The following is a 576716-nucleotide window of genomic DNA, read 5'->3' on the forward strand; positions in this document are numbered from 1 at the left end:
TATGTTTTAAGGTCAGATAGTCGACGCTACAGGAGCGAAAATACTAAAATGTAATGGAGCCCCCCTTTCATTTTGGGAATTTCAATTAAATATGCTAGTGTTATTTTTTAACTAGATTTATCGAAAAAAATATCCATTAAAAACAACTCATTTAAAAGATATTGAGAAACTAAATTTAAAATCTAGGTTCCGCTCTTGACTGTTTCCTCCTTCAAACCTTAATTAATAGGAATGAAATTTGAGAATCTGAATAACAATGAAATAATCTGACCGTTTAGTTTTTTTGCTAATTGTTACCAATCTTGAGTATCACACCTTTTTTTAAAGGTTTTAGAAAATTTTGATTGGCTCTAGCGTCTTCAAAAATAAAAATATCAAAAAAATCAAAACGGTCCGATACAGATAAAAATAATAGTAATCTTTTTGAAAAAAATCATTGCTCTGTCTTCAAAAATGATGGAGGAAATGATCGAGAGAGTTTGTATGGAGAATTGATGACTCCTGTATCGTTTTAATTTTATTATTTTTTTAATGTTCACGGGAAAGAAGCCCTCGAAAACTTTCAACTCGTTCCACACAACCTGAATTCTATTAAGCATATACTGTACGCTCTGTTGAACAAACAAATTGAAAACCTGTTGCACCCAAGTAATAGAGTTGCAGCGCATGTTGTCGCTTACAGTACATTTCGCTCCGTCGCACTGGACATCGCGAAATTGCATTTCAGAACTTCGTGGTCATTCTCATTGGTTGTGAGGCTGTTTAAGTCTAGAATAATCCAGTGTAAAGTGACCTTGGGACTTCTTGACTTGACTTATTTAAGAGAAATGGACAATGGGACAGGGTCCGTCACTTCAACCTTGAGTTTTTTATTGACATAAGGAACAACATCGGGAAAGCCACTTATGCGTTGCCGACCTTTTACCTCTAGAACCCTAAATACCAGACCTGCGCGCATAGTGCAAGGGAAAACCCTCAGAAGGTTGATTCGTGCTTAAGTTCGCTCCAAGACTTCCCATAGCCTTTTTTTCTGGAATAATAGTCTGCCGCCAGGTCTGCTTTGAATGCCAACGTTTCCCTTTTTCTTGGGAATTCTAGTCTACAGTTTGCCTGAGTACTCGTATGTGGTCAGGGGAATCCGTCAACTACTTACTGTGGATATGGGCTGAAATAATGCCACATAATTATGGAGCCTGTGCTTGTAGTCATGACGGAACTATAGCTTACAAGGCAGAACCCTAAGGCTACATACGAATCGCAATTAATATTATAACATTTCGCACATAAAACTCCTTTGGTCTAGCCCGTGACCTCGGGATTGCAAGCATTTTAAATTTCGAAATGGATTAATTTAAAAAACTACCAACATGCTAGCGTTTGAGCCGATATGCAGTGCGCAGCTTGTCCGGTCGCATGGATATCGAGATTTCCTGTTAAGTTGGTGGATTTCGATTGCCATATCCGGAACATTCGGATTTGTGTTCAACGATTTGTCGTGTTCATTAATTTATTTCTCTTTATGCATTTACGACGAGGGGCTTGCACTGGTGGCCTAGTTAGTAAGAGCGTGCAACCACAGAACTTAATTTAGATAGAAGAAACAAATTCATATATTTGTATAGGGGCCGAGCGTGTCAAATTTTGTACTGAAGTTTATTCTTGCCTGTAATTTTAAATATGTCTCAGGCTCTTGATTGTTCATAATTTTTGTGTTGTTGCAATTGAATATCACGTAACGAGGCATTTTTTATGTTTTGGTTGACTTCAACTTACAAAAATTGACGCCCGAAAGCTGCAAGCTGCGAGTAAAGACGGACAACTCAGTGGATTTCACTGAGTTCATTTGACACGCTAAGTCTGTGCACATCTGTGCGTGCAACTATAGATCTCGTCGTGACTGTTACTGGAGACTAGTAATGTAGAAATTGCAGAACATTCCCAAAAAGAGGAAACATTCTTGAGAATGTTCGCAGAACATTCCCGCAACATGCAATTTATTATTTAAACAAGAGAATATACTTGAAATAATGTTTAAATGGGCATAATATAAAACTATATGTTATTATAGGTATAATATTGTCTATTACAGTTAGCTATTTTGTTGATAAGTGATAAGTTACCTAAATTCTCACTATAAGTTGCTTAAATTCTCACTATACTTCAGGGACCATTTCGACTTTCAGATTTCACAGTTTTAGTCCTGACTTTTTTAAATTAGGTACCGAACTACCTATTATGTATATACAAAAAAAACAAACAAAATAAAAACAAAAAGATCGCTGTCAGGATCGAACCCGAGAACATCGATTCGGCATACGAAGCCAGCGCACTACCACGGGACTACGTCTTGACTTGCTGAGTTCGACGAAATTATGGTATAAACTACGAAGTTACTAAGTATTCTGATAAATTCTCGTTCTCGAGAACATTCTCAGAAGTTACCGAAAATTCTCATGAGGAATGTTCTGCAACTTTGGAAACTTCTCGACCGTGCATTGCTACTGGAGACACTTTTAATACATTGTCATAAAACACGAAACATACATTTTCATAAAACAATTAAATACAGGTTAATGAACCTCTTTGTTCTCGTAGAATAAGGAATTTATTTCGTTAAACCTACGCGTGCGGATATTAACGATGCAAACTGTCTGTAACTGCGTTATATTTTTGTTAGGGTTGTCACCACTGAACAGTCAAATAAAATAATAATTTTGTTCTTTGATATAATTATTTGATGAAAGGTGTGTCTGGTGTTTCGGGTGTCCATGAGCGGCAGTGATCGCTTGCCATCAGACGACCTGTCTGCTCGTTTGCGTCCTATTCCATAAAAAAGATAAATGAAAAATAATCACTGCTTACTACAAATATTATTTCTGTAAGAAATGTTTGAATAATTCCTTGAAAAAACATAATATCCTGGACTTCACACGATAATTTTATGATCATTATAATATATTTTTTAGTACCGTCAACCGGGGCGGCTTTAGGAAAATTTGGGGTTACTTTGATTATTCATTATTTACTGAAATTGTTTTTGTAACTATTTAGATAAATAAATATTCTTGTAAATCTACCATAGAAAATCGCGAATTTACTTACAGTATGACTTTAAAACTAAATTTTCGAAGTCGCCCCTGCGTTTTAAAGCCACCCCGGTTGACCGTAGTAATATTTTTAAAACCAGCGTCGACAAGAAAAAATATCGCTCAATTGGATTAAATTTTCTGATCAAATCAGGTAGTGTGAAAATTACAATTGCTCGTCGAATCCACATGGTTTCATTGGTCTTAATGAAGATACTAATTCAAACATAACAATGGGCGATTTTACTTCTTCTATTATACCATTAATATATCGTGTATTATAGGTAGTTCAAAACCCTGAAAGTGATGCCATTAATTTTCACAAATTATCCTACCAAAAGGGTGGATACATACAAAACATCGGGATTATTATTAAAATGATATGATAATAAATGAGTCTTTAAAACAACGAAAGCTTTCACTTAAATTACAAAGTCAGTTTGCATACCTACATGTAGCGAAGTTTACAAACAACTCTGTGAGTTAGAGAAACATTCTGATGTTGAAAATCAAAATACATTTTAGTTAATCTGTGTAGTGTTTTAAAGGCGCTGTTTAGATTTAGACTCCTTAAATTTATATTACTGTTGATATAAGGTGGCGCGATATTGTATCAACTTAAAAAATCCCTCTTTCCCAGGTATTATTTCATTAGACTTATATTGACCGGGACATAGACCGTGATTTTCTTTTTTTTATCCCGGTCAATATAAGTCTAATGAAAATAACCGTGAATCATTCAAAAGTCTTTCAGGTATTATTTGTAAAACTTTTTTTGATGACTGATATTTGCAGCAGCATTGCAGTTGGGTCATTATGTCACGCTAACCTCTATGAATTCTTCTTACTAAATTTCTTTAGGACGCGACAGTTTTAGTATACATTTCTTAATAAACGGTCCTTTTTAACCTCTCTTAGAACAAATGAGAGCAAAAAAAAATGTTTGTCATTTTCGAATATGGTGTCAACGAACGAGGCAAAGGCATGACTCAAGATAGAAGGAAAGGATTGATATTGAAGGATCTTTTTGCACATCTTGCCCAAAGACAAGCAACAAAAACTTAAAAATAGCAAATTACTTTAGCAATAATGCTGCTGGTGTAGTCTGAATCGGAATAATACCTTAAGGGTGACTAACAGATGCGAAAACTCTCAGACAAGCAATTAATTAGCATTAACTAGTACTTATAGGAGTTCAAGCGTTCTGTGTCTTAATTGCTAGACAGTAATATAGCTAAAAGAGCCTGTACTAAGTTTATAGTATAGGCTAGTTTCCTACTCGTCAAATCAGCTTATATTTAAGAACTGTCAAAACGATTTGCTAATATGGAATTACTATGAAATACTGAGGAGTGACGTCACGATCAATTCATTTACTTTTTATCTGTCTCTACTGCGCATATTTTTCTTCTAATTATGTGATGCTTTATTTCGTGCACTGCATAAAATATTTTATTTTAAGTATAGGTAATTAGCCTATTCTAGGCTTTGGTCGTTGTGCTACACCACTAGCGGCTCGTCGTCCGTGACTTCAGCACCTAAAATTTTCAAATATAGCAATTATTTTAAATAATTTATTTTCTTTACTAGGCAACCCTATTTACCGCTTACCATGCGCTCATTAAACAGCCATGAATATTGTTTTACGGGTAATAGCTGGAAAATACGCCGGAAATATGCGACGAACAAGATCTCCGACCCATTTTCTCCGCATATTGAATTAAATAAATGTATTAAATATATAGACAAACTATCTAAAAAGTGAAATTGTGCAAAAGGGACCTAATGATTTAGACGTAGGTACCATCATCAGCTACCTGTCTAAAACGAAATAATAATAAAATAAATATATAACTACTTAAAACCTGACACAGCTTTCAGAACTTTAAAATTAATTATTTGACGTCTGTATTTCCAATAATGGTAGCCAGAGAATATGAAATTGTTCCAGTTTCAGTGCCGCTTTTAAGGTTCGAAAGAAACCAAAATATATTATAGTCACACAACACGATTTCATGATAATACCATATTAAATAAGTGATGTGACAGACGGAAAAAGACAGACAGACAGAGCGGCACCACAAGGGTTCCTTTTGCACCTTTTTGGTACGGAACCCTAAAAATCGTTCAAATGCCTTTCGACAGTTCAAAAAAAAAACTAATTAGACTAGAAAGAGAGTATCCTATAGAAATCTACTTGCAATGCAAAATTTGCAATAAGTAACCTAGCAGTGATTTGACTAGAAGGAAAGTAGCCTACATTCCTAGGTCTATATACTTCTAGGTTCTTATAGCCAATAGGTCTTGCAATGTAAAATTTTGCAATATGTACCGTTGCAGCTTTTATAAATACTAGTAAATAAAACAATACATACAATTGATTCCATTCATATCATAAATAATAAATTTGAACGAGTAATTCCGAAGCAACTTCAGTTTTACCTTTGTTCGGACTGTTTTATTAGTCTTTCCATATTTTATCGATATTGATTATTTTGGTTACGATGGAAGGATTGCTACTGTCAGTAAGATTAACGATGTGTTTTTATGTTATGATTAAAAATGTTTTTTTTTTTTATTATAATTTGAATTTAGTAACGGTTACAGTTATTTGTTTTATAATAGGGCAAGTTTGTTATTGACCTCTCGTCCTTATTCATACGAGGAACTTCTATTACATTGTCACTGCTAAGGGACACTTGCACCACCGAAAATGGAGGGTTAATCCGAGGTTAACCCACCATTTTATATGGAATTTGACAGTTGACAGCCCACTAACCTTGAGTTAAGCGGGTAGTGCTAGTGGCCCTAAGTCTGTTAAAGTAGCTTGATAGTCCAACTTTAAATCTAAAAACAAAATTATTTACTTTTTTCAACTAACTAGCTAAAAACAAATTAATATGGCTCTGAGATCCAAAGAGAATCTTAACAGTTTTGAATGATTGACGGTTATTTTCATTAGACTTATATTGACCGGGATAATAGACCGTGATTACCTTTTTGATTTTTGTCGAGCTCCCGATATTTCGACGCAGTTGCATGCATCATGATCACGGAAAACTGACGAAGGCGGGTGGATGTTAAAGTTGCATAGACAGGCAGCGCGCGATCTACCCTCCTTCGCGCGCGTCGGCTGCATTCACTTTCAGCGTTACCACTGGTCGCATTCACACTCGATGGTCTATTCAAACACACTACACTCACAGTGTCACTACCAGTGTGTCAGTGTCAGTGTATAGGTAATCATGGTCTATATCCCGGTCAATATAAATTTAAAGAGAATCTTGTCCTCCAAAACGAGAGCACGCCACCAATCCCGATCCTGCGCAGCTTCCTGCTAATCATCGGCTTGTAGCTGACACAGATCCGCCATCACACGGTCTTCCTAGCGGTATCTGGGCCGACCGCCGGGCGGCTACCAGTTGGTCTTCCCAGATACGTTCTCTTACCAGCTCGATCCTCTCCCATTATCATTTTCATCATCACTTTTTTAACTAAGTGTAATTTTATTTCTTCTATTGTATTCCTTCCAGTGCCGAACTCATTTGGGGAAGCAGTATTTTTTAAGGAACCGATTACCGAGCTACGCCGGCTTTACTAACCCTACGCCTCAGCCTCAAGAAGATTTCGGTCCCCCCTCACTTGGAGGAGGGTATCCACTATGAGACCGGCAAGAAACAGTGAGCCACTTCTTTTTTTAATAACCTAACTACGAATTTGAAATTTTTAAAAAGAAAAACCGAAATGATTAGTGGACCGATTTCATGAAATATGGCTAAGAATCACTCCCGACTGACTCAGCTCTCAAACAAAAAACTAAATCTTAATCGGTTCATCCGTTCGGGAGCTACGATCCCACAGACCGACAAACACACGTCAGACAGACAAACAGACACGTCAAACTTATAACACCCCGTTGTTTTTGCGTCGGGGGTTAAAAATGATGTTACTTAGTCACCTCGAGAATTACAAAATAACGCAAATAAAGTTTTACCTCGATCCCGTTTAAATAACACTGTTCTTAATAAACGTGTTATAAAAATAAAGAAGAAAATTTGTGCAGCATAATTCTTCGTTAACTTTAAACCTCCAGTTTTTACAAATTACGAGTTATGGCGGGCGCTTGTTCTTTTACTATAATTTTATTTTATCTCTACCCGTGGGCTATTTAACCACAGTGACATTGACAATTCTGTGCCGATTTCTGGGTTGAGAAATAACATTGTTACTCAGCGTCAATATTTTCTCGACGGTGAAGTGTGTTGTGAAATAGGCCACTAGTTGAAGCTACCTACTGACAATTTTGTAAAAAATTTATGTAACTGATAAAAGTATAGTTATGGTTTTTATTTTATTTTAATAAAACACACCAAAAGAATTTCATACTTTATTGGATCGTGATAGTAAATAGACGTAAGGATGTAAATAATATTTTTACAGTATATTTAATAAATTTACATTATAATTATGAGCATTAATATCATAATTTATAGTGTTCTTTATAGATATGTACAACTTCATTAATAAATCTATTTTAGCGATAGGTATAATCCTTGTAAAAGCTACACTAAAAAAACAACGTGAATTATGGTGACTGATACTCAATACATACTAAAATATTCGTCTCTCTTTCATGCCGAGTTTTTCTTAAAGAATAAGCAATCTACAAATCAGTTTATAATTATGTCTAAGTATAAAGTTCATAGCGAGCAGCATACCAATGTAAGTTTGCAGCGATTTTGACAGCCTATATAATACTTGTTACTTGCCTTCAACCAAACTGACGTGACGACTAAAGCAATTAAGACCTTGGCGATACATAGGGCGTTTTGATAGCGTAGCGTTCGCGGAACGGAATGCGTGGTCACACTTAACACAGCGCGCGTTGTGAGCAGACTTGTCTGTTTATGGATTAAATGTTAACCAGTTACCTAACTGTTTTATTCCAAATTGTTGTATTGATTTCGTGTTCAATACTTATTAGAAGTTTACTGTTGCAAAATATAGGCTTAGAAGTTACCATGGGCAGAATGCGCGCGGATCGGCGGCGCACGCTTTGAATACGCTCGCAATCTGCTGTGGTGCCGTAGTCGAATGGCATTTCTGCGACGCGAAACGAAAACGAAACGCCGCGAGAGGTAGTCTGGCTCTGTCGTGCCAATACGCAAGAGTGATAGAGATAGATATCTACGAGCGTTTCGTTTCGTGAGCGTTTGTGCCATTCGGCTACTTACCCGTCCGGCACATCGCCATCATTGCGCTCCGCTAACGCTGCGCTCTCAAAGCGCGAATGTGTGGCCGAGCTTTAAACTCTTGAGCTCGCGTTACCAGTTTCCCGTTGTCTTTCACGGAGCAAGTCGAGACATTCCTTTATGTGGGTTTACTACTTGCACTAAAAAGACAACGGGAAACAAGTAACGTGAGCTCAAGGGTTTCATTGCCTCGGTTTCATTGCTTTGGTTGAGGGCAAGTTATACACGGTGCAAATGTTATATTCAACTTAAGACGTCTACTGTAGCTCTCGCAAAGGCGGGGCTTTCAAACTCGCTGCAAACTTAGCTGGGTCTGACTTTACCTAATAGTTTTATTACAATAGATATGTCCACATCGCTGTTCTATCATGATCATCTTCCACAGGTTGCCTAGCAACGTCGGGCGATGCGTCGACGTTGACGTTGCGGGACCTCCCGCGATATGTTTGGCAACATCGCACGCCGACACAACTGTCACAGGACTTTTTGTGGGACATTCATCATAAATATAGTCTATGTTGGCTAAATTTCCGATACAAATCGACTGCAACTTATTCGGCCATGCTGGCAGTGTAATGGCACATTAGCCATTTTCCGTGTTTAGCCGAAACACAGTGGTTTACTGCGACATAACATCCTATTTTGTTATTACATGGCGATCTTGCCAGGATACATAACAAGATAGGATGTTACTGATGTGGATGGGCAGCGTCACGGGATGAGGTGTCGTCATATGATAGACACAAGTAGTAAATCGTGAGCAAGTAACGAACTCCCTTTATTGTATAAAGGTATGCCTATATATACACGTTTGGGTTGTCGCTGACCAAGCAATATGCGTTATGTCGCAGTAAACCATTGTGTTACGGCTAAACACGGATAATGGCTAATATGCCATTGCACCTCCCCCGAAAGTCCCTTCAACGGCACCGTCGACATTACAGCTAATTGGCTTTCAGTCCACTTGTATAATATGCTTACAAATTGAATGTTTGAAGACACAAAATGAACACGAGAAAACACCAGTGTGGACGTAATTTATATTTGTTAGTGAACGAAGATAGAATAAAATAAAATTGGCACAAGATAATTCGAACCTACCTAGTTGCCAACTGATTATTTAATGATTTAAAAACTACTGAGGTCATTTTGACAGCTGGTAACATCGCTAAAGTTTTATTGCTACATGAACATGATACACATAAAGGTCAATGGAAGGAAGGCAGTATAGGTATACAATCTTTTTTGAAATTGTATACCTATACCACGTACTCATAGTGTTGTGTTCCTGCCGGTGAGTAAGGCTACCAGAGCTCAAAGAGGGTGCGGTGTCCTGGAGACGGAAGGACCTACGGAAGTAATTTGTTCCGTCTGTTGTCCTTTGAGTCGTCGGCAACCCAAACCCTCCTTAGAACTTGTACACTTTTTTAGTGTGTACTTACTACTACACAGCAAAAATAAGTGTAGGTACAAGTTTTTAATGGGTTGGCAACGCGCACGTGACACTCCTTAAGTTGCAGGCGTCCATAGGTGACGGTGACCGCTTTCCATCAGGCGCACCGTATGCTCGTTTGCCACCGACGTAGTATAAAAAAATGAAAAGAGCATGAGAGAACTTTGCTCAGACTCATGGCCCGTTTTGAGTGTTTTGACCACAGAAGTTTATGTCGGTACACTACCAGTTATGAGTATAAAAAAAAATTATACTTATATTCGTTTAGATTTTTGACATAAATTCTGAATCAGTACGATAATGTAGCTTCATTATTGGTGTTATCTAAAAGATGAGTCTATCGCTCATTGACCTTAATGCTTACTGTGAATAAAATACTGTAGCGTTTGCTTCCGACATTCACACAGTCGCCATGTCACAAGCTGTCATTAAAACAATTCTAATTTGAGCCAACTAAATATTCTACTTAAAAAAATGTTTATTGACTAAGTTTACAAGATCTAAAATCTGCAGTCATAGGAGTTTCTATCCTTTTAAACAAATTATGTGTTTTTTAATTATTTCTAACGACATCGACGTCATTGACAGGTATTTTATTTTTTTTGAATAATCTAAAATGACAAAACCAACAATAAAAATTGGATAATCTACCCAAACTCATGCACTCAGGATTGCCTTTACAGTTTGATCCTTTTTATAAAATTGTCAAGTGACAGTCAATGTGACAAAATAGGTACCCGATTTTAGATGGAATGAGAGATTTACCCTTATTTACCTTTATTCATAAACTTTCACTTAAAGTTATCAAGCCGATAAAGTTAGTTTGCCCCTTTCTATCACACTAATACGTCGGAAAGGGACAAACGATCTTTATCGGCTTGATAACTTTAGTGAATCATGAATAAGGGCCTAAGGGGGCTGATATTCAACTACAACTGTGACACACAATCTATCTAAATTGAGGGTATATTGTATAAGTCAAGTGGAGGGAATATTATAGTCTTAGCTTACAATTATGTTGGTTGGAAATTTTGAATAAAGTGAACTTTGTTTTAATTTTGATCTTCACAATTTTTTTAATCAAACATTACACTTGTAGTGTCTGTAATCTGTATGTTATATAGAATTTCCGTAGAGGCTATTTAAAAATGTACACCATTGTAAGCATTTGTTGTTCTTAAAATATAAAAAAAGATCACTTTTTTCAAATTTCTCGGGTATAGGTAAAACGTACATTGAATGGAAAATGGCTTATTTGTAAGGCTAGCATTGACATGTCTCGTCCCCTGGTCCCCTAACACCAGTATTTCGTTCATATATCTTCAAGATTTAATTCTAATTAAGTTTTATACGCGATGTCACACTGATGCTTAATCGCGATGTGCGAGCGAGACGGCGATTTGAAATCACACATTCAATTGATCAGCGACGCACACTTTGCACTCGCGACGCAATTGAAACTTGCATTTATTATACAAAGTAACGTTTATGTTTAAAGAAACGTCATTTTAGACACTGGAATATTCAATCATGTCGTATACCGATCTCATCCTTAATTTCAAATCATGTCATAATCGATCGGCAAAACGCAACTCATTCTAGCAACTTTGGCAAGAAATAATATAATGCTTCGCATTCAGTGTGAACACCGCCTTACAATATACTCGCTGTGTTATTTTTATTTAATAAATTCACTACTAGGCAATTGTTCAAAGAATAGTTAATTGACATGGCGAATTCTTTTGAAAAAATGTATATTATTTTTGTATAAAAATAATTATGTAGACTGTCTACTATTAGGAGTGAATCGAAAATTACAAAGTTAATTTGTTAAATTTTTAAAACCATCTGATACACCATTTCATTTTAATTCCATATTTCCAACTTTTACTTTACTTTTAGGATGATACTTTATCAAATGACAGATCAAAAAATTAAAAAAAAACTGAAGAACATTTACATACAATTGTAAATTTCGTACCATTTGGCGTTGAAAGTCTAGATCCATGGGGTTCCAGAATGAAAGCCTTCTACCAAAAGCTAGTAAGCTACGAGCTACCGGTGACAGACACGAACAAAAGATAGTCGCTCCCATGTAAATAAAAGAGATGCAATTATATCGCGAGCGAGTTATAAAGTTCGTCGCCAGAAATCGCTCGCTCTCTCTTCTAAACTCTGTCAAACAAGTCTGTCAGTAAATAAGAACAAAGAAAACTATAGGTATCCTTTTCTCTAGCACCCTAAAGAAAAGGATGCACATAGTTTTCTTTGTTCTTATTTACTTGCAGACTTGTTTGACAGAGTATATTTATACGGGAGCGACTATTTTTATTTCCAATAGCTCATCACTTAGTCACTTTTGGGGGAACCAGTGCCAATTTCAATACCTATATTATGTATTTTTTAATTTGTCAATAAAATTAAACAAAATAAAAAAAAATGTATTTGATAAAATACTTTCCTCTATTACCTTAACCCCTCATGAAAAGCCTTTAGTTTTATATTAAAGGTCTTTCTTATTCTAGTTACTCCAGCCGGCGTATCATGCTGCCAATTTTATCACTTATCCACGTGGATAAAGCATCCGTCACGCTTTAGCAAGTATGTCAGTGTGAGAGTGACAGATGTCTTATCCACGTGGATAAGTGATAAAATTGGCAGCATGATACGCCGGCAGGGGTTTCACCACCTCGTTGTTCTCCTTACAATCAAAAAGTATTTCTTACTTCCTAAAACACAGTCATGTGCAGATAATACATTTCTTTGGACCAAAGTTCAACCTTCAAATCATCTATATTTCTAAGTTTCTATAAGACGTAATTTATCATACTTTGTAAATAAGATGCAAGCCAGATTTTAGTACAATGATTTCTAACTTTTTTTATTTATAAGAATAGTTTTTTTTATTTTTTGTCGATTTTTGTCAGATTTTGATAAAATTTGGTGGACAGTTCCCTGTTCTTTACAATATGAGCGAAGTTTGTCTTAAATAATATTAAGTTATTTTTCTGGGTAAAGACAGCCAATTATTTTTTCGGAAATGACTTTTTTACAAATGACAATTTATGCCGCCCAGAATTAAGGCTCTGTAAGTTACCAAATTTTATCAAAACCTGACGACTAAAATCGACACTAAATAAAAAATGCATAAAATAAATAAGACCTAAAGCTATTTACAAAGCGTAAAGTACAAACAACTTACACCAAAATTGCTTATAAATCATTATATATTGCATGTTTCCACATGCATTTAAATTTAGAGTGGCACTGTTAGTTAATAGTAATATTTAATAGTAATTATTGTGCATTTCTTATCTAAAATAGGGTATTTGACATATTTTACAAACAGGTCCCAGAGAGACTTGTAATTTTACCACAAAGAGAATAGTTCCGTCACTTTTCTCGCCCGAGGCGCAACACTGCACCGCTTTTAAATCTAAAATACGTTATAATAGAACTACACTGACGTTATTACAATTTAAAGAGTCAAATTAGTCATCTACCCTATAATAAAAGTGAACATTAAAATCGTTTTACTTATGATAAACACACATTGGATAGGTACAATAAATACAATGTAAAGGAGGGGAAAATACCACAGGATATAAACTGGAGACACGCACCATACTAAAGACTATGGTCCCACTATCCGTCCGTCTAAAGGCATCTATCACAAAACGAAACACGAGAAGTCCAAGTGCAGAAGTCTCAAGGACTTTGTGCAGGGCTAGGCCAAGGGGGCCTTAGCTTTTCCAGCACATATTTGAGCTGGAAACTGGTATGGAAATGCTACAGATACTCATCTATCTGGTCGTAGTCTTCATCTGGGGGTGAAGGTCCTGAGACGGAGAGGATTGGCAAGCCAAAGTGCTTGACAGTTTCGACGCTGCCGGTGTCATCGGACTTTGCTTCTTCGCTGATGGTCTCTTCGCGGGGCGCCTTGGCTTTGCAAAGGCGTTCTGATGAGTCAGTCATTGATGTTAGAGGGATGTTGTCGGCGGATCTGCAGATACAAAATTGTATAAGATTTTTTTTTCAAAACAACTCACCAGACAAGTCATGTTGGTCCTCTTTTTAGTGTCTTTAAGAATAAATAACGATTATCGCCTTTACTTTTATGGAAGTGGCCTATGATCAAAAATGCCGTTTAGTTATTTGAAATAGAACTTTAAATAACTTGTGCCTAGTGGTTTCCAGCTTTCACGAGAAGTACGTTCTAGAAGAGGTACGAGAACTAACCTAGCCTTCCGACACAGTTTGGACTGCGAACCGTGCCTCCTCAAAAACTCGCTCGCGTCGAACCCAGCGAAGCCCGCAGGTTCGGCTGACACGAAGATTGCCGAGTTCACCCGAGGCCGGCTGCAGCGCGCCAGCAGACGCTCCTCACACTCCAAGCTTTGTGTGTGAGTGTGCGACCAACGCATGTGCTGGAAAGAGAAAAAAAATGACTAACATGGAATGAATGCTTTGATAATTGGCTGATCTTTCTTTACAGTATGAAACCGAAGGAAAAATGCTCAGGCTCAGAGGCAGTAGACCACCACCATTGTGAAGAGTGATATTCTCCTAAATAATATTTTCTGGTACCTAGGGAAACTAAAATATTGTTAACGCTGGAAGAGATCTTACTTTTTAAATTGTTTGTACAGTTGAATCTAGGGTATTATAATAATTCACAATAGGAGCATTTAACCCATCTAACCTTAATGAAGGGTTTGAAAGATTAGTGTCTGAAGTGAAGATTAGTGACTTTATTCTAACTTTATTGTGCTATGTGACTTTCTCATAGAAAAGGTTTCTTAAGCTTCTTGTACAAAAGGGTCTTTATTTTCATCGGGGTAGCGAACTGCACCTGCAGTAAGTGCTTAGTTTACTGCTAGAAAGAAAATTATTTCTTCGATTTCAATCCTGTGAATTTAAGACAGTGCACCAAAAATTGCATTATGCACAAAGACAAGTGACAAAAGCTTGCATTATGAAAATCTCGTGTTGATGTGCACTGAAACAGTAAATTTTTGAAGGACCGTCGGTAACCAGATTTAAATTTTATTGCAAAGATGAATTTATTCAAACCGTTTGTTAAAAGGGGCACTGAACTCTTCAGCTAGAGTTTTAGTACCTATAAAGTTATTTTGAGTGTTTGCAGGATTATTCAATACTACTGAAAGTACATAAACATTGTATTTCCGTTCGGAACTACGTATTCGCGATTTAGGAAGTACTAATGCCATCTATTTATTGGTGAATGAATTTCACTATCTCATTCTCTCTCGTGGGATATGGGTTGAATGGGGGATGTCTGAAAATTTTAAAATCGCCTGATATTTTTTCTGGTGATAGGAATAACCATTTCTAATTACAGAAAAAAGTTACAGATTTTTTGGTAGCACCATACATTTTATAAAAATAAAAACGTGTTGCTTGACTGCGCGTACGACCCACTTCGGCTGTTATGAGATTTGTCTTAGTCTTTAAAAAAATTCCTTTTTGAATCTGTGCAGGCCACAGACACCGACAGTTGATTGTCAGCTTGACATTTTTCTCGGAGAATTCATAACCATATCTGGTGAACTATTTATTACTGTTTTCGACTCATTTTCTCTCCCTGGCCTCTGATTTTGCCTCCTTCTACGACTACCTTCGCTCTCGAACCCCGGACGTTGATTTTACTGGCTTAAAACGACGACCTTTGATATTAACCTCTGGACCTGATTCTGCTTGCATTAACGAAGACGTTTGCTTTTAAAACTGGACCTGATCCTGCTGAACTGTTTACGATCCGTTTTGCCTCCCTGACTTCTGATTTTGCTTGATATAAGGACGATCATCGCTTTTAAGTTCCGGACACTATTTGTTATAATGAATACAAGTACATAAACACGATATAAGGATCCCAAAACAAGATTTATACCAACTTGTTCTAAAACCAACCAGAAAAACCCAGATTTAAAATTGTTCATATTAAGAAAGGAGCTGAAGGAAAGTTGGGGTGTCAATAGGTTGGCAGGAACTGCCCAACCAGAGTGCGATTTTGCTGTGAAGACCACCTGAGTGTAAGATACCGTGTCTTGTTTACCAACCTTAAAATGCAGTTACACGCTAGCAATAATATCATAAAAAAGAAAGCCATAAATATCTGACACGGTGGCATTTTATAAAATGTGTATTTTTTGGATAGACCAATAGGAAAAATATGGTAAAATACATTTTTTTTTATAATTTGCAATGTCCTATAATAAAATACAATTGATTTATTTTATTGTGTTGTTTTATTTTACTTCTGAGTTGTAGGTGTGTGTCATGTGTGTCGAGTTACTGTCAAGTTACTATCAAATTCAGTCGGCTATGGCTTTCCATATTCTTCTATGGCCCTCCATACTGTTAAAGCATGATTAACAGCACTATAGTAGATTGTGTTACGAGGGAGCAAAATTGCATATTTATAGCGAGGATATAAATTGAATTGTGAACGAAGTGAAGTATTCTATATGTAATTTAATACTGAGTGTAGTGACTGGGATTCGAAAAGAAAGGGTTATTTTCTTCCCTGCACTGCGAGGAGGGTGCAAAGAGGCACTTTTCCTCTTTGCTAATAGGGACCAAAGTGATACTTTTCCCTTCAAGGACACATTTTTTTTACATGGTTACATAACATACCATTTTTTATGTTCATATAACATATCATTATATATAAATTTCCTAAAAGTTGATGTTAATATGTGTAGCAAATTTAATTCCACCTTGTGTCTTAACACTTGAATCCCTCACTACGCTCAGGATTAAATTTAAGAATACCTTGCTACACTCAAGATATATATCTCATTTTTCTCCCTTGTTGCACAATCTACTATTGCTACCATTTGACACTTTTTTTTCATATCATATAAGCAAATACTAAAATATGAATCAGGTCTGTTGTAAAAATATTATGCACTTAATCGACACAATTTTTTTATACATAATATTACTTATGTGCAAACACTTTCCGTGGCGTTAATATTTTATACAGGCCAGACAAAGTTATTGAACAGAAAAGTGTCACTTAATTCCCTCCTAACAGGGCCGAAAAGTACCTTTTCTGAATGGGTGATGTGAAAAGCAGTAGGCGTCACATCGCAAACTCATTTCCTTTTTGAGCACTAACTACTTAAAGCAGACAATAAACCAACAATCTAAAGCTATTTGTTTAGGGCACAGGTCCTTCTCTAGTTCTCATCTGTAGGCAGTTGCGCTTATGAATCACTACTAGGAGTTAGCCTGTTTTCACATTACCCGATCCAATATCGGATGTCGGAAGGATTTCAATGGAAAAAATCCAAGACGACGCCTGTAATGTATGGGATATCGGTCCAACATCCGGTATTGGATCGAATAATGTGAAAACGTATTATGGGTGCTAAAATGAGTAATAATGTTAATATAGATCAAGACAAATTTATGTTTATTACACTCATTAACATGTAGTTGCACTTTTCAAAATTAATGGGATACACATTCTCTGTCCAAAATATCTCTGCATCTTTCATCAATTTCTTCTTCACAGGCATTGTGTTTGTCGCTGTTCCACATTTTGGCAAATTAGATGAACTAGCTCTTACAAAATCGCTAGTACCTATCCACGTTTTCCCAATTCAATGGGCTTAAAAATTGTAATCAGGTCCGGGGTTCAACGCAAAGGCCGTCGGCAGCAAGCAGGGCAAGCACACGTCTTCTGCAAGTAGAATCAGATCCAGGGTTTAAAATCAAAGGTCGTCGTTTTAAGCCAGTAAAATCACGGTCCGGGGTTCGAGAGCGAAGGTAGTCGTAGAAGGAGGCAAAATCAGAGGCCAGGGAGAGAAAATGAGTCGAAAACAGTAATAAATAGTTCACCAGATATGGTTATGAATTCTCCGAGAAAAATGTCAAGCTGACAATCAACTGTCAGTGTCTGTGGCCAGCACAGATTCAAAATGGAATTTTTTTAAAGACTAAGACAAATCTCATAACTGCCGAAGTGGGTCGTACGCGCAGTCGAGCAACACGTTTTTATTTTTATAAAATGTATGGTGCTACCAAAAAATCTGTAACTTTTTTCTGTAAATAGAAATGGTTATTCCTATCACCAGAAAAAATATCAGGCGATTTTAAAATTTTCAGACATCCCCCATTGTGTAGTGAACTTTCAACTCGTAAATAATTGCTAAAAGTGCCACTGGAACTTAAGCATTGTCAATGTGTTCAGCCTACTTTTAACCCTGTCCTTTGTATTCATAATATTTCTGTTGTTACTTACATCAAAATAAGTTTAAAATAAGGTTACTAGCGCCATCTAGTCAAGAATATGTGTAACTTGTGTTTATGCTCCCATATCTGAATATGAATAAATCCGTTACTTGTCAACCGTCATTCGTGCGTTTCATTATAGGTTATGGGTCCCATCCCGTTTTTAATTAAAAAGTATTTGTAATAGTTAGTGTTTTTCGTGTTAAGTGCTTTAAAATGAGTTCTCATTTTCTGACGAACGTGCCGAAGCTGAAAGGTCGCGAGAATTACGACGATTGGGCGTTCGCAGTAGAAAATTTGCTGATACTTGAAGGCGCGAACAAGTATCTGAAGGAAGAACCTGCGGCAGACGGTACTACAACAGCGGTAGACGCTGCAGACGCAAAAGCACGAGCGAAGCTGATTTTGACGATAGATTCATCATTATTTGTGCATATAAAGAAGACAAAGACCACGAAGGAATTGTGGACGGCGTTGAAGACTTTGTTCGACGATTCGGGATTTTCGCGGAGGATTACTTTGCTTCGTCATTTAATATCCATCAGACTGGAAAACTGTGAAAATATGACGAATTATGTGACACAAATAGTTGAAACTTCGCAGAGATTGTCCGGTACGGGTTTCAAAATTGATGATGAATGGGTGGGCTCTTTGATGCTTGCTGGTTTACCAGAACGTTTTATGCCCATGATTATGGCTATCGAGCACTCTGGTATCAGTATAACGGCCGATTCCATCAAGACAAAATTACTCGATATGGAATCAAGTCAAGTAAGTGAAACGGAATGCAATTCAGCATTAGTTGCAAGTCACTTGAAGAACTGTCGCAACACTAGCAAGCATAGACAACAGACCTGTCAAACGTCAAACTCGAATGTAAACACGAAAAACATAACCTGTTATAAATGTAAAAACGAAGGCCATTATCGAAGCCAATGTCCACTTTTAAGTGAGGAATCGGAGAAGAAGAAACAGACTAACGCATTTTAGCGTTGTTTTCTCAGTGAAGATTTCAATAAAAGTGATTTTTATGTTGAATACGGCGAACGAAACTTGGCTACAATATTAAAAGTTTTAGACGCTTATTCTTAGACAGTGTCGCAGCAAATAATACGAAAGTACCTGTTTTTGTGTTCCGGATATTAAGGAAATATCAACGGCTATGAAGTGAACGTGAAGAATGTCCTGTGTGTGCCAGAACTTACGACAAACGTTATCAGTCAGTGAATTGATAAAAAATGGAAACAGTTTTGTTTTCGGTACTGACAATTGTTTGATTCGCACCAACTAGGCATTTAGTGGCAGAAGCTGACCTACTCAATGGTGTTTACAAGTTACACTTGGCACAGCTAGTTGTCTTGGGCACATAAATTTCAATGATTTAAACAGGATGAAGCGTGAATTAGTCGATGGAATAGATTTTCCTAAAAACATGAAAGGTTAGAGTCAAGAATCAGATTACAACAAGTCGAGATGTTGTGATTCTTGAGAAGAAAAGGAATGACGAAACAGTCACAGTTTGTGTAGAAAACACAGATTCAGTGGGGGAGTTGACAGAGGAATCTGTGGTTAAATTAGAATTAACCAGCAAAACTCCAGCGACTCTGAGTTAAAATACCTAGACGTGGAAAATGAAGGTGAACAGCATGAAGAGGAAGTACAGCAGCAGTCCTTAGAAGATATATCTAGAACAGATGCAGGCCTGTCACAGTTGAAACATGAAATTCAACTGTCTTCAGTAGATGCTTAGCCGAGAAGACCCGAGGTATCAGAGAAGTTGCCCGCTGTGAAGAACGTCAGAATTGACAGAGGAAGAAACCTGAGCAGTATATTTTTGCAAATACATGCACCTATGTAGGAGAAGATGAAATGACATATGCGGAAGCTGTCAGTGGTCCTGAGAAACAACAGTGGTTGCAGGCGATGGCCAATGAACTGCAGTCGTTTTGAAGACAACGAAGTTTGGGAAGTTGTCGATGCTCCAGTAGTGTAATGGGTGCAAGTGGGTGTTGAAAAAGAAATGTGTTTGTGACATAAAATGAGTTATCATTGCGGCTTGTAGCTAAGGGCTTTACGCAAAAGCTCAGTGTAGACTATCAAGAGACATTTTCCCCTGTTATTTATTAGGCACTCAATGTTAAGGTTACTGTTTGCCTTAAGTGTACAGTTGAATATGAATGTAACTCATTTAGACGTCACAACAGCTTTTCTCAATGGCCAACTTAAAAAAAGTATTTTTATGCATTTGCCAGAAGGTTTTCCTGTCAGTGATTTAAACGAGTTGAAATTAAAAAAAGGCTGTTTATGTTGTAAAGCAGTCATCACTTGCTTGGTATAAAAAAAAAAGTGGATGAATCTTTATGTAAATTAGGATACACAAAATGGAAACTTGAGCCTTGTGTATTTGTAAATAATATGATAATTTGAAAACTACTGGTGTTCATGATTTTTCTAATATTTTCAAATCATAGTTAAGTTGTAAGTTGAAAAAGTTTGAAACTTCTATGGAATGTAAATTAAATGTTGAAAAGCCAAATTGAAATAATTGTGAAGATACTGACATGTTATTGTTAACTCAAGGTTTATAACTGCATTATAGAAGTGATTAATAATGATATTGTAGAAACAACTGACATGTTAAGTAAAGTTTTACTGGAGGTGAAACAATACAGGTTTATGAAAACACTTAGTGTGGTTTAAAAATGATTTTATTGCCGTTTGTTTTTTGTTAGTAAATCATTTATTTAGTTATTTATTAACCTGTGCTAATTTGTTAACTTTGTAAAAAAAAATTGTGATATTAAGTTAAGAAAATATTGTTTCCCCGGTTTGCACCTATGAAATATTAGTTTATTTGTTATTTTGATATAGTGGGGGTGTTGTTACTTACATCAAAATAAGTTTAAAATAAGGTTACTAGCGCCATCTAGTCAAGAATATGTGTAACTTGTGTTTATACTCCCATATCTGAATATGAATAAATCCGTTACTTGTCAACCGTCATTCGTGCGTTTCATTATAATTTCTAGTTTGCCGATTTCAGTTCTGTATACAAAGAATAGACAGTGCAGTGACGTACAAGTTAAAGTTTCAAACTACCCACGTTCTCGTTATAAAACTGAGTTCTAAACTTGTTATAGTGCCGTTGCACAGATGGCTCCACAACAAGGATAAAACGTAGTTTAATTGCTGAACTAAAACTGTTCCTGAAAATGTGCCTTTCTCAAGCCAAAGGTAACAACCACACTTTTGTGGTGTGTTAGTGTATCTTTAGATATATACGTCATGTATCATCCATGCATTAAGTAGTCTGTAAGTAATTGTAATTGAACAATAAACACACTTAATCAAGTCCCGTATTGTATTGATATTTTGCCCAACCCTACATGGCGATCTTGCCAGGATCCCCTGCATAATCATAAGAGCGTTCTAAGAGGTGATTCTTGTAAAGATACGAGCAAAGTTTGACTTTGAACTTTTTACATGAAATCATAACAAATAATTACTGAATAATAAAATTGAAGGTTTCAAGCCAGTTCCGGAATTCTGTTGTGCAAACCCTCTTAAAATGTATGTACATAGAAATCTGCTAATAACAGTAATCAATGTAAGTACAAAATGTGTATTAACACCATTTTGAATACTAATAAAGAGCACTTTATAACAGAGGGAGAAAAATTACTTTTACAGAGTATAAAATCCAAATTTATTTTTAAAACGTGACAAAAATCGTTTTTCGGCCATAGTTCATTCGCGCGTCGCACAAGTGTGTCATACTCATGTCACTCGCACAATATTTAATTTTGTGACAGCGACATATTGCAGCCACTTCAACCACAAACACGGAAACCAAGACCACGTATTTCAAAGATATCTGAGTTTATTTTCGTGTAGCGCGTGTCTATGTTCCCCATCTTTGATGGAACTGTCATTGACAAGCACGCGATACGCGAGTTTAGTTTATAAGGAAATAAAACGGAGCCATTGTGGTTTTTGCTTGTAAATAAGACTATTCGAATTTGATAATTTGTTACGGTTTGGTATGAGACTGAATGAGTATGTACAGACTTCTAACTTTAATTTTCAATTTTATAAATGTTATAATGTCACTACATGTTTTTGATATGACCTTGATAGTGTACGCTGATTGGTTCCCGCGCGCTTGTCGTTGAGTCGTATCATTTTGACATTTTCTTCCTACTAAATGTGACGTTACTGACGTTTGAGTGTCAATTCAAACGCAGTACTATTGTTGCGACATTACTGCGGCTACGTAATGTCATCACTGCATGCTGTATTCTATGATTGATCGACGTTTTCCATTCAATCAAACATTTATTTTCATCATCTTGGAAGTTAACTAATAAAGCAACGTCTTCAGCGATACCAATAATGTGCCCGCGTGTGTGTGAATTCGGGAGCAGCGGACACGACCTCAAGCCACAGCTACGTATCAACAAAAATAAACATATTTTTAATATTAGAATCGGCCTCCAAATATTACCATACGCGACAGGAAGGAAGATTTAGGTAGACAGTATTTGTGGTAAGGAATGTTTTGGAAACAAACAATAAAGTTTAACTGTTATTTAAAAACTTTCTACAAACCTCTAATTTCATGGCTGAAAATTTTATGCGCTCATTTTGGGTCAATTGTGGTGTTAAAAGGGACAAAACATTTTAGTGATAATAGGGTAAAGTTAAAATGTATGTACAAAGTACCTTAAAATTGATTTAAGAAATAACGAATGTAGGTAATAATTAAAAATGTATTCAGTCATACATCAATAACTTTAAACTACAGGTTTAAAAAATAAGTTTACATTTCTCAAATCTCTAAAACCTACATAATATGTACTTAAATATTTTTGACTGCCACAACTCAAGTAGTATTCTGAAGAATTCAAAAGCTATCTACTAAATTTTGATTTTGATTATATATAAACCTACATTAGGTATATGTACCTATATATTATTATAATGTGTTATAATTTAGTTCAAAATAGGTTTTTTTTTATAATCAAGAAAAGATAACATAACAATAGCTTGTTTCACAGTCAGCTAAGAAACCATATAACTTGCATGCATCTTGATTTTCAACCCATTTCCTTCTTCATGGAACAGTGATTTTAACGTTCCTACCCCATACGGCTAGGATCTTTATTTCACTAAGTATTCAGAAGCAATGTGAGGGTTAATGTTAATGACGACCATTGCATGGTTAATAACCCATGTACGTACTTTGTCGAGGTTGTTAGTGTTTACTCAATGGAAATTATTCCTTTTAAAGGGCTTTTCAAGCTCCATGTAACGAGCATGACTAAAATAAATACAGATTTTGCATGCTCATAAAGGTATCTTTTGGATTGAGACTATAATATTAGTATTACTTTTGCAGTAATGACAAATATATCGCGTGACATAGTGATGTCGTCTGTCGACATAATAATGTCGTCTGTCGACATAATAGTGTCGACTGCTTTCTGTCGATGATTTTTATGTGTTGACTGCTTTCTGTCGATGATTTTTGAGTGTCGACTGCTTTCTGTCGATGATTTTTGAGTGTCGATTGCTTTCTGTCGATGATGTGTCTTTTATGAAGTGTTACAATAATGCATTCATCATTAATATCGCGATGCGCCCTAATACTCCTCTCTTTCAATAAGTTCGTTGTTCAGTTCTCGATCTATATTAGCACGAATAGAAAAAAAAACAAGAACTTTGCCCCTTGTAGAATAAGAAGGTAACTACCGAACAATTTATACCTAATCGACTTTTAAATTGAAAACTAGTTTTATTTACAGCTTTTCTCGGTACTTTATTCCACACAATACCGTAGTTCAAAATTATTTCAAAAGGTAAAAAAAAAACGATTGTATTAAAACAAGAACCTAGAATCCTATTTCACGGCATGCGTGTTCAAATACGAGTACGTGACTCGGATGAGTTATTCAGTAATCGGGCTAACTATTCTCATAGCTACCGCGAGCATTGATATGGATCATCCAGGGTCCAGAAACTACCAAGCTACCACAGTCCATATATTTACTACCGTAGCAAATCGAAGCGGAAATCAAAGCCTGCATCTCTCCCATGGATATATCATCATCAAATTCATCATTAATAGATAACATTGCTCACTGTCGGTAGGTATGTTGTGGATGGCATGGAAAAATTTAAACGTATGACACATCATGGAAGGATCGACGCAGACTGCAAGTTGCAAACCTTTGTAAACGAGCCTAGCTCAGGTTAGTATCTCCTATTAAGGAGTTTTTGATAATACGTCTCTCATTACGAAGTGCTAGTGGTCGAGAGATAAAATCGTCCAATTATTGACTAACTTATTGACTTTTTCAGAACATGTGTACGAAATATTGTGTCTTCTTCTTCCTACCCTGCTCTCACGTTATTTATGGTGGGTACAACTTGTCTTTCTCTTCCATTCTTCTCTTTCGTCATCTCTGCACTCACTTCTTTCTTTCTCATATCCTCTTTCACACGATCCATCCATTGTTGCTTGGGTTTACACCTCCCGCTCCATCTCTCATTTTTTTGCCCATATGAGATTCATCAAACTCGAATCGTACGAAATATTGTGTCATCATCATCCTCCTTGTGTTATCCCGGCATTTTCCACGGCTCATGGGAACCTGGGGTCCGCTTTGACAACTAATCCCAAGATTTGGCGTAGGCACTAGTTTTTACGAAAGAGACTGCCATTTGACCTTCCAATCCGAAGGGTAAACTAGACCTTATTGGAATTAGTCCGGTTTCCTCACGATGTTTTCCTTCACTGAAAAGCGACTGGCAAATATCAAATGACATTTTGCACATAAATTCCGAAAAACCCGGGGTCCGGAACGAAAGTGGCACGTACTTACCGCTAGGCTACAAGCGCTTCGAAATATTGTGTATTAGGATTAAATGTAAAGCGGATCTCTGAACCATAAGTCTCTAGTGTATTACTATAAAACTTTGGCCAAGTCTAGGACTCAACTAAGACTTAAGAAGCAATGGGAATAAATGCCAGGGTAAAGGGCACAGACGTTGCCAGTTAGTTTACTAAGTTCTCCAAGGTGCCCCTGGGAATTGGCAACGTTAGCTATGTTAAGTCCCTTGTCATCATTTATTAGCTTATCTTGTTGGTTTAAGGTCGTTGTTTATACTACTGTGTTTTGTTTTCTTTAGTTGGTAGTTGGTAATGTGTATTTTTTTCTTCGAATGGACCCCCTTCGCTTTTACCCGAAGGGGGTCCATTCGAAAATAAAAATAACAAAAAAAAAATATTAATAAGTAACTAATTAATTAATCAATAATATGTATATTAAGTAATCAATGCCAAATGTAATTTTATTACATACATACATACAATCACGCCTGTTTCCCAGAGGGGTAGGCAGAGATCACGGATTTCCATTTACTACGATCCTGACAAACCACTTTCGCTAATAATTCGCTTTTAATTTTATTGTAATTTATAATTGTAATTTTTTTAAATGTATTACTTTTTTTGCATGGACAAATAAAGTTTTATTATTATTATTAATGTGTATTTTTTTCTATGATAAACCTATTTACACGTAACACTTCTTTAAGGATTTTAATAATAAGTGTGTAATTCTCTAAAACCTGACCAGAAATATATGATATAATTATTTAATTAGAACTATTTTCTTCATACTGAACTGTCACCTCATACATCAGAATAACAGCGCCCCCCCAAACTAAGCATAACATTTTTTGTCACAGGATTTACGCGTTTTTGTCAGTGTTTCCTAAATATGTGAATTGACTTATTATTTAAACAGCCACTATAGAACTCTTTTCAGAGATATTTATAGTTCTTTTATTTCTTCTTTTTAAATATTTTTGTAGTAAAGTATTTTTTTTTTGCTGCGCATATCCAATTTGTTCACTGCATAAATATACTTTCAATAACATTACCCAGTAAACCGCAAAATAACAATACATATTGTATTTATATTCGTATATAGTTATGAACAGGTATTCACAAAACTACTTAGATATTATGGACTTCAATCTGAAATTCTATTCTAAATATTATGCACTAAAACCGACGGAAACAGGAATGCGACTCCTATTTGTATACTAAAACACATATGAGCACAAACATATGAATTTTCTCATCAACAGCGAATTCAATTTGTCACACAATTCCCAAATTCCTACATAATTTGTTATGAGTATTTCATACAGAACTCGCTGAAATGTTAAGCTACGTTGCGACATGCCGGCACTGGTAATTTTATTGAAATCAACCTACATTGATCCTTGTACGCACGGAGCATATCGTAGGGCAACAAAGTGATACAAATGAGGGTTTATTGTATACGATATTATTGAAAAAGTAATTCTTCTAATACTTCTGTTGTCAGATTATAACCTACTCAGTCCTTGTGCACAAATTTTTGCCCATATTCCTAACTTTATTTTGAACTTTTTAACCCCCGACGCAAAAACGACGGGGTGTTATAAGTTTGACGTGTCTGTCTGTCTGTCTGTCTGACTGTCCGTCTATCCGTCTGTCTGTCTGTCTGTTTGTCTGTCTGTGTGTGTGTCTGTGGCATCGTAGCTCCCGAACGGATGAACCGATTTAGATTTAGTTTTTTTGTTTGAAAGCTGAGTTAGTCGGGAGTGTTCTGTTTCATGAAAATCGGCCACTATGTCCTGGTCGGGGGTTTTTTCAAAATTTTAATTTTGTGGTTAGGTTATATTAACAAAAGGTTCCAATTTCAAAAACAAAACAAATTGTACTTCTAGGACTTTTACCTATACTTCACCAAAGTCTTTCTACCTTAGCATTACTTCATTTTTTATACAAGCGGACGGGCTAAATATTTTTGATTAAAATAAAGTAGATACAGTCGTCCTCAGATATATCTAAGCGGCCGAGGCGTGCGTGAAAATTCTGAACTAAACAAAAAATTGTGAACACCTTGAATGTTCCGATATATCTGATGGAATGAATGAATGGAATTAACATACTTTTCCTTCATGTCCAATACTCCGCCAAGGCTGAAGAGATGGTGGAATATGTTCGTCAGAAGACTGGCTACACGCTGAGGGTGCACCAGCTGCAGTCGTGCCACTACGTGCACTTTACTTAATTGTGGTGCACGTGCCGCGGATACTGCAGGACAGCATCGCCAGCGCAGACTTCGGGCCGAAGGGTGTGGTATTTCAGCGGTTCCGGGGCAACCTGCCGAATCCTACACCGAGTCAAACGACGCAACGGAGCGCTGTTACGTCGTCGCCCAAATCTAGTGTTTAATTTGTCATATGATTCTTTTTTCTTCATATTTTAACTGCATTTAGTTTTTTTTAGTTTAAGAGTGTTTTGGGTTTTACTGGTTAGGTTGTGTAACGTATTTGAATCCATACTAATATTATAAGTGGGAAAGTGTGTTTGTTTGTTTGTCCGTCCTTCATGGCAAAACGGAGCGACGAATTGTCGTGAATTTTTAAGTGGAGATAGTGAAGGGATGGAGAGTGACATAGGCTACTTTTTGTCTCTTTCTAACGAAGCCGCGGGAAAAAGCTAGTAATAAATAAATAAATAATGGAACACGGTCTTATGACAGCCTGTATAACGACGTTAATCGACGAGTAACGTGATAAAACATGAGTAGACTATAGCGTGATATAACTGATCGTATTAGCACAATAACTACAGGTGTGGTTGTATCATTAAATTTCCACGAGGAAGCATAGATTAGTAGGAACATATCATTATCATTAGTACACCAGTTCTCGAAAATTTTGTATAGTCAATCAATTTGATTCCTAGGCCACTATAGAACTTTGTCGCAATAAGTACTAGATAGTTGATAGAATGATAGGAATAACGTCAAAATAACGTGTCAAACGATTATCAGCTTTCCGATCATAACATGAAATAAAAGAAAAGAGTTTGTAAATGATTTTGCTCCATGACATGAACAGAAAAAGAAGTAATGACAGACAGTGACAATTGACGTCAACATTGTTAACATTCTGTCATCAATTTTATTTATACATTATGATTTTATTTCACCAAATATTTTGCTGATCAATTTAATGTCTGTGTTGAAACCATTAGAAAACGTTTGCATTCTTTGGGGCTCCGTCACAGGCACTATGCGAAGAATTGACACAAAGACGTCAGATTAGCTTTCGCTCGGGAGTATCTGGACTTCGATTGGACGAATGTTATATTTTCACATGAGAAAACCTTCCAATCTAGTGAGACAGGTTGTCTGCACTTGTGGCGATACGACAACACTCGTTACACCGAAGATCACGTTGTTCCTAACCACGGGTCAGGCTGCGTCAGTGTTAATCTATGGGGCTGAACGAGTCTGGCAGGTGAATTTGCTAATATGCAACCTCGATCAAATGCAACAGATTATCTGGATATTTTGGAACAAATCATGCTGCCAACTGTCCTAATCTTCTATCCGCAAGATAAGGTGCCTCAAGTTTGCAACAAATGAAATGAAAATCAAATGAGAAGTCGCGGGCTGCTCTAACAGAACATTGTCAACAAGTTTGGGAGTCACTGCGGGCCTTAGACATTTGCACGGATTTAGTGGGCTCAATGCACAAGCGACTTCTAAACGTTATGCAAAGTGAGGGTGTATTTACGCGTTATTAAAGTTATTGTGCTTCGATTCATTTGTGATAAATATCTATTAAAACGTTTGCATAATTTTTTGCATTGCGTTTGTTGAAATTCTGTTTTTGTTAGTGTATACCTAATCCTGTCTGTTTTTAAGTAATTGAAGAATTTATTTCTCTAATATCTTTTTAAGCTTCTACAAAAACATCATAGATACTACGGAATATTGAAGTTAATTTATCCAGAAAATTATACTTGAATAAATATTATTGCGAATTGAGATTTTTTTTTACCTACTTAAAATGGTCACCAGTCTCCCGTGGCCTGTTTCAGTGTAGTTTTCACATAAAAGTAAATTTCTTTATTTTGAGCTCACTCTATCGTAGGCCGTCTTTGCCTTTGGTTAGTCTGTGGCAAAGAGTAAGCTTATTTATAATTTAAAAAAGCAAACTCCTTTCCTCAACCTTTCCTATTCATTATCGTTGACACATGTTCGCAAGTCGAGATGTCAATATGACATGCATTGCGCATGTCATAAACATGTCATAAAAGATTTGTCATGTAAAATGTCACAAATTGATTCATTGCGACATGGTTCTAGAGTGGCCTAGGAATCAAATTGGTTGACTGTACATAGCCACGTCAGGAAATTTTAATTGATCCTAGTTTGTTACCAACATTTAGTGAACATTTTAGACTTTCGTAAGATATGTACGGGATACTTGTTATTATTAAGAAAATATAGATACTAGAGAACTTTAATGACCAAATAAAACTTACTAAAATCTCAATACATGAAATAAATCTTTGTAACAAAAAAGGAATTTAAAAAAAAATAACTTTTTCCTTTCTTTTTGGACAAACTTTTCGAGAACTGCTCAGTAGCTAAATAATAACTATGTTTGCTATGTTAGAATTAGATTCAGAATTAGTTATGTATGTCTTTGCAGTCTTTGCACCATTTGAAGATAAACTACTTACATTTAGCGCGCGCAGTATATCTGCACATTTTTTAAATGAAATACGAAACACAGATTTTTCTGAAATCCGCAAAAAATGCGCGTACTGCTTTTATAAAGTTTTAACATGAGGACATATTTTGTACCTCTATTTTTTAGGGTTCCGTAGTGAACTAGGAACCCTTATAGTTTCGCCATGTCTGTCTGTTAGTCCGTCCGTCCGTCCGTCCGCGAATAATCTCAGTAACCGTTAGCACTATAAAGCTGAAATTTGGTACCAATATGTATATCAATCACGCCGACAAAGTGCAAAAATAAAAAATGGAAAAAAATGTTTTATTAGGGTACCCCCCCTACATGTAAGGTGGGGGCTGATATTTTTTTCATTCCAACCCCAACGTGTGATATATTGTTGGATAGGTATTAAAAATGAATAAGGGTTTACTAAGATCGTTTTTTGATAATATTAATATTTTCGGAAATAATCGCTCCTAAAGGAAAAAAAGTGCGTCCCCCTCTAACTTTTGAACCATATGTTTAAAAAATATGAAAAAAATCACAAAAGTAGAACTTTACAAAGACTTTCTAGGAAAATTGTTTTGAACTTGATAGGTTCAGTAGTTTTTGAGAAAAATACGGAAAACTACGGAACCCTACACTGAGCGTGGCCCGACACGCTCTTGACCGGTTTTTTTTTTACTCCATCAGTGAGCAAATACGGCACACCGCTTGGAAAAATGTATTTCTGCAAAAAGCAGGAAGAATATTTTTACAAGATCACAGTAACTATGCATTCATTGAAACGCTGGTGGCCCTATGTTACCGAGCGAGCGATTTTCAATCCGTACGTCGCGGGTTCGAAACCCGGCTTTTGCCAATGTGTTTTTTCAAAACTTATGCACAAAAACCATTTGATATTTTTCAGTTGCTTTTCGGTAACGAAAAAATCACGAGGACCGTTTTATAACCCAAAAACTTCAATCTTAAATCTTTTTTTTTTATATACATAAATGGGCTTACTCTTGGCCACAGACTAGCCAAAGGCAAAGACGTGGCCTACGATGGAGTGAACTCGCCCAGAAGATGCCTGTTCACTCTTGATTTGAAGGTTGCCGGGTTATATGAGCTCGGAAATATAGCCGCCGGCAAGGAATTCCACTCCGAAATCGATGGAATCAGGCGTTACTTTTCGGAAATTCATGTTCATCTAATCTAGAACATTTATTTTCTAATCCGCGAATAGTTCTTTCTTTATCTTTGTATATATTTTTTTCTCTATCTTTCTATTCGCAGATTAGCAAAGGAATTTATTTGATTTTGATTAATTCAATGATTTCTAAATTCCAAGTAGGAATCGTGTAAATTCCTTTAGTGTCGTGACTCGTTACAGCCGACAATAAACGACCTTTTTACAGGCATTTCGGCTGCACGCCGACACGGGCGTTAAAAGAAACTCGTCTACATAAGTGCCTGCACATTCATGTTTTGTTACCATCGCTTGCAGAATTTTAGAGACTTGCAGGTTCTTAATGTCACTGAGTTTAAACAGTGACCTTGGTTAAGCCCATTTAAAGTAATAATAATTAATAAAGCTCGCTGGACGATATTTATTTTATCAGATTTAGATTTTTGGTACCTACGTTCAAAAAAATCAATAATCTTCCTCGATTTTTCCGAAAGCATTTTTATATTTTTAGCGTTTGTGTAAAATATTGTTACACTATGACGCATTTTAAGAAGGTCTAAACTGCCGAAAACTTTGTTTTTTACCGAACAAAACCCAAACATTCCTAGCTTCCGAATCGCGATTTAAAAATGCGCTAGGTCGTGTCGTAGTTTCCCGAAACTCTCCTGACGTGAAAACATCGGCACGTGTCACCTTTAATGAACTCTCAAGCATATATATATATGCCCTTGTTTATTAGACATGACATGACAATGCTTTCGTCGCTCACAAACGCGCAGATAGGACAATAAACCGAAAGTCACCTAAATGGTGGATGGGATCTGCAAAGCAATTATTCAAATTATCACGTGTACAAGAAACTTCTACTAACGAATCTACACATTTTAATACTGAACTAGCTTTATCCCGTGGCTTCGCCCAAGTACTAATTTAATCTTGTTTTCCCATACAAACTTTGGACCCCATTTCATCCCGGTGAATTTTGAAAAATCCTTTCTTAGTGCTCCTCTGAACCTTATGAGGAACCTACGTGCCAAATTTGGAATCTCTTGGACCAGCGGTTTCGGCTGTATGTTGATGTGTCAGTCAGTCAGTTTCTTCTTTTATACATATAAAAAAAATTGCTTGCATGTTGACTTGAACCCGGTTCATCTGCACTCCGTGCGTAATTCTTAACCAATTGAGCTACGGCAGCCCTGCCATGCTTCGTAATTTTTTCCATTCCGTTCCTTATCACAGGCCGCCAAAAGCATAAGTTTTCCATTTTATCCTTTAATCATATTATTATATTAAATATAAGAAGATCATACTATCCCATACATTAAAATGCGACCGCCTAATAACGCGCATACACTACACCACACATAGATTGCGCCACAAAAAAATGTCTAGTAGCTTTCGATTATACTTGTAGATGGCGTTAAGTGTCACTTTTGACATAGATTTATGGCTCGAAAGTGACACAACGCCAATCTCAAGGCATTTTTTGTGGCGCCATCTATGTGTAGTGTAGTGTGTGCGCGTTCTTAGGCGGTCGCATTTTAATGTATGGAATGGTATGACATACTTTGTCAAACACAAGAAATATGCAAATGCAGAGCGATTTAAACTACCCTTGCCTACTGTTTCATGTTAACGCCATATTACGTTTATCGAACATGGGAATTAACATCGGTAAGTAAACGGGCATTTAAAATAGGTTTTACGTAACTAGTTATAGTTTCACAAATGCATTTGAATAACATGCAACCATTACAGTCAGCCAACAACTAGATTTGGTCATGTAATTGTTTATTTTTTATTTTTATTTATTTATGAAACAAAAATGACAATGTATACAATTATATCATTAAAGTTTCGCCAAACAGTAAAACAGTTTGTTGGCGATGAAAATGATATTCAGTTGGATAATAATTCATCTCCCAATTCTTGTCATAGGTACTATACAGGTAAAATGTTAACTTTCGGCTGAGTTCTCTATTATAGGCTACTTGCCTCCTAGTCAAATCAGCTTCTTTTTAAGAACTGTCGCAAAATTTAAACGACTTGACAATTTATGTAATTTATATGAAATTGAATTGAGTGACGTCACGGTCAACTGAGTTACTTTATATATTTCTACCTGACTTATTAAATAGAAATTGGATTTAAAAATAACTTCTGTCCATGTTTTTCTTATAATTATCTGATGCTTTATTTCGTGCATGGTATAAAATATTTTATTTTAACTACAGTCAAATTCCCTATTGTTCTTAAAGTTGCTCCATTGACATTCCGTCAAGAAATTCTATAAATTAATAAGTGGAACACGCCAGTGTCGTCCCTTATCGGGCTGTAACCTAAATATTCGCATAATACTTTGCACTATAAGTTGTTCGCTCATTGCGTCGCATCTATTCAACGGAGTGCGTGTGTGTCGGCCATAAACTCACTCACTAGCCAGTCACTAGGCTGGCAGAAACCTGTACTTCAGAGATGTCAACGTACCACATTCTTTCTTGTCGACCCCGTTTTAATTTACCGACATTCATAGACAAATGAATGATAGACACACGTAAAGAACCATTTTTAAGTAGCTGAATATAATGGTTTACAAATCGGATTACGACTAGACACCAAGCAAAGTTAGAAACGAATTCTAGACCACTGATGTTAAGCAAGAATAAAGTAAAGCCCATAATTTCATTGAAGTTTAAAATTTAGAATAACAGTTGTACCGACGAGGCTGTCAAAACCACGGCGCACATAGCTTGACATGACTCTAGATGCACGTAAAAAAAATTGTTTTGGCAGCAGCTGAATTTGATAGTGCACAAATCGGATTACAACTGTAGCGGTTTAACAATTTTTCAAAGTGACAGTTAAAAAGGAACATTTTCAAAATAATAAAAAAAATTAATAATGCGATGCTTAATGGAAATGTTTGAACCAAAAATTTTACAAGTGGAACAGTTTTGGATTTGAACGTTCCGTATAAGTAGTACTTCCTTTACCACATATTCCTAAGTTTTGACAAATATTGCCACCATAATGTTAGGACTTAAATTAAGGCAAAAAGGACTTAAATAAACAAAAACCCGAATTTAGAACCTACTTTTTCTGGGTAAAAAGTAGCCCTTATTGTTGACTAAAATAGAAATTTAAAATTATTAATTTAAATTAAAAAATAGCTATCCGATAATTGTATACATACATCTTAGAATGTTGGTTTCAAATACCTTAATATAGCGCCTTGAAATATAGCTCACAACACATATCTCAAGTGCATCTGTTTAACATTTGTCTGCAGCGTTGCGGTGGAACACTTTAATTCCCTCAAGTGCAAAATGAAAGTGCCGGGATGTGAAACACGCTCAATCGTGATTGGATCCAGATTCGATAACAAGCCAGCCAATTCAGACTTACACCTTCATCAGGACGATATCCGAAAAACATCATTCAGATCATATCGTGAAGCGTCTCACCCGAAAGCTACGAGCAAGCACGATATCCGAATGACATCCTTCAGATGTCCACATAATCAGTGTAAATCAGAATTGGTGAACAGGGGGGTTACCATGAAGTACTAAAGCCATTCAGGGTCAATAGAAAGGGACAAAGCTATACCGGTTATATAGCTCCTTCCCTCGCTCCACCTAAACTGAACTTTAGTAGTTCATGGACCCAGGACTCCTTCAAATGACAGTGCGCAAAGTAGCAAATACGTGACACACGAGTGCTTAATGAAAGACGGACTGTGCAATCAGTTTCGAAAAATCCAACGAGATGATACTTGTGTTAATAAGTTTTTGTAAAAGAAAAATCCTTCGAAATGATTTACTTATACGTGAAACGATACCCATGCCTTAAGAGCCAAAGTGTATGCCTAAGTTTATTTTCATAATACAAGTTGATTTTTAAGGTGGGCATGAGTTTTTAGATTATCCATTCATTGAACAATTATGAACATAAACTAATGAAATCATTAAATTAGATGACATATTACTTATTAACACAAGCTTTTGACTTTGATATAAATATATCACACGCCACGAGCCACAGCAACACAGCTGGTCAATAATTCACCCTATTTGTTGAAAATACGGTGCTTATTTGACCAGATATATTGCCATTGTTATACGTGCATTGTTCCATACGTGTTTAATAAATGTGTGAAACACTACACTCCTGTCTGGGTGTGACAAAAGGTCAAAGGTCATCGTGGCGCACTACACTTATCGGGGTTATAACCAACGGAAGTGTACCTTAAGGTTTCCTCTGAGGCGAAAGAGTAATTTGGTGAAAGGAAATGCAGGCATTGACCGATGACATTTATAGTGATAGTGTTGTTTTGATCTCTGCATGTCTTTTTGCTTCGCTTACAGCACTGCAGGAGCGATGATGGCTATTAATTACTTGGTTAATGACGAAAACCGTGTCGAAGTAGATACAATATACGTTGAATTTATTTTGTCATTCCCAAGCAAATTAATATAGTCATCATGGCTCGCATAATGAAGCAAAAACATAATAGAATTTGTTTGGTCCCTGATAATTTTCGTGTACATATTTTTGTGGAATTGGCAGCAGATTTCGAAATTTTCTCGTTATTTAATAGGACTTTTTAAACAAATTATCCGTTTCATTAATACAAGTTTCTGTGGCCAATCCTACGAAGGTATGTGTAAACATGGGAGACGAATTAAGCCCTTCAATTCCTTTCACCTCTTTGATCACCTGTGTCTACAAATTTGAAATAATTCACCTCATTTCGTCTCAGTGGAAACCCAGTCAGACATTTCAAAACTGATCGCTTCGCTGTGCATGAACCAGCTTGCGCGTTGTAAGCGTGTGGCTTACTTGGTGGTCACAACCGGAACACTGGCATTCGCAGTGAGGGCATGCCCGCGAATCGCGGGCCGCGATGCGCTAGCTACCCTGGGGAGCTTGGTCCTCGGGCGCCGCGTGAAGCAAGGCAAACTGACAGCCGCAGTCTCTGGCGCTCCGCCGTGGGTATTGGAAGCATCGATCCAGGAGGCAGCATACATCCTGTGCACCACACCATTTAAGCAACACGGACAGCCACGGCCGAGGTCTGTGTCCCTACAGAACATTCCAATTTGAAATCGCTTTTTAGTTGTCTACTTTAGGAACCTACGGGCAAGCTTGGACGAGGGACAAATTTCGTTATAAATACTACCAGTCTAAGGAACTGGTTCCACTAAAAGCGATGAGCTATCGCCGATAGAAACGAACAAAAGATAGCCGCTTCCTGTAAATAAAAGAGACGCGATGATAGCGCGAGCGAGTTATAGTTCATCGCCGAGCGATGAACTAAATCGCCCTGTCTTTTATTTACACAGGAGCGACAATCTTTTGTTCGTTTCTATTGCCAAGAGCTCATCACTGATTCGCTTTGCGTGGAACCAGTGCCGAAGTGACAATCGTTGACGCTACGTGGCGACCGAAACGCGGTCTGGCTCTGTCTAGTCACACTACAGAGAGCTAGCTACGATACGCTTCCGAAGCGTTACGGCCCAGCCACGACATCGGTCTAAGCGAGACAGCGGCGAGCGGCGCCCATACATTGGAGCGAGACACAGAGATGGGACTTTTCATTCGCACAGTTGGCTGCCGCTCACCGCTGTCGCGCCTAGACCAATGTCGTGGCTGAGCCGTAAGCGATTGTTACTATGGCTAACAGGATGAGGCTTTGACGAATTTCATAGAATCATATCGCATCTAAAATTCTGGGGTCTAACTAGACTACGAGGTCTCAAGCGGTCTACTAAGGATTTCAAGTTTATGATTCTAGTTGAATTTGACTTATAGCAGCTTTCATAATCAGGCTTGGTAGTCAGATATTTAGAATGCTGTATCATGAATAGTGAATACATTTCTATATATTAACTTGTCTAAAGGTAGCACCAAGGTTCAAGCGATCTACTAAGTTGATTAAGAAGTCTACTTATAATTAAATAGTCTGAGCACATTCTCGAAAAAAGGCCTGAGGACTGAAAACTTCATTAGAACAAACTTGATTACGTAATTCTGATTACACTTTTAAAATACACGCCACACCTATCGTGTTCATAATGAGACCATTAAACAACCGTTGTAATACAGTAAAAGTAAATACAGTGTATAAATGGCGTGGCATTGCATGTGAGGTGATGTGCGGTCGTCACAAATATCTTTACACGCCAACATGCCAAAAATATGTATACACTATGTGATATTGTTACTATAAAAGGTGATGTAGACATATATTTGGAAGGTTGGTTTGTAAAGATGTGTGTGAAGTTGTACAATTCTTTTGTGTAATATGAGTTCAACAGAACCATTTTTCAAGTGGATGCATACTCAAAGTATGGAGGTAGGTCAAAGTAATTATAGAATTATGCCTAATAGTGTAGAAACAATTTTATGTCACGCGAGCAATTATTCAAACACGAAGTAATAACTAAATGTAATTGTCAAAATAGGTATAATTTAGAAACAGTGTGTATACATACAGTTTATATTTTGTATTTTTGTAATACCTACTGTACTAGATAAGTTGACAGTAAAAAATATCCTTTAATCGATTGCCCCACGTTGGGCGCCATTTATTATAACACGAAAAATTAGCATGACAACACATTCCTTTTTAACACTTTCGAAACCGGGCTCTACGCGGCGCTACGACATTTTCGCTACATACGGGGAAACCCATGTAATCGGCTACGCTTCTACGAGCGGTGTACCCGACAGTCGGGTTCTTGGTAGCGAAAGTGTTAAAGCAAATGGTTCAAGTTAGTTAAAAGAATATCATCCATATACTTAGGAGACAACTGCTCTAATAATATAATAATTAATAATCAAACTTCTATGAACAAATACGAATTCTAAACTAAAATATAACGACATATTAAACATGTAAAATCGGGTAACTCACGTAAAATTGTCGAAGGTCGCTCGACATGTTTCCCTCCGTAACGAGGCTCCGTTCGCGCGTGCTCAATGAAAATGCTCCTCGTTACGGAGCGAAACATGTCAAGCGACCTTCGACAATTTTACGTGAGTTACCCGATTTTACATGTTTAATATGTCAGTGTCTCACGATAATTTTATTATTAAAATATAACGAGTTAAATAAACCGGAAAATATCAATGTAAAAAGAGATATTACTACTAATAATTAATTATAAATTAATTTAAGGACAAAGATCAACCACCCAAAAATCTGCAAGCATTAACTTTATGTCAAAGAAAACAAAACTAAAAACGTACTAATCAATGACAAGCATTTGAGCAGGGAACCTTTTCGCTAAATTAGGATGAGTAATCCGATAGCAAAAGAACACACATCGAATGAAATCCCCGTCGGCCCAGCCAAAATGACAATCGTTGGTGCTAGACGCCGATCGAAAAGCAGTCTGGCTCTTTCGCACCAATACGGAAGAGCGATAGAGTTAGCTAGCCATGATAACGATATTAGCGTAAGCGCTTGTGCACTTGGCTACGTACCCTGTATCGAATCGGCGCAACACGTTGCTCGTAACTATGTTATTTTAATTGATTACAAAGAAGGATTACTATAGTTTCATTGGGATTAGTTTAATTTACGAAACTTTGTTAGATTTTATAATAGATTACGGGCCGGTTCCATCAAACTATCTGTCACCGTTAAAGCGTTCGTTAAATTTTATTGTATGGGAAGTTCCATAGACGTCTGCTGCGTGACGATGTGTTTGTCAAATATCGTTGATGCACAACTGGTCCTAAATAGAAAAGGATTATGTAGCCTGAAAAGTTTTTATTCTACCCTGAAGTAGTGCCGCTACATACCGCTTTCATATGGCAATAATGTGCGGACGTCATGTATAACGAGGACAGCGTGTACTAGTTTCGCGTTAATATTTGTAGAAAACTGAAAGCGCTGGTAGCCTAGTGGTAAGAGCGTGCGACTTTCGATCCGGAGGTCGCGTGTTCGAACCCCGGCTCGTACCAATGAGTTTTTCGGAACATATGTGCTAAATGTCATTTGATATTTGCCAGTCGCTTTTCGATCATGAGGAAACCGGACTAATTCCAATAAGGCCTAGTTACCCTTCGTGTTGGAAGGTCAGATGCCAGTCCCTTTCGTAAAACTGGTTCCTACGCCAAATCTTGGGATTAGTTGTCAAAGCGGACCCCAGGCTCACATGAGCCGTGGCAAATGCTGGGATAACGCAAGGAGGATGATTTGTAGAAAACTAACACATGGTTTTAGAGAATCAAAATTTAATAAGCGACTTTTTCAGATTCGCTACTTGTTTCCGCACAGGTTAAAGTCCACTACGAACAATATATGTAATAAGAATAATAATAAATAAATAATAAATAAATATTATAGGACATTCTTACACAGATTGACTGAGGCCCACGGTAAGCTCAAGAAGGCTTGTGTTGGGGGTACTCAGACAACGATATATATATATATATATAATATATATAAATACTTATATACATAGAAAACATCCATGACTCAGGAACAAATATCTGTGCTCATCACACAATTAAATGCCCTTACCGGGATTCGAACCCGGGACCGCGGCGCAGCAGGCAGGGTCACTACCGACTGCGCCAGACCGGTCGTCAAATCGTCGTAATTAAAGATGGATTGATTTGTCAATCTCACAAGTCGTTGGTATGAACATTACACCACATAATTATTTTACTTCATATTTGAGGCAGCACTACCCTGCATCACTCGGGCATACGATTTGTTTCAAAAATGAACTTTAAGTTTCCCAAATTTTACGCACCTATATTGCAAGCCGTTTTATAAAAATTATTGAAATTAGTATGCAAATGTGCCCGAAAAAATATGATAGATTATTTTCCGCTACTGTATTAAAAACGAGCTATGTACTATAAAGTCGAATTAACTACAATTTATTGAAAAAACGCAGACGATATTCTCATAAAATCTTTATTCCTATATAAGAGGGACTTATTGAACTGAAGAGCATAATGTTTACGTGAAGCGTGAAGATACTAACCCATTACAATATATATTCATGACGGCTATAATAAAATGTACTAAGACATTGATATAAATTTCAATGTTATTTTATGTGACTGTTACATACATTTTCTACTCGTCGACTTTAATCTGTCAATTAGGACACCACAGACTAAACTATAAGTGCTGACTTTTCAGTGTTAGATAGTCTTTGACACTTAGTCAACTATAATATTTCATTACAGTTTACTTTTAGCTAACTGTAATAATTAAAAAAATAGAACTTCATACAAGTTCTTTACTAATTTTGCGATACCTGGCCAATTTTTCTGCATCCGAAACACGTTTTTTTTTAACTATCGCGTTACCGATCAATCAGAGACGATTATTACAAACAATCGGTTGCCAGGTAATTCGATGTTGATACAACGCTGAACGACGCTATTAATTTTAACTAACATTAATTTTAACTTGAATGATGATATTTTTCGTCCATTGATGATGAAGATGATGACTCATAGAAAAAAATATTGTTAAAAGCAACTGATGTATTAGAAATACATAAGTTGCTTACAAGTTACAAGTGAGACTCAATGTGCTGAATAGCATAATGTTAAAGTCAAGCGTGAAAGATACTAGAGGTAATCCTGTAGCATTACAAGTGCTTACACGATAATATACTTATGATGACGGCTTCACAAATACAAGGGACGGCTGATTTGAGAGTTAATCTACTTAAAATGTTAATAAATATTCCTCAAAACGATAGAATAAGTAGTTCATGAGATATTTTGTAAGCGTTTCCCCAAATTTATCGACGTGGAATCGGCTCTAGTCGAACAAAAGTCGCTCGTTAGTATGAAGACGCTTCCGTGTGGGAATGCCGAACCGATTCGTACGCACTAACGAGCGAGTTATTTCATTTAAATTCATTTAAGTTCATTTCGTTTCATTTCGTTTCATTTTTTTTTTTCAATAACGTTACACGGTATGACAGTATGGTCGGCGAAAGTAATTGCGCGTCGATGGGCATTTTCAGAATTTGGGACCCCCCAATTAGTTAGCATAAGTCGTTAACAAAAATTAACTCACTGTCAGTTTTGTGACGATAATCAAGCATGAAATTTCAACAAAAATATTGTTTTTGTGTCAATTATATAAACTTTAAGCGATAATCTACATTCAGAATGTAGAAAAAAGTAAATTTTTAAACAGATTTATGCTTAATTGTCGTCATAAAACTGACAGCGAGTTAACTTTTGTTAACAACTTTTGCTAATTGGGGGGACCCAAATTCTGAAAATGCCCCTATATAGGTTAGGGGAAACCCTAATGTGACAGAGAACCCTAATGTGGATGGATCATTCCACAATTTTTTTGAATTTTACGAGAGCGAAGCCGCGGGCAAAAGCAAGTAGTTTATGAAATACAATGAATAGATATGAAACATACAAACAAAAACATTTCTAATTAACGAAGAAACAAATGACTGCGGTAGTTTAGTAATTAACACATAGCAATTAAATACAGCAGCGTGTGTTAAAAAACATATTGCTTTTCCGGGAAGGAGTTTTAAAAGTACTTGCAGTAAAGTTATTACGTAAAACCACATAACAACACGTGGGACGTATTTTTATTAAAAAAAAGGCAAACAAGCACACGAGTTGCTCGATGGTAAGCCATATGTTCCGGGAGTCTCCAGAATAGATCTCAGGCCTCGGCGACGCTTCTTTTAGCGGTGCCGGCTGCGCGAACTGTGACGCGAAGGAACTCTCCACTGCCTCGCGCTCCCTCACTACTGAATGCGCTCTTGGCGTCAACACCCGAGTGCGATCTGATTGCATAGCAAAGGGCGGCTGTGAGAAGGGAATACTTGAGGTTTTGTGAGGTGGTGGATGCTAGACCATCGAGTGTAATGTGATGTACTTAGTGTTATATTATATTGTGTACCTATCTCATTTTATACGTTGTTGTGTTATTTAAGTTTCATGGCGTATTAGCTCACTGTAATGTCATGTTACCGTATCGACAAAAAAAAATTGCTCATCTCAATTCTCTCACATAAACTCCAAATCAAACATTTAATAATGAAATCAGGTTAGGATTAATGAAATAATAATCAAAATAATTATATTATTACTAGCTTTTGCTTCGCTCTGAAAATTACGGAATGCTCCGTGCAACCCCCTCCCCCTTAGGGAAGGGGGGGGGGGTTAGAGACAATAAGTAGCCAATGTCAATCTCCATCTCTTCAACTATCGCCACTTAAAAAATCACGTCAAGTCGTCGCTCCGCTTACGCTTTGCCGTGAAAGACGGACAAAAAGAGACACATACACTTTCCCATTTATAATTATTAGTAAGAATATTAGTATGGATTTCGAGTATGGATTTTACATACGTTTTGTATATTCACATTGAAATTAATCGAAACCCTCAAATGAATAAAGATAGATAAATTAATATAAGCTATTAATATTAATTTACCTGTGTCTGTATTAGATTGAGTTCTATCAATAGATTGCATACATAATGTAGATTAATAATCGATTCTCCGTAACTTACTGGATGTCTGCTAAGTCACGAAGCTTATGTTTAGCTCTGGCTTCGAGTAAATTATATCCATGTATATTGTACAGTCAACCAACTTAAACTTATATAGGCAACTGCAGAACCTTTTCAAAGTAAACATCAAAGTGACTTCTATGGTAAATAGAGCACGGTGTCAATGCGACAGGGTTCTAGAGAGTGAAAATGACAGTATTTGTATAGAGAAATAGAGAGTGTGAAAGAGGGTAGGGGGACAAGGACGTATCCAGCTTTGTGCCCAGAAGGGTGGGGTAGGGGGTGGTCACGTGGTCTATTTGTATGTCCAACCTAGGCTTCAGCCCCCCACCGCTGGATCCGCGTCTTCAGGGGGGTACCTACACAACTAAAACAATATTGTAAGTTTTGTTGTCAGATTCCGTTTTAGAAAAAACGGTTAAAAAAGCTGAACACTACAATTCCAAAATTTTCCGTTGGGTCCCAGACAGTGGTTGACGACCTTCGCGCTGCGCAATAGAACTCATTGTCGGCTGCTCGTGTGCGGTCCGTTTGTTAATGTAGGTGAGAATTTATGAATAGCGGCATCTTGTGATCATCAAAGCAGTGAGCCTTCTATACTAGTACTATTATAATATTCTGTGATTCCATGCAAAATGAGGCTCACTGAAACGTTCTCGTTACGCTACGTTTTAGAACTGAATTTAAAGTAGAGGTAGAGAGGTTTTAAGTATGAAGATGTTTAATTACTCGAATGAAACACATGCTGGTGAATATTTTAGGTATCAAAACGTATACTTATTTTGTCTGTTGAATTTGTTCAAAACATTATCATAAAATCCAAGATGGGAATATCCATCAAGATTAACCAAAAGTTTTAAAAGTAAACTTCTACGGCTTGTGTATAAAGAACTTTTTATCCCAAAATTGCGAGAACTCTGCTTTCAGTATACAATACATGAGAAAACTTTTCATTGTTGCGCTTATATCAGCGAAATATCCGTTCGACAAAACCTTTGTTTATTTTGGTGAAGGCATTGTTGGTGACAACTCGTGACATATCGCTGGAGAATTGAAAAATGGCGATTTAAAAGCCATATTGTGCGTAGCGTAGCTGAATGCAGAAACGCTCACGATAATATAGAACCTGACTACATTTCTGCGGCGTTTTGGTGGCGTTTGATTATTATTATTGACATTATATCATTGGATGAATGCATCTGAAATAATTATAATTAAGTATATTGACGATCATAACGTAAATTCATATATAGTTAGGTTAACATATCATAATTTAGAATGTAATTTATCATTCTGAAATAAATAAAACTAAACTAAACTTTGTAGTTATAAGTAGGTATGTTTCTTTTTATAATAAGTATGTATATCGTCGCCTAGCACCCATAGTACCAGCTTTGCTTAGTTTGGGGCTGGATTGATCTGTGTAAGGTGTCCCTATATATATTTCTAATCATTCAAAAGAATTGACGCTAATTTACCTAAATCACGAACTTGAACATAATTAGCGTTGCTAAAATAATATTTTACGTGGATTAAGCAGAATTGTGAATATTTAAAAATATTTTAAGCGGGTTACTCACGTATTAAGTCGATATAGCGTTCGACATGTTTCGGCTCAATTTCGAGAGCCTTTCTCAAGAGTAGCGACACCCCGCCTTTACATGTCGAGAGCGCGACGCATACTGCGGGCGCTTGCTCGGTGCGCGCGGCTGCTGAGGACAGGCGCAGGGGGGGTCGGCGGCGCGGGCGACGTCACCGTGGCGAGATCGGAGCTACCCACTATGTTACTTTTGTCAAAAGCAGGATTGCACACAACACTTATTACGTCACTTGTTAAGGGTGCGTTTACACTGGGGACCGACGTAGTGCCTAGAACTGTTTTCCAACTCGGTGGCACCGACCAACCACTGTCACGATTGAAATTAGGATGACGACTAATTTCTATAGCTTCCCGTATTTTCCGCTGAACGAAGAACTTTTCTCGCGCCAGTACGGTTACCCTATCAAATCTTACATAGTGCGTCGTGTCCGAATCCAATACGTGTTCTGTCACCGCAGAGCTGTGGGTGTCCCGGCCCTTCATACTACGTATGTGTTCAGAAAGCCTTGTCGAGATGTTCCGGCCGGTCTCTCCAATGTATGACTTCCCACAGGAACACGGGATCCTGTACACCCCGGGAACAAACCAATCCGAAACATGTCGAACGCTATATCGACTTAATACGTGAGTAACCCGCTTAAAATATTTTTAAATATGTATGAGTCTCACGGGAGTTTTATAGTTAGAATTGTGAATGTTTATATAAGTACGTATTGACTTTGAAGCTTGATTAATTATTCTGTAGCTAAAGTTCACGAAGAGAGAGAATCAGTTTCGGGGAAGCGTTGGAAGCAGATTTACATGTGATTTTTCCGGTGAAATTTAAGTTTTTTTTTTTAGAGATAGATACACTACCGTCAAAAAGTTTAAGACCAAACACAATTTTCAGTGTCATTGTTATAAACCCTTCTAAAAATCATCAAACTAAATTTGTAATCAATAGAAAATAACGTAATCTTATTATATTGATCGGCAACCCATGAGTGATTTGTTCTGCAAGAAGACAACGATCCCAAACACTCAGCAAAGATCTGTAGAAGCTACATAGTCAATAAAGAACGCCGTTGTGTTAAAAAATATTATTTGGTCACCGCAATCCCCAGACCTTAACCCGATCGAACTTTTATGGGATAAACTCGACCGTAGAGTCCGAAGACAATGTCCGACATCTGCAACAGCTCTATGGGAGATACTGCAATACGAGCGGAAATCCATTAATTAGCCAAGAAACGCTACACAAACTTATTGCAAGAATGCCAAGAATCTGCTCGGAAGTGAAAAAGCGTCGAGGAGGATTTTTCGATGAGAAAAACGTTTAGCTTTTATTTCTTATTATGATACCTTTTTAAAAATTGTTATACGCTTTATTTTGTCGGTTGTAGGTACTGAAAAGTAATATTCTCATAGGAACTTCATGAAATGTTGATTATTTGCATATATCGTGTTTGGTCTTAAACTTTTGGCGGTAGTGTATTAATTTTGAATAAAATAATTATAATGATCAATGAATTTTGACTCTAAAAAGATAAAAACATTGTTATAGCTACCACCGTTTATCTCTTTTGGGTGGTAAGATGGAGCTTTCTGGATTTTTGTGACAATACCACCAGTTATTTTACTTCAAAAGTTACGTTAAGTAGGTATGCGTAACCGTATTATTATTATTCTGTGTTATCTGATATGTATTAGTATCGAAGCTCACCCTGCGAAATTTTTAGTTTTGTGTTTATGAATTGAATTAACTCAAAATACAAAATAAATAAAACTTATTATAAAAATGGAACACACTTTGTAAATTGTATACATTAACTACAGTTATTATACTGATTAATTTTTAGTTTTATGTTTATGAATTGAATTAATTCAAAAATAAATCATCATTTATTATTCTCTTGCCCTTATCGCAGTCACTTGGGGTCGGCGCAGCATGCATGCATGTATGCATGTCTTTCTCTTCCATACATCTCTATCACTCGTCATCTCATCCTTCCTTGTCCTTGCGTTATCCCGGCATTTGCCACGGCTCATGGGAGCCTGGGGTCCGCTTTGACAACTAATCCCAAGATTTGGCGTAGGCACTAGTTTTACGAAAGCGACTGCCATCTGACCTTCCAACCCGAAGGGTAACTCGACCTTATGGGATTTAGTCCGGTTTCCTCATGATGTTTTCCTTCACAGAAAAGCGACTGCCAAATATCAAATGACATTTCGCACATAAGTTCCGAAAAACTCATTGGTGCGAGCCGGGGTTCGAACCCGCGACCTCCGGAACGAAAGTCGCACGCACTTACCGCTAGGCTACTAGCGCGTCATCTCATCATTAACTCAAAAATATCTACAAAATAAATGAAACTTGTTCATAAAATAAATGGTACACACTTGGTAAATTTTATGCATTCTGATTAAATCTGTCCAATTTATGTATTTGCTTTTGAGGTTTATGTAAGGCTAAAAGCAAAACCTGTATACCTAGTACACCTAAACTACTAAAAATACATGAGAATTCAAATCATTAAAGAAGTGAAAACTTAGCCAATATAAATGCAGGTACGCAGTTATTGGACTTCACTAACCAAACACGAATATTAAATAAGTTTTACTTAAATTGTCCTTCAGTTGTATTTTATTTTATTTTAAACTACGAATGGAATTGATTTAACTTAGGTAAACAGTATAAACATCACCTTTTTCTGTACCTACCTAACTGTAGGTATACATAATACTATAAAGTGTAATGTAATACCTCTGCCACACACTCGACGAGCGGCGTGGGAAATAGGCAGAGGTATAGTGTGGCCGCGCTACTCGTCATGCCGCTCGTCATGCTCCTCGTCATGCCCACCGCTTCCTATTTTGTTACCTCTGCCACACTAATATGCTCCTCGCGCTGCCGCGATGTTGCCCTCTCCGACCACCCACTGCCCTAGCCCTAGCCCTGCGCGATTATCGCACTAGGTTGTTACCGACCCTATGACTCGCGCCAAAAAACCGTAATAAAGTATACTTCAATTGTTGTTGAGAAACGGGCTTTACAATTTAACTCACACTAATTAAGTGTCAAAACTATGACATGTCAATCGCATATCAAATACACAAAGCCCGTTTATTAACACCAATTGATGTACATAACATCTATCGCAGGTGTATGGTGTTTTTAAAAAAAAGTTACGAATCTAAAAAAACTAACTATTCTGTTTGCTATAATGGACCTAACTATATATCGAAGTTAACGGAATTCAATAAAGAAACGGTGTATAGTCTGTAGCCCCTTTGTTTGCTGTTTTATCTTATCTACCGGCATTTTAATGCTTTGCTCCATTTCAATGAAAACGATTCCTTTTGCGTATTTTAATGCTTAAACGTTTACGACGCTATAACAATAGAATACTATTTACAAAGCGGTTTCCTGTCAGACTAATACCTCATATTCTCGTTTCTATAGCTTTCAGTTGTGAACTTTATCGTTCAGACTATTATGATTGCTTTGAAACTAGGTGAGTTTATACGAGCTTGTGAAATTAAATTCTCGTAATATTGATGTTAACTGGGTAACTAGCCAAAAACACAAACGCTAACGATCGCTTACGTTTCGTAACCAGGGGACCGATTTTTGAATTTCGAACGCACACTGAGAGAAATTTGCATTGTGAATTTAACAAGTTCGACTTGTTGCGGTTTATCCGTTTGAATCAGCCAAACGTATGTTTAAAACAATATGTGTCAGGTTGTTTTTATAAAATCGACTTGTTGATTCAAATTATATTGCCGATTCAAATGACAAGTAGCTTGTTGTGTGAACCAAAGAGCACGTAGGCGCTATTTTAACCAAAAACCTTGTTGAACGAACATGAAAACTGGTTGTATTTTCTCTCAGTGCACGAATTCGCCTTTCGAAAGTCTTTTTAAAACGAAATGCTATTTTTGAAAAAGGACGGCTAGTCATTTTAAATCTAGTGGTAATGACGACCACTTGTTTTCGATTCTGTTAGTAGAAATCGTTAGTGGAGATATTAATGAAAGAAATTCGCGAATACGAATGGTCGACATTCAAAAATCGGCTCCCGTATCCTATCCACATCCACACTCCCTATCCACACTTCAGACAGTGGCGACCAAAATTATGAAAGAGGCGCGTTCCCACGCACACAGTCTAAACTCGTGTAGGTGAACGCGTACTATGCTTGTGCCACTTGCACCAACCACTTAACTCAGGGTTAGTCGACTGTCAACTGTCAAACTCCATATAAAAAGGAGGGTTAACCTTCCACTTTCGTTGGTGCAAGTGGCCCTAGGTGAGATATGACGGGTCGACTGGTCGCGTTTTTGACAGGCATTAACTGTGAGGTAACCGAGAGCGACAGGGCGGTACTTTCAGCGGGGAGCGGGATTGGCCATACTGTATGATTATTATATTATTATTATTATTTGGAGCCTGTCGTGTCCCACTGCTGGGCAAAGGCCTCCCCCAATCTTTCCACTTATCTCTATTGAAAGCCGTGTCTGGCCATTCCTTCAAAAAGGAGTCCAATTCGTTCCGCCATCGCTGACGGGGTCTGCCAGATCCCCGATTCGAGTTTTCGGGCTCCCACTCCGTGGTGATTCTGCCCCACACCTCGTTCGGCATCCGGCAGACGTGACCAGCCCAGTCCCATTTTAGCTTGGCCGCCTTCCGAGCTACATCGATAATTTTCGTCTTGGAGCGCAGCGTGGTGTTCCGGACTCGATCCGCCAATTTGACACCTAATAAATGCTGCACTCTATGGCACGTTGGCAAACCCCGAGTTTGGACTTCTGAGCTTTAGTCAAAGACCAAGTCTGTGCACCGTAGGTCAGAACTGGGAGTATGCACTGTATGATAGTACTCTTTATCCCTCTGTACCCTATCGCTCTTCGCTCTTCTGTGGAGTGACAGAGCCAGACTGCGTTTCGGTCGTCCCGTAGCGTCAACGATTGTCATTTTGGCTACACCGGGTGCGAGGAAGCCTTTGAGACTTGCAATGAAAAGCAAATGACGTAGCGTTCGTTGGTAGCTTTGTAAATGGTTAATTTTCAGTTAATATTACACATAAATCAAGTTTTAGTATGAATGCGGTCGTAATACTCGTAATTCAATGGTTCATGAGCTTAAGTGCCTTGGCATGATGTAAAAGCAACATTTCTTTTTCAGTGTGAGTAAAATGGTAATTTAGCTGTCGTATGCTTTTTTAGAGCTCTTAGTTATCATTGTAACAAGAAAGCGAGTAAAATAAATGTGTGATGAAGTCTTTTTTCACATTTTAAATAGGTACCCTGATTATTGCGTACGATATACCTACGAATTATTTATTTTTTAGAATTTAATGCACCTGCGCTGTAACCAAGTACCAAATGGGCCATCTTTTTTTCAAAATTGTCCACGCCACTTTTTTTGTAACATGGGTATTTTTTACGCGATTCATACTGTCCCATCATGTCCCATCGATGTTAGATTTCCATACATTTTTCAAACCTATTCTATTCCGTTACCACCATACAAAATGTATGAAAAATAGTAACGGAATGGGAAAAAACCTTTGGACACTTTTTTCTCCTATTAGGATTGAAAGAGCTCGCAATTCAGAGTGGAAAACATATAAAAATTTACAAATCCAATAAAAAAAAGGTGGGGTGGACAACTTGGAAAAAAATGGCCCGAATAATATTTTCTATGTTTCATGTGGTTTTTAGGATAATATAACAGGTAAGTAGCAGTGTTAAAACAATAGTAGCTTCAAAAAAATTAAGTGTTTTGTAAAAAAAAGTGATTTTTATGACAACTAAGATATGAGCAGTTTTTATATTATATTGAAATATTAGCCTTATACTGCTGGGCCAATTTCTTATCGATTTCCACCTGTCCCGATTGTGACCGATCTCTGGCCAGATTTTCCTACTAGATTTTACCCGTTTTGCAGCTCCCGTATATTTAACGTGGCTATTTTTGATACTTTTTATTAAAATTACTTCCTCTTTTATAAATGCACTGATGTTATATTATACATAAACTACAAGCCACATTTCAGTACGAAGTGCGAGTATAATATTTTGAATTTCACTGAAACGTAAAGCCGAGCCCACAAACCGCCACGTTGGGTGTGACTAGAATATCCACGACGAGTGCTCGTGTGTAAAAATTGTTTTAAAATTTCATGATCGTATTTGAAGTCGGAAATGCCTTTTAATACTTCCTCATAATCACTTGAAACGTTGACAACAATTTTTAAATTATAAATTGAAATAGATATCATACACGAAAGAAAAAAATGGCAAGGCCCACTGGTGGCCGAGCCGGGAACCGAACCCGGGTCTTCAGCTTACGCGGCTAACGTCTTTACCACTAGACCACACGCCCGCCTACCGCAGCCGCCGGTCACACTACTATATAATTTATATATATAATAGTAGTGTGACTACTTGAAAAAATATCAAATCAAAAATATTCAATAAAATAATTTGATTTGTTCCCTAGTTGAACAATTTTTAAATTTTGATTAGCAGAAACGTATGCAATCGATGCCGATAGGCTTAGAATAAATTTATAAGTGGAAAGTGTCTGTCTTGGGTCGCCCAAGGAAATTCTCACCCAAGGCAGACACTTTCCTCTTTTAAATTTGTTGACAACAATATTTGAACGAAGTACAAATAGGTGTCCACGCTTGTGTTTGTGGATCTTCACATTATCATATCCATAATTATCTCAAATATTACCTATACAAATAATTGTCAGTATAAAATATGTGATAATGTCAGGTTGGTCGCAATTTTTATGCAAGTGACATACGATTAATGTGGCAGTCACTGACTGGCTATAATCTTTATCTTTTTGTTATTATTGATAACTAATAATAAACACGTGCTGATTAACCAAAATATCCACGGCAATGTCTACTAAATAGTTTGAAACCACACAAAATGAATATACTATTATATAAGTCTATAACAGATTGTAAAATCCAAGAAATACGTAAAAGGAAAAACATTAATTAATAACGACATAATTTTGACGACCGGTCTGGCGCAGTCGGTAGTGACCCTGCCTGCTACGCCGCGGTCCCGGGTTCGAATCCCGGTAAGGGCATTCATTTGTGTGATGAGCACAGATATTTGTTCCTGAGTCATGGATGTCTTCTATTTATATAAGTATTTATATATTATATATATCGTTGTCTGAGTACCCACAACACAAGCCTTCTTGAGCTTACCGTGGGCCTCAGTCAATCTGTGTAAGAATGTCCTTATAATATTTATAATATTTATTATTTATTTTATTATTATTTATAATTAAGCTCAACCAGAAATCAAATTTCAATCAATCAACAAATTAAAGTCAAGAAAATTACCAAGACACCGACCTGTCGTCTAAAGCAACGATTCAATTAGCCAGTCATGCAGTTTACGCACATTTTACTTCTAACCTTATTCCCTTCGTCGCCATCAGAAATATAGGAGCAGGCAAGGTGCTCAGAAATATATAAACACACTCTTTGATGCTATGGTGTTCCCATATTTGTGATCACTTTGTCCGCTTCGATATATCAGAGTGTACAGTAAGCAACCAAGCTGTGAACTAGGGATGGGCCGAATACGGACTTTGCCGAATACGAAATATTCGGCCGAACATTCGGTTCAGCTGTTACCGAACCGAACATTCGGCTGAATATTTGGTTGAGCCATATTTTACCTCCTGGCTTAGAGTTAAAAACTTTTCAATGTTTGGTAATGGGTTAATGTTCCTATAATTTAGTGCATAAGAATATTTTGATTTTTGTTTCTTAAGCTACGTTATTTTTACTTTTTTACATAATTATTGTAGGTACTTATATTTATCCTTAGAATCCTTGGTAATTAGAATCCTGAAATAGGATGTTATTATCCCACGAATTACGAAACAACTTACGCTATTTATTTACTTTGTTTATTCGGTAAATATTCGGCAATGTAACCGAACTATAATACGAACATTGAAAAACTTGCCGAATTTGCCGAATACCGAATATTTGCCGAATATTTGGCCCATCTCTATTGTGAATACAAATTGCCAAAAATATATATACACACCTTTATTTAGACGCAATAAAGTTCTGTATACATTCTTTTGGCACTTTGGCTGTATTCATATTTTTGTTGCTGACTGTACGATACAGAGTAGACTTTTCGAGTAATTTGCTTGGAAGATAAATGGTGTATACGTTACTGTCGATAAATCAGTGGAAGCGATATAAATGGGGAAATAGACTTAAATTAATTTCTTTGCAAATTGGCGTGAATTGCAGTTGGATTTATTTCATAGTTTATTACTATTTTGTAACCTTGTAAGGTTATGTAAGACTTGTTTGAAATTAATACATGAATGAAATATTTTTGCTAGTGATTAATAAGTAAGAAATCATAAATTAAGTTTTAATACCAGCACAAATGAGTATGGCAAAAGAGTATGGACAAGTGCCTTGCCACGCGCTTTGAATAAATTTCCATATGATTCAATCATATAAAATAAAACAGATAAGCAAGTAGTAAAGTCATATAAAAGTATGTTGCTGAACAATTTACCTAATCTCTGAATTGACATAATTATAGTAAAAATGTAAGTATATTATTATAATATGTACTAACTTTGAAACTGTAATGTAATGCATGATCTCAATTAGACCTAACTCAATTAGAATCTAAATAATAATAGATTAAGAGTTTTGTTTGTAAAATTCTATAAAAATGACTGAAATAAAGAGTTTAATTTTTTTTTTAATGAAACGGTAGATTTAAAATAATAATTGATACTAACAAAAAGCCAACCTACATAAAACAAGATAAAGGAGAATGGGCATTTTGTCCCATGACTTACGTCGTTTCCTTGCCAATGATTCGCACTAAACGATTTGCATCTAGCTTTATCATGCGAACGGCTAAGGAGTGGAACTCACTTCCTGCATGTCTATTTCCAACCCACTATAATTTGGATCTTTTTAAATCAAGAGTGAATAGACATTTTTTTGGGTAAACATGCTTCATCCTAGACTGCATCGGCACTTTCCATCAGGTGAGATTGCGGTCAAATGGTTTACCTATTCCTCATAAAAAAAAAAAAAAAAAAAATGACTGTATACTGATGGGAATGGGACATGGCTCGTTTGAAAGGGCTTATTAATAGCATTATTTTGTTTTATGTCAACCAACTTTTATCACTTGCAGGGAATACTCGTAATTATTGCGCAAGTCACATTTATATGATAAAGTACCGACCTATACTGTACAGTGTACATTTTTACTTAATAGATATTACAACTTTGGACAGTTATATTTTAGTATTAATAAATAAAATATTTTAATAAATAAATATTCAAAGCGCAAAAAATTACATTTGCAAAGGAATAAATACTTAATTCCGAGAAAATCAGCTTAAATTCAAATGGACTTTCATTTATTATTAACCAATAAATGAAGTAAATTTTTCAGTAAAAATATAGCACGGTTGAAGCAATTTATTCCTATAAAACTCTTTCACGAGTGTCAGTTGCAATTTCCCGTTAAACCACAACTTTATACATCGAGCAATTTTACTTAACTACAATATTTTAATTACTTATAGTAGTAGGTTTGAAGATAGCTGGTTCAAATCCTGCTAATGGCATTGTTTTTTTTTTGTCAAAAAAGTAACTATTGACTTTTAGTTTTTTTTTACGATTTGACGCATTTTGTGATACGGGCCGTTCATTTCTAATCACACCTAGCAGGTATCTGCTACGTATGTATACAATACAGTGTGAAATTAGTAACTCTTTATTGTACAAAACAAATCAAAAATAACATACCTACATTGAGATGCGAAGTATAAAGGCGAACTTATCCCTTAAATAGATTTCTTCCAGTTAGCCTTTGAGTAAATGAGAGGAAAGAGTTAAAGAGGATAACAAAATCTTGAAATTTGTAACTACGTAGGTACCATACAGACAATGGACAAAAATATAAAAAATCAATTATATTTTATTCCAAAATAAAAACCGGCCAAGTGCGAGTCGGGCTCGCGCACAAAGGGTTCCGTAGCAGCAAATATAATAAACCAATAACTTAACCAAAATTACAGTTAAATCAACCTATCTCAAAAACTATAAGAGATACTTTGATCAAACCAAAAATCGTTGAAAGAGTTAATTAGCATGCATCACCTCTATTTTTTTTAGAATTTTATACCCCGTAGTTATAAAAATAGAGGGGGGGGGACATACTTTTTACGACTTTGAGAGCTGATATCTCAAAAACCGTTCACTTTAAGAAAAATGTTTTTTAGAAAACTTTATATCATTTTAAAAGACCTTTCCATTGATACCCCACACGGGTATGTACATCGAAAAAAAAATTTTCATCCCTCAGTTACATGTATGGGGGCCCCACCCCAATTCTTTTTTTTACTATTTAGTGTCATAATTTTGTAGCGGTTCATACAACACATATTCCCATCAAATTTCATCACTGTAGTACTTATAGTTTCCGAGTAAATCGGCTGTGACAGACGGACAGACGGACAGACGGACAGACGGACAGACGGACATGACGAAACTATAAGGGTTCCGTTTTTGCCATTTTGGCTACGGAACCCTAAAAACCGGCCAAGAGCGTGTCAGGCCACGCTCAGTGTAGGGTTCCGTAGTTTTCAGTATTTTTCTCAAGAACTACTGAACCTATCAAGTTCAAAATAATTTTCCTAGAAAGTCTTTGTAAAGTTCTACTTTTGTGATTTTTTTCATATTTTTTAAACATATGGTTCAAAAGTTAGAGGGGGGGGGACGCAGTTTTTTTTCCTTTAGGAGCGATTATTTCCGAAAATATTAATATTATCAAAAAACGATCTTAGAAAACCCGTATTCATTTTTAAATACCTATCCAACAATATATCACACGTTGGGGTTGAATTGAAAAAAAATATCAGCCCCCACTTGACATTTATTGTAATGTGTGTGTTCCTATGTACATTTCTGAGGTTGTGCAATAAAGTGGATTTGTATTGTATTGTATTGTATTGTATGTAGGGGGGGTACCCTAATAAAACATTTTTTTCCATTTTTTATTTTTTCACTTTGTCGGCGTGATTGATATACATATTGGTACCAAATTTCAGCTTTCTAGTGCTAACGGTTACTGAGATTATCCGCGGACGGACGGACGGACGGACGGACGGACGGACGGACGGACGGACGGACGGACGGACGGACGGACGGACGGACGGACGGACGGACGGACGGACGGACGGACGGACGGACAGACAGACATGGCGAAACTATAAGGGTTCCTAGTTGACTACAGAACCCTAAAAACCGTAAGTAAAATGACGCGAGCTTTCTTTGCCTACCCCTTTGTTTTTAAATAAATGACCAGCCACGGGCAGCCATATTTTGTCGTAAGTAGTGACTTTAGAGGTCATAATGAACTAACTTTTATTATGGGGCCAATGCTGAAATCGCGAAAAAGATTTGCCTTTTCCATACATTCCGTCTGACGATGAAGTGATGCTGCTCATTTCTAGGGAACAGCCAAATTTTTTATAGCCATTTCAGCATTGGTCCCATATTAGTAAATTTGTTCATTATGACCTCAAAGTCGCTGTGCAAAGTATGGCTGGTGTTTTTTATTTCACCCAATATACTTTTAACAGAAAGGTATAATCAGATCTTTTGCATCAGTACCTTAAATTCAAACGAATTCTTCAAATTAAATGAAACCGACCGTGTTTCAAATTAAATTGCTTCCTAAATCAGACTGTAACACGCTTAATGCAAATTGTGTCAATCACAATGACGTATGTCGTGGCTCTTATAGTCATGACACTAAAGATTGAATTAGTCAGATCTAAGCGTCATAGTGAATGAAAGGGGTTATAAGAAGAGTGGAATGAAACGACCCGTGATTTGTATAAAATGGAAAAGTAACGCATTATTGGATTCTTTATGAATACTAAAAGGAAATCGTTACCTTGTCAAGGATGTGGAATGGAAAGAGGCAAGGAAAATCGAGAAGACAAATTGGTATTCATACCCGAATCCGATCTGCTAAAGCGAGTAGCATCCTTGGACGCGATTCAAGACACCTCACAACAGGTCAACTACTTCAACTATGGACTCGCGTGCGCGATGAGTCTTTCGTTTATATATAAAAATAACTGATGGAGATGAATCGGGTGTATTGGGAAAAAATGATTTGTTATGGACGAACAATTAATTAGCGAAATTTACCAGTTTATATATTTTTTATTTAAATGGCGAATCTATTAAGATTTTTCAATTTATCTCAGACAGCCGATGACAAACTATAAAAAAACTATCAAAATTTCATGTCACGTATAAAATACGTTCAATTACAGTAAACGGCGATAAAGAATGAACATCGCTCTTTGGAAAGAGACTATTAACGTCACATAAACAAGAAAGAGACACAAAGTCTACGAAGACGAAAAACCGATGGGTAATCATTATTATCGCCGGGAACTGTAGTTGCTTTTGATAGCTCTAGTTACCAGCTGTCACCTTTATTTTACTTGACAATAGAGTCCACTGAAAATTTTAGAGCAATTGAGTGGATATTAACAAACTACGCACTTATCTCGAAAAACATCCATCACCACACAATCATCTTATCAAAAACAGAAGAACATCATAAACAAATTGATTGATACATTCTAGTTGCACACATCACAACTTTTCCATTATCTGTCCAACTTTGCGCAAAGTTGCCTTCTGTTAGCTTGTTAAGCTACTTCACTTTCATTAGTTCCACATTGGTCTTAAGTTATCTGTTAGTATCGCAAAGTTTCAAATTGTGTCTTCTTAGATGCCAATTCAAAACTACTCGTACATGGACATCAGAACTATATTCAATTAACATATAAACAGTTTTTTTTTATTCTATTTTGTTCCAGTTCCTTGTGCTAACGTGTTGACTAATTGGTCCTAAATGGAATTGTGGCGAGACATTATCTTTTCATACATAATCATTAGGGCCAGTGTCATATGATAGTATTTTGTATCAGACCGGTTCATCATCATCATCATCATATCAGCCCTTTATCGCCCACTGCTAAGCATAGGCCTCTCTTCTAGTACGCCACTTGTCCCGGTCCTGAGCTAGTCTCATCCAGACTGGTTACCAATATATTAATATGTACTTCAACTCAAGTTTTAGGTGCAGTTTATTTGCTTCGTGTCATTGCAATATCCCTACACTATCCGAGTTTTATCCTTGGGTACCTACATTACTAAAGTGCATACAGAGATAATCGTCTTGTTTATTTAACTGTCATATAACCTAACCACAAAATTAAAAGTTTGAAAAAACCCCCGACAGTGATTTTCATTAAACTTGGCTAAGATCACTCCCAACTCAACTTTCAAACAAAAAAAAACTAAATCTAAATCGGTTCATTCGTTTGCGAGGTAGGATGCCACAGACAGACAGACAAATAGACAGACAATTCAAACTTATAAGGCCCCGTCGTTTTTGCGTCGGGGGTTAAAAAGGAAATTCTGCGTAGCTGCTTCACAGTCTTCACACCCGTTTCCCAAAAGCCCAAAACGAACAAAATGTGGAGAGGACATAGTAATTATTAATAATCCTCCACCCGCTTATTTCATGGCCCGACGCGCAATAATGAGGACCGATTATCGATAGTCATCTCGCTTACCGCCAAATCTTGTGACGACAAATTGGTCCTACGCCGGAATTGCAAATGGCGTACTTAGCGTGTTCTAAAGTAGGGATTAAGATATTTGTTTTCTGCAGAAAGGATTTTCGGAGAAACTAGAGCAGGAGTTATACGTTTTAAATAAATATATTCATTTTGTAATAAGAGTTTAGGTTTTTAATATCTTTTTAGGGTTCCGTAGTCAACTAGGAACCCTTATAGTTTCGCCATGTCTGTCCATCCGTCCGTCCGCGGATAATCTCAGTAACCGTTAGCACTAGAAAGCTGAAATTTGATTCCAATATGTATATCAATCACGCCGTCAAAGTGCAAAAATAAAAAAAATGAAAAAAAATGTTTTATTAGGGTACTTCCCCTACATGTAAAGTGGGAGCTGATATTTTTTTTTCATTCCAATCCCAACGCGTGATATATTGTTGGATAGGTATTTAAAAATGAATAAGGGTTTACTCAGATCGTTTTTTGATAATATTAATATTTTCGGAAATAATCGCTCCTAAAGGAAAAAAAATTGCGTCCCCCCCCCCCCCCCCTAACTTTTGAACCATATGTTTAAAAAATTTGAAAAAGTTACAAAAGTAGAACTTTATAAAGACTTTCTAGGAAAATTGTTTTGAACTTGATAGGTTTAGTAGTTTTTGAGAAAAATACGGAAAACTACGGAACCCTACACTGAGCGTGGCCCGACACGCTCTTGGCCGGTTTTTAAAACTTGTTAAGGTGTCGGAAACTGGCCTAGAAGGTAATTTGACGACCGGTCTGGCGCAGTCGGTAGTGACCCGGCCTGCTGCGCCGCGGTCCCGGGTTCGAATCCCGGCAAGGGCATTTATTTGTGTGATGAGCACAGATATTTTTGTTCCTGAGTCATGGATGTTTTCTATGTATATATTTAAGTATTTATATATTATATATATCGTTGTCTGAGTACCCACAACACAAGCCTTCTTGAGCTTACCGTGGGCCTCAGTCAATCTGTGTAAGAATGTCCTATAATATTTATTTATTATTTATTTATTTATTTAATGTGTTTATTGCGCAATTGTCTATTTTATGCGCAATGGTGTTAAGTTATTTAAAGGTTTCACGGATCTATACGGAGATAGCTAATTAGCTACGCTATAATAACGATATTATCGTCAACATTTGTGTATTCGTCAACGTACCCTGTTGAATTGCTTTTATCCTTAATTCTCTGGTAATACCTAACACATCGTCTGCGTTTCTCTATTGATGTTTCGAGCATAACTAATTGATTGAGATTTCTATGACAGATGCTCGAAACACTCAAGTGCTGAATGCATGAAATTGGCAGACAAATGGATTAGTATAGTTTAATGCTGAAATCGTGTCGTTGATAGAATCAACTAGTTTATTTTAAGATGGATAAGCTTTGGTACAGTTCTTTAGTCAATATTATTAGAATTTAAATTGGTTTTAAAATGATCGATTTTTAATTTATTTTAAAAATACAATTACTTGCAGACGTTCCTGCATGATAAAGAACAAGTTGTTGATGAAATATTATATAACATAAAATATTTAATGGGCCAATAGATGATAAGATAAATGTAAATGTCATTGAAAAAATATCTTTCAAAACTACTGCGACTAGCTTAAAATCAGTTATTTTTGTTTCAAAGTTTTTATTATAAAAGAAATAACACAACACGATGTTTGCTTTAATGCAGTAAATACATTTATTTATTAAAATCATAGTAAGAATTCTAACAAAACTGTATTTCATTTCAAGGGCTAAGAAAATACATCTTGCGTACAAAGTAAGCATAACATCATTTGAATACATCACTTTTATTATCCCTTCAAGACTTGGCGTTTAACAGTCGTCGGCCATTTTTAGATGTCGTGTCGTGTTTACGAGCATGGAAGTGCAGATTTACGATGAGCCAAGTCAAATGATATGATAGGTGGTGCGGTGCAATATCCTTTTTAGGTGGAAAAAAAAACGTTTTTAGGCGAGAGTGGAAAAAAATATATAAAGAAAAGATGGTTGTATTTTTTATGCCATTTGAGTTTGATCACATACCACGTACATACATATTTCGTACATTATTTTTACGAAGAAAGATTTTGACATTAAGGCGAAATGAAAAGAAATAATAACTTACTTAATAATAACTACTAAACTTACTAAAAATGCTGTGGATTCCAATACGGCCAAAAATTAAATCATTTGTTGAGTTTGAATCTGGTCCTAATGATGTTTGAAATTAACACATTATGTTAATAAAAATAAAGATTCTCAAAACATACTTGTCACAGCGGACCCCAGGCTTGAGCCGTGGCAAAATGCTGGGATAACGCAAGGATGATGATGAAAAATTTTCAAAACATGATTCAAAAATAAAATGTAGCTAAGTTCTTAAATCATAGCAGAGCATTTAGATGAGATGAATACATCATCAACCTCCTTGCGTTATTCCCGGAATTTTGCCACGGCTTATGGGAGCCTGGGGTCCGCTTTGACAACTAATCCCAAGATTTGGTGTAGGCACTAGTTTTTACGAAAGCGACTGCCATCTGACCTTCCAACCCGAAGGGTAAACTAGACCTTATTGGAATTAGTCCGGTTTCCTCACGATGTTTTCCTTCACCGAAAAGCGACTGGCAAATATCAAATGACATTTCGCACATAAATTCCGAAAAACTCATTGGTGCGGCCGGGGTTCGAAACCGCGACGAAAGTCGCACGTACTTACCGCTAGGCTACCAGCGCTTTTATAGATGAGATGAAGACATCTCGACTATAAAAAGTGCAAGACAGATGATCTAACCATAAAAAGTGCTATCACAAAAATACATAAAAATGATCCCGACTCCGTGTTTTGTTTTTATTTGAACGGGCAACTTTGTGGTGCTATATAATGCGGAATAAAAACCGTTTTACTGGACACTTTACCGTAGCGATAAAATGACGAAATGTGTGCTTTCTTGTTGAGATCTTTGCGATTTTAATTCCCATTACGTTTGGCGTTAGATTTTTACGACAGTGGATGACGGAAGAGAATTTATGTCCCTATGTCCGTTCATTTGTGGACATTTCATTCCCTGGCCGAAACGTTGGGAAAAAAGGTAAAATAATGTTAATTAATCGCGTTCGACCTGTATGTGACTTTAAATATGTGTACAAAGCGCGAGAACTTAAAGTGTTATATTTCATTCCCTATTCATAAAGAAAACGTATAATTTATTATTAACCTAATTTTCATGCTAATTCATCATCCATACTAATATTATAATTGAGAAAGTGTGTGTGTCTGTTTGTTTGTACGTCTTTCACGGCAAAACGGAGTAACTAATTGATGTGATTTTATAAGTGGAGGTAGCAGAAGGGATGAAGAGTGGCATAGGCTACTTTTTGACTCTTTTGAATCCCCCTCTTGAAATTTTGTATGAATTGTGTATGGAGCATTCCGCAGTTTTCGAATTTTATGCGAGCGAAAGCTGGTAGATTATAAAAGCACAAAAACATAATATGGTAGTATCAGAGGTAAAAAGTATAAATGGCATTTTGAACAGCATTTAGATGTTTATGAAAAATGTCTATAGTTTAAATTGATCATATTCTAAAACCTAATTACGTAGGTACTTTTTAGTTTGTCGTGTAACACGCATCATTTTGCATTTAATATTTGTAAGTAACTTAAATCATATTTTCTAATAATTTATGTTGAGCTAATTAAATTTTCCGTCAAAAGTCAGCACTAACTGGTTCTAGCGAACGTTAATTGATGTTCAGACGTTTCAGGGAGAGTTGAACCTAACACAATAAAAACTGTTTATTCAATCAGAACTTACTCCACGCCGAATTTGGGAGCACTCTAGATAACTAGTGCTTAAAATATCACGATGTTAAAGCTATTGCAAATTCGTGGAAATAATGAACTAAGAACATGGTAAAATTTTGGTATCTACGTTGTAGCTGAGAGGAACTGCTTATCAAAACATTGACTTAGTCTTTTTTTTTTTGTATGAATAGGTAGACGTTTGACCACGATCACACCTGATAGTTTGTTACCGTCCTTCCAGCCCACCCTGGATAGCTGACCTGGCTCAAAAGTCCCCATTATTTTACCCCCGACGCAAAAACGACGGGGTGTTATAAGTTTGACGTGTCTGTCTGTCTGACTGTGTGTGTGTCTTTCTGTGGCATCGTAGCTCCCGAACGAATGAACCGATTTAGATTTAGTTTTACATAAAAATGTTTGAAAGCTGAATTAGTCGGGAATGTTCTTAGCCATGTTTCATGAAAATCGGTCCACTATGTCGCGGTCGGGGGTTTTTCCAAATATCAATTTTGTGGTTAGGTTAGGTTATTGTGATTGACGTCAATTTGAGGCTTTATTATACTAGCGAGTTGCAAATCAATTGAATTCAAGGATACGATTGTTTAGAATTGGATTTTTGTTGGATTGGTTTCATTTTTGCTTGGAATCGCGGTGAAGACGCTGCTTATTCGCGACGAGCTCGTTGCCTCTTCGCAGTAAAATCGCTTCGCTTTTAACACAAATAGTTAATCGGATAGTGCCCTCAAGTTTTTGGCAAATAATAATACATGTAACAACAGAACTTATAAACGTACACTGAGAGAAAATACAACCAGTTTTCATGTTCGTTCAACAAGTTTTTTGGTTAAAATAGCGCCTACGTGCTCTTTGGTTCAAACAACAAGCTACTTGTCATTTGAATCGGCAATATATTTGAATCAACAAGTGGATTTTATAAAAACAACCTGACACATATTGTTTTAAACATACGTTTGGCTGATTCAAACGGATAAACCACAACAAGTCGAACTTGTTAAATTCACAATGCAAATTTCTCTCAGTGTACGAGTATATTCCAAAACAGTAATATTCAAGTCTGTAGTTCAAGAAAAACATTTTTACGCGGCGAGCGTGTTGGGCTTCTTTGCTTCGGGAGGGACTCGGAGTGTAATTGTTAAGACGATACGGTAGGGGTCACTTCTCCATACAAACGCTCTCGACTATTTCCTCCCTGGTTTTTGAAGATAGAGCAATGCTTTTTTCAACACAGATTGTTATTATTTTTAGCTGTGTCGGACCGTTTCGAGTTTTTTGATATTCTGCTTTTTAATAAAGACTCTAGAGCCAATCAATAATTTCCAAAAACGGCCTTTTTCATTGTGGCGCAAAAAAAGGTGTGATACTCAAGATTGCTAACAATGAACCAAAAAAGCTAAACGGCCCGACATAGATTATTTCATTGTTATTCAGATTCTCAAATTTCGTTCCGATTGATTAAGTTTTGAAGGAGGAAAGAGTCGATAGCGGAACCTCGACTTTAAAGATTTTTTTGAAATATCTTTTGACTGAGTTGTTCTTAATGGACAATTTTTTTCGATAAATCTAGTTAATAACACTTGTAAGTATATTTAACTAAAATTCCCAAGTTGAAAGGGGGGCTCTTTTCCATTTTAGCATTTTCGCTACCGTATCCTCTTAATTAAGCATTAATGAACTCCTTGAAATGTAATATTTAGCGCGATAATGTATTTAAATTATATAAATAGAACACATTTATAAATTTTATAAGTTAATTCTTAGAGTAATAGGAATTACTTAGTTTAATGAATGTTTATGTTTCTGACGTGTAATGTATATGCACAATATCAATAAATATGAATATGAATAAGGATTTATTGTATAAATTTTTAATGAATTGAATAAACGTATAATATTACTGCAAGGATGATTAAATTAAAACTTTTTACGTTTTATTTTATATTTGAACTAGTTTTTATTCCACCTTTGAAGGTCATCCTATGCAATTTTTTTATTTTTTCGTCATCATCTAAGTATATAAGATCAACACAAAGCCAAGTTGTTAAAACTGAATTGGCCACCACAAGACAGAGCTAGAAAATAATATCCTTTAAGACCGACCTTAATGTGACTTAAGTCTGTGTAATCTTATTTACTGAGATGGAAATCTTAAGCGATACCAAAGACCTATACAGAGTGGGGCCTGTAACAAAGGCAAATAATTGAACTCTAGGAAGTTTCTAATGGGTCGGCAACGCGCACGTGACACCCCTTGAGTTGCGGGCGTCCATAGGTTACGGTGACCGCTTTCCATCAGGCGGGCCGTATACCTGTTTGCCACCGACGTAGTATAAAAAAAAATCCTCCTGATACTGATCAACATTTGTTCGGCGACTTTTAAAAATAACTTGTATTTTGATTTTTATCACCCTTGAAAGTTTTTTCTAAGAGGTAATGTATTGCGAATTCTGTTAAGTCTAAAGTGTGACAGACAAGGTCAATGACAACAATAATGGCGTACATTGAAGCTAATATTTATTTTGTATGAAAAATTAAAAATTTAAAGACTTCATAATTTTTAAAAGTCACTGAACAAATGTTGATCAGTATAAGGAGAATAGCCTACCATTCAATTATTCGCCTTTGTTACAGGCCCCTCTGTATAACTTCGTAAAGACCGATAAAGTCTAAGAAAAAAACGTACCCCAAAACCATACAGAAAAAGGTACGGTGAGCTAGATGGCGATACACCTTTTACTACTCGTACACTCAGCTAGATGGCGCTAATATTAATACTTGACATTTTAAAACATATCAAGCTAAGAATATGGGCCAAATTGTCAAAACTGAGGTTCAAAAGTTTTAAGCTTGTGTCAAGAGATGGCACTCTATGCACTGTTGTTAGCGCTTTTACAACATACTTATGCGGGAAATTAATTTATAAGACAACAGCGGGCCTTCAAAGCGCTACGAAGGATATGTTTTTTGAATAATTTAGCTTCGAAATAAATGGACTGTATAAATTTGAATATTAAGTAAATTACGACACAAAATACTTGCTTGCACCTTGTTTAAAAGGAAAGAGGAAAATGCCAACGCCTACCTTTATATCTTTTCTTCTAGGTCTTCTCAGCTGATCAGCTTTTCCAAAACTCCCTTCAGCAATCGGCACAATAGACGATACACTTGTCCACAACAGTTTTTAGGGGCGCGTTAATATTTATCACATTTTTGATATTTAGCCATGCGCAGGCTGTTAGCCAAACGGAGCTTAGACGGGGACTGATCGAGGCGAAAATTGCTTCTCGAATCGCGGCGAGTGAGACAGATATACTCATCTCACGTGCGTTGGCAAAGGATAGGTGACTTGGAAGGGTGAGGTGATTCGCAAGTACCTACATTTGAAAATATTAATATAAAACTACCTTAAATGTAAAAATAATAAATTTGGAACTCAACATCCCCCCGGCCTTGAAGGATCCCTTCAAAAGAAAAGGAAGGAAAGAGCTAAGTGCCAACTGCACATAAATATAACGCGGTATAAGGTCATTGTGCCAAGTTACTTACTTTCTAAGTTCATTATGACGAAATTACAAACGAGAGAATAACCTAACACTACAACAGCAAAAGGTTGAAAATACACAATATTAAATTTGCGCTTATTCACTAAGCAAGTTAGTTTAAAGAAAAACGTAACTTATTATAACTTAAATATAACTACCTATATTTAATTTGTCTACATTAGACGCGGGCTAAAACTAAGTTTCTAAACTAAATAAGACTCCTATTGAGTCGGTAACGGGCATAGCCGTATGACTGGACGTTTATACGTGCCAGTTTTCGTTTTTACTTCCGCTACGCGTATAACTCCATCCTGGCTATTAGGATAGATATTAGTAATAATACCTAAAGGCCATTGCAGAGGCGGAGCGTTATCTACCTTTAATATTACTACGGTACCAATTTTTATTGGATTAGAAGGTGTATTCCATTTTTCGCGTTGTTGCAAATTATGCAAATACTCCGTTCTGAATCGCTTCCAATACGATTGCACGAGCGAGTCCAATAATGAGTACCGCGACAGTAAATTCGTATTTTCATCGGACAGATCAGCCGCTGGTAAAAATTCCAATGGCGACATGGTCAAAAAATGCGAAGGAGTAAGCGCGAGCGGCTCAGAAGGATCAGAGCTTAAAACGTATAAAGGACGACTGTTGAGCACGGCCTCTAACTGAACAAGAACAGTTTCTAACTCCTGAAAAGTTAAAGTTTGCTTGCCAATTACTCTAAACAGTAAAGTCTTGGAACTTTTTATATTAGCTTCCCAAATGCCTCCGAAGTGGCTAGCGGTGGGAGGATTCATTTTCCATGTAATACGATGTTTCGCGAGCTCATTGCTGAAAGTTTGATAATAATAGTCAGATTCTAAAAGGTCGTGGAGCTCCTTGAAATAAGCTTTCGCGGATACAAAATTTGTTCCATTGTCGGAATAAATAAAATTACACGGACCTCGTCGCGATAAAAAGCGCTTAAAAGCGTCTATAAAACAAGCAGCCGTCAAATTTGAAGCTAATTCTATATGAACTGCTTTTGTCACAAGACAAATAAAAAGGCAAATGTAAACCTTGACGCTGCGCACGCCTCGTTTCCTATAAGGGGTGGCGTACAAAGGGCCAGCAAAGTCTATACCCGTATGCATAAAAGCTTTGCATTGCTCTAAGCGGCATTTAGGTAAGCTAGACATTAGCGGAAAAGTAGGTCTGGGGTTTAAACTGAAACAACGGTTACATTTTTGAGTGATATGCCTAACAATACGACGACAGGAAATTATCCAAAATTTAGTTTTTAATATACCTACTAAATGTTGCGGTCCTGCATGAAGGTTGTTGCGGTGGTAATGATCAATTAACAATTCTACAACGTGACCCTTTTTGGGTAAAATTATAGGATGTTTCGATTCGTAATCGAGCGAAGAGTTCGATAAGCGACCTCCTACGCGTAAAATTCCATCTGAAAGGAAAGGAAATAATTTTTGTAACTTTAAAGAACATTTAAGTCCATTTGAAATAGCCTTGATGTCGGCTGAGAAATTAGCATTTTGTATCGCTTTTAAAATTTCAAGCTCAGCAGTATTTAAATCATTAGCGGTAATTACCTCATTTGGAGATAACTTTTTTATAAAACGTAAAACATAAACTGTGACTCGAAGCAGCTTGTTCCAGGAGGAACAGCGTGTCGCGAGAGATAGAAACGGATGTTCAGGCTTATTAGCCTCTGTGGTCACGTGGGACAAAGTTTTTCTTCGGGTAAAGGTGCCCGCTTTGGAACGAAACTTTGTATAGGCCAACGCTCTGTAGCCTGTGATAACCAAACTGGACCTTTAAACCAGAGCTCATGTTGAACCAACAGAGAAGGGGTGAGACCACGTGACACGCAGTCAGCGGGGTTTTGTGCACCTGCAACGTGGTATAAATTGCCAGGCGAAATGTTACTTTGAATTTGTGATATGCGGTTAGCGACGTAGGTGTCGAACCTATGCGGAGAGGCAACCGACCAACATAAGGCGACCTCTGAGTCTGAGAATGCATAAATATTTTTTATTTTATGCCTACTGGACATAGTGTCGTGAACTTCTTTAAGAAGCCGAGAAAGAAGCAGAATTCCGCAAAGCTCTAGACGAGCAAGTGTGATTTTAGGTTTAGCGGAAGCTACCCTAGACTTCGAACACAATAACGTAACTACGGGTGGCTCGTTACCGTTCACGACGTGTGCATATATGACGCAACCGTATGCGGATTCACTGGCGTCAGAAAAACCAACCAGCGAAACTTGAGACCTCGTCTCAATTCCTAAATGTCGGGGAAAATTTAGCTGAGATATTAACGGTAGCTCAGCTAAATATTGTTGCCATAGCTTAATAATATGAGGGGGTGGCTCTTCATCCCAATCGATGGAAAGAAGCCAAAGTTGCTTAATAATCAACTTAGCATATAAAATTACAGGCCCGACGAGTCCTAAGACATCGTACAGACGCGCGGTGGCCGAAAGAATGGCGCGTTTAGTGCAAACGGACGGCGGGTTAGAGATATCGAAAACAAAGCAGTCTCGCGTAGGTAGCCATTTCAAACCTAGGATCTTAAACGTATCTCCGTCATCGAAGGAGATAGATTTAGATTGTCGGTGAGACTCAGGTATGTGCTCAAGCAGCTCCCGCGAATTCGAAGACCACTTGAGCAAATCGAATCCGCCTGCTTTGAAGAGGGCGATCAGCTCATCCGCTATCTTAACTGCTTCCTCGGTTGAAAAAGTAGAAGTAGCCAGATCGTCCATATAGACATCTCTTTCGAGCACAGAGGCTGCCTTTGGCCATCTGTGCCGCTCGTCTGCAGCTAACTGACGTAAAGTCCGAATAGCCAGAAAAGCTGACGGTCGAAGTCCAAATGTTACTCGAGTAAAGGTTAACACTTCGAGCGGGTCGGTATCAGAAAACCGATATAAAATACGTTGGTATTTCCGGTGTGAAGAATTCACATAAATGCATAAATACATCTGTTTTACGTCAGCGAAAAATGCGATCTTATAAATGCGTACATTTAACAAAATGTGAAATATATTAGCCTGTAAGTTACGTCCGGAATGCAAAATATCATTTAAAGAAAGACCCGTATCTGTCTTCGCACTTCCGTCCAGAACCGGTCTTACTTTTGTGCTAATTTTATCATTACGTAACACAGGGCGGTGCGGTAGATAAAATCCATCAGTAGATTCGTCATCAGCTGACGCGCGGGTGAGAATACCTTTATCAAGATAATCGCGAATAACTTCGTCGTATCCAGACTTAAGCTCAGGATTTTTTGAAAATTTCTTTTCTAAAAGCAAAAAACGCCTTTTTGCGGTTTTAAAGGAGTCGCCCAATGTATGAGGATCATCCTTAAATGGAAGGTCCACAGTATAACTGCCGTCGTTATTACGGACAGTGGTTGCGGTATAAATATCTTCACATTTTTGGTCATCGGGACTCAAAAATGTGCGAGAAGGTATTTCTTCAGTTGCCCAAAAGCTCTCTACTAACTTGTGAAGAGGATCGCTAGTAAACGCGCAGAGTGTGCGAGAGGCTGTAGGAGGGTTAACTATAGCCGCGTCACCCATTAAAATGTACCCTAGGGTCGTTTCAAACACGGTAGGTATTATAGGATTCGAGCTTTCGATTTTGTTTGATAACAATATTTTACAATATACATTGACCCCCAGGAGTATATCTATAGGACCAGGTTCAGAAAAACCATCGTCAGCTAAAGGTAAATTTAAATTGCGAGCATAATTTACAACTTCCCTATCTATGCGCGAGTCGGGCAATTCAGACGTAATGCGGTCGACAACACGAGGGCGAATCGAATATCGATATGATTCATCCTTTAAAGATGAAAAAGTTAACGCGGTATGCCCCTTGGTCTTGAGGGTTAACTCTCCCAAACCAGTGGCTTCAGTAGGGTATAGCGGTTTATTTATAGCTAGCGAGAGACGCTTGCAACAAGCGACAGATATGTAATCTGACATGGATCCTGGGTCAATCAATGCGCGCAGGACATGTGTGCGGTTTAAGGAATCAATAACCTTAATTTTAGCGGTCGCAAGTAAAGCAGTAACTAAACATTGGTTACTGTTATCTTCGCCAGCAAAAGTACACAAAGAAACTGTGTTTTCCTCATGACGAGAAATCAAGCCATTTTCGACCTTAACGGCAGCAATCGCCGGGTCTATAATATTAGCTTGCGCGGTGCGGTTGACCTCAGCACTGGGTAAGGCTGTGGTCGGGTCATAAGCGGGAGCGGGTGCGGGAATAACAACATTATTTGTTGCAGCGGGAAAACAATTATTAGAAGCGGGTGCGGATACCACTGCACTTACATTGCAGTGAGATTTCTCTTTGGTATTGAAATGCAACATCGTATGATGTCTTAACGAACAATGAGAACAATGTCGCTTGGAAGTACAAGAGGAAGTCTTATGTTTCACACTTAAGCAGTTATTACAATAAGCGTTAGATTTTATAAAATTGAACCTGTCATGCGGAGTCATATTATTAAAAGATTGACATGAATATAAATGTTCATGTTGTTTATTTTTGCATAAAGAACATTTATCGCTGGCGCCTTTGTCATTGGCCGCATCCGTGTTTACGAATGATTTAGTTTTTTGCAAGAGATGCTTTTTAGCCGATATTTCAACTGGCTTACTAATTGCCGCATTTGGCGAACGAGACAACACTTTATTTTGTTCTTTGACGAATTCAATTAAATTTTGATAAGTAGGTATTTTGTCTTTGCGGTATGTAATTTCGAACAATTTAATTGTATCGGCATCTAACTTTTGCAGCGCTAAATGTAACAACATGAAATCGGTTAAATCGACAAGGTTCAACTGCTTAAGGGCTTCTACAGACGAGTTGAATTTATTTAAGAATGAATCCAAGCCGGCGGCATTGGTTGCGGTTAATTGTTTGAACGTTAGCAACTGATTAAAATATGTTGACGCCAACGAACGCGGGTCATCATATTTTTGTATCAATGCGTTCCAAATAATATGGTAATTTTCAGCGGTTGCTGGCAAGCCGGAACAAACACTTGTGGCGTTGCCGGTTAATTTGCCAACTAAATAGTACACCTTCTCGCTGTCAGTCAGCGACGAGTTTTCATGAATAACACTTTTGAACTGTTGATAAAACAAAGGCCAGTTTTTTACATCTCCGTCAAAAGAAAGCAATTCTAATTTAGGCAGGCGGCATATTGGTTTTAAAGAGTGCGCAGGTTCAGAGGGAACCTTAGACTCGTTGTCGATTAGAACTTGCTTAATGTAACAAAACATTTCCTCAAATGCCGACCAAGACTCGTAATCTACTTCAGCATCGGGCTGCATTTGCAACTGCAATAAATTATAGGACTCTAAAACGGTTTGATAATCTTCACGCATTTTATCCAAATTTAATGTACTAGTGTGAAATGCCCTATATTGAGATGGATCGGTTTCCGCCTTGTAAGCAAGTTCCAATATATTTTCGACGCGCTTGTAAATAACGTCGCGCCGAACTGTATAGAGGGCTAGCTGATTTTTGTTTGTGTTATAATTATCGCTAATAAAGCCCTCGCTGCCTTTCCTGGCTTTTGATGATTTAGACATCTTGTTGAGAATTAACAAGTTTTACAATAAAACTAATAAATCGAACGTCGTAAATAAACTAATGTACCTACGAGGTATAAGTATAAAGGTGTAGTGTACTATTTAGTTTGACAATGCGGTCAAACATATTATAATTATTCGAATGAAATAAACAGTATACCTACGCGTTTTAAATAAACGAGTTCCCTAATAAATAGGTATACCTAACGAACACTAGCTGCGAGCCAACCGATAATAAGCGGAACAAATATTTTTCTACCTGTAATATTTCGGTAAGCGGTGCGGTGCGGTTTGGCTGACCGAGCAGTGCAATCATATATGGAATGAAAACGATCGGAATGAACGAAAGTGAGCCGAACAATTCCGAAGATTCACGAATGAATATCTTGACTATTTCAAATATGGCTAACAATTTTGAAATGCGAACAAAGGAAAAATGGAACACGTGTATGAGTATTTTTGTCGTAAAAATAAAATATATAAAGAAATAACCTACGATCTATCGTACTTCGTAAGGCGGAGCGGAAATATAATGAAATACCTGACGATGCGATAGATATAATAGGATGAGTGACAGAGTATTTCAGTTACGTAGCACAATGACCATACAGTTAGCGGTATATTTAATGGAAAAGATTAACTATTCGGCGAGAAGTGACCAAAAAATATGTTAGCGCTTTTACAACATACTTATGCGGGAAATTAATTTATAAGACAACAGCGGGCCTTCAAAGCGCTACGAAGGATATGTTTTTTGAATAATTTAGCTTCGAAATAAATGGACTGTATAAATTTGAATATTAAGTAAATTACGACACAAAATACTTGCTTGCACCTTGTTTAAAAGGAAAGAGGAAAATGCCAACGCCTACCTTTATATCTTTTCTTCTAGGTCTTCTCAGCTGATCAGCTTTTCCAAAACTCCCTTCAGCAATCGGCACAATAGACGATACACTTGTCCACAACAGTTTTTAGGGGCGCGTTAATATTTATCACATTTTTGATATTTAGCCATGCGCAGGCTGTTAGCCAAACGGAGCTTAGACGGGGACTGATCGAGGCGAAAATTGCTTCTCGAATCGCGGCGAGTGAGACAGATATACTCATCTCACGTGCGTTGGCAAAGGATAGGTGACTTGGAAGGGTGAGGTGATTCGCAAGTACCTACATTTGAAAATATTAATATAAAACTACCTTAAATGTAAAAATAATAAATTTGGAACTCAACAACTGTGATTACACATTTTACTTTGACAGTCATTCTCTATAATACTCGATCCTCTTTGGCGATACTTAAAAGTTATCGTTTTTGCTAAAGTCCTCATCAGACTGATAGCGACATCGCTTAATGGAAAATACATAAAAACTAAGAACTATCAAGTTTTACCCTTAAATATTCGTTGAATGAAATCTAGTTGCTTCGATATGATAAATACAAATATTAAGAATGTTATAATAAATAAACATCCGGTGTGATCGTGGTCAAACGTCTACCGTCCTATTCATACTAAAAAAAAACACAATAAACATTGGGCGACATCTTACACAGATCAAGCTAGCCCCAAACACTAGCAAAGTTTGTACTATGGGTGCTAGGCGACGATATACTTACTCAAAAAATCCATGACTCAGGAACAAATATCTGTGCTCATCACACAAATAAGTGCCCTTACCGGAATTCGAACCCGGACCGCGGCTTAGCAGGCAGGGTTACGCGCTAGGCCAGATCGGTCGTTATTAAACGCGATTTTCTGTTTTGAAAAATGCTTCTAAAGTGTGAATGTTGTACTATTTATATTACATTCTGTAGTAATATGTCTCTGTGATTCCTATAGGTAATTACGTCAGTGTAAAAAGATATTTCTTCTTACACAAATCCATACATCCGATTTATCGTGTCCAGATCTAATATTTGACTTACAATCAAATTCGAATTGCATTCCTTTTCTACTTGAGACGTTGAAAATGATTGTTAAAATTGGTAGATCTTCATAATAGTAGTAGTAAACAAAACGGACCGATAAACATACCTACCTACGTCGTATAAAGATTTTATTCTAAGCGTTGGTAAACATAAAAGAAAGATTTCCTTATCACGTCTAAAAAGGGCAACCCGACATAAAATCCTTACCATAAACTAAGCCCACCACCAAATTAAACGGCACTTTATGACCTATAAAAAAAGCTTTAAAAAGTGGCCTTTACAAAACAAGGTGAATAAAAGACTTCAAAAAAATGGTATCTGAAAATGCTCACAAGGCGAAGAAAAGACTGCAATGAATACGTTTTACAAATTTAAAAACCGGCCAAGAGCGTATGGGGCCACGCTTAGTGTAGGGTTCCGTAGTTTTCCGTATTTTTCTCAAAAACTACTGAACCTATCAAGTTCAAAATAATTTTCCTAGAAAGTCTTTGTAAAGTTCTACTTTTGTGATTTTTTTCATATTTTTTGAACATAGGGTTCAAAAGTTAGAGGGGGGGACGCACTTTTTTTTCCTTTAGAAGCGATTATTTCCGAAACTATTAATATTGTCAAAAAACGATCTTAGTAAACCCTTCTTCATTTTTAAATACCTATCCAACAATACATCACACGTTGGGGTTGGAATGAAAAAAAATATCAGCCCCCACTTTACATGTAGGGGGGGGTACCCTAATAAAACATTTTTTATCATTTTTTATATTTGCACTTTGTTGGCGTGATTGATATACATATTGGTACCAAATTTCAGCTTTCTAGTGCTTACGGTTACTGAGATTATCCGCGGACGGACGGACGGACAGACAGACATGGCGAAACTATAAGGGTTCCTAGTTGACTACGGAACCCTAAAAATGCTCTCAGGGTCAGGGTGGCTGCAAAAAGTGCTGTCAAGGTAAATAAAGGGCTGCAAATAAACAAGTTTTAAAACAAGGCCTATAATAGTATTTTACACAATCGTGATATAATACAAAGTTTTTCAGTCGAGTACCATGTTTAGGCCACGAAGCTTGCTGAGTGGCCTAATAGTACGGTACGAGAGTGAAAAGCTTAATTATATCACTATTGTATACAATACTTTTTCTATGAGTCATCATCTTCATCATCAATGGACGAAAAATATCATCATTCAATTAATGTTAATAGCGTCGTTCACCGTTGTTTCAACATCGAATTACTTGGCAACCAATTGTTTGTAATAACCGTCTGTGATTGGACGATAACGCGATAGATAAAAAAAAAATGTGTTTCAGATGTAGAAAAATTTGCCAGGTATCGCAGATTGGGTGGGTATCGATCGATATAACTTTTTTTGATATATTTTTAGTCGTTATAACGATCATTTGATATAATTATTGAATCATATAATAACAAATGACATACTAACAAATTGTATAATTCTTATTTAATATAATGATCATTTTCTCGAATAACATTTATTATAACATACTTTGAGTATAATGCTTATTTCCGATACTAAATACATTGTATAACACAAATTCTTTCTAAAGCACAGTTAGAACTGTGTCAACTGTGACCCCTTCACACAACGCGCTACCACCAAGAAAAGTAGGTTAGGTTAGGTTAGAACTGTGACCCTTAAACATATGTACTCCTATCAGAAAAGTAGGTTAGGTTAGGTTAGAACTGTGATCCCTTCAAAAAATAATAAAATTAATTCATGAAATGTTTTATACTGTTTGCTTGTTATATTATACTAGTCGTATATCAATAGATAGTTATACCATATAACGGTTATTATAAATAAATGTTATACGAAATAATGATTATACAAAATAAAAGTAAATATTTTGTGGTTATACCAAATGTTAATTATGTCAAATGAGTGATTATATCCTTTAAATTTATACCAAATGTTGTTATATCAAATGTTACTATACCAAAAAAAGTTATACCAATCATTACACACCCTCGCAAATTAACTAGTAAAGAACTTGTATGAAGTTCTATTTTTGATTTTTTTTTCAGTTAACTAAAGTGAAGTGTAATGAAATAATTATAGTTGACTAAGTGTCAGAGACTATCCAATACTGAAAAGTCAGCACGTATAGTGTAGTCGGTGGTGTCCTAATTGACAGATTAAAGTCGACGAGTAGAAAAAAAATATTACAAGATGAAGAAAAGACTGCCAAAAAATTGGTAAAAAAATTTGCTCACACGCTGAAGAAATGACTGCAGAAAAGAAGGTTTTCAAAAATGCATATTTAAAATACATGGCGGAGAAAAGACAGCAAAGAATAAGTTTAACCAAAAATGGCATATAAAAATTCTGATAGGCTGAAGAACTTATTGCAAAAAAAATGAAGATTTAAAAATGGCGTATAATTAAAATGCTGACAAAACGCAAGGTGAAGACTGCAGTCGGTAGCGTGCCTCCTGCCGCATTGCAGCAAGTATAAGGTCATGGTTATCCTGGCCGTGGGCTTACCCATAAATTAGTTTTACACTTTGTTGAATGCTTGCCATGGACGTGTGAATAATTAGGACTGAAAGTTATCTAAAAAAATATAATTAGCAGACAGTTTTGCAATTTTGTCGCAATTTGTAAGCCACATTTTATGTCGGTACAAACGAAAAAAAATTGTAACTAATATTTCATTCAGGACTAGAAGTTTTTTTTTTTTTGTGTTATTCTTCTTCTTTAACAGTTCATAACGAATTTATTTATGAAAAAAGACATTTAAACATATTGCTTACACTAACCCTGATCCATCAAATAATTTTCTAAGCAGGATACACATAAAATACCGGCGATATTAAAAATGCAAATTTTCAAATAATACCGCTACTTCAAAGTACAAATCAAACAGAAGACAAGCAAAAAAAAACATTAAATAATAAAATCTAAGGACGGGCACTCACAATCCACGAAGTTTTTGCCATACGTGTATTTTTGTGGCCCGCTTGTTGTTTTATTGTGAAAATCCACCTTTTTTGGCCATGCTCATTTTTGTTGATGATGCTACATTAGTGGGGGTTTCGCCCATATATTTTTGTTATCCGATTTCTAAGAAACCTACTACTTCCAACTGTTGCCCACTTGGAGAAATCCCATGGCGATAAACAGTTACGCGAGGGTCATCTATTAAACGTGCACAGATCTACTGTTATTTTTGTTTATTTATTTATTATTCAAATAAGTTACACAGCATAACAGTAAAAACTAAGGCACTGTAAAACTAAAAATAAAAATAAAACAATATATTATACTTATATAGCACACATATTAAAAAAATATAAAACAAAAAGAAAATAATACAATATTTTATTTATTGTATTTTTATTTTATTTTACTATCAGATAATAATTTTGGAAATAAACATGAAATTAGAGACTAAGTAAATAGATGTACTTTTTCTGTACCTTGTTTTTAAAAGTATTATTTTTCAATCAATAATTTATTTATTTATTTATTTATTTAAACTTTATTGCACAATATAACAAATAAAGTACAAATGGCGGACTTAATGCCTAAAGACATTCTCTACCAGTCAACCAACACTAGTCCAACAGGCTAAACAGAAAGAGTAGTGGGTGCAGGCTTTAAAAAAAAGGTAACTGAAAATGAAACATAAATAATAATAAAGTTTACATGAAACAGAAATGCTTGTAAGTGCGTTTTCACATTATCCGATCCGATATCGGATGTCGGAAGGCTTTCGATGAAAAAAATCCAAGATGGCGCCTGTTATTTATGGGATATCAGTCCGACATACGATATCGGATCGGATAATGTGAAAACGCACTAAGGGTGGATTGTTTTTTTTTATATAAAATGTTAATGTTGTAATGTTAAACACATGATTATTATAATGTCAAAATACTTTGTGAGAATATTGACAGTCTTTATTATTAGTCCGCATACAAAATAGCCATACGAATAATTTGAATTAAATTTTCTTTCTATTTCAGTTCTCATTATTTGCTCGTGCCTAACTCTAGTTTGTCTAAATCAAAGTTGCATTGCATGAGCCGGAATGCTAGTTCATTTTACTGAAATCTAGCTTTATATTAATTTTGAACTGGTACGTTTTACCTGAAGAGTATTATGAAAGTTCCTGTAACTAGATACTTAATTAAAATCAACAAGTTATTCACTTTACGGAGTTTTTAATGATCGGTTTAATAATAAAACCTGGTGGAGATCGTTCTAATAAAAACGTCGGAATTTTAAACAATATTAAAAAAAGGATCTCACGATGCAAAATACGTACTTATATAAATTTAAAATTTGAAATCCTTATTTTGGGTTCCTGTATGAAACTATTGCTTTTAAGGTGAGGGTTGTGTTTCCTTCTTGAACTCTTGATAATAAAGTATTCCCATAAGGAAAACTACAAACACAAATAAAAATAATAAATAATTGTGCTGTAAACGATTTAGTGTTAGTTGATCAATAAGCAAAAAGGTTTAATAAGGTTTAGCAATTAGCACTGAGGGTTTTTGCAATATCTTATTCTTACTTAGGAATATTTTTTAATGTTTCATACTACCTATAAAGTATCTTCATAATCATGTAGTTTATGTAAAAAATATAATCCCGTGTTTCATATAAACTCTAGAATATAAAGTTTATAAAAGTTATAGCCATCTAAAGTTATATTTATATGTTATAACCACGAAGCTGTTTAAATGTTGGAATCGTGTTATGCAGAACGAAATGGCTTGGTTTTGGTCAGAATAAAGCAAATAATAAACATAACCGACGACCGACGACCGGTCTGGCGCAGTCGGTAGTGACCCTGCCTGCTACGCCGCGGTCCCGGGTTCGAATCCCGGTAAGGGCATTTATTTGTGTGATGAGCACAGATATTTGTTCCTGAGTCATGGATGTTTTCTAAGTATATAAGTATTTATATATTATATATATCGTTGTCTGAGTACCCACAACACAAGCCTTCTTGAGCTTACCGTGGGCCTCAGTCAATCTGTGTAAGAATGTCCTATAATATTTATTTATTTATTTATTTATTTATTTATTATAATGCATTATTACTTTACCAACTCCTGTACGAGTATCGGATGTTTTTCGATAGTACATGAGTGAGGGCAGCGACCAGATTCCGCTGCTACTACGCGAAAACGGACATATTCAAACATGCCCCTTCCCTCTCAAATTAACGAAGACCTAGACCCTAAAATACGCTTTGATACTATTGAATTAGGTAATTTACCTATAAATTCACGTAACAAAGTATTTTATACCAAGTAGGTACCTATCCAATTTTCTCGTAATCGGTAAAGAGGGTAAGACATTAGCTTAAAAATGCTACGTACATAAAGGTAACTAATTTTAGTTCTAAATACAGAGGGGGTAGCTAAAACATAGTAACGTGGCACGACCGTGGCATAATACTTACTCTAGTGTGAGTCGAGACGTCACAAAATGGAAATGTGTGAGTGATGATTTTGACGAGACTACAGAACTTAACCAAAATACGTAGTTTATATTCATAAAGTTGTGTTAGTCACTTGTCACTTGTATTCTTGTGTTGTGTTAGACTGTGCGCGAAAGTATCTAACTGATGCAGATTAACATGTTTCGGACATGTTTGAAAATATAATAATAAGATATTGTTGTTTGAATAACTTTGAAACACTATTTAGAATAACTTTGAAAACCCAGCAAAGGTATGATAAACAAAATAATTAAGCACATACATCAAATTGTATTAAGAGGTCAGCCATTTGTTCAACTGAGCGATTGGAGACCATTATTTAATTAAATATCAATGTGCAAAACATAATGCTTTCTACTAAAGTATGATTATTTTTTATTTAGTTTATTAACCCCTAGAACGCTGTTGTCAAAAATATGCTACTGAATTAATAACTTTCAATTTGTTAATTACAGTTTAAATTACCTAGGACAGATCTGGAACAAGCCGCTTGAGGGGTTAAGTTGTTTCAAGGGTTTTTAGTGAGCAAAGCGCTGTTTATAGTGGGCAAATACAAAACTTAAGCCAATGTCAACCTAGACCGCTGCAATCTACTCGTAACTTCCAAGCCACATTTCAGCAAACCGCAAAATTGCTAGACTTTCAAACAGTCCAGAATTTGTAAAGCCCGCAAAGCATACAGAATTTGTAATAATTATGAGTAATAATGAAAGATCCTAGTCGTTTAAAATTTGAACCGTATGTGCGGTGTGTGCTGGGAAAACGTTGGCTATTATTCTACAGTACTGTAGCCGTAAGTGATTTAGTTATCGAACAGGCGATGTGAAGGGTGGGGTCGGGCCTGTCAGAAACTTTTTTTTTTTTTTTTATTTGAGCTATGCATTAATCAGTTTTTATTTATTTATTTGAACTATCAAATGTGTGATTGGGAAAATGTTGGTTGTTATTTAGTTTATAATAAAGATACATAACCGGCACTGCAAATAGGCAGCATTCGCCTGTTAAATAACTAAAAATTGGTTGTTCTGTAGTCTCGTGTTAGATGATTTAGTTATCGAACCGACTTTGCCGTACTACCCGTCTGTTCAATAACTATTGCCATTTTAGTGGGGTGGATGTTAGCTAGTATGTAGTCTCGTGTAAGATGACTAAGTTACCAAACAGACGGAGCTCGGAGGGGCACTGTTTGCCTGCTAAGTAACTTTTGTTATTTTAATGTGAACAGTGTGTGGTGAAAGCGTATCTCTTTTTTTGACATAATTGAAATTCATAATGTAATGATTGTCAGATTATCATTAGTCATAATTCTGAAACGGTTAACTTTTCAATGTTTTCTTTACGACCATCTATAGATAAAGGTTAGATTAGGTTTGTTTTATGACAATCCTGAAAGTTACAGGTTTCTGAGGAAAACCAAATTATGACTAACGCAAATGTAGACAAACGATTCATTATGACAGAACCAATAGAGAAAGTGTTGTGTTAGATGATTTAGTTACCGAACAGGCTGAGGGTGCTGAATGTGCGCACTGGCCGCCTGCTGCCGCCGCTGCTAGCGCGCTGCTGCCTGGCACCTGTTGCAGAAAATCAGTTTAATACTTGATCAAAAGTTGCCTATAAAAATAGAGGAGCTGTAGATGATAAATGTTTTAAGTGGGTAAAGGTTGGTCTACTAGGCTCGCCTGCTTGAACGGACAATTCGATTTGACATTTCGTCAATGGTCGCATTTTCATAGTTTTATAGAAGACATATTACTTTTTTCAATTAAAATTGGTGAGCCTAGTAGATTTTTTAAGTATTTCCGAAGTGTTCATAATATGGGTAAAGTCAATAATTATTTTAGAAGAAAAATAATGGCGCATCAGTACTATGCTTAACTTTGATTAAACCCGCGTAGAAGTAACGTGAGTCACAAATTTATTGAGTGTTTATTTTTAAATACAGCTGGAAATGAAAGGATCTATGCATATATCGGGAAAGTAACACTTATTTAGTGATAGATTATCACTTGAACTTGCATTGTGAATAAATGGAACATGCCATTAAATCGTGACTCATGTTACTCTTGCTGTGGATTGACCCCTTTTCATTGCTTTCAGCTTTTTATGTACATAATTATGTGTTATTTGCTTTAGAAACGTCATGCTCAGAAACCGTAAGTGACTAGTAAACTTTTTTTGTGATTCATTGACAATTTAATATTGTATGAGTAATAAAATAGCACTTACGGTTGTTAAACAAAATAATTGGGAGATCTTATCGTCAATAGAATGTAAATAGAATTCGACAAATAAATTTAAAATTACTAAAACCAAAAGAGCAACATTAAAATAAACATTATGATTATAATAGATTTCAAATAAACTATTTTCTTACAAAAATGAGACTTAGACACTGGTCCCACCGCGAGCTAGTAAACTATGAGCTATCGGCTATAAAAACGAACAAAAGATAATCACTCCCGCGTAAATAAAACAGACACGGCGATGTTTATAGTTACCTACTCGCCCAGCGGTGAGCTATCAATATCGCCGGGTGTCTTTTATTTGCAAGGGAGTGCTTATCTTTTGTTCGTTTTTATAGCCGATAGCTTATAGTTTACTAGCTCGCGGTGGGACCAGTGCCTTAAGGGCCTACGCTAGCTTACGCGGACGCCCGCCGCGTGCGCACGCTCGCGGGTCCCGCTCCAGACACCCGCCGCGGGCCAGCGTGGCCGCGACGGGCGCCCGCGACGGGTGCACGCCTAACTTAGCGCTACCAGTATAATTTTGGTTCGCAGTGTGTACAGACGTGTCCGCTAGATAATGGGTTTTTTAATAATTTATTATTTGGCAAAAAAACGTCGGCAGAAACAGAAACGTCGACAGATCTCCGTGTTCCTGAAAAGTAGGTTGCTGAATAGTGAATTTGTAACCAAATTTTCGCTTTTGAGAGAAGATGAGAAAGCATTTTACATATAGTTTAAAATGACTTCAAAGACATTTGATGAATTATTCATAAGTTAGAGCCGCATTTGAAGAAAAATGATTATAGAATCAATGTTCCGATAACACTCATAGAAAGGCTAGCAATAGCTATAAGGTAAGTAAAAATAGTACATTTCGATACAAGTGAAAAAAAGTTTTTTTCGACGAAGGTGAGAGTTGGAGCCCGAGTGAATGCATCTCTGTCTTTATATAATTCATTTCTCATATCCCATAATACTGGTCGAGCTTGCACTTCTAATATTACGCGCTCCATGTCGATCATTATCAGAGGGCGGAATTGCTCATGGCAAAAATCAAACGTCAATAGAGTTGGAACGTTAAATTCTATCGACTATCGATTACACTGAAATTATCAGTATATTGTTGAGTTGTTTTCGACGTAAGTACGACAAGGATACTTCTTTATCCATTTGTTGACTGTTTTTCGTTTTGGATTAACCATTTTTTTCAAACGTGAATTAGTTTCAAAAGGACTAGTGACAGAAATGGTAATTGTAATTATATGTCATACAATTTACTTTTAATCTAATCAAAGAGGTCAAAATCAAATGGTCGAATAGCTAATCAAAGAGGTTTAAAGTCAGAAATGTAAAAGGAGACTGAATTTATCGATAGCTGAAAATGTCGATAAAATTTAACATTCCAACTCTATTGACGTTTGATTTTTGCCATGAGCAATTCCGCCCTCTGATCATTATACTGTCTCAACTGTACTGTCCGGCGCGTGTATCCGCGGCACGATGCGGCGCTCGACTGAATTCAAGAAACAAGTCCGCGAGCGTGTGCCCGCTGCGTGCGCACGGAGCGGACACCCGCCGCCCGCTGCTCGGATTAACGTCCGTCGCACGCGCCCGCGCCAGTTAGCGGTGTCTATACAATTTCTTTGAGGCGGGCGTCCGTTGCGGGTAATCCGCGTAAGCTAGCGTAGGCCCTAAGGGCATATTCAGAATTTGGGTCCCCCAATTAGTGTAAGTTGTTAACAAAAATTCACTCGCTGTCAGTTCAGTTTTGTGACGAAAATTAAGTATATTAACGTTTATTACGTTTATTTTTTATATATTCTGAATGTAGATAATCGCTTAAAGTTTATGGAGTTAACACAAAAACAATATTTTTATTGAAATTTCATGCTTAATTATCGTCTCAAACCTGACAATGAGTTAATTATTGATAACAACTTACGCTAATTGGGGGGTCCCGAATTTTAAAAATGGCCTTACATTTCTAACCAGATATTTCTACGACTGTCATTATTATAAATGTCGTAGGTTATGAAACCACAATAAGTCTCTGGACTGTATATGGTATATGATGAAATTGATGAAGTTAACATTACATCACATAATTATATGAATGAATAACAAGAAGTTAATGAACTACCTAGAAACAAAGGTATACCCAACACAATACTTAAGAACTACTATAATATTCTAGTTCAGCCTACTTAAAGCTTACAAAAGCATAAAATATGCACCTTCAAGAATCAACTACGGTTATTTGCCTACAAGAGCTATATAATTAGCTACATTTCTTTTTAAACTAAATCTACGACGTATTTAAAAGATTTTAAGTGTGTTACTCAGGTTTTAATAAAGTTGAAATAACGCTCGCCATGTTAATGCGCGACGAGTGAAGGCGGGGTCGTTACTCTTTGAATAAGATCCTCGGAAATGGATCGAAACATGCCGAGCGTTATTTCGATTTTATTCAAACGTGACGCTTAAAATATTTTAAATGTGTTACAGTCTCACGGGATTTTTATAGTTAAATCTAATATACTTTTGATCTACAAGGAGAATGGACATAATTATTATTATAATGAAATACTTAGGTTAGCTTTTATAAGTAGGTATTACAGGGGATTCTGGGTATTTTGTAACACACCATCATCCTATAGTGAAGTTGGTAAATGACACTGTGAAACCTGTTAAAAAGTATGGTTAGATAAAAAAAAAACTATTTTTCTTAAACATATTCTAACAAAATCATTTTGTTACAATAGTAGTATGATATTCAAAGGTCAATGTGAGTATCAAAATCTGTCAAAATCGTTTACGCACAAATATTATTTTGGTCCGAGTCTATAAAAGAGTTAACCCTTAAATGCATGATGATATATATTTATGCATCATATCTTTGGCCCGTGGCTCAATATGCACTATGCAGCTATTCAAAATCACATTTATTACTTAATTATTATTCATTGTTATTAGTATTTGATAAATAATTAATACTTAATAGTATTATGATTTACTATTTATTATTTAAGGATTAAGATGAAATGGCGGTAAAGTGTAAAAAAACAAGATTATGGCGATTTTAAGTGTGTGATTTTGGCCGATTTTTTTAGAGTTAGTTATTATTTTAAGTTTAAACAATTTACTATAAGGGTTTCACAAATAATGTACCCTTCTAATAGTAGTAAAACTTTTCATATAAAATTTACCAATAATTATTTTTATAAATATAAAAAATTATATTTATAAAAATAATTATCGGTAAATGTAACTGTAAAAGGTTAATGTAACTTATAACAATGATTTAGTATTAAAATCGATGTTAAATATTTTATTTTTGTTTTTCCCAGAGTCAAAAAACCATTGTCTATAACATATTAATAATAATTTCGCGTTAACAGAAAAAAAATGCATTTAAAGGTTAATAAATTGATATTGTAGACATTATTTTTACAATAATAGAACGACTAAAAAATATTTGATAATACCACATATTTTATATTATTCATTCGTCTGTCTACGTTTATAGGTCAGAGGCCGTAGCTATTTTTGTTCACCGTATGAAACAATAGTTATTTGTTATACAAGAGTGCAAAGTTGTATTTTAACGCAGAGTGTAGAATAGATTTTTCAACACACGAGAAGTAAAATACATTTGCACTCGTGTGTAACACAAAATTTTTCCCCTCACTATAGCGAGGAAAGTACAACGCAAAAAAAGCCTTTATCACTGCTTCCAGTAGTTCCACAGGTGGTAAAACATCTTCATCACTAGATTAACCCACTTTTATCAATTTTAAAGCAGAAAATTTGCCTCTATTTAAGGTCAAATTACTTAATCCACTAGTGGATAAAATGTGTTTTTATTAAAGGCGCTGGTATTAAAGGACAAAACACGTGTTTCCTAGCTAGTGAGGGGAAAAATTTATTGTTTGTTTATTAGTAAAATATGCGAAAGAAAGGCTCCTACAACTACATCCATTTCTCAATGCTCAAAATTAGCTATCTAATTATTGATAAAAGTCGTGTTATGCAGATTTTTTAAGCACTTAGTGTAGCTAATTTTGCTGAAATTAGGTTAATAACTAGGTATGTGAAAACACATCTGTAAATTTTACGTGATTTGTGCGTCATAGCGAAGCAAACAAAAATAAAATAAACTAAGTATTTACCTATTGATCAATAAAAGTCAGTTCTTGCAAAAAAGTTTAAAGAACCTGAGGTTAGTAATAACATTATCATGAAAGTATTCAATGACGATTGACATAAAAACATAATTTAAAAGTAAAATTCAGACACATATTTGAATAATGTTTTTAAAACTATTTCAGATAATCGTTTACAATTTATTTTAAATATTACAGTAATATGTAATAGTAAGTAAAGAAAACCTTGCGTTGAAATTATTTACTACTTCGATAATTGTATCATATTGTTTTAACATTATCTTTACCGAAAATAAATTGTTTCTTTCGCTCAATAAAATATGTATGGTAAAGAGAAGGCTAAAGAAATTCTATTACTGATTTTTGCGGTAGGCCTTCTTAAAAAAATCACGAACGTTCGATATAAAGTTCTGTCGAAGCCTACACGTTTGACACTGACGCCTCCGCCTAATGCCAGAATCACCAAATATGTAGTTTGTACACAGGTCCGGTTTTTCAAATTAAATGTAAACTCAGCCAAAAAAGGGGTTTACCACTTTTCGCCCTTTTGTGTTTAAAAATAGAATCCAAAAGTGGTAAACCATTTTCTAGGCTGACCGTACCATTGCTGTCCGCTATCGCTACCACAAAACAACACGGTCCTTATTCAATAGGCCAGCGATCCAGACTCTGACCACGCCACTATTTGGTGACTCCTAGCCACATAGCAAGAGTGCAATCTTTGACACTCCATACCTATGGTATCGGTTACCGATGGTAGTTATTCTTCTCTGTCGCTGTTCCGTATTAAGACGCTACAGGAGCGAAAACGCTAAAATGGAAAGGAGCCCCCCTTTCAATTTGGTAATTTTAGTTGAATATACTAGTGTTATTAAAATGGAAAGGAGCCCCCCTTTCAATTTGGTAATTTTAGTTGAATATACTAGTACTAGATTTATCGAAAAAAAATTGTCCATTCAGAACAACTCAGTTAAAATATATTGCGAAAAAAATTTCAAAATCGAGGTTCCGCTCTCGACTGTTTCCTCCTTCAAAACTTAATCAATCGTAACGAAATTTAAGAATATGAATAACAATGAAATAATCTGTGTCAGACCGTTTAGTTTTTTTGGCTAATTGTTACCTATTTTGTATACCACACCTTTTTTGCGCCATAATCAATAATGCCGTTTTTGGAAATTTTTGATGGGCTCTAGCGTCGTTCTTCTTTCATCTTTTGTATCGTCTTAACCACTTGTCTAAGTATCGTACGCGATGGGGAGTCAACGATTGCCCCAAAGCGGTCAGCGTCAAACACGCGTCAAGCGTAAGCCGCTAGTGATGTACCTTCAACTGCTCCTGCTTGTAGTCGGGCTGATACGGCAGAAGCATGCGAATCTTGCCCCAACGGTTGAAGAACAGTGCGATGGCACCGATCCAGACAAGTAGGACCAGCACTACTATGCCGATTTCTACCCCTCGTATCTGTGGAAAGAAATGAACTTGTCAACCTTGTCAACAAATGATTTACAGGGTGAAATAAAAGGACCGTTCAAACTTTCCATAGTGAATTTTGAGGTCGTAATGAACGACATTTATTATGGGACCAATGCTGAACTCGCGAAAAAAATTTGATTGTTCCATAAAAATAAGTTCCATAAAAAGTAGAGGACATTACAGAAAAAAATTGTACGTGGAGTATCTCCGCGCGGAAGAAGTGAAACTTCGTTACATAATTGTGATAGCTGGAGACATCCAGAATAAAAAATAATAAAAATAAAAATACAAAAAAGTTTTGGCATTTGCCGGAGATCGAACGTAGAACTGGCTAGCGTGAGGGCAAAAATGTACCATGAATGCCACTGGGCCACCGTGGTTTATATGAACGGGTGCAAATTTTTAGTGTTGTGTAACACTGACTAAGTGTTGCGTAACACTGACTGAGTGTTACGCGCTGTCAGTTGGAAGTCGCATTAGAAGTTTTACTTCAATAAAACATTGATCAAGTAGCGAGCGGTCATGACTAATTCAAAATGGCGCGCACTAACAAGCAATTTTATCATTTATTTGTTTGTAATTTCAACTACGCTGCTAATACGTAAAGGTAACCAAAAATATAGTATTTAAACAACAGTTAATTAAATACAAAAAGAAGTAATAAATTGTAGTTAATTTAATACGCTTTGGAAGCTCAGTTGGTTTGGTTTTAATTAATTGACCTCCAGTAAATATTTTCATTTCGAATATTATCAATCCATTTTTTGAAAGATAAAGCCACAATTTTTTAGTTCTATCTCTAATATCAAATATGAAAACGTTTTATATGTTATTGATTTACCGAAAAATAAACTAATTTAATCTATCACATCATTACATTAGATAGATGGTAATGACTCAAAATGTCAACGTCATACTGTAGTGACATTCTATAAAATTATTACAAATGTCATAAATAATTTGAGCGTCATACCGTAAATGTCACCAAATGTCATTGTCTTATTAATTATAAGAAACAGTGGAGACTGTAGGCGGGCACAAATGACAATGACCCGTACTTATAAGTACCATATAATAACGAAAAGGTGCTGGTACAAAGCAACACAATTGCCAGCAATACATTACCGCGTTTGCTCCATAGTTAGTTGGTGCGCATTGAACAAACGCGGCAATGTTATGTGAAATGCTGGCAACTGTGTTGCCCGTGTAGCAGCGACATAAGTAATATTTGATCGCCATTGTCTGAGGTCTGAGGCACACCTCGGATACTGGCGATAATTAAATAGTACATTACGATACAAGTGCGTAAAAAAGGAAGTTTGAAACGAGTGGCGATAAATTAAAACACGACCGAAGGGAGTGTTTTAAATCGACACGAGTTACGAATTTCCTTTTCGCACGAGTATCGTACGACGTTTTTCAGTACAGATGAGCCTCCGAAATTTCGACCTGGCATATAATGAACCACTTCTCGCACTAGTGCGTAAAAAAAATACCATCTGTACTGAAAAATATATAAAAGAGGCGTGTTCCTAGCACACAGTCTAAGCTCGTGTAGGTGAACGCGTACTATGCTTGTATGAGTGAAATATGACAGGTCGACTGTTCGCGTTTTTGACAGGTGGTAACTGCGAAGTAACCGACGGGGGTGGGCGGCACTTTCAGTGGGGAGCGAGAGTGGCCATACTGTACGATAGTACTCTTTATTATACTGTGTCTGAGAGGTACATACCGTAGGGAAGGTGGGCGAGGGATCGGGCGGGCCCACCGAGGATCTCGCCGTGCCAGCCAGCCCCCCGTCCTGCTGCGGTGACGTCCGCGGCGGCTCTGTGGAAGTAACACAACTATTAAGTGGCAATTGTGTACAACTAGCAATACAATCCGAATAAAATATGTAAATAACACTCATAATATATGCTAGCCGCAACGCGCAACGGCAAAATTCAAAGTGGAAAATGTCTGCCTTAGGCGAGACTTGAATCCTCCTTGATTACATTCGTTCCGTCGAAATGCTCCCAGCTGGGCATAAACAACCATGGCCGACCTGGAAAGCCTTAAACAGACTGCGTTCCCAAGTTGGCCGGAGCAAAATGAACATGGTAAAGTGGGGCAGCCTAAAGCTGCACAGACATCTTATGCACGTCTGGCACGGCTCCCCAAACCATGACACACATGCTGTGCTGTCCAGCGAATTCACACACACACAATAGAAGATCTACAGAACGCGACAGATAAGCGTCGCTACCTTCTGGTCCCGCTTAATATGTATAAAAAAAGAAAGAAATCATCAACACGAGAAGAAGTTTAGAATTGTCACATTTATTTACAGAAATTGGGGATGATGAATGGGGTGAGAGGTTTGTAGATAGGTAGGTCTATTTACCCTACCTGCCAAGAAAAGGTAATAAGTACTTATAAGTCCTTATAGTATAAGCGAGTTACAAAATACACGTATCAATATATCTTGAAATCGGTGAACCGATGCAAATTGAATTAGAGGTAAGTGGAAGCAACGTCGATAACACCGTGTTTGGCGTTTCAGCTAGTTGATAACTTAATTGCTGCACTAGAAACAGGTGGGATATCTATATCGACGTATAAATTATAGGCTATATTATACACTTTACTGCAATGGAACACAGTCTAGAGTGAGTATCACAAGGGTTTGCTTTATTAATTCAATTTGACCCACAACACAAATCTTATTGAAGGTGGGACGAGGTAAATTTCTGTATTTGGGTTGTATTATAATATTTACATTTTAAAGTACAAAACATAGTGCTATCTTACTTTACTTGTGCGAATTACTTGGACGCATTCTACCCAAAATTGTGGGAAAACACCAACAAGGTCGAGTGGAAAAAGTGAAGACGCCTTTGCCCAGCAGTGGGACACTAAATAGTAGGCTATGTGGTATTCTAATAAATGGCGGTGTACTGGCAACACTCAGTTGCTGTCAAGATGGCACCAAGTGTGTGAGGTCGGAGAATGCCGTACAGAGAAATAGTTGTTTTATTTATTACAGAACTCCTCCTTTTGATATACATTTTGATATAGATATGACATTTTAATGTAGGTACATAGATGTACAGTAGATTAATGAAATATGGAAAGTTAACTACACCTAAACTGCATTCATGAAACATTGTATTAGGCTAGCAATTAGCAATGTAAAATGTTGGTCAGTAAAAAGTTTGAATTTGTGGTGTTCAATGGTTAATTTCATCAATAATCTTTGTATGTCATTGGTATGTTTATAAAAGACGGTAACTACTGATATTAGTTACCTACAGAGTGATTCAATGTTTGATGTGGACGTACTAAATATTGTATGAAATTTGTATTCTAATATTTATCTTATTCTACATGTCCACAGGAAATTAATCAATAACTGTTTTATGGATAATTGTATATGAACTTGTGAGAGGTAGCAAGTAAAGATTGTTATAAAATTTAATTCATTTAAAGAGAAGGAGAGGAAACGGGAAGGTACCGAGTAAATGTCATTGGGGATTCCTAAAGCAGATCGTTATTTCCAAACCAAATATTTACTGGATGTGGACACAGTCATTGTACAGAATCTACTTAAGTGTTAGTATCTTGTATTTAATAATATTAATAGATATAGTATACCTTGTGTGTAGTCTGCTTTGACTCTTTAGGATTATTCTTAAGACTCAAAGATTCATAATTATGTTATGCTACTAACTAGTGGTTGATATTTCTAGCTCTAGTCTAAAGTCATACACTTGTGTTAGTATAAGGACTTACCATGGAGTATAATTATAATGTGATGTGATCAGATTGTTACTTACTTAATAGAAAATATTTGCAATGGATAATAATTTCAAGCCTATCTGGAAACTGTAACCCTATTTGTATTAGTTGTATAGTAGTAGAGATTGTTAATTGTATAAAATTGGAAGTTTATAAAATGTGTATGTATCTAGTGATTCAAAACCGTTGTTGTTGCTACATGCATTTATTGAATTTGTTTGAAGCTAAACTGTTGATTAGTGCGCGATGCACTCTTGGTAATTTCATAAATGGTTCATGCATTGTTTTAATTTAAAATTTGTTAAAAAGGAAGAGATGTGGTATTCTAATAAATGGCGGTGTACTGGCAACACTCAGTTGCTGTCAAGATGGCACCAAGTGTGTGAGGTCGGAGAATGCCGTACAGAGAAATAGTTGTTTTATTTATTACAGAACTCCTCCTTTTGATATAATATATTAAAAGAGGACAGTACAGGCTATAAAAGTAGAATTATCTTAAACAAGAGACAAATGAAAGAGAAACCTCGTTCGATACAAGTACCTAACTATTTAGAAAATATAAGAGTTTTGAATGATTCACGGTTATTTTCATTAGACTTATACTGTTTGTGTAAAAAACCGGTGAAGTCAGAATTGAACAAACGTAGTGACACTGTGACTGTGTTTGGACAGATCATCGAGTGTGAATGCGACAAGTGGTAACGCTGAAAGTGAACGCAGCCGACGCGTGCGAAGGAGGGTAGATCACGCGCTGTCTATGCAACTTTACCATCCACCCGCCTTCGTCAGTTTTCCGTGATAATGATGCATGCAACTGCGTCGAAATATCAGGAGCTCGACAAAAATCAAAAAGGTAATCACGGTCTATATCCCGGTCAATATTTAGAAACTGCCTTCTATAGTTTTAATTTTTCGTTTAATGTATCGTAATGTATTTGTATCACATTTGTCCTGTGTAGTGTAATGTTAACTACTTACATAATTCAATTAACCAATTACATGACTACATAAGTTCGTAATGTTCGATATGTTCTTGTCTCCTCTACAGTTGCACTGTGCTGTTCCTGAGAAGTGAAATACTTCTCCCTCCTCCTTCGAATACCTACCACAACATTTATTTTCCATTTTTGCACATCAGTCAATTTCCGATAGATCGCGTCCAAGATTAGCGGGTTTCTTGGCCGTCGCCCAAATCAGTTATAAAAAGAATTTATTAAGACATCATGTCACTCAAACCGACACTGATTCCTAAAATAAACGAGTAAACAAATTGCTGCATGATGGAGTTCTGAAGAAAGTAAGTGCAATAAAATCATGACACTAAAACATTTAATCATCATCCTCCTTGCGTTATCCCGGCATTTGCCACGGCTTATGGGAGCCTGGGGTCCGCTTTGACAACTAATCCCAAGATTTGGCGTAGGCACTAGTATCTAGGCCTTATTGGGATTAGTCCGGTTTCCTCACGATGTTTTCCTTCATCGAAAAGCGACTAGCTGGCAAATATCAAATGACATTTCGCACAAAAATTCCGAAAAACTCATTGGTGCGAGCCGGGGTTCGAACCCGCGAGCTCCGGAACGAAAGTCGCACTTACTTACCGCTGGGCTACCAGCGCTTACGACACTTAAATATTTAATAATGTACCTTTATCCTATATGTAAGAAAAAAAACACGTCACGCTCCAATTTATAGTTCTACAGATGCAGTGAGAAAAGGGTTTCCTTCGGAAACGTTCGTATTTGTCATGCTAGTTCGGTCAATGTCAGTAGGTACATCTTGTATTGACACTGACTGAAATAGCATGACACGTTCGTACGTTTCCGTAACAATTCGAAGGCAAATCTTTTCGCACATCTGTACAAACGTTTTTGTTACTTCAATGTGTCTAAAAAACTACATACTTGTATTTTTTATTTTCATAATGTATACGGTTGAGTGAGCAAAAAGGTACTTTAGTTTTAAACCACGCTTTTAAAATGAAAAACGTTGACACCTCACAATTTTGCACCGTATAAAATGCGATCACAGGAAACTTACAGATTCAGTTGCATTCTAAAATGTTAAATTATTATTGTCTTCGGTTACTGCGATAGTTACTCATGAAATAAAACTATGGAAACGGATTAAATCGCGTATAATGAATTTATAATTCATCCCGACGTTTCGAACACTTTACATATTAAATTATTCTTCAATGTATTTTTTGATTCAAGAAAAAAGTAATGTAAAGTAATGTAAGTAAGTATCGTCTAATGCACATTACCATTTCCTATACGGAATCCATCAAGGTCTGTCATGGCCAGCAAGAAGATTGACCATAGAGAATCGATATAGCTGTCACATTTTTGAATTGCTGTCAACTGAAGCTTACATTATGAAGACAGAAGTCTAGATTTTTATTTTTGCAATATATTTCAATGAATTAACATGTATACGTTTTAACTAAGATTCTTATCAATAAATAAGAGTTATTGCATTACGGCGTCTCAGTTCTTATATTCACATTTAGAGTAGATGAGTTTACAAAGTGGTCCTTCGAACCGGATATAAATATAGTGAATTAGTGGTGAAAAACAAACAATCGCAGTGAAATAAGAACAGTTTAGAGAGATTATAGACGTCACGCATCGAACATTCGAGAAGAAAACAAAAGTCAAATGAACAAAAGTGAGAAAACAAAATACGAACTATAGTGAGAAAAATACGTGTAATACAAGTAAATGAACAATAATTCGAGGTTTTAGTGCATAAATACGATAAAAAACTGTGTAAACTACCGCGAGGACAATAATTTGAAGAAATTTCGTCATATTTTCGTAAAAAACGATCCGCGCATCAGTGTAAACAATGGACATAAAGTAGTGAAAATACATCGCGATTCGTAATAATTGGAAGAAAAAGTGTGAATTTCCGAACATTTCGTGTTTTCGAAGAACAAAACCGAAGATTCTAGATATTTCGTCGCAAGATTTTACTACATAACCTACAAAATGGATACATACGTATCGGAACAAGAAACTACTTACGACTTAATACGGAAGATAGGAATAAACTTCAAAAAGCAAGGAAAAACACGCATTACGAAAGGCTACGTACAAGCAAGAATCGACACACTTAACGAGTATTGGCAGAAATTCCAGACAAACCATTTCCAAATTGTTAAATATGCAACGAGCGCTCAAAGAAAAGAACATGTTTATTTCGTCAACGACATTTATTCTGTTGGAGAAGAAGAGTATTTTATGATAAAAGGAGAATTGTCAGATACTATTGATCTGTTCAACAAATCTACCGCTGTGAGAGAGAACCCGCAACCGCATCCGCAGAATAACACGTCAGATGTAAACAAGCAATCTACGCAAGATGTAAAACTTCCCAAAGTAATACTGCCCCAATTCTCGGGAAATTATGAAGAATGGACATCTTTTCGAGACCTATATACGTCACTCGTTCACAACAAACCATCTTTGAGCAAGGTACAAAAACTTCATTATTTGAAATCAAGTGTCACTGGTGAAGCTGAACAATTATTGAAGCATCTACAAATAACCGAGAAAAACTACGATGTCGCATGGGAAACTTTAGACAAGAGGTACAACAACAAACGCATGATAGTGAATACAATCTTGAATAGATTTATGAATCAGAAGAGAGTATACAACGGCACTTCCAAATCTATTAGAGAACTTCTCGATACTACTCAAGAATGTCTGAACAGTCTTAAAAACAACGACGTGAAGATAAACGAGTGGGATACAATTGTTATTCACATTATTCTCAACAAATTGGACGAAGAGACACGCAAACAATGGGAAGAGGAGATAAGCACGCTACCTGTACAAGAGTTGCCGAAACTTGAGAAGTTAACAACCTTCTTAGACACACGTTTCAGAGTGTTAGAAATGATTCCGTATTATTACATTACAGTGTTCCTACTGCAAGCAAGACCATTTGAACTATCTATGCAAAGAATTTGCAAATTTAGATGTCAACAATAGAGTTCAACACGTCCAAAAGGAGAGACTATGCTTCAACTGCTTGTCATCAAAACATAATGTGAAAAACTGTAAATCCAAAGTATCCTGTCATCATTGCCAAAGAAGACATCATTCTTTACTTCATTTTGAGAATCAAACCGCTGAAGAGAGAGAGAACAATCAACAATCCACGTCGAAAGCACCCGCATCCAATTCAAACTATACCATGAGAGAAGAGTCTACCACTAAAACTTCAGAAACACCAAAACTGAGAAATTATCTTATCACTCAGAGTCATACTGCACTAATGGCTACCGCACTAGTAAATATCAAGACCGGCCATGGTATGCAAGTACTACGAGCACTCATTGATCCCTGTTCTCAAGAGTCGTTCATAAGTGAAGCAACTGTTAGAAAACTACAACTTCGAAGAAAAACAGTTGATGGATTAATTACCGGAGTGGGTAACATGTCAACTACAATCAAATCCGCTACAAACATAGAGATTTACTCAAGATTCGACAACAACTTCAAAGCTGACTGCACAGCCTACATTGTTGAAGATGTCACTGACATAATGCCAGAAGTCCCGATCAATCCACAGAAATGGAGTCATCTGCAACACCTGTCACTGGCAGATCCAACTTATCATACACCAAGCAACATTGATTTACTACTTGGAGTTGGACGTATTTATGCAGAATGGGACCAACCCACACAACTATAGTTTTGAGATAAAGCACTTTTTGTTCATAAGTTGCATACAAAAAATAATAATGGCTTTTCTTTTAAAGTTGGATTGTCAAGTGCTAGAGTATGGCATTGTTTATATTGTTTTACTTAAACAAGCCGTGAAAATGGAGTTTTAAGTATAGTTTTCTCTTAAAAAGGCAATGGTTCCTTTTAGCAAAATTAGTTAAGTGAGGGTTGGTCCCTTATTGATTTATAGGTAATCTAAAAGGTTATACAAATATAATGCACAATAAGGGCAGATTTACTTTATTTGTAAACAAAAACAATCTCTAAACTTATATAATATCGCTTTCGTAAACTATATTCTTAGAATTCTTTGGGGCCGGAGTCAACGGAGAGTACGGAGGTCCACTTTTTCAGTTTCGGCGATTACGTCGCTTTCGTAAACTAAGTATATTCTTAGAATTATTTAAAGCCGGAGTCAATGGAGAGTACGGAGGAGGCTCTACACTTTTGTCAAATCCAGTTTCGGTGAGTAACTTAGAAGTATTTGAAGCAGGAGTCAACACAGAGTATGAAGGGAGTTGTACACATTCTTTAAATTGGACAGGAGTTAATAGGCTCACAGCACCATTAGTTGTTTCAGTTTTCAAGGTTTTTTTATGCAACTGAGAAGCCACATTTTCAGAATTAACGTTTTTTCGCAAACCCAGGCCATCTAGAAGAAAAATAAGCCTTACATTAAACCTAACACATATTAATTCCACCGTAACCCCATCCCAAGCTCATCATCATCTTCTTAGCGTTTTTCCCAGCATTTGCATACTTACATATACATGCTTACATAGAATAGAGATAGCTTTTTATTCATTTAAGGACGTTAATAAATAAATGTTAATATTATTACGAAACGTTAGTCCTACAAATAATGTTGCAGAGAGGAATGGTTATTATAATCATTATTAGCGTAAACGTAAATGAAAACATTTAATTCTTCAGTCGGAAGGGTTTTGCTGCAGTGAAATAAAATTAAAAACACTGGCATGCAAATTATAAGCTACAGAAAAAATTATAATACGTACCTGCAGATACTTAAAACTCCATTTACAAGGCTTGTTTAAGTAAAACAATATAAACAATGCCATACTGCAGCACTTGACAATCTAACTTAAAAAAATAAGCCGTTAATATTTTTTGTATACAACTTATGAACAAAAAGTGCTTTATCTCAAAACTATAGTTGTGTAGGTTGGTTCCCTTCCAAATAAATACGTCCATTTATTTTTGACATGAAGCACAGTGATGCTAGTTGTAAATATTTGCAACAGTTCTTTACGCTTTACGCCGATTTGTTCAGACACTTATGTTTTTTTTATCATTTCATACTCTATTCATAACAAATCATAATAAAAAAATATATATTATACGAGTGTGATAAATAATAAGTATACAAAGTTTATAAACAAAAAAAGATTCAAGGCACATAGTTCCCTTAACTATCAAAATATAATTCATTTAATAAAGAACCATGTAATGTGGATCTTTATGAGCACATAAACTGAGCTAATTTTAATTATGCAAACAAGAACCAATGAACTTAGTTAATTACTTAATATTAAAAAATAAAAATTAATAAGGAACCATGCGACTTGGATCTTTTCGACGGTGCAGATTTTATTTTTTAAAAAGGAACCAACCCGCTTGGTCTCTTATGAAATAAATAAAACAATATTATATAGATGAACCATGTGCTTTGGATCTTTTTGAAATAAATACAAAGAATATTGAGTAAGGTACTAAACAGCTTGGATCTTTTTAAATATAATGTAACAGTGAAAATGTGGGTTGGTAACTTTGTTAACGAAATGATTTTATACGAAAAATGATTCTATGGCTTTGATCTTTGTGTAGGGGGTGTAAGATGCATTTTTAACATCTTCTGCATACATAACTCAATTTTGACAGATGTGTGGGTTGGTCCCCTTCTGCATAAATACGTCCAGTTCATATCTACTCAGACATCTTAATGAATGGAGTGATTAAAGGAGAACCAGGTACTCCCATAGCACAACAAACACGCTTGGGATATATACTGTCAGGAGGTCATTTGACAAACAACCGCACAAGAGAATTCAAAACCATGCATCTGAACATAACTTTAGAGGAGATGGTAGAAAAATTTTGGGAGACAGAGAGATTAGAGTCAGAGGAAAACGACACTCTCACCCCACAAGAACTTAGAGCTGAGAAAATATATCAAGAAACTATAACTAGAGATGTTGATGGAAGATATGTTGTGGCACTTCCCTTTAAAAGCGACAAACCTATTTTACCTGAGAATTCGAGAGAAATTGCACTGAGAAGATTCATGAGCACTGAGAGAAGATTAGAAGCAAACAAAAAATCGAGAGAAGCCTACAACGAGGTCATGAGAGAGTACATAACACTTCAACATATGGAATTGATCGAACGAGATGAGTCTGTTAAAGAAACTGACAAACAAGTATATTTGTCACATCACCCTGTGATCCGTGAAGATAGAGAAACTACCAAGTATCGCATAGTCTATGACGCTTCATGCAAAGGAAGCAACGGAGTGAGCCTCAACTCAGAACTGCTAGTTGGTCCGTCACTTCTGGGAGATCTTCGAGACATTCTTATGAGATGGAGAACACACAAAGTCTGTTTTGTGGCTGATGTCATCAAAATGTATCGCCAGATCCTTGTAAGAAGAGAAGACACAGACTTTCAGAGAATACTTTGGAGATTCAGCCCTGATGAAGACATAAGAGAATACAGAATGCTAACAGTCACATTTGGAACAGCATGTGCGCCATTTTTAGCTATCAAAACCTTGAGACAAATAGCAATTGATGAGGCAAACACAGAAGAATATGCCCAAGCTCGAGAGATTATCAACCACTCTTTCTACATGGACGATGTACTGTCAGGGGGAGATACAGAAGAAACTGCAATAGAAGCAAAACGTCAATTAACAGAAGTACTAAGAAGAGGAGGTTTTGAATTACAAAAATGGTCTTCAAATAGCAAAAAATTCATCAATACAGTCGAAACAGAGAAGAGAGCGAAGAAATGTGAGATAGACATCAACAAAAAAGAGACAATCAAAACCTTAGGAATAACATGGAACTCAAACGAAGATACTCTCTTAGTAACTAACAAAATTAACACTTTATCTGAACAACGAGTAACTAAGAGAAACGTCTTAACTGTCATAGCTTCCTTGTTTGATCCAATGGGTTGGCTAGCACCATCTGTAGTCATGGGAAAGATATTTCTACAGAAGATTTGGTCAAGAGGATTATCATGGGATACAGAACTACCAGAAGACTTAAAGACAGAGTGGAAAACCTTTTGCAATGGTATAGAGCACCTGTCACAAATTAAACTTGAGAGATGGATTGGAACAACCAACCACAGTGAGTTAATAGAACTACATGGCTTCGCTGATGCATCAATGTCAGCCTATGCAGCAGTAGTCTACAGCAGAGTAATACAACCAGATGGAGAAGTCAAAGTGTCACTTATCATGGCAAAGACAAAAATCTCACCGATGAAAAAACAACTTACTTTGCCCCGTCTAGAATTGAGTGCAGCGCTACTACTGAGTCAACTGCTGAAACATATTGCTACAGCTATGAAGATCCAGAACAAAAATACATACGCATATTCAGATTCAAAAGTAACTTTAGCTTGGATTCTCGGAGACCCGCTGAAATGGACAACATTTGTGAAGAACCGAGTCATTGAAATCAACAATAACATAAATACTACATGGTCATACGTGAATACTAAAGAAAATCCTGCAGATCCAGCGACGAGAGGAGTCACACCTGAGAAATTGAAAGAACATACCTTATGGTTTCAAGGTCCAACATTCTTACAACAAAGAGAATGGAAAAGAGAATCTTGTGAAGTAGAAGATACAGATCAAGAAACGAGAAAATCTATCAAATGTGCTACTACTACAGTGTTAGAGAAGAAAGAAGAATTCATACTCACAATTTCAAAGAGATATTCATCATTGAGAAGACTCATTTCAGTCATAGCTTACTGTCAAAGATGGCTGATGTTCAAAAACAAAGATGTAAAAGAAAACTTACCTCAGTATGTAACTCATGATGAGCGAGAAAAAGCACTTACTACATGTATCAAGCTTTCACAGCAACTTGAATTTCCAGAAGAAATCGAAGCTTTGAGAAATCGTCAACCACTTAAGAAAAGAAGTCGAATACTGTCACTTACACCCTTTCTTGATGAAAAAGAAGTACTCAGAGTTGGAGGAAGATTGAAACATGCAGATTTAGAGTTCCTGAGCAAACATCCTGTCATTCTGTCTAAGAACAATGTACTGCTACCACTTTTACTCGATGACGCACACAAGAAGACATTGCATGGAGGCCCGCAACTTATGACAATATACTTGAGAGGAAGATACTGGCTGATTGACGCAGGAAATACTATCAAGAAGTATGTTAGAAACTGCTTTCCTTGCGCTAAACAAAAAGCGAAAACTGTAACTCAACTGATGGGCGATTTACCTGAAATAAGAGTTAAGCCATCAAGAGCATTTCTTACTACAGGTGTAGATTTCGCAGGTCCAGTCAACGTGCGCATGAGCCCTGGACGAGGAACGAAAACGTTCAAAGCATACATATGTATTTTCATCTGCATGGTAACTAAAGCTATACACATAGAATGTGTGAGTAACATGACAATGGAAGCGTTCATGGCTGCATTTCGAAGATTTACATCACGAAGAGGATTCGTCAAAGAGATGTGGAGCGACCACGGTACTAATTTCATTGCATCGAGCAAAGAAATACTAGAGACTTGGAGACTTGGCAAATCAACGATCCCAGTTGAACTAGCAGCCTTACTAGACACTGAAGGTACCAAGTGGAAGTTCATCCCTCCTGGATCACCAAATCACGGGGGATTATGGGAAGCGGGGGTGAAGAGTTCGAAATTCCATCTAAAGAGAACCCTCGGAGATACTACACCTACCTTCGAAGAATTATCAACGCTTCTGAACCAGATCGAAGCTTGTCTTAACTCGAGACCCTTATCACCGCTGAGCGATCATCCTGATGACCTAGAGCCGTTGACACCAGCACACTTTCTTGTCGGAGAACCATTAGTCACAATACCAGAGAGAGATTTGACTCAACATAAAGCAAATTCCCTATCGAGATGGCAAAATATGCAAAGAATGTTACAGATATTTTGGCGAAAATGGCAAACAGAATTTCTTACAAGATTACAAGAGAGACCTAAGTGGAAAGTTAGACAACAAGAGTTCAACGTCGGAGATTTAGTGTTAATCAAAGACTATAGATTACCTCCTAGTAAATGGCTACTAGGTAGAGTGTTACTGAAACATCCTGGAAAAGATAATGTTACGCGAGTCTACGACGTCCGCACAGCAACTGGAGTGTTAACTAGATCGATTTCGAAGCTGTGCCCACTACCAGATGTTGGAAGAAAGGATTCTGCTGTTCTTCAGGCGGGAGAATGTCATGGCCAGCAAGAAGATTGACCATAGAGAATCGATATAGCTGTCACATTTTTGAATTGCTGTCAACTGAAGCTTACATTATGAAGACAGAAGTCTAGATTTTTATTTTTGCAATATATTTCAATGAATTAACATGTATACGTTTTAACTAAGATTCTTATCAATAAATAAGAGTTATTGCATTACGGCGTCTCAGTTCTTATATTCACATTTAGAGTAGATGAGTTTACAAGGTCATTGCGCCATCTCCGTTTCGATTTTCCGCTGTCTCGAGATATTCTACCTACCTGGTACTTACCTACTTGTTACTCTTATATTTTGGCGCCCTAACGCAGCACGAACACAACTCGTAAACCATCACTGTTTGTTGATAATGCCGTAGTCAGTTTTTGAAAAGTCAGATTATTTGCACCTTATACATTGCCCTATTAAATAAAATTACACTAGCAGCGGCCCCTTTGCACAGTATATTGCGTAATATTCCCTATTCAAAACACATGATTTGAGCTACCATTATTTACACAATAACCGAACAATACGACGATATTCATGTCAAGAGAAAAGATGAAAGAAAAAACTACAAAGTCCAAACGAAACGCGCCGTTGCCAATTTTAGAAGTCAGTCAGAGATGTGTAATACAAGTGTTTGTGCCGGCTGCATGTCAGTATTCAGAGACGATTAACCATGAGTGAACAAGGCATGAAAATAAATTATGTGAAAGCTGAAAGAAAGAACCTAAGTATAATTATATTTCTTGAAGACACACACGGGTCGAACGCGATAAAGAAAAATATTACCTTTTACGCAACGTTTCGGCCAGGTTGCATTAGCCGTGGTCGCGGAAGACTGATGTCCTAGCGAAAAGTCAATGGAGATATCGAATATCGGGTCGTTTGGTCACTTTTGGTGTTGTTTACATCTCCATTAACATTTCGCTGGGACGTCAGTCTTCTGCGATCACGGCTAGTGCAACGTGGCCGAAACGTTGGGTAAAAGGTAATAATGTTATTTAATCGCGTTCGACCCGTGTGTCCACTTCAAAGGCCCATATGTACTAAAAATGTCGTTTTAATTTATCGCCACTCGTTTCGGGCCTACTCTTTATTATACTGTGCTTTTATAGTAATGTTACAGTATCGTACAAACAAACAGAATATGCACTTACGAATGTACTGCATGCATCCGGAAGATCAGACGCAGCGGGCAAATGAACCGTCTGGATTGATGCCAACTTGCCGCCCAAATAGAACGGGTGAAAAGCGAAACGGGACTTTCGCTGCGTACTTGCGTAGCTATGAAATGTCGGCATGGGTATCAGCACATCACAGGCCTTTGAGTCTATTGCAGACAATTTACACATCGCTGCTTCGACAACGGGTTTGGTGACTGTGGAGGCCGATTCGCGAGCGGAACGACATGCCACATTTTTGACCGAGAAAAATCATACCACCTGAGGTTCCAGTCTCGGTTTACTTTCTGCGAAACCTTTTACTATTTTTTTTAATGGGTGTACGTACACAACACATATTATACAGACATATTGCCGTATGCATGCCGAATGCTGGGGATTAGACTATACCTCAGAATACTCAACAAGAGGGATATTATGTCTTTATCTGTTTATACAATAGCATTTGCGTGTAATTAAAATACGTTATAAAAAGAAATACGTTATCTATAAAGAATTAGGGTTCTGATTAAAAATATCCCCTCTTCACCGAGGTAATTTTTAAAGAAGACAATTTTCTTCCGTGGTGTATAAAGTAAATTAAATATTAATAGTAAATCCTATCGTAAATTGAACGAAAACAATAATGAAGATGCAAAAGGGTGAATCAACTTTTTCTTACCTGTTATTGCCATGATTACGATCCCCTGAGTCACGCTGGTTTTATGCAAAATTATGCTACTTAAACTATGCATACATGCATTTTTCTGCAGGCCTAGCACATGATGGCCGCGGGAGTATGTCGCCGCGAGATAGACTACCCGTCCTTATGTCATTAATATAATTAGACAAAGACGTGTCATCTATCTCGCGGCGACATACTCCCGCGGCCATCATGTGCTAGGCCTGCTGGTGTTAACAAGCCCTTTTCTTAATTTGCCACCTATAAACATGGACTACATTTGTATGCTAAACACTGATTTAAACTTTCACGATCATTACACATAATTATTTTTAAAATCGGGACTTAATAAGTCCAGAATTTTAAAAATAAATACATGTATGCTTGCATAATTTCAGTAGCATAATTTTGCATAAAACCAGCGTGGCTCAGGGGACCGTAACCATGGCAATAACAGGGTGGCTAGCCGAATGGCACAATCGCTCACGAAACGCTCACGAAACGAAGCGCTAGTAGATATCTATCTCTATCGCGCTTGCGTATTGGCGCGACAGAGCCAGCGGCGTATCGCTTTCGTTTGGCGTCGGAGAAATGCCATTCGGCTACGGGGCCAGGCAAGAAAAAGTTGATTCACCCAAATTCGTTAAGTTAGGTCATTATCAGTTAAGTTAGGTTATATGTTCGGGAGCAGATACAAATACTGAAGTGAAGATAAAATGTCTTCAAACATAAATTGATTTCATAGACCAGAGTTCCAACATCAATATTTTGATTAAGTCCACTCTCCAGGACTCCACGAGTTAGATTACTTTCTTCTCCAAATTCGATTTCACTTGGTTCATTAAACTTTGCCGAATTGCAGATTAAAATAGCTGCTATGGCATTATGATTTAGAACTTGGAAAGTTCAGTTGTGAATTTGTTTTGAAGGAATAATATTCTTGAACTTGGAAAATACTAAGCTCTCTTATTTTTTAATAATTGTAGTCATTGAAAAATTTGTGTTGAATCCATACATTTGTAAATCAAATAGCACCACTGACCATGTAACCATGTTAATTTGTTACATACAACATACAATCACGCCTGTATCCCATAAAGGGGTGGGCAGAACACATGAAACTACTAAAGCTTCAGTGCCACTCTTGGCAAATAAGGGGTTGAAGGAAACGAAACTGTGACATTGCAGTGACAGGTTGCCAGCCTCTCGCCTACGCCACAATTTAACCCATATCCCATAGTCGCCTTCTACGACACCCACGGGAAGAAAGGGGGTGGTGGTTAATTTGTTATTCATAAAAAATCCCCATTTAAATTCAACTTAAATAGTCGGCCAATTTATCACTTATATAGTTAACAAACTCAAAAAATTCAACGGTACATAACTCATTATCACTCATTTATTCATCATTTTCATCACTACATTATTCCACAAATTTCATTAGCTAATACAAACAGATCTTGTAAGCATACGGAAAAAAAAAGATTTATTGAATTCAGCCGCCCGTATCATTCGCGGGGACTGGACTCAGAAATCACAGATCATTAAAAAAAATAGTCGGCCAGAATATATATCTTTAAATGCTAACGCGCCAACTGTTCACATAGTAGAGCGGCGAGAGGGTCTCGGGAAAAGTTGATGTGACTGGAGAGTATACTGCTGACAAGTGGTATCGTTGTGATCGGTAGACTTTACTGAGTACGAAATAATGACTTGTCACTTTCTCAGACTGTGGGGGGGTTAACTATGACGTCACAAAGATCGCGGTCCCGGGTTTAAATTTTTTGCCAATTTGTCTAGAACCCCTTATCCAATTTTGAAAAATGAGGTGTCGATTGAAAGCGTATAACATGCTGATTAAGATTTATTATATGTGAAAAGTATAGTTTTGTTAGTTATTTTTTAATTAACAATAATGCAAAAAATACGTTTTTTTTACTCTCTTTTTTGATTTTTGTGACTCAAAAAGGCAATGAAAACGGCCACTTAGCTAAAAAATATGTTATATAAATCATTTAACTACATTATTAAGCTATCTGTTGCTTTTTGAATTTCTACGATCGGATAATAAATGAGCAAACTACAACCACATACCTGTAGGCGGGGAGTACCGCTTGACACGCGTTCCCATACATTCGGCGTCTACCAAATTACACCTCGCGCAAAATTCGTTTCAAGCAGATATACCTCTAATCTTATTCATCGTAACCTATCAATATTGATATCATTTGAAAGCACAATTAAAGTACTTTAAAAAACAATGTCAATCATTTTTTAAAATCAATAATCGGCCAGTCTGTGGTGGTTACAAAGGAAAAAAGTGGGTATGCAATTTGACTGGTTTCCTAGGTTTGATACCCTAGACGAGTTTAAAAGGGGAGGTAAAGGTGACATATGGGTTTTTCTCTGGCCTAAAAGCTACACAGAGGGTCAGGGAGAGAAAAAACTAGGGTTTAAGTTTAGTTTTAAGTTATTTTTCCTTTATTTGTTGATTTTATTGTGTTAAATTTTTTGTAATTTTATCAAGGATACACGTTGGTTTCTTTTGCTAAAAGTTGCCTTTTTTATGAGAAATGTTATGAATTTTATGGCTTTTTCCGATAGAGACTAAAATTAACTTTCAAATAAGGCCACATAGTCATACTTTTACTTATATAATATTAAGGGTATGACTATGTATCAGTATGACTATGTGGCCTTATTTGAAAGTTAATTTTAGTCTCTATCGGAAAATGCCATGAAATTCATAACATTTCTCATAAAAAAGGGAATTTTCAGCAAAAGAAACCAATGTGTATCCTTGATAAAATTACAAAAAAATTAAACACAATAAAATCAACAAATAAAAGAAAAAATAACTTAAAACTAAACTTAAACCCTAGTTTTTTTCTCCCCTGACCCTCTGTATAGCTTTTAGGCCAGAGAACAACCCATATGTCACCTTTACCTCCCCTTTTAAACTCGTCTAGGTATCAAACCTAGGAAACCAGTCAAATTGCATACCCACTTTTTCCTTTGTAACCACCGCAGACTGGCGATTATTGATTTTATGAAAATGATTGACATTGTTTCTTAAAGTACTTTAATTGTACTTTCAAATGATACCAATATTGATAGGTTACGATGAATAAGATTAGAGGTATATCTGCTTGAAACGAATTTTGCGCGAGGTGTAATTTGGTAGACGCCGAATGTATGGGAACGCGTGTCAAGCGGTACTCCCCGCCTACAGGTATGTGGTTGTAGTTTGCTTATTTATTATCCGATCGTAGAAATTTAAAAAGCAACAGATAGCTTAATAATGTAGTTAAATGATTTATATAACATATTTTTTAGCTAAGTGGCCGTTTTCATTGCCTTTTTGAGTCACAAAAATCAAAAAAGAGAGTAAAAAAAAAGTATTTTTTGCATTATTATTAATTAAAAAATAACTAACAAAACTATACTCTTCACATATAATAAATCTTAATCAGCATGTTATACGCTTTCAATCGACACCTCATTTTTCAAAATTGGATAAGGGGTTCTAGACAAATTGGCAAAAAATTGAAAATTGGGACCGCGATCTTTGTGACGTCATAGTTAACCCCCCCACAGTCTGAGAAAGTGACAAGTCATTATTTCGTACTCAGTAAAGTCTACCGATCACAACGATACCACTTGTCAGCAGTATACTCTCCAGTCACATCAACTTCAAAACTAGACGACTTTTTTCAATTCCGCCGCCTTACTAACAAGCCGTTTGTACAAGTTCATCCTTTACCAAACGATCCACTTTTAAACTTCCATTTTATTATTGAAGAGAAATAAGCTTACTGTGCATGAATTAATTATTCAAATGAATGATATTGATACTTCAGAACAGTGGGTAAAAGATTACGAACCTTCAATGAACTCCGTAAAGGTATTTGACCTTTACAAAACTGCCATATCATGTCATGTCCCAACAATAAAAATTTACCTTATTGGTAACATATAACCAAAGCTACAAATCATTAACCTGTGTGAAAGAGCCGAGGGATTTCTAAGCTTGAATAAATAATGCTATGTGTCTTCGACAAATCAATGTAAAAGGTATCTAACCTTTACACCATGTGTTACTAGACTGTGACTGTGACTCCGTCCCGAATAAGTAAATTAATTATGTGCCTGATAATAAATATAGGCAATTATCATTCAATTTCTGGCCCTGTGTGAGTGACCCTACCTGCTAAGCCGCGGTCCTAGGATCGAATCCCGGTAAAGGCATTTATTTGTGTGATATTTGTTCCTGAGTCATGGATGTTTTCTATATATATAAGTAGGGTTACCCTCATCTGGCAGAAGAATTATATACCCTCTATAATTATATAAGTGTATATTTATATTATATATATCGTTGTCTGAGTACCCGCAACACAAGCCTTCTTGAGCTTACCGTGGGACTCTGTCAATCTGTGTAAGAATGTCCTATAATATTTATTTATTATTTTATTTTTATTTATTTAATTTGAACAAAATGCATACATCATTGGCAGGTGTTGCAAGAATTATTTAGATTTTAGGGTGATTATTTACTGGTAAACGGATGATTTCAAGGATAAAGAATATTCCATGTCCTTCTTCGGGGCTCAAACTATCTCTGTGCCAAATTCAAGATAAAATGGTTCAGCAGTTTAAGCTTGAAGAGGTTACACAGAGAGAAACTCTTTTACGTTTCTTATAATAATATTAGTATGGATATAAACTGTAATATCATGTCCCATCTTAGTTTTTCACTTAATAACTATATTGCGCTAATCATTGAACTTGAGCAAAATGCATGCATCGATTGTCATTATGCAAACAAAACAAAGTCGGGAATCGTGGGCGCATCATTTATTTTTTATTTGTCTATACGGTAACATGACATTACAGTGAGCTAATACGCCATGAAACTTAAGTAACACATAACAACGTATAAAATTAGAAAGGTACAACACAATATAACACTAAGTACCTCACATTACACTCGATGGCCTAGCATCCATTTCCTCACAAAACCTCAAGCATTCCTTTCTCACAGTCGCCCATCGCCATGCAATCAGATCGCACTCGGGTGTTGACGCCAAGAGCGCATTCAGTAGTGAGAGAGCACGCAGTAGTGGAGAATCATACAGGAACCTTGTCAGGACCTTTAATTTTGGTTGATGAGAGCGTTGAATGAACCCTATTCATATTACAAAGTTCATATTAAAAACAATAAATCATTACTAACTTTGAAAGATGCAGTAAGAATTCTAAAGGAGAATGGGCATTTTGTCCCATGACTGTATACTGAATGGGTCATGGCTCGTTTGAAAGGGCTTATTACATACATACAATTAATTATTAATAAATTATTTATTAATGGCATTAATATGTTGTATGACACCAACTTTGGATCCCTTGCAGGGACTGAGTTATTAAAAAAAAAGTATGGCGCATAAAATAGTTGTTCTGGACCTCAGCTTCATTACTCAAAAACTAGCTTATAAAAGTACCTTTCTTGTGATACATATGGCATGAGTATACACGCTGATTCCGCTGAACAGCAGATGATTTTTAGTTTGGCGATTTTTATAAACTGTAAATTATACTCCTCTAATTAATTAATCTTTAGCGTTAATAGCAAAAACAACGAGCATTTTACTTAGTGTTTTAAAAAAAAATGGTAACTTACGTCATTTCGCATGGATTAAGAAAATTAACTACTTAAGTGATCTACATTATTTTTTTATATCTCGGTCCCTGCAAGTTATATGAGGTTGATCCCATACAACGAATTAATACTTCAATTAAGAGCTTTGAAGATAAATATGTTTCATAAGTATGTACGATGGGACGCTGCCCATACAAAAGTGCCCATTCTCCTTTAAATAACTGTTGCTATCCGCCAAAAAACTATGCACATAGTAAAGTTATAGTGACACTGTGAGTGAAGTGTGTTTGGACAGCCCATCGAGTGTGAATGCGACCAGTGGTAACGCTAAAAGTGAACGCAGCAGGCGCGCGCGAAGGAGGGTACATCGCGCGCTTCTACGCATTTTTGACATCCACCCGCCTTCTCCAGTTTTCCGTGATCATGATGCATGCAACTGCGTCGAAATACCGGGTGCTCGATAGAAATCAAAAAGGTAATCACGGTCTATATCCCGGTCAATGTAAGTCATAATAAAGTTACCTAACCTTTCCACTATCTAGTATTCAAACTGCCATGTCATGTCCCACCCTATTCTAATTCGAGTGAATGCCACTCGGTCTTGCTAACGCCCCAAGTGGCGACATCATGCAAGCCACTCGTTAACGTTTGAGCACTGTTGTCTGACAACAGGGAGGTTACCATGAAGTACTAAAACCGTTCAGTTTAGGTCAAGAGAAAGAGACAAAGCTATACCAGTTATATAGCTCCATCCCTCTTTCTCAACCTACATTTTTTTGGCTTTAGTACTTCGTGGTAACCCCACAGCATATTTTGTTTCATTATAGACCGTATCACCTTGAGGTAGTGTTGTAAAATGAATATTTCATGCATGCATGTGGATATGTGTTTACTTTTTGACTTAGCCCTGAGTAATGAAGTAAAAATGTGATTGCTTGAATCGTGGAAATCGTGGAAAAGTCATTTGGTGATATTTCCTGCTTTTAGGAATTTTATTTGATCGTCACTAAAATTCGACAAATAAAGAAGGGTAGATGGATCTTATCAAAAAAATGTGACAAAAATAAGAGAGCGGGCGGCTCTCCCGGCTGGTAATAACATTAGCCGCGTACTGAAGACCTGGGTTCGATTCCCGGCTTAACCGCTGGTGGTCTTGATCGCTTTTCTTTTTGTTATGATATTGATATCTATTTCCATTTATAAAAGAGATGTGAACTTGAAATAAATGTCATATACAAAGAAAAAGTGACCAAGATTTCCAAGTGTCCCGAGCTGGAATCGAACCAGCGACCTCCGTTTACTGGACGGATGCCTAAACCTCTCAGTCATCGGGTCACGAAGGCAAGGGTCAATTTTTTTTTTTTTTTTTATAAATGGGCTTACTGTTGACCACAGACTAGCCAAAGGCAAAGACGTGGCCTATTCCAAGTATATGACAATTTCCGAAGGCTCGTGGCGTCCGCTCTCATTTTTTTTTGTATATAAGTATGACATTTATTTCAGTACGGGGAGACGGGCCTCGTTAGCATTGTGCTGCAATTCGTCTAGGAGAAGGAATACTCCAAAATATAACCCGGGGAGATGGGCCTCGTCAGCATCGTGCTGCAACCTATCTAGGAGAAGGAAAACTCTGAAATAAAACCCCCAATCCAAGGTGTAAACCGACCCGTGCCGAGGGATGCGTGGCCAGAGGGAGTCTGGTTTATAACGGAGGGTGTCTGTGTTGGCGGTCATAGGACACTAGGTATACCCGCCTTACCTTAGTATAGGGCTCTGCTGGGGTGGACTTGTTATCCCTACTACTCGTGGGAACGCAATGGAGATTTTGAAAAACAATAATCATCCGCATGGCGGCGATGCGGTACGCCACCCATCACGTCTCGTTTCTTACGAGGGCGAGAAGCGGCTCACGGAGAGCCGTTTTGCTACATTGAATGTTGGAGGAGGAATGAATGAGAAATGTAATGAGGTTTTGCAGATGATGGAAGAAAGAAGGATCGATGTCCTTTGTGTGAATGAGACAAAGCGGAAGGGATGTGACACCACCACACATGGGGCTTACACGGCGTACTGGTCGGGGGTGCCAAGCTCAGATCGAGCCAGTAAGGGAGTCGGTGTCATACTCTCCGCTAGGATGGCTGAATGTGTAAATGAGTTTGAGTGCGTAAGTCCCAGGTTGATATGGATTAGAATGAAAGTGGGCATGATAAGGATATTTGTGCTCGGGGTTTACGCTCCTGTAGATCAGGGAGCGGGAAACTCCCAGCATACACAGGATGAAAGGCGAATGTTTTGGGACGAAGTGAGAGACGTTTTAAGAGTGTGAAAGGATAATGAGAGGATAATAATGTTAGGTGATTTTAATAGTTGGGTAGGAGTCAAGAGAGTTGGGTGTGAAAGGGTTCTAGGTATGCATGGCGACGATAGAGTGAATGAGAATGGAAGGAACTTGTTAGAGATTTGCCTCGAGTGGAACCTTTGTGTGGCAAACACAATGTTTTCTCACAAATGGATACATTTGTACACTCGAGAGGCAGAGAACGTGAGGAAAAGTATGATTGATTTTATAATCGTGGATGATAGAATGAAGAAGAATGTTCTGGACGCTAGGGTGTATCGTGGGTCAGGTATCCATACTGACCACTTCCTGGTAATGTGCCGAATAAGTGGTCTGTTCAAAGGGTGGCGATCACGACCTCGTGCGGCCCCTAGCGTTTTAGACCGAATAAAAGTGGAATGTTTGCAAGAAGAAAGCGCAAGTGAAGAGTACGTCAGTAAATTGAAGAATGAGTTTGAAAGTTTGGATGATATAGATGAGATTGATGAATTATGGAGCAACTTTAAAAATAAAGTTGTAAGTGTGGCTAGGGTAGTGTGTGGTGTGAGTAAAAGGAACAAAGGAGGAAAGGTGAAGAATGTGTGGTTCGATAAGGAAGTGCAAGAGGCGGTATGTGAGAAGAAGAAGCTATGGCGGGATTGGTTAGCAGCACGAGCTAATCAAAGAGCCCATAAAGCCTCTTTTGATGAGGTGAATGTAGCGAAGGATAACTATAGAAGTATGAAAGTGCGTGTGAAAGAATTAGTTAAAAGAAAGAAAGATGAACTTAATGATCAAATGGATGAAAGATTGTCGCAAGATTTTCAGACGAACATAAAGTTCTTCTGGAAATCCGTTCGCCTAGCCAGAGGTAAGAGTTCAGACTCTGAGCTAAAATCGGTGAAAGATTCGAATGGAAGTTTGCTGAATGGGGAAGAATGTATTCTAAAGAGATGGCAGGAGTATTTTGAAAGCTTGTTTGAAAGGGAGGAAGCAAATATGCTAACCTCAGGTTTGAATGGAAACTTATCAATGGATGAAATTAGCATGGATGAGATTGTGAAAGCATTGAAAGGTATGAAATCAGGTAAGGCTGCAGGATATGACAAGGTCTCCGCCGAGATGCTGAAGGCTGGACAGGGCATTGTAGCGAGTCAGTTGTATCGCCTTTTCAATTTGTGCTTCAGTACCGGCCGGGTACCTAAGGACTGGTGCAAGGCCGTCATCGTTCCTCTTTACAAGGGAAAAGGCTCACGACTGGACTGCAAAAACTACAGGGGCATTAGCTTACTCAGCATCGTCGGAAAACTGTATGCGAAAGTGTTGATTGAGAGAGTAGTGAGAGTAACCGACGAGAAAGTATGGGATGCACAGGCGGGATTTAGAAAGGGTATGGGATGTTCGGATCAAGTCTTTTCCTTACGATGCATAGCCGAAAAGTTTTTGGCCAAAGGTCAAAAGGTCTATTGCGCTTTCGTGGACTTGGAAAAGGCATATGATAGAGTGATGAGGAATGAATTGTGGTCGGTAGTGTCCATGTATGGAGTAGGCAGTCAACTCGTTCAAGCACTGAAATCTCTTTATGAGGATTCCAGTGCTTGCGTGAGAATAAACGGGTCATACACTGAGTGGTTTAGCATCGAAAAGGGTGTTAGACAGGGATGTGTAGCGTCGCCGTGGCTGTTTAATTTATTCATGGATAGTTGTTTGCAAGATCTGAAAGATTATGATTGTGGGTTGAGAATGGAAGGGTTACTGGTCAAATGTCTCCTATATGCCGATGACCTAGTATTACTTGCGTCGTCGGCCGAGGAGTTACAACTGATGGTAACAAGAGTGCATGCATCCTTCGAGAGGAAAGGAATGAGGATGAATGTCAGTAAGACGAAAGTAATGGTATTTGAAAGAGATGAGATTATGACAGATTGCGAAATTGAGATCGATAATGAAAGTTTGGAACAAGTGAAAGAGTTTGTGTATTTGGGAACGTTGTTTACAAGGGACGGTAAACATGGAAAAGATATTGAAAGGAGAGTGAATGCTGGGAATAGAGTGAATGGAGCACTAAACGCTTTTATGGGCAGCCAGAAAGTGTCGCAAAAAGCACGTCTGGCGGTGCATAGAGGAGTTTTGGTGCCTACACTTATGTATGGTAGTGAAAGTTGGGTGTGGGAGAAAAGACTTCAAAGTCAAGTGAATGCCGTAGAAATGAGAGCGTTAAGAAGCATGGCTGGTGTAAAGTTGAGTGATAGGATCAGAAATAGCGTGATAAGAGAGAAGTGTGGAGTGGATGTAGATGTGGTGACAAAGATTGAGATGGGTATGTTAAGGTGGTTTGGGCATGTAGAGAGGATGGATGAGAGGAGATTAACGAAGAAAGTATATGAAAAAGGAGTGGAAGGGTCAGTTGGTAGTGGAAGACCTAGGCGAACTTTTCTTGATCAAATCGGGGAAATATTGCAAAGAGGCCAGGTCAGAAGTACTCGAAACCGACGAGCGTGTATGAGAAATGTTATGAAAGTGTGTGAAGCGAAAGTGGTTTGTCAGGATCGTAGTAAATGGAAATCCGTGATCTCTGCCTACCCCTCTGGGAAACAGGCGTGATTGTATGTATGTATGTATGTATTTATTTCAAGATTATAGTATTATAGTAGTGTGACTACTTAGAAATAACAAGTATTATATTTTATATGAAAATAATTTTGTTCCTAAGGGAAAAAAATATGTTCTAATATTTGAGAGCACCTTAGTCGCTCCTATATAATATTTGACTAGCCTTTTGCCTGCGGCTTCGCTCGCATTAAATTCGAAAATTTCGGAATATTCCACATACAAACCACCCCCCATTTTAGGGAAGTGGGGGGTTAGAAGGAGATAAAAATGGCACTCTCCAACCCTTCAACTATCTCCACTTAAAAAATCACGTCAATTCGTCGCTCCGTTTTGTCGTGAAGGACGGACAAACAAACAGACACACACTTTCCCATTTATAATATCAGTATGGATAGATTGGATAGTGACTATATTGTCTTGATGTGTATATATTAACGTAGAAGAAACACTTGACCTCTCGTATTGTGTCAGTTCATTGACCTGATTCGGCGCGTCATTTAAAATTAGCAACATAGACATGACGGGCTTTGTCCTGAATTGTATAGGGGTGTGTCGTTGCGAGTATAAATAACCTTTTTTATTTTTAATGAATGATTTGACATGTTCGTTGCATTGTGTATAAACACGATCATTACCTACCTAACTATTATTTAATTTGAAGGCTGATTGTGACCCCAAATGATAAAACTTTATGAAGATTGTCAAGATTACATGAAATGATTTAAATATTTTCATACTGTTGTTATTTGCTTTTTAAGTCCTAAAATTGCCTCAAGTTGGTTTAAAATATGAGTTTTCTCCCGGGTAGCTACTTAGACCATATTGGTTTAATCCATATTCATGTATTGAAGCTTTTTCAACTTATTTTACTTTTAGAACCATTTAGTACTTCAATTTCGAAATATTTCTCTGGAGGCTAGATCAGGTAACAATTAGCATTACTTACACGAGAAGTTAAACAATAGTGGTCTTGTAAACCAAACCAAGCATTGGTACCAATTATTATTTTTGTTACTGCTTAGAATTGTACAAAGAGGGAATTCGAGTGACGAAAAAATAAAACACGACCGGAGGGACTGTTTAAATCGACACGAGTTACGAATTCCCCCATTGCACGTGTATCGTACGATGTTGTTCATTACACACTCGTACGTGATGGCCCTTTGAAGTTCCGACCGGTACAAAATGTATATTTCGAGTATTTTGTTTCTCTAACAGAAAGTTTCTAGAACAGAAAATAAAAAAACAGTGCGTCAAGTCCTTCCTCGCGGAGGAAGTGAAATTTCATAACATAACCTCAAAAACGTTTTGTCAAGTGACAGTGAGTGAGTTTTTGCGTTTACTTACGTTCATCTTTTATAATGTTTTAAATATTTTACATTGCTCTTTGCTCAAATTATTTTGCACTCGATCTAAATATAAAACACACGAACACACGGGCCGCTAGTTAATGAGTAAAACAAATTAATTATTCACTAGGCGAGACCGCTAAGATGGCGCTCGAACCAGAAGTCGCACATTCCAGCCATTTTGTGACCATCACGTTTTCGCGTTTAGTTATTGTCTATCTAAATATAAAATACATACATTCTAACCAACCATTCCACCATTCTCTGCATTCTGTTCTGTCACTGACTGAGTGAATAAGTGAATGGATGGAATGAGTGAGTCGCGTTGAGCGAATGTTGCGCGCACTGACAGAATGTTACGCGCTGAGCGAGCGGCATTTCACGCAATGTAAGTGTTACGCGCTGTCAGTTGAAAGTCGCATAAGAAGTTTCACTTCAATTATGTTTTGATTCACATAAAAAAACGGGACAAACTACATAGATGAAATAAAGTGCCTCTAAATGACTGAATGGAATGAAAAACGGCTTTTGATGCTATACCATTACATTATTATACACCCATCACGTGATTACATGAGCAAAATGTAAATATAAACAAACATATGGCCTTCACAACATTTTCTAAATAAAGTAATTAATGAAGCCATCAACTTGTGTAACCATTAATTATTTTGCAAGACTAGTCATTAATCATGATTTTCATGATGAATATTATTTTATAAACTATGCCCTTGGATTAGTTATTCTGAACTATGACTTAGTTTTTTAGTACTCCCTTACGGCCCATCCACGACATTGGTCTAAGCGCGATAGCGGTGAGCGGCAGCCATACGTGCGAATGAAAAGTCCGCTCCAATCCCCTGTGTCTCGCTCCAATGTATGGCCGCCGCTCACCGCTGTCGCGCTTAGACCAATGTCGTGGCTGAGCCGTTAGTGTTTTAATTTATCGCCACTCGTTTCGAACTTTCTCTTTTCTGCACTAGTATCGTAATGTACTATCTCTATCGCTCTTCCGTATTGGCGCGACAGATACAGACTGCGTTTCGATCGGCGTCTATAGCTTCAACGGTTGTCATTTCGGCTAGTCCAGCTAATTCGTATCTTCTACGTCGCAAAACTAAATCTAAATCGGTTCATCCGGTCGGGAGCTACGATGCCACAAACAGACACACACACACACAAACAGAGATACGGACAGACAGACAGATACGTACAACTTATAACACCCCGTCGTTTTTGCGTCGGGGGTTAAAAATAGGAAGGGGTATTTCAAAATTTAAACGTTTCAGTTCAGTTTTTTAAAATTATATGTCTTCAGTCCATTGGGACTATTTCGCCAGTGTCAAGGTGATATGAGCTAATTATTAATAATTTTTGTACGGTAAGTACGACAGTGTACGGTGAGTTAGCACTTGTAAATTGATAGCTAGATTTTACAAGAGCACGTGGACTACCGGCCGTTGACGACAAAAAAGAGGCTAAATCAAGATTAATTCTTCATCAGCTTCTCACTACAAAATTAGTTTACTGCATAATAAGCTATCGATATTACACTTTAAACAATATTAATGAGTAAAAGAAAAATAAATTATTCACGACACGAAACCGCTAAGATGGCGTTCGAACCGGAAGTCCTCTTTAAACGTTTAACGCTGTCAGTGTCAGTGAGTGTTAAACGTCAGTGTCAGTTGGCAGTCGAATAAGAAGATTCACTTCAAAAATGTGATTTTCGCATTTCGCGGTTAGATAGGTATCTCTTAGGTAAGCGTGCTCCACCGTAGACCACATCATCACTTACCATCAGGTGTGATCATGATCAAACGTCTACCTATTCATACTAAAAAAAAAGATTGTCATTTATTATGATGTAATTAAATATGTATACGATCAAATGAAAATAATATAATGCGTATAATAGCACCCACAACCCTTCTGTATGAACCATTTGAAACTTCATAATTAGATCTACGTTCCTCATTACCTTACCTTTGTCAATGTCAGAAACGAAACGTTTTTAAGAAAGAATAAAGGTATAAGTAAATTAGGGAAGTTAATTACACTTAGACGGTAAACGAAAAACAGAACTTTGTGAATATTTAAATAGAATTAAAATGAAGATGAATGGCCTGAGATATGATCCTAGTTACATTAGTGTGTTCTATTAGTAAATGTGTACAATCGTTTTATACATAAGGTAAAGTACAGCGGGGCAAATCTCGACTGGGGGCAATTGTAACTAATCCATTTTTTTTCATTATTACACTATGATGCTAAGTTCTACATGTATCCACTGAACACGCCTACCATGTGGACACTCTATTTAATAACAAACATTGTAAAACATGGAAAAAATGGACCAGTTACATTTGTCCCTGTCGAGATTTGACCCGCTGTACCTACTTTTAATTGTATATTGAGTTGAGTGCTTATATCATTAAAAGTCGTGTGTCTTGACGGTACTGAGTCAATGTTGGATTGGTAGGTACTGCATGCGTATCGGCTTCTAACTCATTTGACACTTATGTTACATTAAAACATTCGTAACAATTTTTCGGAAGACCATTTTCAACTTAATGCTTAAAATTACTTCTATCAAGATCTTAAGAAACTTGCTTTCAGCTCGTATTTTAATAACTATTATCCAACAGTTACATAAAATACTTACCCAGCGTGCGGAAGACAATCGGTCTACTTCTATACTTGTGGCCACCCCACAAGGCAGCAACAGTGACCTGGTACTGCGTGTCAGCCTCGAGGCCGCTCAAGATGACTGCGTCCGAGTTCCCGGCCACCTCCAGAACCACTCTGTAACTAACGTGCAATCAGTCAATTTCGTTGTATTCTACCAGCAAGGTATGAGCGAAGGAAGAGTGAAGAAGGAACGTGGCATCTACTCATATCGTCTGATTTGACCAATGTAATAAACGACTAGGATAAGGAATGTTTGGCATTTCACATTGACGTTTGAAACTCTCTAAACTCAATCTCATCTCTCTGACACAAATACATTAATGCGGATAAAATATGACATTCTCAAGTAAAAGTAAAGGTTTTGTAACTATAGTAAACACGAAGTATGAGAGAATCATTATACAAATAACATAGAGCATCCTAAAGTTTAAGTGACACAAATGAACTGCGATCTAAATCCTGACCAGAAATATATGACTACTGTCATCAGAGCGCTGTTATTCTGATGTAAAGGGTGATAGTTCAGTATATTATGAAGAAAATAGTTCTAATCAAATTCCGCATCATGGCGCATAGTCACATATTTCTGGTAAGGTTTTAGCTTAGCGTCTTCCTTCAGTTACCAAGATTTGGTATTTGACATTAACGTTTTAAGTACAAATCCACTTGGTTGGGCCAGTGCCAACTAAAAAGACTAGAGTGTCTTTGGTGGATAACGTGAACAATTTGTCATAATTTTTTTTATGGTTTTGATACGACCGAAGATGATCTTTGCGATAAGCGTATTTTTAATTCATTACATTATTATTCATGAACTAATAATCATCGCGAGCCGTTTCAGAACCCTATCAGAACCATATGATGTTCTGATGTTTGGAACGGGCTTTTGGACAATCAAGTAATTGCGTTGGACTAAATTCTCTTTGATAAATCGCCGGGCATAATTGAATCTGACTTTATTTTTTTGTTGATGTGATTGTTAATTGCATAAACATACATAGGTATGAGTAATTGAAAAACGTTTTCGGATAAATTACCAAATTATACCAATGGTATACAATATACGAAAGGTAAAACTTAGACTTTGATACTGATATTAGTGAAGCAAATGTATTGTTATGTATTTATTTATGTTCTTGATTTGTTTGAAAAACAATTCATTCTTATCAGAAGCCATTCAATCAAAGTAGAAAAAATTGCATTGCATTTTTTTATACATAGGTACTCGAAAATTTGTTCACCTGAATCACCAAGTCTTCTCAAACGATCAAAGTTGATGCCACGGAAAAGAGTAAAGAAAGAAGAAAAGTTAATACACAGACATCTAAAGCGAAGAAGCAACGACAAAGCTTAAGGCCAATTCTAGAACTACAACATATTGAATCTTATATTTGTACCATGTCCATTAATTTTAAAAGATATAAAATAGGAATTTGATTATGATCTGTTATTGTTCCAAATGATTCTTCGGCTTGAAGAAAAGAAATATCATTTGGAACACTTAACAATACCAGATCATATTTAAGACTCATAAAAATGTTTTTAAACCTGTTTTAAAAATCGGAACACGCCTCAGTACACTGAGAGAAAATACAACCAGTTTTCATGTTCGTTCAACAAGTTTTTTTGGTTAAAATAGCGCCTACGTGCTCTTTGGTTCAAACAACAAGCTACTTGTCATTTGAATCGGCAATATATTTGAATCAACAAGTCGATTTTATAAAAACAACCTGACACATATTGTTTTAAGCATACGTTTGGCTGATTCAAACGGATAAACCGCAACAAGTCGAATTTGTTAAATTCACAATTCAAATTTCTCTCAGTGTACTGACGTAAATGAAAAAAAAAATTCACGGGAAACTCCCTTTGGTCAGCAGTGGGACAAAATAAAGGTTATAAACATCGACCGGTTGACGACCGGTCTGGCGCAGTCGGTAGTGACCCTGCCTGCTGCGCCGCGGTCCCGGGTTCGAATCCCGGTAAGGGCATTTATTTGTGTGATGAGCACAGATATTTGTTCCTGAGTCATGAATGTTTTCTATGTATATAAGTATTTGTATATTATATATATAAGATTATTTATTTTTAATTGAATTATTACGACTGTGTAAAGAAACTTCATGCGTTGCTCTGTGAAATAAAGGTTTATTTTTAACGCTACAAGTATTATTTGTATAACATGGTAAACTACTATAAAATAACGATAGGTACTGACCTGTGAAATAAAGAAACGACATTTAAAGTCCTTAATATCCACAGTCACTCATCTAATTAAATATTTTACTATATCGTCTTGCACATTTCAAATATTTTTACATTTTATCACATTGACGCATGTCATGTCACAAGTGTCATGTCATGAGTCTAGGTCTATGCCAATTCTAAAAAGGTAACGAACATAGGTTACCTTTTTACATCTCCCCCTGGAAGGAGAAAATTTCCAATAATTTTCGGTTTAATATTTTAGCTACTTACTCCTCGCCTTCTTGAATAGTGCCGTGACAGTGGCACGGAATAAGTTTTGTAATATGAAAGAGGTTGGACTCTGTTTTCCTGTGTCCTGTATCTATTCTAAATATTGAATTTGAAATTTTTTCAATAATTGCAAATGGTCCAATTTTAAGTTCTCCTAATTTCTTTCTATTTAATTTGTTTCCATTTTCAACATATACCATGTCACCAACATTAAATTCAAAGAATTCTCTGTTTCTGTCAAACAACTTCTTATTATAGTAGTGTGATTTTCTTGTATTTTCCAAAGCTTCTGCTCTGTCCCTGATCCATTCACTATGCGATTTTTTCTCTCTTAATTCATTAGGTAATATTGCAACATCTGTACCATTTAAAAGATAACTTGGAGAAAAACGGGTAACTGAATGGTTGGTTTCATTATAATTTTTCACACATTCGTGCGCTACTGTTGTCCATGCTCTTTTGCTGCCGTTTTCATTCATCTTGCACCTTATTTTATTTACCAAAGTTTGATTTAACCTTTCATTTAATCCATTGGAAAAAGCCGAGTCTACCGCTGTAAATACCAATGGTATACTTTTGCTCTTCAAAAAAGCTTTAAACTCACTTGAGTTGATACCTGGGTACTGGTCTGTAAGTATCATACCAATATCTTCAGTATCTGATATATTTTTGACCAGTTTTATAAAGTCATTTGCATTTTGTGTCTTCGAGGTAGAAATAAATGCGTATCTAGAGAAATGATCCACTAATAGGTGAAGATATTTCTTCGTTGATCTTGAACCACCAAAACCTCCAATGGTGTCTATAGACATGATTTCGAATGGTTTAGTAGCCGGGCCTAATTGTGACATAAATCCATATTTCCTTTGTCCTCTCGACTTATTCTTAATGCAAATTTCACAATTAGTGCACACCGATTTTATATTCTGTGTCATGTTTTTGGCTGTATAAAATGGACTAATGGTTTTCTGCATTTGCCCTATTCCAATATGACCAAAATCGCAATGTATGGTTTTTATAATTTTTATACTGAATTCTTCGGACAAAATTATTTTTTCTCTTTTTCTATCTTTTTTTAAGTACACATTGTGCCTTTCAATTAATTTTTCTCTTTTATTCTGTATTTCTTGGTTTTTTTCTTGATCTTTTACAATATCTTCTAAATTAATCAAATTAACTACTTTTAGCTGTTCGTCTGTATTCTCGTATGGTTCTAATACAGGATTTCTGCTTAAGCAGTCGGCCTCTAAATTTTCCTTTCCTGGATTATATTTTATTTTAAAGTCATACTGAGATAAGTAATATGTCAAATCACCTAATTCTTCGTCAGTTCTTGATTTTAAATTCATGTTTTCCAATGGTTTGTGGTCTGAATAAACTGTAAATGGTTTGCCTATTAACCAGTATTGCCAATACCTTACTGCCTCTTTGATGGCTAAGCATTCTAAATATATTGCCTTTTTCTTCTTCTGAGCTTCATTAAGTTTCTTTGAAAAATAAGCGACGGGTTTTTCTTTACCATCAGGTTGTATTTGTTTCAAAATAGCCCCAACGCCTTCTAACGAAGCATCCGTATAAATGTTTATCGGTAAATTTTTATCGAATATTTCCAATACTGGTTGAGAACATAAGAGATGTTTTATTTTTTCAAATGCATTTTGACATTCAGCTGTCCATACAAATTTCTGGTTTTTTCGCAATAGATTGTGCAATGGGTTTAGTATTATTGCACTCTTCGGAATATAATCATGGTAAAAATTAATTTTTCCTAAAAACTGTCTTATATTCTTCTGCGTTTTCGGAACAGGAAAATCTTTGATCGAGGTCAAGTTATCTTTCAATGGTTTAACTGAATTGTTTTGTATTATGTGCCCCAAATATTTCACTGAATCAGATGCAAATGTACATTTTGTAAATTTTAGTCGAAATCCCTCGGTTTTGATTGCTTCCAGCAACTTTGTTAAATGTTCAATGTGCTCGGTAAACGTATTGGAAAATATAAGGATGTCATCGATGTAATTTACTGCAAAATCCGTCAGTTTGTATTTTCTCAATATATTGCTTAAAATTCTTTGAAATATTGCTGGCGAGGTCTTTAATCCAAAAGGAAGGCATGTCCACTGAAAGTGCCCCTCCTGAGTAACAAATGCTGTTTTCTTTCTGTCCTCTATACGTAAAGGAATAGACCAAAACGCTGAGTTGATGTCAAGCGTCGTAAAAATTTTACAATTTCTAGTTTTTATCATTAGGTCGTCAATCAATGGAAAAGGCTGAGCTTGCGGTATTACTATTTTGTTTAAGTCTCGAAAGTCGATACATAATCTTGATTTTTTATTTTCTTCTCTCTTAAACGCCAGTGTGACGGGTGCAGCAAATGGGCTATATGATTCTTCTATTAACTTGTTGTCAAGCAACTTCCCAATTTGCTCTTCTATCTCTTTTTTATCTTCCATAGTACATCTGTATGGTCTTTTGCTGCAGTACTTGTCCACTAACAAGTCTATTCTAGCCTCATAGCCATTTACAGTCCCAATATCGTATTTATGCCGTGCAAAAACGGATTCATATTTACTAATCAATGCATTTATTTGAGCCTGTTGCTCCTTATTCAAATGATCGATCTTTATCTTAAAATCCTCTTCCTTTATATGTTCATTAAAGTTAACATAATATTCTTTTGTAGTGTTATTTTGATCGTGATCAAGATTTTCCAACTTGTTTAGGACTTTTTCTTTATTAGTAACTTCTATTTTATTATTATTGTTTGTGTTTGTACCTAGTACTTGATGAATTTTTAAATTCTCGTCTTGCGTTAATCTAAATATTTTTATTAGGTCCAAACCGATTATAAAATCATGTTTAAAATATTCTTCATCAACTATGCATATATCAACATATTCTTCTTTATTAAAAATCTTTATTTTTAGATTGGTCAAGCCATCTGTTTTTTTAACACCACCAACTGTTACTAAGTTTTCTTCATTCAGTTCGTTTCCTTTTCCTTTAAGGCTTAAAAGCTTAGCATTTATAATTGAAACGACTGAACCTGGGTCATAAACCGCATTAATCGGATATTTATCATTCACTAGTAATTTGACCTTAATCAGTGGTGTAATTATTCGTTTTTTGGAATAGATTCATTCAATTTTGCCTCTATCAATGCATTATTAACGTGTTTGATAAAGTTCTTCTTCACATTGTCATATTCTTTCGTACGGAACCAACATGATGTCTCAGGGTGATAACGAGTGCCTTTATTTAATCCTTCACAAATCTTACATGGCTTTATATCCTCGTTCTTGAAATTTGTTTTTGAAGGTTCATACTTTCTCTTAAATACAAAACTTTTTTTGCTGACCATACTTTCATACTTGCTTACTTCATTGAACAACTCAACTGTATCCTTCAATGCTTCTCTATCAATCTTGTTTAATAATGTACTCCGGCAAACCAACTGCAATGAGGTCTACCAATGTGCCGGAATCTATAGACTGTCTCATATCAAGTAAAAGCTTTTCTTTTTTTATGGCGTAATCTAATAGTGACCCATCTTTATATTTATACAGTAATGCATGTGTAACTGGACTCCAACCTTTATTGACAAAAGATTCGCAAAATTTTTTTCTCCACTCAGACCACTCTGCATTCATAGTTAGTTTTATAACCATGGAACTGTACCAATCTGCACAACTTTTATCCATAAAGAGCCTAAGAACTTCAATCTTCTTTTCATCTGATATCTGGAAACGCGCACATTCCTTTTCATAAATATCCATCCATTGAGCTGCATTAGAGTGTTTGCTCGTAAACTTTTCAATCACAAACTTTTCAGCAATGTTTTTTAAGCTCTGTTGTCTACTTTCCTGTGTATTTTCTATTAACTTTTCCAACAACTTTTCCAAATTATTTGTTGCTTTTGCATCAGCAACAGCAGGTGGAGTGGAAACAGACTGATCCTGTTTTAATTCCTCTAAATATCTGTCTGCAAATTGTACATTTCCATCCTCATCCATGTAAATATGCTCGAGTTCTTCGTTTAATGAGATCCAAACTCTTCTTGTTTGGTACCTCTTTGACAAACTATTTTTTACTTTAGTATATGCAGCTGTTTTCATCAATTCTTTGTGATGACCGATGGACTGTAACCCGTCGGGTATCGCATAACTTTGGTTGTCTTCGGTGGTTATAGAGGTAAGACAACATACATTCGTTTTTTCGTCATTTCCAGGTAGTATAGTGAATTCGAAACGAAGTTTCGTCATTTTTGTTATTTCACTTTAACTAGAAATGTCGTTTTATAAGATTATTTATTTTTAATTGAATTATTACGACTGTGTAAAGAAACTTCATGCGTTGCTCTGTGAAATAAAGGTTTATTTTTAACGCTACAAGTATTATTTGTATAACATGGTAAACTACTATAAAATAACGATAGGTACTGACCTGTGAAATAAAGAAACGACATTTAAAGTCCTTAATATCCACAGTCACTCATCTAATTAAATATTTTACTATATCGTCTTGCACATTTCAAATATTTTTACATTTTATCACATTGACGCATGTCATGTCACAAGTGTCATGTCATGAGTCTAGGTCTATGCCAATTCTAAAAAGGTAACGAACATAGGTTACCTTTTTACATATATATCGTTGTCTGAGTACCCACAGCACAAGCCTTCTTGAGCTTACCGTGGGGCTCAGTCAATCTGTGTAAGAATGTCCTGTAATATTTATTTATTTATTTTATTTATTTATTTATTTAAACATAAACTAATTTAATCTAGGTTATGATTGCGCCGCGCACTCGACGAGTGAAGGCGGGGTCATTACTTTTTGTAAAAATCCACGGAAATGGTTCAAAACATGTCGAGCTTTGTTTTAACTAAATTACCTATTTCGTTAATAAACCGCTTAAAATATTTTTCCCCTCACTAGCTCGGAAACACGTATTTTGTCCTTTAATACCAGTGGGTAAAAACGCATTTTATCCACTAGTGGGTAAAGTAATTTGACCTCGAATAAAGTTAAATTAACTGCTATAAAATTGATAAAAGCAGGTGAATCTAGTAATAAAGATGATTTACCACCTGTGGAACTACTGGAAGCAGTGATAAACGCAATTTTTTGCGTTGTAGTTTCCTCGCTATAGTGAGAGGAAAAGTTTTGTGTTACACTCGGGTGCAAATATATTTTACTTCTCGTGTGTTAAAAAACTCGCAAGTTCAGGATTATATTCTCGAACCACTCGCTTCGCTCGTGGTTCAACTATAGAATCCTTTCACTTGCTCGTTTTTCAATTCCACACTCGGCGTTAAAATACAATTTTGCCCCCATGTATAACAAATAACTATTAATATCCGAGTGGTGCTAAATAAAAGTGCAATAACTCGGCAACCGTACTTTCTGGTAAGGACTCATATTTTTTTTTAATGTTATAAGGATTACATTGTAAACCTGCCAGTGTTCCTGCAAACTTATATTTATCTCTGAACATACCATATATTTAAAAAAATAAACTACTTTTAAATCTTGACGAAGCTTTAAGGCTTAAAATAGCATTTATCAATTCACTTTCAGCGCACTTAATAAGTTTAGCTTTCATGAGTGTGAGCAGGCCTACGTCACTCGCTCGCGGTCGCGCGTTAACTTACCTAAACTAAAATTCACAATTCTGCGGACTAAATTGACAAATGACTGACAGATGAAATGTTACCAGGAACAGTGAAATAAAAATAGTGAAGGGTATATGTCGATAACAATATATCGACAAGTTGTAAAGTACAAATAACAGACTAGTTTAAATCAAAAAAATACGAATTTTACTTTTAAATACAAGGTAAACATTTTGGTTTGTTCGGTTTTCGAGGTAGTGGATGGATAAAATGCGTTTTCACCCACTAGTTTTATAGCATAAAAAGGTATCCGAACCAGTAAGTAAAAAAAAATATGTTGTCCGACAATGAGTACTCTTTATTATAAAATATTATTCATTTCCAAGCTCCGTTATTTCGTTATCTTCATCATCATCATCATCATCAGTTACATTTATGATAAAACGATCCGAGACATTGTCCACTAAATGGTCGAGTTGTAACATTTTGTCCTTGGTTTTTATTATGTGATTTACACAATCTTTTCATCTTTCGGCTGTAACACAATAATTATTGTAATAATTCATTTGTAATGATTTAAAAAACTATCATAATAAATATATAAATTTCATTTACATTATTCCTGGTTTGAAATTAACATTTTATATCTAATTAGGGGTCTACAGACCTTTCGATCTGTCGAAATCACAAAAAAAGTTGGTATATTGATTAAAAGATCAAATTGCCAATTTGATTGTACCGTCTGGGTGCACCTTAAATCTACGGTGTAATAATAATTTTAATATCGATAAGAACGACACTGGCCAAACTATGGCAACATTTGTTCACACTTACTTGTCAATTTGGTCCGTAGGATTATGGATTTTAGTTTACACGCTAGCCGTTCATTCGAATGAACAAGTGGCCGAGAGGCGCCACGCGCCCGCCTGCGCAGTCGCGTGCTACGTACCTACTATTCTTCTGAGTTTTACGTAGTAACTTATTAGTTATTCTTTAAATAAAGCGTAGGTATTTGTTGCTTTGCGGGCAAGTGAAAGATCTGTTACGTTAGTAACTTATTAATAATCTGTGGTGTGACGCAGCCTTTTGATGACGTAGGTATGCGCTACAATTAAACAAACTATTAAAACAGAAATACACGTAGTTATATTTAATACGTTGTAGGTACCAATTATAGTTACTATTGTTAATGACTTTATTTTCCGTTTGGTAACCGGTTGGCATTAACCCTTAAATGCATATTGTTGCCATTTGGCTACAATGCATGTATTTTTTAATAAACTAGCCAAAATATAAGCTGGACTTTTTTATTTATTTTTCTTAGATCTGTAGGATCATCATCCAGTTTTTTCACACTTTTCCGCCATTTTTTCTTAAATGGATGGAAATAATGTTTTTATTTAAGAAAAAATGGCGGAAAAGTGTGAAAAAACTGGATGATGGTGATTTTTAGTACATGATTCAGGCAGATTTTTTCAGAGTTAGTAACTATTTTATGTTTAATCATTTTATCAAGTTTCTCAAATAGTGTACCTTTTTAATAGTAGTAAAAGTTTTCTTATAAATTTTACTAGTAATTATATATTTATATAAGTAAGATTTAGCCTATTTTACTTCTAACACTGATTTAGTATTAAACTCGAGTCAGTCTTTTCCTAGAGTCAGAAAACCATTGTCTATCACATTATTAATTTCTAGTTAAAAGAAAAAAATCATGCATTTAAGGGTTAAAGTGATACCTGATTTGGAAAGGATATTTAGATTTTTTGAAGTGAAACTTCTGACGCGACTTCCAACTTTTTTATACGTATATTTATTTAATCGTATGGCATGCATGTTCAAGCAATCAGAGTACAGCTTTGAGATCAGGAAACTGCATCGGGTGTCAGGGCATTTAGATCTTCAGCTAGGCCATTTTTTTTTCAAAGTTGTCCACCCCACTTTTTTGTAACATGGGTATGTTTTACGCGATTCATACTCAGAATCGCGAGGTCTTTCCATCCTGATAGGAGAAAAAAAATGTCCCAAGATTTCCATACAGACCTTCCATTCCGTTATCGCCATACAAAATGTATGAAAAAATGGTAACGGAATGGGAAAAAACCTTGGGACACTTTTTTTCTCCTATTAGGAAAGAGCTCGCGATTCTGGATGGAAACCACATAAAAATTTCCAAATTAAAAAAAAAATTGAAAAAAATGGCCCAGCTGGGCCAGGATAAGAGTGGAGGGGGAGAACTTCCAACTTACAACGTTAAAACGTTTAACGCTCAGTGTTGCCAACTCGAATTTTGGAAAACAACACATTACGAAGTTACACTTCTTCCGCGCGAAGGGACTCCACGCACAATTTTTTTTTATAATCATAATTATGATCATGTACATTATTGACCCCTGTAGACACCTCACGGAGTGGGGTTAAGAATCTTACCACTCTTTTCCATCCGTGGGTATCGTAGAAGTCGACTGACGGGATATGGGTTCCAATTATGTTGTGGGCGATTGGCAACCTGTCACTGCACTTCACGTTTTCTTTTTCTTTCAATTCCTTACTTGCCAAGAGTGACACTGGAACTTGAGCAGATCCATTTGCTCTTCCTACCCCGTTTGGGAATTTAGGCGTTAGTTTATGTATGTGAACACGTTCTTGTATGTGATTTGTATTTCTTCTGTCTGTTACCCTCCGTGAATCTTTCTCACTTGATGGTCTCATCGGAAGACCAGCGCTGGAAGTCACCAGCAACACGCTGAGATGAGGCCATTTCGTGGCACTTCTTTCTTTTTCTGTCTTGTTGATATTATGTGTATTTTGTCTTGCCTGTGTTGACAAATAAATGTTTAATATAATAAATCTATCTGTTATATTCTATGTATGTGTGAAAATAAATAATAGCTTGTACAAACTAGTTACCCCTTAATTGCCAACTTGAGTAGTTTCATGACATGTGGTCGGTATTTTACCATAAAGGGGTAAACAGGCGTGATTATAATGATGTAGGTTTGTAGTTGTAGTATGAATTTTCTGAGATGAACGTTTCGCTTTTGCCGTAATCTGTTAAACAAAGGCCTTTGTTTCTATTATTCAGTTATTACTATCATGATAGTTGCTTTTTAACTACACTGAGACTATAGCACGTGCCGTTTAAACGGGAGCTAGCCGCTGTGAATAATAGACACAAAGGCCTTTGTTTAACAGATTACGGCTAAAGCGAAAAGTTCATCTCAGAAAATTCATACTATACATTTAAAAATTAAACGAACTTACCAAGTGAAGTTCGATGATAATTATGTGAGCAGCTTCATTCGACGCGATTTATTAATGTTTACATTCTGTATTTCCGTGCAAGGCTGATGCTTGGTAATGCTACTACAATATGTAAAGTTGTAAACATTAATAAATCGCAAAGAATGAAGCTGTGAAACATAATTTCTCTAGTTTCCATTATTTACAGTAAACTAATGCACCACGAAATAGAATACATTTTGCTAATGGGATGGATGTATCCAATTTCTGCCTGCAGCTAAAGAGCATGCAGCCTGTAGAACATATAAGCTTACAATTAGTAAAAATAGTAGCTGTACAGAGCTAAATTATAAAACATAAAATAATTTCTGATTCAAACTTTGATTTTAGTAAAATATTTTTTAAATATGGATACGATATGGATCGATAGTGTGAAAGTGAAAAGAAGACAGTGACGTTTATTCAAGCAATCAAATCATTATACTTATTGTATTATACAACAGATAACTTATTTTTACGTGTACCTATTTATTTATTGAAGTTCAAATTTAGGCAGTAAGAATAATCTTTCCGCACTGAGAGAAATTTGCATTATGAATTTAACAAGTTCGACTTGTTGAGGTTTATGCGGTGCACACACCTTGCAACCTGAATGGTCGCGCACCGTGCGGTTTTCGCGAACGCTCCGGCTGTGGAATGAGCTCCCTGCCGAGGTATTCCCGATGAAGTACAGTATGGGGCTCTTCAAAAAATTAGTGTACTAGTTTCTAATGGGTCGGCAACGCGCATCTGACACCCCTTGAGTTGCAGGCGTTACGGTGACCGCTTTCCATCAAGTGGACCGTACTGTTTGCCACCTACGTGGTATAAAAAAGAAGTATTTTTTCTGTGTATGTTCGTGGTTTCATATTCTTTTTCATTAGAAATAAAGTCAGAAGAAAAAGCAACGAATCAATCAGTAACTTTTGTTTCATATATTTGACGTCGGAACAAAGTTTATTTCCAAGCCCGTGACAACAACGGCATTCAGAAACAAATGTATAACATTAATGTAATACCAATTCAAAATTAATTTACTTTGAAGTTTTGGTATTGCAACCGAAAAGTTACTTAGCTCATACGAAAATATTAATCAGCCGAACATAGCATACAGTGATGAACAGGAGAAGTATGCGGGGTTGGAGAGCTACTTGCTTGCGCTTCTGGCGGTGTAAACGACGGGCTGTTGGTGCGCAGAGACAATTAAGTTTTTTTAAAGAGGTTGGGAACCGTTTGAGGGATAGGGGGCCTGGATCCCCTGGGTCATTCCTGGTGCAGAGGTTGTCCATCGCGATTCAGCGTGGTAATGCTGCGAGCGTGTTTGGGGGGGGGTTGACTGATGTTAGGTAGTTAATAAATGTTAGTGAAATTAGTTATATTGCACAATTAAAACACCAATGTATTATATTGGTGTTTTAATTGTGTAATGTGTTATTTAATATCTAGGTTGTTTTATTATGCTTCTAGTCCGGACTTATTACCATGCGATCCGATACCTAATAACAAGTTTAAATTAAAAACAAGGTGAAACAAGATAAAATGCTTGAAATATATTAAGTAATAATAAGGTCTAAACGTGCCTATAGCTTATGAGCGGCCTTGGATGGACACTACTATACTGTAGCGTTTTTCGTAAACAATATCTGGCATTATGTTTTTGTGCATTTAATATTGGAAAAAACTATTCGATAGTTTTCCAAATATAAATTCAAGAAATTTATATTGTATTTCATAGAGAATTAGGGTTTACAACATATTTTTGTAAATAACAAACTTAAAAATATTATTAAACTTAATAAATCTAATATTATTCTAAACTTAAAATAAAAATTAAACTTAATAAGAAAACAATCTAAATTCACCCTTATCGTTTAAACAGCAGTCAATGCTTACTTATCTATTCACGGTGAAGAAAAAAGTTCGTACTTACCCAATTCCATGAGGAGTGAGGATTTGTGGAGTTTATGCCGACAACCTCCGGTCGCACAGGAAGTGGCTCAGCGGAAATGGAGATGGATCGGTCATACCCTTCGAAGAGGAGCTACCAACAGCGCCAGTATCGCGTTTGAGTGGCGGCCTCAAAGAGGAAAGTGAGCCCGCAAACGCCCCGTACACACCTGGAGGCGGAGTGTTGAGAACGAGCTGAGGGAATATGGACTGAGCTGGAACGAGGCCAAGGCGGTGGCTCAAGATAGAAAGGCGAAGGATCTTGTGGAGGGCCTATGCACCTATAGGGTGCCCTAGGACGATCAACAACAACAACAACCCAATTCGTTTTCGTTATAATTCTAATATTTCAAATACCTCATTAGAATTACGCCAAAGTTGGGGTGTCGTGCTACAAAGCCGTCGCGATTTCCGCCGGAAGTTATCGGTAAAACCACATCCGGTACCCGCCCCGCTATTTCCGTCCGTTCTTTTTTCCATGACCGAAGCTTTTTGTCTTCAATAAAAATTAAAATGAATTTACGTCTGGTTCGGAACTGTGTCAAAGTGCGTTACCGTGAAATGGGGTTAAATACAGCATGTCGTTTTTTTTATACCACGTCGCGTCGCGGTCTCTGTAACCTATGGACGCCTGCAACTCAAGGAGGGGTCTGCGCGTTGCCAACCCATTAGAAACTTGTACACTCCTTTTTTGAAGAACCCCATACTGTAGTTCATCGGGAATACCTCGACATCTCATTCCGCAGCCGGAGCGTTCGTGGGAGGAAATTCCTCTGAAACCGCACGGTGCGCGACCATTTAGGTTGTAAGGTGTGTGGATGAGCGCCCTATCGATGGCGAGCGGTGCGATGATGAAAAGTGGCCGTTGGCATCATGTCAAACAGTTCTTCAGAACACAACCCATTGTACAGGCGATAGAACACACATAAGGAGGCGAAGTCTCTCCTTAGACTTAAGAGTTCAATACTGCCTGTGAGTTTGGGATTTTATGGAAATAACTTTTTTTTAAATAGGTAATACAATACAATACAAATACTCTTTATTGCACACCTTGATAAAATACAACAATACAAACAAGGAAGCAACACGAACAAAGATAATGTAATTACTATACATAATTATCTCGTATAAATATCTTGGCATCACAGAATAGACCGTACTGAAGACCAGGTGCCGTAGCTAGGGATTGCAATCCGGTCCGGCGGATCCGGTAATCCGGCCGGATCCGGTACTTTTTTCATGCCACCGGATCCGGTGAAATTCGCCGGATCCGGTACCGGATCCGGTAATGTACCAATATGTTAATATAGTGAAAAAAATATTAATTTTACGGCCACATTTGAACGTCACTCAACAGGTGATTGCAATGCGGTCTGATTTCCAATCAAAACATATTTTCGTACGTATGTTATTTGCATTAGAAGGCCGTTTGGAAGTCAAATAATGAGTACGCGTTACACTTTCCGTCTCAGAATCCGTAATGAAATCTGTGGGATTGTTTGTTGGGATGCATAATGTGGAGTGATGGAGAGTGACAAAGAGCCATCGTCTGCGGTCGATCCTTCGCGTTTTCTGGCCAGACACTATCCGAAATCAAGACATATGGAGTACATGGCAGCTAACCGCGACACAAAAAGGAACATGGATGACACATTATTCAAAGAGGGGAACGAAATATCGCAACCATTGCTTTCGGCTGAAAACTGAAAATGCAAGTCGTGGCTCCGATCGCCCTCGAAAGTCATGGAAGCGGTCCGTTGAGGATGGACTACGAGCGACTGGGTCGAGCTGGAGCGAGACCACGAGGGTAGCTGAAGATAGGAAGGCGTGGTGCGAGTTCGTGAAGGCCCTTTGCACCTCTGTGGTGCCGTAGGACTTCAAGAACAACATGTTTTCAGCATAATATGAGAAGTATGAGAGCATATTGCTACGAGAATAATAAAATTCAAAGCTTAAAAATGAACATTTTTAAAAGGTAATCAGTAAGATTGTTGATTCAGCAATAGCAAATAATACTAAGGTCAATTATCTACTCTTGCTGACTTTAATTCAGTTACTGTAGTTTTTCTTAACCGATTTTGGATATTTTTATACAGACTGAGAAAAGGTTAACGCTAACTTTTAATAGTTATGCTTAGTATGATTGTGATACTTTTTTTTGTTCTTCTTTTCATGTTAGTAAAGTTAAATGTAAAATAACACAATTACAGGTTTTTTTTAATACTGATCTCATAATGCATGTATGTTTGTAGGTTTCTTATAATGTCCGCTCTTTATCGTATCTTACAATTTCTATAGGTATTACTGTAAAAAGTTACACAAATAATAATTTTGTTATCCTATGAAAGTTTCAAAAGAACGAAATATGAAATTTGATTTGCGAGTTTTGCGACTGATTATTATAGTAAAATTTACTTGTTAACTGGTAAACAAATTGATTTCTAGGCCTTTAAACTGTTGGTTTATTAATCGTGATGCAAAATACCATCATACTTGTCATATTATGGTGAAAACATGCAAAATAAGGAACTGTTTGGGTACTTTTAGTCCTCAAGGCCAATCCGGCCGGATTGGGAATCAGACCGGATTGCAATCCCTAGCCGTAGCCGAATGGCATTTCTGCGACGCGAAACGAAAACTAAACGCGGCGAAAGGTGACTGGCTCTGTCGCGCCAATACGCAAGAGCGATAGAGATAGATATCTACGAGCGTTTCGTTTCGTGAGCGTTTGTGCCATTCGGCTACGTACCCTGTGGTGGCTTCATAGCATTGCTAACAATATGTTGAGTTGAGTCCATTTCGTGATACGCATTTTATGTTATGTTCTTTTGTGCTCATGTATTTATGTACTCGTACACAAATAAATTAATATATATTATCAGCGTAGGGAACAAATGACATTATTTTATTAAATATTGTTTGATTTGTTTTTTTTTAGTAGTAACACTACTATATATAAATTATAAACTGAAATAGATACCATACACTAAAGAAAAAGCGATCAAGGCCACTGGTGGCGACCAAAGGCTCCTAGACTTCAGAGATAACATACACTAGATAAATTTCGACGGATACCTCGGCAGTCGGGGTTTGAGCATGTCAGTTGCAATAGCTGGAGACCCAGGTTCGATTCCCGGCTTCGCTACCAGTGGGCTTGATCGCTTTTTGTTTAATGTATGGTGTCTATTTCAGTTTAATGTATATTATCTTTATATTTAGTCGTAGCCGTCTAACAAGTGATAAAATTATTTCACAGCTGCACGACTGCTGCTGCACGTATTATTTATTGACGTTGATATTCGCCTGTGTGGTGACGGGTTAAGAATTTCACCACCCCCTTTCTTCCCGTGGGTGTCGTAGAAGGCGACTGTGGGATATGGGATAAATTGTGGCGTAGGCGAGAGGCTGGCAACCTGTCACTGCAATGTCACAGTTTCATTTTCTTTCAACCCCTTACTTGCCAAGAGTGGCACTGAAGCTTTAGTAGTTTCATGTGTTCTGCCTACCCCTTTATGGGATACGGGCGTGATTGTATGTATGTATGTATGATATTGGCAAGCATTGCTGCATCATACAGCTGTTTTATTTAATTTTTTTTTATTTTTATAAATAGGCTTAATCTTAGCACAAGCGCTGGTAGCCTAGTGGTAAGAGCGTGCGACTTTCGATCCGGAGGTCGCGGGTTCACACCTTTGCTCGTAATACCGATGAGTTTTTCGGTTATATGCGAAATGTCATATGATATTTGCCAGTCGCTTTTCAGTGAAGGAAAACATCGTAAGGAAACCGGACTAATTCCAATCAGGCCTAGTTACCCTTCGTGTTGGAAGGTCGGATGGCAGTCGTTTTCGAAAAAATAGTGCCTACGCCAAATCTTGGGATTAGTTGTCAAAGCGAACCCCAGGCTCCCATGAGCCGTGGCAAGTGCCGGGATAATGCAAGGCGGATGATACAGCTCGAGTGAAATGATATAATTGTAAAGACATATTAGATTCAATTATTACTTATAAGTAATAAACTGAATTAGATACCATACACTAAAGAAAAAGCGATCAAGCCCACTGGTGGCGAAGCCGGGAATCGAACCCGGGTCTCCAGCTAACGCGGCTGACGTGATAAACCGCTACACCACCTCGACCGCCTCGACCGACTTTTAAGTACTTAGCGTGAGTAATAGCGTCAATGATAGTTTTAAAACAATAACGAAATTGTAACAATTTGTGAAATCAGATACTCCCTCTGTCATTTTACTTATCGAAATCTAGGTCAATCTAATAATGTGTACCAGGAATCTATCCTTTTTCATAAGACCGCTACAGATTCCTGATGAATATGGATCAGATCGAGCGGATCGCATTTAAATATGTTAAAAAGGTCAACTCGATCAGATTGAACTATGTTACAAAATGAAAAAAAATGAGCATGAACGAGTATATGAATGAAAAAGATGTTAAATAAATAAATATAGGATGAAAACCCGTTGCTCAAAAATATAGGATGTCACTTGAATAGTTACTTGCTTATCATTAACTGTAATAAAATGTATCCAAAACATGTCTAAAAGGAAAAAGCCCTCAAAAAATTAGTAAAAACATAAAAACAAGTCGCTGGAACTAGTGTCAAATGCCTATCACATGGATTATATAAATCGCGATCTCACAAAACGAATCGTAGTTACCGTAAATAAACTAACTCAAGACTGATCTACCATACCAGTTTATCCATGCATTTTAAACATCCTGCTTAGCAGCGGAATTGCAGTGAAAGGTCATGTACCTACTTACGATTCGCGCTCTAACTCAATGCTAGTACTAAACTCCGCTCCGCTTTCCCATTTTAAAATCCAATTTTGTTAAATAAACATGTCTTGTGCTTTGCTTTTAGATTTACTGTTGAGCGTTTACTATGTTTGTGATAACAATGAAGGCCTTCAAATGAAGGAAACTAAAATAAGTTTTTCGAAAAAAAAATCTTATTTGGCACAAGCTTTTATTGCCGACTGTATTTTTCTTTCAACAGTCATCTACTACTCTCCGAGACGTTTCTAAAAACCCCTTACTCGATGGGGATACTACACCTCATCACAGAGTTTATATGGCCTTCTTTCTTCTCCAACATCAGATCAGCTCCATGATACCACAATGTTGCATTGTCACGTGATTTACACATGTGTGCAAAATTTCAGCTCAATCAGAAACCGGGAAGTGGGTCAAATTTAACTTGCAAGATTTGATTACAGACAGCCACGTGACGGGACAGTGTGTAGCCGAATTTACAAACGATAATATATCTTTCATAGCTATCTATCGCTATCGCAAAAGAGCTAGACTACATTTCTGCGGAGTTTCGGTGGCGTTTCGCGTCGCAGAAATGCCATTCGGCTACGGGGCCAGGTTAAAGTAAAAAAAAAAAAAGCTTTGTACTTAAAAATCGTGTAGTTTTGAATATTGCTGCAGTCACTCTCAGAGGTATTCATGTGAACATACCTCGATAGTGAAAAGCGAACTGGCTGTACATGGGAAAGGGGTACGAGTATTTTTCCCCAGTATTTTTGAAGCGATGGTAGCCGAGTGGATACGCCCGACGATATATTTTTTGATTGATTCAATTTTTTGCCTATTGTTGACTGTAAATATCTGAGGCAGGCAGGCAGGCTAAATTTCTCGGTAAATATCTGAGGAATTCCAGCTTGTTGTGTTTTATTTTTAGCCAGAATCCGGGCGTCCCTTTTGTTGCCTTCCCACCCTAACCACAAAATTAAAATTTTCCAAAAACCCCGACATCGTGGACCGATTTTCATGAAACATGGCTAAGAACACTCCGGACTAACTCAGCTTTCAAACAAAAAAACTAAATCTTAATCGGTTCATCCGTTCGGGAGATACGATGCTATAGACAGACACACACACACAGACAGACAAACAAATAGACAAACAGACAGTCATGTCAAACTTATAACACCCCGTCGTTTTTGCGTCGGGGGTTAAAAATGATTACAGTTATGAGTATGAAGGTAATTACTTCTAGTTAATGGCCACAATAACATACCGAGAAGTAGTTCTATTATAGATCACAGAGCTACCAACCTAACAGTTTTGTAAAAGCCACATACAACAATAAAGAACGTAGTAAATAAAGCAAAATGAAATAAATTCAGCACCAAAAACCTCAGACATTTTGCATAAATTGTACGGTTCAATTAGCGTAATTTGGTAATAAAGCATTATTAATTAGTGGAGTATAATATTTCATTGTTCATCAAAATGAGTCCGTGCCGACGACGGGCCGTATAAAAATGATGTTTTCATTATTATTTTGTCGGTAATAAGGAGATTATACAATGTACTTGGGTTTTGAAAATTGTCTTTATCCTAACCTAAGCAAATACTTCTTCCGAAACAGAGAGTTGTTCTAGTTCATACAGGGTGTAAAACGAGCAAAAAATTAAACAATAGCTTGTACTCCTCAAACTGAGTTCACAATTAGTTCAGTGACTTCTATAAATAATATTTCATTTTTAGCATACTATAAAGTTTTTGAATTTTGTTATGTTAATCACAACAACTAAATTGATGACAGTGTACATTTGTGGTAATATTTAATGTATAAAAAAACGGGAATAAGTTCTTATAATATTACAAGTGACTGAATAAAATTGACATCGTTTGCGGAGTATATAATAAATCTATGTTTCAAAACCAGTGTATAACCTCCTTAACGGCTCGGGCACGTAATTAGTACATTTTCCGCCCAAGGCCGGAAACAATAAGCAGACAAAGTTCCACTTTGGACCTCTGCTACAACTGTATTCTTGGCCACTAGCGTTGAAAGTTTTGTTCGAAAAGTTTTTATGTAACTTTGGGTGTTATGTTTCTTTGAGCTACCTACTTTGACATTTTCTTGATACGTATTGTTTGTTTAACTGTGAGTCTACATTAGTTACAATGATGTTTTTAGGGTTTCGTACCAAAAAGTTAGAATAACCTTTATGGTTCGATACTGTTTGTCTATCAGTCTGTCTGTCTGTCACATTACTTAACACTTTCGCTACCAAGAACCCGACTGTCGGGCACACCGCTCGTAGAAGCGTAGCCGATTACATGGGTTTCCCCGTATGTAGCGAAAATGTCGTAGCGCCGCGTAGAGCCCGGTTTCGAAAGTGTTTATATCAAGAACTATTTGTGCTATCGATTTGAAATAAATCGTTATTTAAAGTAATTTTCAGCGAACAAATGAGCTTTTTCTAAAATCACGATCACATACATAGAAATAACTTCATATTATCTTACGAGTTTTGTTCATAATTTGGGCCATTTTTTTGTAACATGGGTATTTTTTACGTAATTAATACTCATAATCGCGAGGTCTTTCGATCCTGATAGGAGGAAAAAAATGTCCCAAGATTTCCATACATTTTTTCCAACCTTCCATTCCGTTACCGCCATACAAAATGTATGAAAAAATGGTAACGGAATGGGAAAAAAACCTTTGGACACTTCTTTTCTCCTATTAGAATTGAAAGAGCTCGCGATTCTGAGTGGAAACCACAAAAAATTCCAAATCCAAAAAAAAACTTTAACAAAAATGGCCCATTTATGACATTGAACGTCATAATATGACGTTCAAAAATATTATTTTAGTTATTGTTTGTGTTAATTCACGAGAATTGTACTGAATCGCGATATCGGAATTTGTCTTTTGTGCCTAATGTAAGTATAATTTAATTTTTAGATAATTTGGGAACAGTGAAATTATAGTAAAAAAAAAAACATTTTTTATATAATTCCTAATCTTGGCCAAGCTTTGCAAAGTAACAGACAGAGCACAGACATAATATCACAGTATAAGGTCAGTAATAAATAACTCTTCTAACAAACTTACACCGCGCGGTATGTATGTATGCGATCCTTACGTACGCAACACACATGTAAGCGGATGAGAATCATTCATGATGAGAATATTGCGTACGTACAGTCAACCAATTGGAACCCTAGGTCACTGGAACTATGTCACAGTGACGTTATAAATCAGATTGTAAGAAATCTCATACTGCTTGTCATTTTGACATGGCTGTAAAGTGGCCTAGGGTTAGAACCCTAGGCCACTGTACATTCCACAGGCCACACATTGGTTGACTGTACACGGCACGCACACATACATACCGCGCGGCGAACGTTTGTTCGGAGTGTTACTACTAGCCTTACTGTGGTCATAGCCGTTCGGACGTTCCTTACCTCGCGTCAGAAGGCTTGTAAGTGACGTCATACTTCTCCACTAGGTCCGCCGTGGTGGACCACGACACTCGCACGGTGGTGGGGTTTAAGAACGTCACTGTGATGTTCTCGGGTACCCCGGGACCCATTGAACCTGAAACAAATTACTTGGTTTGACATACTTAACGCTGTATTTTTTTAAATTATTTTTTAAAGACAGAAAAACAATGAAAATGCAAATATGTATAAATCAAAATTAGAAGTAACTTAAATTTAACTTAACCTCATAGCTGGGCACCGTTAATCAAATAGTTAACTTCGATAATCGTTAATCCGTTACTTAAAAAGTTAACTTCGTTAATCATTAAAACGATACATTTCGGTAGATTTAACGGAAGTTAAAGTTAATCGATAATCCGTTAACACTTCATAAAAATGAGACTCCACAGTAGGTATTATGTATTTCTATTTACTATAAGTATCCACCAAAAACCATTAAAACCTGTGTCGCCAATCGGTAAAAAACCGAAATGTAATAATTACGATCTCTTCGGGCTTTTACCGCCGCTGGTTGGCTAAATCCTAGGTTTTACTTCGGATTGGTAATTATTGGGTCATTCATGCGGTCGCGATCGTGGTGCGTCGGTTCTTCAGATTGAGATTTGAGATGACAACTCGATGCTGTGGGCCACGCTAACTTGGTAGAGTAATCTAAGGCCCGCGCCGGACTCTAACTCGATGCGTCGGTTGCGCGATTTGTCTGTCATGCCTGATGATTGCACTCCATTCCCAGGTTAGTGATCGATCTAGCACGCCTAATAAGATTTAGAAGATCTCGAATAAGTGATCCAAAGTCGCCAATTGGTCTTTAGACTGTTTATAACCGACGGATCTGCTTTTACCGATAAAACCTAGGTTTTGCCGTACTACGGGTTTTTACAGTAGCAGTAAGAACGTGGTTTTCGCGGCGCATCGAGCCGCTTGGGGTGCTGGATTAACGATTAACGGACTCTATGAAATTTAACGGAAGTTAACGAATCCGTTAACATTTTTTAAAGTTTACTTAAAAGTTAATCCGTTAATCGAAATGTTAACTTCGTTAATTAACGATTAACGGATTAACGAGTTAATGCCCAGCTATGCTTAACCTACCTATAGGAGTACACTGTAAATTGATTTAAAAGTGACTAATGACAATCAAGTGCGGGTAGTTCGAAAAACTCGAACAGCTAGAAGATGTTGATACAACTCCCCGCCAGTCTGACTGTGACCACGGACATAATGTCACGTCCGAAACGTCGGTTTAAATATAAACGTAAGTTTTACGTGATTGAGTCCCTTTTTAATTTAAGAATAGGAGTACACTGTATCCCAACTCCCAAGTAGCTATTAAATTACAATGTGCCATATCTCGCGTTTCTTCGATTACAATGCCAATCTGTTGAGGGAGGAACAGACCAGCCTCGGTCACTTGTATTTTTAATTAAATTTTACATACCTACATACATACAATCACGCCTGTATCCCATAAAGGGGTAGGCAGAGCACATGAACTACTCAAGTTTCAGTGCCACTCTTGGCAAAAAGGGGTTGAAATAAAACAAAATTGTGACATTGCAGTGACAGGTTGCCAGCCTCTCGCCTACGCCACAATTTAACCCATATCCCACAGTCGACTTCTACGACACCCACGGGAAGAAAGGGGGTGGTGAAATTCTTAACCCGTCACCACACGGGGGGTAATTAAATTTTATTACTGAAAAATTGCAAATCGTGGACAAGCTGAGGACTGGACGTAAGCGGCATGCAGCGCGGTCAGGCGGTGCGTTCAGCGGCCGTCCTTGTGTGCGTAGCCGAATGCACAAACGCTAACGAAACGCTCACGATAATATCTCTTTCGTAGATATCTATCTCTATCGCTCTTGCATATTGGCGCGACAAAGGCAGACTACATTTCTGCGGCGTTTCGGTGGCGTTCCGTGTCGCAGAAATGCCATTCCTTTTTTAAACCAAGTCCATTCGATTAGGTATTTCAATTTTAATCGCGCCGCTTATACCATCGCTAATAAAGATTGAAAAAAAAAAAACAAATATAGACTAGATTTTTTCGCAAAAAGTGTGAACAAAACAAACTAATTCTAAGAAACACGCCACACAACGCAGAAAACTTATAAGTAACAAATTGTCACAGGCTTCGCAGCGAATTCGAAATAGAAAATAAGACCACGTATTTTTCTATAAAAGGAGAAAAAGGCTTTAAATTGAACAGCTAATAGTGTTCGTAATAAAATATCTTGCTACATTTTCTCGGAATGTTTTTACAACTATATCAGGTGAAATGTTTTGTATTAAAAACTTGTCTGTGAAAATGGCAGACTTGTATTAAGTTTGTTTTGTAGTTTCAGTAAAAAATGGAATTGAAAAACCTATCTTGTTAGGAAAACTTGACAAAAAAGATGATGTTATTCAAAAACCTAGCCACCTAAAAGATAATTTAAAGTTTTTACATTACATTATTGTGATATTTTTTCCTAAAATAATATCTACGTAATGTGTCTATGAAGAAACTTCAAAGAGCCATTATATCTACTGTGAATGTGAATTTTCATACGATATACGTAACGTATTCAATTTAAGAGCGGGGCTCTTGTGGTTGTAGCTTGATGAAGTTGTCTCCGCTTTGGTCGATCCGAAGCCAGCCTTTTAGTGTCCAGTATGACTTTAAAACTAAATCATAAATCATAAATCACAAATCACAAATCACAAATCACAAATCACAAATCACAAATCACAAATCACAAATCACAAATCACAAATCACAAATCACAAATCACAAATCACAAATCACAAATCATAAATCATTTATTTGCGTGGATAGGGTCAGATTACAGGTGTTACATATACAAAATGTTCTCCTTATTCAACCGTCCACAAACAGCATGCAAATATTGTTCTTAAACTAAGTATTCACTACAATACCTAAGTATTTATACACGGTGGCTCATTCAAATCGGTCTGTTTGGGAAAGTCTGAAACTATAAGACATACGAAGATCTGTTCTTAGGAACCATGTCATCGATTTTAATAAAAAGAAAAACTGCATTGATACATTTGAAAAAAAAAAAAGGAACAAACTGTACCCAGCTGGGTAATCGAACCTTGTTGTTTTGAAAAAAAAAAATACATTTTTTTCTATTCAAATATCGATTGTGTAGGTCTTAGCTGTAAATGTCTCAATGAAACATGATGTTTAAAATGACTAAAATGCATTGTTTTCACATAATTAAATTTTAGTAGATGTTCGAAGTGAACACCTTTACAGTATTCAATTTTTTTTTTTTTTTTCAATGCATGAATGCAGTTTTTCTTTTTATTAAAATCGGTGACATAGTTCCTAGGAACAGATCTTCGTATGTCTTATAGTTTCAGACTTTCCCATACTGACTGATTTGAACGAGCCACCCTGTATACATTATGTCAGATAGTCTTTGAGTGAGTAAAACATTTTATTTAGTAGTTTTTCAAAGTAGCCCCTGCGTTTTAAAGCCACCCCGGTTGACCGTACATAGATTCGTCCATGACTCAGAAACAAATATCTGTGGTTATCACACGATTAAATGCCCAGGATTTGAACCCGGGACCGCGGCGCAGCAGGCAGGGTCACTAACCACTAGACCAGACCGGTCGTCAAGATATAATACTATTTAAATCCGTTTTTTTTTCTTTTGGCCATGAACTAAGTTCAAATGTCCTATTTTAATTATACCTATTAAATACTGTGTCGATAATGTCCAATAATAATAAAAGGTGAGTAGCAAACATTTTTGCTGATAAAAGGTTTTAAATAAAATTAGAAAAAAGTTGAAAAAAGATGTTAAAGAAAACATTGATGAAAGTAATTCAATGTCCACAATCTTTTAATCCTTTATTTATTAACGTAATTAAGTCTGATTATAAATACGAGTATAAACTTAACTTAGTCTGAACACTAATTAGTCTATAACTGAAAAACTAACAAAATGTTTTACTAATTAGCTTTACGAAGAAAATGCTTGTTAAATTTAATTAAATAAGCTGTCTCGCTAAAGTTTAAAAATAAAATAAACAAAGGAAAATCTGTTCTTACGGGAAACTGTAAGAGTTTCAAGTTTCTTAATTTACAGGAAAAGTAAAGAAAAGTGTCGCTTAAGGACGCTAGTTAATGTTTTGCTCGCTTATGGCTTACTTGTAATTTATGTAATTACTTAAATGTTGTTTGTTTCTCGCTTAAGTGATTTGTAATCTTAGAGAAATAAATATATTTGAACTAAGGACGCTATAGTTAACCCCCGACGCAAAAACGACGGGGTGTTATAAGTTTGACGTGTCTGTCTGTGTGTATGTCTGTCTGTGCGTGACGATGCCACAGACAGACACACACAGACAAACAAACAAGCAGACCGACAATCAGACAGACACGTCAAACTTCGTTTTAGCGTCGCGGGTTAAAAACCATTACATGCTACTTTTTCGCTAGCATAAAGAACTACTGCAGGACTAGGTACAGTCTGCCAAGAAAGTAGTTTACCACTTTTAGACTATTTCAAACACATAAGGTCGAAAAGTGGTAAACCACTTTTTTGGCTGACTGTACCAGACCTAGAATAGTGAGATAGAAACCGCTAATAAATATAAGAAAAATCCACAGAAAATAAAAATATTAACGAGCGATACTGCAATAATTTTGGAGACCTTTGCACAATCGTCAAAAAACGCAACATTCATTTAAATTGTCTTCCTATTTATTTCCATCAAACGACCATCGCAATGAAAAACAAATAAAACGGGAAAATAAACACGCTCACTCCGCGACATTAAATACCGTTTTTATTCAATGTTCATTTAGATATCCGACCTATCTCGTACAAAATATAATTGAAAAACCGGCCAAGAGCGTGTCGGGCTACGCTCAGTGTAGGGTTCCGTAGTTTTTCGTATTTTTCTCAAAAACTACTGAACCTATCAAGTTCAAAACAATTTTCCTAGAAAGTCTTTATAAAGTTCTACTTGTGTGATTTTTTTCATATTTTTTAAACATATGGTTCAAAAGTTAGAGGGGGGGGGACGCACTTTTTTTTCCTTTAGGAGTGATTATTTCCAAAAATATTAATATTATCAAAAAACGATCTTAGTAAACCCTTATTCATTTTTTAATACCTATCCAATAGTATATCACACGTTGGGGTTGGAATGAAAAAAAATATCAGCCCCCACTTTACATGTAGGGGGGGTACCCTAATAAAACATTTTTTTCCATTTTTTATTTTTGCACTTTGTTGGCGTGATTGATATACATATTGGTACCAAATTTTAGCTTTCTAGTGCTTACGGTTACTGAGATTATCCGCGGACGGACGGACGGACGGACGGACGGACGGACGGACGGACGGACGGACGGACGGACGGACGGACAGACAGACATGGCGAAACTATAAGGGTTCCTAGTTGACTACGGAACCCTAAAAACATACATTTATTTATACATGGGCTTTACCCTCAGGCTTGCTTTGGGTTTGATTTCAGTACACATTGGCAAAAAAATAGACCTAGCAATCTAAATAAAAATAAATGTTGGTGGACACTCCACACAGATCCAAACTAAGCAAAGCGTTGTACGGTCCCTTACTGGGATTTGAATCCTTGTGATCAGACCGGTTGTCAAAAATATGCAAAAGGGAATTTTTAGTGATGGTCTCGCGATATGCTTAGAAAATGTAAGAGCCTAAAGGGCTATATACGCATTAAATCTTTAACATAGTGTTTAAAACATAGTAAATACGCGATTAAGTCCCGTTTGCAATTTTAAATATGTGTAAAAATCGTGAAAGTTTGAATCAGTGTTTCGCATTAAATCTGTTCAGAAATATCATTAGTTTGCGAATTGCGAATTCGTACAATTTTATACGATTCTGTCCCAACCAATAGACTAGTGAAGAAGTTCCGTTGTAATTAAATGTAGGTATCATTAGTTTAAACTTAGAACTCAATATAACTGCTTCTAAAACTAAATTAGGACGGCTTATCCCACCAGGGTCCTAATAATTACGTACACGTACCAAGGAACCCTCAGAGGACTGTTTTACATAAATCTGAATATTAACTGATTGGAAGCGGTTATAACTTGAAGAACAAGTCTGTCATATCTGTTGAAGATGTTTAATTTAAATGTGTGTTTCGGGAAACTTTTGAGTCACGCTGGTAAATTGTGGAATGAATTTTACCCACGGCGAGCATTTTTGTTCGTTTAGTCAAATAATTACAGATGTCATATATACCATAGATCAAGCAAACGTATCTACTTAGAGTGTCAAAAATGAACTCAGTAAAATCCACTGAGTTGTCCGTCTTTAATCGCAGCTTGCAGCTTTCGGGCATCAATTTTTGTAAGTAGAAGTCAACAAAAAGATTAAAAATGCCTCGTTTCGTGATATTTATTTGCAACAACACAAAAATTATGAACACTCAAGGGCCTGACACATATTAAATATTACAGGCAAGTAACAACTTCAGTACAAATTCTGACACGCTTGGCCGCTATATAATACAAATAAATGAATTTGTTTCTTCTATCTAAATCTAATTATGTGGGATGCTGCGAAGAGGGTGGCGGGTGGCGGCATGCCTCGTTACGTGATATTTAATTGCAACAACACAAAAATTATGAACACTCAAGGGCCTGAGACATATTTAAAATCACAGGCAAGTAACAACTTCAGTACAAAATATGACAGGCTCAGCCGCCATACAAATAGATGAACTTGTTTCTTCTAAATCTAATTCTGTGCAAGTAATCATCCTCCTTGCGTTATCCCGGCATTTGCTCATGGGAGCTTGGGGTCCGCTTTGACAACTAATTCCAAAATTTTGCGTAGGCACTAGTTTTACAAAAGCAGCTGCCATCTGACCTTCCAACCCGAAGGGTAAATAGGCCTTATTGGGATTAGTCCGGTTTCCTCACGATGTTTTCCTTCACCGAAAAGCGACTGGCAAATATCAAATGACATTTCGCACATAAGTTTCGAAAAACTCATTGGTACGAGCCGGGTTCGAACCCGCGACCCCGGATTCTGTGCAAGTAATTTTTTTTTCTAGCCTGGTGTAATGTTCCACTGCTGCCTTCCCTCGCTTCTTCCATTCAACCCTGTCATGTGTAATCCTGCCAGCGTGGATAAAATTCGTCCAAGTCATCCCGCCATCTCTTTTTTTGTCTGCCTGAAGCCTGCACCCTCTATAGTCAGGGACCAAACGACCTCTTTTACAAAAAGTCGTCGACATCTCTTCTAAATACCTAAAACAGGTATGGATGTGTTCCTCGTTATCTCCAGATTACGAATTGACCTGTTTTAGTTTAAGGAGGGGGGGACGGGTTAAGAAAAAGGGGGGAGAAAGATGGCGGCCGACCATCATAGATATTTATTCATATCTCGACTCCTATGGCACCAATCTGTTCGTGCAAGGTGTCGTTTGAAAGCTTATTAAACCTACTTTAATTGTTTTCAAATAACTATACTCATAACAGTAACCGTTTACGAAATATTTGAAAATATGTGTTTTTTTATCGCGCATGAGTTGCACAAGTACTAGAAAAAATGCGTCTAACTCAATAAACAATAACTTTACCGCAATTGATGTTATTATAAAATTTTCGCGTCTATTCATGCTCTTTTTAAAAATATAAGTTTCATTGGTATATGATAATATATAACCATGTAATTACGAATTTGGTTTAGCAGGAGTCACTCTGCCTGGTCGCAGAAATGGGCGCTGACCGTCGTAAAGTATTCAATATTTTTGAGGTCCTATTTTACGGATCCATATGCGAGAGGAATCGTTTCATAGCTAATTAAACCTACTATATTTTTTTATAAATAACTATAATCATGAAGGTAGCTGTTTAGAAAATATTTGAAAATATGTGTTTTATAGACCATGAGTCGCACAAGTACCTACTGGTAAAAAATGCTTCTTAATCAATAAACAACAACTTTTCCGGAATTGATGTTAGTATAAGATTTACGCGGAATTTCGTGCGCTTTCTAATAACATAAGTTTTATTGGTGTATGATATTATATAACCAAGTAATTACAAATATGGTTAAGTAGGGGCCACAGCGCCCGGCCACGTATGGATGCTGACCGTCGCCAAATTTTCTATATTTTTCAGATCCTATTTTATTTAACAGGAATCTTTTGAAAGCATATTATGCGTACTATCATTAGTTCTCAATAATTTTAGTTGTAACTGTAGTAGCTAACAAAATATTTGAAAATATGCATTGGAACCGATGTGAGTAAAACATGCTTCTAGCTCAATGAATTATATTTTTTCCGCAATTGATATAATAACAAAATAAACGGCGAAATGTATGACCTTTTCAAATAATAAGTTTTGTCAGTATTGCATAAACAATTAATGTTAATTTATCCATCATACTCACTGCGCACCGTCATATAGAATATACATGGATGACCATTTTCGTTGCCGTTTTCATAATTTTTAAGATTGTATCTTGGTGCATGACCAATAAACAATAACTTTACCGCAAATAATGTTATGATAAGATTTACAGAACATTTCATATGCTATTTTAACTATAAAACTCCCGTGAGACTCATACATATTTAAAAATATTTTAAGCGGGTTATTTTTAAATATTTCATATGCTTTCTAAAAATATAAGTTTTATTGATGTATGATATTATACAACCAAGTAATTACGAATTTGGTTTAGCAGGTGTCACTGCACCCCCGTGACGTAAATAAGTGCTAACCGTCGCCTAATTTTACGTATTTCTCAGATCCTATTTTAGCGATCAAATTGTGAGAGGTATCATTTGAAAGCATATTATGCGTACTATCGTTGCTTTTTAATAATTTTAGTCGTAATTGTAGAAGTTAACAAAATATTTGACAATAATATGTGTATTTTTACTGTATATGAATAGCATTCGCACTGATACGAGTGAAACATGCTTCTAGCTCAATAAATTATATTTTTCCGCAATTGATATAATAACGAAATGAACCGCAAAATGTATGGCCTTTACAAAAAATGAGTTTTGTTAGTTTTGCCTAAACAATTAATGTTAATTTGTCCACCATACCCACTGCGCACGGTCAATCGTCATATAAACGGATGTCCACCGCCGTTGCCTTAATTTTTTCATCATTTTACAGATTTTATTTTACTGATCAATTAAGTATATAAGTAAATTCGATACGTGATAGATTATATTTATTATGAATATACGATTAGTGAAATAAAATCTGAAAAAGGCAACGACGGTGGACATCCATTTATATGATGGTGCGCAGTAGGGATTCTACAATCTTTCTCCTACAGCGTTTTCGTCGCTGGATTGATCATCGACGTAACTATTCATATATGAGCGTTTCGTCGACATAACTTTTCGACTGCGAATGATAGACCTACACATTGGTTCGCCGACACGCCTGTTTGACGACTGAATTTTTCATCGGAGTAACTATTCTCCGAAAAAACTTTTGACCGGCGCACGATTCTCCGACAGAACCTTTCAACGGCAGTCGTTTGGCCGACAATAGTACAGTCAGCTGCAGAGAAAAGGAGACGCCCTGCCATACAAATTTGTATGCAGCTGACTGTACATTACGATACAAGTGTTTTAAATCGACACGAGTTACAAATTTCCTTTTCGCACGAGTATCGCATGACGTTTTTAAGTACACATAGCCCTCTGCAGTTTCCACCTGACAAAAAATGAACCATTTTGCGCACTAGCGCGGCCAAAACGCACCATCTGTACTGAAATATTACATTTCGATGCAAGTGCGGAAAAGAGGAAGTTCAAAACGAGGAGCGATAAATCAAAACACGACCGAAGGGAGATAGGATATAATAGGTATAGCACCATCTGCACGGGAAGCATGGTCGCGCGGTAGACGGTATTTTATCGTCTATAGCGCGACCATGCTTCCCGTGCTGCACCGATAGCATGGTCGCGCGATAAATGATAAAACAGCAGGCCGTCCCTATCGCACTTACAAATATGTACTGCGAAAGGAACGGCCTGATGTTATACCATTTATCGCGCAACCATGATTGCCTGCCTGTACTGAAATAGTGCATTATGATACAAGTGCGAAAAAAGGAAGTTCGAAACGAGTGGCGATAAATTAAAACACGGACGAAGGGACACATTTTCGCACTTTTATCGTAATGTACTATTTCAGTACAGATGGTGCTTTTTTTACGCCCCAGTGCGAGAAGTTGGTTCATTTCTTCTCAGGTCGAGACTTAATGTACTATTAATTTATCGCCACTCGTTTCGAACTTCCTTTTTCGCACTTGTATCTTAATGTGCTATAATACTGCATGTGCTCGAAAAGTGTGTATTGTATGAAGCAAAATCGTGCGGAAATTAGTACTTTTCCGCATTAGTGCATTTTACTTTTTTTGTACGTCACTATCAGTCCCATAAAATAGTACATTAGAATACATGTGCTCGAAAAGTTCGTTTCCACATCACCATTTCGGAAAGAGGTCTTTTCTTTCCGGAGAAAAGTGCCACTTTTCCTCCCTGCTGTGAGGGAGCAAAGTGATATTTTTCTGTTCATGGACACATTTTTTTTAATGTTTAAATACGAGTATCTACATTTGTTTTGAAATTTTACAATTTTTAAGTATAATTGTAATAAATGAACAAAATATAATTATACAATAGACCATCATTCGACGTGGAAGAACACAAATAACACAACATAACTACATATAAAATAAAAATCAAAAGCTTGATCATTATTATTTATTAACTTTATATTAGTTTACCTATATTTTTATCCGACTTATTAGTCATTTTTATGTTAGATAAGTATTATGCACAAAATAGTTGCATAAATGTTAGTAAAACATTACGATGAAACAAAGTAAGTAGGTAGCATTAGATTATAAGTATTATAACAATCAACTTGTATCAATGTATTTCACATCATCGCTACATTTATTGGAACATCACATTTAACGAAACAAAATGTTATCTTTATTACTCGTATACACTGCATATAGAAACAGGATGTTTATCAACATTTTTACACTTTGTTTAATATCTTTGCAGAATATAATTTTACAAAAACAAAAAAAATATCTATATAAAAAAACTAATGCATAGGTAAATAATTAGATACCTAACGCAATTATCCAGTAGGTTACCAACCGATAATTTGCATTAAAAACAATCAGATATATCCATAGGTACTATTTAGACATACCAGGTACCTACCTAATCAATTTTCATAAAACATCATATTTACGTTATAAAAAAAAACAAATGATTCACACAAAAATATACTTTCCTATCTATATTGATGTACAAGAAAAACTACTTTGAATGAAAAACTAACCATGTTACGTTTACCTATTATGTGGACATAATTTTATTTCTCAACTTGTTACATAATTAATATTATAATATTTCATACAACAGAGTAAGGATTGAAAATATAGGTAACCAGAAAGTGAACTCAAGATCATTTGGTCAAACTCTATTAACTTTGAAGCAAAGCCAGTTGCTAATTACATAATAATTATTATATCATAGTTTTATAGCTATATTTCGTAATAAAATCCTTACCCTTATATCGATAAATAATCTACATAAATCAAATACCTGATAGGCCTCGCCACGCCCGAGATACCAGAACTACCCGTTGTACTCAATGTTCATCTTCTGTGTCATCAAATGTCATTACAGTCACACCACAATCAACTAACACGATCAAATAACTAATTTTTTAATCATAAAAACTATTTAGATGAAATCATATGAAAAATATGAGCCCAGCCACTTAAATATTCTTTCGTCTCCATTAGGTTTTTTCAGCTACATGCCGATTGATTCTCTCTTGGCAAGTTACACGTCCAGTTTTCTTGCGTTTAGGATTTGGTTCAGAGGAATATACACATTCAATAATACACTCGGTATTCTTCTGTTCTTTCTTGAACTCCGCAATTGTCTTAAATATATTCCATTTGCGACGTCCTAATAATGTATTCCATCTGTTATGCCAAGACTCCAAAGCGTTTTGAGTAAACGGCACATGTGACATATGGCTATCAAGCACTGACCACATGCGGGGCAAAAATGTTGGCGGCCTTCGAGTCAACGTCATTTTAGAATTAATGCATTTTGAAATTTTGGTTGTTCCGTGAACGTAATATTCTTCAAACCATTTTAACACTTCTTCTGCTTCTTCTGGTATAACCTCGTCTCTTATCATGTCAAACGCATCGGCTATTTCATTTAGCTCTAAAAATGCCAGTGCTCCAAGATGTCTCATTTTGTGCGCAAACACTTGGTCAGTATTGTACTGTTTTGCCAGACCTGCCTCCTGAATATGGCGCCAGATACTTTGGTTCAAATGAAAGAAGCAAAGTTTGTTTAAACAGTCTGGGAAACAGTTTTTAATAGCACTCATAGCTGCGAATTCGAAATCTGTGAGTATAATTTGAGGAGCCAAATGGATATTTAGTTTATTCAATGCGTGACTCTTTATTATTTCAAGTAAAATAGTATAGCATGATTCTGTCTTGTGCGAAAGCAATGCATATACTAATGGCACTGTTCTGTGTGTTCTTTGTGGTGATCCGATCACAGCATGCACCGTATAGATTTGAGTAAAAGGGCGGGGAGCGCACTGAAATGTCCCATCCATCATCCAGTATTTGGCTTTATGCAGAAGTTTACAATTTTCATTTGTAGTGAACACGAGAACACATTCATTATTATCGATATAATGACCGATCAAAAACTGATTGTCCTCAATTTTGGTAAGCTCGACGGGAATCTGAATATCATGTATATTCCTGGGAATGTTTGGTAAATTTTTATTTCTAACTCGCTGTACGATCATTCTCATTGCGTCTTTATTTGGCAAGTGAGGAGCAGACGTTGATGGTACATCTTGTATGCATCGCTGTATGATTTGCGAGGGTAAATCCATAGAGTTGATGGCTTTTTCTTTTATACAAGACTTCAATTTCAATTCGATTTGCTTTTCAGGCTCGGGGAAATGAACATGTTCATGGTTTTGTAAAAGAACAGTATGTTTACCATTTATAAACTCAGTAGTTATAAACACATTACACCGGACTGCATCATTCCGCGTACAGCGCCAGTAGTGTTTTGTGTCACGTTTATTATTTAAGTGGTACGAATATCCCTCACAAATTAAAATATCCTTTCCACGTTTCGACTTTAAAATATCACACTCACTCATTTTGTTGCTCAATTTAATTTTAATGAACGGAAACTTACAATTTTTTTAACACGATTAAATTCTTTAAGACCACCATCTACAATGTACGACTACATGCCAAAGTAACTCGGTGCAATTGATTACCGGGTAATAGGGGTAGGGTATTATAATATTGTACATCGAAAACCTACCCACATTTTTAAATGTTCGTTTAACGTTTCGCTCTACGCATGACGCATTATAATTTTTAATTTACGTGTTTTGCTTTATATCTTTAATATCTATTTCTTATATTTTAAATATAAATAATTAAATATAAATATGATTGTATACTTAATTTAAACTTTATATTGTTAGGTATAATTATTTAACTAGTAAGTAAATGATTCTCATGTGCATGCTTATTTATTTTAACTTTGTTGCACAGTAAAAATGTACAAAAGGCGAACTTAATGCCAGAAGGCGCTAACCTTTGGGCCAAACAGAGATCTATAAGAGCATAATAGGTGCATGTTGTACTTTTTAATATAATTTTCTATTCGTTGACTATTATCTGTGTATGAAGGCTTCATAGGCAATACTGTCCCAACTCTTTTCGATGTATGGCACTTCCTACTCAACTATTAAGCGTCCTCCACACACGCGCGCGCATCGCGGCGCGACGCGGCGAACGCGTGTGTGATTTGATACGCAGAAAGTTCCACGTGCGCGAGTGTGTAGACGCTTTATGATTTTGAGATACTCTGTAGTATATTCTTTGCTCTGTAGGCAACTAACTATATAAAGCCTGGCATCCACTAAAAATATTTTTCAGTACAGATGGTGTTTTTTTTACGCACTAGTGCGAGAAGTGGTTCATTATATGGTAGGTCGAAATTTCGGAGGTCCATCTGTACTGAAAAACGTCGTTCGATACACGTGCGAAAAGGGAATTCGTAACTCGTGTCGATTTAAAACACTCCCTTCGGTCGTGTTTTAATTTATCGCCACTCGTTTCGAACTTCCTCTTTTTCGCACTTGTATCGAAATGTACTATTTCCTTTCGCAGTATTTGTAAGTGCGATAGGGACGGCCTGCTGTTTTATCGTTTATCGCGCGTTTTGGCCGCGCTAGTGCGCAAAATGGTTCATTTTTTGTCAGGTGGAAACTGCAGAGGGCTATGTGTACTTAAAAACGTCATGCGATACTCGTGCGAAAAGGAAATTTGTAACTCGTGTCGATTTAAAACACTTGTATCGTAATGTACAGTCAGCTGCATACAAATTTGTATGGCAGGGCGTCTCCTTTTCTCTGCAGCTGACTGTACTATTGTCGGCCAAACGACTGCCGTTGAAAGGTTCTGTCGGAGAATCGTGCGCCGGTCAAAAGTTTTTTCGGAGAATAGTTACTCCGATGAAAAATTCAGTCGTCAAACAGGCGTGTCGGCGAACCAATGTGTAGGTCTATCATTCGCAGTCGAAAAGTTATGTCGACGAAACGCTCATATATGAATAGTTACGTCGATGATCAATCCAGCGACGAAAACGCTGTAGGAGAAAGATTGTAGAATGGCAGTAGGTGAGCTGAACAAATTCAAATTAATTGTTTATGCAATACAAACCAAACTTATTTTTTGTGTAAGTCATACATTTTCCGTTTATTTTGTTATTATTTCAATTGCGGAAAACTATAATTTATTGAGCTAGAAGCGTGTCTTATCAATGCCAATGCTATTCATGCACAGTAAAATACACATATTACTAATCAAATATTTTGTAAACTTCTACAGTTTCGACTTGAAATATTAGAAATAAAGATAGTACGCATAATATGCTTTCAAATGATACCTCTCACAAATTTATCAGTAAAATAGGATCTGAGTAACGTAGAAAATTTGGCGACGGTCAGTCAGCACCCAATATCGTGACAGGGCGCAGTGACCCCTGCTAAACCAAATTCGTAATTACTTGGTCATATATTATCATACACCAATAAAACTTATATTTTTACAAAGCGCATGAAATTTCGCGTAAATTTTATAATAACACTAGCTTTTACCCGCGGCTTCGCCCGCGTAATAAAAGTATTCATTAAGATTTTCATTTGGATCCTTAGGTTTCTCTGTAGGTATATTTATCTGCGATTATTTCGATTGCACATAATACTTTTGCTTGCAATGATTGTAGAAATATTACACATCGACCACAGCGTAGGTAATTCTATATACGCTGGGGAAACCTTTATAAACATCCCACATAGCCCGTATTTCGACACTATGATCGGTGGGTAAAAAGTACTTTTTTCTATTATCCCTTACAATTTTTTACATTTTGCTTATACTTATCGCAAACGTAATCTTCAAGCAAGCAAACAACGATCGTCTTAGAGCACATTGATTGTAAGAGACCGCCGACCGATTATCCGTATCCCTCTAACGATACCCATATTATCCGTATCCGTATCCCTATCGCTATCGCTATCGCTAACGCTAACGCTGTCGCTATCGCTAACGCTAACGCTGTCGCTATCGCTAACGCTAACGCTGTCGCTATCGCTAACGCTAACGCTATCGCTATCGCTATCCCTATCGCTATCCCTATCGCTATCCCTATCGCTATCCCTATCGCTTTCCCTATCGCTATCCCTATCGCTATCCCTATCCCTATCCCTATCCCTATCCCTATCCCTATCCCTATCCCTTATCAAGATGTTTAATGATATAACACTTTAAGTTCTCGCGCTTTGTACACATATTTAAAACATACAGGTCGAACGCGATTAATTAACATTATTTTTACCTTTTTTCCCAACGTTTCGGCCAGGTTGCACTGGCCGTGCGTGGTCGCGGAAGACTGACGTCCCAGCAAAATGTCACCGGAGATGTAAACAACACAAAACTACCCGATATTAATTTATATAAATGTTCGGGGTAGACAAATAAATATAATCTACCCGCTTTTAGTTAATGTTTATTTCCCACCATGTTTATTTTAAAGGTAAAAATAATGTTAATTAATCGCGTTCGACCTGTATGTGACTTTAAATATATGTTTAATGATTTCTTATCAAGTGCTAAAATATAAAGTTTCATGGTTTTATCTTTTAAAATTAAGAAATCCCATACAAACTTTCAACCTCTTTTTCAACCCCTTCATCCCTTTTTTTCGAAATAAAAAGTAGCCTATGTTCTGTCTCAGGGTCTAAAGATTGTCTGTTCCAAATTTCATCAAAATCGGCTGCGTGGTTTAAGCGGGAAAGCGTAACAGACAGACAGACAGACAGACAGACAGACAGACAGACAGACAGACAGACAGACAGACAGAGTTACTTTCGCATTTATAATATTAGTATGGATAGTATGGATTAATTGCGGTAAAGTTATGGTTTATTAAGTTAGAAGCATTTTTTATCTGTATATGTGCAACTCGTGCTCGAAAAAAAAACTCATGTTTTCAAATATTTTGTAAACAGCTACCTTTATAACTATAGTTATTAAAAAATAATTATAGCAGGTTTAATTTGCTTTCAAATGATACCTCTTACATATGAATCCGTAAAATAAGAACTTAAAAATATTGGAATACTTTACTACGGTCAGCGCTCATTTTTATGCGACCGGCGGAGTGACCACTACGAAACAAAATTCGTAATTTAATGGTTATATTATCACTTACCAATAAAACTTATATTTTTAGAAAGCTCATGAATAGTGGCGTAAATTTTATAATTACATCAATTGCGGTAACGTTATTGTTTATTGACTTAGAAGCATTTTTTACCAGTACTTGTGCGATTCATGCTCGATAAAAAACACATATTTTCAAATATTATGTAAACAGCTACCTTTAATATTATAGTTATGTGTAAACAATTATAGTAGGTTTAATTATCTTTCAAACGATACCTCTCCTATATGGATCCGTAAAATAAGACCTCAAAAATATTGAATACTTTACTACGGTCAGCGCCCGTTTATGCGACCTGGAGGATAACCCCTGCCAAACAAAATTCTTAATTACATGGTTATATATTATCATATACCAATAAAACTTATATTTTTAGAAAGAGCATGAATAGACGCAAAAATTTTATAATAACATCAATTGCGGTAAAGTTATTGTTTATTGAGTTAGACGCATTTTTTACTAGTACTTGTGCAATTCATGCGCGATAAAAAAACAAATATTTTCAAATATTTCCTAAACGGTTACTTTTATGAGCATAGTTATTTGAAAACAATTAAAGTAGGTTTAATAAGCTTTCAAATGACACCTCGCACGAACAGATTGGTGCCGTAGGACTCGAGATGTGAATAAATATCTATGATGGTCGGTGGCCATCTTTCCCCCCCTTTTTCTCGACCCGTCCCCCCCTCCTTAAACTAAAACAGGTCAATTCGTAATCTGGAGAGAACGAGGAACATATCCATACCTGTTTTAGGTATTTAGAAGAGATGTCGACGAAAATCGTTAAGGAGACGACTTGTGGCCAAATTGGCTCTAGACTACTACGGTGTTCCGTGGGTCCCACTAGGTAACCATTTTGGCCCACCATTCAGGGTGCATGCGGCAGACAGAAATATTATACCACTTTTTTACACGGGTTATCTCAGTAAGTTCAAGAAGGCTTGTGATTTTTAATTTTTTTTTTTTCTGTATTTGTTCTGGAGCCATGGTCCCTGGGACTTCGCCGGCTCCAGGCCACTTCACAAGGCTTGTGATGTGGATAGGCTGCGTATAGAATTCGTTAAAAAGGTTGATCGCGTGTTTCTCTTGGGTTGAAAACTAAAAAGAGTAAGTAAATCTCTACAGCCTACAACATTTATTTTGGTGAGATTTCGAACAGGCTTTTCGTTGAGTGTCAGTATTCAATGTCTATGCCAACTCGAGCCTTCGGAAATTGTTATATACTTAGAATTTTGCCTTGGTGACACGATGACCGAGCGGTTCAGGCATCCGTCCGGTAAACGGAGAACGCTGGTTCGATTCCAGCTCGGGACACTTGGAGGCCAGTGGTCACTTTGTGCATGACATTTATTTCAAGTTTATACTCGTAATAATAGTAGTTGCCGTAGTTGGGACTTAAAAATACAAGTTAAAATATTTACTTCTTAGAGTGCCTTAAGTGTGTGTATAATTCAACATACTCGTAAGTATTAGAATTATTCTGCGATAGATTCTGTGAAGTCTTACTTGAATATTGTCCCGTATCCCGTATACGTCACAGTCAAATTGTATTGAAATTATAATCTCGATAATAATTATATCGAGATTGTTAATTTAACTGTTATGAAAATAGCATAAGAACTAAGTAAGAAGTGCAGTATAAACATTATCAGTGCCAGTTTTCAAACTGGATTCATCCCGTCTAAGGTATAATAAAATTATTCAATATTCGTTAATTTGTTTTTCACAACACCAACTGGCTCTCTTTACTATTCGAAAACAGAACAAAATTGCATTTTATCCACAAGAGTGCAAAGTAATTTCAAACAAATTTTAATCTATGAATGATAATTTTGAATCATAATTATCAAAAAAATAATAAATTGATGGATTTGATTTAGTTAAATGTTTTATAGTCAGTATTTTATTCGTGTTAATGTGGTGAAACTTTTTTGTCTCACTGTGTGGCAAAGTTTGTTTAACCGTCGTACCTTGAAACCCTCGCAACGCTCAATATTTCACTTTTTGAACCACTCGCTCGCGGTTCATATTTGGAATCTTTCGCTTGCTCGGGTATCAATATTGGCACGTGCGGTTAAACAACAACTTTGTCCCCTTGTAAAACAAATAACTAATAAACTGTTACTTATGTCCCTGCTCTCCCCTTTACATCACATAAGATACCTACTACCTAAATTGCCTCTTGTTTACAAAGTGCCTTTAAATTAGGTATATCCATATTGTAGAAAATCCGGCCACTCTCGGGTGCTTTTACCGCAAAAAGGGAGCGATATTTTATGGTAACGTATGGACGAACTCCGCCCGATAATCTGTTGGAGAGGCAGGATTATTTCACCTTGGCTCAATTTATTTAAGGGAGGGATTTCTCCTACATATATTAACGAGAAAATTTGCTACATTAGTGAACTGTTGTGTCAGGTACATGTAACTAATATTGAACCGTATTATCTTTTGAACGGATAGAAAAGTATGTCTTATAACTGGAAAGTATTAAGTAAAACGCAGGCTGGATACTAACTGACTTTATTGTAGGTCTACCCGACATTTTACAATTGTTGGCATACCCTGCACATCCCACCACCAAATCAAGACATCGTTTGTAAACAATAACAAAGTGAAGGTCTATAGGTTTTGCAATTCCCAAAATTTTGCCTCTTGCACATATCTACAATGACAATTAAAGCAATTACTAATAACCCTATACATATATCCCTCCCATCACTAATTTGAAGGCACAACAAATATAAGTAATACATGATGAATAATTACACACTGGTGTAATAATTCATTCAGCTTCATTTACTACCAAACGAGTTTTACATAGGTAGTTTTTTTTATTTTATTCTTATTACATCTAGTTAAATACGGTCAGTTTCTTATTAGCCCTACGCTGGGCTCGAATGCTGCGAGCGGATGTGGCTGTGGGGCTCGCGAGGGGCTCGTTCAGGTCGTTCCCCGGTGGCCTGTCAATATCTGCCGCGTTCCCGTACTCGTAGTCAGACTCCGCATCTGACCCTTCGACTGCCTCAGTGCAGTCGGCCGCGCCATACCTATTGGCCTCGTCAACTACCCCCGCGGGTTTCACAGCCACCTCCGTACTCGATTCCCCACCGGCGCCATCAGTATCACCAGAGTTGGTGTCCGCTGGTAAAGTGCTCGCGCGCGATAATGAGTACCTAGCAGGATTATTACCCCCTACCGAAATAATTTGATCTTGATGACGCCGCCAAATAGAACCGTTTCCAACGTCCACTTTGTACGACACTGGACCTGTGGTCGCTGTTATCTGACCCTCAGCCCATTTTTGACCCCTTTGTGTATAATCCCGAGCTAAAACAGACTGTCCTACGTGGAACCGGCGGTAGTGGCCGCCGGCCGCCGCGGCCTGCTTGCTCTGCGCCGCGCGCGCCGCGGCCGCGGGGTCGGGGCGCAGCGCGTCGAGGCGGCCGCGCAGCCGCCGCCCGAGCAGCGCTACGGCCGGTGCCACGCCCGTGGTGGCGTGCTCGCTGTTTCTATATTGGAACAGAAACCGGCTCAACGCTTCTATAATATCTACCCCCTCGATAACTGCCCGTTTGACAGCTTTCTTTACGGTTTTCACCGCATTTTCCGCTTCTCCATTTCCCTGCGGTCTGTATGGCGCCGATGTGGTGTGTCTTATGGAATTTCTTGCGCAATAATTATTAAATTCCTCTGAGGAAAATGGTGGGCCATTATCCGTGACTAATTGTGAGGGCAACCCGAACCTCGCAAATATAGAACGGAAAGCTTTTGTTGTCGCCCCTGCTGTCGTTCCTGACATAGGCAACACCTCTACCCATTTGGAATGAGCATCGATCACGATAAGAAATCGTTTATTTGAACAATCAAAAAAATCGGCATGCAGTCGCCTCCACGGATACAAAGGAAACTCCCAAGGATGGAGCGGCGCGTGCGCGGGCGCGTCGCGCACGGCACGACATGCGGCGCACGCGCGCGCCGTCTCCTCTATATCTGCATCCATCTTCGGCCAATAAATATAATTTCGAGCTAGGCTTTTCATTTTGTTAGTGCCTAAATGACCCGTGTGGATTTCCCTTAGTATATCCGCCCGTAATTTCGCGGGAACCACGATCCTATATTTGAATAAAATGCACCCTAAGTCGGCGTACAATTCGTCTTTACGAATAAAAAAGGGTTTTTCTTCCTCAGAATTAGGGAAAATGGCCAACCAAACATTATATATCCTAGAATCTTACATAACAATGGATCTTTTTTTGTTTCACTAGCAACATCTTTAAAATTAATTGGCATTGACTCTAACATATTAAAATCTGACGCTTCTGAGGCGGGGCGGCTCTCGTGAGACAATGGAAGCCTAGACAGACCGTCCGCCGGACCGTTGTCCGCGGACCTAACAAATTCGACTTTGTAATCATAGCCCGCCAGCCGCGCTGCCCAGCGCTGCAATCGACTGGCCGCCGTCTGAGGGATGCCTTTCTTTCCCCCAAAAATATACATAAGCGGTTTGTGATCCGTGCGAAGTAAGAACTGCCTCCCAAACAAATATTGGTGATGCTTAGTCACGCCATAAAATATGGCCAAGGCCTCTTTATCGAGTTGGCTGTAGTTCTTCTCCGCGTCGTTGAGCGTACGCGAGGCGCAGCTGACGGGCCGCTCGCTGCCGTCCGCGTACCGATGCGCCAGCACGGCGCCGACGCCATACGCGCTGCTGTCCACTGATAACACGAGCGCCCGCCCCTCCTCATAGTGCGCCAAAACGCGATCACTAATCAATATATTTTTCGCGCGGTTAAAAGCCTGTTCACAATCACTGTTCCATGACCAGTTAACATTTTTTTTTAAGAGTGCATGTAGGGGTGTAATATGGTACTAAGGTTCGGAATAAATTTACCGTAATAATTTAAGAGACCTAAAAAACTCTTTAATTGCGTGACGTCCGTAGGCGTCGGTAAACTTGTGATGGCCTCAAGCTTAGCGGGGTCCGGGTGTAAACCGGTTTTGTCTATAATAAATCCTAAGTAATGCACTTTTTCTTGAAGGAATTTACATTTTTCCATTTTTACAGTTAACCCCATTTCCCTAAGCCTCTCAAGTACCATCCTGAGGTTGCGGAGGTGTGTATGGCGGTCCGGTCCCGTGACGCAAATATCGTCTAGGAATACCACTGTGCCCGGTACCCCCCGTAACGTCTCCTCCATTAACTTTTGAAACTTTTCCGGCACACATGAAAGACCATAGGGTGTGCGGCGGTAAGAAAAAGTACCTATATGTGTGGTAATGGTGGTGTATTTCTGTGAATTTTCAGTTAACATTACCTGCTCATATGCGTGCCTCAGGTCTATTTTCGTGAACTCCTGTCCGTTACTTAAGTTGGCAAATAACTCCTCAATACGCGGTAAAGGATAATAGTCCCGCTTTAACTTGGGGTTAATTGTTATTTTATAATCGCCGCACAACCTAAGTTCTCCGTTTGTTTTAATGACGGGCACAATGGGAGTTCCAAAATCAGAATGACTCACCCTGTATATGGTCCCGTCGCGCTCCAGGCGCGCCAGCTCGCGCTCCACGCCCGCGCGCAGCGCCAGCGGCACCGGCCGCGCCCGCATATACACACCCGAGCAATCACTCACTTCTAAGTTAAGAGTTTTTTTACACGTACCTAACTGGTCAGTAAACACTTCTGGGTATTCTTTGCACAATTGTTTCACGAATGGATCCTCCACTATTTGGTTCAGTTTAATCTCTTTAACACCGAACGCCCTAATCCAATCGCGACCTAGTAGCGGCCTACCACCATTTTCAATTACGTACAAAGATTGGTTCTGCATTTTCATGCCTTGATAGCATACTTCGACCGAGAGAAATCCGAGAGGATCGATTCGTGAGTTATTGTAACTATGAAATCGTGAATGATTAGTTAACAATTTTTTATTCTTAAAAAACCGTTTATAAAATTGCTCACTAATTGCCGATATTTTACTACCTGTGTCTATTTCCATTTCTATATTTAACCCCTCGACTTCCATGTCAACAAAATAAGGATCATTACCTCTAGATTGCATTTGAATGTGATAGAACTCATCCTCCGAATTATCACTTAAATAATGCTGTCCCTTATCACTAATACGCCGATCACTTTTTGGGCACATCACTTTTAAATGTCCGCGTTGATTACACTGATCGCAATTATAATTAGCAAACCGACACTTATTTGCGCGATGCCGTTTACCACATCTCCAGCAAATCGTATCGTCGCCCGTCGTTCTAGACGCGCCGCCGCCGCCGCCGCCGTATGCCCTCGCGCCGCCGCCGCGCTCGGCATTCTCGGCCGGCGCTCGCGGCCTGGCGCCGGCGCCGCCGCGGCGCGCGCGCACGGCGTGCAGGGCCTCGCCCGCCACACCGCCGCCGCCGCCGCCGTTCGCACCCGCCGCCGCGGAGCCTCCGCTGGTCCCGCTTAGGACTGCATGCTTCTCCGCGGCCTCCAGTGCCAGAGCTAGTTCCACTGCCTTGCCATAGTTAATATTTTTTTCTGCAAAAATCCTCGATCTCATAGCCTCGCTTGCCAACCCCGAGACGAACTGATCTCGCAGCTCCTCCTCTAAACGTCCCGAAAAATTACAATTCACTGCGAGATGTTTTAGGCTTTGTAGAAACTCAGTCAATGTTTCGCCAGGCTGTTGCCTCCGTTGCCGATAAACATGACGCTCGGCGATTTCTGAGCGCTGCGGCTCCAGGTGGTCCGAAACCAATTTGACAAGGTCATCGAATGTTTTTGTCTCCGGGTGGTCAGGAGCACAAAGGTCGCACATTAATGAGTAAGTCGCGTCCCCAACTACCGTAATTAACGTGGGCACTTTTAAGGTTTCTTTTATTTCGTTTAATAAAATAAACTGTTTGACACGTCGTACGTAGGCCGGCCATTGCTTAGAGTTTAGATCAAATGCCTCGATTTTACCGATCGGCATTTTACACTCGCGAAACTTTAATATGTGCGGCACACTACACACGTATTTAAAAGAAAAAAAACACTTCAAAACGCGTAATTACTCGATTATTCGTTAAAAATCTCGACTGCGCCAATGGAAAGTATTAAGTAAAACGCAGGCTGGATACTAACTGACTTTATTGTAGGTCTACCCGACATTTTACAATTGTTGGCATACCCTGCAATAACATTGTTATTCTTATTATAAATCCAGAATTATCTTATTAGAAGACCGCAGCCAAATAGCACTAGACCCTACTCATAGTATTGTGTTCCTGCCGGTGAGTAAGGCTGCCAGAGCTCAACGGGGGTGCGGTGTGCTGATGACGGGAGGACTTACGGAACTAACTTGTTCCGTCTATTGTCCTTTGAGTCGCCGGCAACCCGAACCCTTCTTAGAACTTGTACACTCCTTTTTGCTGTGTACTTAACACGGCAAAAGGGAATGTACAAGTTTCTAATGGGGTGGCAACGCGCATGTGACACTGTTTGAGTTGCAGGCGTCCATAGGTTACGGTGACCGCTTTCCATCAGGCGGGCCGTATGCTTGTTTGCCACCGACGTAGTATTAAAAAAAAATTAAGATCTTATTAAGAAGCATACTCAATTACAAGTAGATACTTATAATACTTTTGTAGTGTAGGGAGTGTAGGTAGGATTTTTTTTAATATTCAGACCATAACAAACAAATGAATATCGTATATAAAAGTTATAGTATCCCGAGTCACATCTCGGACACTGGCGATCAGATATATGAGAGAGGCGCGTTCCTAGCACACATTCTAAGCTCGTGTAGGTGAACTCGTACCATGCTTGTATGAGATATGACACGTCGACTGTTCGCGTTTTTGAGAGGCGGTAACTGTAAGGTAACCGAAAGCGGATGGGGGCACTTTCAGAGGGGACCGGCGTGTTTCGTTTTCGTTTCGCGTCGTAGAAATGCCATTCGGCTACGAGGCCGGGAGTGGCCATACTGTACGATAGTACTCTTTATTATACTGTGCCTGAGTGGACGCCCGGAGCGGAACGTTCGGCGGGGCGAGCGTGCGTACATTCTATTTATGCATCGTCCACTCAGGGCACTTGTATGAGCTTCTATTGTTTGATATTAGAGATGCAACGAATAGTTGTTTGGCCGGATACCGGATACCGAATATTCGGCCTAACCATCGGCCGAATTTTCGGTATCCGGCCGCCGAATATTCGGACAGCAGAATTTTACCTACAATACCTAGAATTTAAGCAGGGAGCGGGCGCGTCGTGCAGGTTTTGACTTGTTTCGTAGTGAACTTCGCGCGGAGTCCGTTTTTGTTTAAATGTTTATTTTTTTTAATAATAAATTTAATTTGTTTACTCCAAAATCATTCAATCAAAAATAGCACATCCGGTATCCGGCCGGATAGTACGTCACTATCCGGTATCCGGCCGAATATTAAAATAAGGGCCGAATAGGCCGGATACCGAATAGTAACCGAATATTCGGTGCATCTCTATTTGATATGCACGCCGCACGCCCCGCCGCGCTGCACGCCCAATACGAACATGCACTCAAGCCTTACGGCTCAGCCACGACATTGGTCTAAGCGCGACAGCGGTGAGCGGCTGCCATACATTAGAGCGAGACACGGCGATGGGACTTTTCATTCGCACGTATGTCTGCCGCTCACCGCTGTCGAGCTTAGACCAATGTCGTGGCTGGGCCGTTACCACACACTTAGGCCTCCAGAATTCGCAGCAACCAATATTACGGACCTAACATACTAGTGTGATCGCGCCTATCGCGTCGGTGCATCCATTTTGCACTTACAGGAGTTGCGAAAAGGACATACCGAGGCGATATACCATATAACATGACCATGCTTGCCCGTCTGCGGCCTTTCTCACGACAGTGACAATTGTTGCTCGACAGTGACATTTCGCCGGTTATTGCCTGTTCAACAAGGAAATTTTATATTGACGCTGAGAGACAATATTACTAATTATCAAACGAGAAATAGGAACAGAAGTGTCAAGTGTCAATGTCCGTCCGAATCCGTCCGTGTCCGTGTGAATGTCCGGTGTTTGACGACCGGTCTGGCGCAGTCGGTAGTGACCCTGCCTGCTACGCCGCGGTCCCGGGTTCGAATCCCGGTAAGGGCATTTATTTGTGTGATGAGCACAGATATTTGTTCCTGAGTCATGGATTTTTTTCTATGTATATAAGTATGTATTTATCTATTTAAGTATGTATATCGTCGCTTAGCACCCATAGTACAAGCTTTGCTTAGTTTGGGGCTAAGTTGATCTGTGTAAAGCGTCCCCAATATTTATTAATTATTATTAACTAGCATGACAAATAAGTACGAATGTTTCCGAAAAATCGAAGGAACTTTTCACACTACATCTGTAGAACTTAAAGCAGCACACTCACCAGCGTTGACAAGTCGTAGCAGAATGGATAGCGCAACGGCAAGGGCGGCGGGATGCGCGAGCGGCGCGCGCCGCATTGCGCGCCCACCGCACTGCTCATGCCATGCCGTTTCTGGAAAGAGAGCAATGGATTACGTACATTGGGTGAATCTCAACTATCCTTACTTAACTAAGTACGAGTATTTGTCTTAGATATACAACTCCCATGAGACTCAAACTTGTTGAAATATTTTAAGCGGGTTGCTCACGTATGAATTAACTCGATATAACGCTGGACATGTTTCGATCCATTTCCGAACATCTTTTTCAAAGAGTAACGATACGTGCATGATTTCTAAATTAATACGATACGTTACTCGCGCCCGCTAGAAATATTTTAAATATGTTAGTATCTTAGGGTCCCCCCACATCTAGCGTCTTGCGAGCGTAGGCTTTGCCCGTACAGTTGGCCTGACGCGATGCTCGCGAGACGCTAGATGTGGGGGGACCCTTAGTATTAAGTGGGTATAATTATACCCATTAAAGTATTTCTACAGGCTTCCGAAATCAAAAACCTGCAGAATGTAAAACCTTTGATATCAGAATTCAAGTACCATTCATTTAAATTTTGAAAAAAAAAACCGTCATAGTGGACCGATTTTCATCAAACATGGCTAAGAACGTTCCCGACTAATTCAGCTTTCAAAAAAAAAAAAACGAAATCTAAATCGGTTATCCGTTCGAAACCTACGATGTCACTGACAGACTCACACTCAAGCAGACATCAAACAGACACATGAAATAAATGTCATATACCTACAAAGAAAAAGTGACCAAGGCCACCAAGTGTTCCGAGCTGGAATCGAACCAGCGTACTCCGTTAACCGGACGGATGCCTGTAAAACCACTCGGCCATCGGATCACGAAAGCAAGGGTCGAAATTTCCAAGTATATGACACAAATTAAAATATTTTCAAATGAGAATAATTTGATTTGTTCTAAGATCAAACAGGCACGTCAAACTTATAACACCCCGTCGTTTTTGCATCGGGGGTTAAAAAATAGGCTTGAAATATACCTACAAGGTAAAAATATTAATCGTAATTTTTAAAAATTCTTCAAACAACCTACAAACTTCACATTTCGATCAGGTTGCCGTCAGCTGACCGAGTTAGGTTAATTGAAGTACGTCAAACGGCTTTGTGGAATTAATTTTCTACTCGTAATTAATTTAACGAATACCCTTGTGTTAGTGGGTGTGCCAAACAGGGTATTATATTGTAAAGTTGGATTAAAAACGGAATGCTGTATTATTTGACATATTTATTTATTTACACATTACACAGGCATTCTTAAATTAAACACACTACACTAATCACATTTGAAAAGTCATCCGCAACGTCAGGTGGCCACAAATGCAAATCAGCACCATGCTTCTCCACAACCAAACCAATGATGATATCCGCAACAGGCTTCGTCATAATGTATGCTAAGTAATACCGTCACAAATCGTACCTGGTTCAAATGTCCCCATCACAGTGGTATTATTTTGGTGTTTTAGTTTTATAAAATAATAATAAACCTTTATTGCATATAATACCAAAAAAAATATTCAATAAATAAAAAGTGACTAGTATGTACTATCAGCTGCAAAAGTGCATGGAGAAATTATGAATTAATTCATTGATAAATTCGCCATCCACTTTTGCAGCTGATAGTACAATCTTAAACAATTAAAATATAAAAATTAAAACTAAAATACCTTAAAAATTTAAATAAAATAAAATTAAAATATATAAACTAATAAAAAACCGGCCAAGTGCGAGTCGGACTCGCGCACCGAGGGTTCCGTAATATGCAGCTTAAATTGCTGTTTCTTTTGATTGCGTTGACATAGAAGTTTGATTTTGTTACAGCTTAAAGGTATTATAGACTTGAGTATTTGGTATGAATTTCAATTTAATACCTCTACGCGTTTATGAGGAAATGGGTAGTAAGGTTAAAATTATTAAAAAAAAATATATTATGTGATGTAACTAAAAATTTATGGTTTTCGTAATTTTTCCTTTATCTATGCTATAAGACGTTGCTTCGTACCAAATTTCAAGATTCTGAGTTCACGGGAAGCACCCTGTAGGTTTTGATTCCCTTGCAAGTGTCGAAAATTTGCGGCATAAACGGCTGTGTCTTTTGATTGCGTTGGCTTAGAAGTTTGATTTTTTCACAGCTTCAAGGGACAGTAGACCTGAGTAATTGATATAAATTTCAGCTTCATACCTCCACGCGTTCCTGAGAAAAAGGGTCTTGACAGACGGACGGACGGACAGACGGACAACAAAGTGATCCTATAAGGGTTCCGTTTTTTCCTTTTGAGGTACGGAACCCTAAAAAGACCTCCGCGAGCTGTACCGGGTGCAAAGGTGCCCATCAAACTTGCCGCATTGCCACGTTGGATGGCAATGGACAACCTTTGCACCAGGTACGAGCCCGCACTAGCATCGGAGGTCCTTTCCCTCAGCTTAAGTCCCAACTCCCGTAAGAACGCTATGGCCTCTGACCCCCAATTGCATTTAACCTAACATTACATTTGACATTGTTGTAAAATTTACGCAAATACTTAGGTGTATTAGGTTTGTAACACATTTCAGTAGTACAGTTGAGTCTCTGCCTCCTGAACTAGGTCAAGGCCCGTGTCTCAGGAGTCAGCGATTCTACGTGGTTATGAGCTCTCAATTTGGTAACAGCATTAAGAATCTTAACATAACATAAAGCAAATGGTAAGAAAAAAATCACAATAAAGAGAAGGAAATAAAAATATATAAATTCATATCTATAGTAATATCTATTTTGTAACTGTACAATGGATGTATTGATTAGATTTCCCGTAAAATAAAATGACAGTAAAATCGTCCTTGCGTTATCCCGGCATTTTGCCACGGCTCATGGGAGCCTGGGGTCCGCTGTGACAACGAATCCCAAGATTTGGCGTAGGCACTAGTTTTACGAAAGCGACTGAGAGCTGACCTTCCAACCCAAAGGGTAACTAGGCCTTATTGGAATCAGTTCGGTTTCTTCACGATGTTTTCCTTCACCAAAAAGTGACTGGCAAATATCTAATGACATTTCGCACATAAGTTCCGAAAAACTCATTGGTACGAGCCGGGGTTCGAACCCGCGACCTTCGGGTTGAAAGTCGCACGACTATCGACGACAATAAAATAAGATCAAGCCAAACAATATCAACATAACAAACAGGGCGGTTTTTATCCAGGCAGGCAAGCACGGTAGCGTTATAAACGATAAAACGTCAGGCCGTCCTTTTCATAGTGACGCACGGATGCGATAAAGTTTATCCAACTAGTGTGCTACGCCCGCAACAGTGACTCATAATGATATTATGAGTGATCAATTATAGGCTACTAGACTCATATCGAATTTGGCACAATAAATTATTGTCTTCTGTAGTATTTGACATAAAAAAACAATATTTATAGATATTGGGTATTAAAAGCGTATGATGACTACGTATTTTCGATAAAAATGTGTGTGATTTTTTATTTATTTTGGCCACCGAAAACGCTGTCAGAGATGTAGTGACGTCATCGAATTCGAGCCTTACTGCATGTCAAAACAATCACTGACATATTGAAGTTTATGCCTTCATACTTAAAAAGTCAGAAAATGTTGTTTTCGAATAGAATGACCCGATGCGCAGATAATCTGTAGATTAACATGACTGTGTTGTTTTCGCCTGATTACGTAAAAGTATACTTTAAAAATATTTTTTGCTGTTTTTATGTCATAATAAAATGTGGTAATATTTTATTTCGGTTAATTGGACAATACTTAATCATATAAGACAGACTTCATAAAAGGGTCAAGTTTAGTAGCCTATATATACCGCAAAATAATAAATAATTAAGACTATAATAATTACTACATTTATTATGTAATATGTTTCATTCTTTGTATTTTTTCATGAAACTGATGCGTATTCCAAATAGGCAAAGATAGGTAAACCGATAGAATCGCCTACAGCGAGCGTGGACAAAACAAAACTCAATAGCTCGCTATCGCGTGTATTTCGCGGTGAATATTTTCCACAGAGATTGTTCCGATCAAGTATTTTACTATATTTGAAAGTTTTTCAAGAACAGTGCTATATTTTTATTTAATCGAGTTATATTTTTCTTTGATAGTAAGAGCTAAATGAAGTATCATGCAAAATATTAAAATTTAAAGTAATTACCTAATTGAGCATATTTACAAGTATGCCACTATTGATATCAAATAATGTATATTTTCTTCCGCAGAAGGTTAAGCTAGTATAATTTTTCTGTAAATTAGTGTATGAAATACAAATACTCGAAGATAGGCAAACCCAGTACCACATTTACCGATGGAATCGCGTACAGCGAGAGATGGACAAAGGGAACTCAATGACTCGCTATCGCGTGTCCCTCGCACGCTTTTGTTTCGCCGTGAAGAGTTTCCACAGAGATTGTTTCGATAAATCGTTTTGCTGAGGTTGGATAGTCTATCGAGAGGAGTACTGTTAAAGTTTATAGGAACAATTTTTTTAATTTAACAACTTTTATAGAACATGAAACGAAATCAAGTCCAACAACTTGATAATAGTTTGTGATTCAAAATTATTGTTTTTTGAGGCACACACGGGTCTAACGCGATAAAATAACATTATTACCTTTTACTCAACGTTTTGTGGACAATAAACATTAAACAAATACGGGTGGATCAATTTTATGTGTTTACCGCGAAAATTTATTTAAACGAATATCGGGTAGTTTGGTGTTGTTTACATCTCCATTGACATTTCGCTGGGAAGTCAGTCTTCCGCGACCTGGCAGGCAATTATGGTCGCGCGATAAGTGATAAAATAGCAGGCCGTCCCGATCGCACTATTTGTAAGTGCGATAGGGTAGGCCTGATATTTTATCGTCTATCGCGCGACCATGCTTCCGTGCAAGGCTATTTAGTGCAACCTAGCCGAGACGTTGAGTAAAAGGTAATAAATGTTATTCTATTGTGTGTGTCTTAAAAAATATGTAGATAACGCGAGAACTTAAAGTGTTAAATTACTGTTTAAAAGTCAACTCTACCGCCAGCTTAGAACACCAAGTTTAAAGTATGACATTACTGTGCACTCATGGATAAAATGCAATTATTACTCGGTTCTAATTTGTTTTTGAAAAATCGAAAGATGGTGTAGTAAAAAAACTCCAGTCTATCTTCTTACATTTAATTTAATTTATTTATTGAACATAGTGCAAGCTTACAGTCTGAACCAATACACCTAAACATTAACAATACATGCAATATAATAAAAATAAAACATGCTTAGGTAAAATGTCGAACAAGTCAAACTAATCAAATAAACAATTAAGAGGAAAAATAAAATGAGAAAATTTAAAACAATGTCAAAACAGATTACAGGTCAGTCAAATAAAAATTCATAAATTGTCTAGCAGTTTTGCATAAGTATGCTAAACGATCGGCAAACATGTCAACGTCAACGTGCTGAGTGAGCATCGCCTGGAGAAGCGTTAAAGCACGCGTGGTGGGCGCGTGCCTCGCGTCACGTGCGAGCGGTCGGCCGCTGCAGCAGACACGGCCGGCGACGCGGTGCCACCGCCCCCTCCAAGTCGCGCGGCACACGCTTGGGAACTAATAACCCTATCTTTCCTAAAAAAATTTATAATTTATATACACCATGTCGAGTCAACGCAACTGTTGCCAAAACTTTATCCATCAAACTTGTATAATTAGGTTTGAACACGATGATACCATAGCAATTATGTCGTTGATGGGATACATTAACATAGTTTAGTCAGAAGTTAGGGTTTATCCTTGTATACAGGGTGATATCCGAAAAGATGGGTTACCGGGTTACACAAACAAAAAATATAGAATTTTTGACCTGTTATTCTTAACATCTCTCGCGGGTGTCAAAATTTTACTTGAGTGAAACCATATTTTTATGTTAATATTGTTAATATTGACTCACAACTGTAGGTTTAAAAACTGTTTGATTCGTGAAAAAGGTTTTTTTCTTAGGTTCTGCAAAAATATAGCCTTGTTTGTTTAAGTGGTTTATAATATTATAATTGATATTTGTCACATTTTTTATAATTAAAATGATTAAGCTACGCCTAGAACTGGTAATTTGCATAAAACAAAAATTACATTTTCCTGTTTTAAAAATGAAATGTTTCTTTGAAAGAAATTCTTTCGTTATAGAAAAAGGAATTAAACTTAAAGTGTACATACAATACTAAGTATGAGAAATGGTAGAAATCTTGTCTAATCGGTAAAGCAAGTTTAAATGGCTTCAGTCCAATATTGGGACTATTTCGCCAGTGTCGAGGTGATATGAGCTAATATTAATTAGTGATTTTGGTACGTTAAGTACGACAGTGTACGGTGAGTTAGCATTTGTAAATTGATAGCTAGATTTTACAAGAGCACGTGGAGTACCGGCCGTTGACGACAAAAAAAGAGGCTAAACTCGACATTAATTCTTCATCAGCTTCTCACCACAACATAAGTTTACTGCATAAGCTATCGATACTACACTTTAAGCAACATTAATGAGCAAAAGAAATAGTACATTACGATACAAGTGCGTAAAAAAGGAAGTTCGAAACGAGTGGCGATAAATTAAAACACGACCGAAGGGAGTGTTTTAAATCGAACGAACGAATTTCCTTTTCGCACGTGTATTGTACGACGTTTTTCAGTACAGATGAGCCTCCGAAGTTTCGACCTGGCATATAATGAACCACTTATCGAACTAGTGCGTAAAAAAACACCATCTGTACTGAAAAAGAAATTATTCACGACACGAGACCGCTAAGATGGCGCTCGAACCGGAAGTCCGTTGAAGTAAGATAGGAACAAAAATAAAAATAATCACCTACCTACGAAATGTCCATATTTATCCCTTGTCTCCTAAATGTACAAAATATTAATGAATATTTCATTATAATACAAATATAAAAACATTCACACTCTAAATAATCCATACTAATATTATAAATGGGAAAGCGTGTGTCTGTTTGTTTGTCCGTCTTTCACGGCAAAAGAGAGCGACGAATTGACGTGCTTTTTTAAGTGGAAATAGTTGAAGGGCTGGCGAGTGACATGGGATACTTTTCGTCTCTTTCTAACGCGAGCGAAGCTGCGGGAAAAAGCTAGTATTATATAAAGAAGAAGATTACCTACAAATAAAGGCAATATTAGACTCAATAATAGTCGCCCAATTTGGTAAAAATAGCCCAGAATCACGGCATACCCTGTAATATGACGCAATAATCGCACATTTTATTTTAGCCCAATATTACGGAGGTAATAAAATCAAATTGGTCGTGCCAAAGGCACGCAAAAGCGGGGTCAAGGGTAAATAAATACTAAGCTAGGGCTTTTATGAAGGAAAACTGGGGATTATGAACTTCGAGTAATATTTGGAACTAGCATAATTCTACTTTTGTCCGTAACTGCGTGGAAAAGGAGTAGCAATTGGTTTTTCCCCTCACTAGCTCGGAAACACGGGCTTTATCCTTATTAACAGCGGGTAAAACCGCATTTTATCCACTATTGGATAAAGTAATTGGACCTTGCATATAGTTTAATTTTAAAATTGATAAAATTGGGTAAATCTAGTGATGCAGATGTTTTACCACTTGTGGAACTACTGGAATCAGTGATAAACGCGTTTTTTTCCTTGTAGTTTCCTAGCTATAGTGAGGGGAAGAGTTTTGTGTTAGGTACACACGGGTGCAAATGTATTTTACTTCTCGTGTGTTGAAAAACTCGCCAAGTTCAGGATTCTATTCTAAAACCACTTGCTTCGCTCGTGGTTCAACTATAACATCCTTTCACTTGCTCGTTTTTCAATTCCACACTCGGCGTTAAAATACAACTTTGCCCCCGTGTATAACAAATAACTTTTATAATATCACAATTCACAATGTCACAATTTGGATTTCTTTCAACCCCTTTTTGCCAAGAGTGCACTGAGAGAAATTTGCATTGTGAATTTAGCAAATTCGACTTGTTGCGGTTTATGCGTTTGAATCAGCCAAACGTATGTTTAAAACAATATGTGTCAGGTTGTTTTTATAAAATTGACTAGTTGATTCAAATATATTGCCGATTCAAATGACAAGTAGCTTGTTGTTTGAACCAAAGAGCACGTAGGCGCTATTTTAACCAAAAAACTTGTTGAACGAACATGAAAACTGTTTGTTTTTTCTCTCAGTGGCACTGAAACTTAGTAATTCATGTGCTCTGCCTACCCCTTTATGGGATACAGGCGTGATTATATGTATATGACTATAATATACATGATAGTAATGCTGTCACCCGTATTACTTCTGCAAATGTCCATTGTTTATCTCAATGGAAGCGCTGGTAGCCTAGCGGTAAATACGTGCGACTTTCGTTCCGGAGGTCGCGGGTGCGAACCCCGGCTCGCACCAATGAGTTTTTCGGAATTTATGTAAAAAAAAAGTAAAAAAAGTAAAAATATTTATGTGCGAAATATCATTCGATATTTGCCAGTCGCTTTTCGATGGAAACATCGTGAGGAAACCTAGTCTAGATCACCTTTCGGGTTGAAAGGTCAGACGGCAGTCGCTTCCGTAAAAAGTAGTGCTTACGCCAAATCTTGGGATTAGTTGTCCCCAGGTTCCCATAAAACGCAAGGAGGATGATGATGATTTATCTCAATGGAAATCTCTTTGACGTTTCATGCAGAAATATTATTTTAAAAGTAGAATACTGCTGCTGTGTTGATAATCTGGTCATATATCTTTAAATAGGCATTTGCTTGAAACTTCATATTTAAATTCAAAATGCGAACAAGAGATAAAATCTAGCTTAATACCTTAACCTCCTTATTCATAAACGTACTGTAAAGTTATCATGCCGATAAAGTTCGTTTGTCCTTTTCTTTCACACCAATTGTGATAAACAATGTAATAAGTTTGTATAATTATGTGTTTGTCTGTGTATGTGAGATAGGTATACTTGCTATCTCACTCTATCACTCGTGTGCCATGGCCACAGTATAATAAAGAGTACTATCGTACAGTATGGCCACTCACGCTCCCCGCTAAAAGTGCCGCCCACCCCCTCTCGGTTACCTCACAGTTACCGTCTGTCAAAAACGCGAACAGTCGACCTGTCATATGTCACTCATACAAGCATAGTACGCGTTCACCTACACGAGCTTAGACTGTGTGCTAGGAACGCGCCTCTTTCATATATTTGATCGCTAGTGTCCGAGGTGTGCCATGGCGATGCGATGCGCCATATATTGTTGTGTGTCCTAATACAATTTTTTTTTTTTACACTTTTACCTATATTTTTTATTCAATCATTTCCAATACGTCGACAATGGACAAACAAACTTTATCGGCTTGATAACTTTAGAGTACGTTTATGAATAAGGGGGTAAGTATTTTTTTTTTTTCTTTATTGAAAGAGCTTTGTCACTGAGTGACGATGTCGCTCTGTATGTACTACATTAAATAAGTATCATCGTCGGGGTAAGTATTTGTCGCCAAAACCCGCCATACCAATTTTGAAATAGAACCGTTTCCAAGATTGTATATATATAACTTATAATTCATGCAATAATCAAAAACAAACAACGGTGAGTCTAACAGTAAAAAGGTTTTAAAGTTTTTGTACTTCGAATTTTGGCGGTTAGACATTTCAACTTTCAAATCAACATTATATCTTATTTGTGACGTTATCTGGGTAAAAGGACTTATTTGCCAATGGCGCTTACGGCGTTATGGGCGATGATCGCACACAAATACGACACCGCGGGACGTAAGCGCCATCGACACTAAGGTCCCTTTACCCAGATAAAGTCGCATTTCAGCTAAGTTTTAAAACAACAGACAAAGCCTTAAGAGCTTTGCAAAATTAATGGGGCACGGAATTTATAAATTAGGGTGGGTATGAAATAAATGTGCGGCGTGTGTGTACTTTTAGAAAATCCTGGGGTTTTTATGTTATTATTTAAGGTGAGAAGGTATGTCGCAAAACAAAAACACATCGTCATGTAACATGTTGCTATAAGTTACGACCATACTACATATAATATGATTTGACTGGAAAGTTATCAGATTTTGTAATATGTACCTACCTACTCGTAAGTATCAAGAGACGAGGTACTAATTCTACACACAATACGTAAATAATATTCTGTAAACTTAAAAAACATAGTCGATAAAAGTGTTTTTAAGAAGGCAGCGTTCGAATATTACAGTAAAGTTACAATTTTTTTATACTACGTCGATGTCAAACAGACATACGGTCCGCCTGATGGGAAGCGGTCACCGTAACCTATGGACGCCTGCAACTGAAGGAGTGTCACATGCGCGTTACCAACCAATTAAAATACCATAATCTACCCTAATACCGTGACAATTATAAGACCAATGAAAACACGATATTTTACGGATTACGATGTAAACGAACTCAGTGGGTATTACGAAGCCATACACGAAAGTGGTTAACAAATCGATTTTACGTGGGTCTTGTAATTAGTTCGTCTGCGTCAATCAATAGTGTTTGAATGAGGACGCAAAATAGTGGAATACTTAGTATATACAGTCAACAACACAGCTGTGAATACAGTGCCAAAAATAGGTATACAGAACTTTATTGCTTGTACCATTCATGTTTTAAGTTCTAGACTTTGTTTAAAAAAAAAATCTTTATTTCAGACCAAACAGTGAGCAAATATATTTTTTAAATAACTTATTCTAATTAAATTAATTAATTAATAGTTAACATTTATGTACTGGGCAAAAAGCTGAGTGCCTTGGTAACAGCCACATACACACTCAGTTATATGTGTAGGTTTTTATCCAGTTCATTTTAGAATCCATCAACTCTTAAATGGTGTTTGGTCGCTGTCTCTGCGTGCGTTCCATGACACGGGCAAGGTCAGTAGATATCCGCTCGGCGTACCCATTAAATTTCATTATACATCATCATCCTCCTTGCGTTATCCCGGCATTTTGCCACAGCTCATGGGAGCCTGGGGTCCGCTTTGACAACAAATCTCAAGATTTGGCGTAGGTACTAGTTTTTACGAAAGTGACTGCCATCTGACTTTTCAACCCGAAGGGTAAACTAGACCTTATTGGAATTTCATTATACATAGTATTAAAAATATCTACGCATGGATTCGGCTCCACTCACGCCTCCCAAAGATCCGGAAGACTCAATGTTTTCCGTGACGGATTATACATTGTTTTCAATGGTAAAGGGAGGATTTCCCTCAACCTGAAAGTGTTCAATCAGCTAAAAAACTTCAACAAGTTTTCCGTCAAGTCCGTCACGGAAAACATTGAGTCTTCCGGATCTTTGGGAGGCGTGAGTGGAGCCGAATCCATGCGTAGATATTTTTAATACTATGTATAATGAAATTCCAATACCGACCAATTCCAAACCGAACAACTTTAGGGTATTCGTAATAGCTTTGACTGTTGAGTCAAAGCTATTACGAATACCCTAAAGTTGTTCGGTTCCTCTCAATCACAAGATTCATCAGATTATCGGTCAGAACCCACTTACATCAAGATCGTGAACAATTCCAAACAACGAACTGTCCATTGTAAAGTCCGAAACTTCTTGTTAACATTAAGGTCGTGTCCCTTTTGTTTGAAAGGACCTTATATTTAGGTTTGAATGATTCCGAGTTCTGAATTGAGATAAATTGAGAAACGGATCGTGTTTCCTACAAATCTATTTAATATATATAACACGAATAAGCGGGAAATAGATCGATACAACTATAGTTATTTGTTTTACAAAGGGGCAAAGTTGTTGTTTAACCGCACGTGCCAAACCTGGTGCCATAGCCGAATGGCATTTCTCCGACGCGAAACGAAAACGAAACGCAGCGAAAGGTAGTCTGGCTCTGTCGCGCCAATATGCACGAGCGATAGAGATAGATATCTACGAGCGTTTCGTTTCGTGAGCGTTTGTGCCATTCGGCTACGTACTGATACTCGAGATGCGAAACATCCCAATATTGAACCGCAAGCTTAACCAGTGGTTCAGAATGTGGATTGTGGAATCTTTCAAGAGGAATTTTTCACCATGCCAACACTAAGAAAATATTTACTGTAAAACATGAAACTAAATCAAATCTATGTTTTTATTTAACATTTTTGATTTAAAATCGTTCCCGCGGACGCTCCGGCTTAGTATTAGCTCCCTGCCGAGGTATTTCCGATGAACTACAGTATGGGGTTCTTCAAAAAAAGAGTGTACAAATTTCTAATGGGTCGGCAACGCGCATGTGACACCCCTTGAGTTGCAGGCGGCATAGATTACGGTGATCGCTTTCCATCAGGTGGACCGTATACCTGTTTGCCACCGACGTGGTATAAGAAAATCATTTTTTTTATGGGGCAAATTGTGGCGTAGGCGAGAGGCTGGCAACCTGTCACTGCAATGTCACAGTTTCGTTTTCTTTCAGCCCCTTATTTGCCATGAGTGGCACTGAAACTTGAGAAGTTTCATGTGCTCTGCTTACCCCTTCATGGGATACAGGCGTGATAGTATGTATGTATGTATGTATTCTTTATATGTGAATTCTAATAGCCAGCTTTTAACATCAAGTACACTTCTTAACACCTTCGCTACAGCAATTAGATAACGCAATCAGCAAGACCAGCCCGGCTATTATGCTTCCAATTTTATCACATCCACGTGGATAAGTCATCTGTCACTCTCACACTGACATTTACTTGCCAAAACGTGACAGATGCTTTAAATATCCACGCAGATAAATGATAAAATTGGAAGCATGATACCACAGTATAATAAAGAGTATTAAGGCATTTTCAATATTTGGGACCCCCCAATTAGCGAAAGTTGTTAACAAAAATTAACTCACTGTCAGTTTTGTGACGATAATTAAGCATGAAATTTCAATAAACTTATTGTTTTTGTGTTAATTACATAAACTTTAAGCGATAATCTACATTTAGAATGTGAAAAACGTAAATTTTTAGACAGATTTTATTCTTAATTGTCGTCACAAAACTGACGGCGAGTTAATTTCTGTTGACAAATTTTCCTTATTGGGGGGGGGGGGGGGCAAATTCTGAAAATGCCCACTATCGTACAGTATGGCCACTCCCGCTGCCCGCTGAAAGTGATGATACGCCGGCTGCATCGAGTCGAACAGATTATTGTCGAAATTTAGTTCAAACTCAAAGTTCAAACCAGTTCGAAGTGTAAGAGTAATTAATGCCTTATATTTGGATTTATCTTACTGTTATTTATGATGAAAGTATTGAAGAATATCAATTGACTCATACTAGTCACTGGTTCCCGCCATCTTAGATTGTTATAAAAACAGCGGGAATGCAGTGATGGGAGCCAGTTCGAGTACAGACGAGTTGTAGTGAATTGGTTGTTATTATGTTTGTTATAAACGCATAAGGTAAAAGTGTTGGTAAAATTAATATTTTTCATCATCAACCTGGTCATATTCCCAATATATGGTACAAATCTTCATTAGTCACGCTCCAAAATCATTTGAATACGATTTCGTATTCGCTTCGCGAGTCACAAAAGCAGTGTCCCTTAACTGAGTTCAAGCCTTCTAATTTATAGCCAAGTTCATAATAAGTACGGTACAAAAGTATCACACTGCACGAAATTCATATATTATTAACAGTCAAATAGATCTATTATGGCGAACAGGTATTTGCTCACGGTTTGTCAAGGGCCGTAATAGGTGTCTTGGGGTCGCATTGTATATGAGGGCAGCTAGCAGGGTCGCGACCTTTATGGATTATTGTTAGTGTTTACTATGTAAGTACTGTATTTGCAGTGTGAAAGTTTGTTGTCTAAAGCCCTATTTAGACGGAAATTGCACGCGGTATCCATAAGGATGACCAAATGACTGAGATGGATGCAAACGAATGATGAATAACAATATTGAGGGTTAACTCGTGAAGGGTTTACCCGACAAGTTGAGCAAACTGGTTTTTGAAATTCGAACTATGTGCAAGTTCCACAATGTTGTTATTTCAAGGACAATTTATCGTGTTTTACCAGGAAACCCTTATGTAGGGATAGGTTTATATGGTTTTTATAATAGTTTTTACATGGCTACCTATTTTTAAAAGCTTTTATTCAACTTGCCTTGCTTGTTAGTATGTTAGTGTGCCTCAAAACGTAGAAGCTAAATTGGACCCACTTCCCGGTTTCCCAGCTGAAATTTGGCACACATATGTAAATCACGTGACAATGCAATATTATGGTATCATGGAGCTGATCTGATGATGGAGCCGAAAGGACTCTGAATATGAATTCTGTTATAAAACGTCGTATCCCCATTGAGTGAGGGGTTTTTAGAAACGTCTCGGAGGGCAGTAGATGTCTGTTGAAAGAAAGGTACAGTCGGCGATAAAAGCTTGGGCCAAAAATGAAATTTTTGCAAAAAAAACCTATTGTATAACCTAGCTAATAGGTTACCTGCCAAATATTTTTCATAGCATAGTGAAGATTAATTTCACACTTTGATGAACTATAAATTCCTGTCCTTGATTCTAGAAGCGATTTCGATGTCAATCGCTTTGCAAGTTCTGATTTGTTCAAGATGATCTGTTGAGAGGACTTTTGGCTTTTAAACCAGTGGCGTAAAGAAAGGGGAACGAAAAAAAATACAGTAAATTGACGTTTTATTTTATTTTGCATTATATTCTCAAGTGTAAGTTTAGCTTGTTTATTAACAGAAATCGGTATCCTGGGGATTGCGTGTCATAACTGTCAGAAGGGGTAGAGTGTCATGACCTTTTAAGTTTGTGTTTAGCAAATACAAATGCGTATACCAACTTGACATTTAAATACTACAAGGTTACTTCCATGTCCTTGTTTGTATAGTAGAAAATTTAAGTAGGAAAGTAGAACAGAAAGTTCCGCTCTTGTTTTATATATTTTTAAATTACAAACTTTTATTTCAAATTCACCGCGTACATTTCGTAAGATTCAATTTTGAGCACAAATTGAATCTTGCACGAGTAAATTAAATTACTTACCTAGTCGTACTTCTAGATGTACATTTCCGCTGAAATTCTTTGCTTATAAGTAGTTACCGCCTCTTAAAAATTCTTTAACCTGGATTTGAGCGTGGACAGTATTCATAGTAGGAGTGAAACAATGTACCACAAGGACAAGTACTAACTACCACCCTGAATATTTTTTTTAAATAGAGATAAATCTGTACAGTTCGCAGTCAGGTATGTATATAATTATTTTTAAAATCGGGACTTAACGTTTCAGGGACGGTGTTGTCCCCGTGGTCTCGGAGACGACTCGACTGGCTTGAAAATCTTGAAATGTCATCAACACCTTCTGACAGCCGCGCGAGTTTTTCAAACTACCCGCACTTGGTTTTGATTATCAACTTGAACTGTTTGCGCACTAGGGACAACGCTTGTTGTGTGTCGACAGATTAACATCCCTCGTTGGAGGTCAGTTTAATATGTAATCATACGCGATTAAGTCCCGATTTTAAAAATAATTATGTGTAATAATCGTGAAAGTTTAAATCAGGGTACGTAGCCGAATGGCACAAACGATCACGAAACGAAACGCTCGTAGATATCTATCTCTACCGCCCATGCGTTGGCGTGACAGAGCCAGACTACCTTTCGCGGCGTTTCGTTTTCGTTTCGCGTCGCAGAAATGCAATTCGGCTACGGCACCAAGTATGTATACTTGTATCGATACATCTCTTATTGTTTAGCGGTTATAAATAGATAAATAGTTATTACTTCAGAAGCGTTATTAGATTCGCTACTTTCGATGCTGACTGTACCTATGAAGTATTTTTTTATTATTTTATTCTCTTTATTCATTTTAAATATTTTATTATTATTATAAATGGGCATACTCTTGGCCACAGACTAGCCAAAGGCAAAGACGTGGCCTACGATGGTGTGAGCTCGCCCAGAAGATGCCTGTTCACTCTTGATTTGAATATAAATATAAATATTTATATTTATATTCAAATCAATAAATATTTATTTATAATTTAAATATATACCAAATATTGTTTTACCTTATCTTGTGCAATTATATAAACCTACTTTTGCAAATAATTTCAATTTGACGCCTTCATGCAAAACGTTCCGAAAATAAATACGCGTAAATCGTTTAAAATTCCGATCCGATTCCTTATCCAAGCACTTCATTACAACGAATAAATCAACGCTCTTCCTTTCGACTAGTGTTGTGGCCTTATCGATGCTTCTAACGCCAGGAAATATTTCATAAGAATTTTGAAAAAATGATCAGAATAAAATTAGGTTAACATTTTGATATAATAATGAATACTTTAAGTTTTTTTGGTTCCATTTGAACTAAACATACGTGAAATAATATATTAGGTACAATATACGAGTAAGTAAGATAATACAGTGTGTTACCACTTTCTTTATAGGAACGAAATCTGGCATAGTTATTTAACTTAACCATGCCCTTAATGAATAATTAAAAAAATGATTTTATAAATTTTGTAACAAAAAATTTATTGCGGGCAATAACAGCTCATAAGTATGATCGATGTGAGTAATGACAATTATGAAGTGCACGCGTTACATTGAATGTTGGGATTTCGGAAAATTATTTTTTCTGATAGTTGATGATATGCTCAAACGATTGCTAAATGACTGTATTATTAGTGTTGTGTTGTATTGGATTTAATAAAGGTCCGGATGTTGTGTCGGTATAATAATTATGACGTTTCTTTAAACAAAAACTGAGCGTCAAATATATGTAATACTTTTACGAATAGTAATCATTTGAAGCTTCATTATCGTAATTGTTGAAATATCATTGTATTTTTGCCAATTTTTTTCTGCCTAGTCAGATTATATATTTATTTTTATTTTACAGTTTACTACAATGTTTACTACAATTAATAGTTACAAAGGTATCCTAATCCTATTATTTTTTAATCTTTTTACCATTTAATTTGACTCAAGAGTATTTCAATCAAATCCATATTTTTTGGTGTCTTGAGGCAATAACGTAATTTTAGATATAATTTCTGAAGAATATCCCATCACTAGTCTCGACATTAATTAACAAGAAAACCCGAAAGAAAACGAAGTTGACGGAATATAAAACATCCAACTGGTTTAGGAAATTGTTTTATCGCTTTTCTTTTGTTCACACTGGAGATAACGCATGTATAGGCTGCATAATGGGAATTCTACGCTGAGGGAAATTTTGGCATTATTAATTTATTTTTCCCCTCACTAGCTCGGAAACACGTGTTTTGTCCTTTAATACCAGTGAGTAAAAACGCATTTTATCCACTAGTGAGTAAAGTAATTTGACCTTGAATAAAGTCAAATTAACTGCTTTAAAATTGATAAAAGTAGTTGAATCTAGTAATAAAGATGATTTACCACCTGTGAAACTACTGGAAGCAGTGATAAACGCAGTTTTTGCGTTGTAGTTTCCTCGCTATAGTGAGGGGAAAAGTTTTGTGTTACACTCGGGTGCAAATGTATTTTACTTCACGTGTGTTAAAAAACTCGCAAGTTCAGGATTCTATTCTCGAACCACTCGCTTTGCTCGTTTTTCAATTCCACACTCGGCGTTAAAATACAACTTTGCCCCCTTGTATAACAAATAACTATTATTTTAGCACATTACGCTACTAGTGCGGTAAAGAGGGAATTCGAAATGAGTGGCAATGGCAATACATTAAAACAAGACCAATGGGAGCGTTTTGCCTTGCTAAAATGTTTTTTAAAAGCAAAATTCCTCGAAGCAAGTGCTTATTAAGTTTCCGTTCTTTGTCATATAAATATATCGGATGATCGTTTCCAAAAGTTTATAATTTTTTCGTGGAAATGAGCAAACTTCTGCTTGCCGAAAAATACTTTGTTCTTATCTAGGCCCGGTAGTTCTTATTTGGACCCGGGTATGTCCTTAAACTACGACCAAACCAGCGGTGGTAGGTCCCGCAAGGGGCCGCCTGGTATGCTACCACCCTCCCGCCGGAGTCAGGCGCCAAGTAGCCTAGCTGCGTTCCGTCTGTGCGCGGGAGTACCAGAGCCTTTGGGGGTTGATTGGTTGTCAGTCGTGTTGCTTAATGCCGGTCTTTGGATCCTTGAGTGACGTCGGGCCGAGTAGCTCACGTTGGAGGGTAGCGGGATCCGAGGCACGGTCTTGCCGGTGGCCGACCGCAGGAAGTTGGGGGCCCAATCGTACGACAGCCACGTGCGAGAGGCTGCCCCGCCACCTAGCGAAAAATCCTGGAATAGCTCCACCGTGCCAGTTGGCGACTGGACGGGAGGACCCGGTGGGCTATTTCAGGGGGGCTCGGGCGTCCCCGCAGTCTCCAAGTGAGCTCCTCACTGTCCGGATTAACTCAAGTGATCCAATTGGTAAACGCAACACCTCGACAGCCATTTTTTCTCCCAACCCACACTCCAAAAAAAATAATAATAATGAAAGTTTCCAAAAAGAATAGGTTTAAACACCGGCGGCACTTCCTCCCTTTGAAAGTGCACCTCACTAACATCAGGGGTTGCACTCAAATATCGACCCGGTCCACCACCATCTTGAAACCGAGAAGCCGCACCTTTTCTTTTTGACGGAGACGCAAATAAAAACCCCAGCTGACGCGACGTACCTCAACTACCCAGGCTACTCACTTGAACATAAGTTTAGAGTACATGCTGGGGTCTGTGTGTATGTCCGCGACGACATTTGCTGCAAGCGTCTCCGTTGCTTTGAGGTTTCCGGGTTTTCCACTTTGTGGATTATGGTTGACACAGGCTCAGAGAAAGCTCTGTATGCCTGTGTTTACCGATCGCACAGCGGAAACCAGGAGACAACCAGGCTCTTTGATCACCTTACTGAGATGGCAGATAAAGCCCAACAACGGTACCCTACAGCTCAACTCGTATTTCTCGGGGACTTTAACGCCCACCACGAGGAGTGGCTGTTCCCGTACGAGAAAACTTGCCACGCTGGAAGAGAAGCACGTAAATTTGCTGTGTCGCTAAACCTTACCCAACTAATAAATGTTGCGACGCGGGTACCGGATGTTCCTGGTCATACACCCAATTGCCTTGACCTTCTGCTGACAACTGATCCGGACAGGCACTCGGTTTCGGTCTCCGCTCCGCTGGGATCTTCCGACCACTGTCTGGTGAAATCCGTGTCGATCCACTCTCCTCCTGATCTTTGCCCTAGGGGCACGAGGAGGGTATGGCGATACGAGTCAGCAGACTGGGATGAGATGCGGCATTTCTATGCGTCTTTCCCCTGGCAGCAGGTCTGTTTTTCCTCGGGTGACCCCTCGTGTTCTGCTGAGGCTGTTGCGGATGTGATTCGGCAGGGAATGGAATATTTTATTCCATTCTCCGACCTATCGCTCGATCAGAAGGCCCAGGCATGGTACAGTTCGGATTGTGCTCGGGCGGTGGCCCTTAAGCAGTCTGCATACCAGGCTTGGGTGCTAGCCCGCGACTCAAAAGCTGGAGCACAGAGGGTGTGCGCGAGGAAGAAAGCTTTTAACTCTGCTGCCAAGTCCTGCAAACGGGTGCTTCGAAAGGCTAGATTCGACCACGTCAGTCGTATAGGGGCCAAGCTCGCCTCCTACCCTCCCGGTAGTAAGCGGTTCTGGTCCCTGTCGAAAGCGGTCGAATCCAACTTCTGCCGTCCCACACTGCCACCTCTGCAGAAACCGGATGGTACGCTGGCCCACTCCGCGGCGGAGAAAGCAAACTTGTTTGCTTCTCTGTTTGCGAGCAATTCACGTCTAGATGCAGGCTCAAAACTCCCACCTACGCTACCTCAGTGCAGCTCCTCTATGCAAGGAATTGCTATCCGGCAAAATGAGGTACGCCGAGCTCTGCAGACTCTTGACGTGAATAAGGCTAATGGTCCAGACGGTATACCTGCACGTAAAACAGTGTGCGCCTGAGTTGTCTCCTGTACTGACACGCCTGTACCGCCTCTCTCTCCAAACAAGAGTGGTGCCGAAATCCTGGAAGCTTGCAAATGTGCAGCCAGTACCCAAGAAGGGTAGTCGTGCTGATCCCTGCAATTATCGACCAATCGCCATTACCTGCATGCTGTGTAAAGTCATGGAAAGGGTACTTAACGGCAAGTTGCTGACTTACCTCGAGACAAACGATCTGCTCAGTGACCGTCAATATGGCTTTCGCCGGGGTCGGTCTACTGGAGATCTCCTAGCGTATGTCACGCACCGCTGTGGCGAAGCCATCGAGAGGAACGGTGAAGCGCTTGCTGTTTCACTGGACATCTCGAAGGCCTTTGACAGGGTTTGGCACGCAAGTCTCCTTAGCAAGCTTCCTGCATACGGCATCCCTGCTGACCTTTGTAGTTGGCTATCTGACTTCCTGAGTGAACGGTCGATCAGAGTGGTCATTGATGGCTGCTCTTCGGACCTCATGGCCATTGACGCCGGTGTTCCTCAGGGGTCTGTTCTCTCCGCAACCCTTTTCCTGCTTCACATTAACGACATGCTGCAACCCAGCATTGTCGGCTATGCAGACGACAGTACGGTTGTTGAGAGATATTTAGCTAGTGCAGGGGACAGCAGGGACGACATACATTCACAGAGAGAGGCCATGGTTGAGCGAGCGAACTTGACCCTTAGTCGCGTTTCCCAGTGGGGGGACGACAATCTGGTCAAGTTCAATGCCACTAAAACGCAGGCGTGTCTGTTTTCGGCAAAACGGAGTCCGTTCGATCTGACTCCTACTTTCCGGGGTGCATCTGTACCTATTACCGGCAGCCTAGAACTCCTCGGTGTGGAGTTGAGTTCTGTCCTCAACTTTGGCACCTTCATTGAGTCTAAAGCACAAACTGCGGCCAGAAAGCTGGGCATCCTAAATAAGGTGAAGCGATACTTCACACCTGGACAGCTTCTAAAACTCTATAAAGCTCAAGTCCGATCCTGTATGGAGTATTGCAGCCACCTGTGGGACGGCTCAGCCAAATACCAACTCGCTGCTTTGGACTCAGTGGAGCGCAGAGCCAGGAGGATGATTGGCGACAAGAAGCTAACGGCCAAGCTACAGTCTTTGGCCCATCGGCGGAAAGTCGCTAGTCTGTCGGTGTTTTACAGGTTGCACTTCGGGGAGTGTGCTCCTTTAACGCTATTTTCGCAATTTTTGGTAGTTTCTTGTAATAATATGTATCAATAATGTATACTGAACATAATACTGCCTAAAAACATTTTTTATCTAAAAGTTGAATTTTCAGGTTTGTATGAGATTTTCAAAATTTCAAACCTAACACGGAGGCAGAAGATGTTGATTTAAAAAGCTGAAAATTTGCACAAAGGCTTCATAGACTAAGGGGCATTGATTGATAACTATTAGGTTTGCTAATTCCAGAAAAGTGTTTTTTCGCTCCACCCTACTATACATAATATGTAAGGGAACTACTTACGCTACGTACGTACTATTAAATGTACAATTACAATTTAAGTATACAATAGGTACATAGATTAGGATGACAGCCAAACTACAATATAAAAAAAAAAACTAAGTACCAATTTTAGGTTTATGCAAGAAAAGTTAGGATCCGCGCAAAACTCATATGAAATTCTAAAAAACTGTCAACTTTCTGAGCTTAATTCTATCTTTCTGTAGGTTGGTAGACTTTGTCCTTTCTAAGTAACCGCAACCTTAGATAAAAATAAAACATAATGGAAATGCATACGCACTAGTAAACTTTTCTGCCATTTTTATAAGAACTCATATTTCTTTACAATAGAATAATCTTCTCAATGTGAAGATTGTAAAGCAACAATGATTGAACCCTTCACGCCCTCTAGCGTCGGACCCAGACCTTTCATCGTAAAATCTCACTTGGGCAAAGACAGGTATTAGTATAGTTAAAATACAATTTTAGAAGGCGCTTATTTGGAGTTGGAATCGTGAATCATCATCTCAAGAACTCCAAGAATAAATTAAATTATTTTCATGGAAAATATTTTAATTTGTGTTTTTTTGGTAGGCACACTAACACTTGACTAGTAATCTTAACTATAAACTGAAATAAAAGAAAAAAAAAATACATTTTCTCAAACATGCAATGAAATATTGTTTTTACGTTCCTTAAAATGGGCTGGGAAGTATCGCTTTTTGGGCGCAACAACTCGAGAGGACTGTAAAGGGATTTCATATTATTTTTCAGGCCTAGGCCTGCAAAGTACCTTTTTTTATAAAATATTGTCCTTTAGAGCATTTTTTTTTATTTCATTGTATGTTTGAGAAAAGCACTATACACGCCTCGGCGTGAAAACGGATTCCCGGCCTCGTATCCCTATCCGGCCTCGCTCGCACGCTCGCTCGGTCGTATATACCCACTTGGCCGGAAATCCTCATTTTCCCGGCCTCTGATGTAATGTACTATTCCTCTCAAGAAGTTTGCCAACTGAGATCATAATACGAGTAAGTATTATTATATTATATTATCAAGATATCAATAAGTGTTGGAAAAGTAATACTTATAATTATTTTAACCCCTGACTCAAAAAGGACGAGGCCCGGTGTTATAAGTTTGACGTGCCTATCTGGCTTTATGTCTGTCTGTCTGTCTGTTTGTGTGTATGTCTGTCTGTGGCATCGTAGCTCGCGAACGGAAGAACCGATTTAGATTTAGTTTTTTTTTAAAGCTGTATTACGCCGTGTCTTGCGTGGACGACGGTCGCGCGACCGTCGCCGTCGCGTCTCATACTTCCATATCGATAAGGTTTGATTTCGTATGCGTCGCATCGCCGTCGCGCGACCATCGCGCGACCGTCGCCCACGCAGGCCACGGCGTTAGTCGAGAGTGTTCTTAGCCATCATGTTTCATGAAAATCGGTCCACTATGTCGGGGGTTTTTCAAAATTGTATGGTTAGGTTATGTTTGTAGAATTTGCTAGATCTAAATATATCTAAATCTAATACTGTGGTATATTTACACAGTATATTTAAGTAGATTGGTAGCGATCAGGCCCCGTAGCCGAATGGCATTTCTCCGACGCCAAACGAAAGCGATACGCCGCTGGCTCTGTCGCGCCAATACGCAAGCGCGATAGAGATAGATATCTACTAGCGCTTCGTTTCGTGAGCGTTTCGTGAGCGTTTGTGCCATTCGGCTAGCCACCCAGAACACCTAATTAATTGGCTCCAATTGGCACCTCCAATTTTATAGTTTTTATGAACATGCAACAATAGTACATTTCGATAAAAGTGCGAAAAAGAGGAAGTTCGAAACGAGTGGCGATAAATTAAAACATGACCGAAGGGAGTGTTTTAAATCGACACGAGTTACGAATTTCCTTTTCGCACGTGTATCGTACGACGTTTTTCAGTACAGATGGCCCTCCGAAGTTTCGACCTGGCATATAATGAACCACTTCTCGCACTAGTGCGTAAAAAAAACACCATCTGTACTGTAAAGGTAAATTACGATACAAGTGCGGAAAAGAGGAAATTCGAAACGAATTGCAATAGATTAAAAAACGATCGAAGGGAGTGTTTTAAATCGACACGAGTTACGAATTTCCTTTTCGCACACAGAACTAGATTTAGATAGAAGAAACAAATTCATCTATTTGTATAGGGGCCAAGCGTGTCAGATTTTGTACTGAAGTAGTTACTTGCCTGTGATTTTAAATATGTCTCAGGCCCTTGAGTGTTCATAATTTTCATATTATTGCAATTAAATATCACGTAACGAGGCATTTTTAATTTTTTCTTTAACTTCAACTTACAAAAACTGACGCCCGAAAGCTGCAAGCTGCGATTAAAGACGGACAACTCAGTGGAATATACTGAGTTTATTTGACACGCTAAGTAGATACGTTTTCTAGATCTATGGTATATATGACATGTGTGTTTTCGCACGTGTATCGTGCGACGTTTTTCATTACATACCTGTATGGCCTTTGAAGTTTCGACCTGACAAGAAATGTACTAGTTGTACTACTGCGTACTAGTACGGCGAAAAAACAGTATGGACTGAAAATAATATTTTGTAATTGTGTGTCGCTTATCTTCAAACTTGGGTAAATCCATTCTGCCTGAAGGTTGATTATATAATAGTATTTTATACAATCGTGATATAATACAATGCTTTTCAGTCGAGTACCATGTTTAGGCCACGAAGCTTGCTGAGTGGCCTAATAGTACGGTACGAGAGTGAAAAGCTTAATTATATCACTATTGTATACAATACTTTTTCTACGAGTCATCATCTTCATCATCAATGGACGGAAATATCATCATTAATGCAAGTTAAAATTAATGTTAATAGAGTCGTTCACCGTTGTATCACCATCGAATTACCTAGCAACTAATTGTTTGTAATAACCGTCTCTGATTGGCCGATAACGCGACAGACAAAAAAAAATGTGTTTCAGATGCAGGAAAATTTGCCAGGTATCGCAAATTAGTACAGAAATTGTATGAAGTTCTATTTTTGAAATTATTACAGTTAACTAAAGTCAACTATAATGAGCTTATTATAATTGAGTCGGAACTGCCATAGAGTATCCAACACTGAAAAGTTTGCACTTATAGTTTAGTCTGTGGTGCCCTAATTAACAGATTACAGTCGACAAGTAGAAAAAATACATAATATTGATCTGAAAGATAATACACCTTATAGCAGAATAGATTTACCCAAGTTTGAAGTTAAGCGACACAATTGACAGTCTATCTTTTTATATATTTCTGAAGAAGGTATCAGACATAAATACAAGAATGTTACGCATCGAAACCTTTTTTGTGTGATGTAATATGAATACGAGCCTTAGTAAAAAATCTTTCTCCTCGAGTTACATGAGTTAGACGATTTCTCCACCTGCGATCCACGTCACATATCAAGAAATGTACAAGGTATAGTATATTTTTTTACGAAACTGCTATTCTGATTTTCCGCCCAAAGGTTTTGCAACAACCGTCTGTTACCGAATTTAGAGTTCGCAATTTTATTTGCTGCTTGACGTCAATGTGTCTGTTGTTGCGGTTGTTGCAACTGGCCCTAAATGATTCCATTTACCTTATCTTTTTAAGATTGCGAGTTTTTTTCATGATATTTTCATAAGTCTACGTGGAGCAATGATGATGAGATTGATGAGTGATCTTAATAAAGACAGCGCAATGGTATTTCATACTAAATAATGGGCTGTTTATGTCTATTATTATATTAACTGGTAGATCAATCAAAACATTGAATTTACGATAATATTTCATGTTGGCACTACCCGTTTCATTGTTTCTGGTAATTTGTTTCCTGCTACCCAAAGGTTGTCTGGTAGAGATCGCTTTTAAGCGATAAGACCGCCTGTTGTTACCTAGTTTTAATCGTTTTATTAATGTAATCTCCTTTTAATAAGTGGTGCACAATAAAGTATATATTATTATTATTATTTGGGTTCTTTAAATTTCTCAGTACTCAGAGCACTGGCGTAATGAAGTACACGGGCCGAGGCCAAGTGTATATCATATTTAAATTTCATAATGCATATTCTAGTCTAGGTCTGTGTGAATAATTAAATGTCATTCTGTAAAAATTTGCGAGTGATTCGGCAAGTATTCAGGATTACAGCTTTCTGCATAACTGTGTACGTCGATGGAGGCAGAGACAGAGATTTTAAAGAGGTATGTAATTGTTGAGGGATGACACCTGTGGTAGACAAAACAATGGGTACTATAGTAACACTCTTTAGCTTCCATATCCGGGCTATTTCTTCCTTTAAGTCTGTGTATTTGGATAGTTTTTCAGCTATTGTACTTTGAATGTTATGGGTGTTTGGGATGGCTATGTCTATTAAAAGGGCTGTTTTATTTGTTTTGTCTACCACAGTTATATCTGGTCTATTATAATGTGTGGTTCGGTCTGTTAATATGGCTCTGTCGAAGTACATTTTATGAGTAGTATTTTCGAGAACATTGACAGGTGTGTACTTATACAGAGGGTGTCTCATAAATAATGTCGGTTTTCAATATTCACTTTGTTTATTAAATAATCAGACAAAAAGAAAGCCTTAATATTCGAAGTATAGCCCATCGTATTCTATGGTTTTAACCTAACGTTAAGCAAGCTCTTTGAGACCTTGGTAAAACCATTCCTTGGACTTAGATGCAAAAAATTGTTGCACTGCATTTTCAACATCGTCTTTGTCTTCGTCTTTTTTCCCTCGAAAGAATTTCGCCATGGATCTGAATAAATAATAATCTGACGGTGCAAGGTCCGGACTAAATGCTGGATGTGGCAGGAGTTCAATACCACCAAGTTCTTCGATCATATTCCGCGTAAGTTTCGCCGTATGTGGTTTAGCATTGTCCTGTTGTAAGAGAACCCGTTTTCGGTTAACTAAACCTGGATATTTCTCCGATAAAACCTCATACATTCGCATCAGCTGTCCGCTATATACCTCGGCATTGATAGTTCGACCATCAGGAACTATTTCGAAGTACACTAAACCTTCATAATTCCACCACACACACAGCAAGACTTTCCGCTCAAATCGACCTCTCTTCGCGACGGGTTCTGGTAATTGTCCTTTATCTAACCACTGATTTTCCATGTTCGAGTTGTTTAGATAAATCCATTTTTCATCGCAAGTAACAATGCGTCTAATAAAACGATCATCTTTCGGCAGGGCAAGGAGTTGTTTGCATACCTCAACTCGACGTTTCGCTTGAATCTCGGTTAATTCATGTGGCACTATTCGACAACTTTTATAGGTCTCGCCCAACGATTTTAAATGGCGATGTATGGTATCTTTGGAAAATCCAAGGGCGTCCGATAACCGGCAAGTGCTGGTACTAGGTTGGTTTTCTACTGCTTCCCTTGTATCCTCAATATCCCACACTGGTGGACGACCTGGGCGCGGACGATCTTCAAGCGTCAAATCTCCACTATTGAAACGAGTAAACCAACGCTGTGCCGTTCGCTCGTTAATGTCTTCCCCTTCAATTTCACATATTTTTCTTGCAGCCACGGCTGCTTTAAATTTTTGTTTCCAATAATGTCTTAACAATACACGAACTTCATACTTATCACACTCCATACTACTTTTTATAAAAACGTACTGGGTCGTCAAAAACCAAACAGATAATGATTAAAATAAAGTAAAACAATTGCACACTTCATAGAACTAGAGACTAGTCTCGACAAGTTACGACATGTTTAATTTGAGACGCAGAAGTTCACACATATGAAAACCGACATTACTTATGAGACATCCTCTGTAGTATGCAGTGGCTGGAGGAGGGATCAGGTGGTATTTAAGCGCCAGTTTCTGGTGGACTATATTTGCTACCTGGTCATGCCTATGCTTATAATCGGTTTGGACTATTGCTCTGCATGCTCCGGTTATATGCTGTATGGTTTCCGCTGAACTGCTGCACTTCCTGCATGTGTCTTCGGTTCTATTTTTAATGATGTACCTTTGATAATTGCGAGTCTCCATTACCTGGTCCTGAATAGCCATAATGAAGCCCTCCGTCTCCGGGAAGAGTTCGCCACGATTCAGCCATGCGTTCGACGCCACCTTGTCGACATTGGGTTGGCTTAAATCATGACGGTGTCTGCCGTGTAGGGACTTTGCGCTCCAGTCGGCTATTTTGGTTCTATTGTCGGTTAGAAATTCAGTTTTTTGGATAGTTCTGTCTTTAAGATTCAATGGTGTAAATTGGCGGTCATTCTGTTCTATGGCTTTATGAATGATAGAGGAATTAGATTTTTGGTGAAAATACTTTCTCAATGTCGTTATTTGTTTATTGTGGAGGTTGGTTATATCGATGAACCCTCTGCCGCCTTCCTTTCTTGGTAGGGTCAGTCTTTGAAGACATGATCTAGGATGATGTTTTCTAAACTTAGTCATCGTGGTGTTTATTAGGCGCTGCAGAGATTTGAGATCTGATTTATTCCATCTAATAATCCCAAAGGAATATGTTAAAACAGGTATGGCGTATGTATTTATTGCTTTAATTGTATTTCTTGAGTTAAGCTGAGTTTTGAGAATGGAATTAAGTCTATGCTTGAATTGTGTCTTATTATTATATTTTTGTATAAATTACACAGAACAGACGATGTACGACGTGCGACTAACATAGAACAATACATATCAGCAATGCACTTGGCCAAGGTTCACGCAGTTTCATTCAGCAGTGGAAAGTCTGATCTTACATTTTAACCATAAAGCGTCAGGCGCAGCCCGACAATCAAGCGCTTTTTCATCAAGCAATGCAAATCCAGACCTTACATTATTAAATCTGACCTTGTAGAGTTGGGCTCGACATTAATTACTTACATACCTAATTTCTTAGTCGTTGAAGAATGTAGAAGCAACAGAGAAACAAAGTTAAACTTACCATTTTTTTATGGTATAGGAGGCAAACGAGCAGACAGGTCGCCTGATGGTAAGCGATCACTACCGTCCATAGACACTCGAAACACCAGAGGTATTTTTTATTATATTTTGATACAGTAAGCTGCGAAATAGCATGAAGAAATTATAAATGAATTCATTGATAAATTATCCATGCGTTTGCATATGTATCTATGTACGTACAGTAGTATCATGCAAAGATATCTTAATCTTTTGAAAATTAAATCAAATTAACTAACCGAACGAGCGCCCACCCACCATCCGCCCTTCCAATTCGGTTGGTAGTTCACCAGTTTATCAAAAAAGACAGTTATTTTAATTTTAACATTGTAACATTGTGAATATTGTGATATTAAATAAAGTCATTCTATGTCTATGTCTATGTCTAAGATACGCAAATCTTCCAAGCTCATGTTGACCCATACCTCAGGTCGTGTTTAAAGCTGCAGATTCAGCATAACAATGCAAACTGCAAGAACAAGACTAAACTTGTACTCTGTAGTCAACGCCATACGTTTCAAGACATAGCTGGTATAAGGGACCTTTTTCATCGGAATCGTTTAGTTCACACTGGTATGCATTTGCACTGCCCGTAGCGGCTGTTTACCAAATATTCCCATTTATGCAGGAGCATCCTGGGCATCTTAATTTGACCTACCTTTGTTACTTTATACCATCTTTAATTTAATAATGTAAAGGAGGGTCAATTTAAAGAATCGAGTCATAGAAATTTAACATTGCTGATGGTGACGACATCAATTTTGCACCTAGTTCATAATCATTTCGGTGTTTAATCACCTACTGAGGAACATAAATAGGTAGGCCTCCCTTCGTGTTCGCGATTTTGCCCGATCCGGACCCAGGGCTAGTTTTATCCAGAGGTGTCCCGCAGTTTTCGATTGCCGTCCACCCCATATCATCGGCGCGGCGAAACGAAAGCCTTGAATGCTCAGAATGGGAAACGATCGGGCAGTCAAGACAGCGTTCGGCTGGTGGCCGTCCGGCGGGTCGACTCAGGTATCGCTGGAAGGACAGTGTGGGCGGATCTGCGTCAGCTTCTAGTCAGCGACTGGCAAGAGGCTGCGCAGAATCGGAACAGGTGGCGATCTCTCATTTTGGATGCCAGGATTCACTTTGAATCGTTGAGCCAAAATAGTTAGTTAGTTTTAGTCCACCCAACGAGCCAATAGATGCCAAGCGCTTCTTACATCCGAAAGCGGCCACCATTCTGTCAACATTTTGCCTCCCATCACTGTGCCTGAAATTCCATTTAAGCTTAATAATAATGATATCAACCACGTCTCACACCTTGGTGCGGCGTCGGATTTCGACATTGTGGCTTACAACGCAGTGTCCACTGTCCAAGCTTATTTCCTTAACAATAACCCTGAAGAAATTTTGAAACTTTAGTCAAAATCTCGATGTTTTTCTTTAGGTACCGAGAAGCTATTAGTAAATGTCAAATTACATTTCGTACCTACTTAAGATTCGGTACGACCCAGGGTTTGAACTCGCGGCCTCTGGATTGAACTTCCACCGCTATCATCATATATTTTTCATTATAATTAATAATTGACGTATGAGGGTTGAAATTCCTTATAATTTCGTACTACATATATTATTTGGGAAATGCTGCCGTAAAGGTCTGCATCTCGGCAAGCGATGAGAAGCTGACCGCAGCTGACTCGGCACGCTGGTATCGCCTGCTTGCAGGCTGTACATTCCACTAGCTTCATAGATTTACTACACATAGATTAGACTACGAAAATAAAGTAAACTTAGAAACACGTGACATGTAACACATCAAGACCAGTATCAGTAATCAAAATATTTTTGAGCTATCTGAAGCAAGGGTTCCTTCCAATAGCTTACTGGATTTGGTGTTTTGCAGTCATTTAATTCAATGCTAGCGACGCCATTATCATCCACATTCAACACAATGAGCAGGCTATCTGATTAATTAGATTGATTTAACCAGTTTGCTCCAACATTCAGATTTTTATTATTTACTTGGAGATCCAACAGTTATGACATTTTTTTATACTACGGCGGTTGGATGTTGAAAATAAGAAAGCGGTCACCGTAACCTTTGGACTCCCGCAACTCAAGGAGTGTCACATGCGCGTTGCCAACCCATTAGAAACTGGTACACTCCTTTTTGCTATGTTAAGTACGATGCAAGTGAACAATGCATAGAATATGATACTTTTCGCCACGGGCATACTACACCTGCTAGAGTTGATCGTGTTTGTCGCTCCCGTATTGGCTTACATAGCCACGAAAAACATTGTCGCCCCACCTAGCTGACACTGCTTGAATAGTCTGTTATAGACTTGAAGGCCAATGATGATGATGAGTAACAAGGATAATCAAAATAATACATTGACTTTTTCCGTCATTAGATATCCTGAGGAGAAACCTGAGAAACCATCCATCCAATACGTTACCATTTAATCTCTCTACATTATTTACTTGCGGCATCTACAAACCTCAGTCACAGCCTGCCTCTCAGGAGACACATGCCCCATTTATAGTCTATGACGGCATTAACGGGGAGATTTGCTTGGCATTGTGTATAATCCATGCTCTTCAATATTATTAAGGCTTTTAGCAGAGATTATAGAGCCTACGTCATCAGAATAACCTGTGAATTTATGAATAAGACTATCAGAAAAGTATATAAACATAAACATCATTAATTTTATATACATACGTATGATAAACATCCTTCATGATGAAAAATCTGATAAAAAAACGTAAAATATTTGAGCGAAATGTACCTAACATTATTTTTAATACAGTTGCTCAAAAAGTGCCCGTTTTTTGGCTGTTTAGCGTGCGAGAAGTTGTATTTTACGAACTAGTGCGTAAAAAGAAGTATACGTTCCATTTTACGACTACTTACCGAGCTGTTTTCATATTAGTCTAGTCTACTAAGACAGAATAAAACTATAAACATACTATTAAGTTCCTAATATTTAAAACGTTAATTTTCATATGTAATTGTTTACTTTTAGTCATGCTAAACATAATTTATAAAATGGTTTATACTTTGAAAAATCGGTTATAATGAGTCGTGTGAACAGAACATGATTGGAATGAAACGCGTCTTTTACTGTCAAAGTAGAGGCGTATACCATGTTTTAACTTAATGCACGTTCAAAAACCTCAATATGTTACGCGATTTGCCATAATTATTTTACGTTATTTGCAATACGTCGGGGCATAAATGGATCGATTAAATTAAAATGTAGTTGTACATTAAAGAATCGTCCCAAATCGTAAATGTTTGTTTTTATGGCACCCAATGAAATAAATTATGTTAGATGAATAGCAAACTCGAAAATATGCACGCAAGTTTAAAAGCTTCAAAAATACGCCTTTGAATTGTCAAATAATCCGTCAATGTCCATGGGAAAATTGATAGTTCGGATTGTTTTATTTCGTTGTAGTAGTGTTTTTTCGCAACTGTATTAAAAAACGTCGTTCGTCACACGTGCGAGAATGTCATTCTTCACTCGTCCCGAGATTTGCAAAAAATGCTGCAAAATGTCTCGGAACTCGTGAAGTAATGACATACTTCTCGCACTTATAACGAAATGTACTATTTCAGTACAGATGGTGTTTTTTACGCACTAGTGCGAGAAGTGGCTCATTATATGGCAGGTCGAAATTTCGGAGGGTCATCTGTACTGAAAAACGTCGTACGATACAAGTGCGTAAAAAAGGGATTTCGAAACGATAATAATTATAAATACAGGCGATAATTTAAAACACGACCGAAGGGAGTGTTTTAAATCGACACGAGTTACGTTCTATTTCACTTGGAAAACAAACTTTTGAATAAAATTTCTACACGATCTATTTTCATCGATCTATAAAGAGAAAACTTCTGAAGGTATGATTTGTTAAGTAGTAGGTCATACTGAACATTTAAAAAAAATTTTTTTTTCGGGGTTTTAAGAAAAAGTTGTCCAGATGTACATGTCCACCCTTCAAAATTTGGTCCAAAACAATAATACTATCCTGTATCTGCTATGTAACTTTCTAACTCCAACAATCATAATCTAAAGATGCCCATATATTTATCCCTTTGCACACAATCTCAATAATATCTTATTCACACTTCATCTGCTCCTAATAAATGCTGGTACTAAAAGAAGTGACCCTCTAGCTTACGTTACAAGGTAAAAGATTATACCCCAGGGCCACATACAACTCCGAGTGTGTTATTACCATGGCTTGTGCTTAAATCGCTTCCATCGGATGTTAAGATGGGACTCGAAGATCGTATTGGTCTGGAAATATCTACCTACCACAAATGACAGATTCCACAGTTTCTGGAGAAATGCACATTTAAGGACTGCCAAACAGGTGATTGGCAGTCCGCTCTGATGAGTAGTGAAGATGGAGATAATGCCTCAATCTTCACATCTTCACACACAATATTATTGTCATGTAAGTCAATGGCGTAAAGAAGCAGCAGGGATTAATCCAAAGAGTTCCTCCTCATCGGAAGGTAGCTACTGCCACCCGAACGTAACCTTAAAGCTGCAAACGACAAAACTTCCTTTTACCTTCGTTAATCCTCTTTTCTCGTGTTAAGAATTTCACCACCCCTTTTGCACTATGGGATGTGTTCACTGTATCACAATTCAGAATTGAATTGAGCAGATATAAAACTCTATCAGTTTCATGTGCTCTGACTATCCCTTTTGGGAATTCAGAGAGGTCAAGCTTATTCTGGTTGAGAGGCAACAATAGTACAGAATAGCAACCCGTCCCGCTCGTAACTTTCAATAACTTGGATCGTGCCCGTCTGGCACTTATCATTTATGTATGCGAACATCGCAATCGCGAGTATAGGGATTTTTATTTGAATAACTTCAGATAAAAGATTAATATTGGTTGGTGAATGATTTGATGGATGATGTTTTTTTTGCACATATGGTGTTTTATGTTGGCTTTAATCCAGAGTCAGATATATTTAAGTATAAAAATGATGTGGGAACCTTTTTAAAATAAAATATGAAACCTACTTATTTCTAGTCGTTCATTTTTTGAGACTGGCTTTATAGTGAAATAGGCAGACTGCCTGGGAGGTGGTTGATAGGGAAGTAACGAGAGAGTAAAACCGAAAAAAAGGTGGATGGACTGTGTAAGACATGATATGAAAGAAAAGTAAGTGAATGATGAGGTGACGGACGATAGAGACAGTATGGAAGAGGAAGACATGGTTGCGCTGTCTCCAAATGACTGGATAAGGGCAGGCGAAGGATAATAAAGTAAGTGGAAGTATTGCTGCACTGTAAGATAGAAATGCTAACAGCATTATTGAACTATTAGACAGTCCAGTATTTTCTATTTTAGAACAGGTTAGTCGAGGTTTGTTATCGGGGTTAAAGCCAAATGCGCCAAAGCTCTAATTTGCTAAAAAGCGCTCTCAAATTAGTGGGTAAGTACCACAGTGAACATTCATAAAACTTTTATTGGAACGAGGAATTCTTTCAGCATACATTTTTTTATTTTCTAATTTAAATAATTATGTCTTTTTAATGTTAAATTTGCATACAACCCCTGAGTTTCAGATTTTTTAAGGTTTAAAATACTTACAAGAGAAAAATGTCGCAGTAAATGTATGTAACTTTTGGTTCGTGTAAATATTCACACATAGTAAATTTGTCACACGTAAAAAGTAAGTTTAGAATCTAAATATAAAAAAGAAGAAACTGATCGACTGACTGACATATCAACGCACAGCCGAGACCGCTAGTCTTAGAGATTAAGTAAGTTTAGAATCTAAATATAAAAAAGAAGAAACTGATCGACTGACTGACATATCAACGCACAGCCGAGACCGCTGGTCTTAGAGATTCCCAATTTGGCACGCAGGTTCCTTATAAGGTGTAGAGGAGCACTAAGAAAGGATTTTCCAAAATTCACTTCCCAAAGGGGTCTAATGGGGGTCTAAAGTTTGTGTGGAAAAACAAGATTAGATCAGTACGCGGGAAAAAGCATAGTTTGTAGTAAATGTGTTTTTTTTTAATGTTATGTTTATGTTACGAATTTGTAATACGAATATTTCAAAATCTGTTATGATAATACCTGCCCGAACCGGCCCTCAGTAACATAATATGTAGATCAGATACACAAATATGCTCAGCCGAACCCTGTATAATGTTTTGGGAACGTTATACGAGTAGCTTACGAAGGCCGAAGGGTAAATCCAAGTTTCTTGCCTTCATAATGCAAAGTCTTCTGAAGCTTAAGCCACAAAGCAGGTGCTCAAGTATGAGAAATACATTGTTATGCTGAAGAAGGTGATCTGTATAATTATTATATTATGTATTATGTATTAATATCTGGGCGACCGAGCTTCGCTCGGTTCTATTGGGTTGGTAAGAAAGTAATGAGCGATCGATTGAATTCCACATAAAATTTTTGAGAGAGTTCTAGAAACTTCTATGGTCGAAAGTATATAAAGGGCGAGTCGCAAAGTTTCTCGTCAGTCATTCACTAGCTGTCGCCGAGCTATTATAAGGAAGAAAATGGACGAATTAAAAGTACATGTAAGGCATTGCTTACTATATGAATTTCAGTCTGGCCATTCAGCCGCCGAAGCAGTGCGTAATATATGTCAGCGTGTTGCTCCTGAAGTTGTGTCTGAGGCCACGGCGAAACGATGGTTCCAGCGGTTTCGTAGTGGCGACTTTTCATTATCAGATCAACCTAAGTCTGGTCGACCGGTGAAGATTGATGTAGCCAAATTAAAAACCTTAATTCAAGGAGATCCGAGGCTAACGAGTCGTACTCTTGCTACCGAGTTAGGCTGCTCTCATGTCACCATAGAAACACATTTACACGAGTTGGGAAAAAACTACAAATACAGTGTTTGGATACCGCACGAACTTGATAGACATCAACTAAACGGCCGTGCCGATATCTGCATACAACTTCTGTCTTTTCGCCGCACATTCAACTTGTTGGACCATCTTATCACTGGAGATGAAAAATGGGTCTTTTATATAAATCACACACGCAAACGTCAGTGGCTAGCTCCAAACGAAAAAGGAATAGAGGCACTAAAAACAGGGCCTCACCCGAAAAAAGTTATGCTGTCCGTTTGGTGGGATATTCATGATATTATTCACTGGGAACTCCTACCAAGTGGAATGACTGTTACCGCATCAGTATACTGTAATCAGCTTGAAAATTTATACCAAAAAATCTGTCAGAATCGTCCACAGCATGCTAAAGTTTTTTTCTTACACGACAATGCTCGCCCACACATTGCAAAAGTGACTCGGCTAAAGCTATTTGAGCTAGGTTGGAAAGTGATACCTCATCCACCGTACTCTCCAGACTTGGCACCTACGGATTACGCATTGTTCAGATCGCTAAGCAATACCTTGAATGAAAAAAAGTTCGATGATCAAGCCCATCTACGACAGTACATAGCTGAGTTTTTTGAATCTAAACCTAAGAACTTCTTCGCCGATGCTATTCATTCTTTACCAGAACGATGGAGACAAGTAGTAGATAACGAAGGCCGTTATATTTTTGATAAATGATTAAAATAATAAATTAAATAAAAATTACAATATTGGTTATGATTCACTCATTACTTTCTTACCAACCCAATATTTTATTATACCACGTCTTTAGATAAAAAAACTTATAAATACAAAAAAAAAACTTTATTTCTGGCCGGGATTCAAAACTCTGACCCTTGCGTTGTGTTTGCAAACATTAGACCAAGCTCTTACGACTGAGCTACAAACCAGCCGATGCGCGAGCGGCGAAATTAACGACCATATTTGGCGTTTACTAACGCGAAAGAAAAACGCATGGAAACTCGAAAATTCGCGTCTTCCGGGATCTAAGGCTAAGCTAGATCGATTTTTCACCCCAGAAAACCCCCACATAACAAATTTCAGCGAAATCGTTAGAGGGGTTTCCGAGATCGTCGGTATATAAATGTATAAATAAATAAATATACAAGAATTGTTCGTTTAAAGGTATAATATGTACCTATTCTATTCTTCTATTCTATTATATTCTATTCTATGCCTTCCTAAAGCATTATGGCTAAAGCAATAGATACAAGTATAATATTTACCAGACCCTCTAACACAACTTGCCCTGTCTCGTGCTCTAGTCCATACTTGAAGTCGCGCTTGATGCATGGACTCGCGCGCGACAAGGCAACTTGTGCTAAAACGTCAGGGATTTTTTATGGGATAGGAGGCAAACGAGCAGACAGGTCGCCTGATGGTAAGCGATCACCGCCGCCCATGGACACCCGAAACACCAGAGGTGTTGGAGGTGCGTTGCTGGCCTTTAAGATGGGTGTACGCGGGCTTATTTACTTGTTGAACGATCACAAGTCTTCTATTAAGTACATATGTTTCACGAAAGCTGCTGGCACGAATATAACTTTGATTTTATGAGTAATACAAGTATGTATAGGAAGTAGGTATAAGCGCTGGTGGCCTAGCGGTAAGAGCGTGCGACTTTCAATCCGGAGGTCACGGGTTCAAACCCCGGCTCGTACCAATGAGTTTTTCGGAACTTATGTGCGAAATGTCATTTAATATTTGCCAGTTGCTTTTCGGTGAAGACCAACATCGTGAGGAAACCGGACTAATTCCAATAGGGCCTAGTTACCCTTTGGGTTGGAAGGTCGGATGGCAGTCGCTTTCGTAAAACTGGTGCGTACGCCAAATAATGCCAGCTCTTGTGAATTGACCTCTGTTTTGATATATGTAGGTGAAGGTACTTAAGTATTATAAGAGCATTTCTTTTTTTTTTTTTTGCTAATAAAAATTTTTTTATTGTTTTAGAGAATTTTAGGTCAATTGTACTCAGAATTACGAGTACTTTCAATCTCACTGGGAGACAAAAAGTTTCCCAGAATTTCCATGCATTTTTGTTACTTTCCTCTTTTCTTACCCCATACAACATGTACAGAAAATGGTAACAAAATAAGAAAAAATCGTATGGGACAATTTTTTTAACTACTAGGATTGAAAAAGCTAGTAATTCTGAGTAGAAATAGCATTTTTTTTTTAAATATCACACTTCATAAAAGTGGCAAAAAAAAGAAATGCTCATAATAGAGTAAGGTAAGTACGATTTTATTTACTAGACTCTTTAGACTTATGTTAGTAAACACTTTAGACACGACAGACATTACCCACATTTTCCTTATCGCGATGTGATGTCCACTACGAAACCAATATCGTACAACTTATTGTGAAAGTTCCCCGAAACTATCTGCCCCTGTAGCCAATATTACAGTCGCTGACTCTCCGTCGCAATATAAAACTGGCTTTGTCGCATTAATAAGAAAAAAAACCGGCCAAGTGCGAGTCGGACTCGCCCACCGAGGGTTCCGTACAAACTTTCGATATCAAATGTTATTCATATAACTCTACAGACTACTACCTAACTAAATCCTTCAAGACTCCATTTTCCACATAACAAGTATGTTTAATATACAATTTTATTATTACACAACGTCCTAAGAAAATCAAAACAATTCGACTTAATAGTTTACGACGTCGTAAGGACGCCGACCCCATGATATCAGGAAAAACGCGATGTAGGATATGAGCGTTCAATGTACAGCGACATCTATCGGAAAATTAAGTAAATAACTTTTTCTACACATTTACAGTTTGTTATTTTGATGATTTTATATACTTAATGAATATTAATTAATTTAAAAAATTTATAGGTACTTTCAATCTGTAGAGGTTAATGATGTTCAAAAGTATTCCAAATTTCAATTTTCGACAGACATACAGACGGACAGAGGGGTACCAGGGTTCCTTTTGTACCTTTTGGTACGTGTAATGTATGTGCCTATGTGGGTAGATTTCTCACATTGTTTGTCGATGGATTAAAATTAACACAGAACGGACGTTTTTTTGTGATCTCCTCATATCCTGGATTCCCTAGACCCTCGGCAGAAACTCTTCAGTGGCGACGAGGATGGCATACGCGCGAGTACGGAACCCTAAAAATGATAGAGAGAGATCACTGCGATTCGCATCAATGGCATGAGTGCACGCTCTTATTGGGTGGTGCGGCGTGCATGTCAAACAAAGACATATGTAACTTCGTAAGTTCGTATTAGACGGATAAAGCCTAAGAAAAAAACGTACCTCAAAACCATAATGAAAAAGGCACGGTGGACAAGATGGAGTTACACCTTTGGGGAACGCTCGACTAAATGGCGCTAATATTATTAAGTCAATCTGTGTAAGAATGTCCTATAATATTTATAATATTTATTTATTTATTAATATTATTTGATATTTTAACACATATCAAGCTAACAATATGGGCCAAATTATCAAAACTGAGTTTCAAAAGTTTTAAGCTTCTGTCGAGAGATGGCAGTCTATGCACTGTGATTACACATTTTACTTTCACAGTAACTCTCTATAATATTCGATCCTCTTTGATGTCAAACAATTGAAGCTCAATAAAAATGTCCTGAGTTGACGCTGCTGGACGCACGCTCGCCCTCAGGCCTTACGCTACGATTATACTCTTGGCTACAGCCTCCGCAATAATAATCTAAGTTGCGAACATCTGCCGTACTAGTTTGCCAATAAATAATATCTTCGTAGTAATCTATGCTATGACCATCGTGGTAACAAATTTTAAATAAAGTACGGACTGTTGCCGACGGGCACTAATTGAAAAACGGAATAACTATATAAAAGCGCTGATTCTGTTCTAACGACTTGATATTTTGTGTACCATTACCTAGTTGTGTCATGATTGTCATGCCACTAACTAAATAAATGCGAGCGAGGGAGGTGGCCAATCAGAGCAATCAGCATAGCTTTTGATGACACGGTGAAATGACTCTTTGGCGCTATATAAAGAGTCTCAATATATACAGTAGCCACGTTTTGATTGTTGTAGAATAATATTCGCTTATAGTTAACGGTGATCATGTCGCCTCTTACCTCGCGGATCCGGCCTTCGCCACTGTTGGTGCCCGTCATTTTTTCTTTAACATATGATATCTTATTTCGATTAGTCAGGTCAGGACTATTCCCAGGGGGCCGATTTTTGAGTCTCACTGTCACTAAAATACCGGTTGAAAACGGTGACTTGCCTATTATTTTCAGTGACAATTTTCTGAATTCGAACGCGTGAGACTCAAAAATCGGCCCGCAATGAATGAACATCACTAAACATGACTTAAGGTCGTATCAATTTAAAATGAAAACTATCAAATCGCTGGGTTAGAATTGGACGCAGTAACTTCGAAACTTCACATTGTTCCCACAGCCGCTGTTTTGCTGAGTTGGTTTCATAATAGTTTGACGGGTTAAATTGATATTTTAATTTTAAATACTGTTTTAATTAGGAGCCATTTTACGGAGAAATGGAAGACCTTAAAAGTTTTTGTTGTTATTTTATACTGTTTTCCAAATGAAATCTAAGTTAAAAGATAACGACATTAAATTTATAGAGAACTTATATTGGAAACAGAAAGCTAAAATAAAAATTAAACTAAAAAAGAAATTGGTTAAGAAACTAAGAGCTTTTGAAATGTGGATTTATCGAAGGATGCTCAAAATAAAATGGACTGACAGAGTAACAAATTTAAGAGTTCTGGAAATAATGAAAAAAGACCTAGAAATCGTATCAACAATAAAGAAAAGAAAGGCAGCATATTTCGGACATATATATAGAAACAATAAATACAACCTACTGAAATTGATAATTGAAGGAAAAATTGAAGGGAGACATGGCCGTGGTAGAAGGCGCATATCATGGAGTAAGAATATAAAGACTGGTTAAAAGTGAAGAGCATAATTATACAAACTAATTCTCATGACTGAAGATAGAGAGACATACGAGTATGGACTATGGACATATGGTCGCCGACCTCCTGGACGGAGATGGCACATGAAGAAGAAGAAGAAGTTAAAAGATGTCATCATCCTCCTTGCGTTCTGCGAGCCTGAGGTCCGCTTTGATAACTAATCCCAAGATTTGGCGTAGGCACTAGTATTTTACGAAAGCTACTGCCATCTGACTTTCCAACCCGAAGGGTAAACTAGACCTTATTGAAATTAGTCATTATATTTCCTCTAGTTCATTAAAGTTAAAAGATGTATTGAGTAAATATTATAGTTATCATGTGTATTATGAAAATGGCTGTTAAATAGAATAAGAGTAAAACCGTATTAAAACAGGTATTACAATTTTGCATCTGAGTTAGCAAAATGTACATCGAACACACACACACGAGCACAACACGCTGGTTGTTGCTGGCTAAGCTTTTTAATATTTATTACAAGCTTTTATTCAACTTGTAGTTCACTGGTATAAGACACCTATGTAAGTTGTGGTTACCTATAATTGGATAAGCATCAGTTTAGACTTTTTGTAACTAGATTTAAGAGCATGTAAGATGTATTATCTGTTGGTAATCCTAAATAAATAAATAAATAAATAAACTTGCCTTGTTAGTATTTTACTTTGGGTCAAAACGTAGAAGCCAAATTTGATCCACATCCCGGTTTCCGATTGAGCTGAAATTTTGACACAAATGTAAATCACGTGATAGTGCAATATTATGGTATCATGGAGCTGATCTGATGATGGAGCAGAAAGGTGGTCATAGGAACTCTGTTATGAAACGTCGTATCCTCATCGAGGAAGGGGTTTTCAGAAACGTCTCGGAGAGCAGTAGATGACTGTTGAAAGAAAGGTACAGTCGGCGATAAAAGCTTGTGCCAAAAATGATTTTGCTTTCACGAAATAGCCATTAGTAATGTTACTCTCTACATTTTAAAATTACCGCACGTGAAATACTTATCAAAATAATTAATTATATCTGACCATTTTCTTAGTCCACTATTTATAATAATTTAATTTTCTACATTAATACTTTTGAAGAGAACTGCACACTTCTTTCGTGATTGATACTGACCTCCTCAATATTGCGTTCAGAAAAATTCTATCAATTTTTCACCCGGAGTCTGGAAACAAATTGCACTACGCGATAACATTTGTTCCCAATGGGACTAAGCCTAGAATGCATTGATTTCGCAAAGTGCTTTCCGATCGGAGTGAAGGTGATTTTATGTATTGCCCTTTCGAAGTGTCTGTCAGACATATTCGGAGTATTCGAACGCATTAAAAATAGAATGATATATGATTTTTTTGGTTGGTATACCTAAGTTTGACGTGTAAATGGGCCTACAAAGCATGAAGAATAGAGATGAAGGAGCAACATCTTTATGTACCAGAAGTGCACGTATAAAAGAAGAGATTGGTTGCGCTGCAATCGCAGGTACATAGGTACATAAGGCTTTGAAATCTCTTAGCCTTCTCGGTAGTAACCCCGCCTACGGAGCAAGAGGTTCCGGGTTTAAATCCTGATGAGAGCTTTTTTATTTTTTCCTACAGATATTTTTTCTGAGTTATTTTATTTTTTTTAAATCCAAAAATGTGTTGTTACAACTTTTCGAAATTTCATTCGCAAGACTTACAACATTACCTAAGATGGGGCAAACAAAGTAAAAGGGCTTAAGTTATTATGCAAATAAATTTGTATAAATAAAACAATAACTAAACACAACTAGAATACACAAAAAGAAATTTGTAACTGCACTTAAGTGGCCTCAGCCGGTCATTTTTGCGACTGTTCTACTTCGATTTTCCTCCTTACCTCTATCCTCCGTAGCAAAGGATGATGAGCCGTGGTGGTATCGAAGCTATGGAAAATGTCAATAAATCACTGATCACCCGTTATAAAAGCCTATGAAGCCTCTGACTGCTTGATATCACACAGTCTGACGCCGGAAATTAAGGGCCTGATGTTTAACTTTTGAATTATTTTTGTTATATTAGATGGGATTTTTGAGATTTAACTAATTAAAGAGGAAAACATGCTGCAGCGGCCTCCAATGATTGGGACAAGAGCGAATGATGATGATGAGGTGGGATTTTGGAAGCAGAAAAATATATATAATTATGAATACCATTTTTCCACTACCCAAAGGTTGCCTGGAAGAGATCGCTCTTTAGCGATAAGGCCGCCTGTTGTTTACCTCTGTAATAAAATCTATTGTAATGTGTGTGTTCCTATGTACATTTCTGAGGTTGTGCAATAAAGTGGATTTGTATTGTATTGTATTGTAGGTCAGTCCATGGTTTCCGATATTTTCAATAATGTGAGTTGTGAAATTTCATGGAGAAATTATGACCTAATTGATAAATTCGCCATTCACTTCTGCAACTCACTGTACATGACCATATTGCCCCTTGTTTTATGTGAAACAAACTAATATTTACCCTCACCGTTCCAAAATATACGAAAAAGCCCAAAACACACATCCGTCCCGTGTAAAGCCGCGTTCTTTGGCCGTCATAAAATATGCAGAAGCCTCGATTCAAATAACAGCTGGCCGTCGAAATCAGCCTGTCATTATGCCCTATTTACTTGAATTTTCTACTTAGACGGTTAAAAATTTAAAGACAAGAGAGTTATTATTTGCATGCTAGTGGTAAGGTTACCGTGATTTGGTATCGGCACAGGCCGTTGTGTTCTAGACAGCTAGAACGCAAGGATTAGGTACGAGGTGCGGTCCAAATGTCTCCGGCCCGACATTTTTTTTTTTATTGGTAAATAACAACTTAAATCTATCTTTACAGGTTGTATGGTTATATGGCTGAAGAGTTTAAAAAAAGTATGGATATCATTGTGTTCGTCATTTATTCCACTTTTTTGGTGTATAGTTTCTTTAGGTGTCTGTTGGCTATAGGTTTTTTACGGTGTTTAGTGTTAGTTTAGTGTTCAAACTTTTATCGTGCTTACAGCGAGATGAGGGAAAAACCGTGAGTTCATGAAACTTGATACCAGCATAGACAACGCGCAGCGAGTTTTATGAATGCAATTGCTACTGTAGATGAAACCATGGTTATATAAGATGATACTCTATACGAAAGAAAATTAATGAAGTGACAACGTCACGGTGAAAAGGCGCCTAGAACAACCTCGTTCACAAAATGCACGAAAAAAGATAAAGGCTACGGTATTCTAGGGTTGTCACGAAATTCTAACGATTTAAATAAAAGAAGGGTAGACTACGGTAAATAGCAGGTACTACGCAATATTTATTGTCCAGTTACGATAGCAGATTATGTAGAATAGTCTTTAAAAACTTAGCAGAGGCACAAAGGCATCTCCGCGACAATTTCCCCGTTCACGCTGCTTCATTTTACAAGGTTGCTATGACAAAATGTGTCTTCAAAAAATTTGGCACCTACCTTATATTCGAGACGTGACTCCAAGTGATTATTATTTGTTCTAAAAACTTAAGGTAGACTGAAGTAGAAAAAAAAATCTTCGGTTGACGAAGTGACCCGTGCGGTTTAGGCTGATTTTTGAGGACAATAGTTATTTGTTATATAAGAGTGCAAAGTGGTATTTTAATGCCGAGTGTGGAATTGAAAAAAGAGCAAGCGGAAGTATTCTATAGTTGAACCACGAGCGAAGCGAGTGGTTTGAAAATAGAATCCTGAGCTTGCGAGTTTTTCAACACACGAGAGGTAAAATACATTTGCACTCGTGTGTAACACAAAACTTTTCATCTCACTATTATACTACTATAGCGAGGAATGTACAATGCAAAAAACGCGTTTATCACTGCTTCAAGTAATTCCACAGGTGGTAAAACATCTTCATCACTAGATTAACCCACTTTTATCAATTTTAAAGCAGGAAATTTGCCTCTATTCAAGGTCAAATTACTTTATCCACTAGTGGATAAAATGCGTTTTTACCCGCTGGTATTAAAGGACAAAACACGTGTTTCCGAGATAGTGAGGGGAAAAAATCTTTATTATTTTTATTAGGCGATGGATTAAATTGGAGAAGCTTTTAAAGAGATTTGAAAAGTGCTTTGTGACAGAGGAAGACTCTATTAAAAAATAAAAATAAAATTGTAAAGATATGTAAGCCCTTTCTTTGTTAGGCCGGAAACTTTTGGACCGCACCTCGTACATACTACTCCATAGTGAGTCGAGCAGATTCTGTAGCTTCATAGTTATGTGGCTTCGAATTTCTATTGACGGAGATTTTAGGAATTTTCTCGCTTCAGGCGATTCGATCCTGAACCACTGTAAAACTGCGGTTTTGTTTTTTACAGCACTATAATAATAATTATATTTGACGTGCCATAAGCCTAGTGTTATTTCATATTCAGTTAATCAATAAAACATTTTCACGGAATCCACATAAACCAACATATTGAAGCATTGAATTATTTAGTCCATATTGTGCATTAACGCTATATTATCAGTTTCGGGCAAATATTTGGACCGCTCAATTAATTATATATTTGCTGGTTATTGTTTTAAATGTAATGAGAGTCGGTTTGGTGCTATTCATTGTTTTGTGGTGGCTTCGATTTACTTATTTCCATTTGTATTGAATAAATGTGACGTTTCCAAGTATCTTTACTTGGAAATTTACCATTAGTAGAAAATTTGTTAGTAACTTTTGATACGATAAATAATTGCGTGTATCGAATCTTGTTCATGAAAACATCACAATTTTGGGAGAGACTGTCTGGACATTCAAATTTAGGCCATGATTATAAATAGGTATATCATAGCGATGCGATACCAATATGTCAATGTCAATGTCAGAAGAGAAAATAGGGATGACGACTACATAAAAAAAGGCATTCTGTGTAGTCCGTCAGTTAGATCGTCCAAAAATACTGAACACATATTTTTCGCTTTTTCTAATTAATGAAAAAATACAAAGATATAGAGCGTCAAAGTTCCGGAGTGGGGGCTTGTGACGTCACTTCTAAGTAAAAATTGTACCAAGGCGTGACGTCACGCGAAACTTTAACGCACTGTATACCGTCGTCATTTATCGTTCACGAGAAAAAAGAAAAAATACGTGTTTAAAATTCTTTGATAATCTAACTAACGGACTAATTAGTTTTTTTTAGTCGTCGCGCCTATTCTGAAAACAAAAACGTACGATATCGATCTGTGCTAATGATGAACACCAAGGACGATATAATACCGTGACAGACAAAGTTCATACAAAAAAGCGTACGCCTGAAATGTATGGGCCTTTTAGGCTTAAATCTAGATGGCGCTGTTTCGCAGCCTGGAAGTGGCCAAAATCATATCTTCCCCAAATATTTTTGCGTACACCCAACCGCACATATAATAACATTGCCTAAACCGAGACGCGTGGAAGAAAGAGAGAGTGGGACACAACAGGCTAATAAAAAAAAACAATTTTATTTTTAACCCCCGACGTAAAAACGACGGGGTGTTATAAGTTTTACGTGTCTGTTTGTCTGTCTGTGGCATCGTAGCTCCCGAACGGATAAACCGATTTCGATTTAGTTTTTTTTTTGTTTGAAAGCTGAGTTAGTCGGGAGTATTCTTAGCCATGTTTCATAAAAATCGGTCCACTATGTCGCGGTCGGGGGTTTTTTCAAAAAATTAATTTTGTGGTTAGGTTATTATAAATACAAAACTGACATGCTTGTTTATTTTAATTTTTAATATCATGATTTCACGTCTTCGCACATTTTGAAAAAAAAAATGTAGGCATCATCAGTGGAGTTATGATAGTGTTTAATAGGTGGCGCTAAAAAATTGAGGTTGGTACGATTTTTCTAGAATGAAGATTGTAAATCCTATATAAATCATCCTTGATGATACTAATCATTATCGGTATCTATCATACGTTTTTGAAACATATTTTGGAATACGGCCTTTAGATGCGGAACTTTTAGAAAGTCATGGAATGATCGTTTTCATATTCATGTCAATATTTTTTTAATGCAGAATTTTCTTTGATTCAATTTTATGAACATAGATTCGTTATAGTTTTAAAATAAACAAGAGTGATTTAATTATTTTAGTTAAATAAAACCGACATTGTGGACCGATTTCCAAAGACTAAGAACACTGCCGACTAATTCACCTTTCAAACAAAAAAACTAAATCGATTTATCCGTTCGGGAGCTACGATGCCACAGACACACACAGACGACAGATACCTAGACACGTCAAACTTACTTGCTAATAACACCCTGTCATTTTTGTGTCGGGGGTAATGTAATGTTACTTCTATCTCACAGACTTTTATCAACATAAAAATTGAATAACTCATTCAATCAATGGCTTAAACCAACGTCCCGTCCCAAATGAGGTCAACAGTAAAAACTATCGTCTATTTCCGTGATCGATCGATCGACCTATTGCACTAAATACGGCGTGGCCTAAAAATAATAAAACATTAGGAGGCGTTAGAGCCCGCGCATCAAACATGCATAAGCCGCGCTCACGCGAGCTGACTAAGCGGTATAACTCAGCTTTCGGACAAAAAAAACTAAATCTAAATCGGTTCATCCGTTCGGGATCTACGATGCCACAGACAGACACACACACAGACAGACAGACAAACAGACAGACAGACTCATATAACCCGGCAACCTTCAAATCAAGAGTGAACAGGCATCTTCTGGGCGAACTCACTCCATCGTAGGCCACGTCTTTGCCTTTGGCTAGTCTGTGGCCAAGAGTAAGCCCATTTATAATAATAAAAAAAGACAGACAGACAGACAGACATACACACACACAGACAGACACATCAAACTTATAACACCCCGTCGTTTCTGCGTCGGGGGTTAAAAATGCCGTCTGTCCGTCTGTCCGTCCGTCCGTCCGTCCGTCCGTCCGTCCGTCCGTCCGTCCGTCCGTCCGTCCGTCCGTCCGTCTGTCTGTCCGTCTGTCCGTCTGTCCGTCTGTCTGTCTACTTGTCTGATTGTCTGTCTGTCTGTCATGATTTGAGTAAAATATCTGGACCATTTTTGTAAATTAAAAAATGGACGAGATGATTGACATTTGTCTGACACGTGGATAACCTTTATCCCTTTTCATAAAATATTTGTTAGCACTTGTCCCACAACTTTTAACATCTGGACTAAATTCAGATTTTTAGGGTTCCGTAGCCAAAATGGCAAAAACGGAACCCTTATAGTTTCGTCATGTCCGTCTGTCCGTCTGTCCGTCTGTCCGTCTGTCCGTCTGTCACAGCCGATTTACTCGGAAACTATAAGTACTACAGTGATGAAATTTGATGGGAATATGTGTTGTATGAACCGCTACAAAATTATGACACTAAATAGTAAAAAAAAGAATTGGGGGTGGGGCCCCCCATACATGTAACTGAGGGATGAAAATTTTTTTTTCGATGTACATACCCGTGTGGGGTATCAATGGAAAGGTCTTTTAAAATGATATAAAGTTTTCTAAAAAACATTTTTCTTAAAGTGAACGGTTTTTGAGATATCAGCTCTCAAAGTCGTAAAAAGTATGTCCCCCCCCTCTATTTTTATAACTACGGGGTATAAAATTCTAAAAAAAATAGAGGTGATGCATGCTAATTAACTCTTTCAACGATTTTTGGTTTGATCAAAGTATCTCTTATAGTTTTTGAGATAGGTTGATTTAACTGTAATTTTGGTTAAGTTATTGTGCTTACACTGAAAACGATGGCTGAACCTTATAAGATAGATCAAAAAATATACTACACCAGGTGTATAAATTGACATAATAAGTTTATTATATTTGCTGCTATTGTTAGTCTAAGTCCGTTTTCACACTATCCGATCCGATATCGGATGTCGGAAGGATTTCAATGGAAAAAAATCAAGATGGCGCCTGTAATGTATGGGATATCGGTCCGACATCCGATATCGGATCGGATAATGTGAAAACGCACTAAAGGTCACTTGCACCACCAAAAATGGAGGGTTAACCCGCGGTTAACCCACCATCTTATATGGAATCTGACAGTTGACAGCCCACTAACCTTGAGTGAAGCGGATGGTGCAAATGGCCTTAAGTATATTTCTTTTTTTTTTATTTGACACCTCGGGTTCCTATATTTTATCATTTATAGCTACATTAATTAACTACCACTTACTGATGTTGAATTAGCAGTTGATCCGTTTTCTTTGCATTGCCGAGATAAAAATACTATTTGTAACGAAACTGTAGTTTACCTGAAACAATAACAAACACGATTATACTACCTACTATTTGTAATATATGTACAGTATAGAAAACATGGCATGATCAACAACTACATAGATTCTAGGTGTCCATAATAAAAGTCGGTAGGACCCGCAAGACTATGGCTAGGCAGCCATCGTCTTGCGGGTCCTAAGTATTTGACATATCTTATTACTAAATAGGATATGGATCAGATAGGTATTAGGTACCTAGGTATGTCTGAAAAAGCAGAAATCATATTTATGTACATATATGTATTAAAAATAACTAACAAAACATACGTGTACGTATAGGCTAAGCTATAAAAGTACTAAAACTCTGAATAGAAGGTCTAACGAAAACTGAAATATTGAAATAACGTATCATGACTTAAAATATCCAGAATAAACTTTTAACAAGCTACGTAAATCCTTTTTGAATCGTCATGTAGGATTTAAAATGTTATTTTTCTCTGAATTCAGTTGAAATATGACGAAAAGGAATGAACATAATATAATCAATACAGGTGAATGTGAATTAAAAGTACACAAATAATGCTTTTACTATACAATATAGTAAAATCACGAAAATGTTGCCTCTGTCGCATCAATCAGGTATGCTCCTTCGAAAAACGTATATTTTGGAAATAACGAAAAGGATGATAATCTTAATACTAAAAATTTTAAAGACTTATTTTTGGTACAAACAGTAATAATAATCATTCGGTCGTTAACCTAATTGCGAAAAACATTATATTTATGTAATTCAGGGTAATAAATAATATATACAAACAAAATATACATGGCACGTTTTCTAGAATTTTGGTTAAATAGTTAATAATACCAAATTATTTAATTATGCATATTATTGTAGCGTAACTTTGCGGCTAAATACTTCTACCCCCTTATTCATAAACGTAGTCTAAAGTTATGAAGCCGATAAAGTTCGTTTGTCCTTTTCTATCACACCAATGCGTCGGAAAGGGACAAACGAACTAGAGTTTAATACCAAACCAGGTGAATATAATAAAATACCTGTAAACAACTGTAACTGTAAATACGTTACTATAGTGCATGGAAGTTGTATTAATTAACAATCTGACATAGGGCTTCCATGTAGCAATTTGCGACACGACATCGGCATGCTCTGAACCCCTACTATGAGTTATTGACGTTAGTATGTAGAATACACTATGAGATGTGTGGACTAGAGTACAACTCACTTGAATATCTACTATATTTTATTGCCCATCGTTGTTGCGGCGCATCGCCAGTGCAGCGCAAGGCCGCACCACTCTAGCAGGGTCGCCATGTGATGAGAAACAACTCACATGTATGAGATATAAGTTGATTGTGTGTAAATTTACAATGTGTGGCTACTTTTATAATACGGTTAGCATAGTAGTCTGAGTGTGATGTCAGACGCTACTCGATAAAATAAATGTCACGGTAAATGTACAAACCTATTGATTTTAATAACCATTTGGCGGCACTGTTTATTATATCGATACAGTGATTGTCCATGACGATAACCCTCTTAAATAAAGTGTTCTAAAATGTTTAAGAAACTTCGTAATGCCGATTTTGAATTTCGAACTTTCTTTGATTTTTATAAGGGCCACTTGCACCTTTTTTTTATACTACGTCGGTGGCAAACAAGCATACGGCCTGCCTGATGTAAAGCGGTCACCGTAACCTATGGACGCCTGCAACTCAAACAGTGTCACATGCGCGTTGCCACCCCATTAGAAACTTGTACATTCCCTTTTGCTGTGTTAAGTACACAGCAAAAAGGAGTGTACAAATTCTAAGGAGGGTTCGGGTTGCCGACGACTCAAAGGATAATAGACGGAACAAGTTAGTTGAGTTAGTTCCGTAAGTCTTCCCGTCATCAGAACACCGCACCCTCGTTGAGCTCTGGTAGCCTTACTCACCGACAGGAACACAACACTATGAGTAGGGTCTAGTGCTATTTGGCTGCGGTCTTCTGTAAGGCGGAGGTACTTCCCCAGTTGGGCTCTGCTCTAGATTCGAGCGAGACGATATCCGCTGTGCTGTGTCCTACCACACAATAAAATTAATTCGTTGCCTTCTAATACAGCTTTATTTAGGAAAAGTATATTAGGAATGGCTCCAAAAATTTTTAATAAACTTTCTGATGAGCTAAGAAATATTGACGACATTAATAGTTTTAAAAGCAAAGTATTTAAATTTTTAATTGATATATTTTATTATAGTATTAGTGAATATTTGTTAGATAATAATTCGTGATAACTGTGCACAGCATGCAGCACAGTACTTACTAAAAGTTGTACGCCTCACGGCACAACATAGTGAGACAAAAATGTATAATGAGACCTGTACTTATGTACCTATTACCTATGTTGGACAATTAAATGCTTTTTACTTTTTACTTTACTTTACAAAGCGGAATATCATTCGCTATGCCCTACCTCCTACAAAATATTTGTAATATAAGTATTCTAAAACTTTTAAAAAACTTCGTAATGGCGATTTTGAATTTGGAACTTTGATTTTTATAAGGGCCACTTGCACCTCCCGCTTAACTCAGGGTTAGTGGGCTGACAACTAACAAATTTCATATAAAATGGTGGGTTAACCTCGGGTTAACCCTCCATTTACGGTGGTGCAAGTGATACTAGACTTCAAAACTCGAATTTAATTTGTACTTGAAGAATTACTTACGAGGATATGGTAGAGGATCTCCATGTGCACAACAAATTGAATTTGACGTCTAGATAGTGCCATTGACATTCATGTGAATTTGACAAATCGAGCATTTAATATTATGACAATACGGAACAAGGCACATGACATCGTCATCATCATCATCTATGACGCTGTCATCATCATGATCATCATATCAGCCCTTTATCGCCCACTGCTGAGCATAGGCCTCTCTTCTAGTACGCCACTTGTCCCGGTCCTGAGCTAGTCTCATCCAGTTGTGACCCGCAGTTTTTCGGATGTCGTCGGCCCAACGAGCCAACGCATGCCAGGCACTTCTTACATTTGTTATGACGCTGTGCTGAGGTTTTACTTGTTTTACTATCAGAATACAAAAATTATTTGTACTAATGAAATAAAACTATGGAAACAGATTTTATCGCGTATAATAAACCCGTCAGTCACCCGTTGACCACGAATTCTGTAAAGTGTTCGAAACGTCGGGATCAATTGTGAATTCATTATACGCGATAAAATCCGTTTCCATAGTTTTATTTCATGAGTAACTATCGCGGTAACCGAAGACAATATTATTTGTACTAACGAATAGAAGAATACAGACAAAGGACAATCATCATCATCATCATCTTTGCGTTATCTCATTACTTATCACGGCAATACAATTAAAATGTTACCCAAAAAGGAGCGAACATCATGACAACTGTAAATCCGCCCTCATTTCATATTAAATAAAACGAGCCTCAAGGCTCATCATATCAAGTTCCATATGAGATAATCGAATAGTGTGCTGCATATCGACTCATTATTAAACCGATAATTACATTCATTACCGTACAGTTCATGTCAGAAGAATGTGGGTGAATTAATAATTGTATTATGAATATTATGATGGTGATGAAATTTAACGATGTCAACTATACACCGTGTTTTTATTAAATTCCGTTTACTTCAGCATATACTTAGGTCCATTATAGGACACAGAATAGTGTAGTTAGTTTTTTTTTAAATTCGTAACTTTTTTTCTGAAAAATCCTATACACCTGCGATAGATGCGACATCAGTTGCTGTTAAGAAACGTGCTTTGTGTTTTCGATAATTCGATACCTCTGGGTTCAATTGGCGTAAAGGACATTTCGGCGAAAATGAGTTATATATACAGTTTTGTTCAGAATTTCAAGCGCTATCGATCTGTGTAGTTAAAATTTCGATATCTCTTAAAAAGTTGCCTTTACGACCAAGATTTTCTACTATGGACTTGCAAAAATAGCTTTTCTGAAGGGGCGTAAATATCAAGTCATTAATTATAAATTATTATTTATGTCGTAAAGGAAATCTACAAATAAAAATATAGTCGTAAGTCACCTTGATATATATTGTTGCCCTTTAAGCCCTTACTTTTTAAGGATCACTTTCTATAGTAGCGTGGTAAAGTTGGGCGTAAAGGACAAGTTTTTTGTTCTTCGTCCTTTACGACCAGCACTAAAAATATTTTATCCGCAACTGTAATCGATATCATTGGGTTCAATGGTCGTAAAGGACATATAATGCAGGTTTCCAAGAGAAAGATAAACTCACTTTTTTGTTTCTTTGACCTATATTTGTGACGTGTATAAGAAAAATATGCAGATTACGAGTATCTTTAACCTAGTGTAACAACCGTAGTGATAAACTGAACTATTTAGAAGATAGATAGTTGTAAAGGACACGTCAAAAGCTATTAACCTCCTTTACACCCATGATTTGATAGGGTCGTAAATGACGGTCTTAGATGATTTTTATACAAAACCGGGGCGTAATTGTAACCGAAATGGTACAAATGTTGTGCTAAGTTTACAATTAAAAACTGGAAAAATGTGTCAAAACGTACTTAATATGGCATAGAATAGACATTAGTTTAATGCAGTGTATTATTTATCTAAGCTATCTTAGAAACAAAAAAGAACAAGACTATTTTATATCCAGTTTTGTAATAAAGAAACAATATTTGCTTAAAAACGATCTACTAATACTTTGGCAACAAGCTCAAAGTTATTTTTTTAGTATTCGCCGCTGTTGAATAGTCAGTAGGTTACGCATTCAGCCTTTAATTCTAGCAGGGAAACGCTTTCGTAGTATTATTATACTGCGACGAGATGTAGGTAATTAAAAAAAAACACTATGGTAATCAGGGTACATACCCACAACGTATGCACAAACGCTCACGATAATATCTAAGTATTTCGTAGCTATATATCTTTATCGCTCTTGCGTATTGCACCAGACTGCATTTTTGTCGGCGTCTGGCGTCGACGATTGCCATTCAGCTACGCCGCCAGTAAACTTTAACAGTAGACTATACTAACATTTAGTGCGACAATAACAGGTGCGTTTCGCTAGCGAATGAGAGTTAGCGTTTGGTGACTTGGCTATGTACCCACAGGTACTTAAACCATTGACTATAATACTTCTAGGATTGAACTCATAATTAAGATTATTCTTATTTAACAGGTTAAAGACTAAATAACAATCTTCTGTTTTAAAATTATCAAAAATATGAATCAACATAGTAGGTAGTCTTGACTACAGTTACTATTATTTATTAGTTGGTCACAGTTTGTATACGCGTCCTAACTTGCGTTTATAAATTGGTACTTAACTCTTAGTTATTCTTAGAACTTTTTTCTACTTTAGACAAAAAATTACTGTCGTATTAATATAGTCTACTGTTCACAGTTTCTGATTAAAGTTTACGTGATTACCATTAGTGTTTTTATATTTACTTAAACTACGAAAGCGTTTCCCTGCTAGAATTAAATACTGAATGCGTAACTTATTGAGAGTTGAGACAGCAGCGAGTACTAAAATAATAACTTTCCAAAATACTAGATAGTTTTTAAGCAAATGTTGTTTCTTTATTGCAAAACTGGGTATAAAATAGTCTTGTTCTTTGTCGTTGCTAAATATTTAGATAAATATACACTGTAACACTACTGTGGCTATTCTATGGCATATTAACTACGTTTTGATACATATTTCAAGTTTTTCAATTGTAAATTAAGCTAAAAACAGTTTCCATTTGTACCATTCCGGTTACATTTACGCCCCGAATTTGTATAAAAATCATCTAAGACCGTCATTTACGACCCTATCAACTCTAATTGTTCAAAAAAATCATGGGTGTAAAGGACGTTCATAGCATTTTGACATGTCCTTTACAACCATCTAACTTCTAAACCGTTTAGTTTATCACTACAGGTGCTACACTAGGTTAAGGATACTAAAAATCTACATATTTTTCTATATTCGTCACAAATATAGGTCAAAAAACAAAAAAGATATAAACATTTTTCTAAAAAAAAAGTTGTTTTTTGCTTCTCCTGAAAACCTGCATTTTGTCCTTTACGCCAATTGAACCCAAAGGTATCGATTATGCTATTGGCATAATATGTAAAGCTCGTTTCTCAACAGAAATTGAAGTTAACATCTATCGCAGGTGTATGATTTTTTTTTTTAAATATGCAAATTTAAGAAAACTAACTATGCTATTCTGTTTCCTATAATGGACATAACATAACTATATGCCCATGTTAACGGAATTCAATAAAAACACGTTGTATATAACTTCATATAGATTGTATTGACAAGAGCAAAAGAATATAGTATATTACGATATAAGCGCGGAAAAGTCGATATTCGATACTATTCGATAAATTCAAAATGAAAACGGCCGAAAGACGTGTTTTAAATTGACACGACTTACGAATTCCCTCTTCGCAAATGTATCGTACGATGTGTTTCAGTACATAATTATGGCCCTTGGAAATTTCGACCTGACAAGTACAAAAAAAAAACACCGCAATATTTATCCTGATTTTTAACCCCCGACGCAAAAACGACGGAGTGTTATAAGTTTGACGTGTCTGTCTGTCTGTCTGTGTGTGTGTGTGCCTGTCTGTGGCATCGTAGCGCCCGCACGGATGAACTGATTTAGATTTAGTTTCCTCTGTCTGAAAGCTGAGTTAGTCGGGAGTGTTCTTAGCCATGTTTCATGAATATCGGTCAACTATGACGCGGTCGGGGGTTTTTTCAAAATTTTAATTTTACCACAATATTTACGCTAGTTTATCCGAGTGTAAACTCACAAACGACTTAATCGTAATTTTCTTGTTACATTGTAGACTCCTAAGATTGGATAGGTACAGTCAACCAATTGGAACCCTAGGACACTGTAGCACTATGTCAAAGTAACGTTATAAATCAGATTTTAAGAAATCTCTTACTGCTTGTCATTTTGACATGGTTGTAGAGTGGCCTAGGATTCCAATTGGTTGACTATACCTGCTTTCAACATACTCGTAGGAATTAAATAATGCAATGTACAGAAACTCGTATCTTTCTCACCGACATAAGCCTCATATTTTTAAACTACGCATCCCTTTAATAGCCTAGTAGGCACAGATTAAAGTAGGTCCTTTGATAATTTATTCAGGTTAGCTGAATACACAGAATTCGTTAAACAATTGCTTAAACTTCCTGAGTCCATTAGCGTGAGCAATTACGTCTAGGGATGGGACGAAATAATCGACTCGTGTAGTCGCTTATTTTGTCCCACCCATCCCACCCCATGTCCCACATCGTGGTTTTTCCCGTTCGACGAGTCGTTAGGCTCACTAACGGAAGCTACGTGGTATATCCCTTTTTGTTCAACTCGAAATATAAAACAATTTTGTTTATTTTTCCTATACAGGCTGTCCCTAGTTTTCGAGATATTGGAACTTTTTAATTTTTTCTATAATACTATCCGCTATAATAAATTGATTAATAAGTGTGTAATAACCTTAAGAATAACATAAAAGTGACCGTTAGTATCTGACGGCACATGTCAAAAAAAAATAAGAAGTAATAAATGGAAACACTTTTAAAATCTTTTTTTGTATTAAATTACTTTTATAATAACCTTTTTTATAAAAACTCAACTCAATAGTTAGAGTTAATTATTTCTTAGATAAAATAATTGTATTTGACCTAAAGAACCTACATAAAGTTAATAGGATATATGCCATAACATTTATGACCATTTAACTTCACAAGTCTGCGTTAAAAAAACATGTAATATGTACCTAATGTTATATTGTTTAATAATAATAATATTCATTTATTCCTTTAGTTTTTGCCTCGCGTCTGTGTAGGAGTTCGTGTACCAATTACCATCTTTAAAATAGTTTAGTCATTAAGGCCACATACTAACATAACATAATTAAAATCAAAATGTTACTAACAATACCTATACCTAAGTTACTACAAATATGTAAAAAGAGCGTCTCTTTTCGTCTACAAACTGCTGTGCAGTTTGGCAAAGATTTAAATCATAATATTTGTAACGTGTTTTCTGTAATATATAAATAAATAAAAAATAAAAAACAATAATTATTTTACCGACATACGTCCCATCCCTAATTAGCCAGTCAAGATGTTCGTTCGAGGCACACTCGCCTTTAATCGCTAAAATGCGAATCGGATTATCTACTTAGCTAACGGAAAGAACGATTGGTTAAACATTCAGGGCGCGTAGCCAACGTGCCACAGTCTCGGTCGCATTAATGTGGAGAGATGGAAAGAGATGAATACGGCACGCTATGGAGCGCAATTGATACGTTAGTAAGGCGTCATGTTCTTGCCACTAATTTCCAAATCCAAAAAAAAAGTGGGGTGGATAACTTTGAAAAAAGGACCGCAGTAGCGCGACAGAGCCAGACTGTGTTTCGTCGCCACGGTAGCTCGTAGCGTCAAAGATTGTCGCTTCGCCGGCCGTTGACAGATTCCAAATGGTTCATGTCAAGAAACAGTGTTTCCGAGTATTTTCGAATGCTGACAAAGTAGCGTATCGTGTTGACAGAATGGGTTGGCACGGCGATGAAAATAAATAGCGAATGGAATTGGGACCGTGCGCGACGACAACGCCACGTGACGTGACAGTGACAATATTGTAACCGCTGTCAAGCGAGAAGTAAGTAAACATTGTGAAAAAATCACGAAAAAATTAATGAAATCTTGTGCTATTTTACTACATTAGACAATTTTGGACGATGGTGGTTACAACATTATCGCCAATAACATTCAAATCGTTATTTTCAGTGAGAAATTAACAAACTGGTGACTAAAACGGGGTTTCGTGCCATCGCTCACGAAATCATTTTCCAACCTGAGACGATGAATAAAGGCAATAAATTGGTGCTAGCTGGGCATTTTCTACAGATTGAAGACATTATTCCACCATTTGTACCTATGTGCAATAAAGTATACATAAATCATTGGCTTTTGAAATAGTTGATCAGTTCACTGCTATCCTGTCATTTTCATAGGCTAACTATAGGTATTATAAATATCATTGCAGGGCACAGGGTTTATTGTAAAATAAAACAAACTAGCTATAATAACGTCTAATTATAATATACATTACAGAAACTTGTTTCATTTACTTGAAAATATTGGAGGTTTACCAGATATCACATCAAATACATACATGAATGCGATGAAATAAGTTCTCAGGAATTTTATTTAAAATGTGATAAGCCTTCAGTGGATGGACTGCTTCTGCTTCTATTGTTCTCGTGCTCCTTCTTCCCATTGAAACCTCGATATTTACGCATTTTCGTCAATCCGTTTCGATTTGTAAACAGGAGCACAGATGAGGAAACAAATAAAATGATTTTCGAACATAACTGGGATTGGCTTCCACGTCGGCTTTTCTACCTCCAATAAAATTTGCACTATAAATTCACCGTAAATTCAATTCAATACTTGTATCAAATGATTACGCACTTTAAGTAAAACTTCAGAGATTGGACGACACTTTTCTTCTTACGGCAACTATTCATTTAAACGGTGGTTTCGTTTCCACCACGGTCTTGGAAATAGCTAGAATTTAGTCGCTACTTTTCTTGGAGTTATTACAATTCGCCATAACAAATTTTACTGGGCCCGTATTAAATTTATCTCAAGAACGACATGAAAATGTTTACTGCAATATGGAATTGACAGCGCAAGTCAGCGACTAAGATGTCAATTTTGGCCGTAGTGAGCGCTGTGATCGTTTTAGCTACCCCCTCCACCCGCTTTGCACCCTGCCAATAAATCATGCGTTCTATTTTCAAAATGTTAGGCCGTTAATTGTACAATCAACCAATTGGAACCGTAAACCACTGTAGAACTTTGTCACAGTGACGTTATAAATCAGATTGTAAGAAATCTCTTACTGCTTGTCATTTTGACGTGGTTGTAGAGTGGCCTAGGGTTCCACTTGGTTGACTATATGCATGCGATTGGCGCAACATGGTTAAAGTATTCTTAAATTACGTTGTGAAGTGAAGTTATTGTTCCCCGGAAATATTCTCTCCGCAAGGAATATCCATACTAATATTATAAATGGGAAATTGTGTGTGTCTGTTTGTTTGTCCGTCATTCACGTCAAAACGGAGCGACGAATTGACGTGATTTTTTAAGTGGAGATAGTTGAAGGGATGGAGAGTGACATAGGCTACTTTTTGTCTCTTTCTAATGCGAGCGAAGCCGAGGGCAAAAGCTAGTAATATTATAAATGGGAAACTGTGTGTGTGTCTGTTTGTGCGTTTTTCACGGCAAAAGGGAGCGACGAATAGACGTGATTTTTTAAGTGGAGATAGTTGAAGGGATGGAGGGTGACATAGGCTACTTTTTGGCTTTCTCTAACGCGAGCGAAGCCGCGGGCATAAGCAAGTAATATTATAAATGGGAAACTGTGTGTGTGTCTGTTTGTGCGTCTTTCACGGCAAAAGGGAGCGACGAATAGACGTGATTTTTTAAGTGGAGATAGTTGAAGGGATGGAGAGTGACATAGGCTACTTTTTGGCTCTCTCTAACGCGAGCGAAACCGCGGGCAAAAGATAGTCCTTCATAAAAAAAATCTTATAAGGAATTACTACGCAAGTCCAGAGTCCGGCACAACCAAATGTATGAATGGCTATATTTATATTATATTATATTTATATTTATTTATTTGGAGATCCAACAGCCATGACATAAGTATATAAAACATAGTAGATACGGGAAGCCAATTACAGGAACTCACTGGTAGTGACAATTTATATAACATAGGTACTAAAGTTGCGCACTATCGCAACCACAAGTGAACAAAACTGTCGTACATTATCAAATTATACACTATCATAATAAGCTATTGAAATATAAAATGAGATCAAACTGTCATACATTTGGCAGCTCAACGCTGGTCGCAAGACCTGTCCCTAATGTTTACTTCTACATATCAAATGTGCGTAGCGGAATGCACAAACGCTCACGATAATATCTCTTTCGTCGCAATTTATCTCTATCGCTCTTACGTGTTGGTGCGGTAGAGTCAGACTACATTTCTGCGGCGTTTGGCGTCGCAGAAATGCCATTCGGCTACGGGGCCTGGTTTCATAGAGCATCAAATTTTCCCAAGCTAAGTGCGTTTGGAATTACCAAGGACTTTAGATAGATAGATAGAATACTCTTTATTGACACACCTCAGCAAAAGATACAGTGGAGACAAAACAAATGATTATAAATAGTTTCGACGACCGGTCTGGCGCAGTCGATAGTGACCCTGCCTGCTGCGCCGCAGTCCCGGGTTCGAATCCCAGTAAGGGCATTTATTTGTGTGATGAGCACAGATATTTGTTCCTGAGTCATGGATGTTTTCTATGTATACAAGTATTTATATATTATATATATCGTTGTCTGAGTACCCACAACACGTCAAGCCTTCTTGAGCTTACCGTGGGCCTCAGTCAATCTGTGTAAGAATGTCCTATAATAAAATAATAAAAAAATAGAGGCAGACAACAGGCGGCCTTATCGCTAAAGAGCGATCTCTACCAGACAACCTTTGGGTAGCGGAAATAACAAACATAATCAAAAAGAGTAGGTGCTTCGAAATAAAAATCATAATTATTCTAATGTCCAACACACAAATAGAACTAGAAAAATAGAAAGATAGATAGATAGATAGAAATATTTTTAGTTTAGAAGAACTTTGTAACTGTAGTATTAGTTTTCGGCCTCTGACATTGATCGACTAAGTTCGTGTTACCTACTTTCGAGTTTTTCGTGAATATGGAAAGTTTTCATAGGTAGGTACCTTATGAATTCCCAAAGAGACCATGCATTGATGCACTAGACATGTTTTACGTTGGTTTATAGGTTGAGTTAATTTTCAAAGGTATTTTTAAATGTTTGCATATAAGTAAATACTTAATCATATTGCCCGTGTGGTGACGGGTTAAGAATTTCACCACCCCCTTTCTTCCAGTGGGTGTCGTAGAAGGCGACTGTGGGATATGGGTTAAATTGTGGCGTAGGCGAGAGGCAGGCAATCTGTCACTGCAATGTCTGAGGTTCGTTTTCTTTTAACCCTTTATTTGCCGAGTGGCACTGAAGCTTGGGTAGTTTCATGTTCTCTGCCTAACCCTTTATGGGATACAGACGTGATCGTTTGATATTTAAATATTTGAATATGTCTTACGAAAGTTTAACGTAAATATGTAACATTATTATTATTTTACTTAAGACTAATTTACATTGAAATAGCTCAAAGAAAATGCCGAAAACTTGTACAAGAATAAAGATATTCTAAGTCGTACAGCAACAAGTGGTTCATTTGATACGAATCCGAGTCCTTAATTAAGCTCTAGGCGTTTAAGGGGACAGTTTCATTTAGTGGCAAATTTGGGGCCTTCGTGATATGGCTTGGTAATAATCATGTTTCCTGCACGGGTAGCATGGTCGCGCGATAGACGATAAAATATCAGGCCGTCCCTATCGCACTATTAGTAAGTGCGATAGGGACGGCCAGATGTTTTATCATTTATCGCGCGACCATAATTGCCTGCCTGGTTAAGTTCTATTTTCAAAATTTTAATTTTTCAATGTTGACGTTGAATGACGTTGTTGAATTGACGATCGGTCTGGCCTAGCGAGTAGTGACCCTGCCTGCTAAGCCGCGGTCCCGGGTTCGAATCCCGGTAAGGGCATTTATTTGTGTGATGAGCACAGCTGATATTTGTTCCTGAGTCATGGATGTTTTCTATGTATATAAGTATTTATATATTATATATATCGTTGTCTGAGTACCCGCAACACAAGCCTTCTTGAGCTTACCGTGGGACTCGGTCAATCTGTGTAAGAACGACCTATAATATTTATTTATTATTATTTATTTATTAATGTAAACGAGGCCACTCGTTTACATTGAAAAATTAAAATTTTAAAAAACCCCCGACCGCGACATAGTAGACCGATTTTCATGAAACATGGCTAAGAACACTCCCGACTTACTCTGCTCACCTTTCAGACAAAAAAAATCCAAATCGGTTCATCCGTTCGGGAGCTACGATGCCACAGACAGACAGACAAACAGACAGACAGAAAGACAGACACACAGACAGACACGTCAAACTTATAATACCCCGTCGTTTTTGCGTCTGGGGTTAAAAAGCATATTACACGGTGAAATAAAAAGGACCGCTTAATCTTTGCATAGCGACTTTTGTGGTCATAATGAACAACTTTTATGGAAGCGCTGGTAGTAGCGGTAAGTACGTGCGACTTTCGTTCCGGAGGTCGCGGGTTCGAACCCCGGCTCGCACCAATGAGTTTTTCGGAATTTATGTGCGAAATGTCATTTGATATTTGCCAGACGCTTTTCGGTGAAGGAAAACATCGTGAGGAAACCGGACTAATTCCAATAAGGTCTAGTTCACCCTTCGGGTTGGAAGGTCAGATGGCAGTCGCTTTCGTAAAAACTAGTGCCTACGCCAAATCTTGGGATTTGTTGTCAAAGCGGGCCCCAGGCTCCCATGAGCCGTGGCAAAATGCCGGGATAACGCAAGGAGGATGATGATGAATGAACAACTTTTATTATGGGAGCAATGCTTTCATACATTTCGAGTATTTCGACTGTCATGATGCCGCTCAATTCTATGGAACAATAGTACCATAGTATTTTATACAATCGTGATATAATACAAAGCTTTTTAGTCGAGTACCATGTTTAGGCCACGAAGCTTGCTGAGTGGCCTAATAGTACGGTACGAGAGTGAAAAGCTTAATTATATCACTACTAGCTTTTACCCGCGGCTTCGCCCGCGTAATAAAAGTATTCATTAAGATTTTCATTTGAATCCTTAGGTTTCTCTGTAGGTATATTTATCTGCGATTATTTCGATTGCACATAATACTTTTGCTTGCAATGATTGTAGAAATATTACACATCGACCACAGCGTAGGTAATTTTATATACGCTGGGGAAACCTTTATAAACATCCCACATAGCCCGTATTTCGACACTATGATCGGTGGGTAAAAATAAGTACTTTTTTCTATTATCCCTTATAATTTTTTACATTTTGCTTATACTTATCGCAAACGTAATCTTCAAGCAAGCAAACAACGATCGTCTTAGAGCACATTGATTGTAAGAGACCGCCGACCGATTATCCGTATCCCTTTAACGATACCCATATTATCCGTATCCGTATCCCTATCCCTATCGCTATCGCTATCGCTATCGCTATCGCTATCGCTATCGCTATCGCTATCGCTATCCCTATCGCTATCCCTATCCCTATCGCTATCCCTATCGCTATCCCTATCCCTATCCCTTATCAAGATGTTTAATGATATAACACTTTAAGTTCTCGCGCTTTGTACACATATTTAAAGTCACATACAGGTCGAACGCGATTAATTAACATTATTTTTACCTTTTTTCCCAACGTTTCGGCCAGGTTGCACTGGCCGTGGTCGCGGAAGACTGACGTCCCAGCAAAATGTCACCGGAGATGTAAACAACACAAAACTACCCGATATTAATTTATATAAATGTTCGGGGTAGACAAATAAAAATATAATCTACCCGCTTTTAGTTAATGTTTATTTCCCACCATGTTTATTTTAAAGGTAAAAATAATGTTAATTAATCGCGTTCGACCTGTATGTGACTTTAAATATATGTTTAATGATTTCTTATCAAGTGCTAAAATATAAAGTTTCATGGTTTTATCTTTTAAAATTAAGAAATCCCATACAAACTTTCAACCTCTTTTTCAACCCCTTCATCCCTTTTTTTCGAAATAAAAAGTAGCCTATGTTTTGTCTCAGGTTCTAAAGATTGTCTGTTCCAAATTTCATCAAAATCGGCTGCGTAGTTTAAGCGGGAAAGCGTAACAGACAGACAGACAGACAGACAGACAGACAGACAGACAGACAGACAGACAGAGTTACTTTCGCATTTATAATATTATATAGTAAGTATATATAGTAATAGTAATATATAGTATGGATTGTATACAATACTTTTTCTATGAGTCATCATCTTCATCATCAATGGACGAAAAATATCACCATTCAAGTTAAAATTAATGTTAATGGCGTCGTTCACCGTTGTATCAACATGGAATTACCTGGCAACCAATTGTTTGTAATAACCGTCTCTGATTGGTTGATAACGCCATAGATTAAAAAAAACGTGTTTCAGATGCAGAAAAATTTGCCAGGTATCGCAAATTAGTAAAGAACTTGTATGAAGTTCTTATTTTGAAATTATTACAGTTAACTAAAAGTGAACTGTAATGAAATATTATAGTTGACTAAGTGTCAAAGACTATCTAACACTGAAAAGTCAGCACTTATAGTTTAGTCTGTGGTGTCCTAATTGACAGATTAAAGTCGACGAGTAGAATTTTTTTTTGTCGCAATATCAGCATTGGTATCATAATAAAAGATGTTCATTATGACCTCAAAAGTCATTATGTAAAGTTTGAAAGATCCTTCTTATTTCAGCCTTTATTTTATTTTATTTTGTCTGATACTTTTCTACTGCTGTCAACGGTATTATACCTACTCGTATATTATGGTGTTGTGGGCAGATACTTTAAGCACATTTAAGTAAATCATCAGTTCTAAAAATGATTTTGGATAACATTCATATCCATCACCTAAGATGTAACTTCATTGACGTACCTGTGACCTAAGGGAATAACTTTCTCATGAAATTCTCTACAAGAATAAATGATATCATCTTTGCTGTGTAAAATAAACAATGCGATGATTTAAATGCTATTTATTTCATAAGAAATTTCGTCTTACATAGGTATTATATTTACATTAAAAATTGTACCTACAGTATCTTGGAAAACCAACCTGTTTCGAGATATATAACTCATCCTTTAATATAAACGTCTTTACAAATGACAATACTTAGATTTCATTATACCCTTCCAAATCGTTCATGAATAAATTTAAATATTATCTACATAAAAGGAATAGGACTTCACTTTCACGACTATTAAATATGATAAAATATTTCTTAGAAATGTTAAAGAAGATTTAACAAGTTTACGAATTTTGATAGTCTTACAAGCACAAGTTTGTACCTACATTGTTATGATTAGTTTACAAGTTTAATCCAGATTAAATTGAGTAAAGCTTATTTGATTTCATCCTCTTTGTTAGACGCAACTTATGACAAAAATATAAATAGGTAAGTACCTATTAAGATAATTTTGCGTTGAGTCTGCTTGACTTAAATATATATGAAATAATATTTGTTGATTGCTAAAATAACACATTTACTGAGTACGAGTAAAATATAAATAAATAAATGTTGGGGACACCTTACACAGATCAACTTAGCCCCAAACTAAGCAAAGCTTGTACTATGACTGCTAAGCGACGATATACATACTTAAATAGATAAATACATACTTATATACATAGAAAACATCCATGACTCAGGAACAAATATCTGTGCTCATCACACAAATATATGAAATGGAAAAGATGAGAAGGCTTGTATAGTTTTCTAGTTACTACGCAGTCATAAGGAATTTTAAATTGAATAAACCCGGCTAAACTTTTCTGCTGCAGAATAATATTTTTCAATTTGCAGAAAGGTGAATGCAGAAATGTAACGAATGAAATATTGGAATTACTCGCACAGATCTGATATACATAATTTCTTACATTGTTCAAATTTAAATTTAGAAAGTTTATACCTAGAATGTTCTAAGTTTAATAGTAGGGTAAACTCGCCTCATTCGGTGACACGTCTAATTCGGTGATACAAGCTTTGAAGCACTATTCCGAAAGACGAATTTTGGTTGTTTCACCGAATTAGGCGTGTTACCGAATTAGGCGTGTTACCGAATGAGGCGAGTTTACCCTACACTACGATACAAGTGCGTAAAAAAGGAAGTTGGAAACGATGGCGATAAATTAAAACACGACTGAAGGGAGTGTTTTAAATCGACACGAGTTACGAAATTTCCTTTTTGCACGTGTATCGTACGACGTTTTTCAGTACAAATTAAAAACGAAAACGAACTGAAAAACGTCTTACGTTACACGTGAAATTCGTAACTCGTGTCGATTTAAAACACCCTTCGCTCGATCGTGTTTTAATTTATCGCCACTCGTTTTCAACTACCTTTTTTTCGCACTTGTATCGTAATGTACTATTTCGTGCGTAGGTAAATATACTATCTACATATTATTAGAATTATATTGACCAAACGTTATGTTTTTGAAAAGGTAGGTACAATCATATCTTTCTTAGATTTAAGCTTCCTAAAAACATAGTTATATTATTGCCAACAGAATCCATTATATACGTCGTTTCCATGGTAACATCGGTTACGTCTATGTTTCAACTGAACGTCTGGCTATGACAGTTAAAACAACCGATACAGTTATTCAAGTTAACTCAGGCAGAAAGGCAGGAAACTTATACAACAGTTTACTTCAGTTATCCGAGTCTTACATAACATTGAATAAGATGAATTGAATGCTTGCGTAGTGCCTTAAGTGCAAGAAATATGACGTATTTTGCGTTATATAAGCTTCTAATCAGTGTGCTTCACGAAACGCTCGTTTGGGCATTCGGCTGCGCACTCTGATAGATAACTTATATTTGTTATAAGTATTGTTCAAATTCAAAATCAATCGGATGTCCCTAAAACCAACGCCAAAACGAAAACGGGTGATAGGATATCTCATTCGCTATTACATTAATCTTATTCGAGCTTAATGAAAATGTCATGCTTCTTGAGATTTGCCGTTTAAGTTATAAAACGTAGAAAAAAGTGCCAATATTTTGAAAACCATGACATATACGTTTAGGTCGGTTAATACCGAATACGAATAAATAACGTGCTAGTCAATCAGTGCTAACCCGTTATAGGCAATACTTTTTTTTTATTATTATAAATGGGCTTACTCTTGACCACAGACTAGCCAAAGGCAAAGACGTGGCCTACGATGGAGTGAGCTCACCCAGAAGATGCCTGTTCACTCTTGATCTGTTCACTTATTACCATTCCATGTAAAAAAAAATACGCAGAGTAAATTTTCTAGATTTTGTTGATAACGGATTTACTATAAGTAATGCCTGATTTCATTAAGTTTCAAGTTTCTTGATTTCATCAAGGTATGTAATACGCGGCCCCAGTAGGCCTAAGAAGCGCTGACTGGACGTATTGAGAGCGGACATGCAAGAGTCAATCTCACGCCTAAGGATGTCGAAGACCGGGCGAAGTGGAGAAAATTGAGCAGAAAAGCGGACCCTGGCGCTAGGCCGGGAAAAAAAAAAGGCTTAAGAAGAGTGAGGTACGTAATAAAAAATATTAATATAATACTATACTTTTTTCCCTATATTGTACTGAACGCATGCGTTCATAGCTGCGTATATCGCGTAAAAAACCGTGTGCTTTAGTGAAATCTGCCGCAAATTTCACACGAAAAGCAAATAAGGAAAATACCCAAATTTCATTGGTAATAAATTTAGGCAGTTTCCTCTTATTTATTTATTTACATAGATAAGACAGCGGATAGACCGAGAGCGTAAAAGTTTGTTAAGTGAGGCCGGTTCGACTTGACGAAGGTACGTTTTACTTGTAAATTTTGATTAATACTTATTTTATTATTTTCCAAGCACTTATTTACCTACATCGAATTTACATGTAACTAATAGAGTGATCATCTAGTAGTATGTTTTCATGACTCAATACTGTGAACGAAAACGTTGAAAATGTAGGTATATAGTGACTCTAAAACCAAGTGTTAGTTCAAGGTCAATGTCAAATTTGTAATATCTAAAGGAAACAAAATGCTTAGTGATGGCCAACCTTCGGTAGGTCATGGAACCATAATTAGAAGGAATAGACTGCGATTTAGTGTCATCAAGCAAGTGTACCCGTTCACTAACTTCACGAGGGCGTGGTATACAGCCACAAAAGATGGTGCCATCCGAATTGTGGTTCCACTAACATCGCTGTGCATGAATGCGCACCAAGCGAGCAGTGTATATGACCAATTGCGCACGATAGCTAGCCAAACGACCAGTGTACGTATATGACCAATCGCGTACGATAGCGAGCCAAGCGAGCATTATGTACGACCAATCGTTCGAGTGATGCGAACTAATTGACCAATCGCGTTGCAGCGTTCCATCATGGCGCATCGAACGACATTGTACATTCGAAATAATATTTGTTGTTCACTACTGATCGAAAGAAACACAAATACAAATTACTATGTAACATATTGCGTGATGCCTGATTTGTATCAGAAAACTTGCATCGGTATATTCGATTGTTTAGTAAAGATAAGTGATATAAAATCAACATAAAACCAATTTCATGTAAAACGGTGAAATCGATCAAATCAACGAACGGGGCAATCTCCTTTTGGGTTATTAATTTGATGGATCGCTGTTTTTGACAAAGTGATCAATTTGCGGGTCAAAATGTCGAGGCAACTTCGATAAAACAACCTGTTATTAAATTGCATTTAATTTTAGAAGAAATACCTACTTTGTTTACTTTAATTATACTTACAACTAAATTCGTAACGCGTTTCGATTTAAAATACTTCCTAAGGTCGTCTTCGTAAGATCTTCACTGTATTCATAATATTGAGTGCCGTAAATAATGATGTGCCGACGGAAAGTTTCCAAAATTCTGAAGTTTTCACATAGGAAAACTTCGGAAACTTTCCACACTTTGTATGGACAATTGTATGGATGGAAACTTTCCATTTCATAAAATTTAAATTCCCTTTATTTTTCGTGAAAGTTTCGTGAATTTTTCAAGAAATTTAAGATTTTTTGGAAAGTTTCCGCAACTTGCACATCATTAGCCATAAATATCTATACTTTTATTCTTTCGCAGCAGCATTTAAACTAAGTATGTATTATTTGTTTCAGAATTATTTACCTTGTATAAATAATACACCACAAAGATACTTAGTCGAAATCTCTTCGAAAGTGCCGATCGAATTTCAGTCAGAAACAATCAATATTGACTGGGCTTATCTTACTCAAAGCTTTTATTTTATTTGCACTATCAATAGTGTTCCATTATCTATGCTAAAAGATATATAAAAACACCATTGAGTGGATTCTCGGGTGACACTATGATATCGAGTTATCTACCTACAACAGCCGGCGTATCATGCTTCTAATTTTATCACTTATCCACGTGGATAAGACATCTGTCACGCTTTGGCAAGTATGTCAGTGTGAGAGTGACAAATGTCTTATCCACTTGGATAAGTGATAAAATTAGAAGCATACGTATAGTACGCCGGCTGGGCTAAGATGGACGGCCGTCTATCATTTGTCACCAATTCACCAAGACTGTCACGTTCTAACAAGTATGTAAGTGCGAAAGTGACGCATGATGGGGCAAGCATCAAAAACATGACCTTGGTACGGCCAGGGGCGGCTCACTCCGCAATTCTATCGCCGCGCTACAAGTACATGCCGAGGGCTGCGAGTTCGCGGCCCATTCAGTGGTGACGACCTTCGCGCGGCACAATAGAATTCAATTTCGGCTGCTGCAACAACGGTGGCATTTTGTGAATAAGTATCAAAGGAGTGAGCCTTCTGTTCTTGTACTATTATATATTCTGTGCTACGGCCACAGGTTCGGATTTACTGAGCGATTTTGATTTAAGCAGCAGCATTAGTAGCAGCAGTAATAAGGTCGCTGCAATGCTCCTATAGATTTACTGCCGACTGCAAAACCATCAGAAAATTAAATAATAAATTAAACCACGTTTTTCTCCCTACTAAACTAAGTTTACCATTTGCGGCACCAATTTATTCAGCAGTAATGTCACGATGCAATATTGCATCATTACCATTAACCAGAAACATAGCTTTACACATTATCCGATCCGACATCCGATATAAGAAGGATGTCAAAGGCAAATATCAAAGTTGGCGCCTTTAATGTAAAGAATATCGGAAAATAATGTGTAACGGTAACGGCCTTTAAGTAGTTTTCATCACACCCGCACTTTAAATGTGCTATTGCACGCAGGCGGAGCGTGAGTTATAGAAAAATCGTTCTCCCAAGGGAATAATGAAATTTCTTGTACCGTGCTTAACTTAGACTTATATTGACCGGGATATAGACCGTGATTACCTTTTTGATTTTTGTCGAGCTCCCGATATTTCGACGCAGTTGCATGCATCATGATCACGGAAAACTCCCGTGCTTAACTTTTTTACATCTATTTACATATTTTTTACATTGCAAATGTGATGAAAAACATTGTGTGTAAGTCGGGGGTATGAATACTACTAACTCGAGTATTTAAATCGCTCCGGCAAGCCGTCGCGATTTAACCATTCGGCCAGTTTATAATAAAAAAAAAAAAATCTTACTCTCGTTAGTAATATTAAACTTCCTCCCCTTGTTGCAAAGTGTACTATTATTTAGTTAGAATGCGTTTATGAACAAATAAAGCTATTTTTAACACGCTTTTATTAGGTCGTCGTGTATGTAACTATGTATGTAATGGAATCTAAGGAAGCTAATTTAACCATCTTCCAGGAGTCGTAGCGTAATGAAAATTGGCAGCTATATGTAGTCCCGATGACAATACAATAATATGGTACTGTTGAGCTGATCTGATGATGGAGTCGGAAGATATGAACTGGAACTACATGATGGAACATCGTATCATAGCCGTTTTTGGGTTTCTTAGAAAAGTCTTGTAATGAACTTTGACTACAATTAGGTTTCAAGGTCTGATGATGAAGCCGAAAGATATGAAATGGAACTACATGATGGAACATCGTATCATAGCTGTTTTTGGGTTTCTTAGAAAAGTCTTGTAATGAACTTTGACTACGATTAGGTTTCAAGGTCTGATGATGGAGCCGGAAGATATGAACTGGAACTACATGATGGAACATCGTATCATAGCTGTTTTTGAGCTTCTTAGGAAAGTCTTGTAATGAACTTTGATTACAATTAGGTTTCAAGGTCTGATGATGGAGCCGGAAGATATAAGCTGGAACTACATGATGGAACATCGTATCATAGCTGTTTTTGGGCTTCTTAGAAAAGTCTTGTAATGAACTTTGACTACGATTAGGTTTCAAGGTCTAATGATGGAGTCAGAAGATATGAACTAGAACTACATGATGGAACATCGTATCATAGCCGTTTTTGGGTTTCTTAGAAAAGTCTTGTAATGAACTTTGACTACAATTAGGTTTCAAGGTCTGATGATGAAGCCGAAAGATATGAACTGGAACTACATGATGGAACATCGTATCATAGCTGTTTTTGAGCTTCTTAGGAAAGTCTTGTAATGAACTTTGATTACAATTAGCTTTCAAGGTCTGATGATGGAGCCGGAAGATATGAGCTGGAACTACATGATGGAACATCGTATCATAGCTGTTTTTCGGCTTCTTAGAAAAGTCTTGTAATGAACTTTGACTACGATTAGGTTTCAAGGTCTGATGATGGAGCCGGAAGATATGAACTGGAACTACATGATGAAACATCGGATCATAGCTGTTTTTGGGCTTCTTAGAAAAGTCTTGTAATGAACTTTGACTACGATTAGGTTTCAAGGTCTGATGATGGAGCCGGAAGATATGAACTGGAACTATATGATGGAACATCGTATCAAAGCTGTTTTTGGGCTTCTTAGAAAAGTCTTGTAATGAACTATGACTGCGATTAGGTTTAAAGGCCTGATGATGGTGCCGGAAGATAAGAACAGAAAAAAGGGGGGGGGGCTCGAGGGGGAAGCATGAAAGAAAGATCAACGTAGTATTTAAAATAAGTTGGGTTAGCGTTTTCTTGTGACCTTTCAGAGCAAACAAAGGGGGCTCGGGGGCGAAGCCCCCGCATAAAAGAAAGATCAAAGTTGTATTTAAAATAAGTTGGGTTAAGGTTTTCTTGTAATCCTTAAGAGTAAAGAAAAGGGGCTCGGGGGGCGAAGCCCCCCGCATGAAAGAAAAATCAACGTAGTATTTAGAATAAGTTGGGTTAGCGTTTTCTTGTGACCTTTAAGAGCAACCAAAGGGGGGCTCGGGGGGCAAAGCCCCCCGCATGAAAGAAAGAACAACGTAGTATTTAAGATAAGTTGGGTTAGCGTTTTCTTGTGACCTTTAAGAGCAAACAAAGGGGGGCTCGGGGGGCGAAGCCCCCCGCATAAAAGAAAGATCAACGTTGTATTTAAAATAAGTTGAGTTAGCGTTTTCTTGGGACCTTTAAGAGCAAACAAAGGGGGGCTCGGGGGGCGAAGCCCCCCGCATGAAAGAAAGATCAACGTAGTATTTAGAATAAGTTGAGTTAGCGTTTTCTTGTGACCTTTAAGAGCAAACAAAGGGGGGCTCGGGGGGCGAAGCCCCCGCATGAAAGAAAGATCAACGTTGTATTTAAAATAAGTTGGGTTAGCGTTTTCTTGTGACCTTTAAGAGCAAACAAAGGGCGGCTCGGGGGGCGAAGCCCCCCGCATGACAGAAAGATCAACGTTGTATTTAAAATAAGTTGGGTTAAGGTTTTCTTGTGATCTTTAAGAGTAAAGAAAATGGGGGCTCGGGGGGCGAAGCCCCCCGCATGAAAGAAAGATCAACGTGGTATTTAGAATAAGTTGGGTAAGCGTTTTCTTGTGACCTTTAAGAGCAAACAAAGGGGGGCTCGGGGGGCGAAGCCCCCGCATGAAAGAAAGATCAACGTAGTATTTAAGATAAGTTGGGTTAGCGTTTTCTTGTGACCTTTAAGAGCAAACAAAGGGGGCTCGGGGGGGGCGAAGCCCCCCGCATGAAAAAAAGATCAACGTAGTATTTAGAATAAGTTGGGTTAGCGTTTTCTTGTGACCTTTAAGAGCAAACAAAGGGGGGCGCGGGGGCGAAGCCCCCGCACAAAAGAAAGATAAACGTTGTATTTAAAATAAGTCGGGTTAGGGTTTTCTTGTTACCCTTAAGAGTAACGAAAAGGGGGCTCGGGGGCGAAGCCCCCGCATAAAAGAAAGATAAACGTAGTATTTAAAATATGTTGGGTTAGCGTTTTCTTGTGACCTTTAAGAGCAAACAAAGGGGGGCTCGGGGGGCGAAGCCCCCCGCATAAAAGAAAGATCAACGTTGTATTTAAAATAAGTTGGGTTAGCGTTTTCTTGGGACCTTTAAGAGCAAACAAAGGGGGGCTCGGGGGGCGAAGCCCCCCGCATGAAAGAAAGATCAACGTTGTATTTAAAATAAGTTGGTTTAGGGTTTTCTTGTGACCCTTAAGAGTAACGAAAAGGGGGCTCGGGGGGCGAAGCCCCCCGCATAAAAAAAGATCAACGTTGTATTTAAAATAAGTTGGGTTAGCGTTTTCTTGTGACTTTTAAGAGCAAACAAAGGGGGGCTCGTGGGGCGAAGCCCCCCGCATGAAAGAAAGATCAACGTAGTATTTAAGATAAGTTGGGTTAGCGTTTTCTTGTGACCTTTAAGAGCAAACAAAGGGGGGTTCGGGGGGCGAAGCCCCCGCATAAAAGAAAGATAAACGTTGTATTTAAAATAAGTTGGGTTAGCGTTTTCTTGTGACCATTAACGTAGTATTTAAAATAAGTTGGGTTAGCGTTTTCTTGTGACCTTTAAGAGCAAACAAAGGGGGGTTCGGGGGGCGAAGCCCCCGCATAAAAGAAAGATCAACGTTGTATTTAAAATAAGTTGGGTTAAGGTTTTCTTGTGATCCTTAAGAGTAAAGAAAAGGGGGGGCTCGGGGGCGAAGCCCCCGCATGAAAGAAAGATCAACGTAGTATTTAGAATAAGTTGGGTTAGCGTTTTCTTGTGACCTTTAAGAGCAAACAAAGGGGGGCTCTGGGGGCGAAGCCCCCAGCATGAAAGAAAGATCAACGTTGTATTTAAAATAAGTTGGGTTAGCGTTTTCTTGTGACCATTAACGTAGTATTTAAAATTGTTAGTGAGGGGTGCGGGGCGGGGCAGAGAAATGAAATACGTGCGTCTCGCGTAGGTGCATCTATTCGACTAATTTGCATGCGGGCGCAGCCGCACTCTTATACTAACATCCCTCCACCCTTAGCCTAAAAATATTGTTTGTAATTAATTATGTTTCGATTTCTCCTCGGGGGAGGCGGCTCAGCAGTTGGAGAAGAGTCAGGTGACTCAAACCGCTCGGCGAGTTCTCTGGCCGACTCTGACGTAGGCTCTGCCTGGCATGCCACAGTTTGCTCAGAGTGTGGAGATTTGAGTGAGCTGGTTCCGGGTTGCTGTTCTGCGTGCTGTCCAGCCACTCCATGGCTTTCTTCACATGGAGTCGCATCAGTGGTAGAAATCGGTTCCGGCTCCGCCTCAGTAGGTACTACTGTAATGTGCGTATCAGCGTGCTGTGTTGGAGTCATGTCGTTTCGATGTACTAGTGGCAAAATAATTGTAGGCATCTCTGATACGATAGGCTCCACGTTAGAGGAACTTGGTTGAGTCGCCGAGTCATTACGATATCCTTGATATCCTTCCTCCCCATTTAATTTCAGAAGTTGGTTAGCGTGTCTTTTAATAATGTTTTGAGAACCACTTAACTTGACAGTGTACAAACTTTTACCTAATTGTTCAATTATTGTTCCCTTCACCCAATAGTTTTTTTGTGCACTGTACATTTTAACTAAAACTATATCGTTCAGTTTAAAGTCAACAACTCGCTTGCCGCCGTAATGTTTACACTGCGAAAACTGGTTTTCTTTTACAACGCATTCGAGTGCTGCGTCAGCTGTTGCTGGGCGATGCATGGCTAGTGTATCTAATCTACTTCTCAACTTGTGGCCAAAAACGATCTCTGCTGGTGACTTACCTGTCGTGCTATGCACTGAGTTTCTGTATCGCATCAGGAATTCGTACATTTTGCAATTGAATGATTTTGGATTAATCCCAGAAAAAATGAATGATTTTAACGCTTTTTTTACTATTTTACAATATGCCTCAACCTGACCGTTGCTACTTGGTTTATAAGTAGGGGAAGTTAAATGAGTGATTCCATTTCGCAAACAAAAGTCCTTAAATTCAGCTGAGACAAAAGAAGTACCGTTGTCAGTACATATAGTATGAAATAAGCCAAACCTTGACATTAACTCACATACCTTTTCTATTACTATTTTAGATCCATATCCGTTTGAAACATCGAAGCATTCAGGCCATTTCGAATATGCATCGATTGCAATTAAATACATTTTATTATTTAACGGCCCTAAAAAATCTAAATGTACTCGATGGAATGCATGTGGCGGAAACGGCCAAGGCGTGAGAGGGGCGCGCGGGGGCGAAGGTCGTAAGGAAGTACATATATCGCAGGACGCAACAAAGTTATCTATGTCTGCAGACATGCCTGGCCACCAAAACCGACTCCGCGCCTCCACTCTCATTTTATTAGACCCTAAGTGCCCAATATGCAGTTCAGTTAGGATTTTATTACGACAATTAGTAGGAATCACTACCTTATGCCCTCTAGTTACGCATGATTTTTCTACTGATAACTCGTTCCTGACAGAGAAAAATGGTTTTAAATAATCACTAACTTGGCTAGGCCACCCTTGCAATACATATGTCCGTACAGTTGAAAGCATGCTATCTGCTGAGGTATGTTTACCCTATTCGCTAATAGTTATTAACTGCTCGTCCTCGTAAACAAAGTTAATATAAGTAGCTCTGTCGATAACTGCGGCCGGCTCGGCGGCGGCGTCAGCTGTTCCCTTATCAGTGACCGAGCGACTCAGGTAGTCAGCTGCGTTGCGTGCACTGCTAACATACTCAATGACGAAGTTATATGACATTAGGTATATAGCATACCGCTGTAACCTATTTGCCGTTACCTCCGGTATCCCTTTGTCTGAACTAAATATTGACAACAACGGTTTGTGATCAGTTCTAAGCACGAAAGGAACTGAACGGCCGTACAAATAATGGTGATATTTCCGTACCGCATATATTAAAGCAGTTGCTTCCTTTTGGATCTGACTGTAGCTCTTCTCGGCCGAAGTAAGCGACCTAGACGCGTATGATACCGGCCTCTCGACTCCATCGGCCCCGACTAGGGACAGAATAGCCCCAAGGCCCCAAGGTGACGCGTCTGCAGTCAGAATTAACTTAGCATTGGGATCAAAGTGTGCTAACGTTTTTTCGGAAATTAATTCGCCTTTGATGGTAGATACAGCTATGTCATGTGTACGCGCCAGTTGACGGTACTGTCAGAATCCCAGGAACCCATAAATAACTCACATACGTTTGTTGTTAACCATAGTCTTTAATGCACTGATTTTGGTACTTAATGCAATTACACGTGTTGAATAAATAATCTAGGTCGCGCGAGTGCGCATATTTGCGTAAAGGCATTGCTACAGTACATGCTATTCCTACGCTGTACGATAGCTAGATCGTACATACTGCCACTTATAAAGCAAAACAACGAGAAGCAACCTAAGAGTATGCAAAATTATAGACGTTAAATAAATGAGTAAAAACCATATGTCAATTTAACAAAGAAATGCTATAAAAATAGTAGTGAACACTGTAAAAGAGGTAAGTAAATGATTATGTTTCTTCATTTAAGTCCCTAAAGCTAACTTTTCGTCTCTGCTGCGGCGTCATTGGGATGTCTGAGAAGGACGTAGCACGCTGAGGCGCCGACGTGCTCGTCGTCGCAGGAGCGGCCGCAGGGGTCAGTGATAGTACTGCTTGCAGTGGGGTGTCAGGTTGAGTAGGCGTCGACTTGCGTTTCAATTTGCAGATAGCAAGTATAATAGTTATGGTTGAAGTAATTCCCAATGCAATGTAGATTATGACGTAATGTGTGGTGTCATTTCTATCAAATGTGTCCAAATGTGCTTCTTTAATGGCCGTTAATTTCTGGCTTATGTCAAGAAATTCTTCGTTATGATCTTCTGTTAAAATAGGAACATCTTTCGGTAAGGATGTTTTCATTACGTCATTGATCGGTGATATTTTCGGAATTTCCATGTACAAGTCTTGCACAAACATTTGACTCTTGTAATCATGTTGTGAATGTATGACGAAGGATTTTCCTCTTATTGCGCATCCTGCAGGAATTGTGACCAAACCCGTGTCGATCAATGTCTCAGTGGATACGCCGTTATCACATATCACGCGTATCGGGTGCTCTTGGCAGTAGGAATACAGCCAGGTGTCCTGTGCATGTAATTTGATCCACCTGTCAGCGCATTTCTTGGCTGTCGCTTGGCAATAAGGTTTGTTATTGTTGTTTAATAGCAATTGCATGTCACAAATAGATTCACCGACTTTCATTGTGTATACAGGGTGATTTAAAGTACAGAGCATTTTATCATTTTTGTGAGCGCTGCATGCGTGAATGTCAGTTTCTGTCATTGGAATTATGGTGTCTTTCTTGACGTTGATTGCAATGTATTTCGTTGCTGTTGAGATGTAAAGGGCGTTGTCTCCGTTTCTGCGTGGAAGGTCGATAATAGAGTCTAACTCGAACTGTTCACGGTTTAATAATGGTAGGCGTATCTCCATTATTAAGGTCTTTCGAGTCACTTTTACGTGGATATGGAGCAATCCGTACAGGTCTTCAGCGCTGTCAACTGGAATGGTGAGGTCATCCTGTATATGCCCCGATATCAGTTCTAACTGTTGTTGGAGTTGCATCGGGGGTAGTAAATGCACGTTTAATCGACCATGGTATATGTCAGTGACGGTGTCAACTAGGGTATCTTGAATTCTTCTTAAATTTGAGATGATGACATCCGCCGCTACCATAGACGAAAGTAGCGAGAACGAGTTCAGTAAACGTAAACTCGTGGATTGTGCTTGATTCACATCTTCGATTAGATTATGGACGGTTTTTGCAATTGAGTCAAATTGATTCTTCATGATAATCTCGTTGCGTTTGAGAATATTGTTGTGAGCTTCAAGTATGGATGTCTGGTTTTTGTACAAGTTGAAGATGTGATCTTCTCGCTTCGTAATTGTGTCAATATCCTTTTCGTATTTTTCTGCAAATCTATCATCAAGTACGCCAAATAAGGTATTAGCTAAATAGCCGACTCCATTGGCTAGACCTCTTCGTTGGCGGTTTGTGTTAGGGTGACTTGTCAGCAAATCGTTGTAGTGACGCAGTTCATTTAACTCGTGTTCGAATTGTGCAATAATTGGAGCACATGTGTAGTCATTGTTGCATTTTGTTTTTATAAGTTGAATGTACTTTTCGATTGAACATATGCTATCCCAATATGTCGTCATGTTGTAAAATGCGACCATCTTCCACTCGTCCTGTATGATCCTTATGTCTGCAATTTTGTCAAAATAAAGCGAGTTGTTGGTTTGTATCTTGTCAATATGGAGTGTCTGGGCGGTAGCCGGTAGCACACATGTCATGAACAACAGTAACATCGATGTTATAAAACATTGTTTATTGCCTCGTGCTCGTTTATGCGTTTTTGGTGGAACGGAGTCAGATTTCATGTCCGGGTCTATGGGACTGGTTTGTTCTGACTTTTGAATAGGCAACGGAGCTATTTTGACCACGGGTCTTTGGATTTCTCTTCCTTTTGTTTTTAGCGTAACAACACGGACGTATCCGTCCTTGCCGTGATGTACGTCTGTCACGCGACCCATGGCCCACTTCGCGGGTGGTAAAAAGTCTTCCTTGATGAGCACGATGTCATCTTTTTGTATGTTTTTTGCAGGTTGTTGCCATTTATGCCGTTGTTGCAAGTGGTGTAAATATTCTGTTGACCAAGTCTTCCAGAAGCTTTGTAGCATTCTTTCTGTCATTTGCCATCTTGTTTTTCCGCATGTGTTGTCATTGCCGATTGTTGGTAAAGACAATACTGGACCTCCAACCAAAAAATGTCCGGGGGTCAGGTAATCTGTATCAGCGTCATCTGTCAGAGCATAAAGTGGCCTTGAATTTAAGCACGATTCGATTTGGGTCAATAAGGTCGTAAATTCCTCATATGTCAATTTTTGGTCTCCCAAGACACGTTTGAGATGGTGCTTGGACGACTTTACTGCAGCCTCCCAAATCCCCCCCCCACTTGGCCAGGAAGGGGGGTTGAAATGCCATGTCACGCCCATGTCAGCGATCTCGTTCAAAAAATCTTTGTTTATAACTTGCAGGATCTCTCTCTTCTCTTGGGTCAATACTCGGGACGCTCCGATGAAATTTGTACCCTGGTCGCTATAAACATGCAATGGTGTTCCCCTCCTGGCGCACATCCTCTTGAAAGCAGCGAGAAATGTGGGTGTGCTCAGGTCAGATGCAAGTTCGAGATGAATTGCCTTCGTGGCGAAGCAAACAAATACTGCAATGTATCCACGGGTTGTTTTTATCCCCCTTCCCTTGTTGGCTTTCAGTTCCACGTGTCCGGTGAAGTCAACACCCGTGTGTGTGAACGGTCGGGAAGGATTCACTCGTGGTGGTGGCAAATCTCCCATTAATTGTTTTTTGGTAGTAGTGTTGAATCGGTAACATGTTACGCAACGGCTCACATGTTTCTTTACCATGCGTGTTCCGCCCAGTACCCAAAATCTCTGTCGAAGGGCGACTAAGGTGAGGGGTGCAGTTCCGTGCAGCGTTTGCAGATGAGCTTGACTTATGCATAGTTCTGTCAGTCTTGAGTGTTTGGGCAAGATGATGGGATGTTTGGCGTTTTCTGTCAGATGTGCATGTTGGAGTCTTCCGCCCACTCGTAATACCCCTTTTTTGTCGAGATAAGGGCGTAGATCGAGCAGGGTACTCTTGGTGCCAACGGTCCCTTTTTCTAAGATGTCAGTTATATCTTTGTCAAACTCTTGCCGCTGTACTACTTTTGCCATAATATTGTATGCATTTTCAATTTCCTTAGTTGTCAAGTAGTTCGTGTATATAGGTTTGTTTTGCAAAACGCCTAGGGAGTCATGTTCGCCCGACGTAGCCGGCTGCGCATACGTCACGCGATGTCGTAGGTTTGTTATGAAACGTGATACGTAACATATGATTCGTACTATGCGGGACAGTGAGCTGTGTTTTTCCAATAAATCTTCAATAGTTGAAGATGTTGCCAGGACTAGACAGGTCTTCTTTTCTTGTTTGACCTCACATTGGGGTAATGCAATTTTGTCAACATTGTCAGGAATTTCCCCTTTTATGAAGTGAGGCCCTTCCCACCATAGCGCGTGTGTTGTCAACTGAGTAGTAGAGATGCCTCGCGTCGCACAGTCTGCGGCGTTATTCTGCGAGCTTACATGTCTCCAGCATGTGTAGGGCATAATGTCAAGGATTTCGGTTACCCGATTGGCTACAAATGTCTTCCAGCGCGATGGGTTTCCTTTTAACCATCCCAATGTGACAAGTGAGTCACACCACCCGTAAATAGGTATGGATGCATTTGGCAGTGTTTTAAGGATCTTTGCCATTAGTTTAGATAATAGGAGAGCTCCCGAAAGTTCCAGTTTAGGCAATGTCAGTGGCTTCTTTTTCGGTGCAAGTTTCGTTTTCGAAGCAATGATTCTTGTCGTAATTTCTCCTCTGTCATTGATGGATTTAAGATAGATAACACATGCGTAGACCTTTTCCGAAGCGTCGCAAAAGCCATGGACTGCAAGCGCCTGTGTGGTGTCTCCGATCCATCGGGGTATTGTCAATTTGTCAATGTTGAGTAAGTCATCACGAATTCTGGACCATTCTTGCTGATTATCTTGTGGCACTTCTTGATCCCAGTCAGTCCCGGTGAGCCAAACCTTTTGGAATAATAGTTTAGCTCTGATGGTTACGGGTGAAAGCCATCCGAGAGGGTCAAATATTCGGGATATTTCGGATAGCAATATTCGTTTTGTGCATATATCCGAGTTCGATTGTTTATGTTTGTAATGAAACGTAAAGGTGTCGGTAAGCGGACTCCATTGTAATCCGAGCGCCTTTGTTGATTTCATGTCATTTGTAATGTCAATTGCAGATTGATTTATTTTGTCAGGTGATAAGTTAGATAATAGTTGAGGTGTGTTGCTGGCCCATTTTCTTAGGTTCATACCAGCACCACGGAGCATGTCAATGAGCTGTTGCTGCGTTTCTCGCGCTTCGTCAATATTATTGCATCCACTTAATAGGTCATCAACGTAGAAATCCGTCTGCATGACCTTGGAGGCTAAGGGATATTTGTCAGCGTCATCGATGGCTAGTTGAGCCATAGTTCTTAGTGCGAGGAACGGGGCGGCTTTCATGCCGTAGGTCAGAGTGCAGAGTTTGTATTCCTTTAGAAGATCTTGAGGGTGGTTTCTCCACAGTATCTTTTGCAGGTGTTGTTGATCTTCCTGGATAAGTATGCACCGATACATCTTTTCACAGTCTGCAGTGTAGACGATTTTGTATGTTCTCCACCTCAGTAGGAGATCTTGAATATCTTGTTGCAGTTTGGGCCCACATTCCATCAGATCATTTAAGCTGTATCCTGAGGTTGTGGGGGATGAAGCATTGAATACCACACGCAATTTGGTAGTGGTAGAGTCCATCTTATGCACCCCATGATGAGCGAGATAGCATGAGGGCTCCTGCCGAGTCGTACACTCTTCCATGTGGCCCAATTCCAAGTATTCTTCCATGAACTTTTTGTAGCTTTCTCGCAATTTAGGGTTTCTTGTCAAACGTTGTTCTAGATGATGAAATTGGGCGAGAGCCTTTGATTTTGATTGACCCAATTTAGCTTCAAAATTGTCTTGCATGGGCAGCCTAACTTCATATTTTCCATTAGGCAACCGTCTTGTAGTTTGTGAGTATAGTTGTTCACAATATTGTTCCTGTTCAGTTGCAGTGCTGTCCTGGCCGCTGAGTTCTTCCAGCTCCCAGTAGTTGGCGATTGCTCGCAGGTCATTAATTATGACGTTGCAGTTACGTAATTGCAGAGAGGTAGCGTTTACACCGCCGGAAATGATCCAACCCAAAAGAGTCTGTTGGGCAATGGGCTGCTGGTCCGATCCTCTGACGAGACCTCCCATTAAAATTCTAGAATAGACCCTTACATCAAGCAAAATGTCAATCGGTTTCGAAATATTGTAGTCTGGGTCAGCCAGTTGTAAATGTTGAATATGTTCATCGTTTTGTTTCTCAAATGAGTTGCTAGGCAGGTTATTAATAAGCTTCGGCAAAATTAACGCATTGGTATGGAAGGCGAAGTCATCATGAATTGATTTGCAGTCGAGTCTGACCTTCCCTTTAACCTTTCTTGTACTTTTGCCGATTCCTGTAACGGATGCGTTTAATTGTTGGCGGGGTATTCCCAGCCGGTGCATAGCATCTTGACTGATCAGTGAAATCTGTGAGCCTTGGTCTAAAAGGCACCGAAGTGTCACATACCCATTGTCATTCGTTCGTACACGTATTTGTACAGTTGTCAATAAAGTTTCGCCATCGTCGTCCGCAACGTGATTACTTGACGATTCCCGGTTATATTGCTGACGCTGTTGTTGCTTAGCGGCGGCGGGCGGCGACCGCGATATTTGTCCGGCGTGTTCATTTATCGCGTCATGTAGTAAAGTATTATGCCTTTCATGGCAAATTTTGCATGTTTTTGTAGAATTGCATACATTGCGCTCATGTACATAGAGACAGTTTTTGCACATTCCGTGTTTCGAAACTGTTTTCCATTTTTCGTCCGGTGACATCAATTCAAACTTCTTGCATTGGTATAATGGATGGTTTATATTGCATACTACGCAAGTTGCATTAATATTGAAGTTGAATGAACTTGGTTTACCGGACGATGTTCGTTTGTAGGCCGGGGAAAATGTATCCTTGGGCTTGAATGTCAGTTGTTTATTAGATGACCATGATGATGATCCTGCAGATTCTCGATCTTTCCTGTTCATAGGTTCCAGTGCGAGGAACTTCGTTTCCAAGAAAGCGGTGAATTCATCTAAAGTCGGCAGCTCTCGCGGCGCTTTACGAGACTCCTTGTAGTCAGCTAGTGTCAATGGGTCCAACTTTTTAGCCAGAAGGTGAACAAGAAGTGGGTCCCAAGTAGTTGTGTCTATGCCAAGGTTGTGTATGGCATGTACACATTCCATAGTAGTGTCATGCAGCTTTTTAATGTCATGAGAAGTTTGCTTGTGCAGTGTAGGTTGGTTTAAAAATATCTCTATCTGCCGGGTGAAGAGTAACTGATTATTGTTGTAGCGATGATACAGCAAGTCCCATGCAGTGAGATAGTTGTCAGCAGTCACACTGAGATGCTGAATGAGTCGTAGTGCCTCGCCTTTCAGCTTCCCCTTTAAATGTTGCATTTTTTGTGCTTTAGATAGCACAGGGTTGTCATGGATTGCAGTCTTATACAAATCTATAAATGTAGGCCATTGAGAGTAGTCACCGTAGAAGTTAGGTATCTCCATTTGCGGCGTTGACTTGTGTAAATGAGTTGCAGCAGAAATTTTCTGGTTTAGCGCCCTCTTTGTCAGTCGATACTTCTTTTCATACACAGAGTATCTTTCTTCGTAATCCTTATCCGATCCCTGGAGCAAGTTGTCAATTTTCAGATGCAAAGTGTCAATAGTGTCCCATCGAGTCTGAAGGTTACGAAGTTCATCCTCCATTTCCCATTTCTCCGATATCTTGTCAATGTCAATATAGTTCAAAATCCTTTGAAAAGCTCTGAAGTTAGTTTTCTGCTCACTAAAAAGCTCGTTAAGTTTGCTAGTTTGCTGCTGCTGTTGAGTATCTGTGGCCTTAGGAGTCGATGGCTCCCCAAAACGGTAATTTGAAAGCATCGTACGAATGTTGTCAGTACGAACCTGCATTTGCTGGTACACATTATCCACAAAATACTCCCCAGTTTGGTCAGGTGCGTCACGAAGCTTCAAGTTATTCTTCTCAAATTCTTCCCATAACGTGTCTACGGCGCCAATTCTCGTCCGTAAGTATTCTTCGGTTTTCCTGAAGTCAGAGTCTTTCTTGAAGTTCGTTTCCACTCGCTGAATAGCATCGATGATCTCCCTCTGACGTTGCAATATACGATCGTAATCATCCATGGCTCTTCAAGCAGGTTTGATTTGTCAAATGTCAAAATGTCATAAAGTACCTTAAATAGTACTATAAATGTCAATGTCAATAATGCAAGTGTCAATAGCAATAAAATGCCCAATGTCATAAAGTACCTTAAATAGTACTATAAATGTCAATGTCAATAATGCAAGTGTCAATAGCAATAAAATGCCCAATGTCATAAAGTACCTTAAATAGTACTATAAATGTCAATGTCAATAATGCAAGTGTCAATAGCACTAAAATGCCCAATGCAAAATGTCAAATTCAATAACTTGTCACGGTTCCTTAGTAGGTATTCTTGAAATCCATTGTGCGACACCACGTCCTCTCAACTAAGTTGGTGAGACCCGCTTGTGGGAGGCCAACCGAGTTGAAACGGTAACCACACTAACTTTCTCTGAACACCATCACTAAGCTCGAAGGACCAACATGTACGCGCCAGTTGACGGTACTGTCAGAATCCCAGGAACCCATAAATAACTCACATACGTTTGTTGTTAACCATAGTCTTTAATGCACTGATTTTGGTACTTAATGCAATTACACGTGTTGAATAAATAATCTAGGTCGCGCGAGTGCGCATATTTGCGTAAAGGCATTGCTACAGTACATGCTATTCCTACGCTGTACGATAGCTAGATCGTACATCATGCTCTTTCCTCCATTGCCACGGAACATTTTTTTTCAACAGGTTATGTAATGGGCTTAAAATAGTCGATGCATTTTTTACAAAATTACGGTAATAATTTACCATTCCTAAAAAAGACTTAAGTTCGGTGACATTGGTTGGAACTTTTGCATCACTTATTGCTTTTATTTTGTCTTGACATTTGTGAAGACCATGGCGATCAATTTTAAATCCCAAGTATGACACCGAGTCTTGAAACAACATGCACTTATCTTTTTGCAATACTAAGCCCGATGCTTCCAGTCTTTCAAACACTTTATTTAGCCTTGACAAGTGTTCCGACCGATCGCGCCCTGTGACTAGAATATCGTCTTGAAAAATTAGAACACCCTCTAACCCTGACAATATCGTATCCAAAGTCCGTTGGAATATAGACGCCGCCGACGCTAAAGCAAAGACGAGCCTTGTAAATTTAAACAAACCTTTAACTGTATTTATTGTTGTTAACAATTGCGAAGATTCACTCAACATTAACTGGTTGTAGGCCTGTGATAAATCAAGCTTAGAGAATTGCTGACCGCCATGTAACTTTGCGAATAGCTCTTCGATGCGCGGCAGCGGGTACTTTTCTATCACTAACTGCTTATTTAAACTGACCGAATAATCGGCGCATAAGCGTATGCTACCATTGTGTTTTAAAACGGGCACGACGGGGCTAGCATAGTCTGAAAATGTCACTGGTACTAAAATTCCTAGTCCTACTAGCCTATCTATCTCATTTTCGACCTTTGGCCTTAAAGCGAACGGTACTGGTCGTGACTTAAAAAATACCGGTTTGGCCTCTGGCTTTAAACGCAAATCGACGTAAACATCTTTACAGCAACCCAGTCCACCTGTAAATAGTTTTGGGTACATGTGTTCGGCCTTTTCAATAAAATTTTCTACTTCGCATTTTTTTACTTTTACCATCTGCAAATTGAATTTAGATATAAAATTCCTACCTAGCAATGAAGGGCCTTTGCCTTGCACTACAAATACCTGTAATGTGATCGTTTCACCGTCATAAGTGAAAGGCAGGTTGAGGGTACCTAAAATCGGAATATTACTTTCATTATATGTGATTAAAACCGTGCGATTCGGACATAGCGGTATGTTACTAAAATATGAATCATACATTTTGTCTGGCATAATTGTAACCGCCGAACCTGTGTCCAGCTCAAAAGATAAGTTATATTCCGCAACCTGGACAGTCACCATCATCGGTTCGCCACGTGATGAACGAATATGATACACTACAAGCTTACCATCATCGCCAGCATCAGCATCCACATCACCGTGTTCACCACCGATATAATTTTGACGATACACTTTTCTGCCGGGACACACGCGCCGTAGGTGACCCTTTAAGCCGCATTTACCGCACTTATACCGAGAAAACTTGCACGTAGCCACTTCATGTCCTTCATAAGCGCAAGCCGCACAAACCACCTGTGGTTTTTGGTTCATGCTACCGCTACCGAAGCTCCCTCCTGCGCCGCCAGGCCTCGCGCCACGTGGAACCGGCGCCATTTTATACACTGGCACGTCGGGACATGGCAGCGTGCTCGATGCCGCCGGTAACGCCTGTGCAGCGCCCTGCCGAGCACACTGGATCCTCTCCGCTACTTCCAGTGCTTTAGTAATGGTCAACTTCTCCATATCCATGGTGAAGAGCTTATCTCGCTCATGCCCCGGGGTCATACCGAGTACAAAGCGATCTCGAAGCGTTTCGTCTAAAGTTGTGGCAGAAAACCCGCAGTCGACTGCTAGTCCACGAATGCGTGCTGCCCATTCTGCCATACTTTCTGTAGATTTTTGAGTCGACGAGTAGAACCTGTTGCGCTCCGCAAACCCACACTTTGCCGATTTTAAGTGACCATCCAAAAGTTTCACCAGTTCATCATACTCTAGGGTTCCCACGACCTTGGGTAATGCTAAGTCCCTCAGCAGCTTATATGAACCCTCGGTAAGGCTGCTCAACAATATAGCTCGACGCTTACACTTGGCCTTGTCCACCGTGGCGTCTATATCATTGGCTACGAACCATTGTTCCAGACGTTCTTTGAACACTAACCAATCTTGCACTTCATGGTTAAACATGGTTAACGCTCCTATCGACACTTTAGCCATGATCACTATTTATTTTTGCACGCGTAATAATTAAAGGTACAGCCCGTCGCCACTGTTAGTGAGAGGTGCGGGGCGGGGCAGAGAAATGAAATACGTGCGTCTCGCGTAGGTGCATCTATTCGACTAATTTGCAAATTTGCATGCGGGCGCAGCCGCACTCTTATACTAACAAAAATAAGTTGGGTTAGCGTTTTCTTGTGACCTTTAAGAGCAAACAAAGGGGGGCTCGGGGGCTGAGGCGAAGCCCCCCGCATAAAAGAAAGATCAACGTTGTATTTAAAATAAGTTGGGTAATGGTTTTCCTGTGACCCTTAAGAGCAAATAAAGGGGGGCTCGGCAAAAAAGAAATACTTAAATTTTGTTTGAATTAGTTTAAATGTGACAATATTTTCTAATCGAGTCAAACAAAATCCCACTAGCTGAGAGCTTCAAAACAATGTATGGCGAAAGTATGTCTCTCTAATGTCTTCAAAAAGTCCGCGATGGCACATGTCTATATTGTCTATCTTTTACAGATAACTTACTAGGTATATACATTTTTATGATAATACCGTAATAAGAAGGTAGCCGCTAGTTATTATTAAGTAGCAATTAGCAATAAGTACACGTTAAGCCACAAATGGCATGTAAAATCCGCCTACTTGAAATAAATTTATGTATAAATGTTAAAAGTATTTCATTATTAGACTAAAAAGTATAAAATAAATTAATAGTTTAAAAAACACTATAAAACACGCTTTTATAAATGCACGTAAAAGCCAAAAATAAAATTATGGATCGTTCAAGTTGTCTCTATTTGTGAGCTGAAGATTAAAAACTATGTGCTTTTAATTATAATATTTGATTGTAAAAGCGTGGGGCGCTGGAACAGCCGCCGTGGGGCGCCCCACGCTTTTACAATCAAATATTGTAATTAAAAGCACATAGTTTTTAAACTTCAGCTCACAAATAGAGACAACTTGAACGATCCATAATTTTATTTTTGGCTTTTACGTGCATTTATAAAAGCGTGTTTTATAGTGTTTTTTAAACTATTAATTTATTTCTATTATTCCTTTCAACAGTTTTATCTCTATTATCGATGCTAAAAGATACATATAAATCCATTTAGTGGATCTCGGGTGACACTATGACGAAAAGCTATAAGGAAGATTCTCACACGAAGATTGATGGTTTTGGGACGCCTGGCGTCTTCTAATGGAGTCTGTATCGAGAATAATAAGATCAACTACCTTTCGTCCCAAAATTTACGTACATACTCCGCGGAACTCATCTTTGGAAATACCCAACTTTGGTATCAAAATTAGATATGTTAGTCATTGAAACAATCACCTTCATCTTCAATATCCATTTTGACGACAGAACTTGGACCCAGGCTAGTCTTCCTATTAGGTTTGGCGGCCTGGGTATCCGCAAAATTTCTTGTGTTGCTCTACCTGCGTTCTTGTCCTCGGTGCATGGTGCTCAAAGCCTTATAGGTAAAATATTAGAACCTTCAATTGGATCTATAGAAGCCGCACACTGCTCCGAGGCCAAGAACGTTTGGTCCATAACCTGTCCAAACACGGACCCGCCTGCCAATCTCTGTTCGCAGAGGCAATGGGACGAGCCGCTCTGTCGACTAGTACGGGAAAACCTTTTAAATACGTCAACTAGTTCGACAGACCGAGCTCATCTCCTTGCGACTGCGGAGTGGGAGTCGGGTCTGTGGCTACAGGCTTTACCCTCACCAAACATTGGGACTCTGCTGGATAACACCACCTTTTGTCTAGCAGCTAGCTTGCGATTGGGGGCATCAACAAACCAGCCTCATCGCTGTCAATGCGGTACCATGGTGGACACATTGGGTCACCATGGCCTCTCATGCTCCCGAAGCGCTGGAAGGATCCCACGCCACGCCAGTATCAATGATGTTATCCGTCGGGCCCTTGTCAGCGCGAAAGTGCCAGCAGTCCTGGAGCCCACCGGCCTGGCTAGGGACGACGGCAAGAGGCCTGACGGTATGACACTGGTGCCTTGGAGCATGGGTCGGCCGCTAGTTTGGGACGCTACTTGCGTTGATACACTGGCGCCGTCCCATGTTCCAGTCACCAGCGTTGCTGCTGGCGCTGCGGCATCCTCAGCCGAAAGCATCAAGCGCCGCAAATATGCCGCCCTAGGAACCAGCTACATATTTGCGGCGTTTGGCGTTGAGACCTTGGGGCCATGGGGGCCCAGTGCCCGTCATTTGTATAAACATTTGTCATCTCGCCTAATAGAGACCTCAGGCAACCAGAGGGCTGGCCAGTATTTTGCGCAACGTATAAGTATTGCTATACAGCGTGGAAATGCTGCCAGCCTTCTGGGTACCTTGCCCATTGACGGCGATTTAGGCCAAATTTTTTATTTATAAGTAGGTTAGGTATTTAGTTTTAAGTAGTTTTATCATGTTTTTGTTTGTTTGATGTATTTATTGAATAAATAACTAACTACCTAGTTTGAAATATACTAGCTTTTGCCCGCAGCTTCGCTCACGTTACTTTCGAAAATTGCGGAATGCTCCATCTACCCACTCTCTATCCCTTCAATTATCTCCACTTCAAAAATCCCGTCAATTCGTAGCTCCGTTTTGCAAGACTGAGAAACAAAGTCAAGTATGGATTTTTATTTAAATATTCATAGCACTTTCTAAAAAAATATTCTTGATAAATAAATGCAATTAATTATTCGTAAGTATTCGTAGTGGTAGGTTTATACCTACTTATTCTGACTTTATCGTTTAATAGATACAATATTAACTAAATGCGATTAAAAAGCAAAAATATTGCCGAAACATAAATTTTTCGGTGAGCCATATTTTGTATGGGATTTTAAACAATAATTATGTGTTCTGGAAACGCCGCTAATCTACAGAAAATTCGAAAATGAACTATACTCGGATAAAGAAGAAAATGTAGGGGGCTGAGATATGTTTATTATTTACTTTTTTTTTTCTTAGAACTCTACTTTTGCCAAGAGAAATTTTTTTTTCTAGCTAATTTCCATACAAATAGGAACAGAAATTAAACTTTGATTTTACATATACACGAACCATTTTATTCACAAACGGTCAAATAATCCTCTGATGTTAATAAAACGGCGGTTTTATTTCACCGAATGCATGATTAAAATCACAAAATGGATTCTATTTTGTACAGGGATTTAAGTATAACACCGTTGTTTTATGACAGACTAGCGACCTGTCCCGGTTTTCCACGAACAGAACGGTATTAGAGTTTCTTAATAACGCAAGGAGCATGATGAGGACTGGAACTTTACAGACGGCCGAGTTTCCACTAACTCCCGTCGTGAACACATTTTCCAATCCCATGTAAATCCAGTCAAATATTTATCGAAAACGAAAAACAGACGATTACTTCAAACGGCGCTGTTTGCCAAACCTTTAATGGCCTTTTTAGTCAGTCTAGCCACTCTAGCCGAATTGACAACCAATCTCGCTACGTGGGGATCGAACAGTCTGGCTCTGTCGCGCCACTACAGAAGAGCGATCGGAGAGACCTATAGCACAGTATAATAAAGAGTACTATCGTATGGCCACTCCCGCTCCCCGCTGAAAGTGTCGCCCACCCCCTCTCGGTTACCTCACAGTTACCGCCTGTCAAAAACGCGAACAGTCGACCTGTCATATCTCACTCATACAAGCATGGTACGCGTTCAGCCGTTCACCTACACGACCTTATAAAGTGTGCTAGGAACGCGCCTCTTTCATATAAATATTTGATCGCCAGTGTCCGAGATGTTACTTAATGCCTATAGCTACGAGTAAAGTGAAAATTGTTGACGCATCATGGCGATCCAAACGTAGTCTGGCTCTGCCGCCATTCCAGAAGAGCAATAAGGGGGGCTGGCCAGGATACGCTTACGAAACGGTGACGGATGGTGACGTTGGCTAGGTATCCTGATGCCCAATTTCGGTACAATCTTCATCAAGGTAGACTCTATTGCATTTGATGTTGAACCTTTGATACAAAGAGAGAAGGGCTAATATGGAGTGAAATGAGCAGTAAATGTAACTGTTGTTTAATTTGAGTCTGGGTATTAGGGGCTTTGTTTGCTCTCCGCCTTGGTCGAGACAGACAAGGGTCAGAGTATTAAGATCTTAATGTTAATAATATATACCTGCGACTACGTTCGACTCATATCACTTGTGGTAAACGGGCACAGACGCCACTTGATATTGCAGCAAGTATAGTCGCACGCGTAGATACCGAGACAGCGTGAGAATAATTTTAGAACAAAACGGGACTTAATCGCGTAAACACTTACATTTATATTTGGCCCGTCGTTTCGAACATCACATTATGTTCGTGGTCACGGGTAGACTGACGAGGAATTGCATCAACATCTTGTCCCGTTTTGTTCTAAAATTATGAGTGCAAATCGTGTTAGTCTAAATCAATATATAGCGCGAGAACACCTATATATTAGCTAGCCATAGACGTACGGATCTGTCCGTCGGATCTGCCCGGCAGATGTGGCCGGTGGGCAGATCCGTCCGTGTGTGGCGAGAAATAGACACGGATTTGCCCGCCGGGTACCCGTCCGCTGCCCGTGCTCAAAACCAACGGGTCAGGCACGGGCCAGTCAGATCCGTTGGCTGCCCGTGCGTGTGTGTGTAGCGCGGATGTGCCCGCCGGATCGAATTTTAGTTAATAGCAAGGATATGTCCGGCTCGAATTGTCCACCGGGCAAGCCGCGGGTCAGATCTGAGCCTTGCCCGGCGGATCAACCCGTATGTGTATGGCTAATCGCAGATCAGATTCGAAGCTTGCCCGGCGTACAAATCCGTATGTGTATGGCTAGCTATTAAATCAATGCTTGTGAGTATTTTCGCGATAAGTGAAGAATCCGTTTATTAGTGTATCTAAGGCCCAAGTGCATGCTAATAATGGGCGTGCAGCGGAGCGGGGGTGCGTGTCAAACTTTGAAGCTCATCATACAAGTGTCCTGGGGGCTGATTTTTGAGTCTCACGGCGTTCGAATTCAGAAAATTGTCACTGAAAATAATAGGCAATTCACCGTTTTCAACCGGTATTTTAGTGACAGTGAGACTCAAAAATCGGCCCCCTGAGTCGACGCTGTATAGTGTGGAGGCACGCTCGGCCGCCCGCTGCTGTACAGTCAACCAATTACAACTATGTCTAAGTGACATGCAGTAAGAGATTTCTTATAATCTGATTTATAACGCCACTATGACATAGTTCTACAGTGGCCTAGGGTACCAATTGGTTGACTGTTCGCCTCACCGAACGCTCTGTTCCGAGCGTCCACTTATGCTGTCACAAACCTTTATATTTTTGCATAAACATTCTATTATTTACTGCCAGAACCTAAACGTATTTATTCGGTTTCAATATAGCCCCTTTGTAATCGTATACGAATGCGGAGTTTCCCGAAATGAATGTTTACTTAATATCCTGTTTTGTGTTACTTCATATTTCAGTCTTATTTTGAGATTATAATTTCCACATATTGTACTCAAAGGTAACACACATATTATGTGTACTAGCTTTTCCCGCGGCTTCGCCTGCGTACTAATCTAATCTTGTTTTCCGATACAAACTCTGGACCCCCATTTCATCCCCTTAGGAGTTGAACTTTGAATAATCCTTTCTTAGTGCTCCTCTACATCTAATAGATAAGCAGTAGAAATGCCTAGATTAACAATATCGCTATAATGCGTTGCCATGGCAACCTTGAATTCCGGTTGCCTAAAAGCGTATCCTGCATAGCTCGTAAATTAAACCTATTTAGTACGAGTAGGTATTGTTTATATACGTTTATTGAATCAGGTCTGATATGATTAGTATGCGGTAGGGATAAACCTCTAGTTTGAATAGGTACAGACAGCAGCAATTTAGCGGAGGTACATGGTCCTATTCGTTACGTGCATGATAGGTAGGTACTGTCCTCGTTTTGTGTCATGTCAAATTGTATGGTGTCATCTGGTGTTATATCATATGACACCATACAAGTCATATCACAGGGTGTTTTTGAGCAGTAGGTGTGTGTGTGTGTGTGTGTGTGTTTTTTTTTTTTTTTTTTTTAAGTATGTACTTTTAGGTTTAGTTTATTGACGATGAATGTTGCGGATTTTCAATTGTTTTACTTTTTGACCACGCTTGTAGCTAATAGCGGAGTTTGTATTCAGCTGACGAAGTCTGCGTTGCGGATTGAAGAATATGATCTCTGAATAAATAATTAGATTATATTATATTAAGGTTTGTGGCAGTAGCGATCGGACAGTGTTGAAGGTGCGTCGTAGAAGTGCCATTTAGCTAGTGATAAAACATCAGGTCGTGCGGGCAGGCTGATGTTTTATCATTTATCGCGCGACTATGCTTGCCTGCCTGGTACTACTAAACAGGTGCCGTAGCCAAATGGCATTTCTCCGACGCGAAACGAAAACGAAACGCCGCGAAAGGTAGTCTGGCTCTGTCGCGCTAATACGCAAGAGCGATAGAGATAGATATCTACGAGCGTTTCGTAAGCGTTTGTGCCATTCGGCTACGCACCCTGATGTTTTATAATTTATCGCGCGACCATGCTGGCCTGCCTGGTAGGTACTACTGCCACTTACACATTATCCGGATCCGATATCGGATGTCGGAAGGATTCCAATAGAAAAAAATCCAAGATGGCGCCTGTAATGTATGGGATATCGGTCCGACATCCGATATCAGATCGGATAATGTGAAAACGCACTAAAGCTGAACTGACTGACTGTACAGGTAAACAGACAGCTTTTGTTTGTGTTTACAGTGAAGCGTGTTCGCGAATAGACTATTATATTACAGTGTTGTTATTAGATTAAAACTAAATAATATTCAGGTTCTACGCGTACATAACACGTATACGTATATTCATAACAAGAAGGATATCTTGGCTCTTTTTCAATACATAGGTACAACTCACGTTTAAATTTCCCAAAAGGGATAAGCATGTATGTATACATAGCTCTAAAAACTCTTTGTTTTGACGACCGGTCTGGCCTAGTCGGTAGTGACCCTGCCTGCTACGCCGCGGTCCCGGGTTTGAATCCCGGTAAGGGCATTTATTTGTGTGATGAGCACAGATATTTGTTCCTGAGTCACGGATGTTTTCTATGTATATAGGTATTTGTATAATATTATATTTATCGTTGTCTGAGTACCCACAACACAAGCCTTCTTGAGCTTACTCGTACCGTGGGACTCGGTCAATCTGTGTAAGAATGTCCTATAAAATCAGGGCTATGCTTGTGTGATTCTGTTTTGAGCGGTTCTTCCCTTCCGTCCTTAAGACTTAAGAGATTCGAAATTCATGATTCCTTTACCCTTTTCCTATTATTTGGGGTTGGCGCAGTAGATCCACCTCTTCCATTCCTCTCTATCAGCCTTTCACTCTCATATGATTGTTCACACATTTCATCCATCTATTCTTAGGCCTTCCACTACCCTTGTATCCATCCCCCTTCATATTTACCACTTGTTTTATAACATTGCTTTCATCCCGCCGCATTACATGCCCATACCATGCTAATCTACCTCTAACCTTCTCTGTCACTGGCGCTACTCTCAGGCTTCCTCTTATATACTCATTCCGTATCCTATCCATTCTTGTCATACCACACATCCAATCTAACATTCTCATTTCATTTACATGCAGTCTTCTCTCATCCCATCCTTCGTCTTGATGGCTCAGCACTCACTTCCATAGAGGGTGGCCCAAAAATGCGTTGACAAACATTTGTATAATATTTTTTCTCTCCTTACACGAATGATTCTCTTACAAATTAAAATGTGAAACATCAATATTTTTTAAACAAATCGAATCGTCTTTATAATATCCACCTTTGGCTTTCAAGTACTACCGCAAATATTAGAACAAAAAATTAACGATATACTACTGCAGCTCCAGTATGACTTTCGTCTGACTTATTGCACGGATAGCTTGTAAAATATCCTAATTTTTGTAATCAATAAACGGTATCAATAAAGTATAATTTATAGTTTTAAGTTAGGTGAATTTAATTAAGTAGGCTGAAACGTATCGCGCTTATGAATCTGGAAAAAATGTATTTACGCAATTGATCTACATTGCATTGCAAACATTGCGAAATGGACATGAATGCTGTTGAAATATCCATGGTGCAAGTAGAAATAAACAATATATATAGGCCCAAAAAATATTTTCGGTAACTTCGATATTTTGTTTTTTTTTTCCTATTTTTTGTCAACGTAATTTAGGGCCACCCTGTACAAGACTATTCGAAATTCCACTGTTAACGCTATAACAAACACGTACGCATTACGAGTTACGTATTATCGATTACTCTGCCCACCGTGTCACCGGCAGACCATTCGTATCGTATTTAGATGTATAAACAGAGCGATCAATAGCAATCTACTAAGAGACGTGACCCATATAAATGAACGAGGGTTTTTACCTACGAATTGTGATGAATTATAGTTTTTGACGTGTTAGATACGTTACTCGATAGCGGAAGCGTCACGGAAAATGTATGTAATTGGTTCGATTAAATCAAAGAGAATCGAGTATTATAGAGAGTTACTGTCGAAGTAAAATGTGTAATCACAGTGCATAGACTGCCATCTCTTGACACAGGGTTAAAACTTTTGAACCTCAGTTTTGACAATTTGCCCCATTATCTTAGCTTGGTATGTGTTAAAATGTCAAATATTAATATTAGCGCCGTCTAGCTGAGCGTACCCCAAAGCTGTAATGCCATCTAGACCACCGTCCCTTTTTAATTATGGTACTGAGTACGTTTTTTTTCTTAGACTTTATCTGTCTATACGGAGTTTTATTATGTCTTTGATTAAATTAACGATTTTTGACTCTGTTTGAAATTTCCCTACCAAATCAACGAAATATTCTGTGATGCTTACTAATTAACGTATTTTTTTTTATACTACGTCGGTGGCAAACAATGGTACGGCCCGCCTGATGGAAAGCGGTCACCGTAACCTATGGACGCCTGCAACTCAAAGAGTGTCACATGCGCGTTGCCACCCCATTAGAAACTTGTACATTCCCTTTTGCTGCGTTAAATACACAGCAAAAAGGTGTGCACAAGTTCCAAGGAGGGTTCGGGTTGCCGACGGCTCAAAGGACAATAGACGGAATAAGTCAGTTCGGTAAGTCCTCCCGTCATCAGCACACCACACCCTCGTTGAGCTCTGGCAGCCTTACTCACCGGCAGGAACACAACACTATGAGTAGGGTCTAGTGCTATTTGGCTGCGGTCTTCTCTAAGGCGGAGGTACTACCCCAGTTGGGCTCTGCTCTAGATTCGAGCGAGATGATATCCGCTAAAAGGGGGTAGGGCATAGCGAATGATATTCCGCTTTGTGTGGTAGGGCACAGCACAGCGGACGTATTCTAAAACGTCGATCATAGAGACAGACCGACAGACAGACACGTAAAAGTTATAAAACTCCTTCGTTTTTGCGTCGTCGGGGGTTAAAAATAAAGGAAAATACCAATCGTAAAAATATTTTCTATATAAATAAAAGCCACCACAAACGGGCAGCATTGCTAGCTTGGAAATATTATCGTGGAACTGCAGTTCGCTGTGCAATTCTTAATCCGTTTCTATTTGTTGACTGCTGGTGTTTGTGAAAAGACGGCGGTTTTTACTTCCTTATTAATTATTTGTAAGTTTTACCTTGTATTAGGGAGTCCTTTTAAAAATAAAAGGAGAATAATACGTTGACGTTGACATGTTTGCCGATCGTTTAGCATACTTGTGCAAAACTGCTAGACAATTTATGAATTTTTATTTGACTGACATGTAATTTATTTTGACATTGTTTAAAATTTTTTCATTTTTTTTCTTAATTATTTGTCTAATTACATTTGGATCTTGTTTTTACATTTATATAAGCATGTTTTTATTTGTATTATAGAGGTATTGCATGTATTGTTAATGTGTAGGTGTATTGGTTGAAACTGTAAACTTACACTATGTTCAATAAACAAATAAATAAATAAATAAATTAAACGTAAAGAGATAATGATTTTTATATTGATTTCAACTAACACGATCTTCACTCGTATTATTAAATTAAAACGAGACTTAGGGCCAGTTGCATCAACCACAATTGATAGACACATCATCGTCACGCAGCAGACGTCTATGGAACTTCCCATACAATAAAATTTAACGAACGCTTTAACGATGCCAGACGGTTTGATACAACTGGCCCTTAATCGCGTAAAACTTACGTTTATATTTAACCCGAGGTTTTGGACATGACATTACGTCCGTGGTCACGGGTAGACTGGCTGGGAGTTGTAAGTCCCATTTTAATTTAATAATATAACGATTTTTATTGTTCAAATCATTTTAGCACATAAAGCAGTACAGGTATAATGGCTGCCTTTAGGGCCAAATATTAATGTGTCAAGATGGGTGCAGTAACAACTTAACCAGTGGTACAAAACAAACAAGTGTACAAAACTGTCCAAAAGTACATTTCACTGTAATATTTTGTATGTCATATTACTTTGTACATGTGTAAAAAATATACGTATTGTACTAATAAGTTACCGCACCCATACTAGTTTTAAAAATGTACCGTTTTTGTACCTACTGTAAATCCATACTAATATTATAAATGGGAAAGTGTGTGTGTCTGTTTGTTTATCCGTCTTTCACGGCAAAACGGAGTGACGAATTGACGTGATTTTTTTAATGGGGATAGTTGAAGGGATGGAGAGTGACATAGACTACTTTTTGTCGTTTCGCGGGCAAAAACAACATAAACTAACAAGTCCAAATTACAAGTATAAGATGTTGTACTGTAATTATTAATTCATTACACCAAATTTAATTAATTACAAACTCGACTTCAATAAATAATATATCTGACTTATCTTGTTGATCAAAGTGCTTCATAATTAGAAAGGACCGGAACAAAAGCGATCAATGTTCTTATTAAATTTGATGCCACCTAGTATCGAGTAAACAATAAAAGAAAACTCGAGATAAAGCTTCTTGTATTGCGAACACCTGTTTTAAGACGATACAGGAGGGGTCAATTCTCCATACAAACGCCCCCAACTATTTCCTCCCTGGTTTTTGAAGATAGAGCAATGATTTTCCTCAATCCTACCTACAATCATTTCACTAGACTGAATCCAGTCATATGACTATATGACTAAACTAGTAACGTATTATAGTTATATTCCTAGTAACATAGCAATTAATCGCTTTCGTTTAACTATGTTACGACGTATAATTATATTCTTTCTTACTATATAACGGTTTTATCTATCTTACTGCGACATATACAATGCACTGAATATTTATTTAAAAAATATGCAATTTGAATATAATTGATTGAAACATTATTAAATTAAAATTTGAATATTAGAAACATTTGAATAATTATTGAATTTGTACATTTTGCATTTTGAATTAAATTAGTGATTGAAATATTATTAAAAAGTGAATTAAATTATTCATAAAATTATTAAATGAATTGGCTAATTGCGACACAGAAAATAAGGATAAAAAATGAATACAATTTTTGAACGTTTCTGAATACAGATTATTATTATTTTTGTCTGTGTAGGACCGTTTTGATTTTTTTGATATTTTTATTTTTAAAGACGCTAGAGCCAATCAACCGAATGAGGCCTTTTTCATTATGGCGCAAAAAAAGGTGTGATACTCAATATTGGTAACAATTAGCCAAACAAACTAAACGGTTCGACACAGACTATTTCATTGTTGTTCAGATTCTCAAATTTCGTTCCGACTGATAAAGTTTTGAAGGAGGAAACAGTCGAGAGCGGAACCTCGATATTAAAGTTTTTTTCGCAATATCTTTTAACTGAGTTGTTCTTAATGGACAATTTTTCGATAAAATAAGATTTTGCGATTTAGATTCCACGTGTAAGTTGTAGTGGTAAAAACTTTTTGATAACGGTGACTGAATAATAAGTGACAGTTGGACTTAAGTAGTTTGTGTTACAATGTCGCCATAAGCACAGTATAATAGAGTACTATTGTATAGTATGGCCATTCCCGCTCCCCGCTGAAAGTGCCGCCCACCCGCTCTCGTTTACCTCACAGTTACCGCCTGTCAAGAACGCGACCATTCGACCTGTCATGTCTCACTCATACAAGCATGGTACGCGTTCACCTACACGAGCTTAGACTGTGTGCGCAAGAACGCGCCTCTTTCATATATTATTTTATCGCCATTATCCTTAGATCGGTCTATTTCATATATAACTTTACAGTCGACATACATGTAACTGTCGACATCAATTTATCATTTATCGCGCGACCATAGTTGTATCATGCTTCCAATTTGATCACTTATCCGCGTGGATAAGACATCTGTCACTCTAACACTGACATGTTTGCCAAAGCGTGACGAACACTCTATCCCGGTCAATATAAGTTCAATGAAAATTACCTTCGAAACTCTTACTGCCCGTGTCACAAATTGATATTTGGGAAATAAATTATTAAAATTATCTAATCTTACTACATATTTACATTATAAATCTTCCTAATTGAAGAAGTACCTACAAATCTTTTGAATTACGCAATTTAACGTAATATACAAACACATTTTACCAGTCTTGGAATTATTTATAGAAACATGGAACAGCCGAGTTGATTATGTACGTGAAGAATATTACATTTTATCTTCACAGGAATTTCTGTTAAGGGAATATTAAATTGGTTGTAGAGTACAGTCAGTAATAAGAGCGCACAAAAAATGGCTGCGTAATAATCAGAATTACTTACATGCGTTTTCAGTGTCGTATTCGCTAAGTGCACGGCTGGGGCCCGTTTCTCGAAAGGTACAAGCCTTGTATTACAAGTGCGCGAACTGTCAAATCGTATGGGTTGTCATGGAAACACACTTGTAATACAAGGCTTGTACCTTTCGAGAAACGGGCCACTGGTCTCTCATTTTGTGGGCTGTTCCATATAAAATCGTATGGTGTTAGATTAGTTCCAACGGCTTCCGCTATTTATGACAATCAGCGCCACTCTGTCATGCACGTTGTCAATACGCTATCGATTATTATCTATTCTAAAACGTCTCAAACTCATATTATAATATTTTTAAATTAAAGTAAAAATTTACACCTTCTGTATGTTGAACCTGCGATCTTGTGGCTTTGCCGGAGTCATACATATTAGAAGCTGTGAAATAAAAATGAACAGCCAAACTTTGCATAATGAATTTTGAGGTAATAATGAACAACTTTTATTAGACATATAGACATAGACATTAGACATATTACAGGACCAATGCTGAAATCTGTCAATGATAAGAATCTACTAGTCAAAATATATGGAACACTTCACTTAAGGTAAAAACTTTATTTTAACGGGAAACTATAAAGACACGTACAAAAAGTGTACGTTTAAAATTAAGGTAACTTCAAAATGTCTAAAACCGTTTTAAAGCAATTTTTTTTTATTCATAATAATTAACACAGCATTACAGATAAACCAAAGCACTGTGAAAATACATATATGATACCTATATATACATAACGGGAAAAAGTTAACATACAATAAACACTAATATGGCACAGAAGAAGGACGAACATCCATCATCTCGCTGAACCTCAGACATTCATCACGTACAACCAAATGGTACCATAATATAAGTATTGTCGCTTAAGTCTAAGGACGCATTAACAAGTGATTTGTATAATCATACGAGCAAATGTCGTCCATATGTTAAGCGACAATGTGGTATATTTTACTTGAGAAAGTCATTAGAGAATGTATACTCTTATTCGCTCCTTTTGATGCTAAGTGTACATAATTCTTGATCACAGAAATTTCATGGCTCGCTGATATCCAAGCGGCTGAAGAATTTTCCACAGATACTCTCCATGTTTATTATTGTGTTAATGTTATTACATAAAAATAGTGATGACGACTACATAAAAAAAAAATGGTATTCTGTTTAGTCCATCTGTTAGATCCTTCAAAAATACTGAACACATATTTTTCGCTTTTTCAAATTAATGAAAAAATACAAAGATTTAGAGCATCAAAGTTCCGGAGTGGGGGCTTGTGACGTCACTTCCAAGTAAAAATGTCGGCATTTTTCGTTTACGAAAAAAAAAAGAAACAAAACGTGTCTGAAAAAAAAAAAAGGTTTTGATAATCTAACTGACGGCCTAATTACTTTTTTTATTCGTCTCGCCTATTGACAATTTGAAGTGACTGAACAGAAATTAAAACTTAATTAGATTACATCACTTAGAGTCTGGCTAATGAAAGTTGAACCCAGTATTTTTTTAAAACAGCAACTCTGGATGTCATATCATCGATTGTCATCTGTCAGTGTGACTGTCACTTTAACGAATTTCGGTAATAGTTAACAGCGAAATCTATAAATAATAATGAATAACACCATAAAAATTAGTAAAGTAAGTGCTGTAAATTAATTAGAATTAATAAAAAAGAAACCATGTTATTAATGTGTTGCCAGCTTCAATTTTTTTGAAATTGCCACGTTTTTTCGGGCTCAACTTTCATTAGCCAGACTCTAATACCTCCGCTATGGCAATTAGTTAACAACGCAATCATGCCGGAGTGAACGTACATACTAAATATTATTATTTTTAGGTTTACAGTGCCTTGGTCAGAAGCAAGCTTGAGGCTTCGTCAATCATCTGGCACCCATATGAGTCCACCTACGCCTTACTTCTGGAAAAGATCCAAAAGGCATTCTTGAGATTCTTGTTTAAGAAAAGATTTGGATATTATCCATTTCTTTATCCAACAAAATATTTGCTCGGATGCCTCGGATATAACTCGTTAGAAGTAAGGTAAGTAACAAACTGCTGACCACCGGTTGTCGCATACTGCGTGGTGAGTCAGACTGCCCGGAACTTGTGGCTCGAGTCTTACGGCTCTACGTTCCGGATGTGCCCAGAGTCAGTCTGAGACCACGATCGCGCCCCCTCCTGTAGGCCTAGCACATGATGGCCGCGGGAGTATGTCGCCGCGAGATAGATGACACGTCTTTGTCTAATTGTATTAATGACATAAGGACAGGTAGTCTATCTCGCGGCGACATACTCCCGCGGCCATCATGTGCTAGGCCTGCTGGCAGTACCGGTGACGCGCACGGTGTCGCATAATAATTCGCCGCTCTGTCGTGCGCTTACATTGCTCAATACGCTTCTGACATCCGCACCTGAATGCGACTTGTTTGCGTGGAGATGGGCGAATGTGTGTTGTGAATGTTTGAGGTTTTGTGAGTCGATGGATGACAGGTTGTCTAGTATTTTTGTTTAAGTTTTGTTTTGTTATAAAATTTGTATTTTGTGTACAGCGAAAATGTATATATTCTATTTCTCGCTGTATTGGCTTGTATGTAATGCCGTGTAAATATATTGTTATTAATAAATAAATAAATAAATAAAATAAATTATTGGTCATTTTTCTCAATTCTTTAAGCCTTACATGTTTAAACAATAAAATAGTTCCTTGAATATCTCCAAAGGCATTCGAACAAAGGGGTTCTTGTTTATCTTATCTTAAATCTACGAGAGCCCTTACGGATACACTTCGAACCATCGGGATCATGGGTAGCTCTCTGAAGTTCTTTGGTACCAGGTAGCTATTAAAAAAATATCTTCCGTTTGCGGGTTGGTCTTCATAAAATAATAATATATTTATACATATAAATAGTGGTAAATATTGTGCTATATCCTTTTTGAAACCTTGTCACAGCGGATTGGGCTCCCATGAGCCGTGGCAAATGCCGGGATAGCGCAAGGAGGCTCATCCTTTTTGAGACCTTAAACTACACAACATATCTCCATAATAATTGTAAAACGGTTCAATGGTTACTACCACAGGCAAAGGTAATTTTATATGGATAGCTTCTTATCGACATTGCCGTAGTCTTAGTAATATCGAATCGAAGTAGTGAGCTAAGATTGGATTTTTCCTTAGTCCTTAGGGCATGCACTTCGGAAAGAGCTACTAGGAGAAAAGGTTTAATATGAAAAGTTATATTTTAATCTAGCTAACGGCTTAGGAAATATTTAGAGTAACAAATCTCATTTACCTACGGAAAATAATAAAGTAAAACTTACTTGAGGTACTCGTTAAAAATAGTATTCTATTGTACAAATAAAAATAATTTATTAAGAAAAATGTAATTGTACAGTAGTTGCTCTTAAAGACTAAGAATTTTATAAGGGATGATTTTAACAAATGCCTGAGCTAGGATAGTTTCTGTGTTTCAGGCAAAAACAAAGACTAAATCGTTAATTTATTTTTAATTATTCATTAGAATAAAGCTAATTGTAATTGAATATTTTGAAAATTAGAATAATTGTAAAAAAAATGCATCTGATTGAAAATTATAATACATAAAGTTGTCATTAAACATTTTTTTCAGTGAAATTTCATAAAAAAATATTATATAAAATGGAATAGAATATAATAGAGTATTTATTTTTATACGCAAACCCAGACAAGATACATAACAGAAACGTAGAAAGAATGAAATACTTTAATTGAATAGCCAAGCCGTTGACCAAATTCTCGCTTGGGAGTTTATCCACATAAAACACGTGACATGGCTTCCGATTACTGAAACATAATAACGAATTCAGTCTGCTATTGATTCCTCATATTGTCTGTCGACACGAAACACTAGCTTATAAATTAAACTTGAAAGGGTAATGTTGAGTTTTACACAAAGATTTTTTATTATACACGGTGTAAACAGAAACAGACATACATACAATTACGCCTCTATCCTATAAAGAAGTAGACAGAGCACATGAAACTCAAGTTTCAGTGCCACTCTTGGCAGTGAAGCGGTTGAAAGAAAACGAAATTGTGACAATAGATAATTTATACACTAAAGGAAAAGCCAGCCATCTTTATGCCAGGTACACCCAAAATTCTACTGAGATTTGCATGTACGCCTACTACACTACGCATAAAACTCTTAACACAAATTAGGTAATCAAAGTGCTAAAAATCCAAAGAATAAGTTGTTGTAGAGCTGTGCAGCTGGTTCTAGTGGGCGAGAAATAACAATTCCATGTGTGGCCGGGTGAACAACCATTTATTTTATGTATTCACATTAACTTATAAATCAAGAAGGTATTTAAGAAGACATTTTTTTCTATTGTTGGAGGATCCAACAGAAATTAAACCTATTTTTATACATGTCGGTTGCTATGGAAACGTTTGTTGACAACAATATAAAAAGATGTCTTCTGAGATTCGTTGTACGTTAATGTGAGTTCATAAAATAAATGGTTGTTCACCCGGCCACACATGGAATTGTTATTTCTCGCACACTAGAACCAGCTACACAGCTCTACAACATAAGTCATAATAATAATTTAGCTAGACACAAATTCTCACAGAATTCCGTTGAAATACATAATGGCTTTCTTGTACAACCTTTTGAAAGGTTGAAAGGGGATAGGGATATGTGGAAGAATTTAAGGGAGTCCTTTGCCCAGCAGTGCAATTGGGACAATATGGGCTCTTAATATACCTGTTGGAGGCTCAGACTGAAGCCTCATTAAAGAAATATACCAAAATATTTTTAAAGAATGCAGTGCAGTTGACTGCAATACTTTCCAATTCAAATCTAACTGACGGTTCCTCTCAGGATACCAACTCACCACCGCTTTCCTTAATGTCATCTTAACCAGCCAGGAACTAATCCATTTAAGCTGTTCGGGTCATATAAATAACAGACACAGTATCGCAGTCAAACACACTCAAGCATAGACTATTTCCATAGACTATATCTTGACATTCCAACATCCGCAGCCGTCATGCTGCGACACGGCCATTCTGACCTTCCACACGTCCGCGTGTGGATAATACGATCAGGACCGCACAAGTAAACACTTTAGGTACAGGAGCAAACATCCACTCGGTTATCCTGACCACAATCATACATGCAAAAGCCAAAACAAGTTCGCAATAACCATTTTTAAATGAGTAATGAAAATGAAACAATGCCCTAATTGCGTAACCCGCAATCTGCATCATTGGCTAAAACCACCAATGAAAATCAAACGGCACACAGCCCTTATTGCGTAACCCGCAATCTGCATCATTGGCCAAAACGACCAATGAAAATCAAACGGCACACAGCCCTTATTGCGTAACCCGCAATCTGCATCATTGGCCAAAACGACCAATGAAAATCAAACGGCACACAGCCCTTATTGCGTAACCCGCAATCTGCATCATTGGCCAAAACGACCAATGAAAAACACACGGCACACAGCCATATTGCGTAACCCGCAATCTGCATCATTGGCCAAAATGACCAATGAAAAACACACGGCACACAGCCACATTGCGTAACCCGCAATCTGCATCATTGGCCAAAACGACCAATGAAAAACACACGGCACACAGCCATATTGCGTAACCCGCAATCTGCATCATTGGCCAAAACGACCAATGAAAAATGTATGTATGAAATGAAGGTACAGGAGCATTATTGAAGTACTCATTGCGAACTTGATTCAGCCTATGCTTCATCAGTATCGTCACCATCTAGATTAGTTGGATGTAGTATTGTGTCATTTTAAACTAATGTAGGGGATGTTATTGTTGGTAAACCGATTGCCAATTAATGGTTCTAATGTGTTCTATCACTTTTGTCTTCCGTTGTTACTAGGTAGGTACTAGGCACTCAAAAGGCATTTATTCGAAACGATGCACGATAGCACGGCTCAGCTGTCCTACAGCAAACTATATAGGTACGGTCCACCGTTGTACCCCGCAACATGATGTACATAAAGGTATCTAATTGACTGGTAATACACATCCTCTGGGTTCCATTTCAAATTAAATCCGTTTCGCATCAAGTCGTATTTTCATATCACGTTTAACCAATGCTGTTATTCAACCAATCATATGCAACCAATCATCATTCACGAACGCTTTTTGTTATGTAATACTGGTCAGTATTTTACACTTGACGACGTGAACTTTATGATATCATCCATCGTAATAATTGAACGGAATAGGAATGCGATTTAAAAGTACAGTGAGCACATCAATACTTGCATTAATTAACTATTTAATATGATCATTATTTTCTTCTCATAAGATCGGAAGTGATTCTGAGTTAATTTAAGTAACAAGGAGAGAGATAGAGAGAAATACTGGAAACCTAAAATGAAAATTTGAAAATATAACTTTTAATATAAATTTCTTAACACCTTCGTTGCGGCAATTAAAGTATGTATACTTCGTAAGAAGTCTAAAGACCCCCTACTGCAGTGAAAGTGTTAATCCATCCTTCCATTAAAAATGTGAATAGTGAACATTTTTACTTAGTAGATACATGGCTTTTATTTTCTATGCTGTTCCTGAAATGAAGACTATTGATTGTGTACTGAATTGAGTATTTTCATTTATCCGCATACTCTACTGTGATAAATTTCACCTTATTAAACACAACTTAAATATGGCAAATGTGCTTAATCGCATTCTCGTCGCGGTTCAGGACCTAGTAATAAAGGAGCCAGGATTTTTTCGATTTCCTTTGTTTTAGTAAGTGTATACCTATGCTAGAATAGCTATTTAAAAACTAACGTCATTTTATATCTCATTGTCATCGCTGGGCATTTTAAATAAACAGAAAACAAATAATAATTGTAATTGACTACGTTGTTATTTGACTTTCTTGATTTGTTGATTTGATTTCCATTCATCCTACCCCTTGGGAGAAAATAAAAAAAAAATCGAATGAAGGTAGTCTTATAACCCGCTGCATTTTAAGCCGTTGTACGCCGCGCTGCACACATGTGACCGTTTTTTGTATGCGAAAATTAAGAGCGTGAAGACGTGCGAACGAAGCATTTAAGCAGAAAAAAAAATTCAGCAATGAGATTAAACTTTCGACACTTGCATTCAGTGTCCAAACTTCTATAAGTATTGCCAAGATTTAAGCCCAAGAAAATATCAATCACGCAATTTAGGAGGTAAGTACATTTAATCGTCAAGTAATTATACTATAACCGTAGAATTACGCATTTCAATGTTAAGTTAAACACACTTCTTTTTTTTTTTATGGACTGGCATCAAGACGGTTCTAATAAATTCAAACATATGTAAACTAGTAAACTATGTATATCGCTTGAAAGAAACGTTATAATACGGAGTCGATCGGGTATTATAATACCTAATCTAGACATTAGTAATTTCTGGATAAACTGATATCTGAATCCGTAAAACTAATAATGTTAGCTTTACACATTATACAACACATTAGCTTCAATCGCTTTAGTGCCAATTCACGTAAACAAACTACGTATTTTTTTGTTTTTAAACGTTATGAAGAGTGAACGGCTCTATTTAATTTTTGTTTATCAATGTCGAGCAGTCATCTTAATTAAGTGTATGTCATATTCATCAATCTTACCAAAAGATAGACAATTTTTTTTATTGTGTTAGAGGCGTCAATGTCGCAAATATCGTTCAAAGATAATGGATAGAGAGGATTTTTGTCAAAGCAAAATGTGTAGCCAAGTTTTGCACAGTCCGACACACCCCGTAACAGAGTCGAATCAGGGCTTAAGTCGTAGTTATGGTTCCGAGGTACGTTTTTTTTTTACTTTTCTTTTATCTTTATTGTCGTTGTCTGATCAAGTGATCACCATGAACAAAGGCGTTTAAAGTTGTCGTGCCCGCCGCAGTTAGCGCATAAACAACTTTAATACATCAAATGCAGAAATGAAGAGAAAGAAGATACAGTTTCTTTGTCAGCACGGTACCTAGCCAACGTCACAATCGCTCACACTTCGCAAGCGCATCGCAGTCAGCCCTCCCCATCGCTCCTCTGCAGCGGCGCGACAGAGCCAGACTGATGCGTTTCGATTGCCGCGCAGCGCTCACGACTGACACTTCGGCTAAGCTCGCAGCACATTTAAGATGTTTTTTTGTAGTATGTGATTTTATTGCAATTTATAGCAAAAGAGCGTAAAGTCAGGTGCAGTAAAGCAGTTTACTGCTTAGGTTGTAACGAATTCAAATATGTGAAAAACAAAGGTTCATAAATTCTTTCTTCAATAGTCGTACCAAAATCAGCCAATGTACTAATTCCGATCGAATTAAAAGAGCGCATTATTCTCATTATTTTTCATACTAGCTTCGTAGTCGCTCACCGCGTTTAATACAGTTTCACACAATAAATATTCTTGCCAAAATATTGGCTGCGTGTTAACTAAAACATTTTTGCTATCAAAAAGTCACCAACATGAAAACGGCTCACCAAATCTGTCAGGTGCATCGTCAGCAGGACAGGAGCGTTCCTTCAATCAAGTCTCCACACCAACACCAACCGGACACGAAGTTAAACAGTTTAAGCGGCGTGCAGCATGCAGCTGAAGCAATTATAGCAGCAGATCTTCTGTTTACCATAGCAAGACTTTCCTGGAATTGTGTTTATATGGCATGAATACTAAGCAGTCATTTTTTTTCTAAGGATGTGTGTGGTACGGCGCACCTACCAGCAGAATTTTGACCACATCTCAACAATCATAAAATATGAAAGTGCAAATAATATTGGTTGGAAAACAAACTAAGTAGGTAGTTAATATTTTCATGGCGTTGACTTCAACCTCGTAGTTTTAGATATTGTATGATTTTAAACCTCGCTTATTCTTCTCTAACAAAATCATTAATGTGAAAATTCCATTTCAACAACGTTTTTCTGGTACCTACTGGCCAATGGGACAGATTCAAGCCTCAGAACTCTTTATCAGTAGCAGCAAGATATTTGACATCATATGTAAAATATAAACTCATTTCTACTATGAAAAATACAGTTTAAAATCGAATGAGTAAGTCAAACGTCAAAATGGTTAAAGGGTTAATTTTAAACGTAAATAAATTCATACATACTTTAAAATGGTGTCGATAATCGTGATGTGTTAAAGTCAGCGCGAAACCATATTCACGCGAGTAGTATGAGCAAGCAAGTAACCAAGCGAGGCATGTATAGACTTTACTGTTGAGGGTTGCGCTATTATCGTGGGAAAAACTAAATTTACTTATGCCTTAATGTAGAAATCAACAGCAATAGTATTTTGTTGCTGCACATGAAGCGAAGCTCACGAAATGGCAACCATTGTTGTAAGCATAGTTCTATGCATAGTTTACGGCGATATATCGGTGAGAATTTTGTGATTTATTAATATAATCAAAGATTCTTGCCGCAACTTCCTGCAAAGCTGTCGTCAGTGTACCCCTAAATACACGTAAAAGTAGAACGAAACCTTCCTTTAATTACACCTCAAGAAGACGGACAGGGCTACGTGCGCTCATACGTTTGCTGGTGTTCGTGGGTCGTGTCTGTCTGATATACATCCAGGTGAATTCCGTGAAGGCCCGGGCTGCCGGAGGACACTACGCTCAAGTAGGTTCACCTGTAATGTTAATTTTCATCCGAGCATGACAAGTTTTAGATGTAAGCACGAACACAGTTTGTAATGTCATGGATCATACCTGAACTGTAATTAAAATCTTAATTAGTTAACTTTTCTATTTAAAATATAACATCTATGTTTTGACAGTTGTTTACCAACATAACAGTTGCCAGGCAACTATGTTTGTAATCATGATTTGTCATGATGTACATGAAGGAAAAGGTTCGTAACCTTTTTAATAATAATAGGTCTATAATGTACTAAATTATCGGAATTTATGGAAAATAAAATCCCTATCGTAAGAGTTTCACCTTAGGGACAATAAACAGCCGAACTTCGTATGTACCTGCTCGTCATCACATGCACATTTTTAGGAAGCCTCTGGTATCCTTCACCACCGTGGTAACCACCAAGAAGATGGAAAATGGAACTCAGTCAATTAATATTCTCTATATAAAACATGCGAGCATGCTAGAACTCACCGGATGTATGTTCATAAAATAGCTGATCCGTACATCTAGATGTAGCCTTACCATTACCAAAATATGCACAATGGTCCGTGCGTGAAACAACTTATTTATAAATGATTCTGTGGGAACAGGTCCAAGGGAGAGGTCTGGCAGATCGTGGTGCTTTGCCTCCGCCTTTTAACGACCACTTCTGATGTTGGAGGCTCAGACTGAAGCCTCATTAAAGAAATATACCAAAATATTTTTAAAGAATGCAGTGCAGTTGACTGCAATACTTTCCAATTCAAATCTAACTGACGGTTCCTCTCAGGATACCAACTCACCACCGCTTTCCTTAATGTCATCTTAACCAGCCAGGAACTAATCCATTTAAGCTGTTCGGGTCATATAAATAACAGACACAGTATCGCAGTCAAACACACTCAAGCATAGACTATTTCCATAGACTATATCTTGACATTCCAACATCCGCAGCCGTCATGCTGCGACATACCTATAATTGATATGATATTTATGTATTTCATGTATTATATAATAATATAATAAGCTTAAAAATAAGCTTATCGACCCTTTTCTCACGAAAAACCACATTTTAAGGAAACAAGTGAAAAAAATTGTTACTATGATTGTATTTATTACATTTTGTTTTCTTTCATGTGTATATCCAATGCCATTTCTCCGAAAATGTTAATGCCATTCAAACATCGTGCTTGTTAGACGCGCACCTGGCTCACTACACAACGTCATGACTACGTCATCGAGATACGTCACAACGTCGCATCATCAACACTGCATCACGCCTGCGTATGCGCCGCACGTCACCATGATGTCACCCCGCGCCCGCGCATCGCATCTTCGATATTGGGCAATTGGTCCAACTTAGTGGGGACGTTTATCGACAAAAAGAGGCCAAACCTTCTTTTTCTTGACCAAAGCATGAAACTTGGCACAGTTGTTCCTTATATCAAAATAAGCCGATTAAGATCGGGAGCCTTCGGGAGCCTCCCCCCTGGGGCTCGGGAGGGGGGGTCAAAGTACCGCTTCACCCGGCTTGCTTTGAAAAATTCTAACATAGCCCGTTTAGTACATAGGTCATGTTTGGTATCGTTTTCGAGTAAATCAATAACGTAGAATTCATTTTTGGTACTAAAATTATGATTTAATGGTAAATAAAATAAAAAAAAAATTTAAAGTTTGAAATTTTCATCTACGATTTACAAATTCAAGTCATCATAAATGTCAAACTGTTTGCTTTTTCTACAAATAAAAAATATGATATGAAAGCCTATTTAATATAGGTTATGAATAATATAACTTTTACCCACCTTTACTAACGTTAAGTTTCATAAAAAAAACTTTAAGCTGCGCGGCGTCGGGACGCCGCGAGCGTAATTTTAAAATACCTTTATTTTAAAAAACTCTATTAGAACCCGTTTAGCTATTAGGTCATATTTAGTACCGTTTTCGAGTAAATTAATAACGTAGAATTTAGTTTTGGTACTAAAATGAACATTTAATGTTAAATGAAATAAAAATAAAAATAAATCATTTTCTGTGAGTTGCAAATTCAAGTCACGATAAAATGTCAAACGGTTTGCTTTTTCTATAAATATAAAAATATGATATTAAAGCCTATTCACAAAGGATAGTACGCGTTCACCTACGCGAGCTTAGACTGTCTGCGGGGAACGCGTCTCTTTCATATATTTGATCGCCAGTGTCAGAGGTGTGTTAATGCATAAATAGAAAAAGATTCATTATTATTGACGTGTCGACAACGGCAACACTCGGGTCGGACCACACGATCTAAAGACCGACTGTACCTGTTATTTATTCATTGTAGTGAATCCTGAAAGAAATTTATATAATAGTATTTTATACAATCGTGATATAATACAAAACTCGTCAGTCGAGTACTATGTGTAGTACGGTACGAGAGTGAAAAGCTTAATTATATCACTATTGTATACAATACTTTTTCTACGAGTCATCATCTTCATCATCAATGGACGGAAATATCACCATTCATGCAAGTTAAAATTAATGTCAATAGAGTCGTTCACCGTTGTATCAACATCGAATTACCTAGCAACCAATTGTTTGTAATAACAGTCTCTGATTGGCCGATAACGCGACAGATAAAAAAAATGTGTTTCAGATGCAGGAAAATTTGCCAGGTATCGCAAATTAGTATAGAAATTGTATGAAGTTCTATTTTTGAAATTATTATAGTTAACTAAAGTCAATTATAATGAGCTTATTATAATTGAGTCGGAACTGCCATAGAGTATCCAACACTGAAAAGTTAGCACTTATAGTTTAGTCTGTGGTGTCCTAATTGACAGATTACTCATACTCATACTCATACTATACATTCCCTTCACAAAAACATAGCTGGGTACATATGGAACTGCATAAAAAAGGCTCTACCCTCTTTATGCAGTTGCATCGGTTTTTGCAACCTGATTTACATTTACATCTTGTAACTTCTAAGCATATACTGGCCACTTCAGTGTTGTCTGACCAGTGTGGTACCCATTCGTCTCCTTCTTCCTTCCATCCCCAAGAAGACGGACTTGGCAAATTTTGGTGTGGCACCAACGCCAACGCCTGACTCCAAACAAGAACGCCCTGAGTCCCATTTCTCAAAACTGAAAGTTACAAGTTACAAGCGGAAGTCTCTTTCCAACTTGTCATATTAGACATTGACAACCAGTTGAAAACTGTAACTTGTAGCTTCGAGAAATGGGCCCCTGGTACACTGTGCGCAGTATATGCTGATCCAAGGCAGCCTCTGAAGGAGGTATGTTCTCCAATTGTCGATCTTTTTTGGTACCTAAAGAGGTAGATACTTCGACCACTCATTCACCACTCATTATCATTTTAGAGTCTACAACTATCAAATTACAACTTTTTGGTGGATCACGTAACCTTCAGTATTACCCACTTACGTTACGTATCATAGAAAATTATTACAAACTTTAGTAGAATCTGATTTGCCTCTGATATTGCTCCATCTTGTAATAGTTTGACACCTTGAGTGGCCTGGCTAAGCTTCAAAGCCAAAAGAAAACGTTTCTAGATTAGACATAGTATGGGATAGGTACGATAAACGCAGCTTGAAACGATCAACAAGGGAGAAACATGGCCACCCAAGGCTTCAAACTATTACGAGATGGAGCAATATCATAGATAGGCTAATCAGATTCTACTAAAGTTTGTAATTATTTTGTATGATAGGTAAGTGTGTAATAGTGAAGGTGATCCACCAAAATGTTGTAATTTGATAGTTGCAGAATCTGTTTAAATAAAATGACAATGCACATATTGTTTCAGATCAAGGGTCCTTACGCAACAGTGAATGAGTGCCGGAAGAACCTCTTTACTAGAAAAGATCGACACTTGGAGAACATACCTCCTTCCGAGGCTGCCTTACTTCATCATATACTGACATTTGTCTAAGACTGGGGCTAAAGACATGCCAACCACACCCTTGCTGCCGACGCATTAGGACACCACGGACTCCACTGTTAGTCTATTGCTGGCCGAATTTTGTGACACACTGCACTTAACGATTTAATCCTCAAGGCTCTCGGCACAGCGAACATGCCGACAACCCTCGAACCTGTCGGCTTGTCAGCAGCAGACGGAAAGCGGCCTGATGGTTGCTTGCTTTTGCCTTGGTTTCTGGGACGACCCTTGGCGTGGGGCGTGACCTGTGTGGATACCTTGGCTCCGTCCAACGTCTAACGCTCGGCCCAGAAACCAGAGACTGCTGCTGCAAAACGCCCAGTTTAAACGCGCAAATATGCATTTTTAAAAAACAACTACATATTTGCGGCAATTGCATTTGAAACATTTGGACCATGGTCATCAGACACCAAGCAGTTCGTGAAGGAAGTTTCCACCAAACTTGTCTGGGTGTTTGGTGACATAAGAGAAAAAGCAAACGGTTGACATTTTTGTTGACTTGAATTTGCAAATTATAGATGATTTTTTTTTTTTATTTATTTACAATTAAATTATAATTGTAGTATCAAAAATAAATTCTTTGTTATTAATTTACTCGAAATCTATATCAAACATGACCTAATAGCTAAACCGGGTCTAATAGAGTTTTTAAAATAGAGGTATTTTAAAATTACGCTCGCGGCGTCCCGACGCCGCGCGTCTTAAAGTAATTTTTTAGTGGAACTTAACGTTTGTGAAGGTGAATAAAAGTTATATTTTTTATAATCTATATTAAATAGGCTCTCTTATCATATTTTTTATTTATAGAAAAAGCAAACAGTTTGTCATTTATGATGACTTGAATTTGTAAATCATGGATGAAAATTTCAAATTTTTAATTTTTTTTTAATTTTACTTACCATTAAATTATAATTTTAGTACCAAAAATGAATTCTACGTTATTGATTTACTCGAAAACGATATCAAACATGACCTAATAGCTAAACGGGGTCTAATAGAGTTTCTAAAATAAAGGCATTTTAAAATTACGCTCGCGGCGTACCGACGCCGCGCGTCTTAAAGTAATTTTTTTGTGGAACTTAACGTTAGTAAAGGTGGATAAAAGTTATATTTTTTATAATATATATTAAATAGGCTATCATGTCATATTTTTTATTTATAGAAAAAGCAAACAGTTTGTCATTTATGATGACTTGAATTTGTAAATCATGGATGAAAATTTCAAATTTTTTAATTTTTTTTATTTTATTTACCGTTAAATGATAATTTTAGTACTGAAAACGAATTCTACGTTATTGATTTACTCGAAAACGATACCAAACATGACCTATTAACTAAACGGGGTAAGTTAGAATTTTTCAAACCAAGCCGGGTGAAGCGGTACTTTGACCCCCCCTCCCGGGCCCCAGGGGGGAGGCTCCCGAAGGCTCCCGATCTTAATCGGCTTATTTTGATATAAGGAACAACTGTGCCAAGTTTCATGCTTTGGTCAAAAAATTTAAGGTTTTTCAATAAACTCCCCAACTAAACTGTGTTAATAAAACGGAAGTGCAAGCTCACTCTGGGCCTTTTTGACACCTAACATCGGGTCTTAGGACAACTCGTTAGATTAAGTTATAAATGTAATCTTTAATATTTTAATTAAATCTCTTATATCCGACGCAATCTTGTAATTTATCTCCTCCACTGCTGCCTCCCTATATAATTGGCGCAGTCGTGAGTCGAGTCGATTCGGTACGCGAAATCTAGCATCGATATCCCGTCCAGAGCACGAATCTACGTGTATATCGACTCTACCTCTACAAAGAACCGAGCAGCACAGACGAGGAGATCTATCTACAGTTGGCGCTTGAATACCTCTAGAGAAGAAGGAAACGTGAAATGTGGTGGTGAGTACACATAGGGTTTGGTTGCATTCCTGTGTATTTCCCCCTTTTCCGAAATTCTTCGTCCATCTTCCGCCTTTTCTAGAGATAGAGATTTCAGTGCATCGAGCACATTGATTTATTTATGAACTTAGATAGTAGGCTTCGGCGCATCGAGCGTATTGATTTATTTAGGAATTTAGATAGGATTATAGAAGAAGACGAAATGGCAAACAATGATTTTAATGACATTTTTAAAGCCCTTAAGGTTGTTCCAGAATTTGATGGAAATCCTAATGTTTTAGTTAGATTTATAAATATATGCGATCAGATAATTGCTAGGTATGTGAGAGCAGAGGCTGGAAATGAATTAAATAATTTATCAGTCTTAAATGGGCTATTAAATAAAATCACAGGTTCCGCAGCGAGAACCCTAACAAATAACGGAATTCCCAGCACCTGGGCAGGGATTAGAGATTCCTTAATAAATAACTTTTCCGATCGCAGAGATGAAACAGCACTATATACAGATTTATCTATGATGACGCAAGGTAGGGACACACCACAGGTGTTTTACGAGAAATGTCAGCACATGCTTTGTACGATAGTGACTTATGTCCAATTGCACGAAAATATAGAAACCACTATAACAGCAAAAAGAGATTTGTACAAAAAGCTCACATTAGAAACATACCTGAGAGGTCTAGCTGAACCTCTTGGATCTCGATTGAGATGCATGAAACCCGACTCTATGGAACAAGCCCTCGAATTTGCACAAAAAGAACTTAACGTCATTTATTTACAAAATAAAAATAAAAACTACGAAATTGCGCAGAAATCTTACCCTACTAACAAAAAACACAGCTTTTCACCGAATGCTAATACTTATCCAATTAACTATAATCAGCCGCAGTATCAAAATCAGCAGCAGCAGCAGCAGCAGCATCAACCTAATAATAACACCTATCAATTTAGACCTTCCACTAATAATACTAACCCACAGCAAGCTGGCCCGTCTAGGACCCAGCAAATGCTCCGAGCGTTACCTCGCTCAAATATGTCTACAGGATTTAGGATTCCGCAGAGAACACAAGTTCAGCAGCAAAATAATCCTCAACCAATGAGCGGTGTAAGCCACCCCGTAGCTCGCACTCTAGCCCCAACTAGAAACAACTGGAATCAACCCTCTCGTAATAACAATACAGCCGAGACGAACATGCACGAATTACAATCTTACTATGACTACGACTATGACAATAACTATGAGTGTCAACCCCCAGAACAATTTTTGCCATCGGCAGGAAATTTTGAAATAGAACAACCGCAAGAATTTGACCCCCATTCCGATAGTATAAATGACTCGATTTTTTGCCAGGATCTTGTGAAAAACTCACCAAGATAGAAATTAATATTCAAAATCAACAACAGTTACCTTACATACAGATACGGAACCCTCCTCTTAAAATACTGATCGATACGGGCGCAAATAAAAGTTTCCTCAGCCCCAAAGCCGTCAAACAATTTTACGCTCAATACTCATTACAATACGATCCATTTATTGTTACCAACGTACATGCTTCAACTATCCACAAACACTCAGTAACAATACCTTCTTTCCCGGAACTTAACAATGGCGAACCATTGAAGTTATTTGTGTACAAATTTCATGATTATTTTGATGGTCTTATTGGATCCGATTTACTTGATTTGTGGCAAGCTGATATAAGCTACAGAACCCGTCAGTTGATAACCCCATTGTCTACCAACCCTATACATATGTATACATCCGGAAATGTCAATTTACTCGAAACAATAATACCGGCTAATTCGTCACAATTAATTGAAGTACCAGTAAACATAACAAATGGTGATATATTCGTGGAACAACAGGTACATTGCAATTGCATCGTAAGTAATTGCATAAGTACTGCAAACAATAACATAAGTACAGTCGAAATTTGCAATAATTTCTCACGCGATATGATATTCACGCTAACTCAGCCGATTAGCGTTGAGTTATTCAATTCGGAGACTGAGTGCTACCGTAGCGGTGACTCACAACAATTCTCACGTGTCGATCATGTACTCTCCCGATTGCGCACAGATCATTTAAATACAGAAGAGACAGCTAATTTAAAACGACTTTGCACTAAATATGCCGACGTTTTTTATGTTGAAGATGAACCACTCACGTTTACTAATCAGATAAAGCACAGAATAAAAACAACCGATGAAATACCTATTTATGCGAAGACATATAGATACCCACAAATCCATAGGCAGGAAGTTAAATCTCAAATTGCAAAAATGTTAGAACAGGGAATAATTCGACCATCGACATCAGCCTGGAGTGCACCCATCTGGGTCGTTCCGAAAAAAACAGACGCTTCTGGTAAAATTAAATGGAGATTAGTTGTGGATTTTCGGAAACTAAACGCCAAAACTATAGACGACAAATATCCTATCCCCAACATAAACGATATATTGGACAAATTGGGTAAATGCCAGTACTTTTCAACTTTAGATTTAGCCAGTGGGTTTTACCAAGTAGAGATGCACCCTGAAGACATTCACAAAACCGGTTTTAATGTAGAAAACGGGCACTATGAATTTCTTAGAATGCCAATGGGAACAAAAAACGCTCCATCAACATTCCAGCGCGTAATGGACAATGTTCTACAAGGCCTACAAAATTCCATATGTCTAGTTTACCTGGACGACATTTTAGTCTTTTCCACTTCCCTCCAAGAGCATATTAACAATCTAGAAAAAATATTTCAAAGATTACGCGAATCTAATTTCAAAATTCAAATGGATAAATCCGAATTTATGAAACAGGAAACCCCGTATCTAGGACACATCATTACCCCCAACGGTGTTAAACCGAACCCTGACAAAATCTCAGCAATTGAAAAATACCCCTTACCACAAACAACGAAACAAATTAAACAGTTTCTAGGTTTACTTGGCTATTACAGGAAATTCATACCAGATTTCGCTCGCATAACGAAACCCTTGACACAATGCTTGAAGAAAGGTGTAGGTATAAATATTAATCAGGAATACATAGAGTGCTTTGGAAAATGTAAAACTTTACTCATGAACGATCCTATTTTGATATACCCGGATTTTTCAAAGGAATTTATTCTTAGAAGTGACGCTTCTAACGTTGCGATTGGTGCCGTATTATCTCAGGGACCTTTAGGTTCGGATAAACCTATTTCATATGCATCACGCACATTAAATAGTAGCGAACAAAATTATAGCACAATCGAACGGGAATTGTTAGCAATAGTATATGCAACCCGCTATTTTCGCCCATATCTATTTGGCCGTAAGTTCAAAATAGTAACAGATCACAAACCTTTGCAATGGATGATGAATCTGAAAGAACCGAATGCAAGAATAACCCGATGGAGTTTACAACTCTCAGAATATGATTTTACCGTAATATATAAAAAAGGCAAGTCAAATACAAACGCGGACGCCTTATCACGTATAGAGATACATAATGAAGTTAGCTCCATTATACCAAATTCACCCGAAATACCTAATGTCCATGAACTAGGAAGCAGATCAACTGAGACAAACCACACAAGTGATGAGAGCCCCATCTTAGAAATTCCAATTTCCGATGAACCACTAAATAAATTTACGAAGCAAATAGTCATCCGTATTCTTGACCGTAAACCACGTATATCCGATACTGTTACAAAACCATTTGAGACACATTCAAGAACATATATCGAAATCTATGAAGGGAATTTAGAACAAGAATTAGTCACCTCAATAAAAAAACATGTAAACCCCAAACACCGCACCGCAATATTAGTCCAACCTTTAGAAAAAATGTACGCTATAGTCCCTATAATTCAAAAAACCTTTAAAAATTCATCCATGAAATTAATATTAGTAAAATCAGAAATCGAAAACATTAACAGTTACGAAAGACAACAAGAAATTATCCGGAATTACCACGAAGGTAAAACAAACCACCGTGGTATAAATGAGTCATACTTAGCATTATCACATAAATACTTCTGGCCGAAAATGCGCGAGAGCATTTCCAAGTACATAAATGAGTGTATTGTTTGCGGACAAGCAAAATACGAACGTAATCCAATTCATCCACAATTCCAGGTAGTGCCACCTGCAAGCAAACCATTCGAAATCATTCACGCTGACACTTTAACTGTTGAAAATATTAAATATTTGACAATTATAGACTCTTTTACCAAATATGCCCAAGCATATCGATTACCAGATGGTACTGCACCCAGTATAGTTAAAGCTCTATTAAACTATTGTACGCACCATGGCTTACCTTTGACTTTAATAACAGACCAAGGCACCGAGTTCTCAAACCAGTTACTAGCCGAATTCTTAAGAGTTCACAAAGTAAACCACCATAAAATCGCAGCTAACGCACCAAACGAAAACGGATTAATAGAAAAATTCCACTCGACTATACTAGAACATTTAAGAATATTGAAGTTAAAAAACCGGGACCAACATTCTAAACATTTAATTCCGTACGCTTTGCTAGCATACAACAGTTCAATACACAGTTTAACAAAATGTAGGCCCTTTGATTTAATTACCGGACATTTTGACCCAAGAGACCCGATAGACATAGACACAACGGAACTGCTAATACAAAACTACATCAACGACCACCGAAACAAAATGAAAACTGTATACGATCTTGTACATGACACTTCCTTAACCCAGAGAGAATCTAACATGGAGAGATTAAACAAAAATAGAGACCCGATAATAGATTACTCCCCCGACCAAGAAATATATATACGAAATCCTGCAGCGGATAGACAAAAGTTAGCCCCTAGATATACTCACGACAAGGTCACAGGAAACTTACCTGTTCATATATACACTTCAAAAAAGCGAGGCCTTGTCCCAAAGTCCCGATTAAAAAAAGTACGTAAATCTCAATTGTTACAGGCCCCTGTTACTGACGTGGACATGCATCAACCTGACCCTAGCTCAAGAGATCCGACTTGAAAGCTACGATAATGGACCCGGACTAGTACCATTCAAAATGGGACCCACTAAAGTTGTATCCCATTTTCACACATTTTTACAAAATATCAATCTCGACAATTTTCGCGACAACATTGACTTAATTAGAGCCCAACTCACTAATGCAAGCAACTCCCTAACAAATAATACTTTTAATTTATTTAAATTTCACATAAAATATTTGTATGCTAAGCTTGAAAAGGCTTCGGCGCAGTTGAGTACTTTTTCTAGCAAAAGGGTTCGTCGAGGGCTCATCAATCCATTAGGTTCAGTTATAAAAAGTATAAGTGGCAATTTAGATTATAATGATGCCATAAAGTATGATCATGCTATTAAAATGCTCAAAAGTAACGAAGGAAAAATATCTAAAAACTTTAATGAGCACATAAGCTTATGTAAAAATTGGATCCTCGAACAAAAGAAAATCTTATCTACGTTATCTAGTAATCATCAGATTCTAAATAACGAACTATTAAATTTGAAAAACAGTACCATTAAATCATTCAAATCACTACACTTAACGCAATTGTTCAGCATTATTAATGAAAATGTCAACGACTTGTATTTAGAGTTATTACGTATAGAAAACATACTAGCTTTTAGTAGACTAGGTAACGTGCACCACTCGATTTTAAGCATTAATGCACTTAAAGAAATGATTAAAACATTACACGAAATCTATGATAAAAATCATATTTTAGATTTAGATATAAGAGAATATTATAATTTTATTAATATAGGTTCGTATTTTTCAAGAAATGAGTTAGTCGTTGTCCTAAAAGTACCAATTATTTATCAAGGCTCATTCGATTTGTATAAGTTATGTCCTTTGCCAAATAAAAACGGGCGAATCCTTATCCCTCCATATCCTTTCATAGCAACCAACTCTGTAGAATATGTGTACACGGAGGCAGAATGCCCTAAATCCGGCGATTGGTATATCTGCGAACAAAAGCTCAGCCATCAAATACGCACTGAACAAGACTGCATCCAGAAACTTATTCACTCTCAGGAGATAGATGAAACGTGTGTAACCACGCCTATCTCTCTGACAAAGGAGGCTCTGCTAGAGCTGGACGATCAACATTACGCCGTAACTTTTCCGCTTCCCACCAAAGTTAAAACCAGCTGTCAACAAGAACAACACCTTATATTAAAAGGAAGCTACATCGCGACCATACCACAACATTGCTCTATAAGGTCTCCACATTTCACCATAATAAATATAAACAACAAGATCCGTGGGCAACCACTAAAAATAATGTCAATACCTATGGAGAGTAAACAAGATGATTTCAACACTGTCCTGAAAATGAGCTCCATAAACTTGGGAAACCTCGATATTATTGAACAGAAGCTATCTATGGAGAAACCGATCGAAATTAACGAAACCTTATCCCCAAGTTTCTATCATACTACAATACCATTATACCTCATCTTACTACTCGGAGCAAGCGCAATAGCTTTTATAGTTTATAGAAGATATCGAGCTACCAAAAAGGTGAACATAAATAAAGCAGAAGACTTAGAACTACAGAAAGCCGCAACATTTGCACTAAACCTAGCAAATAGTTGCTCTACTTAGAGGGGAGGTGTTAGACGCGCACCTGGCTCACTACACAACGTCATGACTACGTCATCGAGATACGTCACAACGTCGCATCATCAACACTGCATCACGCCTGCGTATGCGCCGCACGTCACCATGATGTCACCCCGCGCCCGCGCATCGCATCTTCGATATTGGGCAATTGGTCCAACTGTGTTAATAAAACGGAAGTGCAAGCTCACTCTGGGCCTTTTTGACACCTAACATCGGGTCTTAGGACAACTCGTTAGATTAAGTTATAAATGTAATCTTTAATATTTTAATTAAATCTCTTATATCCGACGCAATCTTGTAATTTATCTCCTCCACTGCTGCCTCCCTATATAATTTGCTACCTTACCTTTGAATTAGAAATAGTAGTCCTAGCAAGCCGTTCTCTTCATCTAGTCTATCGCTATTCCGTTATAAATTATTAACAAGCCTGAACCCAAGATTAACTCAGTGCAAAGCTTCAGCAGTTCCCTAACAAGCTTAGTCGAACTTTGATGCACTAGACTTATCTTGACTTGTCACTTATTCACTGAGTAAAATATTAAGAGACTAAACGAATCTGAAAATATCATGAAAGGGATGTGGCAAATTATAAAAGAAAACTCAAACAAAACACCTAAAAAAACATACAAAAACATGTCTTTAAGGGTATCAAATAAATTAACTGACGATCCTAATATAGTAGCAAACACATTTAATGATTATTTTTTATCCCTGGGTAGTCAAAACATAAGTAGGAACAAGAGTCCAACATCTGAGCCAGACGTTTACTCGAATATTGATTCACCTACAAATTCTTTTTATTTAAGCCCAATAAGTGAGATAGAATTATACAAAATAATACGTAAACTCAAAAACAAAAAAAGCCATGGATATGATGAACTACCTCCATCTCTTATAAGACAGTGCGCTAATGAATTAACGATTCCCTTAACATTTATTGCAAATCAATCTTTTAGTGAAGGTGTAATGCTTGCTTTTTTTTCGGTGGGTAGGTGTCAAAATAAAAACACCTGATTTGTGTCACTTAAATTAATTTATTACAAAAATATAGTAATTAAATATATTTTATTAATTTTTGGCCAATATTCAATAAATATCCACTTAATTTCCATCATATTATGTGGACTACAGTTGTGGATGTCTACATTGTGAAATAACTGTACTGACCTGCCATTCGACCTTTGCACTCTTACATTTCAAATTTGACACTGTCACTTGGAGCACTAAAAACTATGGACACATTAACCACTGTCCTGGAGAAGCAGACGACCCTTGAAGAAACCTTCAACAAGCGGTTCCAAGAGCTTGATGAGAAATTACAGACTGCATCGCCTCAACCAAATACCACCATAAGCAGCCTTAACAAAGAGGTAAGCAGCTTTAAAAAAGATATGTCTGCCATGCTTGAGCTCCTCCGGAAACAAATCCTCAGCATTCATCGGACTGTCGATGCCATGGAGATGCGCCACCGCCGCAAGAACTTGCTACTTAGTGGGGTCCCGGAGGTCGCTGAGGAAGATGTCGCAGAAACAGTGGTTTCTCTCTGCCAGAATCAGCTGCAACTGCCCGAGGTGACCCGCTCTTCCATTACTGTGTGTCATAGGCTTGGATCTGGGACTAAAGGCAGGCCACGAGCCGTCCTGGTCCGCTTCAGCAATCTCCTGACTCGCAACACAGTTTGGACGAAGAAGACTGCGCTCAAGGGCTCATCTGTAGTCATGTCAGAGTTTCTCACAAAACAGCGACAAACGGTGTTCATTGAAGCTCGCAAACACTTTGGTATGCGTCGAGTGTGGACTAGAGATGGCACTATTCACATCAAACTGGCCAGCGGAAAGAAGGAACGGCTGTCTTCAGCTGAGGAGCTTCAAGCATTGATAGAGAAGCACCCCAGCAACCTGCAGAGTTCTGCCCCCGCCGCCGAAGTGCCTGCTGAAGTGTCTGCACCTGCGCCTGCGCCTGTGGGAGCTGGAGCTCCGATACTGCCCGGCGCCATTTCTGGCACTACGGTGGATAAACGGCCTAAACGTAGTTGTAAATAGAGGAAGCTTGTCGTTTTTTTTTCTCACTATTTCTCTTAGTTTTATAGCTGTTGTGATAGCAAACGGTATTACGTAATTTCCATTTCTTGCTCAGAAAATTTCACTTGAACGGTATTTTCACATCTTTATATTATTTTTAGGGTTTTTTTTTTCATATACCGTCTTGTGTTCGTCGTTGATGAATTTTGTTTTGTTTCTTGACATTAATGACGGTGACATTGACATTACGTCACCCAAACGTCACGTGCGTTTTGTTATCACACATAGTTATTTTTTAAGTTTGCTGTGACGTTGAAGTTTGATTTATATTTCTTTTAATGTATATTTTAGTGTTCAGTTCTTACTTTATTTCCTGTTGAATTGTATACTTTTTACTGTTTTCTTTTTTAAATTTGACTTTTTTTTGTGTGTAAATGGTTGACTGGTGGGGTAAACCGAAAGTACCCGACGAAAAGTCGATAGTTATTATTTTTACTTGTGTTTTTACGCACGTTTAATATTTATTATATATCTATATCTATTTTATATATTAGTACCTACCTGGTGAATTATTATGTCTGATGATGAATCGTTTCTTTCAGCATGCGACTTGTCAGCTTCTTTTCATTCCTTCAACAACAGTGTATCAGAGCCGGACACCCTCGGTTGTTGCCTTGAACGCACTTTCATAACATCCACTAAACATTTTAACGCATGTCACATCAACGCGCAAAGTATCCCTAGCCACTACAACGACCTCCTTGATTCTTTTACTTCGGACAATATTAACGCTATTCTCATTTCTGAAACTTGGCTCAAACCTACCCTCGATTCTACTTCATACAGTCTACCTGGTTTTGTGTTGCTGCGGAACGACCGCATTGGTAAACGTGGCGGAGGGGTTGCCATTTACCTCCGTAGCAATATACCATATAAAATAATTTCATCTTCTCCATCTCAGTTTTCGGGTTCTATGGAATATTTAGTGTTAGAAATAAATATAGGAGGGACAAAGGCCGTGCTGGGAGTAGTGTACTGTCCACCTAACACTGACTATTTCTTGGAACTTGAGACTCTTTTTACCTCTCTTAGCGTGGATTACGAACATCAGATAATCATGGGCGATTTCAATACTGACCTTTTAAAGAACAATCTTAGGACGCGTAAACTTACTGCCATCATAGAGTCTGCCGATCTCTCTGTGCTTCCCCTTTTGCCTACTCACCATAATATTGACACAGCTGACTCGTGGTTAGACCTTATTATCGTCGCATGCATGGACCGCATGAACATGGTTGGCCAGCTCCCCGCTCCAGGTTTTTCACATCACGATCTTGTCTATGTAAGCTATCGTCTTCGACCTCCTAAGCCGCAGCGTGTAACTATCCAACTCCGCAGTTTTGCCAGACTAGACGTGCAAGCCTTACAGACCGATGCGCGCGCGGTGGACTGGTCGGCGACGTTGTTAGCTCCATCTGTTGATGAAGCGGTGGCGGCCCTTAACTCGTCAGTTCTTAAACTTTTCAATATTCATGCACCCGTGCGCACAGTAAGACTGAAGAGGCCGCCAGCGCCGTGGATCACGCGAGACGTTCGTGTTGCGATGACTAGGCGAGATCGAGCTTTTCGTAAATTTAAACGCGATCGCTGCGAGGAGAATTGGTGCCAATTTAAGGCTGCCAGAAATAAATGCAACCAGATGGTAAGAGCAGCTAAACGTAAATTTATCCACCATAACATTGCCATGTCATCACCGGCTGACACGTGGAAATTTTTAAAATCAATCGGTATAGTTAAGTCTCCGGCTAAATTAACATCTTCAGCTTTTTCTGTAGACGATCTAAATTCTCATTTTGCAAAATCATCTTCTTTAGATTCTGTTACTAAAATAAATAGTATTGCTGAAATTAGTGCCCTGCCTTGCCTTACCACACACACTTTCTGTCTTACCCCAGCCACAGATGAGGAAATTAGAAAAGTGATAATTTCTATTAAATCGAATGCTGTTGGCCATGATGATGTAAGTAGGACTATGATCACTTCCATTTTAGAATGTATTCTCCCGGTTATAACGCACGTTATTAACTTTTCCATGTCATCTGGGGTTTTTCCTTCGCTGTGGCGTCACGCCCATGTCATTCCACTTCCAAAAGTTTCCAACCCCAGTGCTCTCAAAGATTTTCGGCCCATTTCTATTCTTCCTTTTCTTTCAAAAATATTAGAAGCAATAGTCCATAAACAACTGTCTACTTACATCCACTCTAACCAACTGCTTACTTCACTCCAGTCCGGTTTTCGTCGTGGCCACAGTACTTCCACCGCTTTGCTGAAAGTGGTCGATGATGTGAGACTCGGTATGGACTCTTCGTTGTTAACAGTGTTAGTTCTTATCGATTTCTCAAATGCATTTAATGCTGTCAATCATGATCTGTTACTGGCCACTCTCAGGCACTTGAATGTATCTGCATCTGTGGCTGGGTGGTTTTCTTCGTATCTGGAGGACCGCCGACAGATGGTCCGTGCTGACCGTACGACTTCTGACTGGTGCACGATTACATCTGGAGTTCCACAAGGGGGAATCCTATCACCTCTTCTCTTCTCTATTTTTATCAATCTCGTTACTACTAAATTAAAATGCTCTCACCATCTGTATGCTGATGACTTGCAGCTTTACACAACAGCAGGTGTAAAAGATTTGGATCAGGCCATTGCTGAAATTAACATGGACCTTAACCACATTTCCACTTGGTCACATTGCTTTGGCATCACAGTTAACCCAGCAAAATGCCAGGCTATATTACTCGGCAGCCCCCGCCTACTCTCTGGGGTGAACACGGCTGACTTGGTGCCAGTTCTCTTCGAGCAAGAAGTTATACCTTTTGTGTCGCAAGTGAAGAATCTGGGGCTAATAATCGACAGTGGGCTTACATGGGAACCTCAGGTGTCCGATGTTAGTCGTAGAGTGACTAACACATTGAGAGCACTCTACCGTTTTAAATATTTTCTCCCGGTCAGCACAAAAACTCTCCTCGTCCAAGCTCTTGTTCTGCCAGTACTTGATTACGCTGATGTTTGTTATTCTAATCTCACCCAAGATTCTTTGAATAAGTTAGAGCGGTTACTTAATAACTGTATTCGTTTCGTTTTTGGCCTTCGTAAGTACGACCACATCTCTTCTTTCCGTAGAATGCTCAATTGGCTTCCTATTCGAGAACGTAGGTCCCTTCGTACTTTATGTACTCTATACTCGATTCTCTTTGACCCGTCAGCCCCCGAATATCTCCGCTCGAAATTCAAATTTGATACACCACGCCCTGGCGCTGATCTTCGTTCTTCTCGTAGTTTAAGGCTTATTGTCCCTCAACATCGTACCGGTTTTATGTCCAACTCTTTTACTGTCCAGGCAATTAGACTTTGGAACTCTCTTCCTCTCTCAATTAGACAAGCACAGACCAAATTCGCATTCAAGCGCATGTTGCGCAAGTATTTCCTTGACAAAGTTTCTTCATCGTCATCTTAATGATTCACACTAGGTATAGTATAGGTATATCAATGTAAATATATATGTATGTTTATTTTTATTACGTATATATGTAAGTTTATCTTAAATATGTATAGTTTAATATTCATCTATCCATAGTTTAGGTTACAGTTTCCTTTTCCTTCTTTTTATTAAGACACTGCACCTACTTAATCTTTCTGGTTTAGCCCATTGGTTGACTGGTAGAGAATGCCTTGAGGCATTAAGTCCGCCATTTGTACCTTATTTTGTTGTGCAATAAAGATTAAATAAATAAATAAATAAGTAAACAGCACAATATCGTCCGATAGCTCTATTGCCCACATTCGCAAAAACAGTAGAGACAATTATAGCTAACCAGCTTTATGCGTATTGTGAGAAATTTAATATTTTATGTGACAATCAGAATGGCTTTCGTAAAAATAGGTCAACGGTACTAGCTCTTTATAAATACGTTCAAGAAATACACAATATTATAAACGATAAGGACTACGCCGTCGGTATTTTACTGGATATGAGCAAAGCCTATGACAAAGTATCTTATAAAATTCTACTAGACAAACTTTACCAAATAGGAGTAAGAGGCATCATCCATAATTGGTTCCAGTCTTACTTATCCAACAGAACACAGTTAGTCCAAGTAGAGTATCATAATTCACAAACTAGATTAATAGAAAATGTACAATCAGAAAAGAAAATCCTGTCGGGCTCGATACCACAGGGAAGTAACCTTGGATGTCTCCTATTTTTAATTTACATAAACCATCTCCCCAAAATATTAGATCATTCGTGTGTTCTTTTCGCTGATGATATCTCTATAGTTTTCCCTTATTCTGCTAATAATAATAACTTAAACTCTACGATACACAATACTCTATCCAAAGTTGACAACTGGCTCCATCTTCACAACCTTGAGTTGAATCTAGATAAAACAAAAATTATGCAATACAAGCCACACCAAAAAAGTAATTTACATATTGAGTTTACTTACAATGACCAGGTATTAGAATGTATAGAGTCATCAAACCTTCTCGGACTTGAAATTGATACAAATATGAACTGGAAATTACATATACAAAAAATAGCTTCAAAACTATCAAGCTTTACTTATGCCTTAATGGAAATAAAAAAACATACTGATCTCAAAACAGCTTTATGCGCCTACGTACGGTATTATTATATGGGGCAACAGTACAAATGTCGACGATCTATTTTTGTTGCAAAAAAAATGTATACGGATATTAGTAAATATAGACCAAATGGATAGCTGCAGACCACATTTCCCTAAGCTCAACATCATGACACTAACATCCTTGTACATATTTGAACTATGTAAATTTTTAAGAAAGTATAACCAGTTTTTCCCAGCAGCAAAAAATCCTTCAAATATTAACTTACGTCCTAGAGATAAAATTCCATTACCGCCATCTAAGTTAAAAATGCATGCCTCTAGTCCACACTTAATGTGTATAAAGGTGTACAACAAACTCCCAAAGTCTATAAGAGACGAAGAGGCCAATACACTATTTAATAAAAAAATTAAAAAATATTTAATAGATAACTGTTTTTATACCCTGAAAGAATTTTTTGATAGTTGATGTAGTAATAATAGTATATTTAAGTGTTTATATAGTTGTGATACTGTAATTTTAATAATATTTGTTACGGTTTTAAAATTTTGTGTATATATGAATGTCTTGTATATTAGTCATAGAAATTTATTAACATCTTAAGTCATAGCATAAGTTAGATATAAGTTAAAATTGCAGTGCCCTACAGGGTTTCGTAGCAGACCAAATATAATGTACCACCTGTATAACCTACGAAAGCAATAAACATACTGATTACTGATTACTGATTACCTTAAATATGTTAAGTTCTGGATTATGCAAAATCTTACGTTATGCTGAAATATTCTGAATAGAGTCATAAACTCAATCTTGCTGGTAAAGCTAAAGATATAATGTGTGCGTAGAATATAATTTGCCAGTATTATGTAAATAAACAGAATAGAGCGCCTGATAAACTATTAAAGGCAATATTTATTTAGTATGAGCAAATGCTTAGATCATTGAACAGGCGCTAACTCAATTTTCTCACTTTCGGGGTAGAAGTTTAGCTTTTAAGGGATGATTTGCGAAATATAAAAATATCCTATGTCCTTGCTCAGGAGTCAAAACGTTTTCTTAACCAAATTTAAACTATACATTTAGTTTAAATTTGGTGCAGCGGTACCTACATTCACATTTATACTTAATATTAGTATGGACAATGGACATACATAGTTGTTGAAGCAGAGTTTTGGCTATGGTTCCTAAGGCACAGTTACACGATTCTTTAACTAATGTCTGAGTCAGCTGTAGACCTCGTGATGAGCTTAGAAATTTTTTTTTTTTGTGAAAAATACTCATACTCAGCAGTTTATTCCAACATTCACAAAAATCTAAATGTTCAAAAGCTGGACTGATAAAAAATCTATTCAACCATAGAATCCGAACACAAAACACAAGACATCTCTCCAAAACTAAATCCAAGACAAACTCTAAAAGTCTTCACTTTTGTTCTCGTTTTATAATTGACGACCATTATTAAATTGCGAGAAGGAAAATTCATTTCCGAGTGGGTGTTGATTATAGCCAAGAAACATTTGCAAACAAATCGCAGCGTTACTAATTCCGAGTTTTACGTGCCTCATTAATTTCTCGCACAACTTCTCGAAATTATTCCCCACCGCCTTAGAATTGAAGTATGTAAATTTTATTACTTGTGGCTTTCTGTAGCTAAAAGAGTCCTTATGCTTTGAGTTTAATAAGGTACTTTTTTACAAGTAGGGAACAAATCAAATTATTTTATTGAATATTTTTTGATTTGTTATTTTTTTCAAGTACACGGGAAGGGCGGGTGGTCTAGTGGTAAAGACGTTAACCACGTAAGTTAAGGACCTGGGTTCGATTCCCGGCTCGGCCACCATCAGTGGGCCTTGTCAATTTTTCTTTCGTGTATGATATCAATTTAATTTATAAGGTAATTTTTTATTCTTTTGATAATTCTGATAAGAGCGTGTGTATTATTTAGATTTCATAATGTGGCTTTGCATTCACTGAATGGTACTTAGATGTATTTCTAGTGGAATTAGGTACTTTCCTTATGAAATCCTGCCAGAAATTCTGATCTTTACTGCATCTATATTCCCAAAGGGGTAGACAGATCACATTGCCAAAAGTTTTAGGGCCGCCCTTGTCAATTAAGATGTATAAAGAAAACTAAATTGTAATATTGAAGTGACTAGCTTTTAGCTTGAACTCGTTTCCCACAGTCGACTTCTAGGACTCATACGAGAGGAAAGGGGGGGTAGCGAGATTCTTTAACTGTCACTGTCTTCATTTTATTGTTACAATTATGATAAATGGCTTATTTTTATGTATTTAGCATTATGAATAATGTAACATACTAACAAATACATTATAAAATAAAACTTACAAAATACGTGAATAGGAATAGCCAAGTATGTCACATAATACAGAAAATGTAGCACTAGCTATATTCCACCAGTATTCTTCCGTCGAGCGTCTAGAATTTTCTCTCCAACTTATCTTTGAGAAAATCTCTTTATGATGTGAACGATATTAAAGATTTTCGCAATTTACGGAGGATCCCAGGCGACGCACTGGTGCAACTTATGAATTTAATAAAGGTAAGAATTGCAACGAGTATGTAAGGAACAATACGTGTCTTCTCATTTCTGTTTGGTCTCTTGAGTTTCATCGCTAGCTAACACAAAGCCCGTATCTATATTTTTGCAATAAACTTCATTATAGTGGTTATTCTCATGAAGTGAAGCGCTGGTGGCCTAGCGGTAAACGCGTGCGACTTTCGATCCGGAGGCCGCGGGTTCGAACCCCGGCTCGTACATATGAGTTTTTCGGAACGTATGTGCGAAATGTCATTTTGATATTTGCCAGTCGCTCTTCGGTGAAGGAAACCATCGTGAGGAAACCGGACTAATTCCAATAAAGCCTAGTTACCCTTCGGGATGGAAGGTCTAACGGCAGTCGCTTTCGTAAAAACTAGTGCCTACGCCTACACGAGCCGTGGCAAATGCCGGGATAACGCAAGGAGGATGATGATAGTGATTCTTGAGAAAGGTTTGTAAAATCACACCCGGTTGCTGGCTCTTAATAACTGAACTCAGTCTTGGGACGCCCTACAGGGCTATACATACTTAACTGATAATAAAAACGATTTTCTCTCACTGTAAATAACTATTATTAATAGATAATAATTATATACCTAGCACTCGATGCCTTAGTTACAAAAACAAACGAGGATAGTTTTCTTTAATAATTACTCAAAAAAGGAATAATATTTACAGGTGTTTTTACAGTTTTTTTACTTAAGTTTTACAGTTCATAATAATAATTTTATTCCATTCAATAAAATGTCCCTATAAAATTAACAAAAAAATGTTCTTGTAAAGTATTTAACATATCAGACAAAGAAAATTTATATTTGTTGCAAAAAACGCTTATCTTTGAAACCTTCATTCTAGGTGTAAATTTTATTTGAAAAGGTATCATTAACATGTATTTATTCATTCTGCGGCAAACATAAAGCATGGAGTTCCGTGCATATTCTAGGAACTTGGAACGGACTATATTTACCGTACAACTGCACTTTAATGAGAATAAACAGTTTTTAAGTACTTTTTAGGATTCCGTAGTCAACTAGAAACCCTTATAGTTTCGCCATGTTTGTATGTCCGTCCGTCTGCGGATAATCTCAGTGACCGTTAGCACTAGAAAGCTGAAATTTGGTACCAATATGTATATCAATCACGCCGAAAATGTTTGGTTAAGGTCACACCGCCCCCCCTACTCTAAATTTTGAACCATATGTTTAAAAAATATGAAACAAAAATCACAAAAGTAGAACTTTCTAAAGACTTTCTATAAAAATTGTTTAAATTTGATAGGTTCAGTAGTTTTTGAGAAAAATACGGAAAACTACGGAACCCGACACGCTCTTGGCCAGTTTTTGTTTGGTTGGTTCCAAAGTAAAATGTTATAAAATTCATGAGACAATTTACTAAAGCCTGGGTACGTAGCCGAATGGCACAAACGCTCACGAAACGCTTGTAGATATCTACCTCTATCGCTCTTGCGTATTGGCGCGACAGAGCCTACCTTTCGCGGCGTTTTCGTTTCGCGTCGCAGAAATGCCATTCGACTACGGCACCGGACCAGGCCCCGTAGCCGAATGGCATTTCTCCGACGCGAAACGAAAACGAAACGCCGCGAAAGTTAGTCTGGCTCTGTCGCGCCAATACGCAAGAGCGATAGAGATAGATATCTACTAGCGTTTCGTTTCGTGAGCGTTTGTGCCAATCAGCTACGCACCCAGAAATATAATATGACTACGCTTACGCGCCATATTGCGGGATTATTTTCTTCATACTATATTTAAACTGTCATCGCATACTCGCACCTACATCAGAGTAACAGAACCCTTTTAAAAACAGGTATTAAATATTCCTGGCCAGGCTTTAGTCAAAAAAAAAAAAAAAAAAAAATATATATTTTAGTACCTATTTTTTTTTATTATAGAGATAAATGGAAAAATTCACACCTCCGGCACATCTCGGAAACTGGCAATCAAATATACGAAAGAGGCGCGTTTCTGGCACACATTCTAAGCTTGTGTAGGTGAACGCGTACCATGCTTGTATGAGTGAGATATGACAGGTTGACTGTTCGCGTTTTTGACATGCGGTAACTGTGAGGTAACCGAGAGGGGGTGGGCGGCGCTTTCAGCGGGGAGCGGGAGTGGCCATACTGTACGATAGTACTCTTTATTATACTGTGCCTCCGGCAAAGCCAGAGGTCGCAGGTTTGAGGTTGTTTACCTCTGTAATAAAATTTATTGTAATGTACATAGAAATGTACATACTCGTAGGAACACACGTTCCTATGTACAGTTCTGAGGTTGTGCAATAAAGTGGATTTGTATTGTTGTATTGTATTGTTCGAGTCCTGCCGGAGGTGTGATTTTTAACATTTTTCCTATAATTTAAAAATATGTAATATCGCTCGCAGACCTTGATAAAAAACAAACTTAGTACCTAAATGAAAAAAATCCTTTTGCCTAATTTCAAAACCGTACAAAAAGGTAATATGTATTACAAAAGTCTAGCAGCAACCAAAAAAAACTCTTTGATTGCTAAACCTAAAATTCGGTGACTACGGATGTAGGTGGTGGCTCAGCGCAGGAATACTGTTTAAATTTAGAGATTTTTGTTTGTAATTACCTAAATAAAAAAAAATAGCCATTCAGAGGCGGCGAGTTCAAGTCTCATCCGAGACAGTGTTTCTCACTTTTAAATTTATTTTCAAAATCAAATATAAAATTAACACGTGAACTGCCGCATCGGGTCGAATAGACCCGATGCAAGTATGGTTATTGCGATGTTAACTAATTACTCACCGTACTATATGACTACTTATTATAATCATAAATGAACATATGGTAAGTCACACGGTTAGCTACTGTCACAAATCTATTGATTTTTGTAAAACAATGGTTTTCAATTCATGACCTGACATTTATAAAGTTATATCCGCAAGTTATTTGATTCCCATATAAAAAAAATATTGCGACTAAGGGCCGGTTGCATCAAACCGTCTGTCACCGTTAAAGCGTTCGTTAAATTTTATTGTATGGGAAGTTCCATAGACATCTGCTGCGTGACGATGATGTGTCTGTCAAATGTGGTTGATACAACTGGCCCTAAGTTAGCACTTTTTAATTATACTCGTACTAAAACCAAAAATTATAAAGGTTCTTACATTTTTCAATATTGGAATCTTTCGTTGGCACTATTTCGTTTGCATATTTAAGTATTCCAAACTTCATATTCACAGCGATAAGACATCTTCTTTAAAGGACTATTTTTCTTCTCTCTCTCTCTCTCTCTCTCTCTCTCTCTCTCTCTCTCTCTCTCTCCTTCACTCATTTTTGCGTTTAAAATATTAAAAGAGATTATTAAAAATCTCGCCATCCCCTTTCTTACAGACAGTGGGTGTCGTAGAAATCGACTGTGGGTCGAAGTTATAACAAAATCCCCATTGATGTAGTGAACTTGCCACTCGGCAAATTTAAGTCACATGTTAAGCGCTGTTTGCTAGGTAAAGCTTACTATACGGTAAATGATTTTATAGATGATAAAAATGCCTTTAAGCCAGTAGCTTGATTATGGTAGCAGAAGTTTGTAATACAACCGTACTAGTATCCAGTAAAAATGACACAGCGTAATTTTTCTCATGTGATTGTATTGTATCATTAGTTATGTTAGTAGGACGCTTAGAGACCTTATACACCTCTAAGATTTTTGTTTTCATTATATAGCGTAGTTATATAAAATTTATTTAAAGTATGATAGTACACTGACCCTTAGAGACCTTTACATCTCTAAGTCACATTGAGCATGTAATTAGTTATGTATAGCTATACTAGGCATTGTTGCCCTCTTTAATGTCACCTACAAGCTTAATGTCGTGTTTCACTGTGTCGATTTTTCTTTTGTCAATTTGCTGTTAGCTTGAACATGTCATGCTCGCTTAAAAGTCTTTGCTTACGGTGGCGTGTTGATCGGGTCGCCACCTTCCCGAATGGAGGTTGAGGGAGGCGATGGCTGAGATACGCGTCATACTCGTGAACGGGTGCTGTTTGTGGAGACTGGTCTGTTCAAGCTTACCTGGGCCACATGTTTTGTTAGATTATTTAACTTTACTTTTGAGCGGATTGCGAGACACTACATTCGGTTCTTGTAAGAATTAAACTTAAGTAAGTAATGTCTTAAGGATGACACTAGAGACCATCACGTTGTCGTTTAATTTAGTTAATTTTAGCTTTTGGACACTTAGAGACTTTATACATCTCTGAGATTTTGATTATATTTTATTTTAAAATAGATTCCTTACTTTAATGACCTTGTTGTCGTTTGATTAAGTTAATGTTAGTTTTTTGGACACTTAGAGACCTTATACATCTCTGAGATTTTGATTATATTTTTAAACTTAATTTGTAACCTTGATTGGCCCTTATTTGTAAACTTGATTTGTTCTTTAATGATTGACAACTAGAGACTTGTACATCTCTTGAAATGTGTAATTTAGCTGTTCATTTTCTGTATTTTTTTTTTTGTATTATTTGACAAAGGTTTTTACTTTTAAATATTTTAATTTTATAAAATTTGACTCTTGGAGACGCTATACATCTCCATGGATTATTTGATTAAGTATAATATTTTTACTTGTAATATTCAGTCTTTTACAACTATTGAAGTATTATAGATTTCTTTTATCTTTGTATCTGTTTGCACTTTCTTTATGTATTGATTATAGTTAGTAATAATATGACATTTAGAGACTTTATACATCTCTAATTCTATATCAGTGTATAGCTACTTTGCTTATGATTAATATTTTTAGTTAATATTTCTATTAATTTCATTTGTTTAACTTTAATGAATACTCTGTAATGTTGACATGTAAAAGTGCCCCCGTGGCCTATTTGCTGAATAAATGATTTTGTATTTTGTATTTTGTTCAATTTTAGTGTGGGCATAAATTAAATATAACAAGATCATACCATCCCATACATTAAAATGCGACCGCCTACAAACGCGCTTACACTCCACCACACATGGATGGCGCCACAAAAAATGCCTTGTTGCCTCCGATTATTTGTAGATTGGCATTATTTTTATGTATGGATGGAATTGGCATTAAGTGTCAATTCCGGGCCGTAAATCTATGTCAAAAGTGACACTTAACGCCATCTACAAGTATAATCGCTCTACAAGACATTTTTTTTGTGGCGCCATCTATGTGTGGTGGAGTGTAAGCGCGGTCTTAGGCGGTCGCATTTTAATGTATGGGATGGTATGATCTGTATGGTATGATGTTATATTTAATCTATGGTGTGGGTGATGGGTTACCAACCTGTCACTGTGATATAAGTTTTCGTTCAACGCCCTTATTTTCTAACGGTGGCATAGAAACTTGAGCGGTTTTGTGTTTTGTATACCCTTTTTGGGCTACAGATGTGAGTTGTTTGTATGTATGTATGTACACTGAGAGAAAATACAACCAGTTTTCATGTTCGTTCAACAAGTTTTTTGGTTAAAATAGCGCCTACGTGCTCTTTGGTTCAAACAACAAGCTACTTGTCATTTGAATCGGCAATATATTTAAATCAACAAGTCGATTTTATAAAAACAACCTGACACATATTGTTTTAAACATACGTTTGGCTGATTCAAACGGATAAACCGCAACAAGTCGAACTTGTTAAATTCACAATGCAAATTTTTCTCAGTGTATGTACATAGGTACTCGAGGTTATTAGATACACAGGTACTCGTACGAGTACCTGTGTATCTAATAGCCTCTCCATTCAGTTTAAACATGGATTAATATCCGTGGATATTTAATATTAGCTTAGCAGCACGCAAACTGTGTGCTTTATTATTCATTAGAGACAACTTGGTTAGCTCTGCTAAAAGCTCAGTCGCTGTAGATACAAATAGAGCAGTAACTATGAGAGATTAACCCAATTTTCCACCTAGTGGCATTTTAGCCTGTTTTTAAATCGTAATCATTTTACTAACAGAATCGAAAACGAGTGGTCATTACCACTAGATTTAAAATGACTACCCGTCCTTGTTCAGAAACAGCATTTCGTCGTTTTCCACAGAAGTTTCGTTTTCGCGCTTTCGAAATTCAAAAATCGGTCCCCTGCCTGAATCAGAAGCAAATTATGAATAACTTTTCATAAGTTATGAGTTCAAATATATTTGGATTGGAAACACAACCTTATTCATACACTTCCTACAATTCCTATTGTATTTTTATTGTAATGTTTACAATAAAAATACAATACAATGTTTTATTGTTTTGTTATACAATATAAGCGCTGTTGGTTTTCCATGTAACAGAATAAAATAAACGAAATAAAATATAAGGGATATCTCATTAACTGAAACGTCACATTAGGCATGACTGACAAAATTTCAGATCCTATAATATTTTATTGTGAACACATCACTCAACACATGTCCTAATTTTATTAATAAATGTTTCCATCTATCTTTTCCGCAAGTTGGCACTACAATGTAGACACCGAAGTTATTAGTTAGTACTCAATACCTTTTTTTTTTCCTAGCCTATAAATGTGTCCCACTGCTGCGCAAAGGCCTCCCCTTTTATTTCATCCACCACCCATCACGATTTGCTGCCTGTTCCGGCAAAACTTACCTACATAACACAAAAAAAAAATTATGTTAATTTGGTTGTGGCAAAGAGTACTAAGCTATAAGGAGATGAATTCTGGCTAAGAGAGGAGGTAGGAGAATAGCTATAAAGAATCTACTTAGATGATAATACATATTTCTAAACAATACCTTTCATCTAAAACAAAAATGTTAAAATCCGTAACCTTAGAATAACATTCATTAAAAAATCCAAGCACATTTTAATTAAGCATTCTTTAATCACCTGCAGATCTTCTTACTCCTTAATGAAGCCATTTTCTTCCACAACATTTCTTGTAGCGTCTTAGTTATTTTCCAAAAAAACATCTCTTAATCTGATCCTTTAAAGTTACAACTCAAAATTCATCTTTATTGTTGAAAGAATAAGTTTTATTATAGTAGGCATTATAATCCATGATTAGATATTGTTAGTTAGGCGGGCAATTCTCAAAAAAAAAACTTTAGATCAATCACGTCTTCGATATTGACAAAATATTGTAGGCTGCCAGAGTACTTGTTGCTGTCCAAAAAACTGTTGCTGTGTAAAATATCCCAGGAAGTTTGTATGAAAGTTTCCTTTTTTGGTACCAGATTTCTATACATTTTCCGTAACAAAACAGGAAAGTTCTAGTTGTCTCATACAAACTTCCAGTCACCTTTTGGAAAATCTGGTAGATCTGAATCAGCATCGATGTACTTTACTAAACTACTAACGTTTATGCCAACATAATCCGTACTATAATATTATAAATGGGAAAGTGTGTGTCTGTATATTTGTCCATCTTTCACTGCAAAACGGAGCGACGAATTGACGTGGTTTTTAGGTGGAGATAGTTGAAGGGATGGAGAGTGACATAGTCTTCTTTTTGTCTCTTTCTAACGCGAGCGAAGCCGTGGGCCAAAGCTGGTAAGATATAAAACGTGATCCAAATGTACAACTGTTTTAGAATTGCTCAAGAGGCGGTTCTAATCGGTTTTGCGTGTTTCTAATTCGCTTTCCTTCTTAGTAATTGGGTGTTTTTCAAATTGCTCCGACATCCGTTTTTTATGCGGTCGTGTTAGAGGCATTTTTCAGGTAGCTACGGTTGTTGAGGGCTATTTTTATCTTGATTTATTTTCCGTAAAATGTAGGGATTACGTGGAAAGGTTACATGGTGGATGTTTATCATTTGTAGTTACTTAATCACTCGCAGTGTTGTAAGCTGTAAGAAGCGCTTGGCATCCGATAGCTCGTTGGGTAGACGACATCCGGAAAATTGCGGGTCACAACTGGATGAGACTAGCTTAGGACCGAGACAGGTGGGTTACTAGAAGAGAGGCCTATGCTCAGCAGCGGTCGATAAAAGGCTGATATGATGACGAAGATGGTTAAATAATCATATTGGTATTTATAATTATAATCATAATATAATTGATTGCACACTTCTTTTAAGTTGCCAGTCCACTGACGTCAAAATTATAATACTAGGTAGCGGAGAAGATTTTATTCTATTTATTTATTCCTTCTCTCATATCTGCATATTGCGTTGCGCCCCATTAATTATAATTTCATTATAAAATAGTCATACAAATAATCACAAAATCTAACGAGCAAACTATACAAAATAAGGTATGACTATATAGGTATACAAAATAAGGTATGACAATGAATTACAACAGTGCAAAACAGGCTTCTACAGTAAAAAAATGTCAATGACTCAAAATTCGTCCAAAGCAATGTGGGAAGTGATTAATAAAGAAAGAGGGAAATCTAGTCGTCTCGCTGTTGATTTTACAGATGTAGTAGAAAGCTCAGTAGGTGTAAAATGTTTTTCAAAGAAAGAGGCAGTCGATATCATGAACACCAGGTTTGCCCGCGCGGCACTGGCCTGCGGCGCGCCCCGCGCCGACCTTGACCGAGTGCGCGATCAGCTGAGTGCAGCGCGCGCGCCGGCAGATCGCTCCATGAGACTTACCCCCTTCACAGACAAAGAGGTTTACAATATTATAGCGATGCGTATTCCACACAAGTCTACGAAAGACATCTACGATGTATCAATGGAGTTGTTGTATTCTATCGCCCACACCATCACACCAGCGTTAACACACTTGTACAACACTTGTCTTAAAGAAGGTTCCTACCCCAAGTCCTTCAAAGTTAATAAGATCTCTCCAATTTTTAAAGGCAAAGGGAAACGGGAGAATATTGATGGGTACAGACCAGTCTCCATTATACCCTGCATCGCTAAAGTGCTGGAGAACGGGCTATGCTATCGATTAACAGAGTTCCTCAGGGCAACAAACGCATTGTCTGATCGACAATATGCCTACAGGTCCGGACGATGTACGATCGACTTAGCACGCGAGGCTGTACGCAAGGTCTTTGACGCTTTGGAGAGGAAGCAGCAGGTGGCCATGCTTTGCTGCGACCTCTCCAAGGCGTTTGACGTAGCTGATCACGACGTCATTAACTCGAAACTGCTACACTATGGCATACATGGAAATGCACACGCCCTCCTCACTGACATTCTCCGAGACAGATCTCAGGTTGTGATAGGAGACAGCGGTCAGGTCAGGTCTGATCCGTTGGTCACCTCCATGGGCGTCGCACAGGGCTCGTCTGTGTCTAACATTATCTTCTCACTATTACTGAACGATCTTCCAGATGCGATAGCGGACGCAGACATTTTAATCTACGCGGATGACGTCGCTGCCATAATATCAGCACCAGACACAGATGGCTTGGAGACACGCCTTAACCACGTTGCAGACCAGCTATCTAAGTGGTTTGCCGCGAATGGTTTGGCGCTTAACCTGTCCAAAACACACTTTTTGCAGTTTCATGTCGGAGGTCGGACACCAAGGCCACTTCGGATCCAGGCTGACGGCATCAAAGTGGAGCAGGTTGAGTTCACAACTTTTTTGGGGCTTCGAATAGATCAGAAGTTGACTTGGTTGACCCATATCGACCAGGTGTGTGGGAAACTGGGCGGTGCATGTTTTGCCCTTCGCCGTCTGGCATGGGTTGTACCACGGCATGTCGTACGAAATTGTTATTTTGCGACAATACATTCCGTTCTACAGTATGGTGCAGAGATATGGGGGCGTGCCGCCGACTGGCAGCGCGTTTTCCGTCTACAAAAAAGAGCCGTGAGGTGTGTAGCGCAGGTAAGCCAGGATACCTCAGCGAAGGCTTATTTTAAAGAACTGGGTATACTCACCCTGCCGTCAATAGTAATCCAGCAGGTCGCTATTTACGTGTATACCAACCTAACGCAATATAAGAAACGCGCTGACCTAGCCCCCACGCTACGGCACCCTAATCAACTCCTCCCTGTAAAACGTAGACTAGCGAGATCCAATAAGGTAACCCACATAATGGGTCCAACTGTCTACAATAGATTGCCGGAGACAGTGACCTCGGCACAGTCACTCCAATCTTTCAAGACTAGGCTGAAGTCTTGGCTCCTCGAGCACACATTCTACAGCTATGATGAATTTCTCAGTGTTAAGCTATAGTTAAGTGACAACAATTATTTTTATCTTACTTTATTGTAATTCCCTGTACGAATGTATAATTATATAATTACTGAATCTAACTCTACTACAGTACTACTGAATGTAAAAATGACATGTAATATTGCAAATATTGTGAATAAATAATATGAATATGAATATGAATATAATAGCACATTCAAGCACATTATCGAATAAGTATTTCCTACGTCTAGTTTACGCCCATTTTTATGGCATTATATCAAGGACATTTAACTACACCCTTTGGAAATAACGCTGCCGCAGCAACACTTCGCGTCAATTTTCGTTTAACCTTACCCCTATCGACAAAATTAATCTTAAATATGTAAATATTAATAAGTCGAATGAAGTAAATTTCCGAAGAAACTTAACGTGTACATTAATCAATCAGTGATATAAACGTTTTGTAGATCGAGCATGCTGATACCATTATGGCGTTTGGTCGGCCCAATTTCCGCTTTGACGTAACTTACGTCAAAAGCACAATGGGCACAATGCTGTGTTGAGCCACTTGGACAATTTATTAAGTGTTTCACTTTGATCGGAGAAGTCTGATAAGTTAGGGAAGGCTTTATTGAGAACGGTGGGAGTTGGGAGGAATAAAATCTTACTGTGTACCAAAAATTTTCGTTCATTTCTTAACTTTTTAAGTACAATTGAAAGAAAATCCCGTCCAGCGAGTCCTTATGCAGCATCGACCCCAGTACAATTCGTTTTTGAATAAGTAAGAACTGTAATTACAAAGACAACTCCCGCGGTCCCGGGTTCGGATCCCGGTAAGGGTATGTATTTGTGCGATGAGCACAGATATTTGTTCTTGAGGTACCTATGGATGTTTTCTATGTATGTATTTATCTATATAAGTAAGTATATCATCGCCTAACACCCATAGTACAAACTTTTGCTTATTTTGGGGTTAGGTTGATCTGTGTAAGGTGTCCCCCAATATTTATTTATATTTATTTATTTAACTACTTATAGAGACTTGTATATTTTTTTTATTGATTTCAAGTCTTACAGGAGTTTTAGTTAACACCTGGCAAGCAAACATGGTCGCGCGATAGGTAAATGATAAAACATCAGGCCGTCCCTATCGCACTATTTGTAAGAGCGATAGGGCCGGCCCGATCGGTGCTGGACTCCAACATCGGGTCTATTCCACCCGATACACGCAACGTTTGCGATGTCAATTGATCGCCGCCCCAGCAAACTGGTGTTTAATTTATTTACTTGTTTATTATAAAAATGACACTGAAACTTAATATTGCTGTGAATATGAAAACAAAAAAAAAACAAGTGTAAATAATTATGCGTAGAAAATATGTACAAACCGTTCTTCATTGCAGATGATGATGAGAAGAGATGATGTTCTTTCATTGCAGATGAATATCGTAAACGGAAGATGGGATATAAATAACTCAATCAATCATTCATCATTAGTATCATTACCTTTCTTTCAAAGTTTGGGGATCGAAAATCCATCTTAATTATCGTTATTTACTTTCTGTATCTCGCATTCTTGTATTTGATTCTTCGTACAATTCTTAGTCTTATAAATACAAATCTGTGTCTATCAGATCTATCTATTACATCTCATGCTGAAGCAAATGAGTTGAAGTTTAGTATAGTTTGAATCCCGCCCCGGAAAACATACATAGAACCAATTTTAGGGTGAAATCATCCCATAAGAGGGTAAAAATGGTCTCATTTCCAACAATGTGAGAAAATTGAGGCAACGCCTGTTTAAACATTTCGTTATAATTGAATCATTACTTTAATGTTCTATCAGGCGCTACCCAAAATATTTAAAAAGCACGGCTCCATTTAAAACATTTCTCTTGAAAGTTTAGCTTCTTTAACTAAATCGAGTAATGTGCAAAAATCCTTAACTACATAAAGTAAAACAACATTTCCAAGAGCACTTAACCCTTGACCTCTATGAACTCCTACAGCATTACTCGTTTTCATGTCGCGAATCAAAGCCAGTTATCGCAGCACTCAGGATAACCATAGCCAAGAAACTTAACTATGTACATAATACCTCACCACGTATAAAAGTTTCTTTGAAAATATGAATTTTAAGCTACATAACATAAGACTGATTTTGCTATCGAAAAGTTTCGAACATACGAACTATGGAAAGTTGAACGTAAACTAGAAGTAAACACTGGAATTTGACTTGGAAATGTGAGTTGCGCTATGAAGGGGAAATGATGATTTTGCAATATTGAAGTTCGTAATATCGGTGTTGTAATTTGAGCGCAGACAGTCAAAACCAGTAAACTATGGTCCGTGACTACCCGTAGTAATCGTGGACAATTGTTAACTGGTTTCGACTAAAATATGTACAGAATAGCAACCCAGGTGGAGTTGGTCGGTCTTTTATCGATGGTTGTATATTGCTTTTTCATGTCAAAGATTATTGAATACTGAAAAGGTGCTTCTAAATTTAGTGCGGAAGAACAAAGGTTTATTATAGACAAACAATTGTATAAAAAAGAAATACAGAGTGGGCCAAAAATAAGTTGTAGGTACAGTTCTTTTAAAAAGGAAACATTAAGGAATACAGTTATTTTTTTCATCACACCCGCACTTTAAATGTGATATTGCACGCAGCATGAGTTATAGAAAAATCGTTCTCCCACGGGAATAATGAAATTTCTTGTACCGTACTTAACCTTTTTACATCTATTTACTTATTTTTAACATTGCGAGTGTGATGAAAACATTGTGTGTAACTCGGGGAGTATGAATATTACTAACTCGAGTTTTTAAATCGCTCCGGCAAGCCGTCGCGAGTTAACATACTCTCGTTAGTAGGTAATATTCAACTTCATCTCCTTGTTGCACAATGTACTATTATTTTAGAGAAAGCTAATGTTAACCCCTAGGCTGATACCCACACCCGAGCAAGCGAATAATTGTTCTAAAAATAAACCTGGCAGCGGCAGCATTAGGCGTTAAACATGTCGCATATTAATCGCACTAACATTATTCAATAAATTCTTAAGAAATCTGTTTTTCACAAAAACTAATTTAAAACAAAAGTAAACTAATTAACAAAGAGAAACGTCTGCTAACGGAATAAGTGCAATACAATTACAGCAAATGAGGTTTTTTAAATATAAACATGTATGTATATTATAGGCTACAAACTCATAACAAATTTGGCACAATAAATGATTATCTTCTGTAGTATTTGACGTAACACTTTAAGTTTTCGCGCTTTGTACACATATTTTAAGTCACATAATCGCGTTCGACCGGTATGTGAATTAAAATATATTTGACATAAAAAAACAATATTTATAGATTTTGGGAATGTGTATGATGACTAAGTAATATTATTGTTTTTTTTGGCCACCGAAAACGCTATTAGCGATGTACTGACGTGATCGAATTCGAACTTACTTTATATCAAAACAATCAATTCACTGACATAATTAAACTTTATGCCTCATCACAGTGCCTCATACTTAAAAGTCAGAAAATGTTGTTTTCGAGTAGGTAGAATAACCTGATGCACAGATAATCTATAAATTAAAATGACTGTGTTGTTTTCACCTGATTACGTAAAAGTATACTTTAAAAATATTTTTTGCTGTTTGTAGGTCATAACAAAATATGGTAATATTTTATTTCAGTTAATTGGACAGTATTTAATCATATACCTAAGAGAGACTTTAAAAACCGGCCAAGAGCGTGTCGGGCCACGCTCAGTGTAGGGTTCCGTAGTTATCCGTATTTTTCTCAAAAACTACTGAACCTATCAAGTTCAAAACAATTTTCCTAGAAAGTCTTTATAAAGTTCTACTTTTGTGATTTTTTTCATATTTTTTAAACATATGGTTCAAAAGTTAGAGGGGGGGGACGCACTTTTTTTCCTTTAGGAGCGATTATTTCCGAAAATATTAATTATATCAAAAAACGATCTTTGTAAACCCTTATTCATTTTCAAATACCTATCCAAAAATATATCACATGTTGGGGTTGGAATGAAAAAAAATATCAGCCCCCACTTTACATGTAGGGGGGGTACCCTAATAAAACATTTTTTTCCATTTTTTATTTTTGCACTTTGTTGGCGTGATTAATATACATATTGGTACCAAATTTCAGCTTTCTAGTGCTAACGGTTGCTGAGATTATCCGCGGACGGACGGACGGACGGACGGACGGACGGACGGAAGAACGGACGGACGGACGGACGGACGGACGGACGGACAGACAGACATGGCGAAACTATAAGGGTTCCTAGTTGACTACGGAACCCTAAAAAAGGGCCAAGTAGCCTATTGTAGTTAGTTTTACTGTAAAGTCAACAATATGAAGTAATATGAATATCATCAAGAGAAGTTGCAAAACAAGCTCAAGTTACGAAACTTATAACTTGAGCTTATGAAAGTGCTCTTAACTGACAAAGTACTGTCTTACTCTTGAGGTTTACCTGAGGCCGTATTGGACATGTTCTGTTTTCAGCATGTGATAGTACTATTAAATATACTAATAATATTATGAAAAATATTTTTCTAACAATAGACAAAAGGATTATACATCGTGCATTTTTTTTAGTTTTTTTTTTTCAAGAAAACGTCTGCGAGCGAAAATAACATCGTTAGTTTAGTTTCTACATAAATGAATAATGAAGTAAAAAAACTTAATCCAGAGTCCTACCATCTTTTATTTATGCTATAGGAGGCAAACGAGCAGAAAGGACTCCTGATAGTCCTGATGGTACACGGATGACACCCGAAGCACTTGAAGTATTGGAGGTGCGTTGCCGGTTTTTAAGATGTGTGTAATAATCATCATCCTCATAAGCCTTCAGGTTTAGATATACTGTCTAAAAACTAGACTAGTTATCCGTATTACGGCCTAGCCACGACATTGGTCTAAGCGGGACAGCGGTGAGCGGCAGCCATACGTGCGAATGAAAAGTCCCATCCATCGCTGTGTCTCGCTCCAATTGTCGTAGTTGGCCCGTTAGTGGTCTACAAAATACACTTAACTCTATAGGTCTAATGTAATAAAACTTCTCAACTTCTAATTTTAAGTATTCGTCTAAGTAATTCTTGGTTTTCTGAAAACATTATTTTATTTATAGATACAACATTTTCGAAAAAAATCAATATACTGTAGTAGATCTCAAAATATTACCTCGCTCTAACAAACACACTATTCATTGTATCCCGTAAAAAATTGCAAAGAAAAGTCACACAAAACGTATAGAGAGATCCCATTAAGATGTGACAAACATTTATTGGCTGTCACGGTGTCACGCCCCCGCTCTTTCGATCACAATAATAGCAATCCCTTTTAGCAGGGAAAAGGAAGAGGACGACCGGCTGTATTTATAAACGTAGCACCCATTTTCCTCATTTTTTTTTTCTTAAACTTTTTGTAAACGGTACCCATTTTTCTCCTTCGGCATTAATTTAATCATGTCGATAGGTATTTAGATTTTTGTAAGTGTTGGTAACCAAAAACATGCTACCCTAATAAAACATTTTTTTCCATTTTTTATTTTTGCACTTTGTTGGCGTGATTGATATACATATTGGTACCAAATCTCAGCTTTCTAGTGCTAACGGTTACAGAGATTATCCGCGGACGGACGGACGGACGGACGGACAGACAGACATGGCGAAACTATAAGGGTTCCTAGTTGACTACGGAACCCTAAAAAAGAACATTTTGCACAATATTTCTGATCAATAACGTTACCTACCCAACTACCTATAGGTATTTTTAAAGTAAACTAAAGTTCGGACTGTTTTTACAATATAAAAATAATGTTCGCTACATGCCGGAGCAAACGTCTTAAAGAGAGAGAAAAATATGCAGACTATGCCACTGGTCTCACCGCGAGCTAGTAAGCTATGAGCTATCGGCTATAAAAACGAGCAAATGATAATCACTCCCGTGTAGCAATGCACGGTCGAGAAGTTTCCAAAGTTGCAGAACATTCCTCATGAGAATTTTCGGTAACTTCTGAGAATGTTCTCGAGAACGAGAATTTATCAGAATACTTAGTAACTTCGTAGTTTGTACCATAATTTCGTCGAACTCAGCAAGTCAAGACGTAGTCCCGTGGTAGTGCGCTGGCTTCTTATGCCGATGTTCTCAGGTTCGATCCTGAGAGCGTTTTTTTTTTGTATATACATATATTGTCATGACCAAAAACAGGCATCAAGAAATAATAGTTCAGTACCTAATTTTAAAAAGTCAGGACTAAAACTGTGAAGTCTGAAAGTCGAAATGTTCCCTGAAGTATAGTGAGACTTTAGGTAACTTATCACTTATCAACAAAATAGCTAACTGTAATAGACAATATTATACCTATAATAACATATAGTTTTATATTATGCCCATTTAAACATTATTTCAAGTATATTCTCTTGTTTAAATAATAAATTGCATGTTGCGGGAATGTTCTGCGAACATTCTCAAGAATGTTTCCGCTTTTTGGGAATGTTCTGCAATTTCTACATTACTACTCCCGTGCAAATAAAAGAGACACGGCGATATCTATAGTTACTCGCCCAGCGATGAGCTATCAAAATCGCCGTGTCTCTTTTATTTGCACGGGAGTTAGGTGTTCTTATATTTTGTTCGTTTTTATAGCCGATAGCTCATAGCTTACTAGCTCGCGGTGGCACCAGTGCTTAAGTTTGTGTGATAATGCTGTTTCGGAGCTGTTCAATTTAGCTTTAAAGGCAGGGACCGGAAAACCCCTTTTTAGGCTTAACTTCATCAATTTGCTTACCCAATCAATTTTCTTACTAAATAAAACGGTAAGCTTTTTTAAAGGTAACCTTTAAAAACGGTAAGCTTATTGAATCTGTTACTATGAGGTTACCATAACTACTAACTAAGTTAACTCCGAAACCCTATCGCGATAGGGTTTTTAAAACCTGTTTTCATTGAGTTATGGTAAGCTTTATCCGTTCCTTGTTGTCTTTCTACATTGAAACTGGTTTGCTATAGATAGAGCTTGTCTCAGACGCATGCACTCGAATTTGCGTAGTTATTACCATTTGACATGTACGTCATTTAGTTTCTGTATTTGATAGTACAATTATTGACCTACTCGTACTCATCAGTATATTATAAGGGAATAAAATGAAGTAGGTTTTTACAGCAAGCAAGGTTTTGTACCTACTTTTAGGGTTCCGTAGTCAACTAGGAACCCTTATAGTTTCGCCATGTCTGTCTGTCTGTCCGTCCGTCCGTCCGTCCGTCCGTCCGTCCGTCCGTCCGCGGATAATCTCAGTAACCGTTAGCACTAGACAGCTGAAAATTGGTACCAATATGTATATTAATCACGCCAACAAAGTTCAAAAATAAAAAATGGAAAAAAATGTTTTATTGGGGTACCCCCTACATGTAAAGTGGGGGCTGAATTTTTTTTATTCCAACCCCAACGTATGATATGTTTTTAGATAGGTATTTAAAAATGAATAAGGGTTTACTAAGATCGTTTTTTGATAATATTAATATTTTTGGAAATCATCGCTCCTAAAGGAAAAAAAATGCTTCCCCCCCCCTCTAACTTTTGAACCATATGTTTAAAAAATATGAAAAAAATCACAAATGTAGAACTTTATAAAAACTTTCTAGGAAAATTGTTTTGAACTTGATAGGTTCAGTAGTTTTTGAGAAAAATACGGAAAACTACGGAACCCTACACTGAGCGTGGCCCGACACGCTCTTGGCCGGTTTTTTACTTTTAATTTTTATTTATTTTGAACTTCACTATCAGTCTCATAAAAATAACTATAACAATGCATGTGCTCAAAAAGTGCGTTTACAATGCATGTGCTCGAAAAGTACGTTTTTTACGAAGCAAAATCGTGCAGCAAGTAGTAGGTACTTTTAAAGTAGTACTTTTCCACACTAGTTCTTTTTACTTTAAATTTTGAACTTCACCATCACTCCCATAAAAATAGCTATAACAATGTATGTGCTCGAAAAGTGCGTTTTCTATAAAACAAAATCATGCGGAAAGTAGTACTTTTCCGCACTAGTGTTTTTTACATTCCAATTTTATTTAAATTTTGAAGGCCACCATCCGTCCCAGAAAAATCGTTCGGAAAGTTGTACATTTTCGCACTAGGGTTTTTTACTTTTTTTTTAAATTATGAACTTCGCTATCAGTCCCGTAAAAATAGCTATTATAATGTATGTGCTCGGAAAGTGCGATTTATATGTAGCAACATTGTGCGGAAAGTAGTACTTTTCCGCACTAGCGCTTTTTACTTTTCAAATGTTTTTAAATTTTGAACTTTACTATACGTCCCAGAAAAATCGTGTGGAAAGTAGTACTTTTTCAAACTAGTGCTTTTTACTTTAATTTTTTTTTTTATTATGAACTTCGCTATGAGTCTCATAAAAATAGCTATTATAATGTATGTGTGCTCGAGAAGTGCGTTTCCTATGAAACAAAATCGTGCGGAAAGTAATACTTTTCCACACTAGTGCTTTTTACTTTTCTTTTTTTTTACATTTTGAACTTCACTATCCGTCCCCGGAAAATCGTGCGGAAAGTAGTACTTTTCCGCACTAGTGTTTTTTACTTTTAATTTTGAACTTCACTATCAGTCCCATAAAAATAGCTATTACAAAAGTGCGTTTTCTATAAAGTAAGATCGTGCGGAAAGTAGAGTACTTTTCGGCACTGGTACTTTTTACTTTTAATTTTTTATTTTATTTAGGACTTCACTATCAGTCCCATAAAAATAGCTATTACGATGTATGTGTTTCAATTTTGCTTCATAGAATACGCACTTTTCAAAAGTGCGTATTCTATGAAGCAAAATTGTGCGGATAGTAGTACCTACTTTTCCGCACTAGTCACTAGTGCTTTTTACTTTTAATTTTTTTTTAAATTTTGAACTTCACTGTCTATCCCAGAAAAATCGTGCGGTTAGTAGTACTTTTCCGTACTAGTGCTTTTTACTTTTTTTTAATTTGTTACTTCTCTATCAGTCCCATAAAAATAGCACTGTATGTGCTCGAAAAGTGCGTTTTCTATGAAGCAAAATCGTGCGGAAAGTACTTTTCCGCACTAGTGCTTTTTACTTTTCATTTTTCTTTAAATTTTGAACTTCACTATTAGTCCCATAAAAATAGCTATTAGAATGTATGTGCTCGAAAAGTGCGTTTTCTATGAAGCAAAATTGTGCGGAAAGAAGTAGGTACTTTTCCACAATATTCACTGGTGCTTTTAACATTTTTTTTTATTTTGCTTTTAACTTTAACTTAACTGATGACTGGGACTGATAGTGAAGTTAAACTTAACTTTAACTTCACTATCAGTCCCATAAAAATCGTGTGAAAAGTAATACTTTTCCGCACTAGTGCTTTTTAAAATTCAATTTTTTTATTTTATTTTGAACTTTACTATTATAAGTCCCATAAAACCAATGTCTTTCAAATTCGAAAATTGTACTAACATAACTTTTAATTTTAATAATTACTAAAGTATTTTGTCTTATTATGTTTTTTTATTTACTCGCACAATGCAAAGTAAAGCATTGTTTGAAAACTTTGAAACATGTGCGCAAAGATGATTTCCGAAATTCCGACTCGTATCGGCTTATATGACACTCATCAGAAATCACCTACTTTCCGCACTTGTTGCATAAATAGCTATTTTGACATTTTTAACAAAGCCCAATTGAGAAGATGTTTTCAATTATCTAATCGTAAGATATCGATATAATTATTTGCTTTGTTCTTTTACAATATTTTTTTTAGTTAGTTCTTTACTAAAATTTGCTCTCGAGTATGAGCGTCTTTGGTGAGATGGTCCGACGGCCAAACAAAAGGTTGATCTTTAAAAAGCTTGTTCGGAAACGCACAGGTAAGATAGATAAACAATAGAACGACCCGGCGCGCGCTACGAATGCATTCAATGTCAAAACACACTATGATAATTCAGGTCAGTTATGTTTTAAATTTTAGTGTAAGGTTTTAAAGTCCAATATTGTTTGAATCGACATAAAACTACGTTATTTGAATCGACATAAACTTGTTTAGAGACGATACGTATGAGCTTGTACTCGCTATGGTTATTCAATAATAAGTTGAATTTCAATGTGCGCAGAGATTAAAGTTGCTTAAACGGTTTAATAATTAAAATGATAGGGTAACCTTTAAGACTGGGTTTGGTTTTCGTTAGAGGTTATTTAAGTTAACTGTATCAGATAGGCTTACCCTATCAAACAGTCACCCTTACAAAAGGTTACCATTATGGTTGGGGTTTTTAAAACAACTTCTAAAATAAGCCTATGAAAAACCCCGGTTATGGTAAGCGGTTCCGGTCCCTGGTTTTAATTTATCTCCACTCGTTTCATACTTCCTCTTTTTCGCACTTGTATCGTAATGTAGATACTATTATGATGTTTGAAACACTAGTACCTACTTATTCACACAACAATTGCGTAAAAACCATTAACTATTATAAAACATAACAGATACACTGATTCTGCTTCATATCCATTATCAAACTAAATAAAACATCAAAATAAAGCGTTACCCTAGATAATGTAATACGTGATGAAAATATTTACATCATTCAATTATGTTGAGAAAAATCGTATTTAAATGCAATGATCCAATAAACTAAATATATAGTGAACAACTTGGGAACAAATCAAATGAATGATTTGATTTGAATGATTTGTGTAGATGGCAGCACCATCTCTCTCGCTATATCGCGAGTAATCCTGCAAAGGATTCATATAAGAGGTGCGAGCACAAATTGCTCGCCCTTAGAGTTGGCGCCTATCCTTATCAGAGATAACATACACTAGAGAAATTTCGTCGGGTACAACGGCGGGCGGGTGGTCTAGTGGTAAAGACGTTAGCCGCGTAAGCTGAAGACCCGGGTTCGATTCCCGGCTCGGCCACCAGTGCACCTTGTCGTTTTTTCTTTCGTGTTCATGATATATATTTCAATTTAATAAATATATGTGAGTGTGTTTAGTAAAACGTCCCACTTTGTCGGTTACCATTAAGGCGAGATTTACTTATATCTTTATATGAATAAACTGACAAAGCGGCTTTATTGCAAACGACAAGTGGGACGTTATCCCGTGCACACTCACATATAGTGATTTAATACCTAAAGAAAATACAGTTCCAATTATTTGTGATCCTTTCTGCGCGAACCAAGTTTACAATTTTTAGAAAAACAACTGAAATGCATCCGATAGCCGTTCTAAAAAATTACAATGTGTACTTCTACTTTCCAATACTTGTAAAAATACATGTATATTATTGGCATGTTTCTTTAAATTAAGCAATCCATCCATACTTAAACGAGAAAGTGTGTGTGTCTGTTTGTTTGTCCGTCTTTCACGGCAAAACGGAGCGAATTGACATGATTTTTTAAGTGGAGATAGTTGAAGAGATGGAGAGTGACATAGGCTACTGTTTGCCTCTTTCTAACATGAGCAGAGCCGCGAGCAAAAGCTAGACCTTCGTAAAAAAAAGTACACTTTCGACTGGAAATTTACTTTTGGCTATTCATTGATATACTAAAACTCTGTACGTACCTATATTTTATTTTTAAAAGACGTGCTGCTTCCTAACGACAAAAGGTAACGACATTATCAGAAACACAATATATTTTTACCGTAATGTTTCCCTTTCGAATGAATCAACCTGTATATACCTCTCCAATCGTTTACCAAGACAATGGCGTAATGTGCGCTGAAAATATCTCGGCAATAAATAATTTAGCGGGACCGATGCAGAAGGTATTTACAAGGAGCCAATTCTGTTTAAACGATTGATATAATGTTCATCGGATTTTGATACGTCTTTGAGTAAAACACCAGGGCACGTAGCCGAAAGGCACAAACGCTCACGAAACGCTCTCGAAACGAAACGCTCGTTGATATCTATCTCTTTCGCTCTTTCGTATTGGCGCGACAGAGCCAGACTACCTTTCGCAGCGTTTCGTTTTCGTTTCGCGTCGCAGAAATGCCATTCGGCTACGCCCCCAGTTTGCGGCTTACGTTTCTTGTAGTAAGAAAACAACGTTATTTCTTTTTTTTTGCTAGAACATTGCTGAATTGGTTTGTAAATAATTATGTAGAACTTTCTACCATTAATTAATTGTTGTGAGCCGTTAATGAACTCATCTCAAAATGAACAACTATTATAACGATGTGTCTGTATCAAAAACGACGTTTTTAATAAATCGCAACTTTTCTCAATGACCGGTCGGTATTCGGTATCCTATCTCAGTGTAATCTTACACGCGTTTTATAAGTTTGACGTGTCTGTCTGAACGGATGAACGGATTTAGATTTTTTTTTGTTTAAAACCTGAATTAAAGTGGGGAGTGTTCTTACTGTTCTTAGTCATGTTTTATGGAAATCGGCACACTGTGTCGGGAGTTTTTACAAAATTAAAATTTTGCGGTTAAGTTCCAGAAGCATTGTTGGAAGGCAGCAGTTTGTCGCATCAAAACAAAATGAAAACGACACCAAATTGTTATTTCAGAATTGACTTAAAGTAAGAGTTATTATTGGCTCTCGGTTGGGAATATTATTGGCTTGCCAATTACGTGAGAACATTTTGATTTATCAGCTTTCTTTGTTTATACATTTATCGCAGGTTGGTTTTTGTTTTCAACCATTTACTTAGTGCCACCTAGTCCATCTTCTAGGCCTTACAGAAAACCAGCGTTGCGGAGTGAGCCATGTGATGTGGCCCATACCGTGACACCTAGCTGAGTAAGGACCATTTAGCGCAACTTATAATTTTTTGTCACTAGTTTTAGTTTAAGATAGTTATTGATATGTCTTTTGTGCTAATAAATGCTTTTTCTTTCTTTCTTTTTAATGTGTAACGTTGTACGATTTTTTTTTTATTTATTGATACAATGACAAAATTATCTGTACATGGTTTGTATAAATAGTTGACTTCCTGATTTTGTTATATTCAAAGATCTGAGGTACAGCGGCGCAATTTCAACTGATCGAAATATTTACCAAGTTTTACATTGGTAGCTAGAGTGCCGTATTGGTCAATTCAATTGCCTTAAATTGTGAAAAAATATTTTCCATAATGTCAATAAGAACTACGTTTGTATGGAGAATAGATGGTCATCAATCCACCTGAAATTTTTGATTTCCGTATATTTTTCAAAATAATGCATCAATCTTATTATATCAGTAATCAGTTCATTAAATAAGCCGCGTAGTCTTAAATTCCTCAAAATGAATCTAAAATTACATTCCTAATCCTTTCATTCGGATCCAGAGCAACCTTTAAAGGGTTTCTGCTGCTTATTAGACTTAGATTAATAAAGTCTAAGTCAATAAGTCGATACACGAGCGTTTCGTGTTTATTTTTAAATATTTACGTAGAAGTGGGTAAATATATAACCGTTCTATCATTAGGTTCATTTGTATAGGCGGCAATAAAGTTGCTATTGAAAAGAATTAGCTACCATCTTTATGTAGAGTTAACAAATTCGAACCCTAGGCCACTGTATTAACTACTAGCTATTGCCCGCGGCTTCGCTCGCGTTAGAAAGAGACACAAAGTAGCCTATGTCACTCTCCATCCCTTCAACTATCTCCACTTAAAAAATCACGTCAATTCGTCGCTCCGTCTTGCCGTGAAAGACGGACAAACAAACAGACACACACACTTTCCCATTTATAATATTAGTATGGGTGTCATAGCACAGAATATATAATAGTACAAGTACAGAAGGCCCACTGCTTTGATGTTCACGACATGCCGCCTTTTTAAATGCCTACAAAATTCTTACAAAGAAACGAGCCGCACGTGCGCGGCGACCGGCTATAGGGTTGCCTATGGATTAAAACGAATTAATACTCAGATAAAATGTTATACTATTATATTCAAGTCTTGGGTACTTTCTAGGTATATCTATAGTATTTATATATTTTTGTTTAAGTTCCAACATCACAAGCCTTATTGAACCTTTCCGGGGTACTTATTAATAGTAGATCTGTGTAAAAATGTCCTATGGTATTTATTCTATTCATGATATCTATTTAACTAAGCATTATTAGCCATTCCACAAGCCGACATCGCATAAGAACCTTAAAAAAAACTCGCGACGGAAAGTAACAATAGAACGTGCGAACGTGCGTTCCGTGAGAACGCGCGCCACCCCTGATTAGGCCGCGAACTCGCGGCCGCAAGCATGTACTTGCAGCGCGGCGATAGAATCGCGGAGTGAGCCGCCCCTGGTCATAGTGACGTTTTAAATCAAGCTGTAAGAAATCTCTTACTGCTTGTCATTTTGACATGGTTGTAGAGTGGTCTAGTAGTAGTACCAGTGGTACCCTATAGCACTGGTCCCACCGCGAGTTAGTAAGCTATGATGATATGAGCTATCGGCTATAAAAACGAACAAAAGATAATCACTCCCGTGTAAATAAAAGAGACACGGCGATGTTTATAGTTACTCGCCCAGGGGTGAGCTATTAAAATCGCCGTGTCTCTTTTATTTGCACGGGACTGCTTATCTTTTGCTCGTTTTTATAGCCGATAGCTCATAGCTTAATAGCTCGCGGTAGGACCAGTGCCTATGCCACTGTAGAACTATGTCATAGGGACGTTATAAATCAGATTGTAAGAAATCTCTTACTGCTTGTCATTTTGACATGGTTGTAGAATGGCCAAGGGTTCCAATTGTTTGACTGTACAGTCAGCATTAAAAGTAGCGGATCAAACAACGCTTCACAAATAACTACCATTCTGTAACAACTAAACAAAAAGAGATGTGTATCTCTATATATAAAGAGTAATTAAAATTTGTAATTTTTTACCACAAACTGTACAAATTCATCTATATTTGGAAAAGTTATGGTGCGTTATTTCATCCGCTAGTATTGATGTTGACTGTACCTAATCGTAATATTGTCTTCGGTTACCGCGATAGTTAGATAGTTACTCATGAAATAAAACTATGGAAACGGATTAAATCGCTTATAATGAATGAACGTCGGGATCAATTGTAAATTCATTATACGCAATTTAATGTGTACCTAATCGTCTAAATCCTGTAAAGAATGGTAAGTATATTACTTTGTTTGATCCGTTATTTTTGATACCTACACAAGGTTTTCACGAGTTTATTATAAATTTAAATAGATATCTATTTTGCGATGACTTATTAATGAAAGCAAGTCATATGATAATTATGTATCCAATGAATTCGAGTAACATTTGCTACAGACGAAAGTAAGTACATATAGGATAATGATATATATAGGATATGATTTCTCGATTACTGTATTCATTTATTTGAACTAAAATATTGCTGTTCGATATTTCGATTCCAAGAATGTAACATATTGTAATTTGATGGATTCCCTAATCCGTCCCGTCCTTGCTTAAAATTTCGTGGAAGCCATTGAACTTAACTGTTGACACCCGAATGTCCTAGTCAAATAAGGTATATTATATTCACACATGCATACACGACAAGTTAGCTCAAATAACCCGGCAACTTTCGAATCAAGAGTGAACAGGCATCTTCTGGGCGAGCTCACTCCATCGTGGGCCACGTCTTTGCCTTTGGCTAGTCTGTGGCCAAGAGTAAGCCCATTTATTTATAATAAAAAATCGTTACCCTCATTACAATTTTATTAACGAGTCCTCCACCTGTAAAGTTCTCAAACACCGTTAAAACTGACTCACCTCTCCACAGAATAAATACCAGGGCGCTCACCCACAAGAATCCACTCGCGAACACTTCAAAAAACTTTAACACACCGAATCGACAAGCGAACGACGCACGACACACATCAGTAGCCAAGTTCCACTACACACACACAAGTTAATTATAGTGAATTTTAAGTTTAATAGATTTTCGTGTGGAAATAGGCTGTAACCTTAAGAATATCGGTCGGGGTTTCAATTATTCACGGCGCGGACGACGGACGGGCGACACGCGTGTTCGCCACGGCTCACAGCGAGAGACTGAACTGAAATGCATGGGCGGCGAGTACTTGTCTCGACACGTCGACTGAAAATGTTTGAACCTTATTGTGAGTGGTTAGGAACTGAAATGGGGAAAGTTAGTTCAGGTAATCGCAAGTAACATGATGAAACAATGGTACTGAGCTTGCTTGATTTTGTACCGTAGAGAGCTAAGAGGCTTAGGTCACTGTTTCTTAGAATTTACATGAGATTTAACAAGAGTACCATTTTTTAAGGTGGCAAATAAGCATACGGCTCGCTTTAACCACACCTCGAACACAGGCCATCAAAAAAAATAAAAAATGAAAAAGGCGCGTTCCTAGCACACAGTCTAAGCTCGTGTAGGTAAACGCGTAATATGCTTGTATGATTGAAATATGACAGGTCGACTGTTCGCGTTTTTGACAGGCGGTATCTGTGAGGTACCTGAGAGGGGGCACTTTCAGCGGAGAGCGGGAGTGGCCATACTGTATGATAGTACTCTTTATTATACTGTGCTTCAACCATCAAAGCAGCATCATCTTACCAAAGCAGTCCCTGTAGCCTTTGGATGCCTGCAACTCCAAGGGTGTTACATGCTATTACATGCTACATGCGCGTTGCCCAATCTTCGGAAATCTGCAACCGTATATCTTTTTTTCGAGAACTTTCAAAATGGAGGGTTCTATGAAGGAGTGTTTAAGCACAAATGCATACGTTTGTTAATTGTCAACAATAATAGTATGCAGTAAAGTATGTAGGTAGACGAAAAAGTGTTTGACGAGATTTTTTTATCCTTATGGCGCTCCTGTAAATACCTTGCTCCCGTAAATTTTACTTTACTTTACCTTATACATATTCCTATAAACTAACTTCAACAAAAGTTTTAAAGTATACTTTTATAAAGCGGGGTTGTTCTTCGTTAAGAAATAATATTTTATCTTTTAGTGAAAACTTCAACTGAAATTCAATATTTCAATGCATTCAAGTAGCAAAAATTGCTCTAAAGCAGAAGAACAACGGGCTCGCAGACAAAATGGAAACAATGGATTACTCTTTTCTCAAGAATTCAAAACTAGCAGCGTCTTACTTTCGACAAAATGTTAATCTACGCCAAGCTTTTGGAGTGGAGCTGGAATAAAGATTTGTTCATGACTTTGGTAGATAGATATTGACAGTCTAGATAGCACTTAATAGAACATCATATTATTCTAATTTTTAGCTATTGGTAGCATCAAAACTGCTAAGTAACTATTGTCATCGAAATCATGAAAAAACAACGCAAATCCTAATGCGCTGTCCAGATCTGATCAGAAGGCCAGGATGATTTAGTTTGCCATAGTTGAACATGATTGCGTTAGTCCGAACAATTTGCTATGGCCTCTGCTTTGGGGAAAACGAGACGACTAAAAAAAAGTAATTAGTCCGTCAGTTAGATTATCAAAGAATTTTAGACACGTATTTTTTATTTTTTCTCGTAAACGAAAACTAACGACGGTACAGTGCGTTGAAGTTTCGAGTGACGTCACGCCTAGGTAATTTTTTTTACTTAGAAGTGACGTCACAAGCCCCCACTCCGGAGCTCTGATGCTCTATATCTTTGTATTTCTTCATTAATTAGAAAAAGCAAAAAATATGTGTTCAGTATTTTTGAACGATCTGACGGACTAAACAGAATGCCATTCATTATACGCGATTTAATCCGTTTCCATAGTTTTATGTCATAAACAGAATGCCATTTTCTTAGGTAGTCGTAATCCCTATTGCAAAAGATAGCAAAGGTGCGATGGATGTCTGCAGCAAAAACGACAACGGGTTAGAAATATTTCACTTGCTCTAGATCTAAATATAAAGTCCACTACGTCTACAATCAAATAGAAAGAACCTTGAATCAACAAGAAACAAAAATAAATTGGGTACACCCGTGAATCCAACTTTCAATTCATGATTTGCCGTACGTCATAACGCAACTCAAAAATGTCTACGTCAACAGAAGCCTTCATCGAAAGGCTGTAATATTCAATTTTTATTTACGCTCCACGTAACAGGGATGCCAACTTAGTGGTTTTACCACTAAATTTAGGGGAAAAAGAACCAGCTAGTGGTGTTTTTAGGGAATAAATATTTTTAGGGTTTTTTTATACTACGTCGGTGGCAAACAAGCATACGGTCCGCCTGATGGAAAGCGGTCACCGGTAACCGTATGGACGCCTGCAACTCAAAAGAGTGTCACATGCGCGTTGCCACCCCAGCAGAAACTTGTACGTTCCCTTTTGCTGTGTTAAGTACAAATCAAAAAGGAGTATACAATACAAGTTCTAAGGAGGGTTCGGGTTAGTGTATTTTATCCACAAGAGTACAAAACAATTTGATACAAATTTTTACTTGATGTCTTTAGCTGGCTGGTAGAATTTACTAATAATTAATGACGATTTTAAATCATAAATATTGAATAGATGGAATTGATTCAATTTGATGTTTTACAGTAGTATTTTGTTCGTGTTGGTGTGGTGAAAAGTTTTGTGTTTCACTCGCTGGCAAAGTTTGTTTAAACCTTCGTGCCTTGAAACCATCGCAACGCTTAGATTCCACTTTTTGAACCACTCGCTACGCTCACAGTTCAATAATGGCACGTGCGGTTAAACAACGATTTTGCCCCCTTGTAAAACAAATAACTATTATTTTTCATTTCTTGGATTTCCCAAAATAAACAGTTTATGGGGTTTTTAAGTTGAGCTCTAGGGGTAATATTAAAATGGAGTTGGCAACCCTCACGTAACGTGTTGACATAGACACGGCCTCGTCCCATTTACACCGATCTAATGTGAAACGGTACAAGCATTTAAGCTGTGTATCGAACTTAGGTTGTTTAGTGGCCGGGAATGTATGGTGAGAGGTTATTCCCATTAGTTACGAATGGTAACAATAGGCTACTTAAATTACCTCCTAGTCAAATCAGCTTCTTTTTCAGAACTGTCAAAACGAATTTGAACGACTTGGAATTTATATGAAATCAAATTGATTGACGTCACGGTCAACTCAGTTACTTTATATATTTCTACCTGACTTATTTCAGTTCCTAACTTTCAGTTCGTAGCGGCTCGGCCGGGTTGTGAGCTGCGTCCTTCTCGTGCGCTGAAACTGGCTGTCCTCCCTCATCGCACTGGATTCTTGTCCAACTCGTTCAGCTGTCAGGCAATTCGTCTATGGAATGCCCTCCCTCTGCCTATCAGGCAAGCTCAGAGTAAACTCTCTTTTAAAAGCAAGTTGCGTGAGCACTTATTTGCAAACATTCGAAATTAAAGTCTACTTGATGTCTCGCACTAGGTACATTAATTATTTATTTATATATGTGTATTTTATTTATATATTTGTATTATACTAATATATATGTAGGTTTATTTATTGTATTTGTGTATGTTTATTTTATAATAGTAGGTATCGACTTGTATTTAATCATTACAATCTCATACTGGCTCTATAATATTGTGCACCAAACTATCTCTGTTTTGCCCAATGGTTGACTGGTAGAGAATGCCTTAAGGCGTTAAGTCCGCCATTTGTACTTTTTATTGATAATTTGTGCAATAAAGTTTAAATAAATAAATAAATAAATAGATAGAAATTGGATTTAAAAGTAAATTATGTCCATGTTTTTCTTATATTTATCTGATGCTTTATTTCGTGGATGGTATAAAATATTTTTCAGTACAGATGGTGTTTTTTTTACGCACTAGTGCGAGAAGTGGTTCATTATATGCCAGGTCAAAACTTCGGAGGGCCATCTGTACTGAAAAACGTCGTTCGATACACGTGCGAAGAGGAAATTCGTAACTCGTGTCGATTTAAAACACTCCCTTCGGTCGTGTTTTAATCTATCGCCACTCGTTTCGAACTTCCTCTTTTTCGCACTTGTATCGAAATGTACTATTATTTTAACTACAGTCAAGTTCCCTATTGTAGACTTTTTATCCTGTCCCATGAACAGTCACCGACATAAATAAGTGATGATTTCTGTACCTTGTCACTTTTAATCGTTTGACAATTTCGTGTAACATTTCAAACAAGACGTTAATGTGACAAGACTGAGAAGCTATAGCACATATTTATGCTGGTGACTGAACCTACGAAATTCAAATCATGAAGTATGTGGTGTTCATCATTAGTACAAGTAAAGCCATTTTCACTCAAAGTATTTACCCACTTAGTGTATTATTGTTTTCCATTGACAGTAGCTGTGGAAGAAGCTCCCTGCCGAAGTTTTCCCCAGGGCCTACATTAACGCTACAGAAATGTAAAAAATATGAAATTACTAACTGTTGCCTGCGGCTTCGCTCGTGTTAAAAAGAGACATAAAGTAGCCTATGTCACTCTCCATCTCTTCAACTATCTCCACTTAAAAAATCACGTGAATTCGTCGCTCAGTTTTGCCGTGAAAGACAGACAAACAAACAGACACACACTTTCCCATCTATAATATTTGTATGGATCTACACACATTTTTATCAAACTTCTATTCAAGATATTATACATAATTATACAGTATGTATGTAATTTACAGCCTACTGAACGTTATTTTTATTATCAGTGTTATTAAAAACGAGTTTACAGCGACTGAGGAAAAAATCTCAATTGTTACCACTGTTACCAACTTGACAACTAGTGAGATTTTCTCATTAGTCCCAAATGGTAACAAATTGTTGGTAACAAATGGGAATAACCCCTCGTGCGTTAGTGAACGGCAAGTAAGCGCATGAGCGATTAATATTTCATGGTGTTTAGTTGGTTCAGCGTCGTTGTGGGTATAACCTATTTTGTATGGGTCAGTACAGTTTTGTATGAGCAAATTGAAATGTAGGCTTGTTGTTTTAAATCTAGAAGTCTAATTTTAATGACGACTAAACATGGACGTTGACGAAAAGAGAAGGCTAGAGTCTCTCCGGAAAGAGAAGAGTAGTTTTACGGGACCCATCCAATAGGTACATTCTAAGGATTCTTCTCTTTCCGTACATTAACCTAACGTATTTGACTGACATTTTAGGTAGAATTTGATTGTATGATAGACATACTTACATCGATATCTGAACAGTTTTTTAATTTCTGTATTTTTAATATGTTTTTCTTCCTTTCTATTGTAATTACGATCAAATTAAAGTCGGTTACATTCACATGTGCAAAATCACTGTTACGTATCCTTGCATATTAACCATTCATTCTAATATTATTTACTTCATATCTTTCTAATTTTGAACGTACTTTTGACATTGGAATCTATCAAAATGCATGCGCGGATCCAGGGGGGGGGGTCATGGGGGTCATGACCCCCCTGGAGCCTAAGTTGGCCATACAAATAGACCACGTGACCCCCCTGGGGCCCCGGGCCTTTACCACGTGACCCCCCCCCCCCTGGGCACGAAGCTGGATCTGCGCTTGTCAAAATGTCGTAAATAAATGGTATATTTCAGTAACCTACGTTACAGTAAAAATTCTGATAGACATTTGTGTACGCAAATACTGAACATTCAAAGGTTGACGTTGATTAATCCGTCAAAAAATATTACAAACACAGTCAATAGACATGTTTTGATAACATGACTCAGAGAACCGCAGTCAAACCGCATATTAGGCACTGCTCCCACCAACGCCGTGGCTTGCGTGGGCGACGGTCGCGCGAAGGTCGCGCGACGGCGATGCGACGCATACGAAATCAAACCTTATCGATATGGAAGTAGACGATGCGATGAGACGCGACGGCGACGGTCGCGCGACCGTCGCCCACGCAAGACACGGCGTGAGCGATGAGCTATAGAAACGAACAAAAGGTTGTCGCTCTCAAACAAACAAACAAAATTGTATTCACAGAAAAAGGGGTATAAATTACGTGACAGTGTAAAAGACAAATTGTATCACCTTTTTCGACTGAGTTAAACAGTATGCAAATATTTACAAATGGTATACTTACAAAATACAATTATAAAATTTGGCTTGTGCGCGACAGCTTACATTATATTAGTTACATTTAAATCTCGTGTAAATAAAAGAGACGCGATGATAGCGTGCGCGAGTTATAGTTCGTCGCCGAGCGATGAACTTATAAATATCTCTCTCTCTATTTTTAGGGTTCCGTACCTCAAAAGGATAAACGGAACCCTTATAGGATCACTCGTGTTTCTGTCTGTCCGTCTGTCACAGCCATTTTCTCCGAAACGACTGGACTGATTTACTTGAAATTTGGCACGCATATGTAAACCTGTGACCCAAAGACGGACATGTAATTTAAATTAAGAAAATTCAATTTTAGGGGCCGTTTTTACCCCCCCAAAAGTGAAAATTAAAAATCAAAGTTTCTAGAACTATATTGTGTTACATATCAAATGAAAGAGCTTAGAGTATTTCAAAAAAAATTATTTTAATAATTTTTAGTAAAGTAATTTTCAAGTAATTTAAGAAAATAGGCAAAAAATGACCGGGGGGTCATTTTCCTTATCTCCGAAACTCTTAAGCCCAAAATTTTCAAAAAAATACACGAGATAGTTTTCAATTTATAGATTACAGGAAAACCTATTAAAAATCTATAGTAAAGCGTAAGTCGGACTTAAGAGAAAAAAACTCAAATTACGAATTTCACTCACTGCCGCTGCAAGGAGTTACCAAATCTCTTGAAATTGTGTGAGCGCATTTGAATATTACATATAAACTCATTCTTGTTTCGTTTTGTTCAAAATATCGATTATTCGCAAAAATAATTTAATTTAAGTACTCGAAACGAAACCGACGAGCGTGTATGAGAAACGTTATGAAAGTGTGTGAAGCGAAAGTGATTTGTCAGGATCGTAGTAAATGGAAATCCGTGATCTCTGCTTACCCCTCTGGGAAACAGGCGTGATTGTATGTATGTTGTATGTATGTATAATTTAAGTTCCTACCAAAAAGGAGGCGCTTAAGCCATTCTTGTTGTGTACGGAACCCTTGCAACGCGAGTAAAACTCGCACTTGGCCGGTTTTATTTACAGGGGACCGACTGTCTTTTGTTCGTTTCTATCGCCGATAGCTCATCGCTTTTTCGCTTTTGGCCTGTGGAATGGCATTTCTTTCACGCGAAACGAAAACGAAACGCCGCCAAAGGTAGTCTGGCTTTGTTGCGCCAATACGCAAGAGCGATAGAGATAGATATCTACAAGCGTTTCGTTTCGTGAGCGTTTGTGCCATTCGGCTACGGAGCCAGTGCTTCAATAAAAAAACGTTTACTTTTCTCTCAATAAACCTGTTTACACTGGCGTCGGACTGTTTGCGATAATGTACAATTTACTGCAGCGGATCGATGTTTATTTTCATCGCCATTTTGTAGATTGAGGAAGACGGATATCATAGTTGCGATACGCTGTTTACATACATACCTACTGCAATTCAACGAAACTTTTATTAAGGATTAATATAAAACTTTGCTGGTTACAATAAATTGCCAGTCTAGTAGAAGTTAAATCGTTGATACTTCGTGATGATCAAAATGCAGAAGAAGAAGAGTACAAAAAAGTTACATTTTGAGAGCAATTTCCGTTTAGTTAAGTACATTTGGATCACGTCTCCGATTTTGATAAAAATTTGTAGGCTGATAGAGTCAATGATGCTGAGCAAGATCCACTAGGTTTCCCAAATGTCATATGTAGTTTGTATGAAACCTTCCTTTTTGTTATAATATTTCTATACATTTTCGGTAACAAAAAAGGAAAGTTTCATACAATCCACCTAGGACATTTTGGGAAATCATGGACTCTATCACCCTACCAATTTTTATCCAAATCGAAGACGTGATCTATGAGGCATTTCTTTAGGTTAATTACGGTTAGTTTCATTGGCAAAATGTACTTATTATGCAATCTAAATACACATTGTTAAACATTGTAGTTTAATAACAAAACCTGCCAGGCAATCATGGTCGCGCGATAAACGATAAAATATAGGGCCGTCCCTATCGCACTAACAAAATAGTGCGGTAGGGACGGCCTGATGTTTTTTCATTTATCGCGCGACCATACTTGCCTGCCTGGGGCCCATTTCTTATAACTGAAAGTTACAAGTTACAAGCGGGAGTCTCTTTCCAACTTGTCATATTAGACACAAGACAGCAGTGGCGGCTGGTGAAAATTTCCGCTAGGCAACATTGACCAAAAATAACCTACCTTAACATTAGATACTTTACTAGTAATCAATTTTAGGCAAGCCGGTGGGAATCGGCTTGTATGGACCAGCCGCTGCTGCAAGACAGTCACAACCACTTGTAAATTGTAACTTGTAGCTCCGAGAAATGGGCCCCTGCTATATTGCAGTATAAATTACACTGTCTCATATATGTTGCAACGGGTCAGAGAATCACTGACCCCCATTTGTTACAAGAGCAGTCCCACACTTAATAAGTAATAGCAAGGTAATAGCTATTAATCTTGGTGCAAGCACAGAATATATAATAGTACAAGTACAGAAGGCCCACTGCTTTGATGTTTACGAAATGCCGCCTTTTTAAATGCCTACAAAATTCTAACAAAGAAACGAGCCGCACGTGCGTAACGTCGGATGATAGGGTTGCCTATGGATTAAAACGAATTAATTCTCAGATAAAATGTTGTACTATATATTCAAATCTTGGGTACTTTCTAGGTATATATACAGTATTTATATATTTTTGTTTAAGTAAGCCTTCAGCATCACAAGCCTTATTGAACTTTTCCGTGTCAGATTGTCCTATTTTATTCATGATGTCTATTTGACTATGCATTATTAGCCATTCCACACGTGGACATCGCATATGAACCTTAAAAAAACTCGCGACGTAAAGTAACAATAGAAAGTGCGAACGTGCGTTCCGTGAGAACGCGCGCCACCCCTGATTAGGCCGCGAACTCGCGGCCGCCAGCATGTACTTGTAGCGCGGCGATACAATCGCGGAGTGAGCCGCCCCTGGTGCAAGTCTATTGAATGTACGAGGGTAGTTTGACCACTTAATGACTTTCAGTAAAAAAAAGTTTTTGATGCAATCTTTTTTATTCTATTATATTTTGTAGTTTACAATTTAAAGTCGAATGCTTTAATAAAACTAATGGTACTTGAATTTTAGGTTTTTTTTTTGGTGTTCAATTACTTTTTGTGGTTTTAAAGCATCGGGGTATCAAAACTTTTTTAGTGAGTTACTTATTCCATATATTATTCCTATTTCAAAGGTAAAGAATGCCAATAATTAACCACCAATCAATACCACTTATTCCTATTCTATCAGAATTAAAGCAACCGTAATTAGTCGCTACCAAGAAAAACCCAATACAGGTCAAGGCAACACTGCCGTCGACTGAACTTGTGTAACCTTTCCAACAAGGATATAGGACTAGCGACCCGCCCCGGCTTCTTTTTTTTATACTACGTCGGTGGCAAGCAAGCATACGGTGGAGAGCGGTACCTGATGGAGAGCGGTCACCGTAACCTATGGACGCCTGCAACTCAAAGAGTGTCACATGCGCGTTGCCAACACATTAGAAACTTGTACACTCCCTTTCGTGTACTTAACACAGCAAAATGGAGTGTACAAGTTCCAAGGAGGGTTCGGGTTGCCGACGACTCAAAGGACAATAGACTTAACAAATTAGTTCCGTAGGTCCTTCCATCATTAGCACACCGCACCCTCGTTGAGCTCTGGTAGCCTTACTCACCGGCAGGAACACAACACTATGAGTAGGGTCTAGTGCTATTTGGCTGCGGTCTTCTGTAAGGCGGAGGTACTTCTCCAGTTGGGCTCTGCTCTAGATTCTAGCGACATGATATCCGCTTCGTACCAGGAGTACAACATAATATACAAGTGCGGAAAAGAGGAAGTACAAAACGAGTAAATTAAAACACGACCAAAGAGTATTTCGCACGTGTATCGTACGACGTTTTTAGTTAGTATTAGTATAGATGGCCCTCCGAAGTTTCAACATGATAAGAAATTAACCACTTTGCGCACTAGTGCTGTCAAAAGGCACCATTTGTACCTACTGAAAAAAATGTACATTACGAATATTACGATACAAGTGCGAAAAAAAGGAAGTTCGAAACGAGTGGCGATAAATTAAAACACGACCGAAGGGAGTGTTTTAAATCGACACGAGTTACGAATTGCCTTTTCGCACGTGTATCCTACGACGTTTTTCAGTACAGATGGCTCTCGGAAGTTTCGACCAGACAAGAAATGACACACTTCTCGCACTAGTGCGTAAAAAAACACCATCTGTACTGTAAAAAATAGTATCGTAAGTTTTCCTTAAAAGAGAGACATGTGCCATCGGGGATTCTTTTGCAGACCTATAAGAGAGACACACTTTTGTTATTCTTTTAAAAAACCGTAGGTATGTATTTCGATTAAAACTGTTATGTAGCGGGATTTTGTCCGAATCAGTTAGCAAATATCGTTATAATTATTTCAATCAATTTTCACGAAATTTAAACAGATTATGTACCTAAAACTTCGTCAAGAATCACTATCTATTCATAGAAGTGACACTAGCATGAATTTTTTGAGTTTATCGTGAACAAACATACACACAGACGCGGCGGGGGACTTTGTTTTATAAGGTGTAGTGATACTGATGTCAGCCGGCCTAGCCGAAGACAATTGTTGACGCTACGTGGTGATCTAAACGCAGTCTGGCTCTGTCACGCCACTACAGAATAGCGACAGAGAGAGCTAGCTATGAAACGATTTTTTTTATAAATGGGCTTACTATTGGCCACAGACTAGTCAAATGCAAAGACGTGGACTACGATGGAGTGAGCTCGCCCAGATGATGCCTGTTCTCTCTTGATTTGAAGGTTGCCGGGTTATATGAGCTCGGAATTATAGCCGCCGGCAATGAATTCCACTCCTTGGCAGTGCGCATAAGAAAAGAAGAAGCAAAGCGCTTCGTGCGAATTCGCGGAATATCTACCAAGTAAGGATGGAGACCGGCCGTGCGTCTAACAGTCCGATGATAAAATGGGAACGGTGGAATAAGCTCGTATAGCTCTTGAGCACACTCCCCGAAGTGCAACCTGTAAAACACCGACAGACTGGCGACTTTCCGCCGATGGGCCAAAGACTGTACTTACGAATCGTGATTGTATTGTTGGCTAGGTTTGTGTTATTAGTACATGACTGTGTTTCCTGTGATATTGGGTTTCATAATAAATTCCATTATTTCCTCCCACGTACTCGGTTTCGAAAGCGGTGTTTTCATTGAAAGCGATTTTGGTTGAAGAATAAAACATAATTATTTTGTCAATAAAATATCTAAGATCGCTGGGAATTCGTTATCTTATTTGACCCGGTAAATGATTTATTGTTAGTAAGTTGGTATAAGAACTTAAGAAGCTAATAGGTGCCCTCATATTTTTTCACGAAATTGCCCTTATTATTTTTATTACAGGAAGTTTTATATTTTTCTCATGACCATTAGATAGTGATAGCGGTATCTCATTTGCTTGCATACAAATGGATAATAAATATATATGAGGCTTAATTATGGTTTGTCTCTTAAAGCTCAGTGATACTCTCAATAAATATTGGATCATAAAAATAAAACAAGGAATAAAAGAATAAAAACGTTTTATTTACATTGAGATCAGTTTCTGTAGTATGTCGTCCCGTTTATTGGATGCGCGACTGAAAATAAAATAAAAACAAGTAAAAATATCGCCATCCTTGTTGAGCAGAAAAAAATTACACAAAAGACAAATACAATTTCGGTTCGGTAAAAAGTTAAAAGAATACAAAAATCTATCTAAAGATGAAATTAAAGATATTTATCAAAATGGGCACGCTCAGAACGATGAGCTTTTAAAGCACCGCTTGGTGATGGTAATGGGAGAATGAAGAAAAAATACCAGTTATTAAACCAAGTTAGGTATAACACTCTAAAAAATTTTTGGTTGCTCCTATCAATATTTTGATAGTCGTAGTCAAGCATCTTGATTCCATACGAGCCTGATAAGATCTTAGACACATCAAATAAGGTAATTTTGATTGCTCTTACTTTTGCAACGTAACTGAATCGATTAAGATCTTGTTCAATAATTCCATGAAAAATAATTATGTTAACTAAATTACCTTAGTAAGTTCAACTAAGGATTGAATCAACCTATGTTACATAGTTATGCCTAACAAGTTCATAATTGATTCAAGGTGTACAATGGTTAGGAATAACAAAACACCTAAGTTATTACTTCAATCATACATTCCCTTGTTGTTTTTAGTAATCAGCTTTATTTGAATTATATAAGATCGTAATTGTAGTGATCAACTTAACGTCAACTAAGAGAAAACTGCTCTTAGTTGGTCTTCATTTTTTAGAGTGAACAGCGTCACAAAGGCTTTATTTTTTACCACCGGCCAGTGCGCGCGATGGTTTCCATACAGATATGCCAACTATCACAGACAAAGACAACAAAAATCGCACACAAGCTTACTTCATTGCCCACATGTATGGCCAGCATCAAGTCCAACTCATGCGTAGCCACATATATATGCGCGCGACCATCACTTGCCACGGCCACTTGTTTGCCTGAGCAGCGGTTTTCTTCTGTTCTGGTTCCAGAGATTATGTCGCAGTATATGCCGGGTGGCAAGCATGTCTATGGAAAATAATATAAAAATATGGTTAAAAAGCAATAACATCGACCAACACGGGGACAATGCCGTCCTTGAAACGTGATAAAGTCCCGTTTGCAATTTCAAAAATGGTAATAATCGTGAAATTTTAATCAGTGTCATCCTAAAGAAGTTCTGCTTCTCCTTGTTCTGAACATTTGTCAGATAGATGCAATGAAAAACTTCGGGTTTCTGAGCGGAAGAATTCAAAATACCTCTAATTGTATTGTAGGTACGTTGATTGTGACAAATGTTATAGTCAACTGCCAACCTGCAGACTGTTGATTTGGCTACATCAAGCTATTAAGTATATATTTAAGAGTAAAAACGTCGTATGACGAGTGGCTCGCTTGGCCGCCGTAGCAATAAATTGTGAGTTCGCCACTGAGTGTCAACGATTGTACTCTTGTTTCATGATTACGTACCATGCCGGATGGGAGTGGCGTTCAAACTGTGATAGATTATCCTCCGTCTAAGATAATATATAAACTAAGATATTTGTCTAGAAACTGTTAACTACTTGTAGCGTTTGGTTGAGATCCCAATTATCGTTGTTGAAAGCAATGAAAGCCCGGTTTCCACGGCAGAAGGCGATCTGGTTGCTGCCATTGCTCCACCAGTCATTGACATCGGTGCCAGCGGCTACGTTTCTGAATCCCACCATGTTGTACATCTGACGCCAACGGTGCTCGCATACCCATCCGTTACCGCAAGAGTTATCCTACAATGCACAGAAAATTTTACCAATATTCAAAATTATATAGAGCAAAAAAAGTGTGTGAACGAAAGTGGTTTGTCAGGATCGTAGCATAGAAATTCGTGATCCCTGCCTACCCACACGGGCGTGATTGTATGTATGTATATAGCAACTGTCTGAAGTTAAACAGAAATCATGAATGTATACTTGCTTAACCATTGCCTCTTTCAACTTTGCATTATCAATAGTCTTTATTGCATTATTACATACAAATTATGTTCAATTTCTGAAGACAAGAGATAAATAAGAAAGCTTACAGTGGTCCCACGTTGGGCGCCACGATAATCTTTATTCTTTTATCTCTAGTCTCCTCCAACAAAAGCAATCCTCTTCTTAGTCTACTTTTTTTAAATAAATACAAATATAAATTTATATTTGTATTGTAGGTATTTATACGAAATCACTCACTGAATTAATAATAGGAGATATAATATTCCCAGCAGAATCCATAGGCGGTCCAATTTCAGTATCAACAAAGTCAAAACTGCTCATCAGCTGCGGCTCTCCATACGGGTGAGCCAACATAAACGCCGTAGCTCCTTTATACTGCTTAGCTCTCTTATAAGTCAGGATTTCACCACCACCTCCATGACCTCTCTGGTTATCATGGTTGTCAACAAAAACAAGTGAATCCTCATGAGCAAGAAGACCCCAAGAAGGACCCCAACTCTCCAACCATCTCAGCTGGTTCAACCCTGTGAACAATCTGCCCAGCTCAAGTCCAAATTTGAACTCGGTTACAGCAGCTAAGCTAGTGTATTCGTATCGAGAAATAGCTTCTCCTCCAAAATCAATGACTTCTTGGTAGATGTAAGGACGAGCTCCGGATGGAAAACCGTGGTCTGTATTTAAATTATGAAGGCCGTCGTAGATGATTCGGAGATCTTCTGGCCACATATGTTTAGCTGCATCAATTCTGTTACAAAAGAAAAAAAAAATCAAAATTATTACTGGGGGGTTACCATGAAGTGCTAAAGCCATTCACTTTAGGTTGAGAGAAAGGGACGAAGCTACAGCAGTTCCATAGCTCCGTCCCTCTCTCTCAACCTAAACTGAACGGCTTTAGCACTTCATGGTAGCCCCCCTGGTCTACTTAACAACTTGCTGGACATTACTCCAGGCACAATAGAAGGAACAAAGGTAATCCCTTTAGGCGTTTATTGTCCTCCAAGGAATTAATCCTATAATGTAAAATTGCATTTGATGTGCAAAAGTTTACCTGAATCCAGCGACTCCTAAATCGATAAGTTTGTTCATGAAATCCAGGATCATTCGACGTACATGATCTGATTTTTGGTTCAAATCCTTAAGGCCCACTAACTCGCAGTTCCGAACCTAAAAAGTAGTTTTTTTTTAATCGCTGTGACGTAATAGGCAATCAATCAACTATTAATATTACAGATAATGTTATTTTTCTCCCCATCGGCGAAAATATAACCATTTGATATTACCGATGATAAATAGGATTATAAGATTTTTAAGGATATTTATCTTTGTTGTTATCAGATATATGTTTTTGAGCCATGGGTTTTTTCTTTGTATTCAAGTAGGTATTTGCATAATATGATAATCTTATTGTATCGTCACCCTAGTTCACAATCGTACTCAACGCGGAAAAAATGGTTGTACCTAATAAAGATCTTATATTTTTGCACTAAGGTACCAATTACAATATCATTTTCGCTGTGAACTTTGGTAACGAATGTATAGTTTTCCTAGTAGTAGTAGTAGTAGTAGTAGTAGTAGTAGTAGTAGTAGTGGCGAAAATATAACCATTTGATATTACCGATGATAAATAGGATTATAAGATTTTTAAGGATCTTTATCTTTGTTGTTATCAGATATATGTTTTTGAGCCATGGGTGTTTTCTTTGTATTAAAGTAGGTATTTGCATAATATGATAATGCATAATATTGTATCGTCACCCTAGTTCACAATGGTACTCAACGCGGAAAAAATGGTTGTACCTAATAAAGATTTTATATTTTTGCACTAAGGTACCAATTACAACATCAGTTTCTCTGTAAACTTCGGTAACGAATGTATAGTTTTCCTAGTACCCACAACAAGCCTTCTTGAGCTTACCGTGAGACTCAGGCAATCTGTGTATGAATCCCTTATTTTACTTTTAGGTATTTTATCCCTTCATTTTCGTACGAGATTAGAATAATTACGTCTATACCTAATTACGCATTCTTTATTTACTCATTTTAGATAATCTACAGATGACAGGATATACGAATACTTTATAGCAATATCTTCAACTGTTATTGAAGTGAAGCTTCTAATCTAATGCGACTTCCAACTGAACATTTAACGCCGTAAAACGTTTAATGCTCTGTGTTTCCAAGTCGAATTTTGAAATTGAAAGGAAGGGGTTCCTGATGTCATTTCTACATTACGAAGAAGACTCCACGCACATTTTTTTAAATAATATTTTTGTGCTTACCTTATCAGCACAGCACCCATAATCCCACCCATCAATGACGCAGTGTGGCCAGTTGAAGTCCTGGGCAGTATACGGTACTGCTGGGTAGTCCCACTGCTGGAAGTTGGCAGTACTTCCACCAGTCCCTACGTTGTCTGCAGGTTCACCTGTCATGTGGTTGATGACTGCGTCTACGAATATTCTGGAACCAGAAATAATTTCACACTATGAGAAACTCTTGAAAACTTTAGTGAATTTTAGCCTCCAACATGTCTAGCTATTTTTGTCAATAACCTATCTTTGTGTCCCCTTACTTTTTCTGCACTGTGATCAGCATTTTCCTACCATTATGGACTAGATAGTTATAATCAAACAAAGAAAACATTTTAGAAATTAGATAATGGCTATATTGTAGCGTTATCCCGTTTTCGTACATAATACTGAATTGAAATGGACGACACTATAGTGTTGCTACTATTTAATTTCTCACTTTTTAGTTTTTAGCAACATAAATGCGTTTTTTTTTTTCAACCGGGTATCGTCAAATACTGGCCTGCGGTTTCGCTTTATGTTGGATATGATGACTATGCTGACCTTCGGATATTTTATTTAGTGTAAATGACGTTTCTTATTTTAATTTTTCTGACAGTCTTTAGTAAACTAAGTACTTCACTTTGTATGTAATTCTTAGCTAGCATCGTATGCAGATTTTTTGCCCTTTGAAACTTAATAATCTTCAATTATTTGACCGACAACAGCTTTTCCTGACTCCATAACACTAATAAATTAAATAACTCACCTGACTCCAGCATTATTGCATCGTCGGACCATGTTCGTGAACTGTTGCTCGTCGCCCGATCGAGTTACTAATTTGTAGGAAATTGGCTGGTAGCGCTCCCACCAGGGTCGGTTTTGGGCCCGGATTATTACATTTTCGTTCGGCGGAGAGATCTGAAATACAACAATGTGTTTATACAAATTTATTGTTTCATCAATAATAAGGATTTGATAAATCGTGGATTCATTTATGAACTTGATATTGATACCAATATTTTTTAAATGACCAGAAAATAATTAGATTTTAAAGTAATCATAATTCTAAGACTGCATCGGCTTTTACCATCAGGTTACCAAATTTTTTAAAGAAGAGCAGCTTCTATGCTACCTTCTATATATATATATATATTTTATACACATTTTTTATAACTCTGTCAAATCTTTTGAAGGGGCGTCTAAGGAAGCGTAGTTTGGATTTTCAGGCAGTGGCTTGTGTTTTCTTCATCTTAATGTACATGAAAATATTGAACTTAATTGAATTATCGGTATTAAATATATATTTAAGTATTTATTTAAGTATATTATAACCGCCTCAGTCCTTGAATCATTTGTTTTGTTTGTTGAATTTGGAACCTTTTGTAACTCAATAAAAGTTTAAAATAAATTATGGAATATGTACAATTTGTACACGAGGACTGAGGAGAATATATTACATATTATATCGTTGTCTAGTACAACAGGACAAATGTACCTGTTGTAATAATTTCTTATTAATATTAAACTATTCTTATTCTTCTCCTTCTTTATTCAAACCTTGAGCTTATATTAGAACTTTGATAATCTGTGTAAGAGTATACGTATAATATGTATTTATTTATCTCACCTGAATCCCACCATATCCCTTCGGTCCTAGAAACCGCTCGCACTCATCCGCGATGTCATCCCACTTCCACTCGAAGAGGTGTACCATGGTGGAGTGGCCTTCCGCATAGTACGGATTCTTGTAGGCCAACGCTTGGCCTAGGCCAAGGAGAAGGATGGCTATACGAATCATTCCAGACCTGGGAAATTGAATGGGGTATTGGTGTCCATCCAAGGGTGATTGCTTTTGTATCTCTTATAAATAATAAATAAATAAATATTATAGGACATTCTTACACAGATTGACTGAGGCCCACGGTAAGCTCAAGAAGGCTTGTGTTGTGGGTACTCAGACAACGATATATATAATATATAAATACTTATATACATAGAAAACATCCATGACTCAGGAACAAATATCTGTACTCATCACACAAATAAATGCCCTTACCTGGATTCGAACCCGGGACCGCGGCGCAGCAGGCAGGGTCACTACTGACTGCGCCAGACCGGTCGTCAAATCTCTTCTATATATACTTTTATTCTCTGGACTAACTGCCCTTGGTTTGTTTTTATTTATTTATAAATAGGTTTTGATTTTGTGCATGGAATTTCTTTCGGTCTTAACTCTTGGGTATTGTTAAAATAGGTATTTAATGTACCTACTTTAGAGAAATAATGAATAAAGAGAGAAGAATAGAAACTATGTTTTTACGGAGCAGCATTCAACCACTAATTATACATCTCTTAAGTAAAAATCTAATAACTTTACTATCATTTACCTAGGTAAATAACAGTTTAATTCTGAGGAAGGTAGCTACTTACTAACCCTTTATCCGCTGTACTCCTATATATATATATATATATATATATATATATATAAGACAAAACAAAACAAAACTTCATGTGGCGCTCGATATCAAATTCTAAATATGTAAAAAGTTAAATTTTACTGTTTTTTAATGAAGGTATTGAAGTATGTTAGCACTCAGGAATATGTGCTTTTCATAATTATTCTATATAAGTATTTTCTACAAATACACACCTGTTTTTGGTCACGGTATGTGCGATACTAATCGGTTTGTTTGTTACCTCCTGGGGGCTTATCGACTAGTTTCAAGATTGTTATCTGTACGTGCATCACCAATTTTGGCTATATCTTATCTTATTTCAAAATAATTGAATATTTTAGTGGACCGCGGTATGAGTAACGACTGTTACTCATACCGCGTGTTACTGATCTATAGTTTAAATATTAACGAATATTTAAACTATATTAAATTAAAACGGGACTTAATCGCGTAAAACTTACGTTTTATATTTAACCCGACGTTTCGGACATGACATTACGTCCGTGGTCACGGGTAGACTGAAACGTAAGTTGAAAACGTAAGTTTTACGCGATTAAGTCCCGTTTTAATTTAATAATATGAGTGAAGATCGTGTTAGTTTAAATCAATATATTTAAACTATAGATCAGTAACACTTTATTATACTGTCATCCGCCGCGATGTTTGTCTTTAGAAATAAGTACATTTTGTCAAAAATAACTTAAATCTATTTGAATTTAACAAGAGCGCCCGTCGCAGAGACCAACTCGTCCTCCCAGAGCTGATTTTGGATATATATAAATGAGGTCCTTACTATAGAGCTATACTAATATACAACAAGCTATCTAACCAGATAAAATGTATCAAAAAAACAAATCTATTTAATACTAAACTCAAAATATTCCTATTAAAAAAAGCATATTATTCTATTCGAGAATACATGGAAGAGACTCACAATAATTATATGTATTAAAAACATATATTTTATTATATATTTCATTTAGACTAAGCCTAAAAATATGTTTGTTTAAATAGTATAAGAAAAATTGCCATACCCTACCAGGGTGCCATGTGATCCCGTGTACCTATACCTATGTAAACAACTTTGTATACCATGGTTTGCAATAAATGATTATCTTATCTTATCTTATTGTCTGTCTGTGTTGTCTATTATATTCGATATACTCAAAACTGCTGATCGTATTTTCTTGCATTTTTCACCAACAAATGGAGGGATTTGTGAGGAAGGTGTAGGTATTGTTAATATGTTGCGTAAATTGTTTTAAATGAAGGTTTTAGCAATTTTTTATTCATATAACAGTAAGGACATACTTAATAATAAAAACGATAACGTTTAAAAGACATTTGCTAATTAAGTCGGAAATAATCGTGGTCAAAAGCAAGTCACAGTAAGTTTTCCTTTGAACTTTAAATACGTTTTGTAGATGGGTACAGACCCATTTTAATGCCTTACTACCTGTGCGAAGCCGAGGCAGGTCGCTAGTGTTTTGGTAAGAATAACGTTATCAATTTTCACGGATGTACCATAGGTCATTTCTTATCAGCCTAATATACTACTTTTTTATCAGATCATTATCTGATTGCTAGGCAAAGACCTGTCTCCATTTGAATTTAACGACTGTGATTTTTGCAGCCAATCTCTGATAATATATTATTATGTCGTCTCATCTCAAGTCACTATCTTTGAATGGGCCTACCACCGCTTCCCACTTAATTTGTGGCATTACATCCACTTGGGAGCATATTTTATTAAGACCACCTGTTCGGGTAAACATGACCCGTCACACTTCAGCCTGTCGGTCTTGCATGAACGATTATCATATTTGACAGTAACTGGTGACTTGAAGAGGAGTAAAGTTTGATAATTCGTCAAACAAAGATTTTAAACGTATGACGTAACGCAATTAGTAAGTATGTATGTGTGTGTGTGTTTGTGTGTGTGTGTGTGTGTGTGTGTGTGTGTGTGTGTGTGTGTGTGTGTGTGTGTGTGTGTGTGTGTGTGTGTGTGTGTGTGTGTGTGTGTGTGTGTGTGTGTGTGTGTGTGTGTGTGTGGTGTGGGTGCGTGCGTGCGTGCGTGCGTGCGTGCGTGCGTGCGTGCGTGCGTGCGTGCGTGCGTGCGTGCGTGCGTGCGTGCGTGCGTGCGTGCGTGCGTGCGTGCGTGCGTGCGTGCGTGCGTGCGTGCGTACGTGCGTGCGTGCGTGTGTGTGTGTGTGTCGATCTGTGTGTCTTTCTGTGGCATCGTAGCTCATTCATCGTAGATTTAGATTTGTTTTTTTTTTAAGCTGAATTTGTCTGGAGTGTTCTTAGCGATGTATGTCGGAAACCGGTCCACTATGTCGGTAGTTTTTGCAAATTTTAAATTATGTGGTTTGTGGTAAGGTTCATAATTTCTACAGAACATTCTAGTTTCATGCGCCTTGACTTGATGGAACGCTATGTACAATGCGATTTCTAGATTAATACCCACCGCTCACGACTGGTTGCACAGACTGCACGCTTGGCTCGCTTGCTCGCTCGCGTGTACCACGGAGCCACTATACTGGCATCATTTTTAGGGTCGGTTGCACCAAACCGTCAGTTGCCAAGGCTATGGGAATTTCCTTAGACTTTTGCTGCGTGATGTTGACGTGTCTGTTATCATCTGTGGTTGATGCAATTGGCCCTTAGTGCCCATATGTCGCGTTCTTACTAAATAATAAATACAGGGGAAACTGTATAAGTGGAATCGCAAGGGACCGGCTGTTTAGTTTCGCTTATCCAGGTTTTCCATTTATCCAGTTTTCCACTTAACCAGGTTCAAATAAAACGTTTTCTAATTTACAGAGGCTCTCGCTTATACGAGTAGAGGTTGTCGTTGCTAGTAATGTCGCTTATAGAGGTCAAATAAATATGTATCTTTTATTTAATATGCATGTAGATATAAATTAACAAAAAATAGGTTTGTGATCCTGACTTCAAAAAGCAATACTGTAAATAACCCACAATACTGTTATACAAAAACAATATCTTTCCTTTGTTATAAAGTAACTTATGTACAAAATCACTCCTATTTATGCAAGAGAAACCAGTATGGTTAAATAAATCAATATACTGATTGTACTTTGATGAAAAAATCCGATTTTTTTAATTTATCCCGAAGAGATAAATACTCGATTGTGTGCTTGATTGTGTGTTTGTTGTGTGTGTGTGATTGTGTGCATTGCTTATCTAACAGCACGGTACCGCACCGCAGCTAAAACTAAACTGAACGATGTGTAATCTCATACAAAATATATAGTTTAAACACAAACCATAATGTTAACGAAATAAACTACCCTCCTTGTGGCATTTTATTAAAAAAAAAATTTATAACGCCAAGCTTTTCCACTCATAGAGGTTTCGGAGACGACTGCTTCCAGTTGCAGAGGTAAAAATAAGAAATTTACGGAAAAATGGATTCCGCTTATAGAGGTCCCAAAGTTCCACTTATAGAGGTAATTCGGTCCTGAGGGACTGGGACCGAGAACTTGGGTCCACTTAAAGAGGTTTTCCACTTACCCAGGTTCCACTTATCCAGTTTCCACTGTATGTCAACGCTTTCGAGTGATTATTTTACGCCGAACAGTCAGCCAAAAAGTGGTTTACCACCTTTTTGATCTTATTTGTTTAAAAATAGAGTCGAAAAGTGGTAAACCACTTTCTTGGCTGACCGTACAGACTTAATGAGCCAAATTTTAAGAATTGTGTGTATGAAACGCGAGTCTGACTTGCATTTGCCTGGTTTTATATATCTATCTTTGTATCATAATTATCATAAATCTTGGTCACGGATCATGGGTTTTGACCAAAAGTACATATAATTAGTAGGTCTCTTATCTTGTCTGCAATGACAGTTTGATCATAGGTCAAAGTTTTTTAAAGTAAAATACAAAAAAATTATCCTTTCTAAAGCAGAATTTTTTCCACTTGCCATTCTTAAATAATTATTTTCACTCCATGCGACTAGGTAAACTAACTCAATTTTAAATAATAATAGGGCTTATATCAAGTTGTTACAGCTTTCTAGATCTCGCGAGTACTGACGAGATTGCTTGGATAAGTCACCACGGAAGACCAGCGTCAAGATACCTGGCTCCGTAGCCGAATGGCATTTCTGCGACGAGAAACACCACTAGCTCTGTCGCGCCAATACGCAAGAGCGATAGAGATAGCTACGAAAGAGATATTATAATGCGCGTTTCGTTAGCGTTTGTGTATTCGGCTACGCACACTGGTAGGCAACTTGACATAAGATAATGCTAAGGGGGGCCTTTTCAGTGACGTTTCAATAAAAGGATTTTTTAAAAACGTCCTGAATAAATTTACAAAATATTTAAAAATAAAAGCCGTGCTAGGATGAGCTAAGTGGTTCTGCCCCACTTGAGTTTGGGCTTGTATTCTGATGGGTGGTATGTCTCTAGGTATTATTCAAACAATTCATTGCATTTTGAGATTTATTGTAAACCATTTTCTTTTACTTTTTTGACGATCACAATATAGATTCTTATAAATTGACATAAATGTAATTTGTACTGTAATCATGTTGTGAAATAAATATATCTAATCTAATTTTTAACATTTATTTAACAACAACAGAATATTATTAAATACTAGGCCAAAAAATAAATCGGTGGTTTCATCTGACGTCCATCTTCTGCGATACTTCTCACAGCCGTGACTGAAAAAAAAACGTAAAAATTAACCACTTATTTTTTGGACGTCTGTTTGAAGGGTTAGGGGGCGCCAAATCTTAACTTAATAATTTAAAATTTTACTAGTTACTAACAACTCGACAGAGAGTCTAGAGTGAAAGGGTCCATTTAAAACTAGGGAATTTGGCACCCATGTTTTTATAAAATTTTCTGACTCAAAATCTGTTGGTTTCATACTCAAGAGAGAAAGAGGTAGAGAGAAGGAAAAAGAGAGAGAGATGGTTCCAAAGACTTCAACTTACGTTATCGCCTCTATGGATGGCAAGCATCATGTCCAACTCATGTGTCGCGATGTAGATGTTGGCACGTCCGTCGTTTCCGACCGTGACGGATTTGCCAGTGCAGCTATTTCCGCTCTTGGAGCCACTGATCACGTCACAGTATGTGCCTGCTGGGAGGCATGTCTGAAAACCCAAAAAGTTGTGATATTTTCTGGATGTCTTAACCCCAATAACAGAAAGAAAGTACTTAAAAAAAAGACGTTAGTGAATTAGAATTGATTGGACAGAAACAGCTTTGAGCAGAGAAGGGTACGGATATAAAAGAGTAAGTGATGGTAAGAAAACTGCACATTACATCCATAGTTTTCTTTGTGTTGCATTAGGCTCCCCTCAGTAACAATGGATTGTCGTCTGAAGATATAAAACCTTTCAAAGCTTCCCCATAAGTTTTTGGTATTCCAAATAAATTATTGAAAGGTAAAAACTTCTGCGGCAGTAAGTGCCAATCTTATCTCAAGTCAGTTCCAAGCTTATCTTCAGGTAGGTTTCAAGCAAAAGTAAGATTATTGGTTTACCTGGAGACTCTGGTTGAGATCCCAGTTATCATTGTTGAACGCGATGAAAGCCTGGCCACCACGGCAGAAGGCGATCTGGTTGCTGCCATTATCCCACCAATCGTTGAGGCCAGTGCTGCCAGCGACGTTTCTGAAGTCAACCATGGAGAAGATCTGTCGCCAACGGTGTTCGCAGACCCAGCCGTGTCCACAAGTACCGTCCTTAAAAGAATTGAGAATTAGAACGGACTGCTAAGGTATTTTAAGAAATAGTCCGCTAAGAAATTAATATTAAGAAACACATTTAGACAACTTTTTAAATTCAATACTTTTCAAGAAAGCAAGGAAAAAAGACCAGTTTTCTAGGATTATTCCTACAACTTCTTGATAATATTAATAATATAAGAGTGAACGTTGCTACTTATTTCCATATTAAAGTTACAGTTACTTTCATGATTATTAGATAATTAGTAATCATGTTTTCTATTTCTTATAATATTATACCATTTACTTCAAAAAGTACTCTTGATTAAACTCTAAATAAGTCAATAATTAGTAGAATATATAACTAAAGACACTTACAGAGTTGATAGATGGAGAAACAATATTTCCAGAGTTGTCCATAGGCGGTCCAGCCTCAGTATTGGTGAAAGCAAAACTGCTCATCAATTGCGGCTCTCCATACGGGTGCGCCAACATGAATGCAATCGCTGCTTTATACGGTTTAGCGTTCTTGTAAGTCAGGATGTTACCGCCAGCCCCATGCCCTCTCTGGTTATCGTGGTTATCGATAAAGGTCAAAGCGTCTGCATGAGCTAATAAACCCCACTGTGGTCCCCAGTTGGTCAGCCATGTAAGTTGGTTACCGCCTTGGAAGGCGCGACTTAGCTCCAATCCGAATTTGAACTCTGTGACTGCTGCTAAACTGGTGTACTCGTCTCTCGAGATAGCCTCGCCTCCTAAATCGATGACTTCTTGGTAGATGTAGGGACGGGCGCCGGACGGGAAACCGTGAGCGGTGTTCAGGTTGTGTAGCCTATCGTAGATGACGCGGAGGTCGCCGGGCCACATGTGTTTAGCAGCGTCGATTCTGTTTGAGAAACAAGGGATTTATAATTACTAATTCTTTGGATCGCCTACTAACTAATAGATTATAGTGATATCTTTAAACTTTTTCACGAACACACATTTCAAAGATATAATTCGATTACTTCATTGAAATCATAACAATTTTCGACTTAAAAACACATGACATAAGAAAAATCTATCGAAACAAAGTAATCATAGATAACCACAAGATACTAAGAATCAATAATATTTGTTTAATCGTACCTGAATCCAGCAACACCCATATCAATAACCCTGTTCATGAAGCCGACAATCATCTGACGCACGTATTCGGATCCCTGATTCAAATCTTTCAATCCTGATAGCTCGCAATTACGAACCTAAAACAATTATGATAACAAATCAGTAGAGTCATTGCTATTTGTTATTGACATTTATTTTGATGATACACCAGAAGGATAAGCCATGCCGTGAGAAGGTACAATAGTAGTAGTAGAAGATAGACGGATTTGTAACAATATTGATCATTAAAGTTTGTTACAAGTCTTCTAAACTCAGTAATATTAACAAAGGCAAGTCGTCCCATGTAGGTACTTCAGAGCCACAAGAAAATCTAGGCGGGTTATAGTATTAATGTATATCATCTAGCCGCCTAGGCATCAAAACATGCCAAAATAAATGCAATTTTGATTTATCAAAACAAAGATCCTAACTCTAATGGAATAGGAAACCCTTTTATAGGGATCTGGGATGCTAAAGGATAGAGCTTTCTTTATAATAAGCACCTGATTACTATGATCAAGAATCAGTAGGTACTTACGCGTTCCGGGCAGCAGCCGTAATCATTTCCTTGGATAACACAATGGGGCCAGTTGAAATCATTGCGGCCAAAAGGAACCCCAGGATAGTGCCATTCTCCGAAGTTGGCTGTGCTTCCTCCAGTGCCGTCGTTTTGGTTCCATGTACCCGACATGTGGTTGATGATGGCGTCAACGTAAATCCTGTTATGTATAATATACGAGTACTACTTAGTAAGAGAGTGTTTGAAGAAAAAGAGACAAGAACTAGTAATTACGAAGGAGAGCAAGGTAAAAGAGACTACGTAAGAAGGGAGGGAAGAATGTGAAATACGTTGAAAATTTTAGAGCAGAAAACCGAAAATATTGTCACAAAGGTGGCAAGATAAAGGATTATACAAAAGAAGAATGCTACTCAGAAAATTAGGTCAGGGCGCCATTTTAATTTGCTCAACAACTTTTGTAATAACAGAATTTTATGTAAGAAACTTTTATAGTGTCCTATTCAAATGCATTCTGACATTGAAAGTCTTCTAAACTAAGTTTTTTATGATTTACTCAGATATGGTTTATCAACACTTTGAAGAGTTGTCATTGTAAAATTGAAAGATTTGTAAATATTCTCACCAATTTCATCTTTATTTTTTTAACCCCAGACGCAAAAATGACGGGGTTTTATAAGTTTGAAGTGTCTGTCTATCTGTGGCATCGTAGCTCCCGAAAGGATGAACCGATTTTGATTTAGTTTTTATTTTTGTTTGAAAGCTGAATTGAATTAGTCGGGAGTGTTCTTAGCCATGGTTCATAAAAATCGGTATACTATGTCAGGGGTTATATAAAAATTTTAATTTTGTGATTAGGTTATCATGGCATTTTCCTGAAAATGCTAAGGATAGTTGGCAGACTTGTTGTAAAGAGAGTGACGAACCTGACACCAGCAGCGTTGCACCTTCTAACCATGCTCTCGAACTGTTGCTCGTTGCCAGAGCGAGTGATGAGCCGGTATGACATGGGCTGGTAGCGCTCCCACCATGGACGGTTGGCTGACCAGATCACCAAATTCTCATTGGGCGGGGAGACCTGTGAAAAAGTTAACATTATTGCAAAGTCTCTCTAATTTAGCATTCGGCAGCAGCAGCTTAACTTTCAGAAGACAAAACCTTCTGTTTTTACGGAAACAAGAATTTTAAGGAATAAGAGTTGATATCACGGTAGCTCAAAACAGAGATCAAAAGAGAAGCCAAGAAGAACTAACTTTATACATAATTGAATTAGCATCATTATGTTTATGGATGTTACCACAAAAACAGACGTAATGGCTCTCTTAGGACCACTTGCACCAACGAAAATGGAGGGTTAACCCACCATTTTATATGGAATTTGACAGATCACAGCCCACTAATCCTGAGTTAAATGGTTGGTGCAAGTCGGCCTCAGTCACTGACAATGAATATCTTTCAGAATTAAATTGGAACCATCAACTTGGAAATAGGTATTAATGGACCAAGACTGAGGCTTAGATAAAATTACCTGAATACCACCAAATCCCCTCGGCCCAAGGAATCTCTCGCACTCCGCCGCGATGTCGTCCCATTTCCACTCAAACAGATGTACCATGGTGGTGCGACCTGCTGCGTAGTGAGGGTTCTTATAGGCCAGCGCTAGCCCTAGGCCAAATAAGAGCACGATGACGCGCATCATCTTGCCTGAAAAAGGTTCCGGATTAGTAAAAGGTTCTTATTATGATTAATGGGCTAGACAAAGTCCCACCGTGGCTTGGTTGTAAACGATCGGTCTTGTAACCTGATAGTCTCGGGTTCAAATCTTTAAAAAAACTGATCAAGACATCGCTGTTAAATTTTGTGGGTGATATCTTAGTATCTTTGCAAGCAAGCATATTTTATGCCTCCATTTTAAAAAGTCCATCCCCGTTGTCGGGCACCATTATTGGTAGTTTTAGGCCAAAATTAGGAACCATTGGCATTTATGTTATTTTTGACACTGGTACATATTCTTTATGATGTCAATTTTGTCAGTAAGAAATTTGTTTACCTACTCATTTTTCCGTGACATAGACAAAATTGTATCTTATCTTAAAAACTATCTTGCTCGATAATCAACAGTAGCAATCAGAATAAACAGTAAATTCTTCATTTGTTGCATAATGTTAGTAAAGAAATTGAATTTCAATGCTAATTTGTACTTCATTATGTACTTTTTTTTTAAAGGACCTCATAATATTAAAGAGTGGAAATGAAATGAAATGAAAATGAAAAGAAATTTTTTATTCGTAACATACAGTTATAAGTCAGGAAATATGTTACTTATTTATATTTGTTACAATTTGTATTGGATTAGCTAATTTATATATTTTAATATCACATTAGCGGTAAATTGAAAAATCTTGATAATTATAAAAATTATTTTCTTCGAGCCACGACTTTAGCCTATTTTTGTGGCACTGAAACTTAGTAGTTCATGTGCGCTGCATTTATAGGATACAGGCGTGATTATATGTACGAGTATGTATGTAATATTAAATCAACTTTACTGACTATTCTCTTAATTATAGACAGTCATTGGTCAAAGATTTGAATGGTAATTTTCTTGCACTTCTACGGACAGTTGTAAAGTCCTAAACCTAAACCAAAAATTTCACCCAAAATGTACAGAATCTGTCTACTAACAACGCTGCTATGAAATTAAACCAATGTACCGATCAATATTGATTGTCAAAGCGAACCCCAGGCTCCCATGAGCCGTGTGGCAAATGTCGGGATGACGCAAGGAGGATGATGTTACCGAGCAATATTAAATAATATTAACAACATTAACACCTTCAGTGAAATATCATATTGTGGTGTAACAGTAAAAGTCCTTTACACTCAACACATCAGTACAATTTCAAGCCAATTGGTTTTCGACCAACAGCAGTAAGGGGCAATATATCAAGGGTCTGCCTGGAAACCAGCGTTGTAGTTAATATGCTACAACATTATGCTGAGGCAAGCTCCTCCTCCACATGGTATGAATATTTTAATCTCATGTCTGCAACTCATTTCCTCAGATGTTTGTCTACATTTAAGTTTTTTATGTCAACAAATATAATATAACAATTTTTGTAACAATTTCATGTGATGCTGAATAAAACTTTTCTATGTCTATGTGTAAACTATTGTAATTTTAAATAAAATAATCTTTTATCAGGTACTTACCTCCAAATTGCTATACCACACACGGCACTCGCGAATTTGATAATAGCCACCCGCCGAGATTCAATTTATATTGCTCAGGTACTAATAAATTAATCAGTCATTAATCAGCGCGAATCTTCGATAAGTAGCTTAAATTTGTAATAATAACAATAACAGATTTATCGTAGGTATGAGGTTTTATCAAGTCAATCAAAATCTAGAATATTGGTATGTAAATTGGATTACAGTAACAATGCAGTATAACATTAGATAACATGCAGCTGGCTGGTGAAAGGAAGTATCCATAGCAACTCTGTGATAAAACAACCTTCTAAACAATATTTACTTAGGGGTTTTTAAAATTATTTTGATAAGGAGAAAATTAAAAGCTTCTAAAAAAATAGGTACAGTCAACTAAAGATAAAAGTTTGTAAGTAAGTACCAAGTTAAAGTGTTACCAAAGAGGATCGAGTATTATAGAGAGTTCCTATCAAAGTAAAATATGTAATCACAGTGCATAGACTGCCATCTCTTGACACAGTCTTAAAACTTTTGAACTTCAGTTTTGACAATGTGGCCCATATAATTATACTCCTATTTTTAATTAGCCGGAATTATTGTAAACAAAAGTGTGGCCGGTGCTATAAAAAAATTGCACCATTCGAGGTATTAAAATTGCCGATATTTTACAGGTTTAATAAAAATCTTTACATATTCCACTACACAAATAATGACTCTTTTTAAACGAAAATAAATTGAAACACTAAACGTTTTGGTATATTTATTGAAATTAAAAAGCCGTTTTTGTCGGGTAGTTTGTATATTGCACTGGTGGAAATGTACCTGGGCGACCAAGTAGCGGGCCGCTAAACATTATTAAGTCATACTTAACTAATAGGAACCAACATGTTGAGCTCGATCATTACGACTACAAAACGGGGGAAATACAAAAAGTAAAGTCCGAAACCCAACCTATCATCTCCTCTATACCGCAAGGTAGTGTTATTGGCTGCCTCCTATTTCTTTGTTACATAAACGACCTCCCAAAAATTATACAAGATAAATCTATATTATTTGCCGACGATATCTCAATACTGACAACGGGTCAATGCACCACAGACATAAATGAAAAAATAAATAACACACTTACTAACGTAGAAAGCTGGATGCATGATCACCACCTAGAAATAAATTACCAAAAAACAAAACTAATGACCTTCTACCCCCATCAAAAAGAACCATTAGAAATAAATTGCATATACAACTCCATTGAACTAGAAGTCATAGACTCATTTTCATTACTCGGAATCACCATAGATAAAAATAAATAACATAAAAACCAAATTATCAAAATTTACTTATGCACTAGGCGAAATTAAAAGAACTACTGACATGAAAACTGCACTTTCAACATATTATGCATATGGTTACGCCTGGCTATGCTATGGAATATCCTTATGGGGAAATAGTACCGATGCTCATCTCTTTTCATTAAGCAAAAAAAACTCATTCGCATTATAGTAAATATTGAAGAGCCCGATAGTTGCAAGCCTTACTTCCTAGAACACGAATTACTCACCCTACCCTGCATCTACATACTAGAAACATGCAAATTTGTCCATAAATACATGGAATTTTACACAAAACGAGGAGATATACCCTCCTCACACCCATCTAGACATAACTCACGGTTAATGGCACCACCCTCTCGATTAAAACTACACTCGTCTGGCCCTTTCAAAATGTCAATAAAACTGTACAATAAATTACCTGAAGATATTAAAAAAGAAGTAAAATTTAATATATTTGTAAATAAATTAAAAAAACTACTAGTAACTAAAACATACTACTCTGTGAAATAATACTTAAATGATCAACTATAATAGATAATAATAAGCATGTTATAGTGGTTACCTAGTGTAAAACAAAAATTTTAGTTTAAGTTAGTATAAGTTACTTTTAAGAATTGCCATGCCCTTACGGGGCTCATGTATGAAACTTTTACTGTATAAGACCCAATGTACTACATGAAAGCAAATAAATTACTTGATTACTTGATTTTTTAGCAACTTTTGAGACTAGGTGGCACTGATTTTTAATTACTAATTAAAACCGTCTTCTTCAAATGCGATGGTGGTGATAAGGTGGTTATAAATTAAATTATTGGTTTTGTGAGTATCTGATATGACAGGACATCGTCTATTTTGGACCGATTTCTATATTGACTTGCATGGGATCATAACATAATATAACAGTCATTGTGTTCGATCGCTTCACGATTTTTAAGTAGGTATGTAATAGAGTGATCGTTAATAACTGGTTAAAAGTAATTTGATTTTCTCTCGACCCTTACTTTGAGAACCCCTGACTTGAGCTGCACATGTTACTTTGACAGTGACAGCAGTTTGTTTACGTTTATTCCGTTCAATTCGTAATGGGACTATAGCTTGATATGTGTTAAAATGTCAAATATTAATATTAGCGCCATATAGCCGAAGCCGAGCGTTCCCCAAAGGTGTAACGCCATCTAGGACACCGTACCCTTTTCTCTAGGGCTTTGAGGTACGTTTTTTTCTTAGACTTTACCCGTCTATATGGAGTTATATATGCTTTTGGTGTTACAGTTATGTTATAAATAAAAGACGACTTAAAGTTTAAATTTATTTTATTAACAAACCATTCTGATAAATAATTTTGATTCACACCAGGATGGATTACAGTCACAGCAACCGAGACTGAAAAAAAAACAAAACTTTTTAAAAATAGTTTATGGAAATCGGCATTTCTAAACTTCTCTAAGTAGATTATCGTACACATTTCTTAGATTGGAGGAATGTAAAGCTTTATATGGACGTTTTGAAAGTCTGGCCCCGTAGCCGAATGGCATTTCTGCGACGCGAAAGGTAGTCTGGCTCTGTCGCGCCAATACGCAAGAGCGATAGAGATAGATATCTACGAGCGTTTCGTGAGACGATATATTTTCCATTGCTTTTTACTTTATTATCACTTTCTTTTCAAGTAAACTTACCTGTTTCCCAACATGTATAGCCAAGTGCATGTCCTCTTCATTCGCCGCTACATATATTTGGGCGTTTCCATTATTGTCTACTGTCACTTTCTTGCCAGAACATTCGGTGCCCTGTCTCTTTCCTGTGATGACGTCACAATAGTCTCCGGCTGGCAGACCAGTCTACAAAAAACAAAAGAAGTTTATTTCGTGGACCCAGCACGGCACTTCAGTAACTTTATGCATTTAGATTCGGTGTTTTTTTTTTTTGGATTTGTAGAACGGGGCTTGAATGGAACTGTCGACCTAGCCGAAGTGACAATCGTTATCACTATGTGGCGATCTATATTTTTAGTTATACGCGATTTTTGGTGAAGATATGTACATACATATATACAAAGAAAGGCTAACGCTCTAGCTACAAAATTATAACTCAGTTACGAGCAAGGTCCGGATCCGTACAAAGATCATTTCAGTGTGCCTATTTTGTCATAATCGGATTATTTTTAAGAAGTTCATTGAACTTTCTGCAAAATTTAAATCAATTAGAGCAACGCCTTATCTTCTAAAAGTCACAGACCAACCCCTATAGACATCCATTACAAGACGACTCGCGGTCACCAGCCTTACTTGTATTTGCCATGATATAAGCGCGGGCGCTCGCCGTGCCCGATCAGTAACGACCAAGTAACCGACCCGAAAGCAGCTCGTGTTTTTCGCAATAAAAAATTTGAAAAAGGGTATTGTGATGCCTTAAAGATGTCCACCTGTAGTCTGAAATGGTATGGAAAGGTAACAAGAAGTTCAAATTTAAAAACGGACGGTATTACATTTCACAAATAAGTCATATTTATAATTTATTCAGAGCCGGCATAGGTCAACTTACACTGGCCACTTACGCGACAGTAGAGGGACAGTCATACTTCTGTCCCTTTTCATCTGGCGCGACTGCCTGCCGTCCTTGAAACGACCAATCGCAGCGCGCTAAACACATTCCCCTCCCGCTCCTCGCGCCCCAAGCACTGGTGATTGTAGCACGCACAAAATTTACAATATTGGCACTCTATAGGAGATTCTATGTGTCTAAAAGTAAACCTTGGAAGTGTATGCCTGACAATTTTTTATCATTATCAATATCCAAGACGTGATCTAAATGTACAAATTTTTGGGAAATTTTAACATTGAACTAGCAGAAACGTCTGTAACTCTGCAATCGATGCCACTACCCATTGACTTAAGTGGTGGAAAAATTTCTCTGGCTTGGTCGAAGTCTTGGTGGCTCAGTTGGCAGAGCGCTGGAGTAATCCATTTTTAATTATTAGGAATTGTTCATATTAATTATTTACCTGTAAAGTTTGATTCAAATCCTTTCCTTCCACATTAAAGGCGATGAATCCCTTATTTCCTCGACTGAAAGCGATCTGGTTGTTCCCGTTGTCCCACCAGTGTTGGATCTGGGTATCTTTAACGGCGTTTCTGAAGGCTACCATCTGATAGATCTGTCGCCAACGGTGCTCGCATACCCAGCCGTTGCCGCAAGTATCATCCTGGATTAGGTGTTAAAGACGACTGATTAATTTTATTTTGTCAGTTTATATGAAAAGTAGAGGTAGGTAGATCAACGACGGTAAATATAACAGCTGAAGATATCCATCCTTGAAAAAAAATGGACCAGAATCAGATTCATACTAGTAGGTATTAGGGCATTTTCGCGACAACAATCACCAAAAATATTTTTTCTAATGTTTTTCCTACTTCCTTTTCCTTGACGACCGGTCTGGCGCAGTCGGTAGTGACCCTGCCTGCTACGCCGCGGTCCCGGGTTCGAATCCCGGTAAGGGCATTTATTTGTGTGATGAGCACACATATTTGTTCCTGAGTCATGGATGTTTTCTATGTATATAAGTATTTATATATTATATATATCGTTGCTGAGTACCCACAACACAAGCCTTCTTGAGCTTACCGTGGGCCTCAGACAATCTGTGTAAGAATGTCCTACAATATTTATTTATTTATTTTACTCAGAATCACGAGCCCTTTCGATCTAGGACAATAAACAAGATACAAAAAATGGTCCCATTTTCTATAATTTTGCATCCACTTTGTAAAACCGCTGCTGTACAAAATGTTTGAAAAATGGTAACGAAGTGGAAAAATTAACCTTGGGACGCTTTTTTTTACCTAGTAGGATCGAAAGGGCTCGTCGTTCTGAGTAGGAAAAGAAAAACATTAAATTTATCTATTTTCGAAAAAAAGTTTTTGAATCTTTTTTCGGGAATATGCCCATTTAGCAGTTACCAGCCGTCTGACAATGATGAAGCAAGTAAGTAAGTAAGTAAGTAAGTAAGTGCTTTATTTGTAAATATAGGTTACAGTGGTGGTCAGTTATCATATATGGTACAGTTTCACTATATTTTACCAGTTGGCGTACAAAAACATTAAACTTAATACTAGAAATTAGACTATCCTGTACAAGTATTAACACAATCTTACAGCTATGGCAATTCAATAATGAATATCAGGTACTTAAATACTTATTCTATATGACAGATAATAAAATATAAAATTGAAATCACAAAATTACTAAATTAAAATTTGAATTAACATTATCATTTTAAAATATAAATTTGTATTAATTAAAATCAATAGATATTATTTATGTCACTTATAATTTTGATAAAAAAAAAAAGAAGAGAGCAACGAGTGGTTAACACGTTTTTGTTCCTGTACTGAAATTTACATCGATTAAAATATGCTATAATGCCACAGTTGCCAGACCCCGATCGTCGGCAATCTAGTCAAGCGTGGCGCGTGGGTGCACTGCGTAGCGATATCATTTTGCATGGACGCCGCGCCGACGCCCAAAAAATGCTAATGTTTAAAGCTCTTCGTTCCATAAAAAATTTAAAAAATGCAGGCATAATGTTGTACTCACACTATTAATGCTAGGAGATACAATGTTCTCATTGGCATCATCAGGAGGTCCCTGGTCACTGGTGTCAAAGAAGTAGCTGCTCATCAGCCGAGGTTCCCCGTAAGGATGTGCCAGCATAAACGCTGTTGCTGCCTGTTCATAAAACATAGGTGTTTCTTTAATTTGCTTACAGGGACCAAAAGTTTTGACTAGATACCTACTAGTACTACTTTATTAAATGAATAAGTACAGCGCTTTTAATAGAAACATAAATTACTTGCAATTTGCAACTTCTGGAATTTGTATTATGACTATCATTTTAAAACTTTTAACTGTACCTAATCCTTTCATACCAGTTTCCATAGGTACTTAATGTTATTAGTGGGAAAGTGTGTGTGTCTGTTTGTTTGTTCGTCTTTCACGGCAAAACGGAGCGATGAATTGACGTGATATTTTAAGTGAGGTAGTTGAAGGGGTGGGAAGTGCCGCATTTGCAAGGAGCATAGGCAAAAACTAGTATGTAATATGTAAAATCTTATAGACATAGACATAGACATAGACATTTTATTAATAATATTATAAATATTACACGTTTTTCAATAAAATTATTTAACAACAATTAAATTTAGATTTCTAAAGTCTGAGCAGAGATTATGTGAACGTTGTCGTTATGAATTATTATTACCAAGGTTCCAAGTGTCTAAGAATATTGGAGTCTTTCAAAAAATCTAGTATTTGTAGGTTGATATGCATGCAAAAAATATCACACCGTCTAAGAACGCCTTATCAACGGGTGGTTGTTGTGTTAAAATATGGATGTTAAATATTTCTAGACGTTTCCAAGTAAGGTGCAGGTGCACAATAATGTTTGTTGTAATCCGATTAATTATTCGTTACTTCTACTCAGAATCGTGTAAATCGTGTTCACTATTTTTGTAACTTATTTCTCGTAACATTCTTAAAACCCTAAATTTTCTCAGAACTTGTTCCGTTTATTGTCCTTTAAGTCGTCGGCAACCCGAACCCTCCTTAGAACTTGTACACTCCTTTTTACTGTGTACTTAACACAGCAAAAGGGAATGTACAAGTTTCTAATGGGGTGGCAACGCGCATGTGACACTGTTTGAGTTGCAGGCGTCCATAGGTTACGGTGACCGCTTTACATCAGGCGGGCCGTATACTTGTTTGCCACCGACGTAGTATAAAAAAAAAAAAAAGCTGGCTAAGCGCCTTACTGATGCTACGGATAACCAGAGGGCTGGTTCATTCCTGGCCTCTGTGCCGTGAGCGAGGGCGTCATGGGATCATCGGGACTCCTCAGGGCGAAACGCCGGAGTGGGGTTTAGTGGGTAAACCTCTTTCCCTCCCTCTCGACTAGAGAGGGGGCCGAAGGAGGGAGTCCCACACACCCCCCCTTCAAAGCCTTCCCGCGGCTGGGGGGACGGTGCGTAACGCATTCCCCACTCCGACAAAAAAAAAATGGTTCATTCCTTGCCCTATGTAACCCTATGTGCCCACTCAGCAATGCTACCAGCTTTCTGGCGCCCTGACCCTACCATCCAGCGCCAATCGAACCCCATTTTTTATTTGTACGGAAAAATAGGTACTAGCTATTCATTTATTTACGTTTTCATAGTTTAATGTATATTATTTTCTAAAAACCACCCCCAGAATTTCACCACCCCCTTTCTTCCCGTGGGTGTCGTAGAAGGCGACTATGGGATATGGGTTAAATTGTGGCGTAGGCGAGAGGCTGGCAACCTGTCACTGCAATGTCACAGTTTCGTTTTCTTTCAACCCCTTATTTGCCAAGAGTGGCACTGAAGCTTTAGTAGTTTCATGTGTTCTGCCTACCCCTTTATGGGATACAGGCGTGATTGTATGTATGTATGTATTTTCTAAAAACATTCTCCCACTTTTCAATGAAAATTTCTTACCTTATAAGCCCTTGACTCCTTATAAGTCAGCACATCATTGCTCCGTTGTGTGTCATGGTTGTCGATAAACACTAGAGCTGTGTCACTGGGCGATAAGCCCCACTGTGGGCCCCAGGATACCAGCCATTTCAAAGGGTTTTGACCTCGGAAACAATTCTTTAGTTCTGAGCCTACCTGTGGAAATCCGTTTATTGATATTTTGCAAATCGTGAACTGCAGTAATTTAAATTCTACCCACTATGAAATGAAATGATATTATCCCGGCATTTGAGCCTGAGGTCCGCTTTGACAACTAATCCCAAGATTTGGCGTAGGCACCGGTTTCGCGAAAGCGACTGCCATCCTGACCTTTAAACCCGAAGGGTTAGGCCCCATTGGGATTAGTTCGGTTTCCTCACGATGTTTTCCGTGTTGTACATAACTAAAAGATAATAATGCAATTAGGTATGGTGTATTTTAAATTATAAAATATATCATAACTGCCAATATGGTGTCGGGTAAAGAATTTCACTAGGTACCCCCTTTTCTTCCGTGGGCGTCGAGGTGTCGTAGAAATCGACTGTGGAAGATGGGTTCCATTTTGGTGTGGAGGAGGGGCTGGGAAACTGCCACTCACAATTTCATTTTCTTTTAACCTCATAATTGCAAAGAGTGGCACTGAAACTGAGCAGATTTATGTGCTCTGCCTACCCCGTTTGGATATACGGGCGTGTGTAGGCGAAATAAGTCTCTACGTAAAGAAAGTGATCGTCATTTAAACACGTAACAGTTAGATTAAAATAGATTAGCATTCATATCACACAATACAACGACTTGAAAGGTTTCATACTTACTCTAAACTCTGTGACGTCGCCCAAACCTGTGTACTCGTTCGGTTGGATGGCTTCATTGCCATAATATATAACCTCTTGAAAAATGTACGGTTTCGAATGACGCTCGAAGCCGAAATCGGTATTCAGGTTGTGCAGTCTTTTGTATATTTCCTTTAGATCGTTGGGCCACATATGCTTGGCCGCGTCGACTCTGTAACGTGAACAAAGGGGAGGGAACAAGGGGGAGTATTACCTACTGGGGAGGCTATTGCTATGTCTTGTATGGGAACCCTGCATTTTATGATTAAGCACTGAGACTTGGCACAGTTGTTCCTTGGGTAGCCCTGAGTATATAAAGACCGGGAGGCATCGAGAGCCCCCCTTAATTTAGGAGGGAGAAGGGGGGAAGACTGGCGCCGCCGCGCTTCCTTTGAAACCATATTTCTCTAAAACTATACAAAATAGGGCATGCGATATATCATTTTCGGATAAATTAAGGACGAGGAATATATTTTTGGAACAAAAAAATATACTTTAGAACAAAAATACGAAAAAAAATGGGAAGAATGCGAATGAATATTATGCTAGATTTTCTTTAGGTAACGTTAGGTATAACTTGTACTTATATCAAATATTCATTATATGATAATAAGGAAAACAATCATGCTTCTTGAATTGACGGGGGCACAACATAGGTACCATGAGCTAAGAAATTGCATGGAAAAATTGTGAATGAATTTATTGACAAATCACGAGTGAACAGGCATCTTCTGGGCGAGCTCACTCCATCGTAGGCCACGTCTTTGCCTTTGGCTAGTCTGTGGTCAACAGTAAGCCCATTTATAATAAAAAAAAAAAAAAACGCAATGCGCATTTGCAGCTTACTGTACATGGCATACACTTTGACTGTTTAGCCAGTCAAACGAAAATATTTGGTTTTTGTTTGGTGTTGGTAATGTTTGGTTAAGTTATACTGGTAGATTGAGTTATTCAAGAAGACGCGCAGGAAAAAGCGCGCTTTCGTAAATGACACGTTCCGTTTCACGTAATTTAAAGAGTCTTGCATTGCAATTCAAATTACATTGAAGCACGAATGTCTCAGTGTCTTTTATACATATAATATGATGATGATACTTGACGACCGGTCTGGCGCAGTCAGTAGTGACCCTGCCTGCTGCGCCGCGGTCCCGGGTTCGAATCCCGGTAAGGGCATTTATTTGTGTAATGAGCACAGATATTTGTTCCTGAGTCATGGATGTTTTCTATGTATATAAGTATATATATATTATATAAATCGTTGTCTGAGTACCCACAACACAAGCCTTCTTGAGCTTACCGTAGGCCTCAGTCAATCTGTGTGAGAATGTCCTATAATATTTATTTATTTATTATTTATTTATATATCTGATTATTCTGCATTAAAAATACAGATAGCTGTTACTTACACATTGAAACATGCAAAAAATATGTAAAAAAGAAACCAACCTGAATCCCGCCACACCAAGAGAAATTAATTGATTCAGAAAAGATGATACTTTGTCAACAACGTAAGGAAGTGCCTGGTTCAGATCCTTCAAGCCGACTAGGTTACAAGACCTCACCTAGAAAGGTTAGATAGGATAGATAAATAAGAAAATTTCATTTTTAGCACAAGCTTTTATCGCCGACTGTACCTTTCTTTCAACAGTCATCTAATGCTCTCAGAGACGTTTCTAAAAACCCCTTACTCGATGGGGATACGACATTGCATAACAGAGTTCCTCTGACCACCTTTCTGCTCCATCATCAGATCAGATCCGTGATACCATAATATTGCATTGTCACGTGATTTACATATGTATGCAAAATTTCAGCTCAATCGGAAACCGGGACTTCGTTTTGACCCAAACTAACATACTAACGCCGTGGCTTGCGTGGGCGACGGTCGCGCGATGGTCGCGCGACGGCGATGCGACGCATACGAAATCAGACCTTATCGATATGAAAGTAGATGATGCGATGAGACGCGACGGCGACGGTCGCGCGACACGGCGTAACAAGACAAGTTAAATAAAAGCTTGTGATAAAATAAGATAAGACATAGGAAAGAGATAGAGAAAGAACACCATGTGGACTATTTGACAACAGTGACTTTGACACTTGTTACTGACAATTCTGTGCCTATTTCTGGGTTGATAAGTAACATTGCTACTCAGCGTCAATATTTCCTTGTTGAACAGGCAATGAACGGCAAAGTGTCACTGTCGGGTGGCAATTGTCACTTTTGTAAAATAATAGGCCATAATATTATGTGCGGCAGAGTATAATGACAAAGTAAAGTGACAGTGCGATAACAAACAAAAATTACATATTTTTAAATTAAAGGAAAAATGGAAAAATTCACACCTCCGGCAGGACTCGAACCTGCGACCTTTGGCCTTGCCGGAGCCATCGCACTTCCAACTGCGCCAGGCCTGCTGGATGTGTGCGAATTTATCCATGCCTTCCCTCAATTCTCAACCGCCTTAGGGTGGCGTTATAGCAAACATCTACCCGTAAGAACAGGGGGGTTACCATGACGTGCTAAAGCCGTTCAGTTTAGGTTGAGAGAGAGGGACAGAGCTATGTAACTGCTATAGCTGTGTCCCTTTCTCTCAACCTAAACTGAACGTCTTTAGTACATCATGGTAACCCCCCAGATGTGAAATAAGATGAAACAAAAAAGCAGCTTCTACCCATTCGCATCACCGATTAAATATAAGTTCAGAAATTAGCTCTGGCTTCGATCTGCATCGGTTATGCCAATATCAAAAGTGATGTTTCTACAACTAAAATGTCATTTGCCAGTATTTATGCTGAAACATTAAAAATCGTATTCCACTGAAATATACTTATCCGTCCAAAGCGAATTTCTGACTTATACTAATGTTCGAACCGGGCAGTTTAATAAGCTGATAACTGTTTCTAGTTCTACCTTAAACCGGCGACCCCATAGTGGATAAGTCGGTTAAAGAACCGTCTAATCTTTCTTCGAACGTACGGAATCGTCTGGTTCAGGTCTTTGAGCCCTACTAGTTGGCAGTTCCGGACCTGTGCATGTGTAAATTTTAAGAGGATACGGTAGCGAAAATGCTAAAATGGAAAGGAGCCCCCCTTTCAACTTGTGAATTTTAGTTAAATATACAAGTGTTATTAACTAGATTTATCGAAAAAAAATTGTCCATTAAGAACAACTCAGTCAAAAGATATTTCAAAAAATCTTTACAATCGAGGTCTCGACTCTTTCCTCCTTCAAAACTTAATCAATCGGAACGAAATTTGAGAATCTGAATAACAATGAAATAATCTATGTCGGACTGTTTAGCTTTTTTGGTTAATTGTTACCAATCTTGAGTATCACACCTTTTTTTGCGCCACAATGAAAAAGGCCGTTTTTGGAAAATTTTGATTGGCTCTAGAGTCTTTAAAAAGCAGAATATCAAAAAAATCAAAACGGTCCGACACAGATAAAAATAATAGCAATCTGTGTTAAAAAAATCATTGCTCTATCTTCAAAAACCAGGGAAGAAATAATCGAGAGCGTTTGTATGGAGAATTGACCCCTACCGTATCGTCTTAATATAAAATATAGAAAGCTTGATAATTTCTTGTTACACTTTTGAGCGAATACTTTTGTATTTTGAATAGTCTCCCATTTATAATTTCAAGATCAAACAGTCATAGTAGTATGAAACAAAGTTTTCTTTCTGGGTTGGTGCCATTTGACGATCGGTCTGGCTTAGTCGGCAGTGACCCTGCCTGCTAAACCTTGGGTTCGAATCCCAGTAAGGGCATTTATCTGTGTGATGAGCACAGATATTTGTTCCTGAGTAAAAGATGTTTTCTATGTATAGTTTGGACGTTGGCCTTGAAGGAGGAAGAGAAGCTCTTATAGTGGCAGAGAGGAAGATCTTCAGAAAGATTTAAGGCCTGTGAGTGAGAGATGGCTCCTGGAGAGTCCGGAAGAACTTACGGCTCAGCCACGACATTGGTCTAAGCGCGACAGCGGTGAGCGGCGGCCATACATTGGAGCGACACACAGCGATGGGACTTTTCATTCGCACGTATGGCTGCCGCTCACCGCTGTCGCGCTTAGACCAATGTCGTGGCTGGGTCGTTAGAGGTGGAAGAACGTCATCGGCGAGTGGCTCTCGCCGAGAGCAAGACTGCTTGTCTTCGCTGGCTCGGCCATGTGGAGAGGATGGGAGAGGAACGTACGGCCAAAAGAGCTTACCTGTGGCGATCTACTGAAAAACGGCCGGTTGGAAGGGCCAGGTACCGATGGATCGATGAGGTCCAGAAAGACCTGTGTGACCTTAAAGTGACCGAGTGGCATCAGATTGCACAGGATAGGAGCGAATGGCGGAGTCTTGTGTCGGAGGCGAAGATCTAGAGGTACTTCGGGTCGCTGAGCCAGTAAGTAAGTATCCATACTAATATTATAAATGGGAAAGTGTATGTGTGTATGTGTTCGTTTGTCCATCTTTGCCGGCCAAACGGAGCGACGAATTGACGTGATTTATTAAGTGGAGATAGTTGAAGGGGTGGAGAGTGACATAGGCTACTTTTTGTCTCTTTCTATCGCGAGCGACGCCGCGGGCAAAAGCTAGTAACCTATAAAGATAATAATCTCGCAAAACTTTGCAGGTGGCTAAACACAATACATCCTGTTCTAAATCATTATGCTAACAACTTAGCTTCTGATTAAAATGATTAAATTTTATAATTTTATCTTATCATAATTTGTACCTATATATTAAATTTCTATAGCCTTAGTGAATTTTCTGACACAGATTAGCATTCAAAAATGTGTTGTTAGACTTGTTAGTTGTAAGTATAGTCTTAAGTTCCTCTTTTGCATACCAAATTTGGTTAAGTATGTAAACTTACCAATATGTAATTGTTAACATCTTGTATTTATCTTTATCTTTACCAAGTCTAGATTTAGAACTTGTTTTGTACCTAAAGCTTGGTTAATTGACAAGCCAGATTATCTAAATGAGTGAGTTAAAAAGTCATATGATGATCGCTGCAGAGTTAGTCTGGCCTAAAATAAAAACTCACCTGAGTAGCATCGTTATAGTTTTCAACAGAACAGTACGGGTAATGGAAATGCTCCCTACTGTACGGCACAGCGGGGTAGGAGTAATTCTTGAAGTCCGCTGTGCTGCCTGCTGTGCCCATATTGTTAGGGTTGTCACCAGTCATGTGGTTTACTACTACGTCGGCGTAAATTCTGTAGAAAAATTTAAAAAAATCTGTTTCTATGTTCGTTCGTTCTTTATGAGGTTGAGGTTTTTAAGCAAAACGTTTTTTTAACAATCCAGCCATACAATCTAATATTTTGTATGATTCTAGGATTGTACGGATCAAATATCGCATATTTGGGCCAGTTTCCGATGTAGGTACGTAGACTGTTTCACATACAGTATTTGCAACATCCCATGCGAGCCACATATTTCTCAGCCAACGCACCTAAGGCATCTAAGCGCGCACTCTAGAGATAGAAACATAATTACTTAGCACCCGAATAAAAAATGTCCAAGTAAACAACATTAGTCGCTGTAGCCGAAAACAGTCAGGAGGAGGGAGTGATCAATTTCGACTGGGGGACAATTTTCCATAGTTTCCGCCGAACACGCGTGCCATATTTGACCAGAGGACCTAATACTATATAGCACTCTAGTTGATAATTTGGTGCCCTGGTGTACTTCTTAATGCGCATGGCAGTAGCTGCCCGGGTCACGGCTGCTGCTATTCGAAAGCCTATGGCAGCGCCACACAGCAGCGACAACGGGTCGCGGCAGCTGCTAGTCGCCACTGCCAGGTCGCGCCTGCCTAGATCCGAATGGTACCTTAACGATTTTAACGTTACCTGACTCCAACTTTATTGCATCTGCGCGTCATGTTGAGAAAATCTGCGACGTTGCCAGATCGCGTCGTCAACTTGTAGGACATAACTTGGTAGCGTTCATACCATGTTCTTTTGCCGTTGTCCAGATGGATGATTAGGTTCTCGGATGGTGGAGATATCTGGAAGTTAATCGTGTGTTGCATATTGCTTTTTATGACATGTTAAGGCCATGCATCGATAAATATTAGGATTTTAGATTCACTGGTGTGCTTAGCCCCGGAAACCTAGAGATCTGATTTTTGGATATGTATATCTTGACTATATGATTGAAATTTTTGTACAGCTCGAAACACGAATGTTTACAATTTTCTCGATAGAAATTTAATCCAAAGTAAGGCCTTAATTTTTCGTTTAACTAACATTGTGAAAAAAATATGCAACTTTAATCAGTCTAACCTACTTTAAAGTGAAGGTTTCCAAATTATCTAGTCTCTCGTAGAAGGAAATATTTTTTATTATCGTATATACAAAGATTTATCATCATTTACGATATCATGAATTCAACAGAAAACGGCCATTTTATGCGGTTTCGTTTCTCTTTCTTTCATACGTCAATCGTATACATGTGTCCTTATTGTCAAAAATGTCAGACGGCCGGCGGGCCTCGAGGAGGCAAGACCTATGTCAAATCGCGCAGCGTTTTTGACAATTTATAATTACGAAAATTTGGACGTAGTTTAGCGAAAAGGATTTATCTCCATAAAATTGCCATTGAAATGAATGACTATTGTTATTGTCAGAAAGTTTAAATTCTATTGGCAATGTTTGTGGGTTAGATCCTTTTCCATAAACTACGTTCATTTTGTATATTTATTATATATACGCATGTGTGCGTATTGCCAAAGCTACGTCAAACTCTATACTATTTGAGTTACAAGATGCTATGAAATTTCGACAGGAACGATAATGTGTCCGTGGCCCTGTGGTACCAGCCATCAGCTAAATATGCTAACTTCTAGGTGATTTTTTTCCATTTTATTTCGAAATTTCTACTTTTTGTTTTTTTTTCTTTCTTATTATACCAAATAAATTATAAAATAAAGAAATTAATATTAATTCATCTTCAAAAGAAGAAAACCTTTTCTAAGGGAGCCTAACCTAATGTATACAATGTTGTTTTGTGTGTTGTACATAATTTACACAATTATAAGTGAAATAAAATAAAACAAAAATAAAAAAATACATTCATTGAAAAATAAGAATAGATATTGCAATAAAAAAATTCCAATGTTTAAGTTGGTTGGCCACGCAACGGGATTTGAACCCACAACTCTGGAGTGAAATCCTTGTACATATTGGATTGGACTGGCCCTGCCGGCCTGCTAAAGCTGATGTCCCTTGTTCGAATCCCGCCAAGGGTATTTATTAGTGTGAGGAGTACTTACAGATATTTAGTTGGATGTGTTTCAGTACAATTTTAAAATGTTAAATCTGCCGTTTCGGCTTGGCTATTAAAACATAAGTAATTATGTCGTTCTCTGCTATAATTCTTTGATATTTTCTACTTAGTACGTACTTCGCTATCAAACAACCTGTATGGTCTGTGCAGTGATCTTTCTGTTATGCGGTTGTCTGTGATTAAAACTCGTTGACGTTGGTATGTCAAAATATTTTCTGTAGCTTATGCTAAAAATACAAAAGATACAAAAACAATGGTATAAGAAAGGGAAAAGACAGACTCCAGGTACATGGTTATTTTTTAAATACATCCAGCAGCGGGGCAGGCAGGGCCCAAGGTGACCGACCTACGCGCCGTGTACAGGAGTACCGCCTTCTGCATCTCACCCCTAGCGAGTGTCGCTCACTTTTGCCTATGAGATCGTTCGCCGAAACGACGATGATCGTCGAATCAACCAAGTATCTCGACCATTTTCGAGAACTGGCGCAGGTAAGTACCTAGTAGTACGGTACTTCGCGGTCCACAAGATTGTATGGAAAATACTAACTGCTGGTGAATTATCCTAGTTATGAGGTCATGTCTGTGCAATGTGCCCGAGTGACTCACCGGGATAGTGTCCGACAAATGTTATTATTATTGTTTATATATAGCTAAACTCAAGCTTAATCCAGAACTGTAAAATAAACCTAAGAATTGGCTTTCTCTTTTTTAGGGTTTCATACCAAACATAGGCACAAAAGGAACCTTTCTGGTGCGGTTCGGCCCGTCTATTTTCTGCGTGTTCGGCAAAATACTCGATGACTCTATGTCTCTTACATAGTTTCTCTTAGTGCGTTTTCACATCATCCGTTCCGATATCGGATGTCGGACCCATCCCATGTCCCGTATATTTACGCCACCATCTTTGATTTTTTTATTTTGAAATCTTTCCTACATCCGATATCGGATCGGATAATGTGAAAACGCACTTACACACTACTTTACTTTTTAAGTAAGTAAATAAGTTAATCTTCTTTATTGCCCCACAAAGATAACAGGTTTACAAATTTAATAACAGAATTACATTGAAAATAAAAGCAGCAACAGGCTGTCTTATCGATGTATGCGATCACTACCAGAATTCCTTATTAGGGTAGCACGAAATAAAGCATAGTTTTGGTATTTCCGATGAACTACAGTATGGATTCTTCAAAAAAGGAGTGTACTTAGTTTCTAATGGGTCGGCAACGCGCATGTGACACCCCTTGAGTTGTAGGTGTCCATAGTTTCCGGTGACCTCTTTTCCTCTTACCTGCCGCCGACGTGGTATAAAAAAAATTGTAAAAGGTAATTTAAATAATATAAGGTACCTAGTTTTAATTATCAATTTTAAAAACTTGTGTTTTTAACCAACTTCCAAATTTCGAGGAGGTTATCATTTATCAATTCGTGTGTAATGTTTGATGTTTGTTACTAAGTAGACAGGTTTCGATTTTTTTTAGTGTATGTACATATTATTGAAAGCCAGTTCTGATAATTGGATTCTGGAGAAATCGAGAAAACTCCTAAAGGCGCATAATATATAGTGATTTTTGTGTTTTATTAGAACATCATGCATTTCCATTCAAAACAGTCACATATGGTGAAGTGGAACAGTTTATGATGATCAGAGCGGAACTCTTCAACGACGATTTAACGAGTTAAGTTTTTTAAGCACTTTGAGGTTTCAAGTCAGATTTCGATCATGCTGGAGTTTTGGTGATCTCTTTTGGATACCAATCCATGAAAGATCAAGGGAACTTCTCAAATTTGAACGGCACACTTGTAGTGACTTTTGTATTATCACCAAAGTCTCTCTAATGTTTTGGATTATGAATAAGGACAAGGACTTACATTTGACGAAGTGGAACTGATGATGATCAGAACGGAACTCCTCAAAAACGCATAGCTCGTGTGAAGATTGATGAAAGAACTGCTGATGATGATCCGATTAGGAGCCCTTCAGTGACACATAGCTCATGTTAGGGATTTGCTCATTTATGCGTTTGTGTGTATGTAAATAAATAAATAAATAATAAATATTGGGGGATACCTTACACAGATTAACCTGGCCCCAAACTAAGCAAAGCTTGTACTATGGGTGCTAGGCGACGACGATATACTTAATTATATAAATATATACATAGAAAACATCCATGACTCAGGAACAAATATCTGTGTTCATTACACAAATAAATGCCCTTATCGGGATTCGAACCCGGGACCGCGGCGTAGCAGGGTCACTACGCGCTAGGCCAGACCGGTCGTCATCATTTCATGTGTCTCTAAACATTAAAGTTTATTATTTCTTCAGTATCGATCGCAGTCGCATGTGCGTTTCGTGTATGAGGTGCCTGGCTCGCTTTTCTGTAGTGTTATATAAATCCGGATTTGTGGCTAGGTCCGTGTTATCAAGGTCCGGGTACCCAAGTTTAATATGTCCGGATTCACGGATTCTAAGTACAGTCCAGTTTGCTTTCTACGTACAGTAGAATGGATGCGTTTTTAATTTTATAACAGTGAGGAATGTAAATCATTCTGTAAAGGACGGGTTCGGTACCTCGGCAACTTAGCACTGCCGGGACTACACGAATACACAAGCAGAGATTTAGAACGGGTACCTTTTTCTTTTGACAGAGAACAGGTCTTGGTAATCATAACTATCTAGGAGGCAAACGTTAATTAGTTTTCTTACTTTCATTTGATAATCCGGTAATTTTTTTTTTGCAAGGTTCAGGTGTTCCGAAATAGAATATTCATTTATTTTCGAACAATACTATAAGGCCCAGAAACTTCAAGGTACTACGTCTTTTAATATACACATAGTTTTAAGTAGAGGAGTTGAGTAGTTTTATGTGCTCTGCCTACCCCTTCATGGGATACAGGCGTGATTGTATGTATGTTGTATGTATGTATGTATAGTTTTAAGTTTATAGTTTTAAGCACAATGTTAAAAGCATGGAGTAGAAGAAGCTCATGTGTTAAAGAATGGTACTTATGTGGTAGCTTTTACATGTGATTAGAAGACTATAATCAGGTCCGACTAAACAGGTTCGTCCTTGCCACTAAAAAGCGCCGTGATGTCATCGGATAGTGACGGATGAGAGAGTGTTTAGAAAAATGCAATAAAAAGTGTAGAGACTTGAATATCGACCTGTGGTATACTGACGTATGTGATATCTGCTGATTCCCGAACCGTTACCACTTTTTATTTATTTGTTAGGTAGATAAGCGACCAATTATATATACCTACTCCATTTTTTTCTATATAGATGTATATAGAAATAGGAATCGAAGATGGTATGGAAAATATCCTTGTACTGCATTAACCGTCATCTTCATAACTAAAACATAAATCATGTCTGTAAAAGTAAGTAAGTAAGTACAAGGAATCTCTGGGCAACTTGCCCGGTGAAAAACCAAAAAGCTATTTATTCTATAGTGCGTTTTTAAATAGTTAAGAGACAAATATTTACATGTTAATAAATATTTTTAAGAAATTTCACAAACAACGAATGGGTTTGTTTCTACAGGACGACGTGTAACCATCATCATTTCTTAGCATAAGGAGTATACGATAAGGCATAACATCGCTTCTGGTATTTGATAGGTACTAGTACTACTTAGAAGGATTGATCATTACTAATATGTAGTAGACTGGACTGGTATGGTGAAGTTAGAGAGTTACTTCAGATAATATATAAAGAAGGTCCTCTTCGATAGTACTAGGAAACCCTAGGCTTGGTCCATTCCTTGGCCAAAGAATTTAGCGAGTAATATTGATGTAATAGGCATAGTTGACTAATTACTCGTACTTCCCGTGGGAATTCATTTTGGTGGATTATTTGGTTATTTTTAAGTTAGTCTATATTTACTGTGTACCTAAGTTTTTATTTCAGATACCATCAGTTAAAGGATTTTATACAAATAATGCATAATATTTATTAGTTCATTATATCCAGTACACGACATGCTAAACGAGCATAAGGTACAAAGTAAGCGTAGGTATATACCTAAGTCTGTATTATGATAAACTTTTATTTCATATATTAATTTCCACTAATTTTTAGCCACTATTTATAAAACTGAACAGTGTAGTTCCTCTAGGTTATGATACACATCTCACAATATAAAAAAAAACTGAACAAAATTTGTACCTTGGTTATCAATTTAACTAAATAATTTAGGTTTTTTTTTATTTATTTTTTTATACTATGTCGGTGGCAAACAAGCATACGGTCCGCCTGATGGAAAGCGGTTACCGTAACCTATGGACGCCTGCAACTCAAAGAGTGTCACATGCGCGTTGCCACCCCATTACAAACTTGTACACTCCCCTAAATCATACTATACTAAAGATTAAAAAATAACTTTGCTAAAAAAACCTTAGTTAACGTTCTATATTTCAAAAACTTTAATTTTGTTTTATATTACATCAGTTTTATTCTAAATATGATGGTTTTGTTAGGTTGTTTTTACAGCTTCAGGTTTTTTACTGATCTATCACACAAAACTTGTCAGTAAATAAGTTCGAATTTTGTACTTTTTTAATGAATTGTGCAATAAAGTTTACTTAAAATAATATTTACAAATATACATACAATCAGCCTGTATCCCATAAAGAGGTAGGCAGAGCGCATGAAACTACTCATGTTTCTATGCCAGACTTGGCAAATAAGGGGTTGAAAGGAAACGAAACTCTGACAAAATGTAAAATAAAATAATCATCAGTTGATTTACCTTGTACGTTAGTTTGAGCTAGCCAGTGCGTTTATGTTTAATTTACAGTTTTAAATTAGTCTTGACTAAACTGAGCTTGGCTTAAAATAATAAATAAAATTAATACCTTTCTGATGGATTGGACTTTGACTAAGGGGATTCTAATGTCAGCAGAGATAGGTACTCTATACGTACTAGATAGGTACTACCTAGCTGTGAAAATTGATGAAGATAATATGTTAATGACTAAGGATCTGTCTACAGCTTCAACTACGGACAGTTTTTGAGTAAAAGGGTTCTGGTAACAATTAGCATTCATAAGTCATAACTACTTATTAATTTGGGCCTTAATCCTCTGTTCTTGAAATTATCGTCCAGTCGTATCGAATTCCTCAATAATTTCACACCCTATTTTTGTTGTTATAAAGCCTCTCTCTCTTTCAGTTCGATTAAAGAGATTTTTTTATGTTCAGCTGTTTACCTGATTTGACATCTTTGTTTTAAAAACGTGATTTTACTACCTACTAAATTTCTTTAAACTTTCAGTTAAATGTCAACAATCAGGACAAGGTTTCGCTTTCATCTTGGCTGCAGAAAGAGGAACCGCCGGACTACCCGAGACGTGTTGAAGATCCACCTTCTGAGTGAGAAAAACTGAGAGAAATACAGATTCTCTCAAGACATATGAATATTCTACACGGTGTTTTCTTAGTTACGTTAATTTTAAGGATGCATTCCTATTATTCCTAATCTTATAATATCATTTACTTGGCACCCGAGCTTGTCTACGATTTTAATTGGATTCCAGACCATTGAGGTCAAATGGATTCTTGCAATTAAAAATCATCAAAAAAGAAATTTGCACATAGCATACCTGTATTCTTCATCTCCTTGAATACATATAAAATAAAACAACATAACTACCAAATTGTTTATTTCAATCACTTATTTTCAGAATTACATCCTTATTTGGTTATGCTTGGCATAGTTTGTATTATACATTATACACAGTAGTATATTTTATTTTGTACAGGTACTGTATGTATACCTCCAACGACTGAGACCATACCGCCATTTAATCGTTATTCTTTATTTAAAATGTATATTGATTCACGGTGTCCTCATAAGTGTACACAATCAAGATACTTAGCCCCATTGAGTGAGTGTTTTTTGTTAAATCCAATGTTTGTAGTTCTTTAAATATATCTATGGTTTATTTGACTAAAGGTAACAATATTTGAGTAAAAAAATGTGTGACCTTCGGTTTTTGGAATGATTGCTGGTACCATATGAGACCGCTAGCCTCGCACAGAGGTAAAAGCACAGAATATATAATAGTACAAGTACAGAAGGCTCACTCCTTTGATGTCCACAAAATGCCGCCATTCTAATTTTTTACCTACATTAAGCGCGAAAGTCGTCACCACTGAATGGGCCGCGAATTCGCGGCCGCCGACATGTACTTGTAGCGCGGCGATAAAAGCGCGGAGTGAGCCGCCCCTGGTAAAAGTAAGAAAATACTATAAAAATCTGTTATAATTATTTATTAACAAACAGACCTTTTCAACATAATAATATGTAATAGGTAGACATGTTAGACTACATTTAATAAAAACCGGCCAAGAGCGTGTCGGGCCACGCTCAGTGTAGGGTTCCGTAGTTTTTCGTATTTTTCTCAAAAACTACTGAACCTATCAAGTTCAAAATAATTTTCCTAGAAAGTCTTTATAAAGTTGTACTTTTGTGATTTTTTTCATATTTTTTAAACATATGGTTCAAAAGTTAGAGGGGGGGACGCACTTTTTTTTTCCTTTAGGAGCGATTATTTCCGAAAATATTAATATTATCAAAAAACGATCTTAGTAAACCCTAATTTATTTTTAAATACCTATCCAACAATATATCACACGTTGGGGTTGGAATGAAAAAAAATATCAGCCCCCACTTTACATGTAGGGGGGGTACCCTAATAAAACATTTTTTTTTCCATTTTTTATTTTTGCACTTTTTGGCGTGATTGATATACATTTTGGTACCAAATTTCAGCTTTCTAGTGCTAACGGTTACTGAGATTATCCGCGGACGGACGGACGGACGGACGGACAGACAGACATGGCGAAACTATAAGGGTTCCTAGTTGACTAACTTTTAGCTTCAGCTCATGTATCTTTGATGTTTGAATCAATTTAATGAAAATAATTGTTGTTACAGATAGAAGAACTATTCGGGTCTCTAAACCCTTTATTTTTGACGCAAGTATTTATTTGCAATTATAACACGTATCTATTCGATTTTCTAAACTCCAGACTCTTAGTTAACCTACCCCATCTTCGGAGTAAGTTGGCTAGGCGATAATTAATGTAAATAAAGAAATTATAAATTTAAATAAAATTTAAATATAGCCGGGGGCGCCACCCGGGGGCGGGCGAGTGGTCTAGTGGTAAGGACGTTAGCCGCGTAAGCTGAAGACCCGGGTTCGATTCCCGGCTCAGCCACCAGTGGCCCCTGGTGGGCCCTGTCGTTTTTTCTTTCGTGTATGATATCTATTTAAATTTATAATTTATATATAGTAGTGTGAACTAGTGTGACTACTTGAAAAAAAAACAAATCGAAAAATATTCAATAAAATAATTTGATTTGTTCCCTAATTGTAATGTAAATACAGAAAATTAATAATTTACAATAAAACAAAGTGTACGTAATGTTAGTAGCTTTTATCGAATTACAAGACACACAAACTTCAATCAATTCAATCAAATGAATTTAAGTGATACCATACGGGACCGCTAGTCTAAAATGGGTATATCTGTTATAATCATAGTACCAGGTAAGGTACAGAGAGGCAAATCTTGACTGGGGGAAAATTGTAACTGATCCATTTTATATTATGATAAAAAAAATCTGTTTATTTCTAAGAAACGTTTATTTATTACATACATGATGATGAGTTCTACATAGATCCACTGCACACGCCTACCATATATAAGCAGCGGGCCGGCTTTTGAGTCTCACGGGTTCGAATTCAGAAAATTCTTATTTTCAACCGGTATTTTAGTGACAAAATCCCGTATCGCCCCCAGTGGACACTCTAATTAATAATTCAAGCATTGTAAAACATGAAAAAAATGGACCAGTTACATTTGCCCCCAGTCGAGATTTGCCCCGCTGTACCTTACATTAAAAAATCATAACAATAAGCGCATGATTGCATAATTAATTAATTATACAAGCTATTACTTCTTCTTCCTGCCAAGTTCCATCCCTGCCATATTTATTGTTAATAATAAGCAATTATCATCTTTTTTTTTTTAATATTACAGCAATTTATTGTTGTGATTAGCAATATTCATTTCAAAATTAAATTCCATGAATTTGGACATACGACGTAACACGGGTACACGGACGTTCATTACATGGACCCTAATTCGGATCCGTGTAACAATGAAGGGACCGCAAACTCAACGTTCTTTCTAAGAATGAAAAGAGATTAAATCGCGTATAATTAATTTACTTATAAATATATCCTGATGTTTTCCGACGACGACATTAAAAGCTAGTTTTATTTCATGAGTAATAAATAACTATCGTCCTAACCGAAGACAATAATATAATTATAATCTAATGTAAGTCTATGTTGATTGGTCTTCGCGTAGTATCTGAGGTGCCAGTGAGTTGAGGTGGTGTCCAGCCAGAAGTTGAATTTCTGAAATGTTGCATTTGCAAAAAAAAAGTATTTGCAGCATGTTGTGTTAAAATGACGAATTTGCATACCTAAAGATGAATTTTCTTAAATTCCAATTGGCATGAAGTGGAATTTGCAGCATGTTGAATTTGCAAAAAAACTTAATTTTTCCCACTTCGTTACCATTTTTCAAACACTTTGTGCTGCGGTTACAAAGTGAAAAGTATGCGAAATAATAGAAAATTTCGGGACCATTTTTTTATCTCTTGTTTTTTGCCCCAGATCGAAAGGGCTCGTGATTCTGAGTAGGAAAACCATAAATTTTACCTACCTTAGAAAAAATATTTTTGGTGATTATTCTCGCGAAAATGCCAAATGTTAATAATGTACCTACTATTTCAGTTCTTACATGTATGGTGTTTTTTATATTATATTTATATTATTATATTTATTTATTTGGAGATCCAACAGCTATGACATAAGTATATAAAACACAGTAGACACAGGAAGCCAATTACAGGAACTCACTGGTAGTGACAATTTGTATAAAATAGGTACTAAAGTTGCGCACTATCGTAACCACAAGTGAACAAAACTGACGTACATATCAAATTATACACTAGTCAACATAATAAAGTATTGAACTATTCAGAACAAGTTCGCATACCAGGCTATTTCTGTCAGGTCGAAATTTCAAAGCGTCATATGTAGGGTAGGCACTGAAAAACATCGTACGATACACGTGCGAAGAGGAAATCCTAAACAAGCTGTCAAAAAATCGACACGAGTTTCTGCACTTGTATCGTAATGTAGGTACTATATACCATTCAGAAATAAAACATAAGGGACAACTGTTCGAGAAACATGAACATTTTGAATTAAAATTTTATTAAGTCTGATAAAAATATGTAAAGTAAATAAATGAGTTGGCCGTGGCGTCAGTAGCTACTCAGTTGCTTTTGGCAACTCTAGTTACTAGCTGTCACCTTTAATTTGACAATAGAGTCCATTGATCATTTTAGAACAATTGAGTGAGGCTCAATTTCATATTAATTCCGTATCAGCAAAAAGTTCAGAAAATTAATTTTGACAGTTATTAAAATGAAGTGTTTTTTTCTTGCAAAATCTGTAAATTACGCCAATTTTCATTAATTTCAAATCTAGAGGTTTCCTTAGACCGTTTCCGTATAGCATCACCTGTATTCGCATAGTGGCATAGCAAGATCTGGTAGCTGCTGCGCCACGGGTGTGAAAAATAGAACTAAAAAATGGTGAAGAGGCCGGCTGTGCAATTCCCATTAAGTTTGTACAGTTGGATCACGTCTCCGATTTGGATAAAAATTGGTAGGCTGATAGAGTCCATGATGCTGAGCAAGAACCTTCCTTTGTTGTTACCAGATTTCTATGCATTTTCGGTAACAAAAAAGGAAACTTTCATACAATCAATCTAGGACATTTTGGGAAACCTAGTGAATCTTGCTCAGCATCATGGACTATCAGCCTACCAATTTTTATCCAAATCAGAGACGTGATCCAAAATGTACAAACTAAACGGGAATTGCGGGGCTATTAGTGACTCGCTGTAGGTACGTAGTGCGTTTTCACATTATCCAATCTGACATCGGATATATGTAGGAAAGAAGTACAACGAAAAATTTAAAGATGACGGCGTAAATATATGGGATATCGGTCCTACATGTGATATCGGATAGGATAATGTGAAAACGCACTTACCTACATCACGGGGCTAGCAGTGTTGCAGAACGTATGGTATATTCCAAAGGGTAAGTAAAGTAAGTATTGCAAAACAATAAAAAAAATACAACGCGATTTAGATACCTAGGTAGCAAGGAAATGTTATTTGTAAGAGGGGTTAAATAAACTACTTAAACCTATACCCAAGAATAATTCGTTAATATAGATATTATAGCTGTCTCTATAAATCTCCTAAGGCGCATAATATGGAGTGTAGAAAAAACTCCATAAGCTATAGTAACGTATAGTAGCTTTGATAGAAACATTAAGAACCATTCGTTTTGTTATTTGACATTGGGCGAATGAATTGAATACAATATTAGTTACAACGCCATCTGTGAAGCGTGAAATTGTCAATGTCATTTTGCCGAAATATTTTTCTTTGGCTGACTGCCGATAGTTGTAGTTTACATTTATGAAGCTAGATGGAGCTTTAGCTGGGCTATTGCTCCGCGGAACGCATTTCGGCGCTTCTATGTGTGCGTGCTTGCGGGGGCTGAGGAAATTGACAAGCGTGGCCTATGAGCTGTCAGTCGCTCCTTTAGTAGCCCCTTAAGACGCAACAACGAGCACGTCGTACAAATCGCGCTAATGGCCGCAAACCATCGACCTGGTGGGCTAAGATAAAAGAAGACCTCAAGAAAGCCCCATTACCTACTAGAATTGACAACCCAAATAACGGGAACAGGGATGGAAGAATAAGATTCTTTTCATGACCATTTTGGTTCGCAGCATTTTGTAGATGCGAGATTTTTTTTTCCCCCAACGGCGTTCGCAAACATTATCTATTGAATTGATGTCTTTGTATCTGAACGCTGGTTCTGCTATGATGATCACAAACCACTGCTCCAAGCACCTATAATAATATTAGGTGTGTTGTTATACATCTTGTTTTTTGACGACCGGTCTGGCGCAGTCGGTAGTGATAGTGACCCTGCCTGCTACGCCGCGGTCCCGGGTTCGAATCCCGGTAAGGGCATTTATTTGTGTGATGAGCACAGATATTTGTTCCTGTCATGGATGTTTTCTATGTATATAAGTATTTATATATTATATATATCGTTGTCTGAGTACCCACAACACAAGCCTTCTTGAGCTTACCGTGGGCCTCAGTCAATCTGTGTAAGAATGTCCTATAATATTTATTTATTTATCTTCTAAATTCTATAGAAACTCACCTGAACACCTCCAAATCCTTTCGGAGCCAGAAACCTTTCACATTCATCAGCTATATCTTTATACTTCCACTCAAATAGATGTACTATGGTCGAGCGGTCTGGAAGCTGATTGGTTCTACTGTGGTGGTCACACACCACTGCCCCTATTAGGCACAGCAAAATTGGGATGTACATCTTCTGAAATTATAAATGCGTGATTGAAAACGCGATATTGAAAGTACCTAAGCAATGTCACAATTTACATAGTAGGTACCTACTTCCATTTAACCAAATCGAATTATTGTACTAAAGAATTGTACGATCAAGTAAATGTTGTCACTAAAAACCGGCCAAGAGCGTGTCGGGCCACGCTCAGTGTAGGGTTCCGTAGTTTTCCGTATTTTTCTCAAAAACTACTAAACCTATCAAGTTCAAAACAATTTTCCTAGAAAGTCTTTATAAAGTTCTACTTTTGTGATTTTTTTCATATTTTTTAAACATATGGTTCAAAAGTTAGAGGGGGGGGGACGCACTTTTTTTCCTTTAGGAGCGATTATTTCCGAAAATATTAATATTATCAAAAAACGATCTTACTAAACCCTTATTCATTTTTAAATACCTATCCAACAATATATCACACGTTGGGGTTGGAATGAAAAAAAAAATCCGCCCCCACTTTACATGTAGGGGGGGTACCCTAATAAACCATTTTATTCCATTTTTTATTTTTGCACTTTGTTGGCGTAATTGATATACATATTGGTACCAAATTTCAGCTTTCTAGTGCTAACGGTTACTGAGATTATCCGCGGACGGACGGACGGACGGACGGACGGACGGACGGACGGACGGACGGACGGACGGACGGACGGACGGACGGACGGACGGACGGACGGACAGACAGACATGGCGAAACTATAAGGGTTCCTAGTTGACTACGGAACCCTAAAAAGGCGGCAAAATTGAAAAATGTAGGACTGACCGACCAATTCTTGACGTTGGCGGAACCATTCACGAGCCGTAACACCAAAAAAAAAATATTGAAAATGTAGGGGCGAAGGTTTATCTTCCGTGGAGGATTTGAATTTCGCTCCTTTTTCTAGTGACGAGATTTGCTTGACCATCTATACTTTACGTACCATACGTTTTGCTTATTAGATTTTCTAACTCAGGTAGCATCGGATTTTCAATACTTAGTAATTTATTCTCTTTATTTTTTTTAAGTCTTAGGCTAGGCTATTTATAATACGAATATAAAAGTAAAATACAAAACCACATACAAAACAATAAAAAAATATATAAACATATTATAAAAAACCTAATCTAGGGTGCCGCCAGCAGCGGGGCAGGGCCCAAGCTGCCGGTGGTTAGGGCTGCAGAGAGAGGAACCGTCGGACTATCCGCGCCGTGTCCAAGATACCGCCTTCTGCATATGACCCTTGATCCAACCACCTAGCGAGAGTCTCTCGAGATGTTGGTCGAGACTCTTCGCTATGAGACCGTTCGTGTAGTTTTATTATTAATGCACTTTTAAAAATTTACTTTTACGATTTACGATACTTTTCGATTTACGTTAATCCTCCAAGAAAGGGACCCGATAATAAACTCAATGATTTATACTCGTAACCGCAAAACTCATTCCTAAATTGGAAACATTATGTTTTTGTATACCTCAGCAATTCCCGTCAACTTTGTACAAAAATTAAGGGAAAAGTTAAATTTGTTTTTATTAATTCCTATTTTGTTACCAAGATTTTGTTGATGAATTGAGATTTTATTAAGTTTTATTTCGTCATTAAGGTTCTCTAGTATCTATATTTTCTTAATTATAACAATTATCCTGTATATATCTTACGAAAGTCGAATTATATTACTAAATGTTGGTAACAAAATAGGATCAATTAAAATTTGCTGACGTGGCATTGTACAAAGTTGACGGGAATTGCTGACCTAATGATAGATAATAATGAAATTTCTAACAGTCGATATCTTACAGGAAACTCGGTACGTCTTCAGCGAAGCGAGCCAACTCGGTCACAACGGTTATTTCTAATCGATTGCTAATGACTCATTGAACCGATTGCCCGATAGATTTATTCGATGAAACGCAATCGATTGCTGTAAGTGTCATACTTTGCTCTCAATGTTCTATGTTGGAAGCTGATTTTTACCCCCTCGGCTTTCGTACATCAATACATAAGGAGGCCGATATTAGACTATCTAGTATCTACTTAATCATATAGAAATGACTGTTTTCATACATGTAGGACTCATACAAATGTGATATCTACTCGTAAACGTATGTCAGTAATATCAACCTATCAAGTTTGATCCTAAGTGCGTTTTCACATTATCCGATCCGATATCGGATGTAGGACTGATATCCCATACATTGAAGCCGACATCTTTGACTTTCGCCTTTGAAATCCTTTCGACATCCGATATCGGATCGGATAATGTGAAAACGCACTAACACACCATCAATTATGATCAATTATGATTATTGATCGGTTGCCGTTTAAGAAGTTTAACACTCTTACGGTAGATGTCGCTACGGGTCCCATTGACCTTAGTAGTTCGCTGGCTTGGTTGAGGTCTTGGTTGCTCAGTTGGCAGAGCGCTGGAATATTGATCCAGAGGCCGTGAGTTCAAGTCTCACCCAAGGCAGACATTTTCCACTTTTAAATTTATTCTAAGCCTAGTGGCATCGATTGCAGACGTTTCTGCTAATCAGAAGTTAAAATTATTATCATAATAATAATATTTCCTGTTTAGGTTTTTTATAATATGTTTATATGTTTTTTATATTGTTTTGTATGTGTTTTTGTATTTTACTTTTATATCCATATTATAAACAGCCTAACATAAGAATGAAAATAAATAAAGGATATATCCTGTGATTAATATTTGATAGTCTAATATCGGCTAAATAAAAGGACGTCGTACCTAGTCTATGATGTACCTACTACCTAATACTATTAGGTAACTACTTACCCGATTGTTTTTATAGATTGTTCAATTTCGTAATAGCAGTAGGTAATTACCTAAAATAAATAATAATAATAATAATAATTTTACTTGTTAATTGTTATTAATTAAATACCTATTAAACTATAGGATGGATGTAATTACCTAAGGGCCTCTTGCACCAACGAAAATGGAGGGTGAACCCACCATTTTATATGGAATTTGACAGTTGACAGCCCACTAACCCTGAGTTAAGTGGTTGGGGCAAGTAGGCCTAAGATAAAGAACAATAATAGGAAAACCACTAGACCCACTTGCACCAACCACTTAACTCAGGGTTACTGGGCTGTCATCTGTCAAATTCCATATAAAATGGTGGGGTTAACCCTCCATTTTCGTTGGTGCAAGTGGCCTTACACATTAAACGGGGTCACTCACGTATAAATCGAAAATCATTCATTCATATCGTTTATTTATATGTTGTTGTTGTTGTTGTTGTATTTATAGGTTAATGACCCGGTTTATAATGTTTAATTTTGTCACTGTCTCACGTTACTTTTGTTTGTAAACCACTTACCTTGAAGATCCGTCAAGTTCTCTCACAAATCAATACAAATAACCATTTATATCAGTTTCTTTACGCACGTATACCACTGCCGGTTTTCATTTACAACTGTAAACAATACAAGATCTATTTCAAATGCAAAACTAGTTTCAATCACTGTTTACCGCATTGAATACAACACAATTATAGGTACCTGTGATTGTTACTTACAATGTTATACAATACAATAATGATTCATTCAACGCGTGATGTTTGCGACAACATAAAATTATTGTAAGGTCAAATGGTTTATCTGTAACTTTATCATTTGGTCCAGTCTCGAACGTACGTTTTGTATTATGGTTAATACGTTTCACATATGTTTTTTTTGAAATGTAATGTAATGTCTACCCACCTACTAATTATGTGCCTACCTATACCTAACCCAAACCAAACACCTACTGCTGTGTCCATCAATTTAAGAAGGTAGGTATTTATCTGTGTATACGTTCCGTTTCATTAGATACCGAGGAGTGAAATTGGTTTTACCCATACAAACATACCTAAGTAGGTACCTACATAGGTAGGTTCTAATTACATAACTTAAATTGACTCGGTACGAGTAAAAAGGGCACAAGTCCCACCTCGGACTTGTGACCTTTTTACAGAGTCAATTTAAGTTATGCCCTTATTCACTGGACCCACTGTTTGAATGGATTAAGTATATTCAACCAATTGGAACCCTAGGCCACTCTACAACCATGTCAAAAAGACAAGCAGTAAGAGATTTCTTACAATCTGATTTATAACGTCACTATGACATAGTTCCAATTGGTTGACTATACCTCGGATCTACATTAGGATGAAAGTGTCAATAGCCTATAAGTACCTACTCGGCAAGGCTGTCCCAGTCTAAATATATATTAATGACATAAGCACGGTGATCTCGTGCCAATATGATAATATGATCATTGATCATAGTTCCATATCGTGAAATAGATAGTTTTCTAACCCAACATTCTCCAATTAAGGACTAACATAGGTCAGTAAGTCTTTCAAAGTGCCTTAACGGTCTAAAAAGCACTTACGTTAGAATATAGACCCCGTCAATCTCACTAAATATATACGAAATGGCTGTGTAAGGCCTTAGTGGACGATCGGAGCGGAGCGGGCGAACTTGCGCCCACCTTTTTTTTTTTTTTAACGCTATGCAGCGTCGACTCAGGACACTTTGTATGACTGTATGAGGTTCAATAGGCTACTTAGTTTCCTATACTTAAAATAATAGTACATTACGATACAAGTGCGAAGTGAAATAGTATATTACGATAAAGTGCGTAAAAAAGGAAGTTCGAAACGAGTGGCGATAAATTAAAACACGACCGAAGGGAGTGTTTTAAATCGACACGAGTGACAATATTTTTCAGTAGGTACAGATGGTGTTTTTTTTACGCACTAGTGCGAGAAGTGGTTCATTATATGCCAGGTCGAAACTTCGGAGGCTCATCTGTACTGAAAAACGTCGTACGATACACGTGCGAAAAGGAAATTCGTAACTCGTGTCGATTTAAAAGTTTTAAAACACTCCCTTCGGTCGTGTTTTAATTTATCGCCACTCGTTTCGAACTTCCTTTTTTACGCATTTGTATCGTAATGTACTATTATGCAGTGCATGAAATAAAGCACCACATAATTAGAAGAAAAATATGGACAGTAGTTATGTTCAAACATAATTTCTATTTAATAAGTCAAAGAGAAAGATATAAAGTAAATGAATGGACCGTGACGTCACTCCTCACTATTTCATAGTAATTCCGTATTAGCAAATCGTTTTGACAGTTCTTAAAAAGAAGCTAATTTGACTAGTAGGAAACTAGCCTATTGTTTGACATGCGCGCCGCACGCCCAGTAGCGTGAGCGTGCAATCGCGCTTTACACTAAGCCACAGAATATATAATAGTACAAGTACCTACAGAAGGCTCACTCCTTTGATGCTCACAAAACGCCGCCATTCTAAATTCTTACCTACATTAACAAACGGACCGCACGCGTGCAGACATTGAATTCTATTGCGCCGCGCGAAGGTCGTCGCCAGTGAATGGGCCGCGAACTCGCGGCCGCCGGCATGTACTTGTAGCGCGGTGAAAGGATCGCGGAGTGAGCCGCCTGACTAAGCCAAAATATTGTGGGTGTAAAGTAGGGATTAAAATATCCTACATGTTTCTGTTGGTACTTATGAATATTCACATACCTAAGTTTTGAGATGAAGGATTAGGTTTTAAGTACGGTCAAAGCATTTTAGGATTATTACGTTGATAAGCTTAATGAAACCAAAGAGGATGGAGTATTATAGAGAGTTACTGTCAAAGTAAAACGTGTAATCACAGTGCAAAGACTGCCATCTCTCGATGCAAGTTTAAAACTTTTGAACCTCAGTTTTAAACATTTTGTTAGCTTGATATGTATTAAAACATCAATTATTAATATTAGAGCCATCTAGCCGAGCGTTCTCCATCTAAGCCACCGTACCTTTTTCTCTATAACTTTGAGGTACGTTTTTCTCTTAGGCTTTATCCGTCTATACGAAGTTACATGTCTGATGAAACTTAGAAAATATGCCTTTAAATAAAGTCAACTAATATCAAACAGTTTAACCGTAAATAATGCCTACTGTAGCAGGCGATAATGACGTCATTTTGCTAAATAAACCGAAGTTTGACAAAGATTTAGGGATATAAAAAGAAACAACGCAACTTAATGAAAGTAGTTATTTATTGTAAATTGAATTAACATTCAACTACTTAAAATACACTTATTTAACCCAGTATAAAAATCACTTTAAAAAAAATCTTTTTAATTCGATTAGTTTATTTTCGTGATAATTTTGTGCTGAAAATTATTCATCAAATTTCTGATTGTTCTCTTACTCTGGGTGTCCCTTTACAAACTAGTACAAGAGTCATGAGAAGGCTCCATTGACCAGTGGTGAAAATACTGAAAATTTAATTAAGTTTACAACTATTTGGGTGAATCAACTTTCAAAAATATTTTAAGCGGGTTACTCACGTGTTAAGTCGATATAGCGGTCGACATGTTTCGATCCATTTTCGAGGATCTTTCTCAAGAGTAGCGACCCCGCCTTTACATGTCGAGAGCGCGACGCATACTGCGGGCGCTTGCTCTGTGTGCGCGGCTGCTGAGGGAGGGCTATATCTTACTTACCACGTGAGTAACCCGCTTAAATATTTTTAAGGAGTTTTATAGTTAGAATCAACTTTTTCTTGCCTGTTATTGCCATGGTTATGGTCCCCCGAGTCACGCTGGTTTTATGCAAAATTAAGCTACTGAAGTTATGATAGCATGCATGTAGTCCATGTTTGTAGGTGGCAAATTAAGGAAAGGGCTTGCAGAAAAATGCATTTTTGCATAGTTTAAGTAGCATAATTTTGCATAAAATCAGCGTGACTCGGGGGACCGTAACCATGGCAATAACAGGCAAGAAAAAGTTGATTCACCCATTTACTAAGCCAAAATAATTAATGAAATGTGTATACTGTCGCAAAATCAAATGCAATGTTTTAATTCGTTTTCATCACACCCGCACTTTAAATGTGATATTGCACGCAGGCGGAGTGTGAGTTATAGAAAAATCGTTCTCCCAAGGGAATAATGAAATTTCTTGTACCGTACTTAACTTTTTTTACATCTATTTACACATTTTTTACATTGCGAGTGTGATGAAAAACATTGTGTGTAACTCGGGGAGTATGAATATTACTAACTCGAGTTTTTAAATCGCTCCGGCAAGCCGTCGCGATTTAACTTACTCTCGTTAGTAATATTCAACTTCCTCCCCTTGTTGCACAATGTACTATAACACCTCTGCCAAGTCTATTTTTTAACCATTTTGGCAAAACTAAATTTCCTAATAAGGATTAAAATATAGGTCGAATTGACGCAGACCACATACTATTATTTTATTATGTTAAGTAAAAAGATAGATGTATAAATAAACACACTTTTGAAATAATTTTTAATATAATTCTGACAATGTCATAGTTATAATTAGTATACTTTGGATGAGTAGCGAAAAACTAGAATTCTTGTCATTATACATAAATCATTTGAATATTTTTATATATTATGAACTTTTTTGTCTCTATAAAATAATTGCACATGTATTTATTAATCAAATATCCAACTTGATTTGAGACGTCGCACCGGGAAAGGTACCTTTATCGCTATTTAAACTACATTTCTCAAAGTACCTTTACCCAGGGGACGTCACTATAATATACGTACTTATTACAGTGAAGATTATAAATACAGATGCGGAGTGACAAAAATATATATCTACAGCCTTAACCTCCTGGGGTTCAATGTCCTACTACTAGGACAAAATACCTACGATGGAATCTACGTTAAATAGAATTGAGTTGCTTTTGTTTTGATTCGTTCGATTTTCAAACAAAAGAAATTCAGTACCTTTGATTCGAATTTGATAGGCAATTTTTTTTGTATGGTGGGTCGCTAGAGGTTAACATGTAAGCATTAAAATCGTGTATACATATTTTTTCCACTTTATCTGCATCTATATTTAATGACTACCTTGCGCAACATTTATAAGCACATTTTCAAGTAGGTATCAAATTTATATAAAACCAAGTTAAATTTTTAGCACACTGACATTTTTAGCTAACTGACATTTTATCCCGCCAGGCGGCGCCTGTGCAAGTGTCTAGGCATGTCACTGTCATTCATAAATGTGAGAGAGAAAAAAATATCTTGTCTCACGTATGAAATTCTTTATATGAGCAATGGACTAATAGGGTGGCGCCATCTGTGCCTCCTCATTATCATGAACTGTAGTTTATTACCTTATATTGTTGTATTTTTCAAGACTTTTATAGTTATAGTACAGGTTTAATTACTTTCGTTTATACATTAAATGCATTATCTATAGTCTGATTTAGAAATGAACTTAAAGACTAAATATTAATATCTTGTAGATAAAATAAGTACAGAAGACAATAAAGTTCTGTAATTATTATAAAAAAATCTATATGTTTAATCTACAACTTAAAATAAAATTCTGCTCTAGATGTATAATTCCTCCTCCTTGAGTTATCCCGGCATTCGTCATGGCTCATGGGAGCATGGGGTCTGTGACAACTAATCCCAAGATTTGGCGTAGGAACTAGTTTTTTTACGAAAGCGACTGCCATCTGACCTTCCAACCCGAAGGGTAACTAGGCCTTATTGGAATTTGTCGGGTTTCCTCACAATGTTTTCCTTCACAGAAAAGCGACTGGCAAATATCAAATGACATTTCGCACACAAGTTCCCAAAAACTCATTGGTACGAGCCGGGGTTCGAACCCGCGACCTCCGGATTGAAAGTCACGCGCTCTTACCGCTAGGTCACTAGCCATTCCACCTGCTCTAGATAAAATATAATTATTTATAAACTAAAAAAACGAGGACCTTAATCAGTTTATCACTTAAAAAATCGTCAATTAAGTCAAGTTTTGTCTAATTTATGTCAATTTATGGTTTATTTCAACTTACGAAAATTAACAAGAAAAGGTTTTGCGATGATTCTGGACTATTCACAACAGCCGGCGTATTATGTCAGTGTGAGAGTGACATCTGTCACTCTCACACTGACAACATACTTGCCAAAGCGTGACGGATACTTTACCCACATCGATAAGTCATCAAATTGGAAGCATGATACGCCGGCTGGACAGAGTATATTACTTCACTAGAGCAGAAATAACATGTTATTCGTATAAAAAAGGTTTGTCATCAAGTTTTCATGTTTGCTGCTTAGCAGCCATAGCTGTCATCATTGTCGGCTTGTTCGTTTCCTACAGATAAAACATATATTAAAACTTATTGCAATAGGCTAGTTTCCTACTAGTCAAATCAGCTTCTTTTTAAGAACTGTCAAAACGATTTGCTAATATGGAATTACTATGATATACTGAGGAGTGACGTCACGGTCAATCATTTTATATATTTCTCATTGACTTATTAAATAGAAATGATGTTTATACATAACTACTGTCCATATTTTTCTTTTCATTATGTGGTCCCTTATTTCGTGCACTGCATAATAGTATTTTTCAGTACAGATGGTGTTTTTTTTACGCACTAGTGCGAGAAGTGGTTCATTATATGCCAGGTCGAAACTTCGGAGGCTCATCTGTACTGAGAAACGTCGTACGATACACGTGCGAAAAGGAAATTCGTAACTCGTGTCGACTCGTGTTTTTTACGCACTTGTATCGTAATGTACTATTATACAATCGTGATATAATACAAAGCTTTTCAGTCGAGTACCATGTTTAGGCCACGAAGCTTGCTGAGTGGCCTAATAGTAAGGTACGAGTGAAAAGCTTAATTATATCACTATTGTATACAATACTTTTTCTACGAGTCATCATCTTCATCATCAATGGACAGAAATATCATCATTCATGCAAGTTAAAATTGATGTTAATAGCGTCGTTCACCGTTGTATCAACATCGAATTACCTAGCAACCAATTGTTTGTAATAACCGTCTCTGATTGGCCGATAACGCGACAGATAAAAAAAAGTGTTTCAAATGCAGAAAAATTTGCCAGGTATCGCAAATTAGTATAGAAATTGTATGAAATTCTATTTTTGAAATTATTACAGTTAACTAAAAGTCAACTATAATGAGATTATTATAGTTGAGTCGGAACTGCCATAGAGTATCCAACACTGAAAAGTTAGCACTTATAGTTTAGTGTGTGGTGTCCTAATTGACAGATTACAGTCGACGAGTAGAAAAAATATTTTATTTTAAGGATAGGAAACTAGCCTATTGAATTACAAATTGTGATGCCATGTTACAGTCAGTTTTTTTTTTTTTTTATGGACTGATCGGCGATTGACCCTAGTCACACCTGATGGGAAGTGAAGACAGAGTCTAAGATGGAGCTCACCTATTCAGTAATAGCCTATTCACTCTACGTTTAAAGAGACCGAGGTCGTATTTTTTTTAGTTATCAGGTAGTTGTGCAGAGTTATTAGTTACGTAACTTAAATAGTAAAGCCTGACCAGTGTGCGTAGCTGAATACACAAACACTCACGAAACGCTCACGATAATATCTCTTTCGTAGGCATCTATCTCTATCGCTCTTGCGTATTGGCGCGACAGAGCCAGACTACCTTCCTGCGGCGTTTCGATTTCGTTTCGCGTCGCAGAAATGCTATTCGGCTACGGGGCAAGCACGGCCGCGTGATAAACGATACGTTGGGCCGTACTTTTCGCACTATTTGTAAGTGCGATAAGGACGGATCGATGCAATCAAGTTTATCCAACTAGTGTGCTAAGCCCGTAGGAATATATGAGCTAGAGGGCGCTTCTAAATCTCATGTATGTTGTTGTCAGATCAAAATAGTATGAAAAAATGTGTTCTCTTGAAATTCCACAACATAGAGCGTAGTTTGCGAGTGGAGCAGCGCGCTCAGTGCACGGAGTTTAGCCGCCGCGTGAACTCCTATATGCCTGAAGAGGGGCCTCCAAAATTGGCCCGAAACATATCGCAGTAATAACGATATAGTAACGTTAGTACAACCGTAGTTTCATAAAATATATTTGAATATGTCTCACGAAAGTTTAACGTCTATAGCGCATCCATATACTAATATTATAAATGGGAAAGTGTGTGTGTATGTTTGTTTGTCCGTCTTTCACGGCAATGGAGCGACGAATTAAAGTGATTTTTTAAGTGGAGATAGTTGAAGGGATGGAGAGTGACATAGGCTACTTTTTGTCTCTTTCTAACGCGAGCGAAGCCGCGGGAAAAAGCAAGTTGTCATATATTTCTGGCCAGGCCATTGCGGAATTGTTAGGTACAATATTATACAGAATGGACAAAAATGTTGTTAAATAAAATATTACAAAATAGCACATTTTAGCATTTTACAAAATATAAATACTTCACTTGTCATTATAATTGTCTTTTTCAACTTTTATAAATGCATATGAAATTATTATTATATATAGTGTAAATCTTACATTTCCATTGTAAATTTGTGATGTTTTGTGACATTTTCGTTCTTAATTCAACCATTTAAAGTAATAATCAGTCTTTAATACATTCATACTTGCTATCAGTCGATTCGTCGAAGTTACAGACAGTTATTCCCTTATTTACATAGAGGAATTGCGGTTATTTGTATAGACAATAGACATTAGACATAGTTAAGTGACTTCTAGAGACAATCACGCGTCAATCACGCGTCAAATAGCGTGAATTATCTACTGATAATTCACGCTATCGCCTCTACTCGATACTAGGTGGCAACTGTGTCTCGTCTGCCAAAAATTTAATATTAGAACAGTTTACAACTTATATTACAAGCAGAAGGAATTGAAAACAGAATACTGATTAATACTATTGTAATATTAGCTAAAATTTGGTGAGCATTTGACTTTTCGCTCGTCGTGAGATCTATTGACAGGTAGCAGTACTGATAATTTACGCTAGTTGCGTGATTGACGAGTGATTGTCGGTAGATGTCACTTAACTATGCCTATACAAATAACCCGCATTTGACTAAAACCAATCCTTCTATACAATTTATCATTTTAATGTATGTATCGTATATTTTCCTAGTAAGGTTTAATTAATTCAATGTAAAAACTGAAATAGACACCATACACCAAAGAAAATGCGACCAAGTCCACTGGTGGCGGAGCCGAGAATCGAACCCGGGTTTTCAGCTTTATGCGTCGAAAACACTAAACGCTTCGATGCCTTTTTAAACTGCACCGGGTTATAAATAATAGTTTACAACATACACTTACAAAATAAAGCAGTCCATACCTAACTATAACATTAACATGAAATATACTACTTTCCAAATAGTCAACTCACAAAAATAACTACAATAATATATCTCTAATTTTCGTTCCCGATACAAAAATATATTTGACTGAATTTTCTTACTTATTTAGACTTACTATTTACTCTTAAAACTTTATACCCCCTCTTTTTATTTTAAACAGCCAAGTAACGTATTATATGTATACATCTATTCTCAAAATATAACCCCCACTATTCTCCCTGATCTGTAAGTTCCTTTTTTGACACATCTGTATTGAAGTTTGTAGCGAGTGCGTTTTCACATTATCCGATCTGATATCGGATGTAGGACCTGTCATACATTAAACCCCTGGAACGCCGTTGTCAAATATTTGCTACTGAATTAATAACTTTCAATGTATTAATTACAGTTTAAATTGCCTGGGACAGATCTTGATCGATTGAGGGGTTAACCCATCGTATGCGGCCCGTCAATTTTAATCATTGAAATAGTAACCTCGACAATTAAAACAATAGATTAAAATTCCCACGCACGGATCCGTATCTAATCTAAGCATACGAGGGTTTGCTATTGAAATCCTTCCTTCCATTCATCTGTGTAGTTAACCGTCAATATTTATATAAATTACTTGCAGCACCTACATATAAACGAGTAGATTTCGGCCATCTTCTTCATAATAACGACCATGGGGCACACGGTGCACCATCATTCCAGGCTCGGGGCTAGGAAGAGCGGGTTTGGCGTCGCGGTCAATGTTGCGGACTGGAAGGACCGCTTTATGCTGACGTGCGGGTAGCGCTCGCGCCATTCCAATACCTGGAATAGGTAAATAAGAATGCATTACTAAAACGGCGATTATAAGGAACGTAGTGCAGAAAGCGAGTTTTTTATTTAGTAATAACACCATTTTGTCAGTAGCAAAAGAAGCGAAATTCATAATTAAAACTCGCAAAAAAAAAAGAAATCAAACTGATCCCGCACACTAAACAATTATTTATACATTACATACTTATAGAGGTAAAAAGATAAAAATCACTCATTACTCATCTCATGCTCAATATGCTCATCACAAAAATAAATGCCCCTACAGGGACCCGATCCTCGGACCATCAATTTCATTGGCAGAATCACTACGGACTAGGCACGAGCACCACCGATTATCAAAAAGTTACTATTTATATGCACATTGTACAAATTAAAACAAATTAGTTTACCTGAGACTCTTGTATTTGATCGCAGAAACTGACATCCAGCAACTTCAGTTCGTGGCATTCCGCTAAGATTCTGTAAAAAAAATATTCCCATAAGAAAAAAAAATCGTAAAGTACCAGAACGAACACGAAAGTTCTTTAGCTCTTGGTCACACTATATTTACACTTTTGAGTAGCAGCAAGTCAAATTGAGTCAGCTTGGGTACTCTTGGCAGCAGTCTCAAGATATTTGTTCACACACTCCAGTCTATAATTTCGTCTATTATTATAACTAAGACACTTAGTACTTACGCGTCACAAATATCAGGAGTAACTGCCCTCACACCCAGTAAGTCCAACTGAGTAAGCTTAGGTACTCTTGGTAGCAAGTTCCTTAGGTCCCGGTCACACACGCCACGTAAAGCGCCGAGGAAGAGTTTGCGTAGTTCACCGCCGTTGAGCCAGGCTAGCCATTCGCCTGAACCGCCTGCTTGGAGACTGAAACAAACATTTTAAAATGTATTCAAACTTTCGTGAGACGTTTTATTCATTCAGTTTTAGAGCAGGGTTCGAGGATATATATCAAGATATATCCGATATATGTACATCGGATATGTATCCAGCTGGGTTCGACGATATGATACCTATACATCAATGAATATAAATATCCAATATACATAATTTTTTTTATATAAATATTTCAATACAAAAATGGTCCTCAAAAATGTAACAATGTTAAAAATATACTTTTTTGTGTTTTTCTGGTTTTTCTACTAAATGCTTAACATTTCAGTAGATTTTTCCTTATCTAAAATAGTATTCATAAATAATGCAACAAAATAATAATATGTCATCTATACAAAATTGATATATTATATCAAAGTTGATATATATCCGATATTTTGATATTCACTGAAATAAATGTCATATACAAAGAAAAAATGACCAAGGCCTCCAAGTGTCCGATGCTGGATTCGAACCAGCGTACTCCGTTATAGCCACGGATGCCTCAAACCACTCGGCCAACCGGTCACGGCGGCAAGGGTCGAAATTTTCAAGTATATGACACAATTACCGAAGGCATATGACACAATTATATACTTGAAAATTTCGACCCTTGCCGCCGTGACCGGTTGGCCGAGTGGTTTGAGGCATCCGTGGCTATAACGGAGTACGCTGGTTCGAATCCAGCATCGGACACTTGGAGGCCTTGGTCATTTTTTCTTTGTATATGACATTTATTTCAGTTTATAGTTAAATAATAGTAGTGTGTCTACTAAAAAACACAAATTAAAATATTTCCTATGAAATAATTTAATTTGGTCTTAGAGTGAATTTTGATATTCGTTATAAATATCGAATATTTTCGAACCCCGTTTGAGAGAGCTGATACCGATGGGAGTCAATAAATACTTCTATCTAGAAGCTATATATCTACAACACTCATCATTTCATCATCATTTCAGTCGTTAATCATCCACTGCTGAGCATAGGCCTCCCTTCATGCAAGTACCTACACCACTTATCCCAGCCCTAGGCTAGTCTCATCCAGAGGTGCCCCGGTTTTCGAATGTGGTCCACCCAACGAGCCAACGGATGCCAGGCGCTTCTTACATCCGAGAGCGGCCTCCATTCGGTCAACATTTTTTTTTATACCATGTCGGTGGCAAACAGGTATACGGTCCGCCTGATGGAAAGCGGCAACTCAAGGGGTGTCACATGCACGTTGCCGACCCATTAGAAATCGTGTACACTCCTTTTTTGAAGAACCCCATACTGTAGTTCATCGGAAATACATCGGCAGGGAGCTTGTTCCACAGCCGGAGCGTCCGCGGAAGGAAATTCCTCTGAAACCGCACGGTGCGCGACCATTTAGGTTGGAAGGTGTGTAGATGAGCGCCCTGTCTATTTTGGTCTATCTGTCATCATTCTGTCTGGCAACATGCCCCGCCAAATTCCATTTGAGTTTGGAAATGACGTCACCCACATCCCGCACCTTGCGGCGTCGGAACTCGACATTCCTCACTCGGTCTTGAAACTTAATGCCAATCATGGTGCGATATACAAGCCACAGACTGAGTTTTAATATTTTTTTGGGATAGGAGGCAAACGAGCAGGCAGGTCGCGTGATGGTAAGCGGTCACCGTCGATCATGGACACCCGAAATACCAGAAGTGTTGGAGGTGCTTTTCCGGCCTTTAAGATGGGTGTACGCTATTTTCTTGAAGGTCGTATTGGTCCGAAAATACCGCAGGCATAATAATATATTAAATACGAGTATCTTACTACCATCCAACGTCCAGCGAATGCAGCCGCCTGCAATTCCCGAGCGCCCTTATGCCAGTGGGAGTCAGCGAGTAGGACTTCCAGAAGTCCGCTGATATCAAGGCGGGACAGTTCACACCGAGCGCTATCGCCACTTGATCCATCGCTGATATCATACTCATTTATATGGATTTTATAGTTTTTTAACTAGTTATACTACTCACATAGTCACTCTACCCGATCGAAGCCTATAAGTTTGATATATACGCTTTGCGCATAAGAGTGACTAAGACAGCGCTCTAATGGCTATATGCACGAAAGAGTGACTGAGACAGTGCTCTGATTGTTATATGCGCTTCGCACGTAAGAGTGACAGAGACGACACTATAATTGATATACAGGGTGGCCCATTCAAATCGGTCAGTATGGGAAAGTCTGAAACTGTAAGACATACGAAGATTTGTTCTTAGGAACCATATATGTCACCGATTTTGATAAAAAGAAAAACTGCATTCATACAATTAAAAAAAAGTGTACCCAGCTGGGGAATCGAACCCGGTTGTTTTGATAAAATAAACTTACACTATTTCTATTCAGATATCGTTTGTGTAGGTCTTAAGCAGTAAATATCTCTAAGAAACATAATGTCTACAATGAATAAAATGCATTTTTTTCACATACTTTAATTTATCATAGTAGGTATTCAAAGTGACCACCGTCTTTTTCAATACAATATTCAACACGTCTAGGTAACGATCTTACTATTGCATTTTGTATCTTCATGTGGTGAATCTGCGTTAAAGTTGACTCTATGGCTACTTTTAGGTCTTCAACGGTGTTATAGCTATTTTTGTACACTGTTGTAAAGATGAAGTGAACTTGCTGAATATTGTAACGGTGGTCACTTTGAACACCTACTATGATAAATTAAAGTATGTGAAAAAAATGCATTTTATTCATTTTAGACATTATGTTTCTTAGAGATATTTACTGCTTAAGACCTACATAAACGATATCTGAATAGAAATAGTGTAAGTTTATTTTTTCAAAACAACCGGGTTCGATTCCCCAGCTGGGTACACTTTTTTTTTTAATTGTATGAATGCAGTTTTTCTTTTTATCAAAATCGGTGACATGGTTCCTAAGAACAAGTCTTCGTATGTCTTATAGTTTCAGACTTTCCCATACTGACCGATTTGAATGGGCCACCCTGTATAGTTAAGTATGATATCTCACCACCATCCAACGTCCAGCTCCTGCAGCCGCCTGCAATTCCCGAGCGCCCTGATGCCGGTGGGAGTCAGCGAGTAGGACTTCCAGAAGTCTGCTGATATCAAGTCGGGGCAGTTCACGCCGAGCGCAATAGCCACTTCGTCCATCGCTGATATCATCTTGCACGAACCTGCAAAACAAAGTCACATTTTAATCATAGCCTCCTAAGGCCCAGCCATACAAACGAAAAATCCAGAATTTGGCACTGAATTGACAACGTTTCAAAATTTTCAATGTCCCTAAATCGAAAACCATTTCGAGATATACGCTTGTAGATCACATAAATATTTTTTTTAATTTTTTTTCCGTATTTTTAGTATAAAAAATCATAAAAATAGTTTAAAGGGGAAGTGACGTCAAATAGCTGATTTAGAGCTGCCACTATAAGAAAAAAATCTTCCAGTTGGGATGTCCCTTGAGTTTGACAGTGACACTTCAATTCAATTCAATTCAAAATATCTTTATTCATGTAGGCCTAGTTACAAGCTCTTATGAATAGTTCATTACATATATATTATGATCTTAATCTAACCTAATTATCACTTATCACAGTTCGTAGCAAAGATATTAAAAATTTCATGGCTTAGGGCCGGTTGCACCAAACCACCTGTAAATGTAGGCTCTGTTCGTAAAATTTTACCGATTACGTGGGGGACTTAACGATTTGTTAATAAATTGCGTTGCACCAACCCAAAAATTACTGAACGTAACCGCTAACTGTGATGCCAGGTCGTGAATGAAATCCTACCAACATTTTTATGGTAGAATTGATTTTTCATATAGCAACCCAATCATATGAATGTCAAAATCTTTATTTAAAAAAAAACTTAGGCGCAAACTAGCGCGAACTAAACTTTCTTTGCAGCTCTTATCGAAATATTTAACAATTTACACCACTTATGTACACTTGTGTTCGTGGTTATCTTAATGTATATTCATGACGCATGAAAAGGACGCGTCTCTACGACTTTCAAGTGGCTATTTCCAACCTAAAAGCCTTTGTAACAAGGAATGAAGGAACCAATTAGCAGGCAAGTTTTCTCATGAGTATTATAATAATTATAGGTAGCTTATTACAGACCTCTTACCCAAATGCATAGCCTTTATTCCGTGAACTGGCTATAAAACAAATTAGCATACTTTTGGTGCAGTACTAGGTAAGTTCAATGTCATACACAGCACACAGCCTATGGCAAAATCTCCAATAAGATTAATGACAAAACTGTTTGTTGTAGCAGACATTTAAGTTTATTTATGTACTGTTACTTAAATTTTGTTGTGTTTGAAAAGGATTATTAAGTACTAAATATAATAATAAGTTACATGTTGCTTTCTTTTCAGAGTTGATTTACACCATTTGATATGGACTACAAGATGAAAGTTCTACAAGTGAATCTGTTCTAGAAATCAACAAATTATACTATGAAATTAACTGGAAGTCTGGGAGAAACTTGTAGAAAATAAAGTTTTATAAATTATTATCATGAGAATTTCAATTTTGTTAATAAAATATATTTTTGTTACTTTATGTGCCATTTCATACTAATATCCTGTTTAGGTAGGGAGAGTAAAGGCCAAATGACTACACAGTCTCACACTAATAGACCCCAACCCATTGAAAATTGTGGTTATAAAATTTGAAATTGAATGCTTATTCTCAGCAATTCCCGAAAAGTTTGTACATTTGGATCACGTCTCCGATTTTGATGAAAATTGGTAGACTGATAGATTCCATGATGCTGAGAAAGATCCACTAGGTTTCCCAAAATGTCCTAGGTAGTTTATATGAAACCTTCCTTTTTTGTTACCGAAAATGTATAGAAATCTGATAACAAAAAAAAAGGAAGGTTTCATAGAAACAACCTGGGACATTTTGGGGAACCTAGTTGACCTTGCTCAGCATCATGGACTCTATCAGCCTACCAATTTTTATCAAAATCGGAGATGTGATCCAAATGTACAAAGTTTTCGGGAATTGCTCTTCTAAAGACCATATTTTCACTGCAATATGTTTGAGGCTGGCATCTATTGGGACCAATCCATTTATTCACATGTTAGAGAACAGCACCGATTTGTGATTGTGGCCGGCAGACACATTTTTTCCAGAGTATGTAAGTTTTTTATGTAATCAAGTGTTTACATAATTATATTATTGTCTGAGTAACCCACAACACAAGCATTATTATTAAGCTATCATGGAACTCAATCTGTGTAAAAATAAAGTCCTACCTATAATATTTCTTTCTTTCTAACTTTCTAGTGTCACAGTTTATGATAATTAGTACTTTATTCATGAACAATACAGGATTTTATCTACCTTCCTGTATAGTCATTGTTTCCCACTATACTCTTATTATAACTATCTGCTTATTCAAGTTATAATTTCCTTTTTTTGAGGTGTAGATAAATTACCCATGAAATTACTGTTGTTTTAATTTCACATAGGTATATTTCTTCTTTCCAGAATAGTAAGTAAAGTTTCTAAATTAGCATGACACAACTAGAAATTATTTTGCCTATATATACTGCTACTGAAAAGTCTGATAACGCTCTGACATGCCACAAAATTCACAAGCCCGCCCTCAATAGTATGCTGAAAAATAAGTACAGAACTATATGTGCCTACTTATGAAATCATAGACTCTGGTTTATTTTAGAAATGTTCAGCTGCATCATTTATATCAAAGCAACACAAATTATGAAATACAATTTGAGGACTTTTAGTAGTAGGTAATAATACTTTAAAATTGTTAGAACATTTTGGTGTCAAGAATTTATCCCTGACCGACATGAAAAATTTAGGTTTAAGTAAAGTGAATTTCAAGCAGATACTTACTATGATTGTTTGTATTACTATTTAGGATAAAATCTTTATTGCTTTCATGTTGGTTAGCTTTATGTATTTAATTAGCTGAAGTACATGCTTGATTGTCAACTTTGCCTTTGCACTAGTCAAACTCAAGATTGCATCTCTCTACCCGGAGTGTTTATGAATAATATGAATTCTCGTTCATCCCACTGTTTTACTAAAAGCCTACTGCTGCTGCTAGAAACAAATAATGCTATGCTGGTAGAAACAAATAAATTCTCATTCCTATGCCACTGGCATAAGTCAACTTCGCTGTGTCACCGACATAGGAAGAGGATTATTTTGGTCTCAAACTTTGTGACGCCAGCACTGAACATGTTAAATGTAAATAATTTAAGTTGACTACTGCAAAGTTTTTGCATTATAGGTTTATTAGCATTATATGAAAAAGTTATAAAAGGAGAAATAAAACACAGGTAAGTAGGTATGAACAGAAATATTATAATAACACTTTCTTTACATTTTTTCACTGATATCTTATTATGCTGTTGCTTAAAAGTTGTGTAGATTGTCCCAACACATTTGCTTCACACTAAAATACTTCATTTCGGATGCCTCATGGACGTGTATAGTTTAAAACGAAAGTTGATTCCTGTCGCGAGATACGATTTTGAAGGTCGGATTTTATACAATGTTTGTCGTTATTCTCGCCCTGATTTCGGATGTCATAGTGGATCCACAACTTTTTCCAGGATATTTATCATTTTATTCGTGATTCCAAATATACCAAGACCCTTTTAAAGACTATTGTCGACAAATAGTTTTCATTATTTGCTGTCGAGTTTTGATCTCCTAGGACGCACTTGTGAATTTCTTACAGCATCGATCTGATTGTATATTCAACTGAAGCTCATTCTGCACTCGATCTAAATATAAACACACATCAACAAAATAAATTAAATTAAAGGTGTTTACAAACACAAATCGTCGCGCAATTAAAATAACCTTAAAAACCACTCTGGTGTGTCACTGTCACTTTTGTATGTTCAGTTACTTCCACATATTTACTGTTTTACATTGCTAATAGCTCAAGTTATTTTAAAATAAGCATAAACTCGTGAAATACGGGACAAATTCAAAACATTGGCCGCCATTTTGGTTCCTAGATTTACCTAATACGAGCCGTTAACCGGTGCTCTGGCACCGGTTAAATGAATCGTAACCCTTTTACTGACGGATGGCATGGTGCAACGCAAATATGGACTTAACGGTCGTCGGAGCCATCTTTAACGATGAAGGGGGCGTCAAAGTGTGCTGGTGCAACCGGCCCTTAGTCTATGGTTCGTAGTCATTCACTATGGGTTGACAGTGACACTTGACAGTCAAACATACCGGACTGTTTGAGCTGACTGTTAAAACTTTATTTTTTTAAAAAGATTTTGTCGTTTTCTTAGGTGTATGAAACAACACATGTGACGTCACGAAGCTGCGTCTTGACGTTTGTAACTTACGCTCTTTCTGCTCGAAGTAGTAATAAGTAGGGATTTTCTCATTAAAATAGCAGTTTTTGGAAAAATAAAAAAATACGTGTATCTTTTAGTATTAAGTTCTTTCAAACCAAACAATAAAAAGTAGTACTCAAAAATATGAAATGTTGTCAATTAAGAAGTCCAGGGAATAGAGTTGATTTTGGTTTTGTTTGAAAAATTAACGAAACAAAACAAATGCGCTTCTGTTCCAATTAAATATGGTTTAAATTTCATCGAACTGAATAAGTACTATAGGTAGGACCTTGGCCCCTAGGAGGACTGAAAACACGCTATTTGACGCGAGATTGACGATGTATCTCCATACATCAGTAAATGCAAGTTATCTGTAGTTTACAGCTCCTCCCTTACTTATTCCTTTATGCTTAACACTAAGGCCGACAATAGACTGTCTTATTTTTATCACAGAAATATGATCATAATAGTATGTTCGCTATCAGATAGGATCAAACTGTATACACAATATGAATCACAGGGTGTGTACTAGGGTGGGTCATTTTTACTTTTTTTTATTTCCTTAGGGGGCACAGTCACAAAAAGGTGCCATTTTGTAATTAATTAATAATTAGTGTACATTTTTTTTTAACCCCCGACGCAAAAACGACGGTCTGTCTGTCTGTCTGTCTGTCTGTCTGTCTGTTTGTCTGTCTGTGTGTGTGTCTGTCTGTGGCATCGTAGCTCCCGAACGGATGAACCGATTTCGATTTAGTTTTTTTTATTTGAAAGCTGTGTTAGTCGGGAGTGTTCTTAGCCATGTTTCATGAAAATCGGTCCACTAGGTCGCGGTCGGGGGTTTTTTCAAAATTTTAATTTTGTGGTTATTAATTTGTAATGACATGATGACAACATCGATCCCAGCGCGCCCTCACGAACGGCAAAGAGGATGGAACGCCGGAGTGGGTTTAGTGGGTAGGGCCAAGTTTCCCCCCTCTCGACAGGGGAGGGGAAAGAAACGACGAGTCCCACACATCGTGCGTAACAGCATTCCCACTCCGTCAAAAAAAAAAAAAGGGGTGTTATAAGTTTGACGTGTCTGTCTGTCTGTCTGTCTGTCTGTCCGTCCGTCCGTCCGTCCGTCCGTCCGTCCGTCCGTCCGTCCGTCCGTCCGTCCGTCCGTCTGTCTGTCTGTCTGTCTGTCTGTCTGTCTGTTTGTCTGTCTGTGTGTGTGTCTGTCTGTGGCATCGTAGCTCCCGAACGGATGAACCGATTTCGATTTAGTTTTTTTATTTGAAAGCTGTGTTAGTCGGGAGTGTTCTTAGCCATGTTTCATGAAAATCGGTCCACTAGGTCGCGGTCGGGGGTTTTTCAAAATTTTAATTTTGTGGTTATTAATTTGTATGTTTATTTTTTTGCCTCCGGATTTCAGTTGAAGTTTTTGTATTTTGTATGGAGTAAGGTGTAAAAAAGGTTTAAATTTTTGAGGTTTTTTTTTTCATTTATTTTCTTTGAACCTTTAGCATGTTATTACGATGCCAATAATGGTATATATTAATAGCAAAATTTTAAATTAAAAGACAATGCATACATATACTCCGCACACCACACAAAATGTACAAAAAATATATGAAAACTTCAAAGTGGATCCGGAGGCAGAAGATTAATTCCAATTGCAAAATAATTTTAAATACTGTTTATTTGCATCAGTTTGCTAGTTTTTGTAACTGTGCCCAATTAAAAATAAGCGCGTTACAAAACACGGAGAAACTAAAAAGCCAAAAATAATAAACCTTTCAATTCAGATTTCTTATCGTATTGCAATAAGCTAAACATCCAAATTATAAACAAATCAATTATTTTTGTAGTCGGTACCAGACCTGTTCGTCGCCTTGCTATTGCCTGGTTGCCCCACCCAACCATACACAGGCTGGTACCGACTCCAAAAATAATTGATTTGTTTATAATTTGGATGTTTAGCTTATTGCAATACGATAAGAAATCTGAATTGAAAGGTTTATTATTTTTGGCTTTTTAGTTTCTCCGTGTTTTGTAACGCGCTTATTTTTGAAGGCGGTTTTATTTTTTGTTAAAAAGTTTATTTATTTGTTGATTTTTAGTGGTTCCTAGTGATATTATATGTATCAGTCCGAATACATGTACAGTAGTGAAAGAATTATCCTTTAACTCCTAACCATTGAGGAGTTGACCTTCCATCATCAGCTCAGCCACATAAAATTATTACCATCAGACGTAAATACTGGTGTACCTTTGAAAAATAGACTAAAAACATTACATGTGCCTATAACATTTGAAGAGTTCCCTCGATTTCTCCAGGATCCCATCATCAGACCCTGACTTGGTGCCAATGGGACCATCTCGGGGTTATACCGGTTCGATCAAAAAAAAAAATTTTGAAAATCGGTCCACGATTCTCGGAGATATCGAATAACATACATACAAAAAAAAAAAAAAAAAAAAAAAAAAAAAAAAAACATTCAGTCGAATTGAGAACCTCCTCCTTTTTTGAAGTCGGTTAAAAATATAATACTTTTTTTTTCCATACAGGAGTGACCCATCCTAGTATGTACACTGTCATAGGTTTACCACATATGAGTCCATACATGTACCTAGGTCTAATAGCGGCCTAAAACACATAACAATGTCCAATAGGCATAAAGAATAATAAATTTGTGAAGTTGTGGTTCTGTAAAGTATGCCTGCAATAAATAGTTGCCATATTTCGTACACAAAGCAAAGGCATGTGACGAGAAAGATATTACGAATGAATGTTGAAGTTACACTGAGAGAAATTTGCATTGTGAATTTAACAAGTTCGACTTGTTGCGGTTTATCCGTTTGAATCAGCCAAACGTATGTTTAAAACAATATGTGTCAGGTTGTTTTTATAAAATCGACTTGTTGATTCAAATATATTGCCGATTCAAATGACAAGTAGCTTGTTGTTTGAACCAAGGAGAAAGAGCACGTAAGCGCTATTTTAACCAAAAAACTTGTTGAACGAATATGAAAACTGGTTGTATTTTCTCTCAGTGTACCTAGTGGAAGTAACGGGAGAGGAAAACCGAAGAGGTGGATGGACTGTGTGAGACATGATATGGAACTAAAACAAGTTAATGATGAGATGACGAGTGGTAGAGATGTATGGAAGAATAACCTAACCACAAAATTAAATTTTTGAAAAAACCCCCAACCGCGACGTAGTGGACCGATTTTCATAAAACATGGCTAAGAACACTCCCGACTAACTCAGCTTTCAAACAAAGAAACTAAATCGAAATCGGTTCATCCCTTCGGGAGCTACGATGCCACAGACAGACACACACACAGACAGACAGACAGACAGACAGACAGACACGTCAAACTTATAACACCCCTTCGTTTTTGCGTCGGGGGTTCAAAAGACATGCTGCGCCGACCCCAAGTGACTGAGATAAAGGCAAGAGAATGATGATTATATTCCGTACACAATTCTAAGAAAGTTTCGTGTATTCCGCTACTGATGGCCGAGCTTAAGGCTTCCCACAGACAGTCTTAAAAATTCATAATCTTAAAAAAAACTTGTATGCAATCTGACAGTTCAAATCTGTCAGTGTCTTGTCAGTGTCAGTTTGAACTGTCAGATTGCATACAAGTTTTTTTTAAGATTATGAATTTTTAAGACTGTCTGTGGGAAGCCTAAGACGATACGGTAGCGGTCAATTCTCCATACAAACGCTCTCGATATTTCCTCCCTGGTTTTTGAAGATAGAAGAATGATCTTTTCAACACAGCTTGTTATTATTTTTATCTGTGTCGGACCGTTTTGATTTTTTTGATATTCCGCTTTTTAAAGACTCTAGAGCCAATCAAAAATTTCCAAAAACGGCCTTTTTCATTGTGGCGCAAAAAAAGGAGTGATACTCAAGATTGGTAACAATCAACCAAAAAAGCTAAACGGTCCGACATAGATTATTTCATTGTTATTCAGATTCTCAAATTTCGTTCAGATTGATTAAGTTTTGAAAAAGGAAAGAGTCGAGAGCGGAACCTCGATTTTAAAGATTTTTTTGAAATATCTTTGACTGAGTTGTTCTTAATGGACAATTTTTTTTCGATAAATCTAGTTAATAACACTTGTATATTTAACTAAAATTCCCAAGTTGAAAGGGGGGCTGCTTTCCATTTTAGCATTTTCGCTACCGTATCCTCTTAACAATGACCTATAACCAGGAAAATATAAACATTTTCACCGTGTCCCGTGACTTATTATTGTGGCTTCGCACTGTTAGTGTTATCGCAAAACGTGACTCGTCGAACCCTTGAGATTGAAAAGTTATTACTTATCCGGATTCAAATAAAATCTTGTAAACGACAATTTAATTAATTGTATTAAAATCTAACAAGGATGTAGGTAACTAGTTGATCATTAAATAAAATATAAAACCAGCTATAAAATATACCCTAAATAGTAACTAGTCCCAAGCAAAGACATATACATATAACTCCGTATAGACAGATAAAGTCTAAGAAAAAAACGTACCTCAGTACCATACAGAAAAAGGTACGGTGGGCTAGATGGCATTACACCTTTGTGTGCGTGTCAAGAGATGGCAGTCTATGCACTGTGAGTACACATTATACTTCGACAGTAACTCTCTATAATACTCGATCCTCTTTGTCCCAAGTAATAATTATTATCGACATTGAAAGAAGCGCTGGTAGCCTAGTGGTAAGAGCGTGCGACTTTCGATCCGGAGGTCGCGGGTTCGAACCCCGGCTCGTACCAATGAGTTTTTCAGAACATATGTGCGAAATGTCATTTGATATTTGCCAGTCGCTTTTCGGTGAAGGAAAACATCGTGAGGAAACCGGACTAATTCCAATAAGGCCTAGTTACCCTTCGGGTTGGCAGGTCAGATGGCAGTCCCTTTCGTAAAACTAGTGCCTACGCCAAAATCTTGGGATTAGTTGTCAAAGCGGACCCCAGGGTCCCATGAGCCGTGGCAAATGCCGGGGTAATGCAAGCACTCTTACGCCGTTTTCACATTATCCGATCCGATATCGGATGTCGGAAGGATTTCAATAGAAAAAATCCAAAATGGCGCTTGTAATGTATGGGATATCGGTCCGAGATCCGATATCGGATCGGATAATGTGAAAACGCACTTAGGGTCGGTTGCACCAAACCGTCGGTTACCGTTAAAGCGTTCGTTAAATTTGTTCGTATGGGAAGTTCCATAGACGTCTGATGCGTGACGACGATGTGTCTGTCAAATGTGGTTGATGCAAATGGCCTTTAGATAGATAGATAATACTAGACGTATGTGAGTAAGTATCAATACTTACCAACATTGATGTGTTGTAGTTCAGGGTTGGACACTACTATAGCTACAGCGGCGATGGTCGTTATATCTGTCCTGTATAGATCCAGTCTTTTGAGTTTAGTGAGCGATGCGAGGCATTGCCAGTCTGAGCAACCGACTACAGATCGGAGGCATAGTTCTGAAAATAATTAAAAAAGATAACATTCAATGAAAAATATTATTTTTGGCAATTATTTGTCCATTAGATAGCTAAACATGTCTAGATATTTTAAAAGTAAGCTTACAAAACATATCATGGTTTCTTTATTTCAAAACACAAGTTTCAGCATCGTTTTAGGTAATTAGTATGAACATGTAGGTAAAGTCTTAAACCTAAAGTAGGTACTAGGTACATAGTACATATACAATTATAGGTACATATAATAATATATCTGAGAGTTTTGAATTATTCGCGGTTATTTACATTAGACATATTGACCGATTTAGACCGTGATTACCTTAGATTTTTGTCGAGTTCCCGATATTTATTTATTTATTTAAACTTTATTGCACAAATAAAACAAAAATGTACAAATGGCGAACTTAATGCCTAATGGCATTCTCTACCAGTCAACCATCGGGCCAAACAGAGACATGTAAAAATGATATTTCGACGCAGTTTTTAACCCCCGACGCAAAAACGACGGAGTGTTATAAGTTTGATATGTCTGTCTGTCTGTCTGTATGTTTGTCTGTCTGTCTGTGTGTGTGTCTATCTGTGGCATCGTAGCTCCCGAACGGATGAACCGATTTAGATTGAGTTTTTTTTGTCTGAAAGCTGAGTTAGTCGGGAGAGTTCTTAGCCATGTTGCATGAAAATCGGTCTACTATGTCGCGGTCGGGGGATTTTTCAATATTTTTAATTTTGTTGTTAGGATATCGAGTGATCATGATGCATGCAACTGCATCGAAATATCGGGAGCTCGGCAAAAGTCAATAAGGTAATCACGGTCTATATCCCGGTCAATATAAGTCTAATCATAATTATAGCTGTCAACAAAATTACTGCAATAGTATGCATTTGTAAACAATTAAATTTTAGGTAATAATTAAGCGTATGTATATCAGTGACTCATGTTGTTATTATTACCTTCTATTGTGTAATGAAATTTCGTGCGGTTGCAAAATTACGTAACATTTATTATGCTGAATTTGTTTTGATGGTCATATTTTAATGCAATTGGCTAGTTAACTTAAAATGTTTGGAACAAATGGAAACGATTTATTTATACGACGCGGTTTATTTATACCGCTGTGTTACCCGCATTTAACACTATACATTTTATTTAAAAATGCCGTATTTCATAGTTAGTTTAGTTTAGTTTATTGATCTCTCAATACAATTTTCATATTTAAAGTAAAAGAGTACAATAGCAATTACTTATTGTATAGCGATCGTCGTAATGTACATAATGTAAACAATTCAATTCATAAAACATTTTAAGAACCATTGGTTACGTTATAAATCAGTTTTATCATTAATTATTTAAATAAAATGGTTTCACAATGAATAAAAAATAATTGTACTATTAAATAAAATATAGAAATATAGATAGAAAACCGTACGCTTTATTTCTATTTGTCCCCGCCAAGCCCCGGACAGACACAAATGGCAAATAATCTGTTCCATTTCTGGGTGGGAACAAATAGGAATGCCCGTTCCCATTTATACCCGTTAAGTGTAAGTATAACTGACTTATGTAAGGATATAAAAAAAAATAGATAGATATGCAAACCTTGTAGATAGAAGGAGGTGTCAACGATGGCTCTTAGCACGGCGTTGTTAACGAATTTACAGCAATTCATCCTTAAGTGTGTCAACTCGGCCCCATTGTCTTTGATGAAACTGTAAATAAAGATAATATTATATTAGCGTTTTTGAAATTTTCATGACGTAAGTCTTAATGGGATCATGAGGTCCGCTTGATATCCTAAGGTTCACTTGCACCAACGAAAATGAAGCCAGCCCCAGCCCACTAACCCTGAGTTAAGAGGATACGGTAGCGAAAATGCTAAAATGGAAAGGCACCTTTCAACTTGGGAATTTTAGTTAAATATACAAGTGTTATTAACTAGATTTTTCGAAAAAAAAATATCCACTTAGAACAACTCAGTCAAAAGATATTAAAAAAAAAAGTCTTTAAAATCGAGGTTCCGCTCTCGACTCTTTCCTCCTTCAAAACTTAATCAATCGGAACGAAATTTGAGAATCTGAATAACAATGAAATAATCTATGTCGGACCGTTTAGCTTTTTTGGTTAATTGTTACCAATCTTGAGTATCACACCTTTTTTTGCGCCACAATGAAAAAGGCCGTTTTTGGAAATTTTTGATTGGCTCTAGAGTCTTTAAAAAGCATAATATCAAAAAAGTCAAAACGGTCCGACACAGATAAAAATAATAACAAGCTGTGTTGAAAAAATCATTCTTCTATCTTCAAAAACCAGGGAGGAAATGTCGAGAGCGTTTGTATGGAGAATTGACCGCTACCGTATCGTCTTAAGCTCGGCCATCAGTAGCGGAATACACGAAACTTTCTTAGAATTGTGTACGGAATATAATCATCATTCTCTTGCCTTTATCTCAGTCACTTGGGGTCGGCGCAGCATGTCTTTTTAACCCCCGACGCAAAAACGAAGGGGTGTTGCGGTCCGACACAGATAAAAATAATAACAATCTGTGTTGAAAAAAATCATTGTTCTATCTTCAAAAACCAGGGAGGAAATAGTCGAGAGCGTTTGTATGGAGAATTGACCCCTACCGTATCGTCTTAAGTTATTGGTGCAAGTGGGTCTAAGTATTTGTTTTGCGGGCGATAAGGACGAGCGACTTTCCATTCAGAGATCACGGGTTAAAGCCTGACTCATAGGAGTTAACCCATGAGTTTTTCGGCACGTATATTGTACGACATACAAGTCATGTCAGTATGTACACTGAAAATGACTGAGCCATCAGCCATCAACCTACCCGTAATGTGGGATCACTGTATGATGGCTGATGGCATTTCATATTTACCTGTACATAAGTACGTGGGGCCCATTTCTTAAAGCTGAAAGTTACAAGTTACAAGCGGAAGTCTCTTTTCAACTTGTCATAGACATCGACTACCACTTGTAAGTTGTAACTTGTAGCTTCGAGAAATGGGCCACTGGTACCTGAGAAATTCCAATAAAGCCTAGCCTGTGACTGCCATCTGTGCTCACACCTTAAGGACCTTCTACGGGGTGTGACTTCTGAGGTCAGATACAGTAGCTTTCGTTAAAACTGTTTCACTTGCCTCAGAATCTGTTGCCATGGGGACCCTGCGCTTCCATGAGTCATAGCAAAACATGATACTTTTACGTAACTAAAATAGGTAAAAAAGATTTACGTACCTAATATCACACAAAACAACTCACGAATTCAAAATGGCGTTATATAAACTTAATGCTGAATGCCTGAATAGTATTAGAGGCCGCGAAAGTGATACCATACTCGAGGCAGTATAATTATGTACCTAACAAAATTCACAATTTTCAAATCAACCTAGCATAACTTGATCTTGAAATGCTTACAAAATGTATAGAATCGGAGGCCACACTTTTATGTTCTATTGAGTCGATTCTCTTTTGGTGACTTTGAGGAATAAATTCCATATATTGCGTCCTATGACAGTTCACATCGAAAAGTAGGTTGTGCAATAATATTATCAGAACATTCAGAAATCAGAGCCTACTCCGATTTCGAACATAATAATGTCCTAAAGGAATTTCACAAGGATGTCATCCTTTCGGTATGTCATGTTGTATTCATGGTATATACCTATGTCGCAGGGAAATAGCCAGAACAGAGATTTAATCAAATCTCTAAGGGATATGATCAAATCACGCAGGATGTCAAAATGGCGAATCCATTTCATCATTTCTCTAGAAAATTTCAGTCATTTGACTAAATCCCTGACTATGTTTAGTGAAATCACAAAATCGGCCAATAGACATGCCACGTTTTGTCATTTCACTAGATTTGTTTAGTGATTTGATAAAAACCCTAATTCTATCAGAGCCAAGGATAGGATTTACAATCTTCATTACTAATAATCGCGCGTAGTACTACCAAAATTTTTTTGCGCCACCTATTAAATACTATTGTAACTACACTGCACTGCACACTGATGATGCCTAACTTTTTTTTTTAATGTGTATTGACATGATATCATGATATTAAGACAAAGAAGCACGTCATTTGTTTTTCTAAAAAATAAAAACACGCATAAATATTTGGGGAAAATATGATTTTGGCCACTTCCAGGCTGCGAAACAGCGCCATCTAGTTATAAGCCTAAAAGGCCCGCACATTTCAGGGGTACGTTTTTTTGTGTAGGCTTCGTCTGTCCCATATTATATCATACTATAATAATAACATAGATTAAATATAAGAAGATCTGTATTGTTTGCGGATGATACGAATGTATTAGTTGGTGCAAGTACATATGACCAGTTGGCTTTAAAAATTAATAATGCTTGCCACCAATTGCAGTCATGGTTTTCAGCAAATGGTCTCATACTCAATTATTCTAAGTCAAATATAATGTTATTTTCCGGCCGAAAGGTACAACCACCATCATGCATGACTAATTTTCCGATGCCCATGTGTGAACAGAGTAAGTTTTTAGGGTTCCTGATAGACAACACTCTGAATTGGAAGTGCCATGTTGACAATCTTTGTGGTCGATTGGGTGGTGCGTCGTTCGCGTTGAGAAAGCTGAAGCCTCTTATCTCCGCAGAAGCCTTAAAGCAGGTGTACTTTGCGCATTTCCACTCTATCATGGCATACGGATGCTCTGGGGAAACTCATCAGATACAATAAGAGTACTTATAATGCAGAAACGCGCAATACGTATACTTGCTGGTGTAAGAGACAGGCACCCATGCAGAGAGCTCTTTATTTCTCAACGTATAATGACGCACTACTCACAATATATGTTTGATATACTGTTATTTGTTAAGCAAAATATATCTCAATTTGCTCGCGTTGCCTGTCCGGGCAAACAGCTTCGAGCTACAGGCCGTCTGAGAACAGTCCCCCGTCGCATGGCACTTTCAAAAAAGAACCCGCGTGTCATCGGCCCTACTTACTTCGAACACTTACCTGCCGATCTTAGGAATGAGCCATGTGACGAAGCATTTAAGCGCAAATTGAGAAACCTTTTGTTAGATAACCCTCTGTACTCTGTAAATGAGTACATGGAATTGAATTTGTGATAGCATGCATTTGATTACACTGACTTCGGATTTTATTTCATTTGTTAATTTTATTGTGCTTTGTGTATTTCATTTCTGATTTTATTTCATCTGTTAATTTTATTGTGCTTTGTGTATTTCTCTTTGTAAACGACGATCCTTATTGGGAGAAACTATTCATTTTATTATTATTTTCAATTCATAATGTAATTTTTGACGATCATGATGAGAAGATAAACATAACTTTGGCATGTAACAAATTTATAGTGTAATTTTTATCATGAAATAAAGAAATCTAATCTAATCTGAATCATACCATCCCATACATTAAAATGAACGCGCATACACTACACCACACATAGATGGCGCCACAAATGTCTTGTACTTTTGATTATAATTGTAGATATGGCGTTAAGTGTCACTTTTGACATAGGTTAAGGTTCGAAAGAGACACTTAACGCCAATCTACAAATAATCGATGGCAACAAGGCATTTTTTTGTGACGCCATCTATGTGTGGTGTAGTGTATGCTCGTTCATTTTAATGTATGGGATGGTATGATCTTCTTATATTTAATGGTAATAAAAATAATAGATAATTCTATCAGAGCATAATAATTTCAAATTGTTTTGACTATCGACGTCATCTAAGAGTTTCTACAATCTGTACAATGCATTGTCTGACCAAGTGTTGAAAAGACAATCGCAGATTTACACCGATTTTAATTGGCCATTAAGTAGTAATTATGAAGTGTAATTGAAATACGGAAATCTTGTCAACTGCAAATAACAACATTGTATTGTAGAGGTAATAGGACCATTTATTGAATTTAGACTTGATGAAAGCTTTATAAATACAGGCGTTAAAAAAATCGGTGTTTTGAAAAAAAAATCTTAAAATATATATTACCTACTAGCGACCCCGGCTTCGCACTGGGATAACTGGGATTCAAGTATGAAATTTGTATGTATTGTATAACGAGGCGGTATTAAATAAGTTGGGCTATTGTTTTCAAAGTTATCCACCCCACTTTTTTTTAGATTTGGATATTTTAATGTGGTTTCTATTAGATTTGGGGCAATTAATTAAAAGACACATTGCGATTTATAAGAGTTCAAATATATTATCGCAATATAGTAAGGCAAGGTGTGCTCCTATTAATAGCTACCAAGCGACTAAATTACAAACGAAGTCCTTAAGATTAGGAACTATGGGCTGTTGTTTTTTATTCAATAGTTTACATGTATGAGAGAGAAAGTATAACAATATACTTGTTAAGAGTAAGACAGATTTAGTTTTGTGAATTCCAACACGCCCCCTCAAAAATAAATCTATGATGAAAATCATTATACAAAACAATAACAGCATCACCCGCCTTTTTCTGGGAAACATTATGGCCAACATTTGTTCAAAGGTAAGGGAAACCCAGTAAAACCTTACCAGCCATGTCATGAACTTATTTCTAAAATACAATCCAATTTATTTGACATTTCCTATCTATATGGTACCATATTTAACAATTTTATTCAACACATATGCATATGTAGTTCAACACACCAGAATCGATTGATCAGATCGATTCAAGTTAATTATAAGTAGACACAATTAGTTAAATTTAAGTATAATCACACATACACTTATAACGTTTAAGTCTTAATATTAACACTGACATTTTAAATACCCACAAGTGTATACGTATTCATATTGCAATATTTAATATAGCATTTATACAAAATTAAACATCATGAACAATTGAAAATACATTACAGTTGTTTCTTGCATCTAAACGAAACATTTATAATTTCACAGTAAATCAATCGTAATATAATTTTCATTAATATGTATCAATAATAATATGTAGTTTCAGCTTACGCTTTTTTTACTTAATATACAAAAACCACAAATTGTATGTTACTTTCATAATCAACAATTCTTTCAGTAGTTTCAGTAGGATTGTACTGAAATGCATGAAGTTCACTTTTTTATACATTTGTCATGTCTTTTATCAAAACTTAAAAGTTTAGCTTTATCAATGCCGCTTTGCTATTTGACAATTAACGAAAACCACTTGACAGAAATTTGTAACCCCTACAGAGTGTTCACTGTTCAGCTCACTTAAGATTTCCTTATCCGTGAGAATCAACCCGATATGCTTTAGCATAACGAAACGTATTGCTTTGTTTATATTAGTTTAAAAGGGCTAAGAACAACTACACTTTACTTTCAACAAAGGGCCTTTGTTTTTCAATTTGAAACTCTTTGCATTATTTATTTCACATTCCAAAATAATCCTAGTGCAAAGACTGTGACTTGAAATCGAAAGTGCTTAATCGATATTTGTATATTTCATTTTAGTCTGTACATCCATACATAGGTACATACAATCACGCCTGTAACCTATGAAGGGATAGGCAGAGCACATGAAAGGACTCAAGTTTGTGTCACTTCTGGCAAATTTATATAAGTCTGTGTAATTGAGTAATTTTCATATTTGAAATAAAATGCATTTGTTATCTATAGTTAACTTTTTATGATAGATTTATGTAGAACGTTAAAAAAAATTAAATTAAAATACTTTATCCGTACGAAATATAATATTAATAATTGAAAGTAATTTACTGATTGACTTTTTAATTACAGTAACTGATTCTTTTGCCTTTGTCTATTACAGTTAAATTATGAAATATTTAGCCTAAATTTGTTCTCTGAATAATCTGGTATAAACTAATAGAAATACCAAAAAAAATATAACACATATTTAATATTACTGTTTATCTTGTTTTTATATTCGTTTTAAATGGCATATTTACTCTTACACGTCCAAACTAAAATCTTGTGGTCTGAACAAAACAAATTTACTAGGTATCAATTTTTGTATGAAAGCGGTTTAATACCTACACCATGTGGTGGTATTGTAAAGATTCAATTTACCATTATCTGTCATTTCTTTACGATGCAATTATTTGGAATGTATAGTTTACAAACTAAGAACAAATACTTTAAGACTAAAACATATTGCTTAAATCAGGGAGGGATAACTCCCAATATTATTAGGTTCATGTAGTCCACTTAGACTTTGCGTAACATATTCGATAGTCAGTATCACCGCAGGCAGTTAATTCACCCACATAGACTATTCGTAAAACGTATTTTCAAATACTTCAGACTCAAGGCAGTTGAACCTCCAAACCTTTAGACGAATGTGGTCTCTCTTTAGACTGTTCGGAAATCTGAATGTCAATTTAGAGTCTCACATAGCTTAATGTGGTCTTTCGTTAGACTATTCGGAAAGCCGAATGTCAATTTAAAGTCTCACATGGCCTAATTAATGTGGTCTTTCGTTAGACTGTTCAGAAAACTGAACGTCAATTTAAAGTCTCACATGGCCTATTTAATGTGGTCTTTCCTTAGACTGTTCGAAAACCGAACGTCAATTTAAAGTCTCACATGGTCTATTTAACGTGGTCTTTCGTTAGACTGTTCGAAAACCGAACGTCAATTTAAAGTCTCACATGGCCTATTTAATGTGGTCTTTCGTTAGACTGTTTGGAAAAACAAGTCAATCGAATTTCTAATTTCTTCAGTCTCATGTGGCCTAATCTTAGACTATACGGAAAACTGAATGTCAATGGAATTTCCAATTTCTTCAGTCTCATGTGGCCTAATCTTAGACTATTCGGAAAACCGAATGTCAATGGAATTTCCAATTTCTTCAGTCTCATCTGGCCTAATCTTAGACTATTCGGAAAACCGAATGTCAATGGAATTTCCAATTTCTTCAGTCTCATGTGGCCTAATCTTAGACTATTCGGAAAACCGAATGTCAATGGAATTTCCAATTTCTTCAGTCTCATGTGGCCTAATCTTAGACTATTCGGAAAACCGAATGTCAATGGAATTTCCAATTTCTTCAGACTCATGTGAAAGTCACTAGACACACATGGCCTAACGTCTGTCTTTTCAGATAAAATCTGAAAGTCAATATTGGAATTCTTTGCAGGCTCACATGGTCTAACGTCTGTCTTTTCAAGAAAACTCTGAAAGTCAATATTGGAATTCTTTACCGGCTCACATGGTCTAACGTCTGTCTTTTCAGAAAAACTCTGAAAGTCAATATTGGAATTCTTTACCGGCTCACATGGTCTAACGTCTGTCTTTTCAGAAAAACTCTGAAAGTCAATATTGGAATTCTTTACCGGCTCACATGGTCTAACGTCTGTCTTTTCAGAAAAACTCTGAAAGTCAATATTGGAATTCTTTACCGGCTCACATGGTTTAACATTTGTCTTTTCAGAAGAACTCTGAAAGTCAATACTGGAATGCTCGTAGTCTAACATGACCGATATAAGAATATCTTGTAAACACCGTAAAAGTGATATTGGAATGTCCTTTAAAGTGCTATCACTAACTACACTATCACTTTTCTCACACCTTTGGTATTATAATTATTTGTTGAGACAGCAAAATACAAACCACATCTTTGTTACAATCAGAATCAAATACCTGTAGTATTTGTACGTGGCCTCAAAGGTGTATTACAATTAAACCAGTGTTTCAGTGAGCTTTTCATATTCACACAAGACACAAATTCCAGTTATTTACTTCACTCAAGAACGACAAGTCAATAGTAAATTGACAATCAACATCAAAGTGTCATTTCGTTTCTTTTTTACGAATATTTGATATGGACACTTATATATAATAAAAATACTGCCATATATATATATAGCAAACACACTGTAAAGTCAAAGACTCTTTATGATTTATAAATTCTTAAACATCTCAATCTGTTCTTGATAATATGATAAATTTCAAACAAATCTATTGCAAAAAAAAAAAATACTTTCAAGTATCGAGCGCTCCAAAGTACCCATTCAACAAAAAACATGGTTTTTTTTTATTCTTAAGAGTCAAACAAGCGACATCATTGGATACCTTGTGTCAAAAGAAACTTTCGTAGCTGTTACAATGCTTGATTTTTGCCATCATTTTATGTAGCATTTATTTTAATGTGTACGGTTTTTTTTTTTATGAGCTGTTGCATTTGTTAATGCTCAAACGTAATAATATTTCATAGCATTACTTGTAATTAATTATTTGTGTTCTGAGTCAAGCAAATAAAACTAAAACAAATTAATACATATGTATGTAGTTATGCACTGTCTTCTAAAACTCACAATTGTTTAAAATTTTACTTTGAATAGATACAATATCTATTACCTATGCAGGTTATTAAAATAATAGCAAATATAACCATACGTACCAAACCTTACACTCACTGTGTAAGCCAATGCCATTGTTGGATTTGATGGTATGACTGTCATCATATAGAGGTGGTGTCAGCATGCTCAAGGTAGACAGAGAGCCACGTAGCACTAACATCTCGCCGTTACCACATACGTTACCAAGTACGTGTGTGCGCATATGTTGCACGTTGAGGGTTCCATAGTCGATAGTCTTATCTGGTCACAATTATGTTTCTTGCTCATGTATATAACAATTATTTATGTTCTATGTTACTCTGAAGAATTGCTCATCGAACTCGTACTGCGATGTGATCACATATTTTGGACATTCTATGATATATGAGGCATAGTAGCAGATTAATCGTTTAGCGCTGCGTGTTGTAAGTACGTTTTCGGCGTTTAAAATTCCTTTGTTATCGGTTTGATGGTCGTATTAAAAATTGGTCCCAATATAGCGCAGGCGTCAGGTAAAATAAATAAGTCAACGTGGATTTTCATGTTGTGTTCATGTACAATGTACATCTTTGAGTAAGTATTTAGTATTCTCACTCAAGTTTATTCAAACTTACTCGTAATTTCCAGCGTTATCACTGTTATCAGTTTGCGAACTTCTTCGTCGACATAAGTCAGCTGCATCTTCAACTTGGTTAGACATTCTACCGCTTGTCTTGATCCAATTTTAACGGGTCTTTCATAAATGCCATTAAAATGATTGAACGACTTCAAAATTTCAAATGTGTAACTTCCGCGTACTTAGCTTTTCACCACAAAGGGATTAATGTTCCGTTGAATGGTTAAATTGTTCACAATCACATTAACATCACTTAAATGGTCCGAATCTCACAACACTATTTTCAAAAGTCTGTTAAATGTGTCTGGGCCCATAACCTATTAGATTTTGGGGCAATTAATTAAAAGACACATGGCGATTTATAAGAGTTCAAATATATTATCGCAATATAGTAAGGCAAGGTGTGCTCCTATTAATAGCTACCAAGCGACTAAAGTACAAACGAAGTCCTTAAGATTAGGAACTATGGGCTGTTGTTTTTTATTCAATAGTTTACATGTATGAGAGAGAAAGTATAACAATATACTTGTTAGAGTAAGATAGATTTAGTTTTGTTAATTCCAACATAAGTTTATAGGTAATATTAGAAACGAGGTATGGGGGTCGCGAAAAAATTTGAGAGGTCATAATGGGCCGTGGCACCATAAAGTTTGAAAAACACTGTCCTAAAGGAATTTCACAAGGATGTCATCCTTTCGGTATGTCATGTTGTATTCATGGTATATACCTATGTCGCAGGGAAATAGCCAGAACAGAGATTTAATCAAATCTCTAAGGGATATGATCAAATCACGCAGGATGTCAAAATGGCGAATCCATTTCATCATTTCTCTAGAAAATTTCAGTCATTTGACTAAATCCCTGACTATGTTTAGTGAAATCACAAAATCGGCCAATAGACATGCCACGTTTTGTCATTTCACTAGATTCGTTTAGCGATTTGATAAAAACCCTAATTCTATCAGAGCCAAGGATAGGATTTACAATCTTCATTACTAATAATCGCGCGTAGTACTACCTAAATTTTTTTGCGCCACCTATTAAATACTATTGTAACTACACTGCACAAGTGCACTGCACACTGATGATGCCTAACTTTTTTTTTTAATGTGTATTGACATGATATCATGATATTAAGACAAAGAAGCACGTCATTTGTTTTTCTAAAAAATAAAAACACGCATAAATATTTGGGGAAAATATGATTTTGGCCACTTCCAGGCTGCGAAACAGCGCCATCTAGTTATAAGCCTAAAAGGCCCGCACATTTCAGGGGTACGTTTTTTTGTGTAGGCTTTGTCTGTCCCGTATTATATCGTCCTTGGTAATAACATAGATTAAATATAAGAAGATCATACCATCCCATACATTAAAATGCGACAGCCTAAGAACGCGCATACACTACACCACACATAGATGGCGCCACAAATGTCTTGTAGCTTTCGATTATAATTGTAGATGGCGTTAAGTGTCACTTTTGACATAGATTAAATTAAGGTTCGAAAGTGACACTTAACGCCAATCTACAAATAATCGATGGCAATAAGGCATTTTTTTGTGACGCCATCTATGTGTGGTGTAGTGTATGCTCGTTCATTTTAATGTATGGGATGGTATGATCTTCTTATATTTAATGGTAATAATAGATAATTCTATCAGAGCTAGGGTTGTAAATAGAAAAAAAACCAAATGTTTTTTTTTTCAGAATTGTGAAAAAAAACATGAAAAAAAACCGAGCACCATGGTTTTTTTTCTAAATATGGTTTTTTTTCAGATGAACAAATAATACGACAATAACGGTTTTTCGTGAGTTGTAACGTGTTTCAATAACAATAACGTACATTTTAATTCAATTAACATTCAGTATACAAACGTTTATTGGGGAATCCCCGATGCTGCGTGTAGCGTGGAGAGGCGGTGGTGTAGCCAACAGTAAATAGTGATAACTACCAACTACAAATTTCGTAAAACTTACTTTTATAAGACCAGAAATTAAAGTTATTTGATTAAATTCGTTTAATAGTTAACATTAAGTCTAAAAAACCGTATAAAAGTATTAACTACTTTGCAAATTTTGAGATTTCGTACTTTAGAAAAAAAACATACTCCAGAAAAAAAACTGTTTTTTTTTTCACGGTTTTTTTTCATGTTTTTTTTTCAAGCCAGAAAAAAAACTGTTTTTTTGCAACCCTAATCAGAGCATAATAATTTCAAATTGTTTTGACTATCGACGTCATCTAGGAGTTTCTACAATCTGTACAATGCATTGCCTGACCAAGTGTTGAAAAGACAATCGCAGATTGACACCGATTTTAATTGACCATTAAGTAATCATTATGAAGTGTAATTGAAATACGGAAATCTTGTCAACTGTAAATAACAACATTGTATTGTAGAGGTACATAATACGACCATTTATTGAATTTAGACTTGATGAAAGCTTTATAAATACAGGCGTTAAAAAAATCGGCGTTTTGAAAAAAAATCTTAAAATATATATTACCTACTAGCGACCCCGGCTTCGCGCTGGGATAACTGGGATTCAAGTATGAAATTTGTATGTATGTATTGTATACGAGGGCCAAACTAAAAGTTTTTACTGAGATCGCCGGTATTAATTTTTTTTCATAGTTATCCACCCCACTTTTTTTTGGATTTGGATATTTTAATGTGGTTTCCACTCAGAATCACGAGCTCTTTCAATCCTAATAAGTGAAAAATATGTCACAAGGTATTTTTTCCATTCCGTTACCATTTTTTCATACATTTTGTATTGCGGTAACGGAATGGAAGGTTTGATAAATGTATAGAAATCTTGGGACATTGTTTTCCCAAATCAGGATCGAAAGACCTCGCGATTCTAAGTATGAAATGCGTAAAAAATACCCATGTTACAAAAAAAGTGGGGTGGCCAACTTTAAAAAAAAAAAAGGCCCAGTCAGCTATAATTATATCAACTACTTACTTTACGACGTAGTTGGGTAGTATCATGAGATGACTTCCGCACCACGATAAGTCCAGTTTCTGAAGGAATTTGCACCGCATTGAAAGAGTTACCAGTACCTGCAAATATTTGTCATATTAGTTCTGTTTTATAATAAGAGTACTATCGTACAGTATGGTCACTCCCGCTCCCCGCTAAAAGTGCCGCCCACCCGCTCTCGGTTATCTCACAGTTACTGTACTTGACATATTTAACTCATACAAGCATGGTATACGCGTTCACCTATACGAGTTCAGACTGTGTGCGTATGAACGCGCCTGTTTCATATATTTGGGCATTTTCAGAATTTGAGACCCCCAATTAGCGTAAGTTGTTAACAAAAATTAACTCACTGTCAGTTTTGTGACGACAATTAAGCACAAAATCTGTCTAAAAATTTACTTTTTTCACATTCTGAATGTAGATTATCGCTTTAAGTTTATGTACCTAATTAACACAAAATCAGATATACAGATATACAGAATTTATTGGTAAATAAGTACATTTACAAGTCATAAATTTCATTAAAACAATAAAGATTATTATTAACAACAATAAGTTAGGATTATGGATCAATGATCATTTTTCATAGACAATATAAATTCGTCAATTGAATAAAAAGCCTTTTCGATAAGCAACGATTTAAGCTTTTTGTTAAAAATTGTGTCACTTTTTGATTCCTTTATGTTAGTCGGTATTAAGTTATAAAGTGTTGGTCCCATGACTTTGAGTGACTTTTGTGACTTAGCAAGCCGGCACTTTGGAGCGAACAATATAGGCGACCTGCGGGCTGGCCGACTGCGGTTACATGCACTGGATTTGTACAAATGTATATTTGTTCTGCAATACATACACGCGGTTAGTATATACATACATGGCAGAGTTAATATTTTGTGCTTTTTAAAAAAACCTTGTGCAGGATAGTCAGCGGGTTTGCCGTCAATTATGCGAAGGGCGCGTTTTTGCATTTTGAGCAGTCTATCGCGGTCAGCAGCAGTAGCCCAAAGGTCAACACCTGGAGAAAGTATGGCGTGAAAATATCCGTAATATGCAATTTTCAAGTTCTCAATGGATAAACTGGGTGCTATTCGAGACAACGCAAAACAGGCTGATGCCAGTCTGTCGCAGGTGGACTGTATGTGTGGGGCCCACGTTAGTCCTGAGTCGATTTGGTATTGAAAATGGATAATATTTGTTTTATCGAGATTAATTAACATACCATTAGCAGTGAACCACTTTTCCACCAAACTTGCCACGTGGCAGAGTTTGGATTGTAAATTGTTGAAAGTATACGCCTGCACAATAATACAGGTGTCATCTGCGAATATAATGTATTCCAAGTCTGGGCATGCCGCAGTGATTATGTCATTTATGAGGATCAAAAACAAGTTATTACCAGCTATTGAGCCCTGGGGTACTGCGCAGTTCCCTGTGGATTCCAAATCAGACGTGTTTAAAACGTAAGTGCTCTGTTTCCGGTTAGATGAAACAGTGTCGTGAAATGTACCCGCTATTCCATACTGTGACAGTTTCGTTAGAAGGAGCGAGTGGTCAATCATCTCGAAGGCGCGGGACAGGTCACAGAATATGGCTGCGACCTGCCGCGCGTCCTCGAGATGACCGAGCACCCGCGTCACTACGTCACGTGCCGCGTCCGTGGTCGACCGACCTGGCCGGTAGGCATATTGTTGGTTATTCAAAAGCCTGTTACTTAATAGTCTCTCGAACACTTTTGAAATAACGGGTACCAGCGATATCGGTCGATAAGATTTTAGCGAGTTCAAATCACCCTTACCCTTGTAGACTGGTTGCACTTTTATTAATTTTAAAATGTTAGGATAAACACCCGTACTGACGCATTCGTTAAATAAGAAAAGTAACAAAGATACAACCACCGGTGGTAAACAATCAAGAATATACGTCGACATATCGTTTATATCCTTTGAGGTTTTACGTTTGATTTTTTTAAAAGTGTCAATCATTTCACTTATTGTGAACGGGTTATTCACAAAGGCTGGGGCTGGTTTACCTAAATAAGTGTTTAAGAACTCTAAAGCAGTATGATTGCACGGTTGAACATTACTTACGTTAGGGTGGGCATAGTAGGTATTGAGGCGCCCGTGCGCTTGCGCAGTCACCCTCCGACCCGCTCACGAGTATGTCGATTGCGCGATTGCCTTTGTTATTGTTATTGCATGTTTCATCGGATATTATTCGCCAGATGCTTCTACTCATGTTTTCGCCGCTTTTCGATATATTTCTATTTATGTAGTCACTACGTACGCTTTTTAAAAGGGCCCAATACTGTACTTCTAATCTATGAAGGTGGGAATGTGACTCAACATCAAATATACCATAGATCAAGCAATCGCCTCTACTTAGCGTGCCAAACGAACTCAGTCAAAACGATTAGGTTGTCCGTCCATCCCACAGCTTGCAGCAGCGATTCAATTTTCGTAGGTGCAAATCAACGACAACATAAAAAATGCCTCGTTACGTGATATTTAATTTCAACTACACAAAAATTATGAACACTCAAGGGCCAGAGACATATTTCCTATCATAGGTAACAATGTCAACACAAAATGTGACACGTTCGGCCCCTATACAAATAGATTAACTTATTTCTTCTATCTAAATATAGTTCTGTGAGTACAAACGCAAGAGTTAAAATAACATCAGATATTTTATTAACCCCCCGACGCCAATGACGTCATTGGCTCACTGAATAAATAAACCATAATTGCTTTTTATAGCTTCTTGTCTTTGACAGCGGTCAGGGAAGTCTAATTATATACCTCTCGGTTATATTGTAGTACTAGTAGGTACTGAATTATACACATTATTACGTCGTTGAGAATGCCAAATCCCTCATGTGCGCAATTTTGAGTAAAGTAAATAACACTTTATGTATTTTGTTGCTAGGGTAACTACTTGTCAATCAAAAATCGAGCACATAGCGGATTTGGCATTCTCACCGACTTATGTAGACTTGTAAACAGGTGTTTCGCAGAGAATCATTGGTTTTAAATACATAATTGGTGTATAGTAAAGGAACTCAAATGCGAAGATGAAGGCAGTAGGCAAAGCTCCGCGTAAGACCCGGTTCACACTTGTCGGGTCCAGATTTTAATAGGACTTTTTTGTGGCAAAACATTTTATATGAAACTATTCACACTTGCCCGACACCGATTTTGTGTCGGAGCCGACAAGAAATGTCGGCCGTTTTGCCAGCGAACATATCCGGATAAAAAGTCTAAACTTCTACGAGAGGCGAGGTCAAAGGCCGAGCTGATAGAATTAGTGACACACAACAAAAGCCGAAGGCTGAGCTTCGCACAGACTCAAAGTTCCGAAGCATCCAAAAAGGTGCGACAACATAAGTTTATGGAGATACATATTTTGCTGCCCAGTCTGCGGCTGATGCGGGTTCGAGTCCCGGCGGAAGCGTAACTTTTTCAATTTTTTCCTCTAATATAAAAAAAACATATATCTTGCATTCCGGAAGAAATCAGCACTACATCATACTCACTTGAGATTGCACGCAATGCCAATACGGCCTAAGGTCAATGCTGCGATATAGTATGGCGTCAGATGCGAGTCTGTTGAAATGTCTGTTGACTTGCGCGCAGCGGCACAGCGATTGCATGTCCAGGTACTTCATCACGCAGAGGATTGCCTCGTCCTGGAAGGGTAAACGTGTTAAGAGATACAAAGTAGATGATAGGTTACGTTTGTTGCAATAAAAATAACAGGTAACAAGTTTTTCAGAAATTGCAATTTTGACTTGCAAAAAATGTTATGTTTTACAATTTTTACATAATCGAACAGTGTCCACTGGTCATATAATGTGGTATTCGGGTTCAGGGGAAACAAATATCCCTCAAGAAGTGTATATATAAGTGCCAGTCGATATAGCTTATATTAAATAGTATTTTTGTCGGTGGCCGGTTGTAACAACAGTCCGATCGTCTTCGTATGACATTGTGACAGGGCAGTAGTCACATTACACGGTCGAGACAATTATTTTCAGGTTTCACGGTGTTTAGGAGTTTCATGATCTGGCGGATTTTACGATGTCTAGGATTCCACACGGCTCATGGAATATTATATATCCTGAACTCCTGACTTTACACAATTTGTTTGCTTTTGAGATGTGTTCAGACATATTTGGACACTGGATTTCATTTCCTATGGAAAGCGCTGGTGGCCCAGCGGTAAGAGCGTGCGACTTTCAAACCGGAGGTCGCGGGTTCGAAGCCCGGCTCGTACGACTCTCGCTCGCTCGACGAAATATCATTTGATATTTGCCAGTCGCTTTTCGGTGAAGGAAAACATTGTGAGGAAACCTGATGACTAATTAAAATAAGGCCTAGTTAGTCTTCGGGTTGGAAGGTCAGATGGCAGTCGCTTTCGTAACACTAGTGCCTATGCCAAATTTTGGGATTAGTTGTCAAAGCGGACCCCAGGCTCCCATGAGCCGCGGCGAATGCCGGGATAGCGCAAGGAGGAGGATATGTATAAGTAGTTGGACTATACCTGTTTAAAGTTCATCAGAACGAAATAATAATTATTATTTATTTAATAAGCAGGCAGGCAGTTAAAGAACTGATATAGCCTGTATCCAGTGATCATTGTGACAGTAATCATAGCCGTGTTGTAGATGTGATGTGCTTGTCTAGTCTATTTTTAAACTGATTCACATTTTGTGCTGAGACCACGTCCTCTGGGAGCTTGTTCCAAGATCTCACTACTCGATTGCTCAAAAAGTGTTTATAATGGTTACTGTGAGATCTATCACTCTCTAGCTTTAAGAGGTGACCTCTAGGTCGTACGCGTTGTTATTACGCTTGAACATCTCTTGAAATTCCTTGAGGTCGTAATGTCCAGTTAGTATTTTGAATGTCTCTATTAAATCCCCACGGTCTGGCACGCGTTCGCAATTCACAATAATGGCACGAGTTGCATTTTATCACTATCCCAAAAATATCGACCTATTTTTAGATGGCATTATGTTGATATTGGCCGCTGTTACTGGAAACGGTTTCTTATGAATCGTAATACTGTTTATGTTAGTACATACTTTCCAGAGTTCAAAATGTAAATACAAACGGATTTTTCCTACTTTTCTAGTAGGAAATGCAGGGATTGAACGTGTGATTATTGGGAATATAATACTATCACTACAACTTTCCTTGGGGAACGTTTAGGTTAGGGTGTTTCTTATTTTATCCAATTTAAAATGTTATAAATGTCTCACCCCTTAAAAATGTTCTCTGTCACTATAGAACGTTTGTATTTTTTTTCTGAATTTTCCGTTACATTTAGGGGTCCCTGAAAATTTTGAGTCCTCATACAAAATGTTTTTTTTTTGTTAAGGGTAAGTGCGTTTTCACATTATCCGATCCGATATCGGATGTTAGACCGATATCCCATACATTACAGGCGCCATCTTGGATGTTTCCATTGAAATCCTTCCGACATCCGATATCGGATCGGATAATGTAAATTTTTATATTTAACCCTTCGTGCGATAGCCGTGGCGGGTCGCTAGTATCAAGTCAATGTCAAAATAATCAACATGAAGTGCACGACTCTAAAACAAAGACAATGAATTTCAGTTCAAGCAAATTTATGTCAATTTTATATACGTTTTAATATACAAGGATACCAGACTCAGTGACAAAAATATTTTCTCTTTTTTACGTAGATATGGGTGTATACTGTATATATTCACTTCATATTGACACCAAAACTAGTATAAATATAACCAAAGAGATATGTAACTCCGTCTAAACGGATAAGGTGTAAGAAAAAAACGTACCCCAAAGTCATAGAGAAAAAGGTACGGTGGCCATGATGGTGTTACACCTTTGGGGAACGCGCTAATAGATGGCGCTAATATTAGTATCTGACAATTTAACACATATCAAGCTAAGAATATGGGCTAAATTGTCAAAACTGAGGTTCAAAAGTTTCAAGCTTGTGTCGAGAGATGGCAGTCTATGCACTGTGATTACACATTTTACTTTGACAGTAACTCTCTATAATACTCGATCCTCTTTGATGTAACGTAAACAATATAAAACTAACCGAGCATTCGGGAAGGTGAGGAAGGTCTATGTTACAGCTTGCGCGAGAATATTTTTGTGAGTTTTGTTGTAGCAGGGGCGGCTCACTCGGCGATTCTTCGCTGAGTTACAAGTACATGACGGCGGCCGCGCATTCGCGGCTCATTCAGTGGTGACGACCTTTGCGCGACGTAATAGAACTGAGTGTGTGCGTTCCGTTTGTTAATGTAGGTAAGAGTTATGAAATGCGGCATTTTGTGAACATCAAAGCAGTGAGCCTTCTGCAAGCCTTCTGTACTTGTACTATTATTTATTCTATGGTGTAAGCACTTGAGCAGGTGCATAATGATGCTAATGTTTTAATACACAGTACACACATTTTACCTTTTTTATCTTGAATGTAAATTTATTAGTAACAGGAAATTCAAACACGCACCTACACAATACAGTAAGTAGGCACTTACTTTTTTTATTTTGTTCATATAAAGTACACGCTTTAGATTACATAAAGTACTTTAGGTTTCGTTGGTAACAAAAAAGTACATGACAAGTTACGAATTAATTTGCAGTGATAAATGTACATATAACATATTAAGTGACTCAGTTTCCAGGAAATTTAAATGTTAATGTGCGAAACAAGTCTATCCTTTTTAAGGAATAATTTATTAGTGTCCAATTTCCTTATTGCACCAAGGTCTCCTTTCTATTATTTTTTACTAAATCTACAATCTATACAAAGTACCTACTGTCAACCAATCGGAACCCCAGGCTACTGATGTGCCAACGGAAAGTTTCTAAAATTCTGAAATTTTCACATAGGAAAACTTCGGAAACTTTCCATACTTTGTATGGACAATTGTATGGATGGAAAATTCCATTTCATAAATTTAAATTCCCTTTATTTTTCGTGAAAGTTTTGTGAATTTTTCAAGGAATCTAAGATGTTTTTGGAAAGTTTCCGCAACTTGCACATCACTACCCCAGGCCACTCTACAACCATGTCAAAATGACAAGCAGTAAGAGATGTCATACAATCTGATTTATAACGTCACTAAAACATAGTTCTACAGTGGCCTAGGGTTCCAAATGTTCCAATTGGTTGACTGTGCATGAGCGATCACAGATTCTATACTGGTCATATTTTAAAAGCACTTATTCACATGCAGAGATAGGTTGCTATCTAAAATCTGACCTGAAATATATTATGACTACGCGCCATTTTACTATTTTCTTCACATACGGAAATGTCACCGCATACAACAGAATAACAGCGCCCTCTTTACAATATATAACGACATATAACACATGGTCTAAGCACAGAATACATAATAGTACAAGTACAGAAGGCTCACTCCATTGATATTCACAAAATGCCGCCATTCTAAATTCTTACCTACATTAACAAACGGACCGCACGCGAGCAGCCGACATTGAATTCTATTGCGGAGCGCGAAGGTCGTCATCACTGAAAGGGCCGCGGACTCGCGGCCACCGGCATGTACAGTCACCGGCATAAAGAAGTGATGATTTCTATACCTTGTCGCTTTTAATCGTTTGATAATTCTGTATGACATTTCAAACAAGACGTTAAACAAAACAAGGTACAGAAATCATCACTTATTTATAATAATAATATAATATAATTTCTTTATTCAGATTACTACGATCCATTGGTTAGTAACATAGTGGCTTATAATCTATTGTTAATAATTAAATTCTAAGATATTAAAATTAATTGGAATTATTTTATCATTAAATTATTCATATGGCAATGAATTGGAGAATCAGGCTTCTCTACAAACATCATTAGGATGCCGTTGGAGCTGTTCCGCAGTCTGTTTACTAATGAAGCAGTTCTTTTGCGCAATATGGCATGAAACCCGTCTGTGCGTGCCTCTTGCAAACATTTTAGAAGCGCTACAGAAGCGTGACAGCCGAACACCCGAAAACCATTATTATATTGAACTTTCAGGGCACTGAGGGCTTTCTGAGTGCATTTGAACCACAGGCTGCTCGTATAAAAACTCTGACAAACTTATGCCGGTGACTGTAGGTACTTTTAGCGCGGCGATAGAATCGCGGAGTGAGTCGCCCCTGGTCTAAGTAAATATTTTGCATTGAGACAACTGATGCAAGTCCTACAGTTTGTTAGCTAAGCGTAAACCTACATGGCAACATGGCTCTACACGCCTATTACAAGTATAATAGGCAATAAACTTCTAGTTAAGTGTAGGTTGACAGGAATACGCGTTTTAATGCTATGTTATGAGAAACGAGATAGTCATAGTTGCTTAGGTATGGATACCTAGGTATTTATAAAACACTGGGGAAAATAATACATAGTTGATATAAATATCAATAGTCTCAGCACTTGATATCTATGGATATCCCCGACGCAAAAACGACGGGGTGTTAGAAGTTTGACGTGTATGTCTGTCTGTCTGTCTGTCTGTGTGTGTCTGTCTGTGGCATCGTAGCTAACGAATGGATGAACCGATTTAGTTTTTTTTTTGTCTGAAAGCTGAGTAAGTCGGGAGTGTTCTTAGCCATGTTTCATGAAAATAAGTCTACTATGTCGCGGTCGGGGGTTTTTTTCAAAATTTTAATTTGTGGTGAATGCTCACACTCCGTAATCGCATGCCTTTGAAGCCGCATCTATCGCGCAACAGCGCTTTAGCAGGAGAATGTAATTTTTTCACAACACTATTGTTAAGAACGTAACGTAAATGTTATCACATGACTCAATGATGTGTCTAGGTCAGGAATCCATTCCTATTGTTGATAGTGCTGGTAATTTGCACGATTTGCTATGATTAGACGTACACATAGGTATACACTATAGAGGAATAAGTAACAAAAGAGTTGTCACTCCATACATCAGTAAATGCAAGTTATTTGTAGTGACATCTAGCGCCAAGCACGCGTCAATCACGCGTCAAATAGCTTAGATTATCAGTACCACTACGCGACATTAGGTGTTTAGCTATAATTACCACATAAGTGTTTTGGTGTAAGACTGTTAACTTTGTGTAAATTTTAATAAATAAATAATAAATAATAATAACAGTGTCGTGTCTGCTAAAAATGTAATATTAAAACAGTTTATAACTTATATTTACAAGCAGAAGGAATTGAAAACAGTACTGATTAATACTATTGTAATATTAGCTAAAAATTGTTGAGCATTACACTTTTTGACCGTCGCGACATCTATTAACAAGTAGCAGTACTGATAATTTACGCTAGTTGACGCGTGATTGTCGCGTGGATGACGTTGTCTCACAGACCAACCCCTATAGACATCCATTACAAGACGACTCGCGGTCACCAGCCTTACTTGTATTTGCCATGATATAAGCGCGGGCGCTCGCCGTGCCCGATCAGTAACGACCAAGTAACCGACCCGAAAAAGCTCGTGTTTTTCGCAATAAAAAAATTGAAAAAGGGTATTTTGATGCCTTAAAGATGTCCACCTGTAGTGTGAAATGGTGTGGAAAGGTAATAAGAAGATCAAATTTAAAAACAGACGGTATTACATTCCACAAATAAATCATATTTATAATTTATTCAGAGCCGGCATAGGTCAACTTACACTGGCTATTTACGCGACTCCCTTTTCATCTGGCGCGACTGCCTGCCGTCCTTGAATCGACCATTCGCAGCGCGCTAAACGCTAAACACATTCCCCTCCCGCTCCTCGCGCCCCAAGCACTGGTGATTTGTAGCGCGCACAAATTTTACAATATTGGCACTCTATAGGAGGTTCTCTGTGCGTTGTCTAGATGTCACTACAAATAACTTGCATTTACTGATGTATGGAGTTACAACTCTTACCTTACTTATTCCTCTATGGTATATACATTATGGGGATATTTTCACTTAAAAATCGGAAAAGTGCCCCAGATGTTTATCTCACTCTCACAGAAAGGAACTCAAGAGTTTTTTTGTTACTCAAGTGCGACAGATTTAGGATAGGACAGGCAAGTGGCAATTGCACCATTTTACATGATTAGACGTACACATACTCACACACGATAGATTATCAAAGAGGATCGAGTATTATAGAGAGTTACTGTCGAAGTAAAATGTGTAATCACAGTGCATAGACTGCCATCTCTTGACACAGGCTTAAAACTTTTGAACCTCAGTTTTGACAATTTAGCCCATATTCTTAGCTTGACATGTGTTAAAATGTCAAATATTAATATTAGCGCCATCTAGCTGAGCATACCGCAAAGGTGTAATGCCATCTAGGCCATCGTACTTTTTTCTCTAGGGCTTTGAGGTACGTTTTTTTCTTAGACTTTATCTGTCTATACGGAGTTATGTATGGCTTTGGTATTATGATAACAAAGCTGTCATACAAGTTCTCAAACAGTTATATTTCTATTCTAACACGATGAATATAAAATATGTAATGCGTTTGTGCTAAATCAGTAAATCTGTAATGCTACTTATTTCATTGTAGACTCGAGGTGCGTTATCGGTCGATAACCCTACGTCAAAGTCATTTATACTTGATGCCCTATAAGTACCATAAATAGCATATCTACAGAGGGAAATTGTATTTATAGTGCATATCGCGCTATATTAACGCACTAGTGCGGTAATTAGCACATTACGAAACTATGTCAAAAATGTATACCTACTATACAGCCATGTGTACAGTCAAACGTTGCGATCCATTTACAGTGAAACATGACTTTGACACCGCCACAATTTGCCATTTCCAATTATGTTCTGGAGTGGAAGGGTGGCAAAAAAATCTATAAATATGATTTGGCCTAAACACTATTAATTCCAACTTCCATGTGACTTTTTAACCCCCGACGCAAAAACGACGGTGTGTGTGTGTCTGTCTGTGTCTGTCTGTGGCATCGTAGCTCCGGATGAACCGATTTAGATTTATTTTTTTTTTGTCTGAAAGCTGAGTTAGTCGGGAGTGTTCTTAGCCATGTTTCATGAAAATCGGTCCACTATGTTGCGGTCGGGGGTTTTTCCAAGTTTTAATTTTGTGATTAGGTTATTGCCTTTGAAAACCTTCCTACATCCTTCCTATATCGGATCAGATAATGTGAAAACGCACTTACTTTTGCCGGTGACTGTACGCGCCAGGGTTTGAAACCCCTCCAGATTGAAAGTCACAGTCGTACAACGGTCACCCAGCACCCAACATCATCAGAATAAATAAAAAAATATCTGGGCGACCGAGCTTCGCTCGGTTCTATTTTAATATATCACGTCTTTAGATAAAAAAAAACTCTTATAAATACAAAAACAAAAAAAAAGACAAAAAACAAAAACTTAATTTCTGGCCGGGATTCGAAACCCTGACACCTACGATCTATCTGCGTACATTAGACCGACCTCGTGCGACTGAGCTAAGCGGAATCGATGTGCGCGCGGCGAAATTAAGGACCATATTTTACGTTTATAAACGCGAAAGAAAAACTCATGAAAACTCGAAAATTCGCGTTTTCCGGGATCTAAGGATACGCTAGATCGATTTTTCACCCCCGAAAACCCCCACATAACAAATTTCAGCGAAATCTTTAGAGCGGTTTCCGAGATCGTCGGTATATATAAATAAATATACAAGAATTGCTCGTTTAATAGTACAAGATATAATACTCACCGGTAACCGTTCGAAGTCCCCCGGCGGTGGCCCCGTGTCGATCTGCATCTTCCCCCGTATCGCCGCGGGGGGTAAGACGGACTCGTGCAAGTTCGACGCCATGATTTTATGTAACAGCTGACCTGTTGACAATATTTTGTATGTTGAATGAAGTATCAGTAAGCCGTTCTTTTTTGGCGTAGGAAAAATGGACCTATACTCGCATACACTGAGAGAAATTTGCATTGTGAATTTAACAAGTTCGACTTGTTGCGGTTTATCCGTTTGAATCAGCCAAACGTATGTTTAAAACAATATGTGTCAGGTTGTTTTTATAAAATCGACTTGTTGATTCAAATATATTGCCGATTCAAATGACAAGTAGCTTGTTGTTTGAACCAAAGAGCACGTAGGCGCTATTTTAACCAAAAAACTTGTTGAACGAACATGAAAACTGGTTGTATTTTCTCTCAGTAAACCATCCAATTCCTACAAAATCTTTACTTGATTTCAGAAGAAAAATACTTCTATAAACGATTTTTGGTATGCAATATCAAAGCAATATTGGATATTAACTTTTTTCAGTTAGTTGAAAATCTCGCCCAATCCGCAATGTTCGCTGTCATAACTTCCAACTGTAAATACTTTTCAATTTTGTTATAAAAAAATAATTAAACAGACTGTAATAGAAGTGTCTTTTAGAATCCGTGAAGGGCATTAAATTGTGGATTTAAAATGATACACAGGGAATAGAAATCTGTTATATTGAAATAGATAACGACATGACGTATTACAATAGGACAGTTAATCCGCCCAACCCTGTACAATGATCGTCGCCCGTCGTCCCGTCGCCCACCAAATAGCCTGGAGAGAATACTTAAGACGCTTGGCGAGGAACAGATGCCTATGGAGGGCATTGAGGGAACGACTGAAGAAGAGACAATGATGTAGTCGGTTCTACAATAATGTAGAGATGCGTTTTTGCTTTAAATATGATGGTAAGTATTTTGCCGCTACCGATTTAAGTAACACTTTAATCGGTAGCGGCAAAATACTTACCATAGTCGCCATCTGATGTATCGAAACGGAACACCTCGATTGCCTAATGAACATGTTAGTGTGTGTTCCGATATTTGTGAGGGCTTTGAAATCGCCGATAGGATATATTAGAAATAGAAATAGAAAAAACTTTATTCAGGACGCTTTAGCAATAAAAAATTACAAAAACATGTCACAAAAATTGAATTAAAACGTCACTGAAAAGGTTTTTCAGCTTGGTGTCAAGGTACCTTTTAGATACTTTGACGCTGGTCTTCCGAGGCAACCCTTCCTTTACATACAAAGGGAACAAATATGTATAACTAGCTTTTACCCGCGGCTTCGCTCGGGTTAGAAAGAGACAAAAAGTAGCCTATGTCACTCTCCACCCCTTTAACTATCTCCACTTAAAAAATCACGTCGATTCGTCGTTTTGCCGTGAAAGACGGACAAACAAACAGACACACACACTTTCCCATTTATAATATTAGAATGGATTTACATATCTCATGGCGACTGTCGATGTTCAATTTTCCTACTGCGATTTTTGATATTAGCGGATTATATAATCGATTTGAAGTCGGGCTGCAATACTGCTGCCAAATATAGGTATTGCAAAAACATCAAGTTCATTAAAACTCTAACTAATCTACCCTAAAAACCTACAAGCCTAACGAAGACTGTTTTATCGCAATAACTATAAAACGACGTCACCACGAAACTCCTCAGCGACTCGATCAATCGTTTCATAAGGCTGATTCGATAGTAAAATCGCCCCTATTGCAGTTACGTTGGTGTAATTTAGAAGCCATTATTTTATGTAACGGATGACCTGTTGAATAACCGAGTAAACACAATATGTAGGTCAAAAGTTTTTATTTATATACTAGGTCGGTGGCAAACATACGGTCTGCCTGATGGAAAGCGGTCACCGTCACCTATTGACGCCTGCAACTCAAGGAATGTCACGTGCGCGTTGCCAACCTATAAGTACCTACTCTTTTTTGCCAGGTTATAAGTACGAGGGTGAAGTAATTTCATTGTTTTTAAGTTTACAGTGCATGGCTTTTTTGTTTTCTGAAATTAAATATAATTGTAAATATTGCGTTTAGGGAAAAATAACAAAAAAATCCAGAAACAATATTTTTGTTCACGTTTCATATGTGGAACTCCACGCATTAAGGTTTAGTTTTTTCTCGACTATTTTGTTACTTTTTTTATGCAGTTTTGTGGGTTCGTGGGTCATTTTTGTCTTAACTAACTGTTTTGTGAAATATCACCAGCATCAGTAACTCATGCAGTCGTTTCATAAGGCTGATTCGATAGTAAAATGGCTCCTATTGCAGTTACGTTGGTGTAATTGTATAAGTCAGAAGCCATTATTTTACGTAACGGATGACCTGTTGAATAACCGAGTAAACACAATATATGTAGGTCAAAGTAGGTATAAGTACGAGGGTGAAGTAACTTCACTGTTTTTCAGTTTGCTGACTTTTAATATTTTGACAATGATCACAACAGAAATGTTTACGTACAGTCAGCATCTAAGATGTCCGCTCTGATGTCTGGGTCCGCTGTCAGTTTTGTGTCGACAATTAAGCATAAAATCTGTCGAAAAATTTACTTTTTTCACATTCTGAATGTAGATTATCGCTTATAGTTTATGTAATTAACACAAAATCAATATTTTTATTGAAAGTTCATGCTTAATTATAATTATCGTCACAAAACTGACAGTGTGTCAATTTTTGATAACAACTTACGCTAATTGGGGTCCCAAATTCTGAAAATGTCCATTGACGGTTAAAAATGTCATGGAAATGAAGGGATAAAAAACGAAACATTCATTTCAGAGACTTTGTGTTTATCAAAAAAATAGTTCTTAAAGATCACAACACAAGAGATCCAAATGAAAAATGGAAATGAAAAATCGTTTAAGTATTGGTCACAGATATTGTGTTACAAAGTTAGAAAGGGTTGGCACCTCCTATTAAGTATATCAATACTTGTAGCAAATGTGACATTATTTTCATCACACTTTATATAAACAACATGTAACTTTTCTAGTGCCGTATTTAAATAAATAAATATTATAGGACATTCTTACACAGATTGACTGAGTCCCGCGGTAAGCTCAAGGAGGCTTGTGTTGTGGGTACTCACACTCAGACAACGATATATACCGGGTGCCCGGTAATTAATGGACAACCTTTTAACCACTGTAGTAAAAGACAAGATGCTCGGTCAAACACTGATTTATTCAGGTACCCACACATGAGAATATCAAATACTAAGAACTACCTGCAGATATGTTAATAATAAATCTACTACATCTTTCCCCTCGTAGCAATGTTTTGTTTGAAAGAAAAGATAAACATAAGTGCCTATACCAGTACACAACTTTATGGATCTAAAATTTTACTTATTCACTTAACCAATACTTACTACATTTATTCTTTTTTTTTTTTTTTACAAAAATACATTTTACTTAACGTTTGACCCTTCCTTGCACAAGCAACATGATATGAATATTATATTTGTTGAAATTTGAACTTTAATAGCGACCAATACAGTTGAGTATCATTTGCAGTGAAGGGTCAACTCATTGACGTAAAAACTTATTGCTATTTATAACTACTTTTTTTTTTTTTTTTTTTACATACGTTCAAAGTAGGTCAGGAAATACAAAATAAGCGATAATGGCCCTTATGGCTATGCATAAACGGTATTAATATTAGCTATGGAATCTTGTTATCAGTTCTCCCAGGTGGATAATTTAATGTTAATATCATAAGGACTTATGTATTGTACAGCTACATGATTGTAGTATTTTAATGACCTATACACACGGCTTAAGATGTTATGATAAGACTTAATTAATACTAAATTAAATTGTGAGACATCTCATCTCAGCTGTTACTAGTGTAGTAAACAACAACACTTAAAAATACGTACCTAAAACTAATAAATAGAAAAGTTTAATTTTAAACTGTTTACAGTGAAAATGACATCTTTTTTTTTTTTTTTTTATACTAAGTAGGTATATCAATGTATTTAATCAATTTCTGGCATTGCAGACAGTAGTTTCCGAGCCTTGCTTCTAGTTGTAGGGCCAGGGGCCACCCCAGTATGCTTAGTACTGCATGCATCGGACGGGATACTTACTGAGAGCTGTGCCGGTTGTGGAGCTGCGGCTACTTCGGACGCACCCTGCGCCGGCGCCGTTGCCGGAGCGAGGACCGCGTCAGCTGTCGTGTCGCGGGTGCTCGTGCTCGGCTGGGGCACGTCACCGCCAACAACGCCTTGCACGTTGTCGGTGGGAGTGCGAGGTTTCTGTCGGTGAATGATGTGGCGACGATTACGCCGGTATTCGCGCCCAAGACGATCACGTAATATATAAGATCTGGGCTCTGGAGCCTTACTTACCACTTTCATATCCTTCCGACCCGATGAGGTCGACCAGCAGGCTCGCTTGCACATCCTTCGTCTCCTTGCTCACACCAGATGCTTTTAGAAACACTTCAAATTGTTTCCACCATTTTTTCCATGCCTCGGCGCGCGCCGCCGCGCAGCCCTCGACATTTAATTCCGGCGGAGGACGAGCGTGCTCCATTTTACACACCACTAACACACTGGCCCACGGTAATTTCACTAATTTTAATGTTTAACACGTAATAATCACGACAATTACACTTTAAAATTAATTTACCGCTGCCACCATGTAGTAAAAGACAAGATGCTCGGTCAAACACTGATTTATTCAGGTACCCACACATGAGAATATCAAATACTAAGAACTACCTGCAGATATGTTAATAATAAATCTACTACAACCACCAAGAGGGCACCTTATACTGGTCCAGAAAATCGACATTAAGGTTTAGTAAAAGTCGCCTGGTTTTCGAGATTTTCACACTTTTTAAAATTTTAGGTAGTATTAAAATTTTAAAAAGTGTGAAAATCTCGAAAACCAGGCGACTTTTACTAAACCTTACACAGATAGAAAATATCTCTTCAACCAAAGAAACCTATTTGAACCAAGAGATATCCAGTTTCCCATATCAGGAAGATTTTAATTACTTGATATAAAACATAAAATGTCTCGATGTTTATTACTTGCACTAACCATTTTATATCTTAACATGATTAGCAAAACAATCTTTTTTTAAAAACTTAATCATTTATTCCAAGAGCGTAAACGTTTTGTTCAGTGATAATTATTACTCAGAAGCAAATCAGCAAGTTCTTAAAAACAAGTATAATATTTCTTGGTTCTAAGTAATAAAATTGTTGTTGTATTAAGAGTTATGACGGTTTTCGGTTAAGAGTTATGCATAATTAAAGTAAAAGTTAATGTTTCTTGGGGTGAAACAATTAGTTACTTACACCAAATATATACATTTTTCATTTTAAAAGTTCTGACGATATTAGATGAAGATTTACATGTTTGAAGTTAGATTTAATGTTTCTTGGGGTGAAACAGTAAGTATCTTAAACCAAATATACTTACTTCTTGGATGTAATTTATCTTATTTCATTTAAAATATATAATTTCGAGTTCCCCAGCCATTTAGAGAGAGAGAGAGAGAGAGAGAAATGGAGCGGAAGCACGTTTAGGATAGTCCTCAATAATAGCGCGTAGTTCCCAGAGGGAAGCAGGGGGCTATTATGTCGGAATTTGTATTCCTATGATTCGATACATATCAAGTTCCAACCGGCGAGCCTAACCAAATCGGGAAAAATCTTAACACCGCGATGTACGAATTCTATGGGCTGGGGTCAGCGCCATCTAGCGGGTTTTTTAGGGTTCCGTAGCCAAAATGGCAAAAACGGAACCCTTATAGTTTCGTCATGTCCGTCTGTCCGTCTGTCCGTCTGTCCGTCTGTCCGTCTGTCACAGCCGATTTACTCGGAAACTATAAGTACTACAGTGATGAAATTTGATGGGAATATGTGTTGTATGAACCGCTACAAAATTATGACACTAAATAGTAAAAAAAAAAAGAATTGGGGGTGGGGCCCCCCATACATGTAACTGAGGGATGAAAATTTTTTTTTCGATGTACATACCCGTGTGGGGTATCAATGGAAAGGTCTTTTAAAATGATATAAAGTTTTCTAAAAAACATTTTTCTTAAAGTGAACGGTTTTTGAGATATCAGCTCTCAAAGTCGTAAAAAGTATGTCCCCCCCCCCTCTATTTTTATAACTACGGGGTATAAAATTCTAAAAAAAATAGAGGTGATGCATGCTAATTAACTCTTTCAACGATTTTTGGTTTGATCAAAGTATCTCTTATAGTTTTTGAGATAGGTTGATTTAACTGTAATTTTGGCAGGTGTATAAATTGACATAATAAGTTTATTATATTTGCTGCTACGGAACCCTTTGTGCGCGAGCCCGACTCGCACTTGGCCGGTTTTGGTAACTAAACCGGTGTCGCCGCTCGGCGCGCGAACTAAATCTTGAAGCAAAACTTTATTATTTTTCGATCTAAACGTGTTGATTCTCAAATGGAACTTGTAGGCATTAAATCAAGAATTTGTGATATGAAGCCAAGAATGTAATAAATCTTGACCTAAGTCCGTGTTGATTTTTTATTTAAAACCTGCTCGAATTATGAATGAAGTCTATAAGCATCAAACCAAGAATTATTATAATCAAGCCAAGATTGTTCTAAATCTTGAAGTAAAACCTTGATATTTTTTGATTTGAACTTGTTGATTCTCAAATGGAGCTTGTAGACATTAAATCAAGAATTTGTGACACAAAACCAAGAACTTAATAAATCTTGACATAAATCTGTGTTTATTTTTGTTTTAAGTTATTCTGGAACTTTGAATGGAGTTGCAAAGCATCAAATCAAGAACTATTAAAATGAAGCCAAGATTGAACTAAATCTTGACGTAAAACCGTGTATTTTTTTTATTTAAACTTTTATGTCTTGACTGTAGAACGTAAAAGTTAAATTAAGAAATTATGATTTCCTATTAAAAACGCAGAATTCTTGTAGTTAAATTGTGGTGAATCTTCTTTTAACAGGTTTTTATTTTTGCTTTGATAAAGGTTACTTGAACCAAAGACGTTTTTTAAGAACTAGCATATTCATACTAAAACGGTGTAATATTTTGTTGCAAATAAATACTTCTTTGATTCAAATCTGTCCTATTTGTACCAAATGTATATAAAGTTACGACTGAACAATTTTGATTCTTCTTTGAAAAAGGAATATCCCTTTAGGTTAAGACCATGTTATTAGATGAAGAATTATATTATTCCTTTTAAATAACAGTGTTTGAGAGAGTTTTCCGTCTTAAATTAAAATATCTTTTCTATCTGTGTAAAGTCGATTTTCTGGACCAGTATAAGGTGCCCTCTTGGTGGTTAAAAGGTTGTCCATTAATTACCGGGCACCCTGTATAATATACAAATACTTATATACATAGAAAACATCCATGACTCAGGAACAAATATCTGTGCTCATCACACAAATAAATGCCCTTACAGGGTTTCGAACCCGGGACCGCGGCTTAGCAGGCAGGGTCACTATACGCTAGGCCAGACCAGTCGTCAAACCAACTTATTTTTTTTTAATTTAACAGTGTTTAAATCTTCTTAGGTACATTTTTTTGTTTTTATTTTGCAAGTGTGATAATGATAAAAACCCTAAAAAAAAAAACATAGTGTGTAACTCGGGGGGAGCGATTTACCTTACTCTCGTGTCAAACATTTAGGTAACTTCCACCCCACATTGCACAATGTATTATTGTTATTGTAGGTAATGAGTAACTAAATATTGATGACGTTAGTTAACGTTCCAATTTCATACCTATCAGCAAAGAGGATCAAGTATTATAGAGAGTTACTGTCAAAGTAAAATATGTAATCACAGTGCATTGCATAGACTGCCATCTCTCGACACAAGCTTTAAACTTTTAAACCTCAGTTTTGACAATTTGGCCCATATTCTTAGCATGATATGTGTTAAAATGTCAAATATTAATTTTAGCGCCATCTAGCCGAGCGTTCCTTAAAGGTTTAACGCCATCTAGGCCACCGTACCTTCTTTTATATGGTTCTGAGGTACGTTTTTTTCTTAGAATGTAGCTGTCTATACGGAGTTACATATGTCTTTGCTATCAGTGATATTGTAGTTTTTATAAACCTTCGAATATAACACCAACCTAATATTTATTTTTATTTTGTTTTATTTTGTTTATTTTAGGGATAAAAAACAACTATATAATAACGGTTACAGTAGGAGGTACAGAAAATATGAATTACAATATGTATAGTCAACAGCATTATAAATAAATAAATAAATATTGGGGACACCTTACACAGATCAACTTAGCCCCAAACTAAGCAAAGCTTGTACTATGGGTGCTAAGCGACGATATACATAGATAGATAAATAGATAAATACATACTTATATACATAGAAAATATCCATGACTCAGGAACAAATATCTGTGCTCATCACACAAATAAATGCCCTTACCGGGATTCGAACCCAGGACCGCGGCTTAGCAGGCAGGGTCACTACCGACTGCGCCAGACCGGTCGTCCACGGGTAACTTTAAACAATTTGTGGTTGCCAAAACAGGAACTGTCTTAAGATTTTGATTACAAGACAATTTCTTATTACTTATTAGCTTATTACAAAAAAATACAATTAAGAGCGTTATAACATTTCGGCGTCGGGCGAAATTAGGTATTTTACCCGCCGCGCGAGCCCAATATGCCGACCCTTTCTAGCACGTCTTATCACTCGCTCGCACTACAATAATGGACAAAACAATCTTGATCCTTTCTATGGAATTTTGATAACAACCACAATCTACTATCTCGATATAAACTTTTGGTTTCTAATAAACATTATTTTGTACGAAAATACGAGAATATAGCGCGAAATAATATCAATTATGTTATAATTTATTTAAAAAATTAAAGTAATAATTATAAAAGTAGACCCCATCCCAAATATTTGCTTTTGTTATATGATAAGTATTAGAGTAAAGTATATATTAATATGATGATAAAATAAGACAAATACAATTCTAATTACTTCAAGGTGGTGCTCAGGGTCTGATGATGGAGCCAGATGGTGGTCACCAATATCAATGAACAATATGACTATACAACTTCGTGGTTTACATGTCATTCTAGCATTTTCACTTTCACATTTCAAGTGCATATACCACGAGTATAGGTTTTCGGGTGTGCTGATTTAAAAATTAATGACCGATTTGGAATCTGACATTGCTGACTGTCACTTTGACACAAAAGTCGTCATGGGTGTCGTAAAATAGGTTTTAGGGGGTGCTGATTCCAAAATTAATGGCCAATGTGGAATCTGACATTGCTGACTGTCACTTTGACACAAAAGTCGTCATGGGTGTCGTCAAATAGGTTTGCGGGGGTGCTGATTCCAAAATTAATGAACAATGTGGAATCTGACATTGCTGACTGTCACTTTGACACAAAAGTCGTCATGGGTGTCGTAAAATAGGTTTTAGGTGGTGCTGATTCCAAAATTAATGACCAATGTGGAATCTGACATTGCTGACTGTCACTTTGACACAAAAGTCATCATGGGTGTCGTCAAATAGGTTTGCGGGGGTGCTGATTCCAAAATTAATGAACAATGTGGAATCTGACATTGCTGACTGTCACTTTGACACAAAAGTCGTCATGGGTGTCGTAAAATTGGTTTTAGGGGTGCTGATTCCAAAATTAATGACCAATGTGGAATCTAACATTGCTGACTGCCACTTTGACACAAAAGTCATCATGGGTGTCGTAAAATAGGTTTTAGGGGGTGCTGATTCCAAAAATAATGACTAATGTGGAATCTAACATTGCTGACTGTCACTTTGACACAAAAGTCGTCATGGGTGTCGTCAAATAGGTTTCCGGAGGTGCTGATTTGAAAATTAATGACCGATTTGGAATCTTGACATTGCTGACTGTCACTTTGACACAAAAGTCGTCATGGGTGTCTTCAAAAAGGTTTCCGGGGGTGCTGATTCCAAAATTAACGACTATTTTGGAATCTCACAGTGCTAATTGTAATTTTGACACAAAAGGAATCATGGGTGTAGTCAAATAGTTTTTAGGGGGCACTGATTCCAAAATTAATGAAATGATTTAAAAAGTAATGACCGATTTGGAACCTGACATTGCACAGTACCCCTGGAAAGGAAACCTATTTGACGACACCCATAACGACTTTTATGTCAAAGTGACAGTCAGCAATGTCAGATTCCAAATTGATCATTAATATTGAGATCAGTACCCATGAAAACCTATTTGAAGACACCCATGATCACTTTTGTGTCAAAGTGACAGTCAACAGTGTCAGATTCCAAATTGGTCATTAGTTTTCAAACACCTCCGGATACCTATTTGACGACACCCATGACGACTTTTGTGTCAAAGTGACAGTCAGCAATGTCAGATTCCAAATTGGTCACTAATTTTGGAATCAGCACCCCCTAAAACCTATTTTACGACACCCATGACGACTTTTGTGTCAAAGTGACAGTCAGCAATGTCAGATTGAACATTGGTCATTAATTTTGGAATCAGCACCCCTAAAACCTATTTTACGACACCCATGACGACTTTTGTGTCAGAGTGACAGTCAGCAATGTCAGATTGAACATTGGTCATTAATTTTGGAATCAGCACCCCTAAAACCTATTTTACGACACCCATGACGACTTTTGTGTCAGAGTGACAGTCAGCAATGTCAGATTGAACATTGGTCATTAATTTTGGAATCAGCACCCCTAAAACCTATTTTACGACACCCATGACGACTTTTGTGTCAAAGTGACAGTCAGCAATGTCAGATTCCACATTGGTCATTAATTTTGGAATCAGCACCCCTAAAACCTATTTTACGACACCCATGACGACTTTTGTGTCAAAGTGACAGTCAGCAATGTCAGATTCCAAATTGGTCATTAATTTTGGAATCAGCACCCCTAAAACCTATTTTACGACACCCATGACGACTTTTGTGTCAGAGTGACAGTCAGCAATGTCAGATTGAACATTAGTCATTAATTTTGGAATCAGCACCTCCTAAAACCTATTTTACGACACCCATGACGACTTTTGTGTCAAAGTGACAGTCAGCAATGTCAGATTCCACATTGGTCATTAATTTTGGAATCAGCACCCCCTAAAACCTATTTTAAGACACCCATGACGACTTTTGTGTCAAAGTGACAGTCAGCAATGTCAGATTCCAAATTGGTCATTAATTTTGGAATCAGCACCCCCTAAAACCTATTTTACGACACCCATGACGACTTTTGTGTCAGAGTGACAGTCAGCAATGTCAGATTGAACATTAGTCATTAATTTTGGAATCAGCACCTCCTAAAACCTATTTTACGACACCCATGACGACTTTTGTGTCAAAGTGACAGTCAGCAATCTGAGGTACTACATATTCGTAATCTGAAAGTAATCAAGTCAATAATTTCAGTTATTTTGAATCGACTATGATTCCGAATTATTGGTAATAGTAATGATTGTATAGATGATTAGTGATTCCTTTACATGTAATGGTAATTTACCGTTTCACTTGATTATAGTATGAATTTTTTGAAACGAACGTTTCTAAACAAAGGCATTGTTCCTTTTGTGTTGAGCGGGAGCTTCTGTTTAGGCACGTGCTAAGACAACAAGTTAGTTTAAAAAGCAACTGTATCCTGATAATTGTAAGGTTCAAATCTGTGCAGTAGCAAATTTGAGATAGATTGTTTTGGAAATGTGAAGCGATAGACCACACCGGTATAGTTGCAAGTACACAGCGCTTCTAATACATACTTTGATACTTGGTGGTGGTGGTGTAAGTAATGAAACACGTAGGTATATCACTGTTATTTTTTATTAATGATTTTGTTAACAATCAACAATTATATATAGCAATATATAAATAATTAATTACATAAATTTTAGGTACAAGTCTTGATATATAAAATAACATAAATAACTAAACAAACCGTAATTTAAATTATTAGGAATGTTTGTCTAACAATTAGGAATATAAAAAAATCAATAAAAAAATTTAAATTGTAATAACTACAGTAAAAACAAATAAAATAAATACTTTAGTTACATACAATAAATCTAAATTTCAAAGTATAAATAATACAGTACGAAAAAAATGTGTATGTCTATAGACTTGTACCTAATATTTATGTAATTAATTATTTATATATTGCTATATACAATTGTTGATTGTTAACAAAATCATTAATAAAAAATAACAGTGATATACCTACGTGTTTCATTACTTACACCACCACCACCAAGTATCAAAGTATTAGAAGCGCTGTGTACTTGCAACTATACCGGTGTGGTCTATCGCTTCACATTTCCAAAACAATCTATCTCAAATTTGCTCCTGCACAGATTTGAACCTTACAATTATCAGGATACAGTTGCTTTTTAAATTAACTTGTTGTCTTAGCACGTGCCTAAACAGAAGCTCTTGCTCAACACAAAAGGAACAATGCCTTTGTTTAGAAACGTTCGTTTCAAAAAATTCATACTTATACATTACAAGTAATCTGACACCCAGTAGTGTCAGATTACAAAGTAAAATCAAGTAATCGTGTAATCCGGAATCGATTACGATTTCCCCATCTCTGGGTTTAGTTATATGGTTCATTGGTACTGGTGACCACCATCTGGCTCCATCATCAGACCCTGAGTACCACCTCTTGTCAAAGGTCTTGTTGAGACGAACCCAACGAGCCTAAACACGAAGTCGTTTACTTACATGGTTCACTGGTACTGGTGACCACCTTCTGGCTCCATCATCAGATCCCGAGTACCATCTTGATGTGTCTTATCATCTTGACCGTATTGTAATTTTCACATTTTTATCATCACAACGTTGTAATACTTTAACATTTAAACATAACAAAGTATTACAAAAGCAAATATTTACGGATCTAGGATCAAATTCGTTGGTCGCTGTTTACACACACACAATGCGAGGATAGCCCGTGTAGAAACAAGGCGTCCGACCCACACAACAATAAATATTCTCGACGTTTGCGATGAAAACTCGGAGACCAAAGTGACATACGTCTTACCTCCTCGAGCTCCGGCGCGGCACTGAAATCGCAGGCGTCCGTCGCCGGTAAAATAGCGACAGGAAGGCTAGTTTTCAAAAAATTGGCAAAAAATCATGATAAAATATTATAACGACAAATGGATAACAGCAGTTTAAGCACATTGTGCAGATTATTTATATACTAAAATAACTTCGATAACATGTAGATTTTCGGAGAAATGATCACTTGTTTCGATGTATTTTCAAGACAAAATTGAGTTCGTTTTACTTTCAATTTCTCAATTTCAAAGGATTAAATGATAAATATTGTTTAATGGGCCTTAAGTACAAGATATTTGGAACTTAAATTTACCTCATTTATGAGAGTGATCTTATCAAATTGTACATAATAAGAGCTCCGAATTCTGTGCTTCACGCGGTTTTTTCTAAACGAGCATCAGAAAAACAATCATTACTAATTGAAAAAGCTTTTTTTTTCATATGTTTTTTATTTAACCGACAGTTAATAAGATGTTCTAACTGAAACAAGTACTTTCACTGTCTTTTAGTATGAGTAAAGTGTACAATTTTGTCGATAAATATTGTGCATTTTACAATATATCGCCTTTTTTTGTCATAGCGCTCTTAAGGAAGGATTATACATAGGTACTACTAAAATAAATCTGTAAGGAGTGGGCGTTAACTTCGCTTTTTTGTGTAGCCTAATTACCTAAGGTGATTAGTGTACAAATGTGCTATTTATAACGTCAAGGTGACAGAAATATCTTCTTACTTCATTAGATAAATCAATGTCATGTAGTTTCATAGACAAAATTGCAAGAACGGGTCTCTTATGTATAAAAGAAAAAACTAATTGAATAGGTTTTTAAAAATATAAGGCCTGAGATGGCGCTCGGAGCGATAGGCTAGTTTCTTATACCTAAAATAAAATATTTTTATATTAAAGGAAAAAAATGGAAAAATTTACGCTTCCGGCGGGACTTGAACCCGCACCATTTTTGCATGGTGCGGGTTCAAGTCCCGCCGGAAGCGTAAATTTTTCCATTTTTTCCTTTAATATAAAAATGTTTAGAATCGTTAGCAGACGTTTCTGCTTAATAAAAATTAATTTAAAATAAAATATTTTATGCAGTGCACGAAATAAAGCACCACATAATTAGAAGACAAATATGGACAGTAGTTATGTTTAAACATAATTTATATTTAATGAGTCAAAGCGATAGATATAAAGTAAATTAATTGACCGAGACGTCACTCCTCAGTATTTCATAGTAATTCCATATTAGCAAATCGTTTTGACAGTTCTTAAAAAGAAGCTGATTTGACTAGTAGGACACTAGCCTATTGCAAGGCGGGCTCGTCAGATGCAGCACTCAGGACACTTATATGAGCTTCAATTGTTTGACATGCACGCCGCACGCCCCGCCCCGACGCACGCCCAATATCAGCGTGCACTCAGGCCCACTTTCGCAACCAAGTACCCGCCTGATAGGCACTCGTGAACTTTGCTCAGATGCCGGAGAACCCGCTGCGCGGGTTATTGTCATATGAGCGGGCGGTTATAAATTGCGACTGACGAAGTGCGCCATTTTTTGTCCGGTAAATAAAATGCTTATACACTTTACATACAAGGATGAATGATTCAGGTAAACAGGTAAAAGGCGACTAGCTAATGTTTTTTTTTTACTCTGGGAAACGATAATAAAAAGACATAGTACATTGTGCAACAAGGGGAGGAAGTTGAATATTACTAACGAGAGTAAGTTAAATCGCGACGGCTTGCCGGAGCAACTTAAAGACTCGAGTTTGTAATATTCATACTCCCCGAGTTACACACAATGTTTTTCATCACACTCACAATGAAAAAAATATGTAAATAGATGTAAAAAAGTTAAGTACGGTACAAGCAATTTCATTCTTCACGTTGGGAGAACGATTTTTCTATAACTCACGCTCCGCCTACGTGCAATAGCTTTTTTACATCTATTTACATATTTTTTACATTGCGAGTGTGATGAAAAACATTGTGTGTAACTCGGGGAGTATGACTATTACAAACTCGAGTCTTTAAATCGCTCCGGCAAGCCGTCGCGATTTAACTTAATCTCGTTAGTAATATTTAACTTCCTCCCCTTGTTGCACAATGTACTATTTCTTACCTTTCTCCATAACCGGTCCATTGATCTTCAGCAGAGATGGACACATCAGTTTGTTCTTCACTTGGAACTTGCAAGGCTCCCTTCCTTTTAACAACACGGCGTCTAGTTCCGTGTAATACGGGAGCAGTTTGTGGTTGAACTCCAGTCTTAGGACCCTGTGGAAGAGACCAATTTTATTGTTTCACACAGACAGACCGTCGTTTTTGCGTCGGGGGTTAAAATGACTGAATGATTTTATAGGTACAGTCAACCAACTGGAACCCTAGGCCACTATATAGAACTATGTCACAGTGACGTTATAAATTAAATTGTAGGAAATCTCTTACTGCTTGTCATTTTGACATGGTTGTAGAGTGGCCTAGGGTTCCAATTGGTTGACTGTACTTCATTATTATGTAAATTAATTGCATTTAATGTCTCGTAAAGTTATTGTGTGTAATGAACGGGACCGACCGGGCCGACACGACCTTCAAGAAAAGAATGTACACCCATCTTCCGGCATCGCACCTCCAACCCTGTTTCGGATGTCGGGTGTCAATGGGCGGCAGCGATTGCTTACCATCAGGTGATCTGTATTCTCGTTTGCCTCCTATGTCAAAACATATTTTTTATATGTGTAAAAGTTTTACGACGCTATGCGTGACGCTTGAGAGCCTAGTGTGCGGTGAACCTTATTGACATCGACGGGTCGCATTACTCAATCGTTTCTCGTGAAATTCATATCATAATAGTCATAAGACAATATATAGGTACCAATATAAAGAAATCTATCAATTCTATTTTTGTATTTTTTACGGCTAAGCTATGGGTCTTAGCAAAGCTAACCCACAACACAAGGCTACCAGGTTTATTAGGTACCTAGTACCTACATTGTCCACTTGCGTGATGTATTATAAGGGATATTACCAGGTTGATGATGAAAACTATTACTTGTAACACTTTTACTTTATTCGTTAATTGGGTGATTCTAAGTTAAGAGGTACTTTGGACGGCACTGACAAAAAAATATATTTTTTCAAGATAATACTTCATAATAACATATTTATTTTATAAAACTAAATGTTTTCTACCTGGGCACTCAAAATTATTACAGAAATTCATGTAAATTAGTCACAATCAGCTCTAATGTAGGAAAAATGTCTCTCCCTGGCCTGTCCCCCAACCGAATTTATTTGTCAACAAGTAATTATGACTTTGTTAAAATTCACTTATTATTTTAATAGCCTTAATTTTACAAACATAAATAACTAAGGAACAGTATTTTATGAGTGGAATTTCTTATATTACTGTATTTAACAACAATTATGAACTCCAAACTTTGTCCTACGTGTTTCGTGTCTCGTCCCCTGGCTTTTTAGTTTTCGTTCAAAAGTCGGTTTAATTTGTTAATCTGTGGAGGTTCTGTCCTCTAATACACAGGGTGTTATGTGAAGTTACCGTCAAGATGCGCGTAAGGCAACTATGCATCCGTTTTGTTGATTATTTCGGCCACGGCACTCGCTGGGTACAGAAATGTTGAGTGAATGCAGTCTTTCCTCTGGTCACTTTTATTTCACAATCATTTGTTTAAATACTAATATATATAACAATATCCACTGTAAATGTTGAATATATTGTTACGTTTATTTATGAATTGCGTACGAGAAACACTTTTACAGCTATTTTTGATTTTCATCGAAAATGTATCTCCCCTGGCGTATCAAAAAAGCCAGGGGAGATACTTTTGTACTAGTTTTGATTATTTTTATTTCCGTTTTCTCTTAACCTTTGTTTAGCGTTGTACCTATTTTTATTTTAGCTTTACGATAGAAGGTTTTCTTTCCAGAAAAACGCAACTATTAAGAAAAAAGAGGACACATTCACATTCAACTTCATATGAAATTTTCGTGAAGCTGTTTAATAAAAAGGTTTAATACTGATATTAAAAGGATAGGTTTTTGTTTACTTGTTGCCTATTGATTGTACATTAAAATTATTTTTGTTTTAATGGATAATATGGAGAAGTGAAAAATAAGACAACTCATTAAGGAATTATCACTTTTCTTGCTGTAAGAATGTTATGAAATGTAAAGTCTGAGTATAAATAATCAATAATTATAATAAAAACAATAAATAGAGTTAATTCTTAAAAAATAAAACTAAATTTTTCATACAACTGTCTCTTCCCTGGTCACAAAGTATCCTCCCCTGTGCAACAGTATCTCCCCTGGACTGAGTATTTCCCCTGGTCGCTGATAAAACACGATAAAACAAATAAATTGACTGGTCCTCTTTGTAAACACTTCAAATTGGCAGTTTTAACTAATACAAATAAACAAATAGGTAAAAAACAACAAAAAAGTTCGCGCCGTCTCTCCATACAACGTATTACCTCTTAACTTAGAATCACCCAATTACAAACATAATAACAACCAATTTACAATAAATACTTAGTCACAGTATAATAAAGAGTACTATCTTAGTGTACACGTTTTCATGTGTTTTTTATTTCGTAGAATTTGATGTACAGGTACTTACAATGATGTGTTTGAAACAATCAAGTTTTTTGCGTTAGTACCTACTACCTATATCTTTGGGGGCAATAAAGAGCGCGATTGTTTTTAACATTCATAAGTGTATAATAAACACAACTTTAATTTAAGAAATAAACTGTTATCTACTCAATTTAAATAAAAAAACCGGCCAAGAGCGTGTCGGGCCACGCTCAGTGTAGGGTTCCGTAGTTTCCCGTATTTTTTTTTTCAAAAACTGTTCAACCTATCAAGTTCAAAATAATTTTCCTAGAAAGTCTTCATAAAGTTCTACTTTTCTTTAGTTCTGATTTTTTTTCATATTTTTTTAACTAAGAACTTATGGTTCAAAAGTTAGAGGGGGGGGGACGCATTTTTTTAAACTTTTGGAGCGATTATTTCCGAAAATATTATCATTATCAAAAAATGATTTAGGTAAACCCCTATTTATTTTTCAATACCTATCCAACAATATATCACACGTTAGGTTTTAAACGAAAAAAAAACTCACTTTACATGTAGGGGGGGGGGGGGGGGTACCCTAATAAAGCATTTTTTTCCACTTTTTATTTTTGCACTTTGTCGGCGTGATTGACACACATATTGGCACCAAATTTCAGCTTTCTAGTGCTAACGGTCACTGAGATTATCCGCGGACGGACGGACGGACGGACAGACATGGCGAAACTATAAGGGTTCCTAGTTGACTACGGAACAGTGGCGGCTGGTGAAAATTTCTGCTAGGCAACACTGAGCAAAAATAAACCTACCTAAACATTAGGTACTTTACTAGTAAAAACCTACCTAAACATTAGGTACTTTACTAGTAATCAATTTTAGGCAAGCCGGTGGGAATCGGCTTGTATGGACCAGCCGCTGCTGCTACGGAACCCTAAAAAAATTAAAAATCGATCAAAATATTACGATACTAAATCTTTTTGTTACTAACCTGGTCAACACATCAATTTGTCTAATCGGAGGGCTGAAAATCCTCGGTCTGTCCCCCGCATACTCTGGCTCGCCTTCCCAAAGTAACAGCCACATCGACGGACCCTGGGCCCAGATACGGACAAGAGCGCCGGGATTGTATGTCTCGAACACAGACACCTCAACAGGGTAGACCGCCTTCTCAAACGATACTTCTGTTGGAAGAGAAGTTTACAAAATGGGATATTCAAGACTGAAGTTGGTAAGTATAAAAATAATGTTTTTTAATAAAATAAAAGCGAAATAATTGTTATGCTTAGTCTTATTTTCTGTATTATGTAAAATCTTGATGTAAATTCAATTGACGAAGAAATTGTGGCAAAATGTAACAAAGTTATGAACAGAAAATAAATGTGTTAAAAAGTAAAAATTGTCTGTGGTTGATTGCTGACTATGCAATTTGAAGATAATAATGAGGAGGCACACTCAAAGGTTATGACAGATGGCGCTGCACAGGCCAATGCACAGGTAAAGAATTGCATATGTGAGAGCGAGTAGATGATATTTTTTCTCTCACACATATGAATGACAGTGACATGCCTATGCACTTGCCGAACACCGCCTGACGGGATAAAATGTCAGTGTGCCTCCTCATTGTAGTCTACCTAAGTACCTAGCTAGTTGTATAAATTCTTAAAGGTCATGTTATAAAGATGAAGCATTACCCAACCCACATGGAATCTAGTAGGTTAGTAACCAAGAAAGACACTAACAGACCATAAGTTAAATAAAAAAAAACTCAGTTTACTCTATAATACTAACCAACAAAGTCCTGGCTCGGAATGCTCCGATTGTTTTGCGGCATGTAGTCTTCCTGAGCGGAGGGAGCTTCTTCCCACCATGTGCCGTAAGTTCTCTGTTCGGAAATGATTTTCATTAAGCAATAAATACTTCAAGTAAAATCTCAATTGGTATGGGCGATTTTGATTGAAGCTCTTATCCTCTAGCGACCCATCATACAAAAAATTTGCCAATCAAATGTGAATCAATGGTACTAGAAAACAGGACTAAATTTCTTTTGTTTGAAAATCGAATGAATCAAAACAAAAGCAACTCAATTCTATTTAGCGTATATTCAAAGGGTATGGCCGGACCGCCATAGCATAATTGCCCCTGGCTGAATTTGAGATATTGTTATGCATGATTATTTGTGTTATTATTACATATATTTTTAGCGAATATTATGCCTTAAATGATTGCGCCCTTTGCGAAAAAAAATAAAAAAAATAGTTTTTATTTTTTTTTCTCCAAAACCATGTACAAGATTGATTTGTTCTTTGGATATTTTATTGATATATTAAAAAATTAACTTCCTGACTTTTTTTAAGTACTTAATTTTTTTAAGTTTAAGTTTTAATTTTTTTTTACTAGATATGGACCTAACCATGTTCTTCTTTGTTGGTTTAGTTTCTATTCACCTAAATTGAATTTCACCCATTTTCAAAATGCTATGGTGTTCATTTGACTGAATCTCAAATTGCCTAATCAAAATTTTGAATACTGAATGTTTTTGTTTAAATACCAAATTACCAAAGTAGGTACCTTAATTTTATACCTATTGCCTTTATAATACCTAAGTATATAAATTATCGAGTGCTTTGTAATATTATCGTGTTTATTTTTGTGACATGCAAGCTTTAAAACATTCATAGTTAATGCTACAAATTTTGCGAAATTGCACTTAAGATTTATTTAATAAACTGAATAATATACCTACACTTGTTTCAAACTTTTTTTTGCACTTGCATCGCAATGTACTATTTTGATGTATAGGTATTATGAGACTTGGACAAAATGAATAGAAATCAATGTGATATCCATGCATTTGAGGAATAAAAAAATATAATATGTAAACAATTAGGGACTAAGTTGTTAACAAAGAAAGATAATGGCATACTGATGTTTAGGTGCAACAATATTTTATTTTACAAAATTGTTTGCCTTTATTACATTAAAAAAAAATAACAAGTTAAACACTCACACATACATACATACATACATACAATCACGCCTGTATCCCATAAAGGGGTAGGCAGAGCACATGAAACTACTAAAGCACAAGCTAGTTAAACACTCAAGAGGTATTAATTGCATGAATAGGTAAAGATAAACTTTTAAATTGCAATTGGTGTAGCGTTTTTTTTTACTAATTGGATTTGTTTTTACTTTTTCAATTTGACTGACCCCAGTATTTGATTAACATTTTCTAATTCAATCATGAGAGTCGACACGTGATCGCATCTTCTACATAATTGGAATGCCTAAGTGTAATTGCGAGAAGCGAGAAAACGACAACTTATATACAAAAAACGTGAAATTTAGAACTTACCATCACAAACGCTTGCGGATAGTCCCCATAATCAGGAAAGTTCGACGGTGGACCGCGAAGATTGAAAGCGGTATACGATACACTGATTTCACTTCCGTATTGAGAACTAAAGTCTTCAACATATTGCACAAATTGTTCTATAATATCAGGGTATTTTTCTTCATCTTCATCCTCGCCTTTAAACCAAAATAATGACGATATCACATCCGAAGCACTCTGCATTTTAACTTAAACTTGTTTGTTTACGTTTTTTGTATTTGTTGTGACGGAAAAGTACCTACGACTACGACAGTTCTAGTATGGACGAAGAAGAATCAAGAACGTCCGTTCGAGCCACAGACGAATAAATCAATGCACAGCCACAGATTGCGCCAAAATGTAACAAAGATATATTATGAACAGAAAATCAATGCTTTAAAAAGTAAAAATTGTCTGTGGTTGAATGCTGATTATGCAATTCTGCGAAATAATTAGCATATTTTTAGTATTGTTTAATCAATTTTGATGGTAATGTTAACACATTAACTATGTTTTCCTTAATTTCGTAATATGAGAACAAATTTATGTATTTATTTTTTACTTTACAAATATGAAACAACATGACATGTCGTAATTTCTGAACGACTAACTCATGGAGAATAGAGGTAAGGAGCGAAAGCTTTAAGTATCAGAAGTGCACATATAAAAGAAAAGATAGGTGGCGCTGCAATCGCAGGTACACAAGGGCTTGACAATCTCTTAGCCTTCTCGATAGTGACCCTGCCTACGGAGCAAAAGGTCCCGGGTTCAAATCCTGATGAGAGCTTTTTTATTTTTTTTTACAGATATTTTTTTCCTGAATTATTTTATTTTTTTAATATCCAAAAATATTTTGTTGAGCATTGAGAAAATTAAAATATTAAAAAAAATCAAAAAACAAAAAGATCGCTGTCAGGATCGAACCCGAGAACATCCACATACGAAGCCAGCGCACTACCACGGAACTACGTCTTACACAGACCAACCCAACAAGACGGCCCTTACAGGGTGACTCGCGGTCACCAAGCATACGAAAAATCAGGTGTATAAAAGTTTGAACGCGTGCGACACCGATCAGTAGCGCCCAAGTATACGACCCGCTAACAGTGAAAATGAAAATGAAAATGAAATATTTATTTTTCAAGTAGGCATATTACAATGCGCATATGAACGTCAAATAAAGCGTGTTCGTGTCCGCTCGGGAAAAAATCTTAAATAATTAAATTTGGTTGCAAACAATGGTCTCTTGCAGCATAAACTGGTGTGGCAAGTCTTCTAACACATAAAAAAGATGGAATAACATTCCACAGTTAAGTCAAATTAATTATTTTGTTGAATATTGTTTATTATCCGCGGAGTTCATTTATACTGGTCATTATGGTTGTGCTGAGCGGCGCCGAGTTTTTGCCTAGTTAACAATGCGATATGCTATCCCTTTCACGTAAACGACTAGGGATGGGGACATGTTAGTTTATGTCTGTTGCGGGAACTTCGTACTACCGTTCGTACCATATGCTACCATTTTATGAAATATAAAAGAAAGCAGATTTGTAATTGTGAATAATTATCTAGAATCTGTAGAGTCTGTAGTATTATTTAGTTGATTGATTAGTTTAGAATATTTAGTTGGTAATTTAACTTAGTAAACGTAATTAAAAATGTACAGTTTAGTTACTAGTTAGTAGAATGATTTTTATTGGAGTGCTATCACAATCATCATCCTCCTTGCGTTATCCCGGCATCGGCATTCGCCACGGCTCATGGGATCCTGGGGTCCGCTTTGGCAACTAATCCCAAGATTTGGCGTAGGCACTAGTTTTACGAAAGCGACTGCCATCTGACCTTCCAACCCGAAGGGTAACTAGGCCTTATTAGAATTGAGGTCAACATCATAATCAGATATGAATTTTAATCTATGGCCACGTTTCTGGTCCATCAGCAGATCAGCTCCATGATACCATAATATTGCATCGTCACGTGATTTACACAATTATGTGTGCAAAATTTCAGCTTAATCGGTTAAAAATATCTGCTTTAAAAGTCGCATGATTTCACCCGAATATACTAACATTGCAAGTTTTATAAAAGTTTGCAAAAACGCCTAACTTGCGCGTTTATTACCATTACTTGTAGAAATAATACTTTATAACTAAACAAATATAAATAAGTTACAAAAACTGCTATAATATTATAATTTGTTGCAAAACAAATTCACCACAGTACTGGTACCGGTACCATTGTCTATAATAGACTAGACATGTCTCATTCCCATCCCTACGGCTAAGCGTAAAGACGCGCCATTATTTGAAACGACCAATGGCAGCACCGTGCGCTCTTACCTCACCCCGCAAGGATTAGTGATTTGCGTCTCGAACAATATCGCTTGCATTAGGCTTCTAGTGGGGTGTTCTGTGACGTCTTGACTTGCTAAGTTCGACGAAATCAGTCTAGAGAAAAGACCGTCTAATGTCATGTCACGTCGCTCATCATTGAGCGAGACATGCGCTCCAAGCGGAGAGATTTGTAACTGCAATTACAAGGCCTCAGCCGGTCATTTTTGCGACTACTTTTCTTTTATTATGTGCACTTCTGATACTTAAAGCTTTCGCTCCTTATATTTCTAATCTCCATATATTGTATTGTAGAAAAAGAAAACGTCAAATAAACGTTATACGCACGTCATCGCGCTGTATGGCGGTGGCATCAGACGCCGATTTTGATGTCATAATAAAATGGCAGCAGGTCCAATTGCAGAAAGAAATCAAGGTAAGCACGCTAATTATTGATACAATTCTACATTACCGTACAACATATTTGTTGAAGTTATAAACTTTTCCCCATAATTCTGTTGTTATATTGTATGTCCATTTAGGTTATGTTAGTATGTTGCTTCAGGTATAAAATCCGCACTATTTGGATACTGCAGGGTTATTTCATCTTTAGTATAGTAAACTTTTACTTGATTATTTTCAATGTTTTAGATGCTACAATATACGTCGGAGGACTCGATGATAGGGTCTCGGAGAGCTTGCTGTGGGAGCTCTTCGTTCAGTCCGGGCCGGTTGGTAAGTACTTTAATATGTAATATTTTAATAATTTGCTACTAGATCTGTGGCACCAATTGAAAAGTTAATGTTAATGTTGTATGCATGAACCTACAATTCTATGGACGGATAACTCCGAAGAAAAACTTGTGATTCCATTCCATCATTCATATTGATGGCTTTGTCAATGACCTCATCCACTAATCTCCCGTCAGTCGGATCGTGGCACCCGTGGCGAAAACATCTCCAGAAAAATAAGAAAATATGCCTACATGCATTATCAAACTGTGTAAAAATGACAACAATCGAAAGAAACAAAATACGGAGTACGCGTAAATTAATACATTATCACGTTATAATACGTAAAATCACGATATTCATTAATGTTCATAATCATAAACCAACAAACTGCAAAACAAGAGAGTGACCAGTATTTTTGCTAAATAGTATTAGCACATGGTGCACTGAGTCATTATTTTATTGTTAAAAACAATATACTTCTAAGTTTCATGTAAAATAATTAATTTTTGATAAATTAAATGAAGAATTGATTTTCTTTTGACCTGAATTATCATTATTTTGATTTTAAATCGTTTTTGCACATCGCATATTGTGTGCCATTGCTTGAGTGTTCCGCCACCAAGCCATGAAAAAAAAAAAATGTCCGCCATTGTTGGGTCACAGCCGGTCTTCAGTGAGGCTCTCTCTGTTTCTATTACTCTATGGTTGTATGTATAGAATTATTTAAAATAACCATTATATTATATGCACTGAACCCCAAACTGTTAATTGTTTGCACAAGGAGTAAACAAGATTTAAAATTATTTATTGGCATATTTTATATAAGAAAAGGCATATTCAGGGCAAAATTAGGCAGATTTTGACACAACTCCTTTAGAAATTCTAGTACAGCTTTCTTTATGGTGTGCAAGTATGAATAAAATATTTATTTTGTATTTCAGTGAATGTGCACATGCCCAAAGATCGTGTCACACAGACACATCAAGGATATGGATTTGTGGAGTTTATGGGAGAGGAAGATGCTGATTATGCCATCAAGGTAAGTTTCATTAGGAAAAAAAAACTAAAAGTTTAAAAACTAATGTACTAATTGTATTCTATTATTTTCTCTACATTTTGTTAGCCAAATGCTGATAAAATTATTTTCTAAAATATGTAGTAGACTTAATCCTTGCAAATATTTATTTAGGGATATATTAAGTACTAGCTTTTTCCCGCGGCTTCGCCCGCGTTAGAAAGAGTCAAAAAATAGCCTATGTCACTCTCCGTCTCTTCAAGTATCTCCACTTAAAAAATCACGACAATTCGTCGCTCCGTTTTGCCGTGAAGGACGGACAAACAAACAGACACACACACTTTCCCATTTATAATATTAGTATGGATATATAGCAATACCACTAACATTTAGACTAAACATAAAATGAAATACACAAAGACAATGCAAAAAAATCTATAACTTTGATTTTAAGATGAAGAATTATCTATTTTATTCCAGGTTATGAACATGATAAAACTTTACGGAAAGCCAGTCAGAGTAAATAAAGCATCGGCCCATCAGAAGAACCTGGATGTTGGTGCCAATGTATTCATCGGTAACTTGGACCCGGAGGTTGATGAGAAACTGCTTTATGACACCTTCTCTGCTTTTGGGGTCATTCTACAAACGCCTAAGGTACAGTTTTCTTTATTATCACACCATTAAAGATAATGTCAGATGGTGTATGAAAAAGTTTTATAAGCAAAAGAAATACTTGTATGAGTTGTAGGGAATGAAATCCTCATGCTTAAGACGCTGACAACACCCAATGACCTTGACGTACTGATGTGCCGACGGAGAGTTTCCAAATTTCTGAAATTTTCACATAGGAAAACTTCGGAAACTTTCCATTATTTGTATGGACAATTGTATGCATGGAAACTTTCCATTTCATAAATTTAAATTCCTTTTATTTTTCGTGAAACTTTCGTGAATTTTTTATGAAATTTAAGATTTTTTTGGAAAGTTTTCGCAACTTGCACATCACTACCTTGAGGCTAGCATACTTTGTCTATTTGTATGGGAGTAAGTGAGAGCGCGATGTCACTAAAAGAGGGTGGTTAGGTACAAAAAGTACAGAAAAATATTAAAATAAAATAGAAAGATGCATTATTTGTGCAATATGTTTTATTAGTGTTTTAGGTATGTAAATTTCTGTTATTGGAATTTTAATTAAAGACAGAAGTGAATAATTGAACGACATAGAACCGTTTAATGACGAACTCCAGACCAATCTTTGCAATTTTTTTCTATCAAGCCGATTTCATTAAATCATGTATCGAGTTCGGCTATGTTCCTTGAAATATAATGAATAATAACTTAAAAACCTGTGCAAGAAACATCAATTTTGCGTAATTGGGTGTTGTCAGCCCCTTAAACATATTTGGGCCATTTTATTCAAAGTTGTCCACCCCGAAAAAAGTTGATATGAAAATGAAACCGATAGAAATTTATTAAAAGCTATTTTTATAGATTCTTTAATAAATAAATTTATATAAAATATTCACTTGAATTTTAAGTAATTAATGAAAAAAATATGTTTTTGTTGAGTTGAGGAAAAGCGAGTGTTCCGTTCCGCAACCAAATTTAATCGCAGATAATGTAAATATAAAAGGTTTGGGAATTTTACAATATGTTTATTATTCATTCTAAAATAACAAATGAAGAAATTACACTTTTATTTTCACATAAATGCGGACTACTATTTTTTTAAACCCATATATATATCCGTTCCGTTACTTTCAGTACAAAGTAGAGGAGAATTTTTAAGATTACTATACTGTTTCAAAAGTTTATAGGATGCCATCACTTGTAATCAATAGTTTAAACGTTACTATTTCAATATAAAATAACGGAAACGTAGTTTAATAACAAATTGTATTTAATTTTTGCAAATAAAACTATTTCAAACATGGGACAGTAACGGATCTGACTGTATGGGTAACGGATGAAAGCTAAGGTCTCGTCTACACTTGAACGTGAGTACCTAAGACCTCCAAAGCATATCGCGCATAATGACTAAAACAACCGGAGTGTGTAATCCGTGATTGATTACCATATTTTAGATGAATTAGTTTTAATTCCATACGTTTTTCTTTTATTTCCCGCAATAAAATTAAACTAAAACATCACATTAAAACCACATGAATACCGCTTTATACTTCCATTCCGATACGTTTTTCTTTCCGCCTATACGAAACCAACGATCTAGTATCGGATCGGAAGTAACGGAACGCTACCTCCGGCGATATTTTACTTAATTATTTATTAAATAATCACAAATCTTGCTTTTAATTGGCTTATTTGGTTTCAGTATTAGTGCTTTGTTTTAGGAATCGATGTTAAAAGGTTGCATATTACGTATTTACCCGCAAATTTGGTTTCGGAAGGTGGAATGAGAAAAAGTTACCCCTGAGTACGAGCTACTTTGATGCGTGTTTGGCGGCAACTGGCAAATGCAAGATAGCGGTATTGAGTAGTTTTAAATTAATTTTGCCAAGCTGAATAAAATGCTACCAAATGTTAGGAACTTTCTTTTAATTTTAACAGTCATTCTGCGGTTTCGGAATGGAAAATTCCACAATTACCAGATTCCGTCTCGGCAAATTATACTTAATTTTAAATAGTACGTTTATTTATTAACATGAAATATTTTATAACATAATAGCGTATAACTCAATCTTTTTAAATTATGCCGTCATCAATATTTAGTACAATTAGTTATAGAATAAAATCCATAACAAAATCGATGTTTGACGTGGGACAGCAAAAAATTGCCCATTTTTTATCACATTATAATTTTTAACAAATACATAATTATAATAAAAATTTAAATGAATATTGTAAATTACTGTCAACTAAATTTGGGTTCGAATAAAAAATAGTCTTCATTAGTTTAGACTCTTTAAATACGCTAAATATTATATCAAAAGTATGGGACAAGCCAAAAACGGGGTGGACAACTTTGAAAAAAATGGCCCATTTACAGCATTTTTATCTCTAATTTAATTTTAACCTTTATTCTGTCATTCTTTAATGTGTGTACCTGTGAGAATTTTCAATATTAAAAATCCTTTCTTTTTAGGGTTCTGTAGTCAACTAGGAACCCTTATAGTTTCGCCATGTCTGTCTGTCCGTCCGTCCGTCCGTCCGTCCGTCCGTCCGTCCGTCCGTCCGTCCGTCCGTCCGTCCGCGGATACTCTCAGTAACCGTAAGCACTAGAAAGCTGAAATTTGGTACCAATATGTATATCATTCACGCCAACAAAGTGCAAGAATAAAAAATGAAAAAAAAAAATGTTTTATTAGGGTACCCCCCCTACATGTAAAGTGGGGGCTGATATTTTTTTCATTCCAACCCCAACGTGTGATATATTGTTGGATAGGTATTCAAAAATGAATAAGGGTTTACTAAGATCGTTTTTTGATAATATTAATATTTTCGGAAATAATCGCTCCTAAAGGAAAAAAAAGTGCGTCCCCCCCCTCTAACTTTTGAACCATATGTTTAAAAAATATGAAAAAAATCACAAAAGTAGAACATAATAAAGACTTTCTAGGAAAATTATTTTGAACTTGATAGGTTTAGTAGTTTTTGAGAAAAATACGAAAAACTACGGAACCCTACACTGAGCGTGGCCCGACACGCTCTTGGCCGGTTTTTATCATAACAAAATTTTAACAAGTTTTCCTGTCAGCTTTATGGATATTATAGATACATTTCCTAGGATGTATGGCTGGTTTTAGTCTCACGCGGATCGTCCGCGCGGAGGATCAATTTGTATGAAGTTGATGTTGTCGTCCGCGCCACTCTAAAACGCTCCCTGAAGTTAACACATATTAGTCCAGTGCGGATCGCTACGCGCGGTCGGTCCGCGTGACACTAAAACTAGCCTATGATATAAACGCATGACTGACTCTTTCATTGGAAGAAATCATGCTATGTCTGTTGGTAGTGTTGGTGATAATGTTGCAATGAATGACCTTCAAATTCTCTTTGTCGTATCCTCATGTCTGAGGGACGTGACGAATGTGGACACTCTTCACCAGTTGTCTCCACGCCACTCGATCCTGGGCCCGGTGCATGCTAGCCTGCAAAGTGCTCTTTGTCACAGACATTATTATGTCTGCCCAACGTGTGCCCATGTTTCCACTTCTTCAAATTCCACACATTTATTGACCATACAAATTAGAGATGGGCCGAATACGGATTTTGCCGAATACAAATATTCGGCCGAACATTCGGTTCAGCTGTTACCGGCACGAACATTCGGCTGAATAAATAAATATAATATTATAGGACATTCTTACACAGATTGACTGAGCCCCACGGTAAGCTCAAGAAGGCTTGTACTGTGGGTACTCAGACAACGATATACATAATATACAAATACTTATACACATAGAAAACGTCCATGACTCAGGAACAAATATCTGTGCTCATCACACAAATAAATGCCCTTACCGGCATTCGAACTCAGGACCGCGGCTCAGGCAAGCAAGGTCACTACCAACTGAGCCAAACCGGTTATCAATTACTTCGAATATTCGGTTGAGCCATATTTTAAATCCTGTCTGAGTTAATAACCTAACCACAAAATTAAAATTTTGAAAAAACCCCCGACCGCGACCTAGTGGACCGATTTTCATGAAACATGGCTAAGAACACTCCCGACTAACACAGCTTTCAAATAAAAAAAACTAAATCGAAATCGGTTCATCCGTTCAGGAGCTACGATGCCACAGACAGACACACACACAGACAGACAAACAGACAGACAGACAGACAGACGGACAGACAGACAGACAGACACGTCAAACTTATAACACCCCATCGTTTTTGCGTCGGGGGTTAAAAACGTTTCAATTATTGGTAATAGGTACACATTTATCTTACTAAGGCTCTTAATGTTCCTCTAATTTAGTGCAAGAAAATTTTGGTTTTTGTTTCTTAAGATACGTTATTTTAACCTTTTTTGCAAAATTATTGTATTTTATATTTTAATGCATGTTTAACTCCCTTTGGAGTTCCTTAGAATGCTGAAATAGGATGTCTTTATGCGATGAATTACGAAACAACTTTCGCTATTTATTAATAAATATTTATTAGTAAATTGTTTATTCGGTTAATATTCGGCAATCTAATCGAACTATTCGGCCGAAAAACATTGAAAACTTGCCGAATTTGCCGAAAACCGAATATTTACCGAATATTCGGCCCATTTCTAGTACAAATTAAGCTCCACCATTTTACACAGCTTGTACTGGCTATGTCACCTACATTTCTTTTTTTACGGTTATCAAATACAATTTGTACATATAGTTAATTTAAATCTGTTTTAGGTGATGCGAGACCCAGAGACGGGCAACTCCAAAGCGTTCGCATTTATAAACTTCGCGTCGTTCGAGGCTTCGGATGCGGCCATTGAGGCTATGAACAACCAGTACCTCTGTAACAGGCCTATCTCTGTGTCTTACGCGTTCAAAAAGGATGTTAAAGGGGAGAGGCACGGATCCGCCGCTGAGAGGTAAGTTTTCAACTATTATAGCACACTTTGGACAATGGCGATCAAATATATGAAAGAGGCGCGCTACGCACTAGGCTTGTGTAGGACATGTACTAATAATAGTACAAAAGACACGATTCCCTGCACTGTACTAGACCGAACTACTCCCAAATGATTCTGCTCTCTAGTAATTTAGTACACTCACACACGCGCAACGAATGGGAGCGAAGAGCCGAGGAGTGACAATGACAGCAAAGCGATCCATGTGATTCGACCGAAACCGACCGAGAGCGCGCGAAAACGGCCGATCAGCTGTCGGCTAGTACGAGCGAGCGTTACTGTACGTCATATGCACAATTTGTCTTTCGCTCTCTCGGTGTACTACTGTCCTAAATGTCCTAAAAGAACGAACTAGTACACTTCGGAGATCGTACTAGTTTGGAGCGATCTTTTCAGTGAACGAGCAGGCACAACTCTACTACGCACTAAGCTCGTGTAGGCGAACGCGTACCTTGCTTGTATGAGTGAGATAAGACAGGTCGACTGGTCGCGTTTTTGAAATTCGGTGAGGTAACCGAGAGTGGGTAGGCGACACTCAGCGGGGAGCAGGTGGCCATACTGTACGATAGTACTCTTTATTATACTGTAAGAACCACAGTATTCTGTGGGCAGTAGGCTTCGAACGCGGCCATTGAGGCTATGAACAACCAGTACCTCTGTAACAGGCCTATCTCTGTGTCTTACGCGTTCATAAAGGATGTTAAAGGGGAGAAGCATGGTTCGGCTGCTGAGAGGTAAGATTTTAACTGTAAAGGTTTAAAAAGTTATAGAAAAACTTTACCTATCGTATCTCAAACCGGTTTGATGATGGTTTGGCATAGCGCATAGTGTTCCGGGTTTGCTGACATCCGACAAATTGCGGGTTAGAATTTAAACTGGATGAGACTAGCTCAGGATCAGTAGACGTGGCTTACAAGAAGAGAGATTATTATGCTCAGCAGTTGACGTTAAAGGGTGGCACATAATAATAGGCTACTAGACTCATAAGTCATATCGCATTTGGCACAGTAAATCGACGGTGAAGTACCATGAAGTCCCAACTACTTAGGTTTTCGTACTTAGTTATTAGGAGTTCACTTCGCCATCGAAATGATTGTCTTTTGTAGTATTTGACATAAAAAAGCAATATTTATAGATCGTGGGTATAAAAAGTGTATTTTGACTACGTATTTTTGATAAAAAATGTGTGTAATTTTTTATTTATTTTGGCCTCCGAAAACGCTGTCAGCGATGAAGTGACGTCATCGAATTCGAACCTTACTGCATGCCAAAACAATCACTGACATATTGAACTTTATGCCTTCATACTTAAAAAGTCAGAAAATGTTGTTTTCGAATAGAATGACCAGGGGCCCGTTTCTCGAAAGGTACAAGCCTTGTATTACAAGTGTGTTTCCATGACAACCCATACGATTTGACAGTTCGCGCACTTGTAATACAAGGCTTGTACCTTTCGAGAAACGGGCCCCTGATGCACAGATAGATTATAGATTTACATGATGGTGTTGTATTCGCCTGATTACGCAAAAGTATACTTTAAAAATATTTTTTGCTGTTTTTAAGCCATAATAAAATATGGTAATATTTTATTTCAGTTAATTGGACAGTGCCTAATCATATAAGACAAGACTTTAAAAAAGGGCCAAGTAGCCTATAGAGCCTGAGGAATGCATATGCATCCCATTACTGGGCACAGGCCCCTCTTACTGTGAGAGGGTTCGGGCAAGAGGTCCATTTTTGCTATAAAATTATTTTTCTCAAACATGCAATGAAATATTGTCTTTACGTTCCTTAAAATGGGCTGGGAAGTATCGCTTTTTGGGCGCAACAACTCGAGAGGACTGTAAAGTAAACTTTTTTTTATAAAATATTGTCCTTTAGTGCATTTTTTTTTATTTCATTGTATGTTTGAGAAAAGCACTATACATGCCTCGGCGTGAAAACGGATTCCCGGCCTCGTATCCCTATCCGGCCTCGCTCGCACGCTCGCTCGGCCGTATATACCCACTTGGCCGGAAATCCTCATTTTCCCGGCCTCTGATGTAATGTAGGTACTATTTTTTTTATTCCAGGCTCCTGGCCGCCCAGAACCCGCTGTCCCACGCGGACCGGCCGCACCAGCTGTTCGCGGACGCGCCGCCGCAGCTGCTGGCCGGCGCGCTGCTGCCGCCGCCCTCGCCGCTGCCGCCGCCCGGCCCGCCGCTGCAGCGCCCGCCGCCGCCGCTGCCCATGCAGGCGCCGCCGCCGCCGCCCATGGCGCCGCCAGGTAACTGCTCTACTACAATATTTGATTCCTATTACGGAATAAACGTACAACTGCTGTCACTGTCAAAGTAACACGTGCAGATCAAGTCGAGGGTTCTTAAAGTAAGGGCCGACAGAAAAACAAATAACTTTTTTCTACTCGTCGACTGTAATCTGTCAATTAGGACACCACAGACTAAACTATAAGTGCTAACTTTTCAGTGTTGGATACTCTATGGCAGTTCCGACTCAACTATAATAATCTCATTATAGTTGACTTATAGTTAACTGTAATAATTTCAAAAATAGAACTTCATACAATTTCTATACTAATTTGCGATACCTGGCAAATTTGTCGGCATCCGAAACACATTTTTTTTTATCTGTCGCGTTATCGGCCAATCAAAGACGGTTATTACAAACAATTGGTTGCTAGGTAATTCGATGTTGATACAACGGTGAACGACGCTATTAACATTAATTTTAACTTGCATGAATGATGATATTTCCGTCCATTGATGATGAAGATGATGACTCGTAGAAAAAGTATTGTATACAATAGTGATATAATTAAGCTTTTCACTCTCGTACCGTACTATTAGGCCACTCAGCAAAGCTTCGTGGCCTAAACATGGTACTCGACTGAAAAGCTTTGTATTATATCACGATTGTATAAAATACTATTATTTCACCAGTTATTAACGATCGCTCTATTACATACTTAAAATCGTGAATCGATCGAACACGATGACTGTTATATTATGTTATGATCGCATGACATGCAAGTCAAAATAAAAATCGGTCTAAAATGGACGAAGTTCTGTCATATCAGATACTTATTTTACAAAACCATTAATTAAATTTATAGCCACCTTATTATGCACCATCGTATTTGAAGACGGTTTTAATTAGCCATTAAAATTCAGTACCACCTAGTCTCGAAAGTTGCTGAAAAATAATGCTTAGCGGCCCGCTACTTGGTCGCCCAGGTACATTTTCACAGTGATACCAGTGCAATAAACAAAGTACCCGACAAAAACGGCTTTTTAATTTCATTAAATATACCAAAACGTTTTGTGTTGAAATTTATTTTCGTTTAAACAGAATCATTATTTGTGTAATGGAATATGTAAATATTTTTAATAAACTTGTAATAGTACATTGTGTAACAAGGGGAGAAAGTTGAATATTACTAACGAGAGTAAGTTAAATCGCAACGGCTTGCCGGAGCGATTTAAAGACTAGTTAGTAATATTCATACTCCCCGAGTTACACACAATGTTTTTCATCACACTCGCAATGTAAAAAATATGTAAATTGATGTAAAAAAAGTTAAGTAAGGTACAAGAAATTTCATTATTCCCTTGGGAGAACGATTTTTCTATAACTCACGCTCCGCCTGCGTGCAATAGCACATTTAAAGTGCGGGTGTGATGAAAAATATTAATACCTCGGCAACTTTAATACCTCGAATGGTGCAAATTTTTTATAACACCGGCCACACCTTTGTTTACAATCATTCCAGCTAATTCAAAATAGGAATATAGGCAAAGGCATATTGACCCCCACCTCTCTAGATCTAACCCTACAGGCTTCGCTACAGCGAAGCACAACTCACGCGGCCATGGCCTGACGATTGATACTTAAAAAGTTCAGCAGCACGACGCACGCGGTCCAAGACGCCCTCATCCTTAGGCTGGTTTCAGTGTCACGCGGACCGTCCGCGCGGATAGATCCGCGCGACCAATTTGTATTAAGTTGATGTTGTCGTCCGCGCCACTCTAAAACGCTCCCTGAAGTTAACACATATTAGTCCAGTGCGGATCGCCCCGCGCGGTCGGTCCGCGTGACACTAAAATGACCCATAAAGATTTGAGCGAAGCGCGACGCACGCGGTCCTGAGGCGGGCGTAATCGGCGCCCTCATCCTGAAATATTTGAGCTAAGCGCGACGCTCGCGGTCCTGAGGCGGGCGTAATCGGCGCCCTCATCCTGAAAGATTTGAGCTAAGCGCGACGCACGCGGTCCTGAGGCGGGCGTAATCGGCGCCCTCATCCTGAAATATTTGAGCTAAGCGCGACGCACGCGGTCCAGAGGCGGGCGTAATCGGCGCCCTCATCCTGAAAGATTTGAGCTAAGCGCGACGCTCGCGGTCCAGAGGCGGGCGTAATCGGCGCCCTCATCCTGAAAGATTTGAGCTAAGCGCGACGCACGCGGTCCAGAGGCGGGCGTAATCGGCGCCCTCATCCTGAAAGATTTGAGCTAAGCGCGACGCACGCGGTCCAGAGGCGGGCGTAATCGGCGCCCTCATCCTGAAAGATTTGAGCGAAGCGCGACGCACGCGGTCCAGAGGCGGGCGTAATCGGCGCCCTCATCCTGAAAGATTTGAGCTAAGCGCGACGCACGCGGTCCAGAGGCGGGCGTAATCGGCGCCCTCATCCTGATAGATTTGAGCGAAGCGCGACGCACGCGGTCCAGAGGCGGGCGTAATCGGCGCCCTCATCCTGAAAGATTTGAGCTAAGCGCGACGCACGCGGTCCAGAGGCGGGCGTAATCGGCGCCCTCATCCTGATAGATTTGAGCGAAGCGCGACGCACGCGGTCCAGAGGCGGGCGTAATCGGTGCCCTCATCCTGATAGATTTGAGCTAAGCGCGACGCTGGCGGTCCAGAGGCGGGCGTAATCGGCGCCCTCATCCTGAAAGATTTGAGCTAAGCGCGACGCACGCGGTCCAGAGGCGGGCGTAATCGGCGCCCTCATCCTGAAAGATTTGAGCTAAGCGCGACGCTCGCGGTCCAGAGGCGGGCGTAATCGGCGCCCTCATCCTGAAAGATTTGAGATAAGCGCGACGCACGCGGTTCAGAGGCGGGCGTAATCGGCGCCCTCATCCTGAAAGATTTGAGCTAAGCGCGACGCTCGCGGTCCTGAGGCGGGCGTAATCGGCGCCCTCATCCTGAAAGATTTGAGCTAAGCGCGACGCACGCGGTTCAAAGCCTAAGATAGTGGTCGCCGCTACTCATGTAGATGCCGCCACTTATGACTAACCACCAGTGGCGGCTGGTAAAAATTTCTGCTAATCAACACGAAAGCAAAAAGAAACCAACTTTTACATTAGTATGACGACCGGTCTGGCGCAGTCGGTAGTGACCCTGCCTGCTGCGCCGCGGTCCCGGGTTCAAATCCCGGTAAGGGCATTTATTTGTGTGATGAGCACAGATATTTGTTCCTGAGTCATGGATGTTTTCTATGTATATAAGTATTTATATATTATATATATCGCTGTCTGAGTACCCACAACACAAGCCTTCTTGAGCTTACCGTGGGCCTCAGTCAATCTGTGTAAAAATGTCCTATAATATTTATTTTTCTACTTGTCGACAGTAATCTGTCAATTAGGACACCACAGACTAAACTATAAGTGCTAATTTTTCAGTGTTGGATACTCTATGGCAGTTCCGACTCAATTATAATACGCTCATTATAGTTGACTTTAGTTAACTGTAATAATTTCAAAAATAGAACTTCATTCAATTTCTATACTATTTTGCGATACCTGACAAATTTTCCTGCACCTGAAACATATTTTCTTTATCTGTCGCGATATCGGCCAAATACTCTATGGCAGTTCCGACTCAATTATAATACGCTCATTATAGTTGACTTTAGTTAACTGTAATAATTTCAAAAATAGAACTTCATTCAATTTCTATACTATTTTGCGATACCTGGCAAATTTTCCTGCATCTGAAACATATTTTCTTTATCTGTCGCGTTATCGGCCAATCAGAGACGGTTATTACAAACAATTGGTTGTTAGATAATTAGATGTCGATACAACGGTGAACGACTATTAACATTAATTTTAACTTGCATGAATGATGATATTTCCGTCCATTGATGATGAAGATGATGACTCGTAGAAAAAGTATTGTATACAATAGTGATATAATTAAGCTTTTCACTCTCGTAGAGTACTATTAGGCCACTCAGCGAGCTTCGTGGCCTAAACATGGTACTCGACTGAAAAGCTTTGTATTATATAACGATTGTATAAAATACTATTATACTCAATTTCAGGCAAGCCTGTGGGAATCGGCTCGTATAGACCAGCCGCAGCTGCTAACCTTGTAATTTTGTTCCAGGTCCGCCGCCGCCGCCCGGGCCGCCTCCGTTCCACCACTTCCCGCCGCCGCCGTTCGGGCCGCCCGGCTTCGGCCCCCGCCGCCGCCGCCCGGCGCGCGCGCGCCGCCGCCCTGGCGCCCGCCGCCGCCCTCCTTCCGCCCGCAGTTCCCGCCCCGCCCCCGCCGCCCTTCGCGCACCCCTCCTTCCCGCACCCGCACCCCCACCACCCGCCGGAGCCTAATTATAATTATTAGTTTATTAGTCAATACATTTGTACTGTAACCTTGTGTTTTATCACAGAAATGAATATACACTAGAAGAAGCAAATGTATCTACTTCGCGTGTCCGAACTCAGTGGCAGCCACTGAGATGGCCATTTCTAATGACAGTCCACATACGTCAGCTGTTGCAGCCGCACGTAAGAAAAAAAATACAAAATGCCTCATTGCATGATAATTAACTGCACCAGCCCAAATATTTCCAGCGCACAAAAACAAAAACATATTTCCCATCACACGTAAGTAATTTTTAAATAATATTGTGCGTGAATTCATTTTTAATCATTTTTTCCGTATTTTTATTTATGCGTCCAAGGATGTACCTAAGTAACTATAGAATTACGTTACAAACCGGCGTTTACATTGCATTGCTGCGTTTGCTTTAAGCGTTTGATCGACCATGTGTGTTAAAGAGATGATGAATATGAGACTAGCGATACTCTCGCGTATCGCTTCGACTTCGTAGTACAGCCCATTTCTCATTCGTCCGTCAAATTTAGCGACTAGTGTTGTTCGTTCTACAATAAATATCAATAATCGTTTGTAATCGATAATCGAACAGACGAATGATAAACACTATTGTCTATTACAAAACACAATTTAGTAGTTATTGATAAAAATATACTCGTGTTCTAATTTTAATAAAATAGTTACGTATTTGTTTTACAAGGAGCAAAGTTGTTGTTTAACCGCACGTGCCAATATTGATACTCGAGCAAGCGAAACATTCCAATATTAAACCGCGAAGTGGTGGTTCGAGAAGTGGAATCTTGAGCGTTGTGAGGGTTTCAAGGCACGAAGGTTGAACAAACTTTGCCACCGAGTAAAACACAATTATTTTTCACTACACCAACACGAATTGAATCGAATTACTCACTATGAAATATCAAATTACTTAAATAAAATCCATCAATTTATTCAATATGTATGATTCAAAATTATCATTTACATATTAGTAAATTCTACCAGCTAGCTTATGACATCAAGTTACATTTTTTTTTTAAATACTTTGCACTCTTGTGGATAAAATGAAATTTTTGCTATCCGTTTTCAAATAATCAAGAGTTTTTATCAGTTGGTGTGGTGAAAATATTATAATTTTAATCATATACAACATAAGTATAACGTTTAAAAACACTCTTTCTTATAGTTTCCCACATGATCCGGTCGTAAAAGAAAAATGGATTGCAGGCACGGGAAGGAAAAACTGGTTTTTCATGACGTATTCGGCTAGCTTTTCTTTTGGCTTCAAAAATGTCTTCCCTGGTTTTCTTTTGAGACTTTGCTGTTTCCATAGCCTACAAAAAGTTAAATATGATTCTGCTTGCTTACAAAGTTAAAACTGATACTGTATAGGTACCTGGATGCTGATAAGCAACAATGTGTCAACCCACACGCCAACCATTTTGAGAAAATGGCGTCTAAAGATTTTTTCTCATTTTTTTGTGTTTCTCTTAAAAAAAATTGTTTTTATATAGATTGTTGTGTTTTTCAGCTATAATACGTTCAGTAGTAGTGATTATTGTAGCTTAATTTCAAAACAAACTTCAATTTGACGAAATAATGCCCTTTTCTTTTATTGCGAATTGTTCGACGACGTCAAACTTTTTCAAGACCGTGTTATGATACTTAACCCACTTTTGCTAATTGTTTAAAAATATCTATGAGTCTTAAATAAACATGTTAAAGCACATAAATTGTTGTTGTAAAATACTCTACCTATGCATATTTTTAACTTTATAAGTGTTAAGTAACATATCAGTCATGGTCACTTATGTTATTAGGTATGTAGGAATCAATACATTATTTATTAATCAAACCTTTTAATGATTTTTCTACTCCCGAACTGTTATTCGTCATTTACAGGATTGTGCGTATCGAAAAAACTGAAAACGCATTGTTTGATTCTGTAATCATGGCAACGCATTGCATTAACGATACTGCGTGCGTGCGCGGGAAGGCTTTGGGCAGCTGAGCTGACAGTGCAAACCTTTGCAATACAGGAAACAGTGTGAATTTCGCGAGAATTATTAAAAAAAAACTATTAAAAACTAAGTGCATGGTCGTTGTAAAAGTATTGTATGCAATGGTGTTTAACTGACTCCAAAATACTTGTGGAAAGTACGCCACTCATATTTCTTGACCTCCTTTAAACGCCTGTTGAATAAAATACTATAAATTAACTATTAGAGTAATGATCATTTCTAGACACATATTTAAATTATCTGTGCTTTTTCAATAAAAAATCGTTACAAAAACCAAATAATCATCTTTAAAAAAAATAAACTACTTATCTAAAATATACAACAAAATATTTTTTTACGCTAAGAAATAGACTAAGTCATTTAAATTATGAATAACTCATGACTTTTTTTTTTTTTTTTTTTTTTTTTTTTTTTTTTTATTTATTGGTAAATAACAACTTAAATCTATATTTACAGGTTTTCCTAATGCGATAGATAAGCGAACCAAACAATAAAACAGTTATTGCCAGTATATAAAAAAAGAAACTAAACTAACCCCCCCCCCCCCGTGTGGTGACGGGTTAAGAATTTCACCACCCCCTTTCTTCCCGTGGGTGTCGTAGAAGTCGACTGTGGGATATGGGTTAAATTGTGGCGTAGGCGAGAGGCTGGCAACCTGTCACTGCAATGTCACAGTTTCGTTTTCTGTCAACCCCTTATTTGCCAAGAGTGGCACCGAAACGAGTAGTTTCAGGTGCTCTGCCTACCCCTTCATGGGATACAGGCGTGATTGTATGTATGTATGTATGTATGTACTAAACTAAAATTAACATAGTGGCCTTTGTGAGATCATTCAGGGAGCATGTAAAAATGTCTATCTCGAGAGCAACTTTATTGATAGCGCGAATCGCCCTCGTAAGCGGGGCTTCCATGAGTAGCTTTGTACGAGCTGCGGGTACGGCCAGCAGCGGTGGCCGGCGGCGGCGCCCCACATGCCCGTCCGGCGCATACAGTGCCAGGGCGTGCAGCACCCCGGGGTTGCACAACTCACCTCGCAGCACCCTAACTACATATAAAGCGAGGGCAAGCTCTCGCCTAACCTCTAGTTTGTTATACCCCACCATTCCGAGCACGAAGAGTGTGGGATACAGTAAGGGATACCCAGGATATACACCATAAAGCTTTAAGTAAAGAAGTCTAACATATTTATTTTGAATGCGTTCCATCATGACTTTGTACTTAGCTGCATGTGGACTCCAAATTACCGCGTTACATTCAAGATGACTCCTTACGAGAGCCCCATACACAGCTCGTATCGCAGCTATGTTCGTAAATTCCTTTGCTTGACGCATGAGGAAACCTAGATTACGAAATGCTTTCTTGCAGACACTGACAATATGATCACGGAATGACAAATCGGCAGCTAAGTGTACTCCCAGATCGCGCACGTTTGATACCCGTTGCATTGGCTTTCCTCCGATGCTGTAGCCAAAGTTTATTGGGCGATGTGCGCGACTAAACGAGATCATCGTGCACTTCGCTTCATTAAAGTACAACTTATTGTCTGCACTCCATTGGACCACATTGTCAATATCCTCCTGCAATTTACTACAATCCGAGATATCCTTGACCACTCGGACCAGTTTGAGATCGTCAGCAAATAAGAGGCAGGTAGAATGAACCACTGCGTTAGGAAGATCGTTGATCATTAATACAAACCCCATCGGGCCCAAATTACTGCCTTGACTCACCCCTGATCTAACGTAGTACGGTTGAGAAATGCTGCCAGAGCAATCCACATACTGTTGCCTGTCGCGCATGTAGCTAGCAAAGAACTCTAGAGTATGTGGCGTGCAACCGGCCCTCGCAAACTTCATTAACAAGACATCATTGTCTACGGTGTCAAATGCTTTGCAAAAATCGAAGTAAGCTACGTCTACTTGGTGACCGGCATCAATTGCTGGAACTAATATGGTCATTAGATGCAACAGGTTACCTGTAGTGCTGCGTGCTTCTCGAAAGCCGTATTGTGCCTCGGAAAGTTGAGAACTCACCTGCGAATAAAGGGTCTTGTGTAATGCAGACTCAAATACTTTGGCAGGTGCATTAAGAACTTATAGATGCATTAAGACTTGTACAAGAACAAAACATAAAATATTTTTAACAAACTAATAAACTACCATTCAGTAAGTATTCAAAAATCAAACAATATTTTTATGCATACATTAACACGTCTTAATGTAATTAGTAATTATAAAAAAATAGTAGCTTATATTAGATTTTTATATAAACACGTACTTGTAAAAAATGTTTGCAAATTATAATAACGAATATGTATATTCATGACTTAAAATGTTCAATTTCGTACTGAATTTACCATTCATGTGCAAAAATATACTAATGGACTAAGTCATAACTTATTCAAACATAAATTAATATGAACAGTTATATTTTTACAATATAGTGTCATGGTACTTACACCAAAAACGAACAATTTATGACCCGAATATAATTTAACAATAATGACTTATGTTTTATAACACGGGTCGTAGCATAAAACAACGAATAAAATATCATTTTGCAATAATCATTCAAGTCTCATAGTGGGTAACTATGTCATTTTTTGCGTTTTGCAAGAATGAGTCAAGTGTATAAAAATCGTTGAGTCAACCCTCATAACACATTATTGTAATTTAAATATGTCTTCTGCCAATTACTATAATAAGTTAAGGTTCTTGACACATTAATGCAAAACAGGCAACACACGATAAAGGATTTGTGTTAACCTATTTTTTTACTTTTGGGATAGTAAAAATTTTCAAAATTAAAAGGTCATTTTTGCAAATAGAAGTTTAAAAATCCAACTATAACATGGCATTAAAATCTCATTTTTTTAGTTTTTGTGGGTTGACACATTATTGCTTATCACCATCCAAACCTATACTGTAAACATATAGGAAAAGTATAAGATAAAACCGCTTTTCGACTAAATAAATGTATTTCTGAAATTTAATTCAAAAATTATTCAATCACTCCGTTGAAAATCATTCGTCTGTCAGAAAATCGATACCATTCATGTTAATCGATTTGCGATTTTTAGGTTATCTGAATTGATTATGTCTCTTACTATGCGTTTCAATGGTAACAATCTTTCTTGTTTCTATAAAATGTCAACAAATATATTTAAAATACTTACTTGATATTAATATTACGCGAAGGTATCCAAAAGCGTGGACAGAATGAAACCGCTTAATAGCGTGACGTGAGCGTGACCTCCCTCTTTGAATCTTTTTGTCATACTACTCGATTTTTGGGATAGTTTGCAGGGGAGCGGGGAGTGAGCGAGCGAGCCCACAGATATAAAATCTATGTGTACGAGAGAGACGGCTGCATTGTTGCGGGGCGGAGGGGCATTGGTGTCTTTGAATCGTTTAGGTTTTCCCATCACTAAATGCCGACCGTGACGTCTCAGTGACAGCTAAAAAGTCGGCACGCTTGGTTCCCATACAAATGGTGCTATTTACTTCATCTACTGAATATCTAAATCTGTGTGTTTTATTGTACCGACCCAGTAGGTAATATATATGTTAATTTTCATTTCTTTGTTACAAATTAAGTAATTGTTCTTTTCAATATCTAATTGAGCATGTAATTCGGGCATCCACTGGTACTGCAACACAGTGTAAACTAACGCAGTCTCCAGGGTGCCATTCAATGTACCATGTTTGTACCTTTTGATCAATAAAAAAAATTACTTATTTAATACCTGCACCATTTACAGTGCACTGACACAAATCGAAGGCTACTTTGACGACCGGTCTGGCCTAACGGGTATAGTGACCCTGCCTGCTAAGCCGCGGTCCTGGGTTCGAATCCCGGTAAGGGCATTTATTTGTATGAGGAGGACAGATATTTGTTCTTGTCATGGATATTTTCTATATAGGTATATAAGTATTTGTGTATTTAATACGAGCAACCCGTCGTTTGAGTCGTCGGCAACCCGAACCCTCTTTGGAACGTGTGCACTCCTTTTTACTGTGTATTTAACACAGCAAAAGGGAATGTACAAGTTTCTAATGGGGTGGCAACGCGCATGTGACACTCTTTGAGTTGCAGGCGTCCATAGGTTACGGTGACCGCTTTCCATCAGGCGGGCCGTACGCTTGTTTGCCACCGACGTAGTATAAAAAAAAATACCGAGCGTACCGTGGGACTCAGTCGATCTGTGTAAGAATGTCCTAAAAAAACGAATAAAAACGAAAAAAACGAATAAATAACGAATAACGAGAAAATAACGAATTTTATTCAAAATCTCGTTTGTTACTTTTCATGCATGTTATATACTACAGCGAAATCTTGCCAATCCGACTTAGTGATGGGTCAAATCATACATTTCGAACTTCATAAGTTTCGATTTCAACCCAAAACGGTTCGCAAACTTATGTGGCCAACTCGGTTCAATTTCTATTGTTTTTAAGTGTGTCGCTTAACTTCAAACCTGGGTAAATCCATTCTACTATAAGGTTGATTACCTTTCAGATCAATATTATATTTTTTATATATTCAACCTTAAAGCCGAATGGACACAAGTATACATAGTTCAAGGGGCTGCCCCGTGCTCTTTATTTTTGTTATGAGTGCGACTGAGGACGCAGTATAAAATCAAGCGGGAAAGAGCGCCAGATCACTACTCAGTTAATTCTGTAAGTTAGATATCGCCACCAGATCGGACATTTCGCAAGAAGACGCGGCCATAGCAAACATGTTTTCTGCCAAATCGTTCTCTTTAGGCTCGTGCAGAATAGAACCTTGTAGTTCAATAGGTAATCTTTTATGGTCCTTGCTTTTACATTTTATAGTCAGTGTTAATGGTGTAATTGTACTGTAGATTTAACTATAATATCACTTTATTAAATAACAAGTATTAAGAGCATTTCTCGATTATACACACTCTACAGTTTCATCATTGACTTTTGAAACTAGAACATGTGATGATTTTTTTTGGAAACACATTATAATCAATATCTGTAGTACAATAGATATATAGAATACTCTTTATTAACACACCTCAGCAAAAGATACAGAAAAAATATACTACAGTGGAGACAAAACACATGATTATAAATAGAGGCAGACAACAGGCGGTCTTATAATTACAATTTAGTGGTATTTTCGTTTTTCGTGGCGCTAGGGGCGCTAAAGCACTAATAAGATAAATCCGCCAAATCATTGAACAATTAGCCAAAAAAGCTAAATTGTCCGACATAGATTATTTTATTATAAATCACATTAAGAAATAATCTATGGAATCACACATTACTTCGCTGAAATCCATGATAATGGAAATCAAGAAGATTACTTCGCGGAATAGGAACACTTAATTGACGGTTTAGAAAAGTAATTTTCTTGATTTGGATTCTTCAGATTTTCCAATTTCGTTACTAAGTATAGGGAATGTTACGGCAAAGTTATGCGCTAGAGTTCCACACATTAACGCACACGCACAGTAAACCATAGAGTAGCTACGTTATACGTTAGTTCGTATGCATTAACCAATTTTTTGAAAAGTTATGATATATATGCATCAAGGCGATTTGTTTACAGAGGGTCTGTGGCCTGTTGCAACTACGTTTGACGTGTTGCTTCTCTGTCACACTTACGTGCGAATACACAAGTGAGAAAAATGTGTCAAAAAAGGTTCGCGGCAGGCCCTCCTCAATGAATGCTTTTGACACGTATCTTTATCTAAGTAATCATGCAAAAACTATCATTTGCATACAAATATTGTAAAGACACCAAACAGAGAATGTGTCAAATCAAGAAACAAGAGTAAGAAGCAAGATTTACGCGTGTAGCGACCATCATGATGCAGAAATTTAACGTTTTTGATGAGTAATTTACGTTAATTTGGCATAATTTGTTAGTTACTAAAAATACCGGGATCCCGGTATTACTAAATTAAATACCGGTATTGAAATGTGCCCAAAAAAAAGGCGGGATCCCGGTATTGGAAGCCCTAAAAGCAGCCATAGTGCCCAAAAGTGTTTAAATGCTGTTACTGCTGTCGTTTCGGTCGCAGTTCCCGCCGCGCTTCGGACGGTCAAAGTTGCGTAGACAGCGCGCGATCTACCCTCCTTCGCGCGCGTCGGCTGCGTTCACTTTCAGCGTTACCACTGGTCGCATTCACACTCGATGGTCTGTCCAAACACACTACATTCGCTCAATTCTGACTTTACCGGTTTTTTAGGGTTCCGTATTTACACAAACAAATCACTGGATTCCATACATTTGAAAGTTTAAGCTTTTAATATAAATTAAGAAGTGACTTGTGGTAGGTAGCTACAAAGATCTCTTAATATGTTATAAAATGTAAATAATTATTACCTAACAAAACAGCAACCCAGCAACAAATCCACTCCCTAGCGAATTGAAAAGCACTTGATACAAATATACTAAAGAAAATGACCACAAAGATATTGCTTTCCTCAACCGATCGGCAAAAATGCTCAATACAAATTGGAATTTAAATCGGTACGAGTTGTCTCTGCTCATAAAGGCTCCGTGTCCAGTTTGTACAAACGAGTGCATCCAATAAGAACATGTCACGATCATAACGTGGTGGTGCAAGCGACTAGATAAAGCGGGAATCTTATCGACTGTTTGATGATACCTTACCTACTAGGCAAGCGCTATGTTGTAGCGTGAGTGCACTCGTGAACACCCCCCCTCCCTCCCCCTCTAGAGCCTAGGTTGGCCATACAAAATAGACCCCCCCCCCTCCCTCTGGGCACGAAGCTGGATTCGCGCTTGAGTGTACTTCACTCACATTACTCACCCTAGGTTTATATAATAAGCCACCATGTAACATGAGACAGAATAAACAGCCATACATTGGATACAAGCTAGTACTCCTTTAGTCCCACAGTCACATGGCGACCCTGCCAGCCAACTTTTTTAAGGAGCCCATTTGAATATCAGTTCGCCAGACGGTTACCGCCTGTCTGACTCATATCTGGGTGACCTTTGGTGTTCATCAAACATTGCCGACTAATTCAGCTTCCAGACAAAAAATAAAGAGTTCCTTTTGCGCCTTTTTGTTACGGAAACGGAACCCTAAAAAACGAAATCTAAATCGGTCCATCCGTTCGAAAGCTACGATGCCACAGACAGACACATAAAAATAGACAGTTTTTTTACGTCGGGGGTTAAAAAGTCTTGCGTATTGGCGCGACAGAGCGAGACTACCTGTCGCGGCGTTTCGTTTCGCGTCGTTGAAATGCCATTTGGCTACGGGGCTTGTTCTGGCAGTCTTCGGCCAAGTTGTTTCGGCACCATTTAAATTATGCATTTGATTTTCCTATTACACGCTCGTGTTTCCTCTACTTTTATACCTACTTGCCACAACCAAGTGGCGACTGATATATAGTAGGTACTAATATCCCTTTCTATCTCACTGAGTTGCCATTAGCATGAAAGAATAGCAATATAAGTGCGACCGGTCTGGCGCAGTCGGTAGTGACCCTGCCTGCTACGCCGCGGTCCCGGGTTCGAATCCCGGTAAGGGCATTTATTTGTGTGATGGGCACAGATATTTGTTCCTGAGTCATGGATGTTTTCTATATTTGTATATAAGTATTTATATATATTATGTAATTATATCGTTGTCTGAGTACCCACAACACAAGCCTTCTTGAGCTTACCGTGGGCCTCAGTCAATCTGTGTAAGAATGTCCTATAATATTTATAATTTAATTTTATAATTTATAATTTATTTAAGTAACTTCAGTATTGCGGCGAGTATAGCCTCAATATTTCCTTTTCCGTTTAAAGTCTATGCTTTGCATCAACCCCTTTCGCGCGATGCGCGATATTTTCCTTTTCCAAGAGAGCCGCCTATGCGATATTTCCGCCAGCAAATAAAGCTATTCAGCTGTTTGCATATGTAGGGACGTAAATACATACTTTCATAGTACTTATTGAAATAGTAATTTCATGGAATGAAACTGTAGCAGAGTAAATTGGCAGATAGGCATTTTCGCGAGAAGAATCACCAAAAAATAGTCTTTCTTAAGTAGGTACCTAAATTTTATGTCCTTCCTACTCAGGATCACGAGCCCTTTCGATCTATGACAAAAAAAAAACAAGACAAAAAATGGTCCCTACATTTTTATTATTTTGTACACTTTCTACTTAGTACTTAACTGCTGTACAAAGGGCCCATCGTCTCCACTGCAAGCGCCGCAAACTCGTAGTCTTGTAATAAAGACGAGTACTTGCGGCGCTTGAGTAGTTGGGCCTGGTCGGCAGCAGCGCCGGCCTGCAGACAGGTAGCTTGGATGTGGGACTGCGCAAATGTGTCCCACACCAGGGGTCTACCTAGTTTCCACGGCACTAGTGTTGCTCCGTCAGGTCGCTTGCTATCGTCTCTAGCCATGCCCGAAGGTTCAAGAATGGCAGGCACAGACACGGTGGCAAGCGAGCGACGGACCAAATCATTGATGGTGCCATGGCGGTATAGTCGGCCGGCGCTTTTGACACATGAGAGGCCATGTCGACCCAGCTGATCTACGCCTTTGCCGCATGCGCAGGTGTGGGGCAGGCATATTTTGGCCCCGATTCTTAAGCTTACGGCTATAAACTATCATAGCATAAATTTAATAAATGTACCTAGTGCAAGACATCACTAATAGACATTTAAAATTCTTCTCTTTATTCAAGAGATGGTGATTTACCTCAGGTGACCTGAATAAGGATTTGGAATTAGTTCCTCAACTCTTGTGATACTTAATTAAATGTTATAATAATAATTGAACGATGGGTAGGTACATCGTTATCACTTCATTAAAACAGTGTGTATTTTTGATATCGAGGGTTGCCTGGTGAAGTGAAACCCAATATGACTATGACGATTTGAAACCCGATAAGTTGAGCAAACTGGTTTTTGAAATTCGAACTGTGTGCAATATCCACAACGTTCTTATTTCAACGGAATATAATCTCCATTCATCGGGTTTCACCGCTAAACCGTCGTCATATTGATTCGGGACCGCTTGTCGAGCGGGTTTGTGCTGCTGCGTCGTTGCCAATTTTATTGAAAATAGCTGTTAAAAAGTTGTGTATTATATAAATAACGGTTGTGTATGTATTAAACATTGTGTGATGGGTGACGGAGGTAGAAAATTAGTGCCGATAACCTGCAGTAAAAAGCTAGAAACAGGTAAAATCCATTTTTATAACCTAGAAAATGTTGATTGTCGTACTGATTAATAAGATACCTATCTATTAGTCCTGTTATGACCGGCCCCGTAGCCGAATGGAGCCCGCAGAAATGTAGTCTGACTCTGTCGCGCTATTGCGCAAGAGCGATAGAGATAGATAGCTACGAAAGAGATATTATCGTGAGCGATTGTGCATTTGGCTATGCACACTGCGCTGATATGATATTATGTCATTATACCTACTTTGCTTGGATAATAATAAATCTACATTAGCTATTGTAACCGTTCATATAAAAATTGTGGTTTTGTTTCGATTAAGAGAAAATTTATCGGGTTTTAGCATCTACATTTATTAATCAAACTTTTCACTGATGCTTAGTGCGTTTTCACATTATCCTATCCGATATCGGATGTCGGAAGGATTTCAATAGAAAAAAAATCAAGATGGCGCCTATCCGACATCCGATATCGGATTGGAAAATGTGAAAACACACTTACGGTAAAATATAATAAAATTGTTGTTTGAATTAATGTCTGATTAAATTATTGAATAATAAGTTGTGTTCCTACTACTTAGTATATGAAAATCTTCGTTCAATTCTATGACCGATGTATCACAATGCCCTCATTTGCTAGGTAGGTGGTGCCGAGTTTAAAATCCAATTATTGTGCGTAAATTATTAATATAATTATTGTGCTTTGGTAAGTCTTCTTACTTTAATTTATTTAATTTCAGATTATGACTCCTCCGATCTTGATGAAACTCAAATAGCCGCCGCCCAAATGTGCAATATTGTCATCGATGATAATAGTACGACAAACTCGAGTAAGTGTTTTGAGGATTAATTATATATTTTTTTCACGAGACAATCTAATAACTCGATACTACGGGCTGCATGCACGAAAGAGATGACTTCATTGTCCCGTTATACGCTCATTGACCCTTTACGCTCATTGTCGCGTTCCGCAAGCGAGAGCGGGGCACGAACGAGAGAGAGGCATGATCGGCTCGAGAGATCGGCTCAGTTCGGTTCGTGCTGCATCTATCTCCCTTCCACTCGATCAGCCTAGAACTTGATTTCATTTCATTTCATTTTCCTTCCACTCCTTCTGTTGTACTATAATATAATGTATTATTACTACTCTAATGTTTGACGTTGTCACGTCAAAATACTGTCCGTAAACCGACTTTACAGACAACTATTTTTTTTTAATATACGTATTAGTTAACCCTTTATAGGGCACTGGTCTCAAAAAAGACCATCCTGTAGGTATGACTATCTTTTTGTATTTTTTTCCTGTACAGAACGTCAACCGTTCCATGTCAACGTTCCATGTTTCCATGTCAACGTTCTATACCTCTAAAAAAAGTTTTTACTTATCTTAGACTTTATCCGTCTATACGGAGTTACATATATATGTCTTTGTTACTGATAAACGTATAGAAAAAGCTCCTTCTTATGTTTCAGATTCAGAGGACGAATCATCCAAAATATTAAAACCAACTAACCCTAGTTGCAACGACAGTATAATCCCTGGAAGTTCAGATGATCGTTCTCAAGTAAAAGACACTGTTTGCTTAGACAAAGACAGAGTTCGGAGTCGTGTCAAACCTTTGAAACGACGTAAACCAGCTAAACCATCTGAATGGAAAGTTAATATCGCCAAAAAGCGAAAGATGGAAGGGCTGCCTTATGTGGCCCAAGGCATTAAGCGTCCTGCTAAACTACCAAGACCTATTGAATGTGATAAATGCCAATTCAAATGTACTGAACAGTTTTCCGAAGAAGAACGCAGCAGATTGTGCCGTCATTTCTACAGTATGGATTTCCGGGCAAGGAAGAACTTTATTCTTTCTTGTATAACAATTGAGCCTGTTAAAACACGAAAATTACAGAAGACCTCTAATAAAAAGGAACGTTCATATAGTAAAAAATGTTTCTTTCAGAAAGACAATGACAAAATTCAAGTTTGTCAAAAATTTTTCATGGCTACATTGTGCATTAGTGTAGATGTCATAACGGATGCTGTTAACAAAAAGGATTCATTGGGATTGTATGCCGGGGATGATCAACGTGGCAGGAAAAGCCCACCAAATAAAATTAAATTTTGAATTTTTTGAAAACAAAAAAAAAACACCGACGTAGTGGACCGGTTTTCATGAAACATGTGGCTAAGAACCTTCTCCGACTAACTCAGCTTTCTAACAAAACAAACTAAATCTAAATCGGTTCATCCGTTCGAGAGCTACGATGCCACATACAGACACACACACACACACAGACAGACAGACACGTCAAACTTATAATATAACACTCCGCCGTTTTTGCGTCGGGGGTTGTGCTTTCTAGAGACACTGGGATAGTATACATATGGCATCCAGAGGCCAAGTGTATTATTTATTATAAAATAAAACTATGTAAACGGATTAAATCGCGTATAATGAATTTAAAATACATCCCGACGTTTCGAACTCTTTACAGCGTTCGTGGTCACCCGTTGACCACGAACGCTGTAAAGAGTTCGAAACGTCGGGATGTATTTTAAATTCATTATACGCGATTTAATCCGTTTACATAGTTTTATTTCATGAGTAACTATCGCGGTAACCGAAGACAATATTATTTATTATAGTTAAGTTTTTTAGATGTAAATGTAACTAACATAGGTTTAAGAGAATGTACACTAACACTATGTTTTTTCCGAAATAAAATTATTGTACTGTATTGTATTAAATATATGAACAGATTGTATGAAGATTGAAGATTTTTGTAAAGAGACTAAGGGCCATTTGCATCAACCACATTTGACAGACACATCATCGTCACGCAGCAGAGGTCTATGGAACTTCCCATATAATAAACTTTAACGAATGCTTTAACGGTGACAGACGGTTTGGTGCAACCGGCCCTAATAAGAAGCCGGTTTCAGAGTCAAAGTACCGTGATATTTTTAATAAAGAATATAATTACAGCTTCATTTTCTCATTCACCATAAGAAATAATAACGTGTATCACTGATCAATGATATTTACTCATTAATGAGACAGTATTGTCACTCATATTCCATAACATAAATTACATCTTCCTAATTCATTTATATTGCTCCACGCATGAATAGACTCGACCACAAGCAAAACTGAACCTTTTTTTCTCTAAGCCAAGACTTGTATTGCGAGGATTTTTCGACAGGGGCGTTTTCCCTATACCAGACAATGGTATCGGATCCATAGATTGTAGAAACCCCTAGATGACGGGTATATGACGTCATCTTGGCACCATTTTCCATTACGACCGGACTGATAGCCAGTTGCTCACCACAAAAATTATATAATTTTCATAAAGCTGAAGAGAAAAAGCGGTATCACGCAATTGATTGAAAACCGAATATATTAGCTATATAGAGTCATAACCGTTTCCTGGCCGTCGCGTCGATTATGCATCCAAATGTATCACTTGTCAACGTGGATAAGACACCTGTCACTCTCACACTGACATACTTGCTAGAACGTGACGGATGCTTTATCAACGTAGATGTGATAAAATTGGAAGCCTAACAGACCGACTGGTTGTGTTCCGACTTGTCACATAAATCGTCACTCTTTTATTAGATTAGTCCATCTCATCCCATCAATATATGGTATGATTTATTCGAGTACCTAAGATACAGAATGACATAAAGTTATTTCGATCCTGTGGATCCTGCTTAAGACGATACAGGGGGGGGGGGGGGGGGGGGTCAATTATCTATTCAAACGCTCTCGACTATTTCCTTCCTGGTTTTTGAAGATAGATTAATGGTTTTTTCAACACAGATTATTATTTTTTCCAAAAACGGCCTTATTGATTGTGGCGCAAAAAAGGTGTCGTATTCAAAATTGGTGACAATTAGCCAAAAAAACTAAACGGTCCAACACAGATTATTTCATTGTTATTCAAATTCTCGAATTTTGTTACGATTGATTAAGTTTTGAAGGAGGAAAATGTCGAGGCGGAACCTAGATTTTAAAGATTTCGCAATATCTTTTATAAAACTGAGTTGTTCTGAATGGACAATTTTTTTTTCGATAAATCTAGTCAATAACACTAATACCTATATTAAATTAAATGGGCGGCTCCTTTTTATTTTATTAGCATTTTTGTTCCTGTAGCGTCTTAACACACCATCGGTCTATATTTTTTCCTGTCTACGATGGGATCAGATCTCATCTTCAAATGGAGGATTACTTATACCTTCCTTGATTCACGTGAAATATTATTTTATATACAACCGTTGAGTACTTACGCATGAAACCCTTAAAGGGATCCTATGGGAAATTGGCTACGAACGAAAATGATAAGAAATACATTTTAGGGATCCACTGATATTTTTTACATTTATTATGTTTCGTTAGACATAATTTAGCCTAATGTTTATTTGGCGATAGGATTCGAGTTTAAGCATAGTTACGTAGCACTTAATCGAAAAATATAGTATGGTATGCTGGCTAATATTGGGTTGGTAAGAAAGTAATGAGCGATCGATTGAATTCCACATAAAATTTTTGAGAGAGTTCTAGAATCTTCTATGGTCGAAAGTATATAAAGGGCGAGTCGCACAGTTTCTCGTCAGTCATTCACTAGCTGTCTCCGAGCTAATATAAGGAAGAAAATGGACGAATTAAAAGTGCATGTAAGCCATTGCTTACTATATGAATTTCAGTCTGGCCATTCAGCCGCCGAAGCAGTGCGTAATATATGTCAGCGTGTTGCTCCTGAAGTTGTGTCTGAGGCCACGGCGAAACGATGGTTCCAGCGGTTTCGTAGTGGCGACTTTTCATTATCAGATCAACCTAAGTCTGGTCGACCGGTGAAGATTGATGTAGCCAAATTAAAAACCTTAATTGAAGGAGATCCGAGGCTAACGAGTCGTACTCTTGCTACCGAGTTAGGCTGCTCTCATGTCACCATAGAAACACATTTACACGAGTTGGGAAAAAACTACAAATACAGTGTTTGGATACCGCACGAACTTGATAGAGATCAACTAAACCGCCGTGCCGATATCTGCATACAACTTCTGTATTTTCGCCGCACATTCAACTGGTTGGACCATCTTATCACTGGAGATGAAAAATGGGTCTTATATATAAATCACACACGCAAACGTCAGTGGCTAGCTCCAAACGAAAAAGGAATAGAGGCACCAAAAACAGAGCCTCACCCGAAAAAAGTTATGCTGTCCGTTTGGTGGGATATTCATGGTATTATTCACTGGGAACTCCTACCAAGTGGAATGACTGTTACCGCATCAGTATACTGTAATCAGCTTGAAAATTTAAACCAAAAAATCTGTCAGAATCGTCCACAGCATGCTAAAGTTTTTTTCTTACACGACAATGCTCGCCCACACATTGCAAAAGTGACTCGGCTAAAGCTATTGGAGCTAGGTTTAGGTATGCGTACTGTCTATCTGAAAGGGTAAATTGTGGTGTCCAGAACGATAACAATCTAATGTTAAGCCCGACTTCTAACAGTTTACTAACGGCAGGTACCAGAGATATAGGGCGATACGAGCTTAGGGCCGATTTGGAGCCTTTCCCTTTATATAATGGGGTGACTTTTACTTTTTTAAGGCTTACAGGTATGGTGGCCTGCCGAATACAGCTATTATATAATTTAGCAAGTACAAAGGACAACGCCGGGCCCACGTACTGAAGAACGCTGGCTGATATGTTATAAATATCGGAGCTGTTTTTTGGAGTGATGTGTGTGCGAAGTATAAATTCCACTTCGCTGGGCGAAAAGGGCTTAAATCTTAACGAGCGGTCACATTCGGCAATATTGCTCGCTATAGTGAACATCGAGCTGTTGGTATTGGGCGCGGGCGCTCCGCACTTAATTGCCGCCGTTATGAATCCGTTATGAAGTTCAGATCGCTAAGCAATGCCTTGAATGAAAAAAAGTTCGATGATCAAGCCCATCTACGACAGTAGGTACATAGCTGAGTTTTTTGAATCTAAACCTAAGAACTTCTTCGCCGATACTATTCATTCTTTACCAGAACGATGGAGACAAGTAGTAGATAACGAAGGCCGTTATATTTTTGATAAATGATTGAAATAATAAATTAAATAAAAATTACAATATTGGTTATGATTCGCTCATTACTTTCTTACCAACCTAATACATTCGATATTTAAGTTAAATTGAAAATTGACTACAAAGTATGAAAAAAAAATTAAAAAAATAATCTGTTTATTTCTAAGAAACATACATGAATTTATGAACTTAACTGCTAATCTTAAATTAAAAAGATTATTTGAGTTAAGGAGTCTTAGTATATACATGTTTTGCTATTTATTTTATTTATACATTATTAAGTTTTTGAATTGATACATACATACATACAATCACGCCTGTATCCCATAAAGGGGAAGGCAGAACACATGAAACTACTAAAGCTTCAGTGCCACTCTTGGCAAATAAGGGGTTGAAAGAAAACGAAACTGTGACATTTTGATTGATGAATTGTCATATTCTCTATTTCATTTCATTAGACAATCACTAAGTACATACTTTCGTGTTGAGCAATTTAAACAAGTAGGTAGGTAATCAAATCATTATGATAACAACTACGACTAGTAGGTAATAAAATAATTACCCAGCGGAGACCAATTTAAGCTAACTTTTCCAAATCGACATAACAAGGGTATAAAAACAATTATTTTTAAGATCAGAAATATCCCTAAAATCTTAGATATTCCACTCCGATTAATAATTAAGCAAAAATCACAACACAGAACCCGTATCAAGATCTAACGATGCACGCTTCACTGATTGTTACCTCTCGTACGCAATTTGACGTACGAATCAACATAAGTGCCTAGCCATAGTGACAATCGTTAACGTTAGCGATCGAAAGTCAGTCTGTCTCTGCCGCGCCACTACAGAAGAGCAATTGGGACAAACAACTCTGTCGGTAAATAAGAACTAAGAAAACTACAGGTATCCTTTCCTCTAGCAACCTAAAGAAAAAGATGCATGTAGTTTTCTTTGTTATTATTTACTGACAGACTTGTTTGACAGAGCATTATATGATGCCCGAAGGGCAAACAATCTAGAAATAGGATCCCCGCGCAGCGTCGCGTCGCGTCTGGTTTCGTACAAAAAAGCAAAGTCGGACCATCTTCGGACGTCCAGGCGAGGGGAACGAATGCACCCGTATGTGGTTAGTGTTTCATTTATCCGCACAAAACGATTTGCCTCATCCTTTGTAATGCGGACTGCAAAGGAATGGAATGCGCTCCCAGCATCGGTGTTCCCAGAAAAATACGACCTCGGTCTCTTTAAACGTAGAGTGAATAGGCTATTACTGAATCGGTGAGCTCCATCTTAGACTCTGTCTTCACTTCCCATCAGGTGTGACTAGGGTCAATCGCCGAAAAAATAAAAAAAGTCTTACAATCAGTAAGTCTATTGGGAAGAAAAATTCCAATGGTTCAACTGGTAAAACTACGCGGTAAGACTACAGGAAATAGGTCGGTACGCTTACAAAGCATGGTGGGCGATTGTGATGTGACGTTGGCTAGGTAGCCGTTATTATTTTATTACATATATTTCCTTGTTGCTTCCGATTGAATACGCTTTATACCTCCGAAATTGGTTATTGAAGATTACGGAATTATTATTTACTTGCGTATCAGTGGATTCAGTGGAACATGTAATTAGAGATTAAGTATTTTGGTCTCCGCCCGTTTCTTCACCGATGAGGTCGTTTTATTATAAATTTTCAGCCAACTGCACATTTTAAGTTTTTATAATGACTCTGGACGATGCCAAAGAACTGTAATTATCAGTACCACTACCAATCCTAGGTGGCAAACAGTGTCTCGTCTGCCAAAAAATTAATATTAGAACAGTTTACAACTTATATTACAAGCAGAAGGAATTCAAAACAGAATACGGATACATTACACCATGTCTTAATAAAGAAATATGCAATTAATTCCCAATCTGGCCCTTCATTTTTATGGAAAGAATCAACTGGTCCCATGTCTAAACCAACTAAAATTAAGAGTCAGAAACTCCGGCCTGAACCCAGCCAGGTCTAATATGAGTCATCCTTTAATCATTTAAGGCCCATCTCAATCAGACCTGCATGTAAAGTTGATAAAATTATAAAAAGACACATTATTCACTCTCCATATAGTCCAGCAACCAAATAAAATGATTACGCAAACTAGACTCCGCATAAAGCGTAAACATCTCGATCCAAATTACAACTCATTGTAATGTAACGCGGGCGGAGATTCTCGATGAATAAAATCACCGTTACTCTTGTTCGGCAATTCCCTTTGCATGCAACACACCGACAACGCTCACTAGATAGCATACTGGGATATGGTGTAACAATTAATGAGAAATCCGAAAGATTTTAACCACGCGTTTCTGTGGAAAAAAAATTTTTTTTTTCGAATGTATTTTTACTTAAAAGGTTAATACAACTAGGGAACAAATCAAATTATTTTATTGAATATTTTTTGATTTGTTCTTTTTTCAAGTAGTCACACTACTATATATAAATTATAAATTTAAATAGATATCATACACGAAAGAAAAAACGACAAGGCCCACTGGTGGCCGAGCCGGGAGCTTAAAAGGTTAATGTTATTAGTAAAACTGGCACTCTAAATGATTTCCTTTCATGCAATATACTTATTGCAAGGTGTTACTTGACACTTTTTGACATATCAAAAATAAAACTTTTTAAGAAATAATTATAAGTAGTATATTTTTTGATGGTAATAAATAACTCTGAAACTATGCGAAATTGATCGAATGAGATCGGGAACACACTATTTAATAAGTCAGTTTCCTCATGTTACCCCGTGTATGTATAATATATACCTATAGACTAGAGTGTCACTAGTCATCACGAATTAGCGTTTTTATAAACAAAGTGACAGTTTTAGTCAGTAAAAATTTCACAACGCGGCATCTATCGGAGGGCATCAATGACGCGATCTTACACTGACGATAACTCTAAAAGAGAACCCAAATTGCTATGAGAATCAATAAAGTACATTCTTGTTGAGAGCGTTTCTAGTCTGTCATTGTAACTGCTTGCATAGGCAATCGATTTCAGTGCTGTAACATCCCTTCGGCCGTGTACGCAACCAGTTACTTTGTACGAAACCAGTTGCAAACAAAAAGAGTTTTTTTTAATACTACGTCGGTGGCAAACAAGCATACGGTCCGCCTGATGGAAAGCGGTCACCGTAACCTATGTGGTGTCCATTATTTGTGAGAAACTCTGGGATGCTTATAAGAAAACAGAACCTGAACAGAACCTGGGTACCTAGCCGAATGGCATAAAACGCTCACGAAACGAAACGCTCGTAGATATCTATCTCTATCGCTCGTGCGTGTTGGCGCGACAGAGTCAGACTACCTTTCGCGGCGTTTCGTTTTCATTTCGCGTCGCAGAAATGCCATTCGGCTATGGCACCTGAACAGAACCTGGGACTACAGTAGGTGCTTATCCTACTGTAGGTCAAATGCTGCAACTTTGGTCTAAAATGATAGTTCTAATCAAAACAGGTGTCTAAAATAGGAGATAGGACAGTGACCGCCAATATAAATAGATTATTATAAACGGCTTTTCGGCAATAAATCACTATTTTTTAACCCCCGACGCAAAAACAACGGGGTGTTATAAGTTTGTGTCTGTCTGTTTGTCTGTCTGTCTGTGTGTTTGTCTGTCTGTGGCATCGTAGCTCCCGAACGGATGAACCGATTTGGATTTAGTTTCTTTTGTCTGAAAGCTGAGTTAGTCGGGAGTATTCTTAGCCATGTTTCATGAAAATCGGTCTACTATGTCGCGGTCAGGGTTTTTTTCAAAATTTTAATTTTGTGGTTATAGAGCCAGGAAATGTTAGGCAGGGTAAGCAAGGTCCCAAGAAAAACGATTGGTCGTCAAGCGATGAGAAAGGCGATTGACTAGGGCTTTATGGAAGGGGGCATATAATGCTGATTGAAGGGACTCGTTGAGCCTTTAATAGTGACATATACTTGTAAGAATGTAGGTATTGGCTACGCGAAAAGTGGGTACAGATATTTATGGCCAGTACCAGTATGGGCAATGTTTTAGCTCACATGTGAGTGTGCACGGGAAAACGTCCCACTTTGTCGATTGTTAATAAAGCCGCTTGAGAGTTTATTCATATAAAGATACAACTAAATCTCGCATTAATGGTAACCGACAAAGTACTAGGACGGTTTACTAAACACACTCACATAATTATGATCATTTTAGCTAGATTTTATCTCTTGATAGCAATTTAGATTCAGAACACTGCATTTTTTTTTGTATTGCGAAAGACATTACTACTTCTTCTTGACGACCGGTCTGGCGCAGTCGGTAGTGACCCTGCCTACTGTGCCGCGGTCCCGGGTACGAATCCCGGTAAGGGCATTTATTTGTGTGATGAGCACAGATATTTGTTCCTGAGTCATGGATGTTTTCTATGTATATAAGTATTTATATATTATATATATTATATCGTTGTCTGAGTACCCACAACACAAGCCTTCTTGAGCTTACCGTGGGCCTCAGTCAATCTGTGTAAGAATGTCCTATAATATATTTATTTATTTATTTATTTATTTATATTTATTCTTCTTTACATCCTGTTACCCTCTGCTGTGGTGTAGGGCTCGAATCATTTATTTATCCCTTTACTCCGGTCTTGGGCAGTTTGGGTACTGAAACTTGAGCACTTTTATGCTCTGTCTACCTCCTATGGACATTCTGACGTGAGAATAATTACGTACAATTATTTTTATTTTCAATAAGTCAATTTTGAATTTGTAAACATGGATAAGAACATTCCCGCTAACTTCTTCCAAAAAAAAATCTAAATCGGTTCATCCATTCGGGAGCTACAATGCCACATACAGACACACACAGACAGATAAACAGGCAAACAGACAAGTCAAACTAACAACCCGTCGTTTCTGCGTCGGGGGTTAACTACTTAGTAACAACTACTATTCTCAAACTAGCAGAAGAGAAAGTTTCCATGTTACAAAACTTGCTCAAAAATAAAACGGCTATTATGATAACAGTGAATGTGCACTTTCCTATCTTGCACTAGCTCGTAAAATACGAAAAGTTGAGTTATGACTCGAAATATCGCGGGCGATGCACGTCTGAGGGTTAGTCGACTTGATAAAACTGACGTTTCGTGTTGATTCTCCGTTCTACCGGACTAATAGCCAATAATTGACGCTAGGTGGCGATTAAAACGCAGTCTTGCTATTTAACGCCCTCATGTCACTACAGAAGAGCGATAGAGAGAGCTAATTAGCTAGATATTATTTATTTATTTAATTAGTTTGTCATAGGATTACAGCATAAAACACCAATACATCGAGTAAACTCTAACACGGAAAAAAATATACAATAAAAAAAAATACAACGAAACATACAATTATTTTACAATATCATATACCGACCGTGGAAGGCCTATCATTCATCGTTTCACAATACCTCAGACTCTCAAGATACTCTGTATTCCATCTCCATGCAAACAATTCGCAATCAGGTGCTGACGTCAGTAGCGCATTGAGAAGTGTCAAAGCTCGAGGATTATGATAAGCTATATTCACATTATTGACGTTGGCTAAGTGGTTTGATGTGGATAAAATCGCAACACAGTCGCAAATTGTCAAATAGGTACAATCACTTGTCTTTAGATACTAAAAATCCACAGTGGGACAACTCAACCAATTATTAAACCGCATAAGAAGGGATCAATAAAAGTTGATTTTTGCTATGTAAAAAAAAAACGATTAGTTTTGGTTGTATCAAATCTCAAGATTTTTTTTTATTATAAACTGGCCAGTGATTGACCTTCGTCGCACCTGATGGAAAGTGACGACAAGGCAGAGCTGTAGCTCACTGGTTCAGTAATAGCCTCTCAAGATGCGATTGATTGATGTGATTGATTTTCAAATGATGCTACTTTGACAGTTAATCCGAGTCGAATAACGATCCTGAAGTCGGTTGTTATCTTGTCGAAATTGACGTTTAAGAATTTTGAAATGAATGGGTTAGTACTTCTAAGTCTTATCTTTATGGTGGTAGATGTCGAGATCGCCACTTGAACTTGGTAGGGTAACTTATATTACTGACTTTTTTGGCGATGACCCAAGGTGAGGCTTGGTAGGGTAAAGACTTCTAGAAAGTTCTTTACCAACATTATACTTGCGCGCACTTAGTACCCACAGATGTCATATATACCATAGATCAAGCAAACGTATCTACTTAGCGTGTCAAATGAATTCGGTAAAATCCACTGAGTTGTCCGTCTTTACTCGCAGCTTGCAGCTTTCAGGCGTCAATGTTTGTAAGTTGAAGTTAACAAAAACATAAATAACCACAAAATTAAAATTTTTAAAAAACCCCCGACCACGACATAGTGGACCGATTTTTATGAAACATGGCTAAGAACACTCCCGACTAACTCAGCTTTCAAACAAAAGGTTCATCCGTTCGGGAGCTACGATGCCACAGACAGACACACACATAGACAGAGAGACAGACAAAGAGACAGATAGACAAACATACTGACAGACACGTCAAACTTATAACACCCCGTCGTTTTCGCGTCGGGGGTTAAAAATGCCTCGTTACGTGACATTTAAGTGCAACAACACAAAAATTATGAACACCCAAGGGCGTGAGACATATCGTCACTACTTTAAAAAAAACTTGTATCTTCGTCTGTCAATGAAAAGAAAATTGTAGTAAGTATGTATGGAATGTATATAGACTTACTGCGTTTTAACTTTGAGGAGCAGCGTGAGATACGAGATTTTTTAAAAGTAGTGACGATATTTAAAATCACAGGCAAGTAACAACTTCAGTACAAAATTTGACACGCTCGGTCCCTATACGAACGAAGGAAATAGATGAACTTGTTTCTTCTAATCTAAATCAAGTTCTGTGCTATTTATCACCTACCCAAAGTCCTATCGTAGTAAGTACACGGTTACAGGTCAAATTACTAAATATCTCGAGAACTAGATACTTAATGCTATCGATTTGTAATATTTTCTTATGCATATTTACATGAGCTGTAAACAGAAATGATTTAGGTGCCGAAAGAACTACTTACTACACGGATTCCGTTTTCATGGAGTAACTATGAAAGGTTGAGATCCAGTGTACCTAGCCAAAGTTACAATCCCTTACGCTTCGCAAGCGTTTCGTAGTTAGCTCTCCCTATCGATAAAGATAAAGATAAAAGACATTTATTTATGACGCTCACAAACACGTACGTACATGTACACAAGAAAAGAACAAACAAAAACAGAAAACAGAACATTAAGTGCGCATCACAAAATGGACCCAACTCAGCATGGTGCTAGCTGGAAGCCAGCGCTGGTCTTCCGTAGGGCCCATTCGCTCTTATGTAGTGGCGGGACTGAGTCAGACTGCATTTCGTTTCGACCGCCACGTAGCGTAAACGGGCCATTTTTTTTTTTCAAAGTTGTCCACCCCGCTTTTTTTGTAACATGGGTATTTTTTACGCGATTCATACTCAGAATCGTTAGGTCTAACGATCCTGATAGGAGAAAAAAAATGTCCCAAGATTTCCGTACATTTTTCAAAGTGATTTCAAACCTTCCATTCCATTACCGCCATACAAAATGTAAGTATGAAAAAATAGTAACGGAATGGGAAAAAAACCTTGGGATACTTTTTTTCTGCTATTAGGATGGAAAGAGCTTGCGATTCTGAGTGGAATTCACATAAAATTTTCCAAATCCAAAAAAGTGGGGAGGACAACGACAACTTTGAAAAAAAAAATGGCCCAATCGATTGTCACTTCGACTACGCCATCAGCTCTTTTATAAGATCAGAGAACGCGTCAGCAATATCACTCAAATTGACTTTCCACATGGTACGGAGCTCGTGAGTGAAAAGTCAAAAGGATTCATAAAATTCCATATCGCAAATCGCCTCGAATGCACCCTCAGCCCGGGACTGGAATGCACATAATTCGCGCCTCCGATATTGCCTGGCCCTTGCCCCGGACATAAAGGTAAGGACGAGGGTGTACAGGGTACTTTAAAGTATAAGTTGTTCTGCTTAAAAATAAATGAAAAGAAAAAGCTGTGGACGAGATGTGCTCAATGCTAAGTATTTAGCTGTGCTAAATACCGTGTGTGGTATAATGGTCACTAGAGGAGGCCCTGTGTGATAAAGTAAAGCAACCTGACTAGTTTTTATTGTCTATATTACTATAATAGTAGCGCTAAATGTTCCATCGTATTTTGACGGAAATGCACGAAATATGCTTTTTCACCCAGTCTCAGTATGTGTACCTACATTCTGGATAAGCATTGAACGTTTACGAGAAAACACGACAGAATACTATTATGACTGGCGATGGCGTCTTAGATTGCCTGGTTTTTATTAAGCTTTCCTAGTTTCAAAATTTCATACTTTTGTAAGTGTGAATCAACTTAAATTATGTGTTCATGTTCGTTTGCAACAAGAGCCATGAAACAATTATGATGGCTCTTTTCACACTATGTAGTTCTAGTTTTTGCCCAAAATGTGCAAGTTGTGGAATGTTTGTGAAGTGTTTCCCTTGCACTATGGTATGTTGTTCTTCAAGAAGCAGGTATTTATAGGGTTCTCAAAGGCCGGCAACGCATATTACATAATTGGCACCACTGATATCCAGGGACGGCGGTGACGATGACTGCTTCCCATCAGGCGGCCCGTCGATTGCTTTGCTGCCTATATCATAAAAAAAGATTTTCTTCCTTAATCCCATTGTGCCGCAAGCCTAACAACAGAACAAGGCCCTCATTCCCGGCGCCCGACGATTGTCCGGAACGACCCGACATATCTTTTTCTGAATCGCCGCGCCGTCCGGCTGAATTAAGTTGGTGTTAATGGTCACTGGAATTTCTGCTTCCGTTATTCCGGATAGAAAATTATGAGGTGTGTCTCTGTACAATTGGTGTTGTTTGTTTAATTTAATATTAGTTGGAAGTTTTGAGAACTTTCTGCCTTGAGGTTGTGAGTTTAAATCAAGAAAAAGTAAAATTTATCAAGCATTCAATAATTGTGTCATACTTGAAAACTTTCGTCATCTGCCAGCGTGACCGAAGGGACGAGTGGTTCAGGCATTGTCGCGAAAACGGAGGACGCTGGTTCTAATCCAGCTTTGGACACTTGGAGGCCTCCCGATATTTCGACGCAGTTACATGCATCATGATCACGGAAAAACTGAAGAAGGCAGATGGATGTCAAAGTTGCGTTCGCTTTCAACGTTATGAAAAAGGTAATCACGGTCTATATCCTGGTCAGTATAGGTCAGTTCACGTGCACTAATCACCTTGAGTCTTCGAAGTCGTATCGAAATAAAATCAAAAGTGTAACAAGTTTGAATTTAAATCGTGTCCCTTTTATCGAGGTGCACGTATATTGTGACCGTGTAATAGTCCACTTACTGTAAACTTTTATGACGCCTCGTAGCGGTACCCGATTCAATTATTCATACGGGTGCCAAGACACTCTCTTATCAAGTATCTTTTTTCTTAAACTGCGTTGTTCGTGTAATAGAAAATATGATGTAATATTTAGGCTATGCATTTACTTAAGAGAAATCGTCTAAGACGCGTAGGGGTCATCAATCTGGACAAACCTTCATCGGTTTTACCAGACTCTTTACTGTTCATTGGATTGTTATGTTTAGTTCGGGCGACTAACCTGTTGGTTAGTGAAGGGTCTAGTAAAACCGATGAAGGTTTTCCCAAATTGATGACTCCTATAATTCCTACCATTGCCGCGTTTGCTCCGTAGTTACTTGGTGCGTATGAAACAAACACAGCAATGGTATGTAGATTGCTTGGAATTGCTTGCAATAAGATTGCTTGGAATTTTATTGCCCATGTAAGAGCACCATTAGATGATTTAAACACTCTCATGACGTGTGTGGTTTCTAGTGTCGATGGTTTTTTTGGCCATTATTTGGGCAGTAATAAAAAACCAGGACTAGAGAATTACCACGATAAATCGATATTAAGTTTCTTTAATAAAATAACACAGGTAATTTTAATTTAATAAAATAATTTTGTCCACTCTTATCTTAAAGTGTCCCGAAGTACGGACATTTGGGGAAATAGTCGCTAGATTGTTTGTACGTTGGGGTCAAAGGAAGGAATATGAGTTTAGGAACCTCTTCATATTTCTAACAGTATAGGATTCGTAAAATTCTGTCTGTGAGATTGAATTTGCACATTGCGCTGGCTCAAACGAGTTGGGATTGGGAGCGAGATGCATCTTGAGTTATGTTCAAATCATTTAGCACCACCTGCTTAACTCAAGGGTAATTGGCTGTCAACTGTCAAATGGTGGGTTAACTTCGGGTTTACCCTCCATTTTCGCTGGTGCAAGTGACCCTCAATGAAACGTCACACATATTATTTTATCTGTACACTAGTTTATATCTGTAACGGACAGTGCGTACTGCGGCAGCCGGCCTATTATGCTTCCAATTTTATCACTTATCTACATGGATAAAGCATCCGTCACGTTCTGGCAAGTATGTCAGTGTGAGAGTGACAGATGAGACATCCACGTTGATAAGTGATATAATTGGAAGCATAATCACCCGGCTGCTCAATATAAATTGCGTAGGTATTGTAAAACTTCAATAACGCACGATAAAGGCTCTGTTTCTTGAGGAACTTGCTACTAAATGGAGTATGGTGCATTTGAAAAACTCGAAAAAAATTGTGCCTACACCAATTTTCGGGATGTTCCCTTTGTTCCCATAAGCCGTGGCAAATGGCCGGATAATGCAAGGAAGGTAATGACGAGTGTAGTTGACGTTCAAACTACATCTAGAGATACACCTTTAAACATGAGGATACCAAAAGATTATGGTTCTACAAAATAAGACATGCTATTGCAAGTGCATGATTAAAATTTCCGAAAATACGCCCCAAGCCAAGCGGCTGAAATCGACATTGACTTGATTCCCATTAAAAACCAGTGCTTTGACTTTCATAATTACTTGTGGTCCATTCCGGCTCCGTGGAGTGGACAATAAATTTTAATTCGAGGTCTTTCAAACCCGGTCGCGCGGAGGCGTTGTACAGATTATGCATTTCAGAACAGATTGGGCAGAGATTTTGCCGAAATGATAGGATATCCTTCTTCTTAAATCCTGTTACCCTCTGCTGGGGTAGGGTCGAATTATACATCTCTCCATTCACTCCGGTCTTGGGCAGTTTGGGTAACCTCCTCCTCATCCCTAACCATCCTGAGCTCTTGCTATAAACTGATGCCAAGAATTGAGACCCTAAAAAACGTATTCAATCAAACAACCATTTTCTATAGTAAAGCACCAAAAATAGTACTAGCACCGTGCGGGAAATGCTCAAAGCTCGTGTAGCTCTTAATAGCTCTTAATAGCCCGGCCACGACATTGGTCTAAGCGCGATAGCGGTGAGCCGGCAGCTATACGTGCGAATGAAAAGTCCCATCGCTGTGTCTCGCTCCAATGTATGGCCGCCGCTCACCGCTGTCGCGCTTAGACCAATGTCGTGGTCGGGCCGTAATGCTCCTTGGCGAACGATACGCAACTGTCTGTGTCACACCATAGCGCTTGTTACTACACCTCCTGGCAGGGTCGCCATAAAGTGTGCGGCATTGGAGGTTTTACTGGAAGTCAAGACTAGTTACACACGCTCACGGACGGGCTTTGTAAAATGAACAAATTTATTCAAAATCTTGTTTAAGGAAAGTATACTCTCCACAGTCAGTTTTCATTCTTTGCCACGTCGACCACTCTGGCCAGCGTCCAAAACTCGCTAATGGAATCTCGTCCGTCTGTGACCGTGCTCTTCACCACCGGCTCTAGAGCACTTGGATGTAAAAATTATGCAATTCACTGAATCCTTTTACTAAGAAGCCCCGTTTGCATATGATGTGGAAGACTGCCAATATGTCATATGTGGTAGAAAAGGCGGACGTTCACCTATTGAGTCGTGTAGTTTCGTTTTGTAATAAGCACCCGTTTTGGCAACATATAAGAAGAAACTAATTTTAACGGTACCTAATAGTGGCCATCAAATATATCGGAGCGGTCAAGACGATTATAAATATATATTCATATCTGTGTTGTAATATACATACATATATCGCGAGCTTATTCCTAAAAGGGGTTGGGACAGATGACATGTTGCTTACTCATGGCCTACATCACAATTGACCGGGTTCACTAACTTTATCTATAGCAAAGAGGATCAAGTATTATACTGTCAAAGTAAAATGTGTAATCACAGTGCATAGACTGCCATCTCTCGACACGAGCTTAAAACTTTTAAACGTCAGTTTTGACAATTTGGCCCATATTCTTAGCTTGATATGTATTAAAATTTCAAATATTAGTATTGCGCCAATACTAATATTTGAAATTTTAACACACGACGCTGTCTAGCCGAGCGTCCCCAAAAGGTGTCACGCCATCTAGGCCACCGTACCTATTTCTATATGGTTCTGTTCTGAGGTACGTTTTTATCTTAGACTGTAGCTGTCTATACGGAGTTACATAAGTCTTTGGTTTTTAGTCAACTTCTACGACACCTAGACAGGAAATGTGGTGAAATTCTTAACCCGTCACCACATTTGGATGAACCTCTCACTGAAATAATAAAATACGGATAATTACTGAACGTTTGTTATAGTTTAATACTTGATTGTTATATAAACACTTTAAGAGGATACGGTAGCGAAAATGCTAAAATGGAAAAGAGCCCCCCTTTCAACCATTGAAGTATAATGTACTACGTACATAGAACAGACGGCGCAAACAAAATCTGGGTAGCAAGCGCGGCAGTGCGGGGCGGGGGGAGGGCGGCTAAATAGTCATACGATGTCAACTCCGCAGAGGCGTCACTTTTGTTTATATTCTGCCTATTTAATTAAATACGTACGGGAACGTGCAAGTTAAATTTAAAATTAATTCGTATTAAAATTTTCTGTTTATTTTTTGTTTATAGTTATACAAAAAAATAGACAATTTTAAATAACGATTCAAAAAACCCTCTCATTCTGAGACTTATATCCCCTGAGGTATGTACAGTTGTACCATCAGATATATCGAGGCGACCAGGGTGCTCAAACATCTGAGCTGGCCTCTATTGTCATGGCGTTAGAGGGCATGTTCAGATATTTTTGAGCACTGTGGCCGCGGTCCTGGGTTCGAATCCTGGTAAGGACATTTATTTATGTGATGAACACAGATATTTGTTCCTGAGTCATGGATGTTTTCTATGCAATAAGTATTAAGTAGTAAATCATAATTATGTATCGTCTAAGTACCCAAAACACAAGCCTTCTTGATCGAGCTTACCGTGGGACTCAGTCAATCTGTGTACGGACGTCCTATACTATTATTTATTAATGGCGACTGTAGGTATGTACATAAATTAACTGGTTCAAGGGATCATGGAAACCTTTCGTAAAAAAACAGCCATATAGTTACGTACAAATATTATTTTTATTTAATTACCCTTAAATAATATAAGTTTTGTTAACTTTTGCCGCTTTGAAAAATAATTTATTTTCTGATCAGTTTTAGCTTCGTGTTTCATCCGTTTTTCCCTGTCTTTAAGGCCCAGACGTGCAAAACCTATAATAAAAAAAGTAAATGTAAATGTAAAGTAATATAAGTAAAAGTACTTAGATAATAAACAATAAATCATACTCGTATTTTACCTTTTTTCATCCATTAACTTAAGTAAGTTCTTTATATGACTACGCGCCATGCTGCGGAATTTCATTAGAACTGACCAAAAATATATGACAATAGTCATATATTTTTGGTCAGGCTTTATATTATATTCCGCACATCGCCTTTTACTATCCAAGTATCCACACAATGCACACAACGTCACATCTCTCAATTTTTAGTCTTTGACAAGAGACGCAAAATGGCGTCCACTAAACAATTTGCTCAAATTAAAATTTAAAATGATTATACAGTTACTTACCTATGGAAAGTTACTCCTTTGCACTTCGACGTATTGCTTGAATTGTTAGTGCAATATCGCATCACACACGAGGGCATATTTAAATTATTTAACCAGTTTTTTCCTGTTTCGTTTTAAAACATATTACGACCGCCGCGCTTCAGTACTCGTAAGCGACTGAGTGACGTGCGGCCGGCCGGCCGCAGTTGAACGGAACACGGTAGCAATGGGCGATGTCTTCTCTATACGTAGTAGTAATAGCTCAATGCTTTCAACTTGGGAATTTTAGTTAAATATACAAGTGTTATTAACTAGATTTATCGAAAAAAAAATTGTCCATTAAGAACTACTCAGTCAAAAGATATTTCAAAAAAATCTTTAAAATCGAGGTTCCGCTCTCGACTCTTTCCTCCTTCAAACAAAACTTAATCAATCGGAACGAAATTTGATAATCTGAAAAACAATGAAATAATCTATGTCGGACCGTTTAGTTTTTTTGGTTAATTGTAACCAATCTTGAGTGTACCTTTTTTTGCGCCACAATGAAAAAGGCCGTTTTTGGAAATTTTTGATTGGCTCTAGAGTCTTTAAAAAGAAGAATATCAAAAAAATCAAAACGGTCCGACACAGATAAAAACAATAACAATCTGTGTTGAAAAAATCATTTATCTTCAAAAACCAGGCAGGAAATAGTCGAGAGCGTTTGTATGGAGAATTGACCCCTACCGTATCGTCTTAAGGTGATGAACTGATGATATAAGAATGAGCTACAAACGTAGCATTAAAAACTCATCACGTAGCTCTTACACTTAACTAGCGATAAAAAGCAAAGCCTGAACGGTACTTACAGCATCTAGCAGCGCCTGAGAAAGTTTGAAGTTTGTTGGATTATGATTTGACATTCAATTGTCTTTTGCATCTCACTCGCACCATAGATTAAATATAAGAAGATCATACCATCCCATACATTAAAATGCGACCGCCTAAGAACGCGCATACACTACACCACACATAGATGGCGCTTATTGCGTATGCACTAGATTTTACGAAAGTGACTGCCATCTGATCTTCCAACCCGAATGGTAAACTAGACCTTATCGGAATTAGTCCTCACGATGTTTTCCTTCACCGAAAAGCGACTGGAAAATATCAAAGGACATTTCGCACATAAATTCCGATAAACTCATTCGTGTGAGCCGGGGTTCGAACCTAAATTAATATCGAATCACAATACTGTATAAAGTTTCTCAAAGCCGCTCAATGATGGCGCTCGCTAAATTTTCAATCTTGCAGCGGCTAATGACAGCCCGGCTCATTACACGTGGCTTTCTCGCTCTCGATAGATTGTTGCAGTTTATTTTTTATTTGGTTGATATTTTCCACCAGGGTGAAGCTTGATCAGGAAAATAAACGAAACTTGGCTGAGGCTACTGGAAGTATTGAAACTACTTTTTTTAACGGGGTTTGAAGACTTCATGCCTAAAAACTTCTAGTATCATTTTTGAGATGAAGGATCTAATTCTACGGTCCCGACCAGGGGTTGTATTTTCTTCCTCAATTACTATTTTAAATTATAGAAAGCTTGAGCGTTAAGTACCTAAATAATATTAAAAAAATATGTTTATTTAGTTTTAATGACATAAATTAGAGTCTAATTGCTCTTTAACACCTCTGGTGTTTCTGGTGTCTATGGGCTGCAGTGATCGCTTATCATCAGGCAACCTGTCTGCTCGTTTTCCTCCTATCCCATAAAAAAAAATGTTATATTACCATTGTTTATTGGATTCGTATAAGAAATACATACTCGTTTTATCGTTGAACAGCCACAACATTATAGTGATTGGCCATTGCGATTCCGTCTTTTAATACTATAATTTCATTTAATTTGCAAATAAATAAAATAGCACTCAGTATTTGCCGTTGAATACTTATTAAAAGGAATACGTTCTCTATTAAGTGTGTGGGAAACGGTAATAGACTCAGTTCAGTGAAGAAATGGAGCAAATAAAGAGAATATTCAATCAAAGAGGAAATTTTATTTACAGAAAACAAGCACCAAGAAGCCTATTCTGTATTAATCATTTTGGAAAAATACTCACATGAAACATAATTATGTAGAATACGAATATTTTTCAAAATCAAAACTATAAACAATTTAACTTTATAACGGAGTGTTTTAAAACGACTTACAAAATGTCGCTTATAGTATTTTATGCAACAGGCGTTTAAAATAGGTCAAAAAAGACGAGTGGCGTGGGTAACAATTTGAGGCGGAGCCGAAAATTGTTAATAAAGACGCCACGAGTATTTATTGACTCAGTTAAACAACGTTTCATACAATATTTTTTTCTACGACCATGCACAGTTTTTAAAAGTTTTCTTAAATAATTTTCGTGAAATTCACAACGTTTCCTCTACATATTTTGACGCCAAGGTTTGCGCTGTCAGCGCAGCTGCATGCCCAAAGCCGCCCCGCGCACGCGCGCAGTATCATTATAACAATGCGTTGCCATGGTTACAAAGCCAAACAATGCGTTTTAAACTTTTTCGTTACTGTACTCTCGTACAGGCTTTGGGAAATAGACTTTTATGTAGGGTTTTAAAGCTATGCACGACTAATAACAGTTCGGGAGTAGAAAAAAGGGTTTCTCGGTTTCTCCTTTCCACCGTCGACGTCATTTTGATAAGATTTTCAGTTGTCATATCACGGCCCCAATAGACTTTTAAGGTCGTTTTCACATTATCTGAGCCGATATCGGATGTCGGAGGGATTTCAAAGGCAAAAATCAAAGTTGGCGCCTTTAATGTATAGGACATCGGTCCGATATCCGATATCTGATCGGATAATGTGAAAACGCACTTAGGCCTAAAAAATTAATAAAAGCCACTTCAAATGTAACCGTTTAGTGTGGAGAATATAGTTTATTTTGATATCACCTGCCCTCTAACCTCTTTTATGGGTCCGATCTCATTCTTTCTCAGGTGGGTGCGCAGCAGGGGGATCCTCTTGGTCCTCTCGCTTTCAGCCTTGCGATCCACAGAGCCATCACAGAGCTTAAGTCTCCCCTTAATATCTGGTACCTCGACGATGGTACCATTGGGGGTAAGCCAGAGGAGGTTAGGCAGGACTTGCTCAGTTTGATCCCACGTCTGAGGGATCTCGGGTTGGAGGTGAATGCGTCCAAGTGTGAGTTCTTTGGTTGTGGGCCACAGTCTTCCAGTCTTTTTTCTTCTTTCTCTTCCTTGCTTCCTGGTGTCCGAGAACTTGACCTTGATTCTTTGTCCCTGTTGGGTGCACCCATATTTCCATCTGGGGTCCCTCAGGCGCTTAAAACTCGTAGGGATCTCCTTCTGCTCGCCGGCGAGCGCTTGAGGTGCTTGAATCCACACGTGGCTCTGGTACTTTTGCAGAAGTGCTTCGACGCTCCGAAAATCACATATTTACTGCGTACGAGTACAGCTCCAGTTTGGACATTTCCCGACGAGATCCGCAACTTTGACGCCGCCATCAAGTCCACGGTAGAGTCAATAGTCAATATCACCCTAGACGAGAGCCAGTGGACTCAAGCCGCTTTGCCGGTTCGCCACGGGGGTATTGGGGTTCGGTGTCTGCAGAATATAAGTCTGCCGGCGTTCCTGGCGTCAGCCCATGGGGTGGGGGGCCTCGTTGCTAGCATTTTATCACTGGATGGTAGCGAGGCAACCGTGCCGTATGCGGCTGACGCGTTAAGGGAATGGCTGGCCCTAAATCCTGGTGCCACCGTGCCGGAAAATCCCAAAGTGCAACGGGCGTGGGATGATGTGGGCTGCAGAGCTGTGCTTGGCGGTCTTGTCGATGGTTCTGTGGGTGTTGACCGGGCTAGGCTTTTGGCTGTATCAGAGCCAGAGTCAGGGGCATGGTTACACGCGCTACCTTCGCCTCAATTAGGTACCTTGCTCGACGGTGACTCTTTGCGGGTGTCCGTTGCTCTCCGCTTGGGCTGCGATGTATGTCAACCACATTTATGCATTTGCGGTTCCATGGTGGAGGCTAGCGGACATCATGCTTTGAGTTGCCGTCGCTGTACGGGCAGGCATCCGCGTCACCATGCTCTCAACGACATCGTCCAGAGGGCACTAAAGTCGGCTGGTGTGCCGTCCATCCTTGAGCCGCCGGGTCTTAGCCGCACGGATGGCAAGCGCCCCGATGGCCTGACTTTGATCCCGTGGGAGAGGGGGCGGTGTTTGGTGTGGGACGCTACGTGTGTCAACACCTTCGCCGCTTCTCACATTGGGCGCACAACCCGCAGCGCTGGGGCTGCGGCGGAATTCCAGGCGGCGTCAAAGCGGCAGAAATATGCGCCCTTGGGCCCGGGGTACTTTTTTGTTCCTTTTGCGGTGGAGACGGCGGGATGCTGGGGCGCGGACGCGAAGCATTTTGTGCGTGACGTGGGCCGTCGACTTAGGTTAAAGGGAGAAGACCCGCGCTCCGAATCGTTTCTGGTGCAAAGGCTGGCCATAGCGTTCCATTCCAACGGGGTAATGCCGCAAGCATTATGGGCACTTTTGCACCGGAGGCGGTGCGGAGCGGTATTGATTGACTAATTACTGTTTGTAATTATTTTTAGTTAAGGCTTTTTTTTGACATGTTTATTTATTCATTCTTATAAATTATTTTGATTGAAAATTAAACAAATTAAAACAAATGCAATTTTGTTCCAATTTCATATTTTAATTTAATCGAATTCAGTAAGGTGTACAGGTCCCTAGGGGTCTCACACCGCATTCCAATTCCAATATTTATTTCATTTTGTTTTATTTCAAACAGAATCGGCCTCGGTACGAAATAAAACTGCTAAGAGTTCTTACCTTTGCGTTTGGACTTGGACGTAAACGTACGGGGAACGTACTAACGTAATATTACGAGTGTACGGTGCATCTACGTTTTATTTGTGTGTAAAAACCCCTGACATAGTGGACCGATTTTCATGAAACATGGCTGTCACTCCCGACTAATTTAAAAAACTAAGTCTAAATAACAGACAGACACAAACACGCAGACAGAAAGACGCGTCAAACTTATAACACACCGTCGTTTCTGCGGTGGGGGGTAAAATAAATTAACATTTGTTAAGTACATTTTAAACTTTCTCTTTGCTTATAGTCTCATAGGCGTAGGTAGTACGTATATCTATTTTTTTATGGGATAGGAGGCAAACGAGCAGACAGGTCGCCTGATGGTAAGCGATCACCGCCACCCATGGACACCCGAAACACCAGAGGTGTTGGAGGTGCGTTGCCGGCTCTTTTCTTGAAGATTTGAAGGTCGTATCGGTCCGGAAATACCGCAGGCGACAATTCATTCTCCAGTTTAGCTGTGCGTATATTTTTCCACGTTCAAAAACGTTCAGAAAATTACGCATTAACATTATATCGCGAAACCGCGACGATAAAGAAACTCCAAGCATCAGCTTATCGTCAGACAGAAACTGCACTCCAGGCGATTTGTCAAACTTTCGCTACCTACCAAAACAGAAGCCATAACCAACCAGTATAACATGACCTTCCAACCTTGTCCTCACTTCCCCGCATCGATCTACAGATACAAAGACCAGAAGGGAGGAGGTAGGTCAGGATATACTGGCCGCTACATGCGACAGATTGAGAGCATCCCATCTCATGTATAATTCACTAGCGACTTTGAATCGCGAACGAAACTTGGACCATAATGCATTTTGTTTTTGTCCCACATGAAAGATTGCAGTGAATATATGAATATATTGGAGCATATTCGGTGTTTATGGCTATTGCGAAATGGTTTTAAGTACTTTGGCTAAATATAAATTCAAAAATGTATTTAGCAAGTAGGCCGCAGTGTGCACAAACTTGTAAATTTATAAAAGACAAATTGAAAAGTGCCCCTGGTGTGTCTTTTATGACTTGTCACAAAAACCTAAAAAAGCTTATCATTATTCATTATTAAACAGAAATCTAGTTTTATAACCCCTAATTCAGAACTTAAAAGATGGCAAAAGACAATAGTGTTTTTCTTTTACTAGCAGAGGCGTTGATATGGATACTAATAAATTCATCATGTAGCTGGAAAGTGGCAAATTTTTTCAGCGTCGCGAAAGTTGACGCACGGAGAGCACAAAACAATTCAAAACCTTTAATGTCATAAACAACACATGCCAAAAATACAAAAATAATAATACAATAAATAAGGAATTCAAATAGTCTTAAATAACATAGTCAAAAAAATGATAAATACTACCATAAAAAAACAGAAATTAAAACAAAATGTCAAAAGAAAAAACACACATTCATCATTTTAAATTAGACTTGCTATAGAATTCACGGACCGTAAAAAATGCCTTGTCAACTAAGAAGTCCTCCAGCTTTTTAACAAACAACTCATAAGAAGCCGCTTCTTTAATGTCACGGCTCAAACTATTATTGTATATATTTTGATACCCACCACCTCCAATGAGTTTGATGATTTTGCCAGCCTGACTGATTTAATATCACGATCAGTCTTTCTCTGGTCAGGTCGACGTAAAACATATTCATTCTTGTGTAGATACATATATTTTGCCACCTCAAATATGTATAAACATGGCACCGACACTTTAGTACTGACATGTAACGATCTGTTATCAAATAAATTTCATTTCATTTCATTTCATTTCACCGTCAAAATTTTTAATTCTCGAAAAAGCCCATCAGTCGGAGTAAACGGCGGTACCCCAGCCAACATCCTAACAGCTCTTTTCTGCAGTAAGAAGCCCTATCAGCCGCTAGCCCCCACAGGTCAATGCCATAAGCAAGGATTGAATTTACGTATGCGTATTGCCGCCAATTAAAATGTATTTTACTTATTATTGGTACATACTCCGTAATCTAGATCCACAAAGATACATCTTTCTCATGTACGTACTTTAGTGCGTTTTCACATATTATTATCAGATATCGGATCGGATAGTGTGAAAACCATGACATGTCATTTTAACAAGGCAAATATACTCCAAAAGGCGCACCAAAATGTAACTTTCACCACTTTGTTAACATTAAGTTGAGGTACATATTGGAACGAGGCTAAGTGTTTAATTTTCCCAAATCGGCCTCCATCATTGGTCCTTGGAAGTTCTGGGGGCTCTACCCTAGTAGGTAATTTTATGACTTTGAGTCTGTTATCTTAATTTAGTTGGAAGTACTTGTGGGATAATATCCGCTTTAAAATTTGAACCAGTTTACGCCGTGGCTTGCGTGGGCTGGGCGATGCGACGCATACGAAATCAAACCTTATCGATATGAAAGTATGAGACGCGACGGCGACGGTCGCGCGACCGTAAGTTGAAGTATTTAAATTTTTTTTTTTACCTTTTAGAATAAATAAATATATAAATATTGGGGACACCTTACACAGATTAAATTAGCCCCAAACTAAGCAAAGCTTGTACTTTGGGTGCTAAGCGACGATATAGTTACATGCTTAATAGATAAATACATACTTATATACATAGAAAACATCCATGACTCAGGAACAAATATCTGTGCTCATCACACAAATAAATGCCCTTACCGGGATTCGAACCCAGGACCGCGGCTTAGCAGGCAGGGTCACTACCGGCTGAGCCAGACCGACTAATCCATACTAATATTATAAATGGGAAAGTGTGTGTGTCTGCTTGTTTGTCCGTCTTTCACGCCAAAACGGAGCGACGAATTGACGTGTTTTTTTAGGTAGAGATAGTTGAAGGGATGGAGAGTGACATAGGCTACTTTTTGTCTTTCTAACGCGAGCGTAGCCGCGGGAAAAAGCTAGTCTAAACGAAATTCAAGCTTAGACTTCTCAATTTGACATTAAAAACTGTGTCAAGTACCTATGAGATACGAAGCAAAAGCGATAAGTCAAGAGGCTCGTTTATTTTTATTTCTCAACCTCTGAAATTAATTCGTGTTTTCATCAACTGCGAAATGGTTTATTTATTTAGGGCCCATTTAGACGGTACGAGAACTCGCATACGAGTTTTATAACATTGCGGTATTTGATGGCTGTGCAAAATTGTATGTATCTTCAACAGCCCGCAATGTAACTAAAATCGCATGCGAGTTCGCACGCCGTCTAAATCAGGCTAAGAGTCAGGTGACACTCATTTATTACTACTGAAGAGCATACGAGTTTTATAACATTGCGGTATTTGATGGCTGTCCAAAATTGTATGTAACTTAAACAGCCCGCAATGTAACTAAAATCGCATGCGAGCTCGGTCTAAATAGGCCTTAGGTGACACTCATTTATTGCTACTGAAGAGCCAACTTAAACTTACAGAAACTTGTATTTCGAAGAGCCCTAGTGAATCATATTTCATAAGTACATGTAATAAAGTGAAATTGGTATTTTTTGTGTGATGTTTAGTGTTGGTTTTATTTAGGTTGTATGATTTTGAGCTTTGACTTCGAAATAAACCTAATATTTTGTTCAATCATTTAAATAATCTTGGATCGTTCTTTATTCGTTCTACCGTCTTTGGTCTTATTGTAAGTTTCTTTGAAACTGTGACAAAGATTGGATATGTAAGATCTCACTGCGATATAATTCCGCTATATGTCATTTCTGAACTGACATAATCCGTCCACATCTAGATCAAAATATATTTGACATAAATTCTATTTAGAATTTGACTGATAATTTCTAAATTACCCCATACAAATCCGTTTTTAACGTAATCTCAAAGAAGTCGGTTGTTGTATTATTGTGTCGACTTTTTGTTTATGTTATACTAACAGGTAGTTTTTTTTTTTTTTTTAATATCCAATAATGTATAAGTACTAACCATTATGGGCCCTTTGTTGTCTGATATAATAAATAAATTAAATTAAATTATTAAAAACAGGTCACGTCCTACTTAAACACCACCAAATTATCAGCTAAAAACCAACAACAGATCCGCTAATCAAATCCAATTAACATTCAAACCAGCTGAAACGGTGCTCGACGTCACGGCGTAATGGAGAGTCCCTCTGTGCTAATAATTAAGTTGTATTTTGGGACTAAACAGAGCGAGGATGGCCAAAAGTTTACCTATTACCGGGTTCAGGGAATTCGAGGGTTAGGGGTTTCAGGTTACTTTAAAATGTTGCATTTTTAGGTGTTTATAGCTAGGAAAGGAAAAGGAAAAATTAAATACATAGTAATCTAGTATAGTAGTTATGACGTAGTGAAAAGTCCCTCTGTGTTAATAATTAAGTTTTATTTTGGGACTAAACAGAGCGAGGATGGCCAAAAGTTTACCTATTACCGGGTTCAGGGAATTCGAGGATTAGGGGTTTCAGTTATAGAATGTTGCGTTTTTAGGTGTTTTTAACCCCCGACGCAAAAACGACGGGGTGGTATAAGTTTGACGTGTCTGTCTGTCTGTTTGTCTGTCTATCTATGTGTGTGTCTGTCTGTGGCATCGTAGCTCCCGAACGGATGAACCGATTTAGATTTAGTTTATTTTTTTGTCTGATAGCTGAGTTAGTCGGGAGTGTTCTTAGCCATTTCGTGAAAATCGGTCTACTAATATAATCGGTTTTTTCAAGATTTTAATTTTGTGGTTAGGTTATTAGTTAAGAAAAGTCATTAATATAAAGGTTTATGTTTCTATTAAATACATATTAATCTAGTATAGTAGTTATGACGTAGAGAAAAGTCCCTCTGTGTTAATAATTAAGCTGTATTTTGGGGCTTAATAGAGCGAGGATGGCAAAAAGTTTACCTATTACCGGGTTCAGGGAATTCGAGGGTTAGGGGTTTCAGTTTACTTTAAAATGTTGCATTTTTAGATGTTTTTAGCTAAGAAAGGTCATTAATATAAAGGTTGATGTTTCTATTAAATACATAGTAATCTAGTATAGTAGTTTTGTGAAAGTCCCTCTGTGCTAATAATTAAGCTGTATTTTGGGACTAAACAGAGGGAGGCTGACCAAAAGTTTACCTATTAGGTACCGGGTTCAGGGAATTAGAGAGTTAGGGGTTTCAGTTTACTATAAAATGTTGCATTTTTAGGTGTTTTAACCCCCGACGCAAAAACGACGGGGTGGTATAAGTTTGACGTGTCTGTCTGTCTGTTTGTCTGTCTATCTATGTGTGTGTCTGTCTGTGGCATCGTAGCTCCCGAATGGATGAACCGATTTAGATTTAGTTTTTTTTTGTCTGAAAGCTGAGTTAGTCGGGAGTGTTCTTAGCCATTTCGTGAAAATCGGTCTACTAATATAATCGGTTTTTTCAAGATTTTAATTTTGTGGTTAGGTTATTAGTTAAGAAAAGTCATTAATATAAAGGTTTATGTTTCTATTAAATACATATTAATCTAGTATAGTAGTTATGACGTAGAGAAAAGTCCCTCTGTGTTAATAATTAAGCTGTATTTTGGGGCTTAATAGAGCGAGGATGGCAAAAAGTTTACCTATTACCGGGTTCAGGAAATTTGAGGGTTAGGGGTTTCAGTTTACTTCAAAATGTTGCATTTTTAGATGTTTTTAGCTAAGAAAGGTCATTAATATAAAGGTTGATGTTTCTATTAAATACATAGTAATCTAGTATAGTAGTTTTGTGAAAGTCCCTCTGTGCTAATAATTAAGCTGTATTATAGAAGCATAAATTGGCAAAATCCGCAAAACTCACACATATAATGGGCCCGGTTGTGTTCAACCGTTTGCCACCACACGTCACTGACGCGCCGACACTGACCAGTTTCAAAACTAGGCTTAAACGATGGCTTATCGAGCACACTTTCTACAGTTTTTCAGAATTTACCAACTTAGTAAATACCTAATGTAGGTAACCAACTGTAGATAGTAATATTTAATTTTTATTTTTATTTGCGGTATGTTAAGTTATAACTTAATAAATCAATTATAAGTATTATTATAAGAAATTATGAAGAATGACATGTAATAGGAATTATTATCAATAAACGAATATGAATATGAAGATTTTGGGACTAAACAGAGGGAGGCTGACCAAAAGTTTACCTATTAGGTACCGGGTTCAGGGAATTAGAGGGTTAGGGGTTTCAGTTTACTATAAAATGATGCTTTTTAGGTGTTTATAAACCCTGACGCAAAAACGACGGAGTGTTGTAAGTTTGACGTGTTTGTCTGTCTGTCTTTTTGTCTGTGCGTGTGTCTGTCTGTGATATCGTAGCTCCCGAACGGATGAACCGATTTAGATTTCGTTTTTTTTGTCTGAAAGCTGAGTTAGTCGGGAGGGTAATGTTCTATTACCAGGTTAGGGGTTTCAGGTAACAATAATGTTTTGTAAAATATTGCATGTTAAGTATATGTTCAGATAACTCAATGTCGGGTCAATACACCAAAATAAAACAAAATGAAAAATAAATTACATTTCCTGCACAAGTTCTCCTGCATAGTTAGGTACTTAGATATGCAATGCTCGTACTAGGTTAAAGTTAATGTGTTTAGAAAACAAACGGAATAACTAAAGAGCTAACCGTCTTTAGTTTCATTTGTTACTTAGCGAGGGCGTGTTACTTTTTTTTCTTAACATAAATTAATTAACTCCTTACATAATTTCACTTTACAAAACAGTAAGACATTGTACTAGTAACTACCTAATTGATAACATTTTTAAGATAAGGGTATTTTTAGAATTTGGGCCCCCCCAATTAGCGAAAATTGTTAACAAGATCATTCTTGTTCAACCTACTATTCGAGTTCATACTCGATGTCAGTTTTGTGACGACAATAAAGCATAAAAACTGTCTAAAATTTTCCTTTTTCACATTCTGAATGTTGTTTATCGCTTAAAGTTTATGTAATTAATATAAAAACCATATTTTTATTGAAATTTCACGCTTAATTATCGCATGATAGTTGCTTTTTAACTACCTACACTGAGACTTTAGCACGTGCTGCGGAAACGGGAGCTAGCCGCTGTGAATAATAGAAACAAAGGCTTTTGTTTAACAGATTACGGCAAAAGCCAAAAATTGGACGTATTTATGCAAAATGGAACCAACCCACATGAAATCTTCATTGAAATGTTTACTTCTTTGTTTAATCAATAAAGATCGATTTTCAAAATTATTCATCCGTGGATTGGTTCCATTTTGCATAAATACGTCCAATTCATCTCAGAAAATTCATACTATAATGTCTATTGGGTATTTAGTTTTTAAGAGAATCTGAAGGTACACTAGGTATACTTTATAGGCATGTATAAAGATAAGGTACACAGTAGCTTGTTGGTATACAGTTTTAGTGCTCTTCATAAAACACTATAAATCTAAACATCAAAAATTGACAACCCTAATCCACATTCTATTATCCACACTGGCGCTTTTGTATGCATTACGGAACTCAAGCGGTCACCTGTGCTAAGTGAACCTTCTGTACATATTATAAGGACTGTTATCCTTCGGCCAATGTTCTTTGTTAATAATTATGTTAGTAAACTTGTTTGTACAAAAATTCCTTAGTTAATGTTGGTGGATTAACATGCGATAGAAGGAAAACAACTATAATCGCGTTCTTTTTGAATTTAAAATAGTTTATTTTGTGTATTTAAAATATTTATTTACTTTTTTTCTCTAATATTGATTTTTATTACAAGCTTTTATTCAACTTGGCTTGTTAATATAATAATTATGTTAGTGTGCGTCAGAACGCAGAAGCTTGACCCAATTCCCGGTTTTCGATTGAGCTAAAATTTTGCACACATCTGTATATCACGTGACAATTCAATATTATGATATCATGGAGCTGATCTGATGATGGATCAGAAAGGTGGTCAAAGGAACTCTGTTATGAAACGTCGTATCCCCATCGATCGAGTAAGGGGTTTTTAGAAACGTCTCGGAGAGCTACTTAGATGACTGTTGAAAGAAAGGTACAGTCGGCGATAAAAGCTTGAGCCAAAAATGAAATTTTTGCAAAAAACTTATTCAGTACAGATAGTTTTTTTTACGCACTAGTGCGAGAAGTGGTACATTTCTTGTCAGGTCGAAACTTCGGAGGGCCATCTGTACTTAAAAACGTCATACGATACACGTGGAAAAAGGAAATTCGAAACTCGTGTCGATTTAAAACAGTTGTTTTAATTTATAGCCACTCGTTTCGAACTTCCTTTTTTACGCACTTTTATCGTAATGTAATATTAGACTAGTTTCCTACTAGTCAAATCAGCTTCTTTTTAAGAACTGTTAAAACGATTTGGTAATATGGAATTACTATGAAATACTGAGGAGTGACGTCACGGTCAATTCATTTACTTTATATCTTTCTCTTTGACTTATTGAATAGAAATTATGTTTAAACATAACTACTGTCCATATTTTTCTTCTAATTATGTGGTGCTTTATTTCGTGCACTGCATAAAATATTTTATTTTAAGAACCCTTAGGGGCATGACTGTATATGCAACAGATTGGTATAGGTGCAAACTGTCTGTAGAAAAATCAGCGCCTCGATATTATTTCATTTTCCCATGGATTTTGCCTCGGACATGAAAAATCTTGCTCTCAAAGAATGACCCATATTATATATACTCATTTAATAGATATAATCGAAGTTTTATTATTAAATTAGTTTTAATTAATATTAGTCACAATTTTGAACTTGGAAGGTGTTACACCTTCCAAATTTCCTGGGGAATATTGTTCATTTTGTAGAACTAGTACTACTAGCATTTCATCTGACCATTTCCATTTATACATGAATAAAATATATTAGTTTTAGTTGGCGTGTACTATCAACGATTATTTTACATGTCCTTATAGCGGCATGCCGCTATTTGTCAGCACAAAATTGATTAGTTTGCTGGTCAGCAAATAAATCCACTACAAGCCACTCTAAAGCTTGTGTAAAACGCACCAAAGCATCGTCAATTTGCATGAAAGCATGTCACTCTACACCCCTTTAGAACAAAAGGGTGTATCTCATATCACTACTCTATGGGAGATATGACCTTTCAAATCGGAACTTAGGTTCGCTCCATTAAGACAAAAGGGTGTATCTCATGGTACAAATGTATGGGACATACACCCTTTTCTCTCAGCACTTGGGTTAAAGATAAAAGGGTGTATGTGATGACATAGTCAATGGGAGATATAACCTTTTATTGCTAGTAGATATGTTTGGTCCATTGGAACCGAAATATCCTGTCACCACATTCATGTTGACGGATAATTTTGCAGGCTCCGGGTTAAGGATGTGCTTAGCTGTTTTCCAGAACTATTGAGCTAGAGTGACCGATAGGCTGCGCTCGTGCGTTAAGGTGCAGTGCAAAAAACGGAATTGAAAAAAAAAGTAGTAGCGCTTTTTGGATCATAATATGACTACCATTTTGATTACCATAAGTATATGATGCTTTTATCGATATGAATCCTGAATTTTTGGCTTTCACTACCCAAAATGTTGCATGAATTTTTAGATCATGTTTTTTTAGTGTTACTCAAAAAATTGTACTTTTCAATTAGATACCTACCTATCAAGAGCCATGGGTTTAAGCATCTGTTGATCTGTTTCTCATGTTCACGGTGAGCCTCCAATCAGTTAGTCACTCAAGTAAGATAAACCTGACACTGCATTTTTGATAGTGGTATTATAAATGCTGCGTTGATTACCTACCTTGGTTAACAATCTACTGTTCTTGTCTTTGCTTGTCCTATGCACCCCATACCTGTATAGGATCTTCATAAGATCCACCTTCGTCTCGTCCCAGCTCAGTCTAAATTCTAGCAAATTCGCGTGAGATCCTTTAGAAAGGGCTTTAGATCGTGCTCAGTATAGGCCACTGCAACGTACAGCGACTTATGGTACGACACCCTCAGTCATGAAGTTTCAACGTAGAAGAAGAGAAATTCTCGCACCTCAAGGCCCACAAAGAACCTTAACAATCTACTATGCGTAGTTTAGTTAAATTAGGCACGGCTATATCCCAACACTAACACAAAGCGACCTGACCCAATTAGATAGCTGTTGGCCTTAAATCAAAAACAGATGGGCGTTGCGTGGACGGCGCTTGAAATTCGTGTTGACTTCACCGGCTTTGCATATATGTCAGTCAAGTCAGTTAACGTTGTAGTGGTGAAATTGAGTTTCTTTCTAGACCGAGAGTAGTTTCACACTCTACTTCCGATCCAAACCAGTGAAAATATGGTTTATAGTAGCGGTAGAACTGTCTAGTTTATTTACGCACTGAATGAAATCGAATGACGGATATCAGATCTAGCTCGTAAATTGCCATAGAAATGGTTCTGTGGCTTATTAGTTCACTTTTTGCCGAATAAAACATTTATATCTGGGCGGCCCAGCATCGCTCGGTTCTATTTAATTATATCACGTCTTTACTCGTAAAAAAAAAAAAAAAAAAAAATAAATATTATAAGGACATTCTTACACAGACTGACTGAGGCCCACGGTAAGCTCAAGAAGGCTTGTGTTGTGGGTACTCAGACAACGATATATATAATATATAAATACTTATATACATAGAAGAACATCCATGACCCAGGAACATATATCTGTGCTCATCACACAAATGAATGCCCTTACCGGGATTCGAACCCGGGACCGCGGCGTAGCAGGCAGGGTCACTACCGACTGCGCCAGACCGGTCGCCAAAATACCCAACCCAAAATACAAAAAAAAACTTAATTTCTGGCCGGGATTAGAATTCGTCCGGGTCGACACCTGCAAATCTGTTTGCGAACATTAGACCGACCTTGTACGACTGAGCTACGCGGAGCCGATGCGCGGTCGGCGAAATTAACGACCATATTTTACGTTTATGAATTACGTTCATGAAAACTCGAAAATTCGCGTTTTCCGGGATCTAAGGCTATACGCTAGGTCGATTTTTCACCCCCGAAAACCCCAACATAACAAATTTCAGCGAAATTGGTAGAGCGGTTTCCGAGATCGTCAGTATATATATATAAATAAATAAATATGCATGAATTGCTCGTTTAAAGTTATAAGATTTTGTGCCTCTAAAATAGTTATTCTGAAATTTTAACTTCTGATTAGCAGAAAAGTCTGCAATCGATGCCACTAGGCTTAGAATAAATTTAAAAGTGGAAAATGTCTGCCTTGGGTGAGACTTGAACTCACGGCCTCTGGATCAATATTCTACGGGTCCCATTGACCTTAGTAGTGGAAAATTTCGCTGGCTTGGTTGAAGTCTTGGTGGCTCAGTTGGCAGAGCGCTGGAATATTGATCCAGAGGCCGTGAGTTCAAGTCTCACCCAAGGCAGACATTTTCCACTTTGAAATTTATTCTAAGCCTAGTTATTCTGAAAAACGTTTAGTTAACCTAAGAGTATAAACTAGGTGTTAAGCCCACTCGTCCTGGAAGCACACATTTAACCGCTCAGAGCTCAGTTACCATCTCTTAAGCACTAGTTCCAACTAAAGCGAGTAAGCGATGAGCCATCAGCGATAGAAACGAAATAAAGGTAGTCACTCCCGTGTAAATGGGCCATTTTTTTCAAAGTTGTCCACCCCACTTTTTTTTTGTGTTTGGAAAATGTTATGTGTTTTCCACTCAGAATCGCGGACTCTTCCAATCCTAATAGGAGAAAAAAAGTGTCCCAAGGTTTTTTCCCATTCCGTTACCATTTTTTCATACATTTTGTATGGCGGTAACGGAATGGAAGGTTCGAAAAAATGTATGGAAATCTTGGGACATTTTTTTTCTCCTATCAGGATCGAAAGAGCTCTCGATTCTGAGTATGAATCGCGTAAAAAATACCCATGCTACAAAAAAAGTGGGGTGGACAACTTTGAAAAAAATGGCCCAAATAAAAGAAAGAGCGACCGATTTATAGATAGTATTATTAGAGAGTTACTGTGAAAGTAAAATGTGTAATCACAGTGCATAGACTGCCATCTCTCGACACAAGCTTAAAACTTTTGCACCTCAGTTTTGACAATTAGGCCCATATTGTTAGCTTGATATGTGTTAAAATGACAAATGTTAATATTAGCGCCATCTAGCCGAGCGTTCCCCAAAGGTGTAACGCCATCTAGGCCACCGTACCTTTTTCTCTAGGGCTTTGAGGTGCGTTTTTTTCTTAGACTTCGTTTTCTTAGTATCCGTCTATACGGAGTTACATATGTCTTTAATAGAACTTATAACCGGCATGTTCTGTGAGGCGAGGACGGATGGATTTGCGGCAATCATGCGAAAAAAAATCGTATCCCTGTTGGGTCGGGTCAGGCAGAGTACCAACAGCATTCTAAATGGGATTGCTGAAAGATTTGACTGCCCTATCCTCAAGTACTGGATTGGGCAGATCAAACAGGTAGCACTCAGCCCCCCCATTTGAATTAGTAATTTAGTTTGTAGTGAAGTAATTTATTGTTTGTAAATATAGATAAGATAACTAACATAGCTTTTAAGTACATTTGTGACTAACATCTATGGAGTCTTAGTACTTTGAATTAAAGAATTATTATTATGTTTGTTCTTTACATATCTCGGGACCATGGGGTCCCGGACTTTTGTAAGGCATACGTGGGGCCGAAGCCAACAGCGCAGAGGCCCTTTAGAACAGTTTAATCTAAATGTAATGTGACACTAACCGGCGATTATCCCTGTCCGCACTATAGTAATGCACCCAAAGACAAGCCCCGGTTAGTGTAGGTAGAACTATTGTAAGAAAATGTACACAAAGAAACCGGGCTATTAGGTTGAGTTGCTAGTGGATTGGTAACCGGTGCTATCGGAAAAACTATGGCACCTGCCTTGCTCATATGTTACAAAACATGACAAAATAGGCAGGTGGTGACTCGCCAACTCACTATATGGGTCCCCGAAAACGGCCGCTCGCACGGAGCGACAAGGGCACAACATAGCGTGAGCGGCTCAGGGTGTGGAGAGGTGTGCACCGCTTTCTACCCAGTCTGTACGAAACAGCCACTGTGCCAACTCGCGTCTTATGCATATTTCACTTCTACCCTGCAAGCATATAGCTCTGGCACCCCACTCTGGACGGCCGGTTAAGGCAAGCCAGAGGTGAGAGTCCTGCGGCCCCTGCTCAGTGTTCACTCCGGCCGGCCAGTGAAGGCAAGCCGGAGGGAGGGGCCTGACCGACTCTCGGGGGCATGGGACCCAAGGGACGCCACTTCCCATTCAGCTCGCCACAAGCTGCCCTGGGGGCTTATTATTATTATTATTATAACGCGCTCGTTCTATCATAGCGTCTCTTTTATTTACACGTGAGCGACTATCTTTTGTTCGTTTCTAACGCCGATAGCTCATCGCTTACTCTTTTTTTTTTTTAATACTACGTCGGTGGCAAACAAGCATACGGTCCGCCTGATGGAAAGCGGTCACCGTAACCTATGGATGCCTGCAACTCAAGGAGTGTCACATGCGCGTTGCCAACCCATTAGAAACTTGTACACTCCCTTTTGCTGTGTTAAGTACACAGGAGGGTTCGGGTTGCCGACGACTCAAAGGACAATAGACGGAACATATTAGTTCCATAGGTCCTTCCGTCACCAACACACCGCACCCTCGTTGAGCTCTGGCAGCCTCACCGGCAGGGACACAACACTATGAGTACACTGAGAAAAAATACAACCAGTTTTCATGATCGTTCAACAAGTTTTTTGGTTAAAATAGCGCCTACGTGCTCTTTGGTTCAAACAACAAGCTACTTGTCATTTGAATCGGCAATATATTTGACACAACAAGTCGATTTTATAAAAACAACCTGACACATATTGTTTTAAACATACGTTTGGCTGATTCAAACGGATAAACCGCAACAAGTCGAACTTGTTAAATTCACAACGCAAATTTCTCTCAGTGTAGGGTCTAGTGCTATTTGGCTGCGGTCTTCTATAAGGCGGAGGTACTTTCCCAGTTGGGCTCTGCTCTAGATTCGAGCAGAGATTATTCGCTTTTGGCACCAGTGCCGTACGCAAACATGGGCTAATCCATATATTATAATTTAATATCTGGATTACCCACTTGACTCGTCGTGACTAAGCCCTTGACTTGGGTATTAGTGACTGTATTCCATAATACGATGTGACGCCATAATCATTATTGTTTACATTCGCTTCATTAATTATCAGGCCAATTCTAACATACTTACACCAAAGACATATTCTATTCAGCGAGGAAATGTTTGACACAATGCCGCCAGGGGCTATTTAGATATATTTTCATTTCGATTCGATTTTACTTTAATTTTAAGTTATTTTTTTTAGTTTTGGAGTTAGCTTATTTATTTGTTATTTAAGTTGTGTTGTTACCTAATAAAATTTATACAAAATAAAAAAAGACATAATACTTTTTATCTAAATCGGTTCAGTCATTCGAGAGCTACGATTCCACAGAGGGACACACACATAAACAGACAGACAATAACCTAACCACAAAATTAATATTTTGATAAAACCCCCGACATAGTGCACTGATTTTAATATATCTAAGAACACCCGACTAATTTAGCTTTCAAACAAAATAAACTAAATCTATATCGGTTCATCCGTTTGGGAGCTACGATGCCACCGAAAGACACACATAAACAGACAGACAATAACCTAACCACAAAATTAAAAACCCCGACCGCGACATAGTAGACCGATTTTCATGAAACATGGCTAATAACACTCACGACTAACTCAGCTTTCAGACAAAAAAAAACTAAATCTAAATCGGTTCATCCGTTCGGGAGCTACGATGTCACAGACAGACACACACACAGACAGACAGACACGTCAAACTTATAACACCCCATCGTTTTGCGTCGGGGATTAAAAAAACTTACCCTAAAGTTTTTCAACTATTTGTAGGTACTTGTAGCAACATCTTACTACTTATATGTGTAATTGTTATAAATGTACATAGAAACAACAGAAACGGGATAAACCTTGACATCTGTTTAATAAAGGTCTTATTTATGTACGTTCACCTAAACGAGGGTCGTTGTCTATCTAAACTAAGTTGCTATGTAATGTCCTAATGCTTTTAGGGCTACTTTATTATGTTTAGTACTAAATCTCTTAACTTGATAGTAAGTAGTATGCTACATACATACATTATGCAACCCAGGGGTAGGCAGAGCACTTAAACTACTAAAATTTCAGTGCCACTCTTGGCAAAAAGGGGTTGAAAGAAAACGAAATTGTGACATAGCAGTGACAGGTTGCCAGCCTCTCGCCTGCGCCACAATTTAACCCATATCCCACAGTCAACTTCTACGACACCCACGGGAAGAAAGGGGGTGGTGAGATTCTTAACCTGTCACCACACGCTAGTATTTTGTTTTCGGTTATTACAAGCAGTTATTATTGGAACATAATAACAAAAAATTAAGGTTATTGACATGATACTTAATAATATCATTAGGTATACCTACCATTCAATTGGACGACCGGTCTGGCTCAGTCGGTAGTGACCCTGCCTGCTAAGCCGCGGTCCTGGGATCGAATCCCGGTAAGTGCATTTATTTGTGTGATAAGCACACATTTGTTCCTGAGTCATGGAAGTTTTCTATGTATATAAGTATTTGTCTATTATATTATATCGTTGTCTGAGTACCCACAATTCAAGCCTTCTTGAGCTTACCGTGGGGCTCAGTCAATCTGTGTAAGTGTGTAAGAAATGTCCCATAATATTTATTCATTTATTATTTAATACACACACATTTTCGTTTTTTTCGTTTTTTTTCAACCCCTTTTTGCCAAGAGTGGCACTGAAACTTGAGTAGTTCATGTGCTCTGCCTACCCCTTTATGGGATACAGGCGTGATTGTATGTTATGTTAATACACATAAATAAATGACATACAAATAACACACACATTATCCTATTTCCTCAAACAGGGTAGGCAGAGGACATGAAACTGCTCAAGCTCAAGCTCAAGATTAAATATAAGAAGATCATACCATCCCATACATTAAAATGCGACCGCCTAAGAACGTGCATACACTACACCACACACAGATTTAGTAGGAGGTAGGGCATAGCGAATGATATTCCGCTTTGTGTGGTAGGGCACAGCACAGCGGATATCGTCTCGTTCGAATCTAGAGCAGAGCCCAACTGGGGTAGTACCTCCGCCTTACAGAAGACCGCAGCCAAATAGCACTAGACCCTACTCATAGTGTTGTGTTCCTGTCGGTGAGTAAGGTTGCCAGAGCTCAACGAGGGTGCGGTGTGCTGATGACGGGAGGACTTACGGAACTAACTTGTTCCGTTTATTGTCCTTTGAGTCGTCGGCAACCCGAACCCTCCTTGGAACTTGTACACTCCTTTTTGCTGTGTACTTAACACAGCAAAAGGGAATGTACAAGTTTCTAATGGGGTGGCAACGCGCATGTGACACTGTTTGAGTTGCAGGCGTCCATAGGTTACGGTGACCGCTTTACATCAGGCGGGCCGTATACTTGTTTGCCACCGACGTAGTATAAAAAAAAAAAAAAAAAGATGGCGCCACAAAAAATGTCTTGTTGCCATCGATTATTTGTAGATTGGTGTTAAGTGTCACTTTCGAGTAATAAATACACCTAAGTCAAAAGTGATACTTAACGCCATCTACAAGTATAATCGAAAGCTACAAGACATTTTTTGTGGCGCCATCAATGTGTGCTGGGTGGCTAGCCGAATGGCACAATCGCTCACGAAACGCTCACGAAACGAAGCGCTAGTAGATATCTATCTCTATCGCGCTTGCGTATTGGCGCGACAGAGCCAGCGGCGTATCGCTTTCGTTTGGCGTCGGAGAAATGCCATTCGGCTACGGGGCCTGTAGTGTTTGCGCGTTCTTACGCCGTGTCTTGCGTGGGCGACGGTCGCGCGACCGTCGCCGTCGCGTCTCATACTTCCATATCGATAAGGTTTGATGTCGTATGCGTCGCATCGCCGTCGCGCGACCATCGCGCGACCGTCGCTAACGCAAGCCACGGCGTTAGGCGGTCGCATTTTAATGTATGCGATGGTATGATCTTATATTTCTATGCATCCACGGACGGGAAAGGAAGAGAAGAGAAAAACCAATGCTGGTAATAACATACCATTGCCTAAATAAAACATTGTATTTTTTTTTCTGTTTTTTATTTTTTAATATGTGCTATATATATTGTTCTTTTATTTTTAGTTTCACAGTGCCTTAGTTTTTACTGTCATGCTGTGTAACTTATTTGAATAATAAATAAAATAAAATAAATTATAAAATATTATCCTTTACCTTGCACAGTAAACTTTGTTCAGTTCAGTGGACCGATTTTCATAAAGCATGGCTAGGAACATTCCCGAGCTTTCAAACAAAAAAAAACTAAATCTAAATCGGTTCATCCGTTTGGGAGCTACGATGCCACAGACAGACACACGTACAGACAGAGAGACCCGCCAAACTAACACCCCATCGTTTTCGCGTCGGGGTTTAAAAATACAAATTCAAAAGGGTTCCTTGCCATTTTTTTCAAAGTTGTCCACCCCAGTTTTTTGGATTTGGATTTTTTTATGTGGATTCCACTCAGAAGCGCGAGCTCTTTGGTTTGGTTCCCATTCCGTTACTATTTTTTCATACATTTTGTACGGCGGTAACGGAATGGGAGGTTTGAAAAATGTATGGAAATCTTGGGACATTTTTTTGTTCCTATCAGGACAGAAAGACCTTTCGATTCTGAGTATGAATCGCGTAAAAAATACCCATTTTACAAAAAAAGTGGTGGAATGGACAACTTTAAAAAAGAAAAAAAATTACCCAGATAATACTTTATCCATGAATTTGAAAGGCAATGAAATAAAATCAATGTCAGAATTTACTGTTCTGAACATACCTCTCGGACTTTAACCCAAGTAATAACCCTTAACATTACGACTTCTAAAACGGTCCCATTTCATATGATATTAATAGCAATAACTTATCGCAATCGAGTTGACCATGGTGATTTGCCATTAAAGGTCCCTATAGCGATATGTTCCGAGGGATAATAGGGCCCGACACAAATGGGACTTAGTGCCCTTTCGGACGAGTTTTGTACCCCTAACACAGATTATGTAATACTGATAGCAAAGCAGAGACGTCACTCTCAAATTAGACACAATCATAAAATAATATAAATAAACTAGCTTTTACCCGCGGCTTCGCCCGCGTAATAAAAGTATTCTTATTGAAACGTTTACAAAAAATAAGATTTTCATTTGGATCCGTAGGTTTCTTTGTAGGTACATCTGTCCGCGATTACTTCGATTAAGGTAAAGCGGGGCAATTCTCGACTGGGGGCCATTGTAACTGATCTATTTGCTGTAAGGTCAGCCAAGAAAGTGGTTTACCACTTTTCGACTCTATTGAACCACTTTTTTGGCTGACTGTAGTACTTACACATATTACTATTGTTTTAAAAGAAATTCTTGCAATGATTGTAGAATTGTTACACAGCGACCACAGCGTAGGTAGTAGGTACGAATATGTTTCTATTTTACCTATATAAATATTTATACTGGGGAAACTTCATACAACCCACATAGCCAGTATCTCGACGCTATTGTCGGTAGGGTAAAAAGTACTTCCTTGCATTATCACTTACAATTTTTTCCATTTTGTTTATACTTATTGCAAACGTAAACATATAAAAGGCAAGCAAACAACGATTTTCTTACAGCACATTGAATGTAATAGTTATTACGGATGCAGGATACTCGCCGATGCCTACTTACTAATCCCTTCGCACTGAGCCACCTGCATTTTACACTGCCTAGATATCGATTGCCGACCGATTAGTCCGACCTCAATCCCTATTCTTATCCCCGTCCCCGTCCCCGTCCCCGTCCCCGTCCCCGTCCCCGTCCCCGTCCCCGTCCCCGTCCCCGTCCCCGTCCCCGTCCCCGTCCCCGTCCCCGTCCCCGTCCCCGTCCCCGTCCCCGTCCCCGTCCCCGTCCCCGTCCCCGTCCCCGTCCCCGTCCCCGTCCCCGTCCCCGTCCCCGTCCCCGTCCCCGTCCCCGTCCCCGTCCCCGTCCCCGTCCCCGTCCCCGTCCCCGTCCCCGTCCCCGTCCCCGTCCCCGTCCCCGTCCCCGTCCCCGTCCCCGTCCCCGTCCCCGTCCCCGTCCCCGTCCCCGCCCCGTCCCCGTCCCCGTCCCCGTCCCCGTCCCCGTCCCCGTCCCCGTCCCCGTCCCCGTCCCCGTCCCCGTCCCCGTCCCCGTCCCCGTCCCCCCGTCCCCGTCGCCGTCGCCGTCGCCGTCCCCGTCGCCGTCCCCGTCCCCGTCCCCGTCCCCGTCCCCGTCCCCGTCCCCGTCCCCGTCCCCGTCCCCGTCCCCGTCCCCGTCCCCGTCCCCGTCCCCGTCCCCGTCCCCGTCCCCGTCCCCGTCCCCGTCCCTGTCCCCGTCCCTCCCCTATCCCTATCCCCGTCCCTGTCCCCTATTCCTATCCCTGTCCCCTATTCCTATCCCTATCCCTATCCCTGTCCCTTCCCTATCCCTATCCCTATCCCTATCCCTAACCCTAAGCCTATCCCTTCCCTATCCCTATCCCTATCCCTATCCCTAACCCTAAGCCTATCCCGTTCCTGTCCCTGTACCTGTCCCTGTCAAATTATCATGCTAGGAGGTGAACTTTGAAAAATCCTTTCTTAGTGGTCCTCTAAGGAACATCCGTGTCAATTTGAAATATCTTGAACCAGAAGTAAATATAAAAACTAAACCTATACTTATGACTATTTTGGATATTTTAACCCCATTGCACAACAACAGGGGAGAAAATTTCTTTTCCACCTCATTAGATTTTAAAATCGTTGTATTTATCGTGTTCAGCGACCCGATAAACCATAAAAACGATACCCATACTGTGTTTTTTACTTTACCCCCTTTGCACCCTTTTAGGGGTTAGATTTTCAAAAAACCTGAAACACGTCTTTAGTCATATGTTTTTAGGATCCCTCCTGTGAAGTTTCGAATAAAACAGTGAAACTAACATTGTTTCCCCATACAAACTTTGAACCCCCATTTGACCCCCTTAGGAGGCGAATTTTGAAAAATCCTTTCTTAGTGCTCCTCTACACTATATAAGGAACCTACGTGCCAAATTTGATATCTCTAGGACCAGCGGCTTCGGCTGTGCGTTGATATGTTAGTCGGTCGGTCAATATCTTCTTTTATATATTTTTTTGATATTGAAACCCCATTGCACCATAGCAGGGGAGAAGGTATTTCACTTCCGCCTCATTAGATTTTAAAAACGTTGTATTTATCGTGATCAGCGACCCGATAAAAACGATACCCATATTGTTTTTTTGACTTTATCACCCCCTTTTCACCCTTTTAGGGGTTAAATTTTCAAAAAACCTGAAACACGTATTCAGTCATATGTCTTAAGGAATCTTCCTGTGAAGTATCAAATAAAATAGTCAAACTAATCTTGTTTCCCCATACAAACTTTGAACCCCCATTTGACCCCCTTAGAAGGTGAATTTTGGAAAATCCTTTCTTAGTGCTCCTCTACACTATATAAGGAACCTACGTGCCAAATTTGAAATCTCTAGGACCAGCGGTTTCGGCTGTGCGTTGATATGTCAGTCAGTCAGTCAGTCAGTCAGTCAGTCAGTCAGTTTCTTCTTTTATATATTTAGATAAAGTAGGCATCTAATTGAGAGAGAGGACAAGAGAGAATCTCAAGAACTTTTATCATATTTTTGGTTGACTTGATCGTTTGCAAACACAAGATATTTTTTTAATACAGAATCAATGACAAAAAAGCACGGCCCGCACGGTGGTAATCAGTCATCCATCGTAGCCTGTAGACGCCTGCAACTTCAAATTATTATCTGCGCGTTGCCGACCCTTTAAGAACCAGCCCTGGCCCACGTAGTTTTTTGAAGACTATCATACTGTAGGGAGAAAACCTCGACAGGGAGCAAATTTTTTATGGGTGCCCTGAAAATCAGTACCGTGTCTTAGATACGGTCTACGCTGAGCGGCATCCTATTTGGTATAACTCTAGGTACCTAATGATTCACCTAAGATTACATTATTTTAAACAAAACTAAACCTATAAAAACATATAACAAGATATATAGATGCAGGTGAATCATTAGGTACCTAGAGTTATACCAAATAGGATGCCGCTCAGCGTAGACCGTATCTAAGAGACACGACACTCATTTTCAGGGCGCCCATAAAAAATTTGCTCCCTGTCAAGGTTTTCTCCTTACAATAAATGATAGTCTTCAAAAAGGTTTACTGACGATTCGCCAAAAAACGTTTCCCAAAGTTTCACATCCCAAACTATTATTCCCAAATTATCATTTACCAAATAAACGTTTGGCAAAACAACTTATCGCAAATTGACATTTAGCAAAACTTTTTTTGGCAAGTATTTGTTTCCCAAAATATTTACTTGGTCAAATTTCATTTTACCAAATATTATTTAGTCAAATGTATTGTTAGGCAAAATTTTCATTTCCCAATATATTGTAATTAAATGGCGCACTAGAAATTTGTTTGTTGATTTTATACTTTGTGTCCAAGACTTGTGTGAAATAATGTGTATGTCGTACTTTTTTTCCTCCTGCTGCAAATGTCAAGGATGACATTTTCACTCACATGTCCGGATACATTTTATTAAAAAGAAACCTTATGTTTTCAAGACCATTATGTTCTATTCATTTTTAATTACTTTAAAAAACCAGTTCCGGTTTGCTGACTGTCAACCTAACACGCTCCTCCTCGCTTCGCTCGTCGTCGCACTTAAACTGGCCCTGTCGCACACGAGTTTTCTGTTACAATACTAATAAAATTATTACATTACATTTATGCCTTGTAATATTTATTGTCAAACGTGGTTTTGCATGGTGTAAGTTGTAGAAACATTTTTTGACAAAAAAATAGTTGACAAAATAATTTTGTCCAGTAATTAATTTGACAAAAATAAAGTTGAGCAAACTTTTCTTGTCCAACTGAAGCCTTGGGAATAAACCTGAAATTATCATTTGACCATTTTAAGTTAAATTTGGCAAAAAATCTTCGGTAAATTAAATTAATCCCGTAGAAATGAAAATGCAAATGCCTAAATATTTTCAAAATTTGCGATGTGAAATTTTGACCAAACATGTTTTTGGGATATAAGTTTTGCCATTAAAAACGTTTGCGAAATAAAGTTTTGTCTAAATAAAATTTGACTAAGTAAAATTGTGCCAAATGATAATTTGACCAAACAAATTCATTGCGAAACATACCTTTGCCAAACAATACTTTGGGAAATGAAACTATTGCAATATGATTACAGGGGTGTCCTGCCGTTTCGCCAAAAGACGTTTCGTCAAATTTCATTTCCCAATAATCATATCGATTTTTCCACAGCCAGAGATGATCTCAGAGATATCTGCGAGAGAAAATTATTCTTAAATCACACAGTGCGTGACCATTTAGAATCAATAATGTGAGGATAAAAATCAGGCCGATTGCCAGCGGTGCGGTGATAAAACGGTGCGGTGAAAAAATATGAAGAAACTAAAAGTGGCATATCTCCTACATTTGTAATCTACGCATACCCTCCGTTGTAATAAGGATTCGGCTTTTCGATTCACAATTAAGGGACGAACTTTTAATAACCCCCAACATTTTATGGGCTAGTGAAAGTTGTGAGTTACGGGCGGTTAAGGGGAAGACGTTTATTTGATTGTAAATCTTGAAATGTTATTAGAAAAGCCTGTAGGGTTTATGGGTCTTTTTACTAGATAATATTTAACAGATTATGTTTTTGGTTAATGAGTTTTTTTAAGGATTTTTTTTGATACGATACCCCCCACGCGTAAAGTGGGGAGTGATTTATTTTTCATTCAACTCTGACGTGTGATATATTTTTGGACGTGTATTATATTGTTAGATAGGTACCTATTTAAAAATGAATAGGGGTTTAGTAATAGTACATTACATCAGAGGCCGGGAAAATGAGGATTTCCGGCCAAGTGGGTATATATAGGGATAGGGATACGAGGCCGGGAATCCGTTTTCACGCCGAGGCATGTATAGTGCTTTTCTCAAACATACAATGAAATAAAAAAAAATGCTCTAAAGGACAATATTTTATAAAAAAAAGTTACTTTGCAGGCCTAGGCCTAAAAAATAATATGAAATCCCTTTACAGTCCTATCGAGTTGTTGCGCCCAAAAAGCGATACTTCCCAGCCCATTTAAAGGAACGTAAAGACAATATTTCATTGCATGTTTGAGAAAAATCATTTTTTTGATGATTTTAATTGTTTCAGAAATATTCGTGGTCCTTGGTAATAATCTAGTATTCTGTCAGTTAGCATTACCTGTGTGGCAATCGCCGTTGGCCATTATTTTTCTATTTGGGAAGATATCGACAAACTAAATGCGACACTCGATGACCTAAACATAGAAAACTAAAGCTAAAGGTTTGTTCAGACTGTCGGAGAACCTTAAAAAACAAATACGAAGTTTATGCAAGGGAAAACAATTTAAACTGGTTAGAGAATATTGCGAGTAACTTAGTTTGTTCTGAATTGCAATACTTATACGTTGAGCGAGGAAGCTGCCAGCTCTTTTGTCTCCCGTAGTATCACATAAAAAAAAAAGTTTGTTCTTGACACCATTTACATTTTTAGGTTGTTTTCAACAATAAGTAAGCATTACTACTCGTATGGTGCTGTATTCGAAAATTATTTTCAAGATGTAATTTCGATATATGATACAAATGATAATTGTCAAAAATGGCGTTTGTGGAACAATGATATTTTGACAGTGACATGCATGTAGATGTAATATTTGTCTTAGTTTCTATTAAATATTTGACGTACCTACTACCTATTACGCAGATTATTATATGCCGCAGTAAAAAATAGAATCAGGAGTTACTATGCGGAAATGAATTAACAAGAACATAAGACTACTTTTCAGTATAGATGGCGTTTTTTTACGCACTAGTGTGAGAAGTGGTTCATTTTATGCCAGGTCAAAACTTCGGAGTGCTATCTGTACCTACTGAAAAACGTCGTACGATACACGGGCGGAAAGGAAATTCGTAACTCGTGTCGATTTAAAACACTCCGGTCGTATTTTACTTTATTTATCACCACTCGTTTCGGACTTCCTTTTTCACGCACTTGTATCGTAATGTATTATTTTTGATCTGCTGTAATTGATACATTTTGTTTTATTGAATGTCCGTTCTGTACTCACCTTAACAATTGAAATGCATATTGTATGGTTTTAGAATCCGTTTGACAGATGCTCGGACCTCGCCGGGACGGTAATGCATTTCGACACGGCCCGGAAATACACTTCTTGTCTTTGGCCGAAATAGCAGTACCTTAATGTTGTTTCAATGTAGGACCGTTTATGGTCCTAGTCACTTTAAGAGACTGCAAATAAGCCTTGTAAGAGCACTCTGATAGTTTATTTGTTCTGGCTCCGTAGCCGAATGGCATTTCTGGGCCATTTTTTTCAAAGTTGTCCACCCCACTTTTTTTTTTGGATTTGGAATTTTTTATGTGATTTCCACTCAGAATTGCGAGCTCTTTCAATCCTAATAGGAGAACAAAAGTGTCTCAATGTTTTTTTCCCATTCCGTACTTTTTCATACATTTTGAAAGCCGGTAACGGAATGGAAGGTCTGAAAAATGTATGGAAAACTTGGGACTTTTTTTTTTCCTATCAGGATCGAAAGACCTCGCGATTCTGAGTATGAATCGCGTAAAAAATACCCATGTTACAAAAAAAGTGGGGTGGACAACTTTGAAAGCGATTGCCCTTCTGCAAAGCGAAACGCCACCGAAACGCCTCAGAAATGTAGTCTGGCTCTGTCGCGCCAATACGCAAGAGCGATAGAGATAAATAGCTACGAAAGAGATATATCGTGAGCGTTTCGTGAGCGTTTGTGCATTCGGCTACGCGCACCGGACTGTCTTTCGATTTAAGAAAGTTTTAGGCTAGTTTAGAAACCCGAAAATAAACCTCAAAGCATCTAGTATTCCGATAGTTTGGAAATGCTATAGAGCCTGAAGATAATATTAAATTTTGTATTTAAGCAAAATATCTTCAAACTAGAGATGGGCGTATTCGGCCGAATAGTTCGGTTACATTTCCGAATATTTACCGAATAAACAAAGTAATTAAATAGCTCAAGTTGTTTCGTAAATCATCACGTAATGACATCATATTTCTGCATTCTAAAGAACTACCAAAGGGAGTTAAAAATGCGTTAAAATATAAAATACAACATTTTTGTATAAAGGTAAAAATAATGTATCTTAAGAAACAAAAACCAACATTTTCTTGTGCACTAAATTATAGGAACATTAAGATAAATGTGTACCCATTACCAATCATTGAAACGTTTTTAACTCTAAGTCAGGAATTAAAATATGGCTCAACCGAATATTCGGCCGAATGTTCGGTTCGGTAACAGCTGAACCGAATATTCGGCCGAATATTCGTATTTTGCTAAGTCCGTATTCGGCCCATCGCTACTTCAAACAATACCGAAATAGTACATTACGATACAAGTGCGTAAAAAGCGTCCCTTCGGTCGTGTTTTAATTTATCGCCACTCGTTTCGAACTTCCTTTTCGCACGTGTGTCGTACGACGTTTTTCAGTACAGATGAGCCTCCGAAGTTTCGACCTGGCATATAATGAACCACTTCTCGCACTAGTGCGTAATAAAAACACCATCTGTACTGAAAAGTTTCTTAACCACAGTTATGAATAATAATTATATTGGAAGTATTTGATGTCGTCGTTAGGGTGGAGCGAAAAAACACTTTTCTGGAATTAGCAAACCTAATAGTTATCATTCAATGCCCCTTAGTCTATGAAACCTATGTGCAAAATTTCAGCTTTTTAAATAAACATCTTCAGCCTCCGCATTAGGTTTGAAATTTTGAAAATCTCATACAAACCTGAAAATTCAACTTTCAGATAAAAATTTTTTTTCGGCAACATTATGTTCAGTATAATATGTATAATTGTAATAATATGTATCAATAATATGTATCAATAATGTATACTGAACATAATACTGCCGAAAAAAATTTTTTATCTGAAAGTTGAATTTTCAGGTTTGTATGAGTTTTTCAAAATTTCAAACCTAATGCGGAGGCTGAAGATGTTGATTTAAAAAGCTGAAAATTTGCACAAAGGCTTCATAGACTAAGGGGCATTGATTGATAACTATTAGATTTGCTAATTCCAGAAAAGTGTTTTTTCGCTCCACCCTAGTCGTCGTGTGAAGTCTTTGTAGTTCAGTTGGCAGATAAATGGGCTAGTTATCTAGATTCACTTCAGTACCATCGTTTAATTCTTTCATAATATTTTTACGGAAAGTGCCATGTAGGTAATGTAAGTATGGTGTTTACATTTTTGTCTTTACCCCGGCACGGTTTATATCCCGGTCAATATAAGTCACAAGGTAAGTTGTGTATTATAGGTACTTAGTATGGGATATTTTCTAAATATTTTGTTTCAAAACAGGCATTACATGGTCTACATGAACTACATAAATAAATTCGTTTCAAACCCAAAAAAGGTTTGGTCGCTAATTCCCTGTGCCTAAAAGCACAGAATATATAATAGTACAACTAAAAGTTAAAACATTTAGCAATCCATTTCGGCTTCAAAATTACCTACACAGCTATGAAAGAACACTTAGGTTTCAAACCAAACATGTTACCAAAGCAACTGGAGTGGAACACAAAGTTAATTAAATTAATTTCACTGTTTGATCTGCCCTCGAACGAATCATTACCTAACGAGATATTTACTTGATCAGAAAATGGCCGATTTGAGAAGAAAACGGACGACCGCTTGTTCATACATACAATACGATACAAGTGCGGAAAAGCAAGTTCTAAACGAGCGGTGATAAATTTATTAATTTTAATATCGACACGAGTTACGAATTTCATTTTTTCACACGTATTTTACAGTATTTCTCAGTACAGATGGCCCTCTGAAATTCCAAAGAATACGTTGTACTTTGATTGGTGTTTGTCTTACCCTAACTTAGATACAGTAATAAATACATAAATAATTATAGGTATAATATTTCTTAAAAAGGTAAAATATTTTTAAAAGACTGTTAGTGTTTTTAGGGTTCCGTAGTCAACTAGGAACCCTTATAGTTTCGCCTTGTCTGTCCGTAGCGCCTACAAAGTGGTAAAATAAAAAGTGGAAAAATATGTTTTATTAGGGTAGCCCCCCCCCCCAAACGTAAAGTGAGGAGTTATTTTTTTTCTTCATTTCAACCCTAACGTGTGATATTATTGTTGTATAGGTACCTATTTAAAAACGAATAAATAAATAAATAAATAAATAAATATTATAGGACGTTCTTACACAGATTGACTGAGGCCCACGGTAAGCTCAAGAAGGCTTGTGTTGTGGGTACTCAGACAACGATATATATAATATATAAATACTTATATATATAGAAAACATCCATGACTCAGGAACAAATATTTGTGCTCGTCACACAAATAAATGCCCTTACCGGGATTCGAACCCGGGACCGCGGCGTAGCAGGCAGGGTCACTACCGACTGCGCCAGACCGGTCGTCAATAGATGATGATGGTCGAATAGATGTTTACTACAATAATTTTTTGATAATGATCATAATTATTATCGGGAATAATCGCTCCTTAAGTTAAAGAAAATGTGACGTGCCCTCTAACTTTTGAACCATAAGTTAAAAAATTATAAAAGTTGAACTTTATACAGACATTCTAGGAAAATTATTTTGAACTTGATAGGCAGAACAGGTTTTTTTTAAATACGGGAAACTACGGAACTCTACACTGAGCGTGGCCCGACACGCTTTTGGGCGGTTTTTTTTTAATATGGTATAATTAATAAAAGGAGAAGCTTCAGTCATCGTGAGTCTTTGTGCTTGTGCTGTACACTACCCTGCGCATCGCAAACTGTGCGATATTTGGGTTGCGATGCGTTTGGAAGTCCAAAAGGTACTAGAGTAAATTATAATGACCCTGTAAGTGAAGATAAAGTAAAGCAAGTATTGTATTGCAGTTTGTATAGAAAAGCGGTCGCCTCTTTCCTTTCCGTCTTTCGTCTCGTCTCGAAATCCGAAGCGAAAGCTTCCCCAATTAGATATTTGTTCTTTCCTTGGAATCTGATAAGCAAGCATTGTTTCTTTTATCTTTGGACTTAATTAGTTTTGTTTTTATGTGGGGATTAGGGGAAGGCGATTTGGTAATAAATTACTCTGATACGAAGTAGTTATTGTAAGTTAGTGTTGTTTTTTGTTGAGGGGAATTTTATTCTTGAAAACTACAATAGAACAAATTCGGCTGTGTTCTCTAAATAAGTTATTAGTTAAAGACAAAAACAGACAAAAATAGTTTATTATCAAGGATGGTGCTACTATTTATTTGTAATAGAGCAAAATAGAGATACAATAAAGGGCACAGTTTGGCATAGAGGAATGAAAAGAAGCTATAATTAATAAAATTAAGATTTTTGTAGGTGTTAATAAATAGAGGGTTTCTTGCTTTAAGTAATTGAGTAAGTACATATTAGGATAAAGCGATTGAAAATCTTAACAAATCAATATTAGTCAAAATATTGATCTAAAAATTTGCTTTAGATACAATGATTATCGGATGTGTGTCAAAAATGACGATTTTTTTACCGACCCATATTGACGTAGGAAAGGAGAAACCCCTTAAGCGACATTTTGGGAGATATTGAATTATACATATATATCGTTGGAATCGCTTGTTTTTCGCCGCTTGGTCCGGGTTACGAGACGATCTGCAGGCCTAGCACATTATGGCCGCGGGAGTATGTCGCCGCGAGATAGACTACCTGTCCTTATGCCATTAATACAATTAGACAAAGACGTGTCATCTATCTCGCGGTGACATACTCCCGCGGCCATCATGTGCTAGGCCTACTGATGACTATGTGGTCGCTTAAGTCACGTAATGTTAACCTATCCTAGAAATTCTCAAAAATAAAACTTTAATACGCTCTTCTGAACAATTCACAAAATGTCGCTTAAAGGGTTTCTCCTTTCCTACGTCGATATTATAAATAGCTAGCGTATTTTGCTTTCAATTTTATCACTTATCTATGTGGATAAAGTATCCGTCACGCTTTGACAAGTATGTCAGTGTGAGTGACAGATGTCTTATCCACGTGGATAAGTGATGAAATTGGAAGCATAATACGCCGTGGAAGTAGATCTAATAAATAACTGGTTGTTTGAAAGAGGATTGTGCTACAAGTTTGCTACCAGCAAGTAAGGGCATGTGACACTGTTTGAGTTGCAGGCGTCCATAGGTTACGGTGACCGCTTTACATCAGGCGGGCCGTATACTTGTTTGCCACCGACGTAGTATAAAAAAAAAGGAAGCCTACGGCGTAGCAGTTATCATAGATTAAATATAACAAGATCATACCATCCCATACACTAAAATGCGACCGCCTAAGAACGCGCATACACTACACCACACATAGATGGCGCTACAAAAAAATGTCTTGTAGCTTTCGATTATACTTGTAGAGGGTGTTAAGTGTCACTTTTGACATAGATTTATGGCTTGAAAGTGACACTTAACGCCAATCTACAAATAATCGATGGCAACAAGGCATTTTTTTGTGGCACCATCTATGTGTGGTGTAGTGTATGCGCGTTCTTAGGCGGTCGCATTTAAATGTATGGGATGGTATGATCTTCTTATATTTAATCTATGCAGTTATTAATGCTACGTGTATACGACGTCTAACAACTGTAAAGTTAAGATAGTGTTGTGAAACAAAGTTATCTGGGTCAACCCACGTTGTGCAGTGCGTGGTTGGAATAAAAACAATTAAATTCAGTTTTAATGGTTGCATTATTACCTAATACAACTAGGGACCAAATCAAATTATTAAATCAGAGACAACATACACTAGAGAAATTTCGTCGGGTACCACGCATATTTTTGTTTGTCCGAATATATTTCGTGCATAAAAGTTATTCACCGAATGGTTTTTAGGGTTCCGTAGTCAACTAGGAACCCTTATAGTTTCGCCATGTCTGTCTGTCCGTCCGTCCATCCGTCCGCAGATAATCTCAGTAACCGTTAGCACTAGAAAGCTGAAATTTGGTACCAATATGTTTATCAATCACGCCAACAAAGTGCAAAAATAAAAAATTGAAAAAATGTTATATTAGGGTACCCCCCCTACATGTAAAGTGGGGGCTGATTTTTTTTTCATTTCAACCCCAACGTGTGATATATTGTTGGATATGTATTTAAAAATGAATAAGGGTTTACTAAGATCGTTTTTTGATAATATTAATATTTTCGGATATAATCGCTCCTAAAGGAAAAAAAGTGCGTCCCCCCCCCCCTCTAACTTTTGAACCATATTATGTTTAAAAAATATGATAAAAATCACAAAAGTAGAACTTTATAAAGACATTCTAGGAAAATTGTTTTGAACTTGATAGGTTCAGTAGTTGAAAAAAATACGGAAAACTACGGAACCCTACACTGAGCGTGGCCCGACATGCTCTTGGCCGGTTTTTATGCCTAAATTATTTGTGCATAATATTGTTCAGTCGAAATTTACCACGCAGAATGTTTTATCATAGGTCATTTCTACTATATTAATGTTGCAGTTCTAACCTAACCTAACCGACTCTCCTGGCAGCATTATTCTGATTTTTAGAAATATGCCATATACAATTATGCGAATCAATTTTATTTATAAATACAATCGGCGTATACAGTATTATGGGAACTTATTTTCAGACAAGTAATATTCGTATTATATATAGATTATGACAAATAAGTTTTCTGCCAAATTAACATTCGTCGAAAACCGAGTATGCGAAGTCTTTTGCGAAAATCGTTTCGGACAATTAAAGGTATGCCAAATAGAGGGAACCCATGTAAAAATGTCACCCTAAAAACATTATTTTCATATTGTAAAAAATATAGCTTTAAATAAAGCTTAAGCATTGAAGATTTATGTTTGTCACAACTCGGTCAACAAAACATTAAAATGCCACAAAGCAAACCCACTGAATAAATTATGAAAACGCAAAGTCAAAGCAAATGTAGCGAAATGTCCAAAAAGCCAAGTTTTCATGAATAGTAGTTTTCAGCGCTGTGGAGTCAGGGATGCATTATGAGGCAACAAAAATGTTTGCCTCGTTACAAACTACCTTGTCTAAAAAGATGTTTGAGCCCTGTACTTATTTATTATTCAATATTAGTAAATAAAAGACTAACAATATGGTAATGTTATTCTTTTATTTACTAATATTGATAACTTCCCCGTGCACATGCTCCCCTCATCTGTGATCCCGGCCGGATACAATCTGGGTTTGTTCAAATCAAGAGTGAATAGGCTATTACTGAACCAGTAAGCTGCAACTTCGGCCTTTCCATCAGATGCGATTAAAGTCAATCACTGGTCAGTTTATGATAATAATAAAAAATAATAGCCAGGCCAGGCAAATAACGGCCAGCCAAATCTTGGTACTAAAAAAGCTTGTAAAAACCGTGAAATTCAAATCTTCTATGTGAATTTAACTTTTGCCCCTACATTTTCCATCAATTTTGATTATTATGGCGTCGATGATTCCGCCAACGTCAAGGCACGCTTTTTATAAAGACAATTAGGCGAGACGACTAAAAAAAACGAATTAGTCCGTCAGTTAGATTGTCAAAGAATTTTAGTCACGTATTTTTTATTTTTTCTCGTAAACGAAAAATGATGACGGTGCAGTGCGTTGAAGTTTCGCGTGACGGAGCCTAGGTACAATTTTTACTTAGAAGTGACGTTACAAGTTCCGGAACTTTGATGCTCTTCTTTGTATTTTTTCATTAATTAGAAAAAGCGAAAAATATGTGTTGAGTATTTTTGGACGATATAACTGACGGACTAAACCGAATGCCATTTTTTTATGTAGTCGTCATCCCTATTGGCCGCTGAGCCATACATTATTAAAATTTGCCGCCTTTTTAACCGGGCCATATTATTCAATTTTATTGTTTTATATAGCGTTTCATTTTCGTGTAAGTATTGCATTAGTAACATTTCTTTTTATAGACTTCAACAATGTATTAAAAAAATCATGCTTTAATTCTGTTTTTCCACTAATCGAATTTCAAAGTAAGTATTTATTTTCTTTAATTGCAATTTCACTTCAAGTGTTTGTTTTGTCAAAACTCAAAAATAAAAATATTTAATGGATTCAGGTATTTAATATACTGTACTAGAGTTTTATAACTGGGATGAATTCAAGAAAACAACAAGTCAAAAAATCCAAATAGAGAAATCTGGATCCTTACAAACACCAGGGAGTTCTTTTTTGAAACGCTGTAAAAATTGAAAAGGTGAGTACTTTCGAAAATGACCAACAAAAATGTCCTATTTAATTTACCGTCGTATTATGTGGAGTCGGTTTAACGCGCCAGAGGCGTGTTCTGTTTCAACACGTAATAATGGTGTTAATTTGGTTTTTATACGATATTGGGTCGGAGGGTCCAAAAGTATTTGCGCTACTCGTAGTATTGCCAAAATAATAACTGACACATGACTTCATTTGACGACCGGTCTGGCTCAGTCGGTAGTGACCCTGCCTGCTGAGCCGCGGTCCTGGGTTCGAATCCCGGTAAGGGCATTTATTTGTGTGATGAGCACAGATATTTTGTTCCTGAGTCATGGATGTTTTCTATATATATAAGTATGTATTTACCCATAGTACAAGCTTTGCCTAGTTTGGGGTTAAGTTGATCTGTGTAAGGTGTCCCCCAATATTTATTTATTTATTATTTAATTTATGTATTCACCCACCAGTGTAAGTGATCTTTGTCATCGTGATGTAAGTTTTTTTTGCAAATCATTTTTGGTACAAGCTTTTATCACCGACTGTACCTTTCTTTCAACGATCGGGTCATCTACGGTTCTCCGAGACGTTTCTAAAAACCCCTTACTCGATGGGGATAGGTACGACGTTTCATAACAGACTTCCTATGAACACCTTTCTGCTCCATCATCAGATCAGCTCCATAATTTACTTAATTCACATTCTGAATGTAGATTATCACTTAAAGTTTATGTAATTAACGCAAAAACAATATTTTTATTGAAATTTCATGCTTAAATTATCGGCCCAAAACTGACAGTGATTTAATTTTTGTTAACAGCTTACGCTAATTGGGGGGTCCCAAATTCTGAAAATGCCCATAAACAAGATGGAACCATAACCAAATTCAAAGCAGAATCGGTCTCGGTTTACCGTACGACCCGGCTATAAATCACAACCAGCGACCAGAGTTAAACAGCTTACGATAAATTTTAAATTTATATTAACTCTCATATTTCCCTTGTTCGCTTTTATAATAAACGTCCAGATTTAAGGTAAATTATGTAAGCTTAGTATTGGGTTAGCGCTGAGGGTTGTGGTTTGGGGCATATTTTAAATTTTGGGCAAAATCTGAATGGAATTTAATAAGGTGACATAAATAAATAGGCAAACAATTTCATTCGATAATTTATTTTGAGGTGGATACTTTCTGGAGTATTTTGTACTTGATGAACTCAATTAATTATTTGAAAACCCTAAAAATTCTTAAATATAACATACCATCGAAGAAGATAATTTTAAGCCTGTAATTACTTATTTTTTATTATTAGACAGAATCGTTTGCGAAGCGCTGGTAGCCTAGCGGTAAGTGCGTGCGACTTTCGCTCCGGAGGTCGCGGGTTCGAAGTCCGGCTCGCACCAATGAGTATTTTGGAACTTATGTGCGAAATGTCATTTGATATTTGCCAGTCACTTTTCGGCGAAGGAAAACATCGTGAGGAAACCGGACTAATGCCAATAAGGTCTAGTTACCCTTCGGGTTGGACGGTCAGATGGCAGTCGCTTTTCTAAAACTTGGGATTAGTTGTCAAAGCGGACCCCAGGCTCCCATGAGTCGGGGCAAATGCCGGGATAACGCAAGGAGGATGATGAGACAGAATCGTCTGCGAGCGATATTACGGAATTCACCGGTAATGCAGGTGATCACAGTTTCGAGTTCTGCCAGAGATGTGAATTTTTCCATTTTTACTTTAATTTATAAATATACTACCCACTTAAATTAATGGCATTAAAATTAATCAAAAAAATACTGATCATTTTAAAGGCAAGGCACACTTAGTTTAACGAGGAAAATTATTAGGTTATGAACTAATTTCATGACATTCAAGACATCGAGGAAAATAATTTTTGCTTGGTACCAGTAGGTACTTACATCTTACATGGAGTAATTACTTTTTTATACTACGTCGGTGGCAACATGATATCTTTTTCTTATGTTACAAGAAGACAGATAATAAAATTTTCATACCAAATGAATTCTTAAACACTGCTCTTCTACAGCCTTTAAATTCTTTTAATTCCGCTAATCCCACGCACTTGGTGCCTCGCGACAAGTTGGGGTCCAAATTAATGAAGTTGTTCATTAAGCTTAAGTAGGATTGTCGTTAATGTCGTATATAAAAAGTCCCCTCGCATCGGAAATGCAGGGGGGCATTGTAATTGATGCTTGTGAAGTTGACCACCCCATTTTTTTTGCCCGCAAATGGCATATCAGAATCGTAAGTTCATCGTTAGTTCACGTTTGTTCAGTAGGTAAAATCGTTAGGATCCGATCGTAACATCATTTTTTTTTTAAATCAAAATGGGGTGCCTGTCTTCACGCTAGCCACCCCCAACCACCTTTTGCAAGTTTTTTTGATCTCTATCGATAGATATTCATAAGTTGACGTTTGTTCACATATTAAAATCGTTAGGACCCTATTCCTTATTTTTTTTATTTTTTGGCTTTCTTTGGCTATCTTCACGCTAACCACCCCAAACCACTTTTTGCGAGTTTTTTGGTCTCTATCGATAGATATTCATAAGTTGACGTTTGTTCACATATTAGAATCGTCAGGACCCTATTCCTTATTTTTTTTTTTCAAAGTGGGGTGGCTGTCATCAAGCTAGCCACCCCAAACCACTTATTGCATTTTTTTTTATCTCAATCGACAGATATAAATAAGTTGACGTTTGTTCACATATTAGAATCGTTAGGACCTCATTAGATTTTCCAAAAAAAAATTGCAAATTTGAAAAATTCAACTTACGCTCCTGCATCGAAGCCCGAAAATATACATGGAATCGGGTCCTTATGATGCTATTTTGTGCATACCTTCATAACACAATCGGGTCCTAACGATGCCACTTTGTGGATACCTTCAGAAGACCTTGCTGGTTGCAGACAATTAAGCCATTTGCAGGCACTCGAAACAGAAACGCCGAAAAAACAATTGAAAATTTGAAAAACTCAACTTATGGTCCTACGTCGAAGGCTTGCTGATTGCAAGCCGAAAATAAATAAAACTTGAAAATTTGAAAAACTCAACTTATGGTCCTACGTCGAAGGCCGAAAAAATTGCTTGGAATCGGGTCCTAACGATGCTACTTTGTGGATAGAAGACCTTCAGAAGACCTTGCTGATTGCAGATAGTAAAGCCATTTGCGGGCACTCGAAACAGATTCTCCGAAAAAAATAAAACTTGAAAATTTTTAAAACTCAACTTATGGTCCTACATCAAAGGCCGAAAAAAATTCTTGGAATCACCCGATTCCACTAAACGATGCCACTTCATAGATACCTTCAAAAGACTATGCTGATTGCAGATAGTTAAGCCATTTGCGGGTACTCGAAACAGATTCGCCAAAAAAAACTTGAAAATTTCAAAAACTCAACTTATGGTCCTACGTCGAAGGCAGAAAACATTGCTTGGAATCGGGTCCTAACGATGCCACTTTGTGCATACCTTCACAAGACCTTGCTGATTGCAGATAGTTAAGCCATTTGCGGGCACTCGAAACAGATTCGCCGAAAAAAATAAAACTTGAAAATTTTAAAAACTCAACTTATGGTCCTACATCAAAGGCCAAAAAATTGCTTGGAATCGGGTCCTAACGATGCCACTTTGTAGATACCTTCAGAAGGGTTTACCCTTGAATCGCCGACAGACGCTTGTTCGAATATTATTTCAAAGACAACGTTTCAAATAATTTCATTTCATCGACAGTTCATATCATAGAACAATCGACACAAGTAAAATCAAACCGTAGACTTTTATTTCGTAGATAACTTATTCCGAGTATACTTTACATCGTGGTATTTCATTTCGTGTTTTTTCATTTCATTTTGTTTTACATTAAATACAATTCATTACGCATAATATTATTTCAATTATGATTCTTTCTAAAATTGTACAATTTGTAAACTGATTGTTTGGTCACAGTTCTAACCTAGTCCAAACCTTTTTTTTTTTTTTTGTCGGAGTGGGGAATGCGTTACGCACCGTCCCCCCAGCCGCGGGAAGGCCTTGAAGGGGGGGTGTGTGGGACTCCCTCCTTCGGCCCCCTCTCTTGTCGAGAGGGAGGGAAGAGGTTTACCCACTAAACCCCACTCCGGCGTTTCGCCCTCTGTGCCGTTCGCGAGGGCGTCATGGGATCATCGGGTCTCCTCTGTCCACCATGGCGCCCTCCGGCAGCCCCGAATTGTCACAGGGCATCCGCACAGGTTAGGGAGAAAACCTACTCGGTAAGCTGGTCGTTTTTGTGTGTGGTTACAGTTCTAACCTAACCTAAACCTAATTTAAAAGCCATTGGTTGTAGTGTAGGTCGCAGTTCTAACCTAACCTAAACCTACTCTGTAAGCTGGTCGTTTTTGTGTGTGGTCACAGTTCTAACCTAACCTAAACCTACTCGGTAAGCCGTTTGTTTCTGTCTGATCACAGTTCTAACCTAACCTAAACCTACTCCGTAAGCCGGTCGTTTTTGTATGTGGCCACAGTTATAACCTAACCTAAACCTGCTCTAGGATTTAAGCCAATGGTCATAGTTTAATTATGGACGTAAATATGTGATGTGCCACGATAAAATCGACAATTTGAAGTTTCCTAGAATAGAAACATCTATTAACGTGTAGTACGACAAATGAGAAAGTATTGTAATAATACGTCGAATAAATGAATTACGATGTTTTGTAGTTCTGCTATTTGAAGTACTTTGAAACGAATCAGCGATTAAACAATATTCGTTGAATAGTATTTATAATAACTAAGAAAATTTCAAATAAATAGTAGTTGAAACAAAATTACTCGAAACAATTTTACTCGAACTAAACTTTCGATGATTTGTTGTCGATGAAATGATATTCGATGAAAAGTTTGTCGGCGAAACAAGGGTACACCCTTCAGAAGACCTTGCTGATTGTAGATAGTTAAGCCATTTGCGGGCAATCGAAACAGACGTTGCTCACTACATAAATGCAAGGTGCAGAATTTGGGCAGGTGGAGAATTTGGGCAGAAAAAAAAGGATCAAGGAGTTTTACATGAGATGCCTCGGAACGCTTATTATTGCAGAGTCGTTAAATGACTTTACCCATAGATTGAAAGATATTTTGACGGTCGCGACATGCAAGGCAGATAGTGATGGCAACAACTTTCCCGTCGTAGAATGCCTCTCTCGCCTTGCAAAGGTGATGCGCGAGTGGATGAAAAGGAAGGTGTACATCTGGCAGATGGTGGGAGTGATGATGAGCTCGCCCCGAGTGTTGACGAATGGATTCGAGACATTAAAAATCAGATGTTATCATACGATGACCCAGAGGGCGAGCTCAACCCCTACCATTTGCCAGACGTATGCCAGTACTTCTATCGAATAGTTGCCGATTGCATACTATGGTCAAATATATTATCGAGTGACTTTGGCTCGCCGTTCAAGACAGGCACTTCAAGTCCTGTAGAAAGTTCTTTCTCGGACTTGAAGTGCAACGTCTTGAAAGGTGAGTCAAAGCCACTCAAAGTAGATAACTTTGTCGCAACACATATCTCGCGGCCATAGAGGGAGCGTGTAGAATTTATTCGACACATTTTTCACAAGAGATTCCACAACCTAATAAAAGAAAGAAAAGTGACGGCACCAATGACCAGGAGGACCTTAACGAGGTAGAAAACTGGAGGGGGTTGGGCGCTCCCAAGCGGTCGAAATATTTATCTGTCTTTCCCGAAGCGGATGCAGCTCTTGCGGCGCAAGGGGTATTAATAAACGGGATGGGGAAGATGGTTAACATTTCGGGCGGGACAGTTGTTCAGGTTAATAATACGTGCTCCTTTGACGCTCTTTGTCATACTAACATTTATGAATTTCGATTCATATCGTGACCAAATGGCAGAGAGCGTTAACGGATTCATAAATACAGCAGTACTCCTAGGGGGTCAAGGGCCAACAAATCAAACGTATGTAAAACGAGCCGAAATATTAGCTTTAGTGCTAGAGCCCAAGGGACAGTTTAAAATGCCTGAAACCAGGTGCAGGACTCTAGCACTGGAGTACGACGCATACGGTAACGCCTCTAGTATTTAAAAAAAAATGCTTCCACCTCATTCATCACAGGAGGTCATGTGTGAGGTGGAAAGCCACTGTACAAAACGAACGGTCCAAGACCCTAATTCCAAAACGCTATTTGCTCAAGGATGGGAGGGCTTAAGTGCACTGGAGCAAGATTGGCAGCAATGCCTACAATGCTCATGTGTATACGGTAGATACCTTCAAAAGACCTTGCTGATTGCAGATAGTTAAGCCATTTGCGGGCACTCGAACCAGATTCGCCGAAAAAAAAAACTTGAAAATTTGAAAAACTCAACTTATGGTCCTACGTCGCAAGGCCGAAAAAATTGCTTGGAATCGGGTCCTAACGATGCCACTTTGTAGATACCTTCAGAAGACCTTGCTGATTGCAGATAGTTAAGCCATTTGCGGGCACTCGAAACAGACGTTGCTCACTACATAAATGCAAAAAGCAGGTGGAGAATTTGGGCAGAAAAAAAAAGGATCAAGGAGTTTAACATGAGATGCCTCGGAACGCTTATTATTGCAGAGTCGTTAAATGACTTTACCCATAGATTGAAAGATATTTTGACGGTCGCGACATGCAAGGCAGACAGTGATGGCAACAACTTTCCCGTCGTAGAATGCCTCTCTCGCCTTGCAAAGGTGATGCGCGACCATAGGTATGAATACGAGGAAAGCGTGGATGAAAAGGAAGCTGTACGTCTGGCAGATGGTGGGAGTGATGATGAGCTCGCTCCGAGTGTTGACGAATGGATTCGAGACATTAAAAATCAGGTGTTATCATACGATGACCTAGAGGGCGAGCTCAACCCCTACCATTTGCCAGACGTATGACAGTACTTCTATCGAATAGCTGCCGAATGCATACTATGGTCAAATATATTATCGAGTGACTTTGGCTCGCCGTTCAAGACAGGCACTTCAAGTCCTGTAGAAAGATCTTTCTCGGACTTGAAGTGCAACGTCTTGAAAGGTGAGTCAAAGCCACTCGAAGTAGATAACTTTGTCGCAACACATATCTCGGCCATAGAGGGAGCGTGTAGAATTTATTCGACACATTTTTCACAAGAGATTCCACAACCTAATAAAAGAAAGAAAAGTGACGGCACCAATGACCAGGAGGACCTTAACGAGGTAGAAAACTGGAGGGGGTTGAGCGCTCCCAAGCGTTCGAAATATTTATCTGTCTTTCCCGAAGCGGATGCAGCTCTTGCGTCCACAAACTATAAGTTTGCGGCGCAAGGGGTATTGATAAACGGGACGGGGAAGATGGTTAATAATTCGGGCGGGACAGTTGTTCAGGTTAATAATACGTGCTCCTTTGACGCTCTTTGTCATACTAACATTTATGAATTTCGATTTATATCGTGACCAAATGGCAGAGAGCGTTAACGGATTCATAAATACAGCAGTACTCCTAGGGGGTCAAGGGCCAACAAATCAAACGTATGTAAAACGAGCCGAAACATTAGCTTTAGTGCTAGAGCCCAAGGGACAGTTTAAAATGCCTGAAACCAGGTGCAGGACTCTAGCACTGGAGTACGACGCATACGGTAACGCCTCTAGTATTTAAAAAAAAATGCTTCAACCTCATTCATCACAGGAGGTCATGTGTGAGGCGGAAAGCCACTGTACAAAACGAACGGTCCAAGACCCTAATTCCAAAACGCTATTTGCTCAAGGATGGGAGGGCTTAAGTGCACTGGAGCAAGATTGGCAGCAATGCCTACAATGCTCATGTGTATACGGTAGATACCTTCAAAAGACCTTGCTGATTGCAGATAGTTAAGCCATTTGCGGGCACTCGAACCAGATTCGCCGAAAAAAAAAAACTTGAAAATTTGAAAAACTCAACTTATGGTCCTACGTCGCAAGGCCGAAAAAATTGCTTGGAATCGGGTCCTAACGATGCCACTTTGTAGATACCTTCAGAAGACCTTGCTGATTGCAGATAGTTAAGCCATTTGCGGGCACTCGAAACAGACGTTGCTCACTACATAAATGTAAAAAGCAGGTGGAGAATTTGGGCAGAAAAAAAAAGGATCAAGGAGTTTAACATGAGATGCCTCGGAACGCTTATTATTGCAGTCGTTAAATGACTTTACCCATAGATTGAAAGATATTTTGACGGTCGCGACATGCAAGGCAGACAGTGATGGCAACAACTTTCCCGTCGTAGAATGCCTCTCTCGCCTTGCAAAGGTGATGCGCGACCATAGATATGAATACGAGGAAAGCGTGGATGAAAAGGAAGGTGTACGTCTGGCAGATGGTGAGAGTGATGATGAGCTCGCTCCGAGTGTTGACGAATGGATTCGAGACATTAAAAATCAGGTGTTATCATACGATGACCTAGAGGGCGCGCTCAACCCCTACCATTTGCCAGACGTATGACAGTACTTCTATCGAATAGCTGCCGAATGCATACTATGGTCAAATATATTATCGAGTGACTTTGGCTCGCCGTTCAAGACAGGCACTTCAAGTCCTGTAGAAAGATCTTTCTCGGACTTGAAGTGCAACGTCTTGAAAGGTGAGTCAAAGCCACTCAAAGTAGATAACTTTGTCGCAACACATATCTCGGCCATAGAGGGAGCATGTAGAATTTATTCGACACATTTTTCACAAGAGATTCCACAACCTAATAAAAGAAAGAAAAGTGACGGCACCAATGACCAGGAGGACCTTAACGAGGTAGAAAACTGGAGGGGGTTGGGCGCTCCCAAGCGGTCGAAATATTTATCTGTCTTTCCCGAAGCGGATGCAGCTCTTGCGGCGCAAGGGGTATTGATAAACGGGACGGGGAAGATGGTTAATATTTCGGGCGGGACAGTTGTTCAGGTTAATAATACGTGCTCCTTTGACGCTCTTTGTCATACTAACATTTATGAAATTCGATTCATATCGTAACCAAATGGCAGAGAGCGTTAACGGATTCATAAATACAGCAGTACTCCTAGGGGGTCAAGGGCCAACAAATCAAACGTATGTTAAACGAGCCGAAACATTAGCTTTAGTGCTAGAGCCCAAGGGACAGTTTAAAATGCCTGAAACCAGGTGCAGGACTCTAGCACTGGAGTACGACGCATACGGTAACGCCTCTAGTATTTAAAAAAAAATGCTTCCACCTCATTCATCACAGGAGGTCATGTGTGAGGTGGAAAGCCACTGTACAAAACGAACGGTCCAAGACCCTAATTCCAAAACGCTATTTGCTCAAGGATGGGAGGGCTTAAGTGCACTGGAGCAAGATTGGCAGCAATGCCTACAATGCTCATGTGTATACGGTAGATACCTTCAAAAGACCTTGCTGATTGCAGATAGTTAAGCCATTTGCGGGCACTCGAACCAGATTCGCCAAAAAAAAAAAAAGTTGAAAATTTGAAAAACTCAACGTATGGTCCTACGTCGCAAGGCCGAAAAAATTGCTTGGAATCGGGTCCTAACGATGCCACTTTGTAGATACCTTCAGAAGACCTTGCTGATTGCAGATAGTTAAGCCATTTGCGGGCACTCGAAACAGACGTTGCTCACTACATAAATGCAAAAAGCAGGTGGAGAATTTGGGCAGAAAAAAAAAGGATCAAGGAGTTTAACATGAGATGCCTCGGAACGCTTATTATTGCAGAGTCGTTAAATGACTTTACCCATAGATTGAAAGATATTTTGACGGTCGCGACATGCAAGGCAGACAGCGATGGCAACAACTTTCCCGTCGTAGAATGCCTCTCTCGCCTTGCAAAGGTGATGCGCGACCATAGATATGAATACGAGGAAAGCGTGGATGAAAAGGAAGGTGTACGTCTGGCAGATGGTGGGAGTGATGATTAGCTCGCTCCGAGTGTTGACGAATGGATTCGAGACATTAAAAATCAGGTGTTATCATACGATGACCTAGAGGGCGAGCTCAACCCCTACCATTTGCCAGACGTATGACAGTACTTCTATCGAATAGCTGCCGAATGCATACTATGGTCAAATATATTATCGAGTGACTTTGGCTCGCCGTTCAAGACAGGCACTTCAAGTCCTGTAGAAAGATCTTTCTCGGACTTGAAGTGCAACGTCTTGAAAGGTGAGTCAAAGCCACTCAAAGTAGATAACTTTGTCGCAACACATATGTCGGCCATAGAGGGAGCGTGTAGAATTTATTCGACACATTTTTCACAAGAGATTCCACAACCTAATAAAAGAAAGAAAAGTGACGGCACCAATGACCAGGAGGACCTTAACGAGGTAGAAAACTGGAGGGGGTTGGGCGCTCCCAAGCGGTCGAAATATTTATCTGTCTTTCCAGAAGCGGATGCAGCTCTTGCGTCCGCAAGCTATAAGTTTGCGGCCCAAGGGGTATTGAGAAACGGGACGCGGAAGATGGTTAATATTTCGGGTGGGACAGTTGTTCAGGTTAATAATACGTGCTCTTTTGACGCTCTTTGTCATGTGGTCACTAACGCATTTATGAATTTCGATTCATATCGTGACAAAATGGCAGAGAGCGTTAACGGATTCATAAATACAGCAGTACTCCTAGGGAGTCAAGGACCAACAAATCAAACGTATGTAAAACGAGCCGAAACATTAGCTTTAGTGCTAGAGCCCAAGGGACAGTTTAAAATGCCTGAAACCAGGTGCAGGACTCTAGCACTGGAGTACGACGCATACGGTAACGCCTCTAGTATTTAAAAAAAAAATGCTTCCACCTCATTCATCACAGGAGGTCATGTGTGAGGTGGAAAGCCACTGTACAAAACGAACGGTCCAAGACCCTAATTCCAAAACGCTATTTGCTCAAGGATGGGAGGGCTTAAGTGCACTGGAGCAAGATTGGCAGCAATGCCTACAATGCTCATGTGTATACGGTAGATACCTTCAAAAGACCTTGCTGATTGCAGATAGTCACTCGAACCAGATTCGCCGAAAAAAAAAAACTTGAAAATTTCAAAAACTCAACTTATGGTCCTACGTCGCAAGGCCGAAAAAATTGCTTGGAATCGGGTCCTAACGATGCCACTTTGTAGATACCTTCAGAAGATCTTGCTGATTGCAGATAGTTAAGCCATTTGCGGGCACTCGAAACAGACGTTGCTCACTACATAAATGCAAAAAGCAGGTGGAGAATTTGGGCAGAAAAAAAAGGATCAAGGAGTTTAACATGAGATGCCTCGGAACGCTTATTATTGCAGAGTCGTTAAATGACTTTACCCATAGATTGAAAGATATTTTGACGGTCGCGACATGCAAGGCAGACAGTGATGGCAACAACTTTCCCGTCGTAGAATGCCTGTCTCGCCTTGCAAAGGTGATGCGCGACCATAGATATGAATACGAGGAAAGCGTGGATGAAAAGGAAGGTGTACGTCTGGCAGATGGTGGGAGTAATGATGAGCTCGCTCCGAGTGTTGACGAATGGATTCGAGACATTAAAAATCAGGTGTTATCATACGATGACCTAGAGGGCGAGCTCAACCCCTACCATTTGCCAGACGTATGACAGTACTTCTATCGAATAGCTGCCGAATGCATACTATGGTCAAATATATTATCGAGTGACTTTGGCTCGCCGTTCAAGACAGGCACTTCAAGTCCTGTAGAAAGATCTTTCTCGGACTTGAAGTGCAACGTCTTGAAAGGTGAGTCAAAGCCACTCAAAGTAGATAACTTTGTCGCAACACATATCTCGGCCATAGAGGGAGCGTGTAGAATTTATTCGACACATTTTTCACAAGAGATTCCACAACCTAATAAAAGAAAGAAAAGTGACGGCACCAATGACCAGGAGGACCTTAACGAGGTAGAAAACTGGAGGGGGTTGGGCGCTCCCAAGCGGTCGAAATATTTATCTGTCTTTCCCGAAGCGGATGCAGCTCTTGCGGCGCAAGGGGTATTGATAAACGGGATGGGGAAGATGGTTAATATTTCGGGCGGGACAGTTGTTCAGGTTAATAATACGTGCTCCTTTGACGCTCTTTGTCATACTAACATTTATGAATTTCGATTCATATCGTGACCAAATGGCAGAGAGCGTTAACGGATTCATAAATACAGCAGTACTCCTAGGGGGTCAAGGGCCAACAAATCAAACGTATGTAAAACGAGCCGAAACATTAGCTTTAGTGCTAGAGCCCAAGGGACAGTTTAAAATGCCTGAAACCAGGTGCAGGACTCTAGCACTGGAGTACGACGCATACGGTAACGCCTCTAGTATTTAAAAAAAAAAATGCTTCCACCTCATTCATCACAGGAGGTCATGTGTGAGGTGGAAAGCCACTGTACAAAACGAATGGTCCAAGACCCTAATTCCAAAACGCTATTTGCTAAAGGATGGGAGGGCTTAAGTGCACTGGAGCAAGATTGGCAGCAATGCCTACAATGCTCATGTGTATACGGTAGATACCTTCAAAAGACCTTGCTGATTGCAGATAGTTAAGCCATTTGCGGGCACTCGAACCAGATTCGCCGAAAAAAAAAAACTTGAAAATTTGAAAAACTCAACTTATGGTCCTACGTCGCAAGGCCGGAAAAATTGCTTGGAATCGGGTCCTAACGATGCCACTTTGTAGATACCTTCAGAAGACCTTGCTGATTGCAGATAGTTAAGCCATTTGCGGGCACTCGAAACAGACGTTGCTCACTACATAAATGCAAAAAGCAGGTGGAGAATTTGGGCAGAAAAAAAAAGGATCAAGGAGTTTAACATGAGATGCCTCGGAACGCTTATTATTGCAGAGTCGTTAAATGACTTTACCCATAGATTGAAAGATATTTTGACGGTCGCGACATGCAAGGCAGACAGTGATGGCAACAACTTTCCCGTCGTAGAATGCCTCTCTCGCCTTGCAAAGGTGATGCGCGACCATAGATATGAATACGAGGAAAGCGTGGATGAAAAGGAAGGTGTACGTCTGGCAGATGGTGGGAGTGATGATGAGCTCGCTCCGAGTGTTGACGAATGGATTCGAGACATTAAAAATCAGGTGTTATCATACGATGACTTAGAGGGCGAGCTCAACCCCTACAATTTGCCAGACGTATGACAGTACTTCTATCGAATAGCTGCCGAATGCATACTATGGTCAAATATATTATCGAGTGACTTTGGCTCGCCGTTCAAGACAGGCACTTCAAGTCCTGTAGAAAGATCTTTCTCGGACTTGAAGTGCAACGTCTTGAAAGGTGAGTCAAAGCCACTCAAAGTAGATAACTTTGTCGCAACACATATCTCGGCCATAGAGGGAGCGTGTAGAATTTATTCGACACATTTTTCACAAGAGATTCCACAACCTAATAAAAGAAAGAAAAGTGACGGCACCAATGACCAGGAGGACCTTAACGAGGTAGAAAACTGGAGGGGGTTGGGCGCTCCCAAGCGGTCGAAATATTTATCTGTCTTTCCAGAAGCGGATGCAGCTCTTGCGTCCGCAAACTATAAGTTTGCGGCGCAAGGGGTATTGAGAAACGGGACGCGGAAGATGGTTAATATTTCGGGTGAGACAGTTGTTCAGGTTAATAATACGTGCTCTTTTGACGCTCTTTGTCATGTGGTCACTAACGCATTTATGAATTTCGATTCATATCGTGACAAAATGGCAGAGAGCGTTAACGGATTCATAAATACAGCAGTACTCCTAGGGAGTCAAGGACCAACAAATCAAACGTATGTAAAACGAGCCGAAACGTTAGCTTCAGTGCTAGAGCCCAAGGGACAGTTTAAAATGCCTGAAACCAGGCGCAGGACTCTAGCACTGGAGTACGACGCATACGGTAACGCCTCTAGTATTTAAAAAAAAATGCTTCCACCTCATTCATCACAGGAGGTCATGTGTGAGGTGGAAAGCCACTGTACAAAACGAACGGTCCAAGACCCTAATTTCAAAACGCTATTTGCTCAAGGATGGGAGAGCTTAAGTGCATTGAAGCAAGATTGGCAGCAATGCCTACAATGCTCATGTGTATACGGCGGCCATATTTTCATTGACGTGGAATTTTATTGTGACGAGGAGTTCGCCAAGATTAATTTGACTTCGACACGACTACCCGCTTTATGCGAACTGCCGAGGCAATTATTCTTGGCGAACCAGAAATATACGCTGAGCGGTGTCGTGGCGTACGAGCCATCACATCACGTGGCTTATTGCTTCAGCCTTTACTGGAGAAAATATGACGATTTAACACCAAAAGCCTCCATAGTCCCCGAATCGACGAAAATATGGCCGTCGATTCTGATGTATGTCAAGTGATTGTCATAAATACAAAACCTTTAAAGCATGGAGAATAATCCGTCAAGCTGCTGTCACGGGAAGACGTTGTCTAAATTTTTTCCGTTAATTTTGAATAATATTTCAGCATCTTTGACTGTAGTTCGAGTAAATTAAAGCAGAGCAGATAGCTCTTATGAGTGAATGTAGTCGAGGATCTCGCTCTCCGAGCGAAAGAAGTGAAAACTTCTTCGATGATGAAAGTGTGAACATGGAGTGGGATTGCGCAAGCTTACGGAGTCTTCCTGAAGGGGCAATGCGAATAAGTGCGCGACTAGCTGAAAAACGCAGTTGCAGTAAGCAGGGCCCCGACAGCGAGTGTGATGATAGCGATGAAGGAAGTTACACAACTGTAGTGGGTAAGCGACTACGCAGACGAATGCGGACCCAGGCAAACAAGCATTTGACACTAGGTAACGTAGGATCTGATGCAACTAATGAAGAATTTGAGGTGTCAGTTACGTCGAAAGAGGCATTACCTAAGCAAATTGCCATGGCAAAAATGCTACGTGCTGAAAACATTAGTGGCATTCTAAGAGTCAAATTCAAAGGCGCGTACAAAGTATTATACAGTTCTCTCTTAGAGCACAGGCCGAAAAATTACTTAACTGTGCCGCATTCAATAACGAAAAGATAAGATGTCATTGGTCTGACCAAACAGAATACTGTTTTGGTCTGATCAGAAATATTGATTTGGACATAGAGGAAGAAGAGCTGTTGAAAGAATTCAATGTTTCCCAGGTTATATTGGCAATTAAGCGCTTAGATCGAGTAAACGAGAATGGCAAATGGATAAAAAGCGAAGCTATACGCCTGTGCTTTAAAGCGACTTCTCTCCCATCTCATGTGTACGCGTACGACTGTCGCTTTAAAGTAGAGCCGTATATATTCCCTGTTTCCCAGTGTTCGGGATGTTGGCGATTGTCCATCGAGCGCGTACTTGCCCCACCAACAAAATAATATGCCCTAAATGCGGTAAAAACCACGCGAACTGTAACACTAACGAGTTTACTTGCACTAATTGCCAAGGCTCGCATATGGCATTAAGTAAAACATGTCCAGTGTTCCTAAAGGAGAAAAAACTGAGAACAATTATGAGCAAAAACCAATGTACATACAAGAGAGCTCTGGAATTATATTATGAAAATGAAAATACCGCCACAGAGATACCAAACAATTCGGTTGATAGCACTCAGATCAATTTGAATACGCCACGTCCATACCGGGATGCTTTAACTTCTGAAAATTTCAATACAATAGCCAATTCACCAAATACTAGAAAGGAAGATGATAATCTTACAGATGTTCAGAATACAGTAGGACCTTCTTCTTCAGAGAACAAACAACAAAGACAAAAAATCAAAGCAAAGAAGCGCAAAACAGGAGCGAAAGGTGATCTTCAGCAACCGGTATTCCCACCGGTCAATCAGAACAAACAAAATGATGAGCATGAGAAAGAAACGAGGAGAAATAGCTCAAGATTCAGAGAGATACTGCAAAAACTTAAAGAGATTTGTTTGTCAAGATCGACAGTGGAAAGTAAAATTAAAATAGTAGTTAGTTAGTTATTTGATTGAACAAGTAGTGTCATTTGTCCTAGACATCGTGAAGGGTGGCGATGTTTTGAATATGTTGACTATGTTTAATTATGTATAATAACCGCAATAATTATACTCTCAACTTAGTCCAATGGAATTCACAAAGCCTAAGACCCAAGTTAACAGAATTTGATCATATTTTGACACAGGAAAAGATACATGTTGCTTTAATCTCAGAAACCTGGCTTCAGCCTGGCTCGCATTTAAATATAAGCGGTTATAATGTTTTTCGAAGAGACAGGGATGACTTGCATGGAGGGGTCTGTCTGATTATTCATAAATCGATAAAGGTCCAATTACAAACTGTTAACGTGCCAAAAGACGAAATTGAGTGTATAAGTATTAAACTTTTAAATTGTAATATTTTACAAAACATTGTTTTAGTATACTGTCCACCGAGAGTTAAAACCACTCAATCTGATTGGGATCAAATTTTCCCACAGTTCTCAAGGAAATGTCTTATTGCAGGATATTTTAACGCTCATCATCATTGGTCTTATAAAACAGAAACAAGAGGCTCTCAAATCCTAGATGCTTCGCTTGAAGCCGGATTTGTGTCATTTAATAATGGACAAGCCACTAGAGTGAAATCGGTGAACGGTATACTTCAACAAACTTCACCAGATATATCTTTCGTATCCACAGATGTCGCAGTTAATTTTGCTTGGAATGTTATTAGCGAAAATTTAGGGAGTGACCACTTAATAATTAAACTAAAGATTACTTATCAAGAACATCCGAGTGTTGACGAATGGATTTGAGACATTAAAAATCAGATGTTATCATACGATGACCCAGAGGGCGAGCTCAACCCCTACCATTTGCCAGACGTATGCCAGTACTTCTATCGAATAGCTGCCGAATGCATACTATGGTCAAATATATTATCGAGTGACTTTGGCTCGCCGTTCAAGACAGGCACTTCAAGTCCTGTAGAAAGTTCTTTCTCGGACTTGAAGTGCAACGTCTTGAAAGGTGAGTCAAAGCCACTCAAAGTAGATAACTTTGTCGCAACACATATCTCGGCCATAGAGGGAGCGTTTAGAATTTATTCGACACATTTTTCACAAGAGATTCCACAACCTAATAAAAGAAAGAAAAGTGACGGCACCAATGACCAGGAGGACCTTAACGAGGTAGAAAACTGGAGGGGGTTGGGCGCTCCAAGCGGTCGAAATATTTATCTGTCTTTCCCGAAGCGGATGCAGCTCTTGCGTCCACAAACTATAAGTTTGCGGCGCAAGGGGTATTGATAAACGGGACGGGGAAGATGGTTAATATTTCGGGCGGGACAGTTGTTCAGGTTAATAATACGTGCTCCTTTGACGCTCTTTGTCATGTGGTCACTAACGCATTTATGAATTTCGATTCATATCGTGACCAAAAGACCAGAGAGCGTTAACGGATTCATAAATACAGCAGTACTCCTAGGGGGTCAAGGACCAACAAATCAAACGTATGTAAAACGAGCCGAAACATTAGCTTTAGTGCTAGAGCCCAAGGGACAGTTTAAAATGCCTGAAACCAGGTGCAGGACTCTAGCACTGGAGTACGACGCATACGGTAACGCCTCTAGTATTAAAAAAAAAATGCTTCCACCTCATTCATCACAGGAGGTCATGTGTGAGGTGGAAAGCCACTGTACAAAACGAACGGTCCAATTCCAAAACGCTATTTGCTCAAGGATGGGAGGGCTTAAGTGCACTGGAGCAAGATTGGCAGCAATGCCTACAATGCTCATGTGTATACGGTAGATACCTTCAAAAGACCTTGCTGATTGCAGATAGTTAAGCCATTTGCGGGCACTCGAACCAGATTCGCCGAAAAAAAAAACTTGAAAATTTGAAAAACTCAACTTATGGTCCTACGTCGCAAGGCCGAAAAAATTGCTTGGAATCGGGTCCTAACGATGCCACTTTGTAGATACCTTCAGAAGACCTTGCTGATTGCAGATAGTTAAGCCATTTGCGGGCACTCGAAACAGACGTTGCTCACTACATAAATGCAAAAAGCAGGTGGAGAATTTGGGCAGAAAAAAAAAGGATCAAGGAGTTTAACATGAGATGCCTCGGAACGCTTATTATTGCAGAGTCGTTAAATGACTTTACCCATAGATTGAAAGATATTTTGACGGTCGCGACATGCAAGGCAGACAGTGATGGCAAAAACTTTCCCGTCGTAGAATGCCTCTCTCGCCTTGCAAAGGTGATGCGCGACCATAGATATGAATACGAGGAAAGCGTGGATGAAAAGGAAGGTGTACGTCTGGCAGATGGTGGGAGTGATGATGAGCTCGCTCCGAGTGTTGACGAATGGATTCGAGACATTAAAAATCAGGTGTTATCATACGATGACTTAGAGGGCGAGCTCAACCCCTACAATTTGCCAGACGTATGACAGTACTTCTATCGAATAGCTGCCGAATGCATACTATGGTCAAATATATTATCGAGTGACTTTGGCTCGCCGTTCAAGACAGGCACTTCAAGTCCTGTAGAAAGATCTTTCTCGGACTTGAAGTGCAACGTCTTGAAAGGTGAGTCAAAGCCACTCAAAGTAGATAACTTTGTCGCAACACATATCTCGGCCATAGAGGGAGCGTGTAGAATTTATTCGACACATTTTTCACAAGAGATTCCACAACCTAATAAAAGAAAGAAAAGTGACGGCACCAATGACCAGGAGGACCTTAACGAGGTAGAAAACTGGAGGGGGTTGGGCGCTCCCAAGCGGTCGAAATATTTATCTGTCTTTCCAGAAGCGGATGCAGCTCTTGCGTCCGCAAACTATAAGTTTGCGGCGCAAGGGGTATTGAGATACGGGACGCGGAAGATGGTTAATATTTCGGGTGGGACAGTTGTTCAGGTTAATAATACGTGCTCTTTTGACGCTCTTTGTCATGTGGTCACTAACGCATTTATGAATTTCGATTCATATCGTGACAAAATGGCAGAGAGCGTTAACGGATTCATAAATACAGCAGTACTCCTAGGGAGTCAAGGACCAACAAATCAAACGTATGTAAAACGAGCCGAAACGTAGCTTCAGTGCTAGAGCCCAAGGGACAGTTTAAAATGCCTGAAACCAGGCGCAGGACTCTAGCACTGGAGTACGACGCATACGGTAACGCCTCTAGTATTTAAAAAAAAATGCTTCCACCTCATTCATCACAGGAGGTCATGTGTGAGGTGGAAAGCCACTGTACAAAACGAACGGTCCAAGACCCTAATTCCAAAACGCTATTTGCTCAAGGATGGGAGGGCTTAAGTGCACTGGAGCAAGATTGGCAGCAATGCCTACAATGCTCATGTGTATACGGTAGATACCTTCAAAAGACCTTGCTGATTGCAGATAGTTAAGCCATTTGCGGGCACTCGAACCAGATTCGCCGAAAAAAAAAAACTTGAAAATTTGAAAAACTCAACTTATGGTCCTACGTCGCAAGGCCGAAAAAATTGCTTGGAATCGGGTCCTAACGATGCCACTTTGTAGATACCTTCAGAAGACCTTGCTGATTGCAGATAGTTAAGCCATTTGCGGGCACTCGAAACAGACGTTGCTCACTACATAAATGCAAAAAGCAGGTGGAGAATTTGGGCAGAAAAAAAAGGATCAAGGAGTTTAACATGAGATGCCTCGGAACGCTTATTATTGCAGAGTCGTTAAATGACTTTACCCATAGATTGAAAGATATTTTGACGGTCGCGACATGCAAGGCAGACAGTGATGGCAACAACTTTCCCGTCGTAGAATGCCTCTCTCGCCTTGCAAAGGTGATGCGCGACCATAGATATGAATACGAGGAAAGCGTGGATGAAAAGGAAGGTGTACGTCTGGCAGATGGTGGGAGTGATGATGAGCTCGCTCCGAGTGTTGACGAATGGATTCGAGACATTAAAAATCAGGTGTTATCATACGATGACCTAGAGGGCGAGTTCAACCCCTACCATTTGCCAGACGTATGACAGTACTTCTATCGAATAGCTGCCGAATGCATACTATGGTCAAATATATTATCGAGTGACTTTGGCTCGCCGTTCAAGACAGGCACTTCAAGTCCTGTAGAAAGATCTTTCTCGGACTTGAAGTGCAACGTCTTGAAAGGTGAGTCAAAGCCACTCAAAGTAGATAACTTTGTCGCAACACATATTTCGGCCATAGAGGGAGCGTGTAGAATTTATTCGACACATTTTTCACAAGAGATTCCACAACCTAATAAAAGAAAGAAAAGTGACGGCACCAATGACCAGGAGGACCTTAACGAGGTAGAAAACTGGAGGGGGTTGGGCGCTTCCAAGCGGTCGAAATATTTATCTGTCATGTGGTCACTAACGCATTTATGAATTTCGATTCGTATCGTGACAAAATGGCAGAGAGCGTTAACGGATTCATAAATACAGCAGTACTCCTAGGGAGTCAAGGACCAACAAATCAAACGTATGTAAAACGAGCCGAAACGTTAGCTTCAGTGCTAGAGCCCAAGGGACAGTTTAAAATGCCTGAAACCAGGCGCAGGACTCTAGCACTGGAGTACGACGCATACGGTAACGCCTCTAGTATTTAAAAAAAAATGCTTCCACCTCATTCATCACAGGAGGTCATGTGTGAGGTGGAAAGCCGCTGTACAAAACGAACGGTCCAAGACCCTAATTCCAAAACGCTATTTGCTCAAGGATGGGAGAGCTTAAGTGCACTGGAGCAAGATTGGCAGCAATGCCTACAATGCTCATGTGTATACGGCGGCCATATTTTCATTGACGTGGAATTTTATTGTGACGAGGAGTTCGCCAAGATTAATTTGACTTCGACACGACTACCCGCTTTATGCGAACTGCCGAGGCAATTATTCTTGGCGAACCAGAAATATACGCTGAGCGGTGTCGTGGCGTACGAGCCATCACATCACGTGGCTTATTGCTTCAGCCTTTACTGGAGAAAATATGACGATTTAACACCAAAAGCCTCCATAGTCCCCGAATCGACGAAAATATGGCCGTCGATTCTGATGTATGTCAAGTGATTGTCATAAATACAAAACCTTTAAAGCATGGAGAATAATCCGTCAAGCTGCTGTCACGGGAAGACGTTGTCTAAATTTTTTCCGTTAATTTTAAATAATATTTCAGCATCTTTGACTGTAGTTCGAGTAAATTAAAGCAGAGCAGATAGCTCTTATGAGTGAATGTAGTCGAGGATCTCGCTCTCCGAGCGAAAGAAGTGAAAACTTCTTCGATGATGAAAGTGTGAACACGGAGTGGGATTGCGCAAGCTTACGGAGTCTTCCTGAAGGGGCAATGCGAATAAGTGCGCGCCTAGCTGAAAAACGCAGTTGCAGTAAGCATGGACCCGACTGCGAGTGTGATGATAGCGATGAAGGAAGTTACACAACTGTAGTGGGTAAGCGACTACGCAGACGAATGCGGACCCAGGCAAACAAGCATTTGACACTAGGTAACGTAGGATCTGATGCAACTAATGAAGAATTTGAGGTGTCAGTTACGTCGAAAGAGGCATTACCTAAGCAAATTGCCATGGCAAAAATGCTACGTGCTGAAAACATTAGTGGCATTCTAAGAGTCAAATTCAAAGGCGCGTACAAAGTATTATACAGTTCTCTCTTAGAGCACAGGCCGAAAAATTACTTAACTGTGCCGCATTCAATAACGAAAAGATAAGATGTCATTAGTCTGACCAAACAGAACACTGTTCTGGTCTGATCAGAAATATTGATTTGGACATAGAGGAAGAAGAGCTGTTGAATGAATTCAATGTTTCCCAGGTTATATTGGCAATTAAGCGCTTAGATCGACTAAACGAGAATGGCAAATGGATAAAAAGCGAAGCCATACGCCTGTGCTTTAAAGCGACTTCTCTCCCATCTCATGTGTACGCGTACGACTGTCGCTTTAAAGTAGAGCCGTATGTATTCCCTGTTTCCCAGTGTTCGGGATGTTGGCGATTGGCCATCGAGCGCGTACTTGCCCCACCAACAAAATAATATGCCCTAAATGCGGTAAAAACCACGCGAACTGTAACACTAACGAGTTTACTTGCACTAATTGCCAAGGCTCGCATATGGCATTAAGTAAAACATGTCCAGTGTTCCTAAAGGAGAAAAAACTGAGAACAATTATGAGCAAAAATCAATGTACATACAAGAGAGCTCTGGAATTATATTATGAAAATGAAAATACCGCCACAGAGATACCAAACAATTCGGTTGATAGCACTCAGATCAATTTGAATACGCCACGTTCATACCGGGATGCTTTAACTTCTGAAAATTTCAATACAATAGCCAATTCACCAAATACTAGAAAGGAAGATGATAATCTTACATATGTTCAGAATACAGTCGGACCTTCTTCTTCAGAGAACAAACAACAAAGACAAAAAATCAAAGCAAAGAAGCGCAAAACAGGAGCGAAAGGTGATCTTCAGCAACCGGTATCCCCACCGGTCAATCAGAACAAACAAAATGATGAGCATGAGAAAGAAACGAGGATAAATAGCTCAAGATTCAGAGAGATACTGCAAACACTTAAAGAGATTTGTTTGTCAAGATCGACAGTGGAAAGTAAAATTAAAACAGTAGTTAGTTAGTTATTTGATTGAACAAGTAGTGTCATTTGTCCTAGACATCGTGAATGGTGGCGATGTTTTGAATATGTTTACTATGTTTAATTATGTATTATAACCGCAATAATTATACTCTCAACTTAGTCCAATGGAATTCACAAAGCCTAAGACCCAAGTTAACAGAATTTGATCATAGTTTGACACAGGAAAAGATACATGTTGCTTTAATCTCAGAAACCTGGCTTCAGCCTGGCTCGCATTTAAATATAAGCGGTTATAATGTTTTTCGAAAAGACAGGGATGACTTGCATGGAGGGGTCTGTCTGATTATTCATAAATCGATAAAGGTCCAATTACAAACTGTTAACGTGCCAAAAGACGAAATTGAGTGTATAAGTATTAAACTTTTAAATTGTAATATTTTACAAAACATTGTTTTAGTATACTGTCCACCGAGAGTTAGAAACACTCAATCTGATTGGGATCAAATTTTCACACAGTTCTCAAGGAAATGTCTTATTGCAGGATATTTTAACGCTCATCATACAAATTGGTCTTATAAAACAGAAACAAGAGGCTCTCAAATCCTAGATGCTTCACTTGAAGCCGGATTTGTGTCATTTAATAATGGACAAGCCACTAGAGTGAAATCGGTGAACGGTATACTTCAACAAACTTCACCAGATATATCTTTCGTATCCACAGATGTCGCAGTTAATTTTACTTGGAATGTTATTAGCGAAAATTTAGGGAGTGACCACTTAATAATTAAACTAAAGATTACTTATCAGGAACATCCGAGTGTTGACGAATGGATTTGAGACATTAAAAATCAGATGTTATCATACGATGACCCAGAGGGCGAGCTCAACCCCTACCATTTGCCAGACGTATGCCAGTACTTCTATCGAATAGCTGCCGAATGCATACTATGGTCAAATATATTATCGAGTGACTTTGGCTCGCCGTTCAAGACAGGCACTTCAAGTCCTGTAGAAAGTTCTTTCTCGGACTTGAAGTGCAACGTCTTGAAAGGTGAGTCAAAGCCACTCAAAATAGATAACTTTGTCGCAACATATATCTCGGCCATAGAATTTATTCGACGGCGTTTAGAATTTATTCGACACATTTTTCACAAGAGAGTCCACAACCTAATAAAAGAAAGAAAAGTGACGGCACCAATGACCAGGAGGACCTTAACGAGGTAGAAAACTGGAGGGGATTGGGCGCTCCAAGCGGTCGAAATATTTATCTGTCTTTCCCGAAGCGGATGCAGCTCTTGCGTCCACAAACTATAAGTTTGCGGCGCAAGGGGTATTGATAAACGGGACGGGGAAGATGGTTAATATTTCGGGCGGGACAGTTGTTCAGGTTAATAATACGTGCTCCTTTGACGCTCTTTGTCATGTGGTCACTAACGCATTTCTGAATTTCGATTCATATCTTGACCAAATGGCAGAGAGCGTTAACGGATTCATAAATACAGCAGTACTCCTAGGGGGTCAAGGACCAACAAATCAAACGTATGTAAAACGAGCCGAAAAGTTAGCTTCAGTGCTAGAGCCCAAGGGACAGTTCAAAATGCCTGAAACCAGGCGCAGGACTCTAGCACTGGAGTACGACGCATACGGTAACGCCTCTAGTATTTAAAAAAAAAATGCTTCCACCTTATTCATCACAGGAGGTCATGTGTGAGGTGGAAAGCCACTGTACAAAACGAATGGTCCAAGACCCTAATTCCAAAACGCTATTTGCTCAAGGATGGGAGGGCTTAAGTGCACTCGAGCAAGATTGGCAGCAATGCCTACAATGCTCATGTGTATACGGCGGCCATATTTTCATTGCCGTGGAATTTTATTGTGACTAGGAGTTCGCTAAGATTAATTTGACTTCGACACGACTACCCGCTTTATGCGAACTGCCGAGGCAATTATTCTTGGCGAACCAGAAATATACGCTGAGCGGTGTCGTGGCGTACGAGCCATCACATTACGTGGCTTATTGCTTCAGCCTTTACTGGAGAAAATATGACGATTTAACACCAAAAGCCTCCATAGTCCCCGAATCGACGAAAATATGGCCGTCGATTCTGATGTATGTCAAGTGATTGTCATAAATACAAAACCTTTAAATTAAAGCATGGAGAATAATCCGTCAAGCTGCTGTCACGGGAAGACGTTGTCTAAATTTTTTCCGTTAATTTTAAATAATATTTCAGCATCTTTGACTGTATTTCGAGTAAATTAAAGCAGAGCAGATAGCTCTTATGAGTGAATGTAGTCGAGGATCTCGCTCTCCGAGCGAAAGAAGTGAAAACTTCTTCGATGATGAAAGTGTGAACATGGAGTGGGATCGCGCAAGCTTACGGATTCTTCCTGAAGGGGCAATGCGACTAAGTGCGCGACTAGCTGAAAAACGCAGTTGCAGTAAGCAGGGCCCCGACAGCGAGTGTGATGATAGCGATGAAGGAAGTTACACAACTGTAGTGGGTAAGCGAATACGCAGACGAATGCGGACCCAGGCGTAAAAGCATTTGACACTAGGTAACGTAGGATCTGATGCAACTAAGGAAGAATTTGAAGTGTCAGTTAAGCATCATCATCAGTCAAAAGAAGCATTACCTAAGCAAATTGCCATGGCAAAAATGCTACGTGCTGAAAACATTAGTGGCATTCTAAGAGTCAAATTCAAAGGCGCGTACAAAGTATTATACAGTTCTCTCTTAGAGCACAGGCCGAAAAATTACTTAACTGTGCCGCATTCAATAACGAAAAGATAAGATGTCATTGGTCTGACCAAACAGAACACTGTTTTGGTCTCATCAGAAATATTGATTTGGACATAGAAGAAGAAGAGCTGTTGAAAGAATTCAATGTTTCCCAGGTTATATTGGCAATTAAGCGCTTAGATCGACTAAACGAGAATGGCAAATGGATAAAAAGCGAAGCCATACGCCTGTGCTTTAAAGCGACTTCTCTCCCATCTCATGTGTACGCGTACGACTGTCGCTTTAAAGTAGAGCCGTATGTATTCCCTGTTTCCCAGTGTTCGGGATGTTGGCGATTGGCCATCGAGCGCGTACTTGCCCCACCAACAAAATAATATGCCCTAAATGCGGTAAAAACCACGCGAACTGTAACACTAACGAGTTTACTTGCACTAATTGCCAAGGCTCGCATATGGCATTAAGTAAAACATGTCCAGTGTTCCTAAAGGAGAAAAAACTGAGAACAATTATGAGCAAAAATCAATGTACATACAAGAGAGCTCTGGAATTATATTATGAAAATGAAAATACCGCCACAGAGATACCAAACAATTCGGTTGATAGCACTCAGATCAATTTGAATACGCCACGTTCATACCGGGATGCTTTAACTTCTGAAAATTTCAATACAATAGCCAATTCACCAAATACTAGAAAGGAAGATGATAATCTTATAGATGTTCAGAATACAGTCGGACCTTCTTCTTCAGAGAACAAACAACGAAGACAAAAAATCAAAGCAAAGAAGCGCAAAACAGGAGCGAAAGGTGATCTTCAGTAACCGGTATCCCCACCGGTCAATCAGAACAAACAAAATGATGAGCATGAGAAAGAAATGAGGAGAAATAGCTCAAGATTCAGAGAGATACTGCAAAAACTTAAAGATATTTGTTTGTCAAGATCGACAGTGGAAAGTAAAATTAAGACAGTAGTTAGTTATTTGATTGAACAAGTAGTGTCATTTGTCCTAGACATCGTGAAGGTGGCGATGTTTTGAATGTGCTGACTATGTTTAATTATGTATAATAACCGCAATAATTATACTCTCAACTTAGTCCAATGGAATTCACAAAGCCTAAGACCCAAGTTAACAGAATTTGATCATATTTTGACACAGGAAAAGATACATGTTGCTTTAATCTCAGAAACCTGGCTTCAGCCTGGATCGCATTTAAATATAAGCGGTTATAATGTTTTTCGAAAAGACAGGGATGACTTGCATGGAGGGGTCTGTCTGATTATTCATAAATCGATAAAGGTCCAATTACAAACTGTTAACGTGCCAAAGGACGAAATTAAGTGTATAAGTATTAAACTTTTAAATTGTAATATTTTACAAAACATTGTTTTAGTATACTGTCCACCGAGAGTTAGAACCACTCAATCTGATTGGGATCAAATTTTCACACAGTTCTCAAGGAAATGTCTTATTGCAGGATATTTTAACGCTCATCATACAAATTGGTCTTATAAAACAGAAACAAGAGGTTCTCAAATCCTAGATGCTTCACTTGAAGCCGGATTTGTGTCATTTAATAATGGACAAGCCACTAGAGTGAAATCGGTGAACGGTATACTTCAACAAACTTCACCAGATATATCTTTCGTATCCACAGATGTCGCAGTTAATTTTACTTGGAATGTTATTAGCGAAAATTTAGGCAGTGACCACTTAATAATTAAACTAAAGATTACTTATCAGGAACATCCGAGTGTTGACGAATGGATTTGAGACATTAAAAATCAGATGTTATCATACGATGACCCAGAGGGCGAGCTCAACCCCTACCATTTGCCAGACGTATGCCAGTACTTCTATCGAATAGCTGCCGAATGCATACTATGCATATTATCGTGTGACTTTGGCTCGCCGTTCAAGACAGGCACTTCAAGTCCTGTAGAAAGTTCTTTCTCGGACTTGAAGTGCAACGTCTTGAAAGGTGAGTCAAAGCCACTCAAAGTAGATAACTTTGTCGCAACACATATCTCGGCCATAGAGGGAGCGTTTAGAATTTATTCGACACATTTTTCACAAGAGATTCCACAACCTAATAAAAGAAAGAAAAGTGACGGCACCAATGACCAGGAGGACCTTAACGAGGTAGAAAACTGGAGGGGGTTGGGCGCTCCAAGCGGTCGAAATATTTATCTGTCTTTCCCGAAGCGGATGCAGCTCTTGCGTCCACAAACTATAAGTTTGCGGCGCAAGGGGTATTGATAAACGGGACGGGGAAGATGGTTAATATTTCGGGCGGGACAGTTGTTCAGGTTAATAATACGTGCTCCTTTGACGCTCTTTGTCATGTGGTCACTAACGCATTTATGAATTTCGGTTCATATCGTGACCAAATGGCAGAGAGCGTTAACGGATTCATAAATAGGTACAGCAGTACTCCTAGGGGGTCAAGGACCAACAAATTAAACGAATGTAAAACGAGCCGAAACGTTAGCTTCAGTGCTAGAGCCCAAGGGACAGTTCAAAATGCCTGAAACCAGGTGCAGGACTCTAGTACTGGAGTACGACGCATACGGTAACGCCTCTAGTATTTTAAAAAAAATGCTTCCACCTCATTCATCACAGGAGGTCATGTGTGAGGTGGAAAGCCACTGTACAAAACGAATGGTCCAAGACCCTAATTCCAAAACGCTATTTGCTCAAGGATGGGAGGGCTTAAGTGCACTGGAACAAGATTGGAGACAATGCCTACAATGCTCATGTGTATACGGCGGCCATATTTTCATTGACGTGGAATTTTATTGTGACGAGGAGTTCGCCAAGATTAATTTGACTTCGACATGACTACCCGCTTTATGCGATCTGCCGAGGCAATTATTCTTGGCGAACCAGAAATATACGCTGAGCGGTGTCGTGGCGTACGAGCCATCACATCACGTGGCTTATTGCTTCAGCCTTTACTGGAGAAAATATGACAATTTAACACCAAAAGCCTCCATAGTCCCCGAATCGACGAAAATATGGCCGTCGATTCTGATGTATGTCAAGTGATTGTCATAAATACAAAACCTTTAAAGCATGGAGAATAATCCGTCAAGCTGCTGTCACGGGAAGACGTTGTCTAAATTTTTTCCGTTAATTTTAAATAATATTTCAGCATCTTTGACTGTATTTCGAGTAAATTAAAGCAGAGCAGATAGCTCTTATGAGTGAATGTAGTCGAGGATCTCGCTCTCCGAGCGAAAGAAGTGAAAACTTCTTCGATGATAAAAGTGTGAACATGGAGTGGGATCGCGCAAGCTTACGGATTCTTCCTGAAGGGGCAATGCGACTAAGTGCGCGACTAGCTGAAAAACGCAGTTGCAGTAAGCAGGGCCCCGACAGCGAGTGTGATGATAGCGATGAAGGAAGTTACACAACTGTAGTGGGTAAGCGACTACGCAGACGAATGCGGACCCAGGAAATCAAGCATTTGACACTAGGTAACGTAGGATCTGATGCAACTAAGGAAGAATTTGAGGTGTCAGTTACGTCAAAAGAGGCATTACCTAAGCAAATTGCCATGGCAAAAATGCTACGTGCTGAAAACATTAGTGGCATTCTAAGAGTCAAATTCAAAGGCGCGTACAAAGTATTATACAGTTCTCTCTTAGAGCACAGGCTGAAAAATTACTTAACTGTGCCGCATTCAATAACGAAAAGATAAGATGTCATTGGTCTGACCAAACAGAACACTGTTTTGGTCTGATCAGAAATATTGATTTGGACATAGAGGAAGAAGAGCTGTTGAAAGAATTCAATGTTTCCCGGGATACCCCCATTTGCCAGAATTTCATTTGCCATAATTTTATTTGCCATCCTATTCAACAATCATAATATTGTTTCTCATAACATCTTATGCCATAATCATTGTTTACTATATTAATCTAGTGCCAGAAACTTTGTTTCCCATAAAGTCAGTTTCCATAATGTCATTTGTCAGAATCATCGAAATCCGTAATTACCACATTCCATACCATCATTTGTCATACAAATTAGCGTCCAGAAAAGTCAATTTCCATAATGTGCTTTGGCAGAATCGAAAACTAGGTTAGGTTAGGTTAGAACTGTGACCCCCTGGAAAATAAAACTGCTATCAGAAAGTAGGTTAGGTTAGGTTAGAACTGTGAACCTCTGGAAAAGGAAACTGCTTGAAAAGTAGGTTAGGTTAGGTTAGAACTGTGACCCCCCGGAAAATGAAAATACTATCAGACAGTAGGTTAGGTTAGGTTAGAACTGCGACCCCCTGGAAAATGAAACTGCTATCAGAAAGTAGGTTTTTTTTTTTTTTTTTTTTTTTATACAAACTATGTTTTTGAGGAAAAATGGCCCTCGCTAACGATACGGGCGACCATTCTACCTGAAACTGCTTATTCTCACAGACATATTGTCCCCGCTGAAAATACGGGCGACAATAATCTGCTGATTATAAATAATACTTTAAATTAATACTTTATAGATTTATTTTGATGTTATTTACTTTTTAAATGTTTATTTATGTTGTGTTAAATTTTATGCTATGGGTTATATTCTTAATGTATTTACGGTATGATTTAAAATTTATACTTTATAGATTTATTTACTTTCATGATATTTATATTCAAATGTTTATTTAGGTTTTGTTAAATTTCTTCAAACTATTGATTATATTCTTAATGTATTTACAGTATGATTCTATGGATGATTCCTTAGTGATTATACTACTGATGTTATATGGATCAATGTTAATGTTATTACATATTATTTCGTGTTCTATGCGATTACGGCCGAATTTTGGACAGTCTTTTAAGAGGTGTTCGATCGTTTGGCAGCTTGTATTATCACAGGGGCATGTGTTTTCATCGACTATTTTGAACCTATGTAAGTATGTTTTGTGGTACCCATGCCCTGTGAGTATTTGGGTTAACTCGAAGGTAATGGGCATTGAGCCGCGCAGATTTCTGATTGATTCTATGCTAGGTAAATGTTGTTTCATGTGTATGCCTGTTAAGCTATTGTCATACCATTTGCTGTGAAGGTCATATATATGTTTTTTGTGATTAAGCTTATGATATGATAGCGGAAACAAGTTATAGTCAGGCCTTTTATGTAGTGTAGCCGCTGCCTTGGCCGCCATGTCAGCCCGCTCGTTTCCAATGAGGCCAACATGTGCCTTTATCCAGCAGAATTTGATCACTGTTCTCCCAGACGCTTTTATATTATGCAGTATTTTGTGAATGTTGTTAATAATTCTATTTGTACTACTGCGATTAGACATTTCCATCAGAGCAGCTTTTGAGTCTGAGAAAACAGTGACCAGTGGCAGTTCCTGTTCAAGGCACATCCGACAAGCGTACTCCAGTGCAAGGCACTCGGCCTGGAAGACGGTGCAGCTGCTGTGTAGTTTTAGTTTTTTCGTTGAGCTTCTGCCATCAGGGTAATCGATCACAACAGCTGCACCGACTAACCCGTCGTGCTTGCTGCCGTCGGTGAATATACGATGCGCGTCAGGGTTATCATAATACGGTTCCAGTTCGTCCTGGTTGTTTACCTCCTTAAACTGTACATCTATTCGATCCGCAGGATGTAACAGCTCTGTGATGGGGACCCTTTTATCGTATTTGATGTTGGGTGGTAAATATTCAGTATTTAGAGTACGCTTTACTTTTTCTGTCGTTGCAACTTCATTTATTTTGAGATGAAGTGGAGTAAGTCCTGAGAGAGCAATAGACGCTACCGTAGGTAGCGTTCTGAATCCATGAACTATCTTTATGGCGAATCCTCGCTGGAGACTAAGTAATTTATTAGTGACTTTTTTGTATTTTGTAGCACTGTGCCAGATTTCGGCAGCGTATGTAACAATCGGTTCAATAACCTGGCGGTATATAGTTTCTACGTTTCCTGCGTGGATTCCCCAAGTCGGCCGGATGTAGACGCACAGTTTTTTGTATATTGTCTGGGCCTTTTTAATTATGTATTCACTGTGTCTAATGAAGTTAAAATTTTCGTCTATGATCACTCCTAACAATTTGAAGTGGCTCTCAGGCTTGATGTCAATGCCATCCATGTTGATTTGTGCGGCCTTGGCCTTTGGAGTAGGAGTGATCATTTTCGTTTTCTGAGGTCCGAATTTCAATTTGTTTCTTATTCCCCAGCAGTGTACATTTTGAAGTACCCAGTTAGTGTTATGTTGTAGCTGTGCTACGTTGTCGCCAGTGCAGATGACCAAGACATCATCTGCATAGGCTTGAATGTAGTTGCCCGGATGCAGACGCTGATCCAAAAGGGAGTCAATTATTATGTTCCAGAAGATGGGTCCAAGGACTGAGCCCTGGACACATCCTCTAGATTGCCGTTTTGAGACTGAGGCATCTGCATAATTTAACGTAATTTTTCTGTTATTTAAGTAACTGTCGATAAGCTTGTATATATTTTTAGGGCATTGTGCATCCTGTAGCCTTTTTAGCAGCGCTGGCCACCACGCATGGTCGAATGCACCTTCGATATCCAGCGAGATAGCCAGCACCAGCTTTTTGTTATTCTTTGCCTCCTTTATTAGACCTATTGCTTTAGAGAGAGCGTCAGCAGTGGATCGCTGTTCCCTAAATCCATACTGATGCTCACTGCAAGATTTGGTTTTTTGTAGATAGTAAGTTAGGCGTTTTGCTATAAGCTTTTCCAATACTTTACCAAAGACGTTTATTAGACCAATCGGTCTATATGAAGATATGCTGTTGTAATTTTCTTTAGATGGTTTGGGTATTATTTTGATGCAAGCTGTTTTCCAGGACGTGGGAAAGTGGTTAAGATTTAGACATCTATTGAGAACTCTAGTAATTAAGTTTAGGTATTTATCGATGAAACGCTTGCAAATATCAGCTGTTAAATGGTCCTCACCGGGAGCTCTTTTGGGAGACATATATTGAATGGCTTCTTTTACTTCTTCAATTGTAAATGGGGGCTCATCAGCTGTATTCGTGTTGTAGTTATTGCTGTTTGACACAGAGTTTCTTATTAAGGAGTGGTAAGCTATGTCTTCGGTGGGATTATCCTCAGGAAAGAGTTTGGAGGTTAGTGCTTCCGCAGTGTCAATGGATGATTTCGTGTAGCTATGAGCATCTTTTTTCAATGTGGCAGGTGGTTGTGAGATAGGTTTTGATTTGAGTAGTCTGTTCGTTACCGACCATACGTCATCCTTTCCTTGCTTGTTACAAAACTCCCGGAAAGCATTGGTTGACGTCTCTCTCATTTTGTCTGCATATGTGTTGCGTGCCTCCGTGAGCTCCGCAACAATACTGGTTAAGTCTTTGTTCCCGCGTTTAAGGTCCTGTAACCTGTGGTGTAAATGTATTACTTTCTTCTTCAATATGGTGAGTTCGGGTGTCCACCAGGGTAAGCGGGTAAATGGTTCTTGTCTGCGAAATGTGTCGTTGCAAGTTTTTGATATTATATTTGTGATCTGATTTATGAAAGCATCCAACTGTAGTGTGTTTAGTTCCTCGATTTCTGTGTTAATACATTCTGATTCGTTCATGTTTTCTTGGAGTGTGGTGTCGAATAATTCCCAATCGGCATTGTTGGTATTATATTTAAATGTGGTTGATGAGCTCTTTTTCTTGGTCTTGCTACTGATACTAAGTTTAAATTGTATAGCATGATGATCCGAAGAGGGTATAACGGCGTGGTTAATCTTCCAGTCTTCAACGTTGACTGCAAAAGTTGCAGATGCAAGTGTTAGGTCAATGGTAGAGGTTCTGATTTGGCCGTGTGTTATAGTTTCGAAGGTGGGCTCGTATCCAATGTTACACGTGACAATGTCGTTATGTACTAGTATGTCGTATATAGAGCGACCCCTTTCATTATCCTTGATTGACCCCCAAGACGTATGCCAACCATTGAGGTCGCCGCATATGATGTGTATCTCATGTCTATATAATTTTATAATTTCCTCAAGATGCACCAGTGTGTTAGCAGGATCAGCTCTAGGTTCTATATATACTGACGTAAGATAAATCCTTCTGTTATCTCTCAAAGCTATCTGTATGGTGACCAGGTTGGAAGTAATGTGCTGCATCATTCCCAGGCATGCACCCAGTTGACGTTTGACTGCGATGCATGCCTTCGTAGGTGTTGAACTGGTGATGTCAGTTAATTGATAGATGTCGTAGTCCGGTAAAGGTTTCATTTTTGTACCTCTTCCTAGGTAAGGTTCCGTGATGAGCATCAGGTCGTATTTTTCTTCTGTTGCGCATCGCATAAGTTCTTCAAAGGCATGTTGGCTACGGCCTAGGTTTGTTTGTACGACATTTAATAGTGTTTTATCAATGGCATGTACAGGCTGCCTAATGTTGCCCTGTGTATGATTGTATCTGTGTGGTTGCATCTGGCTGCCTTTAGCAGTACTGGACCGATAGCCGAGCTATCCGGTCCCACTTCTGCCATTCTGGACAGTCTGAGCGGTAGGCTGGGTGGTCGTGTTCTTTGCCTATCTTTTTACAATTGCCACAGCTTGGTTTGATTGTCTCTCTTTGTGGACAGCTGCGAGTATCGTGGTCCAGTGCGCAGTGTCCACAGACATTATTGTTTGCACAATTAAGTGCTCTGTGGCCATATTCTTGACATCTGAAGCACTGAATAATCGGTGACTGGTCGTAGACAGGTATGACCTGATACCCGATTCTAATTTTATTGTCTTTAAGCGTGGCCCACATGGAAGGGCTAACTTCTATGATGATATTATTAGTCGCTTCAGTCCTTCCCTTAGAGCGACGAACAACTCTAATTAGTCGGTCCCCTTGCGGAATATCGCGCATCATGCTCTCGTTTTGTTTTATCACTGCCTCTGCCACTTTCTCATTCGTGACATCCGGTGTGACACCAATGAGGCGCAGCAAAGGTTTTCGCAGCTGAGGTGTGGTGACAGTAAATCTCTCTGTGGTTTCTTTCAGAGCCTCAGCATATTTCTCGCGATCACTTTCAGTATCACAGGTCACTGCTACCTTATTCTGCCTGGTGACACGTACGTTGTTTACTGCTATGCCCCTCTGAACGACGTCAACTTTTTGTTTTATTTCTTTGACTATCTCTTCACCACCATGCCTGGGATCGATTGATTCTATCATAACAGTAAACCTTGGTTGAGAAGGGACGTCAATTTGCTTAGTTGTCACGCCTGTAAGTTGCTTTTGGGCTCGTCTTTTCCTGTTTGAGAGAACAGGGATAAAATCACCTTCCCCTTGTATTTCTTCAGTCTCTACAGGCGATGCTTTTTGGACCGGTCGCGCAGTGTTATTTATGGCACGAGCTTCGCGATCGCTGTCATTTCTTGTATGCCTTTGTAGATTTTGTAATGTCTTTTTTATGTCCCCAAACTCTTGGCGGATGGTTGATCTAATTATATGCTCCGTTTCATTTCTGCTAGGCAGTTCCTGCATCCTAAGTGAAAGGTCACTCAAACGACCGTTTACTTCAGTGATGCCCATCTCATTCATCCCATCACGGGCGTCTGTCCTAGTTGAGGTCGACGGTGATTTGTCGTTTCGCCTGGGTAGTGGGCTCCTAGTTTCCTCGAGCACCTGTCTGGTCGCTTTAACTTTCGAGGGCTGAGAATCGTATTTTATTATATGTTGGGCTCTGTCTAATGCCTTTATTATTTCAAAGGATGCCCTTGTGATAGCGTCTTTGTTTGTTCTATTAACACTCTTCTCCTCGTTGACCGCTCTCTCGGTAAATTTGGCAAGGTGGCCAACTACAGAGAAGAAGGAGTTCATATCAGTGATGTCAGAGGCATGTGCGCCAATGTCGATCCGGTCTTCTGGCTTGATTTTCTTAGAATGCTTGGCCTTGGTCTTAGCCGATTCTGTTTGGTTCGGTGACTCCATCTGATATTGAGTCGGTGTCAGTGTCAGTGGTAGCGGCAGCGTCTCCGGCAGAGTCTGTGATGGCAGATGCGTCTGCGGTTGCGGCTGTGATTGAGGCTGTGAATGTGGTTCCGGCTGTGGCTGTTGCTGCTCCAGCTGCGGCAGCCCTGAGGTCTACCACTAGGTTGTTGTTCAGGAGAACTAGGTAGTGATGTCTGTTTGTCTGTTGGTGTGTTCTGTGTCTGTGAAGTCTCTGCATTTGGAGTTTTGGGTGATTCATGGCTAAGACGGAGTGGTGTCATCACACCAGAGCTGTCGATATTGTACGCAACCGCGATGTTATTTGCAGGTTCTGCTTCAACCGCTCTGTCCCCGTCGTGACCTAAGGAGTAAGGTGCATTCGATATGTGACTATTTTGGTCATGAGCTTCAGTATCATATTGGTTTATTTCGCTGATATCCATTGCAGCTTTTTCTTCTTGTTCTTGTTCATTTATATGTTCCGCCAGCGGTTCCAGCCGCTCAAGAACGACTACCGGTTGTTCGGGAGTGCTTGAGTGTTCTGCTAATGAGTCATGACGATTTTGAGGAGCTTCCTGCGACGAAATTCTCTCCGATCGCCGGAGTTTTCTAGGGGAGTGTACAATCATATTTATTAATATATATTTTATTTTAAAGCAGGTATAATATATTACAATGAAGCAAGGTTTTTTTTTTTTTTTTTTTTTTTTCTTTTTTTTTTTTTTTTTTTCCTTTTTTTTTTCCCCTTAGATCTAGTTTAGTTACACAATAGGAAAAATTGACGCTAAAGTAAAGACAGTTCTAAATTTATACAATTTCAAATTACCAACGGTCCGACGTTACTAAATATTATTAATCACAAAAACAGCTTTACAGAAAATTCTCAAATTTGGTGGGTATATTATCAATTAGTTGGTGCATCGCAAGAAATTATCAAAATAGAGAGTTGTTGTCATTACACTGAAAAAATCAATTACTGAAGTTAAATTTCGTTGAAAATAAAACTAGTCATACAATTATGCAATTGATACACAAATAAATTATTAATGTTATTGGAAGTTGTAATTTACACAATATTTTATCAAATGAAAGAGTCAAAACCTAGTAAATAGGCGAACAAGCCTACTCATTTGACGAAATTTTGTCAATGAGTATACAATGAAATAGTTAACAAAGTACCTAGTTAAAATATATAAAGGATAAGCTTAAAACTATTTTCTAGCAGTAACTAACTTATTACAATCAAAAATTTTGGAAATAGACTACAAACAAAAAAGTCGAAACTCGTAAACGATTTACGTAACGCGCGTGATTTTTAGGTCCTAAGCTATTAAATATTACTTTCCACAAAAACTATCATTCAGAATTTTTTGAAATTTGGTACCTATATTGTGTACTAACTAGAGCATATAGCGAAATAATAAAATCAGAGAAATATTTATACCACGTTGAGAAATTTATGATCAAAGTTTGAATTTTCTAGAAAAACACGATTGCTTACAGAATTTTGCAAAATTATATATAAAGTACTTATTAATTATAAAGATTATACCTAGTTTTATACAAAACAACAAATAAACGTGTGAAATGTGTGTGCAATATGATTACAGACACGAAATTAGAACGAGATTTTAAGGAAATTTAAAAACGAAATTAGCACATAAAGTAATTAAACAACATATATCGAAAATAAGCTTAAAGTTAGTTTTTGGTGCTAATACACCTATCTCAATCAAAAATTTAGGAAAAAGGCTATAATTAAAAAAGTCAATTTCAGTTTCGAAATTACGTAAAAGCAGGTGGTTTTGAGGTATGGCGTTACTTAAAATTACTTTACACAAAAACTATTCAACTTAAAAATCTAAAACTTGGTATGATTATTGTCCATTAATGAGCGCAGCAAATGAAGTGATAAAAACAGGGAGTTTTCACTGATAATTTTGAGAAAATGGTATTCAAAGTTCAAATTTGTTCAGGAGTAACTACTTCGTTGAGAAAACTTAAATATCTCGAGAACCACTAAACGGATTTTAATTCTGTTAATTTTGCTGAGTTCCTGATTGTCTTGTGTATTCAAAACCGACGGTAAAAATAGCCGCACGATAACGGAAGTAGATTTTTACAGATTGCACAATAAGTGTTTTTCGTCACTAACTTTTTTGTTTTCCAAGGAAATTTCTTCAAACTTACACAAAATATTAACAGCTTTAAAAGGCATAGAATGATATCAAATAATGTTTGTGTTATCACTGTAATTTCGGAGTTATTTAGGTTTTGATCACTTTATTCTATGTCACTGAAGATATAATTGTCCACTGTACTTACAGTTATATCGTCCGGCAAAATCTGGTATGATAACTAGTTTACACAAACAGAGAGGCAACTTTTAAGGTAAAAACGAGTGTCCTGTCACTAAAATTTGTTGCACAATAGCGATATGAAAAAGTGAATTCTACGGAAAGGTCACTATTTCGGTCACAGCACTTCACAATATCGTCCGATTTTCACAATTCTTTCACAGACGGATAGAGGAAGCCAGCGCGCACAATTTGATATATAACACTATATGAGTCGGTTGAAAAAACCCACAACTTTGATTTTTCGACTGTAGAGCGACGTGAAAACAATGCGTGTGCGTTAGCGCGGGGCGCGAGACTCTCAGAAAGTAGGTTAGGTTAGGTTAGAACTGTGAACCTCTGGAAAAGGAAACTGCTTGAAAAGTAGGTTAGGTTAGGTTAGAACTGTGACCCCCCGGAAAATGAAAATACTATCAGACAGTAGGTTAGGTTAGGTTAGAACTGCGACCCCCTGGAAAATGAAACTGCTATCAGAAAGTAGGTCAGGTTAGGTTAGAACTGTGCCCCCCTGGAGAATGAAACTGCTGGAAAAGTAGGTTAGGTTAGGTTAGAACTGTGACCCCTGGAAAATGAAACTGCTATTAGAAAGTAGGTTAGGTTAGGTAATAATATGGGCAACAATTAATATGGCAATAATTGCTTATGGCGTTTGAATATTCTATGAAACCATATTATTGCATTTAATAATATGGCTAACAAATAGTATGGCATTGTATGATTATGGAAGGTAATATTCGGATAAACAACGAGTATGTCATATGATTTTTATGGTAAACAAATCATTCGGGCAAATGAAATTCAGGCAAGTTAGATTCGGGCAAATGAATATTATGTTAAATGACTGTCGGGCAAACAATAGACAACCAATGTTTCCCAGGTTATATTGGCAATTAAGCGCTTAGATCGACTAAACGAGAATGGCAAATGGATAAAAAGCGAAGCCATACGCCTGTGCTTTAAAGCGACTTCTCTCCCATCTCATGTGTATGCGTACGACTGTCGCTTTAAAGTAGAGCCGTATGTATTCCCTGTTTCCCAGTGTTCGGGATGTTGGCGATTGGCCATCGAGCGCGTACTTGCCCCACCAACAAAATAATATGCCCTAAATGCGGTAAAAACCACGCGAACTGTAACACTAACGAGTTTACTTGCACTAATTGCCAAGGCTCGCATATGGCATTAAGTAAAACATGTCCAGTGTTCCTAAAGAAGAAAAAACAGAACAATTATGAGCAAAAACCAATGTACATACAAGAGAGCTCTGGAATTATATTATGAAAATGAAAATACCGCCACAGAGATACCAAACAATTCGGTTGATAGCACTCAGATCAATTTGAATACGCCACGTTCATACCGGGATGCTTTAACTTCTGAAAATTTCAATACAATAGCCAACTCACCAAATACTAGAAAGGAAGATGATAATCTTACAGATGTTCAGAATACAGTCGGACCTTCTTCTTCAGAGAACAAACAACAAAGACAAAAAATCAAAGCAAAGAAGCGCAAAACAGGAGCGAAAGGTGATCTTCAGCAACCGGTATCCCCACCGGTCAATCAGAACAAACAAAATGATGAGCATGAGAAAGAAACGAGGAGAAATAGCTCAAGATTCAGAGAAATACTGCAAAAACTACATCCTAAACACTTACGTAGAATATATGTCGCGATAATTAGAAGTAGAATAGATTATGCTAGTTTTTTGTACGATAACAGTGCTAATTGCAATACATACAAATTAGACAAAATTCAAAACAAGGCACTAAGGATTGTAGGCGGTTTCATAGGAACCACACCAATTCATTGTATGGAAAGTGAAGTTGGCATCCCACCCTTATTTCTCAGGAGACGCTGCCTTGCCATACCGTCTAAAGACCCTCTCCATTACGAATAATGAAACCAATACTCTACTCCACGATTTAAATGAACTTAATCACAACAGATACTGGATAAATAAAAAAACCGGCCAAGAGCGTGTCGGGCCACGCTCAGTGTAGGGTTCCGTAGTTTTCCGTATTTTTCTCAAAAACTACTGAACCTATCAAGTTCAAAATAATTTTCCTAGAAAGTCTTAATAAAGTTCTACATTTGTGATTTTTTTCATATTTTTTAAACATATGGTTCAAAAGTTAGAGGGGGGGGACGCACTTTTTTTTCCTTTAGGAGCGATTATTTCCGAAAATATTAATATTATCAAAAAACGATCTTAGAAAACCCTTATTCATTTTTAAATACCTATCCAACGATATATCACACGTTGGGGTTAGAATGAAAAAAAATATCAGCCCCCACTTTACATGTAGGGGGGGTACCCTAATAAAACATTTTTTTTTCCATTTTTTAGTTTTGCACTTTGTTGGCGTGATTGATATACATATTGGTACCAAATTTCAGCTTTCTAGTGCTAACGGTTACTGAGATTATCCGCGGACGGACGGACGGACGGACGGACGGACGGACGGACGGACGGACGGACGGACGGACGGACGGACGGACGGACAGACAGACATGGCGAAACTATAAGGGGTCCTAGTTGACTACGGAACCCTAAAAAGCTCCTCTTCTAGTCACAGCTGGCAGGGATGTTGTAGACGAGACTATATTCTCATCTGACCGATTGCAAATGTTTTCTCTTAATACGTGGATATCAAATATAAATGTGGGCAAAATAATTGCCACTAATTTAGACTGTATACAAAATTCTAAAAAGACTTATGAATATAATCACCTTAAAAATAATATTTTGGTAGAGTTACGGCAAAATTACAAAGATTGGCACTTTTTATACACGGATGGATCGAAAAGTACACTTGGAAAAGGAGCCGCGTTTTTTGATTCACGAAACCATGCCTGTAGCCATAATATGTTCAAAGTTGTAGAAAATGTTTGTATCATGACTGTGGAATTAGTTGCTATTTCAAAAGCTATATCTTATATCATTAATAGTGGAATTAGAAAAGCAGTGATTTGCACTGATAGTAAGAGTGCATTACAACACATTTCACGATCAACTCGTGGTCATATAGGTGTACCGACTGTCTACAAAATTCTAAAAAAAATCCTTTATTTGTGGCAAAATAATAGTGAACTGCGTCTTCAATGGGTGCCTTCCCATATAGGACATCCCATCATGCCAAACAGGCTTCACTAAGCGGTATTGAAACAATAGTTGAACCATGTTATTCGGAAGTTTTTTGTCAGTACAGAAGTAACATCCATTTGTTATGGAAAGAATACTTTAACGAACGATCGAAAGAAAAAGGCATATGGTATAAAACCATTGCGAATGAGCCTCCGAGGGTTCCATGGTTCTTAAACGCTGATTTTGGCCGCAATAAGATAGTCACTGCACATATTAGATTAAGATGTGGCCATGTACCCCTTAACAAATTTAAGTTTTTAATGAAAAAAGTCAATTCCCCTAATTGCGACATCTGTGGGTCAGTAGAAGATGTTTATCATGTTCTGATAGAGTGCAATAAAAATCGAGCTCTCAAGGAGGCGCTCTTAGCCTCCGCCAACCTAAACCCATATGACGTTTGCGCCTTTATACACATTTTGAGTAAACCAACTTCAGACACAGCGAATATGGTGTATGGGTTGGCGGACGCTATTCTTAACAATGTAATTTGAGGTTTGAGGCCATGCAAAGCAGACTGACAGGGCCGATATGTAATTTTTATAAA

General features: G+C 37.8%; 9 protein-coding genes and 1 non-coding gene across 15 annotated transcripts; 4 read left to right on the plus strand and 6 right to left on the minus strand.

The window, feature by feature from the left end:
* Positions 1-12109: 12109 nt before the first annotated feature.
* Positions 12110-320852, minus strand: LOC125230172 (fibronectin type III domain-containing protein 5). Of its 2 annotated transcripts, none has more exons than XM_048135227.1 (9): positions 320601-320852; positions 164248-164358; positions 137933-138065; positions 116351-116490; positions 87640-87734; positions 85758-85895; positions 79540-79614; positions 14031-14218; positions 12110-13794 (listed from the first exon to the last, which is right to left on the minus strand). In XM_048135227.1, exons 2-9 carry the CDS (start codon positions 164321-164323, stop codon positions 13581-13583), a joined length of 1059 nt encoding a protein of 352 aa, XP_047991184.1. In that variant the 5' UTR covers positions 164324-164358; positions 320601-320852; the 3' UTR covers positions 12110-13580. The 2 variants fall into 2 exon arrangements, with proteins under 2 accessions (XP_047991184.1, XP_047991182.1); XM_048135225.1 differs by having other exon boundaries at positions 116351-116496.
* Positions 183073-184239, plus strand: LOC125230436. The gene has a single exon (XM_048135573.1). The coding sequence runs from the start codon at positions 183073-183075 to the stop codon at positions 184237-184239; it is 1167 nt and encodes a 388-aa protein (XP_047991530.1).
* On the minus strand, positions 239998-243850 carry LOC125230171. The gene is made up of 2 exons (XM_048135224.1): positions 243574-243850; positions 239998-242463 (listed from the first exon to the last, which is right to left on the minus strand). The coding sequence occupies exons 1-2, from the start codon at positions 243619-243621 to the stop codon at positions 240355-240357; spliced, it is 2157 nt and encodes a 718-aa protein (XP_047991181.1). The 5' UTR covers positions 243622-243850; the 3' UTR covers positions 239998-240354.
* An 11600-nt stretch (positions 320853-332452) lies between the features above and the next one.
* On the minus strand, positions 332453-339180 carry LOC125230532 (alpha-amylase 2-like). Its single transcript, XM_048135715.1, has 9 exons — positions 339160-339180; positions 338357-338534; positions 337496-337647; positions 336718-336898; positions 335487-335602; positions 334676-335183; positions 334031-334231; positions 333330-333494; positions 332453-332526 (listed from the first exon to the last, which is right to left on the minus strand). The coding sequence occupies exons 2-9, from the start codon at positions 338525-338527 to the stop codon at positions 332512-332514; spliced, it is 1509 nt and encodes a 502-aa protein (XP_047991672.1). The 5' UTR covers positions 338528-338534; positions 339160-339180; the 3' UTR covers positions 332453-332511.
* Positions 339181-343769: 4589 nt separating this feature from the next.
* On the minus strand, positions 343770-349882 carry LOC125230484 (alpha-amylase 2-like). Its single transcript, XM_048135645.1, has 9 exons — positions 349771-349882; positions 348086-348261; positions 347484-347635; positions 346579-346759; positions 346023-346138; positions 345273-345780; positions 344712-344912; positions 344158-344319; positions 343770-343881 (listed from the first exon to the last, which is right to left on the minus strand). Exons 2-9 carry the CDS (start codon positions 348254-348256, stop codon positions 343870-343872), a joined length of 1503 nt encoding a protein of 500 aa, XP_047991602.1. The 5' UTR covers positions 348257-348261; positions 349771-349882; the 3' UTR covers positions 343770-343869.
* A 2514-nt stretch (positions 349883-352396) lies between these two features.
* Positions 352397-380795, minus strand: LOC125230201 (alpha-amylase 4N-like). Of its 3 annotated transcripts, none has more exons than XM_048135283.1 (11): positions 380629-380795; positions 377106-377282; positions 364316-364473; positions 363505-363676; positions 359908-360023; positions 358444-358633; positions 357611-357784; positions 355695-355826; positions 354103-354303; positions 352778-352939; positions 352397-352484 (listed from the first exon to the last, which is right to left on the minus strand). In XM_048135283.1, the coding sequence occupies exons 2-11, from the start codon at positions 377277-377279 to the stop codon at positions 352470-352472; spliced, it is 1494 nt and encodes a 497-aa protein (XP_047991240.1). In that variant the 5' UTR covers positions 377280-377282; positions 380629-380795; the 3' UTR covers positions 352397-352469. The 3 variants fall into 3 exon arrangements, with proteins under 3 accessions (XP_047991240.1, XP_047991239.1, XP_047991241.1); XM_048135282.1 differs by lacking the exon at positions 359908-360023 and adding an exon at positions 361376-361491 and having other exon boundaries at positions 380629-380789; XM_048135284.1 differs by having other exon boundaries at positions 377106-377279; positions 380629-380787.
* Positions 380796-385895: 5100 nt separating this feature from the next.
* On the minus strand, positions 385896-451010 carry LOC125230079 (F-box/LRR-repeat protein 4). Of its 3 annotated transcripts, none has more exons than XR_007177486.1 (14): positions 450676-451010; positions 449109-449202; positions 448309-448498; positions 444850-445004; positions 429571-429692; positions 421397-421549; positions 417847-417944; positions 405582-405691; positions 403829-403984; positions 394154-394319; positions 390965-391150; positions 390677-390746; positions 390104-390278; positions 385896-386464 (listed from the first exon to the last, which is right to left on the minus strand). XR_007177486.1 is itself a non-coding variant. In XM_048135084.1 (13 exons), exons 1-13 carry the CDS (start codon positions 450895-450897, stop codon positions 390168-390170), a joined length of 1836 nt encoding a protein of 611 aa, XP_047991041.1. In that variant the 5' UTR covers positions 450898-451010; the 3' UTR covers positions 388929-390167. The 3 variants fall into 3 exon arrangements, 1 of the variants encoding a protein (XP_047991041.1); XR_007177485.1 differs by having other exon boundaries at positions 448309-448501; XM_048135084.1 differs by lacking the exon at positions 385896-386464 and having other exon boundaries at positions 388929-390278; positions 448309-448501.
* A 2322-nt stretch (positions 451011-453332) lies between these two features.
* On the plus strand, positions 453333-467006 carry LOC125230081 (splicing factor 3B subunit 4-like). The gene is given in 9 exon segments (XM_048135085.1): positions 453333-453459; positions 453675-453758; positions 454700-454797; positions 455254-455430; positions 460137-460321; positions 462433-462626; positions 466745-466818; positions 466821-466899; positions 466902-467006. Coding segments are annotated over 9 exon segments (1002 nt in total). The 5' UTR covers positions 453333-453425; the 3' UTR covers positions 466979-467006.
* Positions 467007-478030: 11024 nt separating this feature from the next.
* On the plus strand, positions 478031-480298 carry LOC125230640. Its single transcript, XM_048135867.1, has 3 exons — positions 478031-478183; positions 478921-479010; positions 479654-480298. The coding sequence occupies exons 1-3, from the start codon at positions 478126-478128 to the stop codon at positions 480295-480297; spliced, it is 792 nt and encodes a 263-aa protein (XP_047991824.1). The 5' UTR covers positions 478031-478125; the 3' UTR covers position 480298.
* Positions 480299-514396: 34098 nt separating this feature from the next.
* On the plus strand, positions 514397-514469 carry Trnan-auu. The gene has a single exon. It is a non-coding gene; the product is annotated as a tRNA-Asn (tRNA).
* The last annotated feature ends 62247 nt before the right edge of the window (positions 514470-576716 follow it).

The sequence above is a fragment of the Leguminivora glycinivorella genome, chromosome 10 (assembly GCF_023078275.1).
Source record: "Leguminivora glycinivorella isolate SPB_JAAS2020 chromosome 10, LegGlyc_1.1, whole genome shotgun sequence".
NCBI classification, from domain to species: Eukaryota; Metazoa; Arthropoda; class Insecta; order Lepidoptera; family Tortricidae; genus Leguminivora; species Leguminivora glycinivorella.

What these genes read in the sequence shown, in the direction of transcription:
- LOC125230172 (XM_048135225.1), bottom strand. Translation starts at nt 164,323, where the DNA reads ATGCGGCGCGCGCCGCTCGCGCATCCCGCCGCCCTTGCCGTTGCGCTA. An exon ending in CCTCGCCCACCTTCCCTACG is followed by an intron (nt 85,896 to 87,639) that starts GTATGTACCTCT and finishes TTCTTTCCACAG; the next exon opens with ATACGAGGGGTAGAAATCGG. An exon ending in ACAAGCAGGAGCAGTTGAAG is followed by an intron (nt 79,615 to 85,757) that starts GTACATCACTAG and finishes TTTCTGCAACAG; the next exon opens with GTGCCAGGCAGCAGCGCGCT.
- LOC125230436 (XM_048135573.1), top strand. Translation starts at nt 183,073, where the DNA reads ATGGTTGACACAGGCTCAGAGAAAGCTCTGTATGCCTGTGTTTACCGA.
- LOC125230201 (XM_048135283.1), bottom strand. Translation starts at nt 377,279, where the DNA reads ATGTACATCCCAATTTTGCTGTGCCTAATAGGGGCAGTGGTGTGTGAC. An exon ending in AAGGATTTGGAGGTGTTCAG is followed by an intron (nt 364,474 to 377,105) that starts GTGAGTTTCTAT and finishes ATTAACTTCCAG; the next exon opens with ATATCTCCACCATCCGAGAA. An exon ending in TGCAATAAAGTTGGAGTCAG is followed by an intron (nt 363,677 to 364,315) that starts GTAACGTTAAAA and finishes ATTTTTCTACAG; the next exon opens with AATTTACGCCGACGTAGTAG.
- LOC125230079 (XM_048135084.1), bottom strand. Translation starts at nt 450,897, where the DNA reads ATGCAGAGTGCTTCGGATGTGATATCGTCATTATTTTGGTTTAAAGGC. An exon ending in GGCATTGCGTGCAATCTCAA is followed by an intron (nt 417,945 to 421,396) that starts GTGAGTATGATG and finishes AAATATTTGCAG; the next exon opens with GTACTGGTAACTCTTTCAAT. An exon ending in GAGCTGGACGTTGGATGGTG is followed by an intron (nt 391,151 to 394,153) that starts GTGAGATATCAT and finishes TGTTTGTTTCAG; the next exon opens with TCTCCAAGCAGGCGGTTCAG.
- LOC125230484 (XM_048135645.1), bottom strand. Translation starts at nt 348,256, where the DNA reads ATGATGCGCGTCATCGTGCTCTTATTTGGCCTAGGGCTAGCGCTGGCC. An exon ending in TGCAACGCTGCTGGTGTCAG is followed by an intron (nt 346,760 to 347,483) that starts GTTCGTCACTCT and finishes TATACATAACAG; the next exon opens with GATTTACGTTGACGCCATCA. An exon ending in ATCTCAACCAGAGTCTCCAG is followed by an intron (nt 344,320 to 344,711) that starts GTAAACCAATAA and finishes TTGGGTTTTCAG; the next exon opens with ACATGCCTCCCAGCAGGCAC.
- LOC125230640 (XM_048135867.1), top strand. Translation starts at nt 478,126, where the DNA reads ATGGGTGACGGAGGTAGAAAATTAGTGCCGATAACCTGCAGTAAAAAG. An exon ending in CAGTAAAAAGCTAGAAACAG is followed by an intron (nt 478,184 to 478,920) that starts GTAAAATCCATT and finishes ATTTAATTTCAG; the next exon opens with ATTATGACTCCTCCGATCTT. An exon ending in TAATAGTACGACAAACTCGA is followed by an intron (nt 479,011 to 479,653) that starts GTAAGTGTTTTG and finishes CTTATGTTTCAG; the next exon opens with ATTCAGAGGACGAATCATCC.
- LOC125230171 (XM_048135224.1), bottom strand. Translation starts at nt 243,621, where the DNA reads ATGGCAAAAGTAGTACAGCGGCAAGAGTTTGACAAAGATATAACTGAC. An exon ending in TTGACAAAGATATAACTGAC is followed by an intron (nt 242,464 to 243,573) that starts ATCTTAGAAAAA and finishes CAAAAAGATGAC; the next exon opens with ATCGTGCTCATCAAGGAAGA.
- LOC125230532 (XM_048135715.1), bottom strand. Translation starts at nt 338,527, where the DNA reads ATGATTCGTATAGCCATCCTTCTCCTTGGCCTAGGCCAAGCGTTGGCC. An exon ending in TATCTCCTATTATTAATTCA is followed by an intron (nt 334,232 to 334,675) that starts GTGAGTGATTTC and finishes TGTGCATTGTAG; the next exon opens with GATAACTCTTGCGGTAACGG. An exon ending in ATCTCAACCAAACGCTACAA is followed by an intron (nt 333,495 to 334,030) that starts GTAGTTAACAGT and finishes TATTTTCCATAG; the next exon opens with ACATGCTTGCCACCCGGCAT.